Source organism: Ranitomeya imitator, chromosome 1, assembly GCF_032444005.1.
Source record: "Ranitomeya imitator isolate aRanImi1 chromosome 1, aRanImi1.pri, whole genome shotgun sequence".
Classification (NCBI taxonomy): Eukaryota; Metazoa; Chordata; class Amphibia; order Anura; family Dendrobatidae; genus Ranitomeya; species Ranitomeya imitator.
In genome coordinates this window covers 76,323,796-76,900,511 of record NC_091282.1, presented here as the reverse complement: position 1 = coordinate 76,900,511, position 576,716 = coordinate 76,323,796, and the positions used below count along the sequence as shown (strand labels likewise).

The window sequence follows — 576,716 nt, the reverse complement described above, 5'->3', positions numbered from 1 at the left end:
ACAATTCGTCCGTTGTTCATTCGTATCAGGGAACATTTCTCTTCAATACGCACAGGAAAGGGGGTGCCCCGCTTAATTAAACATATGAGAGAACATCATGCCGGTAATACCCAGGTTTTACGCTTTGCAGGTTTAGAAAAGGTGTCCTTACCAATACAAGGTGGGAATCTCGATCGTATTCTGCTGAGAAATGAAGCCAGATGGATCCTGCGTGCAGACGCAGCGGAACCAATAGGCTTTAATGATAAAATCAATATGTCCGTTTTTTTTAAAAAAAAGGTCCCTTTTGCTGTACATTTTCTGTAGTATTCTTGAGCTTGTTATTGTAACGTGTAATTGTTTTTAATCATTCACAAGTTATTTTAATTCACTTGTTAGTTCACATATGTTCCGGGATTGTGGCCATTTAGCCATGATGCTGTGAGAGAAGAGGGGAGGGATCTGAGACGTTCACAGGTTAAAGACCCACCCCACTTCCTCCCGTCACAGGACCAGTTGAAGTGCATTGCGCACGAAACGGCCGTCGTCCTTGTGTGTTCACTACCCTCCCTGCCTTTTAATGTTCATGTCCGAATAAATCTGATGAATCATCACCGGTGAGTGCGCTTCTCTTTTTTCTCATTTCCTTCCATTTCCCCGCATCTCTCCCCTCACGGGCCGCTATGCCGCTTTGGATGTCCATATGAATTAAAATAAAGGACAGTTTTTATATCACAGGAAAAGGTGATTGCTGGCTTTTTATTTTTTTCATGTTTTGCATACTATTTGTTGGCTACTGCAAATCAGCATGAAAAGTTTCCTGAACAGCTGTTTCTAGTTGTATAATAAATAAATAATCTTAATTTTTATATAGCGCTAACATATTCTGCAGCGCTTTACAGTTTGCACACATTATCATCGCTGTCCCCGACAGGGCTCGCAATCTAAATTCCCTATCAGTATGTCTTTGGAATGTGGATGAAACCGGAGAACTCGGAGGAAACCCACGCAAACACGGAGAGAACATACAAACTCTTTGCAGATGTTGTCCTTGGTGGGGTTTGAACCCAGGACTCCAGCGCTGCAGTGCTATCCACTGCGCCACCGTGCTGCCCTAGTAGTTCACTTACTGGTGCCTATACATTCCTTACCTTTTTTCAGATAGATAGATATATAGATTTCATAGATTTTTTTTTATTTATTATTACTTTTGTCAGAGTAAAGTTATTTCTGTGACCATTGTGAGTTTTTCTGTCATCAAAGGGTATCAACAATTTTAAACACGTGTGTAGTTAAAGAAAACTCGAACCCCTTTTTAATGGTTTTGTACTTTGAAAGAAGTTTTATTGTATTACTGATGTATATTTGTTTTTTATGATTGGGTTTTATAATGACATACAATCTTAGTTCTTATTTTCCTTCCCTCCCTTTCCATTTTTCCCCTATTATTCCTCCCCAATAAAAATGTTACCCTCATATTTTCATTGTATATATATATATATATATATATATATATATATATATATATATATATATATATATATTATATATATATATATACCGGTATGTATATATATATATATATATATATATATTTTTTTTTTTTAAATAATGAATAAGAATTATTAAAAAAAAAACAAAAAAACAACAACTTGAGGATATCCCTTTAATGTTATGATGGTAGTTTAGGAAGCATAGAGGAGCTGACAAGTTCAAATGAATGTTTTTTAATTACTTCTTTATCAAGATCTTTAAGAATGAACACACATGGCAACCTTATTATATAGGAGGTGTAAGGAGTAATCTTGTGACATTAACCAGTTCTGATTTCTGAAATATTTGGTTGAACAGATTAAAGCAAATATTGAATCTAAACAGTCATTAGCTATTGGAGTTTGAACAGGTGCCGAACACAAGAAGGTTTAGACGTTCTTCCCGAGATACCTATGAAATAGTTAGGCTAAAGCAATCTATAACCTTTTTGAAACTTACTTTTGCTTTTCTTAGGATTATAAATTGCAAAATGTAAATATCAGCTACTGACCAGGAGTAGAGTTAGGATGACATGAAAGTAGCTTTTTCAGACCTGTCATATAAAACTGTCCTTGATGTATATATTTTTAATCGAAAATCACAAATCTGTTACCAAATTAAGGCAAGAAAGTGATAATAATGATTTTAATAATAATAACAATAACTATTTTCAGGAAAAGAATTGTAGTTATCATTTGAAAAATATGTTCCTGCATGATGGAGACAAGATACTGCAGGAGTGGGCTGGGATACAATTTACTGTAAGAAGGGGTTGTGGAGCGATGTACTGCAGTATGGCACTGTAGATTTATATATTTCAGGATGGCGCTGTAGAGTGATATACAGCAGGACAGGTATGTGGAGTGATGTACTGTAGGTCGACACTGTAGAGTGATATGCTGCAGGATGGCGCTGTAGAGTGATATACCGCAGGACAGGTATGTGGAGTGATGTACTGTAGGACGACACTGTAGAGTGATATGCTGCAGGAAGGGGCTGTAGAGTGATATACCGCAGGACAGGTATGTGGAGTGATGTACTATAGGACGACACTGTAGAGTGATATGCTGCAGGAAGGGGCTGTAGAGTGATATACCACAGGAAGGCACTGTAGAGTGATGTACTGCAGGGCATTAATGTGGAATGATGTACTGCAGGACAGGGATGTGAAGTGATATACTGTAGGACAGCGCTGTAGAGTGATATACGGCATTAAAGGGATGTGGGGTGATGTACTGCAGGAAATATTGTGTTGGCTTGCTGCTGTATGCTTGTGCATGCAGAATGAAAAAAAGTGTAATTGAAATGAAGCTACGCTATATCATGGTGTCAGAACGAAGAAAACCACGGCAAAAAGATCCCAAATATAATTTAAATAATCAATGTAAATTTAATAAGTGATCAGGTAAAGATGGCAAGAGGGACGGACAGGGAAGGGGGTACACCCACTAACACGTGTCAAAAAGTAAGGATGCTCACTGGACAAAAAATGTACATAGGCAAACAGGAATACATATAGTACTGTCTAATAACATTATATATAAGTATTGCAAATTTCCCATGAAGCCTAATCCGCATAAATCTGGCAATAAGATATAGGTCATAAATGAGAGGGGCAAAATAAAAGCAGCTTAAAGTAGCTGATATAATTACCCGTATATGCCAGGAATAAGTCCAGAAGCGTCCACCCCGACGCGCGTTTCGGCGGTGCAGCCTTTCTCAAGGGGTGATCGATTACTAGCTCTGCTGCTGCCACCGCTCTAATATGGTCATTTCTGCTTCAGGTGGAAGGCAAAGTTTGATCTCAACCTTGTCGGGGCTGAGGATAAACTGGGATAAATCGGTCCTCTTTGATGTGGATGGGGTGGAGGAGAATGGGAGTGAGCCATTGGGAGAGGGGCGGCTTAAGGTGGCATCCCTTCTTAAATACCTGGGAATATGGATCTCGATGCCAGTTGCGGAGTTTTTGTGTAGGAATTTGACTCCACTCATGGGCGTGCTTAAGGCAAAAGTAGATGCGTGGAACAAGTTACACCTATCGGTGGTGGGTAGGGTTAATCTTATTAAAATGGTTCTGGTGCCCAAAATACTCTACGTCCTCCATAATGCGCCAGTTTGGATTCCACGTGGGAAATTCCGGCAGATTAATGCTCTTTTTAGAAGCCTGATATGGGGGAGGCAATACCCGCGTATTAGCCTGGAGACGCTTCAGCGACCCAAAGAAGATGGAGGGTTGGCTTTGCCCAACCCTGAGTTATATTTTCTTGCAGCCCAAAGTCAGCATTTGAAGGGCTGGGCGCGGGAGGCGTCCTCCAGTGCAGTACAACACTTGATGGAGGGGGTGACAAACTGACGACCGGTGGTGCAGTGTCTGGAGGATGGCTCCTTGGGCGTATTGGGGAAAAGGTATCCAACTATGTTTTTGATACGTAAACTATGGACCAGACTGCGACAAATTCGGGGGGTTACGGGACTGAATAAATTTACACCGATATGGCTTAATAATAATTTGGTAGAGTTTGCGGCTCTGGGAGTGCTGACAGAGTGGCAGGCTAAAAGAATCTATTTTGTTGCTCAGATAATTCAACAACGAGTGTTAAAATCCTTTTCGCAGCTGCAGGGGGAGTTTGGATTGAGACCGACTGGGGAGTATCAATATGCCCAGATGAAGCATGCTTTTAGGCTACGTTCACACTAGCGTTCGGCTAGTGTGCGTCGCGCTAGCGTCGGGCGACGCAGCGGCGACGCACGCGTCATGCGCCCCTATGTTTAACATGGGGGACGCATGCGTTTTTGCTTGTTGCGTTTTCCGACACGTGCGTCTTTTTTTACGCTAGCGTCGGACCAAGAAAACGCAACAAGTTGCATTTTTCTTGCGTCCGATTTTCGTCAAAAAACGACGCATGCATCGAAAAACGCAGCGTTTTTGCGTGCGTTTGCACGCGTTTTTCGGTGCGTTGTGCGTCGCGTCGCCGACGCAGCGGCGCACAACGCTAGTGTGAACGTAGCCTTAGAGCTCAAAACAAGGGCGATGGTATCAGAATCCAAGAGGACATAGTTTTGGAATACGTGTGTGGGAATGGGTCCACAAGGGGAGTCATTTCCACCCTCTATAAGGACCTACTGCATGCATATTTGCTGGATTTCCCTCTAAAAGCGAGAGCTAAGTGGGAAAGAGATTTAGGCCCAATGGAGAATGAAACCTGGGAGTCGGTGTTGGAGTGGGTTCCACGAGTGTCACTAAGTGAGCCGTATAGACTATCGCAGCTGTACATCTTGCACAGTCTATAAATCACCGGAAGTGTTACATAGAGCAGGGTTGCGTGCTGACTCTGAATGTCCGAGATGTAGGACTGAGAATGCAGGAATATACCACATGATGTGGACATGTCCAAGACTGGTTGCTTTTTGGCTGGTAGTACTCAGCCGTGTGGAAGGGGCGTATAAATGCAGAGTGCCGAGAGATCCGATGGTGTGCCTACTGGGATATGTGGAGGAAATTAGAGTGGATAACACCTGGAAGATAGCAATAGCTAGGCTATTATATATGGCTCGGAAGGCTATAGCAAGGAATTGGATTAAGGAGGAGCCGCCTACAAGGGGTGAATTCCTGAAATATGTTAAACATGGTCTCAATCTGGAAAAGGGGGTCTACAAAAGACGTGGGAAAACAGAAATGTTTGACAAAATGTGGTCTCCGTGGCTCGAGCTGGGATGAGTAGGTATGGGAAATGGGAGGATGAGGGCCTTTGAAGGGGGGAGATTGTTAGAAGAATAAGCGGTCATAAGTGAGTCAAGCGGCTCAAAGAGCCATCAATACTGGTAATAAAAGTATAATTGGGAAGGAGCTGTCATGGGAGGGGGAGGTTTGGGGTTTGTTGGGATTATTGGGGGATTGGAAAATGAAAAAACTTTGTAATATACTGGAAGATGCATAAAATGTAATGTTCATGTTTATTCTCAATAAAAATCTATTTAAATTAAAAAAAAAAGTTTGATCTCAACATAGGTTCATGTACAGTCTTTGAATGTCTTCAGAGTCATTAATATTCCTCACACTTCCTTATTGTCCATTACACTTGAAGATCTTTTCTATAGCTTTCATCCTCATTCTACCAAGTTCCATTATGTGTCATATTTCTTATCATTTTGTGTAGCTCCAGTTTCACCAACACTCCCACTAAATGCTTATCAGATTTCGGATGACAGCGGCACTAAGCCCGGTCTGATGTTTTTGTTTAAGTACTTTCATAAATCTCACCCTTGCGATGTTTGCTTGAACAATATTGTTGTCAGAAGTGCTTGCTTTTTCTTCCTACACCCACCTGTATACAATACTTGGTAAGGATTAATTATGAGTAAGGGGGTGGTAAGAAATCGCTTTACAAACGAAAAAAAAAAAGTTTCAAAATTGAGAGATAGCAGCAATAGAACTTTCATATTACTAAGCAATTTTTTTCTGAGGCTTAATTTACATTGAAGCTGAAATATTGCAATCTAAAATTAGACATTTTATGTCTTCGTAATGTAAGCACTGCATAAGGCCACATTCACACATTCAGTATTTGGTCAGTATTTTACATCAGAATTTTTGTAATCCAAAATCAGGAGTGGAACAATCAGAGGAAAAGTATAATAGAAACACGTCACCACTTCGCAATTTTTCAATATTTTGCAGTAACGTTATTGGTGCACCAGGTGCCTTCTTCCGAGCACCCCTGTCTGCAATGGCCATCGCTGGCTCGTCCCTGGGCTTTTACTGCCACCAGGTCCAAACTCATGGGGAACTTTCCAGACTCCGAACTGCCCTGAAGTCTTTGCATTGAACCCATACAAGTGGGAAACCTCAGTTGCTCCCTAGCTGTGAAATGTCTCTGCCCAGTCACTTTCTCCTGTTCTCCTAATATCTGCCACTGAATCTTCTGTGCCAATGCCAGCTCTCTCCACTGCTTTGTCTCCTATGATGTGCACTTTATCATGCAATGGCACTGATTCATGATCATTCATGATGGGGCGTGTTGGAGTAAGGAGCATCTGACAAGTGGCGTGTATGCACTTTACCATAAATCTTACTCCAGTCGGTGGGGACTAGAGTACGATTTCTGGCATAAAGAAAGGCACAGTGCAACATGAATTAGACTAGCTGAGGCATCACGCCCCCAACGTCCACCTGTCCCACACCCAGCTCTGTCCATTTTGGCAGAGCTGATTGAATCTGGCAAAAAATTCAGGCAGGAACGAAAAGTGGTGAGTTCTTCTTCAATGGAAGTCTTCAAAAAGAGGATGGACATAAATCTATCTGATGAGATGGTTTATGGAATCCTGAATTGAGCAGGGATTGGACACGACGACCCTGGAGGTCCCTTCCAACTCTAAGGGTATGTTTCCACGATCAGAAAACGCAGCTTACTACGCATGTCTACTTGTTACACCGCCGGAAGTCCGCGTCCACTGCAGTTCTCTTGATAACTTAGCTTACCGCGAGAACTGCCGTGCATATGACCGGGAGTTATCTCAGGTCACCCTAGACTAGTTCTCACGGTCAGCTGACAGTGAGAGGTAGAGTGTAGGTGATCTCCGGAGAGTTATCTCCGGTGGTCATCTACAAGCTCTGCTATGTCTGGATGTCAGGCATCCAGATGTAGCAGAGCTGGACTCGTCGTGGGACACTCGTTATTAAGGACTGCATCAGAACAGGGAGTATACTGTTAAGGTACCTTCACACTGAACGATATCGCTAGCGATCCGTGACGTTGCAGCGTCCTGGCTAGCGATATTGTTCAGTTTGACACACAGCAGCGATCTGGATCCTGCTGTGATGTCGTTGGTCGGTGCTAGAAGGCCAGAACTTTCTTTCGTCGCTGGATCTCCTGTAGACATCGCTGAATCGGCGTGTGTGACGCCGATTCAGCGATGTTTTCACTGGTAACCAGGGTAAACATCGGGTTACTAAGCGCAGGGCCGCGCTTAGTAACCCGATGTTTACCCTGGTTACCAGCGTAAAAGTAAAAAAAAACAAAAACACTTCATACTTACCTTCCGCTGTCTGTCCCTCGGCGCTCTGCTTCTCTGCCCTGTGTAAGCACAGCGGCCGGAAAGCAGAGCGGTGACGCTGTTGTGAATTCTGTTGTCGAGCTCCCTCCTGTGGTCATGAATGGTACTTCGGCTGGTTCTGTCCATGGACTTCCTCTGGTGGCTATGGGTGTTTCTGAGTTTCCTTCCACAGGTGACGAGGCTAATTCGTTGGTGGACTGCTCTATTTAACTCCACTTAGATCTTTGCCCCATGCCAGCTGTCAATGTTGTACTATTGGTCTAGTTCGCTCCTGGATCGTTCTGTTACCTGTTTACTCCAGCAGAAGCTAAGTTCCTCTTTGCTATTTTCCTGTTTGCTATTTTTTCTGTCCAGCTTGCTATTGTGAATATTGCCTTGCTTGCTGGAAGCTCTGGGACGCAGTGTGGCGCCCCCGCACCGTGAGTCGGTGCGGAAGGTTTTTTTTTCCTGCACACTCTTCGTGGCTTTTTGTAGGTTTTTGTGCTGACCGCAAAGTGACCTTTCCTATCCTCTGTCTGTTCAGTAAGTCGGGCCTCTCTTTGCTAAATCTATTTCATCTCTGTGTTTGTGATTTCTTCTTCACTCACAGTCAATATATGTGGGGGGCTGCCTTTTCCTTTGGGGAATTTCTCTGAGGCAAGGTAGGCTTTATTTTCCTTTCTTAGGGCTAGCTAGTTCTGAGGCTGTGACGAGTTGCATAGGGAGCGTTAGGAGCAATCCACGGCTATTTCTAGTGTGTGTGATAGGATTAGGGATTGCGGTCAGCAGAGTTTCCACTTCCCAGAGCTTGTCCTGTATTTTTGTAGCTATCAGGTCTTTCCGGGTGCTCTTGATCATCAGGTCCATTATTGTCCTAACCACCAGGTCATAACAGTATAGCTGGCCCAAAGTATTAATGCATCTCAATAGAGGGATAAGAGAAGTTCTGAGACCATTTTTTTTTCTTTGCAGCGTGTTTTGTCTCTCTTTTCCCCTTTACCTCTGGGTGGTTCAGGATACAGGTGTAGACATGGACATTCAAGGTCTGTCCTCTTGGATGGATAATCTCACTACAAGGGTACAAAACATTCAAGATTTTGTGGTTCAGAATCCGATGTCAGAGCCTAGGATTCCAATTCCTGATTTGTTTTTTTGGTGATAGATCTAAGTTCTTGAATTTCAAAAATAATTGTAAATTGTTTCTTGCCTTGAAACCTCGCTCCTCAGGTGATCCTGTTCAACAAGTAAGGATCATTATTTCTTTGTTACAAGGTGACCCTCAAGACTGGGCATTTTCCCTTGCGCCAGGAGATCCGGCATTGCGTGATGTTGATGCGTTTTTCCTGGCGCTTGGATTGCTTTATGACGAACCTAATTAAGTGGATCAGGCAGAAAAAATCTTGCTGGCTTTGTGTCAGGGTCAGGATGAGGTAGAGATATATTGTCAGAAGTTTAGGAAGTGGTCTGTACTCACTCAGTGGAATGAATGTGCCCTGGCAGCAATCTTCAGAAAGGGTCTCTCTGAAGCCCTTAAGGATGTCATGGTGGGATTTCCCATGCCTGCTGGTCTGAATGAGTCTATGTCTTTGGCCATTCAGATCGATCGACGCTTGCATGAGCGTAAAGCTGTGCACCATTTGGCGGTACTATCTGAGCATGGGCCTGAGCCTATGCAATGTGATAGGACTTTGACCAGAGCTGAACGGCAAGAACACAGACGTCTGAATGGACTGTGTTTTTACTGTGGTGATTCCACTCATGTTATCTCCGATTGTCCTAGGCGCAATAAGCGGTTCGCTAGGTCTGCCACCATTGGTACGGTACAGTCTAAATTTCTATTGTCCATTACTCTGATTTGCTCTTTGTCATCCTATTCTGTTATGGCATTTGTGGATTCAGGCGCTGCCCTGAATTTGATGGACTTGGAGTATGCTAGGCGCTGTGGTTTTTTCTTGGAGCCCTTGCAGTATCCTATTCCATTCAGAGGAAATGATGCTACGCCTTTGGCCAAGAATAAGCCTCAGTACTGGACCCAATTGACCATGTGCATGGCTCCTGTACATCGGGAGGATATCCGCTTTTTGGTGTTGCATAATCTGCATGATGTGGTCGTTTTGGGGTTACCATGGCTACAGGTTCATAATCCAGTATTGGACTGGAAATCTATGTCTGTGTCCAGCTGGGGTTGCCAGGGGGTACATGGTGATGTTCCATTTGTGTCAATCTCGTCCTCCACTCCTTCTGAAGTTCCGAAGTTTTTGTCGGATTATCGGGATGTATTTGATGAGCCCAAAGCCAGTGCCCTACCTCCTCATAGGGATTGCGATTGTGCAATTAATTTGATTCCTGGTAGTAAGTTTCCTAAGGGCCGATTGTTCAATTTATCTGTGCCAGAACACGCCGCTATGCGGAGTTATATAAAGGAATCCTTGGAGAAAGGCCATATTCGCCCGTCGTCATCACCGTTAGGAGCAGGGTTCTTTTTTGTGGCCAAGAAGGATGGTTCTTTGAGACCTTGTATTGATTACCGCCTTCTTAATAAAATTACAGTCAAATTTCAGTATCCTTTGCCGTTGCTGTCTGATTTGTTTGCTCGTATTAAAGGGGCTAGTTGGTTCACCAAGATGTACCTGGTTATGCCATTCGGGCTTTCCAATGCTCCATCAGTATTTCAGTCCTTTATGCATGACATCTTCCGAGAGTACCTGGATAAATTCCTGATTGTGTATTTGGATGATATTTTGGTCTTTTCGGATGATTGGGAGTCTCATGTGAAGCAGGTCAGAATGGTGTTCCAGGTCCTTTGTGCGAATTCCTTGTTTATGAAGGGGTCAAAGTGTCTCTTTGGAGTTCAGAAGGTTTCATTTTTGGGGTTCATTTTTTCCCCTTCTACTATAGAGATGGACCCTGTTAAAGTCCAGGCCATTTACGATTGGACTCAGCCGACATCTGTGAAGAGCCTGCAAAAGTTCCTGGGCTTTGCTAATTTTTATCGTCGCTTCATCGCTAATTTTTCTAGTGTTGCTAAACCGTTGACTGATTTGACCAAGAAGGGTGCTGATGTGGTCAATTGGTCTTCTGCGGCTGTAGAAGCTTTTCAGGAATTGAATTTTCTTCTGCCCCTGTGTTGTGCCAGCCAGATGTTTCGCTCCCGTTTCAGGTTGAGGTTGATGCTTCTGAGATTGGAGCAGGGGCTGTTTTGTCGCAAAGAAGTTCTGATGGCTCGGGAATGAAGCCATGTGCTTTCTTTTCTAGAAAGTTTTCGCCTGCTGAGCGCAATCAATTATGATGTTGGTAATCGAGAGTTGTTGGCCATGAAGTGGGCATTCGAGGAGTGGCGTCATTGGCTTGAAGGAGCCAAGCATCGCATGGTGGTCTTGACAGATCACAAGAATTTGACTTATCTTGAGTCTGCCAAACGGTTGAATCCGAGACAGGCTCGATGGTCGTTATTTTTCTCCCGTTTTGATTTTGTGGTGTCGTACCTTCCGGGCTCTAAGAATGTGAAGGCTGATGCCATGTCAAGGAGTTTTGTGCCTGACTCTCCGGGTGTTCCTGAGCCGGCGGGTATTCTCAAAGAGGGGGTAATTTTGTCTGCCATCTCCCCTGATTTGCGGCGGGTGCTGCAAAAATTTCAGGCTGATAGACCTGACCGTTGCCCAGTGGAGAAACTGTTTGTCCCTGATAAATGGACTAGTAGAGTTATCTCTGAGCTTCATTGTTCGGTGTTGGCTGGGCATCCTGGAATCTTTTGTGCAGTCCTGTGGGACTTGTGCTCGGGCTAAGCCCTGCTGTTCTCATGCCAGTGGGTTGCTTTTGCCCTTGCCGGTCCCGAAGAGGCCCTGGACGCATATTTCTATGGATTTTATTTCGGATCTCCCCGTCTCTCAAAAGATGTCGGTCATTTGGGTGGTTTGTGATCGCTTCTCTAAGATGGTCCATTTGGTACCCTTGTCTAAATTGCCTTCCTCCTCTGATTTGGTGCCATTGTTTTTCCAGCATGTGGTTCGTTTACATGGTATCCCGGAGAACATCGTTTCGGACAGAGGTTCCCAGTTTGTTTCGAGGTTTTGGCGATCCTTTTGTGCTAGGATGGGCATTGATTTGTCTTTTTCCTTGGCTTTCCATCCTCTGCAAATGGCCAAACCGAACGAACTAATCAGACTTTGGAAGCATATCTGAGATGCTTTGTTTCTGCTGATCAGGATGATTGGGTGTCCTTTTTGCCGTTGGCTGAGTTCGCCCTTAATAATCGGGCCAGCTCGGCTACTTTGGTTTCGCCGTTTTTCTGCAATTCTGGTTTCCATCCTCGTTTCTCTTCAGGGCAGGTTGAGTCTTCGGACTGTCCTGGTGTAGATACTGTGGTGGATAGGTTGCAGCAGATTTGGACTCATGTGGTGGACAATTTGACATTGTCACAGGAGAAGGCTCAACGTTTCGCTAACCGTCGGCGCTGTGTGGGTCCCCGACTCCGTGTTGGGGATTTGGTTTGGTTGTCATCTCGTTATGTTCCTATGAAGGTTTCCTGTTGTGAATTCTGTGGCAGAGCTCCCTCCTGTGGTCACAAGTGGTACTTCGGCTGATTCTCTCTGGGAGCTTCCGTTTGTGGAGGAAACTGGTACTGCGGCTTCTGAGTTTCCTTCCTCAGGTATCTGGTGAGGTCGTTAGGTGCTTCTCTACTTAACCCCACCTAATGCTTTGATTCATGCTTCCTGTCAATGTTCCAGTGTTGGACTTGTGTTTCTCTGGATCATTCCTGTGGCCTGCTGCTCTGCATAGCTAAGTGCTTCTTTGCTATTTGTTGCTATTTTTTCTGTCCAGCTTGTCTATTTGTTTTGCTGGAAGCTCTGGGACGCAAAGGGTGTACCTCCGTGCCGTTAGTTCGGTACGGAGGGTCTTTTTGCCCCTTTGCGTGGTTTTCTTTAGGGTTTTGTGTAGACCGCAAAGTTATCTTTCCTATCCTCGTTCTGTCTAGAATATCGGGCCTCACTTTGCTGAATCTATTTCATCCCTACGTTTGTCTTTTCATCTTACTCACAGTCATTATTTGTGGGGGGCTGCCTTTTCCTTTGGGGTATTTCTCTGAGGCAAGGTAGGTTTATTTTTCTATCTTCAGGCTAGTTAGTTTCACAGGCTGTGCTGAGTTGCATAGGGAGCGTTAGGCGCAATCCACGGCTGCCTCTAGTTGTGTTTGGAGAGGATCAGGGATTGCGGTCTGCAGAGTTCCCACGTCTCAGAGCTCGTTCTGTTATTTTGGGTTATTGTCAGATCACTGTGTGTGCTCTGACCTCCATGTCCATTGTTATACTGAATTGCCTTTCATAACAGTACAGGAAGCCAAAAGTACTAATGATTCTCAATAGAGGGAAAAAGGAAGTTCTGAGACCATTTTTTTTTTCTTGGCATTGTGTTTTGTCTTTTTTTTCCCCTAGACATTTGGGTGGTTCAGTACACAGGTGTAGCGATGGACATTAGAAGTCTGTCTTCATTTGTGGATCAGCTCTCGGCAAGAGTACAAAAGATTCAAGACACTATTGATCAGAAATCTATGTTAGAACCAAGAATTCCTATTCCTGATTTGTTTTTTGGAGATAGAACTAAGTTTCTGAGTTTCAAAAATAATTGTAAGTTATTTCTGGCCTCGAAACCTCGTTCCTCTGGTGATCCAGTTCAACAGGTTTTGATTATTATTTATTTTTTGCGCGGCGACCCTCAGGACTGGACATTTTCTCTTGCGCCAGGAGATCCTGCATTAAGTAATATCAATGCGTTTTTCCTGGCGCTCGGATTGCTGTACGATGAGCCTAATTCAGTGGATCAGGCAGAAAAGAATTTGCTGGCTCTTTGTCAGGGTCAGGATGAGATAGAGGTATATTGCCAGAAATTTAGAAAATGGTCAGTGCTCACTCAATGGAATGAATCTGCGCTGGCAGCTATGTTCAGAAAGGGTCTCTCTGAAGCCCTTAAGGATGTCATGGTGGGATTTCCTATGCCTGCTGGTTTGAATGAGTCTATGTCTTTGGCTATTCAGATCGGTCGACGCTTGCGTGAGCGTAAATCTGTGCACCATTTGGCGGTATTACCTGAGCTTAAACCTGAGCCTATGCAGTGCGATAGGACTTTGACCAGAGTTGAACGGCAAGAACACAGACGTCTGAATGGGCTGTGTTTCTACTGTGGTGATTCCACTCATGCTATCTCTGATTGTCCTAAGCACACTAAGCGGCTCGCTAGGTCTGCCACCATTGGTACGGTACAGTCAAAATTTCTTCTGTCCGTTACCTTGATCTGCTCTTTGTCATCATATTCTGTCATGGCGTTTGTGGATTCAGGCGCTGCTCTGAATTTGATGGACTTGGAATATGCTAAGCGTTGTGGGTTTTTCTTGGAGCCCTTGCAGTGTCGTATTCCATTGAGAGGAATTGATGCTACGCCTTTGGCCAAGAATAAGCCTCAGTACTGGACCCAGCTGACCATGTGCATGGCTCCTGCACATCAGGAGGTTATTCGCTATCTGGTGTTGCATAATCTGCATGATGTGGTCGTGTTGGGGTTGCCATGGCTACAAGCCCATAATCCAGTATTGGATTGGAAATCCATGTCGGTGTCCAGCTGGGGTTGTCAGGGGGTACATGGTGATGTTCCATTTCTGTCAATTTCGTCATCCACCCCTTCTGAGGTTCCAGAGTTCTTGTCTGATTACCGGGATGTATTTGATGAGCCCAAGTCCGATGCCCTACCTCCGCATAGGGATTGTGATTGTGCTATCAATTTGATTTCTGGTGGTAAATTCCCAAAAGGTCGACTGTTTAATTTATCCGTGCCTGAGCACACCGCTATGCGCAGTTATGTGAAGGAATCCCTGGAGAAGGGGCATATTCGCCCGTCATCGTCGCCATTAGGAGCAGGGTTCTTTTTTGTAGCCAAAAAGGATGGTTCGCTGAGACCTTGTATAGATTATCGCCTTCTTAATAAGATCACTGTTAAATTTCAGTACCCCTTGCCTTTGTTGTCTGATTTGTTTGCTCGGATTAAGGGGGCTAGTTGGTTCACCAAGACTGATCTTCGTGGTGCGTATAATCTGGTGCGAATCAGGCGAGGCAATGAATGGAAAACTGCATTTAATACGCCCGAGGGTCATTTTGAGTATCTAGTGATGCCATTCGGACTTGCCAATGCTCCATCAGTGTTTCAGTCCTTTATGCATGACATCTTCCGAGAGTACCTGGATAAATTCCTGATTGTGTACTTGGATGACATTTTGATCTTCTCGGATGATTGGGAGTCTCATGTGAAACAGGTCAGAACGGTTTTTCAGGTCCTGCGTGCTAATTCTTTGTTTGTGAAGGGATTAAAGTGTCTCTTTGGTGTGCAGAAGGTTTCATTTTTGGGGTTCATCTTTTCCCCTTCTACTATCGAGATGGATCCTGTTAAGGTCCAAGCCATCCATGATTGGACTCAGCCGACATCTCTGAAAAGTCTGCAAAAGTTCCTGGGCTTTGCTAATTTTTATCGTCGCTTCATCTGCAATTTTTCTAGTATTGCCAAACCATTGACCGATTTGACCAAGAAGGGTGCAGATTTGGTCAATTGGTCTTCTGCTGCTGTGGAAGCTTTTCAAGAGTTGAAGCGTCGTTTTTCTTCTGCCCCTGTGTTGTGTCAACCAGATGTTTCTCTTCCGTTCCAGGTTGAGGTTGATGCTTCTGAGATTGGAGCAGGGGCTGTTTTGTCGCAGAGAGGTTCTGATTGTTCAGTGATGAAACCATGCACTTTTTTTTCCAGGAAGTTTTCGCCTGCTGAGCGGAGTTATGATGTGGGCAACCGAGAGTTGCTGGCCATGAAGTGGGCATTCGAGGAGTGGCGTCATTGGCTTGAAGGAGCTAAGAATCGCGTGGTGGTATTGACTGATCATAAGAACCTGACTTATCTCGAGTCTGCTAAGCTTTTGAATCCTAGACAGGCTCGTTGGTCGCTGTTTTTCGCCCGTTTTGACTTTGTGATTTTGTACCTTTCGGGCTCTAAAAATGTGAAGGCGGATGCTCTGTCTAGGAGTTTTGTGCCCGACTCTCCGGGTTTATCTGAGCCGGCGGGTATCCTCAAGGAAGGAGTAATTGTGTCTGCCATCTCCCCTGATTTGCGGCGGGTGCTACAAAAATTTCAGGCTAATAAACCTGATCGTTGTCCAGCGGAGAAACTGTTTGTCCCGGATAGGTGGACAAATAAAGCGATCTCTGAGGTTCATTGTTCGGTGTTGGCTGGTCATCCTGGAATCTTTGGTACCAGAGAGTTAGTGGCTAGATCCTTTTGGTGGCCATCTCTGTCGCGGGATGTGCGTTCTTTTGTGCAGTCCTGTGGGATTTGTGCTCGGGCTAAGCCCTGCTGTTCTCGTGCCAGTGGGTTGCTTTTGCCCTTGCCGGTCCCGAAGAGACCTTGGACACATATCTCTTTGGATTTTATTTCAGATCTTCCCGTCTCTCAAAGGATGTCAGTCATTTGGGTGGTCTGTGATCGCTTTTCTAAGATGGTCCATCTGGTACCCTTGTCCAAGTTGCCTTCCTCCTCTGATTTGGTGCCAGTGTTCTTCCAGCATGTGGTTCGTTTGCATGGCATTCCAGAGAATATCGTTTCTGACAGAGGTTCCCAGTTTGTTTCGAGGTTTTGGCGAGCCTTTTGTGGTAGGATGGGCATTGACTTGTCTTTTTCCTCGGCTTTTCATCCTCTGACTAATGGCCAGACCGAACGAACCAATCAGACCTTGGAAACCTATCTGAGATGCTTTGTTTCTGCCGATCAGGATGACTGGGTGTCCTTTTTGCCTTTGGCTGAGTTCGCCCTTAATAATCGGGCCAGCTCGGCTACCTTGGTTTCGCCATTTTTCTGCAATTCTGGGTTCCATCCTCGTTTCTCTTCAGGACAGGTTGAGTCTTCGGACTGTCCTGGTGTGGATACTGTGGTGGACAGGTTGCAGCAGATTTGGACTCATGTCGTGGACAATTTGACCTTGTCCCAGGAGAAGGCTCAACGTTTCGCTAATCGCAGACGCCGTGTGGGTCCCCGACTTCGTGTTGGGGATCTGGTTTGGTTATCTTCTCGTCATATTCCTATGAAGGTTTCCTCTCCGAAGTTTAAACCTCATTTCATTGGTCCTTATAGGATTTCTGAGGTTATTAATCCTGTGTCTTTTCGTCTGACCCTCCCAGATTCTTTTTTCATACATAACGTCTTCCATAGGTCATTGTTGCGGAGATACGTGGCACCTATGGTTCCATCTGTTGACCCTCCTGCCCCGGTTTTGGTGGAGGGGGAATTGGAGTATATTGTGGAGAAGATTTTGGATTCTCGTGTTTCAAGACGGAAACTCCAGTATCTGGTTAAATGGAAGGGTTATGCTCAGGAGGATAATTCCTGGGTTTTTGCCTCTGATGTCCATGCTCCCGATCTTGTTCGTGCCTTTCATGTGGCTCATCCTGGTCGGCCTGGGGGCTCTGGTGAGGGTTCGGTGACCCCTCCTCAAGGGGGGGGTACTGTTGTGAATTCTGTGGCAGAGCTCCCTCCTGTGGTCACAAGTGGTACTTCGGCTGATTCTCTCTGGGAGCTTCCGTTTGTGGAGGAAACTGGTACTGCTGCTTCTGAGTTTCCTTCCTCAGGTATCTGGTGAGGTCGTTAGGTGCTTCTCTACTTAACCCCACCTAATGCTTTGATTCATGCTTCCTGTCAATGTTCCAGTGTTGGACTTGTGTTTCTCTGGATCATTCCTGTGGCCTGCTGCTCTGCATAGCTAAGTGCTTCTTTGCTATTTGTTGCTATTTTTTCTGTCCAGCTTGTCTATTTGTTTTGCTGGAAGCTCTGGGACGCAAAGGGTGTACCTCCGTGCCGTTAGTTCGGTACGGAGGGTCTTTTTGCCCCTTTGCGTGGTTTTCTTTAGGGTTTTGTGTAGACCGCAAAGTTATCTTTCCTATCCTCATTCTGTCTAGAATATCGGGCCTCACTTTGCTGAATCTATTTCATCCCTACGTTTGTCTTTTCATCTTACTCACAGTCATTATTTGTGGGGGGCTGCCTTTTCCTTTGGGGTATTTCTCTGAGGCAAGGTAGGCTTATTTTTCTATCTTCAGGCTAGTTAGTTTCTCAGGCTGTGCCGAGTTGCATAGGGAGCGTTAGGCGCAATCCACGGCTGCCTCTAGTTGTGTTTGGAGAGGATCAGGGATTGCGGTCTGCAGAGTTCCCACGTCTCAGAGCTCGTTCTGTTATTTTGGGTTATTGTCAGATCACTGTGTGTGCTCTGACCTCCATGTCCATTGTTATACTGAATTGCCTTTCATAACAGTTTCCTCTCCTAAGTTTAAGCCTCGTTTCATTGGTCCATATAAGATTTCTGAGGTTATCATTCCTGTCATTTCGTTTGGCCCTTCCATATTCTTTTGCCATCCATAATGTGTTCCATAGGTCGTTATTGCGGAGATACGTGGCGCCTGTGGTTCCATCCGTTGATCCTCCTGCCCTGGTGTTGGTTGAGGGGGAGTTGGAGTATGTGGTGGAGAAGATTTTGGATTCTCGTATTTCGAGACGGAAACTCCAGTACCTGGTCAAGTGGAAGGGTTATGGTCAGGAGGATAATTCCTGGGTTTTTGCCTCTGATGTTCATGCGGCCGATCTGGTCTGCCTTTCATTTGGCTCGTCCTGGTCGGCCTGGGGGCTCTGGTGAGGGTTGGGTGACCCCTCCTCAAGGGGGGGGTACTGTTGTGAATTCTATTGTCGAGCTCCCTCCTGTGGTCATGAATGGTACTTCGGCTGGTTCTGTCCATGGACTTCCTCTGGTGGCTGTGGGTGTTTCTGAGTTTCCTTCCACAGGTGACGGCTCTCCAGCGACCAAACAGCGACGCTGCAGCGATCTGGATCGTTGTCTGGATCGCTGCAGCGTCGCTCAGTGTGAAGGTACCTTTAGTTTATTTATTTTTTCAGAAGATCGATGGCTTCGATTGGATTACAAGTGTAAAGATGGGAAAACTGTGTGGTGTTTTATTTTAAAATACTTTTTTCTGCATGTGTGTTTTTTTTTAACCCTTTAGCAACTATAGGATTAGTAATCGTAGGTATCATATTGACGCTGTTGTGAATTCTGTTGTCGAGCTCCCTCCTGTCATGAATGGTACTTCGGCTGGTTCTGTCCATGGACTTCCTCTGGTGGCTGTGGGTGTTTCTGAGTTTCCTTCCACAGGTGACGAGGCTAATTCGTTGGTGGACTGCTCTATTTAACTCCACTTAGATCTTTGCCCCATGCCAGCTGTCAATGTTGTACTATTGGTCTAGTTCGCTCCTGGATCGTTCTGTTACCTGTTTACTCCAGCAGAAGCTAAGTTCCTCTTTGCTATTTTCCTGTTTGCTATTTTTTCTGTCCAGCTTGCTATTGTGAATATTGCCTTGCTTGCTGGAAGCTCTGGGACGCAGTGTGGCGCCTCCGCACCGTGAGTCGGTGCGGAAGGTTTTTTTTTCCTGCACACTCTTCGTGGCTTTTTGTAGGTTTTTGTGCTGACCGCAAAGTGACCTTTCCTATCCTCTGTCTGTTCAGTAAGTCGGGCCTCTCTTTGCTAAATCTATTTCATCTCTGTGTTTGTGATTTCTTCTTTACTCACAGTCAATATATGTGGGGGGCTGCCTTTTCCTTTGGGAGATTTCTCTGAGGCAAGGTAGGCTTTATTTTCCTTTCTTAGGGCTAGCTAGTTCTGAGGCTGTGACGAGTTGCATAGGGAGCGTTAGGAGCAATCCACGGCTATTTCTAGTGTGTGTGATAGGATTAGGGATTGCGGTCAGCAGAGTTTCCACTTCCCAGAGCTTGTCCTGTGTTTTTGTAGCTATCAGGTCTTTCCGGGTGCTCTTGATCATCAGGTCCATTATTGTCCTAACCACCAGGTCATAACATGACACCTCTCCATTACTAAGCCGGCTTAATGTCGCCTTACAAAGGTGACATTAACCCCTTATTACCCCATATGCCACCGCTACAGGGCAGTGGGAAGAGAGAGGCTAAGCGCCGGAATTGGAGCATCTTACAGATGCACCATTTCTGGGTCGGCTAGGAGCTGGTATTTGTAGCTGGAGGGGGGGCAATATCCATGGTCCTTTCCTAGGCTATGAGTATCAGCCCACAGTTGTCTGCATAGCCTTTCTGGGTATAAATTATAGGGGGACCCCACGTAATTTTTTGGGGTGGTCCTCCTATTTTAATAGCCAGTAAAGGCTAAATATACAGCTGGGGGCTGATATTCATAGCCTGGGAAGCCCCATGGGTATTACCCCCTTCCCAGGCTACATACATCGGTTCCCAAGTCGCTGGCTTTCTCTGGTGCAGAAAATTGCGCGGGAGCCCACACCATTTAAAAAAAAAAATTAAACAGATATTGCTTTTAAGGCTGGGATCACACATGCGAGAAACTCGCACGAGTCTCGCACCTCATTACCTGGCACTGCCGCCGGCACTCAGACCGGAGCGTTAAAGCTGCATAGAAACACATGCAGCTGCACACTCCGGTCCTGGGTGCCGGCGGCAGTGCAGGGTATTTTGGTGTGAGACTCGTCCGAGTTTCTCACATGTGTACTCCCGACCTAACTCTTTATGTACCATTTTATGTTTATTACTAAACATCAGGCTTGGTATTATCTATAGATATATCTACCTATCATCTATCTATCTATCGTATCTGTGGGGTGGGCGCATGGACCCTGGGAGTCATACATCTATACGGTAATTTTGCACTTCTTTTATCTTGTGATTTCGTATGAGGACCATGTAGTCTGCAGCTATTATATCTTCTACAAAGGCATATTTCTATGATTTATGTGGCCCTCGTTTATTTATTCATCTGTTTGTTGTAAGTGCACCCATGCTTGTCTATTTAGATATGTATGTACCCTATTATCTTTCCTCCTATAGGGGGAAGGCATGGTTTGCTATGGTGATTTACTATAGTATGTAGGTGTTTTGATTCCCCGGCTCCGTGCGCCCTTGGTACTTTACACCAGAGGTCCCCAACCCCAGTCCTCAAGGCCCACCAACATGTCATGTTTTCAGGATTTCCTTAGTCTTGCCCAGGTAATAATTGCATCACCTGTGCAATGCAAAGGAAATCCTGAAAACATGACATGTTGGTGGGCCTTGAGGACTGGAGTTGGGGACCTCTGCTTTACACGACTGTGCAGTGTCTCTGTATGCCATGACCCTACCTGGTTGTTACTGTTTTATTAATAAAGGTTTTTTGATAGTTTGGTACTTTTTGAACTCTGTTGGTCGTTATTTTGGGTCTTCTGGCCCACTCCTCCTCTATCGTATCTATTTATCGTATCTATCTATTTATCATATCTATCGATATATCGACTTTTCCAAAAAAGTTGAGGCAGCACACCAAATCCAAGGTTATAAAGTGCTTTTTAATAGCCCATGTGGCAACGCTTCAGTCCTGGGTACAGACCTTCCTCAAGCTTGAGAAAGGTCTGTACCCAGGACCGAAATGTGGCCACATGGGCTATTAAAAAGCACTTTATAACTTTGGATTTGGTGTGCTGCCTCAACTTTTTTGGAAAATTATTTACTAGGACTGGTATGTACCTGTGAGGTGTCTGCACCCTATCTCTTAACTGTGCTGTTTTTTCAATTTTTTTTATTGATTTATTTATCTATCTAGATATCTATAGATCTAACTATCTATAGATAGATCTATAGATAATAGATAGATGATAGACAGATACGATAGATCTATAGATGATAGATAATATATCTATCGCATCTGTCTATCACTATATCTATCTATCTATCATCTATTTATCTATCACCCTATCTATCACTATATCTATTATCTATCTATAGATGTATTTATCTATCTGTGTGTGTAAACATTATTCTTAAATGGAGTATGTAAAAGAAGAGGTTGGACGAGGAAATTACATCACAATTCTTTTTTTTTTTTTTGGGGGGGGGGGGGGGAGGGGAGTGGGGATATCTTTACTTAGCTTACAAAAACACACACAATTCCGTATGAAAAAACGCATGAAAAACACATAAAAAACACGCAGGTGACCTGCCAGTGACCTCAAATGCAGATACTGAAATACTACAAATACTGAACCATTCCTGGCCGTGGAAACGTACCCTAACATTCTGTGATTCTATGAAAATGCCAAAAGTCACAACATTTTAATTTTCTGACTTTTCAAAGCGATTTACACAAGAATTCTGGTGTAATCGCTTTGATGGATCAGGGCCTTTATATCTACACTTTATTATCTACATACTTTTTTTGTTCTGCAATTTTCAAACAAACTGGGGCATCCATAGAAGCCAGTCACTGGCAGAGCTGGTTTGGGTCTTCTAAGATTCAGTAGCTGTCAGGGAAGTATTGCCGATGCTTCTGTTCACCACATAGTCCTCAATCAGCGCTTTGTAGACTTCAGGCACAAATGGTTATAAAAATGATCTGCTCCTGCTTAAGATTAGGGATACTGAAAAATATCACTGCCAACTCGGGACCACTCAAGGGATAGTGCATGGCTGTTATAGAGGAACTCTTAATGAATATTTTTAAGTTAAATTGAGCACTTCTACAAGTTGGTGCTGCTACACTGATTCTGGCACAGTTTTTTCTTTTTTTTCTTATCTGCCCTCTATTCCAAAGTTATGCCCCCCCCCCATTATAATGCTAATTTTCCCTTCAACTAACTGGGCGTATACCACAGTGCTTCTCTGTGGTCATGGTTGTGTTCTGATTGGCCAGCATTATAGAGGAGAAAAAGCAAATGAAAAACTGTTCCAGAATCAGTGAAGAAGCCGAAAATTGGAGAAGTTACTCAGTTTAAATTACAAAAAAGATCCAAGGAGAGGTTGTATTTAACCTTTACCACTCTGGAAGATTGCATGTATAACAATTGGCACACTATAATACTGCATAATTCCTGCAATTAGTGACATAAGTGCATGATTAGCACAGGGGAATAAGGTTGACTCTTTTTTCCTCAGGTGCATGCACTTTCCATTGCTTAGCTACCTGGCTTACCAAACATCAGGTACCGTATATAAGAAAGCTCTGGATATTTAATGTATGTAGTCCTTTTGTTTCTGAGCAGGAGAGCTTTGTGCACCTGTACTATGGAGTGACAGGTTCTAGGCAAACAATGCACATTCCATTATAGCTTGTAACGCAACTGTGCTTCATTAGATTAGCTTGTGTGATCTGTCCGTACAGTTATCAACACTACAAATGTCATTTTATACAGGCAAGAATGCTTCTAGATTACATTCACTGCAAAATCACCTAGAATATAACCAACAAACGAACGAAAAGTGGGTTCACATTTTGCTGAGCTAACAAGATGTAGATTTTGGGCATTATACAATTACTATATTTAATATATAATTATACATCAGCATTAACATACCTTTTACAACACTTCTCAACAATAGACTAATCTCAGGATTATCAGTGGAATCACCTGTAATTTTACAGAGAATTTGGCAAGTACTCAACTAATCATCGTTCAAATAAAATTGATTTTTTTATTTTTTTTTTAAATTCATTGTTTTGCCCAATTTTTGAACCAATTTTGTAGGTTTACAATTTATATGCTCATAGGTATTTATTTGCTTTGTTATCATTTGTATTTCCTTCTATCTAGGCTTAAGTATTCAATTTGCCTACAGCGCCTCTACAGGGCAAACAAAGTATTACATCGTTACCAGCGAAATCAATCAGTCTCAGACACAGTATTTAGGGAACAAACAAACCAGGTCCTCCAGAAAGAGATGCTCTTTATAGATAATATTTTAAAAATGGAGATTATGAATTAGGAACTCTTGTTTTATTGGCAAAGGTTTTGGTAAACTCATTTAAAAAAATGAGACTTTTTATGATTTATATAAATATTTTTACTTAGAAAACACATAAAAAATAAAACCATCTCGGTGTAAAAATCAGCATCCTTTAAACAATAGATTAATTACATTGTCAGCTTTAAGTTACATTTACATTTGACACTCAAGTCGTACGAGAAAAATAACATATTTACATGATATAAGTTAACTTCACAGCTGATACAGTCACCCATGATGCAGCAGCAGATTTTTTTTTCCAATAAAGTTTTTTTTTTTACATAATCAGTGTATAAATATTTTCTAAGAATTGGCTTCAGTGCAGTGGGTGATTTCATTTGAATCCTTGTGAGAGGTATATACGATATCCGGCCTATATTTTACAGGTAGTATGGATTCTTCTTTTCAATGGAGAGTAAATGATGAGGGTTGTAGTCCAGGATGGGTAGCACTGGCAGTCGCGATAATGCTTTGAAAAGGGCTGAAAAGAAGTTATTGCCTGTCCCCCAGGATAAGGGATAGCCTAGATCAGTGGGGGGGTCTGACGTTTGGGTCTCCCACCGATTGCAAGAATGGAGCACTTTTATCCCTGCTAGAATGGAGTGGTAGTGCACATGGTTGACCGCTGCTCCATTCATTTTCTCTGGGGCTGCCGGAAAACGCCAACTGCTGTACTTGCCAGTCCCACTGAGAATGACCGGCCATGTGGACTACTGCTCCAGTATGGTGATCAGAGGGGGACCCGACAGTCAGACCCCACAGAGCTAAAAGTTATTACCTTTCCTTCACTGGACAAGTCCTTTAAGTGTTGATACTGCCCAGATTTTTACATCTATGAAAATAAGGGGTGTAGCTAAAGGGGGCTCGTGGATGGGTCACCAATAAGCTACTTAACACTAGACAGGAGTTATTCAAGCTTAGGGCAGTAAACTGATTTTTTTTCCTCCACAGTTATGTTTTACATAAAAATTCTAGCCACTCAAATCCCTGAGCAGCAGAAAATGCTTCCGAATTCCAAAATGTTTGGTTTGTCACCGTTGTCACGATTGTAATTGGTATTTGCTCAGTGCATGAAATTATGTCCATACTTTGATTTCTTTATATGTAACCCTTCCTGGTAGATCATTTTATCACTAGATACATGAGAAGATTTACGCTGTGCAGTTTCAATGGGAAATATTTGTAAGGCACAAACATTTAATATGATGCATAGCACTAAAAAAAAAAAAAAAAATAGCGAAGAATTTTTATGACAGTTTTTTTGGAGCAGAAACTGAGCGAAAAGTCTGGTTATGTGCACACGGAGTCTTTTTGGAGCGGAAACTGAGCAGAAACTTTCTGAATCCTCCTAAAAAAATCTAAAACTTTCCACTTAGTGGTTATGTGCACACAGTATCTTTTTCAGGTGCATTTTGCACCAGAAAAAGTGCTGAAAATCCCCCCCCCCCGTAAAAACTAGACATAATGCACAGCAAAGTAAAAATGACATTGCTGTGCAATCATTCAGCATTTTCTTACTTCGTTTTCAAAGCTTCAGGGTTTGTAAACCCTGGTGCGGATAAAAGACGTAACATGTTCATTCTTGAGGACACTTCTGCTCAGAAGCTGCTCGCTCTTTAAAGGGAACCTGTCACCCCGAAATTCGCGGGTGAGGTAAGCCCACCGGCATCAGGGGCTTATCTACAGCATTCTGTAATGCTGTAGATAAGCCCCCGATGTTACCTGAAAGAGGAGAAAAAGACGTTATATTATACTCACCCAGGGGCGGTCCCGCTGCTGGTCAGGTCAAACGGGCGTCTCCGGTCCGCTGCGGCGCCTCCCATCTTCATTACAAGACGTCCTCTTCTGATCTTCAGCCACGGCTCCGGCGCAGGCGTACTTTGCTCTGCCCTGTTGAGGGCAGAGAAAGTACTGCAGTGCGCAGGCGCCGGGCCTCTGACCTTTCCGGCGCCTGCGCACTGCAGTACTATCCTCTGCCCTCAACAGGGCAGAGCAAAGTACGCCTGCGCCGGAGCCGTGGCTGAAGATCAGAAGAGGACGTCTTGTAATGAAGATGGGAGGCCCCGCAGCGGACCGGAGTCGCCCATCCGACCTGACCAGCAGCGGGACCGCCCCTGGGTGAGTATAATCTAACGTCTTTTTCTCATTTTTCAGGTAACATCGGGGGCTTATCTACAGCATTACAGAATGCTGCAGATAAGCCCCTGATGCCGGTGGGATTACCTCACCCGCGATTTTCGGGGTGACAGGTTCCCTTTAAATAGAAGATAGTAAAAAGTTGCCAGTTGCAGTCGCAGAAAAAGCTATGGCAAAACCTCCTTCGGAGCAGCTTGAGAAAACAACAAGCTGCCAGCTTTTTCTCGAAGCGGCTGTTTGAAAAAAAAAAAAACTCTGGCAGCTCTGGCAGAGGATGATGGATGCCGTGTGCGTGTAGAAAGTCAAATTCTGCTCCAAAAACTCCTTAAAAAACTCTGTGTGCACATAACCAGATTGAGAAATTTTGAGGAGGATTTGGAAAGTTTCCCCTCAGTTTCTGCTCCAGAAACTCAAATCCTAACAAGCAATGCATCTATAGGAGAATGTCTCTGTAAGGCTACTTTCACACTTGCGTTGTTAGGCGTACGGCGCAATGCGTCGTTTTGGAGAAAAAACGCATCTGGCAAAGTTGCCCGCAGGATGCCTTTTTTCTCCATTGACTTGCATTAGTGACGCATTGCGACGTATGGCCACACGTCGCATCCGTCGTGCAAAGTTTTTGGCGGACGAGACGCACAAAAAAAGTTCAATGTAACTTTTTTTGAGCGTCGTGTCCGCCATTTTCGACCACGCATGCGCGGCCGAAACTCCACCCCCTCCTCCCCGCTCATCGCAATGGGCAGCGGATGCGTTGTAAAACTGCATCTGCTGCCCACTTTGTGCTACATTTAACACACTGTCCGTCGGCACGTCGGGCCGACGCATGGCGACTTCCCCGTACCGACACCAGTGTGAAAGAAGCCTAAAATATGGCCTCATAGACTTCTTGAGGTGCCGTATTAGGACACATTCACTATTTGGTCAGTATTTTACCTCAGTATGTGTAAGCCAAAACCAGGAGTGGATGATAAATGCAGAAGTGGTGACGTGTTTCTGTTATACTTCTCCTCTGATTGTTCCACTCCTGGTTTTGGCTTACAAATACTGAGGTAAAATACTGACCAAATACTGAATGTGTGATCGTGGCCTTATTAATTCCTGTAGAATTCATATTTCATGTAGAGCCGCAATTCAGCTTTGTGCATAAGTTGTATCAAGCACTGCAACTTTTTACTCTGTAGTCCATGTCTTAGGGCTGTATTGTCGGACTATCCTGGGTGTTGCCTGCCCCCTGATGGCGGTCTGGATAAGCAGCAATGTGAGCAGCAGTTTATGGAAGTGTAGTTAGCTGATTGTAGACAGATTCAATTTGGGACCCATCTAAATTTATAGCCTCCTTCATTGGTCCTAATAGTAAAGGCATTTCCCTGAGGGAAAGCAAGAGTCCGAATGGTGCAATGGTCTTTGATGGAGGTCCTGAAGGTGATGTCTTCTTCCAAATCAGTGTTACACAAGTTCACTGAGCTGTGACCTGTGGAGGTCTTCAGTCCTTGAAAGGCTCCGCACATCTTGATAGCGGTGGTGATCTCATCCTTGCTCTCCTCAGAACACAATTTTGGACGCTTGGCTTCACTGTGGACACTCCCCATCAGGGCGGCATTGCACTTCTCAGAAATTTCCTTCAATATCTCATCCACCTGATTACTCTCCAGCTTGGTGGTCTGTGGATAGAATTCCTCTAGGTTTCTTTTTACTGGAGGTCTGTTCGGTAATCCATCAGAAGAAAGTCTCGTATCATCAGGATGTCTCATCAGCTTCTGTAGGAAGAAGAGGAAAAATGAAAAAAAAAAAAAGATATTAGTTTTATGAACATAGGGCCTGATTCATCATTTGCGGGAGGTTTTTAAGTCACTTTTCTTTCTTTTTGTGTTATTATTTGTTGAAATTTTTGGGCGCCAAATTTTTCACAATTGCACACGTGGTTTATGAATGTTGTGCAAAAAGTCAAAAATGTTCTTTATTTTTGCTTTTTTGCCTGCATGTTCTGCTAAAATGTTGCCAATTTTGTGCCAAAGTTACAAGCATACCTAAAAATACCTCCCGCTGCAGGAGAAAATTTGAACAAAAAGTTTGCAACATTATGATGAGTCAGCAAAAAACATCTAGAAACCACCCAAAATGATGAATATATTAAAAAACGCACAAAAAATAGACGTAAAAAAAAAAAGGTGGAAAATACAAGAAGTGTAAGGCGGAAATGAAAAATTAGACAAAAAAAGTGCAAATACAGTAGTGATTTGGGTACGTAATGCCTATATTATCTCCCATTGTTATGCTATTGTAATCTGATATCAGCCTACATGAAGCTCTGCAATCCAAGTTTGTGGCGCTCAAGCGCCCCCTGTGGGCACGTCATCACATTACAGCTTCCACTTACATCAAGTACAGACGCCAAATGCTTCGCCTGATTTGCAAGTTCTTTAAGCTGAACATTTTTCTCTTTGAGGCAAGCGATCTCCTCCTGCTTTTCATTCAGGGTCACATGTAGCTGAAACAGTTAAAAATAAAAGTATTTGGTAATAATATCTTTTAAACATCGGATTCCTAATCAATAGATCAGCATACGCTGCCGCCATACATACCTGATTGTTTTCTACCAAGGCATCTCCCAGCGCCTTCTGGTTCTGATCAGCCATATTCCTCCAGAATTGCTCTGTGCTGGGAATAGGCTGCACGTTAACGGGCGCGAGTTGTGGTTGGGATGGATGGATATTGGGGACCATGCATGGCTCAAATGCTGGCACATCCGAGGATAGGAGAAGAAAGCCTGCCGTACCCAATCCCGTCTGCATGTGAGAGGTCTGGTCTGCAAAGAGGTTTGGACATTAATTCAGAGTATAAAAGAAGCATATACCGTATATAAAATAGTAGTAAGCATATTTAAAGCCACTAGATGTCTGCAGTTTTTGGTTCATTTTTTTCTCCAAAATTATTGTAAAAAAAATGCAGTTCAGAAAATCAGAGATTCTGCACTAAAAAAAATAGTTAAAAAACTGTGTCAAATCTTTACCCCAAAAACGTCAAACAAGGGGGACAGTTCAGCAAAAAAAGCAGCAAAACCACAAAAATCAGAGCAAATGTGTATTTTGGTGCAGAAATCTGCCGAAAAATGGAAATGGAAGAAAGCGATGTTTTTGTACATGAGAACATGGCCTTATACTTCTCCATACACTGCCTGATAGCCTGACTGGTCAGACAGCAGAGAGCAATCAAAATATTGCAATTTGTGCAATTTTTAACATAAAACAATTCTTTACGTATTTCTATAATAAAAAGGTACAAAATAAAATAAGTAAGAAAAATCTTATTACATTACTTAATAGTCAAAAGATGTCAATCTGTCTCACATTAATCCTAGGTGATACTACCTCACGCACGTACACAAGAAAGCAAAATGGGAATATCAAGTTCAATAAAAGGCTTTTTGTGCTGTAAGGTGCCAGCGGCAGGGGTGCCGGGGCACGGTGCCAACTGCTCTGCTATAATTGCTAATAAAAACTGACAAAAGTGCAATGTGATAATTATAAACCGGTAAGCAATGGTCCAACTGGTGTGGAGCAGCCAGTCCCAGAACCATGCAGAGAGAAATTACAAGAAAAATAAATAACTATAACAAAAAAAAAAAGATACAATGTGTAATATAATAAGTGTAATAATAAAACAACCATCCCTTACCATCAATAAAACTGTCCACGGCATCCCTGAATTCCTGCAGATCAAACTCAGGTTCACTTTGTAAGCAATGCCCCTGGAAAGCATAAAGGGGGTACAGCAGGTGTAAGCAGCAGCACAGATATCCTTGAAGTATCACCATAAACGTACAGGTGCAGAACAAATATCCCTGTAGCAACACCATAAACATTCATGTGCAGAACGGATATGCTTGCAATAGCACCATTAATGTACAGGTACAAAACAGATATCCCTGCAGCATCAATATAAATGTACAGGTACATAACAAATATCCCTGCAACAGCACCATAAATGTACAGGTGCAGAACGGATATCTCTGCAACAGCACCATAAATGTACAGGCGCAGAGCGGATATCCCTGCAACAGCACCATAAACATACAGGTACAAAACAGATATCCCTGCAACAGCACCATAAATGCACAGGTACATAACAGATATCCCTGCAACAGCACCATAAATGTACAGGTACATTACAAATATCCCTGCAGCATCAATATAAATGTACAGGTACATAACAGACATCCCTGCAGCAGCAGCATAAATGTATAGAAGCAGAACGGATATCCCTGCAACAGCACCATAAATGTACAGGAGCAGAACGGATATCCCTGCAACAGAACCATAAATGTACAGGTGCAAAACAGATATCCCTGCAACAGCACCATAAATGTACAGGTACATAACAGATATCCCAGCAACAGCACCATAAATGTACAGGTGCAGAGCGGATATCCCTGCAACAGCACCATAAATGTACAGGTGCAAAATAGAAATCCGTGCAACAGCACCATAAACGTACAGGTGCAAAAGAGATATCCCTGCAACAGCACCATAAATGTACAGGTGCAGAGCGGATATCCCTGCAACAGCACCATAAATGTACAGGTGCAAAACAGATATCCCTGCAACAGCACCATAAACATACAGGAGCAGAACGGATATCCCTGCAACAGCACCATAAACATACAGGTACAACAGATATCCCTGCAACAGCACCATAAATGTACAGGAGCAGAACAGATATCCCTGCAACAGCACTATAAATGTACAGGTACAAAACAGATATCCCTGCAACAGCACCATAAACATACAGGAGCAGAACGGATATCCCTGCAACAGCACTATAAATGTACAGGTGCAAAACAAATATCCCTGCAACAGCACCATAAACATACAGGAGCAGAACGGATATCCCTGCAACAGCACTATAAATGTACAGGTGCAAAACAAATATCCCTGCAACAGCGCCATAAATGTACCGGTGCAAAACGGATATCCCTGCAACAGCACCATAAATGTACAGGTGCATAACGGATATCCCTGCAGAAGCACCATAAATGCACAGGTGCATAGCGGATATCCCTGCAACAGCACCATAAATGTACAGGTACAACAGATATCCCTGTAAAAAAAAGGCCACAAACCTGATATTCATATCCATAGGTGGAAAAATTAAAGGGACCAGTCGGCACTGCCATATCCAACATTGTGACTGTGTCCACCAGTGGGAGAGTGAATGAGACGTGTAGCTGGTGCAGACTGTAGTGTAACGTTCACTAATGCCAGGAGCAGGTGTACAGGAGGCAGGACAAGTCAGTTATCCTGAACCTGTCAGTCTTCTCTGTCCCTATACAGCCTATGCCGCCTCCTGATTGGGTCAGTGATTGTCCAATCTCTCCCCCTGGCTGATCAGCATTCCTCAAAGCCCTTCAGTGACAGATTAACCCAGGCTGCTTGCTTCAGTGTGCAGAGCCTCACCTCAGGGCACCGGGCAAATAAACTGCCCAAGGAGGCTTATTAGTGTCCATACAATGCAAAAGCAGGGCGAGGGCGCCTCCCAAACAGTGCACTGATCACATCCACTACAATGCACTGCACAGCAGATTAAGTGACTATTCACACTGTGTACACTACACACCTATAGGCAGCCAGCAGCAATATACAGTGCAAATTACAGGTAGGACCGTCTGCAACAAAGGGGGCTTGCAATATGGGGGGCATGCACTTCTTTGGAGTCAAATTCATCATAGTATTTAAGCCTTGTTTCTGGAGTAAAAATGGTTCTACAGTTAAGAGTTTTTGGAAAGTTTTTGATGTTGTAGATTTTCTGCACCTATTTGGGCGCAGCGTCGTCGACGCAACCCAAAACGCATGTCAAACCGCATACACAACGCAGCGTTTTTTGACGCATGCGTTGTCCTAAAATGTTATTATTCTTGACACAATTGAAGATAAAAAACGCCCAAAAAAGTGTCTAGACACTATAAAGAGAAAGACCACCAATGGAATTTGTGTATATACACCCTTGCAGAGATGAATTCCTCCCATTTTGCTTGTGTTTCCAGCATCAAGATGGAGCGTCCCATGGAGAGTATCTATATGAATATAAAGTTGGATTTTGCCTTGGCTAATAATGCTTATGCTCTTGTCACTGTCTAGACACTTCATCACTTGTTTTTTACTCGAAAGGCGCATGCGTCGAACAACGCGGGTCAACGCTGGCACCTGCGCCCTATGCGTTTTACATAGACACTAATGTGTTTTTTTGGCGCATTTACGACGCAAGTGCGTTGCATGCGTTGTTTACCGGAAATTTGGCGCAGGAAAAATGCAACATGTAGCGTCGGCCGCGCCCTGTCTGGTGCGCCGAAATGCCGCATGCGTCGTACAACGCTTGACAACGCATAAAGGCGCATGTCCATGCGCCCCCCATGTTAAAGATAGGGTGCATGACGCATGCGTCGGTATCCGTCGACGACGCTGCGCCCAAAGATGCTAATGTGAACGTAGCCTAAGTGACTTGCTTTTTTTATCAGTGCGTTTTTATTGCATTTTTGACCCTGCAGTTTTCGTCTCTTTTTGGTATATCATTGTTGACATAAAGCTGCTTTGTTTTTAATATTTCCTGGTATTTGACCTTATTCATACAGCAATGTGCGGATTACTTGCGCTTTTGGTGCGTTTCCGCAGCGTAGCCCCGCTAAAACCCTTTCCCCTGCGTCCAATGCAAGTCTGTGAGGAAAGTTCGCACATAAAACTCCGCGGACCCACAAGAGAAAGTGACATCTTGCGGATTTGAAACACGCACCGCAGGTCAGTTTTCGCCAAGTAAAATAAAAAGCACAATGGGCGTGAGAGTTCTATAAATCCCATCCATTTTGCTGGGACTGTAAGAAGCTGCGCTTTTGACTCAGCAAAAATATGCAGCACCAAAAACTCTTCGTGGAAACACAGCCTAAGTTTTTATACGATTAGTTTTTGATGCTGCATATTTTTTCCGTGCCGAAAACACAGCGTCTTACAGTTCCAGCAAAGTGGATGAGATTTACAGAAAAATTCCCTCTGTGCTGCTTCATTCCTCAGCGTAAACTGATCTTCTTGGATTTTGGGACAAATTTCCAAAATGTTGGACTCCGGCACTGATTTATTAAGGTGGATATTTTCCGTTTCAGTGAAGGGGGCACTGGAGTTAGATACACCCCCGAATTAATTTTCAGGTCTCTGAATTGCCATGAAATTTACACCAGCCAAAGCCTGAACTCTGACGGCATAAATGATGATGAATTTGTCAAGTGCGCTTTCCATGTACTTCTCTTTTCAAAGAGAGGCAAAAACTGAGGTAAAAATGCAAGAACCTTGTACATATTTGAGTTGTTCAAAATTTTCAGTCAGTTTTACATCAAAATTCTGGTGAAGACTGCATGATGACTTGGCCCCAATGTTTTGTAAATTAGGCGCATCTTATCTCTTTTTCTACAACTAGTAACCCTGGGTCTGTGGAAAAATTAGCATGGATTTTGGGAAACAGGGCAGAAAAAGATAATTGTCCGTCTACACTACAGCCACGAGGACCTAAATAAGTGCAGCTTCTCAAAGAGAAACTATCTGTTTTGCCCATAGCAACCAATCAGAGCACAGCTTTCATTTCTAAAACTACTCTGATAAAATGAAAGCTGGGTTGTGATTGGTTGCTATTAGCAACAAAGACTAGTTCTTGAGGAAAGGCGCCATATTCATTACCATTAGGCCACGTTCACGCATTCAGTATTTGCTCAGAATTTTACATCAGTATTTATGAGTCAAAACCAGGAACAATCAGAGGTAAAGTATATTAGACACACAGGCATGTCTTTTATATTTTTGACCCACTCCTGGTTTTGGCTTACAAAAACTAATGTAAAATACTGACCGAATACTGAACGTGTGAACGTGGCCTGACAAGGAGAGTATTTTGTCATCCTGCCACACAAATCCCAGTCTGTGCATTTTGTGTGAACTTGGCAGAAACATTCACACAAATCTGAATTCTGGTAATAATCCTCCTCCAAATACACTACAAGTGTCAGCCATTATGCAACATGTTACGCTGCCAAGGTCTATATATAGAGCACAATGTGTGTCACCTCCAGGTGGGTGCAACTCATTGTAATAATCAATTGGGAGAGAACAGCAAATAATGAGGAATAATGAAAAACCACATCCAAACGGCCATGTCAGACCGTACGTGCCAGTGTATTAACCTTTAAATGGATGGATGGATAGATAGATAGATAGATAGATAGATAGATAGATAGATAGATAGATAGATAGATAGATAGATAGATAGATAGATAGATAGAGATAGATAATAGATAGATAATAGAGAGATAGATAATAGATAGAGATAGATAATAGATAGATAATAGATAGATAATAATAGATAGAGATAGATAATAGATAGATAATAATAGATAGAGATATATAGTTAGATAGATAGATAGATAGATAGATAATAGATAATAGGGAGATAGATAATAGATAGATAATAGAGAGATGATAGATAATCTTGAATCCTGAATGCTGCTGCCAGGATCATATTCCTCACCAACCGTTACACCGATGCCTCTACCTTGTGCCAGTCATTACACTGGTTACCCATCCACTCAAGAATCCAGTACAAAACTACTACCCTCATCCACAAAGCACTCCATGGCTCAGCACCACCCTACATCTCCTCTCTGGTCTCAGTCTACCACCCTACCCGTGCCCTCCGCTCCGCTGATGACCTCAGGTTAGCATCCTCAATAATCAGAACCTCCCACTCCCGTCTCCAAGACTTTACACGTGCTGCGCCGATTCTTTGGAATGCACTACCTAGGATAATACGATTAATCCCCAATCCCCACAGTTTTAAGCGTGCCCTAAAAACTCATTTGTTCAGACTGGCCTACCGCCTCAATGCATTAACCTAACGATCCCTGTGTGGCCTATATTAAAAAAAAAAAAAAAATTAATTAACTGGTTCATGCAGCTTTACATGAACACCCAAGCCTTACACTATGGCTGGTCCGAATAACTATAGCAATTGTTACCATCCACCTCTCGTGTCTCCCCTTTTCCTCATAGTTTGTAAGCTTACGAGCAGGGCCCTCACTCCTCTTGGTATCTGTTTTGAACTGTATTTCTGTTATGCTGTAATGTCTATTGTATGTACAAGTCCCCTCTATAATTTGTAAAGCGCTGCGGAATATGTTGGCGCTATATAAATAAAAATTATTATTATTATTATTATAAAAATTATTATTATTATAATAGATAGATAATAGATAGATAATAATAGATAGAGATAGATAGATAGATAGATAGATGATAGATAGATAATAGAGATAATAGATAGAGAATAGATAGATAGATAATAGAGATAGATAATAGATAAATAATAGAGAGCTAGATAGATAGATAGATGATAGATAATAGATAGATAGATAAATGATAGAATAGATAATAGATAGATAGATGATAGATAATAGATAGATAGATAGATAATAATAGAGAGATAGATAATAGATAGATGATAGATAAAACAGATAATAGATAGATAGATAGATGATAGATAATAGATAGATAGATAGATAGATAGAGATAGATAGATAGATAATAATAGAGAGATAGATAATAGATAGATGATAGATAAAACAGATAATAGATAGATAGATAGATGATAGAACAGATAGATAGATAGATAGATAGATAGATAGATAGATAGATAGATAGATCCATCATAGTTTGTATCCATACTAATATAAGCCTAACTCGAAGGCACTTCCAAATACAAATAACATCAAATAAGAACAAAGGAAGCTTTAATGCCAACAAAAACAATTATATTTTATTAATCACAGAAAGATAAAAACCTAACAAAAAATAAATATCAATCAGTGGAAATACATATGACAGAATTTACTGTCTGCAAAAGGAAATACACCACAAAAAAACCTATAAATAGTCAAGTGATCCAAAAATGCCTTAAACAGGTATCGATGTCTCTTTAAGCTACGTTACAAAGCCCAGCCTTATAAATATATATATATAGTCAGTTTAAAAGCCAATACATACCATGCAAACAGAGGAGCTAATACAATAGGCACATATATAGTGCATACTCCAAATATACATATAGTTATGCAATAAAACCATATGCCACAGTGGATAGAGAAATATATAAAGCTACAATGTTTTTGAGACAAGGAAAAGGCACCTTTTTTGTGCTGCACACTGTGTGGATTATTCTCCATAGGATTATAGTGTTCTCACCACGTACTATAGGCACTTTTTGCCATATATTATATTACTGTGTGGACCTTTTTTCCTCTGGGCTATGGCTCATATACATTGTTGCTAAAACTTTAGTAGCCATATTAAGGTGCTTTGGCACATTAACACTTAGCGGTTTAGCCTTTTCCTTGTCTCAAAAACATTGTAGCTTTATATATTTCTCTATCCCCTGTGGCATATGGTTTTATTGCATAACTATATGTATATTTGGAGTATGCACTATATATGTGCCTATTGTATTAGCTCCTCTGTTTGCATGGTATGTATTGGCTTTTAAACTGACTATATATATATTTATAAGGCTGGGCTTTGTAACGTAGCTTAAAGAGACATCGCTACCTGTTTAAGGCATTTTTGGATCACTTGACTATTTATAGGTTTTTTTGTGGTGTATTTCCTTTTGCAGACAGTAAATTCTGTCATATGTATTTCCACTGATTGATATTTATTTGTTAGGTTTTTATCTTTCTGTGATTAATAAAATATAATTGTTTTTATTGGCATTAAAGCTTCCTTTGCTCTTATTTGATGTTATAGTTTGTATCCAGCATGTCAGTGGTTACACGCTGTGTCGGTGGTTGTACTTTCAGCAGTTACATTGATGTGACCGTTAGTTTCTGTAGTAACCGCAGTTTCCACAACACAATCCCACAGAGAGCTCAGAAATCCGGCTCTGGACTGATTCTACTTAACAAGCTGAAAGTATCAGTCAGCGTCAGGCCAAGTTCACACACCTGGATCTTCAGTCTGAGTGCGGTTAGTGAGAAGACTGTCAGCACTCAAAACAATGTTCTGTTCAGATGCGCAATTTTTTTGTCACGGACTAAATCTACCTGTGACAACAACTATGTCAGCAAGCGGGGTGCAACGTTAGTCCACCTCCACGTGGTGCCCCCTGGGTAAAGCTAAAGGACCAACAGTCTTGACGACCAAACAATCAAACTACATCTAGAGCTCCCGGTCAATATATTTTACATTATATTTAATATTAATAATGTCAGCAAGCGCCAGTTTCTACTGTATGTCGGATGAGACTCACCTAATCCAAGTCTATGGGTGCGCAAAAAATATCACTTCCCATACGGAGCCCATTCTTTGACGTATTACTTTACTTCAAAAACTCCAAAGCAATATAACAAGAATAGCCATACTATATGTCATATAAGTATACCAACTTTACTAAACATAAAAATCAAAAACAACTGTCAAAAGTAAAAATGTTAAAAACATTGCAGAAATAAAACATGAAGGCAGTGTGTCCACATAGGTAAAGTCACAATGGCATAATCAAACCTCTATAAATCACACAATATATAAGTAGTGAAGGTACAAACTGTGAGCAAAACATAAAAAATCCATAACCTGACGCCGAAGCAGTCAGAGAACAAAAGATCAAGCCCAGCAAAGCTATCACCCACGGCATGCCACAGTATATGGACACTGGTGACCCACACTGCCCAGTACCCTGACGCGCGTTTCGCATGTTGCTTCGTCAGAGGGTTTTGATTCTCGTTTCGGGTATAGCTTCGTCCTTAACATAGGAAATTGTATTTGGTCTTGTATATTTTAATAACTGCTTACATGTAAAAACAGATGTCAGGCTGGTTTCACATTTGCGGTTTTTTTTTTTTTTTTGCACCAAATGCGTTTGCGTTTAAAACGCTGCATTTTAAAACGCAAGTGTGAAACCAGCCTCATACAGACAACAATTTAGATGAAAATTGCCTGTTTTTCCTGGACGAAATTTGGATGATTTTTTTTCTATACGCAGGTGTGAACTTAGTCTGACAAGGGTCAATGAATTAGGCAAGAAAACACATCTGCTTATTAAAGGGGTTGTCCATTGATGGCCTAATCCTTAGGATAGGCCATCAATGTCTGATCTGTGGGGGTGCGAACAGCTGATTGGAGGGGTGCCGAGTGCTGCACCCTCAGAGGACACAGCAAAATCTCGGACAACCCCTTTAATAATACATACACAGACACTGATGGGGCACTGAAGCTTAAGCTTCTCTACTGTAACCATGTTTTGAATCACAAGATAAAAGAAGATAATGATCAGATCCTCGGTGATGGAGGCGATCATTTTCCCCCATGGTGATTATCAGTGTGATCAGACCCCGGAGGTTGTTACATGTAACCATTGTGACCTGTTCTCAGTGGTATGAGAGGAGTTAATTACTCGCTTTGACACTGAGTGTTGTCACTTCTATTAGCATTTCATGTCTAGTGTTTTTCATTTAAAGGGACATCAAAGAGGACAAGCTTTGAAGTTTGGTTCCTTACCTGCTGCGTTAGACTGCCCCTAGCGGCGTCCTGCTGTATGACACTGTGACAGTCAGCCAAGTCCTGCCAATCAATTGCAGACAGAGCTGTGGGGCAAACATAAGGCCAGGTGAGTGCAGCCCTGCTATACAGGCGAGTGCAGCCTTGTTATACAGGCAAGTGCGGCCCTGTTCTACAGGCGAGTGCGGCCCTGCTATACAGGCGAGTGTGGCCCTGCTCTACAGGCGAGTGCGGCCCTGCTATACAGGTGAGTGCGGCCCTGCTATACAGGCGAGTGCAGCCTTGTTATACAGGCAAGTGCGGCCCTGTTCTACAGGCGAGTGCGGCCCTGCTATACAGGCGAGTGTGGCCCTGCTATACAGGGGAGTGAGGCCCTGCTATACAGGCAAGTGAGGCCCTGCTATACAGGCGAGTGCGGCCCTGCTATACAGGGGAGTGAGGCCCTGTTCTACAGGCAAGTGAGGCCCTGCTATACAGGCGAGTGCGGCCCTGCTATACAGGGGAGTGCGGCCCTGCTATACAGGGGAGTGCGGCCCTGCTATACAGGCGAGTGCGGCCCTGCTATACAGGCAAGTGAGGCCCTGCTATACAGGCGAGTGCGGCCCTGCTATACAGGGGAGTGCGGCCCTGCTATACAGGCGAGTGCGGCCCTGCTATACAGGGGAGTGCGGCCCTGCTATACAGGCGAGTGCGGCCCTGCTATACAGGGGAGTGCATCCCTGCTATACAGGGGAGTGCGTCCCTGCTATACAGGGGAGTGCGGCCCTGCTATACAGGCGAGTGCGGCCCTGCTATACAGGCGAGTGCGGCCCTGCTCTACAGGGGAGTGAGGCCCTGCTATACATGCGAGTGCGGCCCTGCTATACAGGCGAGTGAGGCCCTGCTCTACAGGGGAGTGCGGCCCTGCTATACAGGGGAGTGCGGCCCTGCTATACAGGCGAGTGAGGCCCTGCTATACAGGCGAGTGCGGCCCTGCTATACAGGCGAGTGAGGCCCTGCTATACAGGCGAGTGCGGCCCTGCTATACAGGCGAGTGCGGCCCTGCTATACAGGCGAGTGCGGCCCTGCTATACAGGCGAGTGCGGCCCTGCTATACAGGCGAGTGCGGCCCTGCTATACAGGCGAGTGAGGCCCTGCTATACAGGCGAGTGCGGCCCTGCTATACAGGCGAGTGAGGCCCTGCTATACAGGCGAGTGAGGCCCTGCTCTACAGGGGAGTGCGGCCCTGCTATACAGGGGAGTGCGGCCCTGCTATACAGGCGAGTGCAGCCCTGCTATACAGGCGAGTGCGGCCCTGCTATACAGGGGAGTGCGGCCCTGCTATACAGGCGAGTGCGGCCCTGCTATACAGGGGAGTGCGGCCCTGCTATACAGGCGAGTGCGGCCCTGCTATACAGGGGAGTGCATCCCTGCTATACAGGGGAGTGCGTCCCTGCTATACAGGGGAGTGCGGCCCTGCTATACAGGCGAGTGCGGCCCTGCTATACAGGCGAGTGCGGCCCTGCTCTACAGGGGAGTGAGGCCCTGCTATACATGCGAGTGCGGCCCTGCTATACAGGCGAGTGAGGCCCTGCTCTACAGGGGAGTGCGGCCCTGCTATACAGGGGAGTGCGGCCCTGCTATACAGGCGAGTGAGGCCCTGCTATACAGGCGAGTGCAGCCCTGCTATACAGGCGAGTGAGGCCCTGCTATACAGGCGAGTGCGGCCCTGCTATACAGGCGAGTGCGGCCCTGCTATACAGGCGAGTGCGGCCCTGCTATACAGGCGAGTGCGGCCCTGCTATACAGGCGAGTGCGGCCCTGCTATACAGGCGAGTGAGGCCCTGCTATACAGGCGAGTGCGGCCCTACTATACAGGCGAGTGAGGCCCTGCTATACAGGCGAGTGCGGCCCTGCTATACAGGCGAGTGAGGCCCTGCTATACAGGCGAGTGCGGCCCTGCTATACAGGCGAGTGCGACCCTGCTCTACAGGCGAGTGAGGCCCTGCTATACAGGCGAGTGAGGCCCTGCTATACAGGGGAGTGCGGCCCTGCTATACAGGTAAGTGCAGCCCTGCTATACAGGCGAGTGAGGCCCTGCTATACAGGCGAGTGCGGCCCTGCTATAAAGGCGAGTGCGGCCCTGCTATACAGGTAAGTGCAGCCCTGCTATACAGGCGAGTGAGGCCCTGCTATACAGGCGAGTGAGGCCCTGCTATACAGGCGAGTGAGGCCCTGCTATACAGGGGAGTGCGGCCCTGCTATACAGGCGAGTGCAGCCCTGCTATACAGGCGAGTGCGGCCCTGCTCTACAGGCGAGTGAGGCCCTGCTATACAGGCGAGTGCAGCCTTGTTATACAGGCAAGTGCGGCCCTGTTCTACAGGCGAGTGCGGCCCTGCTATACAGGCGAGTGTGGCCCTGCTCTACAGGCGAGTGCGGCCCTGCTATACAGGCGAGTGCAGCCTTGTTATACAGGCAAGTGCGGCCCTGTTCTACAGGCGAGTGCGGCCCTGCTATACAGGCGAGTGTGGCCCTGCTATACAGGCGAGTGCGGCCCTGCTATACAGGCGAGTGCAGCCCTGCTATACAGGCGAGTGCAGCTCTGCTATACAGACGAGTGCAGCTCTGCTATACAGGCGAGTGCAGCTCTGCTATACAGGCGAGTGCGGCTCTGCTATACAGGCGAGTGCGGCCCTGCTATACACACACTCCTCACTATACACAGGTAATGGGGCACATACCTGCATCTACAGTGCTGGGGGGCTGCTCCACATAGATGGTGACAGGCCCGGGGGGCTCCCCGAATATCCTCCTGGACACCTGGTTATAAACAGTCATTAGCTGAGATAGTACAGCACATAACATGGCTCCGTCCCGCAGTCCTACCTTCTTCTCGGGCTTTTCTGGCTTCCTACTGACTCTATTAGCAATGTCGGCTATTCTGTTCGGACACAGTTTATCAAACGCTTTCCTCCTGTTCTGCATGATTCCAGCTCTGGAGGTCTGCAGCTCACAGTGCAGGAACTCCGCGACTACAGTAAACTTTATAACCGCAGACCTGCGACAATATGTCGTCTGCGCCAATCACAGGAGCAGGGACGCCGGCGGTTACCAGGGTGAAGCGTCCCTGGCAGCAGGCAGCGCCCGGGCCCGCCAGAGGTGAGCCCGCCAGTGCCCGGGCTGCGGGAGCCGTTACAGCAGCTGAGGGCAGCGGGGAGTGGAGATAATCACCCGAGACAATAGGTGACAACAAGTCATTACAGCGATGACTCCGGTGTCACCCGCTCCGTGCGCCGCCGCGGGCACTGGGGACCTCACAGCTGACAACTAGCGGGGACGTCACTACGGCTGTTATCGGGAGAGGGACAGGGAGCGCCAAAGAGGCTGAGACATGCGCCCCCTGCTGGCGGCAGCGCAAACCACGGACTGTGTGACAGCCTGGGCTCAGATCACAGGCACCACATGTATAGCTATCATCTGTTATCTATCATTTACTTATATATTATCTATTTATTATCTGTCATCTGTTATCTATTATCTATCATCTATCGATCATCTATATATCTATTGTCTATCATTTAATCATCTATCTATCTATCTATCTATCTATCTATTTAATATTTATCTATCTATTATCTATCTATCTATCTATCTATCTATCTATCTATCTATCTATCTATCATCTATCTATCTATCTATCTATCTATCTCTTATCTATCTCTCTATTATCTATCTAATATCTATCTATCTATCAATCATCTATCTATTTATTATCTATCTATTATCTGTCATCTGTTTTATATCTATCTCTTATCTATCAATCATATATCTATCTCTTATCTATCAATCATCTATCTATTTATTATCAATTTATCTATCTAACCTGATTTTACCAATTGTCCTTTGTGTTTTTCTCAGGAGATAGTAACCCAAGTGCCTAGATTCCTAGCGGTGACCAGAATTGTCTGTAATGGAGAAGAACCATGGCCTTGGTTTATGGCTTTGTAGCGTCGTGTTTCTCGCGGCGTTGAGATCTCAGTGTCGCTTTGTGATGTCGCATCTAATGATTTCCTGTGATGTCGTATTGCAGCCTATGACCGGCGGCCACGTGTGCAACAGTCACAAATGTTCCTAAATCCTCTCCCTTTTTCATGCTGCTTGCAGTAGACGTCACTGCAGATTGCACCCATCAGTATGACTTGTCTGCGATTTGCCTTTTTTTTTTTTTTTTTTAGTAATTTCACTAAAATAGTTGCGCAAAAGCAGATCATGGAAAAGTTGGACAAGTACAATTGTGGGCAGTATGATCTTGCTTGTAGCAGGGGCGTAGCGGGGGGAGGTGACAGTGGGCAGGTGCCCCAGGTACTAGACACAACATTTCCCCTCCACTCCCACGTTCTCACACATCCCACACCGTGAAGTGATCGTGACAGCAGTTGTGCAGTGAGGGCCTGTCTGCCAGGGCTTAACAGTGAGGATGAGGCTGTCAGCCGCTCCTGCGTTCTGTATAGACAGCGACCAAAGTGACAAAGCTCAGTATAGAGTGAGCTGAGCTTTGTCATCTCAGTTGCTGCCTATGCAGAGCGCAGCAGCCAGTGACAAACTTGTCTCCACTGCTGCACTTTGCATAAGCCAATGCAGAAAACATTGAAGATGAGAATGTAATGAATGATGACAGTATTGAATCATACTGTTTTTATTCATCATTTCTAAGAGCTGCTTTTATAACTAGGGTTAGGGATTGGTTTAGGAATAGACTTAGGGCAAGGGTCAGGTTAGGGCTAATGTTCATAGGGGGTAGAGAGTAAATGAGAGCTAGGCTTAGGGCTAGGATGGGCTTAGGGCAAGGATTGGGCTTAGGGCTAGGATTGGGTTTAGGGCTAGGATTGGGCTTAGGGCAAGGATTGGGCTTAGGGCTAGGATTGGGCTTAGGGCTAGGATTGGGCTTAGGGCTAGGATTGGGTTTAGGGCTAGGATGGGCTTAGGGCTAGGATTGGGCTTAGGGCTAGGATTGGGCTTAGGGCTAGGATTGGGCTTAGGGCTAGGATTGGGCTTAGGGCTAGGATTGGGCTTAGGGCTAGGATTGGCTTAGGGCTAGGATTGGGCTTAGGGCTAGGATTGGGCTTAGGGCTAGGATTAGTCTTAGGACTAGAATGGGCTTAGGGCTAGGATTGGGTTTAGGGCTAGGATTGGTCTTAGGGCTAGGATTGGGCTTAAGGCTAGGATTGGGTTTAGGGCTAGGATTGGGCTTAGGGCTAGGATTGGGCTTAGGGCTAGGATTGAGCTTAGGGCTAGGATTGGGCTTAGGGCTAGGATTGGGTTTAGGGCTAGGATTGGGCTTAGGGCTAGGATTGGGCTTAAGGCTAGGATTAGGTTTAGGGCTAGGATGGGCTTAGGGGTAGGATTGGGCTTAGGGCTAGAATGGGCTTAGGGCTAGAATTGGGTTTAGGGCTAGGATTGGGCTTAGGGCTAGGATGGGCTTAGGGCTAGGATTGGGCTTAGGGCTAGGATTGGGCTTAGGGCTAGGATTGGGCTTAAGGTTAGATTTAGGGTTTAGGAAAGGGCTACGGTAAGGTTACATGAATTGTGATAAAAAAAAAATGAAAAAAAACTCTAACAATGTATAACTTTATTTTATGTCTTATTTCAGGCAAATGCAGAAAACAAACTAGCAATCTGCCCCATAGTCTCCTGTATTATTATTATTATTTATTGTTATAGCGCCATTTATTCCATGGCGCTTTACATGTGAGGAGGGGTATACATAATGAAAACAAGTACAATAATTTTAAACAATACAAGTCACAACTGGTACAGGAGGAGAGAGAACCCTGCCCGCGAAGGCTCACAATCTACAAGTGTTGCCCCAGTGTGTCCAGCAATCTGCCCCATGGTCTCCTGTATTACCCCAGTGTGTCCAGCATTCTGCCCCATGGTCTCCTGTATTGCCCCAGTGTGTCCAGCATTCTGCCCCATGGTCTCCAGTATTGCCCCAGTGTGTCCAGCAATCTGCCCCATGGTCTCCAGTATTGCCCCAGTGTGTCCAGCAATCTGCCCCATGGTCTCCAGTATTGCCCCAGTGTGTCCAGCATTGCCCCCAGACAGACAGACATAAAGAAAAAAAAAAAAAAGTAAAATCCTCACCTCTCCCGTTCCTAGCGCAGGTCCGGTGCAGTCAGCGTCTCTCCGGCTCTGCGACGCTCAGGACAGAGAGGCAGAGCGGCGCGCACAGTAGTGACGTCATCGCGCCCTCTGCTCTGAGACGTCGCAGAGTCAGAGGACGCTGAAGCCGCAGGAACCAGGAGAGGTGAGTATTAGAGCGGGGGGCGGGGCCCGGGGGTGGAGGGAGCTGGCCCTGGTCGTGGCGGCGGACGGCGCCACCCGAAGATTTAAAGGGGCGTCTTTTTTTTTTCTTCTTCTCCTGCAGCGCCGGCCGCCCCCCGCATTGTGCCGCCCGGGGCGGACCGCCCCCCCCCGGCCCCCCCCTTCCTACGCCACTGCTCAGGGTGTTTTCACATCGCGTTCATTGGCCCCGTCAGGGCTTACGTCTGAACCCCATGCAAAATAGGATTCGGATATACAGTGGGTACGGAAAGTATTCAGACCCCTTTACATTTTTCACTCTTTGTTTCATTGCAGCCATTTGTTGAATTCAAAAAAGTTATTTTTTTTCTCATTAATGTACACTCTGCACCACATCTTGACTGAAACCCCCCCCCCCCCCCACCACCACCCAGAAAAAAAATGGAGTGATTTTTGCAAATTTATTAAAAAAGAAAAACTGAAATATCACATGGTCATAAGTATTCAGACCCCTTGCTCAGTATTGAGTAGAAGCAGCTTTTGAGCTAGTACAGCCATGAGTCTTCTTGGGAATGATGCAACAAGTTTTTCACACCTGGATTTGGGGATCCTCTCCAGTTCTGTCAGGTTGGATGGTGAACGTTGGTGGACAGCCATTTTCAGGTCTCTCCAGAGATGCTCAGTTGGGTTTAGGTCAGGGCTCTGGCTGGGCCAGTCAAGAATGGTCACAGAGTTGTTCTGAAGCCGCTCCTTTGTTATTTTTGCTGTGTGCTTAGGGTCATTGTCTTGTTGGAAGGTGAACCTTTGGCCAAGTCTGAGGTCTAGAGCACTCTGGAAGATGTTTTCATCCAGCATATCTCCGTACTTGGCCGCATTCATGTTTCCTTCAATGCCACCACCATGTTTCACTGTTGGGATTGTATTGGGTAGGTGATGAGCAGCGCCTGGTTTTCTCCACACATACCGCTTAGAATTATCACTAAAAGGTCTATCTTCCTGTGAAACCTCTTCTTAGACTAAATTTCTCTCTCTCTGTGGAGGGGTAATGGACCTGCTGCGATTAAACATCGAGAGAAAATTGAGAGAGAGAAATTTAGTCTAAGAAGAGGTTTCACAGGTACCCATTCAGATGAAGACGTTTATTCTCAGCGAGGAAAGGAAAGGTTAGGACCTGGTATACGAGAGATGCCCTAATGTGGCTACCAGGTACACATGAATTGGCCAATTCATGCACTAAAAGCTCTCATTTTTTCATATTTCTAGTGCAGTAATGCAATTCAATTTTCATGTTTGCAGGTTTTAGCGCCGCAGTGTGCTGCCTTATTTGACTGTATATGAGTTGGTGACTCTAGGTTCAGCACCTGTTCACACTTAGTCTGTTTGGATGTGACGGTCAGTTTTTTGAAATTTGATCACTCCATGAATGACCTCTGTACTCTGACTTCCCCACTCAATCTGACATCACTATGTGAATATCCTCAATGCTGTGATGTCACAGTATCCTTACGTTGTGACATCGCTGTATGAATGATGTCTATTCTTCACAATGTCCAGTATCATTGTACTATGACATCACTGCCTAAGTGACCTCCATCCTATGACATCACTGTGTACACTATTCGTGCTGTGATTTCTATGCTGTGACTACCCATGTTTTGTGACATCATTGTGTGAATTCTCTATGCTGTGACATTATTAATTATATGATCTACTGCTGTAACTTTGATACAATGTCTCCATTGGCACACACGTTTGGATCTGACAGTTCAGCACAGATTCTGTTCCGGAATCTGCATGAGATCTGGCGATAACACGCGCGTCATGAATGTGAATGGTGATTCTGCAACTGTGTTCACATAAAATAGAAACTGTACAGCTGATTTTTAGCGTAGTTTGCTACTTGTTTTGCTTAGAAAGGACAAAGATGAACACTACTGAATCACAAAATGGATCTGCAGCATGACCAGCACCTACAGAAGAAATATAGAGGCAGCCTTCCATATCTGCCAGGGAAATACTTGAATATTTAGCTGTCAGACGAATGATTGAGCAAATCAGACTGCAGATTGTATGCGAGTAACAGAGGGGTGATCTGCGCTGCAGACTAGTAATGGGGGGGGGGGATGATCTGTGCTGCAGACCAGTAAGGGGGGGGGAGGGGGTTCTGTGCTGCAGATTAGTAATGGGGGGGGATGATCTGTGCTGCAGATGAGTAATGGGGGGGGGGGGGTGATCTGTGCTGCAGACCAGTAGTGGGGGGGGGAGGGGGTTATCTGTGCTGCAGACTAGTAATGGGGGGGGGGGATGATCTGTGCTGCAGATGAGTAATGGGGGGGGTGATCTGTGCTGCAGACCAGTAGTGGGGGGGAGGGGGTTATCTGTGCTGCAGACTAGTAATGGGGGGGGGATGATCTGTGCTGCAGATGAGTAATGGGGGGGGGGGGTGATCTGTGCTGCAGACCAGTAATTGGGGGGGGGGGGGTGATCTGTGCTGCAGACCAGTAATTGGGGGGCGATCTGTGCTGCAGACCAGTAATTGGGGGGCGATCTGTGCTGCAGACCAGTAATTGGGGGGCGATCTGTGCTGCAGACCAGTAATTGGGGGGGGGGGGGGGTGATCTGTGCTGCAGACCAGTAATAGAGGGGGGTGATCTGTGCTGCAGACTGTAAATCGCCATGTCATGAGGGGGGATGTTCAGGTTTATTAACCTTCCTGATTGACACACTGGAATATTAATTATCAAAAATACAAATTGCCTAATAATTACGCACACGGGAAATAAACAGAATATATATTTTTTGCATCAGTTTTATTTAGTTTTGACAACTTCAATGAAATTTTCCTGGATCAGAAATATTGTTTAATATAAACAGTTCATCTCTATTCCTATGTACAGAGGTGTTATGAGTGTATAAATACTAGTGCAAAAGAAATGCTACATTAGTAGCAATGTGGAAAAAAAAGCAACATTACAATTTACACAAGTGTCTTCATGATTTCTACACAACAGAAATGCATCGCACCATAAATATTCAAGTGTTTGCCTACAACGCAATACTGTTAGACGAGAGGAGCGTCACATCCTTCAATAAAAATTACCTTCATTGACTCGTTAAGAAATAAGTTAGTTGACTTTTAGCAGCCATTTTGCATTGTATACGTTACAGGTTAATTATTAAGATGTTCACTTAACGTAAACATTTAAATTAAAAAAAATAATAATTCATGAATTAGTTAATTTTCCACATCCATAGCCATCTCTGGCAGGTCACCGGGCAGAAGCCGCAGCAAGGAATCTTTATTTAACGAGACGAGTAAGTCAATCTTGGTCATGCATTCTTGCAGCTCGCTCTCCGAGTATCCACTGTCCTGTATACTGGGGGAGCTCCCCGGGTACAACATTGATTTTGCAAGCGCCAAGCAGCAGATGGCCATCAAGGATGGTGGATAGGCATTGAAGGCGTAGTCGGCCAGGCTGAGTTCTGCAATGCCCTTAGCCAATGCAAGCGATTTGGAGGCCACAGAAAGGTCCGGCTCTGCGAGTTCTCCATCAGTCAGCTGCCGGAGAGAGAAATGCTCCAGGAAGAAGTTGATGGTAGGAGCTCCAAGCTGGAACTGAAGCTTCAGCAAGATGATGCACTCCAGATTGCAGAGCTGCTCACGGGAGAAGTTGTTACAGCACAAGGCGAGAAGCTGCTTCACTCTGGGAGGTCGCGTCTCCACCTGAAAAGAGAAATGGAAAGTCTGGTACTTCCGCCACGTTCAGTATTTTACATCCACTTTTTTCATACATGGAAAATGCTGATGTGTGACTGAGCTCTAAGGCCACGTTCACTCTCAGTGTGTCACATCATTTGTAAGGCAAATTGGATTTGTAAGCCAAAACCAGGAGTGGGTGATAAATGCAGAAGTGGTGACGTGTTCCTATTATACTTTTCCTCTGATTGTTCCACTCCTGCTTTTGGCTTACAAATACCAAGGTAAAAATCTCACCCAAAAAAAACCCCAAACCAACAAAAAAAAAAAAAAAACCCTCAAAAGAACAGATGTCTGAACGTATACGAAGGCAAAATGGGATCTAGTAACTATAGCCATTTATATCTACTTAGTATTATTTCCATCTTCATGAGTGTGTATTGTCTGACAGTGCTTGTAAATACAAAATTTAGCAATTTACCGCTTATTAATATTTTCAGCCGTTTGAGAGAGTAACACATTTTTCTTTTGTTTACAGCTCATAGCCTTGGAGACCGACCACTGCCACTAGACAACAGAACATGCGCAGTGCTTACAAGCTCTATTCCATGGAGATGTAGCACTGTTTTGAAGCTGACCAGTACTGCTGGAGCACGCTGTTACCACCTAATCCTGGCCAGCTTCAGTGCAGTACTTACAAGCTAGACAGCATTGGTGGTCGGGGTCCTAGACAAACTAAACAAAGATAAAAAAAAGTGTTAATATCTCAAGAATGGCTGAAAATTTTAATTAGCAGTAAAATTGCAAAATCAGACAATATCCATTTACGAAGATGAGAATAAAGCTTTAACAGGGCTACTGACAAACATCGTATTAAGTCGAACAATGTCATACAGGCACAGATGATCTATGTTGCATATTCTTTCTACTGCACATGTCGTGTCCCTCCCTTTGATGTGGGCTTTGGCGCCAAGCCCACAATTATCCTGGCGCATGTCAGCTGTTTTGAACAGCTGACATGTGCCCCTAACAGCCACGGGTGGAATCGCGATCCACCCGTGGCTGTTAACCCATTAAATGCTGCTGTCAATCTCTGACAGTGCGTCACTGTAAAATCTCAGAAGCGCGTCACTAATCTCACCCATCGGTGACCCTGTCACAAGATTGTGGGGTCATCGATGGGTCAGCGTGACAACCAGAGGTCTCCAGCAGGCCCCTATGGTTGACATAGCCAGATTGTTATGAGTGCCGCCCGGTGGTCGGCGATCATAACAAGTGTGCATTTCTGCTACACACAGGCGATCTGATCATCAACTGTGTGAAGCAGAGGTAATTAGACAACTGCAATAAAAAAAAATAATAAGTAAAACACATTTGGTTATGCTGCGTTCAGAATTGCCTGATCTATCCATCTATAAAAAGAATTAATCTGATCAGTAAACAGCATAGCGGGAAGGAAGAAAAAAAAAAAAAAGCCAGAATTACGTTTTTTTGGTCGCTGCAACTTTGCATTAAAATGCAATAACGGGCGATCAAAAGAACGAATCCACAAAAAAAACAAAAAAAAAAAAACGATATCGTTAAAAATGTCAGCTCGGCACGCAAAAATATAAGCCCTCACCCAACAGATCACAAAAAATGAAAAAAATGGAGACGCTAAAGGTCTCAAAAAATGACAATTTTTTTAACAAACTTTGGATTTTTTTTCATCACTTTAAAGAAAAAAAACAAAAACAAAAAAAAAAACTAGATATGTTTGGCATCTACAAACTCGTAATGACCTGGAGAATCAAATGTATGAAAAGAACATGCTATAACAGATCATCAAGAAAGATATATAATTGAACACTTTATTCGAGTGTAAAAAAAACAAATCTAAAAACATTTAAAACCACGAATGCCCACAGAAAGTGAGTTCTGCCCAATGGACCCACAGGTAAAGTCTGGCAATCATGAATAAATCACTTAAACTCTGGTCAGAAGATAAATTGTTCAGTTTGTTTTGGCACCTAGTAGGGAGTGTCCAAAAAGGACAAGTGCCACCCCCTTAGATGAAATATTGTTTCACAAGTAGGATTCGCCTATTCATTACTATAAAGGTACATACAAAAGTGGGCGTCAGTGAGAAGCCAAAATTAGACAATAGGTACTAAGGCTATTTGTGAAAACAACATGTTGTATGAGTGAACTTTATGATTAATATAGCCACGGTTGATATGTTTCTGTATTACATTTGTTGTCTTATTTAAGTGATTTATACATGATTACCATACTTTACCTGTGGGTTCAATTGGGCAGAACTCACTTTCTGTGGGCATTCTTGGTTTTAAAGGTTTTTAAGTTTGGGTTTTGTACACTCGAATAAAGTATTTAATTATATATCTTTCTTGGTGATCTCCGTTATAGCATGTTCTTTTCATACAAACAAACGAAAAAACAAAAAAGGGCCCAGGGTGAAGGGGTTAATTTTTACTAAAAAAAGAAAAAATTTCCAGGAATGAACATGCAGCAATCAACAGTGCCAGATTGACTCGGACTGGCTTAATAGGTAGTGTATCGGGGTCAATGCTGTACGTTGCTCTATTCTCACATTTGATTATGACAGTAATTGCAACGGAGTCTCCTGATAAACTTGTGACCAAAGCCCAAATTATCACCCACAGCGGCCCCTCTACTTGTTACTACAAAACCAGCTTAGGGCAGTCTCACACGTCCAGATAATTCCGGTACCGGAATTATCCATGTGCCGGTGCGTTTCTGTGGCACATCAGTGTGGCACACGTGTGCCCACTGGGTACCACACGCACCGTGCAGCGCTGTCCCCCCCCCCCCCACTGGTGCTGAAGCCGCGATTCATATCTTCCCTGCAGCAGCGTTTGCTGTAGAGAAGATATAAATAATCGTGTTTAAAATAAAGCTCCATGTGCCCACCCCGTGTGCGCCCCCCCCGCTGTTATTAAAATACTCACCCGGCTCCCTCGCTGGCTGTCGCTGCTTCCTGTCCTGGCCATACCTTCTACTGTATGAGCGGTCACGTGGGGCCGCTCATTTACAGTAATGAATATGCAGCTCCACCCCTATGGGAGGTGGAGCCGCACATTCATGATTGTAATGGGCGGCCCCACGTGACCGCTCATACAGTAGAAGGTGTGGCCAGGACAGGAAGCAGCGCCAGCCAGCGAGGGAGCCGGGTGAGTATTTTAATAATAGCAGGGGGGCGCACAGGGGGTAGGAGGGGGGTGGGCACATGGAGCTTTATTTTAGACACGATTATTCATATCTTCTCTACAGCAAACGCTGCTGCAGGGAAGATGTGAATTGCGGCTTCAGCACCAGTGGGGGGGGGACAGCGCTTACAGTAGCGCTGTCTCCAGCACGGCACACGGACTATGTCCGTGTGCGGTACATGTTTTACACGGACCCATTGACTTTAATGGGTCCGTGTAATCCGTGCGCTCCCACGAACACTGACATGTCTCAGTGTTTGGCACACGGAGACACGGTCTGCAAAAAATCAATTACATCTGCACAGATGCATTGATTTCAATGTGTCTACGTGTGTCAGTGGCTCCGGTACGTGAGGAAACGGTCACCTTACGTACCGGAGCCACTGACGTGTGAAACCGGCCTTAGGAGGTATGTGATGGAGGCACAAAGTGAGAAGAATAAGCCCATGGAAAGCAGAAACACATTGTATGGTCGGCACATACCTGCTTACATGCGAGGAGTAGAGACGTGACACCCACTAGCTGGAAGCAATCGATGGCCACAGGCGTGCAGGAAAGGAATCTATCCAGGAGGCTGACCGTAAGACACAAGGATTCAAAGCCCAGGCTGAAGTGTCTGTGCACCGGGATCAGCCAGCTGATCAGTTTACAACGAGATTCTGGCTTCAGCTACAATAAAAAAAAAAAAGAAGAGGAAAATAAATGGTCACAACTCAAATTATTTACACGCGTGGTTCTTGCTTGGCTCCATATTTAAAGGGGTTTCCAGAATTTACAGAAATAATTCTTAAGAGGGGCAATCCGGTAAACACACGTTATCACCTAACTGGATCGGTGATCAGTGGGGTCTGAACGCTGGGATCTGCACCCATCGGCACAACGGAGAACTTTAATCCCAATTACAAAATGGAGAGGCAGTTGGATGACTGACCGCTGCTCCATTCATCCTCTATGGACCACTTGAGAAAGCCGAGCACATTTCGAGGGGGGGGGGTCTGGCTTCATAGTGATCACTGCACCACACTCCTAGCAGCAGCTGTGTGCTGTACTATTCATGCATGAGGGGTTGGTGCAGCGATTCCTGGCACTATGAAGCTGCACCAGGTCATCAATGAATGGAACTAGCACCGTGGCTCCTTAAGCAACTGATAAGCAGGGGGTTCTACCTAATAAACCGTCTCAAAGATATGTCAGCAGTTGTTATAATGACAACTCTGCAGCTTCCCAAGTTACTTTAAGCTTCAATTTCTTACCACTTTCATGATCTTCGCCTGCAGTCAGTGAACCAAAACCTCCCTGTGTACACCAAAGACCAAAAGCCTATACTGACCTCACATTTCTCACAACTGAGGGTCTGTTACAGTTGTTTCCGGTCTAGAATTGTGCATTCTCTAGACTGAGAACTGTAACAACCCTCAGTTGTGAGAAGTGTGAGGTCAGGATAGGCCTTTGGTGTACACACAGGGAGGTTTTCGTTCACTCTGGGGTACACAATATATCCCAGGAGTTTAGATACAGGACACTGTAGACTGGATAGAATTATATTCACTTGCTGGATTGGAGTTCCTCTTGACAAAATGGGAACTAGGCGGACCCCATTGACTAATGTTTGATTTCTGTTATTTTAAAAAGGACAATCAAAGAAGATAAATAAAAAAAAAAAATAAAATAAAAAGCATGCTGGACTTATTCTACCAGTAAGGCTATTGTCAGACAGCAATAGATTCTCTCATTCGAGAGAATTGTAACAATCATGCGATCGACAATCTGATCAGATTCCCTCAGGTGAGAAGAAGATAAAAAACAAAATTTCTCCATTCTGTCAGTCTGTGGGAATGAGACTGCACTCAGATGTTATCTGAGTGCAGTCCGATGGTTTCCATGCACTCATTGATTTGCATGTGCAATCCGAATAGCAGATCAAACTTAGGCTTGCGGCACGGCCCCATAGCAGAACATTGGTTCTAGAGCGATACGACATTTTATCAGAACGCTCTTGGACAGAAACGATAGTGGTGCAAGCGAGCCCTAAAAACGATAAGAAAACTGTGATGCAGCCTCCTAATGTCAGATCAGCAGGTCTCGGGTTGTCATTTACAGGCAGGAAACAGATCTTGAAAAACTGATCAAGAAAAATGTTCATCCAATTCCAAAAATACCACAGCTGATGCAAAACTACAACTCCCAGCATGTCCTGTCATCCATCCCAGGAGCTGCTCAGCACATGCGCACAGTGATGGTTGCCTCTTACCTGGGGCTGGTTGGCCATGCAGTGAGCAGCCAGGTACCTCTCCTCCAGGCCCCTCTTGAAGGTGCAGCATTCCTCCCCATAGTCTCGGAAGTTCTGCAGTCCCAGGCGGTCTGAGATCTTGGGGCACAGGTCCTGGGCAGAGGGCACTGGTCTGCGGGGCACAGGTGTAGGGCTGGGGGTCTCATACAAGTCACACACCCCCGAGTCACAGCTCTTCAGCTTCCAGTGTCCCAGGTATCTGACTTTCTTGACATCTCCTCTGTCTTGTGGGGTGACTTCTTCCCTCTGCCTCTTGTAAGGAAACACAGACCCCTGATCTATGACCTGCAGCCCCTCTGCGTGCCTGCCAGCACGGGCCACCATGTCTGCGACCTTCGCGCACATGTGTCCTGCACGGTTCCCTCCCCTCCTCTGTGTTCGGCAGCGACATGCTGCAGCTTTTATAGCCAGCTGTGCAGCGCGCTGATTGGTCAGAAGCAGGAACCTCTGGATGTGACGTCACCGTGAGAACTTTTTCCCGGCGAAAGAACCGCTGAAGAGAGAAAGCAGTTGTCAGCGTCTCCCCCCGCGGCTGTGAGAGGCGACGTTGCCTGGGAGACGGGCCGGCGCTTATAAATAGGCGCGCTCGCTTCTGGCGGGCAGTGTCTGTCAGGACCTCCCGGGGCTGTGGCGGGTTCCGCCGCTCAGTATGAGGGCAATTAGCTAATGAATGGGTGTGTGGGGTATTGACAAACACCCGCAGACGGCAGAGAAAGCCACACGTTCAATTTATCTCAGAAATGTTCAGTACAGGACTTGTGTGGCGGCCCCAAGGCAAAATATCATCTGTGTAAAAAGGAGACATTGTTCCTAGCTACATGAGCCGATGGTCGGCTGACAATCCTTCACGACTAGGGTTGAGCGAAACGGATCGTACATTTTCAAAAGTCGCCGACTTTTGGCAAAGTCGGTTTTCACGAAACCCGACCCCTATGTGGGGTCGGCCATGCGGTACGCGACTTTCGCGCCAAAGTCGCGTTTCAATGACGCGAAAAGCGCCATTTCTCAGCCAATGAAGGTGGACGCAGAGTGTGGGCAGCGTGATGACATAGGTCCTGGTCCCCACCATCTTAGAGAAGGGCATTGCAGTGATTGGCTTGCTGTCCGCGGCGTCACAGGGGCTATAAAGGGGCGTTCCCGCCGACCGCCATCTTACTGCTGCTGATCTGAGCCTAGGGAGAGGTTGCTGCCGCTTCGTCAGAAGCAGGGATAGCGTTAGGCAGGGTCCATTAACCACCAAACCGCTTGTGCTGTAGCGATTTCCACTGTCCATCACCACCTTTTGTTTGCAGGAACAGTGGAAGCTACATTTTTTTTCCTCAGCGCTGTAGCTCATTGGGCTGCCCTAGAAGGCTCCCTGATAGCTGCATTGCTGTGTGTACGCCGCTGTGCAAACCAACTGCTTTTTTCAAAGCGCAAATCCTGTTGTTCTTTCCTTTCTGCACAGCTATCTTTTTTGTTTGTCCACACTTTTGATGTAATTTGTGCAGCAGTCCACTCCTTCTTATTGCTGCCTGCCATACCTGGCTGAGATTACTGCAGGGAGATAGTAATTGTAGGACAGTCCCTTTTTTTTTTTTTTTTTTATTCTCCCTAAAAAATAAGTTGTGGGAGATTAAGATTGGCATTTCTGCTAGAGTGCCAGTCCTGTGCGTGCCATCTCTCTTAAATAGTGGGCCATAGAAAGCCTTTTATTTATTTTTTTTTAATTTGGTATCTAAATTCTCCCTGAAAAAATTAAAAAACAGTGGGAGATTAATATTTGCCTTTCTGCTTGTCTGCCAGTCCTGAGTGTGCCATCTCTCTTAAATAGTGAGCCATAGAAAGCCTAGTTTTTTTTTTTTTTAATTTGGTATCTAAATTCTCCCTGAAAAAAAAAAAAAACCTGTGGGAGATTAATATTGGCCTTTCTGCTTGTCTGCCAGTTCTGATTGTGCCATCTCTCTTAAATAGTGGGCCATAGAAAGCCTAGTTTTTTTTTTTAATTTGGTATCTAAATTCTCCCTGAAAAAATAAAAAAAAACCTGTGGGAGATTAATATTGGCCTTTCTGCTTGTCTGCCAGTCCTGATTGTGCCATCTCTCTTAAATAGTGGGCCATAGAAAGCCTAGTTTTTTTTTTTAATTTGGTATCTAAATTCTCCCTGAAAAAATTAAAAAAAAACCTGTGGGAGATTAATATTGGCCAATAGTGGGCCATAGAAAGCCTAGTTTTTTTTTTTAAATTTGGTATCTAAATTCTCCCTGAAAAAAAAAAAAACCTGTGGGGGATTAATATTGGCCTTTCTGCTTGTCTGCCAGTCCTGAGTGTGCCATCTGTCTTAAATAGTGGGCCATAGAAAGCCTAGTGTTTTTTTTTTTTTTTAAATTTGGTATCTAAATTCTCCCTGAAAAAAAAAAAAAACCTGTGGGGGATTAATATTGGCCTTTCTGCTTGTCTGCCAGTCCTGAGTGTGCCATCTCTCTTAAATAGTGGGCAATAGAAAGCCTAGTTGTTTTGTTAAAAAAATTTGGTATCTAAATTCTCCCAGAAAAAAAAAAAAAAAAAAAAAAAAAACGTGGGAGATTAATATTTAACTTTCTGCTTGTCTGCCAGTCCTGAGTGTGCCATCTCTCTTAAATAGTGGGCCATAGAAAGCCTAGTTTTTTTGTTAAAAAAAATTGGTATCTAAATTCTCCCTGAAAAAAAAAAAAACAGTGGGAGATTAATATTGGCCTTTGTGCTTGAGTGACAGTCCTGCGTGTGTGGCATCTCTCTCATTTGGTGCCACAGAAAACAGTGTGTAACATCGTACCTGATTTTCCTTGCGGTCTCACCCACCTATAAAGGGATATCTAAATCATACAGAAGTTAGAGTTCACCTTGTAAGTTGTTTGACAGTAACAAATACCGTTAGTTTGGTGACGTTTTTAAAACAATGAGGAAGTCTGGTGGAAGAGGTCGTGGCCGTGGGCGTTCATTGCCAGCTGGTAATGATGGTAGTGGTAGTGGAGCATCGGGTGGTCGTGGGAAAAACAATATAGCACCTAAGTCTCGAGCTGTGGAGCCAGGTTCGTCGTCTGGCTACACAAGGCCTCGAACGCTCCCTTTTCTGGGAGTAGGAAAACCGCTTTTAAAGCCGGAGCAGCAAGAGCAAGTTTTGGCTTACCTTGCTGACTCAGCCTCTAGCTCTTTTGCCTCCTCTTCTGAAACTGGTAAATGTAAAAGCAGCGAGTCGTTAGTGGATGTTCACGGTCAGGGACAAGTCGCTTCCTTGTCCTCTTCAGCAAAAACAGCAACAGAGAAGGATGCAGCAGGCGACACAATGGGTTACTCCATGGAGCTCTTTACACATACCGTCCCTGGCTTAGAAAGTGAAACAGTTAAAAGGCCATGGCCATTACAAGTTGAATCTGACATGGAGTGCACTGATGCACAGCCACAGCCAGACTACTATGCTGGTCCTTTGACTCAGACCACAACATTGCCCTCGCAGGGTACTGATCCAGAATCAGACCCTGATGAGACTATGTTGCCCCATCACGAACGCTATACCACCGACTTACACGGTGACACAGACGAAGTTGCACACGAGCTAGAAGAGGAGGTTATAGATGACCCAGTTGTTGACCCCGATTGGCAGCCATTGGGGGAACAGGGTGCAGGCGGCAGTAGTTATGAAGCGGAGGAGGAGGGGCCGCAGCATCAACATCGCAACAGGTTCCATCTGCCGGGCCCGTAGATGGCACAAAACGCGTGGCAAAGCCAAAACCTGTTGGAGGACAGCGTGGCCATCCGGTTAAAGCTCAGTCTGCAATGCCTGAAAAGGGATCTGATGCTAGAAAGAGTGCAGTCTGGCATTTTTTTTTAAACAACATCCAATTGATCAGCGCAAAGTCATCTGTCAAAAATGTTCAACTATCTTAAGCAGAGGTCAGAATCTGAAAAGTCTAAATACAAGTTGCATGCATAGACATTTAACCACCATGCATTTGCAAGCCTGGACTAACTACCAAACGTCCCTTAAGGTTGTAGCACCCTCGGCCAATGAAGCTAGTCAGCAACGCTACATCCCTTCCGTCAGTGTAAGGCCACTATTTTCCGCACCACCTGCAGTATCTGTGCAGGTTTCTTTGCCAGGCCAAAGCAGTCAGGGTCAGGGAATCACCAGTTTCGTAGTAGGAAACACTGCATCTAGGGCACCGGCGGCAACAATACCATCTCCAACCGTCTCTCAGTCTGCCATGTCCACCGGCACACCCGCTAGTTCCACGATCTCCAGCTCTCCAGTCCAGCTCACCCTACATGAGACTCTGGTTAGAAAAAGGAAGTACTTAGCCTCGCATCCGCGCACACAGGGTTTGAACGCCCACATAGCTAGACTAATCTCGTTAGAGATGATGCCCTACCGGTTAGTTGAAAGCGAAGCTTTCAAAGCCCTGATGGACTACGCTGTACCACGCTACGAGCTACCCAGTAGACACTTCTTTTCGCGAAAAGCCATCCCAGCCCTCCACCAGCATGTTAAAGAGCGCATCGTCCATGCACTCAGGCAATCTGTGAGTACAAAGGTGCACCTGACAACAGATGCATGGACCAGTAGGCATGGCCAGGGACGTTACGTGTCCATCACGGCACACTGGGTGAATGTGGTTGATGCAGGGTCCACAGGGGACAGCAATTTTGGGACAGTTCTGCCTAGCCCACGGTCTAGGAAACAGTTGGCTGTAGCCGTTCGTACCCCCTCCTCCTCCTCCTCGTCCTCCTGCAGAAGCGAGAGCTCGTCCACAGACCGCAGTCGCCCAACCACTCCATCCGCAGCTGCCACAGTTGCACACCAGTTGTCCCATTATGGGGCAGCTACTGGCAAGCGTCAGCAGGCTGTATTGGCTATGAAGTGTTTGGGCGACAACAGACACACCGCGGAAGTTCTGTCCGAGTTCTTGCAGAAAGAAACGCAGTCGTGGCTGGGCACTGTAGATCTTGAGGCAGGCAAGGTAGTGAGTGATAACGGAAGGAATTTCATGGCTGCCATCTCCCTTTCCCAACTGAAACACATTCCTTGCCTGGCTCACACCTTAAACCTGGTGGTGCAGTGCTTCCTGAAAAGTTATCCGGGGTTATCCGACCTGCTCCTCAAAGTGCGCGGACTTTGCTCGCATATCCGCCATTCGCCCGTACACTCCAGCCGTATGCAGACCTATCAGCGGTCTTTGAACCTTCCCCAGCATCGCCTAATCATAGATGTTGCAACAAGGTGGAACTCAACACTGCACATGCTTCAGAGACTGCGAACAGAGGCGTGCTGTTATGTATTTGTGGGAGGATACACATACACGGGCAGGCAGTAGGATGGCAGACATGGAGTTGTCAGGTGTGCAGTGGTCGAAGATACAAGACATGTGTCAAGTCCTTCAGTGTTTTGAGGAATGCACACGGCTGGTTAGTGCAGACAACGCCATAATAAGCATGAGCATCCCCCTAATGCGTCTGCTGATGCAAAGTTTGACGCACATAAAGGAGCAGGCGTCTGCAGCAGAGGAAGAGGAAAGCCTTGATGACAGTCAGCCATTGTCTGGTCAGGGCAGTGTACAGGATGAGGTAGCGGGCGAACAGGAGGAGGAGGATGATGGGGATGAGTATTTTTTCAATGAGGAAGCTTTTCCGGGGCCACGGGAAATTGTTGGCGTGGCAAGGCCGGGTTCTGGTTTTTTGAGGGACACAAGTGACGTAGATTTGCCTGAAACAGCCCCTCAACCCAGCACAACCGCAGATTTGACAACTGGAACTTTGGCCCACATGGCGGATTATGCCTTACGTATCCTCAAAAGGGACACACGCATTACTAAAATGATGAGCGATGACGATTACTGGTTGGCCTGCCTCCTTGATCCTCGCTATAAAGGCAAATTGCAAAATATTATGCCACATGAGAACTTGGAACTAATATTAGCAACCAAACAATCAACTCTTGTTGACCGTTTGCTTCAGGCATTCCCAGCACACAGCGCCCGTGATCGTTCTCACACGAGCTGCAGGGGCCAGCAGACCAGAGGTGTTAGAGGTGCAGAAATCAGAAGTGGCGTTGGACAGAGGGGTTTTCTGACCAGGTTGTGGAGTGATTTTGCTATGACCGCAGACAGGACAGGTACTGCAGCATCAATTCAAAGTGACAGGAGACATTTGTCCAGTATGGTTACTAACTATTTTTCATCCCTTATCGATGTTCTCCCTCAACCGTTATTCCCATTTGATTACTGGGCATCCAAATTAGACACCTGGCCAGAATTGGCAGAATATGCATTGCAGGAGCTTGCTTGCCCGGCAGCTAGTGTCCTATCAGAAAGAGTATTCAGTGCTGCAGGTTCAATATTAACCGAAAAAAGGACTCGTCTGGCTACCCAAAATGTTGATGATCTAACATTCATTAAAATGAACCACAACTGGATTTCGAATTCTTTTGCCCCACCTTGCCCGGCTGACACCTAGCTTTCCTATGAAAAGGTCTTGCTTGTGGACTACTCTGACTGACTTTTGCAATCGCGTAATTTGCAGCAGCTGATTGTCCAGCATACGACATGTTTACACCTCCCTAAATGGCCAAAATCCCCCCCACGGGGCCGTGGTCTCGCCACTTGGCGCAAGCACCCGTGAGAGTGCCGTTTGTCTGAAGAGGTGGGTGTGCCCGCTTTTGGTCGACGGCACTGCCACTGGGTCCCTCATAGTACAATAAAGTGTCTCTGGCGGTGGTGGTGCGCACCCAACTTCAGACACACTGTTGTAACATGAGGGGCCCTGGGCCTGTACCGCCGGCCACAAGAGAGTTCTCCCCCCCAGCTCAAACATTGCTCTACCACTTGCACAATTATCTCTCACAGTTCCACCGATGTTTAGTCTATGCGCTGACATCATTCAATGCCTGGCACTGACAATACCAATGTGTTGACATGTATGATGGTACTTAACATAGTCAGGGGCAGTGTCCTATATTTACACCAGTAAATAATTAGCGCCAAATTACTAGGTCTAAAACTCAGTAGAGGAGCCCACCCCTGTACCTAAGTATTCCACCCTTTTGTGTTTTGGTTTTGTTGTAATGCGAGACATTAACATCTATTTATTTTTTTGGAGTACTAACTGGCAGACACTCATTACAATTGGCCTCCGCTGACAACACCAATGCTGCCTGTGTACCCCTGCAAGAGAATTGCAAGTGCCTACAGCCAAATTTTGTTATGTTAGGCCTACTACGCCTGTCTGCGGTCCCTCCTGCCACTAGTCCTCAAGTGACCTGTCTACTGCTGCCCGTGTACCCCTGGAACCAATTTAAAAGTGCCTACAGCCAAATTTTGTTATGTTAGGCCTACTACGCCTGTCTGCGGTCCCTCCTGCCACTAGTCCTCAAGTGACCTGTCTACTGCTGCCCGTGTACCCCTGGAACCAATTTAAAAGTGCCTACAGCCAAATTTTGTTATGTTAGGCCTACTACGCCTGTCTGCGGTCCCTCCTGCCACTAGTCCTCAAGTGACCTGTCTACTGCTGCCCGTGTACCCCTGGAACCAATTTGAAAGTGCCTACAGCCAAATTTTGTTATGTTAGGCCTACTACGCCTGTCTGCGGTCCCTCCTTCCACTAGTCCTCCAGTGACCTGTCTACTGCTGCCCGTGTACCCCTGGAACCAATTTAAAAGTGCCTACAGCCAAATTTTGTTATGTTAGGCCTACTACGCCTGTCTGCGGTCCCTCCTTCCACTAGTCCTCCAGTGACCTGTCTACTGCTGCCCGTGTACCCCCGGAACCAATTTAAAAGTGCCTACAGCCAAATTTTGTTATGTTAGGCCTACTACGCCTGTCTGCGGTCCCTCCTGCCACTAGTCCTCAAGTGACCTGTCTACTGCTGCCCGTGTACCCCTGGAACCAATTTAAAAGTGCCTACAGCCAAATTTTGTTATGTTAGGCCTACTACGCCTGTCTGCAGTCCCTCCTTCCACTAGTCCTCCAGTGACCTGTCTACTGCTGCCCGTGTACCCCTGGAACCAATTTAAAAGTGCCTACAGCCAAATTTTGTTATGTTAGGCCTACTACGCCTGTCTGCGGTCCCTCCTGCCACTAGTCCTCGAGTGACCTGTCTACTGCTGCCCGTGTACCCCTGGAACCAATTTAAAAGTGCCTACAGCCAAATTTTGTTATGTTAGGCCTACTACGCCTGTCTGCGGTCCCTCCATCCACTAGTCCTCCACTGACCAGATCACTGCTGCCCGTGTACCCCTGGAACCTATTTTAAATTGTATAGAGCATCCTTTTTTTAATAGTAGGCAAACAAACTCTGTCTGTGGCCCATAATTGAAATTGTCCTCCACTGAACAGACCAACGCTGCCTGTGTACCCCTGTAACCTTTTTTAAACTGCATTGAGCCAAATGTTGTATTTAAGGCCTACTACCTGTGTCTGTCTGCGCCACTCAATACAGCTGTCCTCCTTTTAAAAAAGCTGAGCGTCAATAGTCTGGTTTTCAGCCTATAGGAATTTGAAAACTGCATTGGGGCTACTACTACTACTTCGGTAGGGCCTACTAACGGTGTCTGCCGCTCCAAGGTGTTCCCCAGGTTTCCTCTCCATAGCTTAGAGCTTCTAGCTCTCGTTTAGTAGTTGTTGAAAACAACACTGCATTCGGCCTACAAGTTGGGTCTGGGTTGTAGAGACGGTGTCTTCCGCTCCAAGGTGTTCTCCAGGTTTCCTCTCCCTTGCTTCAATCTTAAAGCTCTTCTTAAGTAGTTGTTGAAAACAACACTGCATTCGGCCTACAAGTTGGGTCTGGGGTGTAGAGACGGTGTCTTCCGCTCCAAGGTGTTCCCCAGGTTGCCTCTCCATTGCTTCAATCTTAAAGCTCTTGTTTAGTAGTTGTTGAAAACAACACTGCATTCGGCCTACAAGTTGGGTCTGGGGTGTAGAGACGGTGTCTTCCGCTCCAAGGTGTTCTCCAGGTTGCCTCTCCATTGCTTCAATCTTCTGGCTCTCGTTTAGTAGTTGTTGAAAACAACACTGCATTCGGCCTACAAGTTGGGTCTGGGGTGTAGAGACGGTGTCTTCCGCTCCAAGGTGTTCCCCAGGTTGCCTCTCCATTGCTTCAATCTTAAAGCTCTTGTTTAGTAGTTGTTGAAAACAACACTGCATTCGGCCTACAAGTTGGGTCTGGGTTGTAGAGACGGTGTCTTCCGCTGCAAGGTGTTCTCCAGGTTTCCTCTCCATTGCTTCAATCTTAAAGCTCTTCTTAAGTAGTTGTTGAAAACAACACTGCATTCGGCCTACAAGTTGGGTCTGGGTTGTAGAGACGGTGTCTTCCGCTCCAAGGTGTTCTCCAGGTTTCCTCTCCATTGCTTCAATCTTAAAGCTCTTGTTTAGTAGTTATTGAAAACAATACTGCATTTGGCCTACAAGTTGGGTCTGGGGTGTAGAGACGGTGTCTTCCGCTCCAAGGTGTTCTCCAGGTTTCCTCTCCATTGCTTCAATCTTAAAGCTCTTCTTAAGTAGTTGTTGAAAACAACACTGCATTCGGCCTACAAGTTGGGTCTGGGTTGTAGAGACGGTGTCTTCCGCTCCAAGGTGTTCTCCAGGTTTCCTCTCCATTGCTTCAATCTTAAAGCTCCTGTTTAGTAGTTGTTGAAAACAACACTGCATTCGGCCTACAAGTTGGGTCTGGGGTGTAGAGACGGTGTCTTCCGCTCCGAGGTGTTCCCCAGGTTGCCTCTCCATTGCTTCAATCTTCTGGCTCTCGTTTAGTAGTTGTTGAAAACAACACTGCATTCGGCCTACAAGTTGGGTCTGGGGTGTAGAGACGGTGTCTTCCACTCCAAGGTGTTCCCCAGGTTTCCTCTCCATTGCTTCGATCTTCTGGCTCTCGTTTAGTAGTTGTTGAAAACAACACTGCATTAGGCCTACTAGTTGGGTTGGGGCCTTCTATCTGTGTCTGCCGCTCCTTGCTGTTCTCCTACAGTGAACAAAGCTGTGCCGCCGGTTTACTACTGTTGCCAATTTTGAACTGCATTTAGAATACTTACTGATTTGGGCCTACTCTCTGTGTCAGCCTCTCATTCCAGTTGTCCTCCACTGAACAAAACAATGCCCCCTGGTTAGTCCTGTTACCAATTTTGAACTGCATTTAGCCCACTTTATTCTTTGGGCCCATATCTGTTTCCCCCTCATCCTGCCCATTGCCCAGCCAGTGATAGATGAGTCTGCTGGTACATTGACCCATAATGCAACATTCCCCGTGCACGCTACACTGCAAGATTGTGACCCTGCTGAAAGTCAGGTCCCCCTTCCTGCATACCATACCACCTTACACGGGGACAAAGAGGAAGGTGCAGATGAAGGTGCAGGTTCCTTCATCAGGTGGGGGGAGGAATACTCGTTGGCGACGTCACTGGCACAGGGCCCCTCATAGTATGCAAAAGTGTTGCTGCCGGTGGGAGGCGCCCCCGCCGTGCAAACACACCGCTGTACTTTGAGGGGCCCTGTGCCAGTGCCACTGCCAACGAGTGGGCCCCCGCTGCTTGCTCAGGATCACAGCACTTGCAAAGTTGAAATACTTACCTCTCCCTGCTCCACTGCCGTGACGTGGTCCAGATTTACTGGGCACACTAATTACTTGAACCAGCCCTACCCCCCACAACTTTAGCCAAATGACCCCCAATTTCAAATGCCTTACAATTATTATAAGCTAAATTAAGATTGACAAGCTTCAGTAACAAGAATGGATGTTTTTGCCATTAACATGGGCTCTGTACATGTTTTCCTGGCCTCTACTCACTGCCGACTATGCTCCCCCATTGACTTGCATTGGGTTTCGTGTTTCGGTCGATCCCCGACTTTTCGCGATAATCCGATTCCACTCGACTCGACTTTTGAGATAGTCGGGTTTCGCTCAACCCGACTCGACTCTAAAAAGGTCAAGGTCGCTCAACCCTATTCACAACCAATAAGATATAACCCCTTAATTTTTAAGTTTGCACTTTAGTTTTTTCCTCACCTTCTTCCAAGAGCCAGGATTTTTTTTTTGTTGGACGAGTTGTAACTTTCAATAACATAATTAACCATGTAACATACTGGAAAATGGGGGGAAAAAAAACCAAACAATCCACCATTGTTATTTGGGTTTCACTTTTACGGCGTTCATTGTGTGGTGAATATAACCCAATTCTTCAGGTCGGTGCGATTACGGTGATACCAAACTTCTATAGTTTATTTTTGTGTGTGTCACCATTTTTGAGGACCCTTAAATGGGTTGTCAAGGCTTGTCACTTTATGTGACATTGGACTTCTTAATTGTGCCATTGCGTTGCACACGCAGAAAGGATTCCCCCATTTTGCTGATGCAAATACAGTCACGTGCTCGGCCCCTCTCCATAGAAGTGTGCTGAGAAAAGTTGGATACGTTCTCGGCCCCTCTCCATAGAAGTGCGCTGAGAAAAGCCGGATACCTGCTCGGTCCCTCTCCATAGAAGTGCACTTAGTAAAGCCGGATACCTGCTTGGTCCCTCTCCATAGAAGTGGTCCGAGAATAGCCAGATATGTACTCTGCCCCTCTCCATAGACGTGCACTGAGTAAAGCCGGATACCTGCTTGGCCCCTCTCCATAGAAGTGCACTGAGTAAAGCTGGATACGCACTCGACCACTCTCCATAGAAGTGCACTGAGTAAAGCTGGATACGCGCTCAACCACTCTCCATAGAAGTGCACTGAGAATAGCCGGATACGTGCTCGGCCCCTCTCCATAGAAATGCACTGAGTAAAGCTGGATACGTGCTCGTCCCCTCTCCATAGAAGTGCACTGAGTAAAGCTGGATATGCGCTCGACCACTCTACATAGAAGTGCACTGAGTAAAGCCGGATACCTGCTTGGCCCCTCTCCATAGAAGTGCACTGAGTAAAGCTGGATACGTGCTCGGCCCCTCTCCATAGAAGTGCACCGAGAAAAGCCGAATACGTGCTCAGCCCCTCTCCATAGAAGTGCACTGAGTAAAGCTGGATACGTACTCGTCCCCTCTCCATAGAAGTGCACTGAGTAAAGCTGGATATGCGCTCGACCACTCTACATAGAAGTGCACTGAGTAAAGCCGGATACCTGCTTGGCCCCTCTCCATAGAAGTGCACTGAGTAAAGCTGGATACGTGCTCGGCCCCTCTCCATAGAAGTGCACCGAGAAAAGCCGAATACGTGCTCAGCCCCTCTCCATAGAAGTGCACCGAGAAAAGCCGAATACATGCTTGGCCCCTCTCCATAGAAGTGCGCTGAGAAAAGTTGGATACATTCTCGGCCCCTCTCCATAGAAGTGCGCTGAGAAAAGCCGGATACCTGCCCGACCCCTCTCCATAGAAGTGCACTTAGTAAAGCCGGATACCTGCTTGGTCCCTCTCCATAGAAGTGCTCCGAGAATAGCCAGATATGTACTCTGCCCCTCTCCATAGAAGTGCACTGAGAAAAGCTGGATACGCGCTCGACCACTCTCCATAAAAGTGCACTGAGTAAAGCCGGATACACGCTTGACCACTCTCCACAGAAGTGCACTGAGTAAAGCTGGATACGCGCTCGACCACTCTCCATAGAAGTGCACTGAGTAAAGCCGGATACCTGCTTGGCCCCTCTCCATAGAAGTGCACTGAGTAAAGCTGGATACGTGCTCCACCCCTCTCCATAGAAGTGCACTGAGAATAGCTGGATACGTGCTCCACCCCTCTCCATAGAAGTGCACTGAGAAAAGCTGGATACGCGCTTGACCACTCTCCATAGAAGTGCACTGAGAAAAGCTGGATACGCGCTTGACCACTCTCCATAGAAGTGCACTGAGTAAAGCCGGATACCTGCTTGGCCCCTATCCAAAGAAGTGCACTGAGAAAAGCCAGATACGCGCTCGACCACTCTCCATAGAAGCGCACTGAGAAAAGCTGGATACGTGCTCGGCCCCTCTCCATAGAAGTGCACTGAGAAAAGCTGGATATGTGCTCGGCCCCTCTCCATAGAAGTGCACCGAGAAATGCCGCAAACGTGCTCAGCCCCTCTCAATATAAGTGCACTGAGAAAAGCCGTATACGTGCTGGATCCCACTGGATAGGACTAGTCTTCGTGAGATCAAAAGCTTGCAGACATGTGATTGCTCGGCTGCATTGGCAATAGAGGGGAAACCTGACAGCGTACACACCGAACAATGTAACGATTCTCATAAAATTTAGCATTTTTCAAACCTTTACTTTTTATGCCCTTAAATCAGTTATGTCACAAAAAAATAGTTAACAAATAACATTTCCCACATGTCTACTTTACATCAGTACAATTTTTGAAACATAACTTTTTTTTTGTTAGGAAGTCATAATGGTTAAAACTTGACCAACGATTTCTCATTTTTTTCAACAAAATTTACAAAATCATTTTTTAGGGACCACCTGACATTTCAAGTGACTTTGAGGGGCCTATATGGCAGAAAATATCCAAAAGTGGCAATATTCTAAAAACTGCTTCCCTCAAGGTGCTCAAAACCACATAAGAAGTTTATTAACCCTTAAGGTGCTACGCATGAATTTTTGGAATATGGAAGAAAAAAATGAACATTTAATTTTTTTCACAGAAATTTTACTTTAGACCCAATTTTTGCACTTTTACAAGGGTAAAAGGAAAAAATGGACCCCAAAATTTGTTGTGCAATTCCTCCTGAGCATGGCGATACCCTCTATGTGGGGGAAAACTTCTGTTTGGGTGCTTGGCATGGCTTGGAAGGGAAGGAGCGCCATTTGACTTTTTGAATGCAAAATTTGCTAGAATAATTAGCGGATGACATGTCGCTTTTGAAGAGCCCCTGATGTACCTTAACAGTGGATTTGTAATCCTCTTTTGTGTCTTTGCTACAAAGTTAAACAGTGGAAACCCCCACAAGTGACACCGTTTTGGAAACTGGACCCCCCAGGGAACTTATCTAGATGTGTGGTGAGCACCTTGAATCCCCACGTGCTTGGCAGAAGTTTATAACATTGTACCATGAAAATAGAATAAATCACATTTTCCCTCAAATTTAGCATTTTCACAAGGGTAACAGGAGAAATCGCACCGTACAATTTGTTGTGCAATTACTCCTGAGTATGCCGATTCCCCATATGTGGGGGAAAACTACTGCTTGGATGCAAAATTTTCTGGAAAAATTAGCGGATGCCATATCATAGTAACATAGTAACATAGTTAGTAAGGCCGAAAAAAGACATTTGTCCATCCAGTTCAGCCTATATTCCATCATAATAAATCCCCAGATCTACGTCCTTCTACAGAACCTAATAATTGTATGATACAATATTGTTCTGCTCCAGGAAGACATCCAGGCCTCTCTTGAACCCCTCGACTGAGTTCGCCATCACCACCTCCTCAGGCAAGCAATTCCAGATTCTCACTGCCCTAACAGTAAAGAATCCTCTTCTATGTTGGTGGAAAAACCTTCTCTCCTCCAGACGCAAAGAATGCCCCCTTTTGCCCGTCACCTTCCTTGGTATAAACAGATCCTCAGCGAGATATTTGTATTGTCCCCTTATATACTTATACATGGTTATTAGATCGCCCCTCAGTCGTCTTTTTTCTAGACTAAATAATCCTAATTTCGCTAATCTATCTGGGTATTGTAGTTCTCCCATCCCCTTTATTAATTTTGTTGCCCTCCTTTGTACTCTCTCTAGTTCCATTATATCCTTCCTGAGCACCGGTGCCCAAAACTGGACACAGTACTCCATGTGCGGTCTAACTAGGGATTTGTACAGAGGCAGTATAATGCTCTCATCATGTGTATCCAGACCTCTTTTAATGCACCCCATGATCCTGTTTGCCCTGGCAGCTGCTGCCTGGCACTGGCTGCTCCAGGTAAGTTTATCATTAACTAGGATCCCCAAGTCCTTCTCCCTGTCAGATTTACCCAGTGGTTTCCCATTCAGTGTGTAATGGTGATATTGATTCCTTCTTCCCATGTGTATAACCTTACATTTATCATTGTTAAACCTCATCTGTCACCTTTCAGCCCAAGTTTCCAACTTATCCAGATCCAACTGTAGCAGAATACTATCTTCTCTTGTATTAACTGCTTTACATAGTTTTGTATCATCTGCAAATATCGATATTTTACTGTGTAAACCTTCTACCAGATCATTAATGAATATGTTGAAGAGAACAGGTCCCAATACTGACCCCTGCGGTACCCCACTGGTCACAGCGACCCAGTTAGAGACTATACCATTTATAACCACCCTCTGCTTTCTATCACTAAGCCAGTTACTAACCCATTTACACACATTTTCCCCCAGACCAAGCATTCTCATTTTGTGTACCAACCTCTTGTGCGGCACGGTATCAAACGCTTTGGAAAAATCGAGATATACCACGTCCAATGACTCACCGTGGTCCAGCCTATAGCTTACCTCTTCATAAAAACTGATTAGATTGGTTTGACAGGAGCGATTTCTCATAAACCCATGCCGATATGGAGTTAAACAGTTATTCTCATTGAAATAATCCAGAATAACATCCCTCAGAAACCCTTCAAATATTTTACTAACAATAGAGGTTAGACTTACTGGCCTATAATTTCCAGGTTCACTTTTAGAGCCCTTTTTGAATATTGGCACCACATTTGCTATGCGCCAGTCCTGCGGAACAGACCCTGTCGCTATAGAGTCCCTAAAAATAAGAAATAATGGTTTATCTATTACATTACTTAGTTCTCTTAGTACTCGTGGGTGTATGCCATCCGGACCCGGATATTTATCTATTTTAATCTTATTTAGCCGGTTTCGCACCTCTTCTTGGGTTAGATTGGTGACCCTTAATATAGGGTTTTCATTGTTTCTTGGGATTTCACCTAGCATTTCATTTTCCACCGTGAATACCGTGGAGAAGAAGGTGTTTAATATGTTAGCTTTTTCCTCGTCATCTACAACCATTCTTTCCTCACTATTTTTTAAGGGGCCTACATTTTCAGTTTTTATTCTTTTACTATTGATATAGTTGAAGAACAGTTTGGGATTAGTTTTACTCTCCTTAGCAATGTGCTTTTCTGTTTCCTTTTTGGCAGCTTTAATTAGTTTTTTAGATAAAGTATTTTTCTCCCTATAGTTTTTTAGAGCTTCAATGGTGCCATCCTGCTTTAGTAGTGCAAATGCTTTCTTTTTACTGTTAATTGCCTGTCTTACTTCTTTGTTTAGCCACATTGGGTTTTTCCTATTTCTAGTCCTTTTATTCCCACAAGGTATAAACCGCTTACACTGCCTATTTAGGATGTTCTTAAACATTTCCCATTTATTATCTGTATTCTTATTTCTGAGGATATTGTCCCAGTCTACCAGATTAAGGGCATCTCTAAGCTGGTCAAACTTTGCCTTCCTAAAGTTCAGTGTTTTTGTGACTCCCTGACAAGTCCCCCTAGTGAAAGACAGGTGAAACTGTACAATATTGTGGTCGCTATTTCCTAGGTGCCCAACCACCTGCAGATTTGTTATTCTGTCAGGTCTATTAGATAGTATTAGGTCTAAAAGTGCTGCTCCTCTGGTTGGATTCTGCACCAATTGTGAAAGATAATTTTTCTTGGTTATTAGCAGAAACCGGTTGCCTTTATGGGTTTCACAGGTTTCTGTTTCCCAGTTAATATCCGGGTAGTTAAAGTCCCCCATAACCAGGACCTCATTATGGGTTGCAGCTTCATCTATCTGCTTTAGAAGTAGACTTTCCATGGTTTCTGTTATATTTGGGGGTTTGTAACAGACCCCAATGAGAATTTTGTTACCATTTTTCCCTCCATGAATTTCGACCCATATGGACTCGACATCCTCATTTCCTTCGCTAATATCCTCCCTTAAAGTGGACTTTAGACAAGACTTTACATAGAGACAAACCCATCCTCCTCTCCGATTTTTACGATCCTTTCTAAACAGACTGTAACCCTGTAAGTTAACTGCCCAGTCATAGCTTTCATCTAACCATGTCTCAGTTATTCCCACTATGTTAGTTACCTGTAGATATTTCTGCTTCTAGTTCTTCCATCTTGTTTGTCAGGCTCCTGGCGTTTGCGAGCATGCAGTTTAGAGGATTTTGTTTTGTTCCAATCTCCTCGCTGTGGATTGTTTTAGAAATGTTCTTACCTCCCTTCTGAGTATGTTTTCCTGGGTCTTCTTTGTTCAAGTCTAATGTTTTTCTTCCCGTCCCCTCTTCTTCTAGTTTAAAGGTACCTTCACACATAACGATATTGTTAACGATATCGTTGCTATTTGTGACGTAGCAACGATATCGTTAATGAAATCGTTCTGTGTGACAGCGACCAACGATCAGGCCCCTGCTGGGAGATCGTTGGTCGCTGAATAAAGTCCAGAACTTTATTTCGTCGCTGGACTCCTGCTGACATCGCTGGATCGGCGTGTGTGACACCGATCCAGCGATTTCTTCACTGGTAACCAGGGTAAACATCGGGTAACTAAGCGCAGGGCCGCGCTTAGTAACCCGATGTTTACCCTGGTTACCATGCTAAAAGTAAAAAAAAACAAACACTAGATACTTACCTACCGCTGTCTGTCCCCCGGCGCTGTGCTCTGCTCTCCTCCTGTACTGTCTGTGAGCCGGAAAGCAGAGCGGTGACGTCACCGCTCTGCTTTCCGGCTCACAGACAGTACAGGAGGAGAGCAGAGAAGCAGAGCGCAGCGCTGGAGGACAGACGGCTGTAGGTAAGTATCTAGTGTTTGTTTTTTTTTACTTTTAGCATGGTAACCAGGGTAAACATCGGGTTACTAAGCGCGGCCCTGCGCTTAGTTACCCGATGTTTACCCTGGTTACCGGCATCGTTGGTCGCTGGAGAGCGGTCTGTGTGACAGCTCTCCAGCGACGCTGCAGCGATCCGGATCGTTGTCGGTATCGCTGCAGCGTCGCTAAGTGTGAAGGGGCCTTAACGCCTTCCTGATGAGTGTAGCGAGTCTTCTGGCGAATGTGTGTTTCCCAGGTTTGTTGAGGTGTAGTCCGTCTCTGGCGAGGAGTCCATCGTACAAGTAATTCACACCGTGGTCCAGGAATCCGAATCCTTGTTGTCTGCACCATCGTCTTAGCCAGTTGTTTGCATCAAGGATCCTGTTCCATCTCCTGGTGCCATGCCCGTCTACTGGAAGGATAGAAGAAAAAACTACCTGTTCATCCAGTTCCTTTACTTTCTTCCCCTCGCGTTCAGAGAGCTCCTGATGTGCCTAAACAGTGGTAACCACCCCAGAAATGACACCATTTTTGAAACTAGACCCCTCATGGAACTTATCTAGATGGTTGGTGAGCACCTTGAACCCACAGATGCGTCCCAGAAGTTTATAATGTAGGGCTGTGAAATTAAGAAAAATCTAATTTTTTTCCACAAAAATTTTATTTTAGCCCCAAATTTTTTATTTTCACGAAAATACCAGGACAAAATAGATGCCAGACATTATTGAGCAATTTCTCCTGAGTACACAGATACCCCATGTCTGGTTGAAAACTATTTTTGAGGCACAGTGCAAAGCAAGAAGAAACGCTAAATTGGAGTTCAGATTTTGCTGGAATGGTTTGAGGGTACCATGTCACATTGACAGAGCCTCTGAGGTTCCACAACAGCAGAACCCACAATATGAGACCCCCTTTACAAAGTACACCTCTCAATGAATTCATCTAGGTGTGCAGTGATTATATTGACACCACATGTGGGTCACAGAATTTTATACCATTGAACTGTGAGGAAAAAATAATTACCTTTTTACCATAAACATTTTGTAGCCCCAGATTTTACATTTTCACACTGGTAAATGGGTAAATATGGCACCAAAATGTGTCACACAATTTCTGCTGAATGTAGAAATACCCCATATGTGGTTGAATAGTACTGCTTAGTCATACAGCGAGACTCGGGAGGGACGGAGCTCTATTTGCCTTCTGAAGTGCAGATTTGCCTAGAATAGTTTGTGGACTCCATATTCAAAGCCCATAAGTGCTAGAAGGGCAGAAACATCCCTCAAGTGACCCCATTTTGGAAATTATATCCCTTTTGGAATTTATCTAGAGCTGTGCTGACTATTTTGACTATATGGATGTTTTCCAGAAATAAGCAGCAGTGGATGTTGCAGAGTGAAAATTGCAAACTACCATTGTAGTGACCATTACGTTGTAGTGACCAGTACTTTATGCCCAGCTCATGCTTCTGGAGACACACACCCATCAATGCTACAGAAATGCCAAACATGTGGATGCTATATGTGGTTTAGGCACACTGTGGGGCTCAGAAGGGAAAAGGGCAATTCGATTTAAGAGAGCAGAATTCGCTGTATTTCTTTTCTTTATGAAAAAAAATTAACAAAAAAGTTCACATATTTGGTATTGCCGTGTCTGGAAAGACCTGACCTATAAAATTGTCCCACCAGTTAACCCCTTTAATGAATACTGTATAAAAAAAGGGCAAAAAATTATGCTTTTTCATCATACTGCCGAACAAAAAAAGTGGAATAAAACGCAATAAAAAAGACGAATGTAAATAAAAATCATATACGGTAGCTAAAAAAGTCATCTTTTCCCGCAATAAATAAGCCACCATACAGCTCAATCAGCTGAAAAATAAAAAAGTTATAGCTCTCAGAATAAAGCGATGCAAAAATAATTTTTTCTATAAAATAGTTTTTATTGCGTAAAAGCACCAAAACACAAAAAAAAACTATAAATAAATGTGGTTTTGCTGTAATCATACTGACCCAAACAATGTTTCCTTACCAATTTTACCACTCGCAGAACGGCATAAAAAAAACCTCAACAAACAATTCCTGAATTGCTTGTTTTTGTTCATTCTGTCTCCAAACATTGGAATAGGAAGCGATCAAAAAATATCATGTGCCCGATAATAGTGCCAATAAAAACATCAACTCATCCTGCAAAAAACAAGCTGTCACATGACTCAGAAGAAACATGGAAAACTCATAGTTCTCAAAATATGGCAATGAGTTTTTGCAAAAAAAAAGTCTGTTAAAAAACTATATAAATCGTCTAATCACTTATACCACACGAGGAACGGCGTAAAAAATAAATAAAAACAACCCTGATGAAGAAGGGCGTTTACCCTTTGAAACGCGTCGGTTTGTCTTTTGGTCCTAGTGAGGCTCCGTAGGTCTGTGACGTCACACGCTGCTTGTCAGCGTCGGCCATCTTTGTTTCCAAGTGCAACCAGGGACGCCTCCGGCCGGGACGTTCCCTGGCTCTGCACTTAGCAGCGGCACCCTATACGACCCTCGTCCGCTCACGTTCCTGTGTGCCCACCCTCCGGTTACTGCCTGCAGATTCGTTCTGCTCCCTGACTCACCTCAGCACTTGCGGAACATCACACATCCCTATTGATCCCCATCAGGAGTAGCGGGGCGTGCATACAGTTACAGCACACGGTAAGAGATCCACATTTCTCTTGTGTTTTCGGCCGGTGTATTTGCTGTCATCTGTCCTACTTGGGCACATAACGTTGGCACATGCAGGGTGTATATTCGTAGGACTTAGAGGTGGTTTGCCTGGCCACCAGTGTGACTCTTAAGGCCCCTTCACACTAAGCGACGCTGCAGCGATACCGACAACAATCCGGATCGCTGCAGCGTCGCTGTTTGGTCGCTGGAGAGCTGTCACACAGACCGCTCTCCAGCGACCAACGATGCCGGTAACCAGGGTAAACATCGGGTAACTAAGCGCAGGGCCGCGCTTAGTAACCCGATGTTTACCCTGGTTACCTTCCTAAAAGTAAAAAAAACAAACACTACATACTTACCTAACGCTGTCTGTCCTCCAGCGCTGTGCTCTGCACTCCTCCTGTACTGTCTGTGTGAGCACAGCGGCCGGAAAGCAGAGCGGTGACGTCACCGCTCTGCTTTCCGGCTGACCGACGCTCACAGCCAGTACAGGAGGAGTACAGAGCACAGCGCTGGAGGACAGACAGCGTTAGGTAAGTATGTACTGTTTGTTTTTTTTACTTTTAGGATGGTAACCAGGGTAAACATCGGGTTACTAAGCGCGACCCTGCGCTTAGTTACCCGATGTTTACCCTGGTTACCAGTGAAGACATCGCTGGATCGCTGTCACACACGCCGATCCAGCGATGTCCACGGGAGATCCAGCGACGAAATAAAGTTCTGGACTTTCTTCAGCGACCAACGATCTCCCAGCAGGGGCCTGATCGTTGGTCGCTGTCACACATAACGATTTTATTAACGATATCGTTGCTACGTCACAAAAAGCAACGATATCGTTAACAATATAGTTATGTGTGAAGGTACCTTTAGCACATTGTTTGTATAGTGTGACATGTGCTTTACTTACCAGCATACCCAGGGTGATTGCGCCCCTGTGACCAGGCTCAGGTCACCTTAATAACCTAAGCGCGGTACCAGTTAGTAGCATATTTGGTTTTTACAGAATCGGCACATGTTTTGAGGCTACCAGCGGCTGGGTTATTGTATTAGGTACCCCCATATACTTAGTAGGCAGAAGTGTTGAGCGCCGGTGATATTGTGTTTTAAATAAAAACAATTCACGTACTTTTGATTTGTTCATTCTGGCTCCCAAAGATCGCGGTAAGGCTAGGGTCACATTGCGTTAGGGCAGTCCGTTTAGCGCATAGCGCTATGGACTGCGCTAACGCAATGTCCCAAAAGGGATCGCGTTAGCCGATCCCGCTAGCGCAGATCCCCGATCTGCGCTAGCGAGGAACGGACCGCGAACGCTGCAAGCAGCGTTCGCGGTCCGTCACTCAAATGACGGCACATCGCTAGCGCACGCCGCTAGCGATGCGTTCGCCATTACAGGCTATGACGGCGTTAACGGACTACGTTCCACCGCGTTATGCCGCGGTGTAACGTAGTCTGTTAAACGCGGTCACATAACGCAATGTGACCCTAGCCTAAGGCTTGCAAAAACATGCATTTTAATCACTGACTCAATGATTAAGATGCACGTTTTTGCATTGAAACACATTTGTTTTTAATGTCTGGACTATGACTTAATTGTTTTTATGTATTTTGAAGTTATGGATTAAAAGAAAATGGATTTTATGGACTTACAGCGCTGGACTTATTTTTTTTATAAGTTATAGACCGTATTTTTTGGACTATAAGGCGCACCGGACTATAAGACGCACCCAGGTTTTAGAGGTGGAAAATAAGGAAAAAAATATTTGAAGCAAAAAAGGTGGTAAAATATTTAATAACATAAACATACTATTATATGTGTTGCTATTATATATAATAGTATGTTATTATGTTGGAAGCTGCAGGTAGAAGATGGTGCTGCGGGACCAGTGTGGTGTCTGTAAAGTACTGTATGAAGATGCTGGAGGGTGAGTATAAGAATGAGGCACAGGGCTTATATTTAAAGCACCACTCCAGCACTGAAAAATAACACTGGAGTGCTGATTTGAGATCGCATTGGGAGAACTATAACTCCCAGCATGTCCTGCAGAACCTATGGCATGCTGGGAGTTATAGTTCACCACAGAAGTGGCAGAGTGCTTTATTGTGTGTTGTGACTAACCTTTTAATTGTGACAGCCAGCCACACTGTGGTGAGGTAAAATGCTGGAGCATCCCATCCCATGACACCACAGAGCCCTCCCTCTTGTTGCCTCTCCACAGCACAGGAGTAAGCTTGCAGATTGTAGTGTGGTGTCTGCAGGACCTGTGATGACATCAGAAGAGTGAGGGCTCTGTGCTGCCATGTGATGCTCTAGCCCGCCCTCTTCATGACATCACACAAGTCCTTGTGCTGGAGCACTCAGCATCCAGCACAGCCCTGACAGGCAGGTATGCAGTGATCTTGTCCCCTCTGGCCCCTGCTGCTGCCTCTGTTATGACCTGGTGGTCAGGACAATAATGGACCTGGTGGTTAAGAGCACACGGAATGACCTGATAGTTACTGATAATAAGGACGAGCTCTGGGACGTGGGAACTCTGCTGACCGCAATCCCTAATCCTATCAAACACACTAGAAATAGCCGTGGATTGCGCCTAACGCTCCCTATGCAACTCGGCACAGCCTAAGAAACTAGCTAGCCCTGAAGATAGAAAAATAAAGCCTACCTTGCCTCAGAGAAATTCCCCAAAGGAAAAGGCAGCCCCCCACATATAATGACTGTGAGTAAGATGAAAATACAAACACAGAGATGAAATAGATTTAGCAAAGTGAGGCCCGACTTACTGAACAGACCGAGGATAGGAAAGGTTACTTTGCGGTCAGCACAAAAACCTACAAAAAGACCACGCAGAGGGCGCAAAAAGACCCTCCGCACCGACTCACGGTGCGGAGGCGCTCCCTCTGCGTCCCAGAGCTTCCAGCAAGCAAGACAACAATAAAAATTGCAAGCTGGACAGAAAAATAGCAAACCAAAGAAATACAAGCTGGAACTTAGCTTCTGCTGGGAAGACAGGACACAAGAACGATCCAGGCGTGAACTAAACCAATACTGGAACATTGACAAGTGGCATGGAGCAAAGATCTAAGTGGAGTTAAATAGAGCAGCCAGCTAACGAATTAACCTCGTCACCTGAGGAAGGAAACTCAGAAACACCCACCAGAGGAAGTCCATGGACAGAACCAGCCGAAGTACCATTCAAGACCACAGGAGGGAGCCCGACAACAGAATTCACAACATGCCTCCTCCAGACACACAGATCTCCCCAGCTGCTGCAGGAATCCAGTGCTGGGGAAACCATGTGTGTCCCTGTGAAGGAGTATTCATTTGCTGCTCCTGACTCACAGCTCAGCTGACAGGTGGGCAGGGAAGCAGCTAATGAATATTCACTGCACTTTAATGATTGGGACCATGTGGTTTCCCCAGCACTGACACTGATTCCTGAAGCCCAGCAGAGACATTTTTCTGCCTCCTGCCTCCCAGTGCAATCCCATTTGCTGCTGCCCCCTCCCCACGTTACATCACTACCATAAGACGCACCCACACTTTCCTCTCAAATTTGGAGGAAAAAAAGTGTGTCTTATGGTCAGAAAAATATGGTATGTTAACCTCCAGGCTGTCACTGTCAGAGTTCCTCATTAATACAGTACGGTATGGTTCCACTAGTTCCTCAATCGATATAAGCCCCATCCAACAACAGGCTTATATCGGGTCAGAAACCAACCCGGGTAGCGTATAATAACCAACTGAGCATGTGGACATGGGGATTCGTGAAATGAGATAAAAGAGCAGCCCAAGATTAATTTTATATTTAATCGCCGAAAGGTGCACTAGAAAGATACAGGTATATATATATATATATATATATATATATATATATATATATATATATATATATACACACACACAAAAGTAAATATACAGGTAGTCAGGAGTGAAGTACAAGAGTAGGGTACAGATAAATTGCATTTACCGTGTTATGTAGCATGTGACCACAGGGAAGCGCTGATGGATCGCAGGTCCAAATCTTTGTTACATGATTCTCTGGCCACGTCAGCTAGCGGGCCTCCTGCCAGTAGACACAAAATAAGGAGCTGCCTATTATCCCAGGCTGCCCCATCCCACACGCTGCGTCCACCCCTGTGCTTGTGTAGCCTCCCTCTTCGCATATCTGAGAGTACAGTTTTCTGTCCAGAACCGTGGATGTGTGTTATGTTTGCTAATGACAGGTGTTATGAAGGCAATCCAGAAACACAGTGTGCTTAGCGATCAGAGCGCACACAGTGATCTGACAAATACCCAAAAATACAAGAACGAGCTCTGAGACGTGGAAACTCTGTAGACTGCACACCTGATCCTATCCTAAACACAACTAAAAGCGGCTGTGGATTGCGCCTAACAACTACCTAGGCAACTCGGCACAGCCTAAGAAACTAGCTAGCCTGAAGATAGAAAAATAGGCCTGACTTGCCCCAGAGAAATTCCCCAAAGGAAAAGGCAGCCCCCCACATATAATGACTGTGAGTAAGATGAAAAGACAAAACGTAGGGATGAAATAGATTCAGCAAAGTGGGGCCCGATATTCTAGGACAGAGCGAGGACAGTAAAGCGAACTTTGCAGTCTACAAAAAACCCTAAAGCAAAACCACGCAAAGGGGGCAAAAAAAACCCACCGTGCCGAACTAACGGCACGGCGGTACAGCCTTTGCGTCTCAGAGCTTCCAGCAAAACAAAAGACAAGCTGGAGAGAAAAAAAGCAACAAAAAAGCAAAAAGCACTTAGCTATACAGAGCAGCAGGTCACAGGAACAATCAGGAGAAGCTCAGATCCAACACTGAAACATTGACAAGGAGCAAGGATAGCAGCATCAGGCGGAGTTAAGTAATGAAGCAGTTAACGAGCTCACCAGAACACCTGAGGGAGAAAGCTCAGAAGCTGCAGTACCACTTGTGACCACAGGAGTGAATTCAGCCACAGAATTCACAACAGTACCCCCCCCCTTGAGGAGGGGTCACCGAACCCTCACCAGAGCCCCCAGGCCGACCAGGATGAGCCGCATGAAAGGCACGAACAAGATCGGAAGCATGAACATCAGAGGCAAAAACCCAGGAATTATCTTCCTGAGCATAACCCTTCCATTTAACCAGATACTGGAGTTTCCGTCTAGAAACACGAGAATCCAAAATCTTCTCCACAATATACTCCAATTCCCCCTCCACCAAAACCGGGGCAGGAGGCTCAACAGATGGAACCATAGGTGCCACGTATCTCCGCAACAACGACCTATGAAATACATTATGTATGGAAAAGGAGTCTGGGAGGGTCAAACGAAAAGACACAGGATTGAGAACCTCAGAAATCCTATACGGACCAATAAAACGAGGTTTAAATTTAGGAGAGGAAACCTTCATAGGAATATGACGAGAAGATACCCAAACCAGATCCCCAACACGAAGTCGGGGACCCACACGGCGTCTGCGATTAGCGAAAAGTTGAGCTTTCTCCTGGGACAAGATCAAATTGTCCACTACCTGAGTCCAGATCTGCTGCAACCTATCCACCACAGAATCCACACCAGGACAGTCCGAAGACTCAACCTGTCCTGAAGAGAAACGAGGATGGAACCCAGAATTGCAAAAAAATGGAGAAACCAAGGTAGCCGAGCTGGCCCGATTATTAAGGGCGAACTCAGCCAACGGCAAAAAGGACACCCAATCATCCTGGTCTGCAGAAACAAAACATCTCAGATATGTTTCCAAGGTCTGATTGGTTCGTTCGGTCTGGCCATTAGTCTGAGGATGGAAAGCCGAGGAAAAGGATAGGTCAATGCCCATCCTACCACAAAAGGCTCGCCAAAACCTTGAAACAAACTGGGAACCTCTGTCAGAAACAATATTCTCAGGAATGCCATGCAACCGAACCACATGCTGAAAGAACAAAGGTACCAAATCAGAGGAGGAAGGCAATTTAGCCAAGGGCACCAGATGGACCATTTTAGAAAAGCGATCACAGACCACCCAAATGACTGACATCTTTTGAGAAACGGGAAGGTCAGAAATGAAATCCATCGAAATATGTGTCCAAGGCCTCTTAGGGACCGGCAAGGGCAAAAGCAACCCACTGGCACGAGAACAGCAGGGCTTAGCCCTAGCACAAATCCCACAGGACTGCACAAAAGTACGTACATCCCGTGACAGAGATGGCCACCAGAAGGATCTAGCCACTAACTCTCTGGTACCAAAGATTCCAGGATGACCAGCCAACACCGAACAATGAAGTTCAGAGATAAGTTTATTAGTCCACCTATCAGGGACGAACAGTTTCTCTGCTGGACAACGATCAGGTTTATTCGCCTGAAATTTTTGCAGCACCCGCCGCAAATCAGGGGAGATGGCAGACACAATGACTCCTTCCTTGAGGATACCCGCTGGCTCAGATAAACCCGGAGAGTCGGGCACAAAACTCCTAGACAGAGCATCCGCCTTCACATTTTTAGAGCCCGGAAGGTACGAAATCACAAAGTTGAAGCGGGCAAAAAATAACGACCAACGGGCCTGTCTAGGATTCAAGCGCTTGGCAGACTCGAGATAAGTCAAGTTCTTATGATCAGTCAATACCACCACGCGATGCTTAGCTCCTTCAAGCCAATGACGCCACTCCTCGAATGCCCACTTCATGGCCAGCAACTCTCGATTGCCCACATCATAATTACGCTCAGCGGGCGAAAACTTCCTGGAAAAGAAAGCACATGGTTTCATCACTGAGCAATCAGAACCTCTCTGTGACAAAACCGCCCCTGCTCCAATCTCAGAAGCATCAACCTCGACCTGGAACGGAAGAGAAACATCTGGCTGACACAACACAGGGGCAGAACAAAAACGACGCTTCAACTCCTGAAAAGCTTCCACAGCAGCAGAAGACCAATTAACCAAATCAGCACCCTTCTTGGTCAAATCGGTCAATGGTTTGGCAATGCTAGAAAAATTACAGATGAAGCGACGATAAAAATTAGCAAAGCCCAGGAACTTTTGCAGACTTTTCAGAGATGTCGGCTGAATCCAATCCTGGATGGCTTGGACCTTAACTGGATCCATCTCGATAGTAGAAGGGGTAAAGATGAACCCCAAAAATGAAACTTTCTGCACACCGAAGAGACACTTTGATCCCTTCACAAACAAAGAGTTAGCACGCAGGACCTGAAAAACCATTCTGACCTGCTTCACATGAGACTCCCAATCATCTGAGAAGATCAAAATGTCATCCAAGTAAACAATCAGGAATTTATCCAGATACTCACGGAAGATGTCATGCATAAAAGACTGAAACACAGATGGAGCATTGGCAAGTCCGAACGGCATCACTAGATACTCAAAATGACCCTCGGGCGTATTGAATGCAGTTTTCCATTCATCTCCTTGCCTGATTCTCACCAGATTATACGCACCACGAAGATCTATCTTAGTGAACCAACTAGCCCCCTTAATCCGAGCAAACAAGTCAGATAACAATGGCAAGGGATACTGAAATTTAACAGTGATCTTATTAAGAAGGCGGTAATCAATACACGGTCTCAGCGAACCATCCTTCTTGGCTACAAAGAAGAACCCTGCTCCCAATGGTGATGATGATGGGCGAATATGTCCCTTCTCCAGGGATTCCTTCACATAACTGCGCATAGCGGCGTGTTCGGGCACGGATAAATTAAATAATCGACCTTTAGGGAATTTACTACCAGGAATCAAATTGATAGCACAATCACAATCCCTATGCGGAGGTAGAGCATCGGACTTGGGCTCTTCAAATACATCCTGATAATCAGACAAGAACTCTGGGACCTCAGAAGGGGTGGATGACGAAATCGACAAAAATGGAACATCACCATGTACCCCCTGACAACCCCAGCTGGATACCGACATGGAATTCCAATCCAATACTGGATTATGGGTTTGTAGCCATGGCAACCCCAACACGACCACATCATGCAGATTATGCAACACCAGAAAGCGAATAACTTCCTGATGTGCAGGAGCCATGCACATGGTCAGCTGGGCCCAGTATTGAGGTTTATTCTTGGCCAAAGGTGTAGCATCAATTCCTCTCAATGGAATAGGACACCGCAAAGGCTCCAAGAAAAACCCACAACGTTTAGCATAATCCAAATCCATCAGATTCAGGGCAGCGCCCGAATCCACAAACGCCATGACAGAAAACGACGACAAAGAGCATATCAAGGTAATGGACAGAAGGAATTTGGACTGTACAGTACCAATGATGGCAGACCTAGCGGACCGCTTAGTGCGCTTAGGACAATCAGAAATAGCATGAGTGGAATCACCACAGTAGAAACACAGACCATTCAGACGTCTGTATTCCTGCTGTTCAACTCTAGTCATAGTCCTATCGCACTGCATAGGCTCAGGTTTAACCTCAGGCAGTACCGCCAAATGGTGCACAGATTTACGCTCGCGCAAGCGTCGACCGATCTGAATGGCCAAAGACAAAGACTCATTCAAACCAGCAGGCATAGGAAATCCCACCATGACATCCTTAAGAGCCTCAGAGAGACCCTTTCTGAACAAAGCTGCCAGCGCAGATTCATTCCACTGAGTGAGTACTGACCATTTCCTAAATTTCTGACAATATACTTCTATATCATCCTGACCCTGGCACAAAAGCAGCAAATTTTTCTCAGCCTGATCCACTGAATTAGGCTCATCGTACAGCAATCCGAGCGCCAGGAAAAACGCATCGACACTACTCAATGCAGGGTCTCCTGGCGCAAGAGAAAATGCCCAGTCTTGAGGGTCGCCGCGCAAAAAAGAAATAATAATCAAAACCTGTTGAATAGGATTACCAGAAGAATGAGGTTTCAAGGCCAGAAATAGCTTACAATTATTTTTGAAACTTAGAAACTTAGTTCTATCTCCAAAAAACAAATCAGGAATAGGAATTCTTGGTTCTAACATAGATTTCTGATCAATAGTATCTTGAATTTTTTGTACATTTATAACGAGATTATCCATTGAAGAGCACAGACCCTGAATATCCATGTCCACACCTGTGTCCAGAATCACCCAAATGTCTAGGGGAAAAAAAAAAAAGTGAACACAGAGCAGAAAAAAAAAAAAATGATGTCAGAACTTTTCAGAACTTTTTCTTTCCCTCTATTGAGAATCATTACTTTGGCTCCTTGTACTGTTATGTTTGCTAATGACAGGTGTTATGAAGGCAATCCAGAAACACAGTGTGCTTAGCGATCAGAGCGCACACAGTGATCTGACAAATACCCAAAAATACAAGAACGAGCTCTGAGACGTGGAAACGCTGTAGACTGCACACCTGATCCTATCCTAAACACAACTAAAAGTGGCTGTGGATTGCGCCTAACAACTACCTAGGCAACTCGGCACAGCCTAAGAAACTAGCTAGCCTGAAGATAGAAAAATAGGCCTGACTTGCCCCAGAGAAATTCCCCAAAGGAAAAGGCAGCCCCCCACATATAATGACTGTGAGTAAGATGAAAAGACAAAACGTAGGGATGAAATAGATTCAGCAAAGTGGGGCCCGATATTCTAGGACAGAGCGAGGACAGTAAAGCGAACTTTGCAGTCTACAAAAAACCCTAAAGCAAAACCACGCAAAGGGGGCAAAAAAAACCCACCGTGCCGAACTAACGGCACGGCGGTACACCCTTTGCGTCTCAGAGCTTCCAGCAAAACAAAAGACAAGCTGGAGAGAAAAAAAGCAACAAAAAAGCAAAAAGCACTTAACTATACAGAGCAGCAGGTCACAGGAACAATCAGGAGAAGCTCAGATCCAACACTGAAACATTGACAAGGAGCAAGGATAGCAGCATCAGGCGGAGTTAAGTAATGAAGCAGTTAACGAGCTCACCAGAACACCTGAGGGAGAAAGCTCAGAAGCTGCAGTACCACTTGTGACCACAGGAGTGAATTCAGCCACAGAATTCACAACAGATGTGTTATGAACCGGTGACCTTGGAGCTGCATGAGAACTTTCACTGGAGAAAGTGGCCATTATACTGACCGCAAACCTGAACTTAACACCGCAACTAGAAGTAGCCGTGGAGTGTACCTAACAATCCTAGACACCTCGTCACAGCCGGAGGACTAAATTCCCCTAAAGAAGGAAATCGGAATACTGTCTTGCCTCAGAGAAAATCCCCAAAGGATAGGCAGCCCCCCACAAATATTGGCGGTGAGTTGGAGAGGAAAAAACATACACAGGCAGAAAAAACAGGATTTAGCACAGGAGGCCACTCTAGCTAGATAGGACAGGATAGGACAGAGTTCTGTGCGGTCAGTATTAAAACCCTTCAAAAAATCCACAGCAGAATATACAAAAACTTCCTTCATCTAACTAAAGATGTAGGAGCGTATATCTGGTCCCTTGCCGTCTGCTTCCCGCACTCACTGACTGCCGGCCGTAAAGTGAAAGCAGAGCACAGCGGTGACGTCACCGCTGTGCTGTGCTTTCACTTTACGGCCGGCAGTCAGTGAGTGCGGGAAGCAGACGGCAAGGGACAGACACCGGAATGTAAGTATGTAGTGTTTGTCTTTTTTTACGCTGGTAACCAGGGTAAACATCGGGTTACTAAGCGCAGTCCTGCGCTTAGTAACCCGAAGTTTACCCTGGTTACCCGGGGACTTCGGCATCGTTGGTCGCTGGAGAGCTGTCTGTGTGACAGCTCTCCAGCGACCACACTACGACTTACCAACGATCACGGCCAGGTCGTATCGCTGGTCGTGATCGTTGGTAAATCGTATAGTGTGACGGTACCCTACCTCTGCTACCTTATTATAATGAATGGATCCCTCGGGGGTTTCATCTGAATCACTTCACTATGAGATTTAGATGTAAACCACGATATAATTGCCCAGCGTAGAGCGTCGTATAAATGTGATCCCAAATATTATGTAAAATATTCCTAACAAAAGCTTCAAATCAATCCACCAAAAAAAAAAATTCTCACTCGGGCCCGCCATCTTTTAATGGAAATATAGAGGGCTTCCATTTTACTGGTAGTAAGTAGGCTATGGAAAAACAAATGGCTCCTCACCCCCCAAAAGAAATCCAGCGAATTCTACGATCCCAAATCCAAATGCCTCTCTCCCTTCTGAGCCCCACAGTGTGCCTAAATGGCATTTAGGTCCACATGTTTGGCATTTCTGTAGCGATGAGAGCCCACCTTATTTACCGTTGTGTGTCTCCATAAGCATGAGCTGAACACAAAGTACTGATCACTACAATGGCAATTTGCAATGTTCACTCAACAACATTCACAACTATTTGTTTCCTGAACACACCCATGTAGTCAAAATCTTCACGACACCTGTAGATAAATTCCCAAAGGAGTATAATTTCCAAAATGGGGTCATTTGAAGGGGATTCTGCTCATCTAGCACTTAGAGACTCTGTATATGTAGTCTTCAAACTATTCTAGAAAAATCTGCGCTCCAGGAGGCAAATAGCACTCCATCCCTCCCGAGTCTCGCCGTATGACTAAGCAATACTGTACAGCCAAATATGGGGTATCTCTACTTTCAGCAGAAATTGTGGGACAAATTTTAGTTCCATTTTTGCCCATTTCTTCTTGTGAAAATGTAAAATGTGGGGCTTAAACTACATTTTGCTGGAAAAATTAAATTATTTTTTCTTTACTGCCAAATGGTATAAAATTCTGTGACACACCTGTGGTGTAAATATGATCACTGTACACCTAGATTAATTAATTTAGAAGTGTAGTTTGTATAATGCGGTTGCAGCGCCCCAGAGTCCTGGTCATTGCAGTAATGTCGCTCTGCCGCTAAGGGGGGGTGATGTTATGTCTGATTGCACTAAAGGAACTCACCTGACCAGGTATCACAGTCACACATTCTACTTCACACTCCGGCCACCAGGGGGAGCAAAAGGCTCCATGTATTAGGCCACTCCTCACACTTTGGTAAAACTGGGGAAGGACAGGAAGTTAGGCAGAACGCAGCCTGGGAGAGATCCAGGGAGGACCTGTCAGAAGTGGGAATCTGGCAGGTACCTAGCAGAAAAGACAGATTGTAACAGAACCGCGCCTGCACTACCTTGCGGCGGTATCTTAAGGAAGGACACGAAAGCGAAGGATATTGTGGAGAAGTGAGAAGTGGTATCATAGTACGAAGGAGATAGAACCAGAAGGAGTCGTGCCCCGAGATTGACAACATCCTTCTGAGGCGCGTAGCCGGTGGCCGGAGTACCGAGGAAGTAACAGACTCCACGCATTACTTCAAACAGCGGCAGGACAGTTAACTACAGGTCGGCTGTCTGACTTAAATCACCTAAACGGATAAAGGAGGCATTCGTGGGAGAGGGGCGTCTCTAGGGTCCCAGAATAACTCCAGGCCTACCTGTCATACAGGTGCGTCCTATCCATATGATCTGGGGGACGGAAAGAGAGAGAGAGAAAGAACAGATACGACAGTTGTGGGGACTATCCCGTGGTGCTCAGCAGGGAAGGACTACAACACACAGGCGCTAGAAGGTAGACACTGATTCCCACCTGAAAAGGGAGCTCTGGATGTGCCTTCGGACCAGCCGGACTCAGCCAGCCCTGTTAGCAGTGCTCTGGATTGCGGACCCCGAAGCCTTCAGTAAAAAGGTAAAAAGAGACTGCAACCATGTGTCCTCGTTATTCCTCGCACCCTGCACCCCGCACCATCACCTTTCATTGGACGCCCCTTAGCAGGATCACGGACCGGGTCTAGCCACCGTGACAACCCCGGATCGAGTATCCCGCGGCCCTGTGTCTGGGGGCGCTCCAACTTGGCATCACGAACAGGATGTACTTAAGCCTGAAGAATCAGGTCATGTGCGCCTTGGAACTGTGACTTATTGCAAAGACTGTGTATCGCTATTTGCCGCAAAAAAAAAAATCCGCCATTGCCGCGCCGTGTGGAGCGCGAGGGGAGGAGACATAGCTACGTGGGTGGAGCCGGCTGGAAAAGAGCGCGGAGCCGAAGACGCGGTGAGGTGCCGATCCCAGAAGAAGAACCCCGACCCCGGTGCCGATCCCGGAAGGAGAACCCCGACCGGTTAGCAGGGGGGGAAGAACGGCAATGTCAGATCCCGGAGGAGCGGAGGTGGCGGCCACAGCTGCAGACTCGGGAGCACTTCCAGATTCCGTGGCAGACGCAGCCACGGGTCTGGTATCACCGCCGGATGCTGCGGGGCTTCCCGCTCCCATCAACCAGCTGGATACTGCCGCTGCTACAACAGGCATAATGCCCTTCTCTATGCCGTAACAACCAGGAGCTGCCTGGCTCCCGCGATACTCCGAAGAAGCCCATACGTTAACTGACTTCAAAGAGGGAATTTGTAGCCTGCTCGAGTTTTATCCCTTGACGGAGCCGCAGAAAGTTCATATGATAACCGGCCAACTCTTTGGAGCGGCATTGAGGGAAGTGAAGTCCTGGCCCGCTGCGGACAAGAAAACTGCGCAACAGGTATTTGCAAAGCTTAAAACCACCTTTGACACCCGCACCGCTACGGAAATTAAATTGACGTTCTATGGGTGCAAGCAGAGGCCGCAGGATAGCTTATGGGACTATGCCCTCAACCTTCAGGAGGCGCTGCAGGCCATCAAGAAAAGTGACCCAAACAGCATGCAAGATGAAGATAAACTCCTGAAGGAGCGGTTCATCGAGGGGCTCCTGTGCAGTAACCAACGGGCCCAGCTACACTTCCTGGCCATGCAGAATCCAGACCTGACTTTTGTGCAGTTCAAAGATAAAGCCATCCAGGCACTACCAGAGCGACAGCCCAGCTGTGCCACACTTCCCAGGCGTCAAGCCCTCACGTACCACCAGGAGGTGGCGCCGAATGCACCCATTTCCGCCGAGGCCGATGCCCAGACAATGGAAGACGACTCCCCTGCAGGACTGCGCCTCCAGATACAGGAGCTGACCAGGAGCGTTGCTGCCCTAGCCCGGACCGTCCAATCCCTACAGGAGGCCCCCAAGGAGAAGATCCAGTTGGCTTCCAGACCGGAGGATGTCCCCTGGCAGCGACCAAGGAGAGTTCCGCCGACCAGGGGCAGAGACGACGATTGTTTTCATGGGGATGGACGACCTATCTGCCGCCGCTGCCGCCAGGTGGGCCATCTTGCAAGGTACTGTCAGTTAAACGAGCAACCCCTGGGGCAGAGGGCCAACCCCCAGGAGTAGAATGGGCAAGCCCACAAAATTGGAGAGCCAAATACATCGGAGGGCGACCAGTTCTCCCCATCGTGATCGACGGTATCCCTATGAACGCTTTGCTGGACACCGGTTCCCAGGTGACAACTATGCCCTACATCCTTTATAGACGCTATTGGGAGGACACCGACATTAACCGTGCCCCCGATGATGATTTTACCATAATAGCTAGTAATGGTCAGCCGCTACCGCAAGTGGGGTATAAAGAGGTCACTATTAAGGAGGGGCGGGTAGAACTGGAGGCCCCGGGAATTGTCATTGTTGATATTGACCGACCTGAACGTAACCCCATGATGACCATCGGTACTAATGTCATAGAAAATTGTCTTGCAGAAGTTATTGTCTTGTTGCAGCAGGTAGCAGAGACAGCTGGTTACAGTGAACAACGTGTCCTGCAGAAAGAGATCAGAGCTCTAATGCGGAGACAGCAGGTGGAGCTGACTGGTGGTGAAATTGGCCAGGTCACAGTGAGTGATTCGAACCCCATTGCAATACCCCCCAGGAGTGAAATGTTAATATGGTGTCGGGCAGCCATAGGCCTCGGGGGTAAGGACTATCAGGCCTTGGTAGAACCCATGTACTCGAATAATAGGCCTACCCTCCTGACAGCTAGAGGGGTGGTTGACGTTCGCAAGGGGAGGGTGCCAGTACATGTCCTTAACTGCGGGGAAGAAGAAGTCCACCTAACTAAATATGTCACACTCGCCAAGCTGTTTACTGTTAATAATAGCGTGATACAGGCACCCGGGCCCTTGGCTCCGTCCAAACCGGTGGAGGACAACGGCTCTGCAGAGCAATCGAAAGATTGGTGTCAAGAATTACATGTGGGCACTGATTCTACTCCATCTCACCAGATACAGGGGGCCTACAGGGTGGTTCACGAGTACGAGCGGGTATTCAGCAAACACCACCTTGATTTCGGGCGGGTAAAAGGGATTCAACATCACATCCCCACAGGAGATCACCCACCTGTAAAAGAAAGATACCGTCCTGTACCCCCAGCTCATTATCAGTGTGCCAAGGACATGTTGCGAGAGATGAAGGAGGCTGGGGTAGTGAGAGACAGCTGTAGCCCCTGGGCAGCTCCTTTAGTCCTCGTTAGGAAGATGGCACCATGAGGATGTGTGTGGATTATAGGCAATTAAACCGCATTACACATAAGGATGCCTACCCCTTGCCTAGGATAGAGGAGTCCTTGGCTGCCTTAAAGTCTGCTAATTATTTCTCTACCTTAGATCTCACCAGTGGGTACTGGCAGGTTCCCGTGGCAGAGGCAGACAAGGAAAAGACAGCCTTCACGACGCCGATGGGTCTCTGCGAGTTCAACTACATGCCCTTCGGATTGTGTAACGCCCCGGGGACGTTCCAGAGGATGATGGAGTGCTGTTTGGGACACAAGAACTTTGAGACCGTGCTGCTATATCTGGACGATGTCATTGTCTTCTCTAAGACCTATGAAGACCATTTATAGCACCTGGCCAGGTGTTTGAAGCGCTGTCCAATTTCGGCCTAAAGGTGAAACCGTCCAAATGCCATCTGCTAAAACCCAAGGTGCAGTACCTGGGCCATGTGGTGAGTGCCGAAGGTGTGGCCCCAGACCCCGACAAGGTCACGGTGATCAAAGACTGGCCACAGCCCAGTAACCTCCATGAAGTCCGGCAGTTCCTCGGGTTGGTAGGCTACTACTGGAGGTTTATCAAAGACTTTACCAAGAAGGCCGCGCCATTGCAAGACCTGTTGGTGGGCCAACCCAAGAAACCCAAGGGTAAGAATATCCCGTTTGATTGGAATGACGGACTGGAAGGATCGTTCACCTGCTTAAAATCGGCACTGACGGGAGACGAAGTACTAGCCTACCCTGAATATGACCAACCGTTTGTATTGTATACGGATGCCAGCAACGTGGGACTGGGAGCTGTACTGTCCCAGGTCCAGAAGGGCAAGGAAAGAGTAATTGCCTACGCCAGCAGGAAGCTTCGCCCCACTGAAAGGAACCCAGACAACTACAGTTCCTTTAAGCTTGAGTTCCTCGCCGTCGTTTGGGTTGTGACGGAGAGGTTCAAGCACTACCTGGCCTCTGCAAAATTCACCGTCTTTACAGATAATAATCCACTAACGCACTTGGACACGGCAAAACTTGGTGCCTTGGAGCAGCGGTGGATGGCCCGGTTGTCCAATTACTACTTCACCATCAAGTACCGGGCGGGGCACAAGAATGCGAATACCGATGCGTTGTCCCGAATGCCACACTTGCCCGAAATGGGGGAAGATCCAGAAGCATTTGAAGAAGTAGAGCTGCCCGCTTTCCATCGCCCCAAGGCAACCCAGTGCTCCCATCAGGTGGAGAACAGGCGCAGAAATAAACAGGGCGCTCCGTTGAATCCCCTGCCCCATCACGGGTGGACAGAGAATCAGGATGGTGACCCTGCGGTCCGTCGGGTGAAGGAGCTCTTGACGCAGGCAGGTTTGCATCCTGGCCCGGATGATCCACCAGAGGCATTACAGTTGTGGAAAGAGAGGGGCAAACTGTTTATTCACGATGGCAAGCTGTGCCGAAGGAGCATCAACCCCCGCATTCATGAATTGGTATGGCAGATCGTGGTCCCAAGACAAGATGTGCCAATGGTCCTGGGAGCATACCACGATGGGGCAGGACACTTCGGATGGAGGAAGCTGGAGAGGCTACTCCGAGGGAGGTTCTACTGGATCGGCATGAAGAAAGCCATCGAGAAGTGGTGTCGGGAGCGTGGCCCCTGTAGCCTATGCCGGAAGGATCATGACAGCCAACGGGCTCCCTTGCAGCCCATCATCACCAAAAGGCCGCTCGAGTTGGTCGCGCTGGATCACGTAAAGCTAACACCTAGCCGGTCAGGTTATATCTACGCTCTCACCATTGTGGACCACTACTCCAGATTCCTGGTAGTCGTACCGGTCAAAGATCTAACGGCTAGGACGGCTGCCAAAACCTTCCAGCAGTACTTCTGTAGACCCCATGGGTACCCGGAGAAGGTGTTAACCGATCAGGGACCAGCATTTGAAGCGGAGGTGTTCCAGGAGTTCTGCAATTTGTACGGGTGTAAGAAGATCAGAACCACGCCGTACCATCCACAAACCAACGGGATGTGTGAGAAGATGAACCAAGTGGTGATCGACTTACTGAAGACCTTACCTGTAGAGGAGCGGAACTTGTGGCCCACAAAGTTACCAGACTTGGTAGATATGTATAACCACATCCCGGTGAACTCCAACTGCACCCCAGCGTACCTGATGCGAGGAAGGTCTAGCAAGTTACCCGTCGATCTGGACATAGGGGTCCTGACCCCCGAAGATATATTGCCAGATGCGGACTGGGATACCGAGAGGCAGCAAAGGTACCGCAAAGTACAGGAATGTGTAGAAAGAAGTCTCGCTCAAGCTAGACAACAAGAGAGGGACTACAACCAGTATGCTCCCGCGGCTCCATTGTCACCTGGTGAGCAGGTACTCAAGCGAAAGAGGAGACTACACAAGCTTGATGATCAATGGGAAGCGGAACCATATACCATCCTGCCCTCCGATTTCGACAATACAAAAGTCTGTCTCATCAGCAAAGACGGAGGGGAAACCTCAACAGCCATATCCAGAGACCACCTGAAAATATGCCCTGATAAGCTGAGAGATGGGGAACCAGATCCCGGGACTTCTCCGCCCGTGGAAGAGGAGAAGATGATACACTCTGTTCTTGGCGATTTTCCCCAGTCCTGGACTCAAATAAATCAGGCCATCGTGGTACCTGTCTTAACGTTTCGTCAACTGAGACCGCCAGAACTAAATGTGGTGCCAGGGCATCTGGACCCGCAAGCGCAGCCGACCCCACCAGAAGATGCGATGCCAACAGTCGAACCAGCGGGCCCTCCCTCTGCCATCGGTGAGTCTGCCATGCCCACCATTAGTAGTGGCAGTTCTGAGAACTCCAGCATGCCAGTGCTGCCCAGACTCACTAGAAGTGTAGCTAGAAGACAGTGCACTACACCAGCGGTAGCAAGCGTAGAGGGTCCTGTCAGGCCAATAGCAACCCCTGCGCTGCGGAGGTCTACGCGTAGCACCCAGAATCAGACTCCACTTCGCTATAAAACTTGGAGATATTAAGTTGCTATTTGATTGAATATGTTTGTGTAAATATCTGTGTTACAGGTTTAAAAAAAAAAAAAAAAATGGACAATGGTATGATGAATCACTCCCAAAACTTTCACAGGGACCCCTTTGTTTACCCGGGGTCCCTGCTGTTCTATGGTTGCACCTACTGAACTGGGAGTCATGAACTGTGCATGACCAATCTTTTGCAACGTTGAAGCGTCCTTACCTTCCATAACGGAAAGCACTGTTTATTCACTTGTTCATAGTGTGTAAAAATTTTGTATGTTTTCTATTAACATGTATTGTGATTCTTCTTTTCCCAGTCCGAGAGTACTGGATTTAACCGGGGGGGACTGCAGCGCCCCAGAGTCCTGGTCATTGCAGTAATATCGCTCTGCCGCTAAGGGGGTGATGTTATGTCTGATTGCACTAAAGGAGCTCACCTGACCAGGTATCACAGTCACACATTCTACTTCACACTCCGGCCACCAGGGGGAGCAAAAGGCTCTATGTATTAGGCCACTCCTCACACTTTGGTAAAACTGGGGAAGGACAGGAAGTTAGGCAGAACGCAGCCTGGGAGAGATCCAGGGAGGACCTGTCAGAAGTGGGAATCTGGCAGGTACCTAGCAGAAAAGACAGATTGTAACAGAACCGCGCCTGCACTACTTTGCGGCGGTATCTTAAGGAAGGACACAAAAGCGAAGGATATTGTGGAGAAGTGAGAAGTGGGATCATAGTAAGAAGGAGATAGAACCAGAAGGAGTCGTGCCCCGAGATTGGCAACATCCTTCTGAGGCGTGTAGCCGGTGGCCGGAGCACCGAGGAAGTAACAGACTCCACGCATTACTTCAAACAGCGGCAGGACAGTTAACTACAGGTCGGCTGTCTGACTTAAATCACGTAAACGGATAAAGGAGGCATTCGTGGGAGAGGGGCGTCTCTAGGGTCCCAGAATAACTCCAGGCCTACCTGTCATACAGGTGCGTCCTATCCATATGATCTGGGGGACGGAAAGAGAGAGAGAAAGAACAGATACGACAGTTGTGGGGACTATCCCGTGGTGCTCAGCAGGGAAGGACTACAACACACAGGCGCTAGAAGGTAGACACTGATTCCCACCTGCAAAGGGAGCTCTGGATGTGCCTTCGGACCGGCCGGACTCAGCCAGCCCCGTTAGCAGTGCTCTGGATTGCGGACCCCGAAGCCTTCAGTAAAAAGGTAAAAAGAGACTGCAACCCTGTATCCTCGTTATTCCTCGCACCCTGCACCATCACCTTTCATTGGACGCCCCTTAGCAGGATCACGGACCGGGTCTAGCCACCGTGACAACCCCGGATCGAGTATCCCGCGGCCCTGTGTCTGGGGGCGCTCCACGGTCACTTATAGGGGGTTGCTGTTCTGGCATCTCAGGGGCTCTGCCAATGTGACATATACCAGAAAAACAGCCGCACTCAAGTCTTTGCGTTTATGTAGAAAATTTGAGTTGCTTTTATTCATGTGCACAGGCACCACCAAATAGTTTATAAAGAAAAAAGAGGATGATTGCGGACAATAAGGCTAACGTTTCGACCAGGCACGGTCTTTCTCAAAACCTCACTTAAAGGGAGGGTGCCGTGATTTTAGTTTTTGTATTAATAATTATTGATTATATAATCAATTATTTTTAATACAAAAGTAAATGTAGTACTTTAATACTTTTTTATTTATTCATTTTTACTTTTGCCACTGGAGGCCGCCATTTTCATTAGTGTGGGTGTAAGTGTCTGGACACGACACTTGCACACCTCACTTACGGCAGCCATGGGCATAGGAGCCAACAGTCGGGCTCCGACCGCTCCTCCTGCCTCTCAGCTGTGACTTGGGCACGCCCCCTGGGCTGCTACGTCACAGCTGTGAGAGGAGATCGTGGCCATTTTGGTTTTTTCCTCTGTCATCGCACACACAGCTCAGTGTGTGCGATCGTAGCAGGAGCTGCCAGGGAGAAGCTGCTGCTGGGAGCAAGGGTTGGGGTGAGTATCTGCAGCCAGGAGCTGTGATTGCAGCCTGTACTTAGTATTACAGCACAGGCTGCAATCACTGCTCACTGCCGACCTGTTCAGAGCAGAGCAGGGAGATCGTCACACTGCTCTGCCCTGAGCATGACTCAGCACTTCCTGGAAGAGGACTGAAGGTAAGTACAGAGTTTTTATTTTCTTATGCATCTACCACTGCTACCTGCTCCTATATACCACTGCTACCTGTCCCTATATACCACTGCTACCAGCCCCTATATACCACTGCTACCTGCTCCTATATACCACTGCTACCTGCCCCTATATACCACTGCTACCTGCTCCTATATGCCACTGCTACCAGCCCCTATATACCACTGCTACCTGCCTCTATATACCACTGCTACCTGCTCCTATATACCACTGCTACCAGCCACTATATACCACTGCTACCTGCTCCTATATACCACTGCTACCTGCTCCTATATACCACTGCTACCTGCTCCTATATGCCACTGCTACCAGCCACTATATACCACTGCTACCTGCTTCTATATACCACTGCTACCTGCTTCTATATACCACTGCTACCTGCTCCTATATACCACTGCTACCTGCTCCTATATACCACTGCTACCTGTCCCTATATACCACTGCTACCTGTCCCTATATACCACTGCTACCTGCCCGTATATACCACTGCTACCTGCCCCTATATACCACTGCTACCTGCTCCTATATACCACTGCTACCTGTCCCTATATACCACTGCTACCTGCTCCTATATGCCATTGCTACCAGCCACTATATACCACTGCTACCTGCTTCTATATACCACTGCTACCTGCTCCTATATGCCACTGCTACCAGCCACTATATACCACTGCTACCTGCTCCTATATACCACTGCTACCTGCCCCTATATACCACTGCTACCTGCCCCTATATACCACTGCTACCTGCCTCTGTATACCACCGCTACCTGCCTCTGTATGCCACCTAACATTGCTGCCTGCTTCTATATACCATCTACCACTGCTACCTCTGTCCTGTGTAGCTAATCTAGTCCTGTGTAGCTAATCCTGTCCTGTGTACAGTATCACACAAGATAGGATTAGATACACGGCGCAGCACAGTATCACACAGGACAGGATTAGATACATGGCTCAGCAGTCAGTATCTAATCCTCTCCTATGCACTTCTCTCCCCCCTGCGTGTCTTTCCCCATTGTGGTTTATTATTTTTGTTGTGGGAGATGAGGGAGTCGAGGATTATGCGTTCGGTATGGTATAAAAAAGATTAATAAAGGACTTTATTCTGGCCGAGTCTTTATTTACAATACATGTGAGATCTATGTGGCGGCATTATGGGTGATCTATATGGCGGTATTATGTGAGAAGCATATGGTGGTATGTGAGAACACTGGCGGTATTATGTGTGATCTATATGGCGGTATGTGAGAACACTGGCGGTATTATGTGTGATCTATATGGCGGTATTATGTGAGAACACTATGGCAGTATTATCTTCAGAAAGTAGACCCATTCTATGGTGGTTCTGGCTGAGCACCTGCACGCGGGTCTGGGGTAATAGAGGGGACAGCATGACCTCCAGTTAGGTGTAGTCAGGGGAGGGCTGGTGAGGTAGCTGAAGAGAGGGGTCTCATTTTTATCGTTACTATATGGCTACATTCCCTTCCCAGCGTCACCCCGTACTTTGCCTGTCGCCTCGCTTTCACACATCGCCAGGACAGGATGGAGAAGACAGGATCTGAGGAGGGGAATGGGGTCTGCATGCAAAGTCTGGATCAGACCAGGCCATCAATCCGCAGAAATGTTTCCTGGATTTCTGTGGAGCAGACGGTCCATTCATGTGTTAAAAAGACAGCGCTCTATGTACAATCCCTGGCTGCTCCACACACCAAACAGGGGGCCCCTATAGACCAGCACACTGCTCTCCTGAAATACTCTGTGCTGCTGTCACCCTGCTCCCTCCACCACATATCTCCCAGAATCCTTGCTGCCTGCCATCCTTGGTGACTGTCTACTTGTCAGTATAAGGCTGCCGTCACACACTCATTATTTGGTTTGTATTTTACCTCAGTATTTGTAGCCAAAACCAGGAGTGGGTGATAAATGCAGAAGTGGTGCATATGTTTCTATTATACTTTTTCTCTATTTGTTCCACTCCTGGTTTTTGCTTACAAATACTGAGGTAAAATACTGACCAAATACTGATAGTGTGACGGCAGCCATACTCTGCAGTCACCAACAAAATGGCTGCTCATTTGGTTCCTGAATATCATCCTCTCTAATCCCTTAGCAAACACCCAGAAGGGAAGGAGAGGAGACATCACACACATCAGCAGACTCCGCCCATAATTACTGCAGTGCAGTAATGTGAGCTAGTTGTACACTAGGTTTTTCTGAAATTTCAGCAGCTGCTCCCCCTAGTGTTTAAAAGTGGAAATTCCAAAACTTTTCAAATTATTTTTCATATTTTACTAAATTATAAACAAATGATAATATTTTTTAAGAAAATGTAATCATTAATTGTTTACAATTTCTGAAAAAAATTTTTTTTGATGGCACCTTCCCTTTAAGTAAGAGGAGTGAATGAGAAAATAGGAGTATAGGAGGAGAGTCCCAGAGAACTGCTCCTGGTAGAGTTCAGGGGAAGGGTGTCCGTCTCATCATCCTCTTTTTTCTTTATAAACTATTTGGTGGTGCCTGTGCACATGAATAAAAGCAACTAAAATTTTCTACATAAACGCAAAGACTTGAGTGCGGCTGTTTTTCTTGTATATTTGACCTTTGATGTCCAGCCAGCACCCTCCTTCCTGAACTTTACAGTGTGCACATCATATCTCCCTCTGGATATGCCAATGTGACATGGCACCCTCAAACCAGTCCAGAAAATCTGAAATCCAATTCTTCTTCCCTTTTGACTTTTGCACTGTACTTCAAAAGTAGTTTTTGACCACATATGGGGTATCTGTGTACTTTTGTGAAAATAAAAAAATTGGGGCTAAAAACATTTTTGGGAAAAAAATTTGATTTTTTACTTTCATGGCTCTACGTTATAAACTTCTGTGAAGCATTTGGGGGTTCAAGGTGCTCACAACACATGTAAATACATTCCTTGAGGGGTCTAGTTTCCAAAATGGCGTCACTTGTGGAGGGTTTCTACTGTTTAGGTACATCAGGGGTTCTCCAAACGTGACATGACGCCCGCAGACCACTCCAAAGTCTGCATTACGCAACATCATTCCTTAATTTCGGAGGCCTGCTGTGCGCCCAAACAGTGGTTTACCCAACATATAGGGTATCAGCGTACTCAGGAGAAATTGCACAACAAATATTGGGGTCCATTTTCTTATATTATCCTTGTGAAAAAGCAAAATGTGGTGGTAAAATACATTTTTGTGGGAAAATGAGATTTTTATTTATTTTAATGGCTCAATGTTAGAAACTTCTGTGAAGCACCTGGGGGTTCAAGGTGCTCACCACAAATTTTGATTGGTTCACTGAGGGGTCTAGTTTCCAAAATAGTGTCACTTGTGGGGTGTTTCCACTGTTTAGGCACATCAGGGGCACTCCAAATGTGACATGGCGTCTGCTAATTATTTCAGCAAATTTTGCTTTCAAAAAGTCAGATGGCACTCCTTCCCTACCTAGTTCTGCTGTGCGCTCAAACAGTAGTTTTCCCCCACATATGGGGTATCGGCGTACTCAGGAGAAATTGCACAACAAATTGTATGGTGAAAATTTTCCTGTTACCCTTGTGAAAATGCTATATTTGGGATTAAAAAACATTTTTGTGGGAAAAATGTGATTTCCTTTATTTTGCAAATTTTACATTAAAAAGTCAAATGATACTCCTTCCCTTCCGAGCTCTGCTGTGTGCCCAGTGATTTTCCCCCACATATGGGATATTAGTATGCTCAGGAGAAATTGCACAAAAAATTTTTGGGTCCATTTTGTTCCTGATACCCTTGCAAAAATAAAAAAAGTAACATTTTTGTGAAAAAAGGTAAATTTTAATTTTTTCCTTCCACATTCCATTAATTCCTGTGAAGCAACTGAAGGGTTAATACATTTCTTGAATGTGGTTTTGAGCACCTCGAGGGGTACAATTTTTAGAATGTCATTTTTGGTATTTTCTGTCCTATAAGGCCCCTCGAAGTCACTTCAAATGTGATGTGGTCCCTAATAAAATGGTTATGTAAATTTTCTTGGAATAATGAGAATGAACTGGTCAACTTTTAACCCTACTAACTTCCTAACAAAAAAATTATGTTTCAAAAATTGTGCTGATGTAAAGTTGACATGTAGGAAATTTTTTTAGGAACTATTTTGTGTAATATACCTCTCTGATTTCAGGGCTGCCGCTAGGAATTTTAGGGCCCCATACTGGCAAAAGTTTCGAGGCCCCCTTGAGACTCCACCCAGGCTCCACCCCAGCCCCGCCTCCACCCCTCAAACTGTCCACAGTCCCACTGCTCTCTCTTGGAAAAACTCCACTTCTCACCAGTCACACATTAACAGTTCTCATTATCAGATCACACATATAGCCAGCAGCTCTTGTTTTGTTTTGGCCAAAAGATTTTTTTTTATCTGCCACCACAAGTTAGACTCTTTTGGCCGGGCCCTACTCTACTCTAACCTAGTAAACATTTGTTACAATATGCAACAGAATTTAGGTATATTTTTATTTTTCAATTTTTATAATGACCAATAATATCACATACAAGGGACAAATACCACCACACTGTGACCAGACACCATATTACCACCACATAGTGACCTATAATACCACATAAAAGGAACAAATACCGCCACACCATGTCCACACCACATATTACCACCATAGTGACGGAATCATATCACATACCAGGGTCAAATACCACTGCACCATGTCCTGACCACATATTACCACCACATGGTGACCAATAATACCACATACAAGGAACAAATACCAATACAACATGACAAGACCCCTTATTACCACCACACAATGACCGAATAATAGCACATACAAGGGACAAATACCACCACACCATGATCAGACCTCAGACCACATATTACCACCACATAGTGACCAAATAATAACACATACAAGGAACAAATACTGCCACACCATGGCCGGACAACATATTACCACCACATGTTGACTGAATACTACAATACTGATCATTAATAAAAAAACACAATACTATCACCATAAGTGCCATTATACACAGGAGATCTGTACTTAATATGCAGTGTCTGTGTACAGGTAATACAGTGATCACCGGTGACATTATACACAGTAGATCTGTATATAGTGTCAGTGTACAGGTAATACAGGGATCACCAGTGACATTATACACAGGAGCTCTGTATATAGTGTATAGTGTACAGGTAATACAGAGATCACCAGTCACATTATACACAGGAGCTCTGTATTTAGTGTCTGTGTAAAGGTAATACAGTGAACACTGGTGACATTGTACACAGGACCTCTTTATATAGAATACAGTGTATAGTGTCAGTCTACAGGTAACACACTGACTCACCAGTGATGTCTCTAGGTGAATTCCTTCATCTTCGCTTTTCATCGTCATCCAGCACAGACTGCCATCACTTCTTCCGGCCAGGGCTCGTATCTGTAGAAAGTAATAGTTATCTAGAGCTCCGCTTGCAGAACAAATTACTTATTTTTTCCCAACTTCTACACTACTCCAGATGAAGAAAAAAAGGCGACATAGTGTCACTCTGCACAGTCACAGGACTGCACCCCCATTTAAAACAGTATCCTCAAAAATAAAATAAATACATCACTGCAGTAATAATATCCGTTAGTTAGCCCCTATTATTATTATCATTTATTATTATAGCGCCATTTATTCCAAGGCGCTTTACATGTGGAGGGGTATACATAATAAAAACAGGTACAATAATCTTGAACAATATACCATATATACTCGAGTATAAGCCAAGATTTTCAGCCCAAATTTTTGGGCTGAAAGTGCCCCTCTCGGCTTATACTCGAGTCAAGGTGGGTGGCAGGGTCGGCGGGTGAGGGGGTGAGGGCGCTGGCATACTTACCTAGTCCCAGCGATCCTGGCGCTCCCCCTGCCGTCCCACGGTCTTCCGTGCTGCAGCTTCTTCCCCTCTTCAGCGGTCACGTGGGACCGCTCATTAGAGAAATGAATAGGCGGCTCCACCTCCCATAGGGGTGGAGCCGCCTATTCATTTCTCTAATCAGCGGTGCCGGTGACCGCTGATTAGAGAAAGAAGCTGCGGCACCGAAGACCAGCTGTGACAGGCAGAGGGAGCCGGACGTCGGGACCAGGTAAGTATGTAATATTCACCTGTCCGCGTTCCAGCCGCCGGGCGCCGCTCCATCTTCCCGGCGTCTGCGCTCTGACTGTTCAGGTCAGAGGGCGTGATGACGCATATAGTGTGCGCGGCGCCCTCTGCCTGATCAGTCAGAGCAGAGAGACGCCGGGACCGGACGCCGGGAGCTGCAAGCAAGAGAGGTGAGTATGGCTTTTTTTTTTTTTTACTGCAGCAGCAGCGGCAATGGCAGAGCTTTCTATGGGGAACTATGAACGGTGCAGAGCACTATATGAGGCACAGCTATAGGGAACTATGTACGGTGCAGAGCACTGTATGGGGCACAGCTATAGGGAAATAATGAATGGTGCAGAGCACTATATGGGGCACAGCTATGGGGCAATAATGAACGGTGCAGAGCACTATATGGCACAGCTATGGGGAAATAATGATCTATTTTTATTTTTGAAATTCACCGGTAAATGCTGCATTTCCACCCTAGGCTTATACTCGAGTCAATAAGTTTTCCCAGTTTTTTGTGGCAAAATTAGGGGGGTCGGCTTATACTCGAGTATATACGGTAAGTCACAACTGGTACAGGAGAATAGAGGACCCTGCCCACGAGGGCACACAATCTACAAGGAATGGGTGAGGATACAGTAGGAGAGGGTAGAGCTGGTTGTGCAGTGGTTTGGTCGATTGGTGGTTACTGCAGGTTGTAGGCTTGCCAGAAGAGGTAGGTGTTCAGGTTCTTTTTGAAGGTTTCAATGGTAGGTGAGAGTCTGATATGTTGTGGTAGAGAGTTCCAGAGTAGGGGTGATGTGCAAGAGAAATCTTGTATGCGATTGTGGGAAGAGGAGATAAGAAGCGAGTAGAGAAGGAGTTCTTGTGAGGATCGGAGGTTGCGTGCAGGAAACTGGGAGACGAGGTCACAGATGTATGAAGGAGACAGGTTGTGGATGGCTTTGTATGTCATGGTTAGGCTTTTGTACTGGAGTCTCTGGGTAATGTGGAGCCAGTGAAGGGATTGACAGAGGGGAGAGGCCGGGGAATAGCGTGGGGCCAGGTTCATTAGTCGGGCAGCAAAGTTTAGAATAGATTGGAGGGGTGCGAGAGTGTTAGAGGGGAGGTCACAGAGCAGGAGGTTACAGTATTCGAGGCGGGAGATGATGAGGGCATGGACTAGGGTTTTTGCAGATTCTTGGTTTAGGAATGTACAGATCCATGAAATATTTTTGAGTTGAAGTCGGCAGGAAGTGGAAAGGGCTTGGATATGTGGTTTGAAGGAGAGATCAGTGTCAAGGATTACCCCGAGACAGCGAGCTTGTGGGACTGGGGAGAGTGGGCAGCCGTTTACTGTAATGGATAGGTTCGTTGGGGGGGTCGCGTGAGATGGGGGAAAGGCAATGAATTCTGTTTTATCCATGTTAAGTTTTAGAAATCTAGCAGAGAAGGATGAAATAGCGGATAGACATTGAGGGATTCTGGTTAGTCGGGTGGTGATATCTGGTCCAGAGATGTAGATCTGTGTGTCATCAGCATAGAGATGATACTGAAAACCGTGAGATTCTATGAGCTGTCCCAGGCCAAAAGTGTAAATGGAGAAGAGCAGGGGCCCTAGCACTAAACCTTGCGGGACTCCGACAGATAGGGGGTGAGGTGAGGAGGTGGTGTGAATGGGAGACGCTGAATGTTCGGTCAGTTAGGTATGACGAGATCCTGGATAGGGCCAAGTCTGTGATGCCCTATAGTAATAATATCCCCCATCCTGGCCCCGTGTATCTCATTTCTGGCTCCAGCCATATGTTCTCCCATCCTGCCCTCATGAGTATCCATTCTGCTCCCATATCATCTCCCCATCTGTCCCATGATCCTACCCCATCTGTCCCATGATCCTGCCCCATCTGTCTCCATCATATCCATCCTGCCCCATGATCCTGCGCCATGACTCCATCCTGTACCATGATCCTGCCCCATCTGTCTCCATCCTGCCCCATCTGTCTCCATCCTGCCCCATATTCCTGCCCAATCTGACTCCATCCTGCCCACATTTGTCTCCATCCTGTCCCATGTCTCCCATCCTGCCCCATGTCTCCCAACCTGCCACCATGTCTCCATTCTGCCCCATGTGTTTACATCCTGCCCAAGTGTCTCCCATCCTGCCCAGTGTCTCCATTCTGCCCTATGTCTCCATTCTGCTCCATGTATTTACATCCTGCCCCCGAGTCTCCCATCCTGCCCCCGTGTTTCCATCCTGCCCCGTGTCTCCATTCTGCCCCGGGCTTCCCGTTTTCAATAAAAATAAAAGCAAAAACTTTCTCCTTACCTGGCTGTGTTCCTGTGGCAATGTTACCTCCAGGCATTTCAAGCGTGGAATTCCGTTCCATGCAGGTTCTGTTTCTGCACCAGGCAGAATCCTGCCGCTGGGGCCAGATAAGCAGAAGAGACGTGGCCCGATGCGGGCCACCTCTGCTCATCGGGCCCCATACGCCAGTCAGGGTGGCAATGCCCTGATGGCGGCCCTGTCTGATTTAAGGGCATAAAAATTAAGTTTGAAAATTGCTAATTTTTCAACATTTTTGCCACATTTACGTTTTTTTCACAAATAAATGCAAGTCATTTTGAATTAATTTTACAGCTATCATGAAGTACAATATGTCATGAAAAACTATCTCAGACTCACTGGAATCCGTTGAAGTGTTCCAGAGTAGTACCTCATAAAGTGGTCAGAATTGTAAAATTTGACCTGGTCATGAAGATGCAAACATGCTTGTGGGTTAAAGGGGTTAAAACATGACACACAAAAGAGAGACAAAAACCGCAGGTTCAAAAGCACGATAATAAACACAAGTCATCTAATTTACCTAATAGGTGCAGAAAATCTGCTTAAAAACTTACCAAATACTCATGTTGGAACATGTTTTTTTGTATCTCTTTGGGTATTGTCTGAGAGATTTTTGCAACATTTTTGGCTGTTGGCATTTTTTTTAACTTGTATAAACTAGTGAGCGGCTTCTGATCGGAAGAATGGTTTGTACTTTAACTGCTTTACATCTTTGGAAACATGAAGCTCTTAAAAGAATCTGAAAAGACTGCACATGTGGACAGGAAGACATTTATGTTATGTTCCCACGTTGCGTTTTAGCTGTGTTTTTTTCTGCAAGCAAACCTGCCATCTTGGCAGTAAAGAAGCTCCTTAACCCCTTCATGACCTTGGGATTTTCCATTTTTCTGTGTTCGTTTTTCGCTCCCCTCATTCCCAGAGCCATAACTTTTTTATTTTTCCATCAATATGGCCATGTGAGGGCTTATTTTTTGCGGGACGAGTTGTACTTTTGAACGACATCATTGGTTTTACCATGTTGTGTACTAGAAAATGGGAAAAAAATTCCAAGTGCGGTGAAATTGCAAAAAAAGTGCAATCCCACACTTGTTTTTTGTTTGGCTTTTTTGCTAGGTTCACTAAATGCTAAAACTGACCTGATATTATGATTCTCCAGGTCATTACGAGTTCATAGACAACACACTGACTCACCAGTGACGTCTCTAGGTGAATTCCTTCATCTTCGCTTTTCATCTTCATCCAGCACAGACTGCCATCACTTCTTCCGGCCAGGGCTCTTATCTGTAGAAAGTAATTTAACTAGTTCAAAACAGCTGACATATCCCGGCTTTGAAGCGGGCTCACCGCCGGAGCCCTGCATCAAAGCGGGGGATCTGACCTCGGACGTACTATCCCGTTCGAGGTCAGAAAGGGGTTAAAGCAAAGTTTGATGCGTCTTTTTTCTGCATTTTTTTCATGCTGATACAGTTTAGTGCCTATTATTCCTGAGTTTTCTACACCAAAAAACGCAGCAAAACCTGATACCTGCTTTTTTTACTGCTTTTTTGCACTTACTCATTGCTTTCATTTGGTGAAAAAACGCTGCAAAAATGCTGAAAGAAGTGATATGATGCCGTTTCCAAAAATGCAGCAGTATTCCAATTCAGTCAGGAAAGAAAAACAAGGTGCGTGTATGAGAAAACGTCAGCGCTTTTGCTGGTATTGTAAAATGCAGCTTTTACTTGCATTACAAAACAACTTAGCAAAACAAAATGTGTGAACAGCGCCTAAAGCGCAACCATCGTCTTAATTTTTATGTCATAAATCAATAGTACAATAAGCAACTTTGTAATATATGTTATCTGAGAAATCTTTCTCAGCCAGAATTGATCAGTCATTATCGAAATTCTCAATTCCCAGATACAATCTGTATTCACTAAAGACAGATTGTAACATTACTGTGGTAGGAGATGACAGTTGCTTCTGATGAGATTATATCTATATAGGAGCTAGAGCTTCTCTGCCCCCTCTCACTCTTATCTAGATAGAATCTTATCTGTAGCCACTGCCACTTGCATGTGCAATGTGAGAAACTTGCAAGGGTCTCTCGCATCTATACCCGCCACTGCCGCTGGCACTCAGGACTGGAGCGTGTGGCTGCATGTATTTCTATGCAGCTGAACGCTCCGGTCCCGAGTGCCAGCGGCAGTGCCGGGTATTGATGCAAGTTTCTCACACTGCACACACAAGTGTGATCCTGGCCAAATGGAAAGCCTGTTTTCACTGAAAAATATGTTGTGTGCACAAACTCTCCCAAAAACATGGGTTTTGATTGAAGAGATGAATTATGTGCACGCTAATCTTTTTACTGAGTTATTTTAGCAGAAAGAGCATGAGTGCACAAAAAAAGCGTCATTTTTTTGGGGGGGTTCCAACAGGCATTGAAAAAAAATTATGAAAAAGTTTACAATGAGTATCAACATTTAATTGAATATGGAGTCTTTTTTTTTTCATTTCCATTTTTCACTTTGTTAGTGATGTTTTTTTGGAGCGGATCTGCTCTACAAAACTCCCTAAAAAGCTCAGTTTGCTCATACAATATATTATCACCTGTATAGTACTTATGGACAGGGTCGGTGTCAGCACCTGGCACACCCGGGAAAGTGCCTGGGCCCTGAGCAGGCTGGGGGCCCATTCGCCGTCAGGGACACTGGTGTGCTATGGTGCCGGACCCCCCGCCTGCTCCGGGCCCCGGCACTTGGGATACTTACCTCTCCCGGTTCCAGCGCTGCAGTGTCTTCCATCCTCTGACTGTGAAGTTCAGGTCAGAGGGCGCGATGATGTCACCAGTGCACAGAGAGCAGGAAGACGCCGACGGTGAGGAGTCCAGAGCAAAGCAGCGTCAAGCAACGGGAGGTATTTCATTTTTTTTTATATTTGGAGCAATATATGGGGACCATCAGAAGGGGCCCATATATGGAGCATTATATGGGGCTAATTCTATATGGAGTATCTTATGGGACCAATAATATAGGGAGTATCTTATGAAGCCAATTCTATAGGAAGCATTATATGGGGCCAATTTAATATGGAGCATCTTATGTGGCCAATTCAATATGGAGCAGTATATGGGGCCAATTACAAATGAAGCAGTATATGGGGCCAATAATATATGAAGCATATTATGGGACTAATTATGTATGGAGCATTTTATATGGCCAATTATGTATGGAGCCCATTATACATGGAGCATCTTATGGGGCCAATTATTATTGGAGCATTATATGGGACCCATTCTGTAAGGAGTATTATATGGGGCCCATCCTGTATGGAGCAATATATGGGACTCAGTATACTGTATGGGGCCGATCATATACTGTATGGAGCATTATATGAGGCCCATTATATATGGAGCAATAGATGGGGCCCATCATATACTCTATGAAGAATTATATGTGGCTCACTATACTGTATGGAGCATTATATGGGGTCAATTCCGTATGGAGCAATATATGCGGCTCATTCTGTATGGAGCACTCTGTGGTACCCATTATACTGTATGGAGCATTATATGAGGCTCATTATTCTGTATGGAGCATAATATTGGGCTCATTATTCTGTTTGGAGCAATATATGGGGCTCATTATTCTGTTTGGAGCAATATATGGGGCTCATTATTCTGTATAGAGGACTATACTGTCCGGCTTCTGAGCTAATGTAGAATGAACAATAGATATCACTCATGTAATGTAAGACGTAAGTGAAATCTTTGGCATTGTACTACACCTATATTTCTCTGCCGTATCTGTACATTATGAATTGTGGTATGGGTTAAAGGGGCCCACCGGGACTCTTTCGCCCAGGGCCCATGAAAACCTGGAGCCGGTCCTGCTTATGGATCATGTTTTGTCTTGTTTTCATGAGTATGATCCTGCAGGCTGAGCACATTTACACAAGCCATGGAATTCCAAGGTGATTTCTCTTCCTTTTTATTTTACATTATTATTTATATTACACCATCCATTCCATGGTGCTGTGCATGAGAAGGGGTTACATTCAAATTACAGTTAAACTAACAATAGCAGACTGATACAGAGGGGAGAGGACCCTGCCCTTGCGGATTTACATTCTACAGGATGGTGGAGAAGGAGACAGTAGGGGGGGGGGGGGTAGCGGCAGCTCCGGTGTTGGTAAGGCGGTAGCTCCCGTAGTGGTGTGGAGGCAGCGGGGTCATTGCAGGCTGTAGGCTTTCTTGAAGAGGTGGGTTTTCAGGTTCCGTCTGAAGGATCTGAATGTGGTTGATAGTTGGACGTGTTGGGGCTCAGAATTCCAGAGGATGGGGGATATTCGGGAGAAGTCTTGGAGGCGGTTGGGTGAGTAGTGAATAAGTGTGGAGGAGAGAAGGAGGTCTTGGAAGGACAAGATATTACTTGAGGGAAGATATCAGGAGAGGAGTTCAAAGATATATGGAGGAGACAGGTTATGGATGGCTTTGTAGGTCAGGATAGTAATTTGAACTAGATACGCTGAGGGAATGGGAGCCAGTGAAGAGATTTGAAGAGGGGAGACGCGGAGGACTAGCGAGGAGAGAGATGAATTAGTCAGGCAGCAGAGTTAAGGATGGACTAGAGATGTGCGAGTGTTAGGAGGGAGGCCACAGAAAAGGATGTTGCAGTAGTTGAGGCGGGAGATGATGAGGGCATGCACAAGCATTTTAATAGATTGAGGGTTGAGGAAAGGACGGATTCTGGAGATCTTTTTGAGCTGGAAGAGACAGGTGGTGGAAAGAGCTTGGATGTGCGGTTTGAAGGACAGGGCAGAGTCAAGGGTTACTCCGAGGCAGTGGATTTCTGGTATGGGGAAAGCGTGATGTCATTAATTGTGATAGATAGATTAAGGAAGATCTGTGAGATGGAGGAAAGATGAGTTCAGATTTGTCCACATTGAGTTTGAGGAAGTGAGAGGAGAAGGAGGAGAATATGGCTAACAGACACTCCGGGATTCTGGGCAGCAGATAGGTGACATCTGGGTCAGAGAGGTAGATCTGAGTGTCATCAGCATACAGGTGGTACTGGAATCCATGGGACTTTATTAGTTGTTTCGGGCCAAGTGTATAGATTGAGAAGAGTAAGGGTCCTAGAACAGAGCCTTGGGGGACTCCAACAGAGAAAGGGTGGGATGAGGAGGTAGTGTGGGAGTGGGAGACGCTGAATGTGCGGTTGGAAAGGTATGAGGAGATCCAGGATAGGGCGAGGTCTTTGATGCCAAAGGAGGAGACGATCTTTAGTAGGATGCAGTGGTCAACTGTGTCGAAAGCAGAAGACAGATCTAGAAGGAGGAGTATAGAGTATTGTCCGTTAGCTTTGTCTGTAAGAAGGTCATTAGTAATTTTGGTCAGGGCAGTCTCAGTGGAATGATGGGAATGGAAACCAGATTGTAGATTGTCAAAGAACAAGTTAGATGAGAGGTGGGAGGAAAGTTCAGCGTGGACGTGCCGCTCCAGGAGTTTGGACGCGAAAGGGATCAGCGATATGATATTGGGCAATAGCTGGACATAGCGGTTGGGTCGAGGGTTGGCTTTTTAAGGATAGGCGTAATTGTTATTTTTGATGTGTGTGGCAAAGTCCTCAGCAGAGATGTGGCAGGTTGGAGGGGGTAGTAGTAGGTGGAGGAGGGAGTTAAAAGTGTTGAATAACTGCTTGGGGTTGTAGGATAGGGAAGATACAAGGGTTGTGAAGTAGGCCTGTTTAGTAGAGGTGAGGGCAGATTTGAAAGCAAGCGTTGCCTGTTTGAATGCAGTGAAATCATCTTGCGAATTTGTTTTCTTCCAACGTCGCTCTGCAACCCTGGACACTTGCCGCAGCTTTTTAGTGATGTTATTGTGCCAGGGTTGTCTATTGATATGTCGCACTCTGCCGTGAACAAGAGGGGCAACCGTGTCAATAGCTAATGCAAGAGTGGCACTGTAGAAAGCAGTGGCACTGTCTGTCGTGGAGTGAGGATATGGATGCCAGTGGTAGAATAGAGTCAGAGAGCATGTGGGTGTCTAGGTGTGTGAGGTTTCTGCGGTGGTGCGCATGTTGCTGGACATGGGTGACAGGTGAAGAGGATAGGGATGAGAACGTGAGTAGGTGGTGGTCGGATAGAGGGAGGTGGTGAAGTTAGAGAGCAGAGACAGGTGAAGATCAGGTATAACGTATGTCCGTCTGTGTGGGTGGCTGAGGAGGACCACTGAGTAAGTCAAAAAGATGAGGTAAGGGACAGGAGTTTGGAGGCTGTTGACTGAAGGGTATGGGGATGTTGAAGTCACCCATGATGATAGTGGGAATGTCAGAGGAAAGAAAGTGAAGAAGCCAGGTAGAGAATTAGTCAATAAAGGCAGTGGTCGGGCCCTGAGGTCGGTATATGACAGCCATTTGGAGGGTGGAGGGAGAGTAAATGCGGATGGAGTGGACTTCAAAAGAGGGGAGGATAAGGGAGGGTAGAGGTGCGATTGGATTGAAGGTGCAGTTAGTGGAAAGAAGACCCACTCCTCCACCATGTCTGTTGCCGGGGCAAGGCGTGTGGGTGAAGTGGAGGCCGCCGTAACACAGCGCAGCAGGGAAGGTGGTGTCGGAGGGTGTCAGCTATGTTTCTGTGAGGCCGATTGCGAGAAAGAGGTCATGAATGACATGAAGCTTATTGCAGATGGAGCGGGCATTCCAGAGTGCTCCAGGGAGAGGGAGCAGGGACCTGAAGTTCGGTGCTTTAATATAGCTGTAAAATGGTTCTGGTCATGGCTAGGGGGCTGCAAAAGAAAACTAAATGGGGATAAGAGCAGGACAATTGTCCTGCAAACAAATGTGGATAGAAAAATTACTTCAAATAACAGAATTAGAAAAAAAAATTATAATCTTGAACCAGGAGGCGGAGGTCCAAGTGGAGCCGAAGGTTAAGGAGGAGGTGGACATGGCAATGTAGGTGGAGGAGGCAGAGGAGGAATAAGTAGCCAACACTGTTCTTGTGTTTTTTTTGGGGGGGTACTCTGAAAACAAGCAGTGTAACAATCTGCTCTGCTGTCTACATTCTTTTTGCATACAGGCCATGTAAAACTCTGCACTTTTTTGGGTGAAAAAAATGAGGAGAGCATCAAATAGGGGACATCACCATGTTGCTGCTGGTGCTGATGTAGCTGCTGCAGGAACAGAGAGGGCATGGTCGATCTGTGTCTGCTACGCGCCCAAATGAAACACAATTTCCTTTACTGCATGCAGGCAACAGGACGTTCTGTGTAATTTCAGTGGCGCAAGTATCACTGGATGAATGGTGAGGCTAGAACAAGTAGAGGTGGTTTTAGACTGGACTGCTGAGAGTTCCTTCATTTCCTCCGCTTTGTCTTCCACCTGGTCCCCTGCTGAAAGTGCAAATTTTGCATCTGTTATTGATGACTGCTGGTTGTGGTTCCTTGGCTCATCCATGTGGACCTGAAGTGGAAGAGATTAAGTGCATTGATGACGAACCACTTATTCTGTTTGAGGATAAGTATAGGGGAGGAGTAGTGCAAGAGGTCAGCAGACCACCACAGCAAATCTCTGATGATAATGATCACGAAAAACAGGTGTCAACTGAGGCAGCTTTCTGCTATGTGTACAGCGGCAAGGAGGGCAGGAGTGAAGACTGGGTGGAACATCAGGTGGGGGATTATCTTTATAATTTATTTTTAAAGCACCATTTATTCCATGGTGCTCTACATGAGGAGGGATACATACAAAACAAGAACAGAAATTTCAATGAACCAACTTAGGGTATGTGCGCACGTTGCGGATTTCCTGCGGATCTCCAGCGTTTTTTTGTGGTGCAGAAATGCTGCAGATCCGCAAGTGATTTACAGTACAATGTAAATCAATGTGAAAAAAACGCTGTGCTGATGGTGCGGACAATTCTGTGCGAAAACGCTTCGGATTAAAAGAAGGAGCATGCCACTTCTTTTTTGCGGATCTGCAGCATTTTTGTACCCATTCCATTATAGAAATCCGCAGGGGTAAAAGAAGCAGTTAATCCACAAAAAATCCGCAGCAAATCCGCACCAAAAACGCGATAAATCCGCACCTGCGTTTTCTGCCAAGAGATGCAGAATCTGCACCAGAAATTCCTAAGCCTAATCCGCAACGTGTGCACATAGCCTAATAGTGACAGACCGGTACGGAGGAAAGAGGACCCTGCCCTTATATTCTACAGGATAATGGGGAAGGAGCAGTAGGTTCGGGAATTGCAGCAGCTTTGGTGTTTGTGAGGTGGCAGCGGTGTCATTGCAGGCTGCATGCTGTTCAGAAGAGATGGGTTTTAAAGTTCCACTTGAAAGTTCTGACTGAAAGGGGATAATTGGATGTGTTGGGCCACAGAATTCTACAGGATGGGGGATAGTCTTGCAGGCAATTGGATAAAGAACGTACTATGGAGAAGAAAAGGAGGTCTTGGGAGGACTAGAGATTAGGCTTCTTTCACACTTCTGTTTTTACAATCTGCACAGGATCCATCAAAATGTCGAAATGACGGATCCTGTGCAGATTGTAAAAAATGAGTGCACTGGGCCCGTTTTTTTGACAGACCCGTTGAGGCTATGTGTACCTGTTGTGTATGCGTCTTTGCAGTGATTTTTCGCTGCAAAAACGCATACACAACATAACCAATGTTAATTTTTTTTTTTTTTAAATCGCAATATTCTCACCTTCCGGCGTCCTGCGCAGCATTACCGATGCTCGTGATGCTCCCAGCAGCTAGCGTTCCCAGTAATGCCTTGCGTTACAATGACCTCTGATGACGTAGCGGTCTGCACGGTACTCCCACAAGCAGTACAGGGTACACACAGAGGCTTTTTGGCACGGTACTCCCACAACCAAGGCCGTATTTAGAGTTTCTGCTGCCCTAGGCACTTTTAGTGCTGCCTCCCCCTTTGGTGAGTATGACACTATCGGCAGTGACTTTGGCAAAAATCGCTGATGTGAAAGTAGCCTTTTGCAGCAGATCGGGCAGTTTTTCCGCATCTGCCGAGTAACGGATCACTTACGGCAACACTGCGTTCGGCCTCATTAATTTCCTATGGGATTTGTGGACATTTGCGGCTACGCATGCCACGGAAAGTTTTAGGCCATGCCTCTGACCACACCCATTTCACTAGTCACACCCATATCCACGCCCCAACCACACCCATTTAGTACTGCTGATCACACTGTTTCATAAACAATAATTATAAACAAAAAAATAAGGCCACACAGTGCTCCATACTGTATAATGACCCCACATGATGCTCCATACTGTATAATGGCCACACAGTGCTCTATACTGTATAATGGCCACACATGATTCTCCATACTGTATAATGGCCACACAGTGCTCCATGCTGTATAATGGCCCCACATGATGCTCAGTACTTTATAATGGCCACACATGATGCTCCATACTGTATAATGACCCCACATGATGCTCAATACTGTATAATGGCCCCACATGATGCTCCATACTGTATAATGGCCACACAGTGCTCCATACTGTATAATGACCCCACATGATGCTCCATACTGTATAATGGCCACACATAATGCTCAGTACTGTATAATGGCCACACATGATGCTCCATACTGTATAATAGCCACACATGATGCTCCATACTGTATAATGGCCCCCTCCCTCCCATCTTGTATACATGGCTCATCTCTCCCCCTTCCCATCTTGTATGCATGGCTCATCTTCCCCCTCCCATCTTGTATGCATGGCTCATCTCCCCCCTCCCATCTTGTATGCATGGCTCATCTCCCCCCCCTCCCATCCTGTATGCATGGCTCATCCCCCCCATCCTGTATGCATGGCTCATCCCCCCTCCCATCTTGTATGCATGGCTCATCTCCCCCCCTCCCATCCTGTATGCATGGCTCATCTCACCCCCCTCCCATCCTGTATGCATGGCTCATCTCACCCTCCCATCCTGTATGCATCTTTCATCTCCCCCCTCCCATCTTGCATGGCTCGGCTCCCCGTCCTCCTTCATCCTCCCTGGCTGTCATACTCACCTTTCCCACACCGTGCCGAACATCCCTCCATCTGTCACGGAGCAGCACCTTCCTCCTGCGTGAGCGGTCAGGTGGTACCGCTCATTATGGTCATGAATATGCGTCCATATTCATCACCTTAATGAGCGGTACCACGTGACCGCTCACACAGAACGAGCTGCCGGCACTGAGAACAGGCATCGCTGGAGTAGGGTGAGTATGATGTCTTCAAGGAGGCAGGCAGGCGGGAGGCCAGGGGGGACTTTAATTAAAAAAAAAAAAACTTGCTCAGGTGCCGCCCCCCGCATTGTCCCGCCCTAGGCACGTGCCCTCAAGTGCCTAGTGGCAAATACGGCCCTGCCCACAACCATGGGTGCAGAGTACACACAGAGGCTTAAAGGCACAGTACTCCCACAAGCAGGGGTGCAGAGTACACATTGTGGCTTTAAGTCTCCTCACCTCGACATGCTTATCATGTCACTCTCCGCAAGGAGAAACGATACTTCTTGGATCCCGGTAATAGACACTAGATGTCTGATGCGAACCACAGACTTTACAGTTTGGGTTATCTCATCCCTAATAATAAAGACTGGTGGAAAGCATGCCAAGACGCATGAAAGCTGTGATTAAAAATCATGGTTATTCCACAAAATATTGATTTCTGAACTCTTCCCGAGTTAAAACATTAGTATTGTTGCTTCTAAATGATAATGAACTTGTTTTCTTAGCATTATTTGAGGTCGGCAAGCAATGCATTTCTTTGTTATTTTGACCATTTCTCATTTTCTGAAAACAAATACAAAATGTATTGCTTGGAAATTCGGATACATGTGGACAGTAGTTTATAGAATAAAAGAGCAATTTACATTTTACTCAAAAATATACCTATAAAGAGAAAAATCAGACAAACTGAACATTTTGCAGTGGTCTGTTAATTTTTGCCAGAGCTGTATGCATAATTGTTACGTCAGTCCGATTGATTAAAATATAAAATTAATTAATACGATTGGTAAATGGCTTGATGAAAAAAAAATGTAAACTCCAGAATTATGCCATTTCAGCCACAGCAACATGGCAAAACATAAAATGCAATAAGAGGCAAAAAATTGTTTACAATCCAGAATGGTATCAATAAAAATGTCAGGCCGCAAAAAAACAAACCCTCCCACAGCCCTATTGACTCAAAATTGAAAACGTTACACGTCTCAGAAACTGGAGACACAAGGAAAAATTATTTTTTTTGTTTTACAAATTACTGAATTCTTTTTCACCACTTAAAAAGAACAAAAAACTTATACATGTTTGGTATCTGCTTACTCGTACTGACCTGAGTAATAATATTAACATGTCAGTTTTACCACATAATGAACATGGTAAATAAAAAAATTAAAAAAATTGTGGAATTGCACTTTTTTTTGCAGTTTTGTAGCACTCTGAATATTATTTTCCGCTTTCCAGTACATCAAACGATAAAATGAATGGTGTCATTCAAAAGAACAACTCACTTCACAAAAAAACAAGCCCTCATATTGCTTTGTCGAAGGAGAAATACAAAAGTTATGGCTGTTGGAAGAAGGGGAGGAAATAACGAAAAAGCAAAAATGGAAAAAATAGCCATGTGGAGAAGGGGTTAATGTATATTTGATAGTTACTAGAGTTAACAGCTGCATGTAACAATCAAGACAGACGGGCCACAGCTTACCTGACTGCATAGACATAGGGTTGGCCTCCTCCAATAGTGCTCAGCTCTTCGACAATTTTTCATCATTTCGTGAATTCTACAATGCAGCCAGAAATAGAACACGCTGTCTCCCCCTAGAGGATTATCCGAGCTCTGCAATAGTAAGGGACAACATACACACTAGACTAGAGCATGATGTAATATCAATTGAGTTGATGCCTACACTGGAGTGTCACAGACACAACCAAAAAGACCAAGGGAAAGCCTAAAAAGCAGTTAAGGTTTCATTTTAGGTTGAAATCACAAATACTAATTTTGGAGTCGACACAAAAGAAAGGGGACGTATGGATCTTCTCTTCTTGCCATTGAAGACTATAGTCATCGCTATGTTGTGCACCTCGCGTACAGCACCACAAATGTACAGCACGGGGTTCAAAGGGTTAAACAGGGCCAGTAATATAAGTATATCAACAATCCAAAGCATTTATCATACAATTATCACTAAAGGACAGAAAAAAGGCTACCACTGATGTAGGCTAGGAGCAGAACCTGGCTGACAAATGGTTAAATGCAGACGGCGACTCTCCGCACATATATAGAATGTATTGAAATCATCATTGCATTGTCACATGTAAAAATGAATCTTCACGCTCCGTCATTTTAGCAAATAATTCTTCATCCAGCGCCTCAGGCAGCTGACAAAGGCTCATTCACCGTATAATTACCACGATAATCATTATTGTATTCTGTTACAGCAGCGTGACGCTTCATGTTACTGGATCCGATAGACAACCTGATATTCATGCCACATGTGCTTCTTCCAGGGGCTCTGCCAGCGCCTCTGGCCTTTCTGTTCGCGCTATTAAATCAGTGGAACCCCCATATAGCGCACTATAAGCTAATGGGGGCCATTGAAGACCATTTGGATCTATTGTACGATAGATCCAGCATGCTGTTATATCTACCCTGAAAAATCATAGCCGCTGCCCACATGTGAACAGAATTAAAAATAAAGAGTCTGTCAGCCCCCAAAACTCTTACTAAACCACTTGGGCTGGTTTCACATTTGCGTTTTAAACGCAAACGCATTTGGTGAAAAAACGCGTTTAAATGCTGCGTTTTTTAGGCGCATGCGTTTTTGCATGTTTTAACACAAACGTGGCGTTTTGACGCGTTTACATGCGTTTTTTCTGCGTTTGCGTTTTTGAAACGCATGATGAGAAGTGTGTGACAGCTGCCAATCATCAAAATCAACTAGAAAACCCACTATAAACAGAAATACCTAGGGTTAGGGTCCCTAGTAACCCTAGGGATCCTAACCCTAAAACACAAACTCTAACCCTAACCCTAAAACACAAACTCTAACCCTAAAACACAAACTCTAACCCTAACCCTAAAACACAAACTCTAACCCTAACCCTAAAACACAAACTCTAACCCTAAAACACAAACTCTAACCCTAAAACACAAACTCTAACCCTAACCCTAAAACACAAACTCTAACCCTAACCCTAAAACACAAACTCTAACCCTAAAACACAAACTCTAACCCCTAACCCTAAAACACAAACTCTAACCCTAACCCTAAAACACAAACTCTAACCCTAACCCAAACTCTAACCCTAACCCAAACTCTAACCCTAACCCAAACTCTAACACAAACTCTAACACAAACTCTAACACAAACTCTAACACAAACTCCAACCCTAACACAAACCCTAACCCTAGGGATCCTAACCCTAACCCTAGGGATCCTAACCCTAACCCTAGGGACCCTAACCCTAGGGATCCTAACCCTAACCCTAGGGATCCTAACCCTAACCCTTAGGGTTAGGATCCCTAGGGTTAGGGTTAGGGTTGGGGGGTGGCTTTTCAGTGTGTATTCTTGTGTTTTTCTATAAAAACACATGCAAACGCATGTGCTTAAAAACGCATGCGTTTACATAGACATCAATAGGTTTTTTTTGCCGCAAAAAAACGCCGCTAAAATTACTACATGTTGCATTTCTGCAACACAACGCATGCAGAGAAAAACGCATGCGTTGCAAAAACGCGTCAAAACGCATGCAAAAAACGCATGCGTTTTTAATGTTAAGTATAGGGAAAAAAACGCATGTGTTTTTTTGCGCAAAAACGCAAAAAAAAACGCAAATGTGAAACCAGACTTAGACAGTTAAAAGGGCTGTCCGGTTCTAATCGATAAGTCTGAAGTCACTCTGTGTGACGCAGACATACGAATCCCCCCAGCGTACATACTGTGCACTGCGGGGATTTGCTGGTTTCTGAGCCGGGACTGGAGGGTATGTATGAGTAAGGCTGCCGTCACACTAGCAGTATTTGGTCAGTATTTTACATCAGTATTTGTAAGCCAAAACCAGGAGTGGAACAAATAGAGGAAAAGTATAATAGAAACATATGCACCACTTCTGCATTTATCACCCACTCCTGGTTTTGGCTGAGAAATACTGATGTAAAATACTGACCAAATACTGAATGTGTGAACATGGCCTTATACATACTCCCGGCCAGTGGGCTCGACATCGCTTCCATAGCCTTGTATGGAGAGAGGCCACGCCCACTTGATGGCCACACCCACTGGACACCAGCTTCACTAGACAGGGCATGCACTCTGGCCAGGAGTATGTGTAACTCATACCCACCCTCCAGTCCAGGCTCAGAAACCGGCGAATCCCAGCAGCGCACAGTGCGTGTGCTGGGGGATTCATAAGTCTCCAGCCACACACAGTGACTGCAGATTTATTGATTTGGACTGGACAATCCATTTAAGCTGGACATGAAGATAAGTAATATATGCCACATGCTAAGATTTCAGATATGAAGACATCAGTGATATTTATTTGGGGTGTGATGATGCACTTGGATGCCCCCAAAGTACTTCAAGGCTACTCCGAATGTGGCTTTAAAGCTTGATTTCTAAGCGACAGCGCATCAGATCAGAAAAGAGGACTGGTATGATTTCTATTGTTGCACTAGGAGCAGTCACAGGTTTTAGAGAATACACAGAACACAGCTAAATATGCACTTTTTACCCAAATACCGCCATACAATATCAATTAATACTCCCTTTACTGTCCAAATAAATACAATACCGTCACATACTCGCCTGACCCCGTTCTGCCGTCAGATGCTGGCGAGCTGTTCCTGCCATATGTCTCCTGTGCAATGCTGCCATTCATTGTCCAATAACATAGTCATACAATGCTTACATAGTTGGAAGGAAGGAAATAGCGGTCTAGGACATTTTATGGGATTAATAATAAAATCCCTGGTGGTCCTGGGTAGTAAAGGTTTACATGCGCCACTTTCAGGTTCCTCCTGGGTGGGAATTCAATCCTTGGGATGATTCCCCAGTTTGTTCATCACTAAAACCATCTTTTGTGGTTCCATCTTTACTGCGTCACTTTTGTCTGGTTGTTTCGATAGATATATTTCCAACATTTGTCTTTTGTAATTATCAGTTTGCTTGAATTGTACAATGTGACTTTTGGATTAAGTGACTGATATTTAACTTTCTGTCTAAACTTTTATTTGCAAACTATCAATAAAATAGAATACAAAAATGAGAGCACCCATTGCCAGGAATACACCTTGCTCTCCAGATCTTTTGTCTAGGGATGTCCTAACACAAGAGGAGTGTGACAAGAGGGGTTATGTGAGAGGCTCAGCATGGTGAGTAGTCGCTCAGGTATGCTACAGTTAATTTCTTTTATTCTTGTGAGGTGTTGGGTACTTTTCAGCAAACACAATATTTCCTTCAGTTACTTAATACTCAAGATCCAAAATGGAGCAGGATTTATACAGCGGTTTGTGAGAGCAAATAATGGGAAGATATTCCTTTGTTTGATTATAAACTATGAGCTTATTACATAAGTTGCTGACAGACCTCAAATAATTACAAATCCGTGCTGGGTGTATAATGGTATGAGTGCCAAATGCTGGATGAGATCTCTCCAATTAGGATAGGGAAGGAGACACTAAGCTCAGAAATGTGCAAGTTTTCTATGATTGTATTCAGTATTTTAAAGTGAAAAGCCATTTAGATGTAAAGAAAGCCTTGCCTCTCACCACCAACTCACAGAGAAAGCCTGCGAGTCGTGTCTATCCCCACCAACTTACAGTAAAAGCCAGTGAGTCCTGCCTCCCCCCCATCCACTCACAGAAAAAGCCAGTGAGTCCTGCCTCCCCCCACCCACTCACAGAGAGAGCCGGTGAGTCCTGCCTCCCCCCACCCACTCACAGAGAAAGCTGGTGAGTCCTGCCTCCCCCCACCCACCCACAGAGAAAGCCGGTGAGTCCTGCCTCCCCCCACCCACTCACAGAGAAAGCTGGTGAATCCTGCCTCCCCCCACCCACCCACAGAGAAAGCCGGTGAGTCCTGCCTCCCCCCACCCACTCACAGAGAAAGCTGGTGAGTCCTGCCTCCCCCCACCCACCCACAGAGAAAGCCGGTGAGTCCTGCCTCCCCCCACCCACTCACAGAGAAAGCTGGTGAGTCCTGCCTCCCCCCACCCACTCACAGAGAAAGCTGGTGAGTCCTGCCTCCCCCCACCCACCCACAGAGAAAGCCGGTGAGTCCTGCCTCCCCCCACCCACTCACAGAGAAAGCTGGTGAATCCTGCCTACCCCCACCCACCCACAGAGAAAGCTGGTGAGTCCTGCCTCCCCCCACCCACTCACAGAGAAAGCCTGAGTCCTGCCTCTACCCGAGCACTCACTGAAAAAACCTGAATCCTGCCTCTACCGCCCACTCACGGAAAAAGCCTGAATCCTGCCTCTACCGCGCACTTGCAGAAAAAGCCTGAATCCTGCCTCTACCCAAGCACTCACGGAAAATGCCTGAATCCTGCCTCTACCCGAGCACTCACGGAAAATGCCTTATTTCTGCCTGTACCCGCCCACTCACGGAAAAAGCCTGAATCCTGCCTGTACCCGCCCACTCACAGAAAAAGCCTGAATCCTGCCTGTACCCGCCCACTCACGGAAAAAGCCTGAATCCTGCCTCCCCCCAAACAGTCACAGAGAGAGCCTGTGAGTTCTGCCTTCCCCCAACCGCTCACAGAAAAAGTATGAGTTCTGCTTTTCCCCACACACAGAGAAAGTCTGTGAGGGAAGAACTAACAGATTCTCTGAGTAAAGTTGAAGCAGGACTCACAGGCTTCCTTTATGAGTGAGGGTGGAAAAAACAAGACTCATAGGCTCTCTGTCACAGGTTTCTTGACAGAGAAAAGACAGAAGACCGCAGAGTCTGATTTCTCGTACTCCTGCATTGTTTAGAAACACTTCACCTTCATATTAAACAGTGCATTTTTCTTTTAGCAGTGCAGGGGTTATTCTGCTCTTGGAAGCTTTCCTGCATTAAGGATCTCAGCTGTTCACTGTTAGCCACTCCCATCTCCTATATAGTCTGGGCCTTGGCTAGCACTCATTGCCAGAGCGAGCTTATGCTGCATGATTAGGAGATATACAATGGCGGACTAACATTAAATTAACTGCATGAGGAGATCCATCATGATAAAAACACAATACCTTTATTAAACATATAAAAAACCAACAACATATAACATGGCTTTTTAGATACAAATAACAAAGTGTCCAGTGGGAGGAGAGATATAGTTTTAAACTATATCATGGATGCCAGAGTAGGGATCTGGTGGTTAGAGCCATAGACCAGGTACACATGGGAACCAGAGGTGGAGACCTTGGTAGGGCTCTGGCTCAATTAGAGAGCAGATGGATTTTCCGTCTGGGAGCCATGAGTCCACAGGGTCTCAATGAGAGTCTTGGTTTTGCGGCATTTCTATAAGCATACCATCTGAACATCTATGTTAGTTCTCCATGTTGTAGATGTTGGGGACATCCTTTTTAGTGTGGTTTTTAATACGTGCTGTATTTTTAACTTGTTACTAATTTACTGTTTTTATTTTTGAATAGATAACTCGGAAAGGATTTGTTGTGCGATGACCATTTTTTGTCCCCCACAGTCTGAGGAGGCATATTTTAACCTTGGAAGACTATGAAAATAGCCATCGGTATACCAGTGTATTCTTGGAGAAAAATGATGAATTGTAATAAGGAATGGAGAGAGCATACATGTTCTTCCTTATATATTGTTAATAGAAATAAGTTTGCATAATGCTTTTATGGTTGTTCTGCTTACCTGTACAGTGTATATAACATCTATATATATAATTGTCTAAGGGTTTTTCCGTCTGTCTGTCTTTCTGTCTGTCTGTCCTGGAAATCCCACGTCTCTGATTGGTCGAGGCCACCAGGCCTCGACCAATCAGCAACGGGCACAGCGACGATGATGTCATAAAGGACGTAGACATCTCACGTTTCTGATTCAGCGACGAGCACAGTATCGACGTAGATGTCATAATGGTTGCCATGGCGACGGGCACAGCGACGATGTCATAAAGGACGTAGACATCTCACGTTTCTGATTCAGCGACGAGCACAGTATCGACGTAGATGACATAATGGTTGCCATGGCGACGGGCACAGCGACGATGTCATAAAGGACGTAGACATCTCACGTTTCTGATTCAGCGACGGGCACAGTATCGACGTAGATGTCATAATGGTTGCCATGGCGACGGGCACAGCGACGATGAGGTCATAAAGGACGTAGACATCTCACGTTTCTGATTGTATATATAGGCTGTTTAAAGAAATTCACCCCCCTTGTTTATATACAGCTATCTATGACATGAACATAGATTTATTAGTTGCGACTTTATGTCACGTTTACTTGGATCAATTATACTCCCTTATATATGTATCTGGATTTCTTTGAGTTTATTTATTTTTTGGCTTAGTGCCCGCTAACACGTATCGTGTAAACCGTGCTTTCCGGGAGCGCTCTGCTCTGGAGACGCTAGCGATTCAGCTTGCGTTCCAGTGAGCGCTGTCCCGGAAATGCTTGCTTCTATTTCCGGAGCAGCCAGGTGCCGCATGCGCCGTTATGCTGGGGGGACGTTCGCTTTACATCTTTGGTCGCGCCTCCACTTTACTTTCCGCACTGCTATTGGTAGTGGGGGATATATAAGGACTATTTTACTTTCACACTAATCACGCCCCCGGAAGAAGCTAGGGCGAAACGCGCGTCGGGGCGCACGTTGGAGTCGGATATATTGGCACGATTAGGTAATATTACATCTCCTGTACTCTTCTCTTGGTCGCTGTAGCAGCAGCATTAGTGAAGTGGGTATAGCTGTCTCTATATATAGCACGGATGCAAGGTTAATGCAGTGGCGCTGGGTGGTATGAGAGGCCCCCCCTTGTATATATATATATATACAGTTTCCCGTGCTTATCGTGATATACAGGTGTCAGCTACTTACCGTTTTTCACCACAGTCTCCTTGCTATAGGGCCAGTAAGATTTATTCTACTAAATTATTGGGTTCATATACCTACCTTTACATTCTTGTATTTATAGTGCCAGATATCTCTCCTCCCACTGGACACTTTGTTATTTGTATCTAAAAAGCCATGTTATATGTTGTTGTTTTTTTATATGTTTAATAAAGGTATTGTGTTTTTATCATGATGGATCTCTTCATGCGGTTAATTTAATGTTAGTCCGCCATTGATTGTAAATCGTTAGTGGAAGTGCCATTGGTAGCGTATATATAGACTCGCTGGATATTATGATTAGGAGAAAGTGGTTTGTCGTTGTTGTTTGAGGAGGCGTTTGGTGGATTCATCTGAGACTGTTGCTGGGTTTGGGTGTGTTCTATTTCCCCTACTTTGGTTTTACCCCATCCCCAACTCCCTGGTGTTTACCTCTGTTTGTGTGAGTGTCTTTGTAGGATTGGTATTTTCCTTTATCCCAGTTTGTATTGCCTTGTTAATCTGATTGGTGTATTATGGTACACTACTACTCCCCTCTTCTGTGGGTCGTGGAAGGATAAAAACTGAGGGCGGATTCAGGCGCTAAGGCAAGGTACATGGCCCTGGCGTCTTCACCATCAGAAGTAATCTGGGGAACAGGGCGAGCTAGGGCGCCCCTAGCATTAGGGACAGTGAAGGAGCCTCTGGTCCTGTGACATCAGACAGAGTCATGACACTTTCTTTATGAGTTCTAGTAACGAATTAACATGAAATTACGAATACAAAAAATAAAAAACTAGATCTAAACTATCCCCAAGCTTCATATCTCACAAATTCACTTTAAATAAAAATTTACTATTTTGGCTAGAAATGTTAAGTTATTAAATCTAAGTTAGAGCAGCAGCTGCGCTATTTGTTCCTGAGAAATAATGGCTGCCAAAATAGAAATCAGACGCACCCCATTATGGTCAAAAGGTTCTTTATGGTCCCCTCGGACTCCATTTTCTAATGGATTCATCCTCCGCATGTATACTGCCTTGCTGTTCCCAGAACGGAAAGAGATAAATTAAATGTAAATTTGCAGCTATGAATGGAGCCTCAGATTGTTTTGTATATTTACAGAATTGCTGAGATTTTTCTGTTTTTCTGTGGAGCCAGAACCATTTTTTTGCAGTGTTGTGGCTTCCCAAAAATGGTGATTTTCTCAACATTTGTGGTAACAAAGTATTTGCACTTGGTGGCTCAGTGGATTCCACCGTTTCTTTGCATCAGTGCAGTCCCGAGTTTGAATCTGACCAAGAATCGTTTTCTGCATGGAGTTTGTATGTTCTCCCCAGGTGCTCTGGTTTTTTCATACACTCCAAAAATATACTGAATGAGGTTCAAAATCGAAATTCCCTATGGGAAAAGTGATAACAATGTCTGTAAAGTTCTACAGATGCAGCATAAACTAAAAAAAAAAAATAAACGTTATGCTGGTTATGAGATGATAATTGGGGAACGAGTTCTATTATCAGGCCTCCTAAACAGACCGGCAATCACCAATGGTGCGATTGTTTTTAGCTGGCTTAACCAGTCAATGACCAAGCCAAATTTTTTAAATCTGACCATTGTCACTTTATGTGGTAATAGCTCTGGAATGCTTCAACATATCCCAGTGATTCTGAGAATGTTTTTTCGTGACACATTATTCTTTATGATAATGGTAAACTTAGGTTGATATGTTTTGTGTTTATTTATAAAATTACCCAAATTTAACAATTTTTTATTTAAACAATTAGCAATTTTTAAAACTTTGATATGATTATCTCTTTATTCTAAACAGTCACACAATGCAAAAACATTAATAAATAACATTTCCCTCACGTCTCCTTTAAATCAGCACCATTTGTAAAATATACATTTATTCATTCCTGTCATGTCACTTTGCATTCATTCCTGAAAACCACCTGAAGGGTTAATCAACTTCCTGAAAGCAATTTTGAATATGTTGAGGGGCGCTGTTTTTAAAATGGTATCACTTTTGGGGGATTCCAATATATAGAACCCCCAAAGTCATTTTAAAACTGAATTGGTCCCTAAAAAAAATTTTTTTGTACATTTCCTTGAAAAAAAAATGAAAAATTACTGCTCCATTTTTGAAACCTTTTAAAATGTTAACTTTTACCACCTAAATGTTGCTAACTTCTGAACAGGCCGCTGTAGTTGGAAGACTCTATTGCTGCTATTTGGCCATGAATTTCTATTGCAAACATCAGGACCACACAATCAAGATCTCAGCGTGACGATGGGGTTAAAGAGGAAGCCCCCACACTCTGTTAACCATCTAGATGCTGTAGTCACTATTTACATCAGTATTTAAGGGGTTAGATGGCCATGGCCAATGCCAACACTGATCGTGGCCGATGCAGCAAGTTGTCAGTTTTAGTGTACAGCTGGCAGCTGCTGGATTGCCACCTGTATGGATGATATTCTCTTATATCCCAGGTCAGTTTTAAGTTGTATTGGTGGTCATTAAGGGGTTAAAAATCTTCGTTTGCTCCAGCACACTGTCTTGTGTAAAGTATAATCTGAAATTCTATTTACACAGTAAGATCGCATTAGCAATCGTTCGATACGCATAGATTTCTGGTGGACCGCCGATTACTTTGCAGTTTTGTTGCTACAGCTACAGTTCTCCAATCACACAAGTTTTTTGGTATAATACATGGCTGGTCTCTGGAAATCATTTTCTTAAGGAGCGTTGCCACCTAGTGGTCAACTTAAGTAACAATTTTTTACTAATCAAAAAGATCTCTATTACTAACTAGATGGTGGCCCGATTCTAACGTATCGGGTATTCTAGAATATGTAGCTAGTATATAGCACAGGCTACATACTATACTGCACAGTGACATAGTATATAACACAACCGAAGTAGTATATAACAGAGCTACGTAGTATGTAACACAGTGTACGTAGTATATAGCAGAGCTACGTAGTATATAACACAGCCACGTAGTATATAACATAGCCCCGTAGTGTATTGCACAGCTACGTAGTGTATTGCACAGGTACATAGTGTATTGCACAGGTACGTAGTGTATTGCACAGGCACGTAGTATATTGGTCAGCCACGTAGTATATAGCAGAGCCATGTAGTATGACATAGCCACATCATATATCATAGTATATTGCACTGCCACGTAGTATATAACAGAGCCACGTAGTATATAACAGAACCGACACAGCCACATAGTATATTGCACAGCTACGTAGTATATTGGACAGTCACGTTGTATATTGCACAGTCACGTTGTATATTGCCCAGCTACATCGTATATAGCACAGAGATGTAGTATATAACAGAGCCCACGCAGTATGTAACACAGCCCACGTAGTATATAGCAATGTGGGCACTATATGCGTGGTTAAAAAAGACTTAAAATAAAAACTAAACATATACTCACCTCCCGAAGGCCCCTTGTAGTCCTGGCGCCTGTGTGCGGTGCACGCAACAGGTCCCAGGGTTGGTATGAGCGCAGGACCTGTGATGACGTCGCGGTCACATGACCGTGACAACATGGCAGGTCCTTCTCGCATAGCATCCTTGGCACCGGAACCTGCCGCTTGCACTGCCGAGGACAGCAGGTGATGTCGGAGGGTGAGAATAACCTTTTTTTTAATTATTATTATTTTTAACATTAGATCGTTTTACTATTGATGCTGCATACGCAGCATCAATAGTAAAAAGTTGGTCACACAGGGTTAATAGCTGCGTGAATCAAGTGCATTACACCGCCCTCTGTTAACTCTGGCATTAACCGTGTGAGCGCTCAGCGCTGACTGCAGGGCAGTAAAGCAGCGGCTATTTCGCTGCCAGACTATGGTCGTCGCTGATTGGTCGTGGCAATGGTCGTGGGCGTTTTGCCACGACCAATCAGCGACTTGGATTCCATGACAGACAGAGGCCGCGACCAATGAATATCCGTGACAGACAGACAGAAAGACAGACGGAAGTGACCCTTAGACAATTATATAGTAGATAACTGATAAATGGTATATTGAATTTCCGCTGGCTTTCACCTACGGGTTCTGTGATTTTCACAGATAGAACTCGTCCCCATTATAATTTATGGAAAATTTCACATTTCTTTGCAGATCGCGTGTCCACACAAAAAAAAAAAAAAAATCACACTGACATGTCTATTTTCGATCTGAGTCACAGATCAAAATTACTTATATAAGTCTATGGGTCGGTGATTAACATTGCAATGAATAGAAACTTTGTAGTTTATTTACTTTTTGATACGAGAAAATCACTGAAGAAAACACTGATGGTAAACCTGGCACTGAACAAAAACACTGGTGAAAATCAGATGAAAAAAATACGCTGATGAACAACGGGTCCGTGTTTTTATATAAAACCACTGATGTCTGAATGAGGCCTTGAATAGAATATTGCACTTCAAGAAGTTGCTAATGTTTCTATCAAATGTGGTGGAACTGACAAATTTTTCATGGTGGTCGTTTTCTTCACCAGGTTTCTGTCCTGATGAAGAGGTCCTGGCGATCTCGAAACGCGTTGACCCTGTAAACCAGTTTTATGAATAATTTTCTTCCGTTGGTAACCATTGTGGATTCATCAGCAGTATCAGGAGTGACATCTCTCTCCCGATCCTTTCCCACTGTTTGGTTCTTCTAGTGACCGATGTCCTTTGCGCAGCTGACATCTATTTCATGCCAGTTACATGTTGTTCTGTAGCAACTATATAAGGTGAGTGGATCCTTTTCCTTGCCACCTTTTTGTTACCATTTAAGACCCTTTTTGCGCTTTCTTTCTTTCTTTTTTTCCCGGTTTCATGGTTTGTTGTTTCAAAAATTAAAAACCTTAGCCCTTTCCCGCTACAGACAGTTCTTGTTTTTTTTTCCACTTACCGTACATTTTGACTCCCCTTCTTCAAAGAGTGATACATTTTATATTTAATTAGCGGTCATATGCCTTTAACATCGGCGGATGGAGCGGTGCTCCGCCAAGGCTGTTAACCTGTTAAATCCCGCTGACAATCTCGGACAGTGGGATTTAACATGCACCGGCTGGGCACACGTCAATCCACACTCCCATGACGTGATTGCGGTGAGCAGATGGGTTGACATGACAGCCAAGGGTCTGTTGATGGGTGGGTCATCAGCAGATTACCTGTCATTACGATCCTCCTAAGCTTTAAAAATGTTAAACAATAAAAAAAAAATTTAAATACACGTTTGGTATTGCTGGGTTCAGAAATGTCCAATCTATCAAAATCTAAAATAAATTAAACCAATTGGTAAACGACATAACGAGAAAAAAATCGAAACGCCACAATTATGTTTTTTTGGCTGCCGCAATAAAATGCAATAACAGGCGATCGAAACATTGTATCTACCCCAAGAATTGTATCGGTAAAAATAGCTTACAGGTCTCAGAAAATGGCGACAAAAAACAAAAACTTTTTTTTTTGTATAAATTTCAGATTTTTTTTTTCACAACTTAAATTAAAAATAAACTATACATGTTTGGTATCTGCGTACTCGTACTGACCCAGGGAATCATATTGTTCGGTCAGTTTTACTGTATAGTGAACATGGTGAAAAAAGAAAAAAACAATTGAGGAATTGCCCTTTTTTTGCAATTTCACCACACTTGGAATTATTTTCCCGTTCTCCAGTACACTATATGGTAAAATCAATGTTGCCATTCAAAAGTAAAGCTCGTCCCACAAATAATAAGTCTTCATATGGCTATATTGACGGAAATATAAAAAAGGTTATGGCTCTTGGAAGAAGGGGAGGAAAAAAGAAAATGGCCCGGGGGTGAAGAGGTTAAGGGTCTCCTATGAAGCCCAGCCACAAGTTCTGCTTCATAGGAGTACAAAGATGGCAGAAGGGCTGATCGGCTACGGATATCGGTGCGTCATCCTGATCGTGCCTCCAATATGCCTGTTAGTGATTGACGGTGGCATTTTTTGGGTTAAACAGCAGAGTTCGCTGGTGGAAGTGATACTGACATAATCCACCACGGCAGATATAAATATGGCACTCTGTTTATTTGAAAAGCATTAAATCATGAACAGAACAAAGTGATTCTTAATATTCTCCTCAATGCTGCATGCAACATTGATAAGAGGAAGAAACCTCGTCGCACATGGCAGAGCTGAAATACCACAGGATTTAAATGTCCGCGTCTCTGCCGGGCTGGTGACGTCTTCGCACAGCAATCCTTGGGATTGGAATCATATCGGCTTCACTTTTCTATTTTGATAAGTTCCTTGATGACTTGTAAAATCTCATCGTCTGTAAAATACCAAGACAGGGACTGTAAGACATTGCTACAGAGTAAGAAATCCAGTTAAGAGAAACAACAGGATAAAGTCAATTCCCCCGAAAAATGGGCAGCAAGTGACCGCGCCGTGCTCATCCAAGGGCTGGGTCTTGTATTGGAGCTCAACCCCATTCATATCAATGATGCAAAACCACTATCATCCCATGGACACCCACAAAACTTAACTAAAACCATTTATATGTTCATATAGGGGACTTGGCCCCTATAAAAATCTGACTTGTAGTGAAGATTTGTTTTATAACAAAACAATGGGGTTTGTTTTTGGAAATGTAAATGGTCCTCGGTGCCCCCTTGGTGTGAGCAGAAGTTTGGTGCATCGTTCCATCCCCTCAATTAACATCCTCCGCACCGCTCTGTATGCTGATTGACAGCGTTTGTTTTGGAGAAATCTCAGCCCTGCACACACTGACACTGCCGGGACCAAGCACACACAGTGTCAGTGTGTGTGGATACGTTCTCATCCCTCTCCTGTCTGCACCGGCTGCCCACTGTACACAGGATCAAACTTTCAATGCCTACCCTACATTCACTCTGAGTTAGGTTGGTGTGAATCTGTTTGCACACCCTGGTCTATCAGCCATGTTAGTAATTTGCAGCTGCAGGAAGAGAGTAATCTTAAGCCGCAGGAAGGGAGCCTGGAGAACCTCTTCTTACCCGACGGCATTCACAGCTCTCCTTTTGATTAGCCGGACTGGTGCGACGTCATCGTTGAAGCGTGACCCACAAGTGACGTCGCACTAGGCCAGTTCATCATCAGAAGAGTGGCAGATGCCATCAGGTAAGAGTTGGTCCTTCCACTTCCATCTAGCGGCCACAGACAACCGTCATAGCTGAAGGACTGGACGGGCAAATCAATTCACACTAACATTAATTTGCTACGGAATTTACCAAAAAGTTTGGCACCGCCAAAATCTGCTGGTTTTTAAAAATCCAATTTGCTCGGAACCAGTAAAATGTCAAAGGCTGTTATCTTGCTGGAACTTTTTTGGCTAGCAAATGTTTTAAAAAATAATAATAATAATTATAATGAAAAAAACAAAACAAAAACAAAAGTATTATACTCACCTTGCCCGTTCCCGACTGTCCCACCACTGACTCCAATATATATACCGGTATATTTTTTTTTTTAGATTTTACTCTTTTGTGCCTGCGAAAATGACCAGGTCAGTCAAGAGAAGGAGACAACAGCCAGAGGGACCGAGTCAGCGATGGACTGTGTCGGCATAGGGACAGGTGAGGGGTGGGAAGGGAATATTTTTTTCTTTTTTGTAAATGTTTTTTACTGGCAATCAGGGCACACACATGAAATAAATTTAATGCAAATTGAATTTCTCTTGGACAAGTCTGCCTGAATGTGAATCTCATCAGATTGATCTTCCAGTCCTGAGGTTGTGTCCCCCATAATTCATTCCTGGTTCAGCGCCTGTTCACACACTGCTCCAGTGATCGGCCTTCTGATGGCTACATTCTTTTCAGGCTGGAGATGATTAGTACCTTTTTTTCTCTTCTTTGAGTACATGCTTTCATGTAGAATAATGCAATAGTTACCTTCAAGAGACATTTTGGGGTTTTGTAGCTTTTTCTTTAGAACAGAGTCAATTAAAACGCGCAATTCCTTAAAGATGACAGCGATCTTTACAGGAGCCTGTGTGGGGAAACAGAACGAATGCTGTGACAAGACTTCCTAGACCTGAATACACACATAGATACAAGCTACATACATATTTCACCAGGGGCAGGGAGGCTAAATCAGTTTGTCCTACTACAAAGGGGAGAGGCTTCTGCTGCAGCTGTACACCCTACAGTGAGGAAGAGTATGGGGACATGGCTGTGCTCCTGAGTGTCACAGAGAAAGTTTATTTATATATTTCTCATTTTTGATTGTAATAAGATACAAAATTTGATCAAACAAACGCAAAAGATTAAGGGAAGAAGTGTCAGGGTAGATATTTTTTTCTGTATCTATTAGGATAAGATGTGTACTGAGTTGTTAGAGGTCATGGAAAAAACCCATATACATACCCATATTCCCATATTACTTTATTTTCGGGGAAAAAAAAACACACAAAATACATTATGGTACAAATCAAGTTTAATACCTGAAACTGGATCCAGTCGTCTACGGTCAGCAGTCGCTCCCGATGTTGTACAGCGATATCACCTCCAAACAGAAGTATCGGAAAGGGGGACACCAGAGTTGTTTCTCTGAGGAAGATCTTGGAATATTTCACCTGGGAAGATCCCGAAGACACAATGAAAGTAGCTATGGTGTAAAATAGGCCTTTATGATTCCCGATACTGTGAGATGCTATGGATGGCACCGACATGTCCACTATATAAGCAGACTGACGCTCGTCTCACCTTCTCCTGGTACAGCAGCCAGCCATAGGTCTGGAGGTCTCTGTTCACAGACGATGGGTGCACTTGTGCTTTTCCTTGCGCCGTTTCCACCATGCACGCCAATTTCTCGGCGATATCCACTGATTTGGTGAACAGGATCTTCCCGACGTTGTCATACAGACCAGCGGCCAGAATGGCTTTAAGAAGTGACATCTCCTCTGTAGACATTTTTCCTTTCTTGTCCAGAGTTGATTGAACGCCATTTGTGGATCTGGAGCATTCGAAGCCCGCTGCCCTCACTAAGCGAATCAACTCCTGCTTCACATCCTTCAGGAAATAGTAAGACATGTACTTTACAGAAAGCATCCTGCCCCTTGGCTGCATGGAGATTGGCACGGGTGTACACAGGATATATTCAGAGGCAAGATGTCTGATCCCCACGCAAACCACAGATTTACTTCAACGTAATGAATGACTCTAGAGTTTAGGGTTTGTTCCCAAATCTCATCCACATGCTCCACAGAAAAACCTCAGCATAAATTGACTGGTGCTGCGGATGTGTCAGCCTCCTAGTGACAGCAGCATAACCCATGGTCCTGTGTCCCCCAATGAGGCGAAGGAGAAATGTGCAGCATGTCAATTTACATGGCGGATATCACTGCTGATTTTACATGTGCACCTCGTGCTTCCCACAGCATCACTGGCGCCTCTTCTAATTAGCAGGCATCATTACATCGTTACAAGATCCATGCATCATGTCATGGAGGCCTACAAGTCAGAAGAGACGCAGGAGGTTTGCTGGGCTCTGGTCCGGACTAGCAGTATGGCCACTGGGCAAGGGTCTTGCATATTTTGCTTAACTGTAGGGACTTGTCCTCATTTATTTTTATTTATTATACCTTTATGTCTTTTAAATGTTATTTTACCTGGGTTTCCGGTCTGTTCTTATTCCCACGCTCATGATCTTTAGTAAAGATGTAATCTTTTTTTTTTTTAATCTCTACATGCTTGGATTTCTATCATGTATCTGCTTTTACTGATTCCTTGATCCCCTTTTAGCATTTCAGAGAGAGGACACGTAGGGGACGCACATGCACGCGGCTACCTCCATTGTATTTTATGGGAGTTGTGCAAAGAGTCGATTGTTTCATAACTACAATTAAAATCACTGGATGCATGAATGGCCAACACAGCTTTCCCAATGCTGTTATCTTGGGTACATCCTTGCACCCATATTGCTTTATGGGACTATTAGTCCATTCCATCTTAATACTCAACATACTATTAGAATGGAAAACCACTGTAATACCTCTATAGTTAAAAGCGCCTTTCTGTTTAAAAAGTTCTTCCTACAGTAAGTCATCTCTGAGCTGTAACCGTCGGCTCGGATCATCTTCCACCTGTGAAGACAGAGGGAATTTCTAGCAAGAAACACATCTATGTGATGAAGGATGGGATAACACAATCCTATAGACTACAAGAATCCTACACATGTATATATACAAAGTCCAGTTCATCTGATATGCACAATATAGGTCTACAAAGCAGTGGACAGGGTATATAGTACAAGTGCTCTCAGACCAGGATGCAATTTCTGGACACATGCGTTTATAAGAGTGAAGGGTTTTTATATACTGACCCATTTGTCAAAAAGACAGACAGGAATAATGTTTTACATTTTTCCAGTGAACATCCACGGAGAATGGTGGAGTCCCTCCCATGAAGCCAACTCCTAAGAGTCAGGAGGATTGTCTCGAGTGACTCTCTTATAGATTTGAGGCTTAAAGGGAACCTGTCACCCCGTTTTTTCAGATTGAGCTATAAATACTGTTAAATAGGGCCTGCGCTGTGCGTTACTATAGTGTATGTAGTGTACCCTGATTCCCCATGTATGCTGAGAAATACATTACCAAAGTCGCCGTTTTCGCCTGTCAATCAGGCTGGTCTGGTCAGGTGGGCGTGTTCACAGCGCTCTTTTCTTCCCCAGCTCTCCGTTGGTGGCGTAGTGGTGTGCGCATGTCCAAGGTCCGAATTCCCTGCGCCCACGTGAAGAAACAGCGCGCGATCTGCGCTGTCATCCCTTTCATCGGTGGGGGCGGCCATCTTCCTGGGGCCGCGCGTGCGCAGATGGAGTGCTCTGCTGCACGGGGCTTCAGGAAAATGGCCGCGGGATGCCGCGCGTGCGCATTAGAGATCGCGGCGGCCATTTTCCCAAAGCCGAGTTTGCATCTCGGCTTTGGGAAAATGGCCGCCGCGATCTCTTGTGCGCACGCGCGGCATCCCGCGGCCAATTTCCTGAAGCCCCGTGCAGCAGAGCACTCCATCTGCGCACGCGCGGCCCCAGGAAGATGGCCGCCCCCACCGATGAAAGGGATGACAGCGCAGATCGCGCGCTGTTTCTTCACGTGGGCGCAGGGAATTCGGACCTTGGACATGCGCACACCACTACGCCACCAACGGAAAGCTGGGGAAGAAAAGAGCGCTGTGAACACGCCCACCTGACCAGACCAGCCTGATTGACAGGCGAAAACGGCGACTTTGGTAATGTATTTCTCAGCATACATGGGGAATCAGGGTACACTACATACACTATAGTAACGCACAGCGCAGGCCCTATTTAACAGTATTTATAGCTCAATCTGAAAAAACGGGGTGACAGGTTCCCTTTAATGAGATGTGCCAAAAATTTCTGGCGAGAGGATATCCTAAGGAGGACCTGGATACATTCAAAATTAAAGCATTGTCTAAAGGAAGAGATGAGCTCCTTACTCCCAAGGTTGCTATAGAATCTAATAAGAGGATACCATTTGTGACAGCATTTAATGGTTTGAGTGGCCAGATCTCGGATGTGATTCGAAGGCACTGGTCACTTCTGGGTAGGGGACATGACAATGTGAGTGAGTTTCAGTCGCCCCCACTATTCTCATATAGCAGAAATAGAAATCTGAAGGACGAGCTGGTGGTGTCTGATGTGGGCAGCTCAAGGAGGGATCCGCAGACTACTTTAAGCCGTCCGAGCCTGGGTAATTTTCCCTGTCTCGGATGTGCAAGCTGCAATAACTTAATTAAAGGGGCATGTTTTTATCATCCCCACACTGGAAAAAAGTATATGATACGGAAACGGTATACATGCAGAAGTAGTTTTGTGGTCTACATCCTTAGCTGCCCGTGTGGTCTCTACTATGTAGGGGAGACCACAATGGACGTCAAAGCGAGAATTTCAAAGCATAAAAGTACTATTAGAACAAATTTGATTGACCTTCCAGTACCTAGGCACTTCCATGAGTTAAGGCATTCGGTTGATCAGCTAAGATACCGAGTCATAGATGATGTACCTATGCCAAGACGGGGTGGCGATCGGGTTTCCCTTCTGAAGAGAAAAGAATTGAAATGGATCTATGAGCTTGATACTCTTTCTCCAAAAGGCTTAAATATTGATTATCAACAAAGTTGTCTCCTTTTGGGCCTTTGTGGTACCTTATCATAGTAACATAGTAACATAGTTAGTAAGGCCGAAAAAAGACATTTGTCCATCCAGTTCAGCCTATATTCCATCATAATAAATACCCAGATCTACGTCCTTCTACAGAACCTAATAATTGTATGATACAATATTGTTCTGCTCCAGGAAGACATCCAGGCCTCTCTTGAACCCCTCGACTGAGTTCGCCATCACCACCTCCTCAGGCAAGCAATTCCAGATTCTCACTGCCCTAACAGTAAAGAATCCTCTTCTATGTTGGTGGAAAAACCTTCTCTCCTCCAGACGCAAAGAATGCCCCCTTGTGCCCGTCACCTTCCTTGGTATAAACAGATCCTCAGCGAGATATTTGTATTGTCCCCTTATATACTTATACATGGTTATTAGATCGCCCCTCAGTCGTCTTTTTTCTAGACTAAATAATCCTAATTTCGCTAATCTATCTGGGTATTGTAGTTCTCCCATCCCCTTTATTAATTTTGTTGCCCTCCTTTGTACTCTCTCTAGTTCCATTATATCCTTCCTGAGCACCGGTGAACGAAAACTTGACTTTTCGGTCAGGGCAGGAAGAGGTTGGCTCTGAGGATGTCGGGTGTGAGAACACACAGGATGATGATGACAAGGTTGTAGACCCCACTTACTGTCAACCCCCAGTTCGCCAGTCCCTGAGGTCAGCAGAGGAGGTGGGGGAGGATGCTAGTAACATAGTAACCGGTTACCGATAACATAGTTATCGGTGTATTATTGTTTTTAATTCTATTATATACTGTTTATTTTTGTTAGGGGTGGTCTCATTAACAGTTGCCGTTTAGATCTGTCCTATATATACAAAATGTAGCCTCTTGATCAATTTGATCTGAATAGAATGTGGCTGTTCGCCTGATATCTACCTTAATCCGTTTTTTATAAATTGTGATTTTTTTCCCCTTTTTTTCCCCTTTTTCTGCTTGGATGTATTTTTTCCAGGATAAAAAAATATATGTCTATGGAGTTAATGTGCCTGCTCTCGTCAGATCGCAAATGCTAAGCAGCTTGAGGCTGGGCAAGTACCAGCATGGGAGACTGGCTGGGAATCCCTGGTACCAAAGGTGTTTGTGATCTATGTATGTCCTTGCAAGGAGTTTGATACGGACTGAGTTTAGGCTATCATGATGGTTGTTTTTTTCTGTGTATATGTCGTCTCTCATTACAGGCCCATATGAAAAGATGTAAATATTTAAAATGACGGATCACATAATATAGGAATAGTCGATATTGGGGATAAATATATAAGGTGTCCAGTGGAGAAATGTTATATTGTATACCGTTGTATACTATGGACCTGGAGAGGAAAAAATACTATACCTAGCTATGAGCCTGGATGTACTTTTGCGCGCTGATTGTAGCGCTATGTGACCGCTCACTGGAGCCATCTATCATGAAGAAGTCTATGGAGCATTACTGTGTCAGGTGCAGTTGCCGATTAAATAGATTCAGTGTGCTGGATTCCGTCATTATAGCGCTATAGGACCGCTCACTGGAGCCATCTGTCATGAAGAGATCTATGGAGAATTCCTCTGTCATGCGCAGTTGCCGACTATATGGACTCAGTGTGCTGATTGTGCTGGAGTCCGGGACTGCGACATGCGCATATGAGCTACGGACAGGGATAATGTCACGGACATGCGCAATACAATGTGCACCATTGGACAAGAGTGGGCGGTGTTTGTTTACTACTGACATGTGGACCAGCAGCCTATGAACTAGCGCGGTGAGGAGCGCTGCATGCTGGGCATATGTCGATCACATGATCTAAGATTTAGAAGCTGATTGGACTGCTCCTGTTCTGAACACGCCCACAATGCCATGACGATCGTGGATGCAGTACCCGGATTGGTGCGAGTGATATTTGTTTACATTGTGGACTTTGGGGACTTATTGGGGATTTATGAGTGTGATATAATAGCGGCGAGCGATCAGAGGTAGTTGGACTATGTTAGCGGCTAGTATATATAGGGGGCTGGCAATGTGGGACTGTTTTTATATGTGTATATGTATGTTGCACTATGATGTATTGTTTCCAGGTGTATGGAGCCACGCCATTGGTTGCTTGTTAATTAATGGGTTTGGCCTAAGGGTATATAATGGTGGTTGTATTGTCTTTTCACTATGCTTGAAAAAGGTCCACGGACCGAAACGTTGCAGATGGCAGAATAAATATGGGAGCTGTTTTTTTCACAATTGCTGTGGTGCTGTCCTTCTCTTCATGCGCTTCAGGGTATATAGTACGGCAGTGTCTGTAGCGGCCATCAGTGCAGAACACAAGTCTTTTGGAGTAAAATCCATCGATGTGACTCCAATAGAAAGAAACTGCATCATCGGAGATCGCTTATTCCAAAGTGTAAGATGACTGATTAATGCATTAACAATTAAGCTGCTGCAACATTCACAATGGAGCGTAATGAACCCTACGTGGGGACCCTAACACTATCACATCTTTCCGTCAAAGAAGCGGTGACTTCAGTAATAGAATTTTATATATATAGCGAATATCTCAATGTACAAATTCTTATAGTCAATGAGGCATTACTTGCTCATAGCCCAATACTTTGTGATGTCTCCAATGAGGACTTACCCTATGTAGGCACTGAAGATGGTGAGATGATCAGAGTTAGCCAGAGCCATGGAGGACTTTGCCACGTCCGCTTCATCCTTTCTACCAATAGGTGTCATGAATGGAGTTTTCTCAGTCATGGTGGCAGCCAACGTTGCCTGTTATAAGGGAAGAGTCATTAAAATGCAGCTGCCCCTAGAGTTAGGAAGCCATCAGTGATGAAGTGTTGCTCACGGGCTTAGTATTCAGACAAGGTCCGTACACTTTACAAGAATGTCGGATTGTCTTGATGTGTCTTGATGTGCGCTCGAGGTCTGTGAGATGTTCTTCATCAGAGGTCAAGTACACATGAAAGTTCACATTCTCTTGGTCCAGCGTTCAACTTTGATACTCCATGACATCTGCACCAGGACAGTGCAAACACGAATGCCAGAGTCCTGAGTGCCTGGCACCATTGCTAGACCTCGGCACATGGTGTGAACTTCCTAGGCTGGCACTCAAATACCTGCATCCTGGGCGCCGCTTGTGACCACCTGCAATAATGAGGCACGCAAGAGACGACCAGGATGCCATGACGTGGAGGCTTAGTAATAGTAAGAAGCCCTCAGGAAGGCGACATCTGTGTGCTGGCCGAGGAAGTTTGCAGGACGCTGGACCAGTAATATTTTTTCTCATTTCTAATGTCTTGCCCAAAGTTTAGTTAATAAGGGAAACGGGCGCTCGACAGAAGTGTCTGACAGCGACCTCCTCCCCTCTCTCCAATGAGAACACATGCTCAGACGGACCGAGTGTGCATGTCTGTGGGGAGGCTGTGTTGCTGGCTGAACGCTCAGCTATTAATTCCAACTTTAGAACTTTTTTATAACATCTGAACAGTGGAAAAAAATTTATTAAGATTGGAATTGCCAGTTACCATTGTAAGATCTGCTGTTATATGAACCCGTCTTCTCATGTCGCAAAAAAAAACGCCAATCAGAAATTCTTACCACCGCGTCCAGGCAGCCGAAAATAGCCCCAAATATCAGCATCTTTCCGATCTTCACATTGACCGGCAGAGCGGCGAGGTGCTGACCTAGCGGGGTGAGCTGGGGCTGAGCGAGCTCGCAGGCTCCGATCTTCCGCAGTAAGCTCATGGCGTTACTGATGACGAGGAGCTGTGGAGGGTCCAATGCCTTCGATAAGAAATCCTCCGGAGAGCCGAGCTCACACTTCTGGAATTACCAACAGAGGAACAAGAACCATAGTGTGCAATAAACACAGGGTCGCTATTACACAGAACACTGATTTCATTAGCCTTGGGTCTTAAAGTGTTTTTTTATTGTATGAGATTAGTAAAAAGGCTGCGTTCATTATCAGAAACAGCGCCACTTCTGTCCATGGGCAGTGCCGGGTACTGCAGCTCAGATTGACAAAAGGAACATCTGCATATAATGAGGGGATCCTGCATGCATTAGGGGTCAGATTAACCGGGGAACAGTTTTACAGGTGACTGAGTGATTAGAGCTTTTATATTAAGATTTGAGCCATGGAGCGTTGGTCCTCAGCTTAAATCCGAGCCACCAAAGTATTAATATAATGTTATTGCTAATAGTCAGGCCGGGTTCAAGCCTTCATCGCTGATTCTGTCATTTTCACCGAAAAGAACAAAAAGCAGCATGTGGCGCTAGTTCCTCCAGTAAGATGATGGACGACGCCATAACAGAAAATCTGTTTCTTGGAGCCTCCATTCGGGGACACAGGAACCATGGGGTGTATGCTGCTGCCACTAGGAGGCTGACACTATGCAAATAAAAAAGTTAGCTCCTCCTCTGCAGTGTACACCCCACCGAATGGCATTATACTCTTCAGTTAGTGAGAAAGCAGTAGGAGATAAATAACAAGGTTGAAAAACCATAACCACAAACTTTAGAACTGAAAACGTGAGAACAGTCATAGAACATAGAAACTGAGAAACATTGGGAGGGAGCTGTGTCCCCCAATGGAGGCTTCAAGAAACAGATTTTACGGTAAGCAACCAAAAATCCTGTTTTCTTTATCGCCTCTCATTGGGGGACACAGGAACCATGGGACGTCCCAAAGCAGTCCCTAGGGCGGGAAAAACAGACTTCCATCAGGTCAGAGGACTCACCATTGCCGCCTGCAAGATCCTTCTGCCTAGGCTGGCGTCCGCTGAAGCATAGGTATTGACCTTGTAAAATTTGGCGAACGTGTGGATGGAAGACCAAGTTGCTGCTTTGCAAAGCTGTAGGGCGGAAGCCCTGTGGTGCACCGTCCAGGAAGCGCCGACTGCCCGGGTAGAGTGAGCCTTGATCCCAGGAGAGGGCACTCTATTCTTGACCCGGTAAGCCTCCAGAATTGCCGTTCTGATCCAGCGAGCAATAGTCGCCTTAGAAGCCTCTGCGCGTGCCATCAGGAATGACGAAAAGAGAATCCGTCTTCCGGAAAGCGGACGTTCTATCCAGGTAGATCCTCACTGCCCTGACGAGGTCCAGCTTGTTCAACGATCGCTCCAGAGGATGAGTCGGAGATGGACAAAAGGAAGGTAGAACGATGTCCTCGTTGAGGTGGAAACCACCTTAGGAAGAAAAGAAGGCGGAGGCCTGAAGACCACCTTGTCCTGGTGAATGACCAAGAACGGAGGACGGCAAGAAAGGGCCGCCAACTCGGAAACGCAGCGGATAGAAGTGATGGCCACAAGAAAGGCCACCTTCCAAGATAGAACTGAGAGGGGAATCTCCCTGAGAGGCTCAAAGGGGAACCCCTCAGAACGTCCAGCACAAGATTCAAATCCCATGAATCCACAGGGGCCCTATACGGAGGGACAGCATGGGCTGCTCCTTGAAGAAAGGTCTTAACCTGTGGCCGAGAAGCTAAAGTCTTCTGAAAAAGGATGGAAAGCACAGAAACCTGGCCCTTGAGGGAACTCAGAGCAAGGCCCGAATCCAGTCTAGCCTGAAGGAAGGCCAAGATGGAAGGCGGGGAAAAGGACATAGATGAAACGTGGTTGGACTCGCACCAACGGAAGTAAGCCTTCCAGGTACGATAGTATATCCTGGAAGACGAAGGCTTCCGAGCCTGGATCATGGTGAGAATCACCCGGTCTGAAAGGCCGGACGCTCTTAGAACTGCGGTCTCAACAGCAACGCCATTAAACTGAGCGACCGAGAATTCGGGTGGCAGATCAGACCCTGAGACAGCAGATCGGGCCTGTCTGGAAGGCGCCAGGGAGCGTCCGCGAGAAGGTTGACGAGCTACGTGAACCAAGCTCTCCTGGGCCAATCCGGGGCAATCAGAATGACCGGCATCCCTTCCGCTTTGATCTTTTTCAACAGTTTGGGAAGTAATGGAAGGGGTGGGAACAGGTAGGGCAGCACGAACAGTGACCAAGGAATGGCCAGAGCGTCGACGCCCACTGCAAGAGGATCGCGAGACCTGGAGACGAACTGCGGAACCTTCCTGTTCATTCGAGACGCCATGAGATCCATGTTCTGAGTCCCCCATCGAAGAAAAATCTGAAGGAAGACCTCCGGATGCAAGGATCATTCCCCTGTCGTGAGGCCCTCGCGGCTGAGGAAGTCGGCGGCCCAATTGTCCACGCCGGGGATATGCACCGCGGATATCACCGGAACCGTTGCCTCTGCCCAAAGGAGGATCTTGGATACCTCAGCAAGGGCCAAGGAGCTTCGAGTCCCCCCCTGATGGTTGACATATGCCACAGCCGTGGCGTTGTCTGTCTGGATCCGGATTGGCAGGCCCCTGAGAATCCTTTCTCAGTGGCGGAGGGACAGAAAGATGGCCCGAATCTCGAGGACATTGATCGGCAGAGTTGACTCGTGCGTAGACCAACGGCCCTGAACCGTTAGGTGGCGAAAAACCGCACCCCAGCCGAGCAGGCTGGCGTCCATCGTCACCACTTGCCAGTGAACTGGAAGGAAGGACCTGCCCTGGGAGATGAGAGGTGACGTCAGCCACTAGTTGAGAGACCGTTTGACCCGAGAAGAGAGTCGGATCGGACGATCCAGGGAGAAGACAGACCTGTCCCACTGAGACAGAATGGCTTGCTGAAGGGGTCGCGAATGAAATTGGGCGAACGGAATCGCTTCCAAAGTTGCTACCATCCTCCCCAGAACCTTCATGGCCGATCGGAGGGAGGGAGGCCGAGGACCCTGGAGCAAGCGTATGTCCCGACAAAGAGAGAATCTCTTGTTTTTGGGAAAGAAGACTTTGGTCTGACGAGTGTCGAAGAGCATGCCCAGAAAGATGATGTACTGAGAAGGAATAATATGGGCAGCACGGTGGCGCAGTGGTTAGCACTGCAGCCTTGCAGCGCTGGAGTCCTGGGTTCTAATCCCACCCAGGACAACATCTGCAAAGAGTTTGTATGTTCTCTCCGTGTTTGCGTAGGTTTCCTCCGGGCACTCCGGTTTCCTCCCACATTCCAAAGACATACTGATAGGGAATTTAGATTGTGAGCCCCATCGGGGACAGTGAAGATAATGTGTGCAAACTGTAAAGCGCTGCGGAATATGTTAGCGCTATATAAAAAAAAATAAAGAAAGAAAGGCAGGACTTCTTCCGGTTGACCAGCCACCCGAAACGGGCTAGGGTGTCGAGAACGATTGATGATGATGTCGTCGAGGTATGGAAATAGGACCAGGCCTCTGACCCTCAAGATGGTCATCAGCGCCGCCATGATCTTCGTGAAAACTCTTGGGGCGGTTGCGAGACCGATCGGCAGGGCGACGAACTGAAAATGTTCCTGGAGCACCGCAAAGCGCAGGAATCGGTGATGTCCGGGAAACATTGGGACATGGAGGTAGGCGCCCTGAATATCTATGGAACACAGAAATTCTTGAGCCTCCATGGAAGCAATTACTGAACGAAGTGTCTCAGACGAACTCTCCTGTTCAGCAATTTGAGGTCCAGAATGGGGCGAACCTTGCCGTCTTTTTTCGGTACCACAAAAAGGTTTGAGTAGAAACCTGTGAACCGGTCTTTTTCTGGGACAGGAACGATTACCCCGGCTTTGAGAAGAGAAGCGATGGCTGCGAAGAAACCCAGAACTAGAGCGGGATCTCTTGGAGGTCGGGATTCGAAGAAACGATCCCGGGGTCGTGAAACGAACTCTATCTTGAATCCCCAGGATACAACTTCCCTGACCCATGCGTCCTCTACTGAGGAGATCCAGACGTCCCTGAAGAAGAGAAGACGGCCGCCCAACCTGGGAGGTGGGCTGGGGTCTTGCCGAGAATCATGCCGAGGTGGATCTTCCAGTGCTGGGCCTGGAGGATCTACCCTGGGAGTAGCGAGGACGCCAGGACGGAGTGGGCCTAAAGGATACTGACTTCTTCTCCTGACGTGCCTGTGGCCTCTGTTGCTGCTGGGAAAAGGAGTTTGACGCCGCAAAGCGACGAAAAGGCCGAAATTGCCCTCTAGGAGGAGGGCGACGAGGTTTAGCCTGGGGAAGAAGAGAACTTGTACCCCCGGTGGTGTCCTTAATAATTTGGTCCAGCTTGGAACCAAAGAGACGTGAGCCTTGAAAGGGCAAACTGGCAAGGGACTTTTGGAAGATAAGTCCGCCTGCCAGGCCTTGAGCCAAACGGTCCGGCGGATGGCAACAGCATTGCTGGACACCTGAGCCGCACAAGACGCGGCATCCAGAGAGGCGGAGACCAGGTATTCACCAGCGTGGGAAATCTGGTTGGCAAGCTCCGCCAGCTGCCTGGGTAGAACCCCATCCAGGATGCCCCGACGGAGTTGTGTTGTTTGGCCCATTTGGATACGGATTTTGAAACCCAAGTGGAAGCAAAAGCCGGGCAAAGACTAGCTGCAGCCGCTTCAAAGGCTGACTTAATGAAAGATTCTATAACTCTATCTTTAGAATCCTTCAGGGATGCTCCGCCGGACAGTGGAAGCACCGTGTTGGTGGACAGCCTGGAAACCGGGGGATCCACCGAGGGAGAGACCGTCCAATTGGCGGTAAGTTCTGGAGAAAAAGGATGTAACACGCCAAGGCGTTTTCCCCTCTGAAAACGTCTGGTCGGGTTCTCTCTTTCTCTGGTCATGATTTCCTCGAATTCGGGATGAGGAGCGAAAAACTTGGAAGGAGGTTTAGCCCGTCTAAACGAAACCGCCTGATCTGTGGGTTCCGTAGAGGGATCCTTGATACCACAGGTTTGATTTATCGCCCCAATGAGATTCTGGACCATATCCCTCATGGTGGCGATTTGGTTAGAATCCAGCTCCGAAATATCCTCCGAGGGCGCATCGGAGAACGCCTCGCCAGACTCAGGGGAGGAGGATCGGGAGGACGCCGACCGCAGAGGAGGGCCGTGTGGCAAGATGGAGCGGGAAGAGGACTCAGACCGTCGTTCCTGTCTGGACCTTTTGCGGCTTATCATGGGGGGCTCGGACGGAGGCTCCTGGGACCCGCTGGCTACTGCGGGGGTCTGCGGAGGTAATCGATCCAGCACGGACACCAGAGTTTGAGACACCTGTGTTAGATCGGCCACCGATTGTGACAGAGAGAAAGCCCAGCCTGGGATGGGGGGTATCACTCTCGGGCGGAACGGCCGGGGGAACCTGGGCGGTGGGAACAATCGGGTTGCTGCAGGCCTGACAGAGCGGACAGGACTGACGTGAGGGAAGTTTGCAGTTACAGGACGAACATGCAAAGTGCTTGACTAAGGTAGAAGAGGAAGAAGTAGGAGGACGAGAGCGGCCCCCTTTAGAGGTAGACATATTGAAAAGGGTCCCTGAAGAAAATGCCAGAGGGTTAGGGGACAGGGGAGTGTCAGTCTGCAGTGCAGAGCTACTCACGGCCGACGAGAAAGCGGACCGGCTTGCGGTGTGGATCTCTGGAGAGGAAGCCCAGCCTGTAAAGCTCCTGCTGCAATCTGCACAGATGGTGACCGCTGAACAGATACCAGGTGGAGGAGGGCCAAGGTCGGGTTCTCTGTAGGAATGTGCGCTCTGGAAGTGTGGAGCGCGACTGTGGCGCCAAGCAGCGGCGCAGGTGGAAGGGGCAGAGTCAGCCGAGATGGCGCCGGTTACAAGGCAGAGATGGTCGGGCGGGAGAAAGCCCGCCCGATGAAGGCGGAAGTGGGCGGAGAGCGGCACCGGAACTAGGCCCGGGCCGAAGCCGGGGCCTAAATTAGAGGCCGGCGACCGTCGGACAGAAAGGGCCGCGGCGCCGGAGCAGTGCGCTGCAGTAGAAAAAAACGGCGTGGCAACCTGCCAAGGCTGCCCCGCTGGAGAAGATAGGGCGGCCGCAGTGAAAACCCGCGGCGCCAAGCAGTGCGCCGCAGGGAGAAGCGGCGCGGCAGCCTGTCAGGGCTGTTGCGCTGGAGATTGTAGTGCGGCCCCATTAAGACCGCGGCGCCGGGGCAGTGCGCCGCAGGCAGAAGCGGTACAACAGCCTGCTTCACAGGAGAAGGTGGTGTCCTGAAAACCGGATAGAAGACACAGGGCCGCAGTTGCCACGTGGAGAAAGGAAACGCGCCTGCCTGTGAAAGCCACTGCGCGACGCAGCAATCCCGTGCCGTGCCGCTGCATTTAGATGCAAACGACGACCAGGTATTCTGGGAGCCCCTAGCAAGACCCCCCCTATGAAAGATCCGGGATAGGATGAGATGGGGAAATACTCACCTTAAACATCCCACGCCGGTACTAACCTGAAAGAGGTATGAGACGTCCAGGGAGCTGGTAATGGACGTCCTCGTCTCCGCAACCGACAGGCTGTGGTGGGCGAGTGGGTGGGGGACGGAGCCAGGACCGGACTTCTGAGCACGCTTGTGTGCCAGGATCATGGTTCTGCTGAGGGATCTATGAGGATACGGGGTGGCAGTACACACCGTACTCATAGTCCGCCTTGTGGGACTACAGGTGTGACTGCTCACCCTGTATCCCTCCAAAAAAACCTGAAAAGAAATGACGCACATTGAGGTAGATAAGGGTCTAATGAAAGACCCGTGTCCACCTCCTACTGACACTAAGCTAAACTGAAGAGTATAATACCAGTCGGTGGGGTGTACCCTGCAGAGGAGGAGCTAACTTTTTAATTGCATAGTATCAGCCTCCTAGTGGCAGCAGCATACACCCCATGGTTCCTGTGTCCCCCAATGAGAGGCGATAAAGAAAACTCGTTTTCCTAATGCAGGCCTTTAGCTACAGCTAAAACCGGCCTTTAGCTACAGCCTCCAGGTCGAGCCTGGTTTGTAGTGTGAACACTGGCTGATAAGGAGGACATTCTGTATTTATCATAGGGGGAGACTGCAGACGCTAACCTCCCGGCCGTCACACCACGTCTACACGCTGGAGGCAGCGATACATTACGACCAGGCTTCTGCATTGTGGTTAGTAATGTGGCAGACCTCACCATGATGTGGAGACACAGTTCCTCTAAGGGGACCCGTAATATCTCTGGCACGGAGTAATCCATAAAGCTGTGAAACCTGTGAGGAGAAACATGCAGGTGACATTGAACGTGCGGTACATTACAGGAGACGTGGCCGGAAGGAGGATCGATAGTCCTGAGGAAATCTAAGTGTTCCCCAAACAGCCGCAGCCATGTACAATGACAAAATCACACTAACAGCACACATCACCGTTGCAGCCATTCACTGAGCTCACTAGCCATACCAATATATAAACGACACAAGCTGCTGAGCGACTGTCTGCAGTGATGACGTGCGCTGTCAACATGATGGTATTGCTGCAGCCAAAACACAGAGACAAAAGCAGCAGATACGGGCAGAGAGAGTACTACCTGTTATTGAGATTTGACATGACTGCTGTTTGGTGACTTTCTTAAAGCGGTATTCCCATCTCCAAGATCCTATCCCAATATATAGTAGGTGTAATAATAATAATATTAGCAAATAACTCCAATTAGAAATGTAGTATAGTTCTTTAGATTCACTATGTCTCTTACCCGATGTGCAGGGCATTGAAGTAGGTTAGTTACTCCATGGTTACAAGCACTCATATGGTGACAATTAGTTTGTTGTTAGTGGTTGTAACGTAACCATGGATACCTAAGCTACTGCATTGCCCTGCACATGGGGTAAAATGTTCTTGGATTTTACCGCTCTATAAATCTTCCTTATAGGGGTATTCCCATCTTCAAGATCCTATCCCAATATGTAGTAGGTGTAATAATAATATTAGCAAATACCTCGTCCAATTATAAATGTAGTATAGTTCTGATTCGCTAAGTTGCTTACCCCATGTGCAGGGCATTGCAGTAATTTAGGTTTCCGTGGTTGCGACCACTAACAACTAACTGCCACTATAAGAGTGGTCGTAACCATGGATACCTAAGCTACTGAAATGCCCTGTACAAGGGGTTAATGACAGAGAATCAGAAGAACTATACTACATCTCTAATTGGAGGTATTTGCTAATATTGTTATTACACCTACTACATATTGGAATAGGATCTTGGAGATGGGAATACTTTTTTAACCCCTTATATACCACCCCTATGCCCTGGGCTTGTAGGTATGTGACCTAAGTCACGTGATTTACTAATATGTATTGTGTCCAAACAGATACACATAAACATGGTAAAACACCAATACATTTAAAGGGGTTGTCAACTACTTAACTAACCCTTGCAGTGTGTCGAATAAAATAAGAAAAAGGAAACCTTTACCTCCTCTGCTCCAAGTGCCGCTGATAGGCCCGAGCACTCTCGTTACAAAATCACAAGTGGGCTCAATCCGGGAGGTAAATCTTTTTTTCATTCAGCAAATGTGGTGCAATCAAAAGTGATTGATCAGCAGTGGACTTCCCCTTTAAAACCCATTATTACTCCTTACATTTCTCTGGCATTAGTAGAATATAGCAACTTCATAATTTACATGCAATGCTGTCCATAGAGCGCCAAAAGACGCGCCCTTCAATACCATGGTTACCTATGATTGTTTTTTTTACCGGGTCTTTTGAAAAAAGAGAGCAGGAATCTTGTTGGTTGCGATGGGCGGCTCCTCCGCCCTCTCTAATCCCAGCTTAGGGGCCACAGTGACAATTTTTGGAAAGTCTATTTAAAGGAACATAACCCCTCCGTCTTACTGGTGAAACGCACAGGACGGCTCCTGGGAACCTGCGCTACCGAAGAGCCGTTGTACAGTACTTGGGACGTGGCCAGTATTTTGGACGACCCGCCTCTTGAGGAAAGCGTACAGGCAGGAGAAAGCTTGGTAAAAGCTTAGCAGCTTCCACAGCACAAGGAAAGCCGAGAAATAGAAGGAGGCAGAGAGTGAGATCCTGCTAAGAAAAACAACTGGAGGGTTTGTTTGTTTTTTAATACACCCATCTATAGTGGGCAACCTAAGAGAGTGCAAAGCTGGTGTTAACCCTTTAGGACTAGTCAATGTCATAACAAAGTTTAAACTATAACTTCATATAACATTAGTTGCACAAGAACCAGGATTTCGTGAACGAGCTTCCTTACCTTTCTTTGGTGTACAGTCGGAAACAGAAGCCGTCGCGGACCCGTCCGGCCCGTCCTTGCCGCTGCAGCGCACTGGCTTTACTTATAAACGTCTCCACCAGAGAACTCATCTGACTGCTCTCATGATACCTAAAAGGAAGGATCCAGAATCACAGCTTATTAAAATACAGCACATACCATTCTTCCATCTAAATCTTAAAAAAGGAGCAACGACAACAACAACTTTTCACCATTATCGGAATGGATACACAGCTTTCCCTGCCCCCGACAGGTAAATTAGCACAAATATGCAGCAATCATGTTTGATGGCCTTTTTTTCCCTACTATTTAAGGTTGAAATGGCCAAAAAAATAAAAAATAAAGGAAAGTTTAACCCCTTAACGACCAGAGATTTTTGGTTTTGCATTTTCATTTTTTGTTCCCCTTCTTCTCAGAGCCATAACTTTTTTGGTCAAAATGGCCATGTGAGGGCTTATTCTTTGCGGGACGAGTTGTACTTTTGAACAACACCATTGGTTTTACCATGTCGTGTACTAGAAAACAGGAAAAAAATTCCAAGTGCGGTGAAATTGCAAAAAAAAAGCGCAATCCCACACTTTTTTGCTAGGTTCACTAAATGCTAAAACTGACCGGTCAGTATGATTCTCCAGGTTATTACGAGTTCATAGACACCAAACATGTCTAGGTTATTTTTTATCTAAGTGGTGAAAAAAAATTCCAAACTTTGCTAAAAAAAAAAATAAAAAATAAAAAAAGGCGCCATTTTCCGATTCCCATACCGTCTCCATTATTAATGATCTCGGGTCGGGTGAGGGCTTATTTTTTGCGTGCCGAGCTGATGTTTTTAATGATACCATTTTGGTGCAGATACGTTCTTTTGATAGCTCGTTATTGCATTTTAATGCAATGTCGCGGTGGCCAAAAAAAAATGTAATTCTGGCGTTTTGACTTTTTTTTCTCCCTACACCATTTAGCGATCAGGTTAATCCTTTTTTTTTATTGATCGATCGGGCAATTCTGAATGCGGCGATACCAAATATGTGTATGTTTGATTTTTTTTATTGTTTTATTTTGAAGGGCGGTGATTTGAATTTTTTTTTTTTTTTTTTTTTTTACTTTTGGCATGCTTCAATAGTCTCCATGGGAAACTAGAAGCTGCCATAACCTGATCGTCTCTCCTACATACAAGTGATGATCAGATCGCCTATATGTAGCTGAATTACTCACTTGCTATGAGCGCCAACCACCGGGCACGATTCCAACTGACATGTGCCGAGAAAGATGTGGGCTCACCGCCGGAGCCCACATCAAAGGGAGGGAGTCCAACATCGGCGTACTATTACGTCTGATGTCAGAAAGGGGTTAAACAAAATGGATGTATGTGTGTCACCTATTTTCCTTAGTTCTTCCAGCATCTACGACAAATACCACATCTGGGATGGTGATGCCAGTTTCAGCAATGTTTGTTGCCAGCACAATCTGTAATTAAGAGGAATTGAAAGAATAAATGCCATTAAAGATTAAACTTAATTATATAAGAAAAACTGCTACGAACAGCACTTGTATCGCATAACTATTAGTGATGAGTGATTGTGTCACGTGTTGTGACTGTCAAACAGCGGCGAGACGTGCAGGCGTGGGGACACGAGCATATTCTTCGAGCACGCCAAAGACACTCGGTTAAGCACACGAGCATGGATAACACCTTATCTGAGCACATTCGCTCATCACTAGTGACTGTGTATAGAAACAAAATAAAACATCTGGGAAATCTATTTTGATTTTCCTGGAAATTTTTTACCTTTCTTGTTCCTGCTGGAGGAAGTACAAACGCTTCTGCCTGGTCCTGACTGGAAAGGATGGAGTGCAGCGCTATCAACTTGTACCTTAAAAGTAAAAAAATAGACAAGCATTGACCCAAACAATATACAGTAGTCTCAGATACATGACAGGATGAGTAAAACAGCTTATCAGCAGTGCTATATGTGACATGCTTTTAAGAGGACCTGTCACCAAATCAAAAAAGTGGCCAGTTTTTGCTCTTACTTTATTCCTGCTGCTCCTCTGAGTATTCCAGTTTTTTTTAAACTTTTTTACATCAACCATACAGTTCTAGAGATATGGGCCTTTTTATTTAGTGCCAATTTGTATGGTCTTTACAAGGGGGCGTGGCTCACAGCAGCCATAAGACATGCCCCAGAGGAACTTGTGAGCACTGCCCCCTTGGTAAAAACCTCTAAATATAAAAGGTTCATATCTCTGGACTTGTATGGTGGATTTACAAAAAGGAGAAAAAAATGGTGTACTGAGGGGAGCAGCAAGAATAAAATAAGAGCAAAAACCGACTACTTTTGACCTGGTGACAGGTTCTCTTTCAAGACGAGTATATTATGAAAAATCTCTAGCGCCAATCCCAATACACAGCCGTTCTGGAATGGCGCCTTAGTCATCATTCAGGACAGTTTGTGGACCTGGCTCAACAACTACCCAAAGTCTGCAAGTAGCTTAGCCTGGTTTCCTCTACAAACAGACTGCCCTGTGTGACACAATAGGCTACGTGCTCATGAGAGTAACTGTAGAGTGCCATGCATATGCTCGCTCTGCTTGGTACAGTATGCATGTGGTTACAATAGGAGGCTCCTGCCAAGCACCTTCTGCAATGTCAAGCTGATGCAGAGGGAGGACTTCAAACACTACTACTGAAGCCTAGAAATATAATCATTTCATGTAGTTATACGATGTAGTAGAGATGAGCACAATGATTGGCACTACCCTGGTCCAGCGCCCACTTCAAACACCCCTTGGCAGCTGGAGCAGGACAGTGCAGACATGAATGCCAGCGCCCTGAGAGCCTGGTACCATTACTAGACAAAAGAGGGGAGAAGTCAGCGCTGCCTATGGCCAGAACGCAATACATAAAGTGCAAATGCACATATTGAATTCTAACTGTATTTCAAAATGAGACATTTAGCAAACAATTGATCAATTCTTTGAGCCGCCCCGCCACGTCACGGCATTCTCATAATGGGGCAGTCCTACTCTACGTTTTTTTATATTCGCTGTACTATAAAGGCCTCCTAAATGTATTAAAAGCAAGACCACATTAAATGCAAGTTGTACATGAAGCGCTTCTGAATCACTCCTTTGGCGCCAGAGGGGCAAGCGCAGATAAAGGTTGACCAGGTCCGGACATAGATATTTCAGGTCCAACCACCACACTGCCCAGCCAGCACCACAGATAAAAGAAAGAATTAATCAATTGTTTGCTAAATGTCTCATTTTGAAACACAGTTAGAAATGAATATGTGCATGTGCACTTTATGTATAGCATTCTGACCATAAGCAGCGCTGGCTTCTCCCCTTTTTTGATATTGGTTTGTGGTTGACCACCACTGTTGCCGTGCGTGCTGGGTTATGTACGCCATTCTTTCTGTGTTTGTGGGTGATTGAATTAGGCTGCAGTACACACATTCAGCAGCCCTGCCCTAAGCTTTGTTTTATTGTGCACCTGTGTCTCAGCCTATCTCACCCTTCATCTGTGGTGCTGGCTGGGCAGTGTGGAGGTTGGACCAGAAATGTCTATGTCCAGACCTGGTCAACCTTTATCTGTGCTTGCCCTTCTGGCACCATGGGAGTGATTCAGAAAAGCTTCAGGTACGTTTGCATTTAATGTGGTCTTGCTTTTAATACATTTAGGAGGCCGTAATGGCAGAGCGAATACAAAAAAAAGTAGAGTAGGACTGCCCCATTATGAGAGTGACGTGGCGGGGCGGCTCAAAGAATTGATCAATTGTTTGCTAAATATCTCATTTTGAAATACAGTTAGAAATCAATATGTGCATGTGCACTTTATGTATTGCATTCTGACCATAAGCAGCGCTGGCTTCTCCCCTTTTTTATTTTTACCATTACTAGACCCCTGTGACACGGTGTGAAGTTTAGTGACTAGGCCTCACACCATATCATTATGCTGCAGGAGCCGCCCAGAATGCCGGCGTTCACGTGTTGTGCACTGTCCTGGCCTAGCTGCCTCGCAGGGTGGTGCATATCTCTACAACGCAGTTTTCTAAAGTCCATTACCTCCTCCTGTCATTAAACCTCTTGTCAGAAGATAGAAGGTCATAAATTTGCTGAATATCAGCGAGGCCGGGTAAGAAGATCAGCACGGCTCCCTCTACATTTCTGTATTGTGGACTTCTGTCTGGTGGAAGAATAAAGCAGAAAATTGAGTAACAGAGCAATGACATTGGAATAAAAGTCCTAAAAAGACTGAGCAGCAAAAGGGGGAACATCAATGTCCTGTCATGCTTTAACGGTACACAAAAAAATCTAAATCAAGTGTAAACAGGCTCTCAGCTGATGAAAAAGTAAAACGCTGGTTGGTTGGGAGAAAAACAGGATTTTTGGTTGCTTACCGTAAAAACAGGATTTTTGGTTGCTTACCGTAAAATCTGTTTCTCGGAGCCTTCATTGGGGGACACAGGAACCATGGGTGTATGCTGCTGCCACTAGGAGGCTGACACTATGCAAATAAAAAAAGTTAGCTCCTCCTCTGCAGTGTACACCCTACCGACAGGAAGTAGGATATTCAGTTAGTGAGAAAGCAGTAGGAGAAGCAACGTGTAAAAGAGAACTATAATAATAATATGATAATAATAAACTTTATTTATATAGCGCCGACAAATTCTACGGCGCTCCATAGATTAACAGTTTCAAACACTCAAAGAGTGTTCAAAGAACTCAAACGTAAAACAGTAAACAGAGCTGTTCAACTTGGGAGGGAGCTGTGTCCCCCAATGAAGGCTCCGAGAAACAGATTTTACGGTAAGCAACCAAAAATCCTGTTTTCTCTATCGCCTTTCATTGGGGGACACAGGAACCATGGGACGTCCCAAAGCAGTCCCTGGGGTGGGGAAAACCGACTTCCATCAGGTCCGAGGACTCACCACTGCTGCCTGCAGGATCCTTCTGCCCAGGCTGGAGTCCGCCGTAGTTTGGCGAAACGTGTGGATGGAAGATCAGGTTGCCGCTTGCAAAGCCATCAGCGATAACCCCGTGGCATACCGCACTGGAAGCGCCGATTGCCCGGGTAGAGTGAGCCTTATCTCAGGAGGCACTCTTGTTCTTGACCCGGAAGCTTCCAAACTTGCCATTCTGATAGAGCGAGCAATAGTCGCCTTGGAAGCCGGCAGGCCTCTACGCACGCCATCAGGGATGGCGAAAAGAGAATCCATCTTTCGGAAAGCGGCTGTGCTAGCCAGGGAGATCCTCACTGCCCTGACGAGACCCAGCCTGTTCAACGATCACTCCAGAGTCGGAGCTGGACAAAAGGAAAGGTATAACGATGTCCTCGTTGAGGTGGAAAGATGAAAACCACCTCGAGAAAGGAAGGAAGGCAGAGGTCTGCGACCACCTTGTCCTGGATTAAAATCAAGAAAGGAGGTCGGCAAGAAATGGCCGCCAACTCAAAAACGCGGCGGATCGAAGAGATGGACCTGGGAAAAGCCACCTTCCGAGATAGAACTGACAGGGAAAACTCCCTGAGAGGCTATAAGGGGGGAACCCCTAAGCACCACCAACCCAACCTTTAAATCCCATGAATCCAGAGGCCCTGTACGGGAGGGACAGCGTGGGCCACTCATTGAAGGGAGGTCTTAACCTGTGGCTGAGAAGATAACGTCTTCTTAAAGGGAAGAAGAGCGTAGGAGCCTGGCCCTATAGGGAACTGAGAGCGAAGCCCGAATCCCGTCCTGCCTGAAGGAAAACCAAATGGAAGGCAGGGAAAAAGGACATAGGTGAAAAGCGGTTGGACTCGCAACAACGAAAGTAAGCCTACCAGGTACGATAGTAGATCCTGAAAGAAGACGAAGGCTTCCCAGCCTGGACTATACAGTGACCCATCTGGGCCGAAAGGCCGGACGCTCTTAGAACTGTGGAGTCCACAGCCACGCCGTTAAACTGGGCGACCGATAATTCGGGTGAAAAATCGAACCCTGAGACAGCAGATCGGGTCCGCCTGGAAGACACCAGGGGTGTCCGCGAGAGGATTGACGATGTCTGCAAACTAGGACCTCCTGGGCCAATCCGGGACGATCAGAATGACCGGCACCCATCCAGCCTTGATCTTTTTCGACAGCTTGGAAAGCAAGGGAAGGCATGGAAACCAATAGGGGAGCCCGAAATGCGACCGAGGAATGGCCAGAGCGTCAACCCCTCTGTGAGAGAAACACGGGACCCTGAGCCGACCCGAGGGACCTCCTGTTCAATCGGGACGCCATGAGGACCACCTCTGGAGTCCCCCATAGAAAAGTAATCCGATAGGAAACCTCCTGAAGTACCATTCCCCTGCCGCGAGGCCCTCGCGGCCGAGGAAGTCGGCGGCCTAAATGTCCACGCCGGGGACATGCACTGCGGAGCTCACCAGGACTGTTGCCTCTGTCCAAAGGAGGATCCTGGAATCTCGGCCGAGGCCAGCGAACGCCGAGTCCACCGCTGGTGGTAGACATATGCCACAGCTGTGTCATTGTCTGTCTGGATTCGAATTGGCAGGCTGCTGAGAATCCTTACCCAGTGAAGGAAAGACAGAAAGATGATCCGGAACTCGAGGACATTGATCGGCAGAGGGTTCCTGCGCCGACCAACCACCCTGAAAGAACAGGAGACAAAGCCCCGCGCCTCCGCGAGCGGACAGGCGTCCGTCGTCACCACCTGCCAGGGAACTGGAAGGAAGGATATGCTGTGAAGGATCTACTCTGGGATAAGAGAAGTGACCTCGGCCACAAGTCGAGGAACCATTTGACCTGGGAGAAAGCCGGATCGGACGATGCAGGGAGAAGACAGACCTGTCCCCTGCGATAAAATAGCCTGCTGAAGAAGTCTTGAAAGAAACGGGCGAAGGGAAAATTGCTTCCGATGTTGCAACCAAACCTCCTTAGGGTCTTTAAGGCCCATCGGAAAGGAGGGGAGCCGAGAACCCTGGAGCAAGCGAACTTCCTGACAAAGGAGGGATATCCTGTCCTCGGGAAGGAAGACTCTGGTCCGACAAGTGTCGAAGAACATGCCCGGAGATACGAGGCGCTGAACAAGACGGAACTTCTTCCTGTTGACGAGCCACCCGCAACGGTTAGAATGTCGGGAAAGATGGATAGACTTTCGGGAGCCTGAAACCGAAATTCCTGAGCCTCCATGAAAGTGATTACTGAACGAGGGAATATCATCCTGAAGTGTCTCCGACGAAACTTCCTGTTCAGCAAATGGAGATCCGGACTGGGACAAACCTTGTTGTCCTGTGTCAGTACAGAAAGATTCGAAGAGAAGCCTGTGAACCGTTGAACCGTTCCTGTTCTGGGACGGGAACGTTTACCCCAGATTTAAGGAGGGAAACAATGGCCGTAAAGAAACCCGGGACTAGAGCGGGGTCTCTTGGAGGTTGGGATTTGAAGAAAACGATCCCAGGACCGTGAAATGAAGAATTTGTATCTAGAGGATACAAGTGCCCTGGCCCAGCGCCCTCTACTGAGGAGACCCAGACGTCCCTGAGGAACAGGAGACGGTTGCCCAGCCTGAGAAACGGGCTGGGGTCTGGTCGTGGGTGATGCCTAGGTGGAACCTCCAGTCCTGGACCTGGAGAATCCACCTTAGGAGTAGCGGGCACGCCAGAAAAGAGTGAGTCGAAGAATACCTTCATCTCTTAACGTGCCTGTGGCCTCTGCGAAGAGGAATCTGATGCCGCAAAACTACGAAAAAAGTCAAAAAGACCGAAGTAGCCGCCTAAAGGGAAAGTAGGCGAGGTCTGGAGAAGGGGACTGGTGCCGCCAGTGGCGTCCTTAATAAATTTGGTCCAGCTTGGAACCGAAAGGATGTGAACCTTGAAAAGGCAGGCTCGTAAGGGACTTCTTTGATGACTCTTGAGCCAAACAGTGCGACAGCTGGCAACAACATTACTGGGCGCCTGTGCGGCAGAAGACGCGACGTCCAGGGAACAAAATATTCCCCGGCGTGAGTAATCTGGGTGGCAAGTTCCGCCAGCCGGCCTGATGGAGCTCCAGCTTGAATGCCCCAACGGAGTTGTTTAGCCCCTCGGATACAGACTTCGAAACCCAAATGGAAGCCAAGGCTGGGCATTGGGATGATTCGGCAGTTTTGAAAGCCGACTTCACGAAGGATTCCATGATCCTATCGATGGAATCTTTCAGAGCCGCCCACCGGACAGCGTAAGGACTGTGTTGGTGGCAAGTTTAGCAGCCGACGGATCCACAGGGGGAGAGGTCGTTCTCTAACGCCTCTCATTCCCGTTGGCAATGAGATCCGGAGGAAAGAGATATGAGACTCCAAGACGCTTGTCTCTTTGCGAACTTCTGGTAGAATTCGCTCTTTCTCTGGACAGAAGCTCCTTGAATTCAGGATGAGGAGCAAATACCTTGGGAGGTAGCTTGGACCGTCTAAACGAAACCGCCTGATCTGCGGGTTTCGTAGAGGAATCTTTGATGCCACAGGTCTGATTGGTCGCTCCAATGAGGCTTTGAACCATATCCCTCATGTTAGCGATTTGGTTCGAAACCGGCCCCAAATTATCCTTCGAAGGCGTATCATAGAAAGCCTCGCCTGACTCAGGGAAGGAGGATCGGGAGGACGCCGACTGCAGAGGAGGACCGAGTGTCGAGAAGAAGACTCAGACTGGCATTCCTGTCTGGACCTTTTGCAGCTAGCCTTGGAGGGCTCGGACGGAGCTTCCAGCGACCCGGTGGCTACTGCGGGGGTCTGCAGGGGTAACCGATCCAGCACGGACACCAGGGTTGAGACACCCGTGTTAGATTGGCCACCGATTGAGACAGAGAGGAGGCCCAGCCTGGGATGGGGGTATCACTCTCGGGCGGATCGGCCGAGGGATCCTGGGCGGTAGGCACAATCGGGTTGCTGCAGGAGTAGGAAGACGAGAATGGCCCCCTTTTTGCCCGAGTGGTTAGGGGGCAGGGGGGTTTGGGGGCAAAGGGGAGTGTCAGTCTGCAGAGCAGAGCTACTCACGGTAGACGAAAAACGGGATCCGGAGGACGCTGTTCGGCTTGATAGGATGGGCCTCCGGTAAGAAGTCGTCTTTTAGGCAGGAGGGTGATGTGGGCTCCTGCCGCAAATTGGACTCGATCTGCGGATGTGACCGCGGTATGGGCTCCTGAGATTGAGGTGCATGTAAAGGAGTCCCAAGATGGCGCCGGTGGGCGGAGAGAAGGCGGGCCGCAGTGAAAATGTCGGGCGGGAGAAAAGCCCGCCCGATGAGAGAAGAAAGGGGGCGGAGTCCGGCACCGGAAGTAGGCCCAGGCAGAAGCCGGGGCCTAAATTAGCGATCGGTGACCGGCATGGAAGGGCCGAAGCGGCAAACAGCGCGCCGCAGAAGGCGACAGGCGAGCGGCCGCCCACAGCGGCGGGAGCAGCGCAGCCGCAGGTTCAAAGCGGCGCGGCGGTCCGGCAAGCCGCCACGCCGAGGGAGGACGCGCGGCGCTGCAAGCGGCCAGAGGGACACAGCTGCAGGGGGCCCGACCAGCGACGCGGCGGCCGGCAAAGCCGCCGCGCCGAAAAGAAGCGAACGGCCGCATACAGCGGCCGGAGCAGGGAAGCCACAGAGGGCCGAAGCGACGCGGCGGCCGGCAAAGCCGCCGCGCTGAAAGGAAATAAACGGCCGCACACAGCGGCCGGAGCAGGGAAGCCACCGAGGGCCGCGCTGAAGCCGGGGCTGGGAAGCCCACAGGACCCGAGGCGGAAATGTCTCCCCTGAGCAAGGCCACGCAGACAGCGCGCCCGGACAAGAAGCGGCGCGGCGATCCGCAAAGGCAGCCGCGCCGGAACAGGGAGGCCGCATCCACGGAAGTGGCGCGGCCGAAAAGAGATGCGACCCGCACCAGAAAACTCCCCAAATAGGAACCCCCTTTTTAGGATCCAGGGAAGCCACAGGGTGGGGAGGGAAAATACTCACCTAAACATCCCACGCCGGTACTAACCTGGAAGGAATGAGACGTCCACGGAGGCGATGGACGTCCTCGTCTCCTCCGACCGACAGGCTCTGGTGGGCGAGTGGGTGGGGGACGGAGCCAGGACCGAACTTCTGAGCACGCTTGTGTGCTAGGATCTTGGTCCTGGAGAGGGATCTATGAGGATACGGGGTGGCAGTACACGCCGTACTCATAGTCCGCATAGTGGGACTACAGGTGTGAGTGTTCACCCTGTATCCCTCCGGAAAAACATGAAAGGTAACGACGCACATTGAGGTAGATAAGGGTCTAATGAAAGACCCGTGTCCACCTCCTACTGACACTAAGCTAAACTGAATATCCTACTTCCTGTCGGTAGGGTGTACACTGCAGAGGAGGAGCTAACTTTTTATTTGCATAGTGTCAGCCTCCTAGTGGCAGCAGCATACACCCATGGTTCCTGTGTCCCCCAATGAAAGGCGATAGAGAAATCTGTTTCTCGGAGCCTTCATTGGGGGACACAGGAACCATGGGTGTATGCTGCTGCCACTAGGAGGCTGACACTATGCAAATAAAAAGTTAGCTCCTCCTCTGCAGTGTACACCCCACCGACAGGAAGAAAGATATTCAGTTAGTGAGAAAGCAGTAGGAGAAGCAACATGTAAAAGAGAAAGAATAATATAATAATAATAAACTTTATATAGCGCCAACAAAATCCATGGCGCTTCACAGATTAACAGCTTCAAACACTCAGAGTGTTCAAAGAACTCAAACGTAGACAGTAAACAGAGCTGTTCAACTTGGGAGGGTGCTGTGTCCCCCAATGAAGGCTCCGAGAAACAGATTTTACGGTAAGCAACCAAAAATCCTGTTTTCTCTATCGCCTTTCATTGGGGGACACAGGAACCATGGGACGTCCCAAAGCAGTCCCTGGGGTGGGAAAAACAGACTTCCATCAGGTCAGAGGACTCACCACTGCCGCCTGCAGGATCCTTCTGCCCAGGCTGGAGTCCGCCGTAGTTCGGCGAAACGTGTGGATGGAAGACCAGGTTGCCGCTTTGCAAAGCTGTCTGCGAAAGCCCTGTGACGTACCGCACTGGAAGCGCCGACTGCCCGGGTAGAGTGAGCCTTCATCTCAGGAGGGGGCCCTCTGTGCTTGACCCGGTAAGCTTCCAAAATTGCCATTCTGATCAAGCGAGCAATCGTCGCCTTGGAAGCCGGCAGGCCTCTACGCACGCCATCAGGGATGGCGAAAAGAGAATCCATCTTTCGGAAAGCGGCCGTGCTAGCCAGGGAGATCCTCACTGCCCTGACGAGGTCCAGCCTGTTCAACGATCGCTCCAGAGGATGAGTCGGAGCTGGACAAAAGGAAGGTAGAACGAAGTCCTCGTTGAGGTGGAAAGATGAAAACCACCTCGAGAAAGGAAGGAAGGCGGAGGCCTGGGACCACCTTATCCTGGTGGAAAAATCAAGAAAGGAGGTCGGCAGGAAATGGCCGTCAACTCAAAAACGCGGCGGATCGAAGAGATGGACCTGAGAAAAGCCACCTTCCGAGATAGAACTGACAGGGAAAACTGCCTGAGAGGCTCAAAGGGGGGGAACCCCTAAGAACAACCAATACAACCTTTAAATCCCATGAATCCACAGAGGCCCTGAGCGGAGGGACAGCGTGGACTACTCCTTGAAGGAAGGTCTTAACCTGTGGCTGTGAAGATAAAGTCTTCTTAAAGGGAAGAAGAGCGCAGGGAACTGGCCCTTTAGGGAAGAGAGCGAAGCCCGAATCCAGTCCTGCCTGAAGGAAAACCAAATGGAAGGCAGGGAAAAGGGACATAGGTGAAAAGCGGTTGGACTCGCATCAACGAAAGTAAGCCTTCCAGGTACGATAGTAGATCCTGGAAGAAGACGAAGGCTTCCTAGCCTGGATTTTAGTGTGACTCATACGGGCCGAAAGGCCGAACGCTCTTAAAACTGTGGAGTCCACAGCCACGCCGATAAACTGAGCGACCGATAATTCGGGTGGCAGATCGGACCCTGAGACAGCAGATCGGGTCTGTTTGGAAGGCACCAGGGGTGTCCGCGAGAAGATTGACGATGTCTGCAAACCAAGACCTCCTTGGCCAATCCGGGACGATCAGAATGACCGACACCCATCCCGCCTTGATCTTTCTCGACAGCTTGGAAAGCAAGGGGAGGGGTGGGAACCGATAGGGGAGCAGGAACTGCGACCAAGGAATGGCCAAAATGTCAACACCACTGCGAGAGAATCGCAGGACCTTGGGACGACCCGAGGGACCTTCCTGCTCAATCGGGACGCCGTGAGGACCACCTCTGGAGTCCCCCAAGGAAGAGCAATCCGATAAGAGACCACCTGAAGGAACATTCTCCTGCCGCGAGGCCCTCGCGGCCGAGGAAGACGACGGCCAAAATGTCCACGCCGGGGACCTGCCCTGAGGATCTCACCAGGACCGTTGCCTCTGTCTAGAAGAGGATCCTGGAATCTCGGCCGGAGCCAGAGAACTCCGCGTCCACCCCTGGTGGTTGACATATGCGACTGCTGTGTCATTGTCTGTCTGGATTCGAATTGGCAGGCTGCTGAGAATCCTTACCCAGTGAAGGAAAGACAGAAGGAAAGACAGAAGGAAGATCCGGAACTCGAGGACATTGATCGGCAGAGAGGACTCCTGTGCCGACCAACAAGCATGAAAAGAACAGGTGACAAAGCCCCACGCCTCCGCCGAGAAGGCTGGCGACCGTCGTCACCACCTGCCAGGAAACTGGAAGGAAGGGTATGCTGTGAAGGATCTGCTTTGGGATAAGAGCAGAGACCTCGGCCACCAGTGGAGGAACCGTTTGATCCCGGTAGAAAGACGGATCGGACGATGCAGGGAGAAGACGGACCTGTCCTCCTGTGATAGAATAGCCTGCTGAAGAAGTCTTGAATGAAACGGGCAAAGGGGAAAAAAGCTTCCGATGTTGCAACCAACCTCCTTAGGACCTTTATGGTCCATCAGAAAGGAGGGGAGCCGAGAACCCTGGAGCAACAAGACGGAACTTCTTCCTGTTGACGAGCCACCGCAACGGCTAGAGTGTCGGGAGACTTTCGGGGGCCTGAAACCGAAATTCCTGAGCCTCCATGGAAGTGATTACTGAACGAGGGAATATCCTCCTGAAGAGTCTCAGACGAAACTTCCTGTTCAGCAATTTGAGATCCGGACTGGGACGAACCTTGTCGTCCTCTTTCAGTACAAATAGGTTCGAAGAGAAGCCTGTGAACCGTTCCTGTTCAGGGACGGGAATGTTACCCCGGATTTAAGGAGGGAAACAATGGCTGTAAAGAAACCCAGGACTAGAACGGGGTCTCTTGGAGGTTGGGATTAGAGAAAACGATCCCAGGACCGTGAAATTAATCTATTTTGTCTCCAGAGGATACAAGTTCCCTGGCCCATGCGTTCTCTGTTGAGGAGACAAAGACATCCCTGGGGAACAGGAGAACGGCTGCCCAGCCTAGGAAACAGGCTGGGGCCTAGTCGTGGGTCCTGCCTAGGTGGAATTTCCAGTCCTGGACCTGGAGAATCCACCTTAGGAGTAGCGGGAACGCCAGGAAGGAGTGAGTCGAAGAATACCTTCTTCTCTTAACGCGACTGTGGCCTCTGCTGTTGCGAAACAGGAGTCAGATGCCGCGAAAACGACAAAAAAGAGGGCCGAAAGGACCGAAGTTGCCGCCTAAGAAGAGAACTGGTGCCACCAGTGGCGTCCTTGATAATTTAGTCCAGCTTGGAACCGAAAAGACGTGGTCCTTGAAAAAGGCAGGCTCGTAAGGGACTTCTTGATGACCCTTGAGCCAAACAGAGCGAGTAATCTGTGTGGTAACTTTCGCCAGCCAGTCTGGTGGAGCTCCGGCTTGAATGCCCCAACGGAGTTGTTTAGCCCCTTCGCATAGACTTCGAAACCCAAATGGAAGCGAAAGCCGGGCATAGAGATGATGCGGCAGCTTCGAAAACCGAATTCGCGAAGGATTCCATGATCTTATTGATGGAATCTGTCAGATTCGCCCCACCGGACAGCGTGAGGACTGTGTTGGTGGCAAGTCTAGCAGTCGGCGGATCCACAGAGGGAGAGGTCGTTCTCTATCGCCTCTCGTTCCGGTTGGCGATGAAATCCGGAGGAAGGAAATAGGAGACTCCAAGACGCTTGCCTCTTTGAGAACGTCTGGTCGAATTCTCTCTTTCTCTGGCCAGAAGCTCCTCGAGTCAGGATGAGGAGCGAATCCCTTGGGAGGTAGTTTAGACCGTCTAAACGAAACCGCCTGATCTGCAGGTTCCGTAGAGGGATCTTTGATGCCACAGGTCAGATTGGACGCTCCAATGAAGCTTTGAACCATATCCCTCATGCTATGGTTTGGTTCAACTTCGGCCCCAAATTATCCTCCGAGGCCTCACCTGACTCCGGGGAGGAGATCAGGGGGAAGTCGACCACAGAGAATGACCGTGGGGTGAGATGGACCGAGAAGAGAACTCAGACCGGCGTTCCCGTCTGGATCTTTCGCGGCCTGCATGGAATACCCGGACGGAGCTACTAGCGGGTCGCTGGCTACTACGGAAGGCTGCAGGGGCAACTGATCGAGCACGGACACAAGGGTCTGGGACACCCGTGCGAGATCCGCTACTGATAGAGATAGAGGGAAGGCCCAGCCTGGGGAGGAGACTTCGCTCTGAGGCGGAGCAGCAGGGGAGTCTTAGGCGGTGAACATAATGTGGGTTGCTGCGGGCCTGCCTGAGGGAAGTTTGGGGTCACAAGACGAACCCTGAAAGTGTTTCAGTAAGGCACAGGAAAAAGTAGGAGGCCGGGAGAGACCACCTTTAAAATTAACCCGAAGGGGCCCCTGAGGGAAATGTCTGGAGAGTAGGGGACGGGGGGGGCCTGGCAGGGGATTGAGTCAAACTGCGGTGCAGAGGTACTCACGGCAGACGCTGCGGTTTCCGGATGGAAGGCTGCTCGACTTGGAAGGTGCTCCTCAGGAACGATAGCCCCTAGGAGAACAGGCAGACACATCTGATGCACTCTCTTGTCTGCAGGCCAGTGGGGAGATGTGAAAACGCCAGAAATTTGCACTCTTAAGATGGGCGAAGAAAAACATTTCTGGCGCAGAAATAAGTATCTGTGGCTGCCTGGGAGTGGTGGGCGGGATTAACCGCCAGGCCAGGAGCACCAAGATGGCGGCGGTGGGCGGAGCTTGCCGTGATAATCGGGCGGGAGAAAAGCCCGCCCGAGAGAGAGGAAGTGGGAGGGGACGCGGCGCCGGAAGTAGGCCCCGGAAGAAGCCGGGGCCTAAATTAGAGGCCGGTGGCCGCCAGGAAGGGCCGCGGCGGCGGGAACAGTGCGGACGCTGGGAAAAGCGGCGCGGTTGCCTGCAAGGCTGCCGCGCCGCGGCAATAAGGGCACGGTGTGGCCGGATAGGAAGCGGCGCGGTGCCAGCAAAGCCGCCGCACCAGAAGAAACGGTGCCGCCGTATGCCAGCGCGCAGAATAGTGCGGCCGTAAGAGGGAATCGGTGCGGCTACCTAAGGCCGCCGCGCCGGGGCAGAAACAGTGCGGCCGCAGGGGAAAAGAGGCAGCGGCTCCCACACGGTCGCCGCACCAGGCCAGAGCACAATGCGGCCGGGGGAAAAAAGGGCAGCGCGGCCGCCTGTAAGGCGAAGAACAGCGCGGCCGCCATAGCGCGGCTGCCACGCGAATGGGGCGAAGACCCCCGCCCCATGTGAAAGTGAAAAACCAAGTCAAGGCAGCCTGGAAAAACATCCCAAGGGACGCCCAAATGATTGCCCTGGAACCGACGCCGTCCTTACTAACCTCATTCTGGGGAAAATATCAAGACGTCCAGGGAGCTGATGGACGTCCTCGTCTCCTCCAACCGACAGGCTCTGGTGGGCGAGTGGGTGAGGGACAGAGCCAGGACCGGACTTCTAAGCACGCTTGTGTGCTAGGATCTTGGTCCTGGTGAGGGATCTATGAGGATACGGGGTAGCAGTACACGCCGTACTCATAGTCCGCATAGTGGGACTACAGGTGTGACTGTTCACCCTGTATCCCTCCGGAAAAAACCTGAAAGGAAACGACGCACATTGAGGTAGATAAGGGTCTAATGAAAGACCCGTGTCCACCTCCTACTGACACTAAGCTAAACTGAATATCTTTCTTCCTGTCGGTGGGGTGTACACTTTAGAGGAGGAGCTAACTTTTTATTTGCATAGTGTCAGCCTCCTAGTGGCAGCAGCATACACCCATGGTTCCTGTGTCCCCCAATGAAAGGCGATAAGCAAGCTTAAAAATATTTCTCTAACAATCATGGTTCTCGACAGCACATTGTCATGTATAAAAAGAACATGTGCTGCCGAGAATGACAATCCATGAGCACAGAATGATCTATTACGGATGGTTCTGTGAGCATAGGAAGTGCAATCGGATCATCTATCTGTAAAGGCTATTAAACAACCACCAATAGGCAAACATGAAGCCGATTTGTGATTATTTAGCGGCTGCAGGTCATGCAGTGTAAACACCTCCTTAGACGGTGTAGAAAAGGTCATCAATGTCAGATCGGTGGGGGTCCTACTACTGGCACCCCCATTAGTCAGCTGAGTGCAGCCTTTTCATTGTTTATCAGCACACCGCCGTATATTTTGCACTGACTGCCCAGTCCGTATACTTAAAGGGATGTTCAGGCCATAGACGTCCTTATGATAGGTCAATAATATCAGATCAGTAAAGGTCTGTGACCCCGCACCTTCATCTATCATCTGTCTGCAGCTCCTTATACTATGTAAATTTGGCTGCTGCAGGAGCTGATCGCTGATCAAGGGGGGGGGGGGGGCCACATATTGGACCCCCACCAATCTCATATTGTTGACCTGTCCTAAAAATAAGCCATCTCTATCTAAGGCCTGGACAGTCCCTTTAAATGGAACTGGGATGTTAGGAGCTGCAGATCTGTGCCGGGAAAAGAAGACAGCGGTCATGAGAGTAATAAGGGGGATACTGGGGACCAGACCTTCACCAATGTGAAATTGACGATGTATCAATATTACAGGCAGGAAAACCCCTATAACTCCAACCAAAATCTAAAAATTCAATTGTGACTGCTAATCTTCCCACCTATGTTCTACTTTACAGTGATTCATTGCTACATACTGTAGATAGCAGATCTGCCATGCTGGTGTCTAGAAATAAAAGACATGGTGGCCCCCGTAGTGACAGTCCCCAAGCTTTCTCAGAAGCATGGAAAGCTAATAATGGAACTTTATCAACTTACCCAAGAACACCAGCAACTCCAGGACCAGATCTAGATTAATTCTGTTAGGGTTCATGTACAGGATGGCATGCTGCGTCCGGGCTGAATACTTTTGATAAGAGGGGTTTACATCCATCGCAGAACCTGATTGAACAGGGATAAACTCCTACAAGGAAAAAATCATTTGTACTGTTAACCAGTGTGGCTTTTTTTGCAATGTGTCCCACTTTTAACAAGTCCCTGAGAATGATTTTAGACAGAAATGGTAAGCGGAATTCTATAATATTGTATGCAATACAGTTGGCCACCAGAGGGAGCGGTTTTAAAGTCAATGGCCACTAGGGGGTTGTTTAATTCAAATAAATGGCCACCAGAGGGAGCCATTCACTAATCCTGGTGACCACTTATAACGCTCCGGCCATGCAGCAGTAGGACCACGTCCGGGCTCCTCCTCAGCACCTGGTATTTCTTGCTGACGCCTCCTTTGCTGGTGACATTAAGGGTTACTTCTTCTTCATCCTCCAAGAATTTCTGACAATACTCGGAGTCCTGTTCCAGGATAAAGCCCGTTTCTTCAACAACATCTTCCAGGTGAAAAACCTGCAAAAGCCAAACGTCATTTGTGATTATGAGGAAACTAGAAAGACTCAAAAAGCAATAACTCTGCTTTATAAGGAGGCTTATGACTGATACATCCCCCCATATGGTGCGGTATGATTGGGGGCTTATATACCGGTTGCTGGACTGCGGTAAAAAGCAGCAAAGGTGGCAGCCACAGTTTATATTGGGAAAATCTGGCGACAGGTTCCCTTTAAAGCAAGTTTTTGTGTTACATGTGGTTTTTTTTCCAGGACGTCCCCCTGACAGCACATTGGAGGACGTCCTCCTCCTCCTTGCAGGGACAGGAAACACAACACGAGAGGTTAAAAGGTCCCACTCCACCCCCTTTCCCTCAGTGTTTTTCCTGTCCCTGCATGGAGGGACACACGAGAGGATACAGCGCTATACAAGCGGGAAGACTCACCAGTTCGGAGGGCTCGGGGGATTGTGCGGCTAACGCCAATATCCTTTCCCCGCATCATTAAGCCCCAGGCAGAAACTTCCCGGTGGGGAGTCCCTCTGCCAAAAGACCAGTCGAGCGGACGAGCTCCTGGGTCGAACCGCTTCCTCCCGGTGGGGGGCTCTCGGTTCGGGCGCCAGGAGAAGAGGCGCCGCAAGAGGTCCGGCGCCAGCGGCAGCAGCGTGCGTTCCACTGAGTGGAACGCGGAAGTAGGATTGTTAGACCGAGTGCAGTACGTCCGGTGTCAGGCGCAGGTAAAGTGACGTCACATCCGGGGACGGGGCCATCTCGGCGTGCGTTCCACCTGGTGGAACGCGGAAGTAGGCAGCTTTAAGGGCGCAAGGCTCAGGGCACTCGCAGATGGTTATCCAGCGCTTCCTCTGGTGGTAGGAGAGCGCCGGAGTGTATCCCTGGAGAATATTTGCTGCAGGACAGACGTGCGAGCAGTCTGCTGCGGACATGCCGGAGACCAAGGGTGAGTGCAGCAGACGCTGCTATATCCCTTTTATACATATGGGATCATATGAGATCATGTACTTATAGTAGTATTTCTCCACAGAAGATATGGAGAACAGGAATGAGGAGATAGGGGTAAGTGCGCAATGCGCAGAGTACTCAAATATACGCCTGCACACACTGAGCCGTTCTTGTCCTTATTCTTACATTTAGGATAAAGAGGCCAGTCAAGCTCCCCTCCCTCAGACTAAAAGGTCTGGCAAGTCATTGACTAAATCTAAGAGGTGCTCTCTATGTAACGCAAAACTTTCAGAAACATACAAAAAGGATCTGTGCAGCTCTTGTATTAAGAAAATTGTCAGAGAAGAACAACCATCAATGTTGTCCGAAATGAGGAATATAATCCGGGAAGAGGTCCAGAATTCCTTAGCTTCAATGTCACAACGGGAAGTGTACAGTCCGGGCCCGGCTCGTAAAAGACCAAGGAAAGATCCAGAACAGGAGGTTCAGGATGGTTCGTCGGAGGCGGAATCAGAATATAGAGGTTCTGATCAAGAAGAAGGAGAACTGCCGGTAGAAGAACAAGAAGGGAAGAGGTACTACTTTCCAGTTGAAGAAACAGAAGAACTGGTCCAGGCGGTCAGACGTACTATGCAGGTGAAAGAAGATCCACAGCCGAGATCTAGACAAGATCAGATGTTCGGAGGGCTCACATATCAGGAACGGACGGTGTTCCCGGTGAGTGAACACATACGTAAGATGATCTCGCAAGAATGGAAAGATGCGGAACGAAGATTGGTGATGTCCAGAGAGTTTAAAAACCGTCTTCCGTTTGATTCAGAAGAGATCAAGACATGGGAAGAGATTCCGAAGGTAGATGTCCCTTTAGCCAAGGTGGCAAAGAAAACATCAATACCTTTCGAAGATTCATCTAGTCTTAAGGATGCAATGGATCGCAAGGCGGATATCCTTTTACGTCGAGCCTGGGAGACTTCAGCAGCTTTAATAAAAACCAACATCGCAGCTACTTCTGTAGCGAGATCCATGTTCCTGTGGATGGAACAGCTGGAAGAACATTTAATTAATAAAACTTCACGGGCGGATATAATTGCTTCTCTGCCTATCATTAAGTCAGCCACGGCCTTTATGGCAGATACATCAGCTGAATCTGTGAGATTTGCGGCTAGAAATAGCTCCTTGTCCAATGCAACACGAAGGGCTATTTGGCTTAGATCTTGGTCGGGGGATAATGCATCCAAAAATAAATTATGCGCCATTCCATTTTCAGGTTCCAGAATATTTGGTCAGGCTTTAGATGACATCCTAGAGTCAGCAGCTGATAGTAAAAGAGGGTTTCCCGAGGATAAACCCAAGAAGTTTCAGCCCTTTCGGAGGAGGCCTCTCCCCCCTCCCCCTCCCCCCCGCAGATTTCCAGAGTATAGAGAACAATGGAGATCAGGAAGAGGATCTTTTAGGAGTTCCTACGCTCAGAATAGAAGGGGTAGGAATTCCTTGTTCGGTTCTGGCTATAGACCAAGGAAACAATGACGCCATAGGGATAGGCGGGAGATTAAGTTTCTTCCTCAAACAATGGAGTCAGATCTCAGACAACGATTATGTCCTCAAGATAATCTCAGAGGGTTACAGAATAGAGTTAACATCCCGCGTACCTCAAAGGTGTATCTTACCAACAATGTTAGTCAAAGATTCCCCTATGTTTCTAGACCTACAAAAACTGTTCGACTCCGGGGTTATAGTGCGGGTTCCTACTCCAGAAATAGGTGCAGGTCACTATTCCTCTCTTTTTTCTATTCCAAAACCGTCAGGGGAATCCCGTACAATAATAAATTTAAAACCTCTAAACGTTTTCGTCAAATACAAACGGTTCAGAATGGAGTCGATCAGGTCCATCATTCATCTTATAAACAAAGATTCGGTAATGTGCACTCTCGATCTGAAGAGTGCGTATTATCAGGTCCCGATACATCTCTCTTCTCAGGAGCTTCTGAGATTCTCAGTAAGTCTTTCGGACATGACCTGCCACTTCCAATTTCAATGCCTCCCTTTCGGTCTAGCATCCGCCCCAAGAATTTTCACCAAATTGGTAGCAGAGGTGGTGGCTTTCTTAAGAAACCAAGGAATAACAATAATTCCATACTTGGACGATTTTCTGGTTGTGGCACGATCAAGGGCCATTCTGCTACAACACAGAGATCGGGTCATAGCAGTATTAGAGGAAATAGAATGGGTGGTCAACAGGAAAAAGTCACATTTAAAGCCAGAATCCCAGAAGATATTTCTAGGAGTACTCTTGGATTCTACAACCAGGCAGTCCTTCTTACCAAGGGACAAACGAACCTCATTAAAAAAGATGATCTTAGAATTCCAAAGAAGTCCAGTGACGATAAGAGCAGCTATGAAAATCTTGGGGAAGATGACAGCATGCATTCCGTGTGTCAGATGGGCTCAGGCTCACTCAAGGCCTTTACAAGAACAGATACTCATGGTATGGGATCGACGTCGTTCCACATTAGACAAGAGGCTAGAGCTATCAATGAAGACAAGAAGATCACTACGATGGTGGATCCAGGACTACAATCTAAAAAAGGGCATCCCTTGGATATCAACCCCTTGTGTGATAATCACCACAGATGCAAGTCAGTGGGGATGGGGAGCGCACCTGGAAGGAAAATTCTTTCAGGACAAGTGGCCCGAGGAGATCAGTCAGATGTCGTCAAATTACAGAGAATTATACGCAGTCTGGGAAGCTCTCAGAAGAAACCGTTCACGCCTAAAGGACAAACATGTAAAAATCCTATCCGACAATGTAACAGCGGTATCCTTTTTGAGGCATCAGGGAGGTTCCAAACACAAAGCGCTTCAAGGTCTAGCGCAGAGAATATTTGCCTGGGCAGAAGACGTTGTCTTATCTATAACAGCAGTGCATCTAGAAGGGTCACAGAACATACTAGCCGACTATCTAAGCAGAAAGAAAGTTTCTCCAACCGAATGGGAACTAAGTCAAGAAATGTTCCAAATTCTTTGCCACCGTTGGGGAACGCCCAGGATAGATTTATTCGCCACAAGGAAAAATTCAAAGGTTCCCAGATTTTATTCCCTCAACCCTCTAGACATGCCGGAAGCAGTCGACGCCTTAAGTCAAGCATGGAGCGAACCTCTGTCTTACGCATTTCCACCAATAGCACTAATTCCAGTAGTGCTCAGGAAGATTCAGGAAGACCAGGCAACAGTGCTGACGATTGTACCATTCTGGCCAAAAAGAAGTTGGTTCCCATTGTTGGGGGCCATGGCAACGGAAGACCCTATCATACTCCCGTTATGGAAGGATATAATTCATCAAGGGCCTGTTTTACACCAAAACCCGGAGAGACTGCATCTGTCAGCATGGATCCTGAGAGGGACATCTTGAAATTCAGAGGTCTTTCAGATGAAGTAATTACAACCATCCAGGCTAGTAGGAAGCCTGTCACCTCTGCCATCTACCTCAAAATCTGGAAAAAATTTTGTATGGGAAGTGGCGGGTCAGCTGTGATTCCGGGGGTCTTAGATGTTCCTAGAGTCTTAAAATTCTTACAGGCAGGCTTTGACTTGGGGCTCAGGCCAGCTACAATTAAAGTCCAGATCTCGGCCCTTAGTACTTTTCTGGATTATCCATTAGCTTCCCACCCCTGGATAATCAGATTTGTGAGGGCTATCCAAAGATTACGGCCTACCTTGAGACAGCTAGCTCCCACATGGGACTTAAATTTAGTCCTTAGGTCTCTTTGTAAAGATCCCTATTCTCTAGAGGAGGGCATGCCTATTTCAGTTCGTACCTGGAAGACGGCCTTCCTAGTAGCGATTACAACAGCTAAACGCGTAGGGGAGATTCAGGCTCTATCAATTAAGGATCCATATCTTCAAGTCAGAGAGGATCATATAATCCTAAAATTAGACCCAGCTTTTATTCCAAAAATAGCTTCAGCAAAAAATCGAGATCAGGAAATAATTTTACCTTCCTTTTGTGAGAACCCTTCTAATGAAAAAGAACAGGCTTTACACTCCCTGGATGTTAGGCAGGCAGTATTAAACTATCTAGAGGCCACTAGCTCCTGGAGGAAGGATTCTAATCTTTTTATCCTATTTGGAGGTAAGAATAAAGGTAAAAAAGCTTCCAAGGCGTCTATAGCTAGATGGATTACTACTATAATTTCAAAAGCCTACGCATCAGAAGGGATAGCGTGCCCAACAGGGATTAAAGCTCACTCTACTAGGGCTGTTTCAGCATCATGGGCTGAGCGAGCAGGAGCGTCACTAGATCAGATTTGCAAGGCAGCAACTTGGGCCAGAGTAAACACGTTCTGTAAGCACTATAAGCTAGACGTAGTAGCAGCTCAGCAGACGTCTTATGGGAGGAAAGTTCTCCAAGCAGTTGTCCCACCCTAAACGTAGTTTTCTTTGGTATTCTCCAATGTGCTGTCAGGGGGACGTCCTGGAAAATGGGTATTATTACCTACCGATAATTCGGTTTCCAGGAGTCCATCCTGACAGCACCGTTATTTCCCCCCCTATGCATGCCAGTTCATATGCTGTAATATGTTTGGTCAAATAAAGTTTTCAAAAGTATATCTATCCATGGTGTGGTACTTGTCAAAACACTGAGGGAAAGGGGGTGGAGTGGGACCTTTTAACCTCTCGTGTTGTGTTTCCTGTCCCTGCAAGGAGGAGGAGGACGTCCTCCAATGTGCTGTCAGGATGGACTCCTGGAAACCGAATTATCGGTAGGTAATAATACCCATTTTTCACATCATAATCTCATCATTTATTAAAAAACAAAATGAGCAATCTTGCGGTTTTCACACTGGCCCCTGGGGATTTTTAGACTCATTCTTTCTGTCCTCTTAGTGAGTTTTCAGCAGGCTCATTATCATCAGAGGCGGGATGACAATGACAGGTAACACCTCTATACACAGCTGATAACGCAGGATCCACCAATCACAATAGGTCACCGCTCCCACCCCCCTTCACATTGACGTTTGCACACGCTCATTAGATGCTCCAATACAAAAGACGGAGTCAGAGTCTGTTCATTGCCGCTCATTTGCATGTGAATATCCTAAAACAACAGGAAGTTAGTCTAAAATGCATCAGATTTCAATTTTTGCGATATGGAAAATAAAAAAAATGCCAAAAATATTTTTAAAAAATACATTTAACACAAAAAAGAAGCAAATTAGATTGTGCAGGCATGCTGGAAAAAAAAAATCTATAGCAGAAACACTGACCTTCGGATTTGCAGTGTGACACGCCGGCCGAGGATCAGTATGGGTTGTTTTTTTCCACTACTATGATACTTATGACCTGTCCTTGAGGTTATTAATGTCTGATCATGGAGGTCCAGCACCCCACCAATCAGTTGTTATTAGCTCTGCACACACTGTACAATGCAGAGCAGCATAGCGCCACTCTCCGTGTAGTGGTCGATGCCAGGAACTGCAGATCAGCTCCTTCTTTTTTTATTTTTCAGCAGGAGCTGATCAGTGGGGTGCCGAGAGTCGGATCCCACCAATCTGATATTGAAGACTTATTCTAATGATAGATTGTTAATAATATCATAAAGGCAGGAAAGCCCTTTTAATAACACTTTTGCTGCCACCTATACATATTATATGTCATTCCTTTAATACTTCCTGCTTTATAGTCAAGCTTGTATCCAGCACCACATGAAAGCCAAGAAAAAGGAATAGAATCTGAACCTCAGCCAACAAGTGACTGAAGGCTCAGAGTTGTAGGTGCAGTAATGAATATACGTGTCACCCCCATATACAAGCATTAGCCGCTCTGTACATGCCTCCACTGGGTACGTCCTTCCGGAAATCCTTATGATGGGGCAGTGGGAAAAGTAGCTGGAGAACTTATCGCTGTCCACGGTGGCGCTCATGAGTATGAGGCGCAGGTCCGACCGCTTGTGCAGGATCTCTCGAAGGATGATGAGCAGGAAGTCCGACTGCACCGTCCTTTCATGAACCTACGACAGACAAATCATGGTCGGTTATCCACACGTAACCATGAGACCGATCAATCACCGGGAAGCTGCTACTAGAAAAAAACCCCAAGGTGCCAGGAAAGGTCGGGGAGGCCCAGCGCCTGCGCACTGAAGTACTTTACTCTGCCCTCAACAGCGCAGATGCATGATGCCAGGGAGCCATGAAGCAACACGAGGGCGGCGTTGCAAGAAGATGGGAGGCGCAGGACCCGGACCTGCGACGCCCATCAGACCGGACCGAACAGGACCACCCCCCAGGTGAGTATAATAAAACCAATTTTTCTTATCTTTCAGGTCGGACCGGGGGCTTATCTACAGCAATGTAGATTGCTGTATTTCAGCCCTGAAAGGCAGTGGCCGCATCTTATATTGGCCAAACCTGGTGACAGGTTCCCTTTAATATCTTGAGACCAGACAACCACTTTAAGTTCTCTTAGGAATAAATGGTGTCAGAGGTGCCAGGCAGACGACAGATACCTGGCCGGGCCGAGTCTGCATGTCTATGGAAGATCAGTGGACGGACAAACTCTCGTAGACAGCAGAATTTTCGCTGCTGTTTCGCCCATGATGGCACTAAGAATAATACAGTAAGGCTATGTGCACACGTTGCAGAATAGCCACGGAAATTTCCTGTCGCGGGTATATCGCATGCGTATTCACGCTAAACACTAGCGTTTTGCAAGCGTTTTTAGCTTGCAGAATGCTAGCGTTTTCCAAGCGATCTGTAGCATCGCTTGGAAAACTGATTGACAGATTGACAAGTGTGACCAACTTTTTACTATTGATGCTGCCTATGCAGCATCAATACTAAAAAGATCTAACGTTAAACATAATTAAAAAAACTAAGTCATGATATTTTCACCTTCCGGGGTCCCAGGCAGTCTTCCCGCTCCTCACGATGCTCCGGTACCAATAATGCATTGCGGCAATGACCTCAGATGATGTAGCGGTCTCGCGAGACCCACGTCATCACAGGTCATTGCCGCAAAGCATTACTGGTAACGGAAGCATCGCAAGGAGTGGGAAGACTGCTTGGGACGCCGGAAGTTGAGAATATCATGATTTTTTATTTTAATTCTTTTTTTTTAACAATTATATGGTTCCCAGGGCCTGGAGGAGAGTCTCCTCTCCTCCACCCTGGGTACCAACCACACATTTTCCGCTTACTTCCCGCATGGTGGGCATAGCCCCATGCGGGAAGTAAGCGGATCAATGTATTCCTATGTGTGCGGAATCCCCGCGATTCCGCACAAAGAATGAACATTCTGCGCTTTTTTCTGGAATGCGATTCCGCCACGGAAAAAAACGCAACATGTGCACAAAAATTGTGGATTGCATTCTAATAATAGGATGCTTAATGTATGCGTTTTTTTCGCATGCAGCCTAAAGGTGTGCGGATATACTTGCCTCGTCCACAATGACGTGTGTGATGCTCCTCAGCAGGCTGTCCTCCTGTAGCCTCCGCAGTAAGATCCCTGTAGTACAGTACAATAGTCTGGTGTGTTCCCCCGTTCTGGATTCCAGGCGAATCTGGTAGCCACAAAGGGAATTCTAGAAAAAAAATAGATTTTGGTACAAATTTTAAGATGTACAAATGGACACGAACTATCCATATTAGCAAAAAGCAGCTAGACAAATGTTCCAGGAATGAAATTTCCCGCTGTCAGATTGGAACACCCTACACATTTGTGTTAAGGTACCTTCACACATAACGATATTGTTAACGATATCGTTGCTATTTGTGACGTAGCAACGATATCGTTAATGAAATCGTTATGTGTGACAGCGACCAACGATCAGGCCCCTGCTGGGAGATCGTTGGTCGCTGAATAAAGTCCAGAACTTTATTTCGTCGCTGGACTCCCTGGAGACATCGCTGGATCGGCGTGTGTGACACCGATCCAGCGATGTCTTCACTGGTAACCAGGGTAAACATCGGGTAACTAAGCGCAGGGCCGCGCTTAGTAACCCGATGTTTACCCTGGTTACCATGCTAAAAGTAAAAAAAAACAAACACTACATACTTACTACAGCCGTCTGTCCTCCAGCGCTGCGCTCTGCTTCTCTGCTCTCCTCCTTTACTGTCTGTGAGCCGGAAAGCAGAGCGGTGACGTCACCGCTCTGCTTTCCGGCTCACAGACAGTACAGGAGGAGAGCAGAAAAGCAGAGCGCAGCGCTGGAGGACAGACGGCTGTAGGTAAGTATGTACTGTTTGTTTTTTTTTTTACTTTCAGCATGGTAACCAGGGTAAACATCGGGTTACTAAGCGCGGCCCTGCGCTTAGTTACCCGATGTTTACCCTGGTTACCGGCATCGTTGGTCGCTGGAGAGCGGTCTGTGTGACAGCTCTCCAGCGACCAAACAGCGACGCTGCAGCGATTCGGATCGTTGTCGGTATCTCTGCAGCGTCGCTAAATGTGAAGGGGCCTTTAGAGTTGAAGTTAGAATTGGGAGGTTCCACTGTTTAGGTACATCAGGGGGTCCCCAATTAAGACATGGCGCCCTCCACTGATTCCAGCCAATTTTGCGGTCAAGAAGTCAAACGGTGCTCCCTCCCGAGCCCTGCCATGCTCCCCACATACGGTGTATCGATGTACTCAGGAGAAATTGCACAACAAATTTTGTGGTCCATTTTCTCTTGTTTCCCTTGTGAAAATGAAAAAGTTTGGGCCTAAAGTACATTTTTTGTGAAAAAAGTTAAATGTTCATTTTTTCCTTCTGCACTCTTTTAGTTCTTGTTAAGCACCTGGAGGGTTAATAAAAGTCTTGAATGTAGTTTTGAGCCCCTTGATGGGTGCAGTTTATAGAATGGTGTCACTTTTGGGTATTTTATGTCATACTGACCCCCCAAAGTCACTTCAAATGTTATGTGGTCCCTAAAAAAAATGTTTTGTTAGAAAAATGAGAAATCGCTGGTCAACTTTTAACCCTTATAACTTCCTAACAAAAAAAAAAAAAGTATGTTTCCAAAATATTGCTGATGTAAAGTAGACATGTGGAAATGTTATTTATCAACTATTCTGTGCGATATGACTCTCTGATTTAAGGGCATACAAATTAAAAGTCTGAAAATTGCAACATTTTTATTATTTTTCCAAATATCTATTTTTTTCGTAAATAAATCCAAGTCATAGCGAATAAATTTTACCACTATCATGAAGTACAATATGCCACAAGAAAAGGTCTCAGAATCAGTGGAATCCATTGAAGCGTTCCAGAGATATAACCTCATAAAGGGACAGTGGTCAAAATTGTAAAAATTGACTTGGTCACTAAGGGGTTAAGGGGGCTTGGAAAACCTCTATCTCCTGATTGCAGTTTGTTTTGGAAAAAAAAAAAAAGAACAACACCTTTACCTTACTCACCCTCCCCAGGTCCAGAGCTGGGTTTCTGCTGCTGCTCACAGTGTAAGTAATTGTGCAGTGCTAATGTCACATGGACAATGCTGCGGCCAATCACTGAGCTCCAAAGTTGACCGCATGAGCTGCTAAGAGCAACAGAGCTCAATGATTGGCTGCAGCTCTGTCGTCAATAACAGACACCAGTCCGGGAGAGACTCTGAGATGGACCCGGGGAGGATGAGTACTGAACAGTTTGTTGCTTTTTTACAAAAAATAAACTGCAGCCGGGGGAAGGGTTCTTCGAAAACTAGAAAACCCCTTTAAGGGGATACGCTTCTGATGCTGATGAAATATGAATAATCGATAACTCTTCGATAGAAAGAGAAAAGGGTCTAGATCATCTGCTCTCCACCTACCTTCCCACCAGGTCCAGACTCGCACCCCAGCTCTTCACACACCCGGGTGGCCAAACTCATGGCTGATATCCTGCGAGGCTGAGTGCAGACAATATTACACTTCCCTGAGGCCCACTTGTTGAGGAGCATGTCTTCCAGTAAGAAGTGGGGCACCTGGGTACTTTTACCACTGCCGGTCTCACCAGCTACAACGATAACCCGGTGCCTGCTAAGCATTTCTAAAATATAGTCCCTGTGGGCAAAGACGGGCAGCTGCCGCCGGTCGCTCAGCAGCCTTTTATACCTCGCTGAATCACGGCACTTGGAGAAAAGGTTCCTCACAGGCTCTAAATTGTCTTTTTCGACCAGATTTAACGTGTTCTGCGCCAGATCGTCTGCTCCAGCCAAGTTTTCCCAGGAGTCTTCCGGGTCATCAGATACTTTGCTCATCTTCGCTGGTTTTAGCTGTTGTTGTCTCAGCTTCAGCTTATTTAATAATTTGGCAATGAACATGTCCCGAGGCTTGTTGACTTCAAGTTTGTCCTTCTCTTCCTTACATTTCTCGGCATCGCTCCATTCCAGCCAAACGTCTCTGTATGTCGGGGGCAGCAACTGATGGACAGACTAAAGGGGAGAAAATGTAATGTTTCCAAAATTAAAAAAAGAGGTCATGGCCAAGTGATCATTCACCGAAAGATGTTCTAACTTAGAATGATAGAATGTCTGTAAAAGAAATACGCAAGTCATTTTATCATTGTGACATTTGAAAAAAAAAAAAAAGATCATGTCTTAAGGAAAATCTTTCACATTTTACATGTTGAACTGAGCACATGATTTAACAGAGACGGCATGATTTTTCAGGAGAAATCAGCAGAGTATGACACCTAATGAGTTAATTTTCATTGAGTCTGGGTGGGTTTTAACAGAGAGCTTTCACTGTGGGCGTGTACTTCTTCCCTCTGTATTACTCTGACCAATCATAAACACGCAGCAACACTTAGAGGAGAGAAGAACGCACCCCCACAATAGGTTAGAGCAGGGATCCAAAACCTGTGGCTTGGGAGCCACATGCGGCCCGGTTTGCAGCTGTTTGCCAAGTTGGTATATTACCACCACGTCTAGCAAACCGCTATGAAGAGTAGATCTGGATGCGCATACACTGGCTTTTTGGATAAAGAGATAAATTAAGTGCTAAGCTGGACATAGGATGATACTGCCAGATAAAGGGAGGGCTTGAAGATGAATGCGATAGGCTAGTTTCACACTAGCGTTTACCTGATCTGCGGCGGGCTGCAGACTTCTTCTGTGAAGCCCCGCCCTCGTCCGGACCTCCGCCGCTAGCTCCGCCTACTTCTGCATGCGGCCCGCATGCGGCCTGCGTACCTATCTTTAACATTAGGTACGCAGGTTGTGCGGCTGTATGCGGATGGTGCCGCATGCGTCGTTTTGACGATGCGGAAAAAAAAAATGCTACAGGCTGCGTCCTACGCTGGTCGCCGCATCGTCAAAACGACGCATGCGGCAGCATCCGCATACAGCCACACGACCTGCGTACCTAATGTTAAAGATAGGTACGCAGGCCGCATGCAGGAATAGGCGGAGCTAGCGGTGGAGGTGCTGCTGAGGGCGGGGCTTCACGGAGGAAGTCCGCAGCCCGCCGCAGATCAGGTAAACGCTAATGTGAAACCGGCCATAGTGTTGTAGGAGTGCCTGATGCAAGAATACCGAATAAAAGTAAGGTGTGAACCCCTAGACGTAAGTGTTCTGCCTTGGTGTGATTTCTGTGGGGAACTTTTGGCTGTTATCATACCGATAATGGGGAATCTGGGTGTCGTTACTCTGGTGGAGGAAGGAGCTGGATGTCACTATTCTGGGGGATTCAAGTTGTGGCTTACAACCCTTTCTCAGAGCTGAATGTGGCTCTCAAGGTAAGAAAGGTTGGGTATGACCCATGAGTGTGAGTTGATGCTGCTTTTGTGTGAGAAATAATGACACCCTGTTCTGTTCAGACTGTAGAGGGATTACAAGTTGCAGACATTAGTGCGATTAGTGACACCTTTGAGCTCTCATCTCCAAACAGGAAGAGGGGACAGTGCTATGAGAGGTGGATAGCTGATGGAAGGGTTTGTAATGTGACAATGTTAAACTCAGCTGTGCTGTCCCTCCCCACTAACTGCTGGGTTAAAATCTGAAAGGTGTTATTCATCTGTGCTGTACTCCCAGCACTTTCTAATCATACAGGCGTTTAGACCAGGAGACCAGGGCTGACTGAAATCTCACCTACTGAGAAATCTGTTGTAAGCTACATTGAGGGCGTGTTCTTCTGTCCTTTGAGTGTTGCGGCTTGCTTGGTCAAGATCATACAAAAGGGAAGAAGTACACACACCCCAGAGAAATCTGTCTAGACAACAACCATTTATACTGAAAATAATCGTTTTATTTCACTCTGCAGCCACTACTACATCATGTGTCCAGTTCAACATGAAAAATGTAGTGAAAGGTCCTGCTCAAAGATGTAATTCTTAGTGTCAGACTCCTGGTGGCATGAATTTACATTCATGGTTTCCTGTGTCCCCAATTGAAGAGCCCAAGAAATGTTTGAAGCCTCATACCCACCTTTAAAAGTCATCACCGATTCATAAAATGTTGGTGTTTGACCACTTGGTCTCCCCAGTAATCGATCCTGAGAACAGAGCTCTACAGAGCCAAGTATTTGCACCACCGCTCCATTCATGCCTGGAAAAAGCTGAGTGCTGCACTCTGCAATCTAAAGGCAGTCCCACAGAGAATGAACGGTGTGGTGGCACCTACGTTTGGCCACCGCACTATTCAGATTTGGCTCTGCAGACCTCTTCTCAGGTGGAGGGTCCCACAGGTCAGACCTCAGCATGTTGTGGATAGGTGACAACTTCTAAAGATGGCAGTAACACTTCATGACTTGTGATGCTTTAAAAAGTCACAGTTCATACTTAAGTACAAAAGTGGCATAAAAGTGGAGAATCATCTCTAGAAAGAAGTGTTATACGTAAAGATGCACCAAAATTGTCAAATATTGTGCAACATTTTGCAGCGAAGCCTCCAGCAAAACAGACATTAAAGGTACCTCTCGATTCCCTATCTCCATGACACGGAGGGAAAGGATCGGGCAGCAATTGGAGCGCATTATCGTTAGCATTTAGAGAAGGTGGTCACATATAAATGCCACAACGGAATGCTTTTGTCATGGAGAAACATCTCATACCTGGCCTTTAGTCAGCTGATAAAGAGCTAATGTTGCAGCAAGGTGTTGAGCTTGCATGTTGTCCTCAGTGACGATTGTGGGGCACACAGATAGGCGGTCTTCATTCGATTTTATAATTTTCACTCTAAAAGGACAGAGACAAAATTACAATGTTAATATTAATTCTTTCCCAGCATCATGAATGGCAAATCGGCCAGCTACGCATCCCGTACTCAGCCCTAACGAGACATGAGTGAAATTTATGGGACAACGAAGCTGACTTACAACCATCATTGACTCTTTCTTGGTGCTGTATGGGTTGTCACCAAGCAAGACAACTTGGACAAGATGACTATGATGAACACAGCACAATGCGATGACACTTACCTACTTCTCCAGTATCGGCCCACAGGAACCTTCTCAAATGAGGGGTTTGGACTTTTAGGATAATGTTTCCTACACCAATCAATCAAGAACTGCTTCGGAGATTTACCCGTCCAGCTGCGAGACGTGTAGTCAAAGTTCCGGATCTCGAGAGGCGGTTTGGTTTTAGCTGAATTTAAAATAATCACCAGGTGAAAACAAAAATTAATGGATTAGAGAGAAAGAAATCCTAAGTACATGAAATATTTAAGAATGGGCCAAATAAATAATTTAAAGGGAACCTGTTAGAAACTTTGAACTCCTCCCCTAAACATCTATATGACTGTGTAGCACTTGTAAAGATAAGCCTTTCGATCCCTTTATGACCCCAAAGTGTTTTTCCAGCAGAGAGAAATCGCTTTCTGAAGTTGTGTCTGGAGGTGCAGTGTTGTATAAAGATGCACTTACAGCTTCTCAGCTTCAAGCTGTATTTTATACCTAACAGCACCGTCCCCCCTAACAGCACCGTCCCCCCTAACAGCACCGTCCCCCCTAACAGCACCGTCCCCCCTAACAGCACAGTCCCCCCTAACAGCACAGTCCCCCCTAACAGCACCGTCCCCCCTAACAGCACCATCCCCCCTGGTAAAACTTACAGGCCAGTGGACGTATATTAGGGCAAAGTCTCTGTTAACCAGACAGGGGAGGCTTCTGCTAGGCAGAGATTACAGCACGGGGCTGAGGAGCTGTAAGTGCATCTTTACCTTCCAATGCACTTCTATATTACATTTTTCGCTACTGGAGTAGTGCTTTGGGGTCAGAAAGGGATCGACTGGCTAATGATTTGAAGGGCTACACTAATTGTATTAATGGCTTGCAAAGTTACCACTTTCTGGCAGGTTCCATTTATGGCTAAGTTCTCACTGCTGTTGAATTTCATGGCTAAAATTGAGCACCATCAGTCTAGCTATCAAAGTGGCACAAACTATGACAAACCCTATTTTAAGCCAGTGAGGTACATCACGTGTCACACAGATGTGCCCTTTTTTACTTCTGGTCTTGAGATGAGTGACACGAGCTTAGAATGAAGCTTCTGTAATAAATGGAGGCCATGATGGACTTTCTCATCATGAGATTACGAAACAGTAACAGCCCGTAAAAACTGACCAATCAAATAACTTCATTCATATTGAAATATGTTTTGATGTTTTGGGCGGCACTTACATTTTTAATTCTATAAATATCATTTTTTATTTTGTAATTTTTGTTACATTATGTGCACCCAAACAGGACAAGTGCACGTTTTCAGCTGACTGATACCTTTCACCTCTTGGACCTCACTGGCGCTGTCAAACAAACTGAAGTCTAATGCCGCGTCATCCCGAGCAGCTGCTGGCGCCTTTTTACATTCATTCTTCTCCTCGGGAAGTTTCAATGCCGAATTAAACATTGGGTGCTGCTCCAACATCTTCATTTCTGTACAAAAGAAGAGAATTACAAAACAAAGAAGCAAAAGTGACAGGCATACTGCTCCTCCTCATACTGCTCCTATGCGGGTTTTAAGAGACAGGAGCCAACGGTGAGTTCTTTTGGCTTCTGTCAGGCAGGTCTGTATATCGATTTCTAACTGTACAGGAAAGCACAGCAGACTGAATTTCCTATTGAGAGGGTCCCGCAAAAAAACATCCACCGTGGAAGCAGAAAACCCCTCCGGGCACTGGAGGCATGCTCATTGTTTGTTATTGGTACTGGAAAAAATGTATTACCCGGGATGTGATAAAAAGAAACTGGATTTATCGGAACAAAGCTACACGTCTCAGCACCGAACCAGAGCTTTTTTCCAAGGCATGAAGAGAAACACGTAGCCTTTTGTTATTACAATAATTCCAAATTTTCTCCAGTACCGATGACAAACATGGAGTATACCTATACATGCAGTCTCCAAAGGGGTTTCCTGCCTCCATGGTCCACTCTTTACCTTTCCTAGGGTCTACTGTGAAGGACACCATAGGAGAACAGCACCGGCTTGCAGCAGACCCTTATACCTCATATAATCATACCATGGCATTGTGGCCATCATTAGCACCACTGATAAAGGTGAGCAGACCTGCTTTTCCACCCTCCAACTACGACGGTCAGATTACGGCCCTTTTTGATTCTCCCATCTCTCTTCTGAGGGGGTTGTCTCCAGCTACTCCTACTACCTTTTTTTGCATTGGGTTCCTCTGGTGGACAGAAGCCAAGACATCCATCCATACCTGTGGTCACTGTCACTGGGTGTTTTGGGCACATACATAGTAAAAGTGGCCACAAACTCAGTAGGCACTTGGCTCACACAATACTGTTGTTTCACCAGTAAGAAACAGACCAAAAAATCCTGTGCTTATCACAAAGCTTTTCTTACAAGATGATGCTAGAGGTCACACCTTGCTGACATTCCCGGATTTTGTTCTGTGCTTCCCTCTGGCCGGCCTTGTCTTTTGCTTGCTTCGTGCCAGCAGCTTGAGCTTTGGCATCCAACAACTTCGCTGTCAGCTCAAGATAACGTTCATTCTACATAAAACATGAAATACAGAATTGTCAGCGGCGCTACAGAACGGAGTCAGCTCCATGCAGTGTTGGTGCTGGCTGTGTTATACAGACGACATCTGCCTGTGCCAGCAGTACCTGGAGCCATCTCCGATTGCGCCTGTTGCACTATGTAAATTCCGCTGTCAAAGAGTTCTAATGCTTAACCCTGGCAGCCGTAAGCCTTCTGATGGGCCCATTTGACTCCATATTTGTGCTCCTATGAAACCCAGCCAGTGGCTAAGCTTCATAAGAGGTTGTTAAAGGTTGTTATAACACTTTATGTTATAGCAAAACAAAGTGAGAATTAATTACCCTCCCCGGTCCAGCACAGACTTTCCGCCGTTACAAAAGTCTCTGTTGCTACTGAGCTCAGCAATTGTCTGCAGCGCTGTCAGTTCTGCAGAAAAACAACAGAAATCAGGGCAGTGGTGGAAGCCGGTCCTGGGCTGGGCGAGAGTGATGAGTTTGTTTTGCTATAATTACCGCTGGTTTGAGCACAAAGTGTTATGAAAGGTGACATTCTTTTTACTTTCAATATATACTGCAATACTAATGTCTTGCAAGCAATCAACAATAGCAGGTTTGAGGTCCCTTGAGGTACTAAAAAAACCATCAAAAGTAGTTATATAAAAAATATATATATATTTAAATCAGACATCTTTCTCAATCTGCCAAAAACAATTTATTTAATCAGCTCTCTTTCTAAATCTGCTGTGGTTTTCTGGCTATAGTTTACACTTTTCATACAGAAGGAAAAAGAAAGCAACGTGTGAGCATATCCTATAATGATGATGAACACATCATGGTATCTCTCGGCTTGAAGTGTATCCATTATGGATCCCATGTGTGATGGACGACACTGTTATACGTATACGATAAATAAAGAGGGATTTTTGGTTCTTACCGTAAAATCTCTTTCTTGGAGCCTTCATTGGGGGAAACAGGTAACCATGGGTGTATGCTGCTGTCGCTAAGAGGCTGACACTATGCAAATAAAGAAGAATAACTCCTCCCCGGCAGTATACACCTTCCAACAGGCACCAGGCAACTCCGTTGGTGCAAAAGCAGTAGTAGGAACAAGTATAAACAACTCAACCTATGTACCAACCCACAACAACGGCACGTTGGCCAGTACGATAAAACATAAAAGGAGGGTGCTGTGTCCCCCAATGAAGGCTCCAAGAAAGATTTTACGGTAAGAACCAAAAATCCCTCTTTCTTTCTTGCTTCATTGTGGGACACAGGTAACCATGGGACATCCAAAAGCAGTCCCCAGGGCGGCATAATAAGAATAGAGAACTAGGTCGGCCGGTGCGAAACCACCGCCTGCAGTATCTTCCTACCCAGTCCTGCATCCGCAGAAGCCTGACTGTGCACCTTGTAGAATTTCACAAAGGCGTGGATGGACGACCAAGTTGCGGCCTTGCGAACCTGCGAGGCTGTAGCTTGGTGACGAACTGCCCAAGAAGCTCCCACGGCCCGGGTTGAGTGAGCCCTCATCCCCAGGGGAGGCTGTTTGTCTTGAACACTGTATGCCTCCAGGACCGCCAAACGGATCCACCGAGCAATTGTGGACTTAGAGGCGGGGAGCCCCTTCTGACGACCTTCCGAGATGACAAACAGAGGGTCGGACTGACGAAAAGGAGCAGTTCTGGCAAGGTAGCCTCGGATAGCACGGATCACATCCAAATTGTGGAGAGATTTCTCCAAAGGATGAACTGGGGCAGGGCACAAAGAAGGAAGGACGATGTCTTCATTGATGTGAAAAGCCGAAACCACCTTCGGCAGAAAAGAAGGGAAAGGCCGAAGGACAAATTTGTCCTGATGAAGGACCAGAAAGGGAGAATGACAGGACAACGCCGCCAACTCAGAAACTCTCCTGATTAAGGTGATGGCGACCAAAAAAGCTACTTTCCAGGAAAGAAGCGAAAAAGAGATGTCCCGAATCGGTTCAAAAGCAGTACACTGGAGGGCGCCGAGCACAAGGTTGAGATCCCAAGGAGCGACCGGAGGATGGTAAGGAGGTGCAACATGAGCAACCCCCTAAAGGAAGGTTCTCACCTGGGGGAGAGAAGCAAGGTCTCTTTCAAAGAGAATTGACAAGCCAGAAACCTGACCCTTTAACGTGCTCAGGGAGAGGGAAGGCAGAGAAGCGAAGGAAGGGAAAAACCATAGTGGATAGACCGTTGACGACACATCATCGGAAAAAGGCCTTCCAACATCTATGGTATATACGGGAAGATGCCGGTTTCCTAGCTCTTATCATGGTTTGTATGACACATTGAGAAAAACCTGCGTCCTTCAGGATCGCTGCCTTAACGGCTGTACCATTAAATTCAGAGACCGAGAATTCGGGTGGAAGAGGGGACCCTGCGATAGAAGATCCGGACGGTCTGGGAGCCTCCAAGGTACGTCCGATAACATGTTCACTAGCTCCGCATACCAGGCCCTGCGGGGCCAATCTGGAGCTACTAAGAAAACGGGAACCCCCTTTGACTTTATCTTCTTTACGACCCTTGGAGGCAAGGGAAGAGGCGGGAACAGGTAAGGCATCTGAAACTGGGCCCACGAGATCACGAGGGAGTCGCAGCCGACGGCCCTTGGATCCCAAGATCTGGATACGTACTGGGGAACCTTGTGGTTTGCTCGGGAGGCCATTTGGTCGACGTCCGGCACGCCCCACCTTTGGCAAATCTAGTCGAAGACAGCGGGGAGAAGAGCCCATTCGCCTGACATAAGCCCCTGACGGCTGAGAAACTCAGCTTCCCAATTGTCCACCCCGGGGATGTGGACAGCTGATATGAAGGGAACGTGGTTCTCCGCCCACCGCAGAATCTTTGCCACCTCCGTCATGACTTGCTTGCTGTGAGTCCCTCCCTAATGGTTTATGTAAGCCACAGCTGTGGCGTTGTCCGACTGAATGCGGACCGGTTTTCCCGAGAGGAGGGGCTGCCAGCAGAGGAGGGCTAGAAAAATAGCCCTGATTTTCAAGAGATTGATCGGGAGGTGTGCCTCTTGAGCAGTCCAGCACCTGTGGGCTGTGAAGTGGAGTAAGACCGCACCCCACCCCTGGAGACTGGCATCGGTGGTGATGACCTGCCAACGGAGGGGGAGAAACGATCTCCCGCGCACAATGGAAGTGGATAGTGTCCCTCACATCGAGAAAGAGGCAAACTGGGCGGTCTAAGGAGTGGATTCCTGTCCCAAACTGACAGAAGGGCCAGATGGAGAGGGCGAGAGTGGAACTGAGCATAAGGGACCACTTCCATGGAAGCGAACATCTTGCCCAGAACCCTCATGCCGAGCCGTAGAGGTAGAGGGGTAGGACGCTTTAGGACTTTGATGCCCCTCCGAAGAGAGAGGAATTTTTCCCTTGGGAGGCAGACCTGAGCCTGAATGGTGTTGAATTCCATGCCCAGGAATTCTAGACGCTGGTTCAGAATCAAGGTGGACTTTTGTTCGTTGATTATCCAACCGAGGCGGGGTAACGTGTCCAGAGTGATCTAGCCGTAAATTGCTAATGTTGGTCCTGGATCGCGAAACGAAGGAACGTCTGATGCTGAACACAAATCTGAATGTGCAGATACGCATCTCGAATGTCCATAGAGCACAGAAATTCTCCCGGTTCCATGGAGGCGATCACTGAGCGCAAGGACGCCATCTTGAAGTGCCGAATACGGAGGCGACGGCTCAACCGTTTGAGGTCCAAAATTGGGAAAAAAGAGCCATCTTTTTTCGGAACTACAAATAGATATTAGTAAAAACCGGAAAACTGCTGGTTGGAAGGTACAGGGATGATTACCCCTGAGGCGAGAAGGGAATCGACCGCCTGAAAAAACCCTGGGACATGGGAGGGCTGTTTGGGCGGGCGGGAGAGGAAAAAACGTGTTCCTGGGTGCGACGAAAAGTCTATTTTGTAACCTGATGTGACAATCTCCCTGACCCAGGCGTCGTCGATCACCGATAACCAAGGCTCTGTGAACAGAAGAAGCCTGCCTCCCACCCTGGAAAGATTTCGAGGATTCGAAGGAGCGAAAAGGGCGAAAGTAATGGGGTCCCTTTCTTTTGAAGGGACACCTAGGCTTAGATTGCAGAAGAGAAGTGCTCTTACCACCCATGGCGTCCGAGATCATCTGGTCTAGCTGCGCTCCAAAGAGCCTGGATCCCTGGAATGGCAGACCTGTGAGGGATTTTTTGGAAGCAGGATCTGCGTTCCACGCCTTCAGCCGTGGACACGGCGAATGGCGACAATATTGCTGTTTGCCCTTGCAGAGCAAGCAGCCGCATCCAGAGAAACATTCAGAAGGTACTTTCCAGCCAGTGAAATCTGATCAGCTAAATCCGCTAGCTCCTGTGTGGGAGCCGAAGCTACAATGTCTCTGCGTAGGGTTTTGGCCCTGGCTGACACCGCTTTCGCCACCCAGGTAGAGGCGAAATTGAGGCAGAGAGGTACCAGAAACTTCAAAGGCTGATTTGGTTAGAGCCTCAATTTGTCTGTCCGAGGAGTCCTTTAAAGACGACATGTCAGGAATGGACAGCACTGTCTGGGAGGATAATCTAAACACAGGTGGATCTACCTTAGGAGATTCGGACCATTTGCTAACAAGGTCTGCAGCAAACGGGTATAAAATGTCTTAAAGGGAACCTGTCACCCCGTTTTTTGAGATTGAGCTATAAATACTGTTAAATAGGGTCTGCGCTGTGTGTTCCTATAGTGTATGTAGTGTACCCCGATTCCCCATGTATGCTGAGAAATAACTTACCAAAGTCGCCGTTTTCGCCTGTCAATCAGGCTGGTCAGGTCGGGAGGGCGTGGTGACATCGCTGGTTCTTCCTCAGCTTTACGTTGGTGGCGTAGTGGCGTAGTGGTGAAGACACAGCGCGCGATCTGCGCTGTCATCCCTTTCGTCGGTGGGGGCGGCCATCTTCCTGGGGCCGCGCGTGCGCAGATCGAGTGCTCTGCTGCACGGGGCTTCAGGAAAATGGCCGCGGGATGCCGCGCGTGCGCATTAGAGATCGCGGCGGCCATTTTCCCAAAGCCGAGTTCGCATCTCGGCTTTGGGAAAATGGCCGCCGCGATCTCTAATGCGCACGCGCGGCATCCCGCGGCCATTTTCCTGAAGCCCCGTGCAGCAGAGCACTCGATCTGCGCACGCGCGGCCCCAGGAAGATGGCCGCCCCCACCGACGAAAGGGATGACAGCGCAGATCGCGCGCTGTGTCTTCGCCACTACGCCACCAACGTAAAGCTGAGGAAGAACCAGCGATGTCACCACGCCCTCCCGACCTGACCAGCCTGATTGACAGGCGAAAACGGCGACTTTGGTAAGTTATTTCTCAGCATACATGGGGAATCGGGGTACACTACATACACTATAGGAACACACAGCGCAGGCCCTATTTAACAGTATTTATAGCTCAATCTCAAAAAACGGGGTGACAGGTTCCCTTTAACGTTTCCTCCCTGGAAAACGTTTACCAGGGTGTTCCCAGTGTCTAAACGTAGTGTTATCAAATTCCTTATGATTGGGAAAAACTCTAGAAAGGACGCTTCATCTGTTTGAAAGAAACGGAGATGTCCTGAGAAGTTGCCTCTTCCTCCTTAAGCTCAAGCGTTTGAATAATGGCTGAGATAAGGCTGTCAACCATATCCTGCGTTGCGGAAGTCTGATCTGGATCTGAGTCAGAATCCAACTGAGAGGATACATCTGACCCGAAATCCGCCTGTGAAGAGGGGGAACGGGTAGAGAGCGGTATTCCGGCTGACGCAGTTGGATCCAGAGAAGGGGATGAAGAACTAGACACAAAACGCTTTCTGGTTCTTTTCTCAAGTCTGCCCCTGTGAGGGTCTTGGACAGGTGCGAGCGAATCGCTGCGAGAAGCGTTCGTGGCACTGGTGGCAGTAGTCAGCAGTGGAATACGTTCTAGTACCTGAACCAGGGACTGAGACACTTTAGTCAGGTCGGAGACTGACTGAGACATTGCAACCGCCCACTCCGGGGGAGGGGGAGTGCACTCATCACGAGCATTAGGGGCCTCCTGAGAGACAGACATGATGGAAGGACTGCAGGACGTACAGAAAGGTGACGGCTGGCCTGAAGCCCACTTTTTCTCACAGCGGGCACAAGCGTAGTGAATTACCATAGGAATATAGCCGGGGTGCCCCTGCAGGGTTGGGCATAGGTAGAGTGAAAAAGGTACCTGAAGCAATATGCCAGCAAGCGATGTTGCCTGGAGGAAAATCAGCTGGGGATGGAGAATAGCAAAAAAATCTACAGACCTGGCAAAAGCGCAGTTACACTGTGTTCCCCACCTATGGTGAGGTATTCCAGAGTACGTGATGCACAGAAGGCAGCTGGCCGGAAAAGAGCGGGCTGCGAGCGTCTGCTCGTCCAGAGAATGTGCCAAACAGTGGGGCGTGGCCGGCTGAAGAGAAACCAAGCGTCCAATATGTCGGCAGGGAAAAGCGGGGTGTGGCCCGCTGGAGTGCGGCCAAAACCAGCACTGGGCTGCAAGTGAGGTCTGTCCAGCGCTAGGAACGAGGAAGAAGAAGGGGCGCGGCCTCCCAGGGTAGAGACTTGCCGGAAAGGAATATGGTGGAAAACGCGCGCTGCGAGGAAAGAGGCGCGAGATTTTAATAAAAGAGCGCATGATGGCCCCCAAATCCCCTAGCACGGTAACAGAGCGCCCGTGCAGCGGCGAGTGCTGCTGGATAATAAGGTTAAGTGCCCCTGCATGGAGATTGCGACGATACAGAGACTGGGGAAGGGGGGTGGGGTGGGGGGGTGCTGCTGTTGCTTGAAGATCTTCCTACTTGAAGATGAGGAACGCATCAGGATCCCTTGATGGCAGAAATGTGGTCCTCCTTCCCGCGCTATATCAACCGGCGCAAAAGACGGTGTCAACCCCTTAAAAGGGGGGAGGTAGCCACAGGTGACCACCGTCTTCCTCTCAGCCCACTCCGAGGAGGGGGATGAGGGGGGAAAAAAAAAGGCAAGGACTGGCCACCGAAAGTAAACATGAACACCCCAGGGTGACATGGTGACATGAAACAAAGTCCTGCCCAGCGGATCCGAGAGGGTGCGATGTGGGTGATATCACACTGCTCTCTCGGTCGCTTAATGCGGGGAATCAGGGTGAGAAGAACTACACCCTGTAACCCCCAGAAGTGTATCTAAAGCGAAAGGGAAAAAGATTAATAAACACACACAATCCATGAAAGAAAAAGAAATGCGGATCTGGTGTTAGATCCAGGTCTGCCTCCTACAGACACTCAGCAAAAACGGAGTTGCCTGGTGCCTGATGGAGGGTGTATACTGCCGGGGAGGAGTTATTTTTCTTTACTTGCCTCCTAGTGACAGCAGCATACACCCATGGTTACCTGTGTCCCCCAATGAAGCGAGAAAGAAAGTCTATTACTGCAAATTTAACACACTGGGTGCACATGTGCCTGCACCATGCTGGGTATGTGGTCACCTACAGGGTCAAACGTCTCGATCTCAGGGTCTTTCCTAAGATCCAGCTCTTCCTCCTCATCACTGCTCTGCTCCGCATACCGGAGAATCCACTCTTTCATGCTCATTTCCTTCTTATCGTTACTGGCCTGCAAAAAATTTAAAAAAAAAATCATTTATATCAATAGGTATCGTATATGATTCCTGGGAATATTTATTACTGATATCAGACATAAAAGTTATTTTTATAACTTTACTTTCCTCATTTGCGTCTCTCATTCCTTTCCACACATGATAGAGCCATATGAGCGCTCGTCATTTTTCACATCTCATAACATTTTTTTATTTTTCTCAAGATGGAGCTGTGTTAGGGCTCCTTTTTTCCTTCAGTGGTGAGCTAACTTAATCATTTGCACCATTGTGTGGTACATACAACATTTTGATTGCTTTTTAATACATTTTTTATGGAAAGTGCAACAACTGAAAAACAGCAATTGTAAAGTTTCGGTTTATTTTTTTCTCTTTACGTCAGTTACCATATGGGTTAATTAATTTGATATGTTGCTATATTAAACTTTTATAGATACAGCAATATCTCTTTTTTAGAGGCAGTTCCAGGCTTGTTTTTAATTTTTTTTACCTTTACATTTTCAGTCTGTATACGGCAGTACTTCCATTTTGCAAGATAAAGTAAAAATAATGGAGTACATAGATGGCAGCAAAAGAGAATTTGGTGCCTTCCCATAAGCACTAAGGGGTGATGGGTGCTCGAAAAGCCTTCCACCTGGATTGCTCCAAGAAATGACACGGTCAGAAGTTAAACAGCAGTGTTAACAGAAGTTAACTCTGGTCGCTGCGCTCAGTGGAAGGAGCTCGCTTCTGTGACACAGCCAGTGTGGAGCAGCATCCCAAAAATTTTAAATTAAGATTTTTACCTTTTGCCATTAATTTTCATGCTTTGCAACATCAACCACTTACCTTCAAAGGTGGATCAGCCGATTTACCACAGCTGCCCACATTGTCACGAACTGACTGATGTGATGTGGGATGAAACTTTTCTCTAACTTTTTTCTCTTCCTCCACAAACTGCTGACAGAAGCCATCAGGCAACGCATCTGTGAAAGGAAAGAGGTGGTACTATATCCTGTAGGTATATAGCTTGGTGCATTTCTTCACAAATTGGGAAAGGATCCAAATAAAGGACGGCAGAAAAACACGTTCTTGGAAGTTTATGGTAAGCAATATATGGACCTAAAATGAACTGAGACCAAAACGCTCTATGTCTTCTGCTGAAACGACCTTGTGGTCAAAACTTTAGAACCAAGTTTTGCACAATAAAGTGCTATTCATACCGTCCTGTAGGTTCAGGCAAAGCCAGTCCAGTGCAGAATGCAGATCTCCGCCATACAGCACAGCATTGGACATGGCATCTTCAATGTGTTCTGCCTTGAAATTAAACTCCTGTAAGGCCGAATACAAATCCTAGCAAAAAAAAAAAAACACAGTATGCTACAATTTCTTTTATCTGTTTTTTTTTTTTAAAGATTACTACACATGCCTAAAGCAGAGATGTGAACCCATAGTAAAAAAAACCAAAAAACAACATATAGAGCAAGGCTTACATTTTCAGTGTGTTCTTAGGAAATTCCATTAAGTGAAAAAATAACAGTCCAAATGATAGCCGACACTCACATCTTAAAATAATTGCTTTATTGATCCATTAGTATAAAAGGCAAAAGAAATGGTTGAACACAACAGCACAAAGATTAAAAGTACAGAAAAGAAATATCCCCTGTGCTCTCAGGCAACGTTTCAGACCTTGACAACAGACCATGAAGGTCTGAAACATGTTGCCTGAGAGCGCAGCAGATATTTCTTTTCTGCCCTTTAAATTCTTGTGCTGTTGTGTTCAACCATTTTTCATGCCTTTTATACAACTGGATCAATAAAGCAATTCTTTTAAGAAGAGGTGAGTGCCAGCCGTTGTTTGGACTGCTGCTATTACTGGAGTATCCTCTGAAAAAAATATATGATACACATAGGCTCAGCATATGCATGCACTGGATGCTTGGACATCTATGAACACATTCAACATGTATGCTATGATCTTTATCTCCTGGAGAGCGTAGACTATTCTTAATTCGGTCAGCTTCCAGTATAGCCGATTGGATCCAGGGGGCGATAGCAGACTTGGAGGCAGGGTGTCGCCGATAATGACAAACAAGGCATCCTTGTCATTTCCAGGGGATGGACTGGAAACAGGCAAAAGGGAGGAAAAACAATGTCATTGTTGATATGGAACGGGGAGACTACCTTAGGTAGGAATTAAGGAACTGGTAGTAGGACCACCTTACCCTGGTGGAGAATGAGGAAAGGAGAGCTTCAAGAGAGAGCTGCTAATTCTGAGACCCAGCTGATGAAAGTGATTGCAACCAAAAAGCCACATTCCAGTCCTGAATGGGTAAGGCTACGTTCACATTTGCGATGCGTCGGGCGCAACCGCGGCGACGCATGCGCCATGCACCCCTATATTTAACATGGGGGGCGCATGGACATGCGTTTTGTTGCGTTTTGTGACGCATGCGTTTTTTGGGCGCAAGCGTCAGGGCGCTGCTTGTTGCATTTTTTTGTGCTATAAAAATGAACGCATGCGTCACAAAATGCAGCGTTTTGCTGCGTTTTTGCGTGCGTTGCGTCGCCGACGCAGCACACAACAACGCAAATGTGAACGTAGCCTTAGAAGGGGGATCCTTGAAGGACACTCAAAAACTAGATTAAGGTTCTACGAATCCACAGGGAGACAATACGGTGGCGCTAGGCAAGCAACTCCTTGAAGGAAAATCTTGATCTGGGGACATGAGGCCAAATTCTGATGAAACAGAATTGAGAGCGCAGAAACCTGACCATATAGGGTACTAAGAAGCAAACTGGATTCTAGCCCTGATTGTAAGAATGCCACAATGCTAGAAAGGGAAAAAGACATGCGGCTTGTGTGGCTGCCTTCACACCAGCGAGAGAAGGCCTTCCAGGTCCAATACTAAATTTGTGAGGATGAAGGTTTCCTTGCCCTCATCATCACCTGTATGACCTGGGACAAGAAGTCTGACTCCGCCTCAGGACTGTGGCTTCAAAGGTCATGCCATTAAACTGAGAGACCGAGAATTCTGGTGGAAGAAGGGACCCTGAGAGTGTAGGTCTGGCGGTCTGGGAGTTTCCAGTGTACATCTGTGAGTAGGTTAACTAACTGCAAACCAGGCTCTTCTGGGCCAGTCTGGATCCACTAAGATGACAAACTCCTTCTGCCTTGATCTTCTGGATGAGTCCGGGGATCAAGAGAAGAGGTGGAAGAAAGTGCGGAAGTTGAAACTGAGACCATGGAATTAATCTGAGACACCATTAGATCGCTGTTAGGAGTACCCCACCTCTCACGGATCTGTTCAAACACAGAGGGGTTGAGGGACCACTTTCCTGAGGAGAGTCCCTGACGACTTAGGAAGTTGAATGCCCAGTTGTTCAAGCCTAGGAAAACTAGGTGCTGGCCTGAGATCAGAGATGATTTCACTGTGTTAACAACCCAGTCTAAACAGGTAAGATTGTCCAGGGTGATATGAAGACTTTGGCAATAGTCTTGAAATGACGAGCCCATGACCAGGAGGTCGTCCAGGTAGGGGATGATTACTATCTCCTTGGAGCGAAGAATGGCCATGACGGCCACCATAACCTTCATAAACACTTTGGGGGCAGAGGCCAGTCGTAATGGGAGAGCTGTGAACTGATAGTGTTCGCCCTGGACCGCGAAGTGGAGAAACATCTGATGCCTCACAGAAATCGGAATGTGGAGATAGGCATCCTAGATGTCCACCAAGTAGAGGAACTCCTCGGGTTCCATAGAGGCAATCATGAAGCAGAGGAATTCCATCCTGCAATGACAGAAGCACACCCGCCGGTTTAGTAGCTTGAGATCCAGGACTGGACGGATTGAGCCACCCTTCTTTGGAACCAGAAAGAGGTTAGAATACAAACCTGAGAAGCATTCTTATGAGGAAATAGGTACGATGACCCCTGCCTGGAGGAGAAAGGCGATGGCTTGAAAGAAACCGGGGACTTGGGCAGAAACCCTTGGAGGATGGGACATGAAAAAGCATCTGCGTGGGAGGGAAGAAAATTCTATCTTGTAGCCTGTGGTAACGTTTTCCCTGACCTAGGCATGGTCGACTAAGGAAAGCCGCGCGTCCTAATAAAGACAGCCACCCACCCTGAGAGGATTATCAGGTGGAGGTGACCTATTAGGTAGAAGAGAATCTATTGGATCGAGATCCTGAGGGCTTGGCAGCGTAATCCTTTGGATACCATGCAGAGGAGGTTTGAAGGATGGCTTCCATCTGTCTGGCTGAGCAGGAGACTGGTCTGGCAGAGAGAAGGTCCCAGGAGATGAGAAATAACGAAAGGGGCAAAACTGAAGAGAACATCTCCTGTTGAATGGATGTTTAGGCATAGGCTGGGGAAGAGGTATGCTTACCATCAGTGGCGTGCGAGATGAGCTGATCCAGCTTAGACCCAAAGAGTTGTGATCCTTGGAAGGGGAGATTAGTAAGACTTTTTGGAAGACAGGTCCGCATTCCAGGCCTTGAGCCAGAGAACTCTCTATATGGCTACAATATTGTTAGTAACACGGCAGAACAGCCTGCGGCGTCAGACGTCGAGAGCAAATATTTACCCGCGTGGACAATCTGGTCCACAAGATTAGCCAGTTTCACAGACTTGGCCGCTGATAAGAAGCCCTAGGCCCGAGTTTGGAAGTTTGGTCCATGTTAAGGTACCGTCACATTAAGCGACGCTGCAACGATATAGGCAATGATGCCGATCGCTGCAGCGTCGCTGTTTCGTCGCTGTGTGGTCACTGGGGAGCTGTCACACAGACAGCTCTCCAGTTACCAACGATGCCGAAGTCCCCTGGTAACCAGGGTAAACATTGGGTTACTAAGCACAGGGCCGCACTTAGTAACCCGATGTTTACCCTGGTTACCATTGTAAATGTAAAAAAAAAAAAAACAGTACATACTTACATTCCGGTGTCTGTCCCCCGGCCTCAGCTTCCCGCACTGACTGTGAGCGCCGGCCGGCCGTAAAGCAGAGCGGTGACGTCACCGCTGTGCTTTACGGCCGGCCGGCGCTCACAGTCAGTGCGGGAAGCTGAGGGCGGGGGACAGACACCGGAATGTAAGTATGTACTGTTTGGTTTTTTTACATTTACAATGGTAACCAGGGTAAACATCGAGTTACTAAGCGCGGCCCTGCGCTGCTTAGCCCGATGTTTACCCTGGTTACCACTGAAGACATCGCTGAATCGGCGTCACACAGGCCGATTCAGCGATGTCTGCGGGAGATCCAGCGACAAAATAAAGTTCTGGCCTTTCTGCTCCGACCAACGATGTCACAGCAGGATCCAGATAGCTGCTGCGTGTCAAACACAACGATATCGCTATCAAGGACGCTGCAATGTCACGGATCGCTAGCAATATCGTTGTTAAGTTGTTCAGTGTGAAGGTACCTTTAGGATCAGATTCTGATTCGAAATCAAGGTCAGACCCTGGGGTCACCTCAGTGGAGTGAAATAACGAGGGCATCCTGCAGGATGTGGAAGGAGAAAAGGAAGACCCGATGGTGGAAGGGCTGCAATTTAGGCAGAAAGCCGAGGCCTGACCACTTCTTTTTGCAGAGGTCCCAGGCGTAGTGGATGATAGGGTAGAGGCACGGGAATGAGATTCCCTAGGTCTGTGCATATGTATAGGCTTAGGGTTGGTGAGGAGGGCTAAGCCTAGGAGGGAAGAAAACAAACAGCCTGGACAGAGCCTACCCGGTCCTGGATGCAGAGAACCTAGTCTGAGTTGGTCTGTTCGCCTATTGGGAAGAAACAGGTCATGCAGAAAACCACGCTGTGGAGCTGTGGCTGGAGATGTAACACCACCGAAGGCAGGGTAAAGGAGAAGGGAGGGGTGGGCCCAGACCAGGCGCACAGAAAAGCCTGCGCTGTGGGAAATGAAACAAGCGCACCCACAGGAGGGTTAGCGTGCGAATGGGGAGATGAACAAAGTGGAGGCCCAGAGTGCCAAGGAAAGAGGAGAGGAGCTGGGTTCTCCTCTATTTTTACTGATGCCTCCCACCGCCTTGAAGATGGACTGTGGACAAAGAAATAGCATCACGAGCCCCCAGGTGAGGAGGAGGTCACTGGGAAAAGGCTTTCCCCTTTCCACACCATCAGTGTTGATCCTGAGGGGGGAGGGTCACTGAGAAGTGACCAGCATCGTCCTCCCGACAAGCTCCGAGGACTGGGGCGGGGAACAGGCAAGGACCGACCGCTATACACGCTTGAAGAGTCAGGGGGTAAGGTCCTGCCCGGCAAACCAGAGAGGGTACAATGTTGACAGCACCACAATGTTCTCTCGGTCGCTAATTTTTGGGAAAACGGGGTGAGAAGTCACACCCTGTTACCCTGAAGAGAAGAACCTGAAAAACAAACACGATACGATACACTTTATTGATCCCGTGGGAAATTATAGTATCACAGCAGCACAACTTAAATCATAAAAATCATAAAAAGAACACAAAGGATTAATAAAACACAACATGGTGACCTAAGGAGAAAAAGATCCAGGTCTGCCTCCTACCAACACTAAACCAAAACTGACGAGTTTCCTGCCAGATGGTGGGATTACCCTGCTGAGGAGGAGCTAACTCTTTTTTTTTGCTCATTATCAGCCTCCTAGCGACAGCACCATACACCCATGGTTACCTGTGCCCCCCAATGAAGTGATAAAGAGATAAAAATATAAGTTTTAGAAAAAGGTGACAATTCAAAAAACATTTTTATTTTAATCCCGAAAAACTGAAAAAAAAAAACGATTGATGTCAGCATAATTGTACTGACCTGAAGAATCATAGTTCTAGGTCATTTATACAGAACAATAGATGCCATAAAGACTTAACCCAAAAAATAATAGTGGAATGGGGGGGGGGGGAGGGGGGTGTTATCTTTTCACAGCACTTGGAATTTTTTTTTTGCATTTTTCAGAACTCATTCATCAAAAAACAAGCTCTCGTGCAGCTATGTCCCCATACAAGCAGGAAGCAATCCTAATTTTAAGTTTTGACCTCTATTAAAAACGGTTGTACCAAGAGAAATAACTACTGTGTATGTGAGGGATAGCTGATAAATATATGATTGGTGGGGTTGTGGGGTCCGATCAACGGGAGTCAAAGTTTGTGAATGTCAGTGTGACCACCGCTCTCTCACAGACAGTGGACAATACCGCTAGATTCATAGCAAACACAGGACCCCCATTTTCATGATCCTTTGGGGTCCCAGTGGTTGGACCCACACCAGTTATATATTTATCATCTATCCTATGGCCAGGTGATAAATACTGCAGGTGGGATAACCCCATTACTTTAATGTGTAACATAACAGAATTTATGTGGCGTCACATAGAAAGTGTAATGCGTGTAGCAACCAGAGCTGCAGACCTGTAATTTCTTAGACGTCAGCCTCCCCGACACCGTGCCTAAGTCACAGTTCAGTTTCTTATGCTCATTTATGAGAGAGATGATCTTTTTCTCCAGTTTACTTTCAATCACCACCTGATAGGAGAAAAGAAAAATAAGGCCAATGCAGCAAACTGGCGACAATCTGTTACATTCTCATAATCCTTTAGCTCCAGCTACGCCTGTGCTGATTGTGATGCAAAAATTATAGAAACTTTTCAGTTCTAATTTTACGAAGCATGCAGCAAAATGGCAGATGTCAATTCAGCCTTATACAGATGTGACGTGTAAAGAAAGTCATACAACTTAGATGGCGGGAGAGACAATCTTCGCATGCGAGATGAGGATCCAGAATATGGGACCCCCTCTATAAACCCAGAATTCTAATGCATCCATAAAAACTTAGAGAAGACCTTGACAAAGTGCAGTCCGAGGGCCACATGCTGTAAGGGCTGAAAACAGACGTGACCCGCACTATGTGGCCGCCCCCTACACTGTGTTTCAATTTCATCAGTATTTGCATCCTCGGAAAGCAGATAAGGGGGAATACAATTATGGAACAGGGAACGGTTAGCACCTTCCTCCACCATTGAGCCTGCGCGTCTAAAAGCACAGCAGGTGCAATGTAGTGATGTATCTACATTGCTCCTGATGTGCGGAGCCTCAGTACACCTCACAAACTAGAGCAGCAGGGAAAAGGAATTAGGGCTTTCCTTTTTAATTATCAGCACATCGACAACATGCGGTGTGTGGGCAGTGAGGCGACAACATGCTGTGTGTGGGCACTGAGAGGACAACAAACTGTGTGTGGGAACAACAAGCTGTGTGTGGGCACTGAAGGGACAACAAGCTGTGTGTGGGCACTGAAGGGACAACAAGCTGTGTGTGGGCACTGAGGGGACAAAATGCTGTGTGTGGGCACTGAGGGGACAAAATGCTGTGTGTGGGCACTGAGGGGAAAACATGCTGTGTGTGGGCACTGAGGGGAAAACATGCTGTGGGTGGGCACTGAGGGGACAAATTGATGTGTGTGGGCACTGAAGGGACAACATGCTGTGTGTGGGCACTGAGGGGACAACATACTGTGTGTGGGAACAACAAGCTCTGTGTGGGCACTGAAGGGACAAAGTGCTGTGTGTGGGATTGAAGGAACAACACGCTGTGTGTGAGCACTGAGGGGACATCATACTGTGTGGGGACATCATACTGTGTGTGGGGACATCATACTGTGTGTGGGGACTGAGGGGACATCATACTGTGTGTGGGTACTGAGGGGACATCATACTGGTTGTATGGGTGCATTATAATTTGTTGGGAGCCATTTATCAAGCTAGAAGGCCTGCAAAACAGCAGCAGTATGACTTATAAACAGCAGTAAATTACATTGTTTTGATTCACTGCTAGATGTAAAAATACAAGCCCTATCAACGGGTGAAATAAGTATTGAAAACGTCGTCAATTTTCTAAGTAAATATATTTACACTATTGACCTGAAATTCAGACGTCAGTAACAACCCATCCAATCCACACAGGCAAAGAAATCAAACCATAGATGTTGATAAATTAAGTTATGTGTAATAATGAGAAAGGACACAGGGAAAAAGTATTGAACACGGTTACAGAAATTTATTTAAAGTGAACTTTAAATAAACTACAGCCAAGCTGGCGCCGGTGGCGACAGATGCTACTGCGCAGGCGGTGCCATTTTGATAGAACAAAATTTGTATTTTCTCCAGCAAAATGGCGCCGACGCTTGCGCAGCAGCATCTATCAGAACGCCGCTGGGGCAATTTTGATGAAGATGATATTTTTCTACCCCACAATAGTATAGGCATAAAGCATATAGGAATAAAGCATAAATGCATATAGGCATATTAATACAGGAAAGATATATATCTTGGTACCGTGTTAGCCAGTAGATAGAAAAATATTTAGAATTGAGAGTCCTCAGTGATACCATCTTTTCAGTTAGCCATTAAAAGGTATCAACCACTGAGGACTCCCAATTCTATATATTATAGGCATATATCATGCTACAGCGCAGGCGCCGCCATTTTGATGAAGTTGAATGTTTTTGTAACCTCACAATAGTATGTGCAGTATGTAAAATATGGGGCAGGTCATTAAAGGATCAGTGACCTGTCATAAGCCCATAAGGATGAATATGTAAGCAGAGCACCACATACAGACCACCCACAGGCCGTCCTGCAGAACGAGAATCAAGAATGTCTCTGTACATTTGTCCATTCATCTTTCCTTCAATTAAGTGACGTTTGTCAGTGCAGAATGCTGAGTAACAGCCCCACACCATGATGTTGCCACCTCCAAACCTCACTGTTGGTATGGTGTTTTGCGGTTATATGTAGAGCCTTTTGCCTCCAAAAATGGTGTGTATTATGGCATCCAAAGAGTTCAATTTTGGTCTCATCTGACCAGAGTATATTTTCCAGTATTTCGCAGACTTATCTAACTGTTGTTGAGCAAACTTTAAATGGTCTTGAACATGCTTTTTGTTCAGCAATGGAGTCTTGTGAGGTGAGCGTGCATACAGAGGAGTTTTCTCTAAAAAAAACTGTACCTGTTTCCAGGTCTTTTTCTCGCTCTCCAGATGTGGTTCTTGGACAACTCTTCTGATAATTTTTTTCACACCTTAGAAATCTTGTGGTGTGCACCCAGTTGTGGCCGGTTTATGGTAAAATCATGTTCCTTCCACTTGCGGATTATGGCCCCAACAGCGCTCACTGGAACCTTCAGTAGTTTAGAAATTCTTCTGTAACCAATGACATCAGTAGGTTTTGCAACAATAAGGTTGCATAGGTCTTGAGTTAGTTCACTGGTTTTACCCATCATGAGAAGTTTCTTGTGTGGCACCTTCGTAATCAGACACCTTTTTGTAGGCCATCACTTCAACCAGCTGATATTATTTCTCTATCGCCTTTCATTGGGGGACACAGGAACCATGGGTGTATGCTGCTGCCACTAGGAGGCTGACACTATGCAAATAAAAAAGTTAGCTCCTCCTCTGCAGTATACACCCTACCGACAGGAAGTAGGATATTCAGTTTAGCTTAGTGTCAGTAGGAGGTGGACACGGGTCTTTCATTAGACCCTTATCTACCTCAATGTGCGTCGTTACCTTTCAGGTTTTTCCGGAGGGATACAGGGTGAACAGTCACACCTGTAGTCCCACTATGCGGACTATGAGTACGGCGTGTACTGCCACCCCGTATCCTCATAGATCCCTCTCCAGGACCAAGATCCTAGCACACAAGCGTGCTCAGAAGTCCGGTCCTGGCTCCGTCCCCCACCCACTCGCCCACCAGAGCCTGTCGGTCGGAGGAGACGAGGACGTCCAGCTCCACGGACGTCTAAAACCTTCCAGGTTAGTACCGGCGTGGGATGTTTAGGTGAGTATTTTCCCTCCCCACCCTGTGGCTTCCCTGGATCCTAAAAAGGGGGTTCCTATTTGGGGAGTTTTCTGGTGCGGGTCGCATCTCTTTTCGGCCGCGCCACTTCCGTGGATGCGGCCTCCCTGTCCCCTGTTCCGGCGCGGCTGCCTTTGCGGACCGCCGCGCCGCTTCTTGTCCGGGCGCGCTGTCTGCGTGGCCTTGCTCAGGGGGGACATTTCCGCCTCGGGTCCTGAACCAGCCCCGGCTTCAGCGCGGCCCTCGGTGGCTCCCCTGCTCCGGCCGCTGTGTGCGGCCGTTCATTTCCTTTCAGCGCGGCGGCTTTGCCGGACGCCGCATCGCTTCGGCCCTCTGTGGCTTCCCTGCTCCGGCCGCTGTATGCGGCCGTTCGTTTCTTTTCGGCGCGGCGGCTTTGGCGGCCGCCGCGTCGCTGGTCGAGCCCCTGCAGCTGCGTCCCTCTGGCCGCTTGCAGCGCCGCGCGTCCTCCCTCGGCGTGGCGGCTTGCCGGACCGCCGCGCCGCTTTGAACCTGCGGCTGCGCTGCACCCGCCGCTGTGGGCGGCCGCTCGCCTGTCGCCTTCTGCGGCGCGCTGTTTGCCGCTTCGGCCCTTCCATGCCGGTCACCGATCGCTAATTTAGGCCCCGGCTTCTGCCTGGGCCTACTTCCGGTGCCGGACTCCGCCCCCTTTCTTCTCTCATCGGGCGGGCTTTTCTCCCGCCCGACATTTTCACTGCGGCACGCCTTCTCTCCGCCCACCGGCGCCATCTTGGGACTCCTTTACATGCACCTCAATCTCAGGAGCCCATACCGCGGTCACATCCGCAGATCGAGTCCAATTTGCGGCAGGAGCCCACATCACCCTCCTGCCTAAAAGACGACTTCTTACCGGAGGCCCATCCTATCAAGCCGAACAGCGTCCTCCGGATCCCGTTTTTCGTCTACCGTGAGTAGCTCTGCTCTGCAGATTGACACTCCCCTCTGCCCCCACCCCCCATGCCCCCTAACCACTCGGGCAAAAAGGGGGCCATTCTCGTCTTCCTACTCCTGCAGCAACCCGATTGTGCCTACCGCCCAGGATCCCCCGGCCAATCTGCCCGAGAGTGATACCCCCATCCCAGGCTGGGCCTCCTCTCTGTTTCAATCGGTGGCCAATCTAACACGGGTGTCTCAACCCTGGTGTCCGTGCTGGATCGGTTACCCCTGCAGACCCCCGCAGTAGCCACCGGGTCGCTGGAAGCTCCGTCCGAGCCCTCCAAGGCTAGCTGCAAAAGGTCCAGACAGGAATGCCAGTCTGAGTCTTCTTCTCGCTCCATCTCGACACTCGGTCCTCCTCTGCAGTCGGCGTCCTCCCGATCCTCCTTCCCTGAGTCAGGCGAGGCTTTCTATGATACGCCTTCGAAGGATAATTTGGGGCCGGTTTCGAACCAAATCGCTAACATGAGGGATATGGTTCAAAGCCTCATTGGAGCGACCAATCAGACCTGTGGCATCAAAGATTCTTCTACGAAACCCGCAGATCAGGCGGTTTCGTTTAGACGGTCTAATCTACCTCCCAAGGTATTTGCTCCTCATCCTGAATTCGAGGAGCTTCTGGCCAGAGAAAGAGCAAATTCGACCAGACGTTCTCAAAGAGACAAGCGTCTTGGAGTCCCAGATCTCTTTCCTCCGGATCTCATTGCCAACCGGAATGAGAGGCGTTAGAGAACGACCTCTCCCCCTGTGGATCCGTCGGCTGCTAGACCTGCCACCAACACAGTCCTTACGCTGTCCGGTGGGCGGCTCTGAAAGATTCCATCGATAGGATCATGGAATCCTTCGTGAAGTCAGCTTTCAAAACTGCCGAATCATCCCAATGCCCAGCCTTGGCTTCTATTTGGGTTTCGAAGTCTGTATCCGAGGGGCTAAACAACTCCGTTAAGGCATTCAAGCTGGAGCTCCATCAGGCCGGCTGGCGGAACTTGCCACCCAGATTACTCACGCCGGGGAATATTTTGTTCCCTGGACGTCGCGTCTTCTGCCGCACAGGCGCCCAGTAATGTTGTTGCCAGCTGTCGCACTGTTTGGCTCAAGAGTCATCAAAGAAGTCCCTTACGAGCCTGCCTTTTCAAGGTTCACGTCCTTTCGGTTCCAAGCTGGACCAAATTTATTAAGGACGCCACTGGTGGCACCAGTCCCCTTCTCCAGACCTCGCCTACTTTCCCTTTAGGCGGCTACTTCGGTCTTTTTGACTTTTTTCGTAGTTTTGCGGCATCAGATTCCTCTTCGCAGAGGCCACAGGCACGTTAAGAGAAGAAGGTATTCTTCGACTCACTCTTTTCTGGCGTGCCCGCTACTCCTAAGGTGGATTCTCCAGGTCCAGGACTGGAGGTTCCACCTAGGCATGACCCACGACCAGACCCCAGCCCGTTTCTCAGGCTGGGCAACCGTCTCCTGTTCCTCAGGGACGTCTGGGTCTCCTCAGTAGAGGGCGCATGGGCCAGGGCACTTGTATCCTCTAGATACAAATTCTTCATTTCACGGTCCTGGGATCGTTTTCTTCAAATCCCAACCTCCAAGAGACCCCGCTCTAGTCCCGGGTTTTCTTTACGGCCATTGTTTCCCTCCTTAAATCTGGGGTAAACGTTCCCGTCCCAGAACAGGAACGGTTCACAGGCTTCTCTTCGAATCTTTCTGTACTGACACAGGACAACAAGGTTCGTCCCAGTCCGGATATCCATTTGCTGAACAGGAAGTTTCGTCGGAGACACTTCAGGATGATATTCCCTCGTTCAGTAATCACTTTCATGGAGGCTCAGGAATTTCGGTTTCAGGCTCCCGAAAGTCTATCCATCTTTCCCGACATTCTAACCGTTGCGGGTGGCTCGTCAACAGGAAGAAGTTCCGTCTTGTTCAGCGCCTCGTATCTCCGGGCATGTTCTTCGACACTTGTCGGACCAGAGTCTTCCTTCCCGAGGACAGGATATCCCTCCTTTGTCAGGAAGTTCGCTTGCTCCAGGGTTCTCGGCTCCCCTCCTTTCCGATGGGCCTTAAAGACCCTAAGGAGGTTTGGTTGCAACATCGGAAGCAATTTTCCCTTCGCCCGTTTCTTTCAAGACTTCTTCAGCAGGCTATTTCATCGCAGGGGACAGGTCTGTCTTCTCCCTGCATAGTCCGATCCGGCTTTCTCCCAGGTCAAATGGTTCCTCGACTTGTGGCCGAGGTCACTTCTCTTATCCCAGAGTAGATCCTTCACAGCATATCCTTCCTTCCAGTTCCCTGGCAGGTGGTGACGACGGACGCCTGTCCGCTCGCGGAGGCGCGGGGCTTTGTCTCCTGTTCTTTCAGGGTGGTTGGTCGGCGCAGGAACCCTCTGCCGATCAATGTCCTCGAGTTCAGGATCATCTTTCTGTCTTTCCTTCACTGGGTAAGGATTCTCAGCAGCCTGCCAATTCGAATCCAGACAGACAATGACACAGCTGTGGCATATGTCTACCACCAGAGGTGGACTCGGCGTTCGCTGGCCTCGGCCGAGATTCCAGGATCCTCCTTTGGACAGAGGCAACAGTCCTGGTGAGCTCCGCAGTGCATGTCCCCGGCGTGGACATTTAGGCCGCCGACTTCCTCGGCCGCGAGGGCCTCGCGGCAGGGGAATGGTACTTCAGGAGGTTTCCTATCGGATTACTTTTCCCCTATTGGTTTCCATGCCTTCCCTTGCTTTCCAAGCTGTCGAAAAAGATCAAGGCTGGATGGGTGCTGGTCATTCTGATCGTCCCGGATTGGCCCAGGAGGTCCTAGTTTGCAGACATCGTCAATCCTCTCGCGGACGCCCCTGGTGTCTTCCAGGCGGACCCGATCTGCTGTCTCAGGGTTCGATTTTTCACCCGAATTATCGGTCGCCCAGTTTAACGGCGTGGCTGTGAACTCCACAGTTCTAAGAGCGTCCGGCCTTTCGGCCCAGATGGGTCACTCTATAGTCCAGGCTGGGAAGCCTTCGTCTTCTTTCAGGATCTACTATCGTACCTGGTAGGCTTACTTTCGTTGTTGCGAGTCCAACCGCTTTTCAGCTATGTCCTTTTTCCCTGCCTTCCATTTGGTTTTCCTTCAGGCAGGACGGGATTCGGGCTTCGCTCTCAGTTCCCTATAGGGCCAGGTTCCTACGCTCTTCTTCCCTTTAAGAAGATGTTATCTTCTCAGTGACAGGTTAAGACCTCCCTTCAATGAGTGGCCCACGCTGTCCCTCCCGTACAGGGCCTCTGGATTCATGGGATTTAAAGGTTGGGTTGGTGGTGCTTAGGGGTTCCCCCCTTTGAGCCTCTCAGGGAGCTTTTCCCTGTCAGTTCTATCTCGGAAGGTGGTTTTTCTCAGGTCCATCTCTTCGATCTGCCGCGTTTTTGAGTTGGCGGTCATTTCTTGCCGACCTCCTTTCTTGATTTTAATCCAGGACAAGGTGGTCGCAGACCTCTGCCTTCCTTCCTTTCTCGAGGTGGTTTTCATCTTTCCACCTCAACGAGGACATCGTTATACCTTTCCTTTTGTCCAGCTCCGACTCTGGAGTGATCGTTGAACAGGCTGGGTCTCGTCAGGGCAGTGAGGATCTCCCTGGCTAGCACAGCCGCTTTCCGAAAGATGGATTCTCTTTTCGCCATCCCTGATGGCGTGCGTAGAGGCCTGCCGGCTTCCAAGGCGACTATTGCTCGCTCTATCAGAATGGCAATTTTGGAAGCTTCCGGGTCAAGAACAAGAGTGCCTCCTGAGATAAGGCTCACTCTACCCGGGCAATCGGCGCTTCCAGTGCGGTATGCCACGGGGTTATCGCTGATGGCTTTGCAAGCGGCAACCTGATCTTCCATCCACATGTTTCGCCGAACTACGGCGGACTCCAGCCTGGGCAGAAGGATCCTGCAGGCAGCAGTGGTGAGTCCTCGGACCTGATGGAAGTCTGTTTTCCCCACCCCAGGGACTGCTTTGGGACGTCCCATGGTTCCTGTGTCCCCCAATGAAAGGCGATAGAGAAAACAGGATTTTTGGTTGCTTACCGTAAAATCTGTTTCTCGGAGCCTTCATTGGGGGACACAGCTCCCTCCCAAGTTGAACAGCTCTGTTTACTGTTTACGTTTGTGTTCTTTGAACATTCTTTGAGTGTTTGAAACTGTTAATCTGTGGAGCGCCGTAGAATTTGTCGGCGCTATATAAATAAAGTTTATTATTATCATATTATTATTATAGTTCTCTTTTACACGTTGCTTCTCCTACTGCTTTCTCACTAACTGAATATCCTACTTCCTGTCGGTAGGGTGTATACTGCAGAGGAGGAGCTAACTTTTTTATTTGCATAGTGTCAGCCTCCTAGTGGCAGCAGCATACACCCATGGTTCCTGTGTCCCCCAATGAAGGCTCCGAGAAACAGATTTTACGGTAAGCAACCAAAAATCCTGTTTTTTCACTAAGTAGCAGGATTGTTTTCTAATTACTGATAGATTTGAGCTGGTGTCATGACTTTCCATGTCTTTTTGAACCTCGATTTCCTCAAGTGTTTAATACTTTTTCCTGCATCATTTTTCTTTATTAAGGTGCTTTCACACTACGATCAGGCACCTGTCAAGGCTTACGTCTGGCCTCCATAGGCTATAATGGTTCCGATAGAGTGAACGTGCGCTCTGCCGTGTATCATTTTAGGGCATATACGACTACTGGAGGCGGACATCCAGACGCAGTCTACTACGTCAGAGTGTCCATCTCCAGTAGGCGTACTCACCTGAAAATGATGCATGGCAGAGCGCATGTTCACTCTGTAGGCACCATTACAGTCAATGGCCCGGTAAGACCATACGTCTGAATCCCATTTTGATAGGGGTTCAGACATTAGCCTAGATGGGACAACTGAACGGTTGCCTAAACGCAATGTGCAAGTAACCTTACACATAACTTAATTTATGGACACCTATGGTTTGATGTCTTTGACTCTTTGGATTGGATAGGACATCTGGTGAAAATATGGCAATATCACCTTTGGAAATATATGTACTTAGAAAATTAGTGACGTGTTCAATACTTTATGTCACCCTGTGTAGGTCTGTATGGGGGCTGTATACAAAAAATGGGAAACAATTTTTGCAAAGCTTCCTAGCATTGACTAAATAGACACAAGCAGCTACTGTGCAAAAAACTGCAAAGTGTGAACAGAAAACCTAAAACTAGTGATGAGCGAGTGTACTCGTTGCTTGGGTGGTCTCAGAGTATTTGTTAGTGTTCGGAGATTTAGTTTTCCTAAATGATTTGCGACTGTAGACAGTTTGATTACATGTGTGGATTCCCTAGCAACCAGACAACCTTCACATGTACTCAGGCTGGCTAGTAGCTGTAAATCATTCAACTGAGGTGATGAAAACGAAATCTCAACACTAACAAATACTCAGAGGACACCCGAGCATGCTCAGGAAAACCTGAGCAACGAGTACACTCGCTCATCACTAACTAAATCCTTGCTTTTATCTTGGGTTCAAAGTGTGAACAAAGTCTTATATAAAGGAATAATGTTATCATCAGCAATTCCCCAACAGAAATTAGATTCCAGAAATTCAATGGCGTGTTCTCACCTTCAGTACAGACTTGTCGTTATTAGCAGAAGACCCGGCATCGGCTGAAGAAGCAAAGCTGTACGTTTTTGGACCTAAGAAAAAGAAGATATAAAATATTAGCAAGAAAAATGTTCATCCTGTAGAGAATAGATCAAATAAGTGACGGAAATCACTGCTGGCAGAACGGTGTAATCTGAGATTTAGAACTGATTCTTTCTAGAAACAGCTCCACCTCCATCCTCAGGCTGTGTCTGATATTGCAGCATTGTCACAGTTACATGAATAAGGATAAGATGCAATATCAGACAAAATACCAGTTACAGAAACCATTTAGAAATTTGGGAAGGCTCAGTACAAAACTGCATGGGAGCTGTTCTGGCAGACATATTGGTTGCTACCCAGCCTCTTTTTCTGGGTGTGACAAACCTTATCCTTAAAACATGAGCATTAGTTCTGGACTGTCTCCATGTTACCTTGTTTGCTCCGCGCTTCCTTACTCACAGAAGACGCACTTGCCGACCTGCCAGCCTCCCTCTTTGCTGCATCGTCCCCACCAGTCCTGGTCTCCACAGCTGCCCTTGTTCGATTAGCAGCAGAAATCGCACCCTGGATGGCAGGAGCATTGCTGTGCCGATTTTTCTTATTTTTACCACCCATTCTTCTAGATCTTCAGGATATCTACACCAAGAAACAACAAAAACATTACAGATTAAACTCTTGAAAGGGAACCTGTCACCAGGATTGTCCCGATATAATGTAGATCCAGCAGCTGTATGCCCTATGTGACAGCATTCTAGAATGTCATGTGTCCCCATGCGCTCTGCATAAAACAAAAAAGACCTTTTGTTATACTCACCCATGGGGTGGTCAGGTCTGAGGCGTCTCTTGTCTTGATCCTGTGTCTCTTCTTACGATCGCCGTCCTCATTCCTTGCTTCGTGTGGATAACGCGTCCTACACATCATCCATACAGTGTCCTTCATTGCGCTTCTGCGCAGGCACACTTCTCTCTGATCTGCCGAGCGCAGAGGAAAGTACTGTTGTATGCGTGCGTGGGGAAAGGCCAAAGAGCGCCGGCGCATGCGTACTACAGAGCTTTGCTCTGTCCCACAGTTCTGTGCAAGGCTGTGGAGTCGGTAAGCCAAACCTCCGACTCCTCAATTTCCATGACACCGACTCCAAAAATGGGCTCCGACTCCGGATCCATGACTCCGACTCCATAGCCCTGGTTCTGTGGTCTGTCCTGAAGAAGTGTTGTCTCTTTGAAATATGTAGTTAAAAAACGCATATTTACGAGTGCATTCATTAAAGATTTCCCCTGACCCACTTATATTTATCACAGATTGCTTAAACTGCCCATGTGTAATGATATAAGCCTCTACCGGTTACGTGCCAATTTGCAACTCAGAACTGGTAACGGTCTTGATGTTACAGGTGCTGAAGTGGTGTGAGGTTATAATGGACCCAGTGGAAAACAGAGCAGTCATCAAGTTTCTTCAATTGAAAGGCCGCACACCAAAGGAGACGTTCGATGAGATGAAAAAGGTTTATGATGAGGATTCCCCATAATATGATGTAGTCAAGAGCTGGCATCATCAATTCAAATGTGGTCGGAATTCGGGGCAAACAGCTCCAATTGCAGGGCAACCCCTCACTGTCTTTGATGAACACACCATCCAGCAACTGGAGGTCGCCATTTTGGAAAATCACAGAGTAACCATTCGCCACCTAGGTCAAAATGTCAAGATTAGCGTGGGATCCGTGGAAAAAAATCATCCAACACCATGTTCACATGCATAAGGTATCCGCACGCTAGATTCCCCGGCTGCTCACTCCTTTCCAGAAGCAGGAACGAGTCGAATGCTCTCAGGCTCTATTGGCGATATCATATGCCATGGAAATCAGGAGGACATTTTCAACAGACTGATCACACAGGATGAAAGCTGGGTCCATCACTATGATCCTGAGGCTAAAGTCCAGTCAATGCAATGGAAGCATCATGACTCACCGCCTCCAAAGAAGGCACATGCCAAATCCATGCAGGCAAGGTCATGCTCACAGTATTTTGGGACCAGCATGGAGTAGTACTGATGGATTTCCTAGCAAAGGGTACCATGACCACTGGGGCATACTATGCTTCACTGATGCGGAAATTGCGGGAGACCATTAAAACCAAGAGACGTGGCATGCTCACCAAAGATGTCCGCCTTCTGCAAAACAATGCACCAGTTCACAACTCACATGTTGCCCAAATGGAAGCATGCTCCTGTGGCTTTGAAATTCTATTGCATCCCCTTTTATTCACCCGACCTCGCACCATTGGACATCCACCTCTTTCCAACAATGAAGCTGTTTTTGAAGGGCAAGCATTTTCCAGATGATGAGACTCTGATATCCGAAGTCACAACGTGGCTTTTGGAGCAACCTGTCGACTTCTACAAGTGAAGGGTTTACAGTTGATAAAAAAGATGGAAGAGAAGTGTGTGTCCCTAGGTGGCATCTATGTAGAGAAGGACTAATAACTGTGCCAAGGTTCATTGCTCTAAAGTCCACAGGAAGTGGGTCAGGGGAAATCTTTAAGGAACGCCCCTCGTATCTCCTGGATCCTCGGCTCCATTCATCTTCAATCCTTTGTCCGGCAATTGTTGTCTTTTCTTAGTGGGTTTGCAGCAGCCGCGCTCAAGCCTTATTTATGGTTGTGGTACGCAACCTTAAAAAGGTGAGCATTTTCTTTCAAAATCCTATCCCAAATACTTAATACTGACCAGTGTGACTTTATGAGGTAATAACTCTGGAAGGCTTCAATGGATCCCACTGATTCTGAGACTGTTTTCTCATGACATATTGTACTTCATGATAGTGGTAAAATTTGTTTGATTTAACTAGCGTTTATTTGTAAAAATATCAGAAATATGGGGAGGATTTTACAATTTTCAAACTTTTCATTTTTATGCCCTTAAACCAGAGTTATGTCAAAGTAGTTAATAAATAACATTTCCCAAATGTCTACTTTACATAATCACCATTTCTTAAACATTTTTTTTGTTATTAGAATGCTAGAAAGGTTAAAAGTTGATCAGAATTTACTCATTTTTCCAACAAAATTTACAAAACCATTTTTTTTAGTTACATCACATTTGAAGTGACTTCAGGGGGGGGGGGGGGGTCTATATGACAGAAAATACCCCAAAATGACATCATTCTAAAAACCAGGGCTGTGAAGTCTGTAAGCCAAACCTCCGACTCCTTGTGAACCCCCTTAACTCCTTTGTTAACCCGTAAAGTGCTTCACAGGAATTAATGCAACGAGGTAAGAAAAAAATGAATATTGTTTTTTTTTTTTTTTTCACAAAAATTGTACTTTACCCCAACATTATTATTTGCCCAAGGGTAACAGAAGAAACTGAACCTCAAAATGTGTTGTGATATTCCTTATGAATATGCACATATCCCATTTGTTAATGAAAACTACTGTTTAAGCGCACGGCAGGGCTCGGAATTGAAGGTGCACAATTTGACTTTTTGAACGCAAAAATGGCTGGAATCTTAAGGAGACACCATGTCACTTAGTACGCGGATATCCCATGTGGTGGAAACTACTTTTGAGGACCAAAGCAAAGCTCAGAAGGGAAGGGGCGCCATATTGGAGCTCAGATTTCACTGGAATGGTTTGAGGGTGCCATGTCACATTGGCAGAGCCCCTGAGGTGCCAGAACAGCAGAACCCCCCCACCACCATAAGTGATGTAATTTTACAAACTAAATCTCTCAATTAATTAATCTAGGGGAGCAGTGAGCATGTTGACACTTCATGTGCTTCACAGAAATTTATACCAATGGGTGGCGAAGAAAAAATAAATTACATTTTTACCACTAAAATGTTGTTTTAGCCCCAAATTTTTTAAGGGCTAATAGGAAAAAATGGACATCTCAGTTTGTTGTGCCATAGTATTATAGTACATATAGTTCAGAAATACTTTTGAGGCACAGTGCAAAGCTTAGAAGTGAAGAAGAATTATATTATAGTGCAGATTTTACAGTTATGGCTTGCGATGCCATGACCCACTGAAAGAGCCCCTGAGGGGTCAGAAAAGCAGAACCCCCATAAGTGACCCCATTTTACAAACTACACCTCTCAATGAATTCATTTAAGGGTGCAGTGATCATTTTATCACCATCGTTGGGTCACAGAATTTTATACCATTGAGCAGTGAAGAATAAATTATTACATTTTTACCACAAAAAAATGGCATCAAAACGTGTCACAGAATTTCTGCTGAACGTAGCAATACCCCATATGTTGCTGTACAGTACTGCTTAGCCACACGGCGAGACTCGGAAGGGAGTATTTGCCTTCTGGAAACAGATTTTCCTATAGTTTGCAGACTCCATATACAAAGCCCCCAAGTGTTAGAAGAGCAGAATTCCCCTCAAGTGACCTCATTTTGGAAATTATATTGCTGCCAAACATGTGGACGCTAAATATGGTTTAGGTACACTGTGGGGCTCAGTAGGGAAGGGGGCATTAGGATATGGGAGTGCAGAATTCACTGGATTTCTTTTGGGGGTGAGGAGCCATTTTGCTTTTCCAGAGACTTTATACTACCAGTAACGAGGAATCCGCCTATATTTCTATTGACAAATGATGAACCTGAGTGGGGCTTTTTTATGGACTGATTTGAAGCTTTTATTGGAAACATTTGGTATCACATTTATCCTGTGCTCTACGCTGGGCACTTACATCGAGGGTTTACATCTAAATCTCCAAGTAACATGATTCAGATGAAACCCCTGAGGGATCCATTCAATATAATGAGGCAGCAGAGTTAGGGTACCATCACACATAACGATATCGTTAACGATATCGTTGCTTTTTGTGACGTAGCAACGATATCGTTAACTAAATCGTTATGTGTGACAGCGACCAACGATCAGGCCCCTGCTGGGAGATCGTTGGTCGCTGGGGAAAGTCCAGAACTTTATTTTGTCGCTGGATCTCCCGCTGAATCGGCGTGTGTGACGCCGATTCAGCGATGTCATCACTGGTAACCAGGGTAAACATCGGGTTACTAAGCGCAGGGCCGCGCTTAGTAACCCGATGTTTACCCTGGTTACCGTTGTAAATGTAAAAAAAAACAAACACTACATACTTACATTCCCGGTGTCTGGTCAGGTCCCTCGCCTTCAGCTTCCCGCACTGACTGGTGAGCGCCGGCCAGCCGTAAAGTACAGCACAGCGGTGACGTCACCGCTGTACTTTACGGCCGGCGCTCAGTCAGTGCTGGAAGCTGAAGGCGAGAGACCTGACCAGACACCGGGACTGTAAGTATGTAGTGTTTGTTTTTTTACATTTACAACGGTAACCAGGGTAAACATCGGGTTACTAAGCGCGGCCCTGCGCTTAGTAACCCGATGTTTACCCTGGTTACCCGGGGACTTCTGTGTGACAGCTCTCCAGCGACCAAACAGCGACGCTGCAGCGATCGGCATCGTTGTCGCTGCAGCGTCGCTTAGTGTGATGGTACCTTTACTCTGGACTTCGTCTGGCTTCTGTTCAGCGGTGTCGTCCTTTTCAGAAGTGTACAAAACTGTGACGGACACCACTTATATGCATGCCTAAAAAGATGGACACCGCCTAATCATAGGCCAGACAGCATTCACAGTGACTCCATCTGCCTCATCATAGGGAATCTTCTGCCAGAGATTCTGTCTCAATCATGTGTTTCAGAGATTTACATGAAACCCCGATGTAAGTGCTAAGTGCAGAGCGCAGGAATAATCTGCCTTACTGTGATCTATGGGAGACAGAATGAACATATCAACAGCATGTGAATACGGTATATAATTCCACATGTGTTCATTCATAGTTTTGATGCCGTCAGTGTGAATTTACAATTTTCATAGTCATGAAAACACAGAAAAAATTTTAAATAAGAGGGTGTGTCCAAACTTTTGATCTGTACTGTATATCTTTCCTGTATCAACCCATATGGTAAATGATGTATAGAAAAATACATTCCAAACACCAAGTCTGCCATCTTCCCCCCAATAATTTGAATAAAGTGTAGTAAGTACTGAGAAAAACAATATCTCAGTATACAAACAACAAAGCCGAGGGCAGGGCCATGAATAGAGGTGTTTTGTTTTTCTGTACAAAGCAGGGCTGTGGAGTTGGAGTCCATCTTTTGAAGTCGGTGTCATGGAAATTGAGGAGTCAGAGTTAGAGGTTTGGCTTACCGACTCCACAGCCCTGCTACAAAGTTCGGAAGTTTTTCAACACACAAAAAAAACAAACAAAAAATGGTAAAACGTTGTTACCGTCATCACACCAATGAAGAATCATATTACTAAGGGGAAAAAAAAAAGACATTTACACAGCAAAATTGTTTTTTTTCCCCCACTATTTTATGATTTTTTTTCGCCGCTTTTTTTCCAGTACATAAAATGACGAAATGACGTTAATCAAAAGTACGACTCGTTCCACAAAAACAAAAACCAGACGGAAACATGTAACGTTCTGGCTCCAGGTGGGAGAACAAGGGAAAACCAGGAAAAAAAACTGTCTGGGAGGTAAATCTGGAGGGCAACAGATGCCGGACCCCAATACTGAGGGAACAGACCCTCTGCTCCACTACTGCGGCCTAATGAAAGGTCCCATACACCTCCAATATCTGTCTTCAGACCGGCCGGCCACCAGAGGACAATGCCGCCTCCTCACACGGAATACGAGCGATTAATAACAGTGCGGATCCTCCCGGCCATTCCCTGTGCAGGAGGTGACGGGTCACACTGGCCGCTGCGCCCGCAGACACTGACTGCTGCTATGTGACCATATGTAGTAAGCACTCACCACACACACGTCGTCCCCATCACACCCGTGACGTCACGACAAATCCACGAGCGCCCGGCGCCGCTGACGTCACGAAACCTGATCTCCAACACAGTTTTGCCACCACATGTGATACTAAAACCATTTCCTTGCTGTCCGCACCAAAGTGGCCATTTTGTTGTAGCTCATCTTATTCATTTGTGCTAATTTCTTGTCGTTGGAAACGTGGCCGAAAGCGCGAATCAATGCGCATCCGCAGGAGACACATCCAATGAGGAATCGTCTTTTGCTCGTGAGCCAATCAGAGCGCGGTGGTGACGTCATTGTATGCGCGACCCGGGCTCACTCGTGTGGTCATCTGTCCGCGACTGTAGCGCACGCTATTATACGTTACGTGTTGTATTTGCAGTAGCATTCGGTACCAGACTCGGCTTTAGTGTCAGCCTGTGGGAGAACGGCAGGAAATGGCGGACGCTTTCGGGGATGAGCTGTTCAGTGTGTTTGAAGACGAGGCACCAGCGGCGACCGCAAGCAAGAACGTACTGCAGCCCGGGCCCGCGGCCAAAACCGGGTGAGTGTCCCCGCTAATCAGATGGACGGTACCAGGGAAAGCTGTTCCGTACTGATCGGGCCCATTATGTCTTGTAGTTGGTGTAATTTTTTGTTTTATTTGTCGGTCATCGGCTCTATAATATGTAGCTGCCTTTTTTGAGAGGGATTAAAAGTAGTTGGACAGTTATCCCAAAAGCTCTTTGATGGGCTAGCCCCTCTATAATCCTTCATCAGTGAAGCAGACAAAGGGTCTGGAGCTGATTCCAGGTGTGGCATTTGGAAGCAGTTGCTGTGAACCCACAACAGTGGCCAGAGGAGCTCTCAACGGAAAGGACACTGGAGACGGGAGTGGGAGGTTCTGATTATTGAGGATGCTAACCTGAGGTCATTAGCGGAGCAGAGGACACGGGTAGGGTGGTAGACTGATACCAGGGAGGAGATATAGGGTGGTGCTGAGCCATGGAGTGCTTTGTGGATGAGGGTAGTAGGTTTGTACTGGATTCTGGAGTGGATGGGTAGCCAGTGTAATGACTGGCACAGGGTAGAGGCATCGGTGTAACGGTTGGTGAGGAATATGATCCTGGCAGCAGCATTCAGGACAGATTGGAGCGGGGAGAGTTTGGTAAGAGGGAGGCCGATTAGTAGAGAGTTACAATAGTCCAGACGAGAATGAATAAGTGAAACAGTAAGAGTTTTTGCAGAGTCGAAAGTAAAAAAAAAAAAAAAAAAAAAAGTGAAATGTTTTTGAGGTGCAGATAAGAAGAGCGAGCCAGTGAGTGGATGTGGGGGGTGAATGAAAGCTTGGAATCAAGTATGACCCCAAGGCAGCGGGCATGTTGCTTTGGAGTAATGGTTGAACCACACACGGAGATGGCAATGTCAGGCAAAGGTAGGTTAGTAGAGGGAGAGAACACGAGGAGTTCAGTTTTTGACAAGTTCAGTTTCAGATAGAGGGAGGACATGATGTTAGAGACAGCGGTAAGACAATCACTGGTGTTTTCTAAAAAGGCAGGCGTGATAACAGGAGAAGAAGTGTATAATTGGGTGTCATCTGCATAGAGATGGTACTGGAAACCAAATCTACTGATTGTTTGTCCAATAGGGGCAGTATACAACGAGAAGAGGAGGGGGTCTAGGACTGATCCTTGAGGAACCCCAACAGTAAGGGGAAGGTGAGAGGAGGAGGAACCAGCAAAACATACAGTGAAGGATCGGCCAGAGAGATAGGAGGAGAACCAGGAGAGAACGGTGTCCTTGAGGCCGATGGAGCGGAGCATAGTGAGGAGGAGCTGATGATCCACAGTATCGAATGCTGCGCAGAGATCCAAGAGAATTAGCATGGAGTAGTGACCATTAGATTTAGCTGTTAGTAGATCATTAGAGACTTTAGTGAGGGCAGTTTTAGTAGAGTGTAAAGAGCAGAAACCAGATTGAAGAGGGTCGAGAAGAGAGTTATCTGAGAGATAGCGGGTAAGACGGGAGTGGACCAGGCATTCGAGGAGTTTAGAGATGAAGGGAAGATTAGAGACAGGTCTATAATTAGCGGCACAGTTTTGGTCGAGGGATGGTTTTTTAAGTAATGGATGTAGGAGGGCATGCTTAAAAAAGGAGGGAAAGATACCGGAAGAGAGAGGTTGAATATTTTCGTTAGGTGAGAGGTGACAGCAGGGGAAAGGGACTGGAGGAGATGTGACGGAATGGGGTCACTGGTGCAAGTGGTCGGGCGAGAAGATGCAAGGAGCCTGATTACTTCTTCTTCTGTAACTGGTTCAAAATCAGAGAGTGAACTAGATACAGTGGGGGAGGGAGGACAGTGCATGTTATGAAGAGATTGGGAGATAATTTCCTGTCGAATGTGGTCAATTTTTTCTTTGAAGTAATTGGCCAGATCGTTAGCGCGGACATCCGTGGTTGGGGCCTGCACTCTTGGTTTGAGTAGGGAATGAAAAGTGTCAAAGAGAAGTTTAGGGTTGTTGGACAATGAGGTGATGAGGGTGTTAAAATAGGTTTGTTTGGAGAGGTGAAGGGCAGAGTTGTATGTTTTAAGCATAAACTTATAATGGATGAAATCTTCAGGTAGATTTTCTCCACAGACGTTCGGCGCACCTGGAGCACCATTACAGGAAACGTGTTTGTAGCGTGTGCCACGGTTGTCGCCGTCTGTGCCAAGTTGTTCTATGTATAGGAGGTGCAGCTTCATCCAGGGCACTTTGCAGGGTTTCATTGTAATGCTTCAGTGAAGAATCAGGACATGAGATGGAGGAGATGGGGCCAATGAGGACTGCAAGTTCTTCATAGGTTTCTCGGTGTTAATGGCCAGTATGTTTCTATAAGTGTGGAAAGTGGGGGTGACCTGAGCAGAATGGCAGTTCTTGATAGAGAATGAAAGAAGGTTGTGGTCAGAGAGTGGGAGAGGGGAGTTTGTGAAATCATCCACTGAGCAAAGTCGGGAGAAGACCAAGTCGAGGGAGTTTCTGTCTTCATAAGTTGGAGAGTTAGTATGCTGCGAGAGGCCAAAAGAGGAAGTTAGAGAGAAGACTTCATGAGAGCAAATACAGAAAGTGCAAACCGTTAATCAGCCTGAAAAATAGACCAGACTGGAAGCAGCCGGATGAATTCTGAAGTGTACAGGCCGATACTTTCTGCTCAGATTCAACCAAATGCAGTGGTTGATTCGATGGTGCTTCACAGCACAGATGGACAATGACCTAAAACATAACACAGGAGCTATATAAAAGAAAGGAGGAATTTTCTTCAGTGGTCGACAGTTACCTTACCAGATCTCAACCCACCGAGCTGCATTTCATATGCTTAAAGGGACTCTGTCACCTGAATTTGGCGGGACTGGTTTTGGGTCATATGGGCGGAGTTTTCGGGTGTTTGATTCACCCTTTCCTTACCCGCTGGCTGCAATATTGGATTGAAGTTCATTCTCTGTCCTCCATAGTACACGCCTGCGCATGGAAAGATTGCCTTGTGCAGGCATGTACTACGGAGGACAGAGAATGAACTTCAATCCAATATTGCAGCCAGCAGGTAAGGAAAGGGTGAATCAAACACCCGAAAACTCCGCCCATATGACCCAAAACCAGTCCCGCCAAATTCAGGTGACAGGTTCCCTTTAAGACAACATGTATCGCAGAAAGACTCACAAGCAAGCAACAACTGAAGTCAGCTGCAGTAAAGGCCGGCAAAGCATCCCAAAAGAGGAACCCTTCAAGGGATTCTATACACAATGGAACATGTCACCTGAAAAAAAAAACTATTAACCCACAGATAAGGGGTTAATAGGGTTGTGAACCTGCCCTGCACTTAAACCCCTTCTGCCTGGAGGATATAAACTTTGTCCCCCCCCCCCACCCCTGGCAGAGTTCTGTTATCTGTCATGGAGGTGGCGCCGGCGTGGGTCCAGTCACTGCTCTGTGTATAGAGAGAGATGTTCAGCATTTCAGCCGGCCATCAGTGCCGTTGGCACGGTCACAGCTGCCGCTCTCTATACACGGAGAGTTGACTGACTGGTTTTCGTTTAACCCCATTAAATACAACTGTAGTGGAGGCTTGAGTTTCTCAGTTGTTGCATTTTAAATAAAAAGTACTGGCATGCAGAGGCCAAATCACGTAGATTCGGTCACTGTCCAAATATTTCTGGACCCATCTGTATGTATCACTGGCCACATCACCGCTTTGAAGTGCACCGCTCTTGTATGCAGCCCTCGCACACAGTGATGTGCAGATCTAAAGGCTTCCTTTTGAGCCTGTACACCATTCTATGTACAGGGCAAACTTCAAAGTGTTGTTTTGCGCAATCGTTGGGTATACCCGGACCCCAACAATCGGTAGCTACTTGCAGCGTGTATTATATTTGCTGTGCATGTATATATGTTTGAAAACAAGAAAATCAGAACAGAGTCTACTATATAATTGTCTAAGGGTCACTTCCGTCTTTCTGTCTGTCTGTCCTTCTGTCACGGATATTCATTGGTCACGGCCTCTGTCTGTCATGGACATCCAAGTCGCTGATTGGTCATGGCAAAACAGCCACGACCAATCAGCGACGGGCACAGTCCGGAAGAAAATGGCCGCCCCTTCCTCCCCGCAGTCAGTGCCCGGCGCCCGCATACTCCCCTCCGGTCAGCGCTCACACAGGGTTAATGGCAGCGTTGACCGCAGTGTAACGCACTCGGTTAACGCTGCTATTAACCCTGTGTGACCAACTTTTTACTATTCATGCTGCCTATGCAGCATGAATCGTAAAAAGATCTGTTAAAAATAATTTAAAAAAATAGTTATATACTCACCCTCCGGTGGCCCCCCGGATCGAAGCGATTACCAACGCCCCTCGCGACGCCCCGGTGACCGCTCCATGCATTGCGGTCTCGCGAGATGATGACGTGCGGTCTCGCGAGACCACTACGTCATCATCTCGCGAGACAGCAATGCACTCTTCAGACCGGAGCGCACGAGGAGCGTCGGTAACCACTTCGATCCGGGGGCCACCGGACGGGTGAGTATATCACTATTTTTTATTTTATTTCTTTTTTTAACAGGGGTATGGTGCCCACATTGCTATAGACTGCGTGGGCTGTGCAATATACGTGGGCTGTACAATGTACTGCGTGGACTGCGCAATGTACTGCGTGGGCTGCGCTATACACTACGCATACATATTCTAGAATACCCAATGCGTTAGAATCGGGCCACCATCTAATACATTATAATCACCAATCAACAAAGTCCTCTGCCTTTATTCATAGGACTAGGCGAATACCCATATGGACACTACTGAGTATCATTTCAGATAAACTGGCATGGAGTAGCAGTCCAGTTATTTTTTTGTTCAAAATTGTATAAAGTCTTAATTAGAAAGGAACATAAACATAATAAAATTCGTATCCAGACAAGGCAATTTACATGGGGGAGATGGAAAAACGGACATGTGGGTCACCCAGTAAATATTCCAATTTATATATGACCTATTTCACAAAGTGCAGGTGCTTCAGATAGCAGAAGTGCATTAGTGCAGAGCCAAGAGGGGAATTCCGTACTACCCACCAGTGTGGGATCCCCAAAGAGCTCTAGAGCAAATAGAGGCACCATATATCAACTACCTCACAATTAAGAAGAAGCCAATGCGAAACGAGGAACTATGGGTAAGAGCTTTCCCTCGATATGTAACATTTACTGAGTGACCCACATGTCTCTTTTTCCATCTCCCCCATGTAAATTTCCTTGTCTAGATACTAATTTTATTATGTTTATGTGCCTTTCTAATAAAGACTTTATACAATTTTGTAAACTGTGAGATTCTATGAGCTGTCCGAGGCCAAAGATGTAAGTAGAGAAGAGCAGGGGCCCTAGGACTGAACCTTGCGGGGCTCTGACAGCTAGGGGGCGAGGTGAGGAGGTGGTGTGTGAGTGGGAGATGCTGAATGTCCGGTCAGTTAGGTTTGACGTGATCCAAGATAGGGCCAAGTCTGTGATGCCAAGGGATGAGCGGGTCTGTAATAATAGGGAATGGTCCACTGTGTCAAAGGCAGAGGACAGGTCCAGGAGGAGGAGGATAGGGTAGTGTTGCTTGGCTTTGGGGGTTAGTAGGTTGTTGGTGACTTTAATTAGGGCAGTTTAAGTGGAGTGATGCGGTCGGAAGCCAAATTGTAAGCGGGCGGAGAGGGAGCAGGAAGAGAGGTCGGAGGACAGTTCAAGATGGACGTGTTGTTAAAGCAGACAGATATATATATCTAATTGTCTAAGGGGTACAGTCCGGCCACGAATTGGCCCCTCCCTACTTCCGTCCAGTCAGTGCCCCCTCCATACTCCCCTCCAGTCAGCGCCCACATAGTGTTTTAGGACTGTGTTACACCGCGGCATAACGCGGTGTAACACAGTCCGTTAACGTTGCCATTAACCGTGTAAGTGTGCCCAACTTTTTACTAATAGTAAAAACATATAATGTTAAAAATAATTAAAAAAAAAAACCATTATATTCTCACCTTCCGCTGTCTGCGCCAGCCTCTCCCTGTCCCAAGAATGTATTGTGGCAATGACCGGACATGACATAGCGGTCTCTCGAGACTGCTACATCACCACGTGTTATTGCCGCAAGGCATTACTGGGAACGGAGCGTCGCGACGAGCATCGGTAAAGGCGTGGGCTGGATCCGTGGGCCGTCGGAAGGTGAGTATATAACTATTTTTTATTTTAATTCTTTTCCTTTTTTAACAGGGATATGGGATATATGCTGCGTGGGCGGTGCTGTATGCTGCGTGGGCGGTGCTGTATGCCTCTGCTGTATCTGTGCATCATGAATCGTGGTATGTGTTAAAGGGGGGGGGGCTGCTGAGACTCTTTCACCCGGGGCCCTCGAAAACCTGGAGTCGGCCCTGGCTTCACTAATTGGTCGCGCCCAGCCGGGCTCTACCAATCAGCGACAGGTGCAGTCCGGCCCCGAATCGGCGCGGGATTTGAACCACGCTTCGCTGATTGGTCACTCCCGGCTGGCCGGATCCTGTGTATTCATTGCATTCTTAAAGGGAACCTGTCACCTGAATTTGGCGGGACTGGTTTTGGGTCATATGGGCGGAGTTTTCGGGTGTTTGATTCACCCTTTCCTTAACCGCTGGCTGCATGCTGGCTGCAATATTGGATTGAAGTTCATTCTCTGTCCTCCATAGTACACGCCTGCACAAGGCAAGATTGCTTTGCGCAGGCGTGTACTATGGAGGACAGAGAATTAACTTCAATCCAATATTGCAGCCAGCGGGTAAGGAAAGGGTGAATCAAACGCCCGAAAACTCCGCCCATATGACCCAAAACCAGTCCTGCCAAATTCAGGTGACAGAGTCCCTTTAAATCTTCATAAATAAACTACATACATATTCTAGAATACCAGAAGCGTTAGAATCAGGCCACCATCTACTATATAATTGTCTAAGGGTCACTTCCGTCTGTCTGTCCTTCTGTCTGTCACGGTTATTCATTCGCTGATTGGTCTCGCCTGCTGCCTGCCATGGCTGCCGCGACCAATCAGCGACGGGCACAGTCCGGAAGAAAATGGCCGCTCCTTACTCCCCGCAGTCAGTGCCTGTCGCCCGCATACTCCCCTCCGGTCACCGCTAACACAGGGTTAATGCCGGTGGTAATGGACCGCGTTATGCCGCGGGTAGCGCACTCCGTTACCGCTGCTATTAACCCTCTGTGTCCCCAAATTTTTACTATTGACGCTGCCTATGCCTAATAATACAAAATGTAATGTTAAAAATAATAAAAAAAAAAACACCTGCTATACTCGCCCTCCGTAGTCGCTCGCGCCGGCCGCCATCTTCCGTTGCATGTTCCGGTGGCAAAGATGGTATGGGAGAAGGACCTGCCATGAAGTCACGGTCATGTGACCGCGACGTCATCACAGGCCCTGCGCTAGAAAGACCTGCCATGACGTCATGGTCATGTGACAGTGACGTAATCACAGGTCCTGCTCTCATACCAACCCTGGGACCGGAAGCTGCCGTGGACTACAAGGGGCCCTCGGAAAGGTGAGTATATGTTTATTTTTTATTTTTTAACCTGTGACAAACCTGGCTGGGCAATATACTACGTGACTGGCCAATATACTACGTGGCTCTGTACTGTATACTGCTTCGCTGTGCTGTATACTACGTCACTGGGCAATATACTACGTAACTGGCCAATATAATACATGGCTCTGTGCTGTATACTACGTCGCTGTGCAATATACTACGTGGCTCTGTGCTGTACATCACTGGGCAATATACTACGTGGCTGGGCAATATGCTCTGTGCTGTATACTACGTGGTTGGGCAATATACTACGTCGCTGGGCGATACACTACGTCGCTGGGCGATACACTACGTCGCTGGGCGATACACTACGTCGCTGGGCGGTACACTACGTCGCTGGGCGGTACACTACGTCGCTGGGCGGTACACTACGTCGCTGGGCGGTACACTACGTCGCTGGGCGGTACACTACGTCGCTGGGCGGTACACTACGTCGCTGGGCGGTACACTACGTCGCTGGGCGGTACACTACGTCGCTGGGCGATATACTACGTGGGCTGTGCAATATACTACGTGGACATGCATATTCTAGAATACCCGATGCATTAGAATCGGGCCACCATCTAGTCTAGTGTGTGTGTGTGTATATGTGTATATATATATATATATATATATATATATATATATATATATATATATATAATTTATTGGGGTTTATTGAAAACTTAGCACAGTCTATTTCTGGTGCAGAATGAGTTAGAGTTGTTTCAAGATCACAAATTGGTAAAATTGCATAAGTGTTTGTAGGAAACCAGCAACTGTGCAATTTACCCCTTGTTAATAATCTGCTCCTTTTTCAAGAGTGAAGGGATTTTAACGTTTCTGGTTTAGTTCCTTTGCACGGTTACCGTCCACCCTGCAGTCCATGCCTGGCTGGTGACCTAGGTAAGGATCGCGGAGCTTGCAGGCTCTGAGTATTTAACCTGCTTACACAATCGACTTTGGCCAGCTTCACTTTCCCTGTGCTTCTTTTGTGCTACAGAGAGATATCTCCACTGTCAGTCTGGTAGAGAGCACAGTTTGGCCAGCGGTGAGACCGTGCTGCTGTTCCGAACTGTTAAGGCTCGAGCAGCCGTCCTTGGATCTCAGTGCTATCATGGACCGCAATAAATAGACTGGCCGCTGGTTTCCCGACTGTAGCATGACAGCTTCATAGAAACCCACGGCCAGTCCATGCATTGCAGTCCATGAGCGGACCGAGATCCACAGATGTCTGCATGAGCCCTTAGGCTAGGTTCACATTGCGTTAACAGCAGCCCGTTCAACACATGAGTTAACCCCTTCCCGACCCATGACGCCACGTAGGCGTCATGAAAGTCGGTGCCAATCCGACCCATGACGCCTATGTGGCGTCATGGAAAGATCGCGTCCCTGCAGATCGGGTGAAAGGGTTAACTCCCATTTCACCCGATCTGCAGGGACAGGGGGAGTGGTAGTTTAGCCCAGGGGGGGTGGCTTCACCCCCCCGTGGCTACGATCGCTCTGATTGGCAGTTTCACTTTCAACAGCCAATCAGAGCGATTTGTAATATTTCACCTATTATAACGGGTGAAATATTACAATCCAGCCATGGCCGATGCTGAAATATCATCGGCCATGGCTGGAAATACTAATGTGCCCCCACCCCTCCGATCGCCCCCCCAGCCCCCCGATCTGGCCGGTACACTGCTCCGGCTCCCCTCCGTCCAGTGCTCCGCTCCCCCCGTGCTCTTGTCCGCTCCCCCCGTGCTCCAATCATCCCCCCGTGCTCCAATCACCCCCCCTGCACTCCGTTCCAGCCCCCCCTGCACTCCGTTCCAGCCCCCCCCGTGCTCCGTTCCAGCCCCCCCGTGCTCCGTTCCACGCCCCCGTGCTCCGTTCCACAACTGCCGCGCTCCGATTTCCCCCCCCCCCCCCCGTGCTCCGATTTCCCCCCCCCCCCCCCGTGCTCCGATTTCCCCCCCCCACCCCATCATACTTACCGATCCTGCCGGGGTCCCGTCCGTCTTCTCCCTGGGCGCCGCCATCTTCCAAAATGGCGGGCGCATGCGCAGTGCGCCCGCCGAATCTGCCGGCCGGCAGATTCGTTCCAAAGTGCATTTTGATCACTGAGATAGATTATATCTCAGTGATCAAAATAAAAAAAATAATAAATGACCCCCCCCTTTGTCACCCCCATAGGTAGGGACAATAAAAAAATAAAGAATTTTTTTTTTTCCACTAATGTTAGGTTAGGGCTAGGGGTAGGGCTAGGGGTAGGGCTAGGGCTAGGGTTAGGGTTTCGGTATGTGCACACGTATTCTGGTCCTCTGCGGATTTTTCCGCTGCGGATTTGATAAATCCGCAGTGTTAAAGTGCTAAACCGCTGCGGATTTATGGCGGATTTACCGCGTTTTTTTTCTGCGCATTTCACTGCGGTTTTACAATTGCGATTTTCTATTGGAGCAGTTGTAAAACCGCTGCGGAATCCGCACAAAGAAGTGACATGCTGCGGAATGTAAACCGGTGCGTTTCCGTGCAGTTTTTCCGCAGCATGTGTACAGCGATTTTTGTTTCCCGTAGGTTTACATTGAACTGTAAACTCATGGGAAACTGCTGCGGATCCGCAGCATTTTCTGCAGCATGTGCACATACCTTTAGAATTAGGCTATGTGCACACGCTGCGGATTGGCCGCTGCGGATTCGCAGCAGTGTTCCATCAGGTTTACAGTACCATGTAAACATATGAAAAACCAAATCCGCTGTGCCCATGGTGCGGAAAATACCGCGCGGAAACGCTGCGTTGTATTTTCCGCAGCATGTCAATTCTTTGTGTGGATTCCGCAGCATTTTACACCTGTTCCTTAGTAGGAATCCGCAGGTGAAATCCGCACAAAAAATGCTGGAAATCCGCGGTAAATCCGCAGGTAAAACGCAGTGTCTTTTACCCGCGGATTTTTCAAAAATGATGCGGAAATATCTCACACGAATCCGCAACGTGGGCACATAGCCTTAGGGTTAGGGTTGGAATTAGGGTTGTGGTTAGGGTTGTGATTAGGGTTATGGCTACAGTTGGGATTAGAGTTAGGGGTGTGTTGGGGTTAGTGTTGGAGGTAGAATTGAGGGGTTTCCACTGTTTAGGCACATCAGGGGTCTCCAAACGCAACATGGCACCACCATTGATTCCAGCCAATCTCGTATTCAAAAAGTCAAATGGTGCTCCCTCACTTCCGAGCCCTGACGTGTGCCCAAACAGTGGTTTACCCCCACATATGGGGTACCAGCATACTCAGGATAAACTGCGCAACAATTACTGGGGTCCAATTTCTCCTGTTACCCTTGTGAATCTAAAAAAATGCTTGCTAAAACATCATTTTTGAGGAAAGAATAATGATTTTTTATTTTCACGGCTCTGCGTTGTAAACGTCTGTGAAGCACTTGGGGGTTCAAAGTGCTCACCTTACATCTAGATAAGTTCCTTGGGGGGTCTAGTTTCCAAAATGGGGTCACTTGTGGGGGGTTTCTACTGTTTAGGCACATCAGGGGCTCTGCAAACGCAACGTGACGCCCGCAGAGCATTCCATCAAAGTCTGCATTTCAAAACGTCACTACTTCAATTCCGAGCCCCAGCATGTGCCCAAACAGTAGTTTACCCCCACATATGGGGTATCACCGTACTCAGGAGAAACTGGACAACAAATATTGGGGTCCAATTTCTCCTGTAACCCTTGGGAAAATAAAAAATTCTGGGCTAAATAATTATTTTTGAGGAAAGAAAACGTATTTATTATTTTCACGGCTCTGCATTATAAACTTCTATGAAGCACTTGGGGGTTCAAAGTGCTCACCACACATCTAGATAAGTTCCTTTGGGGGTCTAGTTTCCAAAATGGGGTCACTTGTGGGGGGTTTCTACTGTTAAGCCACATCAGGGGCTCTGCAAACGCAACGTGACGCCCACAGAGCATTCCATCAAAGTCTGCATTTCAAAACGTCACTACTTCACTTCCGAGCCCCGGCATGTGCCCAAACAGTGATTTACCCCCACATATGGGGTATCAGCGTACTCAGGAGAAACTGGACAACAACTTTTGGGGTCAAATTTCTCCTGTTACCCTTGGGAAAATAAAAAATTGCAGGCTAAAAGATCATTTTTGAGAAAATAATTTTTTTTTTTTATTTTCATGGCTTTGCGTTATAAACTTCTGTGAAGCACTTGGGGGTTCAAAGTCCTCACCACACATCTAGATTAGTTCCTTTGGGGGTCTAGTTTCCAAAATGGTGTCATTTCTGGGGGATCTCCAATGTTTAGGCACACAGGGGCTCTCCAAACGTGACATGGTGTCCGCTAATGATTGGAGCTAATTTTCCATTTAAAAAGCCAAATGGCGTGCCATCCCTTCCGAGCCCTGCCGTGCACCCAAACAGTGGTTTACCCCCACATATGGGGTATCAGCGTACTCAGGACAAACTGGACAACAATATTTGGGGTCCAATTTCTCCTATTATCCTTGGCAAAATAGGAAATTCCAGGCTAAAAAATCATTTTTGAGGAAAGAAAAATTATTTTTTATTTTCATGGCTCTGCGTTATAAACTTCTGTGAAGCACCTGGGGGTTTAAAGTGCTCAATATGCATCTAGATAAGTTCCTTGGGGGGTCTAGTTTCCAAAATGGGGTCACTTGTGGGGGAGCTCCAATGTTTAGGCACACAGGGGCTCTCCAAACGCGACATGGTGTCCGCTAACGATGGAAATAATTTTTCATTCAAAAAGTCAAATGGTGCTCCTTCCCTTCCGAGCCTTACCATGTGCCCAAACAGTGGTTTACCCCCACATGTGAGGTATTGGTGTACTCAGGAGAAATTGCCCAACACATTTTAGGATCCATTTTATCCTGTTGTCCATATGAAAATGAAAAAATTGAGGCTAAAAGAATTTTTTTGTGAAAAAAAAGTACTTTTTCATTTTTACGGATCAATTTGTGAAGCACCTGGGGGTTCAAAGTGCTCACTATGCATCTAGATAAGTTCCTTGGGGCGTCTAGTTTCCAAAATGGGGTCGCTTGTGGGGGAGCTCCAATTTTTAGGCACACGGGGGCTCTCCAAACGTGACATGGTGTCCGCTAAAGAGTGGAGCCAATTTTTGATTCAAAAAGTCAAATGGCGCTCCTTCCCTTCCAAGCCCTGCCGTGCGCCCAAACAGTGGTTTACCCCCACATATGAGGTATCAGCGTACTCAGGACAAATTGGACAACAACTTTCGTGGTTCAGTTTCTCCTTTTACCATTGGGAAAATAAAAAAATTGTTGCTAAAAGATAATTTTTGTGACTAAAAAGTTAAATGTTCATTTTTTCCTTCCATGTTGCTTCTGCTGCTGTGAAGCACCTGAAGGGTTAATAAACTTCTTGAATGTGGTTTTGAGTACCTTGAGGGGTGCAGTTTTTAGAATGGTGTCACTTTTGGGTATTTTCAGCCATATAGACCCCTCAAACTGACTTCAAATGTGAGGTGGTCCCTAAAAAAAATGGTTTTGTAAATTTCGTTGTAAAAATGAGAAATCGCTGGTCAAATTTTAACCCTTATAACTTCCTAACAAAAAAAAATGTTGTTTCCAAAATTGTGCTGATGTAAAGTTAACATGTGGGAAATGTTATTTATTAACTATTTTGTGTCACATATCTCTCTGGTTTAACAGAATAAAAATTCAAAATGTGAAAATTGCGAAATTTTCAAAATTTTCGCCAAATTTCCGTTTTTATCACAAATAAACGCAGAATTTATTGACCTAAATTTACCACTAACATGAAGCCCAATATGTCACGAAAAAACAATCTCAGAACCGCTAGGATCCGTTGAAGCGTTCCTGAGTTATTACCTCATAAAGGGACACTGGTCAGAATTGCAAAAAATGGCAAGGTCTTTAAGGTCAAAATAGGCTGGGTCATGAAGGGGTTAAAGTGCTCAATATGCATCTAGATAAGTTCCTTGGGGGGGTCTAGTTTCCAAAATGGGGTCACTTGTGGGGGAGCTCCAATGTTTAGGCACACAGGGGCTCTCCAAACGCGACATGGTGTCCGCTAACAATTGGAGCTAATTTTCCATTCAGAAAGTCAAATGGCGCGCCTTCCCTTCCGAGCCCTGCCGAGTGCCCAAACAGTGGTTTACCCCCACATATCAGGTATCGGCGTACTCGGGAGAAATTGCCCAACAAATTTTATGATCCATTTTATCCTACTGCTCATGTGAAAATGAAAAAATTGAGGCGAAAAGAATTTTTTTGTGAAAAAAAAGTACTTTTTCATTTTTACAGATCAATTTGTGATGCACCTGAGGGTTTAAAGTGCTCACTAGGCATCTAAATAAGTTCCTTGGGGGGGTCTAGTTTCCAAAATGGGGTCACTTGTGGGGGAGCGCCAATGTTTAGGCACACAGGAGCTCTCCAAACGCGACATGGTGTCCGCTAACGATGGAAATAATTTTTCATTCAAAAAGTCAAATGGCGCTCCTTCCCTTCCGAGCCTTACCATGTGCCCAAACAGTGGTTTACCCCCACATGTGAGGTATTGGTGTACTCAGGAGAAATTGCCCAACACATTTTAGGATCCATTTTATCCTGTTGTCCATGTGAAAATGAAAAAATTGAGGCTAAAATAATTTTTTTGTGAAAAAAAAGTACTTTTTCATTTTTACGGATCAATTTGTGAAGCACCTGGGGGTTCAAAGTGCTCACTATGCATCTAAATAAGTTCCTTGGGGCGTCTAGTTTCCAAAATGGGGTCGCTTGTGGGGGAGCTCCAATTTTTAGGCACACGGGGGCTCTCCAAACGTGACATGGTGTCCGCTAAAGAGTGGAGCCAATTTTTGATTCAAAAAGTCAAATGGCGCTCCTTCCCTTCCAAGCCCTGCCGTGCGCCCAAACAGTGGTTTACCCCCACATATGAGGTATCGGCGTACTCAGGACAAATTGGACAACAACTTTCGTGGTTCAGTTTCTCCTTTTACCATTGGGAAAATAAAAAAATTGTTGCTAAAAGATAATTTTTGTGACTAAAAAGTTAAATGTTCATTTTTTCCTTCCATGTTGCTTCTGCTGCTGTGAAGCACCTGAAGGGTTAATAAACTTCTTGAATGTGGTTTTGAGTACCTTGAGGGGTGCAGTTTTTAGAATGGTGTCACTTTTGGGTATTTTCAGCCATATAGACCCCTCAAACTGACTTCAAATGTGAGGTGGTCCCTAAAAAAATGGTTTTGTAAATTTCGTTGTAAAAATGAGAAATCGCTGGTCAAATTTTAACCCTTATAACTTCCTAACAAAAAAAAATGTTGTTTCCAAAATTGTGCTGATGTAAAGTAAACATGTGGGAAATGTTATTTATTAACTATTTTGTGTCACATATCTCTCTGGTTTAACAGAATAAAAATTCAAAATGTGAAAATTGCGAAATTTTCTAAATTTTCGCCAAATTTCCGTTTTTATCACAAATAAACGCAGAATTTATTGACCTAAATTTACCACTAACATGAAGCCCAATATGTCACGAAAAAACAATCTCAGAACTGCTAGGATCCTTTGAAGCGTTCCTGAGTTATTACCTCATAAAGGGACACTGGTCAGAATTGCAAAAAACGGCAAGGTCTTTAAGGTCAAAATAGGCTGGGTCATGAAGGGGTTAATGGGCTGATGTTAACGCAAGTGCCGATTTGTCATCGCGCTAGCGCAGATAGAGCTTGCAGATGCTCTATCTGTGCTAGCAGTGAAGGACCTGGAAAAGCTGCAGCCCGCGTCCCAGGGTCCGTCACTCAATGACGGCACATCGCTAGCGCACGCCCATTGTGGGCGTGTGCTAGCGATGCGTCCGACATAGGAATTAATGGCGGTGTTAACGGACTACGTTACACCGCGGTGTTAGGGTACGTTCACATTTGCGGCTTTGGACGCAGCGGCGTCGCCGCAAAACAACGCACGCGTCATGCTTCCCTATCTTTAACATTGGGGACGCATGTGCGTTCGTTTTCATGCGTTTCGGTGCGTTTTGCGACGCATGCGTCCTTTCGACGCACCTGGCAATGCGTTGCAAACGCAACATGTTGCATTTTTTTCTGCGTCCAAAATTTTTAAAAAAACGCTTGCGTCGCACTTGCGTTGTATTTGCGTCGCCGAAACTTCAAAACCTCCATTGAAGTGTATTGGCAACGCAGAAGACGCAAGTACTTGCGTTGCTGTGCGTTGTAGGACGCATGCGTTCTTTACTTTAAAAATAGAGAAAATGAAAAGACCCTATATATTAAAAAAGGGTTGGACGCATGCGTCAAAAATGCATGCGTTCTACTTGCGTCTTTCGTGTGTCGTGCGTTGCGTCCACGACGCTGCGTCCAAAGCCGCAAATGTGAACGTAGCCTAACGTAGTTCGTCTAACGGACGCCCATAACAAAGTGTGAACCCAGCCTTAAGCTATGTGCACATGCTGCGGATTTTGGTGCGGATCCGCAGGGTTTCCGCAGCTGCGGATCCGCAGCGGTTTCCCATGCGTTTACAGTACAATGTAAACCTATGGGAAACGCAATCCGCAGTGCACAAAAAACGGGCGGAAACGCAGTGGTTTACATTCCGCAACATGTCAATTTTTTGTGCGAAATCTGTAGCTGTTTTACACCTGCTCCATAATAGTAATCCGCACTGGAATCCGCACAAAAAACGCGGTAAATCCGCAGGAAAAACGTGCAGTTTTTGCCCTGTGGATTTATAAAATCCGCTGCAGAAAAATCCGCAGAGGATCATTCTATGTGTGCACATACCCTAAGTCTTCAAGAGCGCATCTCCCCCCTGCAAAGCAGGAAATTGAAACATTTTGCTCCTGAAGATACAACTTGAGAAATCCTTCAGGTCCTCCTCCTTCTCCAGTTCTCTCTTTCTGGTACCTTGCTTTCCAATTAGATGTTATAGAGTAATTTTGCCTTGAATCTTTCTCTTTAACCCATTCCAATCTATTGTTTCAGGAAGAAAAATGTGAAACCGCTTGCCGGACCCTCTCCCTCAGTCAAAAGAGAGGCGAGCAATCTGGACGGTCCGGAGGATTGCATCTTCGGAAAAAAGCTAAAGCTCGAGCCTTCAACATCAGACGATGTCAAGTAAGAGTTAATGTCTGGCTATGATTATTTTACGGCTCCTGAGAAACTTTTGTTAGATAATTTCTCAAACTGTTAACTGCCTAAATAGACAGAATAGGAGAACCATGTAAGGAGACTTGGATTAAAGTTTTTTTTTTCTGTACATGAGGTTTTGAAAACCCCAATACACGTGTTCTGTGATGTAAAATGTCACCGCTTCTCATCGCAGGAGCCAGTGCAAAATGCTGTTACATACTCACAAAGTCTGAATAAGGTCAAATACTTGGTCATTTGGAGCAGAATGAGTTAAGTGAAGGTTTATTAAAGGGTTTTTCAGTACTAGAAAAGAAGCTGTGCAAAAAATAAAACACCACGACGGTCCACAGGCTGTGTCATCCCAACCCAAGCAGATAGAACGTAACTGTAATACACATAATGGACGGAGGTGGCATGGTTTTAGAAAAAGTACCAGAACGTTTTTTGTTTTTTTTTTTCTAATCCTGGGCAAATCCCCTATTTTAAGTTCATTTTAATCAACAGATCTTGGAATAAAATAAACTTCACAATTGGACATGTGTTTAAAAAAAAAATGTTCCTAACCAGACTATGTTCCTGTGCAGTCAGACACAGCCATTACACAGTACACAGCAGGGGCACATTTATAAGATTATCTTGGCACAGGAACATTTTTTTTTTCTAACACATCCAATAGTGGAAATTATTATTATTCCAAGATCTATCGATTAAAATGTATTTTTGTTTGTGCACAACCCCTTTAAATAAAGAATGGTGGATGTCTCTAGGTGGCGCTGTTGTTGGGGAATACGCTGAAAAGACAGAAGCGCTGATGTGCCTGAATCAAACACTTTTTCTTACAGCCTGGCAGACCTGATGCCGAGGGTAAAAGTGCAAGAAGTGGACACAATTGAGGGCTGCACCCACGAGGTATTAATGATCCTATATGTATCACATTCTAGTGATGCTTCTGCTTTGTGTGATTTGTCGGCAGAATGCTTTATTCATCAGTACGGACCATCTACAGATTCTCCTAGTAGCCCAAAAAATGTGCGATTGTTGGTCTACTACATGGGGCACATAGTGAGGGTCCGATGTATGACTGAGCTGAGCGCCCCCCGCCTCTCCGAGCGCTGATTGTTAGTGCTTACAGTGACGGGGCAGAAGAAAACGGCTGATACACGTTACACTTTTCAGAGAAGTTCTCTGAAACTACAGTTGACTTGTAGGTGGATTTTCACCACTAGGTAACCACCTTTTCAAATGCCGCCAGTGTGCAGCACAAAGTTAAAAAAAACAAAAAAAGCAAACCACACACACGTCTGGACCATTGCTGCTCCTTCATCATGAGCACTAGGTCTTCTGACCATGCGGATGTTCACTCTGACGGAATAGTGAAAGCTGCCGCTGATCTGCAGCACTCGCGAGGCATAAGCAGTGTCAGTAGATTACTGGGCAGCACCACACTCAGAGTGGCGCTTCTTTTCCGGGTGATGAGTTTGATTTTTATTTTCCACATTTATGTTGCATATTGGGGGCAATCAAACAGGGGTGTCCAATAGTGGAGAGCCCCTTTAACGTCAATGGTGTTTCTCTTCACACAGTGTTGGCATACTGTTAGGATATGCCATTACTTACTGATTGTTAGGGGGTCTGATCACCCTTCTACACTGATCCTGGAAATGAAGGGTACATAGACCTGATGACGTTGAATCAGTGCTGTTTTCTCTTTGCTTTCAGTAAGTCAGACATACACCAATTGTTAAGTGAGAATTAACCCTTTTATATTAAGAGCCATTTTGCTTCACATCATGATGGTCTCAGCCATGTGCCCCCACTGGTGTAAGTTCTGTATCCTTGAGCTTGGTGGTGCACATTCCCAATGATCACTTTTGGGACCTGGGATGGGCAGACGATATCTTGTAAGTGATCCGGACTTTGATTGTACTTGCACAGAGCTGGGACTGGTGCACGATGCCACAGGATAATACAGATCGGTCATGATCATTGTATTTCCTGTTGTTACTAACCCCCTGGATATCCCTGCACAGCAGTTTATATTTGTCTGTTTTCTTACTTTAGGTTGCACTCCCTGCCGATGACGAGTATTTGCCTTTAAGGCCGCGAGTCGGCAAAGCTTCAAAGGTGGGTTCTTAAGATTTCTATTGAGAATTGGTTTACACTGAAGGAGTTTAGCGTCACTTCAAATCATTTATACCTAAGCGTGGCTGCCGGTCAGTGCAACAAGATATCTGGTAGCATTCCTGTACTAAGGAAAACTCTGCCTCTGTTCCAGATCTCAACTTTAAGCCCTCCCTGACTTGTGTTGGAAGTTTACCTCATGGTCAGAAAAAGGTTTCTGCATAATGACATACGTTTACGTCATGGCTATCATGCTGGCACGATCACCACCGAGAGCTCTGCTTAAGGCCGGTTTCGCACGTCATTGCGTCTGGTACATGTAGTGACAGTTTTCACACGTACCTGAGACACACACACAGACTTATTCAAGTGAATGCGTCTGAGCACATGTCAGTGTGATTCCACGGATCTTGTGAGCCACACATGGACATGTCCATTTTTTACCGGCGAGTCGGGACGCAAAACGTCCCGCACACGGATGACGCACTGGGATGTCGTCTGTGTGACGTGTCTCGGTACCTGAGAAGCAGCGGTACAGTAAGCACTGTTCCCCGGCGCTGGGTGCTGAAGACTACTTGCATCATTCACCCTTGCTCTGCCTGCTCGCTCTGATCGCTGGCAGAGCATGGGAGAATTATGAGAGCCGCTTTCAGCACCTAGTGCTGGGGGACAGTGCTTACTATACCGCTGCTTCCCTGGCGTCGGTGCTTGTAGTACTTATGCGACACATGTGTGCCACAATTGTTAGACACACTGACCCTGACCTCTTCGGGTCAGCCAGCTACAGAAAGCCTGTTAGAGCCTATGCTGAGAGCATGGTCTAAGAGGCTTCTGTCAGTGTAGCACTGACATGTATAATGCATTAATTATCATAATGTTCAAACAGTAAGATAAATGGCACTTCACACAATCAGTCAACAAACATGCTCGGCCAGAGTAAAGAAAAGAATCACAATTCTAAAATTAATAATTATTTCAACAAACAACATGTAAAACACTTAAAAATACAGAGTGCCTAGTATGGGGGGCGCCACTGAGTTCTGACTAGTAGATGAAGGAACCTATAAAGTGCTATACTGAAGGGGTGTGATAATCCGAGTATGGGATACTTTAAGGGAAGTGGCTGCTGAAATTTGCCATGAAAGCCTAGTTACAACTAGCTCACATTACGACTGCAGTAAATGTGGGGGGGGGGTCACTAATCTCTCGTTATGGGTGTCTGCAAAAGGATAAGACAGGATAAAGTTTAGGATCACAGTGCAGAGCCATTTTGTTGGTGACTGCCAGTGATACTGACAAGTAGACAGCGTCACAAGGGACGACCGGCACCACTGATTCTGATAGTTGATGCTGCTCGCTGTATCATAAGCTGGGGTTAGATACGTCGAGCGTATCACATGCGCAATTAGATACGCTTAGAGTAAAGGTACCGTCACATTAAGCGACGCTGCAGCGATATAGGCAACGATGCCGATCGCTGCAGCGTCGCTGTTTCGTTGCTGTGTGGTCACACAGACAGCTCTCCAGCGACCAACGATGCCGAAGTCCCCTAGCAACCAGGGTAAACATCGGGTTACTAAGCGCAGGGCTGCGCTTAGTAACCCTATGTTTACCCTGGTTACCATTGTAAATGTAAAAAAAAACAAAAAACAGTACATACTTACATTCCGGTGTCTGTCCTCCGGCCTCAGCTTCCCGCACTGACTGTGAGCGCCGGCCGTAAAGCAGAGCGGTGACGTCACCGCTGTGCTCTGCTTTACGGCCGGCCTGCGCTCACAGTCAGTGCGGGAAGCTGAGGCCGGGGGACAGACACCGGAATGTAAGTATGTAGTGTTTGTTTTTTTACATTTACAATGGTAACCAGAGTAAACATCGGGTTACTAAGCGCGGCCCTGCACTTAGTAACCTGATGTTTACCCTGGTTACCAGTGAAGACATCGCTGAATCGGCGTCACACACGCCGATTCAGCGATGTCTGCGGAAGATCCAGCGATGAAGTAAAGTTCTGGACTTTCCCCAGCGACCAACGATCTCCCAGCAGGGGCCTGATCGTTGGTCACTGTCACGCATAACAATTTCGATATCGTTGCTACGTCACAAAAAGCAACGATATCGTTAACGATATCGTTATGTGTGATGGTACCTTAACACACACTGAGATTAGACACAGGGCTAAGTGTAGTTTATCACATGATGGGAATAGATATTGAGCACAGCAGAGTTTATCACACAGGATGTGATTAGGTACGCAGTATCTAATGTATGTAATATGTGACCCCCCCACTCCCTCTACTGTACTTCTATGGGAGCAGTGGTGTAATGTGTGACCCCCATCTATGGGAGCAGTGGTGTAATGCGTGACCCCGCTCCATCTACATCTATGGGATCTGTGGTGTAATGCGTGACCCTGCTCCGTCTACGTCTATGGGAGCAGTGGTGTAATATGTGACCCCGCTCCATACATGTCTATGGGAGCAGTGGAGAACTACATGTGCTACACAGCTGAAGGAGTAGCGTGAAGCATTGGTGAGTACAAGCGCCAGTGATGCTTCTTTTCTTCAAAGGCAAGCATGAGTTGGGGTGGGCAGACATGGGATATGAGAATTAGTCTCTTCCCGCTCAGCATTTTCCACGTCTCTATCCCCCGACAGCACCATAGAGTGTAAGTGGCGCTCGGCAGATAGGGCTGGGCTACAATAAAATGGCTCCCGGCCACACCTACAGCTGTGCATTGGGGAGCCCACAGTGGCGTGCTCAGTTCACTGCTGATGTGGCTATAATGTGAAAGATAGGGTCAGCATCTCGCTGCTGTCTCCTTTGCCCAGGGGCTGCCCTATCTACAGACCGTTAGTGTCGTGTGGCGACCCTTACAGACCTGCAAAGTAAAATGGCAGCCCCCAGTGACTGCATTAAACATTTATTTTAAAAAAAAAAACATAAATACAATTTGTTAAAGCACAGGATACGCACCACTTTCCCTTTATGACCCTGTAGACTAAGAATACCCAAATAATAAATCCATCTGCTCTTCATTTGGGAAAGGATCTTGCCAATAACCCCACCACGAGAACCCAGGACCACCTGATCAATGCCCTTGATGACCCAGACCCCTTGAATTGCAGTTGTGGAACCGTTTAAAGCGTCTTGGCAAGCTTTCGAGGAGAGCATCATCCTCAACAGATCAAATGTTCTCTATGTGTCGGATGTGCTCTCTAACCCTAACTTTAAGTTCACGGGTGGTTAAACCAATAGACACTTTACCACAAGGGCATTCAGAATGATATATCACGCTCTTGGAAGAACGGTTAAGATATTTTCTCATTTCAAGAGCCGGAGCCATCAAAATTTTTCAAATTTGTGGATTTGGTTAGGTTAAGACAAGTTTTGCACAGACTGCATGAAAAAAATCACATGGATCTAGGGTTTCTGTCTGCCAGTACCCTTTTGGGGTCATAGTGACTATGCTCTAACATGTCTTTGAGATTAGCCGAGCGTTTGGCTACAAAGGGGGTGGGGTGGACAAAACTTGTTTCAAGGCAGGATCCACTAGCAAAACTTTCCAGAGTTTGTCGTCAGGTCCTGCCATTGACTGTTGTAGGTAGATATAAAACGTTGCTGTTCCTTGTCATTCTTGTTTTTCTTACTGGTACTGCCATATAACAGCTCATTCCTTGTAGTCTTGATGGCCCTATTGTACCCCTGTCTGATCAACCTGTTGCTCTGGCCTCTTCCATTAAATCTCCGAGCCAGGTCTGCAGATTGGGCCTCAAAAGCACTTTCCTCATAGCAGATTGTGAGAAATTGTCTGATAGGAATACCCTGAATCGTAGACCTGGGGTGTGACGAATCGGCTATGAGGAAGGAACTGGTTGCTGTATGCTTTCTATAGATGTTTGTGTGTAGGTCCCCTTTTTTGGATGCAGAAATTTGGATGTTGAGAAATTCCTATGCCTGATTTAAGCGTAAGTTTGATGTGGCTATAATGCATTGCAAGGCTGGTGTATTGCAATGCATTATACCAGCAATCAGACGAATAAAAGTTAAAGTCCCGTAGAGGGACTAATTTAAAAAAAAAAGTTTTAAAAAAATGTAAAAATAAAAAAAAGCATAAAATAAACAAAATATTAAACCAATAAATATATATTTATGTTTAAAAAATGCACAGATTTGGTATTGCCGCGTCCAGAATGACCCGACTCATACAACTGTGACACTATTTACCCCCTTCAGTGAACTCCATAAAAAAGTGGCAAAAAAAAAAACAAACTATGCTTTTTAATCATACTGCTAAAAAAAAGTGGAATTAAACGCAATTAAAAGAAAAATGGTATAGCCAAAAACGACATCCTGTCCTAGCTATAGCTCTCTGAATAAAGCGTTGCAAAACAATTTTTTTCTGTCAAATTTTGTGTAAATGCGCCAAAGCGTAAAAAAAAATCGAACTGACTCGAAGAATACAGCTGCCTGATCACTTTTATTCCTGAATTGCTGATTTTTGTTCATTTTGCCTCCCAAAATCGGAATAGAAAGCAATCAAAAAAGGTTTTGTTCTCGAAAATAGTACCTATAAAAACGCCATCTCGTCCCGCTAAAAGCAAGCCTTCACATGACTATGTTGGCAGAAATTTAGGATAATTATAGCTCTCAAACTATGGCGATGCAAAAACTTTATTTTGCAAAATAAGCGTTTTTAATGTGTGACAGCAGCCAAACATAAAAACAAAGATCTAATTATGGTATTGTGTAATCACACCGACCCAAAGAATAAAGTCACCTAATCACTTATACCGCACGAGGAATGGCGTAAAAAAATAAATACAACCAATTCTTCACCTGCTGTTGATTTTGTTCATTCTGACTCCCGAAGATTGCATTAAGGCTCGACTCACATTTATCCTGCGCTCTACACTGAGCCCTTACATTGGGGTTTCAGTGTAAATCTCTGAAATACGGGATTCAGACGGAACCCCATTAGCAGAGTCCATATAATGAGGCAGATAGAGGCACTGTGGACGCCGTCTGGCCTATGATCTGGCGGTGCCCGCCTTTTGAAGCATGCATAAATGTGCCGTCGGGCACAGTTTTGTGAACTTTTGAAAAGGACACCGCTAAACAGAGGCCATTGACAAGTCCAGAGTAACTCTGCTGCCGCATTATAGAGAACTGATCCTGTTGAATCTGAGCCCCACAGTGTGCCTAACCACATTTAGCTTCCACATGTTTGGCATTTCTGTAGCTATGAGAGCCCGCTTAGTTTACGGGGTCCTTGTCTCCAGAAGAACGTACTGGTGACTACGCTGTCAGATTTGCAATTTTTACTCACAACATCAACTGCTTCTTGTTTCTGGAAAATACTTATTGGGTCAAAATTGTTACCACACCTGTATATACATTGCTAGAGGAGTGTAATTTCCAAAATGGGGTCACTTGAGGGGGGGGGGGATTCTGCTCTTCTGGCACTTCGGGGCTCTTGTTGTCCAAGAGTCAAATAGCGCTCCATCCATCCAGAGTCTCACCATATGGCTAAGCAGTACTGTACAGTCACATATGGGGTAGTTCTACGTTCAGCGGAAAGTGTGGTACAAATTTTGGTGCCATTTTTACCCATTTCCCATCATTAAAACGTAAAATCTGGGGCTAAAAACATTTTTGTGGTAAAAATGTAATTATTTTTTCTTCACTGCCCAATGGTATAAAATTCTGGGACACACCTGTGGTGTCAATACGATCACTGAACCCCTAGATTAATTCATTGAGAGGTGTAGTTTGTAAAATGGTGTCACATATGGGGGTTCTGCTTTGCTTCCAACTCAGGGTTCCTCCCAGTGGATTATGTCACCCGCAAACCATAACTGTAAAATCTGCACTATAATATGCTTCTCCTTCACTTCTCAGCTTTGCACTGTGCCTCAAAAGTAGTTCCCGATTACATGTAGGGTATTGGTTCACTCAGGAGAAATTGCGCTACAAACTGTGAGGTCCATTTTTTGCTATTAGCCCTTAAGAAAAATTAAAAACTTGAAACTAAAACATAACATTATACGGTATTCATTCTTCACCTCCCATTATTATACCTTTCTGTGAGACACAGGTGGTGTCAACATGCTCACTGCCTACCTAGATGAATTCATCGGGGGTGTAGTTTGATAAAAGCGATCACTTATGGGGATTTCTGCTGTTCTTGGGGGCTCTGCCAATGTGACATGGCACCCTCAAACCATAACAGCAATATCTGAACTCCAGTATATCAGTTCTTCTCTTTTGAGCTTTTCACTGTGCCTCAAAAGTAGTTTTCAGCCACATATGGGACCTCTGTGTAGTCAGGAGAAATTGCACAACAAACTAAACTGTCCATTTTTTCCTGTTAATATTTTTCATAATGAAAAATTTGGGGCAAAAAGAAAGTTTGTGGGAATAATGTTGAGGGGTGCAGTTTCCAAAATGGGGTCACTTGTGGGGTGTTTCCACTGTTTAGGCACATCGGCGTGCTCAGGAAAAAAAAGCACAACAAATTATACTTTCCATTTTCTCCTTTTAATCTTGTAAAAATGAAAAATTTGGGGCTAAATCAACATTATTTTGCGAAAAAGTAAAATTTTCATTTTTTCCTTCCAGATTACTTTAATTCATGTGAAGCACTTAAAGGGTTAATAAACTTCTTGATTGGGGTTTTGAGGGGTGCTGTTTTTAAAATGGTGTCTCTTTGGGGTATTTTCTGTCATATAGGCCCCTCGTATTCACTTCAAACGTGACGTGGTCCCTAAAAAAAGAAAAATTGCCTAATTTTCAAACTTTTTGCCAAAATTCTAATATTTTCACAAAAAAAACGCAAAAAATATTGGCCTAAATTTATCACTATCATGAAGTACATTGTGTCACGAAAAAGCATCTCTGAATCAGTGGGATCCGTTGAAGCGTTCCAGAGTTATCACATTAAGTGACATTGGTCAGAATTGTAAAATTTGGCCTTGTCATGAATGTGAAAATGGACTCGGGGTTGAAAGGCCTAAAGCAGATGTTTCTATCAAAACTGTAATGGTGACTAGTGATCCTGGATGTCTGGGTTACTTGCACAAATTTCTTTGTTTGGATTGCACAATGCTGCATTTTATTTCTCGGTCTGTCAGTCATTCTCCTCTTTTTTTTTTTCCCCCTGTTTTCAGGAATATCCGTTCATACTTGATGCCTTTCAGAAAGAAGCCATTCTTTGCATCGATAACAATCAGTCTGTCTTGGTGTCTGCTCACACATCAGCTGGAAAAACCGTGTGCGCAGAGTATGTATTTTTTTTTAACACTGTAATTTTGTATTGTATTATCTAAAATATTTTGTTTTCATATTTTATATATTTTTAGTGCATTAATCGGTAAATCACCCCCACTGATAATGAAGGGGCAGCAGTGCTTAGTGGACGGTCACACTTCCATGGTTTAGATTTTGCCAGATTGCTCTCCTGTATTGGGTGTTGTGGAGACATGGGGGTCGGCGGGCACCCCGGGTCTGCTAGCCGAAACCGCGTGGACCAGGGGTCGTCCCACTGTACGCCTGCTCTCCAGAGGGTGAGGGTAAAGCAGTGTGGCAATGCTTTATTGAACCACAAAACAGGCAGATAACACATAGAAAAGTCCTAGCACAGTACCCAAGATGGTGCACATTATATTCTCACCCTTCCGGTGACTCGCCGGGATAATAGCAGTTGTGACTTCAGATCTTCCAGGGTCTCTACCCGACCTGTGGCACGCACACAGAGAGGAGGTAACGACAAGTGTAGGGAGATGACAGTCTATTTAGTCCATACAAGGCTAGTTGATCCAATGATCACAACCTGGCTCCATCTTCCAGGGTCAGTTCTTCCACCTGTGGCACGCACACAGAGAGGAGGTAACGACAAGCGTGGGAAGATGACAGTCCATTGAGGTACAAGGCCAGTTGACTCTAAAGTCACAACCTGGCTTTTCTGAACATCTCCATGGAGCCAGGAGTCAGTGGAGCAGATCTGTATTCTTCCAACCGTCGCCGAAATCCTCTAGGTCAGGGGTGTCAAACTGCATTCCTTGAGGGCCTGAAACCATGCGTGTTTTCAGGATTTCCTTAGCATTGCACAAGGTGCTGGAATCATTCTGTGCAGGTGATTAAATTATCACCTGTGCAACACAAGGAAATCCAGAAAACATGACCTGTTTGCATCCCTCGAGGACTGCAGTTTGACTCCTCTGCCCTAGGTTGTTTCCTGTAGAGTGATAGATCTGTGTCCCTCGTCATGGTGCCATGATGAATTGGCTGCTGTCCTGTCAGAGACCAGGTCTTTTGTATGTATGGATGTCTTGGCAGAATCTCTGGTTGTTTCTCTCTCTGTCTTTTAATACAGAGGCATGTAACTTATTTTTTAGATTAGTCACTCATTCAGTATTTACATAAAAAAAAGTAAGAATTGATATGAAATTTAAATTTTTTGCATAGTTTTTTCCTCTCTGCTTTCAAAGTCAAAATCTGGTTCCATAACACAATGCATAATTAGCATATCAGCAAGCATCACTAGTGATCAATATTACCGTCTTACACATTAAAAGTCTGTTTTCTTGACCAACCAGAAATCAAGACATTTTAATTTAAAGCCAACATACACATAACATTCTATCATTCTAGGTTTGCTAAAAACAGTCCCTTAGTTAAGATACAATGCTGTGTGTCTTCACTGAATGGCCGCAATGTTTTACTGAGTACAACCTCCTGTCTTTCATGATTAGTGGGGAGCTCACACCAATCATACATTGATAGTATATACCAAGGATATGGCATTAAAGTACAACCCATTCTCACCGATATTATGGCATGAGTGTATGTCTTATTATTTTGAAGGCAATGTTCATCTCCTGTACTCATGCTTTCCTACAGATACGCCATAGCCCTGGCTCTCCGGGAAAAACAAAGGGTTATTTTCACCAGCCCAATCAAAGCTCTGAGTAATCAGAAATACAGAGAGATGTACGAAGAGTTCCAGGATGTTGGGTTAATGACTGGAGACGTCACGATCAATCCAACAGCGTCTTGCCTGGTGATGACCACTGAGGTTAGTATTTGGGGCGATGTGATACATGATGACAATCCTTTTCTTATTGTGACTGAAATCTAATATATAAAGCTGAATGTATGTGTGTATGTCCGGGATTGGCATCTGCACCGTCGCAGCTACAGCCACAAAATTTTGCACAGTCACACGTCTGGACCCCGAGAGCGTCTTAGGCAATGTTGTGAGGCGAAATTTTAACCCCGCGCGTTCCAATTCACCAAACAATTTTTCCTCTATCTACATAATGGGGAAAAAGTGAAAGGAAAAGTGTTGGAGGCAAATTGACAGCTGCCAGATGTGAACAAGGGGGACTTAAAGAGTGAGAGCGATGGCGCCAAAGAGTATATACCATACAGTTGCTAAGGTGGGGCCCCGACATGGGATACAACGGGCGCTCCAGCTTGTGAAGTGCGGTTAGCCATCTTGTTTGATCTCGACATGGGATACTCACCACACACGGGGATATGAACACACACAAAACGCGCCACACACTACCACGTGCTTGAACACATATACCACCCTCAGCACACATTTCACCACACATACACCAACCTCGCCACATAAAAGTCGAAACACAATAGTCGCCACTCAAAACTCGCCATATGCAAAACTAGGCTCACGCAAAACTCGCCGCACTTGCAAAACTCACCTCATGGAAAACTAGCCACACACAAAACTTGCACACGCGGAAAAATTGCCACATGCACAAAGTTGCAACACATGCAAAAGTTGCCTCACACAAAACTTGCACATACTCAAAACGCACCACACATAAAACTCGCCACGCGCAAATCTTGCTGCACACAACTTGCTACACTAACCTGTCACATGCAACTCGACACACAAAAAGTTACTACACGCATGTCGCCACACAAAACTCATCTCACAAAAGTCGCTACATGCATGTCTCCACACGCAACTCAACACATACAACTTGACACATGAAACTCACCCTAAAACACACACAAGTCTGGTATTATCCTTCAAAAATAAAAATCTCTATATATAATTGTCTAAGGGTTTTTCCGTCTCTGTCTGTCCTGGAAATCCCGCGTCTCTGGTCGAGGCCTGGCGGCCTCGACCAATCAATCAGCAACGGGCACAGTATCGACGTAGATGTCATAATGGTTGCCATGGCGACGATGTCATAAAGGTTGCCTCGATCAATCAGCGACGGGCACAGTCTGCCGTGAATTCTGGAATCATCATTGTCCATATACTACGGGGACATGCATATTCTAGAATACCCGATGCGTTAGAATCGGGCCACAATCTAGTCTGATTAATAAGCAGACAAACTACAAGAGCAACAAATGTGTCATATAGGAAATACGGCAGCTGTCAGTCACACGACATCTCTATTATGTGTGAGCTGATATATACTGCCAGGGGGAGGTCTTCCTGTTGGCTGGGGATTTATCATGCTGCCAATTTAGCTTACAAATACTGAGGTAAAAATACTGACCAAATAACGTGTGAACGAGGTGTAATACAGGAGGAGATGACACACAAATATATACTATATACAGGAGGAGATGACACACAGATATATACTATATACAGGAGCAGATGACACACAGATATATACTGTATACCGGAGGAGATGACATACAGGTACATACTATATACAGGAGGAGATGACATACAGGTACATACTATATACAGGAGGAGATGACATACAGGTATATACTATATACAGGAGGAGATGACATACAGGTATGTACTATATACAGGAGGAGATGACCTACAGGTATATACTATATACAGGGGAGATGACATACAGGTATATACTATATAAAAGAGAAGACACATAGGTATATACAATATACAGGAGGCGGTGACATACAGCAGGTATATACTATTTACAGGGGAGATGACATACAGGTATATACTATATACATGAGATGACATACAGGTGTATACTATATATAAGGGAGATGACAAACGTATATACTGAGGGGAAAATGAGAGGTGTGAGTGCAAAATGAGAGGATTGAAGGAAAATAGTGGAGTTATCTGAAAATGACAGATGTGAGGTCGAAATGACAAGTGTGAGGGGGGAATGAGAGGAGTGAGGGGGAAAATGAGAGAAGTGAGGTGCAGAATGAGAGGGGTGATGGGAAAATAAAAGAAGTGAGGTGCTATAACTAACCACAGATATTTACTATGCCCAGGCAATGCCGGGCTCTTCAGCCGTAATGCAGCTTTTCTTTTCGCATCAGCTGACATTCATGCCATGGAATTCCTTTTCTTATGAGGCATCATTGTGGTAAAAATAGTCTGTAACTGGCAGTTTCTATATCCTCTCACATAGAGGTAATGTGACTGACATCAGCCTTCCCACCAACACACCCTAACTGACATGCTATTACCTCACACAAGCTTTCTTATACTGAGAATGCCTTTTGTTGCCTATATTAACCAATCAGAGCTCAGATTAATTAACTGTAGCAAAAAGAAGCTGGGCTGTGATTGGTGCGATTGGCAGCCTGATAAATCCCAGCCAACAGGAAGCCCTTCCCCCTGGCAGAGAGGGATCAGTAGCAAAAAAATGTGGATCTTAAAAGAAAAGATATATTTCTCTATCGCCTCTTATTGGGGGACACAGTAACCATGGGTGTATGCTGCTGCCACTAGGAGGCTGACACTATGCATAAAAAAGGTTAGCTCCTCCTCTGCCGTGTACACCCCACCGACTGGCATTATGAACCTCAGTTTAGCTTCGTGTCAGTAGGAGGTGGACATAGGTTTTTCATTAGACCCTTATCTACCTCAATGTGCGTCATTTTCTTTCAGATTTTCCGGAGGGATGCAGGGTGAACAGTCACACCTGTAGTCCCACAATACGGACTATGAGTACGGCGTGTACTGCCACCCCGTATCCTCATAGATCCTTCAGCAGGACCATGATCCTAGCACACAAGCGTGCTTAGAAGTCCGGTCCTAGCTCGGTCCCCCACCCACTCGCCCACCAGAGCTCCCTGGACGTCTGATACCTTCCCCATTAGGTTTGAGGTTAGTAATGGACGACGTGGGATGTTTTAGGTGAGTATTCCTAAGAATCCTTCCTCAAATCCGGGGTACTCATGGGGGGTCCCTTAGGATTTCCTTTTTGTCTGTTAGAGTGCGCCGAGTTCCAGGCTGCCTTTAGCCTGGTCGGCATTACTTCTTCCTGGCTGTCTGCACTGTCCCCTGTGCGGTGGTCCTATAGGCAGCCGCGCTGTTTTCCCTGCGGCCGCACCTTTATCTCAGCCCAGCGCTGCGGTCTTACAGGCAGCCGCGCTGCTTTTCCTGCGGCCGCACTCCTTTTCTGCCGTTTTTCCGGTGGCCACACGATCTCCGGTCCCGCGGCCCTCTCCGGCGGTCGCTGGTCTCTAATTTAGGCCCCGACTTCTCCCGGGGCCTACTTCCTGCGATGCGACTCTTCCCACTTCCTTTTTCCTCGGGCGGGCTTTTCTCCCTCCTGACCATCATTCCCTGCCCACCGGCGCCATCTTGGTGCTCCCGACCCATGCGGCTAGCTCCGCCCCCTTTTCCCTGTGCGCTGCTGAGTTCTATTTCAGCGCCACGCACGCCTCTCTGCGCCCTTTCCAGCGTACAATCTGGCGTCTTCATCTGCAGTTGCCAGCCCCATCTACCTCCGGATGACACCGTATCCCAGGTCCCCTTGACTGGATCCCTGCAGGAGTCACATTACCTTCCCTGAAAGGCTGTCTTCCTGGGGGACCATCTACAAGCTGGGCAGCTTCTTCCTTCTGGAATCGCTTCATCTGCTGTGAGTAGCTCTGCACTGCAGACTGACACTCTCCTCTGCTTTCCTGCTCCTAACCTTCTGGCATTTCCTCAGGGGCCGTTCGTCATGTCTAATTCTAAGGGAGGTCGCTCTCGCCCTCCTGCTTTTTCCTCTACTTCCTCTGCCTTAGTCAAACACTTTGTGTGTTCGTCTTGTAACTGCAAGCTTCCCTCAAGTCAGTCCTCCCCTCTGTCAGGCCTGCATCAACCCGATTGTTCCCACCACCCAGAATCCCCCTGCTGCTCCGCTTGAGAGTGATACCCCCACCCCGAGCTGGGCTTCTGCTCTGTCACAATCGTTAGCGGATCTAACACGGGTGTCCCAGACCCTTGTGTCCGTGCTTGATAGGTTGCCCCTGCAGACTCCCGCAGTAGCCAGCGGGTCGCAGGAACCTCCGTCCGAGCCTCCCATTATAGGACGCAAAAGATCCAGACAGGAACGGTCTGAGTCCTCTTCCCGTTCCATCTCGCCACACGGTCCTTCTCTGCGATCAGCTTCTCCCCGATCCTCCTCACCTGAGTCAGGCGAAGCTTTCTCTAATGCGCCTTCAGAGGATAATTTGGAGCTGGATTCTAACCAAATCGCTACCATGAGGGATATGGTTCAGAGTCTAATCAGAGCAATCAATCAGACCTGTGGCATCAATGATTCCTCTACAGAACCCGCAGACCAGGCGGTTTTGTTTAGACGGTCTAAAACACCTTCCAAGGTTTTCGCTCCTCATCCTGAGTTCGATCAGCTTCTGACCAGAGAAAGGGAGAATCCGACCAGGCGTTTTCAAAGAGGAAAGCGCATTGGCGTCTTATATCCTTTTTTCCCGGATCTCATCGCCAACTGGACTTCTTCTCCCTCTGTGGATTCGCCAGTTTCTAGACTTTCCACCAACACAGTCCTCCCACTGTCTGGCGGAGCATCCCTGAAAGATTCCAACGATAAAATCATAGAGTCCTTTGCTAAGTCAGCCTTCGAAGCGGCCGCATCTGCTCTATGCCCGGCCTTTGCTTCCACCTGGGTTTCGAAGTCTATATCCAAATGGGCCAAACAACTCCGTTGGTGCATTCTGGCCGGAGCTCCACCAGAACAGCTGGTGGAACTTGCCATCCAGATTTCTCACACTGGGGAATACTTGGTCTCTGCTTCCCTGGATGCCGCGTCTTGTGCCGCTCAGGCGTCTAGTAATGTTGTCGTGCCGTTTGGCTCAAGGCCTGGCAGGCGGATTTGTCATCAAAAAAGTCCCTTACCAGTGCCTTTTCAGGGATCTCGTCTCTTCGGTTCCAAGCTGGACCAAATTATTAAGGATGCTACCGGGGGCACAAGCTCCCTTCTTCTCCAGTCCAAGCCTCGCCGGCCTCCTCCTAGGCGGCAATTTCGGCCCTTTCGTCGCTTCGCGGCATCAAACTCCTTTTCCCAACAGCAGCAGAGGCCAGTCTCGTCAAGAGAGGAAGACTGTATCCTTTAGACCCACTCCTTCCTGGCTTTCCCACTACTCCCAAGGTAGATCCTCCAGGTCTAGGACTGGAAGATCCACCTCGGCAAGACCCCAGCGCACCTCCCAAGCTGGGCGGCTGTCTCCTCTTCTTCAGGGACGTCTGGATCACCTCAGTGGAGGACGCATGGGTCAGGGAAGTGGTATCCTCAGGATACAAAATAGAGTTCATTTCTCAGCCCCAGGATCGTTTCTTCGAATCCCGCCCTCCAAGAGACCCCGCTCTAGTTCTGGGTTTTTTTGCGGCCATCGCTTCCCTCCTCAAATCCGGGGTAATTGTTCCCGTTCCAGAAAAAGAGCGGTTCACAGGGTTCTATTCAAATCTTTTTGTGGTACTGAAAAAAGACGGCAAGGTTCGTCCCATTCTGGATCTCAAGTTGCTGAACAAGAGGGTTTGTCTGAGACACTTCAGGATGGAATCCCTTCGTTCAGTAATTGCTTCCATGGAGGCTCAGGAATTCTGTGCTCCATAGACATCCAGGGCGCCTACCTTCATGTCCCGATCTTCCCGGGACATCACAGATTCCTGTGTTTTGCAGTACATCAGGAGCATTTTCAGTTTGTCGCCCTGCCGTTCAGTCTCACAACCGCCCCCAGGGTTTTCACGAAGATCATGGCAGCGCTGATAGCCATCTTGAGGGTCAGAGGCCTGGTTCTGTTTCCGTACCTCGACGACATCCTCATTAAGGCTCCGTCCTTTTCTCAGGCTCACGAACGTCTGTCCGTCGTCCTCAACACCCTAGCCCGTTTCGGGTGGCTTGTCAACCGGAAGGAGTCCTGTCTTATTCCTTCTCAGCGCCTCGTTTTTCTGGGCATGCTCTTCGACACTCGTCAGTCCAGAGTCTTCCTTCCCGAAGACAAGATATCTATCCTTCGTCGGGAAGTTTGCTTGCTCCAGGGCCCTCGACTTCCCTCCTTCCGATCGGCCATGAAGGTTCTGGGAAGGATGGTTGCCACATTGGAAGGTCCCTCAACTGGTGGCTGACGTCACCTCTCATCTCCCAGGGCAGGTCCTTCCTTCAAGGTCACTGGCAGGTGGTGACGACGGATGCCAGCCTGCTCGGCTGGGGTGCTGTGCTTCGCCACCTGACTGTTCAGTGTCGTTGATCGGCGCAGGAGTCAACTCTGCCGATCAAGGTCCTCGAGATTCGGGCCATCTTTCTGTCCCTTCGTCACTGGGAAAGGATTCTCAGGGGTCTGCCAATTCGAATCCAGACAGACAATGCCACTGCATTGGCATATGTCAACTACCGGGGGATGGACTCTGAGTACTCTGGCCTTGGCCGAAGTATCCAAGATCCTCCTTTGGGTAGAGGCAACGGTTCCGGTGATATCCGCGGTGCATTTCCCCGGCGTGGACAATTGGGCCACCGACTTCCTCAGCCGCAAGGGTCTCGCAGCAGGGGAATGGTCCTTGCATCAGGAGGTCTTCCATCAGATTTGTCTTCGATGGGGGACTCCGGACGTGGACCTCACGGCACCCCGAATGAACAGGAAGGTCCCTCGGTTCGTCTCCAGGTCCCGCAATCCACTCACAGTGGGCGTCGACGCTCTTGCCATTCCTTGGTCGCAGTTCGCGCTCCCCTATCTGTTCCCACCCTATCCCTTGCTTCCCAAGCTGTTGAAAAAGATCAAGGCAGAAGGGGTGACGGTCATTCTGATCGCCCCGGATTGGCCCAGGAGATCTTGGTTTGTGGAGATCATCAATCTTCTAGCAGACGCCCCATGGCGCCTTCCAGACAGACCCGATCTGTTGTCTCAAGGTCCGATCTGCCACCCGAATTCTCGGTCGCTCAGTTTAACGGCGTGGCTGTTGAGACCGCAGTTCTAAGAGCATTAGGCCTTTCGGACCGGGTGATTCACACTATGATCCAGGCTACAAAGCCTTCGTCTTCCAGGATCTACTTTCGTGCATGGAAGGCTTACTTCCGTTGGTGCGAGTCCAACCGCGTTTCACCTATGTCCTTTTCCCTGCCTCCATTTTGGCTTTCCTTCAGGCAGGACTGGATTCGAGCCTTGCTCTTAGTTCCCTAAAGGGCCAGGTTTCTGCGCTCTCCATCCTTTTTCAGAAGACGTTATCTTCTCAGCCACAGGTTAAGACCTTCCTTCAAGGAGTAGCCCACGCTGTCCCTCCGTACAGGGCCCCTGTGGATTCATGGGATTTAAATCTTGTGCTGGATGTTCTGAGGGGTTCCCCCTTTGAGCCTCTCAGGGAGGTTTCCCTGTCAGTTCTATCTTGGAAGGTGGCTTTTCTTGTGGCCATCACTTCGATCCGCCGCATTTCCGAGTTGGCGGCCCTTTCTTGCTGACCTCCTTGCTTGGTTATCCACCAGGACAAGGTGGTCCTCAGGCGGCCTCCGCCTTTCTTCCTTCCTTCCTTCCTAAGGTGGTTTCCACCTTCCACCTCAACGAGGACATCGTACTACCTTCCTTTTGTCCAGCTCTGACTCATCCTCTGGAGCGATCGTTGAACAAGCTGGACCTTGTCAGGGCAGTGAGGATCTAACTGGCTAGAACGGCCTCTTTCCGGAAGACGGACTCTCTTTTTGTCATTTCTGATGGCACACGCAGAGATGGCACACGCTGGATCAGAACGGCAATTTTGGAGGCTTATCGGGTCAGGAACAGAGTGCCCCCTCCTGGGATTAAGGCTCACTCTACCTGGGCAGTCGGCGCCTCCCAAGGCGGTGAGCCACAGGGCTTCTGCCCTACAGCTTTGCAAGGCGGCAACCTGGTCTTCCATCCACACGTTCGCCACATTTTACAAGGTCCATACCTACGCTGCGGTGGACGCCAGCCTAGGCAGAAGGATCTTGCAGGCGGCATGGTGAGTCCTCTGACCTGATGGAAGTCTGTTTTTCCCGCCCCATGGACTGCTTTGGGACGTCCCATATTTCCTGTGTCCCCCAATGAGAGGCGATAGAGAAAACAGGATTTTTTGGTTGCTTACCGTAAAATCTGTTTCTCTGAGCCTTCATTGGGGGACACAGCACCCTCCCATATTATTCAGTTCCTGTTGTTCTGTGTTCTTTGACTGTTCTCATGTTTACAATTCCCATGTTTGTGGTTATGTTATCTCAACCTTATTGTTTTTCTTCTCCTACTGCTTTCTCACTAACTGAGGTTCATAATGCCAGTCAGTGGGGTGTACACTGCAGAGGAGGAGCTAACTTTTTTTATGCATAGTGTCAGCCTCCTAGTGGCAGCAGCATACACCCATGGTTCCTGTGTCCCCCCAATGAAGGCTCCGAGAAACAGATTTTACGGTAAGCAACCAAAAATCCTGTTATAATGAGTTGGGTACAGCATTCATTACAGTATTACAAATATAAAGTGCTAGTGCTACAGTGAATAGATATGCTATCTGACTAGCATGGCATAATCTAAATATGCAAATCCTGAATGATCAAGATGCAAAAAGTGCCATGTACTAATATAATACCACGCTGCTATCTATCTCAAAAATGTGATAATGCTCTTACCCATTGTCCCTCCTTAAGACACCACACGTGTAGCCCCAACGCGCGTTTTTGCGATGCCTCCCCCCATCACGTGATCGGGGGTCATCGATGCATCGGCATGACAACAAGAGGTCTCCTGAAGACCTCTATGGTTGTTGATGCCAGATTGCTGTGAGCGCCACCCTGTGGTTGGCACTCATAGCAATGCTGCAATTCTACTACATAGGAGCGATCTGAGCATTGCTGCTATGTAGCAGAGCCGATCAGGCTATGCCAGCTTCTATCCTCCCATGAAGGCTATTGAATCATGGCAAAACGAAAAAAAAAAAAAAAAGTTTAAAAGATATGAAAAAAAGAACATATATATATATATATATATATATATATATATATATATATATATATATATATATATATATATATATATATATATATATATATATATATATAGGTTCAAATCACCCCCCTTTCACCCCATTCAAAATTAAACAATTTAAAAAAAAAAAATCAAACCTACAGATATTTGGTATCGCCGCGTTCAGAATCACCTGATCTATAAATAAAAAAAAGACTAACCTGATCGCTAAATGGCGTAGCAAGAAAAAAATTCAAAACGCCAGAATTAGTTTTTTTTGTCTCCCCGACATTGCATTAAAATGCAATAACTGGTGATCAAAAGAAGGTATCTGCACAAATGTGGTATCATTAAAAACGTCAGCTCGGCACACAAAAAATAAGCCCTTACCCGACCCCAGATCACGAAAAATGGAAACACTACGGGTAACAGAAAATTGCGCGTTTTTTTTTTTTTTTTTAGCAAAGTTTGGAAATTTTTTTTACCACTTCTACAAAATAACCTAGACATGTTTGGTGTCTATAAACTTGTAATGACCTGGAGAACCATAATAACAGGTCAGTTTTAGCATTTAGTGAACCTAGCAAAAAACAAGTGTGGGATTGCACTTTTTTTTGCAATTTTGCCGCACTTGGAATTTTTTTTCCCTGTTTTCTTGTACACGACATGCTAAAACCAATGATGTCGTTCAAAAGTACAACTCGTCCTGCAAAAAATAAGCCCTCACATGGCCATATTGACGGAAACATAAAAAAGTTATGGCTCTAAGAAGGGAAGCTAAAAACGAAAACTCAAAACCGAAAAAACCTGGGGTCATTAAGGGGTTAATAACCTTTGTGAAAAAAATTGTAGCTAAATCAACATTTTAAAGGAAAAATTTTAATTTTCAAAACTTCTTAGAATCACCTGTGGGTTTTAACCCTCCGTCACATACAATATTCGGACTAACGAGTTCACATACAATGTGCCTGTCAGGCGCCTGCTGGAAAAATACCTATAATATCTAATGTTTGCAATTTCAGTGCTCTAAAAGTGATCAGTGACCTTCATAGGGATGTAATAAAAGAGACTACACATAATCAGTTGCAAAAAAAAAATTTACTTAACATAAAACTAATAACTATGAAATACAAACTTTTCAAAACTCCCGCCAAATAGTCCCCAGTTCGACTCTCTCAAAAAAATGTACAAAGAAATTTTTTGAACACAAACTTAATTTTAAGGTACCTTAAGTACTATTAAAAACATATTCAATCAGAATTAGATGCTGAGGTTTCCCCAGAAAAGTCACACTTGCAGAGCAAATAGCAAGAATTACACACCATTTTTGCATGTGTCAGGCAAATTGCTTTATGGCTTCTTGTTCCATTTAGTATTTTTATCTTTTCCAATATAATATGATCCAACTTCTTCATCCTCACCACTGTCACCATCTTGCTCTGTTTCAGAATCCAGGACACATTCTTCCACCTCATCATGAGAATCAATCTCTTTCCTCTCCTAAATCCTCATTCAGTGTGAGGTCTCTATCATCTAACAGCATGTTTGTTACTTCCTCAACATCAAGTTGTTTGGATAAATTGTACATTTTCCTCTATTCATTTCAGCAGATAATCTGAAGCAAGAGAAGGAATATGTTAGGGAACTACTGTATATGCCTGAGCAGCACACTTTCTTTTATAAAATCTCCCTTATTTCTATGAAATATCCTCACATTTTGTGCTATACATTCATAAAACAAGCTAAATAAACTATTGTGATGAATAAAAACATAAAATACCAACCTTACTGAATGTGACGTATTCATATACAATGAGCCTGAGAGATCTGTGCAGCTATATCCTCTCCCCTGAAGCTCTGAAATCCAACTGTGATATCAGGTTTCACAGACCTTCAAGAGACAGGAGACTACCTGGAGGGAGGGGGTTTCCTCTCAATCTGGTGAGGAAGGAGAAATGAAAGTAAAAGAGAAGCGCCTGTCAGATCAGTTGTATGTGACGGAGGGTTAAATGCCCCCTATACCTCTAGATGAATTCTCTAAGAGGGTTTAGTTTCCAAAATGGGCTCACATTTGGGGGGAGTTTTGCTGTCAGGCATATCGTGGACTCTGCAAATGAGACATGGGGTCCACAATCTATTCCAGCCAAATTTTCTCTTCAAAAATCAAATAGCGCTCCTCTTCTGAGCCCTCCAGTGCCCCCAAACAATGGTTTCTGACCACTGACCGCCGCTTATGGAAGAAATTGTGGAACAACTGTGAGGTCTATTTTCCCCTATTACTCTTGTGAGAAAAAGTAATTCTTCTTTTTTTTTCATTCCCCTTTGCGTTAATTCCTGTCAGGCACCCGAAGAGTTAATAAACTTCTTGAATACAGTTTTAAAAACTTGAAGGGGTGCAGTTTTTTTTTGTTTTGTTTTTTTAAATAGGGTCTTGTTTGCAGCTTTTCTGACCTATAGCTCCTCAATGTCAGTTCAAAAGTGAAGCTGTCTCTAAAAACAAACAGATAGGATTTGTAAATTTCCTTGGAAAGAAATAAGTTGCTGCTGAGCTTTCTACTTTGAACCCCAACAAAAAAGGACTTCTTAAAAAGGGCTGCTGAATGAAAGACATATGGTAAACGTGTATGGTAAACGTTACTTTTGAGTTTTTACGCCCTTAGATCTAAAGGAAAAATAATAGGTTTGAAATGGCTATTTTTTTCAACATTTTTAGCAAAATTCAGATGTTTCACATTTATTAAAAAATATATATATCGACCTAAATTCACCACTAACATAAAGTACAATGTGTCTCCGATAAAACTATCTTGGAATTTTTGGGGTATGAAGAAACATTTTAGAGTTACAGGGGTATTCCCATGTGTAATATTAATATTGGGAAATGCCTCCAATTAGAAATGTAGTATAGTTCTGATTCGCTAGGTCGCTTACCCCGTGTGCAGGGCATTGCAGTAGTTTAGGTATCCATTGTTACGACCATTCATAGTGACAGTTAGTGGTAGTAACCATGGATACCTAAGCTACTGCAATGCCCTGCACATGGGGTAAGCGACATACTGAATCAGAACTATACTACATTTCTAATTGAAGGCATTTGCTAATATTATTTTTACACTTATTACATATTGGGATAGGATCATGGAGATGGGAATATCTCTTGAATTCCACATACAGCGACACAGGTCGGAACAGAAAAGTGGGTCTGTATCAGGAAAGGATTGTAAAAATGTGGTTGGCGTCTTTTAATTGTAGAGACACAAAGGAATATATTTATAAGACAATGGATTATGATTCAAGAGTCTGATGTTTCTCTAGACGTGATAATGTCACTTTGTCACATTCTGTGTTTGGAGTATAATGAAGTTTTTTCATTTTCATGTACAGATTTTGCGCAGCATGTTGTACCGAGGCTCGGAGGTCATGAGAGAAGTGGCCTGGGTCATTTTTGATGAGATTCACTACATGAGAGACTCAGGTATGGAGGAGTATTATATTTATTGCTTAGCAGTGTGCTGTGGTTTAATTGGCATGTATTCTGTACTACCCAGCCACGACCTGGGCACATTTTCGGGTTGTTTTTGTATCTGCGATTTTAATAATTTAAAAAATTTTTTTTTACATATTCAAATAATTTTTGCCTTTTTTTAATTTTTTTCCATGTTACACTGGGCTCTATATTTAATATTTCTATATGCCTTTTTGTCTGAAATTGGGGGAAAATAGGATATGTGTGTTCGCTTTCAGTTTTTTATTTGGTAGAAATTGTTGTTATATATTACTTGCATTTTTTCGCTGGAAACGAGTGGTTCAGACTGACACTGTCTAGACTTGTTTTGCTTTGTTTGTGGTTTTTTTTATGTATTTTATTCTTCACACTGTAGTCACAAAATACATTTTTGGGTGGTATTTTAATCGTATTAATATATTCTCCTTATTGCTGATTTCACCTGCAACTGGGGCTAATATATTATCCCCAGTTGCAGGGAAATTTCAGCCTCCCGACTGAGTCTCTTAGTACACAGCTGGTCTGCTCCTTCCCTACACACAATGATCACTAAATCATGAGCAGGAGAAGGATGTAGCGCTGTCTGTGCCTTTTTTAATCTCTTCCTAATCTGTATACACAAGTGCTGTTCAGCATATTTACACAGAGATGGAGAAGGTAAATATGGCAAGTAACCTCGTTTATCTTCATCTTGTCCTTGGGGAGTCAGGCTGTGTCTGATGGCTAACTTAACAGCTGCACGATGTCATGCAAACTGCTTACACTGCACTGAGCAATGTTTGGACCACCCGAACGTTTATAGTCTATGGGTGGTCCAGAAGTGTTTAAACTGGTACAAAACTTGTAAACAAAAAAAAAAATTATTAAATTTTTTTTTTTTTAAAGAGGTTGTCTGGTTGGAGTAAGTTATGACCCATCTATGGGATAGGCAAAAGCTTATAGATTGGTAGTGGTTCAACTACTGTTACTACCCCCGATCGGCAGAAGAGGGGGCACTTTTATCCGTTAAATTGGAGCAGCAGTGCAAATACTCAAACACCAGCTGTATTTTAATTTTTTTTTTTTTTTTTTTTTTTAATCTGGACATAAGAACTAACAGGCAGCTAGTTGCTAACTACCTGCCTGTTGTGCCCTGTGCCGATTTCTGCCCACACAGACCTCTCCTACCATTGATTCAGCGGCTGACATTATGTCAACAAAGAAGCAGCTTCTCTTCTGCTCTGTTGAGGGACCTGACTGGCGGCGTTATGCTGATTGACAGCAGGCTCCCCGCTGCCTAACTGCGGAGAACTGGCTTTCAATCAGCATGATCTCGTCAGTCACGCCTGTCGATACAGCAGCCTGGAAGGAGAAGAGCTACTGTGGAAAAGCTGAATTGCTGACTGGAGCCGTCTGTGACTGCTCTGCCCAAGTGCTGGGTAGAACTGGCAGGTAGTTACCTCTGCTAGCAACTATCTGCCTTTTAGTTTTAAGGCCCATAGTTTAAAAAAAAATAGTCCTGAGCAACCCCTTTAATTCCCACATGAGTATTTCTCTTGCGTTTTTGATCTTGCAGACTTTCTTTTGGAAGTTCTGCTGAAACGACCGTTTCACAATCAAGGGGTTGCCTGGTATTCTGCTAAAAGTCTGCAGTCACCCTAGGTCGGTGTCTCCCACCAGCTCCTTCTCCTCCAACCACCTTTTTCCTTAGAATCTTAGGGGGTAGGATATTTTTGGGGGAATATTTGCTCTAAACCTGGGCAACCACTTTGAATCCTTTTGCTGAAAAATGTTATTTTTAGAGTATGTCAAATGATAAACTAAATGACTAATATGGTTTTTTTTTTTTTCCCTGCTTCTCCTCACCAGAGAGAGGCGTTGTCTGGGAAGAGACCATCATCCTTCTGCCAGACAACGTTCACTATGTTTTTCTTTCTGCCACCATTCCCAATGCTCGTCAGTTCGCTGAATGGATCTGCCATCTACACAAACAGGTAAGATGGCGTCGGCGCCCGGGAGGACGGAGTGATCACATGTAAGGTCGCGCTGCTTGTCTTTATACTGAGATCCCAGAAGAAGAGCCTCTGTGTCACCATTAATTATCTCTGTGCTTCCCGGCTGTGAGATTGGGACCATATTCTCCTAAAACTTATTTACGAATCAAATTCCTGTTCATACAGTGTTCCAGGATTCTCCTTTAAAACCATTAGGTGGCGCAAGTCTTTGGTTACAATTCTGTTTTTCAGTCCATGTTACTATGAGTTTCTTGTTTTATTATTTGTGTTTTTGCGGCTTTTTTTTTTTTTGTTTTTTTAGGTTTCCCCTTTGTATTTTAGGTGCAGATTCACATTGGTGGTTTTTAGATGTTAAGTGCAGACAGAAATGCTGGGATTCTGCACTTGAAAATGCAAGTTTGTTTTTGTACTTTGTGTTTTTTCAGGCTTCCCATAGAAGCCTGTAGTGTAAAAAGACGCTCCAAAATATACGGTAATCCCAAGTTTGTGTATTATTTTTTTAAATTATTTTTTAGAAGCCTTTAAAAAAATATATTGTCCCTGTTTCTCGAGACCTCGAACGTTTTCTATATTTACGTTGATGGAGCTCTTATGAGAGATTATGTTTTGCGCTCTGCATTGTAGCTCTCATGGTTCCCATTTTGAGGTGCATTCAATGTTTTTATTACTTTTTATTGCTGTTTTTTGGGGGTGACTGAAAAACTACCATTCATGGGGGGTGGGGGGGTTTGGAGAAAAGTGTGTTTGTGTGTGGGGGGGGGAGGGGGTGATTCAAACTTTTTATTTTTTTAATCATTTTTATTTTATGCTTTTTTTAGCCCCCAAACGTTAGTTGAGCCTGAAATCCTATTGATCGCTTGTACTGTTTACTGCAGTAAAAAATCACCATTGCTGGTCTTCACAGGAGTATCTGTATGGCTGTGACAGGGCCTTTAGCAGGCCCCCAACTGTTATGACCACCTGCATCGTGCGGGTGGAGGGGGTTTGATAGACAACTGGGCCAGATCATTTTCTTAAATACCACCAACAGTCTCTAAAAACCATGTATAAGTATATAAGGGGACAATACAAATATCTCTCCAATGATCTGTTTATACCAAGGAAGGTGACGGTCACGAGGGGGCATTCTCTGTGTCTGGAGGAGAGGAGTTATTCCACCAACATAGAAGAGGATTCTTTACTGTTAGGGCAGTGAGAATCTGGAATTGCTTGCCTGAGGAGGTGGTGATGGCGAACTCAGACGAGGGGTTCAAGAGAGGCCTGGATGTCTTCCTGGAGCAGAACAATATTGTATCTTACAGTTATTAGGTTCTTTAGAAGGACGTAAATCTGGGGATTTATTCTGACGGAATATAGGCTGAACTGGATGGACAAATGTCTTGTTTCGGCCTTGCTAACTATGTTACTAAAAGCAGTGCTTAATATCCTAACTGTGGCATTTAAAGTGAGCTACCTGGCCCGGGCATCCATTTAAGCACCCTTTAAAGTTCCCCATTTAAGGAGTTAAACATCAGCGATAAAAGCTCTAATTTCTCCTATTAGACCAGGAATGTCAAACTCAAATACACAGAGGACCAAAATTAAAAACTTGGACAACGTTGTGGGCCAACTTGGATATTTATTTTAAAAAAATCTCTACAATTGAGGAAGTTTTTACTTATCAAATATAACGATGAACCGTTTCATATGGAAACAAACCTAAAGGGGTTCTACCAACAAAATCCATTTTAATTAATAGATCTTAGAATAAAGTTAGTACAAAATCACAAATGGGGTATACTGAAATAGTATATCCTATGTTGTATATGAGCAGTATTACCCATATGGCCCAATTGCCTTATTTAAATATGTAATAACAAAGGATTAAAAAAAACTTGAATTAATAAAAACAGATAATAAGGCATAATGCTAACAAGTGCCCCCCAAACACCATATGATGCCCCCACAGTGAATTCTTCCCCAGTACCCTCCACATGCATGGTATGATGCACCAACTGTGATCCCCTCACAGACCTCCGTACATAATAATGGGCCCCACATAGTCTTTCGTACATAATAATGGGCCCCATATAGTCCTCCGTACATTATGATGGACCCCACATAGTCCTCCGTACAATATAATAGACCCCATAATCCTCTGTACAGTATGATGGACCCCACAAAGTCCCCGTCATCGCGGGACAGATTTAATCACCCTGAGGACCAGATTTAGCCCACAGGCCAGAGTTTGAGATCTGAGTATTAGAGGCAGGTGCCAGCAGTGTAACACAGCCAACATACAGTGGGTATGGAACGTATTCAGACCCCTTTAAATTTTTCACTCTTAGTTTCATTGCAGCCATTTGGTAATTTCAAAAAAGTTAATTTTTTTTACATTAATGTACACTGCACCCCATCTTGACTAAAAAAGAACATAGAAATGTAGAAATTTTTGTTAATTTAATAATAAAGACTGACTGAAATATCACATGATCATAAGTATTCACACCCTTTGGTGAGTATAGAGTAGAAGCCCCTTTTGAGCTAGTACAGCAATGAGTCTTCTTGGGAATGATGCAACAAGTTTTTCACACCTGGATTTGGGGATCCTCTGCCATTCTTCCTTGCAAATCCTCTCCAGTTCCGTCAGGTTGGATGGTGAACACTGGTGGACAGCCATTTTCAGGTCTCTCTAGAGATGCTCAATTGGGTTTAGGTCAGGGCTCTGGCTGGGCCAGTCAAGAATGGTCACAGAGTTGTTCTGAAGCCACTCCTTTGTTGTTTTAGCTTTGTGCTTAGGGTCATTGTGTTGTTGGAAGGTGAACCTTCCGCCAAATCTGAGGTCCAGAACACTCTGGAAGAGGTTTTCATCCAGGATATCTCTGTACTTGGCCGCATTCATGTTTCCTTCAATGACAACCAGTCATCCAGTCCCTGCAGCTGAAAACCAGCCCCATAGCATGATGCTGCCACCACCATGTCTCACTGTTGGGATTGTATTGGGCAGGTGATAAGCAGTGCCTTATTTTCTCCACACATACCGCTTAGAATTATCATGAGAAAAGTTCTATCTTCGTCTCATCAGACCAGAGAATCTTATTTCTCATAGTCTGGGAGTCCTTCATGTGTTTTTTTTTTTTTTAAGCAAAATCCATGCGGGCTTTCATATGTCTTGCACTGCGGAGAGGCTTCCGTCGGGCCACTCTGCCATAAAGACCTCACTGGTGGAGGTTTGCAGTGATAGTTGACTTTGTTGAACTTTCTCCCATCTCCCTACTGCATCTCTGGAGCTCAGCCACAGTGATCTTGGGGTTCTTCTTTACATCTCTCACCAAGGCTCTTCTCCCACGATTGCTCAGTTTGGCTAGACAGCCAAGTCTAAGACGACTTCTGGTGGTCACAAACTTGTTCCATTTGAGGATTATGGAGGCCACTGAGCTCTTAGGAACCTTGATTAGTGCAGAAATTCTTTTGTAACCTTGGCCAGATCTGTGCCTTGCCACAATTCTGTCTCTGAGCTCCTTGGCCAGTTCCTTTGACCTCATGATTCCCATTTGGTCTGACATGCGCTGTGAGGTCTTATATAGACGGGTGTGTGCCTTTCCAAATCAAGTCCTATCAGTTTAATTAAACACAGCTGGCCAATGAAGGAGTAGAAACATCTCAAGGAAGATCATAATGAAATGGACAGCATGTGACTTAAATATGAGTGTCTGAGCAAAGGGTCTGAATACTTATGACCATGGGATATTTCAGTTTTTCTTTTTTATTAAATTTGCAAAAATTTCTACATTTCTGTTTTTCAGTCAAGATGGGGTGCAGAGTGTACATTAATGAGAAAAAAAATGAACTTTTTTGAATTTACCAAATGGATGCAATGAAACAGAGTGAAAAATTTAAAGGGGTCTGAATACTTTCCGTACCCACTGTATGCCCTATATGGACTTGACTCAGCTCTTGAGCCACTTGCATGCATAATGACATACTTGTACAGAATGGGTTAATCTAGTAGACGGCACATAATATATCTGTATTATGCTTCTTGACACTTTTTGCCTCCACTTACATATATGTGCAGGATATTGTGTAGTTTTTTTTTTTGTTTCCTTGTAATACAAAATTTGAGAATTTTTTAAAGCAATGCATAGAATAAGTAATATATTATTCAGATTAAAATAAAGAAAGATGACAATTGGTTCAGAGATGGCGGGATTTAAACATTTTTTTTAAACAAAAATGAATCATTGCTGCATACAATATAATACGACATGCAATATATGTATGGATTAATATGCGGAGTGTTAGTGGAGTGTATGGTTTGGTCAGACCCTTAGACATTGCACAGAGCTGCAATGTGCAAAGTTGAATACAAATACATAGTCCACATAGTTTTGAAGACTTGCCATAAGTGTAAAAAACAGTATAAAATTGAGATGCAGTTGTGCTCAAAAGTTTACATACCCCGGCAGAATTTTTGCTTTCTTGGCCTTTTTTTCAGAGAATATGAATAACACCAAAACTTTTTCTCCACTCATGGTTAGTGGTTGGGTGAAGCCATTTATTGTCAAACTGCTGTGTTTTCTCTTTTTAAATTATAATGACAACCCAAAGCATCCAAATGACCCCGATCAAAAGTACACATACCCCATTTCTTAATGCTGTATATTGCCCCCTCTAACATCAATGACAGCTTGAAGTCTTTTGTGGTAGTTGTGGATGAGGTTCTTTATTTTCTCAGATGGTAAAGCTGCCCACTCCTCTTGGCAAAAAGCCTCCAGTTCCTGTTAGTTCCTGGGCTGTCTAACATGAACTGTGCGCTTGAGATCTCCCCAGAGTGGCTCAATGATATTGAGGTCAGGAGACTGAGATGGCCACTCCACAACCTTCACTTTGTTATGCTGTAGTCAATGACAGGTCGTCTTGGCCTTGTGTTTTGGATCATTGTCATGTTGGAACGTCCAAGTATGTTGCATGTGCAGCTTCCTGGCTGATGAGTGCAAGTTTGCCTCCAGTATTTGCTGATAACGTGCTGCATTCATCTTTCCTCATGCTGGAAATGAGGAGGCTATGGGGAGGCTCATCCTGGACATGGAGATTCTATGGGGGCTCATGCTGGACATGGGGATTCTATGGGGGCTCATGCTGGATATGGGGATTATATGGGGGGTCTCCTTGACATAGGGAGGCTATGTGGGGTCTCCGGCTGGACATGCGCAGGCTATGTGGGGTCTCCTGCTGGATATGAGCAGGCTATGTGGGGTCTCCTGCTGGATATGGGCAGGCTATGTGGAGTCTCCTGCTGGATATGGGCAGGCTATGTGGAGTCTCCTGCTGGATATGGGCAGGCTATGTGGGGTCTCCTGCTGGATATGAGCAGGCTATGTGAGGTGTCCTGCTGGATATGGGCAGGCTATGTGGAGTCTCCTGCTGGATATGGGCAGGCTATGTGGGGTCTCCTGCTGGATATGAGCAGGCTATGTGAGGTGTCCTGCTGGATATGGGCAGGCTATGTGGAGTCTCCTGCTGGATATGAGCAGGCTATGTGGGGTCTCCTGCTGGATATGGGCAGGCTATGTGGAGTCTCCTGCTGGATATGGGCAGGCTATGTGGGGTCTCCTGCTGGATATGAGCAGGCTATGTGGAGTCTCCTGCTGGATATGGGCAGGCTATGTGGAGTCTCCTGCTGGATATGGGCAGGCTATGTGGAGTCTCCTGCTGGATATGGGCAGGCTATGTGGGGTCTCCTGCTGGATATGGGCAGGCTATGTGGGGTCTCCTGCTGGATATGAGCAGGCTATGTGGAGTCTCCTGCTGGATATGAGCAGGCTATGTGAGGTGTCCTGCTGGATATGGGCAGGCTATGTGGAGTCTCCTGCTGGATATGGGCAGGCTATGTGGGGTCTCCTGCTGGATATGAGCAGGCTATGTGAGGTGTCCTGCTGGATATGGGCAGGCTATGTGGAGTCTCCTGCTGGATATGAGCAGGCTATGTGGGGTCTCCTGCTGGATATGGGCAGGCTATGTGGAGTCTCCTGCTGGATATGGGCAGGCTATGTGGGGTCTCCTGCTGGATATGGGCAGGCTATGTGGAGTCTCCTGCTGGATATGGGCAGGCTATGTGAGGTGTCCTGCTGGATATGGGCAGGCTATGTGGGGTCTCCTGCTGGATATGGGCAGGCTATGTGAGGTGTCCTGCTGGATATGGGCAGGCTATGTGGGGTCTCCTGCTGGATATGGGCAGGCTATGTGGAGTCTGCTGCTGGATATGTGTGGGCTTTGTGGGAGTCTCTTATGGTATATAGAGGGCTGTGTGGCGTCTCACGATTTATAGAAGGGGCTGTGTGCATGCAGAAATGGTATATAGGGGGGTGTCAGTGTACTTAATTCTGCTCCATATTAAGTGATACAATTAATATTAATATAAAATAAATATAATTAATGTTAATATTAATAATGAGCAGAATTAATTTTATCCTCTTCACAGCCTCCACAACAGTCACGGTCTGTCATGTGGCGCCTCTGGAAAATTGGTGGCTCTAAGGAGAAGTCCTTGACGATGCAGATTGCTGTGAGATATTGCGCCTGCGCAGTCAATTGGATTCTCGCACTTGTGCACTTCTGCCTTTCCACTTTGCCCGCAGTTGTGGAAAAGCATACTGTGCACGCACAAGAAACCATTTGACTGCGCAGGCGCAATAATCTCACAGGTTCCCTTTAAGCCCAGCAGACTGTAATTGTAATGTGAGCCCAATAGGTGGCGCATTACTGTATAGTGAGCGTTTAGGATGCTGCACTCATGTGACCCCAATAGGGGGCGCTCATTACTAGAGGTTGCTGTCGTTACGTGAGCCCGATAGAGGGCGCCCTTTCAGCTGTAACTGTAATAGTCGGCGCTCCACTGTAAAGTGCATTGTGACATATCGCCAGACTGTGGTTCTGAGTCTAGAGGATATTGCATCACGTCACTCCAGTATTCACTCCTCCACGTCACTCCTCATTGTGCAGCACGGCCTCGCGGTATCTTGGGCTCCAGTAGATGGATTACTGGAATCCAATAGGTGGCGCTCATTAGCCTTTTAAGCTTCAGACGTTACGTGAACCCAGTAGGTGGCGCTATATTGAATAGTTGGGCTCTAGGCTGCTCTATTCATATGCACCCAATAGGTGGCACTCATTGTGGAAGTTTTTCTTTATTTTCTCCGTTTATTAGAAAGTAGCGAATCAGTTCTGTAATGTGCTGCTGTACGGGCCAAGGACCAGGACACGGCAGACAGCGTGCGAAGGACATCAGCTCGCACACTCAAACTGCACGGTGCCACCTCCACACATCAGTTTTTGCCATCATTCACCATCTGTTGGCTCAACGGATCTGTCACAGATTGTGAAAAACTGATGCGATGGATTCGTTTTTTCAACAGATCCGACTAGCCGATCCAGCTAATTGGATCCTAAATAAATCCCAGCATGCTCAGTTAAAAACAACAGAATCCATCGCCGGATTCCATCATTTGACGGAGACTGCGCCATAGGCTTCTATTCTAGCAAACGATGGAGCCGTCGCTGTCCGATTTTTCAATGTACACAAAAAAACGTTACTTTGTCCATTTTCTCCGGCCGCCGGACAATTTTCGATGGATTTGGCGAATGACTGATGAAATGTGAGGCCACCCATCACAATCCGTCACTAATACAAGTCTATGAGAAAAAAACGGATCTGGCGGCATCAGTCACCGGATCCGTTTTTTTTTCTAATTTCGACGGATTGTGACTGATAGCAAAAAACTTATGTGTGAAAGGGGCCTTCTCCTCGCTCTGGGCCGTTTGTCTCAGGACCGGCGCACCCAGCGCTGCTCATGTACAAAGACAAATGAATGGCTGACATTCTCTGCAAATTGTCTCTTCAGAGAGGAAGAGGACTAGAACTCTAGTGCCACCTATTGGAAGTAGCCATCCTAACAGTCAGTCGACCCTTTAACGAGCCTTGTCACATGACTTAGGATAATAGCCAAACCAGAATCTCAATTTGCAGATACTGCCCCTCATCAGTGCAAAGTGTGAGATCTGGTTTCCCAGAGGAGCATTGCGGCTTTATGTCTCCTCACCTCGACATGCTTAACATGTCACTCTCCGCAAGGAGAAACGATACTTCTTGACATTATCTGGAGTCTAAGGCTCTGTGCACACGTTGCAGAATGGGGTGCAGAATTTTCTGCACAAAATCCGCATGTCCTGGCAGAAACCGCAGGTGCGGATTTGCCGTGGATTTTATGCGTTTTTTTTATGTGGAATTGATGTAGATTTTGTGCCGATTTTCTGCGGAAAACCACTGAGGATTTCTATAATGGAGGGGTGCAGAAACGCTGCAGATCCGCACAAAAGAAGTGATATGCACTTCTTTAAAATCCGCAACGTTTCCGCGTGGATTTTTCCACACCATTAGCACAGCTTTTTTTTTTTTCACTATTGATTTACATTGTACTGTAAATCACAGTGCAGATCTGCAGCGTTTCTGCGTGGAAAAATCCGCTGCGGATCCGCACTCAAATCCGCATCGTGTGCACACAGCCATAATAGTTTTCTTGACGAATTCTAAATTGTGAGTCACTCAAAACCGATAGGTGGCACTTGTTGTAATGAGTGATTAGGCTGAATTGTCATGTGGTGCCAATAGAGGGCGCTCCTTCGTGAGCTGTAGGCTGTTGTAGTTAGGCTACGTTCACATTTGCATTGTTTTTCGCTGCGTCGGCGACGCAACGCACAACGCAAATAAAAACTCACCAAAACGCACGCAAAAACGCTGCGTTTTGCGACGCATGCGTCGTTTTTTGCCAAAAATTGGACGCAAGAAAAATGCAACTTGTTGCGTTTTCTGCGCCCGACGCTTGCGGCAAAAAAAACGCATACGTCGCACAACGCAGCACAACGCATGTCCATGCGTCCCCATGTTAAATATAGGGGCGCATGACGCATGCGTCGCCGCTGCGTCGCCCGACGCAAACACGCAAAACGCTAATGTGAACGTAGCCTTATGTGATTCCGACCGGGCGCTCATATCACCGTGAATTATTAGGCTGTTGTAGTTCTATGAATCCAATAGAGGGCGCTCATATCACCGTAAATTATTAGGCTGCTGTAATAATATGAATCCAATAGAGGGCGCTCATATCACCGTGAATTATTAGGCTGTTGTAGTTCTATGAATCCAATAGAGGGCGCTCATATCACCGTGAATTATTAGGCTGTTGTAGTTCTATGTTTCCAATAGAGGGCGCTCATATCACCGTAAATTATTAGGCTGCTGTAATAATATGAATCCAATAGAGGGCGCTCATATCACCGTGAATTATTAGGCTGTTGTAGTTCTATGTTTCCAATAGAGGGCGCTCATATCACCGTAAATTATTAGGCTGCTGTAATAATATGAATCCAATAGAGGGCGCTCATATCACCGTGAATTATTAGGCTGTTGTAGTTCTATGAATCCAATAGAGGGCGCTCATATCACCGTAAATTATTAGGCTGTTGTAGTTCTATGAATCCAATAGAGGGCGCTCATATCACCGTAAATTATTAGGCTGCTGTAATAATATGAATCCAATAGAGGGCGCTCATATCACCGTGAATTATTAGGCTGTTGTAGTTCTATGAATCCAATAGAGGGCGCTCATATCACCGTAAATTATTAGGCTGCTGTAATAATATGAATCCAACAGAGGGCGCTCATATCACCGTGAATTATTAGGCTGTTGTAGTTCTATGAATCCAATAGAGGGCGCTCATATCACCGTGAATTATTAGGCTGTTGTAGTTCTATGTTTCCAATAGAGGGCGCTCATATCACCGTAAATTATTAGGCTGCTGTAATAATATGAATCCAATAGAGGGCGCTCATATCACCGTGAATTATTAGGCTGTTGTAGTTCTATGTTTCCAATAGAGGGCGCTCATATCACCGTAAATTATTAGGCTGCTGTAATAATATGAATCCAATAGAGGGCGCTCATATCACCGTGAATTATTAGGCTGTTGTAGTTCTATGAATCCAATAGAGGGCGCTCAGATCACCGTAAATTATTAGGCTGCTGTAATAATATGAATCCAATAGAGGGTGCTCATATCACCGTGAATTATTAGGCTGTTGTAGTTCTATGAATCCAATAGAGGGCGCTCATATCACCGTGAATTATTAGGCTGTTGTAGTTCTATGAATCCAATAGAGGGCGCTCAGATCACCGTAAATTATTAGGCTGCTGTAATAATATGAATCCAATAGAGGGTGCTCATATCACCGTGAATTATTAGGCTGTTGTAGTTCTATGAATCCAATAGAGGGCGCTCATATCACCGTGAATTATTAGGCTGTTGTAGTTCTATGAATCCAATAGAGGGCGCTCAGATCACCGTAAATTATTAGGCTGCTGTAATAATATGAATCCAATAGAGGGTGCTCATATCACCGTGAATTATTAGGCTGTTGTAGTTCTATGAATCCAATAGAGGGCGCTCATATCACCGTGAATTATTAGGCTGCTGTAATAATATGAATCCAATAGAGGGTGCTCATATCACCGTGAATTATTAAGCTGTTGTAGTTCTATGAATCCAATAGAGGGCGCTCATATCATCGTAAATTATTAGGCTGCTGTAATAATATGAATCCAATAGAGGGCGCTCATATCACCGTGAATTATTAGGCTGTTGTAGTTCTATGAATCCAATAGAGGGCGCTCATATCACCGTAAATTATTAGGCTGTTGTAGTTCTATGAATCCAATAGAGGGCGCTCATATCACCGTAAATTATTAGGCTGCTGTAATAATATGAATCCAATAGAGGGCGCTCATATCACCGTGAATTATTAGGCTGTTGTAGTTCTATGAATCCAATAGAGGGCGCTCATATCACCGTGAATTATTAGGCTGTTGTAGTTCTATGAATCCAATAGAGGGCGCTCATATCATCGTAAATTATTAGGCTGCTGTAATAATATGAATCCAATAGAGGGCGCTCATATCATCGTAATTATTAGGCTGTTATCGTTCTATGAATCCAATAGAGGGCGCTCATATCGTAAATTATTAGGCTGTTGTAGATCTGTGAATCCAATAGAGGGCGCTCATATTGTAAATTATTAGGCTGTTGTTGTTCTATGAATCCAATAGAGGGCGCTCTTATCCGTGAATTATTAGGCTGTTGTAGTTCTATGAATCCAATAGAGGGCGCTCATATCACCGTAAATTATTAGGCTGCTGTAATTCTATGAATCCAATAGAGGGCGCTCATATCACCGTAAATTATTAAGCTGCTGTAATAATATGAATCCAATAGAGGGCGCTCATATCATCGTAAATTATTAGGCTGCTGTAATAATATGAATCCAATAGAGGGCGCTCATATCATCGTAAATTATTAGGCTGTTATCGTTCTATGAATCCAATAGAGGGCGCTCGTATCACCGTAAATTATTAGGCTGCTGTAATTTCATGAATCCAATAGAGGGCGCTCATATCGTAAATTATTAGGCTGTTGTCGTTCTATGAATCCAATAGAGGGCGCTCATATCGTAAATTATTAGGCTGTTGTAGTTCTGTGAATCCAATAGAGGGCGCTCATATCGTAAATTATTAGGCTGTTGTAGTTCTATGAATCCAATAGAGGGCGTTCATATCACCGTGAATTATTAGGCTGTTGTAGTTCTATGAATCCAATAGAGGGCGCTCATATCACCGTGAATTATTAGGTTGCTGTAATTCTATGAATCCAATAGAGGGCGCTCATATCATCGTAAATTATTAGGCTGTTGTAGTTTTATGAATCCAATAGAGGGCGCTCATACCACCGTGACTTCTTACGCTGCTGTAGTTTTGTGATTCCACTAGAGGGCGCCCCTTCATAAGTTATTAGGCTGCTGTAGCCTCGGGCTCTCATTTGTAAAGTCTTTAGGCTGTAATGTGTAGTCTGTAGGGAGCACTGACAATTCCTCCTACACGTTTCCTTGCGGTCACCGCACACGTCAAATCGCTGCTCGCGGACGCATCCAATTCGGCTACTTTCACACATCAGGTTTTCGCCGTCAGGCTCAATCCGGCTAATTTTGGGTAAACCGGATCCGTCGGAAATTGTGAAAAATTGATGTGATGGATCCCAGTTTGCGGATCTGCCGGCTGTTTTAAGTGAGAGAGAGAATGGAAAATGCATGATTTGTATCATTTCACCTCACGTTTCACCTGTTTTTCGCCGGTTCCGTCGCTTTCCATTTTTCCGACGGACAGAAAAAAAGTTCCTATGTCTGTTTTCTCCGGCCGCCGGAAAACGGATTTTTGACGGATCCGGCAAAAAACAGATGAAACATGAGGCCATCCGGCGCTAATACAACTGTATGAGAAAAAAACGGATCCGGCGGCAACTCTTGCCGAATCCGTTGTTTTCAAAATTCGCCGGATTGTGACTGACGGTGAAATCCTGATTTGTGAAAGCAGCCTTATAACGCATGTCCCTGCGTACCCAATGTTAAAGGCTAACTTCACATTTGCATATATATGCGCAGCGTATCATCTGCATGCGTAAACACTGTTTACGCAGCATTTTTTATCCGCATCAGCTTACACATGATGGCAAAAAAAAGCTGCGTTTGCATGTGTTTTTGCCTGCGTTTGCATTGTTTATGTGCATGCGTTCATATTTGCAGGAGGGCATGTCTCAATCAGTCCTTGCGTACGCATGTGTTCCCATTGACAGGAATGCCTTTTCTTATGCACTCATGCGCATGCCTGCGCATATTTGACAGATTTTTGACGCCTCCAAAAATGCAACATGTTGCGTTCGCCACTCCCCGCCGCACACCGTGAAACGACGCATGTGTACGCAAAAGCATGCGAACACATACAAACGCATGTCCATGCATACGCCATGTTAAATATAGTTGCGCGTGACGCATGCGGATCTATGTGGAACAAACGCTGCACGAACAGACGCAAATGTGAAACCAGCCAAAGATAGGTACACAGGGAAACGCAGGACGCATGGAGAAGTAGGCTGAGCGTAGACGGAGCTTCAGGGAGGAAGTACGCAGCCATCCGCAGCACTCCTGAACGCAAATGTGAACCTAGCCTGAGTCTTCAGGCTGCTACAGTCATGTACATCCAATAGATGGCGCTCATTATATAGTGAGGTTGATAGCCATTTGCATCCAATAGATGGCGCTACATATAGGTGGTCTCCACAAACCAGGACCCTTGGAACAGCTCACCCAAACCCACCCTGACAGAACAACCTGACAAAAGCCCGTATCAGGATGATGGTAGAGGAGTGACAGGAGAGGTACGTCAGTGTCTGGAGGAACAAGATCAGCAGCTCACAGAAACTGACCGTGTACCAGAGTCTACAGAGAGACTACAGACTGGCTCCATATCTGGAGAAACTCTCGGACCCCAGAGACCGCCAGATCCTGAGCCGGTATAGACTCAGTGCCCACAATCTGGCCATCGAGATCGGCCGGCACAGACAGTGCTACAAGCCCAGGGAGGACAGACCGTGCCTACACTGTGACCTGGAAGAGGAGACCCAACTCCTGCTACACTGCACCAAATACTCAGCAGTGAGGGATTCAGCTCCATGGAGGAAGAGAAAACATATATCCTGTGGGGGCTAAGAAGAGAGCCCGGTGGAGGTGGCAGTTCTCTGTGAGCGCGTGCAATAGGCTGCAAGAAAGATAACCATGATGTGCCATGACTTCATTAGCCCCCACCCCGTACCCCATCCATCGTTCCTACAGTCACCATCCATTATTCCCACAGTCCCTACTCCCTATTCCCCAGTCTACACATGGTTTGTCAAAACTGTCTATTTGGTCCTGCCAATAAAGCTTCTTTGAATTTGAATAGTGAGCCTATAAAGCTACTTAAACTGCTACAGTCGTCTACATCCAATAGATGGCGCTCTTTATATCGATTCTTCAGGCTGCTACAGTCATGTACATCGAATACAATAGATGACACTCATTATATATAGTGATTCTATAGGCTGCTGCAGTCACGTGCATCCAATAGATGGCGCTCATATAGTGATCCTTTAAGGCTACTGAAAGGGAATCTGTCACCCCAAAATTCACCTGTAAGCTGCGGCCACCGGCATCAGGGGCTTATCTACAGCATTCTGTAATGCTGTAGATAAGACCCCGATGTATCCTGAAAGATGAGAAAAAGAGGTTAGATTATACTCACCTGGGTGGGCGGTCCGATCCGATGGGCGTCGCGGTCCTGTCCGGGACCTCCCATCTATGTACGATCACGCCCTCTTCTTGTCTTCACGCTGCGGCTCCAGCGCAGGCGTACTTTATGTCCCTGTTGAGGGCAGAGCAAAGTACTGCAGTGCGCAGGCGCTGGGCCTCTCTGACCTTTCCCGGCGCCTGCGCACTGCAGTACTTTGCTCTGCCCTGAACAGGGCAAATCGGTACGCCTGCGCCGGAGCTACGGCGTGAAGACAAGAAGAAAACGTCATCGCATAAAGATAGGAGGCACCGGACCGCGGCGCCCATCGGACCCGAACTGCAGCGGGACCGCCCCTTGGTGAGTATAATCTAACCTCTTTTTCCCATCTTTCAGGATACATCGTGGGCTTATCTACAGCATTACAGAATGAGAGAGAGAGATCGATATTGATCCCAGAACGGAAAATGTGCACGATTTCAATGCAAAATGCTTGGAAAACCAGATCCGGAGGCCGGATTAATCTTTTCACACGTTTTTGGCTGTCTCCGTCAATGTTTGCGTTTTTCGTCAGACGAAAAAACGTTCCTCTGTACGTTTTCTCTGTCCGCCGGAAACGACTATTTAGAAGGATCCGGCAAAAAACTGATGAAACGTGTGGCCATCAGGCGCAGTCCGGCGCTATTACAATACTATGAGAAAAAAACGAATCTGGCGTAAAAAAAAAAAAAAAAATGAATCCGTATTTTTCTAAACTTGCCGGATTGTGCCTGAAACAAAAAACCTGATGTATGAAAGTAGCCTAAGGCTACTTGTACATTCAATTGATGGCGCTCATTAATTCAAATTCAAAGAAGATTTATTGGCAGGACCAAATAGACAATAGTTTTGCCACAGGATGTGAACAATAGGGAATAGTGACTAGGGACTGTGGGGATAATGGGTGGGAACTGTAGGAACGATGGATGGGGTACGGGGTGGGGGCTAAGGCTACTTTCACACATCAGTTTTTTGTTTTCAGGCTAAATCCGGCTAATTTTGAAAAAAAGGATCTGTTGTAAATTGTGAAAAACTGATGCGACGGATCCGTTTTTTAGCTGGATCCTGTCTTCTTTAATGCGCATGGATTTTTTGACTTCTTGGTTCAGGAAGGGGGGGAGGGGTTAGGGAGAGACGGGAAATCCGCCGGACAAAAAAACGTTGCAGTGGACGTTTTCTACGTCCGCCGGAAACTACTATTTGGACGGATCCGGAAAGAAACGTGTGGCCATCAGGCACAATCCGGCGCTAATGCAACTCTGTGGGAAAAAAAATGGATCCGGCGTAAAAAAAAAAAAAAAAAAAAACGGATCCGTTTTTTCAAAAAATTGCCGGATTGTGCCTGAATCAAAAAGTGAAAGTAGCCTAAGGAAGTCCATGGCATGTTGTTGTTATTATTATTATTATTATTTATTGTTATAGTGCCATTTATTCCATGGCGCTTTACATGTGAGGAGGGGTATACATAATAAAAACAAGTACAATAATCTTAAACAATACAAGTCACGACTGGTACAGGAGGAGTGAGGACCCTGCCCGCGAGGGCTCACAATCTACAAGGGATGGGTGAGAATACAGTAGGTGAGGATAGAGCTGGTCATGCAGCGGTTTGGTCGATCGGTGGTTACTGCAGGTTGTAGGCTTGTCGGAAGAGGTGGGTCTTCAGGTTCTTTTTGAAGGTTTCGATAGAAGGCGAGAGTCTGATTTGCTGTGGTAGAGGGTTCCAGAGTAGGGGTGATACGTGAGAGAAATCTTGTATACGATTGTGGGAAGAGGAGATAAGAAGGGAGTAGAGAAGGAGATCTTGTGAGGATCGGAGGTTGTGTGAAGGTAAGTACCGGGAGACGAGGTCACAGATGTATGAAGGAGACAGGTTGTGGATGGCTTTGTACGTCATGGTTAGGCTTTTGTACTGGAGTCTCTGGGTGATGGGGAGCCAGTGAAGGGATTGACAGAGAGGAGAGGCCGGGGAATAGTGGGGGGACAGGTGGATTAGTCGGGCAGCAGAGTTTAGAATAGATTGGAGGGGTGCGAGAGTGTTCGAGGGGAGGCCACAGAGCAGGAGGTTGCAGTAGTCAAGGCGAGAGATGATGAGGGCATGGACTAGGGTTTTTGCAGATTCTTGGTTGAGGAATGTACGGATTCGTTAAATATTTTTGAGTTGAAGGTGGCAGGAACTGTAAAGGGCTTGGATATGTGGTTTGAAGGAGAGATCAGCGTCAAGGATTACCCCGAGGCAGCGAGCTTGTGGGACTGGGGAGAGTGAGCAGTCGTTTACTGTAATGGAAGGTTCGTTGGGGGGGGGTCGTGTGAGATGGGGGAAAGATGATGAATTCTGTTTTGTCCATGTTAAGTTTGGAAATCTAGCGGAGAAGAAGGATGAAATAGCGGATAGATATTGAGGAATTCTGGTTAGTAGGTTGGTGATACCTGGTCCAGAGATTTAGATCTGTGTGTCATCAGCATAGAGGTGATACTGAAAGCCGTAAGATTCTTTGAGCTGTCCCAGGCCAAAGGTGTAAATAGAGAAGAGCAGGAGCCCAAGGACTGAACCTTGCGGGACTCCGACAGATAGGGGGCGAGGTGAGGAGGTGGTGTGTGAGTGGGAGACGCTGAATGTCCGGTCTGTTAGGTATGATGAGATCCAGGATAGGGCCAAGTCTGTGATGCCAAGGGATGAGAGTGATGCCCCTGTAGTAATAGGGAATGGTCCACTGTGTCAAAGGCAGAGGACAGGTCCCGGAGGAGGAGGACAGAGTAGTGTCGCTTGCTCTTGGCGGTTAATAGGTCATTGGTGACCTTAGGGCAGTTTCAGTGGAGTGGTGTGACCGGAAGCCAGATTGTAAGCGGTCGAAGAGGGAGCAGGAAGATAGATGGGAGGACAGTTCAAGGTAGACGTGTTGTTCCAGTAGTTTGGAGGCATAAGGGAGAAGTGATATAGGGCGATAGCTAGATAGAGAGGATGGGTCAAGGGAGGGCTTTTTGAGGATAGGTGTGATGGAGGCATGTTTAAAGCTTGAGGGGAAAACACCAGTTGTTAGTGATAGGTTGAAGAGATGGGTTAGGGTTGGGATGAAGACTGTGGTGAGGTTTGGGATGAAGTGGGATGGGAGCGGGTCAAGTGCACAGGTGGTCAGATGCGATCTTGAGAGTAGAGTGGAGAGTTGATCTTCTGTAATGTTGGAGAAGTTGGTTTTGGAGGTGGAGGGCTGGGAAGTCTGTAGGAAGGGCTCTGGGGGTTGTTGACCAAAACTGTCTCTGATGCTATCAATCTTCTGCTTGAAAAATGATGCAAAGTCTTCAGCGGAGATGAGTGGGGAGGGAGAAGATGCTGGGGGACGGAGGAGAGAATTGAAGGTGTTGAATAACTGTTTATGGCTGTGAGACAGAGAGGATATGAGAGATGAGAAGTAGGTTTGTTTTGCTGTGGTGAATGTGGTCTTGAAAGTAGTGAGGGACTGTTTGAATGCGATGAAGTGCTCGTTAGAGTGGGGATCTTTTCCATCTGCGCTCAGCAGCCCTGGATGCTCGCCTCAGTTCTTTGGTCAGACTGGTGTGCCAGGGCTGTCTGTTGATTTTGTGATGGTTGCCTTTCTCTCAGCCTGTGGCTTGCGCACACAAACTGCACTGCTATCGTTATATAGTGAGCATATTGGCTGCTACAGTCATGTACATCCAGTAGATGGCGCTCATTATACTGCGAGTCTTCAGGTTGCTACAATCATGTACATCCAATAGATGGCGCTCATTATAGCGAGTCTTTAGGCTGCTACAGTCATGTACATCCAATAGATGGCGCTCATTATACTGTGTCTTCAGGTTGCTACAGTCATGTACATCCAATAGATGGCGCTCATTATACTGTGAGTCTTCAGGTTGCTACAGTCATGTACATCCAATAGATGGCGCTCATTATAGCGAGTCTTTAGGCTGCTACAGGCATGTACATCCAATAGATGGCGCTCATTATACTGTGAGTCTTCAGGCTGCTACAGTCATGAACATCCAATAGATGGCGATCATAATTTATTATTTATTTATATAGCACCATTGATTCCATGGTGCTGGACATGAGAAGGGGTTACATAAAAATTACAGATATCATTGACAGTAAGCAAATTTGACAAACTGATACAGAGCTGTGAGGACTTTGCCCTTGCGGGGTTACATTCTACAGGATGGTGGGGAAGGAGACAATGGTTGGGGGCGCAGCAGCTCTGGTGTTAGGTTAGGTTCACATTTGCGGGTTGAGTCCGCAAACACAATGCAAAACACATGATAATGCAGCGTTTTTTCCGCATCAACTTACGCATGATGGGTAAAAACTCAACATTTGCACGCGTTTTCCATCTGCGCTCAGCAGCCCTGGATGCTCGCCTCAGTTCTTTGGTCAGACTGGTGTGCCAGGGCTGTCTGTTGATTTTGTGATGGTTGCCTTTCTCTCAGCCTGTGGCTTGCGCTCACAAACTGCACTGCTATCGTTATATAGTGAGCATATTGGCTGCTACAGTCATGTACATCCAGTAGATGGCGCTCATTATACTGCGAGTCTTCAGGTTGCTACAATCATGTACATCCAATAGATGGCGCTCATTATACTGAGTCTTTAGGCTGCTACAGTCATGTACATCCAATAGATGGCGCTCTTTATACTGTGAGTCTTCAGGTTGCTACAATCATGTACATCCAATAGATGGCGCTCATTATACTGCGAGTCTTCAGGTTGCTAGAGTCATGTGTATCCAGTAGATGGCGCTCGTTATACTGTGAGTCTTCAGGCTGCTAGTCATGTACATCCAATAGATGGCGCTCATTATACTGAGTCTTCAGGCTGCTATAGTCATGTACATCCAATAGATGGCGCTCATTTTCCTGTGTCTTCAGGCTGCTACAGTCATGTACATCCAATAGATGGCGATCATTATACTGTGTCTTCAGGCTACTACAGTCATGTACATCCAATAGATGGCGATCATTATACTGCGAGTCTTCAGGCTGCTACAGTCATATACATCCAATAGATGGCGATCATTATACTGTGTCTTCAGGCTGCTACAGTCATGTACATCCAATAGATGGTGCTCATACTGTCTTCAGGCTGCTACAGTCATGTACATCCATTATAATAGATGGTACTCATTATCGGCTACTTTCACACATCAGGTTTTCGCCCTCAGGCTGAATCCGGCAACTTTTGAAAAAACGGATCCATTGCAAATTGTGAAAAACTGTTGCGACAGATCCGGTTTTTTGCTGGATCCGTCTAGTTGATATCCGGGCACTAGCTGGTCCGAGGAGAGAGAACTCCATAATGGAAAATGCAGCTATGGGGTATGCTCAATGTAAAAAACCGGAATCGGTCGCTGGATTCACTAAGGCTACGTTCACACTAGCGTTGCGCGCCGCTGCGTCGGCGACGCGACGCACGCAAAAACGCGGCAAAACGCACGCAAAAACGCTGCGTTTTGCAACGCGTGCGTCGTTTTTTGACGAAAATCGGACGCAAGAAAAATGCAACTTGTTGCGATTTTTTGGTCCGACGCTAGCGTCAAAAAGACGCACGTGTCGGAAAACGCAACACACAAAAACGCATGCGTCCCCCATGTTAAACATAGGGGCGCATGACGCGTGCGTCGCCGCTGCGTCGCCCGACGCTAGCGCGACGCACACTAGCCGAACGCTAGTGTGAACGTAGCCTTATTTGACGAATCCGGCACCATAGACTTTCATTATAGAAAAAGCCACATGGCGCCGGATCCGTCACTGGCCGTTTTTTAGACGGACACAAATAACTTTCCTCTGTGCGTTCTCTCCGGCTGCCGGACCGACAATTTTTGACGAATCCGGTGGAAAAAAGGATTAAACATGAGGCGCTAATACAATTCTATGACAAAAAAGATTGGATCCGGTGGCAAATTTTGCCAGATCCGTTTTTTTCAAAATTTCCCGGATTGTGCCTGACAGCAAAAACCTGTTGTATGAAAGTAGCCATACTGTGTCTTCAGGCTGCTACAGTCATGTACATCCAATAGATGGCGCTCATTATAGCGAGTCTTTAGGCTGCTACAGGCATGTACATCCAATAGATGGCGCTCATTATACTGTGAGTCTTCAGGCTACTACAGTCATGTACATCCAATAGATGGCGCTCATTATAGCGAGTCTTTAGGCTGCTACAGTCATGTACATCCAATAGATGGCGCTCATTATACTGTGTCTTCAGGCTGGTACAGTCATGTACATCCAATAGATGGCGCTCATTATACTGTGAGTCTTCAGGCTGCTACATAGTGGATGCTTTCCTGAAACGGAAAGTACTTGCAAGCAGCATAATACAAAGAATAGCAGGTTTACCCAGAATCCTTTGCAGTAGGCGGAGCTATGCAAATCATCTCTTTCCACCCCTGTCTAATCCACAGCGCTTGGAACCGCCAAGCGTGCAATGCTGCGGATTAGTTTCTAAATTTACACAGCCAACCAATTCCTACCTGTGGACACGTGTTTCGGGCTTTAGGCCCTCATCAGCACAGGGCTGGAATTGGTTGGCTGTATGGAGTGGGGCTCGGTGAGCAAGCGATACATACATGCTAGCCACCTTAGGGAGAGACCCAAGTTGGGCTAAATGTAGCGGGACGAAAGAGACCGAAAAGCCCATTTAGCCCAACTTGGGTCTCTCCCTAAGGTGGCTAGCATGTATGTACAGGCTGCTACAGTCATGTACATCCAATAGATGGCGCTCATTATACTGTGTCTTCAGGTTGCTACAGTCATGTACATCCAATAGATGGCGCTCATTATACTGTGAGTCTTCAGGTTGCTACAGTCATGTACATCCAATAGATGGCGCTCATTATAGCGAGTCTTTAGGCTGCTACAGTCATGTACATCCAATAGATGGCGCTCATTATACTGTGTCTTCAGGTTGCTACAGTCATGTACATCCAATAGATGGCGCTCATTATACTGTGAGTCTTCAGGTTGCTACAGTCATGTACATCCAATAGATGGCGCTCATTATAGCGAGTCTTTAGGCTGCTACAGGCATGTACATCCAATAGATGGCGCTCATTATACTGTGAGTCTTCAGGCTGCTACAGTCATGAACATCCAATAGATGGCGATCATAATTTATTATTTATTTATATAGCACCATTGATTCCATGGTGCTGGACATGAGAAGGGGTTACATAAAAATTACAGATATCATTGACAGTAAGCAAATTTGACAAACTGATACAGAGCTGTGAGGACTTTGCCCTTGCGGGGTTACATTCTACAGGATGGTGGGGAAGGAGACAATGGTTGGGGGCGCAGCAGCTCTGGTGTTAGGTTAGGTTCACATTTGCGGGTTGAGTCCGCAAACACAATGCAAAACACATGATAATGCAGCGTTTTTTCCGCATCAACTTACGCATGATGGGTAAAAACTCAACATTTGCACGCGTTTTTGCATGTGTTCGTGTTTTTTATGCGCATGCGTTTGATAGGAAAAATTGTTTCAAGAAGAATTTCCTTGAAACACGCCACGCCAAATGGACGTGTCTCATGGGATTTCTGTATATAGATCCTTGTGCAAATGCAAGCGAACGCAAGTCTATGCGTTCCCATAGACTGTAATTTTGTATTTTTGACGCACTCCTTCCGCAAGCGTCCACATGCGTATGGTGGCAGAAATTTGCCGCCACAAAAATTCTAACATGGTGCTTCAGCCGCACCCAGCCACACACCGCGAAAATACACATGCGTAAGCAAACGCGGGCAAACACATGTACCTGCGTCTACAATGTAAAAGATAGGAAATCAAGACGCATGCGTCCAAAACGCTGCGGACACAACCGCAAATGTGAACACATCCTTAGGCTGGTTTCACACTTGCGTTTCAAAATGCATGCGTTTTTTAAAAAAAACGCATGGTGAAAAAACGCATGTGAACGTGTGCAAACGCTGCGTTTTTTTACGCATGCGTTTTTGCATGTGGTGAAAAAACGCAGCGTTTTGACGCGTTTACATGCGTTTTTTCATGCGTTTGCGTTTTTTAACGCAGATAAATGCAGATAAATTTGTGACAGCTGCCAATCATCAAAATAAAGTAAAAATCCCACTATAAACAGAAAGAGCTAGGGTTAGGGGTAGGGATCCTAACCCTAAAGGGATCCTAACCCTACCCCTAACCCTACCCTTAAAGGGGTTAGGGGTAGGGTTAGGGTTAGGATCCCTTTATCAATTTTATGGTGTGGGGTGGTTTATCAGTGTGTTTTTGTTTTTAATAAAAACGCATGCGTTTTTAACGCATGCACAAAAAGACGCATGCGTTCCCATTGACTCCAATGTGTTTTTTGACCCCAAAAAACCGCATGAGAACGCATGCGTTTTTTGTGTCCAAAAAACGCCTCTCAAAAATACTACAAGTTGCATTTTTGAAAATTAACGCATGCAGTAAAAAAACACATGCGATTGAAAACGCGACCAAATGCGTACACAGAAAAACGCATGCGTTTTCAATGTTAAATATAGGGAAAAAAAATGCATGCGTTTTTTTGTGCAAAAAACGCTGCAGACAAAAACGCAAGTGTGAAACCCCCCTTAGTGAGGCAGTGGCTCTGGTAGTGATGAGGAGGCAGCGGTGTTAGTGCAGGCTGTAGGCTTTCCTGAAGAGGTTGGTTTTCAGGTTCCGTCTGAAGGATCCGAATGTGGTTGATAGTCAGGCATGTTGGGGCAAAGAATTCCAGAGGATGGGGGATATTCGGGAGAAGTCTTGGAGGCGTTTGTATGAGGAACGAATAAGTGTGGAGGAGAGAAGAAGGTCTTGGGAGGACCAGACGGAAGATATCGGGAGATTAGTTCAGAGATATAATGAGGGGGGGACAGGTTATGGATGGCTTTCTAGGTCAGTATTAGGCTAAGTTCACATTTGCATATGTGTGCGCAGCGTATCATCTGCATACACAAACGCATGCAAACTCATTTTTAAACAGCGTTTTTTTTATCCGCATCAGCTTACGCATGATGGAAAAAAACACTGCGTGTGCATGCGTTTGTATGCGTTTTTGCCTGCATTTGTGGTTTTATGCGCATGCGTTCAATATTTCCAGGAGGGCGTGTCTCAAATCGGTTCCTGGACATTCACAGTCAAAAGTACACAAGCGCATCAAACACATGTGTACCCATGCGTTCCCATAGACAGTAATGTGTTTTTTAACGCACTCATCTGCATTATTGTCTATGGGAACTCATTGGTATGCAAGGACATGCGTTCGATGTGCTTGTGTACTTCGGACTGTACATGTCCAGGAACTGTTTTGAGACACGCCCTCCTGGAAATATTGAACATATGCGCATAAAAACCGCAAAAGCAGGCAAAAATGCATACAAACGCATGCACACGCTGCGTTTTTCGTCATGTGCAAGCTGATGTGGATAAAAATTGCTGTGTAAACATGCGCTTGTATGCGTTTACGCATGCAGATGATATGCTGCGCACATATGCGCAAATGTGAACTTAGCCTAAATCTGTGATTCTTCAGATTTTGTTATTCTATGCCTGATGAAGCCATTAAAAGCTATCAACCACTGAGGACTCCCAAATCTAAATACAAACACGGTACCAAAATATTCATCTAGGCTGCTGTAGTCATATAAATCCAGTAGGTTGTGCTCAGGCTAGTTTCACATTTGCGGTTGAGTCCACAGCGTATCGTCCGCAAGCGCTGCAGTTTTTAGCCACAACAGCTTACGCATGATGGAAAAAACGCTTCGTTTTCATGCATTTGCGCTTTTTATGTGCATGTGTTCGATAGGAAAGATTTTCCAGGAGAATTTCCTTGACAAAAGCCACACCAAATGGGCGTCTCATGGGATTTCTGTATTTAGACCCTTGTGCAAACGCAAGCGAACGCATGTCCTTGCGTACACCTGTGTTCCCATAGACAGTAATGCATTGTTTTGACGCACTCATCCACATGCGTATGCCTGCACATATTTTGCGTGTCAAAAAATGCAACATGTTGTGGTCGACGGGCGCGGCAAAACAACGCTTCCGCATACAAACTGATGCAAACGCATATCCTTGCATACACAATGTTAAATATAGGTACGCAAGACGCATGCGGATCTGTATGCTGCGCACAGATGCGCTAATGTGAACCTGGCCGAACTCATCTGCCTCTAAAATAAGCTGCTCTCAGGGCGCCAAGTGGTCAATAAAACATTCTGAAGTCCGTGACTGTGGCCGCGGTATTCAGGAGCTCAGCGCCCGCTCTTGTGGGATGCGTGAACCAGGGTGTATAGAGAGGCCATGAAAGCGGATGAGCGAGGGCATCGCTATTGATGTGAAGGCGGCTACTTGGGCTACTTTCACACATCAGGTTTTTTGCATCAGTCACAGTCCAGCAAATGTTCGAAAAACCGGATCCGGCGCAGCTTGTGAAGAACTGATGCGACAGATCCGTTTTTTCAACGGATCCGGCTAGCATATGTAGATTATTGGTTAAAAAAAATTGGCGCATGCTCAGTTTAAAAAACGGAATGCGGCGCCGGTATCCGTCATTTTCCGGATTCGGCACCTTCCGGCTTCCATAGGCTTCCATTCTAGCAAACAGCTGGAAGTGCCGGATCCGGCGCTTCCAGCTTTTCCGACGGAGACCACAAACGTTGCTATGGACGCTTTTTCCAGAAACCGGAAACGGCAGATTTGCCGTATCTGGCGAAAACCAGACAAAACACAATGTCATCCTGCACTAATGCAAGTCTATGGGGGAAAAAATGGATCCAGCGGCAACATTCACCGGATCCGTTTTTTTTTTTTTTTTTTTTTTAAATTAGCCGGATTTAGCCTGACAAAGAAAACCTGATGTGTGAAAGTAGCCTCAGGCTATATGCACACGATGCGGAATTGCTGCAGATCCACTCTGTGATGTACAGTACAATGTAAATCAATGGGGTAAAAAAAAATAGCTGTGCAGATGGTGCCGAAAAATCAGTGCAGAATTGCTGCAGATTTCAAAGAAGTGCATGTCACTTTTGTGCGGATCTGCAGCGTTTCCCTTTATGTTAGAAATTCGCAGTGGAAAAAAAAACGCACAAAATCCGCATCAATTCCACATAAAAACCGCACAAAATCCGCATAAAAACTGCGGCAAATCCACGGCTGCGGATTCTGCCAGGAGATGGGGATTTTGTATAGAAAATTCTGCACCTCTTTTCCTACGTGTGCACATAGCCTCAGTGTTTCGTGTCACTTGCCGCGAAAATCCAGTGCACATGTGCACCCAGTCTATGTCCTCTCACAGGACCGCCGAGCTGCTGATTATCTTCACAAAACTAGTGTTTTCCCTGTGGAATTTTACTGCTGCTATCATGTAAACCAATAGATGGCGCTCGTTATACAGTGAGTCTTCAGACTGCCGCAGACATGTAAACCAATAGATGGCGCTCGTTATACTGTGAGTCTTCAGGCTGCCGCAGACAGTAAGGCTACGTTCACATTGGCGTTCCGCCAATGTGCGTCGCTGTTGCGCCGGCGACGCAGCGGCGACGCAGCGGCGACGCGCCCCTATGTTTAACATAGGGGACGCGTGCGTTGTTTTGGTGGCGTTTTTGCCACGTGCGTCGTTTCCGACGCTAGCGTCGGACGCAAGAAAACGCTACATTGTAGCATTTTCTGTGCGTCCGATTTTCGTCAAAAACGACGCACGCGTCGCAAAACGCGCGCGTTTTTGCGCGCGTTTTTACGTGCGTCGCGCGTTGCGTCGCCGACGCAGGGCGGCGCAACGCTAGTGTGAACCTAGCCTTAATCAATAGATGGCGCCCGTTATACAGTGAGTGAAGTCTTTAGGCTGCCGCAGACATGTAAACCAATAGATGGCGCTCGTTATACAGTGAGTCTTCAGACTGCCGCAGACATGTAAACCAATAGATGGCGCTCGTTATACAATGGGTTTCAGGCTTCCGCAGACATGTAAACCAATAGATGGCGCTCGTTATACAGTGAGTCTTCAGGCTGCCGCAGACATGTTAATCAATAGATGGCGCCCGTTATACAGTGAGTGAAATCTTTAGGCTGCCGCAGACATGTAAACCAATAGATGGCGCTCGTTATACAATGGGTTTCAGGCTGCCGCAGACATGTAAAACAATAGAGGGCGCTCGTTATACAGTGAACTCTTCATGCTGCCGCAGACATGTAAACCAATAGATGGCGCTCGTTATACAATGGGTTTCAGGCTGCCGCAGACATGTAAACCAATAGATGGCGCTCGTTATACAGTGAGTCTTCAGGCTGCCGCAGACATGTAAAACAATAGAGGGCGCTCGTTATACAGTGAACTCTTCATGCAGCCGCAGACATGTAAACCAATAGATGGCGCTCGTTATACTGTGAGTCTTGCTGCCGCAGACATGTAAACCAATAGAGGGCGCTTGTTATAAGTGAGTTTTGAGGCCTCTGCAGTCATGTAAACCAATAGAGGGCGCTCGTTATACAGTGAGTTTTCAGGCTGCCCCAGACATGTAAACCAATAGGTGGCGCTCTGTTTCCTGCCTGTACAGTTATTTTTCAGACTGTCCTTTCCTGTTTTGTTTTTTCCAGATATATTTAGATTCCTAGTAAATATGTTGGCAAGTGATAAACAGTAGAAATAAATATAAGTAATTGTTTTCCATTGTTAATAACTTGTTAATGTATAAACATGTCACTTTTTTCCCCCAGCCTTGTCATGTCATCTACACAGACTATCGCCCCACTCCCTTACAGCATTACATCTTCCCGGCAGGAGGGGACGGGCTGCATCTCGTGGTTGATGAAAATGTAAGCTGTCACTTCTCACCTATAACGCAGCGGCGCGGTCAGGGGGTCACCTGCAGAAATACAATATTCTGTTCACTTTTTACAAGGGCGATTTCAGGGAAGACAACTTTAACACCGCCATGCAAGTCTTGCGAGACTCCGGGGAGCTGTCCAAGGGCGATCAGAAAGGACGAAGAGGAGGAACTAAAGGTACGAAGATTCCTCTTCTCATAATTTGTTTAGTTATTTTCCAGCCTGTGTTATAATTCTTCGCTTTTCCTGACTTAATTGTATTATTATTTGCGCTCTGGCATCCTCAAATAGAAGCCGCCGTCCATTCATTCTTCCGATATTGGCTTTTTGCCTGCGTTTCTGGCACAGTCCAGGGCCCCAGTACGTTAGATGGGGTCCGCATACCGCTCACATATCCCCCCGCACCGGAGGAAGGGTCGCACAGCCCACTGACCGGACACCGGCTGCAGAAAAGCTACTAGCAGCATAATCCGCCCTGCTGCCACTCCCAAGGCTCCGAGCTCACGGCCAGATGTCAGCCGCTTGTAACCAATCTAGTACTTTCAAGAAATTGTTTGGTTTGGGTCTTTTATCTGTTTTTGTTCTGTTAATAGTTTCCCAAAGAAAAAAATCACAGAAAAAAACCAACAATTCCATCTTTCATCTATTTAATGCACATTTTTCCAATTTTGCAGGATGCAGCCAGGCCCCTTAGCGTTAGTTGGGTGAACTGAGGTGTCTGTCTTGTAGGTTGCACTGATATAGTGCTGGGCAGCCCGCCTGATCTAATAGTACGGGCGTCATAAATAGGGTGTAAGCCGGACACTGTGCAGCACATGTATCTGTGTGTCTGGCGTCCTAGGCAAGCTTCATCTGAGCGCATTATTATTGCAGCACAGCCACCCCCTTCCATGAATTGGTAGGTTTGTGAGTGGTTGCTTCATTAGTATTTTGCACCTGTGATGCCCCCGCCTTAATTATGGGGTCTGCTGCATCCTGCTAGTGCATTGTAATCTGATCTGGGGTTGGTAAGGCTGTTTTTTTTTTTTTTTTTTTTTTTTTTCTTTTTCTTTTTCTGTGATTTTTCTTGAATTTATGTCCTATGTGATGAGTTTCCCATAGACTTCAATCTTAAAAAGGACCGAGCAGGCGATCGGAAGACGTTTTATGACACTTGTTTTCCTGTTCAAATGAATGAGTCCTGTACTGGAATGATTTTCATGTTTGTGATCCCCCCACATGGATGGAAAAAAACAAAATAACTACTGCACATGTGAACAGAGACTGACCTGTGGCTTCAAAACAGAGATAACCTTGGAGAAAGTGTCCTGTAAACCCTGGTAACGTCTGCGCCACTACGTGCCCGGTATTAGTGACGGACCCGAACAGAAGCGGACTCTGTACAAGAACAGTATATGGGCCCTTTGTAGTCCATTAGTTCTGTCTGTGACCAAAGCTCCTTGCTGCTTTGGAGGTGGTGGTGGCCCCTGTGTGCTTCAGAAAGCCCTCCAGGGTTATTGCCAATATTCTCTTAAATGGGTTGTCCAGCTTCAGTCTACAAGTCTGCAGTCATTTTATGTGGCTGCAGACTTGTGAATCCTCAAATTGTGCACATTGGCTGGGAGCATGGCTGCAAGTATGTAATTTGCATACATGTCGTCATGTGCAGACTAGACGGGCGCAGCCTCGCACCATGCAAGTCTATTGAGTGAAGCCGGACAAGTCTAGTCGGAATGTGGCTGCAAACTTGTAGCATAAGGCCGGATTGCCCCTTTTCAGTTTTGGACCTGAAATCCACTTAATGCTTAGAGGGTGCCAGGGCAGGGTGTATCCCGTACTGGGCAGATGTGACTGGCCCTATAGGAGCTGTAGGGGTGATCATGTTGGCACGCAGGTTTTCCATAGGCAGAGGTAAAAAGGAAACCAGTGAGCAGGAGGCCATACTCCATCACCCAGCTTCTGTGCATTATGAAAGAAGAAACAAGTTATTTATTTTTTAATCCCCTTTTTTGCCGCCTTCCTACAAGCCGCACAATCCTGATCTGATGTCATTCTCCGTCCTCCTTCCAGGTCCGTCTAATGTGTTCAAGATTGTGAAGATGATCATGGAGCGGAACTTCCAGCCGGTCATTATATTCAGCTTCAGCAAGAAAGATTGCGAGGCTTACGCCCTCCAGATGTCCAAGCTGGACTTCAACTCCGGTACTCGCCCACATTCACCCTTGTCTGCCGGACTTGGCGCTGTCCTAGTCCAGTAGCTCATGGCTTGTTGTGTATTATATTGTGATTGCCCCAAAGGCACAAATCCTCTTATTGCTCTTCTCTGCAATTCTCTCCTCCAGACGATGAGAAAAAGATGGTGGAAGAGGTCTTTAATAACGCCATAGATTGTTTGTCTGACGAGGACAAGAAGCTCCCACAGGTCAGTGCTCTGAACTTTCAACTAAAAAAAGTATTCTTTAAATGTATTTTGCGCTACTCCAGGATTTCCATTATTTAAACTTGTCCAAATGTTGGATTAATGGCCCAAATGTATTTTAAAGGAACCTGTTCACAGGATTTCACCCCCAAACTATTCTGTTCTTTGTTCTGCTTACTGACATAGGTCCTCTCAATGTGTCTAAGATTAATGAGGTTCTCCATCGCTTCTGTCTCATCAGGAGATACGAGGCATTAATGAGGTGCTATGGCACATTGTACCGCAGCGTCATCAGGAGAGGAACCAGAGAATTCAAGATTAAAGCTGTTGTCTGGTCTTTTGATAACTCTGCTCACTCTGTGACTGCAGACGTCTGAATCCTGACAGCGTGTGATGCTCACGCTGTCATGATTCCCCCTTATTGCAGGTGAAATTGAGCAGTCATGTGACCGTGAGTATAGCATTTGCATACTTCTGACCACATTCTGACTAGACGTATAAGTGAATTGAGAGAGGCCAAGCACGGCTAGTCGACACGTGACCGCATGTATGCAAATGGCATATTTGTGGTCACCAGACATTGTAACAGCGTGAGCACAGCACACTGTCAGGATTCAGATGTCTGCAGTCACATAGGGTGACTGCAGATTTCTATCGGAAGTGTGGACACTCTCTTTAATATCAGACAAAAGCCAAGAGTTCTCAAGGATGTATACTTTACAATAAGACAGTGGCTACTCTATGTATGTATGTGCTCTTTGTGTGTATGTATGTGCTCTTTGTGTGTATGTATGTGCTCTTTGTGTGTATGTATGTGCTCTTTGTGTATGTATGTGCTCTTTGTGTGTATGTATGTGCTCTTTGTGTGTATGTATGTGCTCTTTGTGTGTATGTATGTGCTCTTTGTGTATTTATGTGCTCTTTGTGTGTATGTATTTGCTCTTTGTGTGTATGTATGTATGTGCTCTTTGTGTGTATGTATTTGCTCTTTGTGTGTATGTATGTGCTCTTTGTGTGTATGTATGTATGTGCTCTTTGTGTGTATGTATGTATTTGCTCTTTGTGTGTATGTATGTGCTCTTTGTGTGTATGTATTTGCTCTTTGTGTGTATGTATGTGCTCTTTGTGTGTATGTATTTGCTCTTTGTGTGTATGTCTGTGTGCTCTTTGTGTGTATGTCTGTGCTCTTTGTGCTTGTGTGTGTACATGTAATATCTTTGTCATTTGTAGGTGGAACATGTTCTGCCTCTTCTCAAGCGAGGCATCGGAATACATCATGGAGGTCTACTTCCCATTCTGAAGGAAACAATAGAGATTCTGTTCTCTGAAGGTTTACTCAAGGTAATCCTTTGAATATTGATCTTCTGCAGCAGCCTTGTCTATCAGTAGGGCAGAGATCAGCAGCTAAGGGTAAGTTCACACTTGCGTACCGAGGCTTTGCGGACGGCTGCGGACGTCCTCCCTGAAGCCCCACCCACTTCCGCACTTCTTCCATTTAGGTCCGCCTACCTCTGCATGCATCCTGCGTACCTATCTTTAACATTGGGTACGCAGGACATGCGGAGGTATGCGGATGCGTCGTTGTGACGTGCCCGCCAACCTTCACGGGGACGCAAAGGGAGAAAGTACGCAGCCGTCTGCAAAGCCCCAGTACGCAAGTGTGAACGTAGCCTAAGAGCGCATTTTGCTTTGGAGGACTAGTTTCTTCTGTGTACAGACAGTCAAATGATGTTGCGTTAGGTGTAATTCTCTCTTTGGCCTGTGGGGGAGCTGCAGGGAAACTAAATACTTACGTTCACCTATCTGTTTTAGTTGCAAATTCGACCGAAAAGGATTGTCCGATGCAGGAAAACACTTTTTAATATATGCAGTATTTTGTACATATGTGTACAACTAAAAGCGATGAAATAGTCCCACGTTTGCACTGGTTTTGAGCTTGTGTTTAGAATAGGGCATGTTAGAAGTGTGTGTGTGTGTGTGTGTGTACACTGCATCCGCCTTGATATGTGTGTACTATACATACGGCTATATAAACTCACTATTGTGGATGTAGCTGGATTGTTGCTTCTATGGTGTTTTGTGTGTAGGTAACGTCATTCATTAAGCGCTGCGGAATATGTTGGCGCTATATATATATAAATAAAATAATTATTATTATGATCATTTTGTTTCTCTCCTCGCTCATTCCATCTCTAAATTCCATCTATTTCCAACAGGCTTTGTTTGCCACGGAGACGTTTGCTATGGGTATAAACATGCCGGCCAGGACCGTCTTATTCACAAGTGCAAGAAAGTTTGATGGCAAAGATTTTCGCTGGGTGAGTCACCTCCATGTAATGCAGGAAACTTTCTTCCCCCCCCACCATTTTCCTACTTTGGATTTTTTATTAAATGACCCTTATATAATCTATTATTTCCCAGATCATCCATCAATATGATTTGCATTTTCTTTCCTGCCTAGATTTCTTCAGGAGAATATATTCAGATGTCCGGACGTGCCGGGAGGCGCGGGATGGACGACCGAGGAATAGTCATTCTCATGGTCGATGAGAAAATGAGCCCCACGGTTGGGAAACAGCTGCTAAAGGTAACGTGCTGCGTTCAGGTGACTCCTACTAATTACAATAGATAGAAGTGATTTTCACCTCTTAGAGCGTATATCGCTAGCATATGCCATAACGTTGGCGGGAGTTTGACCACCAACCCTGAAACAAAGGGACGGCGTACCACAGTCATTAGGGTTGTGTCATATCCGAGCACGTCCGCTCATCACAGGTTACGACCCCACACACCAGAGACACACGACTGGCCGGTATTTGCATGTGTCCGGTTATGTGGAGCAGGACCCCCGTTTCGGTAGATATGTGGGGTCCTAATGTCGTCAGCACCTCCCGTGTCTGAGGCACAAGTGATTGGCATCAGATAACCCCTAAGAAAAATCAAAAACCCTCAAAAGATGTAGCGCCGTCAGCAATGTTTTAGGATCTCATCCAATTTTTGGCCTTGGCTTGCTTATGGGATTCAAGGTCTACGCTATGAGCCAGCCCCCTCCATTCTACTACTACTCCTGTCGTCTCGCAGCGTGTAACCTGCCGCGTACACTACTGGACGGATTGCTAGATTTTTCTGGTTTTGCCATGATCCTCGCGTTGTCTTTTCCCCTGGGTGGCAGCTTGTAGGTGGCTGTAACACGAGGTTTGCAGATCAGATTGTGGCTGCAGAATATCGTGGTGGGCTTGGCTAAAGCAGGTAGAAAAAAATTTGATTGTGTGCGCTGTAGCCCTTCAGTGAATTTAGCCCTTTTTTTTTCACCCCTTTTTTACAATCTGTGACAACATTTGTGTTGGCTTCACCTTTGGGCGGGAGTTCAGATCCTGCCAACAGGTTCCCTGCGTGTGAGTCAGTGATGTGGCGACCACATGTGCGCTCCTCGCTCGCTTAATACTTTTTGGCCTCTTAATCCTGTAATCGTCTTTCTGTTCAGTGTGTGAACTTTATGACTTGTTCTTTAACACTTGGAGGTCTGAGCTTGTATAACACATGGATCCTTATAACGAAATTCCTCAAAAAGGATCTGTGTGAGATCTTCCTGCATGGTCAGCAGGGTGGGCAGAGCACGAACGTGTGAGATCTTCCTGCCTGGTCAGCAGGGTGGGCAGAGCACGAACGTGTGAGATCTTCCTGCCTGGTCAGCAGGGTGGGCAGAGCACGAATGTGTGAGATCTTCCTGCCTGGTCAGCAGGGTGGGCAGAGCACGAACGTGTGAGATCTTCCTGCCTGGTCAGCAGGGTGGGCAGAGCACGAATGTGTGAGATCTTCCTGCCTGGTCAGCAGGGTGGGCAGAGCACGAACGTGTGAGATCTTCCTGCCTGGTCAGCAGGGTGGGCAGAGCACGAATGTGTGAGATCTTCCTGCCTGGTCAGCAGGGTGGGCAGAGCACGAATGTGTGAGATCTTCCTGCCTGGTCAGCAGGGTGGGCAGAGCACGAACGTGTGAGATCTTCCTGCCTGGTCAGCAGGGTGGGCAGAGCACGAACGTGTGAGATCTTCCTGCCTGGCCAGCAGGGTGGGCAGAGCACGAATGTGTGAGATCTTCCTGCCTGGTCAGCAGGGTGGGCAGAGCACGAACGTGTGAGATCTTCCTGCCTGGCCAGCAGGGTGGGCAGAGCACGAATGTGTGAGATCTTCCTGCCTGGTCAGCAGGGTGGGTAGAGCACGAACGTGTGAGATCTTCCTGCCTGGACAGCAGGGTGGGTAGAGCACGAACGTGTGAGATCTTCCTGCCTGGACAGCAGGGTGGGCAGAACACGAACGTGTGAGATCTTCCTGCCTGGTCAGCAGGGTGGGCAGAGCATGAATGTGTGAGATCTTCCTGCCTGGTCAGCAAGGTGGGCAGAGCACGAATGTGTGAGATCTTCCTACCTGGACAGCAGGGTGGGCAGAGAACGAATATGTGAGATCTTCCTGCCTGGTCAGCAGGGTGGGCAGAGCACGAATGTGTGAGATCTTCCTGCCTGGTCAGCAGGGTGGGCAGAGCATTAACGTGTGCACTTCATCTCCAGAAAGCCGTATGTGATCCTACCATTGTATGGTCGGTAATGGTATATACAGAAAGCCCTAATGCGCTGCTCTTCGTCATGTTTTAGAGGACTCGTCACCACATCAAAAAACGTCACTTTTTACTCCTATTTTATTCCCACTGCTCCCCGAGAATTCAGTTTTGTTTTTGTTTTTTTTGTTTTTTTTTTAATCCAATATACGTATTTTATGTAGTGATGATTTTTATTATCTTTCCTAAGGAGGTTAATAAGTTAGACACTCCATAACTTCCCCAGAGAATTATGTGAACCGCAACCATTTTGGTGACAACCATAATCATCAGCACTGAATGAAAAGGCCCCAATATCTCTGGAACTGTATAAAATAAAAGTGGAATATTCATGGTAAAAACCTAAAAAATGAGATAAAAAAACTGTTCACTTTCACCTCGGTGTCTTTACCTCTTTATAGGAATCTGTCACCTTTTTTGCTTTTTGTTATCTAATAGCAGCATGATGAAGGGGAAGAGACACTGATTCCAGCAATGTGTCACTTACTGGGCTTCTTGGTGGAGTTTTAATAAAATTCCTTTTTTTCCTCTGTCTTCTGAATGCTGAGTCCTGCACACACCATTGATTAGCAGCTCTCTGTGTACACTGTGCGTAGGCAGAAAGCTGCCAATTGGCGATGGGGGCGTAGTGACACAGAGCAGGAGGACTACATGGCAGGAGACAACTAGTCCTTTAGTGATAATCTCGTCCTGATAATACATTTATTTTATTGAAACTACAAATGGCAGCCCATTAGATAACACACCACAGGAATCAGGGTCTCTTCCCCTACATTATGCTGATCTCAAATGATAGAGCAAAAATCTGCTGGCAGATCCCTTTTAAACGGTGTACCTGGAGTTCAATGGGGGTTATTTCAAGCAAACAATGTTTAGGAGCGAGCACCCCACTCCTCAGCTTCCTTCTTGCTGTGGCTTGAAGGCTCGGGTATTGGTTATTGTTTTATTGTATCTCTGTCGTTTGTAAGAGGATGCTGGCAGACTGATAATTGCAGCATCTAAGCCAACCCCCTTCTATATCTTTATATCCTAGAAGGAGACAAGCTTAGCGTTTGAAATGAGCAGTCAGCTTGTACTCTTCACAAACAGCACAAGTCACGCGCCAACACAAGATATGTAGTCGAGCACAAGCCAAAGAGCGGCAGCTGAGACCCGGGATGAAGCTTGTAGCGGCGAAACAAGGCACTTTGCATAATGCAAATATTAGTAAACTATACCTCTTATTATTTATTTGGGCGGTTCCTGTGTTCTGCAGGACAAGGTCTTCTCCTTGACTGCCAGGATGTTTGGTTGGGGGGCATTATTCTCCTGCTTGATGGACAGTTTGAACACACGTCAAGGCATAATTGCTGCCAGCAGAGACAACGTTACCTCTGCCATATCGAGCTTTAGAGCAGAGCTCACAAGCTCAACAGTAACGAGCTTGTAAGCAAAGGTATAAAGTCAATGGGTGTGAGAGGAAACGGCCGACACATAGTCCATCTGTATGCTATCCGATTTTTAGATACATTACCATTCTGTAGCATAGAACACTGTGAATTATTGAAGAATAATAGTTGCAGAGAGAAAAAACGCATTGCACACGGATACTATGTGAGAAAAATAACATTGTACTCGCATCACACTCGTCCAACTTTTCTGGATCATCATCGAATCTGATGAGTGCGAGGCCTTAAAAGGATTTTAAAGGATTAGAAAAACATTGGAACTTTTGTTCCCAAACAGCGCCACCCCTGTCCCACAGGTTGTGTGTGGTACTGCCACTCGGCTTCAGCGTGCTGTAGTTTTTGGAAGAAGGCGGCTATCTAACGCTTTCTAATATTGTAAAACCCCTTTGATGCAGGTGGGTTAAGCGGACCCTCTGTCCTACATAGTATTTCTTGCTGATGGTCTAGTAGCAGATTAATCCATAGCACAGTTCTGATTGACGTAAAATGCGTCTCATCGCGGTCTGAGTGTCATTTTCCTCTGTGATGATTGAGCCATTGACACGGATGTGACTAAACAGCCGAATGTCACAATGAAAACGTTTAATCTACTAAACTCTCTCTATAAAGTAGAATTTCCCCTTTAATTCCCGGCGCACGCACTTTAGCAGCGTTGACGTTGATCTGCTATTGAAGTCCATGTGTGGTGAGCGGTTATCGCTTTCAGATGTCTGGATGGATGCCTGTTACATTCAGTTTTAGGACATGTTTTTTAATTTTACGGGCTTGCGTCTACTTTTGTGTTATATCTGCGCATACCTCTTCTTGGTTTTTTTTTTTTTTCCTTTTTCATTTTGAAGGAAAAACTCCATTTGACCTTTTTACGTTTCTTAGAAGCTGTCAGGTATAGATTATGCTTCCTCGGTGTCATGAGAAACCTGCGCAAGATCTGGAAAAACTGAGAAGGTTTCTGATGGATTCTGCCAGAGCGTCTCCAGTTCTCGGACTTCCTCTCAATAATGGAAAGATCACTTGATGCCAAGCTGTAGGAGGCGAAAGTGCAGCGGCAGCGGGGCCGACAGCAGGCGCACTGCCGTTTTTTTTTTGTTTTTTTTTTCCCCAGTGAACAAGGGAGACCTGGATAAAATACATCAAAAGCAATGTCCTATGTTGGGGCTCTAAAGGGACCTCCATTTTTGACAATTCCTAAGAAGGGTCCTTTGACCTAAAGTTGAAAACAATGTCCCCAGGGGAAACAAAGCCATACACCAGTCTGATCAAGGGATGTCTGACAGGGCAGGTCCTCCACAGTGGGAGACCCTCATATCAATGGGCTATCTGCTGGGTGCTTTATTAACTCAGCATTCCTTAAAGGGCTTCTCCACTACTGGACAGCCCCTTCTTAATGGCTTTACTGCATGTCATAAAGCAGAACCCTTTTATACTCTCCTCCTGGTACGGCGCCCTTACCTCAATGTCAGCGCTGTTTCTCCCGTTACATCCAGTCACACGCCATTACATGACAGTGCACTTGCCTGCCATCGGGACTCGCAGGAGCAACACTGTTCTGTGAGGTAAGTATAAAAGGTGTTTGTTTTTTTTTGTTTTTTGTTGTAGTATTTTGTGTAGTAAAGCTATTAATCCCTTAAAGGGAACCTGTCACCCCGTTTTTTCAGATTGAGATAAAAATACTGTTAAATAGGGCCTGCGCTGTGCGTTACAATAGTGTATGTAGTGTACCCTGATTCCCCACCTATGCTGCGAAATACATTACCAAAGTCGCCGTTTTCGCCTGTCAATCAGGCTGGTCAGGTCAGGTGGGCGTGGTGACATCGCTCTTTTCTTCCCCAGCTTTCCGTTGGTGGCGTAGTGGTGTGCGCATGTCCAAGTGCCGAATCCACTGCGCGCAGGTGAAGAAAAAGCGCACGATCTGCGCTATTACCCTTGTCATCGGTGGGGGCGGCCATCTTCCTGAGGCCGCGCGTGCGCAGATGGAGTGCTCTGCTGCACGTGGCTTCAGAAAAATGGCCGCGGGATGCCGAGCGTGCACAGATTGAGATCGCGGCGGCCATTTTCCTGAAGCCGAGATGCAAACTCTGCTTTGGGAAAATGGCCACAGCGATCTCCATCTGCGCACGCGCGGCATCCCGCGGACATTTTCCTGATGCCCCGTGCAGCAGAGCACTCCATCTGCGCACGCGCGGCCTCAGGAAGATGGCCACCCCCACCGATGACAAGGGTAATAGCGCAGATCGCGTGCTTTTTCTTCACCTGCGCGCAGTGGATTCGGCACTTGGACATGCGCACACCACTACGCCACCAACGGAAAGCTGGGGAAGAAAAGAGCGATGTCACCACGCCCACCTGACCTGACCAGCCTGATTGACAGGCGAAAACGGCGACTTTGGTAATGTATTTCGCAGCATAGGTGGGGAATCAGGGTACACTACATACACTATAGTAACGCACAGCGCAGGCCCTATTTAACAGTATTTTTATCTCAATCTGAAAAAACGGCGTGACAGGTTCCCTTTAATGACCGCCAATACGTCTTTTAACTGACCTGAGATATAAGCGAATAGCCTCCCCATACAGTTAACAATCCAGCAGCTGTCAGTTGTACACTATAGCTGACAACTTGCTGCATCAGCCACGATCAGTGTTTGCACCGTCCAACTCTGTTTAACCCCTTAGATGCTGCTGTAAATAGTGACTACATCATTATATATGGTTAAGAGTGTGTGGGCTTCCTCTTTATCCCAATTGGTGCCCTCAGATCATGATTGTGTGGTCCTGATGTTTGCCGTGGCAATTCATGACCAAATAGCGACCTTAGAGTCTGACGGCTGTAGTAATCTGTTCAGAAGTTAGAGACATTTAGGTGGTAAAAATGCACGTTTTCATTTCTGTCATGCCACTTTGCATTAATTCCTGTAAAGCACCTGAAGGGTTAATAAACTACGTGACAGCAGTTTTCAATATGTCAGGGGGTGCTGTTTTTAAAATGGTACCTCTTGTGGGGTTTCACTATATATAGGACCCCCAAATTCACTTCAAACATGGATAAGTCCCTAACAAAAATAAATTTAGTAAATTTCCTTGAAAAAATGAAAAATTGCTGTTACATTTTTAAACCTCCTAAAATGCTAACAAAATAAAATAACATTTTACAAATGGTGCTGATGTAAAGACGACATGTGGGAAATGTTATTTATTAATGGTTTACTGTGGTATGACTATCTGGATTAAAGGGATAATCATTCAAATTTTGAAAATTGCAAATTTTTTAACATTTGTCTCAAATTTTTTGATATTTTTTATAAATAACCACAAAACATATTGACCTAAATGTACCATTATCATAAAGTGTAATGTGTCTGAAAAAACAGTCTAAAAATGACTGGTATTTGTTGAAGCGTTGCAGAGTTATTACCACATAAAGTGACACTGGTCAGATTTCAAAAATTTGGCTCTGTCACTAAGGGGTTAAATAAGCACTTCCATTAAAGAGTTAAGAGGATAACCCTTAATAAATTGCAATCATCATATCGTATAGCACCGTGTACTTAAAGGGAACCTGTCACCCTGAAAATCGCGGGTGAGGTAATCCCACCGGAATCAGGGGCTTATCTACAGCATTCTGTAATGCTGTAGATTTGCCCCCGATGTTACCTGAAAAAGGAGAAAAAGACGTTAGATTATACTCACCCAGGGGCGGTCCCGCTGCTGGTCAGGTCGGATGGGCGTCTCCGGTCCGCTGCGGCGCCTCCTATCTTCTTTCCATGACGTCCTCTTCTGATCTTCAGCCACGGCTCCGGCGCAGGCGTACTTTGCTCTGCCCTGTTGAGGGCAGACAAAGTACTGCAGTGCGCAGGCGCCGGGCCTCTGACCTTTCCGGCGCCTGCGCACTGCAGTACTATCCTCTGCCCTCAAGAGGGCAGAGCAAAGTACGCCTGCGCCGGAGCCGTGGCTGAAGATCAGAAGATGACGTCATGGAAAGAAGATAGGAGGCGCCGCAGCGGACCGGAGACGCCCATCCGACCTGACCAGCAGCGGGACCGCCCCTGGGTGAGTATAAACTAACGTCTTTTTCTCCTTTTTCAGGTAACATCGGGGGCTTATCTACAGCATTACAGAATGCTGCAGATAAGCCCCTGATGCCGGTGGGATTACCTCACCCGCGATTTTCGGGGTGACAGGTTCCCTTTAAAATAGCTCATTTTGCCTTTCTGCCTGGCTCATTCTTCTCTTTTCTCTGCTCTATGTAGAAACAGGAAGTCTCTTGTCCCTGCATTTATCAGCTCCTGACCCAGCTGCTCCACTCCTTCCTCCATGCCAGGGACTTCTGCAGTGACTCGTGACTTGTGCAAAGAAAATTGACCTCCTGTTTCTACTTAGGTCTTGGAACAGACCTCAGCAAAGTACGGCCCGCAGGCCACATCATGCCCGAAGCCTGTTCCAGTCCGGTCAGCAAACTGAGATAGCCAAAGGGCTGAAACGGTGGTCCGCGGGTCGCACTGTGCCCCCCATCCACCACTCGCTGTCTCCACTCTCCCTGTCTGGATGCAGATAGCGGTGAATACATTGGTGGAGGATGAGGCCGCCAGCTCCTTCCACCAATCACTGTGTGAGACTGCAGTTACGATGTCATCATGTCATCGCATCAGCTGTGCATTGGAGAGAGGAGGCAGAGCGCCGGGGAACAGGAGAAAGGAGAGGAGTGTGTGGTGTTTTTTCATGTGTATAGAATTTGCATGTATACTAGGGACTGTGTGGGGCTCATCTTGTATAGCAGATGCTATATGGGGCTCGTGTTGTGTATAAGAGGCTACTTGAGGCACATGCTGTATATTGGAGGCTGCGTGGGGCACATGCTGTATATAAGAGGCTACTTGAGGCACATGCTGTATATTGGAGGCTACATGGGGCACATGCTGTATATAAGAGGCTACATGGGGCACATGCTGTATATAAGAGGCTACTTGAGGCACATGCTGTATATTGGAGGCTGCGTGGGGCACATGCTGTATATAAGAGGCTACATGGGGCACATGCTGTATATAAGAGGCTACTTGAGGCACATGCTGTATATTGGAGGCTACATGGGGCACATGCTGTATATAAGAGGCTACATGGGGCACATGCTGTATATAAGAGGCTACATGGGGCACATGCTGTATATAAGGGGCTACTTGAGGCACATGCTGTATATTGGAGGCTGCGTGGGGCACATGCTGTATATAAGAGGCTACTTGAGGCACATGCTGTATATTGGAGGCTACATGGGGCACATGCTGTATATAAGAGGCTGCGTGGGGCACATGCTGTATATTGGAGGCTGCGTGGGGCACATGCTGTATATAAGAGGCTACATGGGGCACATGCTGTATATCGGAGGCTACTTGAGGCACATGCTGTATATTGGAGGCTGCGTGGGGCACATGCTGTATATAAGAGGCTACTTGAGGCACATGCTGTATATTGGAGGCTACATGGGGCACATGCTGTATATAAGAGGCTGCGTGGGGCACATGCTGTATATTGGAGGCTGCGTGGGTCTCATGCTGTATATAAGAGGCTACATGGGGCACATGCTGTATATCGGAGGCTACATGGGGCACATGCTGTATATAAGAGGCTACATGGGGCACATGCTGTATATTGGAGGCTGCGTGGGGCACATGCTGTATATTGGAGGCTGCGTGGGGCACATGCTGTATATAAGAGGCTACATGGGGCACATGCTGTATATCGGAGGCTACGTGAGACAAGTTCTGTATATCGGACGCAACTTGTCGCACATGCTGTTAATCTGAGGATGTCAATCATCGGGTATATAGGAGGCTACGTGGGGGCTGTGTGTGTTCCCTTATGGGGTATGGGAGGGCTGTGTGTGCCCTTAAGGCAATTAGGGGGTCTGTGTGTGGGCCCTTATGGCATATAGGGGGGCTGTGTGTGGGCCCTTATGGCATATAGGGGGGCTGTGTGTGGGCTCTTATGGCGTATAGGGGGGCTGCATGTGGGCTCTTATGGCGTATAGGGGGGCTGCATGTGGGCCCTTATAGCGTATAGGGGGCTGTGTGTGGGCCCTTATGGCATATAAGGGGGCTGTGTGTGGGCCCTTATGGCATATAGGGGGGCTGCATGTGGGCCCTTATGGCATATAGGGGGGCTGCATGTGGGCCCTTATAGCGTATAGGGGGCTGTGTGTGGGCCCTTATGGTGTGTATAGGGGCTGCGTGTGGACTCATGTGGTATATAGGGGTCTGTGTGTGGGCTCATACAGTATGTAGGGGGATGTCGGCATACTTCTGCTCAATATTACAACAGCTGTATAGTGCTTAAAGGGGGGTTAAAAAGACCCCAATATGGCAGGTTTGACTTTCTGCAATTGTAATTAATTGCTGGTACCGATCATTGCCATGGTACCCTGAGGTCATGTGATGACCCCCAGGGTAAGGTGGCCTGTAAGATCCAGCTCATAAGCAGGGTCTCACAGGCTGTCGATCACTGACTGCTCTCCTGCAGTGTAAGAGACCAATGATCATCGTAAAAAATGATACATGTACCACAGTGAGACTTGGTGAAAAAAGTCAAAATAAAATGTGTAAACATAAAAAATATATAAAAAAATAAAAAACACAACTCACAAACAGCCATTTCATCACTAAAAACTTTGTGATAAAATTAAGAGAAACAAAAAAGTACACATAATTGGTATCCAAAATGATAGTGTCCAAAATGACCTGATCTCTAAAACTATAAAACTGTCACACTATTTATTCCATACGACGAATTAAAAAACAATTATAGAAAATGCACAAAAAATCATTTTTTCATCATACTGACACATACTGACACTGGTCTTTTAGAGTAAAAATTACCTTTTTATTTTTTTCATTCAACTTTGCGCTAATTCCTATGTAGCACCGGAAGGGTTAAAAAAATTTCATGACAGCAGATTTGAAGGGTGCGGTTTTTAAAAATGGTATCACTTTTGGCGAATTTCCAGTATATAGGCTCAGAAAAATCCATTTAAATATGAATAGCTCCCTAAAGACACAAAATTTGTAAATTTCTTTAACCCTAAACTCTTAACCCTTCTAATATCCTAACAAAATAAAATGACGTTTGAAAAATGATGTAAAATAGGCATACGGGAAATGTTACTGTTGTGCAGCACAACTAACTGGTTTAAGGATATAAAGATTAATATATATATATATATATATATATATATATATATATATATATTATGTCTGTGTGTGTGTGTGTGTGTGTATATATATATATATATATATATATATATATACATACATACATACATACATACATACATACATACATACATACATACATATACACACACATATACGGTGAGGGTGTATTGTTTTTATTTTTAATCTCGCCTCACTTGGAATTTAGTTTTTGGTAATTTTCAGCACAGTATATAGTAAAATGGTGTCGCTCAAAACTTAAAGTTGTCCTGCAAAAGACAATGAAGACATGAAGGTTGCAGCTCTAGAAGAAGGGGAGAAAGAATAAAACCACAAAGCTGAAAATATAAGGAGTTAAAGGGAAACTTCACCTACATTTGTCTTCTGGGAGGCCCTATATGTGCAAGAAATCTTGAATTCTCTAACTTTTTAGGAACTTGGCCATTTAATTTAAAGGCTCATAACAATAATATACCATGTTCGGGGCTCATTCTTTTGAGGTGAATGATAGTTACATAAAGCTCTTAAATTATTCGATTCTCCATAAAATACCTATGTTGTAGCATGCTTTCTGAGAACTGGCATTGTTGCTATGCTGCCCCTCCCGGAGATGTCAGTGGAATGATCATCAGAGATTATGATGGGTTTTTTTTTTTTTTTTTTAAATGCTAATTAACCCCACCTTTTTTATTGAAGCACCTAATGAGCGTGTGTAAAGGTCATTGTGAAGGGAGGAGGAGTAGGAGCTGTGACATCCCATATTGTGATTGGTGGGTCCTGTGTATAGAAGTGCTATCTGTTATTATTCTGTCTGTGGTGATAATGAGCCTGCTGAAAAGAATGGGAAGTGAAAGCAAAAAATGGCCATAGTGGTCACAATTAAAATTGCATCACTTGTTAAAAAAAAAAATAGTAAATATAGATCGCGAACTGAAAAAAAAAAAAAAACTGAATTAAACAATAGATTATTTGGATTCGTAAGATTAAAATCCGAGAACAAATATACCGGCCACCTCTTGTGGAGCCCCAATGCAGAATTATTGCATTTTTTCCTCTGGCGCTTTGCATAGGAAACCATTGTCTGCTGCGGTTCCTATACAGGACATACACCTGCCAGTCAGAGGTCAAAAGAACACACTTTTGGCCTGGTACCTGGAGACTTATAAGTCGGTAAAAGCTTTGGAAAACTCGTTTATCCTCCATATATGTCCAGCTAAGTGCAGATATGCAGCACCCTCCCAGACAGGCAGTGATCGGCCATCTTGTAGGATATATTTGTCTTATCACTTTCTCCATACTGCTACTGATCAGTGAGACCCAGTAAACGTGGACGCAGGCACTTTGTGCTCGGCTCCAAATGCTAAATAGTAAAGCAAAAATAAAAATTGACTTGTGTATCCTAAAACCAGAGCAGCTGGGGGCGTTTGATGTCCTGACCTCGTCATCTGCTCTGTACATGTCAGGGAAACATATGTTTCCTGTTGATGAAAAATGGAGCAGTTACGGTGTTGAATCCACGAGACTGTCTGTCACAGCATAGCTAGATGTCATAGAAGCATAGAATGGTAGAGTTGGAAGGGACCTCCTGGGTCATCGTGTCCAACCCCCGGCTCAAACCAGGATTTTTAATCATCCCAGACAGATGTCTGTCCAGCCTCTGTGTGAAGACTTCCATTGAAGGAGAACTCACCATCTCCCGTGGCAGCCTGTTCCACTCATTGATCACCCTCACGGTCAAAAAGTTTTTTCTAGTATCTAATCTGTGTCTCCTCCCATTCAGTTTCATCCCATTGCTTCTAGTCTTTCCTTGTGTAAATGAGCATAAAGACGATCCTTCTACACTGTGACAACCCTTGAGATATTTGTAGACAGCTATTAAGTCTCCCCTCAGTCTTCTTTTCTGCAAGCTAAACATTCCCAAATCCTGTAATTGTTCCTCATAGGACATGGTTGGCAGACCGGTCACCATTCTGGTCGCTCTTCTCTGAACTTGCTCCAGTTTGTTAATGTCTTTTTTTAAAATGTGGAGCCCAAAACTGGACACAGTATTCCTGATGAGGTCTGACCAAAGAGGCGTAGAGGGCAATAATGACTTCACGTGATCTAGACTGTATGCTTCTGTTAATACATCCCAGAATTGCATTTGCCTTTTTTGCTGCTGCATCACACTGTTGACTCATGTTCAGTTTATGATCTATTAGTGTACCCAAGTCTTTTTCACATGTGCTGTTGCTTAGCCTTATTCCTCCCATTCTGTATATGCTTTTTTTATTTTCATTGCCCAGGTGTAGTACTTTGAGGAACAGTGCATGTAAGGGGAGTGCGGCGCTCTGAGGGGAGTGCGGCGCTCTGAGGGGAGTGCGGCGCTCTGAGGGGAGTGCGGCGCTCTGAGGGGAGTGCGGCGCTCTGAGGGGAGTGCGGCGCTCTGAGGGGAGTGCGGCGCTCTGAGGGGAGTGCGGCGCTCTGAGGGGAGTGCGGCGCTCTGAGGGGAGTGCGGCGCTCTGAGGGGAGTGCGGCGCTCTGAGGGGAGTGCGGCGCTCTGAGGGGAGTGCGGCGCTCTGAGGGGAGTGCGGCGCTCTGAGGGGAGTGCGGCGCTCTGAGGGGAGTGCGGCGCTCTGAGGGGAGTGCGGCGCTCTGAGGGGAGTGCGGCGCTCTGAGGGGAGTGCGGCGCTCTGAGGGGAGTCCGCTGGGCAGTCTCTTCCAGGCCATCTCTGTTTAAGTGATCATTTTTTCATATACACACATAATTAGGGTAGGCTGAATCTCCAGACTGGTTCCCTGCAATCTGGCGTTTAGTAATTCTGAATTGTCTTATTCAATCTTCTATTTACTTTAATAGAAATGTAACGGTAACTGAGGCCCAACCTTCCTGTAGTATCAGTGCAGCACTGCGGGGTGTCAGCCCTTTACAGTAACCACAGGGAATGGTCAGAGAACTATGTAATAGGTAATACAGTCTGAGAAATGTGATGGAGCAACAGGGGAGCTGCGTAGAAATCCTTATCTGTGTATCTGTGCCTCTACCAGTGCAGTGAAGCTGTTAGCATATCGTCCCTACTCTGTTATCCTTGTCCCAGTCTACACTGCAAAGCCGGACTAGAAACCTGTAGAATCTGGGAGACAATAAAATCAACCTCCTGAGCGGTTACACTGAAATACAGACAAATCTAAACATGAGGTCCCGGGGGCGTCAGACCGATCATAGTGAAGGCTAATATCCGTGATAAAACTTATTCTTCAATAGCTTTTTGGCTCCTGATTATCATTTGTTTTTCCCTTTTCTCAGGGATCAGCTGATCCACTTAACAGTGCGTTCCACCTCACATACAACATGGTGCTGAACCTGCTACGTGTGGAGGAAATTAACCCCGAATACATGCTGGAAAAGTCCTTCTATCAGTTCCAGCACTACAGAGCCATTCCTGGAGTAGCAGAAAGTAAGTGTACCTTCTCTGTCTGAGCTTCGCTTTATAATGGGACGTTGACTTGGGCTACTTTCACACTAGCGTTAACTGCAATCTGTCACAATGCATCGTTTTGCAGAAAAAACGCATCCTGCAAAAGTGCTTGCAGGATGCGTTTTTTCCCCATAGACTTGAATTGACGACGCATTGCGACGTATTGCCACACGGGCAAAAAACGCTACATGTAACGTTTTTGCTCCTGACGGACCGCTTTTTCCAACCGCGCGTGCGCGCCCGGAACTCCGCCCCCACCTCCCCGTACCTCACAATGGGGCAGCGGATGCACCGGAGAAATGCATCCGCTGCCTCCGTTGTGCAGTGCGTTAAACGCTAGCGTCGGAATCTCTGCCCGACGCATTGCGACGGGGAGATTCCGACGCTAGTGTGAAAGTAGCCTTACTGAGAAGTAGAAATGCAGCATCCTGCAAATATCCTATTTAAAGGAGTTGTTCACTACTTGACATCCGCTTTTGAATGCACCCAGTGTGCAATATAAAATAAGGAAATTAATGTCCTGTAGTAGACAACACCCTTTTAAAGGGAATCTGTCATCAAATGCGCATAACATAGGGGCAGAGACCCTGATTCCAGCGATATGTCACTTATTGGGCTTCTTTCTGTAATTGTGATAAAATCACTGTTTTCTTGCCTGCAGATCTACAAGTCCTCTGAATGCTGAGCTATGCATAGCCCCTCCCACACCTTTGATTAACAGCTTTCTGTGCACACTGTGCATAGGCATAAAGCTGCCAAACAGTGGTGGGGCGGAGCTATACAGAGTTGATGAATATGGAGGACTATATGGCAACAGGTTTATTAGTCCTCTAGTGATAATCTCCTGTTGATAGAATAGTGATTTTTTTTTTTTTTTTTTTTTTAATTATAAATTACAGCAAGCAGCTCAGTAAGTGACACACTGCTGGAATCACATGTATTTATTTATTCATCTTACTTTTAATTTATTTTACACATTGTGCCGCTCCACCCACCCCCAACATAAGTCATAAATGACTTCTGGAGTGAGATTTCAGTTTTAAATTATTATTTTTCTCCTATTTCCCTTGTAACTGGGGCTGCAATATTAACTGGGGTATACACTGGGTATGGAAAGTATTCAGACCCCTTTAAATTTTTCACTCTTTGTTTCATCGCAGCCATTTGGTAAATTCAAAAAAGTTTAATTTTTCCTCATTAATGTACACTCTGCACCCCATCTTGACTGAAAAAAAACAGAAATGTAAAATTTTTTGCAAATGTATTAAAAAAGAAAAGCTGAAATATTACATGGCCATAAGTATTCAGACCCTTTGCTCAGTATTGAGTAGAAGCACCTTTTGAGCTAGTACAGCCACGGGTCTTTCCTTCAATGACAACCAGTCGTCCTGTCCCTGCAGCTGAAAAACACCCCCATAGCATGATGCTGCCACCACCATGTTTCACTGTTGGGATTGTATTGGGCAGGTGATGAGCAGTGCCTGGTTTTCTCCACACATACCGCTTAGAATTACTGTATCTAAAAGATCTATCTTCGTCTCATCAGACCAGAGAATCTGCCATAAAGTAAAGTCCTGACTGGTGGAAGGCTGCAGCGATAGTTGACTTTGTGGAGTTTTCTCCCATCTCCCTTCTACATCTCTGGAGCTCGGCCACAGTGATCTCGGGGTTTTTCTTTACCTCTCTCATCTAGGCTCTTCTCCCACGATTGCTCAGTCTGGCTGGACGGCCAGGTCTAGGAAGACTTCTGGTGACCCCAAACTTCTTCCATTTAAAGATTATGGACCCGGAGTACTGCAGAAAGTCTTTCGTAACCTTGGCCAGATCTGTGCCTTGCCACAATTCTGTCTCTGAGCTTCTTGGCCAGTTCCTTTGACCTCATGATTCCCATTTGGCCTGACATGAGCTGTGAGCTGTGAGGTCTTATATAGACAGGTGTGCGCCTTTCCAAATCAAGTCCTATCAGTTTAGTTAAACACAGCTGGACTCCAATGAAGGAGTAGAACCATCTGAAGGAGGATCACAAGGAAATGGACAGCATGGGACTTAAATATGACTGTCTTAGCAAAGGGTCTGAATACTTATGACCATGGGATATTTTTTATTAAATTTGCAAAAATTTCTACATTTCTGGTTTTTTTCAGTCAAGATGAGGTGCAGAATGTACATTAATGGGAAAAAAATCAACTTTTTTTTATTTACCAAATGACTGCAATTAGTGATGAGCAAGTATACTCGTTGCTCGGGTTTTCTGAGCATGCTCAAGTGTTCTCCGAGTATTTTGGCATACTCAGAGATTTCGTTTCTGTTGACGCAGCTGCATGATTTACGGTTGCTGGACAGCCTGAATACATATGGGGATTCCCTAACAAACAGGCATTCCTCACATGTATTCGGGCTGTCCAGCAACCGCAAATCATGCAGCTGCGTCAATCTCCGAGCACGCCAAAATACGCTCATCACTAGCTGCAATGAAACAAAGACTGAAAAACTTAAAGGGTCTGAATACTTTCCGTACCCACTGTATGTAACTGGGGCTGGTATATTATCTGTGGTATATGTAACTGGGGCTGGTATATTATCTGGGGTATGTGTAACTGGGGCTGGTATATTATCTGGGGTATATGTAACTGGGGCTGGTGTATTATCTGGGGTATATGTAACTGGGGCTGGTATATTATCTGGGGTATATGTAACGGGCTGGTATATTATCTGTGGTGTATGTAACTGGGGCTGGTATATTATCTGGGGTATATGTAACTGGGGCTGGTGTATTATCTGGGGTATATGTAACTGGGGCTGGTGTATTATCTGGGGTATATGTAACTGGGGCTGGTATATTATCTGGGGTATATGTAACTGGGGCTGGTATATTATCTGGGGTATATGTAACTGGGGCTGGTATATTATCTGGGGTATATGTAACTGGGGCTGGTATATTATCTGGGGTATATGTAACTGGGGCTGGTATATTATCTGGGGTATTTGTAACTGGGGCTGGTATATTATCTGGGGTATTTGTAACTGGGGCTGGTATATTATCTGTGGTATATGTAACTGGGGCAGGTATATTATCTGGGGTGTATGTAACTGGGGCTGGTATATTATCTGTGGTATATGTTACTGGGGCAGGTATATTATCTGGGGTGTATGTAACTGGGGCTGGTATATTATCTGTGGTATATGTTACTGGGGCAGGTATATTATCTGGGGTGTATGTAACTGGGGCTGGTATATTATCTGGGGTATATGTTACTGGGGCAGGTATATTATCTGGGGTGTATGTAACTGGGGCTGGTATATTATCTGTGGTATATGTTACTGGGGCATGTATATTATCTGGGGTATATGTAACTGGGGCTGGTATATTATCTGGGGTATATGTAACTGGGGCTGGTATATTATCTGGGGTATGTGTAACTGGGGCTGGTATATTATCTGGGGCTGGTATATTATCTGGGGTATTTGTAACTGGGGCTGGTATATTATCTGGGGTAAATGTTACTGGGGCAGGTATATTATCTGGGGTATTTGTAACTGGGGCAGGTATATTATCTGTGGTATATGTAACTGGGGCTGGTATATTATCTGTGGTATATGTAACTGGGGCTGGTATATTATCTGGGGTATATGTGACTGGGGTCGGTATATTATCTGGGGTATATGTAACTGGGGCTGGTATATTATCTGGGGTATATGTAACTGGGGCAGGTATATTATCTGGGGTATATGTAACTGGGGCTGGTGTATTATCTGGGTTATATGTAACTGGGGCAGGTATATTATCTGGGGTATATGTAACTGGGGTTGGTATATTATCTGGGGTATATGTAACTGGTGCTGGTATATTATCTGGGGTATATGTAACTGGTGCTGGTATATTATCTGGGTTATATGTAACTGGGGCAGGTATATTATCTGGGGTATATGTAACTGGGGTTGGTGTATTATCTGGGGTACATGTAACTGGGGCTGGTATATTATCTGGGGTATATGTAACTGGGGTCGGTATATTATCTGGGGTATATGTAACTGGGGCTGGTATATTATCTGTGGTATATGTAACTGGGGCTGGTATATTATCTGTGGTATATGTAACTGGGGCTGGTGTATTATCTGGGTTATATGTAACTGGGGCAGGTATATTATCTGGGGTATATGTAACTGGGGCTGGTATATTATCTGGGGTATATGTAACTGGTGCTGGTATATTATCTGGGGTATATGTAACTGGTGCTGGTATATTATCTGGGTTATATGTAACTGGGGCAGGTATATTATCTGGGGTATGTGTAACTGGGGTTAGTGTATTATCTGGGGTACATGTAACTGGGGCTGGTATATTATCTGGGGTATATGTAACTGGGGTTGGTGTATTATCTGGGGTACATGTAACTGGTGCTAGTATATTATCTGGGTTATATGTAACTGGGGCAGGTATATTATCTGGGGTATGTGTAACTGGGGTTAGTGTATTATCTGGGGTACATGTAACTGGGGCTGGTATATTATCTGGGTTATATGTAACTGGGGATGGTATATTATCTGGGGTATATGTAACTGGGGCTGGTATATTATCTGGGGTATTTGTAACTGGTGCTGGTATATTATCTGGGCCTGGTATATGATCTGGGGCTGGTATATGTTACTGAGGCTGTTATATGTTACTGAGGCTGTTATATTAGCACCAGTTACAAGGGAAATGCGGCCTCCTGTCTCCATTGCGGAGCTGACAAGGTTTCCTGTGACCCTGCAGCTCCTGCTCTCTCCTTGTACCTTGCGATCACATGGCCGCTGTTTATGGAGGAGGAAGAGCCATCAGGTCTTAGGGTATGTGCACACGTCCGGATTTTTCGCGTTTTTTTTTGCGGATTTTCCCGATAAAAACGCTATAAATCCGCATAAAAAACGCTCAAATTATGCATCCTATCATTTAGAATGCATTCCGCATTTTTTGTGCAGATGTATGCGTTTTTTTCCGCAAAAAAAAACGCAATCCGCAAAAAGAATGGCCATGCTCATTCTTTTTGCGGATTTTCTTTGGATTTCATGCATTCAGGAAAAAAAAAAAAAAAAACGCAAAAAATCCGCGCAAAAAACGCGAGAAAAACGCGCGGAAAAAAACGCGATTTTCTGGCAGATTTCTCCGGATTTTGTCAGGAAAAAAACCTGACGTGTGCACATAGCCTTACTATTCCTGTGGACACAGCTTGTTTAGATGGAGAAGGCATAGATAGTATAAAAACGTTTCTGCCTTCTCTATGGGTGTTCCAGCTCTCTGACACCCGGGTCCCTGCTCCCGCTGCTACTCGATTGCACGTAGCTACATCACTGCAGAGTGTGAGTGGGACCACCTGGACGTTTAAAGTCTATGGGTGGTCCGGAAGTGACTAGTAACAAAAAGACGTTGTGTTTTTTTTGTTTTTTTTTAACCTTGTAATTTTCACTGGTGACTAGCATCAGGGGCTACTTCTGGAAGGCAGCTATACCATATGTAACGCTGCGCTAGCTGCTCACGTCGGCCCGGTTTTCCAGTGTTATTCCTGACCTTGTCCCCATCGTCCGCCCCTTGCAGAGGTGAAGAAGCTGGAGGAGCAGTATAACTGCATTCAGATTACTAATGAGGAAAGCGTCGTGACCTATTACAAAATTCGCCAGCAGCTCACTAAGCTCGCCAAGGAGATCGAAGAGTACGTCCACAAGCCCAAGTATTGCCTCCCATTCCTGCAGCCGGGCCGGCTGGTTAAGGTAAAAATGTAGATTTATATTTTATTTTTTCCCCCTGTGTATTTTGCCTATGTGTAGAGGTCACAATCCGTATACATTATCACTGTGTCCAGCTGCTGAACACCCTGCAATTTTAGGGCTAATGGTGGGTTTACATCACTTATCCGCCCATCAGCTAAGTGTTAAGGTACCGTCACATTAAGCGACGCTGCAGCGATATAGACAACGATGCCGATCGCTGCAGCGTCGCTGTTTGGTCGCTGGAGAGCTGTCACACAGACAGCTCTCCAGCGACCAACGATGCCGAAGTCCCCGGGTAACCAGGGTAAACATCGGGTTACTAAGCGCAGGGCCGCGCTTAGTAACCCGATGTTTACCATGGTTACCATTGTAAATGTAAAAAAAAACCCACTACATACTTACATTCCGGTGTCTGGTCACGTCCCTCGCCTTCAGCTTCCCGCACTGACTGTGAGCGGCACGCCGGCCGGCCGTAAAGCAGAGCGGTGACGTCACCGCTGTGCTCTGCTTTACGGCCGGCCGGCGCTCACAGATGATGATCAGTAATGCATTGTTCTCTGCTCTACAGCACATCCTGTTTACACACAACGATGTGCTGCAATAGACTCCCGTGCACATGCACTTTATATATTCCTATCGGGACAAACTATGCAATGAGCCTTAATATATTCACATATACAAATTTTGGATCAGTTTTATTACTATATTTATGGTTCTAATGAGCGAGTCCACATTCTAATACAGGTCCTTCTCAAAAAATTAGCATATAGTGTTAAATTTCATTATTTACTATAATGTAATGATTACAATTAAACTTTCATATATTATAGATTCATTATCCACCAACTGAAATTTGTCAGGTCTTTTATTGTTTTAATACTGATGATTTTGGCATACAACTCCTGATAACCCAAAAAACCTGTCTCAATAAATTAGCATATTTCACCCATCCAATCAAATAAAAGTGTTTTTTAATAACAAACAAAAAAACCATCAAATAATAATGTTCAGTTATGCACTCAATACTTGGTCGGGAATCCTTTGGCAGAAATGACTGCTTCAATGCGGCGTGGCATGGAGGCAATCAGCCTGTGACACTGCTGAGATGTTATGGAGGCCCAGGATGCTTCAATAGCGGCCTTAAGCTCATCCAGAGTGTTGGGTCTTGCGTCTCTCAACTTTCTCTTCACAATATCCCACAGATTCTCTATGGGGTTCAGGTCAGGAGAGTTGGCAGGCCAATTGAGCACAGTAATACCATGGTCAGTAAACCATTTACCAGTGGTTTTGGCACTGTGAGCAGGTGCCAGGTCGTGCTGAAAAATGAAATCTTCATCTCCATAAAGCATTTCAGCCGATGGAAGCATGAAGTGCTCCAAAATCTCCTGATAGCTAGCTGCATTGACCCTGCCCTTGATGAAACACAGTGGACCAACACCAGCAGCTGACATGGCACCCCACACCATCACTGACTGTGGGTACTTGACACTGGACTTCAGGCATTTTGGCATTTCCTTCTCCCCAGTCTTCCTCCAGACTCTGGCACCTTGATTTCCGAATGACATGCAAAATTTGCTTTCATCAGAAAAAAGTACTTGGGACCACTTAGCAACAGTCCAGTGCTGCTTCTCTGTAGCCCAGGTCAGGCGCCTCTGCCGCTGTTTATGGTTCAAAAGTGGCTTTACCTGGGGAATGCGGCACCTGTAGCCCATTTCCTGCACACGCCTGTGCACGGTGGCTCTGGATGTTTCCACACCAGACTCAGTCCACTGCTTCCTCAGGTTCCCCAAGGTCTGGAATCGGTCCTTCTCCACAATCTTCCTCAGGGTCCGGTCTCCTCTTCTCGTTGTACAGCGTTTTCGGCCACATTGTTTCCTTCCAACAGACTTACCATTGAGGTGCCTTGATACAGCACTCTGGGAACAGCCTATTTGTTGAGAAATTTCTTTCTGGGTCTTACCCTCTTGCTTGAGGGTGTCAATGATGGCCTTCTTGACATCTGTCAGGTCGCTAGTCTTACCCATGATGGGGGTTTTGAGTAATGAACCAGGCAGGGAGTTTATAAAAGCCTCAGGTATCTTTTGCATGTGTTTAGAGTTAATTAGTTGATTCAGAAGATTAGGGTAATAGGTCGTTTAGAGAACCTTTTCTTGATATGCTAATTTATTGAGACAGGTTTTTTGGGTTATCAGGAGTTGTATGCCAAAATCATCAGTATTAAAACAATAAAAGACCTGACAAATTTCAGTTGGTGGATAATGAATCTATAATATATGAAAGTTTAATTGTAATCATTACATTATGGTAAATAATGAAATTTAACACTATATGCTAATTTTTTGAGAAGGACCTGTAATTGGATTTTGATATTATAATTAGCAGACAATGAATACTCTATATAGTGTATAATTTATTTTGCTTCACATGGTGACTGAGTACCCCTCTCATCCTGCTTGGTTAGCTATACTCTGATTAATGACATTAATATTGTATTTTGTATAATAAAGGTACCATTTTTCCATAAGATACTCTGGATTTTGTATTTAGAGGTTCTTTTCTTTTGTGATATGTTTGATGTAGAGTTGGATTTATTTATTTTTTATGATCTAGAAAGGTTTTTTGTGTCTCGGATAACTAACACTGCGCTAAACATACAAGTCGGACTGTCACTAAGCGATGAAGACAACATACACTGGCAGGAGTGCCCGCTTTCGTTGTTCTGCGGGGCATTTCACACTGTTATGCGCAGATCTGTCCTCGGGCCAAGCAGCTGCTGCCCAGGCATTTTCACAATAAATGCTGTCACCCTCTTTCTCTGCCAGTTGGAGACAATTTTATGACTTTTCCATTAGTCATTTTGACGTCTTCACAGGTTTTGACAGAAGATTTCATTATGAGCGGCTTAATTTCTTCTCAGCCCCGTATTAAACACATGATCTTGCGTTTCACCCCATTGCCCCCTGCAGATATGTGATTTAGAGGATCTGTTCTCTGATCGGCCATGTGGAAGCTGTAACAAATGAGCTCTTGATCTCCGTTCTTTTATAGGTTAAGAATGAGGAAGACGACTTTGGATGGGGTGTCGTGGTCAACTTTTCCAAAAAGTCAAATGTTAAGGTGCGCTGTGTGTTGTCAGACTTATTACTGAATGGTCTTGTTTATATTTATACACATAACGAAGTTTTCTCCCCTATTTTCATGAGTTGCCAAAGGGGAGAGATCATCTGTGCTCTAGTCGGGCAAACAATTCTTAAAAGCTGTCATACAAGTTAAAAAAAAAAAAAAAACCTTATACTCTGTTCCTGGGTTGAGTCTCCCTGGGCTCGCATGACAATGGCTGCAGGGCTCGCATGACAATGGCTGCAGGGCTCGCATGACAATGGCTGCAGGGCTGGCGTGACATTGGCTGCAGGGCTCGCATGACAATGGCTGCAGGGCTCGCATGACAATGGCTGCAGGGCTCGCGTGACAATGGCTGCAGGGCTCGCGTGACAATGGCTGCAGGGCTGGCGTGACATTGGCTGCAGGGCTGGCGTGACATTAGCTACAGGACTAGTGTGACATTAGCTACAGGGCTCGCATGACAATGGCTGCAGGGCTGGCATGACAATGGCTGCAGGGCTCGCATAACAATGGCTGCAGGGTTGGCCTGACCATGGCTGCAGGGCTCGCATGACATTGGCTGCAGGGCTCGCATGACATTGGCTGCAGTATTTGTATCTGTGCAGTGCATGTCAGAAGGGATTACATGTAACGTGTATTATTTACCAGTGCGGTAGCCCCTCTGCTCTTAGGACCCCATGGTTAAACCCCCAGAAACCGTAAGGATATGATTCTTTACCAAATATCTTCTATGAGATACTGAATTCTCGGTCACCTCCCCGACCCCATGATAAAACTTCCAAAATGCTGCAGGGGCTTTGCAGACACGCAGGCTGCTATAGCACGGGCTTTGTTTTCTAATGTTTGTAATTTGTGGAAAATAATTGGAAATGAGTAGAAATAGGATAGACACACTGGCGTAACTTTATGTGGGCGAATCTGAGCTTGTGCACCTGCAGGATGTGGGTGGCCGATAATAGCATTGATGGATGGAGCGAGCACCGTGTGACCCGGTGCAAGAATGTAGAAAAGCTCCATGTAATGGCCGAGGTGTTAATCATCTGCATTGTGTGCAGGCTGTGCGCCAGTAAGACTCCACAATGGTGGCGTTAAGTCTTCTGCTGTTAGGGTGACTGGTCAGAACATTCCCCAGCCAAGATACAGGGCGCCAAACTGTACAATGGCTAAAGGAATTTTTCCAGGATTTTAAAACTGGCCCTTCCTCAGGGTGAGCCATTAATATCTGTTCAGTGGGGTACTCCAATAATTAGCAAGGCAATAATCCTTGAGGCTTCTTCAGTGATTGCTTAGCTGTAGTGCTGTATGTATGTGTGGCCATGCCTGGTACTGCAGCTTAGTCACTAATGTAATGCATGTACACAAGGGCTCCACGAGCAGAATAGTGAGTGCAGCTCTGGAGTATAATACAGAATATAACTCAGGATCAGTAATGTAATGAATGTACACAGTGACTGCACCAGCAGAATAGTGAGTGCAGCTCTGGAGTATAATACAGGATGTAACTCAGGATCAGTAATGTAATGAATGTACACAGGGACTGCACCAGCAGAATAGTGAGTGCAGCTCTGGGGTATAATACAGGATGTAACTCAGGATCAGTGATGAAATGAATGTACACAGTGACTGCACCAGCAGAATAGTGAGTGCAGCTCTGGAGTATAATACAGGATGTAACTCGGGATCATTACAGGATCAGTAATGTAATGTGTGTACACAGTGACTGCACCTGCAGAATAGCGAGTGCAGCTCTGGAGAATAATACAGGATGTGACTCAGGATCAGTACAGGATCAGTAATGTAATGTATGTACACAGTGACTGCACCTGCGGAATAGTGAGTGCAGCTCTGGGGTATAATACAGGATGTAACTCAGGATCAGTGATGAAATGAATGTACACAGTGACTGCACCAGCAGAATAGTGAGTGCAGCTCTGGAGTATAATACAGGATGTAACTCGGGATCATTACAGGATCAGTAATGTAATGTGTGTACACAGTGACTGCACCTGCAGAATAGCGAGTGCAGCTCTGGAGAATAATACAGGATGTGACTCAGGATCAGTACAGGATCAGTAATGTAATGTATGTACACAGTGACTGCACCTGCGGAATAGTGAGTGCAGCTCTGGGGTATAATACAGGATGTAACTCAGGATCAGTGATGAAATGAATGTACACAGTGACTGCACCAGCAGAATAGTGAGTGCAGCTCTGGAGTATAATACAGGATGTAACTCGGGATCATTACAGGATCAGTAATGTAATGTGTGTACACAGTGACTGCACCTGCAGAATAGCGAGTGCAGCTCTGGAGAATAATACAGAATGTGACTCAGGATCAGTACAGGATCAGTAATGTAATGTATGTACACAGTGACTGCACCTGCGGGATAGTGAGTGCAGCTCTGGGGTATAATACAGGATATAACTCCGGATCAGTACAGGATAAGTAATGTAATGTATGTACACAGTGACTGCTCCAGCAGAATAGTGAGTGCAGCTCTGGGGTATAATACAGGATGTAACTCAGGATCAGTAATGTAATGTATGTGCACCGTGACTACACCAGCAGAATAATGAGTGCAGCTCTGGAGAATAATACAGAATGTAATAGTACAGGAAGGATTGCAATGTATTTAAAATCTGACTGGTAATATAGATTTTATATATAGATGTAAAATGGTAAATTGTGCTCAGATGTGAGTGTTGTTCAGTCCATGAAGCCGCAGAGCCGACATCTGGATGTCCTCAGAGTGCAGCATATAAACAGAAGAGCAGCTGAAACGTGGCTAAATTGTACTTTTAAGTAGGATGAATGTCGTGCTTCAAAGATTTGTTTCAATAAATGTCATAGTCCAGATTTTTTATTTTAAGTATCATGTAAGTGAATTTTGTTTTAATTCCTTCTCTTTAGCCAAACACTGGAGATCTGGATCCTATTTATGTGGTAGAAGTGCTGATTAACTGCTGTAAAGAGAGTGTTAAAAATGCTGCAACAGAGGCAGCGAAGCCGGCGAAACAGGATGAAAAAGGAGAAATGCAGGTACAGCGCGTAACTACAGGAATGGCGGCAAGATCTGCGGCATGGCTCACAAAGCTCGTCTTGTAGAAAGTTCACACACGTATGAGATGGGACAGATTCTATGAAATTTGCTGCAAGTGAAAGCGGCAAAATGCCCATCTCACCCCAAAACTGATTAGGGGCGTAAATAGGTGACAGACAGAAGGGCAGATCAGACACCTTGGTGGCCGTACATATTACAGAGAACGGTCAGGCTGAGGGATATCCGACTGCTTCATCCTCTTGTTTCTGGACAGATAAGACGCCTCCGGCATGATTGCGTATTGGTGGGCGGTTGGCAGGTTAAGCTGTCGGCCGGCCACCATTTGGCGGAGTGCGATCTCAGGTGTGAGGCCTGCGGTGCGGAGATGTAGCCCACCACTGTCTGTAATAGACCTCCTGTAACACAGACCGGACAGATGGCCGCTGGCACCTACATCGTGGCGTGTCTTCATCGCCTGGAGCTTGGCAGCAGACTGAGCTGCACATTTGGTTGCCACATGCTGAAAGTAATTAATAAAGGCCGGAAGGATTCCCACATGTTCCCCAGCTCCTTCATCTTCTCCTGCTAATGCCGCCCTGTCCTGGTCCCTTCTTGGGCTCTGCTTACATAGTCTGCACCATGTTATCATATTTACTTCTTTCTCTTTTTTTTTTTTTTTTGCTCCATTGCATTTAAATTTTAAATTGAAATATTTTCTTTAAAATTATTGTGCTGTTTTGTGTCTACAGCTCCCTGCAGGACTATGTGTCTACATGGTTCCAGGTTTCCAACAAACCCTGTGTCGTCTTATCTTAATATCCTTCTCTCTTCCATCCACTGTGTGTTAATAAAGGGCAGTCTGATTTTAAGCTGCAAGTCTGCAGTCACTTGATGCGACTGCAGACTTGTGAACTCTCACCATGCGTGCTTCACCGTGGGGGCGATTCACTGGCATTATCGGGAGCGGGCGGTGTGCAATTTTACTTCTGACCACATTCCTACTAGACTGTATCCAGTTTCGCTCGTGCAAGTCTAGTCGTCACGCGACTGCGTGTATGCAAATCATACATTTCACACTCTCGTCACCGGAGTATCCTCTCAGTACGCGCAATGTGAGGATTCACAAGTCTGCAGTCACATAAATATCTGATTCTGCAATAAATGGCAGGGAATTGGATGCAGACGTCCTTCCGAAAGTCTCAGGATTCCTCATGGTATAATGATGTTTTTGTAGTGAGATCAATCTGGTTAAAGTGTTCGAAAAGAGCCCACAGGACTCAAGTAGGCAAAGTCCCTCTCCTATTTATTTAGTTTTTTTGTTTGTTTGTTTTACCTTTTGGGGAATTGGATACCGAATAAAATCCAAATCGGACAGTTTGTGCTGGTTTCTCAGTCACTAGATCAGTTAGAATAAACCCTGGTGTCGTCCGTGTGTCTCCACATTTTTAGGTTCTGTTCACACATGAGTGGTTTTGCGATCCATGCACCAATATGGTAGCTGATGTGCTACTGCACATGGGTAGCTGTCAACACACATCTCCGGTCCACACGGAATAAAATCGCAAAATCGCAGCGTCCATCTGAACTGTGGTTTCTAGGGCCCATCGGCCTCCTCCTGTGACACATTCTTCGGGGGGTGCCGATGGTCTGCACAGTAGCCAGGGGGGCATGCTGAAGACTGTAAGCCTGGTGCTTTCATCTTGTAATTGTGATTTAAAAAGGGAAAACACAGTAGTTTGACAATAAATGTCTTCACCCAACCGCTCAGCATGAGTGGGGAGAAAGTTTTGGTGTTATCATTCATATTCTCTGGAAGAAAAAAAAAAGGCCAAGAAAACAAAAATTCTGCTGGGGCATGTAAACTTTTGAGCACAACTGTATACCATATATAATATAGAGATGTAATTACTGACGCCATGTGTAGCTGCATACACACATACCACAGTTGTGGAGATTTCCGAATAACATGAGTTTTGCGCACACCATATAACGATGAGTGTATATCGCTACCCAGAGGCTGTTGTACCCCATCAGTTGCCATTCCGTGTGGCCATTTGGGTGTGACTTACCCCCTATCGCCCTCGTTCTTCTTCTCCGCACACACATTTGACCCATGTAGGTCGCTGCGTCTGCTTTGTAAGCGCCGTACCACTATATACACAATCCCCAGCAGTCACACGTCAGGGCTCAGATTTGATCCACTCCAGACCCGATTGTGCTTACAAGGATCTGGTTGAACCTTTCTAGAGCAGTTATCCCCTGAATATAGGAGGAAAACACTTTTGTGAAATGCCTACACGCTAAATATCTGTTTTTGAGAAGGTGCCTGACCCTACTTATCTGAGTGCAGGATCATGTATGGGACATGGAGTGATGACCAGACTGGTTGTCAGTATATGTGAAGGCCGCTATATGTAGGATTTATTTTTATGAACATTGTACTTCTTTGCAGGTTGTTCCAGTTTTGCTGCATTTGCTGTCTGCAATCAGTAGTGTCCGTCTGTATATCCCCAAGGATCTCCGACCTCTTGACAACAGACAGAGCGTGTTAAAGTCCATACAGGTAATATATATGGTGACTTCTGAAGTCTCTTCTCACGAGATCACTTAGTTTTTATATGATCTAACAGGTGTAAACGGTCAATGTATTTTTAACAAATTTTGCATAAATCCATAGGACGGGCGAATATGAGAAACTTTATAATATTTCTTAGCAGAGAAATCTGTTTCTTTCTCCACTTTGGAGCCACTTCTTCCTCCCTCCCCACCTTCTGAACTCCTCATCCACTTTGAGGAAAAGACAGCCCAAATCCATCTAATTCAAAAGAAGATTGATGAGGAACTCAGTGAGGTGTCAGGTTACACCTCCTAATATACTCTTTGGAGGGGGAAGGGGTATGAAGAGCAGAGTGAGGAAACAAGCAAAGGAAGAAACAGGCAGATGTTGCTGAAGTTAGTGAGCAACTTATTTAATTCCATCTCCACAGCTCATTACTACGGAGTAATGACTTCTCAACTGCTTCTTAAAATATCCTAAACAGATGAAGAAAAGCGGGAATCCCTCTGTTTTTTGCTCTACATGCAACAGAGATGTATGAGTGAAATCAACACCGCTAGTTTCTACCCACTAGCTCAGATATGTCGGGATCACACTCAGTCGGAGCAGCCTTTGGAAGTGGGGAATCACCAGAAATAATACACAAGACACGTCTTGTATAGTGTATCACTGGGAAGTCTCTGAAGCACGCCTGCCTTCAAGGTGCTATCCCTTCTTTATATAGTTGTTTCAGTAGGTTTAGTGGTTATACAAGTTTTGCATGTTTAAACAAAGAGACAAAACAGGAAAGAAAGAAAAGAAAAGAAAAGAAAACAGTTTCGTGGGCGGCAGTTTCACAACAAACAGTACAAAGGCAATTCCACAGACAAGAAAAACAGGATTTCATACTATAGCTAAAATGTCCTTGAATGGACAGGTCAATATTTATCACAAATTCTTTTTTTTTTATTTTTGTTCATTGAGGTAATCATTTTTGTTCTGCTCTTCACAATCCCCCCTTTGACATATTCCATTCAAAACCTTGTCGATCATTTTAGTCATTCTTTTTGTGATATTACAAAAAAAAACTTTATATTCTCGCATCCATTACACAAAATTTATTTGTGCATACCGAGATACCCTTGAGTACAACCTTGAATAATACATATATAATTACAATAACCATAACTGTATGTATTAGGCTTTGCATAATCCCGGTAACCCACCCACCGATCCCTCTGAACCAATTGGCCGGGTTAAGAAAAGAAAAGGTATCTGACCACCAGCTATCCTTATTTTGGTCATTGTCTTTGTCATACTGATCCCTGAGTCGTTGTACGTCTTTTAATTTAAATCTCATACTCATAGTACTATTCGGGTCTATATAATGACAGCAGGTGGGTCCGATGATTTGACACATACCCCCTTGTGAGGCAGTTAGGTAATCCAATACCAGGGTATGTTGGTTAGTGACTATTATAAGCTGATTCTGTACAGCTATACTAGTATTTAATATGTCCAATATATCCCAAATCTGATCATCTAGATAATCCGTGGCTCTAACTAATTTATCCCACATTTGTGTTAACATAGGATAAATAAAAATGGTACTAGCAATTTTGTTGGGAATTCCCATTTGTACTATATGCGGCTTCCCCGAGGGACGTGGTGAGTTATCTGCAGCTCTTTTATACAGTGTGTGCTTGGGCACGGCTTGCATGTATCCATGATGCCTTTCCTTCAAGCTTGACTGCTGTTGGAGTTGTTAACAGGACTTGGAAAGGTCCGTCAAATCTCGGTTCCAGAGTCTTTCTGGTGTGTCTTTTCACGTAGACTTGATCACCAGGTTCCAACTTGTGGCCTCCTTCGAGATTTTCTGGATCTGGAAGGGAAGCAAAAACTTGCGAATGCACTTTAGTTAAACGTTTTTGTAATTCTTGTACATAAGCAGTTAAAGTCTCAGTATTCAACATCAGTTGTTGTGGAAAATAACAACCCAAATTTGCTGCTCTACCAAAAAGAATCTCATGTGGTGACAGCTTAGCCTTCCCCCTTGGGGTGTTTCGGATGGAATACAGGGCAAGTGGTAGACACTCGGTCCAAGGCTTTCCTGTTTCTGCCATGGCCTTCTGGATTTTTAATTTTATTGTCCCTTTTAATCTTTCCACTTTACCTGAACTCTGTGGATGATATGGAGTGTGAAACTGGTTTTCTACTCCCAACATTTTCATAACATTCTGGAATATTTCCCCAGTAAAATGGGTACCCCTATCTGACTCGATCACCTCAGGCATGCCGTAACGGGGTATCAGTTCATGTGCTATTTTAATGGCAGTAGTTTTTGCTGAGGCTTTACGAACTGGATAAGCCTCTGGCCACCCTGAGAACATGTCCACACACACAAGCACATATTCGTATCCATTGTACCTAGGAAGTTGGATGTAGTCGATCTGGAGTCTTTGAAAGGGATACAGTGGTCTTACATGATGCTTGGTTGGGGTTTTAATGGCCTGACCTGGATTGTGTGCCAGGCATATAGCGCATGCAGCACACATGTTCCGAGCAAAATTACCAAAGCCTGGCGCCAACCACCTTTCTTTTACCTTGAGCGTCATACCATTTGCCGACACATGCGTGGGTAGGTGGAGGTCACTTGCCACTGCGGGGTACCAGGCTCTGGGTAAACACAACAAAGTTCCTTTTTTTCCATAATCCTTGCTGATCTTCTGCCCCTTTTTTCTGCCACTGCCCTCGTTCTTCGTCGTCTACCTGTTTCTGAGCTTCCTTCAATCTTTCCTCATCATCTTCAGAGCTATCTAGTGTGTGGGCATGATGTAAGGGTTTACGTGCTGCCTGTTTTGCTGCCTTATCGGCTTTATCGTTACCCCTGGCTTCCTCGGTGTCGAGTCTCACATGTGCAGCTACCTTTATCACCGCTATTTCTTTAGTTTCTTGTGCTGCCTCCAGAATCTGTCTAATGAGGGAGGCATGTTTAACAGGTTGGCCTGAAGCAGTCATATAACCTCTGGCTCTCCATATTACGCCAAAATCGAAAATAATGCCATGTGCATATCTAGAATCAGTGTATATGTTTGCTGTCTGATCTTTGGCTATTTTTAGAGCTTCAACTAATGCCGTAAGTTCTGCTTCTTGTGCAGACTGATTAGCAGGGAGAGGTTCTGCTTTTAGCACTTCATGCTGAGTTACTACCGCATAACCTGTATGAAATTGTCCATTCATATCTGCATATCTACTGCCATCTATGAAAAGTTCAAATGTAGCATTACAGAGTGACTTGTCACGTACATTACATAAGCCCTGAGTCTCTTGTTCCATTAATTGTACACAATCATGCATTGACTTTGATGGGTCAAAGGAGTTGGAGAGTGCAGTTTCCTCAGGTATGGTACCCCCCTCAGACTCTAAAGGGAGCAAAGACGCGAGATTAAGAGTCTGAATCCTGGCAAAGGAAATGTTGGGCGGCAGTAGTAGGGAACATTGGAGACGGAGGTGTCTGGCCATTGAAATATGTTTAGGTTGGACCTGGTTAAGAATGCCATGTACATCATGAGTGGTCTGAACTAGAAGTGGGTGATCAAGAACAATCTCAGAAGCTTTATCTAATAACAGTGAAATTGCGGCTACTACTCTTAAGGTACCGTCACACATAGCGACGCTGCAGCGATACCGACAACGATCCGGATCGCTGCAGCGTCGCTGTTTGGTCGCTGGAGAGCTGTCACACAGACAGCTCTCCAGCGACCAACGATCCCGAGGTCCCCGGTAACCAGGGTAAACATCGGGTAACTAAGCGCAGGGCCGCGCTTAGTAACCCGATGTTTACCCTGGTTACCATCCTAAAAAGTAAAAAAACAAACGCTACATACTTACCTACCGCTGTCTGTCCTCGGCGCTCTGCTTCTCTGGTCTGGCTGTGAGCGCCGGGCAGCCAGAAAGCAGAGCGGTGACGTCACCGCTCTGCTTTCCGGCTGACCGACGCTCACAGCCAGTACAGGAGGAGTGCAGAGCACAGCGCTGGAGGACAGACGGCTGTAGGTAAGTATGTACTGTTTGTTTTTTTACTTTTAGGATGGTAACCAGGGTAAACATCGGGTTACTAAGCGCGGCCCTGCGCTTAGTTACCCGATGTTTACCCTGGTTACCAGCAAAGACATCGCTGAATCGGTGTCACACACGCCGATTCAGCGATGTCTACGGGGAGTCCAGCGACGAAATAAAGTTCTGGACTTTCTTCCCCGACCAGCGATCTCCCAGCAGGGGCCTGATCGCTGCTACCTGTCACACTGGACGATATCGCTAGCGAGGACGCTGCAACGTCACGGATCGCTAGCGATATCGTCTAGTGTGACAGTACCTTTACACAAGAAGGTGCGGCTCTAGCTACAGGGTCCAGATGAGCTGATATGTATGCCACAGGTCTCTGTTTGTTTCCATGTTTTTGTGTGAGCACCCCTGTAGCATGTGAGGATATCTCAGCTGCCATCAATTGAAAAGGTTTAGTGTAGTCTGGGAGTCCCAAAGCCGGAGCTGATACCAGTGCTGTTTTCAAAGAGGAAAATGACTGTTTAGCCTCTTCACTGAGTGAATATGGTGTGTTGGCAATACAGTCATATAAAGGCTGCATGAGTTGACTTGCATGTATGATCCACTGTCTACAGTGTGAAACAATACCTAGGAAAGCACGCAGCTGTTTGTGATTCCTGGGTTCAAGCATGTTACGTATGGCTTCCGTACGTTGAGGTGTGAGGTGTCTGATGCCCTGTGATATGCAGTGACCTAAAAACACGACTGTTTGTTGACAAGCCTGGAGTTTCTGTCTATTTACTTTACAGCCTTCTTGCGCTAGGAAAATTAAGAAATTAACAGTTGAGGTAACTGCCGTCTGCTCATCAGGGCAACAAATAAGTAAGTCATCTACATACTGTAGAATGACTACTCCTGGTTCTGGGATGAAATTTTTTAGCACGGTCTGCATTGCTTCAGAGTACAAAGTTGGTGAGTGTACCATACCTTGTGGCAATCTTGTCCATGCTAATTGTTTACCCTTGAATGTAAAGGCAAACAAATGCCAACAGTTCTTATGTAGTGGCACAGAAAAAAATGCGTTTGATAAGTCAATTACCGTAAAATATGCAGCAGTGCTGGGAATTTGAGACAGTAAGGTATGAGGATTCGGTACCACAGGGGTGACCGGTGCCAAAACCTTATTGATTTCCCGTAAGTCGTGCACCATGCGATATTTCACCATAGTTTCTTTGGAGGACACTTTCTTTTTAACAGGATATAAGGGTGTATTGGCGGGTGACCTGATTTCTACCAAAACACCTTGTAACACATAATCCTGAATTTGTTGAGAAATCGCCTGTTCTTGCTGGGCGCTGATGGGGTATTGCCTAAGCTGAGGTAATATGGTTCCCGGGGCAGTTTCTAACAGTATAGGAGCTACTGATAAAAATCCTACATCAGTGTCTCCTTTTGCCCATAGGCTGTCAGGAACCCGAGACAAGTCAATTTTTGCTTGTTGAGTGTAAATTTCGGGAAAATCCTCCATAGCCTGTATTCTAACATATGGTTCCAGAGTTTCTGCATCTTCAGGGATGGTCAGCATAACTGTGCCATCTTCTCTAAAATGGATGTTTGCATGCATTTTACTTAAGACATCAGTACCCAACAAGCAGGTAGGTGCACCTTTAGCAAATAAAAATTTGGATACAAAAGTTTTAGGGCCAAAGCTCACATTTAAAGGTTTTGTAAAGGGCAACGCCTGAATTTTACCATCATACCCTTCTGCATATGTAACCTTTGAGGATATATTGTCAGGATATGGTAAAAAGTCCTGATTTAAAATGGAGGATGTTGCTCCCGTATCTATCAGAAAAGGTACATTTTTACCCTCAACTTCAACTTGTATTATTGGTCTTCTAGAAGGAAGAGAGACCTGCATAACTTTCAGTCATTCTGAGCTGTCTGTTTGATCAGGCACTGGGTTATTTATCCTATTTTTGGGTACAAAGGTTCCTGAATCTATATCTGTTTTTCTCTTCCTACATTCCCTTTGGAAATGTCCTGGCTTCTTACAGTAATGACAAGTAAACTTTTGATTAGCAGAGCCAGTATTAGCCTGTGCAATTCTTACTGGCTTAGAATTTTCTCTTAAGTCCATTTCTATCCCTACAGCTTTCTGTCTAGCCAGGTGTGGGTCTTCCAAGGTTCTCCAATCAGGGGTTGCGGCCTTAAGCTTTTCCTTCACTTTTGGAGACAATCCATCTATAAAGGTTTTTGTAACTAACCTCATCATTCCTGGAGCGGTTAGATCCATGCCTTCATCTCTGAAATTATTTTCTACACTTAGATAATATTCGTCTACTGATTGTCCAGATTTCTGAGCCACCACTCCCGTTGTTCCTCCCTGCCTCTGTCTCTCCCTCATGAAAACCATTAAGTGATCTACAAATTGTGTACCTGATTCTATCGTTTGTAAGGCACCATCTCCTGCTTGGGGCCTATGTACCTGTAGATTTGCTAATAGCTCCTGGAAGAGTCCAGGAGTCATTTTCATTCTACATAATTCTTCTCCATCTGCCCAAACTCCAGCGTGAGTCTGCATAATTTGCTGTATATATTGTGCAAATCTAACTGGACACTGGGTGGGATCTGGTGCGTTGTGCAAGAGAGACATGCCTTCAGCGGGGGACCAAGGGAAATATTGTCGAGTTTGGTGATATCTAGTTCCCATTACTCCGTCAACACCAGGTTCCCTAAAGGGTCTTGGTACTACCCTATCAGGGGCAAGTACAGCGCCATGTCTAGGTGTACCACAGGCTAGGCAATCATTTCTCCAGTCTGGATTTTGTTGTCCACAGTGCGGACATACCCATCCTCCTGGTCCGGCTAAACTTTGAGGTGGTGTTTGGAGAAAAGATGGGGCATGTGGGTTAAGGTGTGGGGGTGGGGTATTTTTAGATTCCACATTTTGTTTTTCTCCACAGCCTGTGGGTCTAATACACCACTTTTTACTCTGTTGATTATATGTCCATCCCTCATTTTCTGCTACCCTAGAGACCTCAATCAATGCTTGGATCTGATCTATCCATTTCTTGTCTCTGATTATGCCTTTTTTCCTTTCCTGAATTCCTTCCCATAGTTTTCTACTAAAAGCTTCTGCCCTAGTAACTCCAAACTTACTAAAAATCTTTTTCAGCCCCTTAGTGGCATCTTCACCACTTCTCTCCTTTATGATAGTATAGATATCTAATTCTTCTGGTTCCGACTTTGTTTGCTTATTCCCCATTTTTCTTATCCTGAGCTTTCTTGCCCTAGGTGGCGTTTGGGTATGAGAATACCTCGTTACCTTCTTCCTAAGGAGCTAGGATGTCTTTTTCTTGCCCTAGGTGGCGTTTGGGTATGAGAATACCTCGTTACCTTCTTCCTAAGGAGCTAGGATGTTTAAACTGTGTTGATGTAAGAAAATCCTGATTCCTACACCTATAGCAAACAACACAAATGCAACCAGACAGAAAAAGAAAAAGAACATACAACGTATCTTGTCCCAGGCTAATTTATCTGTCCTGGGCTTATACTATCACATACAACGTATTCTTGTCCCAGGCTAATTTATCTGTCCTGGGCTCATACTATCATACACTTATCCGTCACCAGGTTTTTGTCAAAGACAGGATCAGAGATTGAACATAGGCGCGGAGGTCTCCCCGAAAGGACGCAACCACGTTGCCCAGTGGGACAGTCACTTCTTCTGTTTCAACCCCCTGGGCGGCTTATAGGGCTATTCCCAACTTCCACACACCTTCTATTCACATTCACTCTCATTCAATGCCGTACTCCGTGAGGTGATCAATTCCTAAATAGTTCAAGAACCCGAGCTATAGGTATCCTCCTCTACTAGAACTACCCGCTAAAGAACATGACACAGAAAATCTTACGGACAGTGCAGGGCAGATATAAGAGATCTAACAGTGTCTCTTACCTGGCCAGGTTTTTGTTCATCTGCCGTCCATTATCCCAGATTCTCTTTTCGTTCGTATTCTGCCGGTGTTCTTGAAGGAATACACAGACCTCGGGTCCCTGTTCGGGCGCCAGGAAATGTCGGGATCACACTCAGTCGGAGCAGCCTTTGGAAGTGGGGAATCACCAGAAATAATACACAAGACACGTCTTGTATAGTGTATCACTGGGAAGTCTCTGAAGCACGCCTGCCTTCAAGGTGCTATCCCTTCTTTATATAGTTGTTTCAGTAGGTTTAGTGGTTATACAAGTTTTGCATGTTTAAACAAAGAGACAAAACAGGAAAGAAAGAAAAGAAAAGAAAACAGTTTCGTGGGCGGCAGTTTCACAACAAACAGTACAAAGGCAATTCCACAGACAAGAAAAACAGGATTTCATACTATAGCTAAAATGTCCTTGAATGGACAGGTCAATATTTATCACAAATTCTTTTTTTTTATTTTTGTTCATTGAGGTAATCATTTTTGTTCTGCTCTTCACAGATATAACTCAAAATCTAGAGAGTGCCCACAGTTGGGAAAACTTATGAGAACGCAAGATATAATGGCAAGAAGTAGTGTTATTCGTCATGTACACATTGTAATGAACACGCACCTCGCCACCCCGCCTGAGGTCACTATTATGTCGGAGGGATCACACAGTATGGTCTCCTCACTGGCACCAACACGTCGTTCTGTACACCCTAGGGACACACAAGGTCAGCTTGGAACGGTTTTACACAGACACCCCATGTCCACACGGACCCAGGGAGGAACGGGCGGGGGGGGGGGGGGGGTGAGAGAAGAGGGCCCCTGCAGCCGTTTACGTGGTACCACACATAGGCTGAGAGACCCCTTTCACTTTTACCAGTGGCAGAGAGCTGCCAGCCCAGTAGGACTGCCACAGTTTCTCATTAGATATAAGCCATGTCCGTTAATGGGATTATATCAGGTCAAAAACCAGTCCCGGTAGAATATAAAGTTAAAACCGAGAATACAGACATGTAGATTCGTGCATTGAGATAAAAGTGCAGCACAAGGTTAAATTATTTATTTAATCGCCTTAAGGGTACTCTAGACAATACACTATATACACAATGGTTATACATATACTGTATAACGATCAGATATGCAAATACAGGTGAAGTACAAAATGGATAAGCAGATGAATCATGTCAATTACCAGTTTGATGTTCGACCATGTGTGCTGGGAGGCATTTGGTCCCAGTTCGTTTCCATTCCTTCCAGCATGTTGTTCGACATGGCCTCCTCCTTTAGAAGTGAGCAGCAAGTATGACGAGAGAGCACATGGACTTACGGAAGCATTTATTTCCTTGGTTGGTCACTCCTTTCCGCCCCCGAGATAGGTTTTGGGAGTTTCAGCTACATACACCCAGGATAGAGGCATAAAACCCATCAAGGAGCATAACTTCCCAACTGAAATTCATGGGGCAGCAGTTCTGGCACCATGTTATCCTGCCATTCCACCGTTACCCTTGGACCCCAAACACTGCTTTGCTACTTGGCTTTTACTAGCCGTTCTGCGTATCTCCCCACCCAGGAGTGTTGGAACAGATAGAGACCCTGGAAGGCTTTCTGCCCATTCCAAAGATCTCGAAAATTATAACCGATGTGTGGCTGGGATGTACAATAACGCCACATTTTCCTTAAATCTCCTTTATGAAATCCTATCTGACTGGAGAAAGTTTGAATGAAGCAGTCACACAGCATGGTCTCCACAGGTGGTCATCCTGTATGAGCCTGAATACTAGCTGGTTGGGATAGACCACCAGCTGAGCCAGGTGTCCTGTTACATTCCTTCTTCAGCATGTGTAGCTGTAAGTTGCTATTAAATCCCCCCCGTAATCTTCACATACACACAGGACAGTTTATTTTGAAAAGATTAATTGAAAGGTACACTTTAAATGGAACCTGTCATGTAAAAAAACAATATTAACCTGCCAATATGGGGTTCACCTGCAGGTTATTAGCATTCTAAATTTGTGCAACAGCCTCTGACAGCCCGGCTACTGGGAGGAAATGAGCTTTGGTTTTCCTCCCACAGCCTCCAACTTTCAGTCAGAGGTGTACAGTCATGGCCAAAATTTTTGAGAATGACACCAAAATTATATTTTCACATGATCTGCTGCCCTCTGGTTTTTATTAGTGTTTGTCTGATGTTTATATCACATACAGAAATATAATTGCAATCATATTATGAGTACCAATAGGTTATATTGACAGTTAGAATGAGTTAATGCAGCAAGTCAATATTTGCAGTGTTGACCCTTCTTCTTCAAGACCTCTGCAATTCTCCCTGGCATGCTCTCAATCAACTTCTGGACCAAATCCTGACTGATAGCAGTCCATTCTTGCATAATCAATGCTTGCATTTTGCCAGAATTTGTTGATTTTTGTTTGTCCACCCGTCTCTTGATGATTGACCACAAGTTCTCAATGGGATTAAGATCTGGGGAGTTTCCAGGCCATGGACCCAAAATCTCTGTTTTGTTCCATGAGCCATTTAATTATCACCTTTGCTTTATGGCAAGGTTCTCCATCATGCTGGAAAAGGCATTGTTGGGCGCCAAACTGCTCTTGGACGGTTGGGAGAAGTTGCTCTTGGAGGACATTCTGGTACCATTCTTTATTCATGGCTGTGTTTTTAGGCAAGACTGTGAGTGAGCCGATTCCCTTGGCTGAGAAGCAACCCCTCACACGAATGGTTTCAGGATGCTTTACAGTTGGCATGAGACAAGACTGGTGGTAGCGCTCACCTCTTCTTCTCCGAATAAGCTGTTTTCCAGATGTCCCAAACAATCGAAAAGGGGATTCATCAGAGAAAATGACTTTGCCCCAGTCCTCAGCAGGCCACTCCCTGTACCTTTTGCAGAATATCAGTCGGTCCCTGATGTTTTTTCTGGAGAGAAGTGGCTTCTTTGCTGCCCTCCTTGAAACCAGGCCTTGCTCAGAGAGTCTCCACCTCACAGTGCGTGCAGAAGCACTCGCACCAGCCTGCTGCCATTCCTGAGCAAGCTCGGCACTGCTGGTAGTCCGATCCCGCAGCTGAAACAGTTTTAAGTTTCGGTCCTGGCCCTTGCTGGTCTTTCTTGGGCGCCCTGGAGCCTTTTTGACAACAATGGAAGCTCTCTCCTTGAAGTTCTTGATGATGCTATAGATTGTTGACTGAGGTGCAATCTTTGTAGCTGCGATACTCTTCCCTGTTAGGCCATTTTTGTGCAGTGCAATGATGGCTGCACGTGTTTCTTTAGAGATAACCATGGTTAACTGAAGAGAAACAATGATACCAAGCACCAGCCTCCTTTAATAGTGTCCAGTGATGTCATTCTTACTTAATCATGACTGATTGATCACCAGCCCTGTCCTCATCAACACCCACAGCTGTGTTAATGGATCAATCACTAAAACGATGTTAGCTGCTCCTTTTAAGGCAGGACTGCAATGATGTTGAAATGTGTTTTGGGGGTTAAAGTTCATTTTCTGGGCAAATATTGACTTTGCAAGTACAGTAATTGCTGTTAAGCTGATCACTCTTGAAAACCAGGGATTCAAGCTTCAGGAGGCTAATTTGCATATTCCAGGTGCCTTCTGGGAGAAGCGAAGTCTCCCTAAGCTAGAAGATCGTTGGGTACAGCCGGGACCAGCTGCTTCGAAAGCATCACCAAACCAGGGATTCAAGCTTCAGGAGGCTAATTTGCATATTCCAGGTGCCTTCTGGGAGAAGCGAAGTCTCCCTAAGCTAGAAGATCGTTGGGTACAGCCGGGACCAGCTGCTTCGAAAGCATCACCAAACCAGGGATTCAAGCTTCAGGAGGCTAATTTGCATATTCCAGGTGCCTTCTGGGAGAAGCGAAGTCTCCCTAAGCTAGAAGATCGTTGGGTACAGCCGGGACCAGCTGCTTCGAAAGCATCACCAAACCAGGGATTCAAGCTTCAGGAGGCTAATTTGCATATTCCAGGTGCCTTCTGGGAGAAGCGAAGTCTCCCTAAGCTAGAAGATCGTTGGGTACAGCCGGGACCAGCTGCTTCGAAAGCATCACCAAACCAGGGATTCAAGCTTCAGGAGGCTAATTTGCATATTCCAGGTGCCTTCTGGGAGAAGCGAAGTCTCCCTAAGCTAGAAGATCGTTGGGTACAGCCGGGACCAGCTGCTTCGAAAGCATCACCAAACCGCGCGCCGTAAGAATTTTTGCCTGTAGGACATTATTGCAAGAGAGCTTGGCTGAGTAGATTACACAAGAAGGAAAACACACAGCAAGTCAGCAGGATCTAGGAGCAACATGGCAGATGTGACAACCTACATGGTGAGCTGCAGCATGTGCTACATGTTCACAGATCGACCAGAAGAAGAATCCAATTTCACCTGTCAGAAGTGTAGACTAGTGGCCCTTTTAGAAGAAAAGGTGCGGGGTCTGGAAGAAAGAATAGCAACTTTGAAACTCATCAAAGAGAATGAAGACTTTCTAGACAGAACAGAAGCATCTCTACTGGTCACAGAAGGTGCAAAAAGTGTCAGAGAACCTCCAAAAGCAGATGAGTGGAAGCATGTGACCAAAAGAAGCAAGAAGACCATGGAGAAATCACCAACCACACAACTGAAGAACCGATATCAAATCTTTGTAGAGGATGAAGATGGCACACCTAAGAATGAAGCAATACCAGCAAGCAAAAAAGAAAAGGGCACACAGCAACAAGTGACAGCAAAAAGTACAGCCAAGAAGCAACGAAGAGTGGTGGTGGTGGGAGACTCACTACTGAGAGGCACCGAAGCAGCCATCTGCAGACCGGACATAACTGCAAGAGAAGTATGCTGCCTTCCAGGTGCGATGATCAAGGATGTGACCGATAGGATACCAAAGCTCTTCAGCTCCAAGGACGTCCACCCATTTCTTCTGATACATGTTGGCACCAATGACACGGCAAGGAAGGACCTACCGACAATCTGCAAGGACTTTGAAGAGTTGGGGAAGAAAGTAAAGGAACTGGATGCACAGGTAGTTTTTTCTTCTATCCTTCCAGTAGACGGGCATGGCACCAGGAGATGGAACAGGATCCTTGATGCAAACAACTGGCTAAGACGATGGTGCAGACAACAAGGATTTGGATTCCTGGACCACGGTGTGAATTACTGGTATGATGGACTCCTCGCCAGAGACGGACTACACCTCAACAAACCTGGGAAACACACATTCGCCAGAAGACTCGCTACACTCATCAGGAGGGCGTTAAACTAGAAGAAGAGGGGACGGGAAGAAAAACATTAGACTCGAACAAAGACGACCCAGGAAAACATACTCGGAAGGGAGGTAAGAACATTTCTAAAACAATCCACAGTGAGGAGATTGGAACAAAACAAAATCCTCTAAACTGCATGCTCGCAAACGCCAGAAGCCTGACAAACAAGATGGAAGAACTAGAAGCAGAAATAGCTACAGGTAACTTTGACATAGTGGGAATAACCGAGACATGGTTAGATGAAAGCTATGACTGGGCAGTTAACTTACAGGGTTACAGTCTGTTTAGAAAGGATCGTAAAAATCGGAGAGGAGGAGGGGTTTGTCTCTATGTAAAGTCTTGTCTAAAGTCCACTTTAAGGGAGGATATTAGCGAAGGGAATGAGGATGTCGAGTCCATATGGGTTGAAATTCATGGAGGGAAAAATGGTAACAAAATTCTCATTGGGGTCTGTTACAAACCCCCAAATATAACAGAAACCATGGAAAGTCTACTTCTAAAGCAGATAGATGAAGCTGCAACCCATAATGAGGTCCTGGTTATGGGGGACTTTAACTACCCGGATATTAACTGGGAAACAGAAACCTGTGAAACCCATAAAGGCAACAGGTTTCTGCTAATAACCAAGAAAAATTATCTTTCACAATTGGTGCAGAATCCAACCAGAGGAGCAGCACTTTTAGACCTAATACTATCTAATAGACCTGACAGAATAACAAATCTGCAGGTGGTTGGGCATTTAGGAAATAGCGACCACAATATTGTGCAGTTTCACCTGTCTTTCACTAGGGGGACTTGTCAGGGAGTCACAAAAACATTGAACTTTAGGAAGGCAAAGTTTGAACAGCTTAGAGATGCCCTTAATCTGGTAGACTGGGACAATATCCTCAGAAATGAGAATACAGATAATAAATGGGAAATGTTTAAGAACATCCTAAATAGGCAGTGTAAGCGGTTTATACCTTGTGGGAATAAAAGGACTAGAAATAGGAAAAACCCAATGTGGCTAAACAAAGAAGTAAGACAGGCAATTAACAGTAAAAAGAAAGCATTTGCACTACTAAAGCAGGATGGCACCATTGAAGCTCTAAAAAACTATAGGGAGAAAAATACTTTATCTAAAAAACTAATTAAAGCTGCCAAAAAGGAAACAGAGAAGCACATTGCTAAGGAGAGTAAAAACTAATCCCAAACTGTTCTTCAACTATATCAATAGTAAAAGAATAAAAACTGAAAATGTAGGCCCCTTAAAATATAGTGAGGAAAGAATGGTTGTAGATGACGAGGAAAAAGCTAACATATTAAACACCTTCTTCTCCACGGTATTCACGGTGGAAAATGAAATGCTAGGTGAAATCCCAAGAAACAATGAAAACCCTATATTAAGGGTCACCAATCTAACCCAAGAAGAGGTGCGAAACCGGCTAAATAAGATTAAAATAGATAAATCTCCGGGTCCGGATGGCATACACCCACGAGTACTAAGAGAACTAAGTAATGTAATAGATAAACCATTATTTCTTATTTTTAGTGACTCTATAGTGACAGGGTCTGTTCCGCAGGACTGGCGCATAGCAAATGTGGTGCCAATATTCAAAAAGGGCTCTAAAAGTGAACCTGGAAATTATAGGCCAGTAAGTCTAACCTCTATTGTTGGTAAAATATTTGAAGGGTTTCTGAGGGATGTTATTCTGGATTATCTCAATGAGAATAACTGTTTAACTCCATATCAGCATGGGTTTATGAGAAATCGCTCCTGTCAAACCAATCTAATCAGTTTTTATGAAGAGGTAAGCTATAGACTGGACCACGGTGAGTCATTGGACGTGGTATATCTCGATTTTTCCAAAGCGTTTGATACCGTGCCGCACAAGAGGTTGGTACACAAAATGAGAATGCTTGGTCTGGGGGAAAATGTGTGTAAATGGGTTAGTAACTGGCTTAGTGATAGAAAGCAGAGGGTGGTTATAAATGGTATAGTCTCTAACTGGGTCGCTGTGACCAGTGGGGTACCGCAGGGGTCAGTATTGGGACCTGTTCTCTTCAACATATTCATTAATGATCTGGTAGAAGGTTTACACAGTAAAATATCGATATTTGCAGATGATACAAAACTATGTAAAGCAGTTAATACAAGAGAAGATAGTATTCTGCTACAGATGGATCTGGATAAGTTGGAAACTTGGGCTGAAAGGTGGCAGATGAGGTTTAACAATGATAAATGTAAGGTTATACACATGGGAAGAGGGAATCAATATCACCATTTTTTTTTAATTTAAATAGATTTTTATTAACAATATAAAAAAAGGAGAACAACAGAATGCCATTTACATTGCATTATATCAGATACACATTTTCTTACTTTAATAAACCCCAACATTACCCCAACTACCCCCCTCCCCCATAAGACAGCTCAGTCTCAATCTCCACCCCACCGAGGCATTATCTGCCTCTTGTAATTTATCCTCTTCCAGGTCTTAGGAAACACGACGCCTATACTCCTCAATCCAAATCAAGCCAAGGAGACCATATTTTATTAAAGAGTTCTATTTTCCCCCTTTTACTGTACACCCCCTTTTCCAATTTTAGACCATGTTGAACATATTGGAGAAATTCCCTTCTCACAGGTGGTTCCGCGTTTATCCAGTTTCGTGCTATTACTTTCCTGGCCATGTAGAGTAGCCTAGCAATTGCAATCTTCCAAGTATTGTCAACTCCAATTTCTTCCACATATCCCAGCACACATACTATCGGGTCTCTAACAACTCTGCACTTATACGCTGCTTCAACTCGGCTCAAAACCACCACCCAAAAGGCAGCCAGTCTCGGACACGTCCACATCATGTGATATATTCCTGCCTTCTCATTCGCACACCTCGGACACCCAGAATTGGCACGCAATCCCGCTTTGTATAACACTTCCGGAGATTTATATACCCTATGCAAAATGTATAGCTGCGAGAGCCTATATGGTTCACTCAAGGATAGTCGCGGAACCCACTCCATCACCGATTCCCAGGTTTCATTTTCCATCGGCCCCACTTCTCTCTCCCACTTAGCTCTCGCCTTTATAGGGAAATCTAGCAGAAATGTGTGCATAAGGTCCTTATACAGAGTGGAAATAACTCCCCTTGTAGTACCCTCACCACACACATACTCCAACACTATATCATCTTGAACCCTGATATCAGCCTTCTTATTCTGAGCTCTAAAGGCATGTCTCATCTGCGCATACTGATATTCCCCTGTGGATCGCAAACCAAATTCTTCCTGCAATTGGGAAAAGGACTTCAGCTCCTGCTGCTGGATTATCTGGTGAACAAAGCAAATTCCCTTATTCTGCCATTCCATCAATCCTCCCAGGGCCTCAAAATCCTTTAAGTTGTGGTTAGACCATATCGGTGTGAATTTAGTCAACCCTGTAACCCCACGAATCTGCCTTAATCTATTCCATAATTTACGAATCAGGAACAGGGTTGGGTATATTTTCCCCAGCGCGCCCAATGAGCCATCCTCCAAACACCTGGCCATCGGTCGTCGGTCCGTCACCTCTTCCAATAGCTGTTGTACTGCACTGGATGACGCCCCTCGCGCCCAGCCCTTCAAATGCTGGCTCTGGGCCGCAAGGAAGTATATTTCCGGGTTGGGCAAAGCCAAACCACCATCTTCCTTGGGTCGTTGAAGCGTCTCCAAGCTAATACGTGGATATTGTCTACCCCATATCAAACTTCTAAAGAGGGCATTAATCTGCCTGAACTTCCCCCGAGGGATCCAAATTGGTGCGTTATGCAGAACATAAAGAATTTTGGGCATAAGGACCATTTTAATAAGGTTTACCCTACCGACGACCGATAGATGTAGCTTATTCCAGACGTCTACCTTTGCCTTGAGTACCCCCATAACAGGAGTCAAATTTCTTTGCAGAAACTCCGCCACCGGCACCGAAATCCATATTCCAAGATATTTAAATTGGGAAACCACCTTCAGCCTCTCATCCCCAACATCCTCACTCACATTCTCTCCTACGTCATCCACTCTAAAAAGAACCGTCTTATCCCAATTAATTGTTAGTCCCGACACAGTACCAAATCTCTCAACAATTTCAACGGCCCCTCTTAGTGACTTGTCTGGATCCTCCAGGAACAGCAAAACATCATCCGCATATAACGCTATTTTTTCCTCTACTTTGCCATACCTAAACCCAGGGACCCCATCCGACTGCCGAATCTTAGCAGCAAGAGGTTCTACAGCCAACGCGAACAGGAGGGGTGAAAGCGGGCATCCCTGCCTAGTACCCCTAGCCAGCCCTATAGGACGAGATAGCTCCCCATTTACTCTAATTCTGGCGGATGGTAATGAGTACAACAGCTGTATCCAGGCCACAAACTGCGGGCCAAACCCCATACATTCCAGCACCTGCCAGAGGTACCCCCATTCGACGCTGTCAAACGCCTTGTGTGCATCTAGCGATACAATCACTCTTCGACCACAGTTATCAGACTCTACCTGCAAATTTACATATAACCTCCGCAAATTGATCGCCGTTGATCTATCCGGCATAAAGCCAGATTGGTCCTAATGCACCAGACTCGCAATAACACTAGAGAGGCGGAGAGCCAACACCTTGGCCAGAAGCTTGACATCAATTGTTAGTAAAGAAATTGGGCGGTACGACTCCGGTTTCCCCAAGTCCTTATCCTCCTTTGGAATGACCACTATTATGGCCTCTCTCATAGAGGCTGGCAAGCGCCCACAAGACCTAGCTTCCTCCAATACCATTTTTAATCTAGGAATCAACACTTCTGCCAACCCTTTATAGATCTCAGCGGGTAACCCATCGACCCCAGGCGCCTTCCCATTGGCCATAGACATCAATGCCCGACTCAATTCCTCCTCAGTGATAGGGGCCTCAAGGCTCTCCCTATCTGCCTCACTCAGTCTCGGCAAATCCAGACCTTCCAAGAAAGTCAGTGCATCCTCGACCGATTCACCAATCCGAGAGGAATACAAATCTGCATAGAAGTCCGCAAAGGCTCTCATAATTTCAGGTGTTTCCGTTATTTTACCTCCACTAGCAGAATCCAAAGAGTGTATATATGAAGAACCTCTCTGAGCAGCAGCCACTACCGACAGCATATGTCCCACTGTTTCTCCCTCCTGATAGAACAATACCCTTTGGAAATCTCGTTTCCTCTCAGCTTTGCCTAGCAGAATTTTTTCCAAATGATTTTGTGCGTTTTTCATTCTTCTCTCTGCCTCAGGGGTTCCCAGTGTGGCCATCCCATCCTCTGCTTCCTTCAACTCCTCAACTGCCGCTTTTTCTACCTCTCTCGTCCTCCGCTTACACCTACTAATGTCCCTAAACAGTAGTCCCCTCAGGTACGCCTTCATTGCATCCCAAATTGTAAGAGCGTCGGCGCTTCCATCATTTAAGAGAGAGAATTCCGCCACCTCCCGTCCTATACTTTCCAACTCAATACTCTGTAACCAATTAGGATGAATCTTCCATTCTCTCCCACTTAGCGAGCGAGCCCCCTCCAATCTAACCTCTACTTCAATTGGACTATGGTCCGACAAGGCCCTTGGCAGATATCTCACCTCCCCAACCAATGTGTCCAAAATCCTGTTACCCAGAGCCATATCAATCCTAGAGAGTGTGGCATGTGCCGGTGAATAACATGAGTACCCTCTCTCCCCCACATGTCTAACCCTCCACAGATCAATCAAACCTATCTCCTGTATATAGGTGCCAAATGTTGTTATGTGTCCCTCCGACCTATTCTGAGTATTTTTATTTTTATCTCAATATTCATCACAGATGTTATTTAGATCTCCGATAATTATTAACGGTGTCGGTCCCCATTTTTCCACTCGCTCCATTACTTCTCTAATCTTCCTGCTAGAGTAGGGAGGCGGAATATACATCGCGGCAACACACAGCATCACTCCATACAGTATACACCGTAATAGTACATACTGTCCCTCCACGTCCACATATACCTTCACCTCCTCATACTGAACTCCCGCTGGAACCAAGATTGAGACTCCTCTTGCATACGTGGAGAAGGTAGAATGATATCCCCTCTGGATCCATCGTCTATTCAAAACATCCACTTTTTCCCTTACCAAATGCGTCTCCAGCAAGCATATCATTGAGGCCCTTTGGTCTCTTGCATATTGCAAACACGCAGCACGTCTAGATTTCTCCCCTAGGCCTCTCACATTCCAGCACAAAATCTTAAAACGGGTCCCCATCACTTGGCTCATCTTCACTATAAGTATCATCAATTTTGAGCTCAGGCTGTCTAACTACCCTCCCACCCTTCCCCCCTCACATCTAACCATTCCACCTCTTTCCAAGAGTGGGGCATCATCGCCCATAGCGAACACTCCGTTTGGCATTACCTTCCCAACCCTCCTCCCACCACTGTACATAACAGGATTTCAGACATTTTGAAAAATAACGTTCTCAAAACATTTTAACTTAGAATTATTTGCACACACAAGAAGTCTGCATAAACTTAAAATATGTCGCAAACCCTTCCTCCCCCTTTCCCAGCAGCCATTACACCATCCCTTTAACTTTAACTGGATATAATCCAGCTCCCTTCTTCCCCCCCCATACCCCTTGGCTTGTCAATCACATGACTCTTTTCCAACTGACAGATAAGTAAACAACTTCAGACTCTTCCCACAGTTTCAGTCTCCTTTTCCTTTAAGCTTTTTAGCATTAATATCGATCCACTGGGTAGCGTCCTCCGGCTTCTGGAAAAAATGAATTTTATCAAACGCCACCACCCTCAGTCTTGCTGGGAACATCATGGAATACTGCACACCCAATTCCCTCAGCCGTCTCTTGATACCCGTGAACATCATCCGTTGTTTCTGCACCAGAGTAGAATAGTCTGGGTATATAGCAATCTTTTGACCTTCAACTGTCAGATCCGTCATGTCTCTGGCCTTCCTCAGGATAATGTCTCTGTCTCTATAGTTTAGAATTTTGGCGAGCATGGTACGGGGATTCGCTCCAGGGACAGGTGGTTTCGGCGGGACCCTATGCGCTCTTTCTACCGCGAACACTTTTGTTAGCGCCATATCTCCAAATGTCTCTAACAGCCATTTTTCAATATATTCCGTTGGATTCCTCCCTTCAGCTTTTTCAGGGATGCCCACTATGCGAATATTATTTCTTCTGGACCTGTTCTCAAGGTCCTCATTTTTCGCAGCCAATTCAGCTATTGCTTGAGTGAACTTTTTCTCTGCTTTTTGCAGCTGCACTATATGGTCTTCTGCAGTGCTCACTCTCTCCTCTACCTCCCCCACACGTTTGTCAATCTTCTGCATGGCTGCGTTTATCTGGGCTGTGTCCCCCTTAACCTCCTGTATCTGTATGGTCAGAGATTGTTTACATGAAGAGACTAGCGCAAAAACGTCTCTTAGGGTAGGCTCAGCTTCTGGCGCCATTTCCTCGGGTCCCCCTTCTGCCACCGCCATTTTACTCTCCTTTCTCCCCTGTTGTACCTCATGTTCTCCTGCTGGGCTCTCCTCCTCCTCCTCCTCTTCGGTATCAGCTCCGGCTCCCTCCTCTGCGGCCTCCGCTCTCGCAAACTGCTGGAGCTTTGCCGCTACCTCCATGCGCTTTCTGCATGCGGCGTTCTCCTTGTCTGCCTTTTCCCTCAAGTCGGCGCCATCTTGGATTGCGCCTGCATCCCCGGCTCCCGCGTCCTTCTGCCGTCTCCTGGTCATGTTCGTCGGTTCCAGCGCTACCGAACAGCACCGCCGGCCTCTCCAAGTCTCCCCGCAGCCAGTAAGCCCCCGCAGGGACCAAACAGCAGCGGCTCTGCAGGATTTTACAATATACAGCGGCGGGAGCTCACAGCCGCACGTCCGCTCACATGGACTCTCAGGCCACGCCCCAATCAATATCACCATTACACACTGAACGGGAAACCACTGGGTAAATCTGACAGGGAGAAGGACTTGGGGATCCTAGTTAATGATAAACTTACCTGGAGCAGCCAGTGCCAGGCAGCAGCTGCCAAGGCAAACAGGATCATGGGGTGCATTAAAAGAGGTCTGGATACACATGATGAGAGCATTATACTGCCTCTGTACAAATCCCTAGTTAGACCGCACATGGAGTACTGTGTCCAGTTTTGGGCACCGGTGCTCAGGAAGGATATAATGGAACTAGAGAGAGTACAAAGGAGGGCAACAAAATTAATAAAGGGGATGGGAGAACTACAATACCCAGATAGATTAGCGAAATTAGGATTATTTAGTCTAGAAAAAAGACGACTGAGGGACGATCTAATAACCATGTATAAGTATATAAGGGGACAATACAAATATCTCGCTGAGGATCTGTTTATACCAAGGAAGGTGACGGGCACAAGGGGGCATTCTTTGCGTCTGGAGGAGAGAAGGTTTTTCCACCAACATAGAAGAGGATTCTTTACTGTTAGGGCAGTGAGAATCTGGAATTGCTTGCCTGAGGAGGTGGTGATGGCGAACTCAGTCGAGGGGTTCAAGAGAGGCCTGGATGTCTTCCTGGAGCAGAACAATATTGTATCATACAATTATTAGGTTCTGTAGAAGGACGTAGATCTGGGTATTTATTATGATGGAATATAGGCTGAACTGGATGGACAAATGTCTTTTTTCGGCCTTACTAACTATGTTACTATGTTACTCTGACATTCAGGAGTATATGCAAATTGCCGTTAGTAAAAATGAAGCAGTAGACTTTGGAAAAATTAATATTTGTCTCATTCTCAAAATTTTTGTCTGACTGTAGCTGCCACAACTAGATGTGCAAGGTCACGTACTGTCTAAATGTACGCTGCCTCGCTCATTGCAAGGGATTTGAGCGAGGCCTGGTATGTATAGTCGGAATGTGACGGAAGTGTGCAAACTGCCTACTTGCGTTCATGTAACCATCCACTGTTGGCACCGACACCAGATAATCCTGACAGCGCACATTGCGCGCCGTGTGCATTCACAAGCCTGCAGTCACTTGAGTCGTTGTTTCTGTACAGCCTAGTTCTCACCGCTATGGCTGTCAATATTATGGCTATGACACAGGCTTTCCCTTTTTCTGCTAAATGCAAATGTATCTGCCCATGGTGCAAGGCCTGCGGTGCAGGTTCCTTGCAATGATCATTAGTTAGCCAAGGGGTCTGTTCTGTAAGGCTGTGTGCACACGTTCCAGATTTTTCGCGTTTATTTTCAACAGTTTTCCGCTGCAAAGCACTGGTCACTACTGAGCATGCGCATAAAGTGCAGCACAGATTTATCTCCACTACAACCCCACAGCACTGGTCACCACTGAGCATGTGCATAAAGTGCAGCACAGATTCATCTCAACTAAAGGCTGAGATCCTTAGATCAGGAGCAGAACAGATATTTATAAGACATTTCATAACTTTCACAAATTCTTATGAAAACTTTTACACCACATCCTGCATTGTACTACTAAATCAAATTTATTATATATTTTCGTACATGTTATACCCAACTGCAACTCCAACTTCACCTAAATGGACTCCAACTCCACAACCCTTGTATCCGTACGGGATCCAATTTATTTTTTATTTCTATGTTTTTTGCACATCCATAGCCTTGGATATGCGAGAAACATCAAAAATACGGATAATGGTGAATGCTGTAATATGTTTTTTTTACATGCAGACATTTTGTTGAAAAAAAAAAAAAATCTGAACAGCCCCAATGAGTAAGAATTGGCTTGAGTGCCATTGTTTTGGTTTTTTTTCCACGTAGAGCTCATGGTCCAAAAATACTGTTATATAAACGTAGCCTTAGGTTACTGAGCGGGGGCATAACTGATGACACCCAGCTTTCCCAGGAACAGATGTAGCGAGGACTTTGTGCTATAGTGCTCTAATGGAGGTAGTTAGTCACTGACTAGTCTGTGGAGAACGCCAGCTGGATGGAAGGCACTTGTTTGTGGAGTGGAGAAACATTGGCAGATGCTCAGTAAATAAACGTGAGAGTTAGTATAGCCCGTGCCACCCATGTCTCCAGGGAGCGGTCCTCCCCTCGCAGCATAGACATGTGTGGTATGTCGTCCTGTTTGCCAAAGGCAAATAAAGATCCCTATTAAAGATCCTCAAGTAAAACGTAACTTTAATCAAATTCAAAGGGGACCCACGTTTAAAAATACAGGACTTGTGTATGAGTAGTAATTATGCCGCTCGAGTAACCTCTTGGAGACAAAAAAGTTCTAGTGCGTATGCAGCCTGTTGATTATTGCACTGCCCTTATATTCACTGGCTTTAATAGGATGTATTAGCATTTGCGAACTAGTGACACCAGCCTGCCCACCTTAGTTGTCTATCATAGTCGGTTCAACCTCATCCTTGTGAATTAGTTCCCTGCCCAGAGCTATAAGGATCATACAGTTAGATCCACGTGATGGCTCTTTGGGTCCCAGAGGGTATTAGTGCATAGTAAGCTCTATTAATACCGATCGCTCCAACTTTCCATTACTTCATTGATTTTGCAATTAGTAAGAGTGATGTGAGCACTTAATCGATGGTATTCCATAGATATATCGTCCAATTGCTTATCATAGCAGGTTCTAACCTATAGGATCATACAGTCAGATCCATTAGGGTTATTCATAGGATACCGCTATATTTCTTATCTATGTAGAGCTTTAACCTATCGGTTATGTCTTCATAGCTTGCTAGGCTTCACTCATCACACAATGTCATGCTATTTAAAATTAAGCAGCCATTAGCCTCCCTAACATGTTTCACCTTGCTGCGTCATCAGGGGTTGAGACTATACAATATCATTATTTATATCATTATCTATATCATATCATTATCAGCCATAAGGTCCCGAATATACTCTTAAAGGTGCATTTACACCTGTCAACTATAAGATTTACCACCTCTGATTGCCAATATACAAGATGATCAATGGTTGTTGGGTGCTGTCCAGAATTCTGCATGTACAGACTGATCATTATGTTCGTTCTCTGCACATAGCATATCATCTCTTGTTGAAACAGTTTAATGTACTGCCGATAACAATGATTTTAATGCATATATGAATGATCGCATCACTCGATGATCGAGCGTCGTGCTCGTTTATATGGTGATTGCCGACATGTTTACACAAGGAGATAATTGGTGATTATGGGTTCCACTGACTGAGCCGTTACATTTTTTTCACACTTTTTCCTAAGCCTAAGATTATAAACGTGCTATACCTGTCTCCAGAATGCTCATTCTGCCTTTCCCCAAGCGTGCATGTATTTTGAATGAGAAGATGGGACCCCGCCGCCCCCAGACATCCCATGCGATGACGTTTCCTGTGAAACAAAGGATCAGCTGCCCATAGTCTAATGTGGATAACCACTTTTAGTGACTTTTGCCGCTTTTGTAATTTGAGGGTACTATTGAACACTTCTTTTCTCGCTGACGAGACTGCAATTTGAGTTACTTTTAATTGACTGCGGCAAGCTCTATTTGCTATGCAGCATACTGCCTCTCTGTGCCTCCCAGACTTGTTTTAGACTCCTCCCTCTCAGGAAGGCATGGAGAACATGGGAGGTAATGTGTCGGAGACCTACATTATTTTAAGTTTTGAAAGATAAGGCAGTTTGTGTCATCGATGGAGCCGATACGGGTAAAGACTGCGTTCCCATAACTCTCTCCTTCTCATCTATTTCCAGGAGGTGCAGAAACGCTTTCCGGATGGCGTGCCGCTTCTGGATCCCATTGATGATATGGGCATTAAGGATCCAGGCCTTAAAAAAGTCATTCAGAAAACCGAAGCCTTTGAACACCGGATGTATTCTCACCCTCTGAACAACGACCCCAATCTGGAGTCCGCGTACAAGCTGTGTGAGAAGAAAGCCCAGGTACGACGATGAATCTTTCCATTTGCCACATTTGGGTTGGACGCCTACACTGATTTTTGTAGATGTGTGTAATTGTTGGTCTTCACTTGCAGATTGCAGTGGACATCCGAACAGCGCGGCGCGAGCTGAAGAAAGCGCGCACGGTGTTACAGATGGATGAGCTGAAGTGCAGGAAGCGCGTGCTGAGACGCATGGGCTTCGCCTCCTCCTCTGATGTTATTGAGATGAAGGGACGAGTGGCCTGCGAAATTAGCAGGTGACACTTTTTATTTTCATAACCCAGTTCTCCCAGTTTTTGGCTATGGCAAAAGAGACGTCCTAAGAATGGCCACTAGGACAAAAAGTGATGCTCTGGTACCAGGAAGCCGCTATTCTTGCCACAGCCACTCGGGCACTTTCCCTGTAGTAGTATGACCTCTGGATGTTAGCGGAGGGCTCCAAGGGAGGGACATCCATCTATCTCTATATGACTTGAAGGGATATAATCTGTTCTGCTGTTATCTTCGCAGACAACGCCTTTAAAACTGGATTATACACAATTGCCTAGCCTTATAATGCGCCCCCATAGTATGTCAGATGATTGAGGGGATGTCAGACACTTGCCGATCATCGGAACTAGAGGTGAGACAGTGTCTGGTACTGGAGCTCAGGCCATCATGGGAAGGTGAAAGCTCTGCCGGACATGGACTCTACTCCAGACTTCAGCATTACCGGCCTTCATTCTGCTGAGTCGTGAGGGTCCTTGTGGCGGGACTCCCCATAAGTGTAACCTCCCAGAAAACACCTTAATGAACGAAACAAGTGCAGTAATTATAAAGCTAGCATGAGGGTCACCAGAAGATAGAATGTGTTGCAGGCGCCATACAGAGACATGTGTCCATTTCTCCCCATATCTCGCCCCCGCCGGCCCATGATTAATGAACATTTATGCCACTCTCCTGATCTGTGTGAGCTCCACATGCCGCTACAAGCAGCAGCCTTACCTCTGCATGATCAGAAGGGCAGTTGGACAGAAGCCGCACACATATCATGGGATAATGCGTTGGTCCTGCAATCACTGCCAACCTCCGGGCAGTGCTTACAAGCTTACTATGAGAAGTGCTTGTAAACACTGCTCTTGCGAGACTGCAGCAGTGGCCGGTCTCCCAGACAACAAGCAGTAAACTATTACCTAGAGATTTGGAGAGAACAGGGCAAAATATTTAAAGATGGCAAAGTTGCTTGTGTTCTGCAGACACATGGTAAATGTACCCTAAAAAGATGGCATTAACCCTTTATTGTATACTATAACTTGGTGTAGAAGATGAGTGATTTCAGAACGTGCCGTTGAGGTTTCGCAGATGAGGGCAGTGTATAATTCGGTGATCTTTTGTGTCCTCCCAGTGCTGACGAGCTGCTCCTTACCGAGATGATGTTTAATGGCCTTTTTAATGACCTGACGGCAGAACAAGCGACCGCCCTGCTCAGCTGCTTCGTGTTCCAGGAGAATGTAAGTTAGGTTCCCAGGCTGTACGGCTCAGGGCTGAGGAGTCCCATTTGTTTGCTCTTGTCATTGTTTATTTCAGTTATGTAAATGATACATTTGCAGTGGATTCTGTGTTCCGTCTCACTAAGCTACGAGGAATAAGGAGAGGTTGCTGTGTAAAACCTCCTTTTTTGGTGTCTTTGAGTGGAGTGGAGAGGAGACCATGTACACAGCCATCTCCCAACTGATGTGCAATAGTCTAGACATCAGCGTGCGTTTCAGTTTCTTGACCGTCCTTCAGAGAACTTACCATAAAACCCCTTTAAATTGAATATTTCAGTGTATTAAGGGGATATGGGGGGACTCGGTCTTGGAGGAGGCCCAGGATGGCTCACCTGTGTTCTACTGGGCTGCCAGCTGATATGAAACCTCTCTGGTGCACCCAAGGATTGTGTAATGTTTCTTGTTCCCCTGTGAGGGCACTGCCGGGGATTTGAGCGCCTTCTTCTGGATTACCACACGGTGTATACCTAGTTTACAGCTCATTTTATAGGCACAGGACGGTTTTAAAAGAGTTGCTCCAAAGTGGTCTACAACTTTACACTCAAGTGACTGAAGTTAAGCTGCAGACAACGACCATGGACACGGGTGGTGCCTAGGGGCTAACGTAGAAATCTGGGGGCTTTGTAACCAAGGTCTAAATTGGGTCCCCTGCTTTCATTAACCCATTGGGTTGCCTCGATGACATTGCAGAGGTCTAGTGGTGTCACCCACACCCTCATTTAACCATTTACTGCTCACCAGGGATTACATTTCTGCAATCAGAGCTAGGTCCAACAGCCGGCACTTGCGGGGTTAGCGGTGAGTTCTGCTCATGCGATTGATCCTTTTGCTGTACATATTCAGCAAATATCAGGAGAACTTGGTGGTGCTGGGCAGAGGGCAAGGCTTTTTGGCACCGCAGCTCGTGACCCATAGCAGTCACTTAGCCTGTCGATGATAGTGGTGCCGTTTTTTTTTGTTTTTTTTTATAGCAAAATGGAAAAAAGTTTGTTTTCTTTTTATTGCGAAACTGCAGTTTAATCGAAGGAAGCTGTGGCATCTCACTTATCTCTTGGCCTTTTAAAAACAGATGTAACAGCTGACGATTTACCTTTTTGTGGTTTACACGACCCCCGGTCTCATTAGTTTTGGGATCTGTGCAGTCACTGTGACTAATAATGAAAACCGGGCCCCTGGTGGAAATGTGAGCTCCCGAGAGGTGGGTGGGCACTCAGAGAACAAACATTTCATCTTCCCTGCTGAGGACACATCACACACAGTCCAGCTGGAGTCCGGGGGCATTTTCTCATTAAGTGCCGTGTTTGGACAGCTGGTTTTCCAGAGGAAGTTGCTGCTCCATGGAAGTATACGGGAGCAGAGGGGCGCCCGGACTGACGTACTGCACTGTACGAGGGGACGCAATTAGGGCTATGGTATGTGTCAGAGATTACAGACTATGGATATCAGATAGTTATGTCCAGTAAGTGGGATCGGAGCACAGATGGCCACTGAAGGTGTCAGGCAGCTGCTTCATTCCTCCATAGACGTATCCCGAAAGGAGTATGAGACCATGGATTACTAAGCTTGGTCCTCTCATGCCCATGTGAGCCGCGCTGTCACCTGGCACCATAGTGATGTGCCCACGACAGCCGATCTGCTCATCACTGCTGGAGTGTATGGTTACAGCCATAGAGTGTAGAGCAGACTACATACATACAGTCATTCAACCTCCATTGCAGATTAGATTTCTTTGCCAAATTTACTTTCTGCTGTTGACCATAAACCAATGAGACCGGAACAATGTAAATCACTCAACACAAGTAATAGAACAAGAGGTTTCTCTAAATTCACCACAAAATGCCATTCCTAATGACTACCGCAGTCTCGGGATTATTCATCCCCTTCATAATACTTATTAGAGCACCTTTGGCTGTTATGACCTGCTGCAAATGTTATACATAGCCGGACCTCAACTCCTGGTGGTGTTCCCGAGGAATCATTCGTCAAGACTCGTATACAATGGCCTCCTGTTCATTAACAGTCTTGGGTTAACATGATGCGACTGCCATCTTCAAATCTCACCAAAAATGTTATATTTGGTTCAAGTTCTTCTTTCAGGATGTTTTCCTAAACAAAGCCTTAGGGGACTCTGAGGTTTGCTTGGCATCATAGACCTTTTATAAAGTCCAATGACGCCCAAGCTTTGGAAATCCTTGAAGAAAACATCATGTTTTCATTGAAGAATCCGAATACTTGACTGACTCCATCTCGCTCTCCACAAACTGTAGGTTTCCAGTGCCAAAAGAAACAAATCATCCCCAGAGCATTATGGAGGCACGGCCATGCTTTGCTTCAGGCGTCACGGAGCCACAGCCATGCTTTGCTTCAGGCGTCACGGAGGCACGGCCATGCTTTGCTTCAGGCGTCACGGAGGCATGGCCATGCTTTGCTTCAGGTGTCACCGGAGCCACCGCCATGCTTTGCTTCAGGCGTCACGGAGCCACCGCCATGCTTTGCTTCAGGCGTCACGGAGCCACAGCCATGCTTTGCTTCAGGCGTCACGGAGGCACGGCCATGCTTTGCTTCAGGCGTCACGGAGGCATGGCCATGCTTTGCTTCAGGTGTCACCGGAGCCACCGCCATGCTTTGCTTCAGGCGTCACGGAGCCACCGCCATGCTTTGCTTCAGGCGTCACGGAGCCACCGCCATGCTTTGCTTCAGGCGTCACGGAGCCACCGCCATGCTTTGCTTCAGGCATCACGGAGCCACCGCCATGCTTTGCTTCAGGCGTCACAGAGCCACCGCCATGCTTTGCTTCAAGCGTCACGGAGCCACCGCCATGCTTTGCTTCAGGCGTCACGGAGCCACCGCCATGCTTTGCTTCAGGCGTCACGGAGCCACCGCCATGCTTTGCTTCAGGCGTCACGGAGCCACCGCCATGCTTAGCTTCAGGCGTCACGGAGCCACCGCCATGCTTCGCTTCAGGCGTCACGGAGCCACCGCCATGCTTCGCTTCAGGCGTCACGGAGCCACCGCCAAAGCTTCACTGTAGACATAGTACTGGATAGATCCATAGGCACAAAAAGTTCCACTTTTGTTTAATCGCTCCAGAGAACAGAATCCTAAAACTTCTGTATACTGTTGAGTATGTTGGATCCTTTTTTTCTTGTGCCTTTGGATCAGTAAAGGGGTCATCTTCAGGCATGGAGACTTTCAGCATTTAGTAAGCGCCTTACACTACAAGCTGGAACCTTTGCTGCCACCAAATCTCACTGCAGGACTTGATTCAGTCCAGGGTTTTTGATCTCTTGACCTGGTAATCACTTCCTGTCTCTGCCATGTCTTAGTATAATCAGTGTTCCTTTATCTGTGAACTCTTCTTTTACATGTATCTGTGGGCTTCCTTTTCCTGATTTATGCAAGGTAACAGTGATCTCTTCACTTTTTGGACCACTCTCTTGACAACCCAAGAATATCAGTGAACTGGAGGCCATTACCCATTAGGAATCTGCTATGATTCCTCATACTGCCAGAATCTGGTGTCCATCTATATATCACATTTGCAGCAAGTCATAACAGCTAGAGGTGCTCTACTTAGTACTAAAGATGCTTGTCATGAAAGAGGTGTATATTCCTGATACTCTGTGAGCAGGAAAAGTGGCATTTTGTGGTGAAGTTGGAAAACCCACTTGTTATATTGGTTGTGTTGAAGTACATACATTGTCCATGTTTCATTGGTTTATCGCCAGAAGTTCGTAAATTTTACTAATGAACCAAATTTGGAATGGGAGGGGAGGTGAATAATTTGATTGCAATTTTATATCCAATACTGTAACTGTATCCATAAAGAAGTCTATATTCCGTTTCTCAATGTAATGAGTCTGATATCTTACCCAGCTGTATGGTCTGTTACGTTCATGGCCATAAAGCTTCAAGCTCGAAAGTTAGAAATGGACAAACACATTTCTTGCACCTGGTATATGAACAGGTTGTACAAGATGTCTGTTATTCTTGGCCTGGGCACATGGCCATTGTGCTTCGTGGGCACACCATGTTGTCATTCTGCAGAGATACTAGATATAGGGACTTTCTCACCCTCGCAAAGGTTTTTTTTCATTCGTGCTCCTATTGTTTTGTGCCAACAGCTCCCATCCGTCTCCTACTTATTGCATACGTTTCCATACATGGACAGATGGAAGGGGTTATGACTGCAGGATCAGACTACATGTGGTTTGTTTGTAGTCTGTTACCATGGAGACACAGAAGCCTGCATAGTAGCTGTGATACCTGCCTCATTTTTCTATGCTTTGGAATAATAAAAAGTTAATGTATTTGCAAGTGTCTAGCTTTTCATCCAAAACTAGAAATATTGTTTGATTGTGTTTTTATTTTGTTTTTTCTTTGTTTTAGTCAAGTGAAATGCCCAAACTGACGGAACAACTGGCTGGACCTCTCCGACAAATGCAGGTAAACGATAAGTTCTAGAAGCTCTATAACCAAAGAAATTGCATAATTTCAGAAAATAGAAGAATTGTTTAGGTAAGATGTAGCGTCTTGTCTGCAGCTTGTGCATGAGCTCAGATCCTCTGCGTCCTCACTGCGGTGTCTACTCCGCGTCTGACTGGTGACATTATTTTATCCTGCGCTGAGTACATGGTATAGTTAGTAAGGCATGGAACGGTGATTAATGGATTTAACCGTCTGGACAGGAAACAGCCCGGAGGATTGCAAAAGTCTCAGCAGAAGCGAAGTTAGAAATCGATGAAGAGACGTATCTTGGTACTTTCCGCCCTAATCTCATGGATGTTGTCTACACATGGGCCAATGGGGCAACCTTTGCTCAGATTTGTAAAATGACAGATGTTTTTGAAGGTAAGATGACATTCATAGAATGGACGACTACAGGATATAAATTCCGGAAACTGTCTTTAACATATGTAACATATTGTAATACGGCTGCAAAACTGAAATCCTCTGCTTTACCAGTGACAGGGGTATCAGTGTTTCACGTATGAGGGTCTTTAGACATTAAGCATCTTTAAACTTCACACAAGATCTACTAAATGTATGAAAGTAGCAAAGGAGTACCCCGGTCTGAATGATCACATCCACTGGATCATGGAATATTGTTAGGTTAGTGAGGGTCCTGGGTCTCACCTCCTTCGTTTTGATTTTGCTGCAAGACCCCAATAAAGTAAAATAAAATGAGGCAATAGAATGGCGTGCACATCGGCAATTCCATTGAAAGTTAGTTGTACAGTGTTACTGCCACCCTAGTCCCCTGGGGGCCACGCCAACTCAACAACTATCCAATGGATATGTGATCATTTGTATTTACCGGAATGTACTTTTAGATGTTAGAGAATCTTTCAGAAGATATAGAGACCCTGATTCCAGAGATGTATCACTTACTGAGCTGCTTGCTGCCATTTTGATGAAATCGCTTTTGTCTTGCAGATCTACCAGTTCCTATGAATGCTGAGTGCTGTCTAACCCCACCCACACCACTGATTGGCAGCTTTCTGTGTACACTGTGCATAGGCAGAAAACTGCCGATCAGCAATGGGAGCTGGGTTATACAGTGCTCATGAATATGGACAACTCCATGGCATCAGGTTTTAGTCCTTTAGTGATTATCTCCTCCTCCTATAACAGTGATTTTATTAAAACAGTGGCAAGCAGCCCAGTAAGTGACACATCGCTGGAGTCCGATATCTTTCTTTACATTATGCGGCTCTCAGATTAGGTGGCAAAAATCAGTTGATCTATTCACTCTTAAGATTTCTGTATTGTGGTTGATATTGGACAATATTTCATATTTGTTAGTAAAACCAGCCACGTTGCGGATTCCGCAGTCAAGTACAGTCCAATATGAATAAATTAGTTTATCAATTCCCCATTCACGTCACGAATTTTCAATCCACCGCACGTCCATTATCTTACTGTCAAAATATCGATTTTTAGCAAACGGTGGTATCGCAATACCTGGCATACAGAGACCAGTGATTTCATTTGCAGGGGTCCGCACTGGTCTCTGCACACTGGGTGTTCAGAGAATGCGCTCTGTTGCTGGCTCGTTACTACTGATCTAAGCCGGCAACAGAGCGCTCTGTTGTAATTGTGCACATGGCACAGTGACAGCGCAGGAACTGACTCAGCCCATGAATCTACCTTCACTGATGACTCTTAGATTAAGGGCAGGGGCTACAGCAGTGACCACAGCCTGTGCCCCCTCATGATGACTTGGGTATCCCAGCATGCACTGGGATTCTCAAACGAAGAGTCATCAAAAAGGAAGTAAGGGGAAAAAAAATAGAAAAGCAGTTAATGGGTAAGAGGAGATGGTAGAGAATTATTAATGCAGGTATATTAGAAAATAGTTTAAATTATGGCACTGAATAACTATTTAGATTGAAAATTACTTAGTCTTCACATTGCCCCTTTAAAAAAAAAAAAAAAAAAAAAAAGGCGCAAATAGAATAATGAAGGCAATGATTAATCCGGGCCATAATATTTTAATACAAGCACATTTGCTAAAACTTTTAAATACGCTTAATTTTTCTCCTGGTCATTAGTGACTCCCACGGCTCTGGGGAGTTTCTTGCCCTCTGTGGATACACATTACCGTCTGCTTCTGTCCTGACCTTGATCTATAAGAATAAAGGCTCCTTCCCGCTTATTCTCAGCGTGACCTCTGTGCTCTAATGACTTGGGCTGTAGGAATCCGAGCGACCGACGCGTCCCCCACATGGTGCAGACAGTTGTGTTTTGCTGCCATAGAAACTGACATCGTTCTTCACAACATCGATGTATCTGATGAGAAGCCGAACCTTGTGCCCTATAGACAGAATGGGGGGAGGGGGTTTCCCTATAGACAGAATGGGGGGAGGGGGTTTCCCTATAGACAGAATGGGGGAGGGGGTTTCCCTATAGACAGAATGGAGGGAGGGGGGTTTTTCCTTAGAAACATTTTCTAGGACTGAATAATTAATTTATTTAAAGCGATACTGGAGTAGGTTGGTGGATCTTCCTAATTTTCGGGGCCACGTGCTGATATTTGGGGCTTGTCTTCTAGGTAGCATTATTCGTTGTATGAGGCGTCTGGAAGAATTACTGCGTCAGATGTGTCAGGCTGCCAAAGCCATCGGAAATACAGAACTGGAGAACAAGTTTGCAGAAGGTACGCGCCCATGCTGAAATACGGCCATGAAAGCCTGGTTCTGGTGCTGCAGCTTTGGGACTTTAAAAGGGTTATTGTTGGGTAGTGCTCGTAAATATCAGCACCACGCAATTTGCTATTTATTCAAATTTACAGGCATTCTTAAGATATTAACGCTTTTCTTTACAGCTTGTTGCTTAGGAGACCGACCACCGCTGCAGTCAAGCTTGTAAACACAGCACTGAAGCTGGTCGGGATTAGGCTGGGTTCACATAGCGTTCCTGACGTCCGTTAGACGGACTACATTACACCGCGGAATAATGCGGTGTAACGCAGTCCGTTAACGCTGCCATTGAATGCAATGTCGGAAGCATCGCTAGCGCACGCCCACAATGGGCGTGCGCTAGCGATGTGCCGTCATTGAGTCACGGATCCCGAGACGCGGGCTGCAGCGTTTCCGGGTCTGTCACCGCTAGCGCAGATAGAGCTAGCAGATGCTCTTTCTGCACTAGTGCGCTGCCATACCAGCACTTGCGTTAACAGCAGCCCGTTAACGTATGTGTTTAACGGGCTGCTGTTAAAGCAATGTAAACCGAGTAGGTTACACCGCGCTGCAACAGTGCAAACATGTTCAACAGAAAAGACCTTGTGAACACTATTAAGCCTGTCCTGCTGTCTTAACAGCGGTGGTCGGTCTCCAAGGAAACCCGTCTGTTAACAAACGAAAAGTGTTAGTATCTCAAGAACAGCTTCAAATTTTAATGAGCAGTAAATTGCAAAAGTTTGTTTTTACAAGCACCATCCAAAAATCCCCATTTGTGAAGATGGGAATAAGCCTTTAGTTAGGCGTCGTTACTATTGAACTTGTGTGCCGAAAGGCTTTTTCACTGGGAAAGATTGTCTGACCTCGCGGTTTCTGTGTGCTCCTTTATGTGAGACGCAGATGCACAATGTGAGCATCTCTTTAGAAATGGAAGAACAAAGCAGGACCTGTGACCCCTCTGAATGGGAGACACATCACAGTCCAGGACTTCACTGATGTACTAGAATAACAGAGCTGGCGTCCTGCGGGGAGCACTGCCGGCTCAGGACATTACTCCATCCAGTATTTGGGGCTTTATGTTCCCATCAGAAACATTTCCTTGTAGTGTAATTATCATCCACCTTATGTTATCCTAGCCGGATGTGAATGGTAAAGACATCAGTGTACTACCCCATTACATGGCTAGATAAAGGGTGAGGGGCTCCACGTCCTTGTTCACTGTAATATTTCAGCTTTGTGTTTTGTGGTATTCATTGCTATTTTGGGGGGCCAATTCTTTAAAATGGCACTTGTGGGCTGATTAATTTTGCGTAAAATCAAAGATGCTCTTTTGTCTCTTCCCCTTTTAGATGGATTTTTGACAGCCATTGATTTTGAAGCAGGATAAGATTAGTCACTATTTGTGCTTTTTGTTAGAGTGAAAATAGTTCACTCATGTTTGTGCCTTATTACTGAATGTGCTTTTTTTTTTGTTAAGGGAAACTCCCAAAGTTCCCTCTCAAGTAGCTCTGAGCTCTACAGTCTCCTTCCATCCTGGTACCTTGGGATGCTCCTCGTTCTGCATATCACCATTACACATTAATGGTCTGTCAGTGTTTCTTCAGAGTTTCCAGTGTCATCACTATATTTATAGAAATAGCAGGGACTTTGAACAAGCACGCAGCTCCTGACAGTGAGAGCCCTTATTAGGAGAACTACCCTTGAAGCTGTCGATGGCGGGTGCATGTGTTGTGAATGTCACTCAGCCGCAACATGTGGAGCTGCAGCGCAGAACAGCTGATTGTCGGGAGCGCTCCAGGTATCCAGGTTCCCAATGCAGCTATTCGGTAAGCGATATAGCTATTCGGATAAGGAGTTATCGGAAGCTAATCGCTCATCCCTACTCATAAACTAACAGCGATGGAGATGAGAAGGTAACTTCTGTATAGAAATAAATGTAATAATGGGCTGAAGAGAGCTGACTCCTCTCCTGGAATCTAACTATGGTGCACACTTGGCTCTGGTAGGCAAGCTCCTTGAAAACCAGCTGTACACTATGCAAGACAAAAACTCACAACAGGGAAATGAAAGGAAAATAAGCCAGATCGCAATTGACTTGCTTTCTCTAACCTCTACTAAAGCAATTTAATAACCTGAAAACACCCCTTTAAGTTAACTTTACTTGTTTGTTTTTTTCACTAAACCACCTGGATAACCAAAACCACGGCCACATTGTCATTTCTCATATGCAAATTCTTTAAATGAAGCTATATTTTTTGTGCAGTTGTACTCCACTATCCTACTAGTGTACAAAATGTGTGTTTTTTATTATTGTGCCGATAGACTAATGTGCAGCATTTTAAATGTGACTTTTTGCTCTAAAAAGGTGCAAAAAAAGGTAAGAGACAAAGAGCATCTTTGATTTTGCACAAAATTAATCACCCCATAATAGCTTTCATACCCTGAACTGAGAGCCTCCCTCATTTATGTCTGTGTGCAATTTGACAGTCAGGAGCAGTGGGATGGATTGGATGTTGTAGTTTTGGGTTTTCATCTCATCCTTTCCTCCACACAAACAGATGCTGACTTGTGTTTTTGGTATACAGACAATTGGATATAATTTTGCACATAATATGCACTGAAATGGCATCAAACGGCGAGGCTTGGCCGTCTGGGCGAAAGTCAGAGCAGATAATTGTTGGCTGAAAGACCCATGTCTGCCTCGCAGACCAGACCGTTCTGGAGAATGAGCGATCTACCGTCCGTGCCGACAGAATACAATGCAGATTGTATCATTGCTAAAGTTACAAGAGCTGAAACAGTGGAGACAATTTCCATTATGGCTGAAAACCCCCGACCAACTTAAAAATGTGTTGTAATTGCTGGGTGTAGCCATCAGACCTCACATCTCGTGTACTCTGAAAAGTTATTTCCAAAATATAATTACCAGACTCTTCTCACGACTCCACCTTCTCAGTGCGGGGTGAGAACATGGATTCCTTTGACAGTTGTAAGAATATTGTGTCAATTTAGAGCTTTCCGGTGAAGACTTTGCCTGTTCCTTTTTAGACTGCAGTTTACGAGGCGACGGCCATTAATGCTATTATTCTTCTTCTCTTTTAGGAATTACAAAGATCAAAAGGGACATAGTGTTTGCTGCCAGTCTGTACCTATAGTGGACCGGATCCGAAGACGACTGTGTAAGGACACTGTTCCCATCTGGAGCGCAAGCTCCTTGGACAAGAGTTCAGAGGCCAGATGTTTGCTATAAACTTTTATTTTTTAATGTTTCGGTGTTATACGTTTGCAGAACAAGCAACGTTCGAGCAAAGCGATATAATACAAGTTTGTACATACTGTTTCCACACTATTTTAATTAAAAAAAAAATGTACAATTTCAATTTTACATTCTCATTTGTTTAGGTGATAAGATTCGGTGCAGACTAGGGTCTTCATATCTGAGCCACTGCGGACTCTAATAACTTATATAGGGGTCTGCTATTTTAGAAATATTGGAACCCCCTAAGGGAAAACCACCAGTCTGAACCGAGCCTTTATAAAGATTTGGGTTCTAGAGTTAAAAAAACAGAGCTGCTTTCTCGCAGAAACGACACCATACCCGGTCTTACACCAAGTGAAGAGCTGCAGTACCACACACAACCTCTAGGGCACTTTTCTTTTTTTTTTTTGGGGGGGGGGGCAGCTATGTTTTTCTAATCTTGTAAAACCCCCATTAAAACAATGTTTTATTTAAAGCTATAACATATACATAAAAGGTGTTCTTTATATCTATATACAAAGTGGGCATCCAACAGGAATAGCAGCAGCTGTCCATTGCACATGTTGCTTATAGAAGGGTTCGGCAGCCTCTTTGTGATCCTTGTTCAGACACGAGGATGCAGCATTTTCCCGGCGATCCCAGATGCTGCTGCGTTCTCTCATATCGGTTTAGGCCTCCAAGTTGGCTGCTTGAGTGGTACATACGAGACGGGTGCAATTTAAAGGCTTAAGTGCTAGAGTGCCATGCAGGATTAGCCTCTCCAGCATTAACAGGGTTAAAGGCTAATTAACAGGGATTAAGAGATTAAACTCTTAATACTGTGAGGAGGAAAAAAAAAAAGCAATATATAATTTTCATTGTGGACAAGAGTGGCTTTCATGGCTGGTGACTGTTGCCGTAGTGGTTCCCGTTGGTCGAAGTCTCATGCAGGGTTGTGTGCGAATCTTCTTCTTTCTGATTGAAGCCACTTTTTTTTATTTTGAAAAAATCTGAGACGTAAACGACCTGAAAAGTTAAAAAGAAAAAAGTATATAAGTGCGGAGGAAGCCACCCTATTATAGGCTGTAAGGAAACCAGCAGATGCCGTAACTACCAGTAAGGAATTCTCTGCAATTATCCCTCCATTGTCTGCCTCACTTTGATCAATGAACCATTAAGCCCCCACATAGGACCCTCGTCATCTCCAGCCGGCGTTGACCATATGTAGCTGCATCGGGCCTTAATAAAACCTCACTACCAGATATGTTTCATGAAAAAGGAGAAAACTCCAGATCTTATTTAATTTAGTAACCATAAACTAAGGAAAGGGCAGGGCCATCACATATACAGGAAGGTCCTGATTCTTCATTTATGGGGTATTTAAAGGGATCCCATCATGTAATTATTCACTATTAAACTGGCCCCAATGTGGTGTTGGTGATGTGCATTGCGCCATTAACACGTTGTTTTCAAGCAAAATAGAGCAGTATTCATTAAAAAAAAAAACACTTTGTATAGTTATGTTCTACCCTTGTCTTTTAGTCATAGGGGTGAGCTTACATTGGGTTCAGGCACAGTCTCGTCATCTTATCCACACACTGATTGATCTGCAGTACGGGCCTGACGTCACAGGAATCTTCTTTGTAATCCCTCGCTTGTGCAGTGACACGCAGCGTCCCGGGCATGTGCACTGAATCTGGGTGTACGGCCCCGGCTTCACTTACTGTGTGAACATACTCTATGTTCCAGTCACTGTGGCTGCATGTGTTGCATCTGTCGAACAGCCTTAAGACATGCAGCTATAGCGACTCGTACATATTATTCGAGCACGCTTGAAGATAGTCTAGCACACGAGCACGCTCTGATAGCACCTTATCCGAGCATGCTCGCTCATCACTAGCTTTACACGTCACCGCTGTGCTTTCCGGCCACTGCGCTTACACAGTGCAGAGAAGCACAGCGCCGGAGAGGACAGACGCCGGAATGTAAGTATGTAGTGTTTGTTTTTTTTACATTTACACTGGTAACCAGGGTAAACATCGGGTTACTAAGCGCGGCCCTGCGCTTAGTAACTCGATGTTTACCCTGGTTACCAGTGAAGACATCGCTGAATCGGCATCACACATGCCGATTCAGCGATGTCTGCGGGAGATCCAGCGACAAAATAAAGTTCTGGACTTTCTGCTCCGACCAACGATGTCACAGCAGGATCCAGATCGCTGATGCGTGTCAAACTGTACGATATCGCTAGCCAGGACGCTGCAACGTCACGGATCGCTAGCGATATCGTTCAGTGTGACTGTACCTTAAGGAATAGACATCCATGCAGGCTAAAGGTACCGTCACACTCAGCGACGCTGCAGCGATACCGACAACGATCCGGATCGCTGCAGCGTCGCTGTTTGGTCGCTGGAGAGCTGTCACACAGACCGCTCTCCAGCGACCAACGACGCCGGTAACCAGGGTAAACATCGGGTTACTAAGCGCACGGCTGCGCTTAGTAACCCGATGTTTACCCTGGATACCATCGTTAAAGTAAAAAAAACAAACACTACATACTTACCTACCGCTGTCTGTCCCCGGCGCTGTGCTCCTCTGCTCTGGCTGTGAGCACCGGGCAGCCGGAAAGCAGAGCGGTGACGTCACCGCTCTGCTTTCCGGCCACTGTGCTCACAGTGAGTGCAGGAGGAGTGCAGAGAAGCAGAGTGCCGGGGACAGACAGCGGTTGGTAAGTATGTAGTGGTTGTTTTTTTTACTTTAACGATGGTAACCAGGGTAAACATCGGGTTGCTAAGCGCGGCCCTGCGCTTAGTAACCCGATGTTTACCCTGGTTACCAGCGAAGACATCGCTGAATCGGCGTCACACACGCCGATTCAGCGATGTCAGCGGGAGATCCAGCGACGAAACAAAGTTCTGGACTTTCTTCCCCGACCAGCGATATCACAGCAGGGGCCTGATCGCTGCTGCCTGTCACACTGGACGATATCGCTAGCCAGGACGCTGCAACGTCACAGATCGCTAGCGATATCGTCTAGTGTGACGGTACCTTTAGCTTCTCCAGCACTAATAACAGGACAAAAGACTCTGGCTTGGCTCACTAATTAGATTATCGTAATTATATTTGGTGAATAAACAAAAGTTTCTGGTGGTTTTACTTACAATAAGAACAGCAACAATGGCTCCTTGGATGAGTCCGGTCAGCACGTCGCTCCAGTGATGCTTATAGTCAGAAACCCTGGACAGGCCGACGTAGATGGACACAGCAACCAGAGCAAACTGAATGGTGGGACGTAATAGCCGGGCCCAGTGTCCTTTCATCCTGGCCTGAAGATACAGCTGCAAGAGGAAGGGAAGAAAAATCTCCTTGAACTAATTGGCATGTGAGTGATTATGGTAAAAGGTGCTGGGGACAGATTTGTTCAAATGCCATCATCTATTCCGTCCTGTGTGTACATGCACGCCTGGTGTGATCGAGCGTGAACGGAAGAAATGAGAGTGTGACTGCCAGACATGTCTGGATAAAATGGATTAGGCAAGTACATGCCTGATCCTGCTTTCCCCTGACATCAACTGTTGGGAGAATCATGATGTGTCTGGGCAGCTTTACCTATTTGTGCACACTTAGAGAAAACGGCTCTCCCCAACCCTTAGAAATGGTTTTACTCTCACCTTGTGTTCTCAGTACTATTACGCTTAGGCCACATGAACACATTGAGTATTTTGTGAGTTTTTTACCTCAGTATTTGTAAGCCAAAACCAGGAGTGGAACAATCGGAGGAAAAGTATAATAGAAACATGTCACCACTACTACATTTTTCACCCACTCCTGGTTTTGGCTTACAAATACTGAGGTTAAAAACTCACCAAATACTCAATGTGTACATGTGGCCTTACTGTGAAAGGAGAGCGGGCGTTCGGTGGGATAATTCCTGGTCAATGCGGTTTTGGCTAGCTGACCCCCTGTTTCTCCACAGTCCTTTATTCCAATTTACTGGGACATATGTGCGGTAAGCAGGGGGTGCAGGAAGAGCCATTAGACAACTCCTCGTGCACCCCCCATTACTGCACGCATGTCCCAGTAAATTGGAATAACAGATTTTCTACTTTTCTAAGGAATGGTGAGCGCTGCTTTTTCCTTGTTTTTCTAAGTATCTGTACCGCACACAGTTTAGCTGAGCTCCACAGAAAAAGTGTATAGTTACCGCTAATGCTCATAGAAGGTAAGGGAATGACCATGTGCATGGGATGAATGGTGCCGCAGTCGCTTGCATTGGACTACACTCATCTACGACAGGCTGTTCTTCTCCGGTCAGAATATAGAAGAGCTTATAGAGGCATTATAATTTTACCAGTTTGGTTATGATTAGTGAAGAGAGAACGTGCTGTGATAAGGTGTTATCTGAGCATGCTCAATTGCTAACAGAGTCTTCGCCGTGCTCGAAAAATATGTTCACATCCCTGCGGCTGCACGTCTCACAGTTGTTTAACAGGCGCAACCCATGCTGCGATTTCCTGTTTGTTAAGCATATTGTGGCTCATATTTTTCAAGCACACCAAAGACACTATTAGCACACGAGCATGCTCACTCATCACTAGTTAGGATTTAGGAACCGCACCGTCACACAGGATGTTGTGTTCATGGGGCATTATGGTGGGCTCATCTATCTCATACTGCCTGTAGGTCTCAAACCCAAACTTCAGTCATATATCCTTATGAGACTGTCACGTTTGGTTCCGGAAATCCCGCAACTGTCCGCCAATCACTGTCTACTTGAATAGTGACATGCGGATGCATACAAGAGTCGTTCTAGAATAATAGTTGGCAAATACTATAGTTTCATGGTTCAGTGTCAAGCAAAAATATTGGTGCAGCAGATGCTGACTACAGGGATAGACTGAGACCTAAGGAGATGGACGAGAACTGGATTTTTTGTGGGGTGTGTATGGAGGGGTTATGGGTTCCTTGTGTGATCATCCACTGCCTATATGGATCTTAATACAAGTAGTAATTTAAATAATGCCACAAAAAAAACTCACAGCACATGAAAATTACATTTGTAGTATAAGTCAGCAGAATACCCTGTGCCAGCGCACAATCTCTGGGTAATATGCAAAGATGGGGATTGACTTGAATTTCAATCTCACCACAAGGAAAGTGATATTGTGGTGTGTGGTTGCATCCTACAGACGCTGCAAAGTCAAAGCCTAACATTTAATAAGTGCTGACAGTAATATTGGAAACAAATGCAATAATAAAAAAAAAAAAAATCTAATGATTTGCCAGATCCCATTATGTAATTGAACAACCCCAAAATGTAGATGTGGCTGGTGAATGTCCCGCTCTACACATTATCTGACAATTGTCGGGAGACCACCAGTCACTCCTACCGGAGAAGGCAACTAGGAGTAGGGGTCCTCGCTAGTGATAAGCGAGTGTACTCGTTGCTCGGGTTTTCTCGAGCACGCTCGGGTGACCTCCGAGTATTTATGACTAAATTTCCGAGCAGTTTTCATCATGGCAGCTGAATGATTTACAGCTATTAGCCAGGCTGAGTACATGTGGGGGTTGCCTGGTTGCTAGGGAATCCCCATATGTAGACAGACTGGCTAATAACTGTAAATCATTCAGCTGCCGCGATGAAAACTAAATCTCCGAGCGGTCAAATACTCGGAGGTAACCCTAGCATGCTCGGGAAAAACCTGAGTACACTCGCTCATCACTAGTCCTCGCCCTGTAGAGCTGCTTTATCTGTCCTAGTATGTAACATGAAGGCAAAAATGGGGTTCATTTCTCTAAATATCAGGACTGCAGAAACAACATTTTGTAAGTCTTCAAATGTTGTAGAATTTTTGTGTAACATGAAGTGGCACAAAAATTTCATTTTGGTCAGCTCTGCCAAAATGAGCGGAGATGCAGATGGGCTGTAGGATGGTAACCCACCCAACATGTTTAGTAGTATTCCCTGACTGGAGTAACCTTTCGGGGCGGCACACACCACTGATAATTAGGTGCATGTTAAGTGGAGTGTCTTTTAATGAACAGCCTGCATGAATAATACGCACCAAATTAATGAAGACTGGTGTATGACACTCAGGTCTTAACTGAATATATAGATCCCAATTCATTATTTGGGTGGTGTAACTGCATCAATGTGGGCATGGTCTGGTGCTGTTATTTGGATACTGAATGTCACTTTGTCCGGGGGGGGGGGCCTTAACAGTTCCTTGATCTGAGACTAGCCTACATTTGCAGCAGGGATCTTGGCAGGACGGGCATCCTGCCAGCACTACTAGTAGTGATACCGATGAGCTCAGACTCCACCTGCAGGTACGAGTGTAGGGACCAGGGCTGTGGAGTCGGTGTCATGGGAGTCTGAGGTTTGGTTTAGGCTATGTTCACACTCTGCAGATTCCACTGCGGATTTTTCCGCAGCAGAATTGCAAAATCCGCAGTGAAAACCCATCGCAGTTTTTACTGCGGATTTATCGCGGTTTTCACTGCGTTTTCTTCTGCGGATTTTCATCTGCAGTTTTCTATTGGAGCAGGTGAAAATCCGCAGAAAAGAAGTGACATGCTGCGGAATGTAATCCGCAGCGTTTCCGCGCGGATTTTTCTGCAGCATGTGCACAGCGTTTTTTGTTTCCCATAGGTTTACATTGAAATGTAAACTCATGGGAAACTGCTGCGGATCCGCAGCGGTCAAATCCGCTGCGGATCCGCAGCAAAATCCGCAAAGTGTGAATATAGCCTAACAGACTCCACAACCTTGGTAGAGACAGATGGAGCGGTCGTGGTGTTACTCGACAAACTGCTTCTCATGCAAAATATGGCTTTCACCACCCACTCCCTCTGGCCCATAACCTTATAGTGGGTCATTGGCTTTAATGTGCCCCATATTGTAACAGATGTGTATAAAACTGCAAGGTGATAAGTACGGTAACCCCCAAATATACTTACTGCGAGGAAGAGCATGCAGTACATGGAGAAAGAGGAATGGCCGGAATAAAAGGACAATCTGAAAGACACAATCAATACAGATCCATTAATAAACAATGAGGGGGTGTGCGGGGGAGGGGAGCATTTTATATATATTTTTTTCTGATTGCATATGGTCTAGTCCTTATTTGTTTTTGAGGTAACACAAAAATATGGAAACTGCGGTTTAGAAATTCTGGGAAAGCGAGGAGGGGAGGGTGACTCTTAAGAAGACATTGTAGGTGGGCATAAAGCTTCTCTAACTAGGTTTCACTGAGAAGTGTCTGAATGGAATTTTATCCAGTTGACTGGATAGAAATTTACAGGTGAGTAAAAAAAATTTCCCTACCCCACTTAGCATGGCATGATCATTTTCCATGTTTTACATAGTAACTGAGAACCTTAAAAAAAAATATTCCATACTGGCAGGATTCATGGTGATGCACCAAGCACAATTGCATCTGAAAAACCTCCAGATGAATCGGGGTTCACGTCTATGGGCAGAGATGAGATGAATGAGCCTGATCGATCGTGTCACTAATCGCTGATTAAATGCATGTAACAAGTCATATTTCTTTTCCGTTGAACAGGAATGCCCTATATATCGGTGGCAATCCGAATCCTGAGACCCCCCCACAGATCATGCAACAAACCCTGGAGAAGTGCACAGTTCAGCAGACAGGAGCACACAGCAGGGAGTTGCTATTGAATCCGTGCTCCTATCTGAGCAGAGAGGGACTGAAGTATGGATTCAATAGAAAGCATAGGAATAGCCCTGAATCTGTACACCTCTGTATGCGCTCAGACTGTGGAAAACACTGGAAATCCAGAACTGTGACAGCAGATGCTGTGCCAAAGGGAGGACGCAGCTCTGATACATCCGTATATACAACATGAACATGGCCTTCAATGGCACAGAGTAACATCTCCGCTCCAGGGCTTCTGATCGGTCAGTATGGTTTCCCCCAGTCAGAACATAACTCATAACATTGCTTTAAGGCTACGTTCACACTAGCGTTGTGCGCCGCTGCGTCGGCAACGCACGCAAAAACGCTGCGTTTTGACGCGTGCGTCGTTTTTTGACGAAAATCGGACGCAAGAAAAATGCAACTTGTTGCGTTTTCTTGGTCCGACGCTAGCGTCAAAAAAGACGCACATGTCGGAAAACGCAACAAGCAAAAACGCATGCGTCCCCCATGTTAAACATAGGGGCGCATGACGCGTGCGTCGCCCGACGCTAGAGCGACGCACACTAGCCGAACGCTAGTGTGAACGTAGCCTTAGTCTGACATGTTCCAGCAGCTGCGGACTGATCTCCCGCTGCCATTATGTCACTGCAAAGAGTTTACGCTTTCACATAGAGATATGCTGTATTTTTTTCCCCTTAGGCCAATACGGCATGAAAAAAATGTACAGATCTGCACTGCCCCATAGTATAACATTGGCCCGAGTGCTATTCGATTGATAATCGGCTTACACTCATCTGCTCCTATGAGTCCTTACAACGAGAAAGAAAAACGCCAACATCGTAAGAAAAAAAACACGCTAAAAAATTCTCACTTTGGCAAATACAAGTATTAATGAAAGAATTGTTCATGTAATTAATGTGCTCTGATAAATGTAGCCTTGAAAACAATTTTTTACCAATGCCTCGCCAGCTAATATATGGGTCATGGCCAGTGGTAGAAGTCCATTATTACATGTTGGTCAGTTTATGTAATCTGTGTCCTGCCCTCTGTACACTTAGAATAAGCACAGTCACCCTACAGGGTCCACCCTATCTACTATATAATTGTCTAAGGGTCACTTCCGTCTGTCTGTCTTTCTGTCACGGTTATTCATTCGCTGATTGGTTTCGCCAGCTGTCTGTCATGGCTGCCGCGAACAATCAGCGACGGGCACAGTCCGGAAGAAAATGGCCGCTCCTTACTCCCCGCAGTCAGTGCCTGTTGCCCGCATACTCCCCTCCGGTCACCGCTAACACAGGGTTAATGCCGGCGGTAATGGACCGTGTTATGCCACGGGTAATGCACTCCATTACCGCCGCTATTAACCCTGTGTGTCCCCCACTTTTTACTATTGACGCTGCCTATGCGGTATCAATAGTAAAACATGTAATGTGAAAAATAATAATAATAATTTAAAAAAAACTGCTATACTCACCCTCCGTAGTCGCTCGTGCCGGCCGCCATCTTCCGTTGCAGGTTCCGGTGGCAAAGATGGTATGGGAGAAGGACCTGCCATGACGTCACGGTCATGTGACCGCGATGTCATCACAGGCCCTGTGCTAGAAAGACCTGCCATGACATCACAGTCATGTGACCGTGATGTCATCCCAGGTCCTGCACTCATACCAACCCTGGGACCAGAAGCTGCCGCTGACTACAAGGGGCCCTTGGAAAGGTGAGTATATGTTTTATGTTTTAAACTGTGACAAACCTGGCTGGGCAATATACTACGTGGCTCTGTGCTGTATACTACGTCACTGGGCAATATACTACGTGGCTGCGCAATATACTACGTAACTGGGCAATATACTGCGTGGACATGCATATTCAAGAATACCCGATGCGTTAGAATCGGGCCACCATCTACTTGAAAATATAACTCTTGAGTTTTACACCTTCTTCCTCCTCTGCAGTTTTGGTTTCTGCTCTTCCTGTGGCAGCTTCATCAATGTGTCCAAGACACAACGTCTTGCACTGCGCAAAACAAAAGCCTTGTTCAGACTGTCACAAATCTTGGTCTAATTACCACCAGAAACGACCACGATGTATGGTAATCATTTCAGCTCATTAAACCCCCCAGTAAGGCCAGGATTTTCAGCTGCAATATGGCAGTGTGAATGTACAGTATTACATAAGGGAAGCAGAGATGGCGCTGCTTATTTTAACCTTTGCTTTGTAGTATGTGGCATGTTCGTTCAGGATGCTCATCCAGAGTAGGTGATCACTGTGCATGCAGGAATGTGGGCAAAGAGTTATTTTGCTACACAACATCTCCATTACAATTGTCCGTAAAGTAATATCTAAACTGTGAGGTAGAGAGAGATACAAAATGGCTACAAGTTGCGATCTGACCCATCTTTATCGCATTTGACACGTTGATCTTCATCGTCCTGTTACTGCTACCCCAATATACACACATGTGAACAAAATTGTGGATAACCTTCTGGTAAAGTAACATAGTAACATAGTTAGTAAGGCCAAAAAAACGACATTTGTCCATCCAGTTCAGCCTATATTCCATCATAATAAATCCCCAAATCTACGTCCTTCTACAGAACCTAATTGTATGATACAATATTGTTCTGCTCCAGGAAGACATCCAGGCCTCTCTTGAACCCCTCGACTGAGTTCGCCATCACCACCTCCTCAGGCAAGCAATTCCAGATTCTCACTGCCCTAACAGTAAAGAATCCTCTTCTATGTTGGTGGAAAAACCTTCTCTCCTCCAGACGCAAAGAATGCCCCCTTGTGCCCGTCACCTTCCTTGGTATAAACAGATCCTCAGCGAGATATTTGTATTGTCCCCTTATATACTTATACATGGTTATTAGATCGCCCCTCAGTCGTCTTTTTTCTAGACTAAATAATCCTAATTTCGCTAATCTATCTGGGTATTGTAGTTCTCCCATCCCCTTTATTAATTTTGTTGCCCTCTTTTGTACTCTCTCTAGTTCCATTATATCCTTCCTGAGCACCGGTGCCCAAAACTGGACACAGTACTCCATGTGCGGTCTAACTAGGGATTTGTACAGAGGCAGTATAATGCTCTCATCATGTGTATCCAGACCTCTTTTAATGCACCCCATGATCCTGTTTGCCTTGGCAGCTGCTGCCTGGCACTGGCTGCTCCAGGTAAGTTTATCATTAACTAGGATCCCCAAGTCCTTCTCCCTGTCAGATTTACCCAGTGGTTTCCCATTCAGTGTGTAATGGTGATATTGATTCCTTCTTCCCATGTGTATAACCTTACATTTATCATTGTTAAACCTTATTTGCCACCTTTCAGCCCAAGTTTCCAAAGAAAAACCCAGAAAATTACTTTTGTCAATTTAAATTTACAGATTATAATCCGATTGGAATCAGATCTTGCTTTTGAATTGTGGATCAACAAGAAAAAAAACTAATGAAGATGACTCCGTTAGAGTGAAGGAGATCGCAGTTTAGATCACCCTGACTTTATTCAGATAATGCAAGATAACAGAGGATTTATTAAAACTTAGAGGAACGATATGCAGAACTAAAGCTAAGAATCAAGACAAAGATCATTTGGGAAGGGTGCAGATTTTTTATTTTTTTTTGTATCTGGGAATGCTTCTTGTCCAGAGTAAGTAGAAAAGTCTGTAGACTCTACCTTTTATTACACTGTCAAATCATGAAAGGGCAACCTGCACACTGTCACAATTCACCTGTATTTCCTGTGTGGTCAGGTGACGGTGTGTGTGATTTACATGTATGGGGTAACGCGCTGACTCCATTCTCATCTGGCTCCTCTCAATGTTCTATTTGTTCTAGTCTATTTGTGACGGGAAGCATGCAAATCACACACATGCAGTCATGTGACCACACACCCGCTATGTGGAATAGAGTATTTGGGAGTGTGCGCATCACACTGTCATGATTCACCTGTCTTTTATATTTGGACTGCACAACACCTATTGCACAGCACAAACCCTTGAAAGTGAACATTAATGTGCTACACCCAGGATGCAAAAAACCTTAAAGGATAAAGTTGCTGATTGCTTCATCTGTGTTTACATTAGGAATACATTTAGATGCCCTAAAATCTGCCATCGACAACCGCTTTACAGTAAAACGCAAAAACAAACAAGGATTTACAAGAGTTTTCTGTTAAGAAAAAAAAAAAAAATGAGCCTGCTTCATCTCGTTCAATAATGATCATGGTTAATGTTTCCCAGTACATATATACACACAATATAGATGATGACTTTGTGGCGATGCTGGAAAAAAAAAAAAAAAACATTTTTGGGGCTTTGATCTTTCAACAAACCTTTATGTATTATTTTCTCAGGGATGCAGCAGCGAATATGTTATAAAGAAGAAAGGGACAGAAAAGCCTCTGGATTGGCTTTTATCAGTCTGTTTGTTTCATGATAATCCGCTCATTAATTATAGGGGTATTTTTTTTTTTATGTAAAGCAATGCTTAAAAGGACCACACTATAGCTTCTTTTTACTGAGTCCTCTGTTGGCAATCAGTAATGTGTCTGGACTGTGTTTATTAAAATATTCATACATTGTATTGTGGTTTTCTGCCGTTTCCAGCGCTCCTCCAGTCCCCGTCCTCCATGATGTGTCCACAACTCTATCGTGGCGGCTCATACAGCAGATTATTAGTTCCATTCTTAATGTAAGCCTCATTCAGAGTCTCAGGCTATGTGCACACGTCAGGTTTTTTTCCTGACAAAATCCTGAGAATTCTGCCAGAAACCCGTGTTTTTTTTCGCGCAGATTTCTCGTGGAAATTGCGCGGTTTTTGCGCGGATTTTTTGCGTTTTTTTTTTTTTTTTGGGGGGGGGGGGGGGGAATGTCAGTTTTGCTATGAAAGCCGCAAAAAATCCGCAAAAAGAATGAGCATGTCCGTTCTTTTTGCAGAATGCGTTTTTTTTGCGGAAAAAAGCTAACATATGCACAAAAAATGCGGAATGCATTCTAAAAGATAGGATGCATAATGTTAGCGTTTTTTTAGCGGATTTATAGCGTTTTTATAGCGAAATTCCGCAAAAAAAACGCTAAAAATCCGGATGTGTGCACATATCATCAGACTTCGGCTCCGTTCACACCTTCAGTATTTGGTCAATATTGTACATCAGCATTTATAAGCCGGAACTAGGAGTGGGTGAAAAAGGCAGATGTAAAAACTGAACGTGTGAACGTGGTCTTCCATTTGGAATGACTTCTGATTCACACAGAAGACTTTCTTTGAGTCAGCAGGATACAATTGCAATCACATGATGTGGAGAATGGCATCAAAACAGCAATTGTTAAGTGTTGTAATGTGGGACACACACACACACACTAACCCAATTATTGGATTGTTTACACAGAGGGGAAAATATAAAGAAAAAGCTTGCCTGGAGAGGTCTTTTAAAGAAAGAATAATGCCGTTCTATAACCAATTTTTGCAGAAGTCTAAGTTGTTAAACACATGATAATGATGGATTCAAAAAAACAAATATATCTGGTTACTGTGTTAGCCAGTAGATAGAAAAATATTTAGAATTGGGAGTCCTCAGAGGTTGATACCTTTTAATGGCCTACTGAAAAGATAGTAAATTACATCTATAGACAATAATCTATGCCTGATGAAGAGACCGAAGTTGTCTTGGAAGTTTGCAATTTGTTGTTACCTTTTTAATGGCTAACTGAAAAGATGGTATCAACCACTGAACTCTCAAATCGAAATAATGATTAACATCATTATGTTTAATCATCAGAATTAGCTACGGGCCGACACATTTTATTATGCTTAATCCACTTGACTTGATCCAATTGTTTAATCATTCATCACCAGTGGCAGATTCGACCTGTCCTTTAAAAATGGCGGCAGGTTCACCCATATGGTGCGCTGCCCTTGCAGAGAGACTGGTGCACATTCATACTGTGCTATTGCAAAAAGAAACCTTCTCATATACTATAGCCCCAGTAATTAACTTGTATGTCTTTACACTTGTACAATCACATACAAAAATGTCCTGTTTTACTTCTACTACCGGCACAAAGAATTAGATTTTTACCAAAATAGAATAAAGGCCCCTTCACATTTAGCGACGCTGCAGCGATACCGACAACGATCCGAATCGCTGCAGCGTCGCTGTTTGGTCGCTGGAGAGCTGTCACACAGACCGCTCTCCAGCGACCAACGATGCCGGTAACCAGGGTAAACATCGGGTAACTAAGCGCAGGGCCGCGCTTAGTAACCCGATGTTTACCCTGGTTACCATGCTAAAAGTAAAAAAAAACAAACACTAGATACTTACCTACAGCCGTCTGTCCTCCAGCGCTGCGTTCTGCTTCTCTGCTCTCCTCCTGTACTGTCTGGGAGCCGGAAAGCAGAGCGGTGACGTCACCGCTCTGCTTTCCGGCTCACAGACAGTACAGGAGGAGAGCAGAGCGCAGCGCTGGAGGACAGACAGCGGTAGGTAAGTATGTACTGTTTGTTTTTTTTTACTTTTAGCATGGTAACCAGGGTAAACATCGGGTTACTAAGCGCGGCCCTGCGCTTAGTTACCCGATGTTTACCCTGGTTACCAGTGAAGACATCGCTGGATCGGTGTCACACACGCCGATCCAGCGATGTCTCCAGGGAGTCCAGCGACGAAATAAAGTTCTGGACTTTCTTCAGCGACCAACGATCTCCCAGCAGGGGCCTGATCGTTGGTCGCTGTCACACAGAACGATTTCATTAACGATATCGTTGCTACGTCACAAATAGCAACGATATCGTTAACAATATCGTTATGTGTGAAGGTACCTTTAGTCTCTGGAGAATGTAGCTTCCGCTCCTCTCCAGTTCTGATCTGTTGCACATCAGTGAAGTCTTTAGGCCCCCTACTTATTATTTGCATTTTCTTTTAACCCCTGAGGAGACCCTGCCCTTTTTCGTTTTTAATTTGTTTTTCGCCCCCCTTCATCACAGAGCCATAACTTTTCTTATTTTCCATCAGTATGGCCATGTGAGGGCTTGATGTTCAAAAGTACAACTTGTCCTGCAAAAAAACACCATTGGTTTTACCATATTGTGTACTCAAAAACAGGAAGAAAAAAATTCCAAGTGCGGTCAAATTGCAAAAAAAAAAAAAGTGCAATTCCACAACTTTTGTATTTTTTTTTTTACCATATTCACAAAATGCTTAAACTGATCTGCAATTATGATTCTCCAGGTCATTACGAGTTCATAGATACCAAACATGACTAGGTTCTTTTTTATTTAAGTAGTGAAAGAAAATCCAACGTTTGTTAAAAATATATATATATATTTATTATAGCGTAATTTTCAGAGTTTGCATTTCTATTGATACCATTTTGATCCAGATACGTTCTTTTGATCGCCCATTATTGCATTTTAATGCAATGTTGCGATGACAAAAAAACGTAATTCTGGCGTTTTTAATTTTTCTCACTACGCCATTAAGCGATCAGGTTAATTTTTTTTGATAGGTGGGGCGATTCTGATCGCAGCAATACGAAATATGTGTATGTTTTATTTTTTTATTTTGAATCAGACAAAAGGGGACGATTTAAACTTATGTTTTTTTTAATATTACATTTTTATTTATTTTATTTTTTTTAACTTTCTGCATGCTTCAATAGTCTCCATGGGAGACTAGAAGCTGCCATAACCCGATCACCTCTGCTACATACAGGCGATGATCAGATCACCTGTATGTAACAGCAAGTTAGCAATTCTATGAGCGCCGACCACTGGGTGGTGCTCATAGCAATCCGGCACTGACAACCATAGAGGTCTCCAGAAGACCTCTGGTTGTCAGGCCAGCCCACTGGTGACCCACGATCACGTGACGGGTCACCGATGGTCGGATTTCCAGCCCGTTGACCGGAAGCAAGCGTCAGTTTGATAGCGAGTTATTAGTCGCGGGTGGATCGCAATTCCACCCGCGGCTGATCCAGGCACATGTCAGCTGTTCAAAACAGCCGACATGTACCCGGAAAGATGTGGGCTTACCGCCGGAGTCCATATAAAAAGGATGGAAGCGCCCTCCCCAGCACTAGTACGGGGAGGTCGCAAAGGGGTTAAAGGCTTATGAGTGGTCTCCATGACCGCCTTACAAAACTTGGGCATGCTCCTGATGAGGCGTCAGATGTTCTCTTGAGGGATTTCCTCCCAGACCTGGATTAAAGCATCGGTTAATTCCTGGACAGTCTATGGTGCTCAATTGTCTGGGGAACCGGCTGGCCAGGCCACAGCATCAATGACTTCATCATGCAGGAACTGCTGACACTTCAGCCACACGAGGCACAGCATTGTCATGCATCAGATGGAACCCAGGACCAACCGCACCAGCAAATGGTCTCACAATGGGTCTAAGGATCTCATCCTGGCAGCTAATGGCAGTCAGAGTACCTCTGGTTAGCAAATGAAGGGCTGTGCGGCTCTCCAAAGAAATGCTTCCCCCCACCATTCCTGACCCATGGACAAACCGGTCATGCTGGAGGATGTAGCAGGCAACAGAACATTCTCCACAGCATCTCCAGACTCTGTCATGTCTGTCACATGTGCTTAAGTGTGAACCTGCTTTCATCCGTCAAGAGCACAGGGTTCCAGTTTCGAATCTGCCAATCTTGATGTTCGCTAGCAAATGCCAATCGCCCTGCATGGTGATTGGCTGTAAGCATAACACCCACTTGTGGAAGTCCAGTCCTCACACCACCCACATGGAGTGCTTTTGCCAGTTTGAGCAGACACATGGATGTTGGTGGCCTGCTGGAGGTCATTTTATAGGGCTTTGGTACTGCTCCTTCTTGCACAAAGGAGAACATAGTTGTCCTGTTGCTGGGTTGTAGCCCTCCTATGGCCACCTCTACGTCTACTGCTGTACTGGCCTGTCTCCTGATATCTGCTCTATGCGCTGGACACCGCTTGCATTGATGTGCCATCCTGGATGAGCTGCATTACCTGAGCAACTTCTTGGGCTTCTAGGCACCGCCTCATGCTACTGTACCTCTAGGGGTGAGAGCAATGATAGCCAAAAGTGACCAAAAAAGGATGAGAATAGAGAAATGGTCAGTGGTCACCCCCTGCAGAACACTCCTTTATAGGGGTTTTCTTGCTAATTGCCTATCATTTCTACCTGTTGTCTATTCCATTTGCACAACAGCAAAGAAATTGAGTCATTATCGGTGTTGCTTCCTAACTGGACAGTTTGATTTCATAGAAGTGTGATTGACTTAAAGTTACATTATTTAAGTGTTCTTTTTTTGTGCAGTATATATTATCTAGTAAGAGACCACTTTTTAGCAGCCTCTACATCGTCACACAAGATAACAATAAGAGTAATTGGAATAACCATTTTCTATTGCAAAAACCTGGAGGAGACTGTCATTAGGGAATATTCACACTCACCATATTCTCATACCTGTACAATGACCCCTGCACAGGTTACAGAGCATGCCAGTCTGTCTACTATGGTCTATGTAGCTGTCTGCCCCCTATAATCATATACAGGAATTGGAATAAAAAAATAAAAAACAAAACTAAGAATCAAAATAAAACTAGATTAGAACAAAAAAAAAAAAACACAATATGTTTTGATATCTGGTTTGAATCAGTGTATAGATGAATCGATGTACATTTTTTTTTTACTAAATTCAACAAATGACAGCACACCAAGGATTCATGCCTGCTGTACTCTGGCTATAAAACAGTCAGCATTTCTTCTGCCAAAATAGTCCATATTGTCTCCAGTCTTGGGAATCCATTTTAGAGGAAATTCCTTTGTATGTTTCAAAAGACAGCACGGGAAAAAAAAAAAAAAACACATTTCAACGCAAAACTTAACTAAAAGAAAGAAACGTAAGGAAGCCAAATATCGAAATTTATTAGATTAAAACTCAGGAACTCCAGTTATTTAGAAATCGACAATGTTCTTATTACATTGAATTACTGCCAAAAGATGAAGAAACCACAAGTTAGAAGTAGAACTAAATCAAAACAACAATTTTGAGAGTAGACATGCAAAAATATGCAACATATAGAATAGAATTTGATAGAAATTCTGACTTAAAACTAACAGACTCCAGTAGTCTGCAAGATTATTGATAGTGATACGATTGATATTTTGGTCACTCTTCTACATTGAAATGGAACATTTGCAAAAACGAAGGTGCTCTCTGGGTGTTAGAAGTAAATACTTGGCATTTCCTTCAATTAACTTTATAATATCCTTGAGTGCCCCAGATATTCCCTCAAAAAATGTGAAATGCATCTCTGAAGAACCTTAAACCTAACCTATTCCCCGTGTTGTGACATCGCCACTTGGTCTCACAAAGTAGATTTCTCAATTCAAGTCAATGGGTTAACGAAACTGCAGAGCAAGCCTAAGGACACATAACTATTGGTGGAACAGACATTCATGGTTGATCCTGTGGACATAAAGTACATGTTTATAGTTGGGGCAGAAGGGGGACATTTAGGTTCAATGGTTCCTTGTAAATTCTTTTGCCATGTTATAAAGATCCCCGACCCACAAAACTAATTACCTTCAAAGTTCCCAGATGATCTCTTAAGTTTTATTTTCTAGTTAACCAGGCAAAAGATATAAGTTAAAAAGGTGCCTCTGTATAAAATTAAGAATGAAAGCCAATTCAAAGCCAAAAGCTGATGTAATCTTTAATAATTGTGCTTGTGTGTACAAAGTATTGCAATAAAAGTTTTTCAAGAATTCTCCAGGCAGTGCTATAATCTACATTAGATTGATATTGCAACACTAGAAGAAATTATAATTCAAGGCTATGTACAGGCTAACAGCCTACATTTTTGGTGTGAAGGAGGGAGTTGGGTTGAGAAGCTTTCTATAAGATTTGGGAGGTGTCTGAGGGAATTTATGCCCCTTCATCCAGAATAACATTTGTAAGGTCAGAGACTTGATGTTGGAGAGCACTGGGCTCACAATATCCGCTTTAGTCCATTCCAAATGTGTTGGAAGGGGTGGAGGTCTGGGCTCTGTGCGGCCAGTCATGTTCTTCCACACCAAACTCCACCAACCATGGCTTTATGGACCTCATGCACTTGGCACAGTCCTGAAGAACAGAAAATGGATGTTTTCTAACCGTTGCCTCAAAGGTGGAAGCTACAATTGTCCAATGTTTCTTGGTATTAAGATTTCCCATCACTGGAAACAAGGTGCTGAGCTGGACCATTGAATAGCAATTCCACAACATTATCCTTCCTCCAACAAACTTTACAGTGGGCACAATACAGTCAAGCGGCTCATGTTCTTCGGGCATTCACCAAATTCCGACTCGTCCTTCAGACACCAAATAGCTTAGTGTGGGGTGGATTTTATGCATCCGTGACAATGGGACAATTGGGATAGAAGACTTTTTTTATTTGAATTCTTTCCAATACTTTTGTTCATATAATGTACTTCACATGCCAGTGGATCGGATCTTTGAAAATGGTTGAAAATCATAGTACAGTACAACCCCCACTGGTTAGAATTATTCCTTTAAAAACTAAAATGTGGTTCGCAATGCCTTTCTGCGTGGCCCTCGGCTGTCTTTGGTACCACGATATTTAGGACTCCTCTGCGTGGTATTATAAAAAGGATATTTATATTTATGATGAGAAATAATTGGCAGTTTAGGCAACTTTCCTGTAGTTTAATTGGGAAAGCTGTGCACTCTCCTTTACTCTGCGGTGCCAACTGACCGTATGTATTGGGAAGGTTAGGACTGCATGGAGCACTATTCTGGGTTGTCTTATCAGACAGTGCTTGACGCCAAAGGATGGAGTCATAACGCTGCCTTACAGCTCTGAAAGATGGGCTGAAGCCTTAAAGAGCTGCTGATAATTTCCATATGTTTGGATTATGATTCTGTATCAAATTGGAAAATAACCTTTTTGGAGTCAAAGACTGATGTGATGACTGATGTGCTAGAAAAAGAGCTGAGGAGATACCCAGGATTTCAGGGATTAATTCAAAATTAAAACAAAAAAGAAAATGCTAAAACTTGCATAAACTATTCATATTTTAGTGTTACATTCACTAAACACGTCAAAATGATCAACATCGGCCAGAAACAAACACATTCCATGTTATAAACGTCACCATTACTCATACTGCTGTCAGTCTTGGAATTACCAGCAGTTCTTTCCAGAATTTCCGATGCCAAGGCTGAAAATTAAAGATCTTAAAAGGTGTAAGATCACCAAGAGGAAAACACATTTTTCTCATCATTTAGGTATAGACTTGGATGAACACACGTGCATTTGTATAGGAAGATCAAGTGAGCCAGGTCCATGACTAGATAATAGAATATTTTATTTTGGTGCCTCTATTGTGACTTTTTTCAGCTGAGGTTTATGGTTGAAATTTAAAGGGCTTGTCCAAACTTGGGGCTCAAGTCATCAGTCAGTGCGTACTATGAGTAATCACAAGTCACATAGTGCATGCTGTCAGGATTGTACAGTTATGTGACCATAAGTATGCAATCTGCACACTTCTAGCCACATTCCAACTAGATGCGTCCAGCCTCGCTCAATTCGCTTGTAAAGAGCCAGGTCGGGCACGTCTAGTGCAGGGGTGTCAAACTGCATTCCTCGAGGGCTGCAAACAGGTCATGTTTTCAGGATTAACTTGTACTGCACAGGTGATAATTTAATCACCTACACAAATAATGAGTTGGTGATTAAATTATCACCTGTGCAGTACAAGGAAATCCTGAAAACATGACCTGTTTGCAGCCCTTGAGGAATGCAGTTTGACACCCCTGGTCTAGTCGGCATGTATGCAAATTGCATTTCTGCAGTCAACTGCACGTCAACTCCTGACTTCGGTACCAGAGATTGCAATGAGGATTCACTAGTCTGCAGTCACGGGTAAATATTGAATAAATGGGTGCACAGAGTCCTCTAAGGCAGGAGGCGTTCCTTGCTGCAACTTTATGTACTGGGTAATAGGAAACTTTTAATAGGAAGACCCATCATTAGGTAATGAATGTGCCACATTCTGCTGGGATCTGTGGTACATCTGATTAAAAGATTGCGGTGATTAGTTAAGCACAGGTCCTCTTTAAATCTACAATGCCATACATGAGTTAACGGGTTTCTTGCGGCATGGGAAGGGTGTAGAGTGGTGGTCTATTGGCTGTGCTGCTTATTTCAACCACACCCTTCCATTATATAAACCTGTGTCTTGCTTTCCTCCATGTTAGCAAAAGAATCTTCATTCTGGTCCTTTCTTCATTGGAGAAAGTGATTTGGAGAGACGCTCTTGACTTGAGAATGTTACATGCAGTTTGTTGTGAATACCCCTACCTTCCCCTGCTGGTGTTCTTTCATGTACCTTTCTGCCTCTTTACGGTGTAACCATTTGTTGTATTTAATCCTATATGCCTTGGTTACCTGTTGTGAATTCTGTTGTCAAGCTCCCTCCTGTGGTCATGAATGGTACTTCGGCTGGTTCTGTCCATGGGCTTCCTCTGGTGGTTGCGAGTGGGGCTGCGGCTTCTGAGTTTCCTTCCACAGGTGACGAGGTTAATTCGTTAGCTGGCTGCTCTATTTAACTCCACTTAGATCATTGCTCTATGCCACCTGTCAATGTTCCTGTATTGGTCTAGTTCTCTCCTGGATCGTTCTTGTGACCTGTCTTCCCAGCAGAAGCTAAGTTCCTGCTTGTTTTTCTCTGGTTTGCTATTTTTCTGTCCAGCTTGCTATTTTTATTTTTGTCTTGCTCGCTGGAAGCTCTAGGACGCAGAGGGAGCGACTCCGCACCGTGAGTCGGTGCGGAGGGTCTTTTTGCGCCCTCTGCGTGGTCTTTTTGTAGTTTTTTGTGCTGACCGCAAAGCTACCTTTCCTATCCTCTGTCTGTTCAGTAAGTCGGGCCTCACTTTGCTAAATCTATTTAATCTCTGTGTTTGTAATTTTCATCTTTACTTACAGTCATTATATGTGGGGGGCTGCCTTTTCCTTTGGGGAATTTCTCTGAGGAAAGGTAGGCTTTATTTTTCTATCTTTAGGGCTAGCGAGTTGCATAGGGAGCGTTAGGAGCAATCCACGGCTATTTCTAGTGTGTGTGATAGGATTAGGGATTGCGGTCAGCAGAGTTCCCACGTCTCAGAGCTCGACCTATATTATTAGTAACTATCAGGTCATTCCGTGTGCTCTTAACCACCAGGTCCATTATTGTCCTGACCACCAGGTCATAACAGTTACCCCTCTGTCCAGCTGGGGTTAGCCTTTTGCTTCTGCCCCTTTCCTCCCTGGTGGGGGGGTGGGTACAGAGGGTGCATAGGATTTGACAGGAACACAGAGGTACGAGACCCAGGCATCTCCGCTTTCAGGGGTATCCTTTGGGGTTAGAGATAGACTAGGGCCTCCCTAGGTTAAACAGCAGTACAGGGACCCCCCCTTAACCTACTTTCCTACAGTCACAGCGTGACACATTATCCTAGTCTTGCTAGGATAATGGGCCAGTCATTCAAATGGAGAATTAATATCAGTTTGTGGCTGGATTTGAATTTATGACAAAACTAAAACTGGCAGTCTCAATAGAGCCACCTTGACTGATCACCAACAGACTACATGTATATTTAATATATTAAAGGGACTCTGTCGCCTGAATTTGGAGGGAACAATCTTCAGCCATAGGGGCGGGGTTTTCGGGTGTTTGATTCACCCTTTCCTTACCCACTGGCTGCAATATTGGATTGAAGTTCATTCTCTGTCCTCCATAGTACACGCCTGCGCAAGGCAAGATTGCCTTGTGCAGGCATGTACTACGTGTGCACGTTAACCTCATCGCAAAGTTGAGTGCCGGGTTCTGTTTTATACATATACTTAAGACTTATGGACAAGCTGAGATTGATAGGAAGAACTCCTTTAGCAACAGACTAATCTACTATAATGCATACACAACCATTTTCAAAAGCATCACAAATGTACAATCCATGCTTTTATATTGGGAGATGCATTTATAGATGCTCCATACAAGTTCACTGCTCATGTTCAAAATATCTTCTGAATTTCTTTAAGTTGGGAGAAAGTGAATAAAATCGGTACCATAAGACGGGTCAATAGACCAGGAAATCTAGTGGGCTAGAACATACCAAGATTGACAATTAGGGTGAGAAATAATACAACGCAGCTCTGAGTATCAGCCTCAGCAAAACATGTCACAGGTTGACTATGATCAAACAAGCCAGATCAAGGTAGCTGAACCGTATATATAGGCCAAGGGTCACTGCCCAGTGCCGAAAATGAGTAGGCAGATATAAAATATATTACAACATAAAAAAAAAAATTAAAAAAAATCATGCCCCATCATCTCTCCGTTAAGATCCAAACATGACCCTTCAGAATAGCAGCAGAAGGCCAAACGCCCAACCCTTTGCTGAATGACCCGACATGTGAGCCTATGCAAACAAGGTAAAGCAACTCCAACCGCTAATGATCTGATGGATTCATTAGAGTGATTAGGATTTACCCTGATTGCAATTGCTGTTGGGAGGGAAAAGGGTTGAAAGGGTAATATTTCTGTCATCATCAAGACTATACGTGGCCAGAAAAAAGTGAAGTGTAGGCAAAAATATCTTCCTAAAAAATTAGTTTGAAAAAATTTTTTGACAACTTTCATGTCATATAAAGCAAATATTTCTTACACAACTTACAGATATAAAAATTAGAATACATATAAGAAAGATGTTCTCAAAATAAAGGAAGGAAAAAAAAAAAAGTTATGTGACCCTCAATTCATGAGTCCCCCACACAGCTAAGAATTATGTCTGGAAAAGTTTACATGACTGTGGTCAGTTACCATAGTGAGTTGGCACCGTGGACTAGGTATGCCAAAATAGCAGACAAGGTGTCTTTATAAATCCATTTTTAAGACGACATAATTCACCTTTAGCCATTTTTTTAATTTTTTTTTTTTTTATAAACCCTTTCGTCAGCTTAAAAATCAAGGATACATTTTGTCACTTGTCATGAGAAACATTCAATGAAAAATATAAACCTGGTTGAGCTGACTGCACTATGGACATTTTCCGGTTTTTGCATTTTGCGGTTTGTAGGCCTTATTTAGTATTAACATTCGAAGACAGACGTCTGAAAAACGTAACCTGCCGTGTTGTATTATTATTTTCCAGTTGTTTGAACCTTACGTCTGACAAATCATTTTCCATGAATACTTTGCTCAATATTGCCAAGTGCATATCACAGATTGAGGCAGAAGATGATCATCAATTCAATGTTCTCCAGAGCAATGACAGTAATGAATATGCGGCTCCACCCCTATGGGAGGTGGAGCCGCATATTCATGACTCTAATCGGCGGCCCCACGTGACCGCATACAGGAGAAACTGCGGCCAGGACAGGACACTGCGAGGGAGCCGGGTGAGTATTTTAGTAACAGCGGGCGGGCGCACAGGGGGTCGGAGGGGGTTTGGGGACAGGGATCTTGATTTTAAACACGAGAAACAAAAAAAAAAAAAAAGGGGGATTTATCATATCTTCTCTACAGCAAACGCTGCTGCAGAGAAGATATGAATGGCCGCTTCAGCACCAGATGCAGGGGACAGCGCTTATCTCGTGTGGTACCAGTCGGCACAAGGGCGCCACACTGATGTGCCACAGAAACGCACGGGCACACGGACACGGATAATTCCGGTACCGGAATAATCTGGACGTGTGGGACTGCCCTAATACAGCCTGATGTTAACAGGCCTAATAACAGCAGCTGGTATGGCTCAGCAGAGTGGAGTTTGGGCTGGATCTGAACAGAGATGTGTTTGGTCAATGTGCTTCTCTCCCTGGAATACAGAGATTGGGGAGGCTGCTACATTTACTTTGTTTCATTGTACCTGAAGAAAACACTTATTCATTTATACTGCAGAAAGGCAGTTTTATTTCAGAGGGGTGAAGTTTATGATGGACAATAAAACTTTATACCATTTTGATATAAAAACCATGTGCGTGTGTGTATCCACGCAGCTACCAGAGAGCTGAAACCCTATAAGGGTCAAACCTGAAGGTCAGTAAAAGATTACACCACCAGTTGAAAGGTCAAGTAGGAGATCACCAGGATTTTATCTTTCCAGACTATACTTTTTTTGCTGCCATGAAGCTGAATATACTGTAGTTCATGATCCAGACTATTTTATTGGTGGTGAAAAGCAGATTGCAGCCAATTTTCAATCAAATGAGCTGGACATTTGCTTAGACCATATTCTGAGTTATGGCTTCCTGAAAGGAAAAGGTATGGACTAGTCAGCAGTTTTACAGGGTTGAAATAAGGATGCAAAGTATTATTTTGGCTGACTCTTATATCTGAATAAAAATCTAAAAACCTTCATTAAAAAGAAAAGAAAAATGCTATATACTTCTGGTTTTAATCCGTTAACTAACGCCAATATACATTAATTGTAAAGAAGCCTTATTCCTGCTCACAGTTTTAAAAGGCAATTAGGAATAAGTGTGTAGCGCCACCCGGTGGCTGCAATTCCTGCAGGTGTCAGCTGTACATGACAGCTGACATCCTGCGGTATCGGCCACGGCCGGTTTCGTAACAGATTGGGGCAGATTAACCCCTTAAATACCGCTGTCAATTGTGAGAGCGGTATTTAATTGGTTGCAAGGAAGTTACAAGACCCTTTTTCTAACTATCGGACCCCCACAATGAGAATCAGATGCCGATGCTTACCATGGTACCCTGAGGTCATGTGATGAACCCAGGGTACGGTGGGCTGTGAAATCCAGCTATATGCTGGGTCTCAAAGGCTTAGTTAGTGATTCAGTGACAGTCTCATGCACTGCAGTACACAAGTACTGCAGTGTATGAGACCTGTAGTCAAACTAAAAATTATACATGTCCCACAGTGAGTCTAAGTAAGAGAAAAAGTGGGAAAAAAGGAAAATACTGTATTTTTTGGATTATAAGACGCACTTTTTTCCCCAAAAAAAATTTTGGGGGAATGTGGGAGTGCGTCTTATAATGCGGATATACCTTACCAGCCACAGTGGAGCAGCGTCCCAGGGTCGTTACTGGAGGAGGCAAGAGTGAAGCGCCGCTGCAAGCTGCAGGCTGGGATGAGGGGGTGTTTGGATGTGCGGCACTTCGGGTGTTCGGTGCTGCGGAGGCTCTGCCGACATTTTGTGAAAACTCAGAGCCCCTGCAGTTACATGGTTTCATATGCAGTTGACTCCTGGAAAATAAGTGCGCAGGTGCCGGGAAAGGTCAGAGAGGCCCGGCACCTGCGCACTGCAGTACTTTGCAAAGTACGCCTGCACCGGAGCCACAGCATGAAGACAAGAAGAGGACGTCATCATAATAAGATGGGAGGTCCCGGACCGGACAGCGACGCCCATCGGATCAGACCGCCCCCCCCAGATGAGTATAATCTAACCTCTTTTTCTCATCTTTCAGGATACATCGGAGGCTTATCTACAGCATTACAGAAGGCTGTAGATAAGCCCCTGATGGTGGTGGGCTTAGCGGATCTTCGATTTTGGGGGTGACAGGTTCCCTTTAAGGATCAATATTGGAAATCATTTCAGTATTTAACCTATGGGGATAAAACCATGTATTAAACCCAGAGTAGTGGGATTAAGAGGTTTTCCTTGTTTTGCAACAGATATTTTTAACATGGGATATTTTTCTTTATGCTTTGGAAAACAGATGTTATATTTTAATCTGGATTTCCAACAGCACCATACTTGGCTACATAAATCTAAACTGATCACATTGCCAGATGATGCAGATAACAGGAATCTGTCAAACTGCCCAGCTTCAAGTAACAACAGAAAACCTCTGATGCGAGGAGCAGGCTTCCAATGCACATGGGAGCGATCTGTTATCTACAGAAAACAAAATAAAAAAAGTTTAAGATCTTAAAGGGGGGGGGAGGGGTAACTATTGCAAAACTAACTCTAAACTAGTAACCATGTTTTGTGTAATAGCTATAGTGTGCATGCTTACTGAACCCTGTCACCATGTATCATCCCTTGCCATGCCTAGATGGGGCCTCTTATCTAAATGTTGAGCAGGTTGAAAGCCTACAGGCCAATGATTCAAGTGAAAAGGTGCCATACAAATCCATACACGTGTAAATATCATTGTAGAAATTTACACATCTGCCACATGCCTGTCATAAATTTGTCAAAATCACCCAATAAAAAACAAAAAATGTATACTGTAATGCTCTATTCATGATACTTGTAGTTTTTGGGGGGATTCAAAAATATTCCACTTTTAAATCTGGTCACTGGTAAACTCATTGTAGGCAAACACCTACTTTTTCAGCTTTGTAGAGTAACATAGTAACATAGTTAGTAAGGCCGAAAAAAGACATTTGTCCATCCAGTTCAGCCTATATTCCATCATAATAAATCCCCAGATCTACGTCCTTCTACAGAACCTAATAATTGTATGATACAATATTGTTCTGCTCCAGGAAGACATCCAGGCCTCTCTTGAACCCCTCGACTGAGTTCGCCATCACCACCTCCTCAGGCAAGCAATTCCAGATTCTCACTGCCCTAACAGTAAAGAATCCTCTTCTATGTTGGTGGAAAAACCTTCTCTCCTCCAGACGCAAAGAATGCCCCCTTGTGCCCGTCACCTTCCTTGGTATAAACAGATCCTCAGCGAGATATTTGTATTGTCCCCTTATATACTTATACATGGTTATTAGATCGCCCCTCAGTCGTCTTTTTTCTAGACTAAATAATCCTAATTTCGCTAATCTATCTGGGTATTGTAGTTCTCCCATCCCCTTTATTAATTTTGTTACCCTCCTTTGTACTCTCTCTAGTTCCATTATATCCTTCCTGAGCACCGGTGCCCAAAACTGGACACAGTACTCCATGTGCGGTCTAACTAGGGATTTGTACAGAGGCAGTATAATGCTCTCATCATGTGTATCCAGACCTCTTTTAATGCACCCCATGATCCTGTTTGCCTTGGCAGCTGCTGCCTGGCACTGGCTGCTCCAGGTAAGTTTATCATTAACTAGGATCCCCAAGTCCTTCTCCCTGTCAGATTTACCCAGTGGTTTCCCATTCAGTGTGTAATGGTGATATTGATTCCTTCTTCCCATGTGTATAACCTTACATTTATCATTGTTAAACCTCATCTGCCACTTTTTCAGCCCAAGTTTCCAACTTATCCAGATCCATCTGTAGCAGAATACTATCTTCTCTTGTATTAACTGCTTTACATAGTTTTGTATCATCTGCAAATATTGGTATTTTACTGTGTAAACCTTCTACCAGATCATTAATGAATATGTTGAAGAGAACAGGTCCCAATACCGACCCCTGCGGTACCCCACTGGTCACAGCGACCCAGTTAGAGACTATACCATTTATAACCACCCTCTGCTTTCTATCACTAAGCCAGTTACTAACCCATTTACACACATTTTCCCCCAGACCAAGCATTCTCATTTTGTGTACCAACCTCTTGTGCGGCACGGTATCAAACGCTTTGGAAAAATCGAGATATACCACGTCCAATGACTCACTGTGGTCCAGCCTATAGCTTACCTCTTCATAAAAACTGATTAGATTGGTTTGACAGGAGCGATTTCTCATAAACCCATGCTGATATGGAGTTAAACAGTTATTCTCATTGAGATAATCCAGAATAACATCCCTCAGAAACCCTTCAAATATTTTACCAACAATAGAGGTTAGACTTACTGGCCTATAATTTCCAGGTTCACTTTTAGAGCCCTTTTTGAATATTGGCACCACATTTGCTATGCGCCAGTCCTGCGGAACAGACCCTGTCGCTATAGAGTCCCTAAAAATAAGAAATAATGGTTTATCTATTACATTACTTAGTTCTCTTAGTACTCGTGGGTGTATGCCATCCGGACCCGGAGATTTATCTATTTTAATCTTATTTAGCCGGTTTCGCACCTCTTCTTGGGTTAGATTGGTGACCCTTAATATAGGGTTTTCATTGTTTCTTGGGATTTCACCTAGCATTTCATTTTCCACCGTGAATACCGTGGAGAAGAAGGTGTTTAATATATTAGCTTTTTCCTCGTCATCTACAACCATTCTTTCCTCACTATTTTTAGTAGACTAAGGCAGAATCACCAGAGTCACCTCATTATTATTACAGTGCAGGTAATGTAAACACAGACTGCAGCTCTGCTGTTCTGCAAGAGGCTAAAATAAAGCAGAATAGTAAAGCCAAGCACAAAGATATGGCTATGTGCACACGTTGCGGATTCTCTGCGGATCCGCAGCGTTTTTTGAGGTGCAGAAACGCTGCAGATCCGCAATTGATTTACAGTACAATGTAAATCAATGAGAGAAAAAAAAAATGCTGTGCACACTTTGCGGAAAATCCGCTGCGGAAACGCTGCGGTTTAAAAGAAGTAGCATGTCACTTTTTTGTGTATCTGCAGCGTTTTTGTACCCATTTCATTATAGAAAACCGCAGGGGTAAAAAAAACGCAGCAAATCCGCAAGAAAACCGCAGCAAAAACGCCCAAAAAACTGCGGAACCGCACAAAAAACACGACAAATCCGCAGGTGCGTTTTCTGCCAGGAGAGGCAGAATCCGCACCAGAAATTCCTAAGCCCAATCCGCAGCGTGTGAACATAGCCTAAGACTTGGTCTGCAGCTCCTCTCAAACTTCTTGGACAGAGAGGGTTAGAGCCACATTTCTTAATCCACACATATTGCCAACACTGCCTATACAGACTAAACACAGATGCTATGTTTGTGCCTCAAATATGGCGGCCCCCAAAAATATAAAAAAAATAAAAAAAAAAAGTGGGCTATTTACACCCAGCTTAACACAGCTGTCACCTGTGTTGCATCTGATCAAAGATATTAATCCACAATGACACAACTATCAAACTCTGTAGTGGTTAGATGGGTTGCACAGTGGCCTCCATCACTGCCACGTTGGTACGTATAAAATAAATTAAAAAAAAAAAAAAGGATATTCAGTATCGTCACAATTGTAAAAGTTTATTCTATGGTTTCTAATCCATACGGTAAATGCTGTAAAAAAAAAAAAAAAAAAAACTGAAATGCCAAAAATAACTTTTTTTTCAGCCATCGCACCAACACCTCCCCCACCCGACTCGCAAACAAAAAACACTATGTATCTCAGAATGATACCAATAAAAAAAAGTACAACACATGAAAAAAAAAAAAGTGTGTGTCATTACTTTATAAGCTATGAATATTTTAAAGCTAAAAGTCTTCTGAAGCAGCTGCTGATGTCATCACATGCCTGTGTCAAAGATATGGATAACGGGTAAGGCCTCTTCCACACTTCCGTCGTTTGGCATTTGTCGTAATCCGTCGTTTTGGGCAAAAAACGGATCCTGCAAATGTGCTTGCAGGATGCGTTTTTTGCACATAGACTTGTATTAGCGACGGATGGCCACACGTCGCGTCCATCATGCAACGGATCCGTCGTGTTTCGGCGGACGCAACGGACAATAAAAAGTTCACTGTAATGTTTTTTTGTCTGTCGCGTCCGCCATTTTCTACCACGCATGCACGGCCGAAACTCCGCCCCCTCCTCCCCGGACTTCAGAATGGGCAGCGGATGCGTTGAAAAACTGCATCCGCTGCCCACGTCGTGTAGAAATTTCACAACGTCCGTCGGTACGTCGGCCCGACGCATAGCGACGGACCCGTACCGACAGAAGTGTGTAAGAGGCCTTAATGGCCCCAAGGACTGGACAAGTTGTTTGTTTATTCCCATTCCGAAGAAGGGAGATGCTATCTCCTGTGGAAACTATCAGACTATAAGGCTATGTGCACACATTGAAGATTTTGCTGTGGATCTGCAGCTGCGGGTTCGCAGCAGCTTTCCATGCGTTTATAGTACAATGTAAACCTATGGAAAACGCAATCCGCAGTGCCCATGCTGCGGAAAAAGACGTGCAGAAACGCTGCAGGTTACATTCCTCAGCATGTCAAATTCTTTGTGCGGATTCCGCAGCGTTTTTACACCTGCTCAATAATAGGAATCCGCAGGTGTAAAACAGCAGGTTGAATCCGCATAAAATCCGTGGTAAATCCGCAGGTAAACGCAGTGCCTTTTACCTGCGGATTTCTCAAATCCACTATGGAAAAATCCGCATAGCTCAAAACTACGTGTGCACATACCCTAACGCTCATGCCAGCAAAATACTACTGAAGATCCTACAAAGTCAATTAGAGCCTTATTTTGACAAAGAGCTGGCAGAGGAACAAGAGATGTGATTGCTAACATTAGATGGATAATGGAAAAGGCCAAATAATTCAATATGGAGAGAGATTTTTGCTTCATCGAATACAGCAAAAAATTGTCGAATGTTATAAATACCATGGATGGAAAGAAGAACAAACAAATGAAGCCAGACAGGTCACTTGAAGCAAGGATCACCAAGCCAAGACTTGACTACTTTGGTACACATTATTCGAACCACTGGAATAGGACACCATGGTCGGACAAATAGAAGGAGCAAGGCCAAGAGGAACACCAGCACCTCGAAGGCTTGATACTAGCAAGGTAACGTGGAGAAGACTCTGTTGGACCTATTTAGGCTTGCACAAGATTGATCTTCCTATGGAGTGTTCATCCATGAAGTCAATATGGCTTGATATCAAACAGAAGGCCGCTAATATTATAATTATATATAAGCTTTGGCATTACTGTAAGTGCTGATACTTTGAAGAATCTTGTTGCCAGGTAATTTTAACCACACAGCAAACATCATTATTAAAAAAAAAAAATAAACGGTAGAGGAATTGTGATTTTTTTTTTGTTTCTTTTTGTTTAACCAATATATGATATAGTGTTTGGAATGATTCAACACTACAACTGGCTCTTTGTACCAACGGATAAGGGGTGAAAGACTATCATTTATTGTGTGAAAAATACTTGATCACTTCCGTTTTATGTCCTGTATAAGAATATCTGTTTTTCCAATGCAGCTTGGTTACATCTGAAAGCAGGAATTAATTTTTATAGACAGGCGCCAATAGAAGGCATTCCCGATACAACAATTAAAGTTTATTCATTTTACGATTAGGAATCGAATAAAGGCCTCTACTGAAAGACAACTTTTCTGACTATACGTAAGCTTTTCTGGCAGAAACTATAATAATCTTTTATTACTGAAGCATTGCTAGGTGTGGATTGACCTCGGAGGTACCGTGTGCCCCCAAGTCTCTGCCCGCTCCCCTCACCCTCTCATACCTTACTGCATTTCTAGATTTGGCAGAGCCTGAAACGTTCTGTAATCAAGATTATAAATGTTTGTGTTGCTGGTGCGATCTAGCTAAGCTGACAATCTAGGTATTAAGACTACGAGTGAGGCTTTACAGCAGGCCTTGGGCACTAAATAGCTGTAATGTGGTATGCTCACACCAGTGGTCATGTTACATTTAATTATAGTAACAGGCACAGCTCCCCAATATCCCAGAAAGTCAGCACTGCGACCTGCCAGGAAGCTGCACAGTGGTGTCTCATTTCATATTGTGCACGCAGCGGAGCTGAAATAGACTGCCCGTATGCGAGCGGTGCACAGTATATTGCAATGCCGGCTAAAGCACATTTTCTTCTACTATGCCATAATTAAAGGGGACCTGTCATCAAGTCAAAAGTGGACAGTTTTTTTATTATTCTTGCTGCCACCTTGACTATTCAGCTTTTTTCTTTTCTAAAATCTGCCATACTATCCTAGAGATATGGGCCTTTATATTTAGTGCTAATTGTTCCGTTCCTTACAAGGGAGTGTGGCTCACAGGATTCTCCCGACACGTGTCTTTAGGCTGCACTGCATTATTGCCCTGTGAGCACAGCCCCTTAATAAAGACCAGAGGAAAACTGGCAGTAGATGACAAGGCCCTCTGAAATCGTATGGCAGATTAAAAAAAAAAAATTATGTAGGAAAGATATACATCTTTGTACCGTGTTAGCCAGTAGATAGAAAAATATTTAGAATTGAGAGTCCTCAGTGGTTGATACCTTATAATGGCCAATTGAAAAGATGGTAACAAATTGCAAGCTTTCGAGACTAGCTCGCAATTTGTTACCATCTTTTCAGTTAGCCATTAAAAGGTATCAACCACTGAGGACTCAAAAAAAATAATAGAGGATCAGCAAATAAAAAGAAGAGCAAAAACTGGCCACTTTTGACCTGGTGACAGGTTGTCATTCAATCTTTCCACAGGCAGGTGCAAAAAAAAGTCAAGTCTGGGATCTGCTTAGCCCCCGACTATTGTAGGGTACCCCTTCCCACGGTGGAATGGCTTTTAAAACTTATTTGATCAAACTAGTATCAACTAAGTACCATATGTAATTTATATGTGTTATTTACTATTGATTTACTGCAGGGCATTCGCTCATTTTGTTTTTATTCTAGGTTATGTTTGTTAAAAGGGTGGCCCGAAGTCAAAGTAATTTTCATTCTGAATCCCGATCCATTTAGTGCCATAATCTAAACAATTTTCTAATATACTTGCATTAAACATTTCCTACCAATCCCCCAGTACACCAACTGTTTTTCTATTTTTCCCCTACTTCCTTTCTGATGACGCTTCATTTGATAATCCCCAAGTGCATACGGAGATACTCATACACCGCGTCATCAGGGGGCACAGGCGGCGGTCATTGCTACAGCCCCTTGCCATCACCCCCTTGAAGTGAAGTGTCATCAGTGACTCATTTCAGGGACTGGGCTGGTTGCTGCTCTGCGTGCCCTGCACAGTGTGATATGCACAGTCACAGAGTGCGCTCTGTTGTTGGTTTACATCAGTAGTAACAAGCCGACAACAGAGCGGTGTCATAATACCCAATGTGCAGAGTCCAGTGATATCACCTGTGGGGTGCAGCGCTGGTTACTGCACGCAGGGTGTTGTCACACCGCTCGGCTACCAGCTACTGATCTGAGCCGACAACAGAGCACTCCGCTGTCATTGTGTACAGCGTGCAGGGACACAACAGGGGCTAGCCCAGCCCTCACAAACGAGCATGCACTGGGGAGTCTCAAACGAAGAGTCATCAGAGAGCAAGTAGGGAAAAAATAATAGAAGAGCAGTTAGATCATGTAGTTAGGGAAGGATTGGGAATATTTAATGCAAGTATATTAGAAATTAGTTTAGATTATGGCTCTAAATAGATAGGGATATAGAATTAAATGTACTTTGACTTTGGACCACCCTTTAATGGCCACAGTGTTGATGTGTACCTACACATTTCACTTACACTAACATGTGTTCCAGCTCATTTCTTTGGTTTTGTCCTAAAAAAGAACCTGTCAATTAACAGTAGTTTTCTCGACGTGTCCTTGTGTAAACTTTGGGGTTGTGTTTAAAACTCAAGTTATAATTGTGCACACGTGCTAAAATGTCACTTAAGAGTCATGTAGGCGGTGCCTGTAAGGTCTAAGAGTCATCCTAAACTACCTCAGGCTACATAAAGCACACGCCCAGTACAGTCAGGCGTAGTAGATACATATGCGCAATGTGCATGTGGCAAGTAACATGACTCCAATAAAGTGCATGCAGTCTTTACTGTACCTATATATGACATGTTATATGTTTTAGTACTTCACAACTTGCCCGGATTTCCTGTGTGTTATGTGTCTGCTGTCGTGCAAACAGTCACAAGGATGTGGCGGCACCCTCCTAATATGCAAACACTGAATATTTAAACAGATTCTGTCACGGAGATGCAAAGTCTGCAATCCAAGACGATCTGCTAACGAAACAAGCTTCTTGTATAGACAGCAACTGTCTAATTAGTCTTTGCCTTGTGGGCAAGATAAGCACAAAAATGCAAAAGGACTTCTGTAACGGTGACATCATTTGCATAAATACATTTTTAAAAAAAATATACGTTTGGGTGCTTAAAAGGGAATGTGTCATCAGAAAAAAAAAAACTGTTTAAATCAGGTGTTTGAAATGTATATTTTAATGTTAGCAATGTGGTTTTTGTTTTCTTCCAAATAATCTATATTAAAAATAATAATTATAAGTCTCGCAATTTTCATACTGGCCACTGTTAATTTTTTCATATTTTCTGATCTTTATTGCTGCTAATGGACAAATAGCCCCAGAGGTCAGTGCAAACAAAAAACAAAACAAAAACTATCTATATACAGTACAGACCAAACGTTTGGACACACCTTCTCATTTAAAGATTTTCTGTATTTTCATGACTATGAAAATTGTACATTCACACTGAAGGCATCAAAACTATGAACTAACACATGGGGAATTACAGTGGGGAAAAAAAGTATTTAGTCAGTCAGCAATAGTGCAAGTTCCACCACTTAAAAAGATGAGAGGCGTCTGTAATTTACATCATAGGTAGACCTCAACTATGGGAGACAAACTGAGAAAAAAAAATCCAGAAAATCACATTGTCTGTTTATTTATCATTTTATTTGCATATTATGGTGGAAAATAAGTATTTGGTCAGAAACAAACAATCAAGATTTCTGGCTCTCACAGACCTGTAACTTCTTTAAGAGTCTCCTCTTTCCTCCACTCATTACCTGTAGTAATGGCACCTGTTTAAACTTGTTATCAGTATAAAAAGACACCTGTGCACACCCTCAAACAGTCTGACTCCAAACTCCACTATGGTGAAGACCAAAGAGCTGTCAAAGGACACCAGAAACAAAATTGTAGCCCTGCACCAGGCTGGGAAGACTGAATCTGCAATAGCCAACCAGCTTGGAGTGAAGAAATCAACAGTGGGAGCAATAATTAGAAAATGGAAGACATACAAGACCACTGATAATCTCCCTCGATCTGGGGCTCCACGCAAAATCCCACCCCGTGGGGTCAGAATGATCACAAGAACGGTGAGCAAAAATCCCAGAACCACGCGGGGGGACCTAGTGAATGAACTGCAGAGACCTGGGACCAATGTAACAAGGCCTACCATAAGTAACACACTACGCCACCATTGACTCAGATCCTGCAGTGCCAGACGTGTCCCACTGCTTAAGCCGGTACATGTCCGGGCCCGTCTGAAGTTTGCTAGAGAGCATTTGGATGATCCAGAGGAGTTTTGGGAGAATGTCCTATGGTCTGATGAAACCAAACTGGAACTGTTTGGTAGAAACACAACTTGTCGTGTTTGGAGGAAAAAGAATACGGAGTTGCATCCATCAAACACCATACCTACTGTAAAGCATGGTGGTGGAAACATCATGCTTTGGGGCTGTTTCTCTGCAAAGGGGCCAGGACGACTGATCCGGGTACATGAAAGAATGAATGGGGCCATGTATCGTGAGATTTTGAGTGCAAACCTCCTTCCATCAGCAAGGGCATTGAAGATGAAATGTGGCTGGGTCTTTCAACATGACAATGATCCAAAGCACACCGCCTGGGCAACGAAGGAGTGGCTTCGTAAGAAGCATTTCAAGGTCCTGGAGTGGCCTAGCCAGTCTCCAGATCTCAACCCAATAGAAAACCTTTGGAGGGAGTTGAAAGTCCGTGTTGCCAAGCGAAAAGCCAAAAACATCACTGCTCTAGAGGAGATCTGCATGGAGGAATGGGCCAACATACCAACAACAGTGTGTGGCAACCTTGTGAAGACTTACAGAAAACGTTTGACCTCTGTCATTGCCAACAAAGGATATATTACAACGTATTGAGATGAAATTTTGTTTCTGACCAAATACTTATTTTCCACCATAATATGCAAATAAAATGTTAAAAAAAACAGACAATGTGATTTTCTGGATTTTTTTTTCTCAGTTTGTCTCCCATAGTTGAGGTCTACCTATGATGTAAATTACAGACGCCTCTCATCTTTTTAAGTGGTGGAACTTGCACTATTGCTGACTGACTAAATACTTTTTTGCCCCACTGTATATACTTAACAAAAAAGTGTGAAACAACTGAAATTATGTCTTATATTCTAGGTTCTTCAAAGTAGCCACCTTTTGCTTTGATTACTGCTTTGCACACTCTTGGCATTCTCTTGATGAGCTTCAAGAGGTAGTCACCGGAAATGGTCTTCCAACAATCTTGAAGGAGTTCCCAGAGATGCTTAGCACTTGTTGGCCCTTTTGCCTTCACTCTGCGGTCAAGCTCATCCTAAACCATTTTGATTGGGTTCAGGTCTGGTGACTGTGGAAACCAGGTCATCTGGCATAGCACCCTATCACTCTCCTTCTTGGTCAAATAGCCCTTACACAGCCTGGAGGTGTGTTTGGGGTCATTGTCCTGTTGAAAAATCGATGATGGTCCAACTAAATGCAAACAGGATGGAATAGCATGCCGCTGCAACATGCTGTGGTAACCATGCTAGTTCAGTATGCCTTCAATTTTGAATAAATCCCCAACAGTGTCACCAGCAAAGCACCCCTACACCATCACACCTCCTCCTCCATGGTTCACCTTTTATGCGTCACACAAAGACACGGTGGTTGGAACCAAAGATCTCAAATTTGAACTCATCAGACCAAAGCACAGATTTCCACTGGTCTAGTGTCCATTCCTTGTGTTCTTTAGCCCAAACAAGTCTCTTCTGCTTGTTGCCTGTCCTTAGCAGTGGTTTCCTAGCCGCTATTTTACAATGAAGGCCTCCTGCACAGTCTCCTCTTAACAGTTGTTGTAGAGATGTGTCTGCTGCTAGAACTCTGTGTGGCATTGACCTGGTCTCTAATCTGAGCTGCTGTTAACCTGTGATTTCTGAGGCTGGTGACTTGGATAAACTTATCCTCAGAAGCAGAGGTGACTCTTGGTCTTCCTTTCCTGGGGCAGTCCTCAGGTGAGCCAGTTTCTTTGTAGCACTTGATTGTTTTTGCCACTGCACTTGGGGACACTTTCACAGTTTTCCCAATTTTTCGGACTGACCGACCTCCATTTCTTAAAGTAATGATGGCCACTCGTTTTTCTTAGAATTTGTATTATGGTAAGAAAAAAGCAGCTAACAGTCTATTCAGTAGGACTATCAGCTGTGTAGCTACCAGACTTCTGCACAAGACAACTGATGGTCCCAACACCATTTATAAGGCAAGAAATCCCACTTATTAAACCTGACAGGGCACACCTGTGAAGTGAAAACCATTCCCGGTGACTACCTCTTGAAGCTCATCAAGAGAATGCCAAGAGTGTGCAAAGCAGTCATCAAAGCAAAAGGTGGCTACTTTGAAGAACCTAGAATATAAGACATAATTTCAGTTGTTTCACACTTTTTTGTTAAGTATATAATTCCACGTGTTAATTCATAGTTTTGATGCCTTCAGTGCGAATGTACAATTTTCATAGTCATGAAAATACAGAAAATTCTTTAAATGAGAAGGTTTGTTCAAACTTTTGGTCTGTACTGTATATCTATATCTGTCTACACACACACACTTCCAAAAAAACCTTTTTTGGTAAAAAAAAAAAAAAAATAATCCATATCACATTCTATATTAAAAACCCCATAAATTACATAGAACATAAAAACATGCTTTAAACAAGAGGTAATTTCTGATGACACGAGCTCCAATTCTATACTGTACCTTCATGTGTCTATGATTTTATATGGTACCAAACAAATTGATAATTTTTTTTTATTTCTAAAGAATATGCAAGAAAAAGAAAGTTGTGCTTTTAAATATAATGGAACTATTTTTTTTCTAGGGAGCTTTGCTTTATATTTATAGCAAATATTAGTCCCGATCCTGTAATACCTACCCAAACTCTGTGCAGTAGAAGTTTGGCTTAATTGCAGGCACAGCAGTGTTGCTAATTAGGCAGCAGAGATACCTTGGGAAGCAGGTGAGCGAACAAAAATGGACATGAATCGATGGTAACCAGAGCGTAAACAAAATCGCTTGCACAAGGTCCTGATTCACCTGATGAAAACTTCAATACTAACAAACCCGAGTGATTGTACTCACCGCGCTTCACTGGACTTCACAGAATCTCCTAGACATACAAAGTTCTCGATGTATCCAGCGCTGCAGTTGATCTTGGTCCAGTCTGGTTTACAAACATCCAGAAAGTGAGGCCTCAGGCGCCCGATGGTGTACTTGGCGATATCGGTCAGCGACTGGCTTACTGCAGCTCCAAAGATGAACGTGCCAATGGCTTTGTAAATAGTTGCTACATAGTGATTTCTGACAAAGCCGTTAGACTGCAGGCACTTATAAAATACAGACAGGGCTTCCCCTAAAATGATCTGTAGGGAAGAAAAGGACACCGGTTAATATAATGGTCAGCAACTTCCCGGACTACAAGAAATAACCTACAGATTTTCACAGTGCTATAGATATCAATTTGGCCCTTGTATTGTACATATATGACTGTGTATTGTATATGTGATTATATATTTAAGTCCTCTTCTTCTCAGAAGAGGCAATTTGCATATATATTTACATTCATTAAAGGGATTATCCAGTAATACAAAAAGGGGGGGGGGGGGGGGGGAGAAGTGGATTAAAATATTGGGAAAATAATTTCCAAAATACCTTTAATTAGCAAATCGCTCTCGTTTTGCCTATAGAGGTAACACAAAAGAATACAGCAGCATCTGTAAGCGCTAATATGTGCAAATATTGACTTACTGCTATATGCAATATACTTATAAAAATGAAGATTTAGTGCATAAAATTGGAGTGTTGCTGTATTGTCTTGTCGGTATATTATACAGTCCCGGCAGCTCGCACTTGTTCACACTTGCTTTATCCTGTTCAGAGGTGCTGACCATTTTTTTGTAGTATACATATGGAGCTGTTGCCTGCCTTCTTTTCTGACTGCAGTCCTCCCTTCACCATAAGCTGTTTTTAATTAATGATGGATCCTACCTTCCCTTTAGATTTGTAGGCTTTTCACCTGGGAGAGGCATGTTTGATAAATATTAGTTTTAGGGTCCTGTCAAAGAAAGGTCACCTTGCCGTGGTGGATGGGCACACATAAATTGGCCAATATATGCATTAAAGTATCTTCATTTTTATAAGAATATTCTATATAGCAGTAATGCAGTTCAAGTTTCATATATTCCTCAAGCTCAATGTGGAAAAATCTGAACTAATTATCTTTCCTCCATCTCGCATATCTTCCCTAACTGATCTATCTATCAAAATAAATGAAATCACACTTTCCCCTGTCCCCTAAAATCCGCTGCCTCGGAGTAACCCTGGACTCTGCCCTGTCGTTCAAACCGCACATCCAAGCTCTCGCCACCTCCTGTCGCCTCCAGCTCAAAAATATATCCTGAATCCGTCCTTTTCTCAACCCACACTCTACCAGAATGCTTGTGCATGACCTAATTGTGGCACCCCTAGGGGTATTTGCCACAAAAATAGTTACTGACAGTAAATGCAAATACTAAAATAGCAAGACTGCACTACCACCTCCGGCCAGAAGGGGGAGCTCCAGAGACTCCCCTTGATCCATTCTGGTCTGAGAGAAGAACTGGCAGTTGGGCTAAGGAGCTGATAGTGAGAGGTCATACAGTTGAATCTCTAACAGCCCTGTGACTGTTACCAGGCCTAAATCACCGGCCTGAGGAGAAGAGGGATAGAGAAAAAGGACATTGTGAGAACCGGGTAGCATTAATCACTACCCAGAACAGGCGCAAAGACGGATACCGGATCCGTGGCTGTATTCATTACATATAATACAGCAACCGGAAAAACGTGAGGTGATATCAGCTTCACTAGGGTCGGACGCAGCAACAGACACAGAGTTCAGCGGTACTCCTGGAGGGGGTAAGCCGATAAAAGGACTCGGGTTGCCCGGGTTGCCCGTCGAACCAGGACCCGGAGGGGACAGATTGGGCCGGCAGCCAGTTCACATACAGCAGCAGGGCCACACAGATATTGCGTACAATAAGAGGCGAAGACCTCGGCAGGGTCAAAGTAACTCAGAGTTCCCATACAGACTCCGGTGACAGGACTGGTTGTAAATCCTTTTTTGTTAAAGTAAACTGGTTAAACGTTTCAGTGCCTCAGCCTTTCATTTGGACAATAGCCATCTATCCAGGAATGGGATCATCACCGCTGGGAGAACCTGCTGCTGATCAAGTAAGTGCTTGTTCCCTCACGATACCCTTTACACTGTGCATTGCCTGAGGCCACAGCACCGGGTCAAGCCACCCGTGACACCCCCCTCAAGAGACAGACCCCATTGGTCCGGTGCTGGGTACCCCGGTCTCTTGGGCGTCACATAATCATCTCCCGACCCTCCTCCTCTGTGGCCTACCTTCTAACACTCTCGCACCCCTCCAGTCCGTCCTTAATTCTGCTGCCCGACTAATTCATCTCTCTCCTCACTACACTCCTGCTTCCCCAATTTGCAAATCCCTTCACTGGCTCCCATTCCCTCAGCATATCAAGTTTAAAACTACTAACACTGACCTACAAAGCCATCCATAACTTTTCTCCTCCGTATATTTCCAAACTAATCTCTCAATATCTTCCCTCACGTAATCTCCGGTCCTCCCAAGATCTCCTCCTCTCCTCCACGCTTATTCGCTCCTCACTCAATCGCCTCCAAGACGTCTCCCGAATATCCCCCATCCTCTGGAATTCTGTGCCCAAACACATCCGGTTATCCATATTTGGATCCTTCAAAAGAAACCTGAAAACCCATCTCTTCAAGGAAGCTTACAGCCTGTAAAGACCACACGGCCACCTCAACACCATTGGAGCTACTGCAACCCTCGACCTACTGTCTCCTTCCCCATAATCCTGTAGAATGTAAACCCGCAAGGGCAGGGTCCTCGCCCCTCTGTATCAGTCTGTCATTGTTAGTTTTGTTTACTGTAAGTGATATTTGTATTTTGATGTAACCCCTTCTCATGTACAGAACCATGGAATTAATGGTGCTATATAAATAAATAATAATATATTCAATGTTTGCATATATCTTTGCGTTTTCAAAGTAATGTTACATTCTCTAGTTTGTATATTATGCAGTCATGGCAGCTTGCACCTGTTCATACATCCTTATCCTGTTCAGAGGTGCTGGTCTTTTTTTTTTCTTTAAAGAAATAATCCCTGTAGGAGATTGAAAGGTTTACCATCTGGCCAAGAACGTTAACAGGATGGGTGCCTAAGAGCCTGTGCAGTAGTTGGAAACTCCTTTCATGTGTTCGAAGATGTGTTTCCAGTGAAAATTTAGGAAGTTTACTAAAGATGCAAGAAGTGCTGAGGTAAGAAGAGGCTGGTCACACTGTTGTCCATGTTTAGCTGATCTAATACTGGAGATACCAGGGGTACTTTAAGAAGAGGCTGCTCACACCCATGTCCACTGTCTACCCGGTCTATCAGATCTAATACTGGAGATATAAGGGGTACTGAAGTAAGAAGAGGCTGCTCACACTGCTGTCCACCCTATTCATTTTAGATAATACTGGAGATACAAGGAGTGCTGAGGTAAGAGGCAGATCACACAGTTGTCCATGTCTATTTGATGAAATACTGGAGATATCAGGAGTGCTGAGGTAAGCTCCAGCTCCAGATGAATGGTAAAAAACTTTTTCTTTATTGATCCAACTTAATAAAAACAGGATAATCCTTACAGATGTCAGACAGAATAAGTGATTGCGCAGAGAACGGCTACGCGTTTCGACCACAACGGGTCTTACTCATGCCTAGATAATCTCAGAAATGGTAGCTATATATATAGCACCCTAGAACCTATCACAAGCATTTCATCCGTCACATGACTAAATACACAGGTCCTGGAAGTCTATTTTGTAGATCACATTTTTATTGTCACAATAATAATGTGATCTACAAAATAGACTGTTTAATTTGCCAAATTTCATACATAGGGTGCACATCAAGAAAGTTGAAAACACGCGTCTCCGAACATCTCAGGGACGCAAAAAATTACAACATGATTAATAGGAATCTCTCAATGGTATCCAAACACTTCGGTATGACACATAATGGAGACACCGCAGCTCTTAGAGTACACGGCATAGAGAGAGTTTTTCCTCAAAGCCGCGGGGGTGATATAAAAAGACGCCTACTTACTAGGGAGGCGTTTTGGATGTACTGTCTGAACACTCGCTTCCCCGCGGGTATGAATAAAAGAAACGAAATACTTTACTATTATTGCTAATTAGGGCAATAGGTAGGTTTGACAATTTTATATTTTGCATTTATGTATGCGTTATTTTACTTTTATATGCACTATCTGCATTTGTCTTTATTGCACTTCCAGGACCTGTGTATTTAGTCATGTGACGGATGAAATGCTTGTGATAGGTTCTAGGGTGCTGTATATACAGCTACCATTTCTGAGATTATCTAGGCATGAGTAAGACCCGTTGTGGTCGAAATGCGTAGCCGTTCTCTGCGCAATCACTTATTCTGTCTGCCATCTGTAAGGATTATCCTGTTTTTATTACGTTGGATCAATAAAGAAAAAGTTTTTTACCATTCATCTGGAGCTGGAGTATATACATGGTTGGATCTGCTGCTGCTTGGAGTCCCGGGTCAGGACTTACTTTCGTGCTCCACATCTGATGGTCTGGTTGGTGAGCTGGCTGCGGCTTTTGTTAGCCGTTTTTCTTTTTTTAGTGCTGAGGTAAGAAAAGGCTGCTCACATTGCTGTCCACCCTGTCTGTCTAGCTGATCAAATACTGGAGATACCATGGTGGTGAGGTAAGAAGAAGAGGTTGCTCACACTGCTGTCCACCATGTCGATCTGATCTAATACTGGAGATACCATGGTGCTGAGGTAAGAAGAGACTGTTCACACTGCTGTCCACCATGTCTATCTGATCTAATACTGGAGATATCAGAAGTGGTGAGGTAAGAAGAGGCTGCTCACATTGCTGTCCACCCTGTCTGTCTAGCTGATCTAATACTGGAGATACCATGGTGGTGAGGTAAGAAGACGTTGCTCACACTGCGGTCCACCATGTCGATCTGATCTAATACTGGAGATACCATAATGCAGTGGTAAGAAATGGCTATTCACACTTCGGTCCACCATGTCTGTCTAGCTGATCTAATACACACTGCTGCCCTGTGTTTTGTGAATACCAAGGGGCTATTGTGACCTGTCGATAATCTATGCCATGTCATGCTAAGCTATCAACAGCAGCAGCAGAGGTACCTACTGCACATGCTCAGTTTTCTTTTGCCAGTCAACTCCTGTAACACTGAGATTGTATTAATCACAAGGTATCAAAAACAAAAGCCAAAATATAGAAAATGTGTAATATCCTTTAATGGCCGAAATTACTCAATCTCACTGCTTGTGAACTGCATGTATTGGAAACCCCTCCCCTCACAAAAAAAAAACAATTCATTTATCAGCTTTTATAACATTGAAGATAAACGATAAGGATTGCACAAGCAATAAAGTCACAGTAAAATTAATCTGATATGACAGCAGATAGAAGATTACTGGATGATAAAATATATGTATATGACACATTTGTAAGATTAGAGATGCTTGTGCATTTGAATGTGGTTTTTTAAATCGGAGGAGCCATCTCTGCTCGGTCTTCAGATATAAAAAGTATTGTACAGTTCTATGCAAAAAAGAAGAAGTGCTGGAAAAGGAGATTATTGACTGACTCATAAAAGGAACATCACTGTATAGCTGTCAATAATATTAAATGTGATTGTGACCAACAGAATGTATCACAAGAGAAGAATGTTATCTGGGACATTTTACAGAGAACTTTCATTAAACGTTTTAATTTATTAGGTTCTTTCCAAGATAATAATGCCGTGGGCCACATACCTAGTTAATAGCCTCTTTATATCAAATAACGTTCCAAGCACTGACACTAATTTACCATGACACATTAAAGGGATCAGTGATCATTTTATTAAAACCACGTATCAGAGGTTTACGGTTCTCAGCACCCACCAAATGCTGCCCCAACATGGATTCAGGTGGTTTTCAGGATAATCAAGTGATCTCTGCACCCCTGCCATACAGCAGATTTTGCCTGCAGTTGGATAGGCTTTTTCTCTTAGGGAGCCATTGCAAGCATATGTAGAAGAACATGGCGTCCATTCACATGAGTATATGTCCGAGTCATACAAGGACCAGGCATGTCCATCTACTCGGATATCTCATAGATGGGGGATCTGAGCAGGGTAGGTCATATAGACAGAAATTATCTTCACTGGACAAACCAATGTTTTTATCTGGTTTTCCAAAGCTTAAGCGCACTGTGTTCCCTGGCGATCTTAACATTGTGTACATCACAGGTGCAGTCAGAACTATCCATGTAACAAGTAGAAAAAGAGTGGCACTCACCGTCCTAAAAAAAAAAAATCTTTAACTTTATTTCGGCAATTTTAAAACATCCAGGTCAGGGGAGTTGTAAGTGGAACAGAGAGCTGGGACGACAATCGGTTTGCGCTCGTGCGCTTCAACAGATGATTGTCATCCCAGCTCTCTATTCCACTTACAGCTCTCCTGACCTGGAGGTTTTAAAATTGCCGAAATAAAGTTAAAGATTTTTTTTTAGGACGGTGAGTGCCACTTTTTTTCTACTTGTTACATGGACTGCATCATTGTCTTTTTCATGAGTGGGCACCCAGGAGTCTGATTTGGGCAGCCTATATAGCGGATTGGATCTGTACAATTAATCCAGCATATGTGCTGCAGTGGTGCGGATCATTTTGTTTTGCTTGGCAGTCAGAACTGTGATGGCTGCAGAGAACGAGGATTGCAGCCCTTCAGTGGTCGCTTATGGGCTGCAGTGCTCAAGTGACAAACTATCACAATATCATATCACTCAGAGCAGAGCTGGACCGGGATGTAATTATATACTTTTTTCCTTATTATATTCAGTACACAGGAGGGAGGGTTTCAAAACTGCTTGTCCAATATTGGCCAACCCCTTTAAATGGCGAGTCACGGAGTTAACGCCATGTTATATAGCAATCTAGAGAAGGCGACAATTTTGATTGTTTGGTCTAAACTTTAAAAGGGCATCTTGCAGTAGGATCTACACTCCTAAGATGTCTATATGGGCATGCAAGTCATAGAAAGATGATGAAAAGGATACCGTTATATCTGCAATCTGAGGTCTTACTCTTTAGAAATCCACATCTTAATATGTAAAAAGAGTTATTACGATCTCCCTGAGAATCTGCCTCCAGAGCTTATTATAAATGATAGGGGGCGTTACCAGTGTGAGACACGTAATGACTGACAGTCTGCTCTCTTGATCTACATGTCTCACACCGGTAATGCGCCCTTTCATTTATAATAAGATCTGGAGGCAGACTCTCACAGAGATCTATGTCCGCACCATAGATCTTAACAGGTCATTTACATAATGAGAAAAACATGGATTTCTTTGCAATAAAACATCGAATCGCAGATATCACGGTGTCTTTTTATTTAACTTCCTATGACCTGCATGCCCATATAGATAGATTAAGAGAGTTGATTGTACTGACAGACTCCCTTTAAGGGGTTGCTAGATAGTCAATAACTTAAGGCATTACAGAAGAAAATCCATTAAGACGCTCCTCAACAAAGTCTTTATCTGAAGGGCCCAGCACTTGCACGCATTACCTTAATGGCCTTTTATTTTCAATGAGCATTATGTAATGTTTTATTCCCCCTGTGGCAGTTCAGCTGGTGTTTCCAGTACATTACAACTAAAAACGGAATAGAAATAGAGATGTAAAGTATGTCCTTGTAGACTGGATACATGATCACTTGCTTGGGATATAGGGTTACTAGTGCCTTTGGGATGCACAGTAATGGGCTCCAAGACTGTAGTACGGTAATATGCTGACAGCAGGTTGAAAAAGAATTACGGTAGTTTTATCTTTTTAGCATGCAAACATGGAAGGGGTTATCAGGACGGAGCTCTACTTAGGTTTGGATAATTTCCACTCTTGCTAAGAGAATGTTGGGTCTCTGGAGACCACTTTTTGGGCAGAACAAGTGGTGATTAATTTTTCCATCAGCTGCTTGACAAGATTCCTGAGCAGCAAATTTCCATTTCAAGATTTGTGGAAAAACAAAATAAAACGAAAATCTTTCCTATGTCAAAAATAACGACAATGCAACAGCTTTTAGGTCTATGATGAAAGATACAATGTATATAAAAAGTTTACATGTCCTTGTTAAAATGCCAAGTATTAATCATTTAAAAAATAATTCCAAAAATAATAATTTCAGAACTTTTTTCCACCTTTAATGTCACCCATAATCTGTAAAATTCATTTGTGAAACAAACTGAAATCATTTTGAGAAGGGAAATTAAAGTATTAAAACTAAAATAATGTAATTGCATAGTGAAAAGCAGTGAATATTCATTTCTCTTTAACACCCCTTAACCCCAGGAGCTTTGTCCGGTTTTGCGTTTTCATTTTTCGCTCCCTTCCTTCCCAGAGCCATAACTTTTATTTTTCCTTCAATGTGGCCATGTGAGGGCTCATTTTTTTGCGGGGCAAGTTGATCTTTGGAACAATACCATTGGTTTTCCCATGTCATGTAACAGAAAACAGGAAAAAAATTCCAAGTGCGTTGAAATTGCAAAAAAAGTGCAATCCCACACTTGTTTTTTGTTTGGCTTTTTTGCTAGGTTCACTAAATGCTAAAACTGACCTGACATTATGATTCTCCAGGTCATTACAAGTTCATAGACACCAAACATGTCTAGGTTATTTTTTATCTAAGTGGTGAAAAAAAATTTCAAACTTTGCTAAAGAAAAAAAAAATTGTGCCATTTTCCGATACCCATAGCGTCTCTATTTTTTGTGATTTGGGGTCGGGTGAGGGCTTATTTTTTGCGTGCTGAGCTGACGTTTTTATGGATACCATTTTGGTGTAGATATGTTCTTATGATCATCCGTTTTTTTCTCGCTACGTCATTTGGCGATCAGGTTGATTTTTTTTATTGATAGATCGGGCGATTCTGAACGCGCCAATACTAAATATGTTTATGTTTGATTTTATTTTTATTGCTTTATTTTGAATGGGGTGAAAGGGAGGTGATATAAACTTTTTTTTTTTTTTTTTTAATTTCATTTTTTTTTTTTTTACTTTATTTTTTTTTTTTACTTTTGCCATGCTTCAATAGCCTCCATGGGAGGCTAGAAGCTGGCATAGCCTGATCGGCCCTGCTACATAGCAGCGATCATCAGATCGCTACTATGTAGCTTAATTACAGGCTTGCTATGAGCACCGACCACATGGTGGCGCTCACAGCAAGCCAGCATCATCAACCATAGAGGTCTCAAGGAGACCTCTGGTTGCTATGCCGACACATCGCTGACCCCCGATCATGTGACGGGGGTCGGCGATGAGCGCATTTCCAGTCGCGCGGCCGAAAGCGGTAGTTAAATGCAGCTGTCAGCGTTTGACAGCGGCATTTAGCTAGTTAATAGCGGCGGGTGGATCGCGATTCCACTCGCTGCTATTGAGCGCACATGTCAGCTGTTCAAAACAGCTGACAAGTCGCGGTTTGGATGTGGACTCACCGCCGGAACAAAGCACATCAAAGCAAGGGATCTGACCTCGGACGTACTATCCCGTCCGAGGTCAGAAAGGGGTTAAAAAACACGAAGGCCAGTCAGTCCGAAAAATTGGGAAAACTTTGAAAGCATCCTCAAGTGACGTGGCAAAAACCATCAAGCGCTACAAAAACTGGCTCACATGAGGACCGCCCCAGGAAAGGAAGACCAAGAGTCACCTCTGCTTCCGAGGATAAGTTTATCCAAATCACCAGCCTCAGAAATCACAGGTTAACAGCAGCTCAGATTAGAGACCAGGTCAATGCCACACAGAGTTCTAGCAGTAGACACATCTCTACAGCAACTGTTAAGGGGAGACTTTGTGCAGCAGGCCTTCATGGTAAAATAGCTGCTAGGAAACCACTGCTAAGGACAGGAAACAAGCAGAAGAGACTTGTTTGGGCTAAAGAACACAAGGAATGGACATTAGACCAGTGGAAATCTGCTTTGGTCTGATGAGTCCAAATTTGAGATCTTTGGTTCCAACCACCGTGTCTTTGTGCGACGCAGAAAAACTGAACGGATGGACTCTACGTGCCTGGTTCCCACCATGAAGCATGGAGGAGGTGTGGTGGTGCTTTGCTGGTGACATTGTTGGGGATTTATTCAAAATTGAAGGCATACTGAACCAGCATGGCAACCACAGCATCTTGCAGCGGCATGTTATTCCATCCGGTTTGCGTTTAGTTGGACCATCATTTATTTTATAACAGGACAATGACCCAAAACACACCTCCAGGCTGTGTAAGGGCTTTTTGATCAAGAAGGAGAGTGATGGGGTGCTATGCCAGATGACCTGGCCTCCACAGTCACCAGACCTGAACCCAATAAAGATGGTTTGGGGTGAGCTGGACCGCAGAGTAGGCAAAAGGGCCAAAAAGTGCTAAGCATCTCTGGGAACTCCTTCAAGATTGTTGGAAGACCATTCAAGGTGACTACTTCTTGAAGCTCATCAAGAGAATGCCAAGAGTGTGCAAAGCAGTCATCAAAAGCAAAAGGTGGCCACTTTGAAGAACCTAAAATATAAGACATTTTCAGTTGTTTCACACTTTTTTGTTAAGTACGGTATATAATTCCACATGTGTTCATCAAAACTATAAATTCCTTCAATGTGAGTGTACAATTTTCATAGTTATGAAAATACAGAAAAATCTTTAAATGAGAAGGTACGTCCAAACTTTTGGTCTGTACTGTAGGTCGTCATAGGTTAGTCCTGGAAAATTCCTTTAAAAAGGTACCAATGTAAGGGCCAAGCTTAAGATTTCATTGTAACGACTTTCTAAATAATGTGTGACTCATGACAGTATACTTCAAGAAGTTGACCAGCCGAGAAAATGGACGGTCATTCACCTTATTATGGATCCTGAATTAACCTATGGTGGTCCGCTGTTTAGGATCCTCAGAGAGAAAAGCGATAAAGAATCTCTCATACTAGAGGACCTGTTCTGTCATTAATATAAATGGGCACTGTGTAATTCTTAATTTGTCCTGAGGGGCGCTGTAGGAGAATGGTAATCCCACCATTTTTGGGTGAACATTGATAATGGGGGACATTTTCGCATCAGTCTATTGTCAATGCACCCTTCAAATAAAATGGGACTGGAAACTCCACAACTAAAAAGTTTAAAAAAAAAAAATGTTAATAAAATATCAATTAAATCAGAGACAGAGTAGAGAATGGTTAGAACTTACAATAACGATAGTGAACGGTATCATTATCGCTGCTAACAACTGATAAGAAATGGTGTCTTCTTTGTACGGATACCGGATGGAATCATCGTTACAGAAAAATCCACGTTTGAAGGAGCTATGCTTCAAATTGAGAATTGCAAAAGGCAATCCGGCTAGCAAAAGGAAGAAAGATATGCATTAATACAGGGAGGGAGTCACGACAACACATGGAAATGCAGCGTTAACGGGAAAGGGTTGAGACCGTGAGGAAGCAGCACAAGCAGGACAAACAGACTGAAAGCAAAACAACATACAAATCGATCTGATAGTGCATGCTCGATTTATACAATTAAGACGGAGAAAGAATATTCCAAATTAACATGCAGAAGACTTAAAAACTGGGTGTTGGTTTTTTTCTGTTAGTCCTCCCCCATGGATTGGAATTTGGTACAATAATAAAAATAATAATAATATAATAAGATTTCCATGGCAATACTGATCATTGTTCTTTTTTTGAGTGGTGGAGGAGGGGAGCAACAACGCACTAAATTAAGTCCATTTAGTTAGCTAGAAACGCACACAAAAATAGTAATGCATAAACAAAAACAAAAAATCACGCACACACTATTCAGCATAATAAATCACTAAACATCAAAATGAGTCGTTTAAAGAGGACATGTCAGATGTTCAAAAGTGGTCCGTTTTTGCTCCCCTGAGTAATAGTCTTCAAAGGGGATCGCTCACAGGTTCCTCTGGGGTGTGGATTTAGGCTGCTCTGCCGTAAAGCCCCGTAAGCCACACTCACCTGTTAATACTGTAAAAATTAGCAACAATGCCTGATATTTCAGAATCCTTATGTCAGATTAAAAAAAAAAAAAAGCTCAAAACTCAGGGGACCAGTGGGGATAAAATAAAACCGGTCCACTAGTTTCACAGCTCCTCCACTGCCCGTTGGCATTTACAACTGCTCAGGTTGGCATTCTAAGGAACGAACATATTAAGTCCAAGTGACTGACCTGTGATATACAGCAGTAATTAATGCGCCACTCTCTTAAAAGGAGAACTCCATGCTTAATGAACATGAATCTGGCCAGTGTGGGGCCTCAGAGGCGATTCATGACAGTGATACTATTTAAATACCTTTGCCTTGTGCTGCCTAAAGAGTAAATTCTCATCTTAGTGACGGCATATAGTAGTAATAAGATCGCCGGGAGTCTGACCCCCATCGATACTATGAATGAAGATGCTGCTCTAACTTTAATACAGCTGATCTGCACTGGATGGGCAGGAACAGTCTTATGCAGAAGGAAAAACTGAAGGCCGCTTTATTATTAGTTTACCTGGGGGTCGCCCCCCTGCGATCTGCCATCAATTAGATGAGAATCCCCCTTTAAGTTTATCAGGTTTATTTGAAAGATTTTTCTTTTAATATCTGTTTGTGGGAAGAATAATTGACAATATTTTCACACATTAAAAGCCGACCTGAGAGTCATAACACGGCTCCTTGGAGGGATATCGTGCTACAACATGAGCTTTTGATAGGGATCAGGTGGTTTCAACAATGATAAATTTAGATCTTTAATAACAGCGATGTGATGTCACCCACACCCAGAGACCGGCGGGCCACACACCCATCCTAATATTAGCCCTGTCAGTAATGTATCCTGCCTCTCGTACTCATGAGTGGTGTAGGTGAGGCCAGAGGCGCCTTTCACAGACGAAAAGAGCTCAAGACATTCCTACGTATAAACGGCGACGCAAGCCCTGAAAAGAAATAACCAGTCACCAGGGAGACGAGGACGGAAACACACACAATAGTGTGGGAAATGCATCACCTCATTAAGATCCATCATTTTCGATATAGCTAAAAAATGTGCTATATTCACCATCAAAACCAAGCTAATTAGAATAAAACACCTTGCCTCATGGTATGCGCACATGGGGCAAATACTTAGCAGACAAAAGATCTGTTGTGTGTTACAGTAGCAGCATAGTGGGTGGGATTTTACAAAAATCTGGGGCGTATATTCAGAGCCGCTGCAAAATCAAAGGGTGAAATCTGCTATCCCAATGTAAAGAGGGTAAACGTGCAGCCAAGGATGGCCATACACATTCGATGGCTGTCAGTGGAACAATCTCAGCCGACTCTCACATACACCGTAGCACTTGTTTGTCCGAGCGCTCCTCCTGGGTTCTCTGTGAGACCACCACCGACTGACATGCCGGCCTGCGACTTCTCAGGGAGGGAAATGCTATCGGCAGTCCGAAATTGGACATGACTGATCGACATCTCTCCGGACCATCATTTGGCCGATGCACCCATACACATTAGACCATTGGCCCAAACACGTCAATATTGCAGGGTTCCGCCAACGTAATGCTTACGATCGGTTTAAGACTCTGCTTTCCACCAAGAAAACGCAAGAACTGACCTGTGCAACATACCGTTACTCTATGCTGGCCATGTAAAACCTCAAGCACATGGCAATGAGAAATATGGCACCATAAAGCAAGCTATATGAATGTAAAACTTGCACGGTTGTGGATCGATGCTGCATTTGTTAACTATGGGTAATGTAGGACCTTTTCAATGGTGTACCTGCAGCTTAGGAAACACTACTATTTTTCCCTGAACAGATGATTTCTGTTTCACTGTCTTCCATGATAATAAAAAAAATATTAGAATCCAAACAACGTCTGATGCACCAGTACTTCTATTTCATATGGTAGCAAAGTGCACTAAGTATAAGGTTAATAAACACCGTAGGATACAATTAGAACTAACCGTATTAATAAAGGGGTATAGGGCTGTGTTAGTTTGCATTAGATGGGGTCTTTCTGTAGAATTTCCAGCACCACATCACTTTTCTTAGTCAGGTATGTAAAGGCCCCCATTACACATTAGCTAATCGGCTGACAACTTCAGGTGACCATCTAACATAACTCGTCAACCGACAGACCATGTTGGGGTAGAGAAGAATCGGGCCATTGAAATGTTAACTGTTGATCCTTTTGTTCAAGGGTAGTCAATAAGTCATTGCCAAAAGTATCTGAAACATAAGTGCGCTTGGCTAAGCCAAACTTTCCTGTTTATGGGGGAGTGAGGAGAGATCGAAAATGTGTTAGGCCAGCTTAAAATCCCCTAAACAAAACATAAAGCAGTTTACAAACTTATGGTTTGGCAAATCAATTGGCCGACCTTCATCTTTCCCGACTCCTTCATACACAGGAGTTCTCGGTCTGCTGAACGCTCCTGTGTTCTCTACAAGAGAGCCATCGCCACACTTCTCTGGCAGAGTCTCATCTCACCGAGAACAAAAGGGTCGGCAAACCTAAACTAGACATGCCAAATCCTCATCTCTCCCAGCAGACGTCCGTCTACTGTGTATGGAGGCCTCACCAAATGCCAGCTGTACAACTTTTGTCTCACAGTTCTCTAACGTCCATCGACGGATATAAGGACAATAGACAATGAACAGCCTGTAGTGCACTTGGCACAGAAACAGGAGTCTGTTTTTAGTTTTCCCTTCGGGCTATAAGCCATGCTACATTAGGAACAGTTTATATAAGTCACATTCAGGTTGTCTTGTGACTTTACAAATATGTAGGCACCAAGGAGCCCTGTGCTTCCTACTCTCCCAACCTTTCAGGCTAAAATCTGCATCAGTGAATTTCCTAAAAATACCAATAAGGCCATGTTGTGTCCACACCTGTCCGGGTTTATTACAGCTTTCTAAATAATCGTGGCTATTTTGGCACCAGGCTGGAGGAGTTACAAAAACATCAACAACGGCACCAGCGTAGAAAATAAACTTCCCTTCCTGTCACGGTCCACAGTCAGATCGCTGATTGTATATGTCCTTCCTTCACACTTCCTCAATGAAAGCGGATGGGAGAAACCGTTATTTATGCCATCAGGGCAAAGGTAACCAAGATAATACTGGCCATGTTACTGGGCTAAAAGAGGAGATCAGAACAGAAAGACAAAAAAATATCAACTCATTCATTTATATTTCTATTCATGTATGTACGGTAAATTGTAGGATGCGAATGAGAATACCTACAATAAACGTTGGTATTAATCAATTTTTACTTGGTTCGTAATGACATGTTTGTTTTTTTTTTATTTGCGTTTGTTTTATTTAGTTTTGATTCTTTCGAAAAACAAAATTATTAAAGTGTCAATGTATTTTGATATATTTCACAATAAAAAAAGGATCTGATTGAAACAAATATCTATATTAACTCTAAGAGATTATTATATTTGAAATATTTACTGAAAAAGGGAACCTGTCACTAGTTTTGGCTGATAAGAGATCCGGCCATCACATTTCAGGGCTGATATACAGTATTCTATAAAGCTGTATATCTGTCCCCAACCCGACCTGCAAGATAATAGCTTTTATTATACTCCCCTGCGGGGCGGTCCGGTCCGGTCCGATAGGCGTCGCTGGTCTTGGTCTGGCGCCTCCCTTCTTCTTGAGATGCCGCCCTCCTGCTTGCTTTGTGTGGATGATTAGTCTCCTCAGAACCGTGGCTCCTGCAAAAGCGTTGAGGGCAGAGCAAAGTACTGCAGTTCTCAGGTGCCGGGAAAGGTCAGAGCCCCGATGCATGCGCACTGCAGTACTTTGCTCTACCCTTGACAGGGCAGATAAGTACGCCTGTGCTGGAGCGCTGTGCCGAGGAGACGGCATAACGAAGGGACGCGTCATCCACACAAAGCAAGGAGAAGGGAAGGGATCGTAAGAAGAAGGGAGGCGCCGGACCAAGACCAGCTACGCCCATCGGACCGGACTGCCCTCTGGGGGACTATAATAAAACTTATTTCTCTTCTCTTACAGGTCGGGGATGGGGCAGATATACAGCATTATAGAATACTGTATATCAGCCCTGAAACGTGATGGCCATATCTCTTCTCGTCCAAACCAGGTGACAGGCTCACTTAAATGGTTATTCCTGCAAATTCAGAGAATGGGGTTCTGAAATGCCTTGTTAGAATAGAGCAGTAGCTGGCATGGTTGCCATCGCTTATTTCATTGTCGACAGACCAGCCAGACATAGCCGAGCGGAACATTCCAGGGCGCTGTTCTCCTAAATGGAGGAGGTCCCTGTGGAAAAGCAATAAAGAGCTATTTCCAAGATTGAAGTTTCACCCTATCCACAGGGATCTTCATCAATTCAGAAGATGGGGCAATTACATGCCCAGCTTGGCCATGTCTGGCCGGTCTATTGACAAATGATTCCTCATTGCATAATCACTGCTCCATTCCAACAAGGGATTTTTCATTGCCCGCTCTCGGAATCAGTGAATGTCACTATGGATAGATTATAACTTTCAATCTTGGGAACAACTCTTTTAAAAGGACTGGACTTAAAGAGCTGCCCTCCAGAGGCTCTGACAAAATAAGACCCCTATAAGACGACCATCCCTTTTGAACCTGACTGAGCCTGTAATGCCAAAACAATACTTATGTCTACAAATTTAGCAGAGGGACAGCAAAAATGGCAGCCATATGTTTGTATGTAGCCTTCAAAAATCATTGATGGGTCAGACTAGTTGTGCAGAAATACAGGCACAGTGATGTATTAACTAGGTAGACTTGCTATACAGCAGTCAGAGAGGGAGGTTACACAGTATCCTATTTGGAAGATATACTGGAAGCCATATTGTCATCACTAGATTTCTGAGGAACCTAACAGAAGGCCACCTGAAGACAAATTGAAAGACATCCATTTAAAAAGAGTTATTCTCATCTACGATAAGAATTTTTAGGGCAGCACGGTGGCTCGGTGGTTAGCACTGCAGCCTTGCAGCGCTGGGGTCCTGGGTTCAAATCCGGTTACCTCCCACACCCCAAAGACATACTGATAGGGAATTTAGATTGTGAGGGAATAAGATGGAATTTAGATTGTGAGAGAATAAGATAGCGTAATATATAAATATTATATATACACACACACACACACACACACACACACGAACTTGTCCTAGGCTGACTGATCCACAGTCTGGTCAGAGACTACTCCGTCATTGACAGCCCGGATGTCAATGAAGAGGATTAGCTCCCGCTTCACTACTCTACCCTCCTATTACGTGCTAGCCTCTGAATTCAGGCTTGGGCATGCAATTTCCTATAATATATATGCATATATTATTATTATATTAGAATATATTATATATATTATTATTTATAGCACACTTCCAAGGAGGACTGAAAATGTGCAGCGGTTCCAAGCTCTTTGCAAGCAAGTACCACTTGCAGGCTGGCCGGGAATGATGGCATGCGCTTAGCTCCTAATCCCAGTCACTTCTCCCCAGCCCCACTGAGTTTCTGAGCCTACAGAGGCCTAGCTGTTCCCTATATCAGCGTCAGAGTGCAGCTGGCCTAAACTCCTGCGTGCATCCCACCCCAGCAATGTGTAAGACCGAAGAGGACACAAACCTTTTAATGGTGGTTTTAGGTAGAAATCAACCTTTTCATGGAATCTATTTCATTTCTTACATTTGTGTGGCACTAGCTGAATAGCAAATGGAGGAACTACTTAAAATATACAGGTTACTAGCTGAAGAGAGAATAATTCACTGTGATAACTACAATAGTGAGACGTTGTACTCTCTTATTAAGATGGGACAAATAATTGCATTACAACTTATGTCTTGTCTTTGGTACTCCAAAAATGAAGCAGGATCCAGAGGGTCAATGCTCTCCAGGGAGCAGCAGTCCCTCCATTCATTCTTACGGGAATGCTCTAAACTAGCCAAGAACAGTGTTGGCCTATCTCCGGTGGTCCCATTCAGAAAGTGCACAATCTACCAACGCTCCATTCACACATGTTTTTAGGATTTCCTTTGCATCCCTTATGCATTACAATTATCACCTGGGCAATACTAAGGAAATCCAGAAGACCTGGTGGTGGGCCTTGAGGACTGGAGTTGGGGAACACTGGGCTAGATGATAAGCAGCCAGTATTGTGCAAGTGCAGCAAGTGGGCCTTTATGGAGAGGAGGTGGTACATTTTCTGGTGTCCCTTGAAATCTGTACTAGGAATAAAAGTGCAAACCCAAGATGATCGACCCTGAAAGCGTCCAATCTAGGTCTCTCAGCAGAGACGGACATTAATATGGCTTCTGGAAAACAAGTTAACCAACTCATGTGGGCAAGCTCTATGAAAAAAACAGTACTGGCCTAGGTGTCCCTTCACAAATTGAAGATCATTTCACAGTTTTGTTTTGGCAGAGCCCCTCTGTACAGGATCCGTTGGACTGTGGAACATATACTCAAAAAATCTGTACCCTGGAACAGCCTTTTGTGATTTACCATTTCCTGGGTATCATATGGTCAGGGTAAAACCAGAAGACCCAGCACCTTATTATTCCTTTTAGGGATGTTATACGGATAGCCTGGAGAGGGGCGAACATGAACGTGTCCTAGGCTTCTGCTGACTGATCCGCTGATCTGCTGACAGTCTGGTCAGAGACTACTCCGTCATGGACAGTCCGGATGTCATTGAAGAAGAGGATTAGCTCCCCTTCACTACTCTACCCTCCTATTACGTACTGGCCTCTGAATACAGCCTTAGGCATGCAATTTCCTATTCTGTACCCTTTTCTCACTGCCCATCCTTCATCACAGTCTGTACTTTACTGTAGTCACGCATCCACAGTATCTAAATATTGTTGATCTAATATTATTGAGTGTCGCAAGTCACCTTCCCACACGGAAACATTGAGTTCATATGCTAGATAGTAATTCAGTCATGATTAACGCGAGTCCAAAAGTCAAACATTATAAAAAAAAATAATAAAAAGTAAAATAATAATTAGCAACCACAGAACAAGCAGGATATTTAGGACCTTTGGTTCCCATGAGGTCATACTATTGCACAATAAAAATAAAGCATTACAAGATGACTACTGAATACGGCAAATCATAAGATGCTAATAAAACACTTATCTTGAGAAAACAAATCTAGCCTTAGATTTTATGAACTAGTAAATTAAGCAATTAGTCCATCAACAGTTTAAGGTCTTAAGTTCGCCATATGAGAGAAAACTGCCGTCCCAGTGTTCTTTCAGCAGACAGCCATCTCTACAGACACCCCCACACTTGAACATTGGGCTCAAATTGGGAGTTCATGTGTTTTCAATGTCCAGGATAGATAGCCAGTGACAGATACCTCTGTAGTGGATTATCAGAACACGAAAGAATAAGGTGTTGAAATGTCTACTGCCCGAACACTCTCGCCCTACGACAATCTATCAGGGGAAAGTCAATAGGCCCCTACACACATCACGTGGTTGACCATAACTTTGAAACAAAGGTCTAAAAGATAAAAAGGTGGTCCAAAATTAGTGGAGCAGGTCTGGTTTAAAAGGTTATAAAAAAATATCAGTTGTTACACAAGCCGAAATCAACCACATACACACAAAAAAATAAAATAAATAATGAGCAATGAACTCCAGTCATGAGAACGAGTTTATGAACGACAAGGAAAGTAGAAGCATATCTAGATTTTCATTTGCCCACGACAAGATTCGCGCCATTAATCAAGTCTTCTGTCCAAACGCCCTGGTGAACATAAAACAGCTTATCGGCACCCCTGGCAATCAGCACATGGGGCATTTGGGGGAGAAAAATACAAAAAATGTTTAACTTGCATTCTTTAGTGTACGGTCTTTATAATAAAAAAAAAAAAAAGTAGAAGTCCAGGGTCCAACGACCATTTTCTCTCATCCGAGAAAATCGATCCAATTACTCTAATCAAAGTATGATTATAGCATGATCTGGTTTTCTTTGAAGTCGAAAATGGAAAAAAAAAATAATAAAAACGACACCTCCATTCTTTCACCTCACTAGGTCGTTGAACATGGATGTATTCAATGGACCCATAGACTTTAATGGCTGAGTGCGATCCGATAAGAAGCAACTTGTGCATACTGCGATTTTTCTCTCTAACAGACCCGGTCTGGTCCGGGACGGAGGGGGAAGAGGGATGGGGGTGAGGAATACATTTTAAAAAAGTGGCCTCATAGAATAACACGGGGTCAAGCGGTATCCGTGAAAACGGTGGATAGTACTTTTCAGAGTTATACAGGCAGCACGGTAACTCAGTTGTTAGCACTGGGGTCCTGGGATCAAATCCCACCAAGGACAACATCTTTGTATTTGAGTTTGTTTGTTCTCCCCGTGTTTGCTTGGGTTTCCTCCTGGTTCTCCGCTTTCCTCCCACATTCCAAAGACATACTGATAGGGATTCTAGATTTTGAGCCCCAATGGGGACAGGGATGATAATGTTTGTAAAGCGCTATGGAAGTAATGGCGCTATATAAATGACTAAAATAAATACAGCTGTCTGTACAAGCCCTAAGCAGGGGCGGTTGTTGTGTTGGGTGTGGCCAGAGTATTTAGGGGCAGGGATTAAGTAGAATGTGAATTTGAAAAGTGTGTGAAAATGCAATAATGGATGTCACCATCTTTCTTCTTTTCAATATCAGAGAGACCCGATAACTGAACTAACGTGGCATCGTCAGCATATAAAAGTTACTACTCAACTGTACACAAGATAACACTTTGACAGGTCAAGGAGAGAAGCAAACAGGTGGCCAATAAATGTATGGTTCAGTGATCACAAATCTAAAAAGCTAACAATTATTTCTTGTCCAGTTCCATAAATGATGGGAAGTTGGATGATATTTCAATGTAGTTAAAGTGACAAGTAATAATAGTGATAATATATAACATGATGATTTATAAATGTCTAGCTGTATTTTTATGTTATTTATTTGTTGTTGTTTATTTTAAGAAGCAATGAGGACATGGTAATAAGTGAACACTGGCAGCAGAAAGGTCCTAGAATTTATTCTGGCCAGGCACTGTACGGGGGACAAACCGGCTCCCATCTCACACACAACCAATTGTTCAGCACAACAGTGGATTATCGTATAATTGTCAGTGATGTCATGGCGTTTAGTAACCTATTGACAAGCTACAAGATTGGGCTCTCGGCCCACGCCAAGAATACAGACGAATTGGAGCCTTTTTCAAGTTATTTATTTCATCACTACAAAAGGAAAGTCTGAATCACTCTTCTCTTCTTGTGGATGAGTATTAGAGCACAATAGACGACATCTGCTGAATTTATTGTAAGTGTGTTAGGTAGGTGACATGATGTTTATTAAATCCACATCTAACAATCCAATCTAAACTTACTGTAATATCTCCACAATCTATCTAATCTGTAAAATGTGAACCATAATATAATCAGAATAAAGAAATCACACAAAAAAAATGAATTGTCGTCATACTGTCCATTTGCTCAAAACCTGAAGAATCAGTTGTGATTATGCCCAAAGCAATCCACCATCCTTTCTTTTTACTGGGAACTAAAGCAGCTCATACTTGTTTGACAGCTCTCTCTCTCCTTACTTTGCTGTACACATGAATCCTCAGCGCAGCAAGAAGAGAAAACCAAGACATTCTAGAAGCGGCTCATCTCCGCCAAAAACATAAGGATTGAACATTTCAATTTTATCTCCCTGAACCTTCTCTCCCCAATGTCCGGAGGTCTTTAGGACCATCGGATCTATGGCTGGTCAGTCTTGCCAAATAGTAATGGTTTTATCAGTACAAATGCTAGTGACAGTGAAGGTTGTAAAGAAAAAAAAAAAACCTTAAAAATTAAGGTTTATGAAGTATGGTATATTAAATACGAATACAGAAGAAGAAAAAAATCAGAGACAAAGATCAGTAGAAGAAAGGAGGTTTCATATTTACTGTAGTTGCTACATTTCAACTTATTATTTTTTTCAACTTAAGAATGGGTTAGCCATGTTTAGAACAAACATGGCTGCTTTGTTCCAGAAACATCACCATCCTCATATCTGGTATTGGAACCCAGCTGGACTGTTGGGTGTACGGAGCTTTGCATCTCTGCTCCATTCTCCAAGGTCACCGTTTCTTTTAGAAACTAAGCAGGTTTCTATTTCAAATCCTGGATAATCCCTTTAAGCAGGCTTGAAAAAGATCCCACGTTGGTTGAAATGTAGCAACTTTTTTTTTTGTCAGCAGCCGACTTCTGCTCACAATAAAAACTGCTGTAAATCCATAGCAGAAAGTGTGTACATTTTAGGCTGCCGAAGTACATTTTGTAATGACAAGTGTAGTTGTCTGCTCCTTCCAGCCGAGACACAATGTGTCAGGAATCTAGTCTAGTGGGTGTAGGGTCAGCTCATGGGTCAGCCAACTATTGTCTGGGGAAATTAATGGCTGGGCATGTATGTATGTATTCATTGTATCCTGTGTATTTGAGTCGTCCATCTCCTTATCTCCACTTCTGCACAATCTGTTTGGTTAATAGGGGCACCTGGCCTGAAGGTCCCATACACATTAGATTAGAGTCCTCCAATCCTGAAGAACTGGACGGTTCAGAGAAATCACCTGATGTGTATTGGGGTCTTCCAACGCTCCCCAGACAGATGACAGAATTAGAAAGTTGAAAACGCAACATTTATAATAATCCTTTTCCTCTACAGCCACATTTGTAAGCAGCGTACAGTCAGAAAAGGCTCGTTTCACACATCCGTTTTTGTTTTCAGGCTAAATCCGGCCAATTTGTAAAAAAACGGATCTGGCACAAATTGTGAAAAACTGATGCGCTGGATCCATTTTTTTTTTTTTAGCTGGATCCGGTCTTTAATGAGAGGGAGAGGGAGAAATCTGCATGATTTGTATGGTAAATGCTTTGAAAATCAGATCCGGGCGCCGTATTCATTGTTTCACATCTCTGTTTCATGTGGTTTTGGCCGATTCCGTCAGTGTGCGTCCTTTTTATGCCAGACAAAAAAAACGTTGAAGTGGACGTTTTCTCCGTCCGCCGGAAACGACTATTTGGACGGATCCGGGAAAACCCGGATGAAACGTTTAGCCATCAGGCACAATCCGGCGCTAATACAACTCTATGGGGAAAAAAAAAAAGGATCCGTTTTTTTCAAAAAAATTGCCGGATTGTGTCTGAAACAAAAAGCCTGATGTGTGAAAGTAGCCAAAGAGATCAGACTCCAGCAGTGTCATGTACTGGGATTCTTGCTGTAGTTTAGATAAACACCATGTTTTATCTGCTGCAGCTCTTCTCAGTGATGAGATCTGACTAGCCCATACGCTACTGTTTGGCAGCCTTGTGTCTATACACAGTGTAGTCACAGAAGGAGCTCGCCGGCCAACCAGAGACACATGGCCATGAGTGACGACATGCGCTGCCCATGCCGGCACGCCGATGTCAGCTGACGGCTTCTGCACGTCATGGGAGCGGGGGAAGGTGAGCAGAATGGTTTCTTTCTTTTTGCAATGTGCTAAAGAACAAGGGACATTATTACTTGAAGGGGCCCAAGATGGGAAACATTGTTATAGGATGGGGGAGGGCATTATTACAGAAAGGGACCCAAGACAGAGGACATTAATTCAGGAAGATGGACATTATTACCAGACCAGGCCAAAATGGGTGACATTATTACAGGAAGGGCCCAGGACAGGGGACATCATTACTAGAAGGGGCCCAAGATGGGACTCATTGTTATAGGATGGGGGAGGGCATTATTACAGAAAGGGACACAGGACAGAGGACATTAATTCAGGAAGATGGACATTATTACCAGACAAGGCCAAAATGGGTGACATTATTACAGGAAGGGCCAAGGATGGGGGACATTACTACATGGGGAGGTAAGCACGCATGTTTTTATAGGTTCTAGAACGCTACAAGAGCCCATATGTCTGACCAATATGAAGGGGGTCCAGATCAAAATTTTGTACTAGGGCCAACCGGACTGTCATGACACTGAGGCAGGCTATTGTAAGAATTCCATATATTAGGTTTCCAAACACTAACAATTTAGAACGAGGCAAGGGTCGGAAATTGGGTTAATATCAACTGAAATTAAATTATCAGGTTTTGAGTAGAGTTAGGTTTCAGGGCGCAACATCAAATAAAGTCATAGCCATCTCTAGGCCTCTTTAATAACGGTAACCTGATGGATTCTAGGACCCTGTCTGGGTAAAGATGCCCCTATTGCCCACGGATTCTGCTACTTACAGAGCATATAGGCACAGTAAACCCTACGGTGTAGAGTACAGTGGAGGTGACGGTGCTGTCATGGAACGGATACTTGATGCTCTCGTCATTACAGTAAAAACCTCTTTGATACGGCTTTTTTGTGATCAACTTTAAAACGCCCAGAGGTAAGCCAGCTGTTGGGGGAAGGGAGAAAAAAGAAATATTAAAAGAATTCTGGTTCACCAGGGTGTGTCTGTTAGTAGATGAAATTGGGGGTTGTAGCGGTGCCACGGAAGGAAAAATCATGCAAAAAAGTGACATGACAGCCCAATTTATAAAGAAAAAAAATTCAAGGTATTGAAAAATAAAGCTTTTTAGGGGGTCGTTTTCGAATATTAAACTTGTGTAATGCTGGTAGGGGCCTGCCAACTGAGACCTTCATGGAAAGATACCTGTGCATGCACTGCTAGGACTTAGGGAAACCTACATATACAAAATGATATATTGAGAATATATATATATATATATATATATATATATATATATATATATATATATATATATATATATATATATATATATATATATATATATATATATATATATATATATATATATTCCCAAAAAATAATGTTATTCTCAGAATCAACTTGAAGATTCTAATAAGGGTTGACGTTTTTATTTTTGGAGGGGAGGAAGGGTTGGTTAATTATATTACTTGACTCAATGCCACCATAACTTGGCTTCATATGAATTAAAAAAAAAAAAAAAAAACTCATCAGTTGTGCCCCTTAGAGTACGCTCATATGAACGTTACAAGTTCTGGACCAGTCGCATAAACACATTGCAGATGCGACGGTGTCCGTGTGGTGCCCTGTATTGGCCACGGAAAGTAGCACCGATCTGCAAAACGGACAGACTAGGGCATGCTGTGGTCTGTGTGGACGAGCAATTCCAACGGGATGAAAATACGTTCGCCTGATTGTTCTCGTACACAGATGCACGCTGCTCTGAAATAAAGGGAATTTGCTATCCTAAAGCAGAATGCAGACTGCTACAAGGACAGCCTATATGCCGCTGACAGATTCACAAGGCAGCTGCAGGTGACTGAAGAGACCATGAGCAAATCATGTTTTCCAATCAGACCGCACGATCTGAAAAAAATTGCATAAAAAGAAATTAGGAAGTTTAAAAGGTGCACCAGTAAAGAAACACTGACATTACTGAAATAAGATAGATAATATTTCCTCATTTATGTAGAACTCTGCTCGAGTGCCCTTCCGTTGTATCTTGCCTAAATATGGGTACATTGTACTAACACTTTAATTAGAATATTATTTTGAGCGATGGAAAAAAAATGTAACAGGATAAACCTTGAATTTTTTTTCCCCTTCTGTGGACCATTTTATCTGGACAGACTGTCAGAAATAGGGAGAAAGGGGTGTTGTTATCGGCTAACAGGCGTCAGGGAGAGGAATTGTAGTGAAACCACTAAGGACATGCAAAGCCAGAAAGTTATGCTCAGATAAACAGGAAATAAAATGAAGGAAACACGAAAACCCAAAGGGTGAAAATATCAGGAAGATGTGTTTTAGAAAAAGGATATAAAAATATATAAAACCCAAGGTTCAAATAAGAATCCAGTAAATAATGACAGAAGCACGACCACATATTTTATAACAACTCGTGGTAAACCTTCATAGGCTACCAATTACAGTATTGCATTAGAAAACAATGCTCACTTCCATGTCAATGGTAAACTTCCATATGGTATTTCCTATATTGTTACATAGCTGTTTTCGAAACTACCCTGTTGAGGGCAGAGCAAAGTACTGTAGTGCGCAGGCCTCTCTGACCTTTCCTGGTCAGAGAGGCCCAGTACTCAACAGGGCAGACAAAGTACGTCTGCGCCGGAGCCGCAGTGTGAATACAAGAAGAGGACGTCATCGTAAGAAGATAGGAGGCCCCAGACCGCGACACCCATCGGACCAGATTGCAGCAGGAACGCCCCTGGGTGAGTATAATCTAACCTCTTTTTCTTATCTTTCAGGATACATCGGGGGCTTATCTACAGCATTCCAGAATGCTGTAGATAAGCCCTGGATGGTGGTGGGCTTAGCTCATCTTCGATTTTGGGGGGGGTGACAGGTTCCCTTTAAGGTCTTTTATTTTTGGAACGAATTACAGGATGGTAGAGGGGCGGTTCGCTCCTTCCAGCCAGGTATTACAAGGGGCCCATGGCCACTGATTCCATTTAAAAACCCTGCAGCCAAGGGTTGGGTGTTTCAGTCTTGGTTTGCAAACTGCAGAGAAGGTGGCTCTGCAACATCCGGCTTGTGACACAGACCAAAAGGGAAGCAAAAACGCCTGGCACCCCTGAGCTTGACGGCGGTGCAGTCACCCACGGCAAAAGGTCTCGAATACAGACTGTCTTGACGCCCCAGCTGCGAACCGGAGGATACCATTTTGCTTTCCATTTGTGAGTTTCTTTGGACATTAAAGACATTTGACTTAAACTCTTGTGGTCCCTGCCTATCTGTTGCACTGCACCAAACCAGCTGCACTACAGAACAGATAAACAGAATTAATGTCCAAAAAATAATCCATTGCATAACTAATCTAAAAGAAAGAAGACGGACTCCAGTGAGGTCCGTCTCAAATTTTTAGAATGGAGGGGGGGAAATGCATATGCAGTCTTCTGTATCCATTCTAAAAATGAACACATAACTGAACCCACATGAACCACAATAATAATAAAAGGGGTACCTCAACAGATAATTTATATTAATGTCCAAAAATTGTCTATTCCACAAAACCAACCAAACAAACAAAAATGTACATGTTACCGTGATCCTCGATATTAGTTGGCTGATCTACTGATATAATAAGGCGATGTTCACTTATTGCATTCTTGCAGCATTTTTTACTGCAAATTAAAAAGCTGCCTTTTACAGTACCAGCAAAAGTAATACGATTCCAGAAATGTCATACAGACATTTTTTTTCTGCAGTGTCTCATAAATATACAGCATAAACTTTTTCAGTATTCCCCCCTCCTATAGAAAAATGCTGAAAAAAAACAAAAAAAAATAAAACAACCAATCATGCATTTTTGTTGAACAAAACTACAGTAAATATGTACTGTAGACAAATGGCACGTAATGTGCACCAAAAAAAGAAGCAAATCCTGCTTTTTCTAAGCAGCTTCTTTACTGCCAAAGGAGGAGGTTTTGCATGCAGAAAAAAAAAAGCTAAAAAATGCAATATATGATCATACTCTAAGGGTATGTGTCCACCTTTAGGATGGCCGGCGGTATCGCCGGAGCGGCTTAGCAGCTCTGCGGTAAGCCCCACCCCCTTTCTGGGACGCGATGATGCCGGATGTGTTCATAGCACACATCCGGGATCATCGCTCCCCACCATAGGACCCTGTGCTATATCTTGCGGCGACGCAGCGTCGCTGCAAGATATACGGACATGCTGCGATCTGAAAAGACGCGCAGCATGTCCGGAGTCGCAGGGCCGCCGCGTGCGTGTTACCACGCATAGTGGAGACGGGATTTCATTAAATCCCCTCCACTATGCTGTAACATCTGGACGCTGCGTGTCTGACGCTGCGGCTCTATGCAGCGTCAGACACGCAGCGTTTCCTGCACGTGGACACATACCCTAAGGGAATGTTCACATGTGTGATATGCTGATCATTTTCCCCGATTTGCTCGGCAGGATATTCACATTCTGTTTTAATGAAGCCTTCTCACACTGTGGGAAAAATCTTCAGTGAAACTGATCTGTGCTGCCAAGTATAATCTGCAGCATGATAGTTTATTTCCTACAGATTTAACTCTTTGAAATGCTCACAATAAAAAGTGCTGTAAATCTACAGTGGAAAATGTGTACATTTGGGCTGGCAAAGTACATTCTGCAATGACAAGTGTAGTCGTCTGCTCCTTCTAGCCAAGACACAATGTCAGGAATCTAATGGGTGTAGGGTCAGCCCATGGGTCACACAATGATCGCCTGGGGAATTTAATGGCTGGGCATGTATGTATTCATTGTATCCTGTGGATTTGAGTCGTCCATCTCCTTATCTCCACTTCTGCACAGTCTGTTTGGTTAATAGGGGCAAATGGCCTGAAGGTCCCATACATATTAGATTAAAGTCATCCAATCCTGAAGAAGTGGATGGTTCAGAGAAATCATCTGATGTGTATTGGGGTCTTCCAACGCTCCCCAGACAGATGACAGAATTAGAAGGTTGACACTCAATACAGTCAGAATAGAGATCAGACTCCAGCAGTGTCATGTACTGGGCTCCTTGCTGTAGTTTTGATAAAACATGGCGTTTATCTGCTGCAGCTCTCATCAGTGATGAGATCTGACTAGCCCATACGCTACTGATTGGCAGCCTTGTGTCTATGCACAGTGTAGTCACAGAAGGTGCCCGATCAAAGGTGCGGCCGGGTACACACTGATCGGGCTAGCTGATCTTCAGTATTTAAAACAGCAATTTTATTAAAACAACAGAAAGCAGCCTAGTAAGTGATACAGTGCTGGAATTAGCCACACGGATTTGTTAACAAAACCTGAAGCAAACCCTGATGCCAGAAAACTGAATGAGAAACCTGAAGTGTCATGCACAATTGCGCACGTCAAGTATTTTTGACTTGCAGATTTGGTGCAGAAAATAACCTGCAGCATGTCACTTCTCTGTGATTTTTTTTTGCCAGCGTTTACCATTGACCTCACTCGAGTCAACCAAAAACACAGGGCAAAAACGCGGGTTTTTGTTTTTCTTACAAAGAGATGCAGAAATGGTGCAGAAATTTCTGCGTCCATTAACTCAACGTGTGCACACAGCCTCGGGGGTCTACACTGCCCTAAGATTATAAAGCTTGAACCTTATTGCAGATTCGTTTACACTGGCGCTGTAGTTCCCATTTATACTGTAAACTTTGTTAGGATCTGTCACATGATTGATGTCACCGGCACCCAGAAAACCCTATTAATTTACTATAGGGATTGTCATGCATCGTTGTTTGAAGTCTACCTGGACGGCTGACTAAGGCCCCAAACTGAGCCTCCGACGACAGTAGAAACTTTACCTAATATCTTCGTAAACCTTTAGTATTGGGCTACACAGCGACTCCGGCTGTGACGGGTGTCACACGACAAAAGATCGCTGGACGCCCTACACTGAAGCACAATAAAGATGAACCTGAAGTCACAAAAAAATAAATAAATACATCTGTCAATGTCTGACTTATTGTGACTTCCTTGTCCTAGTACCCTCGGAACTGCATTGTGACCCCTTCCACATGTATTGCGCTGCCTTGTAGCCGCAGGAACGAACGAACCTGTGTCGCAAGTCATGTTATAGCCCAGACTTAACATGGGTGTCAAGAAGAGCATTGTAGACGCCATAGCCTGGGATACAGAGTAATGTTTTTATCCAAACTGTGAACTGGCTTTTAGCTGAGGGCAGATATGGCGCCAACTACGTTCAGGTCAGATTTTTGTAATAAATACTTTTCTCAAGATAACAAATTATCTAAAAAGTAAACAGAAAAGAAAGCCAAAACTGTCCTGCAATAAACGCCATTTTTCATTTCCTTTACGTGTAGTTTAGACATCCACAATCTCCAATCCTTAGAAAACGTTATAGGCGTGAAGCTTCAGTTCACCACCGGTATGTCTACTGTATATTTGTCTCCCAGACGCCAATGGCAACACGATCGCTTGGTCTGTGCAGCCATGGTGTTATTATCAATCCTGATATTCACCAGACTGCATGCAATCATAATCTAAACACTACAAGGCATGGCGCCGGCTTCGTGCCACGGAGGCATCACTGATACATGACATTCTGAAACATTTCCCCTGATGCTCATTAACACCACACCGCCGTATTTAGACAGCGCGGAAAAAAAAAATCTGAGGCAGAACATGTCCAGGATACATGAGAAACACTGAAGACATTTCTGTCAGCTACTGTATAACAGGCCTTTCTCAGCAGAGCTAATATTTAGAAGAAGCAATGTGCCGGGAACCACTTGGGAAAATGGCCATAATTATCGTACATGCGCTGTACCACTAACTCTACCATGCAAGACACACAAGCACAGGAGTCAATGCAACTTATTACTAACTTGTTTGTTTCTAAAGCCTACTCAAATGAAAAAAAACAAAAAAAAACACCTACCTTACTTTTCTTCACAATAAACAATACATTTGTAGGCGCTACAGACACAGAACTCCAAAGCCTCTGCTTTGTACTGCACAGCTAGATTAAAAATTAATAGCACCCTGCAGTCACCACTAGGGGGAGCTCACCGAAGACAACTCTATAACATGGAGCTGTATAAATGCGCCTTCAGCATGGCCCCATTAGAACTAGGCCAGGAAATAACGATGCAACATGAGTGCATTTTAAGGGAACCTGTCACCAAGTTTGGCCAATAAGATACGCTCATCACCTTTCTGAGCGGATATACAGTATTCTATAAATGCTTTATCTCTACCCCCAGCCCGACCTGCAAGAGAAGAAAAATAACTTCTACCCACCTGCGGGGTGGTCCGGTCCGATTGGCGTCGCTCTTCTTGGTCCGGCGCCTCCCTTCATCTTGCGATGCCACCCTCCTGCTTGCTCTGTGTGGATGACAAGTCTCCTCAGCACCGCGCTCCTGCGCAGGCGTACGTCTCAGCCGTGTCGAGGGCAGAGCAAAGTACTGCAGTGCGCAAGTGCCGGGAAAGGTCAAAGAGCCCTGACGCATGCACACTGCAGGACTTTGCTCTGCCCTCCACACGGCAGAGACGTACGCCTGCGCAGGAGCACTGTGCCGAGGAGACTGTGGATGATGAAGGGACGCGTCATCCACACGAAGCAAGCAGGAGGGCAAGGATCGTAAGAAGATGAGAGGCGCCGGACCAAGACAAGCGACGCCCATCGGACCGGACCGCCCCGCAGGTGAGTGTATCAAGTTATTTTTATTCTCTTACAGGTCGGGTTGGGTGCAGATATTCAGCATTATAGAATACTGTATATAAGCCCTGAAACGTTATGCAAGACTAGTGGGAAAAGTTCTCCTCACACAGATTAGTCTGGCTTCAGTTACTGCAATGACCCCCCTCTGGGGGTGACTGACATTCTCTGCGCTGCTCTCGGCTTCTGTGAATCTCCCCCATGTGTGCGCTTATCTTTGCTGCCTGGGCATGCACAAAATGTTCCAGGGCATGCACAGGGCATCGCAGCAGTTCATGAATTTTCAGACAAAGTCAAACCCAGTCTTTATTTTCGTCTAACATTTTTTGCTACTTTTTAGACCAAAAAGTTGACTAGTTTCAAAAGGGCACAAGGGTTGAGCAATAAGTCACAAATGATGAATCAAGTGAAAACATATGGAGACCCTAAAATCTGCCCACAATGGCGAACGACGGAGGGAGGGAGGGAGGGAGGGAGGGAGGGAGGAAGGAAGGAAGGAAGGAAGGAAGGAAGGAAGGAAGGAAGGAAGGAAGGAAGGAAGGATGGAAGGAAGGAAGGAAGGAAGGAAAGAAAGAAAGAAAGAATTTCTGCACAAATGAAAAAGTGAAACATACCAAACTCAAAATAACAGCAAAATGGAGATAGGGAACTGGAATAATTAATTGGGTACAACCCCATCATTGACCTTCTTCAGGCGGCACACTGTACAAGTGTTACAATCACCAGTTTCCTACAGATACATTTCCCTGTAGTTTTCCTGTTGGTGGGGATAAATGCAAGTCATCAGCTGTTCCCTCCCCATCTGCAAACATCTATAAAATGACAATGTATACTTTGCAAATGGGACCAACACAAATAAAAGGAGTCTGAAATTCCACCTCACTGCACGCTCTATTGGCAGATCACTTTTTTTTTTTTTTTTTAATTGGAGTCAAAGTGGTTCTACAAATTAGACAGAAGGAGATTGTTGAATGAGGGACCAATAAAGGTACCGTCACATTAAGCGACGCTGCAGCGATATAAACAACGATGCCGATCACTGCAGCGTCGCTGTTTCGTCGTTGTATGGTCGCTGGAGAGCTGTCACACAGACAGCTCTCCATCGATAAAATGATGCCGAAGTCCCCTGGTAACCAGGGTAAACATCGGGTTACTAAGCGCAGGGCCGCGCTTAGTAACCCGATGTTTACCCTGGTTACCATTGTAAACGTGTAAAAAAAAAAAAAAAACACTGCATGCTTACATTCCGGTGTCTGTCGCATCCCCCGCCTTCAGCTTCCCTGCACTGTGTAAGCGCCGGCCGTAAAGCAGAGCGGTGACGTCACCGCTGTGCTCTGCTTTACGGCCGGCCGGCGCTGACACAGTGCAGGGAAGCTGACGGCGAGGGACGCGACAGACACCGGAATGTAAGTATGTAGTGTTTTTTTTTTTTTTTCACATTTACAATGGTAACCAGGGTAAATATCGGGTTACTAAGCTCGGCCCTGCGCTTAGTAACCCGATGTTTACCCTGGTTACAAGTGAAGACATCGCTGAATCGGCGTCACACACGCCGATTCAGCGATGTCAGCGGGTGATCCAACGATGAAATAAAGTTCTTGCCTTTCTGCTCCGACCAGCGATCTCACAGCAGGATCCTGATCGCTGCTGCGTGTCAAACACAACGAGATCGCTATCCAGGACGCTGCAACGTCACGGATCGCTATCGTTATCGTTCTAAAGTCGCTCAGTGTGAAGGTACCTTAAGTGAAGGATCGTTACCCTGAGGCAACCAAACACCTTTTAGTCTATACTGGTGGCAACAAGAGATAAGCAAATATTCACTCCATCTGACAGGAAGAACCAATGTGAAAGTCAGCCCTGGGTCCTGTAAAAGGTTCTTAGCCAGCACTTGAATTCCGGCATTACTATTATTTATTTATATAGCACCATTGATTCCATGGTGCTGTACATGAGAAGGGGTTACATACAAATTACAGATATTACTTACAGTAAGCAAACTAACAATTACAGACTGATACAGAAAGGCGAGGACCCTGCCCTTACGGGCTTACATTCTACAGGATGGTGGGAAAGTAGACAGTAGGTCGAGGGTTGCAGGAGCTCCGGTGTTGGTGAGGCAGTAGCATCGGTAGTGGCGAGTAGGCAGCGGGGTCAGTGTAGGCTGTAGGCTTTCCTGAAGAGGTGGGTTTTCAAGTTACGTCTGAAGGATCTGAATGTGGTTGATAGTCGGACGTGTTGGGGCAAAGAATTCCAGAGGATGGGGGATATTCGGGAGAAGTCTTGGAGGCGGTTGGGTAAGGAGAAAATAAGTGAGAAGGAGAGAAGGAGGTCTTAGAAGGAGGTCATGGAAGGACCGGAGATTACGTGACGGAAGATATCGGGATGGCATGACCGGCACCTCTGGCGATTACGAGGCCCTGGAACGTCACACTGTGGATATCACAGGAAATTTGGTAACGACAGAAGAGTCCAGGGTGCTGGCATTCAAGAGTTAGACTAGGTCAGCTCACCTTCACTGAGCCGGCTGTCAGTAAGCTCAGATGGCCAACTACCTGTCTGGGGGGGGGGGGGGGGGACGGCAAAATGCAGCAGCCGGGGAAACACTTTGGACCGCCGCATCAGACATCCCAACTAAACTGCGCTCTGGGCAAATGCCCCACCTGCCCACACCCTCTAGAAGCCACTCTCGACTAGGAAGTTCACCCCACCCCAGTCCAGCCACTACAGAGTACAGATGTCGACACCAGATAAGGGTTCTACCAATGTTCTCGCATTAGGGTACCGTCACACAGTGCAATTTTCATCGCTACGACGGTACGATCCGTGACGCTCCAGCGTCGTAACAATATCGCTCCAGCGTCGTAGACTGCTGTCACACTTTGCAATCTACGAAGCTGGAGCGATAATTTCATGACGTATGTGCGATGTAGAAGCCGTTGGTTACTATGCGCACATCGTATACGATATATGTTACACCATGCAATCATGCCGCCACAGCGGGACACTAGACGACGAAAGAAAGTTTCAAACGATCTGCTACGACGTACGATTCTCAGCGGGGTCCCTGATCGCAGGAGCGTGTCAGACACTGCGATATCGTAACTATATCGCTCGAACGTCACGAATCGTGCCGTCGTAGCGATCAAAATTGCACTGTGTGACGGTACCCTTACTCCTGTGGCTACAGCTGATCAAGTTGGCCATACATGTTCATTGACACCAGGTGTAGGACAAATTATATCTTTGGAAACTTAACTTTCTGGGAATGTTCCTTTAGAAAAAGCACTTTCATAGAGTGACAAAATAATAATAAAAAAAAAAAAAAATTTAAAAGCACAGCCGATTTCATTCCAGATCATGATCGTTAAAATAAGAATTTGATAATACATTTCAGCCAACAATTATCTTGGCCAAACTTGATCATTTTAATTCATGTTTGACTATTATGTAAGGCCACCCATAGTCATGTAGACTTGGCTCAGACCAGAGTCAGGAATTCCCTTTGCTTTATAAGGAGAACACAAAAAGGAAATCATGCAGTAATGAGACAGATACAAGAAGGCACATTTTTTGTGCAGTTTAGGTCTAAAACTTGTGGTTTACTAAACAGATTTTCATTTTCCAGTCCCAGATGTGTGGGTTTGGTGCACGAGTATGAGCAGTTCCACGTACTGCAAGGGAGGAAGCTGCCAAATTCAATTTTGATGAATGATCATCTGCTTCTAGAGCCAACGTGCAAAGTCCAGAGGACTTGGATGCAGTATGAGATGCTTAACGATAAAAGATAAAATTAGTCACGGAGTGTTAACCAATATGGCCACCATTGCAGCTACCACATAAATAACATAGGGTCATAAGTTGTGTGTCAAAGCCGAAAACCATACTTTTGGGAATGTTTTTCCTACTAGAATTAAATCTGCTTTTGGCAAACATGCATTGCTGATATGGATTGATGAATAGCACTACTTCTGAGATCTATTGATTGGGGCAGGTTATTCAAATAGGGTTTCCAGCAGATCATCACTTATCTTTCAAGGGATGTTTGCCTTTCTCCAAGCTCCTTGACTTCTCCAAGGTGCACACATTGGATTGCCAGAACTATGGGATGGACGGGGAATTTCATAGTAGTTTTTTTTTTTTCACAGTGAATCAGGATAGAGTATAGAGTACTACGATCTAGCACAGGCCAAGAAGTCATAGATGATCACTGAATATATGCCAGTAGGAGAAGGGTGTTCTCCTGTCAGTGCAGCTGGCAGAACAGCTGACCGAAGAGGGTAAAGAGGTAATAAAACACTGGAATGAGCGCAAACAACCTGCAACATCAAAATATGGAATCATCAAGGGAGAAGAAATGGGATCAAATAAACAGTTCTCTGATACGTTATGTAATAATTTTTTAATACATGTTTTAATGGTCATGTCTGTCTGTCTTAGTCTAAGAGAGGGGTTTCTCAAATCCTCAAAGGGCATGGTTTCTGGAGCCAATTTTTAAAGGGTTAGGCTAGGTTCCCATTGCGTTAATGGGTTAGCGCTAACGGACAGTGTTGCACGGCGAAAATGTCGCAATTAACTCCGTGCAACGGGTCCGTTAGCATTGCTGTCAATGGGTGCGCTATTTCTGCCTGTAGCGCATCGCTAGCGCGTGCCATTTTTGGCACGCGCTAGCGATGTGCCGTTCTTTTGTGACGGACCTCGGACGCTGCTTGCAGCATCCGAGGAGCGTCCGAGGTCCGGTCCTCACTAGCGCAGATCGGGGATCTGCGCTAGCGGGGACAACAAACGAAGCCCCAAAATAAACATTGTGTTAGCGCAATCCGCTAGCACTATGCGCTTAACGGATTGCCCTAACGCAATGGGAACCTAGCCTATTCTCACCCTCCTAAATATTTAAAATTGTGACGTGGTGCTAAAAACAAGCAACGTTAACAAATATTTGTTATTAAAATTACTTTCAATTTACAAATCAAAAGGAATTTTATTATTACTTACTGCTTGTCTCCTAAGCAAGGAGCGCAGTGCTTAGAATCATGTGAGTGAAACTGGCTGCAACGTTTGAGGCTGCTTGCAGCATCGGCGAGCGCAATGTGACAATGCTGCTGGTCTGAACAGTCAATCAAGCAGGAACACACCGCATTCCTGGCCACTTGTCCCTTAACGGGATTGTCTCAAGTTAACAGGGGAGCACCCACTGATGTTACGCTGGCCTCAATTATGCAGGTGCGCAGACTTCGCTTTGCCTCCGCAGCAATGTCGGGGTACTGAAGATTGATGAAATAATATAGGAAAGAGCTTGGAAGTAGTGATGAGCGAGTGTACTCGTTGCTCGGGTTTTCCCGAGCGCACTCGTGTGTCCTCCGAGTATTTTTTAGTGCTCGAAGATTTAGTTTTCATCGCGGCAGCTGAATGATTTACAGCTATTAGCCAGCCTGATTACATGTGGGGATTCCCTAGCAACCAGGCAACCCCCACATGTACTCAACCTGGCTAATAGCTGTAAATCAGTCAGCTGCCACGATGAAAACTAAATCTCCGAGCAGTCATAAATACTCGGAGTTCACCCGAGCGTGCTCTGGAATACCCAAGCAATGAGTACACTCGCTCATCACTACAAGCCTTGCCTCAGACTGCCACGGTGGCATTTGAATACATGCGGTCAATACAAATAGCATACTTGTGGTTGCATGTTCGCGTGCTCCTGGCACCGCTACAAAGAATCCTGACAGTGCGCAGTGTGCGAGTTGTCAGAATTCACACGTCTGCAGTCAGAGTGACTGCAAACTTGAGCCCTGAGCCTGGACAACCCCTTTAAGGTCTTGTAGTTTCTTGAAATTGACAAGCTTTATTAGAATACCTCTTAAAAAATTATTATACAGTATACTGTTAAAGTATTTGACAAAGCCAAACTAAAAGAACCCTCTTAAGGAACCACAAAGTAAAACTAGATACCGGATTCCCAAGTTATGCTTCATATAAGATGTCATAAGATCAGAGCATTGTGGAGAGATCACCGCCACCCCATTCAAAAATTCAGCAACAGCTGCTTTCTAGCAAAGCTTAAAATTAGCAGCCAACAATCTTGTGATCTGCAATGTGATATAAGCTAAGTGATTGCTTCTCCGCACTGATGGGTTTTACCAGAAATGAGAAACTGGAATACAATTATGCTACAGCTGTCACATGATAAATCACAATCGGCATCTCGGGGGATTTCAGAAGAGAAGTGGGAATATTTAAAGTAAACAGGTCACATACAAAAATGCAATGTTCTGGCAGATACTGTGTAAATCTGCAAGTAAATAGGGATTTAATTATGCCTGACTGCTTTGGAAGTGCAGCTACAGGTAGAAAATGATGTTATATATTCTCCCTGCAGCCACTTGCTTCCAGTCTTCGGGGCGGTGCACGGGCTGTAAGAAAAACCTCTAACTATACAGCAAGTGTGCTGTAATCACTACCTGGCACATAGTTAGACATCCTTGTCCGCAGCACATGTGCACAGCAGCCTAATAAAGTGCCAGAGAGTAGGACCATATTAACATGCTCACTGTTAAGTGATTCTTACAGCCCCCTGCACCGCCCCCAATAACTGGAAGAGAGCTGCTACAGGGAGAATATAAAACTTAATTTTCTACCTGTAGCCTCCAGTGATTCGGCTTATCGGGATTTAAACACCATTTACCTGCAGATTACCCCTACATCTGAGAGTAAGTAGTGTTTTCTTGAAGTTGACTTTTAGCAACAATTCTCTTAGGACTGCTGTAGAAAACTAAGCGCTGTGATTGGCCATCTCCCATAGATGAATTATGTAGTTAAGCATTGGCCACCGGATGACCCAATAAATGAAAAGGATTTAAAAAATAAAATAAATTAAAAAAAAAAAAAAAAAAAACTGTACAAAATACTGTGCTTTTGAAGCTTAATTCTATCTTCATAAACAGTTTTGCAGTTGGCACATGAGTAAAGAGGACCGGGCTCTCACCATATTTATCCCCCTCCACCTGTTGTAAATGCCGCTGTTCTAACGAATCCCCCATGGTTTCACTTTTGTTCCTGCATCTCTCCATTCCTGGTAGAAAAATCTAGACTTGAGAGGTAATCGAGTGTGGTTAGCCACATTATGCGGGAGTACTTATGACCGCACCCAGTTGGATAAAAAGACTAGATTTAAATACATGGAAGAGGCGGCCTTATTTCAGAAAAGAAGAGGTGTGGAAAAAAAAAAAACGAACATTAACAGCGCCAAAATCAGTAGACAATGGTAATATAAAATATATATATATATATATATATATATATATATATATATATATATATATATATATATATATATATATATATATATATATATATATATATATATATAGCGACGGGCACAGTCCAATTAGTCCCTCCCTACTCCCCTGCAGTACAGTCCAATTAGTCCCTCCCTACTCCCCTGCAGTCAGTGCCCGGCGCCCGCATACTCCCCTCCGCTCACACAGGGTTAATGCCAGCGGTAACGGACCGTGGGTACCGCACTCCATAACCGCTGCTATTAACCCTGTGACCAAGTTTTTACTATTGATGCTGCCTATACAGCATCAATAATAAAAAGATCTAATGTAAAAAAAAAAAAAAAAAACTGCTATGCTCACCTTCCGCAGTCAGACGATGCGCTCGCGGCTGCCGCCAGCATCCGTTCCCAGAGATGCTTTGCGAAATTACCCAGAAGACTTAGCGGTCTCGCGAGACCGCCAAGTCATCTGGGTAATTTCGCAATGCATCCTGGGAACGGAAAATGGCGGCAGCCGCGCGCAAAGGGACAGCTTCGCTGGATCCCGGCGGGTGAGTATATAACTTTTTTAATTTTATCCTTTTTTTTTTTTTAAACACGGATATGTGCCCACACTGCTATATACAACGTGGGCAGTGTTATATAGCGCGTGGGCTGCATTATATACAGCGTGGCTGCTATATACTACGTGTCCAGTGTTAGATACTATGTGGGCTGTTATGTACTGCGTAGCCTGTGCTATATATTACGTGGCCACTGTTATATACTGCATGGCCTGTGTTATATACTACATTGCCTGTGTTATATACTGCGTGGCTGCTATATACTGCGTCGGCTGTGTTATATACTGCGTGGCCTGTATTAACGCATCGGGTATTCTACAATATGTATGTATATTGCAGCCACATATAGTATTTGTGTACTATATACTACATGGCTCCTATATACTACGTGGCCTGTACTATATACCATGTGGCTGCTATATACATACATATATACATACATATTCTAGAATACCCGATGCGTTCAAATCGGGCCACCATCTAGTGATAAATAAATAAATAATTAACATTAAAGCAAGTCGTGGGTCCTCTTTAAAATAAAAACTATCCGAAACCCAGTTTGGCCTGGCTTTCAGCAGTGGTGTTGCATGGGGTGTGGAGAGGGATGTGCATTGTAGCCCGAAATGTACAACATATCCATCACAGTCTTACACAATCTGTTACCAAAGTGGAGCAGAGTAAAAAGTCTGCGTTGGCACAGTCTGCTCCCGTTTTGTGAAAGGGGAGGTCACAACTCTGAAATTTAGAAAACAAATTAAGATTAAACTACGGCTTCCAGTACCACCTGTATGCGGACGACACTCAGATCTACCTCTCTGGCCCAGATGTCACCTCTCTGCTGTCCAGAATCCTGAAGTGTCTATCAGCTATATCCTCCTTCTTCACCTCTCGCTTCCTAAAACTCAATGTAAACAAAACCGAACTCATCTTTCCCCCATCCTCACGTATCCCCCCTACCTCACCTATCTATTATGGTAAACGGCATTACGCTCTATCCCGCACCTGAAATCCGCTGCCTCGGGGTAACTCTCGACTCTGCCCTGTCCTTCAAACCGAACGTCCAAACTCTTGCCACCTCCTGTCGCCTCCAATTCAAAAATATTGCCAGAATCCGTTCCTTCCTCAGCCCACAATATACCAAAACTCTTGTGCATGCCCTCATCTCCCACCTCGACTACTGCAACACCCTCCTCTGTGGCCTCCCCGCTAACTCTCTTGCACCACTCCAGTCTGTCCTCAACTCTGCTTCCCGGCTAATCCACCTCTCTCCTCGCTACTCCCCTCTGCAAATCCCTCCACTGGCTCCCAATTCCCCAACGAATCCAGTTGAAACTACTAACACTGATCTACAAAGCCATCCACAACCTGTCCCCTCCCTATATCTCTGAACTAATCTCCCGATATCTTCCCTCGCGTAATCTCCGATGCTCCCAAGACCTCCTACTCTCCTCCACACTTATTCGTTCCTGAAACAACCGCCTCCAAGATTTCTCCCGAATATCCCCCATCCTCTGGAATTCCATGCCTCAACACGTCCGACTATCGACCACCCTCGGCTCCTTCAGACGGAACCTGAAAACCCATCTCCCAGAAAGCCTACACAGCCTGCAATAACCATTCTGCCGCCTCGCCATCGCCAGAGCCGCCGCCTCGCCACTGCCTCGCCCCTACCTTCTCTCTCTTCCCCACTATCCCATAGAATGTAAGTCCGCAAAGACAGGGTCCTCTCCCCTCTGTACCGGTCTGTCACTGTAAATTTGTTTACTGTTAACGATATCTATAACTCTGTATGTAACCCCCTTTCTCATGTACAGCACCATGGAATTAATGGTGCTATATAAAATAATAATAATAATAATAATAATTATTATTATTATCTATCCTAAGCCCTGCAAAAAAACTTAGAAACTTAGATTGTGAGCCCTCGCGGGCAGGGTCCTCATTCCTCCTGTACCAGTTATGACTTGTATTGTTTAAGATTATTGTACTTGTTTTCATTATGTATACCCCTCCTCACATGTAAAGCGCCATGGAATAAATGGCGCTATAACAATAAATAATAATAATAATAATAATAATAATAAATGTCATATTAGGCAAGTCTGTCAACTAGCAGTTTTGAACTTACAGAGCTCAATGTAACCAAAGTCCCCAAACTATAGGAATGTATGCAAGGTCCTGTTCACATTGCATTTCTGCAGGGGTTTCGGGTGATTTCACTAAAACTCCCCTAAAAACGGAATTCAGATAAACCCTGACCGAGACAGATTGCAACAATATAAACATGCTCAAAGTATACTCAAATTTGTACTTTTTTTTTCAGAATGTCTTCATCATTTTAGATGGACACAAATATACCAGATCACATTTCAGTGCCCGTCCGACATGATGGAAAAAAAAAAAAAAAAATAGAAAAAACAAGAGAGTTAACTTTAATTCTGTTCACGTTGTGGAAGTCTATGGCCCCTTCGGGGGCTATCCAAGTGGTGTCTTTAGGAGACTTCAGGTGGAATCCCCCAAATGGAGGGGAAAAAACCACAATGAATATAGCCGAGTCCTGAACCGGTGGGCCCAGAAATGTAGGCTACATATGGACCGATGCATAAAGCACATGGAAAGCACTAATCATGCCTATACATGTGCTCATTAAAGAGGAGTGAACCCAAAATGTTAAATTCGGGTTCGTTCTGGGCTTGGACTCCTCCTGGATATCCATTCTACAGTTTGGGAGGATAGAGATAGAGATGATAGAGATAGTAAACATTGTTATCGTGCTGCAGTGTATGGTGCCTGCCAAGCAATGAAGGTTTTGAAGGCCTAATGAAAGGCATTTCATTACATACTGCAGAGAAAATTCCTACAAATAAATTTTTTAAAAAACACAACAAAAAAAAACAACTGAAAATGAGTAGTCTGCCCCTATGCTATATGTAAGGGGTACAAAATCAGGATCTTTTATTCTACAGGAGGCACAAAACGCAGATGAAGGAGGCAAAGTCACAAGTACGGTACATTACCCTACTACTTTATGTCAGACACTAGGCACATTAGCACTATACCATAATTTTTCAGCACTGCAAATAGCATTTATTTATCAAGAGTCGCAATAATTGCATCACTTTATGGTAAATAAATCAATAATTAATCTGATGCATCCAAGACCTTATTGGGTTAACACGGATGACAAATATATATCTCAAGACAAGAAAATAATAGGGAACATTTCATGTAACCAACCTAGGCAGAACAATGGGATTCACAGTATCATGAAGACCAAATGCAAACATTTAGCTAATCTGTATATATGCTCGTGGCTTCCTACACTACCCACAGTCTGGGAAACACCCAGTAATAATAATTACTACGGCACACCCTAGTTATCCCAACAGCTGAACCTTGCTCCTAAGCACAGAGACCGCTGATGTCACATACCGATACAGAACTAGATAGATTTGCTGTTCCGACCACCAGAAACAGTGTGTGACCCCCAATACTGCACCTTCAGGGGTTGTCATCCAGTTTGCCCACAAAAAGGAGAAAAAAAAGTTTATTATTAGTTTTTAATAATTGTCCATCCCGAGGCCTGATAAAGTGTGCAAGCCACCACCACTGAGAGGGTATCCAGGAATAAATCAGAAAAATGGCACCAATGGGTAAGATGCTGAGAGAAAGCCTAAGGCCGCAACAACATTCCTGAAAGGAAGAACGGGATCATGAAGCGCCGAGATGTGGCATCGACAGACAGAGGTGGCCGAAATGGGAAAATCTTAACAATGGCTGGAGAAAGCTGGAGAGGCACTGATCATAGCGGCACAAAAACAGGCGCCAAGTACCAGATCCATAGAAGCAGGAATCTGCCGAACAAGACACTGAAACGACACTGCAGCGATACGACAACGATGTCGACCGCTGCAGCGTCGCTGTTTGGTCGCTGGAGAGCTGTCACACAGACAGCTCTCCAGCGACCAACGATCCCGAAGTCCCCTGGTAACCAGGGTAAACATCGGGTTACTAAGCGCAGGGCCGCGCTTAGTAACCAGATGTTTACCCTGGTTACCAGAGTAAACGTAAAAAAAAAAAAACATTACATACTTACCTTCCGCTGTTTGTCCCCGGCGCTGTGCTTTCCTGCACTGACTGTGAGCACAGCGGCCGGAAAGCAGAGCGGTGACGTCACCGCTGTGCTTTCCGGTTGGCCGGCGCTCACAGCCAGTGCAGAGAAGCACAGCGCCGGAGGACAGACACGGAAGGTAAGTATGCAGTGTTTGTTTTTTTACGCTTACGCTGGTAACCAGGGTAAACATCGGGTTACTAAGCGCAGCCCTGCGCTTAGTAACCCGATGTTTACCCTGGTTACCAGTGAAGACATTGCTGAATCGGCGTCACACACGCCGATTCAGCGATGTCAGCGGGAGATCCAGCGACGAAATAAAGTTTCAAACGATCTACTACGACGTACGATTCTCAGCGGGGTCCCTGATTGCAGTAGCGTGTCAGACACAGCGAGATCGTAACGATATCGCTGGAACGTCACGGATTGTGCCGTCCTAGCGATCAAAGTGCCACTGTGTGACGGTACCCTTAGGCTAAGTTCCTTAGGCTGCTTTCACACATCAGTTTTTTGGTTTCAGGCACAATCCGGCAGTTTCAGGCACAATCTGGATCTTTTTTTTTTTTTCTTACGCCTGATCCGTTTTTTCCCCATAGAGTTGTATTACTGCCGGATTGTGCCTGAAAGACATGCGTTTCATCCGTTTTGTGCCGGATACGTCCCTTCAGGCTTTTTTGCCGGACACAAAAAACGTCTCCTGCAACGTTTTTTTTGTGTCCGGCGAAAAAGCCTAAAGGGACGTTTCCGGCAATAAACGCAGGGAACTGATGTGTGAAAGAACATTTCCGGCGACCGAATCCGTTTTTAACACACTGAGCATGCCCAGAAGCTTTGTTTTTGATTCTGGCATGGAGAAATATCGCTCTCTCTCCCTCTTTGATTCTGGCATGGAGAAATATTTCTCTCTCTCTCATCTAGCTAAAAAACGGATGCGGTGCATCAGTTTGCATCCGTTTTTTCACTATGTACACCGGATCCGTTTTGCAAATTTGCCGGATTGTGCCTGAAACCAAAAACCTGATGTGTGAAAGTAGCCTTAGGCTAAGTTCACACAAGCAAATAAAAAAAAAAAATTTAAATCTCAATTTCATCCCAAAAAAAAAAACATTTCTCATCTTTCGGCTAGGGTCACACGACCATTTTTCTTTCATCCAAGAAAAAAGTTCCGATTATACTCTGATCAGAGGGTGATCCAACTTTCTCGGAGGTGGAAGAAAGAAAAAAAAAAAAAAATGACTCCACCTTCTCCAGTCTGATGGTGAAAATCGGTCGGTATCTTGATGTCACCAGAGTGCAGTTTGGTTTCCAATGGATCGATAGACTTGAATGGCCAAGTGCAATCTGAATATCGGAAGGAAACCAGGCAAGCTGTGATATTTATTATTGCTAGGACTACTCAGTCCAAGGAGGGGAAAAAAAAATTTTATTTTTTTTTAAATTAATAAAACACCACAGACAGGTGCACATCTTCATTGAATAAAATGTGGACGGGTGCCATAAATCATAACGATGGATAGCACTCGCCCAGTTTACAGCTGTGTGCATGAGCGATTAATGTCATCTGTATGGGAACCGTTTTTATACATCAGCAGTTAATAACATTTTAAACATCAAATACGGTAGTTTCCTGCATTGTAAAACTGCAATGTATCTGTAAAAACAGGACGTTATACGATTGATCCGTGTGGGATCTGATTTTTTTGTGGGCACCCATAGCCATGAATAGGCGAGTCTCCCTCGAAACTCAAAGAAGAATAGTACAAACAAGAAATTGTAATCCCAATAGCCATACTGAATAGCATTGGTCTGACTACTTTCAGGGGTTTTTTTCTGCCACAGAGCACTCGGACCAAAAATACGGTCATGTGAATTAAGATTTCCAGATTGAAACATTGCATTCTATATTACATGATCAGGCCCCATTCACACTAGGATTTTAGTAGAGATTTTTAGATATTTCCTTCCCTACTGCAATATTTTGCTGAAGCAGATGTGCAATATTGCACAAAGTGTTAACTCCAGTTCACACATTGAATTACTGACAGTCATGGTTTGATGGAATATTAGAATAAACAACTACCGTATTTTTGATTGATTCTTGCATTGACTTCTATGGGGCAATAGGAAATATGAAACCAAGTACAAGAGGCATCATGCACTCCACAACATTGAAATTGCAACACAAAGAAGAAAAACGTGTGGAACTCTGAAAATCATGATCTATAGACAAGATAATATGCAAATGAAAAACAATGGGAACAACATTTTCAAAATATTCTGATTTATTCAGTATCAAGTATTAAAGGGACTGTCACCCCCTCCAGCCATTAGAAACTAGAAGAGCCACCTTGTGCAGCAGTAATGCTGCATTCTGACAAGGTGGCTCTTTTAGTTATTGGTACAGTCGAAGCAGAAATAAAGCGTTTTATAATATTGCAAAAATGCCTATCTTTAGTCGTGGAGGCAGGTCTTAACCCCCCCTGCTGCACACGCCACACTGCCGTCACTCAAGGCTTCTTCGGCGCCGGGCGCCGCCCTCTCCGCGCTGTTTTCAAATCAAATCCAGCGCCTGCGCTGTTTTGTTCTGCCTGGGGCAGGGCAGTGAGCGCTGCCCATCTGACTTCAGGCGCCACGCAACTTGTGAAAACCAGCCCCGCACTGTGCATAATGCATAACACACTGCCGGGCTAGGATTCACAAGCTGGGTGGCCGCACAGGCGCAGTCTGCGAGACTGCATCTGAGGTCAGACGGGCAGCGCTCGCTGCGCCTGCCCCAGGCAGAACAAAACAGCGCGGAGGGGGCGGCGGATTTGATCTGATAACAGCGCGGAGGGGGCGGTGGCCGGCGCCGAAGAAGCCTTGAGTGACGGCAGTGTGGCGTGTGCAGCAGGGGGGGTTAAGACCTGCCTCCACGACTAAAGACAGGCATTTTTGCAAAATTATAAAACGCTTTATTTCTGCTTTGACTGCACCAATAACTAAAAGAGCCACCTTGTCAGAATGCAGCATTACTGCTGCACAAGGTGGCTCTTATAGTTACCAACGGCTGGAGGGGGTGACAGAGTCCTTTTAACGGCATGCACAGAAATTCCCACATTTACAGCCTTGGCTGCCATCAGTGCGGTTATTAATGGTTTCCTAAGGAATTTTCTGCCGCGATGAATGCACTTGATGCAAATCATCAAGATCCGCTGCTGACAGCTCCCTTTGCAATTACTAACCAATGACGTTCCAGGTCCAGCAATAACATGAGAAACACTTACTAGAAATCTGGGAGAGAAGAATAAGTAACGCGCAAGTGGGTGGGGGAGTAGCTAGCAAATTGAACAACAATTCTTTAAAAAAAATATCAGATCAAGTACACATTGAAATTTATCAAGCAGGGAGTTTCAGATGCGAGTCTTGATCAAAACCCAGAGGACTCAGATGTGCCAACTTTATTAAGAGGCACAGGCAGAGGGCATTACATTATTAACCACAGATGGGCAGTGTCGTATGAAACTTGCATAATGCTGAATATTAATTAAAATGTATTAAAACAGTTTTTTTTAAGTTCTGAAAAAAAATAACTACAAATAATGAAAATGAGCGCTGACTGCTGTCACAAGACAACCACTAACGGAATCATCAAATGTGGACAGAACAGATACTAATACGTCAGTCACTCAAACCCACACATATCGAGCTTGTGGAAATAGATAATTTGCTGGTAACACAGAGAATATTAATGTCATAAACATAAAACCAATGACTGGACCAGTTGATGACTGTATAATCCCCATCCATCACAAGTACAAGGTTCCCAAATTCCCCATTTGACAAAGTGATGGTCAGGCTAACACTGCCACTATATTCAGTGTCGAAGGGACTGACAAAGATAGCCAATTGTTAAAGTCTTCAGTCCCATAGACAATTCAAGGGCAGGATGCCCACGTACGTAACCACCAGTCCAAACTACATACACAGGACCCTGATTCTCCTCTCAGAAATGGGACCCCAAGCAATTAAATATTTTTCCCCCACGCCTGTGAATAGGCTTCCAATCAATGCAGTTGCAAGGCTCATCGCTCTGCCCCACCGCTACCCTGAGGCCTCCACCCTGTGCCAGTCCCTGCACTGATAGCAGCTTTAGCATTTGGAAAGCTTCCACAGTAGAGCCCTCCCAAACATCTTATCCTCCATGCCCATTTACCACCCTATATGTGCTCTACCTTCTTCTAACATCCTCCATTATTCAAATCTTCCATTACAATCTGCAAGACTTTTCTTGTGCTGTACAAGTTTTCTGGAATGAGCTACCCCAATCAGAATATTTCCAAACATCCTATCCCATTTCTTAATTAAAGTTACTTTGTCCCCTCTCCCCCACACCATACATTAATCATAAACTTATTTATTCAGCATTATGCCCACACACCTTGCACCCCATTTATCTTCATATATGTGCATACAAACATACTAGCAGGACTGGTTCATGCGGTTTTATGTGCATTACCTTGATTAAAAAAAAACAAACAAAAAACAGCTGGATGCTCCTGTTATCTCATGACGGTCGTATGACATTGTTATGCCATTTCACTGCTGCAGACAGTCAGAGGTCATTAATTGGCTGCAGCCTGTCAGTATTTCTACTCATGGAAGCAAAAAAGATTACGCCTATCAGCAGGTAAAAACTGTACTGCAACATGTGAACCCAGCCATACAAAGTAACCCCAGCACTTATTTAAGTCATTAGGATTTTTAAAGGAGGTAGTGCTCTTTACTATCCTTATTCACAAATGTGTACATTGACACCGTTCTGGCAATTCCATGACCCAGAGAGCCACTTCATTATAGGAGTGTATACATTCCATAGGTTGGAGACCTCTTAAAGTCACCTTCTCCCATCTATGAGGTCATGTCAATAATTAGCTTTGCACAGTAAGGCTGGTTTCACATTTGCATTTTTTTTTTTTTTGCGTTTTTGCGGTAAAAAACGCATGCGTTTTTCCCCCTATATTTAACATTAAAAACGCATGCGTTTTTGCAACGCATGCGTTTTTCTCTGCATGCGTTGTGTTGCAGAAATGCAACATGTAGTAATTTTTGCGGCTTTTTTTTGCCGCAAAAAAACGCATGCGTTTTTTCGCGGCAAAAAAAACTATTGATGTCTATGTAAACGCATGCGTTTTTAAGCACATGCGTTTGTTTGCGTTAAAAACGCATGTGTTTTTATTTAAAAAAAAAACAGAAAACACACTGATATGCCACCCCCCACCATAAAGGTGATAAAGGGATCCTAACCCTAACGGGATCCTAACCCTATCCCTAACCCTACCCTTACCCCTAACACTAAAGGGATCCTAACCCTAACCCTAACGGGATCCTAACCCTAATCCCTTTAGGGTTAGGATCCCTTTAGGGTTAGGGTTAGGATCCCTTTAGGGTTAGGGTTATGATCCCTACCCCTAACTATTTCTGTTTATAGTGGGTTTTTTACTTTATTTTGATAATTGGTAGCTGTCACACATTTCTCAGCATGCGTTTAAAAAACGCAAACGCATGAAAAAAAACGCATGTAAACGCATCAAAACGCCGCATTTTTTTTCACCACATGCAAAAACGCAGCGTTTGCATGCATTTTTTCACCATGCGTTTTTTTAAAAACGCATGCGTTTTGAAACGCAAGTGTGAAACCAGCCTAACACATAATCCTATTATGGAAATTATTCTTCCCTTTTGGCTTCTTAATGATCCAACTCTCAGCACTTAGGCCGGTTTCACATTCCCTCCAAATTCAGGTGACAGTGTCCCTTTAAAAGGCAAAAAACAAATGGGAGGAAGAGTTGGGAAAGGATAGAGGGAGGATAAATGGGAGGATATCATGGAATACATTCCCCAATTATCATTAAGTGAGCCGGGTAGACTTTGGCAAATATATGTGCTTCACAGAGTATGTAGAACTCCAGAGACTATATAAGGCAGGGTTGAGACAGACTTCCGAGTGTCCTAGGTGCCAGTCCGAGGGGGCAGGGATTCTACACACGTTATGGCAATGTACGACATTGAATTCATATTGGTTGGAGGTGGGAGAAGCAATTGGGAAATCGTATGGCTGTACAATAGCAAGCGATCCTGTGATATATATTTTGGGATATGTGGAAGAGATCCGAGTTCCAAATCATCATAAAGTGGCCATAGCTAGATTATTGTATGTTGCGCAAAAGCTAATTGCCAGGCACTGGTTGAGTGAGGTACGGCCGACTCTGCAGGAATTTTATAGACAGTCTGATATGGTTATTAATATAGAAAAGGGTATTTATGAAAAAAGGAAAAGTATGAAAACTTTTGAAACACTCTGGAAACCTTGGGTGGAGAGGAACTGATTCCAGGGGGATGTTATATAAGCATTGTATGCTATTGTCCTATTCTTGTGTGGAGATCAGACTGAACTAAAGGAATCCATCTTGTCTTCTTCCTGAGAAATCTCGCTTACAACAAGATACATTTCTGCTGACTTGACATTTCCTTTTATGGAAGTAATCATGTGTGCATTCCTTCTTTCAATAGCAGCCTTTCATTCACCTTCCAGATGATGTAACTTTCTACTGATAAAGACTGGTATAGATTGTTTATGTAAGAGATAGTGAAATATGAGCGCTTGTGCGCATGTCTGTAAAAGAATAATTCTTTTCTATATAAAGGGAGGGCAAAGCCCAGAGAGAGAGATGTGCTCCTGGGCTTCCCTTGTATATGATCACACAATACCTTGTTTGCGTGTCATTTACTCAGGATCCCTACCTCTAGTAAGCCAGGGACTGAGAAGGACTTAACATTTCTTTGGCGCACCGAACAGGGACCCGAGATGAGAGTATTTGCTCGAGATTCACCTGCAGATACGGACAATGGAGATCTGGGATAATGGACGGCAAATGAACTGAAAAACCTGGCCAGGTAAGAGACATTATTAGTTCTCTTTTATCTGCCTTGTATTATCCGAAAGATCTCTATGAGCCGTGTCACGCTGGGTTAGTCTAGTAGTGAGTAGATACCTATAAAACTCGGGTTACTATATTGTATAGATTTATGAGTCCTGTCCCTGGCAGTGTGTGAACAGTGTGAAGGTTGTGGTATGTTGTGAAAGAAGAGCAAAAGTGCGTAGAAAAATAAGCCGAAATAGTTGGGGTATAAGCCTTATACACGGAAGTCAGCCTAACTGGGTCATGTGGTTGCGTCCTTTCGGGGAGACCTCCGCCCATGCTTGACTCTCATTAAGTGCTTAACCTCCTTCATTTCTGGATAAGGTTTGATAGAATGAGCCCAGGACGCGGGTCCATGAGCCTGGGACAAGTATGCTAACTGACACAGAAAGTTTTGTGATCTGTATGGTGTTGCTGGGTCTGTTTGCGTGCATAATAGCACTTAAGTACATTCTGCACATTAGAAAGAATGGAGCAGATCAGCCCTTCAATATTTTAGCTCCCTAGGAGAGAAGGCAACGAGACATCACCTAGGATAAGTGATTGTCCAAACGTCACCTGGGGTAGAAATAGCTAATATTGAAAAAAAATAAAAAAGAAAAATGGGAAATAAACAGACAAAAACCGTCTTAGGACAAGTGGAAGCAGCAGATATCATACAGGAAAGATGTGGGAAGACAGTCAGAAGTCAGATTAGAAGGGTAAGAGAAAAATTGGGAATTTCAGAAGCACTTATGTTCAGTACAGAATGGGAAAAACTGAGTAAAGAACGAGGTGGAATTATCAAAGACAATGGGTGGGAAGAAATCATACACTGTATGATAGAGGTCTCAAAAACAGCTAAAGAGGAGAATTGGAAGTATGATCCAGACACTTCCAAATGGATTATGGGGAAGGGAAAAAGTTGTGACATAATCCCACCACCTTACCTAGATCCAAAAGCCCAATCATTTGTACCATCTGGAGGAGCAGAAGGAGGAAAACAATTTCCAGCCTTGTATCCCAATCTTGGTGGGGTAGGAGGATGGGTATGTTCACACTGTGGACAACAAAATCCAGATTGGAGAAATGATTGCCTAGTCTGTGGTACACCTAGACATGGCGCTGTACTTGCCCCTGTTAGGGTAGTACCAAGACCCTTTAGGGAACCTGGTGCTGACGGGGTAATGGGAACTAGATATCACCAGACCCGACAGTATTTTCCTTGGTCCCCTGCTGAAGGTATGTCCCTCCTGCATAATGCGCCTGATCCCACTCAATATCCCATCCGATTTGCACAATACATACAACAAATCATGCAGACTCATGCTGGGGTCTGGGCGGACGGGGAAGAATTATGTAGAATGAAAATGTCCCCCGGACTTTTTCAGGAATTATTGACACACCTACAGCCCAATAGACCAGTGGCAGAAGGGGGTGCCTTACAGACAGAAGCATCAGGTACCCAGTTCACAGAGGCATTAATAATTTTCATGAGAGAAAAACAGAGGGAAAGGGGATCTACGGGTGTGATTATGCAGAAATTTGGGCAAAGTATTGAAGAATATAGTCAAGAATTAGAAAATAGCTTTAGGGATGAAGGATTGGATTTGACTGATGCTTCAGTAAGGAGACTTTTTACAAAACAATTAATAGAGGGGCTAGATCCGAAAATCAGAGAAAAATTTTAATCCTCTACTCCAGATTGGAGAACAATTGAACAACCAAATATTGTGAAACAACGATGTTTAGGAATAGTCATGGATATGAGAGAGAATCGTAAGCCTGTTAGAATAGCACAAGCTAATACAGGAGGAAGAGTGAGACACAACTTTCCTTGCCACTACTGTAAAAAGCCAGGTCATTTCCAAAGAGAGTGCAGGAAGAAGTTGGCAGATATAAAGTCAGGCAAATTTGTTCCCAGAAATAACCCTCCCCAAACGGACAACCAGCAGAAATCTACCATCATAGATGGTCCCATACCAGATTCAGATTGACTCGATGTGTTACAAACTTCCCTACCAGCTAGAAGACCTATGATACAGGTGAATGTGGGGGGGAGAGAGATTCCATTTTTGATAGATACAGGTGCAACTTCCTCAATTTTGAATCAAGATTTTCTTCCGAATCCGGAAGATATTTCAGAACAAACAACTTTTGCTGAGGGTTATGATGGGGTAATTCGAACACTGCCATATACTGTGCCCCTAGAGGTCTCATTAGGACCTAAATGTTTTGCATCCAGATTTTTGTATGCCAGAGGTGCCCCAACATGTTTGTTAGGAACTGATGTCCTAAAGAAATTAGAAGCTAACATCAATTTTAGGGAAGATGGCACAGTTATACTGACTATCCCTGATGATGCAGAAACATTAGAACAATATGTTAGAATTCAGGCTTTTGAGGATTATGCTGAAGAAAAAGAGTACACCACAGATCTAGACCTCTCAATGGTCCCAGAAACACTGTGGGCACAGGGTGACACCGATGTGGGACTATTGCATATCTCTCCTGTAAAACTATCTGTGCAACCAGGAACTGTTCTCCCACAGCTCAGACAATACCCTGTGAGTGCCCAGCAGGAACTAGCGATTACAAAACAGATAGAGGGATATAAAGAGAAAGGAGTTTTGGTAGAGATACAATCACCTGCTAACACTCCTCTGTATCCAGTCAAAAAGAGAACTCTTGATAAGAGTTCTATGCCCAAATATCGTATGGTACATGATTTAAGAGAAATAAACAAAGTTCTAGATCCAATCACCCCAGTTGTACCCAATCCTCATACGTTACTATCACAGATACCAGCCAGTTCTCAAGTATTTACTGTAATAGATCTTTCAAATGCATTTTTCTCGGTTCCTTTACACCAAGATAGTTGGCATTTGTTTGCATTTACATTTAAGGGCAAACAGTTGGCGTGGACACGCCTTCCACAGGGAATGATACACTCCCCTACTCTTTATTCAAATGCCCTACAAACAGTCCTTCAGAGGTTTGAACCCGAACCACAGGTAGTAATTTTGCAGTATGTGGATGACCTACTACTTTGCTGCCCAGATCTAGAAACTGCAGAAAGGTCCACTGTGAGTTTACTATGTTTTTTAGAAAAAGAAGGGTGTAAAGTGAATAGACAAAAGCTACAAGTTTGTCAGACCAAAGTGGTCTTTCTAGGTCATTGCATTTCTCAAGGTAAAAAGCATCTTACACCACAAAGAACTGAAGCAATAAGACAGATGAATGAGCCTAGAAATCATAAACAGCTACGAGCATTTTTAGGAATAGTGTCTCATTGTAGACAATGGATTATACATGCCAGTCAACTAATGCAACCACTGTATGACTGTGTAAAAAGTGAACCTTATTTGTTGACAAAAGAAGGTCAGATTTCGTTCCAACAATTAAAAGATGCCCTTGTTTCAGCTCCAGCGTTAGGGCTACCAGACTACACCAAACCGTTTCAGCTTATGGCTGCAGAAGTTGATTCCCATGCTACAGGAGTTCTTACCCAGAAGCATGCAGGGAAACAAAGACCAATTGCATATCTTTCAGCAAGGTTAGATCCCGTAGCTAGAGCAGCGCCAACCTGTGTACGTGTAGTTGTTGCTGTCTCACTATTGTTGGACAAAGCATCAGAAATTGTTCTAGAGTATCCACTCACAGTTCAAACTACACATGATGTTTATGGGATATTAAACCAGGTCCAACCAAAACACATTTCCATGGCCAGACATTTGCGGCTTCAGTGTTCTTTGTTGCTCCCCTCTACTATCACATTTGCTAGGCTTCAGACTCTCAATATAGCTACACTGCTACCTCTCGAGTCTGAAGGGGGGAATAAGGACACTGATCCACACGCAAATTTTTTCCCTACAGACACACATGATTGTACAGAGCTCATTTTACAAGAAACGGTAGGCTTACCCAATGTATCCGAAACACCACTTCAAAATCCAGATTTAGAGCTGTTTATAGATGGTAGTAGGTTTGCAGATGACACAGGTAACTTCCATACAGGGTATGCAGTTGTGTCAGAATCTGAAACTCTCAAAGCAGAACCACTTCCACCGAAACAGTCTGGTAAGGTGGAACGCATGAATGGAACTTTAAAATTAAAAATACAGAAAGCCATGGCTGAAACAGGAAAGCCTTGGACAGAATGCCTTCCACTGGCCCTTTACTCAATACGCAATACCCCAAGGGGTAAGACTAAACTGTCTCCATATGAAATTTTGTTTGGCAGGACTGCCAATTTAGGATGTTATTTTCCACAGCAACTTGTGTTAAATATTGAGTCATTGACTTCTTATGTGCAAAATCTTCAGAAACAATTAACTAAGGTGCATGCACAAGTTTTTGCTTCCCTTCCAGATCCTGACAACACAGAAGGAAGTCACAAGTTGGAACCAGGTGATCAAGTCTATGTAAAAAGACACACCAGAAAGGCTCTAGAACCAAGGTTTGACGGACCCTTCCAAGTCCTGTTGACAACACCTACATCAGTCAAGCTTGAAGGAAAGGCATCATGGATACATGCAAGCCATTGCAAGAAAAGCAGTATAAACTCATGATATTGATGTTAATAATGATAACCTCAACGGAGGCGTGGGATAGACTGAATTCTCTAGCCCCTTTGAACAATAGATTCGTACAACATCATAGAAAATTAGTGCATGACTTGTTAAACAATACACAAACCCTGACAGATTGTTGGATCTGTACCCATTCGCCGGTATCAGCCACAAGTATACCTTTTCTAGCAGTTCCCGTATTAGCAGAAGAAATATTCGCTTGGCCTAATTGTTCAGACAACCTGGCCAACAACCAAATTGGTAATGCTAGGCTGTGGAATACTACAATCGCCATACCAATTGTGGGATGGGTAGAATTTCCTTGGTGGCAGGGTAATCTCTCAGGGAGTAACACACATCTACAATATTTAGCATTTAGGGGAGGAAAATGGGTACCTAGAAATAAGACTGGATTAACTAATTTAGGACAGGTCCCCACAGAAAATCTACAGCTTAGTTTCAGTACAACCGTCCCCCCCTCTGATGCTTTCAAACCTGTAGTATTGGAAAGATACATACATAATAGAAAATGGAAACATTCTAAATTGTTCCCCCAAGGTGATGCAAACAGTTGTACAAGTAAGCTGGGGAACCTGGTTTGTAATGAATCCAATGAGTATATCAAAGGAATGCCTGTATGTGGGAATCCCGCAGCCGGGTACTGTAGCCCCTTGGGACAAAAACCCTCTTGGTGTATGCTTCAGAATGTATCTAGATTTGTGGACTTGGCTCACAGATTGGTATTGCAGCACTCAGCTCTATGGGATCTGCCTGAAGGTACATTTTGGATATGCGGAGAAGGAGCATATAAATGGCTTCCCGTAGGTATAAAGGGTACTTGTACATTAGGACGCCTAACCCCGGCTACATTCATAATTTCAAATAAACAAGTGAATATGCAAGCCGTGCCCAAGCACACACTGTATAAAAGAGCTGCAGATAACTCACCACGTCCCTCGGGGAGGCCACATATAGTACAAATGGGAATTCCTAACAAAATTGCTAGTACCATTTTTATTTATCCTATGTTAACACAGATGTGGGATAAATTAGTTAGAGCCACGGATTATCTAGATGATCAGATCTGGGATATATTGGATATACTAAACACTAGTATAGCTGTACAGAATCAGCTTATAATAGTCACTAACCAACATACCCTGGTATTGGATTACCTAACTGCCTCACAAGGGGGTATGTGTCAAATCATCGGACCCACCTGCTGTCATTATATAGACCCGAATAGTACTATGAGTATGACATTTAAATTAAAGGACGTACAACGACTCAGAGATCAGTATGACAAAGACAATGACCAGAATAAGGATAGCTGGTGGTCAGATACCTTTTCTTTTCTTAACCCAGCCAACTGGTTCAGAGGAATCGGTGGGTGGGTTGCTGGGATTATGCAGAGCATAATACATATAGTTATGATTATTGTAGTCATATACGTACTATTCCAGATTGTGCTCAAGAGTATCTCAGTATGCACAGATAAACTTTGTGTAATAGATGCAAGAGTATAAAGTTTTTTTTCCTTCTTCTCTTATGTTATCCTTTGCTAATACTGATTATTGCGCTTATTTTGCTATCCCTTTGTAATATCTGTACTTATTGCAAAACAAAGAAAAGGTTGCGAGAGTTAAACGGAAGAATTAATACTAGATTTGATTCTCTTATTGAATACAAGCATGTACATGTGTAATACCAAATAAAGGCTTTGTCTTTGGCCCTGTGGTAATAAAATAAATAAAAGAAAATGTCAAAGGGGGGAATTGTGGAGATCAGACTGAACTAAAGGAATCCATCTTGTCTTCTTCCTGAGAAATCTCGCTTACAACAAGATACATTTCTGCTGACTTGACATTTCCTTTTATGGAAGTAATCATGTGTGCATTCCTTCTTTCAATAGCAGCCTTTCATTCACCTTCCAGATGATGTAACTTTCTACTGATAAAGACTGGTATAGATTGTTTATGTAAGAGATAGTGAAATATGAGCGCTTGTGCGCATGTCTGTAAAAGAATAATTCTTTTCTATATAAAGGGAGGGCAAAGCCCAGAGAGAGAGATGTGCTCCTGGGCTTCCCTTGTATATGATCACACAATACCTTGTTTGCGTGTCATTTACTCAGGATCCCTACCTCTAGTAAGCCAGGGACTGAGAAGGACTTAACACTTGTTTATAAAGGCCTTAAGGGAGGGGAACTGGGGGATTGTTTCAAAATGTTTGTAAACATGTTTATTCTCCTTTGCTGACACAATTGTGTGTAGTTGTCAATTTGAATATTGTTACTAAAAATTATCGGATTTAAAAAAAAAAAAAAAAAAAATGAATATGCCATAAGTTTAAGATTATGGGGCCTGACTTATCTGACTATCGATCGTGGCCATAATTCTAGTGTATCGGCTGTATCCCCTTGTAAGCAGTCACTGCGCAGTGCCACTTTGCCCACTCGACTGTACCGAGAACTGCAGTCAGTCAATCGATTTACTTAGATTACCCATACTGCAGTTCTCTGCACAGCCAAATGGCTCTGAATGCCACTGAATGCAGCAGCAAAAATCAACATGAGGGGCACAGCATTGATCCACCTGTGCGCGCCATTCATTCTTCGGATTAGTGGGGGTCGCACTGGTCAGACCTGAGGATGATCTAGTGATGGCATTTCCTAGTGGAGCGATATCACTTTATAAAATGGTTAAAAACCCTGTAATGAGAGGTCTAAAAGTTACTTCTCTAACAATGGATAATTTTATAAATTTGTTTATTAAATATAAATGGATAAAAAAAAAAAGGAATAGCGGCATAAATAAATAAAAATATAAAATCGCCACTTTACTAGAATTTACTCAATTCAGCCGGAGAGAAGCCAGTTCCCAGCAGTAGTCCACATGCAGGAAGGAGTTGGAAGTGAATCGGATCAATCTGGCCCGGAATGACCTGGCTCCTGGATACTATTTCCAGAGCCTGGGATTATGGATAAATACACTTTAGCTCTTCTTAGTATTTAGCACCTCGAGCAGTTTTTAGAAAGCATTTTCTCTTTCCTGAGTAGAATGAAGCCTCTCATTTTATTCCCCCCCCCCCTCTGCAGCTCAGAATACCTTTCTAAAGGGGGATGTCAGATGACTTGTGCCTGGAAAAGCACACAGTCCGATCCATCCTTGTGTAAACCAGCAGACTAATTAAAAAAAAAAAAAAAAAAAAAAAAAAAAGAGATGGGCATTAATCTTTATGTAAATGGTCAGGTCACATGGCTTTTCTTTCCTTATACATGAAATATCATTTTTGAAGGGGTATGCCTTGATACGTTTTCATATAAGGTTAGAGTTGGAAGGGACCTCCAGGGTCCTCGTGTGCTTAATGCAGGAGTCACTAAACCATCTCAGACAGATGTCTGTCCAGCCTCTGTTTGAAGGCTTCCATTGAAGGAGAACTCACCACTTCTTGTGACGGCCTGTTCCACTCATTGATCACCCTGTCAAATAAGTTTTACCCAATATCTAATCTGTGTCTTCCCTTTCAGTTTCATTCCATTGCTTCTCGTGTTTCCTTGTGCAAACGAGAATAAAGCTGATCCCTCTACAGTGTGACAGCCCTTTAGATACTTGGAGACAGCTATTAAGTCTCTTCTTAACCTTTTTTGCAAGCTAAACAATGCCAGATATTTTAACTGTTCCTCGTAGGACATAGTTTGCAGTCCGCTCACCATCCTGGCAGCTCTTCTCTGATCTTGCTCCAGTTTTCAATGTCTTTTTTTAATAACGTGCCCAGAATGGGGGACACAGTATTCCAGATGAGGTCTGACCAAGGAGGAGGGCGTTTTAGGACAATGGCTCCTCTCTGGTTTGGGCAACGTGAAAGTTTTCTATTGGCAACAGTATAGAAACCAGTTCATTAACATCTTCTGCAAAGAACAGTCATGTGCCACCATATGGTTACTGTATTTAAAGTATTCACCACTGGAAACAATTTTAGAAATAAACCTTCCGGTTAGTACAATATAATAAAAAAAAAAAAAAAAAAAAAGTCTAAAACACACACAAAACTAATTTTCTGGAGATATGCAGCCCTTCAGCAGGGCAAATACTAGGCCTAACTGTAGGAAGAAAGCAGACTCCCCAAAACAGCCTCTCACCGTACAAATGTAAATATGCAAAAAAAAAAAAAGAAGAATTAGTCAGCAAGTTCCTTCTATCAATGTATCTAACTTACATCCGTCTTTAACGGAGCTTTTCGCAGCTTATTTCTGGCCACATAAAAAGGTCCACTCTCCTTTGATATGGTCTGTGGTAACAATTCTGTTTGTTGAAGCTCAGTAAAAGACAGATCAGTGTGTTACAAACTTGAGAGAACTCACCCTTTTTGCCTCCTGCTGCCTCCTCAGCAGGAAGAATGCAGATCTGAGCAGAGAAGGCAGCGGGAGGCAAACTGGAAGCACCAAATAGGTCACTGTGGGGGCTCAACTGGTCAAGTTCAGTCTCAGAAAAATGTGATAATCCTTGTGGGGGGAGCCATAGTAAGTGTTCACGTACTCTTCTCAGAAGTATTATTATTTATTTATATAGCACCATTGATTCCATGGTGCTGTACATGAGAAGGGGTTACATACAAGTTACAGATATCACTTACAGTAAACAAACTAACAATGACAGACTGATACAGAGGGGCGAGGACCCTGCCCTTGCGGGCTTACATTCTACAGGATTATGGGGAAGGAGACAGCAGGTTGAGGGTTGCAGGAGCTCCAGTGTTGGTGAGGTGGTAGCGCTGAGGAGGCAGCGGGGTCAGTGCAGGCTGTAGGCTTTCAGGTTCCATCTGAAGGATCTGAATGTGGTTGATAGACATGTTGGGGTAAAGAATTTCAGAGGATGAGGGATATTCAGGAGAAGTCTTGGAGGCGGTTGGATGAGGAGCGAATAAGTGTGGAGGAGAGAAGGAGGCATTGGGAGGACCGGAGATCACGTGAGGGAAGATATCGGGAGATTAGTTCAGAGATATATGGAGGAGACTGGTTGTGGATGGCTTTGTAGGTCAGTATTAGTAATTTGAACTGGATACGCTGAGGGAATGGGAGCCAGTGAAGAGATTTGCAGAGGGGGGGGGGGGGGGAAGCAGAGGAGTAGCGAGGAGAGAGATGAATTAGTCGGGCAGCAGAGTTAAGAATGGACTGGAGACACGGATAGTACACTAACGGGGGTCCACTGGGATAATAAATGATAGGAAGCCCGATCGGGGGCAGTTCTGACAGTATTAATGGCCACGTAACATTTTCAGAAGTAGACACGGATATTGCAGCTTATTTTGTGACCTGGGTCAACTGGGAGTTTAAATGACTGGAAGTGGACGGCCCAATGTCCACACATATAGGAACTTTAGGAAGTTTCACCGGCTCGGCCCCCACTTGGCTCATTCAAGTAGCAAAGAATTAGCCATGACAGCTGACAAGGAAAAATAATTACGTCTCCAGCCGCCTTCCTTTCCTATTGTCAGAGGGGAAGAGGGAGGATTAACTTTCCATTGCACACACTATAGAAAAGTTAACCAGGAATTAGCCAAGGGAGGAGGGGAAAAAAAAGTTTTTTGTTATAGTCTTATGCTTAGAATACACCACCACCCAATGGGGCGGGCGGCATGGACATCCCACGAGCATGTACAAACACATCACAGCCGGTCTCCCGAGACTCCACATTCCATCATGGGAACTAATTTACTTTCTCCAGTGCAACAAGTGCAGTAGGAATAGTTCATGAAAAGCCCTGCCTGTCAGTCACAGATAGGACCCCAATACAAATGATGTCATTCCGCCATACAATAGGGGCATTGATGAGTCTCTGGGAAGCTAAAGGCCACAGGAAGTGGAAAAGGAACAGAGCTGTCCTATTCAATACAAAGATTACTGGGACACAGAAAGGAGTTTGCAACTTGGCTTCATCATTGTAATCGTATAGGGGGCAGCCAGAGGCTAATTCCGGGTCTAAGGGAACACATCACTTAACTAGATAGAAGCTATAATCTCAAGGACGTGAAGTTAAAGGACATTTCCCCTAACAAAAAATGAAATAAAATTACTTAACTTTCAATATGAATCACTAAATCAACCGGATAGATATCATTCCAGATCTGTCATTTACAGTGCCTTGAAAAAGTATTCATCACCTGTGATCTTTTCCACGTTACACTCACAACCTTAGATGTATTTTATTGGGATTTTAGGTCACACCAAGTTGCAAGTATTTGTGAAGTGCACAGGAAATGATACACCATTTTATAATTATTTTAAAAATAAAATATCTATATCTATATCACAATTTTTTCACATCTTCCAAGTGTCCGTGTCAAAAGCAATCGGTCATCAGAAAAATTGCTTTTAACCTGCAGATATGGGGTTAATCTGCAAGTTAATAATGTTATTAACCTGTACGGCGCCTGCACTTCAACAAACATTGCTGGGGGAAAATGTATTGTATTCCCCCCGGAAGCTTTCAGTCATAGAGGCGGCCTTGGCACTGACTGACAGCCGGATCTAATGCAGAGCTGGGGACGCAGTTACAGCCGCTGTTCCGTATACTCAGAGCAGTGACTGAGACCACACCGGCGCCGGACCAATTGACTGGAAGCCTAAGGGCTTGTTTCCACTTGCGAGAAACACGTCTGTGTCTCGCATGTGAAAACCAAGCTCTGGCGCCGCCACTTGGGAGCGGAGCGTGCGGCTCCATGTGCTGCTATGCGGCCGCACGCTCAGATCTGGAGTGCCGGCGCCACAGCTTGGTTTTCACATGCGAGACATGGACGTTTATCTCGCAAGTGGAAACAATCCCTTACACTGTGGGCAGGTTAATGTTACTGACCTGCAGATTAACCCCATATATGTAGGCTAATAGAATTTTTTCTAGTGACAGGTTCCCTTAAAGAAAAGAAAAAAAAATATGAAAAAGAATTGTGCAGCATGCACTAGTCTCTGGAGCATCAGATTTTAACAAATGCGTTTTTGAAATTAACTTCGGAAACTACCTGATCATTTACATTTTAAAATGTATGCCACACCTTAAAAATCAGTTTAAGGATTTTTCATACGCTCATCTGATCTCTGCCTAAGGGTCGGTCACACATCACCTAGAGCAGTGTTCCCCAAGTCCGGTCCTCAAGAGCCACCAACAGGTCATGTTTTCAAGATTACCTTAGTATTGGCCAGGTGATGGAATTATTGCCTGTGCAGGTGAAGCAATTATCACCTGGGAAATACTAAGGAAATCCTGAAAACATGACCTGTTGGTGGCTCTTGAGGACCGGACTTGGGGAACACTGACCTAGAGAATAAATCGAGTATAAAGAATAGTTAGTAGCTTGTCTATAATGTGGTTGAATGTACAGAGAACATTAAGGATGTGGTTTCCTCGCATGCTTAGCTACTAGCCATGTCATGAGACTTATAGGGTGAAACTTCAGATGTCGCACATACTCCACGCAACCTCACATAGGAGCAGGATTGTCACATCCTTGAATTCGACAAGTCACGGACACAGACAGGCTACATTTCCAATGCTTTGTAGCAATCTATCAGCTGCCATCTCTATAAAAACCTCATCAATTGATTCTTGTGAAACATTTATGAAAGCGATCCTTAGCAAGGCCTGTCCTACTGAGCCATTTGTTGTATTGACTATTGTAGAGCTGGGTGGGAAGTAATGGGGTCGTTATTACAGCTCCCATATGGGTAGTTGCCCCGGAATGGAAATCGCCCCAGTTATGCAGCAATTCAACAGCAGGGAATATACTGCTATATAACTTTGCAATTGAGAAGTCTGGGTGTACGGGCTGATGACCGCAGTGAAAATCATTAGTATAATAAGGCCTCTTTCTCACATCCGTTTTTTAGAATCAGTCACAATCCATCAAAGTGTTGTAAAGACGGATCCTGTGCAGATTGTAAAAAAAAAAAAAAAAAAATGCACAGGATCCGTTTTTTGACGGATCCATTGGAGTAGCTGCATAGGAGAGGAGAGAATTTTCTCCCTGAATGGAAAAAAAAAAAAAAATTGTTAAATTAGAGGTATAGAAATTCTTACAGGCATGCTGTTTCAAAAAACTGAATCCGTCACTGGTCTGATGGACAGTGACGGATCCTGCGGCCTTAGGCTTCCATTATAGCCAACGACGGACAGCACAGGATCCGTTGCTGTCCAACTTTTCAACGTACACAAAAAAACGTTCCTAGGTCCGTTGTCTCCTGCCGACGGACAATGACTTTACGACGAATCCGTCAAACGACGGATGAAACGGAAGGCCATCTGTCACAATCCATCGCTAATACAAGTCTATGGGGGAAAAAACGGATCCAGCAGCAACATTTGCTGGATCCGTTTTTTTCTAACAATGACGGATTATGATTGATTCTAAAAAAACGAATGTGTAAAAGATGCCTTAGCCAGATGTATTATTATACTGCTTTTTCCATGTAACAAAAAAAAATGGTTTGATCAACATGACAGAGGACAGCGAGAGACAATATTTACTTGTGTGGCCTTTATTTCCAAAGTATCTGCACTTTCTATCGAGTAGAGAGGTCAGGCGGAAAATAACATCAATGTGAATCATAAGCACAAAGTCCAAAGTGACAGGAGACTACATTACATGACACGCCCTACTGTAGTAGCACCAAGCAATGGCTCCCAAGGTGAAACTACAGAGCTCAAAAATTGCATACAATTGCTAGCTGCTACAGAAGGCAGACCCTTTGGGCATAGCGTTCCCTGCGCTGACCCTTTGGGCATAGCGTGCCCTGCTCATGTCCCTGGAAGGGGGGGGGGGGGGGAATTAGGTCGGCCTCTCACAACTGTGTTTTGCCATCTGAGTAGGGAATGGTCGTGGTCTCCTTCCCTGAATGCTACAGCCTCACAGGAATAAGCGAGATGGTTTAGTTTGAGTCACGAGACCCCCATGGCCAGTCCGTCTATCAAGGTCCGTACTCAATCCGGGAAACACACACGTGTGAAACCAGCCTGGCGGCCATAGACTTTATAAAGATGGCCGCTAGTTCAGCTGACAATTATAAGTGTGCTTTTATGCTCAACAAGGAGGCAAGTAATAGCCCATTACAAAAGCCAATATTCGGGTTGAGCAGTTGTATGAAGGTTTTGTTCCTATACGCCAGCAGTAACCTTACCAACAAAATACTCATTCGTGGGATATGATGATTTTTAAAAACCATCATTCCCAGCAGCACTCGCCAGTGATATTGTACGTGCACACTTACATCAAGTCGACAGTGATGCAAACAAAAACACACAGTGCGAGCAGCGGTGGACTCAATGCTGGACCTGGGTAGGATGCAAACAAGGGTTTTTTGTTTGTTTTTATAACCATACTAGGGTTAAGTAATTTTCTGAAAATCTCTCTTGGAACAAAGGATTAGGCTAGCTGAAATACTAAACGGTTGTGCTAACCTTCCCCTCTTACCACCGATCATCTAAAAGGAGGGTTGGGACCTCACATGAGATGTTCAACTGGCCCTGTTGAAATTAGCAAATTCGGCTCACATTAATCTAAGGGTATGTGCACAGTCTTTTTGCAGCAGAAACTCGAATTTTAGAGGAGGATTTTGGAGCGCTTCTGCTCTGAAAATGCTTAAAAAAACCTTCAGTGTGAACATACAATAACGCAGCACTTCCTCAGCTTTGTACAATATTCAAACCAGTTGTCAAACAGTTACATCCTATTGTAGGTGTTACCAGCCCTTCATTAATGGAACTGAATGATCTTACAGTAATTTCAAAGAATCACAAATGGTAATCTCCATGATTTCTTAATAGGAATTTCACAAGACTTTTCCAATGGCAGAAACTACTCAATGTATTAAATTAAAAAAAAAAAAAAAAAAAAACACCTACAGGAAAAGCAGTTTTGCAAAAGTGAACAAAAAAAAAAAAAAAAAGAAAACTTTATATGAAGCATAAAAAAAAAAAAAAAAAAACCTACAAAGTTGTGTGTGAACAGAGCCTAAATCAGAGTCTAGCAGTGCCAAAACTCTGTCCTTCAGATAAGCGAAGTAGCTTACACGTGAGTAATAAACAGTCTGATTCACAGTCAGATGTTATAAGGAATAAGCACACTCTGCTTTACGACATCACAATGGAGCCAAATAGATATATGCTGTGCTTGTAAATTGCACATACATATATATTTTATTTTTTTTTTTAAAAATATTTTAAGAAAATTTGGTGCATCCTGAATAAGCATGGCCCCAGCGCACGGATGTGTGGCCCTTTTCCAAATCATTTATAGATTTAATTACAGTTCAGCAATCTTTACAGACCTCCGGATCATACACTTGAAAAAGCCAGCAAGGTTTACAAAACAGAAAACAAAGAATGGAGTTCCATACAATATAGTAAAATCAATACCAAAATATTTTATTACAAAAATAAATTCCAAATATCACAAAGAAATTAAATACAATATACATACAAGGAAAAAAAGAGACCCTAGTAAAAAGCACATAAGTTCCAGGCAAAAAGAAATATTCATAGTGTCACCATGGTATTAATAAACAGCACCGATCTTATATGCAGTGAAGTATAGTGTAAGCCCCATATATTAATCACAGGCTTGATTCATATAATCATATAGTATAAACCACCATACAATCAAACTGCACAGTTAATAGTAAATTTTCCATACTGACAAAGTGTCACCCACACGGGAAGGAAACAAGAGAGAAAAGACATATGGTGCCTTAGTTAGCAAGATTTCTTACCCATGATGAGAGTAACCAACTGCCTGGGACCCCGGATAACCCCCTGATGCGCGTTTCGCGTAGGCTTTCTCAAAGAGGGAAAGGTTAACAAAGCAGCCTACTCTATATTTTCAACCATTAAACCCTTACGTTGCACTTAAAGAATAAGTGTCATTTTTCCTGTTCCGTCTTTGACCGCTTACAAATCAGGCTTCCGGTCACACCACGCCATTGAAACTGCCTTAACTAAGGTCACCAATGACCTATTAACCGCCAAGAGCAAGCAACACTACTCTATCCTCCTCCTCCTGGACCTGTCCTCTGCCTTTGACACAGTGGACCATTCCCTGTTGTTGCGGACCCGCTCATCCCTCGGCATCACAGACTTGGCCCTATCCTGGATCTCGTCATACCTAACTGACCGGACATTCAGCGTCTCCCATTCACACACCACCTCCTCACCTCGCCCCCTATCTGTCGGAGTCCCACAAGGTTCAGTCCTAGGGCCCCTGCTCTTCTCCATCTACACCTTTGGCCTGGGACAGCTCAGTATCATCTCTATGCTGAATACACACAGATTTACATCTCTTGACCAGATATCACCACCCTACTAACCAGAATTCCTCAATGTCTATCCACTATTTCATCCTTCTTCTCCGCTAGATTTCTAAAACTTAACATGGACAAAACAGAAATCATCATCTTCCCCCCTCCCCCCCCCCATATCCCATCTCAACGAACCTATCCATTACAGTAAAAAGCTGCCCACTCTCCCCAGTCCCACAAGCTCGCTGTCATGGGGTAATCCTTGACACTGATCTCTCCTTCAAACCACATATCCAAGCCCTTTCCACTTCCTGCATCCTTCAACTCAAAAATATTTCACGGATCCGTACTTTACTAAACCAAGAATCTGCAAAAACCTTAGTTTATGTATGCCCTCATCTCCCGCCTCGACTATGTAACTCCTGCTCTGTGGCCTCCCCTCTAACACTCTCGCACCCCTCCAATCTATTCTAAACTCAGCTGCCCGATTAATCCACCTGTCCCCCCGCTATTCCCCAGCCTCTCCGCTCTGTCAATCACTTCACTGGCTCCCCATTAGGCTGGGAACACACATACGCGAGATATGGCCGAGTCTCGCAGGTGAAAACCCAGCTCTGGCGCCGGCACTCCAGAGCGGAGCGTGCAGCTCCATGTATTGCTGTGCGGCTGCACGCTCCGCACCGGAGTGCCAGAGCTGGGTTTTCACCTGCGAGACTCTGCCGTATGTCATGTATGCGTGATCCCGGCCTTACCCAGAGACTCCAGTACAAAAGCCTAACCATTGCATACAAAGCCATCCACAACCTGTCTCCTCCATACATCTGTGACCTCGTCTCCCGGTACTTTCCTGCACGCAACCTCTGATCCTCACAAGATTTCCTTCTCTAATCCCCTCTTATCACAATCGCATCCAAGATTACTCTCAAGCATCACCCCTACTCTGGAACTCTCTACCACAACACATCAGACTCTCGCCTACCCTCGAAACATTCAAAAAGAACCTGAAAACCCACCTCTTCAGACAAGCCTACAACCTGCAGTAACCACCGATTGACCAAACCGCTGCACGATCAGCTCTATCCTCACTCATCCCTTGTAGATTGTGAGCCATCGCGGGCAGGTTCCTCTCTCCTCCTGTACCAATTGTGACATATTGTTCAAAATTATTGTACTTGATTTTATTATGTATACCCCTCCTCACATGTAAAGGGCCATGGAATAAATGGCGCTATAATAAATAATTTTTAATGCACATGAAAATAAGCCACTTTGTAATACGATACATCTTATCAGAAGAATGTGCTCCTTTCTCTGCCAAAGTTGGTCATTATCAGAATTCTTATTTCTGAGGTAAAACCTGTGTTCCCTGAAAACCTACCATACTTTCCCATTACTGAGATAGGAGATAGTAGTTGCTACAGATACCATTGTATGTAGAGGAGAGAAGGGATAAGATCCTCCCACCAGCTACACAGAATGTTATCAGTGGCAGCTGCCATCTCCTAGCTCATAAATGAGAAAGTCGGCCTTCACTGAATACAGGTTTTACCTCAGAATTTAATTTTTCTGTGCCAAAATTGATCATTCATTATCAAAATGTTAGTATTTTTCTGATCAGATATATTAAAGTTTCATATTTTCGTGTGTACTATTGATATATGAAAATTAAAATGACGGCTATGCTTTAAATTTGGTGCATTATAAGACGATGGTCTATCAAAGTGGTTCATGAGGTTTAATAAATCTGATTCGTTTTAAAGGGAACCTGTCACCCCGAAAATCCGGGGTGAGGTAAGCCCACCGGCATCAGGGGCTTATCTACAGCATTCTGTAATGCTGTAGATAAGCCCCCGTTGTAACCTGAAAAAGGAGAAAAAGACGTTAGATTATACTCACCCAGGGGCGGTCCCACTGCTGGTCAGGTCGGATGGGCGTCTCTGGTCCGCTGCGGCGCCTCCTATCTTCTTTCCATGACGTCCTCTTCTGATCTTCAGCCACGGCTCCGGCGCAGGCGTACTTTGCTCTGCCCTGTTGAGGGCAGAGGATAGTACTGCAATGCGCAGGCGCCGGAAAGGTCAGAGGCCCGGCGCCTGCGCACTGCAGTACTTTGTCTGCCCTCAACAGGGCAGAGCAAAGTACGCCTGAGCCGGAGCCGTGGCTGAAGATCAGAAGAGGACGTCATGGAATGAAGATAGGAGGCGCCGGAGCGGACCGGAGACGCCCATCCGACCTGACCAGCAGCGGGACCGCCCCGGGGTGAGTATAATATAACGTCTTTTTCTCCCTTTTCAGGTTACATCGGGGGCTTATCTACAGCATTACAGAATGCTGTAGATAAGCCCCTGATGCCGGTGGGCTTTCCTCACCCCGGATTTTCGGGGTGACAGGTTCCCTTTAAGACCATCTTGAAGACTACACCATCTATTAGTTGGATACCTTGTGCGAGGAATATGCGTGACATGAGATAGCTGTTGGCTGAAACTTGGTTTGGCAGACATCTCTCCCCTGAGTCCATACCTCCATAGATAGGAGCAATTGGTAGGAAGCTCCTAGGTGCTCTATAATGGAGCTGTTGCCAGACTCCTCAGGTGGAAGCTTCTCTCCCAAAAACAACAGGATTAGCCGGATTCTGACATGTTGGATCCTTCTGTCCCCTGACATTAGGAGGTCCCACACACATCAGACTGTTGGCCAATACCGGCGTGCTTGGGTTACTTTAGTCCAATGTGTATGGGGGGGGGGGTTCTTGGGAATTGCTACAGTGCAGATTTTGCTGCAAAAAAATTCTGGAACTGAAAATTGATAAAGCACAGAGTAATTTTTTTATTTTAGGTCATGAGACAGTTGCATGACTTTCTACAACAAAATCCACAACTTACGCATCCACTGTTTGGGTTATCACAGGTCATTTCCGCAGAAAAATCCAGAGGAGAAAAAAAAAACAGCAGATTTTGTTACAGAAATGTTGCAGATTTACTGCACATTTCAACTTCTGCACATCGCAGTATAAGGCTACTTTCACACTGGCGTTTTTTGCAATACGTCGCAATGCGTCGTTTAGGGGAAAAAACGCATCCTGCAAAGTTGTTTGCAGGATGCGTTTTTGCCCCATAGATTAACATTAGCGACGCATTGACACACGTTGCAACCGTCGTGCGGCGGTTGCGCCGTGTTGTGGCGGACCGCCGGGAGCAAAAGCGTTACATGTAACGTTTTTTGCTGCCGACGGACCGCTTTTTACGACCGCGCATGCGCGGCCGGAACTCCGCCCCCACCTCCCAATGGGGCAGCGGATGCGCAGGAAAAATGCATCCGCTGCCTCTGTTTCACTGCTAGCGTCAGAACCTCGGCCCGACGCACTGCGACGGGCCGAGTCCGACGCTAGTGTGAAAGTAGCCTAAACTGAATATAAACTTCTTGCACCTGTTGTACAAGTTAAGCTGTTCAGTGTAAAGTTGCACATGTACATGTGAAACCTGTCAGTGGTTTGGCCAAGCATTCTTGTTTTCAATGTGGGGAAAGGAGAAACCTGCTTCTAGACACCTCTTGGTGGTGGCACAACTCCTGGAGAACAAAAGCGAGGGCCAATTGAATTGCAACTGGAATACCCTTAGGCTATGTGCACACGTCGCAGATTTTGCTGCGGATCCGCAGAAGTTTTCCATGAGTTTACAGTACCATGTAAACATATGGAAAACAGAAACCGTAGTGCCCATGCTGCGGGAAAAAAAAAAAAAAAAAAACACGCGGAAACGCTGCGGTTTACATTCCGCAGCATGTTAATTCCTTGTAAGGATTCTGCAGCGGTTTACACCTGCTCCTCTATAGGAATCCGCAGGTGTAAAACCGCAGGTGGAATCTGCACAAAATCCGCGGTAAATCACAGTGCCTTTTACCTGCGGATTTCTTAAATCCGCTGGGGAAAAATCCGCAGACCTCAAGAATACGTGTGCACATAGCCTTCCTGCCCCCAACATCTGTCAAGGGGGGGGGGGGGGGGGAGAGGGGGATGGAGTTAGGAAGCCTGGTATATAAGATGGTCCACTGATCTAAAAAATATTTGACAGTTTGGTGGACTTTAATTTATATGGATGCCTTTAGACTGCAAATATTTACTGACTTCAATACATCTTGCATAATATAGTACATTGTTTCCGCTATCCCTACCCGAGTTCAGCTTTTCATTGGGGAACCAGCAAAAAGAAGGTCATGTGCACAGTTTTTAAGAGGAGATTTTGGATCAAAAACTTTACAATTCATCCTCAAAAAAAAAAAAAAAAAAAAAACACAAGACATTGCGATTTTGCGAAGCTTCTGCTTTGGAAACTTAATTTTTTTTATTTTTTTTTTTGTGCACATAACCCAATTTCTCAAAATCTCTTTATTTCTTTACTATTTCTTGGTCTTATCTGTTTGCGGTCTTGCAGAAATGGGGTTTCCCTCCTTACAATGATTCAGGCCGTTTATAGCTCCCCTTCTGCATATGTACGATACAACGGCTTCTCCTCCCCGCGCTTCCCTATTCATAGAGGCACTCGCCAAGGCTGTCCCTTATCACCTATATTATTTCTTTTAGCATTTGAACCCTTGGCGATACACCTTCGACTCAATTCATCCATCCAGGGAGTCAGGATAGCATCAGTCCCCCATAAACTTTTCTTGTTTGCTGAAGACATGCTGCTCCTCCTAACATCTCCTCGGTCATCCCTCCCAGCCCTACTTCAAACCCTTAATTATTATTATTATTATTATTATTAATTGTTATAGCGCCATTTATTCCATGGCGCTTTACATGTGAAGAGGGGTATACATAATAAAAACAATTACAATAATCTTAAACAATACAAGTCATAACTGGTACAGTTAATAACTTTGAACACATTTCAGGTCTACAAATTAATCCCTCTAAATCCTATGCCATGAACATCACTCTCCCTTCCTCCACTATCACATTGCTAAAACAATATTTCCCGTTTCAGTGGACCTCTAACCATTTGGACTACTTAGGAGTGAAACTTACTTCAGAGTATGGATCATTATATGCCGCTAATTATCCTCATATGCTCCGTAAAATTCGATCAATACTCCAGTCATGGGGCAAACTTAACCTCTCCTGGCTCGGCAGAGTACGCGCACTAAAGATGACTATACTCCCTAAATTACTTCATCTATTTCGGGTCCTCCCAGTCTCGGTCCCCACACAATACCTTAAAATAGCTCAGCGAGCGATTAATACCTTTGTTTGGAGGGGGGTCTCCCTAGGGTTAATAGAGCCACCCTTTACCGCTATCGTCTAAAAGGGGGATTGGGGGGTCCCAAACCTCTCGAAATATTATCAAGCAGCCCAACTTGGTCAACTGACATTGTACCACGCCTATTCTGAACCCCCCTTCCCTATGGCTAGCTCTATAGGCCTCAGAACTCCACTTGAGTACCCTAGATACGTTGCTCTGGACTCTCCCAACACACCGGAGAGAAATCACTAATCCCATCATGGTCCACTCTCTCAGAATCTGGGACTCATTAAAATACTCCTCACATTTAATATATTCATTCCTACCCTTGGCCCCCTTGTGGGGTAATGCCCAGTTTCCCCCGGGAGTGGATTCCCTTAGGGACTTCCGACTATGGGTCGCGGTGGGAATAACAAGAGTTCACCATCTCATCAACGTGGATGGGCTTATCCCATTTTCTGCTTTAAGTGAAAAATACTATCTCCCACCGAGAGAAATATTTCGATACTTGCAGCTTAAAAATTTTGTTCAATCTCTACTAAGAAACTCTGCCCCCCCTATTCCTTCACCCCCTTTGAACAGAGATGCCGCCAAAACCCACATGCTCCAGGTATCATATCCCTTCTTTACGCACACATCAACTCTCCAACTCACAGGCGGTGCCTGGGCTACACCTCTCGCTGGGAGTCGGATATTGGGTCAACCCTGACGGACTCGGAATGGACCCAGATTTGGTCTTCCTCCACTGGAGGCTTGCTTAACACCCTCATGCTAGAGACCAATTACAAAGTACTTACAAGATGGTACTTGACCCCAGCTAGAGTCGAAGGCAGTCGCTAACTACTCTCCAAACTGTTTTCGGGGATGTAACTCTATAGGAGATATGCTTCATATCTGGTGGCTATGCCCAACGGCTCGAAGGTTTTGGACCAGGGTATACTACTTGATTCTCTCAATAACAAATATCAATCTTAGGAAAAACCCCTAGGAAGCCCTACTAAACAAGCATGTCCCCAATATTTCTAAATATTCCCGAGCCCTTATCAAGTTTATATTCTTAGCAGCCAAACAAACTATAGCCTCGGCTTGGAAAAAACCTGGCTTGGATCTGTCGGGAGTTAAATCTCATCTATCATGGTACATGGTAAACGAAAAATTATCAGCTATACTCACTGACAAAGTAGAGAGATTTGAACTTACTTGGCTCCCCTGGGCGGAATACGCCAGCCACACCCCTTTCGCTATTCCGGTATCTCGACTATCTAAAGGTACCTTCACACTAAACGATATCGCTAGCGATCCGTGACGTTGCAGCGTCCTGGCTAGCGATATCGTTCAGTTTGACACGCAGCAGCGATCAGAATCCTGCTGTGATGTCGCTGGTCGGAGCTAGAAGGCCAGAACTTTATTTGGTCACTGGCTCTCCCGCTGACATCGCTGAATCGGCGTGTGTGACACCGATCCAGCGATGTCTTCACTGGTAACCAGGGTAAACATCGAGTTACTAAGCGCAGGGCCGCGCTTAGTAACCCGATGTTTACCCTGGTTACCATCCTAAAAGTAAAAAAAACAAACGCTTCATACTTGCCTTCCGCTGTCTGTCCTCGGCGCTGTGCTTTCCTGCACTCACTGTGAGCACAGCGGCCGGAAAGCAGAGCGGTGACGTCACCGCTGTGCTTTCCGGCCGCTGTGCTCACAGCCAGTACAGAGAAGCACAGCGCCGAGGACAGACAGAAGAAGGTAAGTATGAAGCGTTTGTTTTTTTTACTTTTAGGATGGTAACCAGGGTAAACATCGGGTTACTAAGCGCGGCCCCGCGCTTAGTAACCCGATGTTTACCCTGGTTACCGGCATCGTTGGTCGCTGGAGAGCAGTCTGTGTGACAGCTCTCCAGCGACCAAACAGCAATGCTGCAGCGATCGACATCGTTGTCGGTATCGCTGCAGCGTCGCTAAGTGTGACTGTACCTTAACACACATTCTCCAACAAGACTACAATCTACTTAGATATTTCGTCGCTGGACTCCCTGCAGACATCGCTGAATCGGCGTGTGTGACGCCGATTCAGCGATGTCTTCACTGGTAACCAGGGTAAACATCGGGTTACTAAGTGCAGGGCCGCGCTTAGTAACCCGATGTTTACCCTGGTTACCAGCGTAAAAGTTAAAAAAACAAACACTACATACTTACCTTCCGCTGTCTGTCCCCGGCGCTGTGCTTTCCTGCACTGGCTGTGAGCGCCGGCCAGCCGGAAAGCACAGCGGTAACGTCACCGCTCTGCTTTCCGGCCGCTGTGCTTACACAGCGCAGAGAAGCACAGCGCCGGGGGACAGACAGCGGAAGGTAAGTATGTAGTGTTTGTTTTTTTTAACTTTTACGTTGGTAACCAGGGTAAACATCGGGTTACTAAGCGCAGCCCTGCGCTTAGTAACCCGATGTTTACCCTGGTTACCGGCATCGTTGGTCGCTGGAGAGCTGTCTGTGTGAGAGCTCTCCAGCGACCAAGCAGCGACGCTGCAGCGATCCGGATCGTTGTCTGGATCACTGCAGCGTCGTTTAGTGTGAAGGTACCTTAACCGTAGTCCTCAGGCTTCTGATTAAAATTACCCAAATGGGTATGGATTCATTATAACCTCTTCTCGGGTCCCATTTCCCTTCCCACTCCCCTAACCCTTGTCCCCCATTTTGTGTGTGTTTTTGTCGCTGTTACACTCGTCTTTTGCTATGACTCATCTTAAGTTTATTGCCAGTTACCAGAAAATAAATGAATGACTGTTACCCCCTTGTTATGATGCAATGTACTATATGATAATACTAAAGTTTCTTCTTTTCCTGTATCATATATGCAAACTTCAATAAAAATTTATTGTTAAAAAAAACAAAAAAAAAAAAAACTTTATTTCAAAACAGGTTTTCTTACATTTAATAGCACACTAAGAGGGTTAAGTTGTAGAAATGTATCTGCATACCCGTTACTGCGCTTTCTTCTTAATATGCCATCTTTATAATGGGCATAATCATTAGGAAAATATCACAATAATACAGAAGCTCTGGGATTTGCATGTATCTTGTTATCCTAGATTACTCGGTACTGCAGCAGCACAAGCATCTTGGCACAAACCCCATTTACATTAAAGTGCTGCATTAGGCTGCAGATGCCAAATATTCACCGCCCAATGTGCAGATCTCTGACTACAGAAAATGGTAATGCCATGACTGGCACCTCAATATCACACAATGTCTTAGCAATTCTCAGACAAGCAAAAACATTTGATGTGACTGGTCTGCAAAGGAGAAGGAAAGCGAGTGGAAGAGAGTGGGGGAGATGGGGGACGGTGAGGAAAGAGTAATTCCAGCAGCAAAGTTCAGGTCCCCATTATTTCCATGGTTTCTAAGATTGCCAAAATGTCCTTGGTGATTTTCAGTTACCTGCTTACTGAAGACGTTAAAGGAATCCTTCCCGACTAGAAAAAAAAAAAAAAGTTTGAAAAAAAAAAAAATATATATATATATATATATATATATATATATATATATATCTTTTAATTAGCAGATCACAAGAGTTTTGTGTCGGGAGATAATCACTGTAGCACATATAAATGACTGCCATCTTGTTAGAGACAGAAGCCTGTCCTAGGGTGTTAATAGGACAGGAATCTGAGCATGTGCAGAATTAAGCTCCATTGATGTGACCTGGAGATAGCCTGACAGTACCGAGTGTTTCTGGTCCCAGTAGCAGAGCTTCCTACTGCACATGCTCAGTTACCAGACCTCTTAAAGAGGGTGATTACTACCAGGACAACCCTTTCTAGTTCTAAATATATGGCCCCCGATTTAAAAAAAAAAAAAAAAAAAAAAACCACAAACGAACAACTTATGCTCCCCTTCTGTGCTGGTGCTGTTCCAGTGGTGTCGGCACTCGCGGTACCGGGGCTCGTATGCGGTTGTTATGACACGTGAGCCCGGCCCCCAATCAGCGCTATGGCCACTGTCCCCACCTTCGTACGAATTGAACATGAATAGGAAGTCAGAGTGGTGGGGACAGCGACGCCAGCGCTGATAGTCCACCAGGCTCACGTGTCATAACCACATGGGAGACCAGGAGTGATGACACTGCTGGAATGGCGCTGGCACGGGAGGGGAGTGAAGGTTTTTTTTATTTGATAGGGGCCAAATAATTCAAACACAAAGGGGTCATTCTAGTAGTGGACAACCAATTTAACCCCTTAGTGATGGAGCCAAATTTTTTAAATCTGACCAGTGTCATAACTGGTCAGATTTAACTCTGGAACGCTTCAACAAATCCCAGTGATTTTGAAATTGTTTTTTCATGACATGTTGTACTTTATGATATTGATAAATTTAGGTCGATATGTTGTGTTTATTTATTAAAAAAAAAAAAAAAAATTTTTGGAAAAAATGTAAAAAAAAAAAAAAAAAGAGAATTTCAAACTTTGATTATCCTTTTAATCCAGATAGTCACACCACAGCAAAACATTAATAAATAACATTTCCCACATGTCTGCTTTACATCAGCATTATTTGTAAAATGTTGTTATTTCAATTTGTTAGCATTTTAGGATGTTTAAAAATGTAGCCATAATTTTTAATTTTTTCAAGGAAATTTACAAAATGTATTTTTTTTTTTTAGGGACCTAACCATGTTTGCCTTTAGGGGGTCCCATATATTGGGAAACCCCTAAAAGTGATACCATTTTAAAAACAGCACCCCTGTCATATTGAAAACTGCTGTTAGGTAGTTTATTAACCCTTCAGGCGATTTTCAGGAATTAATGCAAAGTGGCATGACAGAAATGAAAAGGTGTATTTTTACTACCTAAATGCTAACTTCTGAACAGAGTACTACAGCCATCAGACTCTAAGGCCATTATTTGATCATGAACTGCCAAACATCAGGACCACACAATTATGAACTGAGGGCACCAAATGGGATAAAGAGGAAGCCCCAACACTCTGTTAACCATTTATATGATGTACTCACTATTGACATCAGCATCTAAAAGGTACCGTCACACTCAGCAACTTTGCAAAGAGAACGACAACAATCCGTGACGTTGCAGCGTCCTGGATAGCGATCTCGTTGTGTTTGACACGCAGCAGCGATCTGGATCCCGCTGTGACATCGCTGGTCGGAGCTAGAAGTCCAGAACTTTATTTTGTCGCCAGGTCAGTGTGTATCGTCATGTTTGACATCAAAAGCAACGACGCCAGCAACGAGCATAGGGCCCCTAGATGTGTGTCGGATCGGTACACTCCGGCTATTTGACATGGAGCTAACAACCAGCGAGAACGAGAAGTGAGTCGCCGTTACGTCACTGGATCGCTCCTGCATCGTTCTGGAGCTGCTGTGTTTGACGTCTCCACAGTGGCCTAAACAGCGACGCTCCAGCGATCTAGTTTAGGTCGGCTCGTTGTCTATATCGCTGCAGCGTCGCTGAGTGTGACGGTACCTTAAGGGGTTAAACAGATTTGGACGGTGCAAACACTGATCGTGGCTGATGCAGCAAGCTGTCAGCTATAGTGTACAGCCGACAGCTGCTGGATTGTCATCTGTATGGGGAGGCTATTCTCTTATATCTCAGGTCAGTTAAAAGACGTATTGGCGGTCATTAAGGGGTTAATATCCTAGGAGAGGTTTCTTCCGTGTAACAAGATGGCAGCCATTTTAATGCCCTACAGTATTTAGCGGCCTAGACTAAACAAATTTCATAACTAAATATAGTTAATTACATTTTTTTTCCTATTCCCAGAAAACCCCTCAAATATCTTGATGAACACTGGTTTGACTTAACTATCTATACTGACTTCACCATAACCGTGCAAGGTCAATTCAGCAAATATAAAACCAATTAGAATATATTTCAACACAGTTATTAGTTCACAATGGCCAAGACAAATTTACTGGAGCTAAATACATAAAACATTTGTAATTTGAGAATTTACTTATGCAGAACAGGAAAATCATCTAGAACAGAATGGCCACAAAGCAACACTCAGCTTATTGATCAAAACTGGATTAACGAAAGCCAGGCCTTGTCGTCTACGGCAGTTGAACAAATGGAAGCAGAGTGCTGATTGGTTGTTAGGGGCAACAAGTCTTGTTTTTCACACCACAATAGACCCAAAATGGCTCCTGTCACACATCCTCACTGAAGCAGTTTGATGAAAAATCAATAAAAACTTCATCCCCAAAGAGGGCTAGAGTAGAAAAACATTGCATTTTAACATTTTAAATAAGTTTGATTGACATGAAATGAGGTGCAAAGGGCCAGTGGGCCCCTCTTTGCCTTCACTCATTTTCCAAGAGCTACACTTTTTTTTTTATTTTTGCACATCTTTTATTAGCCTCCATACGGGACTGGAACCTGTGATTGCTTGTACAATACACTGCAATGAGGTGATATTGCAGTGTGTTATAAAATATCTGATGTGTCCAAACATGGCCAACACTGGGGTTCAGTCTTCTAATGTCCATGACATTGTCACCCCATATCCAAACACCTTAAAGAGGCTGCTCACTACTTGGACAACCCCTTTTAAATACTGTACCCCACTCCCCACCATTCCCTTGATCCCTCCTTCCCTGAATTTAAAAAAAAAAAAAAAAAAAAACACCACACATAATCCACTCATGCACTGGAACATATAGTGCAATATTGGCGCTGGTCTCCCAGCAATCGTGTAACATAAGAATCAGTGGTCACTAGCGGGCTGCAGAGAACTAGCGGGCTGCAGGTGATTTCCCAGGGCTCTGCATGCGGCTAGCTGTGTCACATACCCCCGGTCTTCATAGCGTACTCCCATAGGAGTCATTTACCTGATAGGTGGGTCTACATCAGCCACAGCATTAGTCACAGTTCTCATATTTATCTGTCTGATGAAGGTCATAAAGACCGAAACGTTACAGTGAAATATACTGGGATAATTTAATAAAATATTGAATAAGAAATTCCTTTTTGAGTGCCGGATTTTTGTAATTATTCATACGTTGGGACTGGCGACCCTTGTCTGTGCACCATACCTACTTAAGGAGTGCCGTGTCAATTTTTTGGAGCAGAGAACACACCTCACCCAGACATAAGAGGAAAGAGCGAGTGGAGCAAAGAAGGCCAACAGTAGATGGCATAACAATGTCATGTGAGCATCGGCACCAACATTGCTGGACCGTCATCAGGGCTGGCATTAACCCCTCTGTGACCTTAGACGTACTATCCCGTCGAGGTGCCCTGGGCTTATCTGACCCTGGACGGGATAGTACGTCATAGCCGATCGGCCGCGCTCACGGGGGGAGCGCGGCCGATCGCGGCCGGGTGTCAGCTGCTTATCGCAGCTGACATCCGGCACTATGTGCCAGGAGCGGTCACGGACCGCCCCGGCACATTAACCCCTGGCACACCGCGATCAAAGATGATCGCGATGTGCCGGCGGTACAGGGAAGCACCGCGCAGGGAGGGGGCTCCCTGCGGGCTTCCCTGAGCCCCCCGCAGCAACGCGATGTGATCGCGTTGCTGCGAGGGTCTCCTCACCTCCCTCCCTGCTCGAGCCCCGGATCCAAGATGGCCGCGGATCCGGGTCCTGCAGGGAGGGAGGTGGCTTCACAGAGCCTGCTCAGAGCATGCACTGTGAAGCCTGCAGCACTCCTATCAGATCAGTGATCTGACAGAGTGCTGTGCAAACTGTCAGATCACTGATCTGTGATGTCCCCCCCTGGGACAAAGTAAAAAAGTAAAAAAAAAAATTTCCAAATGTGTAAAAAAAATAAAAAAAAATATTCCAAAATAATGAAAAAAAAAAAAAATATTATTCCCATAAATACATTTCTTCATCTAAATAAAAACAATAAAAGTACACATATTTAGTATCGCCGCGTCCGTAACGGCCCGACCTATAAAACTGGCCCACTAGTTAACCCCTTCAGTAAACACCGTAAGAAAAAAAAAAAAAAAACGAGGCAAAAAACAACGCTTTATTATCATACCGCCGAACAAAAAGTGGAATAACACGCGATCAAAAGGACAGATATAAATAACCATGGTACCGCTGAAAGCGTCATATTGTCCCGCAAAAAAAGAGCCGCCATACAGCATCATCAGCAAAAAAATAAAAAAGTTATAGTCCTGAGAATAAAGCGATGCAAAAATAATTATTTTTTCTGTAAAATAGTTTTTATCGTATAAAAGCACCAAACCATAAAAAAATGATATAAATGAGGTATCGCTGTAATCGTACTGACCCGAAGAATAAAACTGATTTATCAATTTTACCAAACGCGGAACGGTATAAACGCCTCCCCCAATAGAAATTCATGAATAGCTGGCTTTTGGTCATTCTTCCTCACAAAAATCGGAATAAAAAGCGATAAAAAAATGTCACGTGCCCAAAAATGTTTTCAATAAAAACGTCAACTCGTCCCGCAAAAAACAAGACCTCACATGACTCTGTGGACCAAAATATGGAAAAATTATAGCTCTCAAAATGTGGTATTGCAAAAAATATTTTTTGCAATAAAAAGGGTCTTTCAGTGTGTGACGGCTGCCAATCATAAAAATCCGCTAAAAAACTCGCTATAAAAGTAAATCAAACCCCCCTTCATCACCCCCTTAGTTAGGGAAAAATAAAAAAAAAATGTATTTATTTCCATTTTCCCATTAGGGCTAGGGTTAGGGCTAGGGTTAGGGCTAGGGTTAGGGTTAGGGTTAGGGTTGGGGCTACAGTTAGGGTTGGGGCTAAAGTTAGGGTTAGGGTTTAGATTACATTTACAGTTGGGAATAGGTTTGGGATTAGGGTAAGGGGTGTGTCTGGGTTAGAGGTGTGGTTAGGGTTACTGTTGGGATTAGGGTTAGGGGTGTGTTTGGATTAGGGTTTCAGTTATAATTGGGGGGTTTCCACTGTTTCGGCACATCAGGGGCTCTCCAAACACGACATGGCGTCCGATCTCAATTCCAGCCAATTCTGCGTTGAAAAAGTAAAACAGTGCTCCTTCCCTTCCGAGCTCTCCTGTGTGCCCAAACAGGGGTTTACCCCAACATATGGGGTATCAGCGTACTCAGGACAAATTGGACAACAACTTTTGTGGTCCAATTTCTCCTCTTACCCTAGGGAAAATACAAAACTGGGGGCTAAAAAATAATTTTTGTGGGAAAAAAATTTTGTTTTATTTTTATGGCTCTGCATTATAAACTTCTGTGAAGCCCTTGGTGGGTCAAAGTGCTCACCACACATCCAGATAAGTTCCTTAGGGGGTCTACTTTCCAAAATGGTGTCACTTGTGGGGGGTTTCAATGTTTAGGCACATCAGTGGCTCTCCAAACGCAACATGGCGTCCCATCTCAATTCCTGTCAATTTTGCATTGAAAAGTCAAACGGCGCTCCTTCCCTTCCGAGCTCTCCCATGCGCCCAAACAGTGGTTTACTGCCACATATGGGGTATCAGCGTACTCGGGACAAATTGGACAACAACTTTTGAGGTCCAATTTCTTCTCTTACCCTTGGAAAAATAAAAAATTGGGGGCAAAAATATAATTTTTGTGAAAAAATATGATTTTTTATTTTTACGGTTCTGCATTATAAACTTCTGTGAAGCACTTGGTGGGTCAAAGTGCTCACCACACCTCTAGATAAGTTCCTTAGGGGGTCTACTTTCCAAAATGGTGTCACTTGTGGGGGGTTTCAATGTTTAGGCACATCAGTGGCTCTCCAAACGCAACATGGCGTCCCATCTCAATTTCTGTCAATTTTGCATTGAAAAGTCAAACTGCGCTCCTTCCCTTCCGAGCTCTCCCATGCGCCCAAACAGTGGTTTACTGCCACATATGGGGTATCAGCGTACTCAGGACAAATTGGACAACAACTTTTGAGGTCCAATTTCTTCTCTTACCCTTGGAAAAATAAAAAATTGGGGGCAAAAATATAATTTTTGTGAAAAAATATGATTTTTTATTTTTACGGTTCTGCATTATAAACTTCTGTGAAGCACTTGGTGGGTCAAAGTGCTCACCACACATCCAGATAAGTTCCTTAGGGGGTCTACTTTCCAAAATGGTGTCACTTGTGGGGGGTTTCAATGTTTAGGCACATCAGTGGCTCTCCAAACGCAACATGGCGTCCCATCTCAATTCCTGTCAAGTTTGCATTGAAAAGTCAAATAGCGCTCCTTCCCTTCCGAGCTCTCCCATGCGCCCAAACAGTGGTTTACTGCCACATATGGGGTATCAGCGTACTCAGGACAAATTGGACAACAACTTTTTGGGTCCAATTTCTCCTGTTACCCTTGGTAAAATAAAACAAATTGGAGCTGAAGTAAATTTTTTGTGTAAAAAAGTTAAATGTTCATTTTTATTTAAACATTCCAAAAATTCCTATTAAACCCCTGAAGGGTTAATAAACTTCTTGAATGTGGTTTTGAGCACCTTGAGGGGTGCAGTTTTTAGAATGGTGTCACACTTGGGCATTTTCTATCATATAGACCCCTCAAAATGACTTCAAATGAGACGTGGTCCCTAAAAAAAAATGGTGTTGTAAAAATGAGAAATTGCTGGTCAACTTTTAACCCTTATAACTCCCTAACAAAAAAAAAAATTGGTTCCAAAATTATGCTGATGTAAAGGAGACATGTGGGAAATGTTACTTATTAAGTATTTTGTGTGACATATCTCTGTGATTTAATTGCATAAAAATTCAAAGTTTGAAAATTGCGAAATTTTCAAAATTTTCGCCAAATTTCCGTTTTTTTCACAAATAAACGCAGGTACTATCAAAGAAATTTTACCACTATCATGAAGTACAATATGTCACGAGAAAACAATGTCAGAATCACCAGGATCCGTTGAAGCGTTTCGGAGTTATAACCTCATAAAGGGACAGTGGTCAGAATTGTAAAAATTGGCCTGGTCATTAACGTGCAAACCACCCTTGGGGGTAAAGGGGTTAAAGTCAGGCAGACCAGGCAGCTGCCTAGGGCCCCCACTCCTCCTAGGGTCCCCAGTCAGTGGCATGCCGCTAATAGCGGCACATCACGCGGCAGCTATGGTGCCCATGAATAAGAGGGACCCGGCGTCACCGACCCCCGCATTTAACTTATTGGCATCATAGATGCCGATACAGTTGAAAGCAGTGATGGAGGAGAGCATCAGATAACACTCCCTCTCCCATCACTCCCCCTCAGCAGCGTTTGCCAGCAGTGGGGGAAGCAGAAAGGGAGAGAGAGATGCGCTATACTGGGTTTGTGGGGGCTGCATTAACCAGTGTGTGTGGGGGAGAGGCTGCATTATACTGTATGTTTGGATGCTGCCTTATACTCTGAGGGGGTCTGCATTATACTGTGTGTGGATGCTGCATTATACTGTGTGTGGATGCTGCATTATACTCTGAGGGGTCTGCATTATACTGTGTGTGGATGCTGCATTATACTCTGAGGGGTCTGCATTATACTGTGTGGATGCTGCATTATACTCTGAGGGGTCTGCATTATACTGTGTGTGGATGCTGCATTATACTCTGAGGGGTCTGCATTATACTGTGTGTGGATGCTGCATTATACTCTGAGGGGTCTGTATTATACTATATGGGACCTGCATCAAACTGTATCGAGGACTATCTGTACCCATCATTCCTCCTCAGCTGGAGTAAAGATGCCAGGAAACAAGCGTCAAAGGACTTCATTATTGTTGATCACGCTTGTTGACCGGCCTGAACTTAGTGCTTGTAAATATAACAGAAATGTGTCTGTGTGATAGTGCAATACGTGAGCATTTGGGGACCCACTTTAATATTTTGCCCAGGCCCCACTTTGTCTAAAACCGGCCTGGCCGTTGTTAATTCAAGAGGTGAGAATAAAGCATTTTATTTTACTTGTAAGGTTTTAGCAGTGGGAAATCCGCTTTAAATGCTGCTGTCACAGTTGACAGTGGCATCTAAGGTGTTAAACAGATGCAATCAGAGGTTGCTCCCAAAGCAGCAGTTGGAGCGACCCGTCAGGCGAAGAATACAGCCAGAACGTATGTTGTCTGATGGAACAAGGTCCGCTCCTGCAACATGCAGTAACATAGTAACATAGTTAGTAAGGCCGAAAAAAGACATTTGTCCATCCAGTTCAGCCTATATTCCATCATAATAAATCCCCAGATCTACGTCCTTCTACAGAACCTAATAATTGTATGATACAATATTGTTCTGCTCCAGGAAGACATCCAGGCCTCTCTTGAACCCCTCGACTGAGTTCGCCATCACCACCTCCTCAGGCAAGCAATTCCAGATTCTCACTGCTCTAACAGTAAAGAATCCTCTTCTATGTTGGTGGAAAAACCTTCTCTCAGTGCTCACAGGGACAAGTCCGTCCTCGTATAGAGGACTTGTCCAGGTTTGCTGAGGGACAACACTGGTCCTAAAAAATGGAAAAATTCGTAATATTGAGCAAAATTTACTATAGTGGTGTACATGTACAACAGGCAAGAATTAGTTTACGGAGGCAAACAAAATTAAAAATATCTAGTCAGCTACAATATGTAGGGTGAATCTTATTAATACAAGTGACAATTAAGTATCAACTTCAGATAAAATAACACATAATTGAGTTATTAATTGATATGACAGTATATAGTCACACCACCTCAGAACAAGAATGAGTCGGCAGATTCTCTAAACATGGCACAATTCATTATTAAGTGCAACAGACACTATACCAGTAATGTACCTGCTTTTCTTAAGCAGGCTTTAACAAAGTTAGCTGGCATAATATTAACCTAATTTATTAGGAGCTCACCTTTTAACAGACCTGGCAGATCTCTGGTGTCAGGGCCAGAAGGTCTAGGCTCATAGTTGGCATAAATCTGACATATAATGTAGGCCAGTATAATGTTTGTCTGGCAGAGGGAGATCCTGCCCATATTACAAAATATTTTCAAAAAACACAAAACAGGAAACTTTGCAAACCTCTTTGATCAATGTATTACTAAATTCTGTCCCGATCAGCTTTGCTGTTTTATTATTATGAGGCCAATTTCTGGACTGCAGAACATTTAATGGGGCATCTGTTAAAAAAAGAAGCCATCACCTATCCAGGTGCCAACGTATTGATCCGTGAGGCTGTGACTTGCACAAATTGGCTTAAAGGGGAACTTTTGTCCAGGTTAGAATGGAGCAGCAGTGCACAAGCTTGTCCGTCACTCCATTAAAGGAGCTGTGCACGACTCAGACAACGCCGCATCAATTGCTATATTAAGCCGATGCCATTCCAGCAACGACTGCACTCAGGGCTGGCTCCAGGTTTTCGTGGGCCCCAGGCGGAAGGATCTCAGTGGCCCCTTTAACACATACCACAACTCATGATGCACAGATACGGTAGAGAAATACAGGTATAGTACAATGCCAAAGATTTCACTTCTTACACTACATGAGTGATATCTATTGTAAATTATAAAATAGCTCAGAAGTCGGTGAATCCTCGCAGCGCACGGTGCGTGACCTGGGGGGGAGGGGGATTCAAATGTTTTCATCTTAGACAGAACAGTATAGTCCTCCAGACAGAACAACGGGCCCCACATAATGCTCCAGACAGAACAACGGGGCCCCCACATAATGCTCTGAACAACGGGGCCCCCACATAATGCTCCAGACAAAACAACGGGGCCCCCACATAATGCTCTGAACAACGGGGCCCCACATAATGCTCCAGACAAAACAACGGGGCCCCCACATAATGCTCTGAACAACGGGGCCCCACATAATGCTCTGAACAACGGGGCCCCCACATAATGCTCAGAACAACGGGCCCAACATAATGCTCAGAACAACGGGCCCAACATAATGCTCAGAACAACGGGCCCAACATAATGCTCTGAACAACGGGCCCAACATAATGCTCTGAACAACGGGCCCAACATAATGCTGAGAACAACGGGCCCCACATAATGCTCTGAACAACGGGCCCAACATAATGCTCTGAACAACGGGCCCCACATAATGCTGAGAACAACGGGCCCAACATAATGCTCCAGACAAAACAACGGACCCCATATAATGCTTCAGACAGAATAACGGGCACCATATAATGCTTCAGACAGAATAATGGGCACCATATAATGCTTCAGACAGAATAATGGGCACCATATAATGCTTCAGACAGAATAATGGGCACCATATAATGCTTCAGACAGAATAATGGGCACCATATAATGCTTCAGACAGAATAATGGGCACCATATAATGCTCCATAGAGAATGGGCTCCATACATAAAAATAAATAATCTAATACTTACCTCTCCTCGTTCCTTGCTAGCTGCAATTCTGGTCTCCTCAGCCTCTCTGCACAGTGGGTATGCTATTGTGACGTCACCACGTCCTCTGCCCTGAGATGTTACAGAATCAGGAGAAGCTGAAAAGACCGGACCTACGGCCAGCGGGGAACGAGGAGAGGTGAGCATTTCAAACAGTATAAAGCACAGGGAGAACAGTGCGTGTCGGTGTTCAACTTCCCAACGTAGAGTGGGTCCCCCTGCTTGCTTAGGACCCTGGCACTTGCCCAGTTGGCGACGCCGACCCTGACTCTCCCAGGTCAGTCAGTTGCAATTTCACTCTCCATTCCGTCGGATGTAGCTGCCATTGAAGGAAAGCCAGAGACCAACAGCTCTCACTTCTTCAGGATAACAGCTTCCTCCAAAGGAAGGGAGAGTGAAGCAGTGATTGGCTGCAGAGCTCGCGGGACAAAAGGTCATGTGAGTGCCAGTACAGTCATTGCTGGAACATCACCAGCACCCAAGGTGAGTGTAGTAGACATGTTTGTTTTTTTGTTTTTTGTTTTTTAAATGGGGAATATGGCAATTGAGAAGAGGTTGTCCAAGCAACGGACAGCCCCTCTAATCTTTTATGGGACTACTAAGCAATGCTCTGAGATTTTTCTCATAGCCCTAAACATAATGAATGGAATGGCGTTCAGGCATTCGACCGGCTGCTCAAATTTCTAATGTAGCTAAAAATCTCTGTTCTGCTGATCGATGAGGGGCCAGATGCTCAGACCACCACATTTAGGAAATTTAAAAAAAAAAAGGGGAGGTTGATCGGAAAGAAAAAAAAAAAAAAAAAACTAGTTAGCCAGCATAATAATTTTGCAGAGGAACAGCAGTTTCACCTACAAAACCAAGTAGCCATTAAGATAACCGCCCATTAAACAGCTACCGTATTTTGTTGCAAAATTGAGTGATTGCACTACACTGTCACTGCTCCCCTGCACAGAATGGTGCAGTTGCTGGGTATGGAAGCACCCTTATAATTTTGGGGCAGGACTTCAAAGTGTAATATTGTCAAGAACAGGGTCATTTTCTCAGTCAAAGTGCAAACCGCGATGTCCAAACTGGCAAAGGGTCGATCTACCTGAATGCAAAAGCCTCATGAACAGATACATGTGGGTCAGGAGACCCCTCGTACGGCCAGTCTGGACTATAATACAAGGTACACACAAGGAATAAACCTGACTCACATACAAGGGTAACAAAAAATATACACGCATCTCAAAGAAATAAAAATGTTGTGATTGTTATATCTGCTCTTGGGAAAGCTGGGCTGCAGCATATAGGAAGTGAACACAGCACTTTACTTCACCCCTGAAAAAGCATTAAGCTACTTACTGGTAGCGGCATTTTTCGGAGGCCCATGACAGCACACGAGAGAGGGGATCCGCCCTTAAGGAACAGGAAACCTACAGATACAAAAGGGCGGCACCTCTCCCCATGCATCAGTTGTATTTCAGAGCCTGAGAGGACTGCCGCGGTTAGTGGTACACAAATATACAATATATACATTATATACATTTGAAACAAAATAACCCATTATTGTAATAAGACACCATACGTGAGATTTACATATTACGCTATATACATATCAGGAAGTGCTACCCCCACGTGAATAGGGAGGGAACTAAGGGTGCTGTCATGGGCCTCCGAAAAATGCCGCTACCAGTAAGTAGCTTAATGCTTTATTCGGACTCCCATGACAGCACACGAGAGATTTACAGAGATGTAAGCTACCTTAGGGAGGGACTATAGATTGTAGCACCCTTAACCCAAAGGAAAGATCAGAGGAGGACCCCAAATCCAACCGATAGTGTTTAAAGAAAGTGGAAGGGGATGACCATGTGGCCGCCTTACATATCTGCTCCACTGACACTCCAGATCTTTCTGCCCAGGATGACGCCATGGCCCGGGTGGAATGTGCCTTTAGGTTCTGCGGAGCTGGCCCCCCACCTGCTGTATAAGCTAGAGAGATAGTTTCCCTAATCCATTTAGCCAGTAAATATTTCGATACTCTAAATCCTTTCTTTGGACCTTGGAAGGAAAGAAGCAGTGCCCCATCCTTCTTCCAATTATCAGTAGCTGAAATATACTGAAGAAGAGATCTCCTGACGTCTAACGTATGAAGCTCCTGCTCTTTAGGATTAGAGGGATTAGGAATAAAGGACGGCAAAACTATCTCCTGTGATCTATGGAACCGTGTCGCCACCTTTGGCAGATATGCTGGGTCTGGTCTAAGGACTACTCTGTCTGACAAGATTTCAGTGTATGGAGGAGCTCTGGAAAGTGCCTGTATATCCCCTATCCTGCGAGCTGAGGTTATGGCGATCAGGAAGGCTGTCTTAAGTGTCAACATTTTGATCGAGGCCTCCTGCAGAGGTTCAAAGGGGGGTTTAGTTAGAGAGGACAGAACTAAATTTAAATCCCATGGAACTGTTCTGTCTTTATGCAGTGGTGTAGATCTACTAACTGCCTTCATAAACCTCGCTATCCAGTAGTTATTCGCTATATTACAGGAAAACAGGGCACCTAAAGCTGAGACCTGTACCCTAAGGGTACTAGGAGAGAGTTTCAACTCGAACCCCTTCTGTAGGAACTCTAGGATTTGTTGTACTGGCACCCCGTCTTGGATATTAAACTTTGAACAAGACAAGAACTTTCTCCAAGTCCTAGAGTAGATTTTCGTAGTTACTTGCTTTCTACTCTTTAGGAGCGTCTCCACCAAGTTTGGAGAGAAGCCTTTTCCCACTAATAGTGACCGTTCAAACACCATGCCGTCAAATGGAGCCCCGTCACTTGTGGATGGGAGATCGGTCCCTGCGAAAGCAAGTTCGGGATCTCTGGCAGTACCCAGGGGACCGCTACAGACATTGTCTTGAGCCAGGCAAACCAGGTTCTTCTGGGCCAAAAGGGGGCGATAAGGATGACTTTCGCTCGATCCTCCCTGATTTTCCTCACCACTAGAGGTATCAGGTTCAGTGGTGGGAAAGCATAGGCTAGTGGAAAATCCCATTTCATGAGAAACGCGTCTACCGCCAGGGGATTCTCCCTGGGATTTAGGGAGCAAAAAAGTTTTACTTTTCTGTTGTTTCTGGTGGCGAATAGATCCACCACTGGTTGACCCCATCTGCGGACGACAAGATTGAAAATGTCCTCGTTGAGAGACCACTCTCCCTGTTTTAACACATTTCGGCTGAGGAAATCTGCTGCCACATTTTCTTTTCCTTTGATGTGAAGAGCTGTCAAAGATAGAAAATTGAGCTCTGCCACCTGGAACAACCGATCCGTGATCTGCATTAAAGTTTCGGAACGAGTTCCCCCTTGCCGGTTTATGTAAGCGACCGCCACTCTGTTGTCCGACAGAATTCTGACGTGCTGGCCCTGCAGATATACGAGGAATTTTTTAACAGCCAGTTCAACCGCCAACAACTCTCTTTGATTTGATGAAAATGTTGTGAAGGGTTCCCACTGTCCCTGGACCACCATGTCCCCCATGTAGGCTCCCCACCCTGAAGAGCTGGCATCCGTGGTTATCACGTGGGTGACATCTATCATCCAGGGAACCCCTGCTGATAAATTTTGTTTATCTAGCCACCATCTAAGGGAATTCAATGTTATCGGTCTCAATGTCAATTTTCCATTCAATGCGCCTCCTAAGGCTCTGTCATGGAACAGGACTTCATTTTGTAGGGACCTGGTGTGGAACTGAGCCCACTTAACTGCTGGGATGCAAGATGTGAGTGACCCAAGTAGAGACATTGCTTGCCTAAGTGTCATGGAAGGTGTATTGATTGCTCTTAATACAAAACTCTGAATTTGGTCCATCTTCTCTATAGGGAGGAGACACTGCTGTGTCACTGAATTCAACATTAACCCCAGGAATTTTTGAACATTTAGGGGCTGTAATTTAGATTTTTCAAAGTTTATGATCCAACCCAACCGTTCTAGTTTGGTTTTAGCAATCTCCCATTGTGACAGACAATGATCTACCGAGTTACCTACAATGAGGAAATCGTCTAAGTAGGGGACTATAAGGATATTTGACTCTCTTAAATGCGCCATAACTTCCGCAATTATTTTAGTAAACACCCTAGGTGCCGAGGTGATCCCAAAGGGGAGCGCTCTGAATTGAAAATGTCGAATCCTACCCCCCATTAGTATCGCTACCCTCAGGTATCGTTGGAAATCAGCATGAATGGGTACATGATAGTAGGCATCTTTCAAATCCACTACTACCATGAAACAGTTGTTGAAAAGCATTTTTATTGCCGAATTGATGGACTCCATTTTGAAAGTATGTTTCACCAAAAACTTATTGAGACCCTTAAGATTTATAATGGTCCTGTAAGATTTATCAGGCTTCTGGATTAGGAACAGGGGAGAGTAAAACCCTTCCCCTGCCTGAGAATACGGTACTTCTACCAAAACATTTTTGGAACAGAGAGTCCTCACTTCCTCTTCTAGGGCGAATTGTTCAGTGGGAGATGAGCGCCAGGGTGTTAACCTAAATTTGTCCTGTGGAATATGAACAAATTCCAGCTTGAGACCATGGGAAACAGTGTTTTTTATCCAAACACTGTTTGTGATTTTCGACCACTCTGCCGAGAAATGCAATAGTCTCCCTCCCACTGGAATTGCCAGTCATTGGTCTTGTTTTTTATTTTCCGTCTGGTTACGGCGAAACATGAGACCTGTACCTCGCTTTCGCCTATCCTCCCATCTGGGACGATCTCTCCCTGGTGAAAAGGCTCGCTTTCCTCCCCGGTTGAACCTTCTTTTGTTGAAGGGACGACGGTATGGATTGAACAGGTTGGGAAACTTTTTCTTATCATCTCCTGCTTTCTCCAGGAGTTCATCCAGGGTAGGCCCAAATAAATATTCGCCTTTACAAGGGATAGCGCAGAGCTTCGCTTTTGCCTGCATATCCCCCGGCCAGCATTTCAGCCATAGGGCTCTCCTTGCAGCATTAGAAAGTCCTGCTGCTCTAGCTGCCAACTTTACGGAGTCAATTGAGGCGTCTGATAAAAAAGCCGCCCCCTCCTGTATTACAGGTAATGCTGAGAGAATGGACTCTCTAGAGGCCCCTTGTTTTAATTGGGTCTCCAACTGGTCCAGCCAGACCATCATTGACCTTGCCGTGCAGGTTGAAGCTACCGCAGGTCTTAAGGAGCCAGCTGCCATCTCCCAGGTTCCCTTCAGGAAGGTATCCACTTTCCTATCCAGGGGGTCTTTAAGTGTTCCCATATCTTCAAATGGAAGAGAAGATCGTTTAGCTACCTTGGCAATTGCTGCATCCAGCTTGGGTGCTTTCTCCCAGTTACCTACTGCTGGGTCATCAAAAGGGTATCGGCGTTTTTGCGCAGGTGGTAAGGAGCCTTTTCTCTCAGGTTTCCTCCATTCCCTATTAATAAGATCTTGTATTTTCTCATTTAAAGGAAACACTCTGCGCTTCTTTTGCTCCAATCCACTGAACATCATTTGTTCTTTGGATAGTTGAGGCTTGGGTTCCGATATACCCATTGTGCCTCTGACCGCCTTTACCAATTTGTCTATCCTTTCTAGGGGTAGGCAAAACCGAGCAGCGTCTTCTTCCGAAGAGGAGGATGATGCTGCTGAATTGTCTGATTCTTCGGACTTGTCCTTTTCCACAGACGAATCAGATGCCCACTCAGTTCTCTGCCTAGAACCTCCTGACTGTGAAAGGTTTTTAAAAGACTCTTTAACCTCCATTCTAATCATCTCCTTGAGACTGGCTGTAATAGAGGAGGATTCTTCGGCTACCTACGGGGATAAGTAAGGTAGACTAGAGTGTAAAATCTACATGCTATACCCCCTCCCCTCCTTCCAGAACCTCACCGTCTGCTGGATACAGGGGTCACATAGTTTTTTAGGGTGTGAGTCAGGCAAGGGAACCCTGCAGATGGCACATTCCCTATGCTTCGCCTTACTGACGTTTTTCCTTCCCTGCATAAAACACATGAGGGGAGACTAGTCACTAAGTGAACTTTCTCGAAGATCACTTACCAGTGGCTGCTCACACCCAGAAATACCGAAGCACGAGGGGGATCCTTTTTGACTGACCCTCCAGACCCCTGTCTGGAGGAGCTTCTGCGGCCCGAACCATCGCTCCTTTTTTCATGTTCCTTCTCCTTGGGTTTCTGGGATGCTTGTTCCAGCAGCACAACCTGCTGATCCTGATCTGAATCCATTTTCAGTAAATTGGAGCCAGAACCCGGGAACATGCTGCTGGAGCCGCCTTATAAGGCCCCTCCTTCGGTCAGCGCACCTTGCCCAGCTTGTTTGTTTAATTTTCCCGCCCCCCCGCAGCTGTGGGGAATCAATCGTCGCTCCGGAGGGATTGCGGCATGATCTCCGGTGGGCGCCGCCATCTTGGAGCCCCCGCGCATGCGCAGGAGCTCGCCGATCCGGAAGACGTCGCCGGCTCCGCCCCCCGACGTCACCACAGCTTACAGCGCTTCCTGTCAGCGCTGCAGCTCTCGTGGAACGCCGAGGCCGGCCAGCTACGATCCGATCGGCGCCCCCAGATGCCGCCGCGCTCCCCCCTGCTCCAGAGAGACCCACAGCCCACGGGAAGGGCGACTTACCAGACGCTGGCCCCGGAGACCGGACACCCCCTGGCGACCGCTCCTCGCTGCCTAGTCACCGCCGTGCCGCCCTGCCAGGGCCACCGTGACTACTTCAGGTACCCGCACCGGCCGAAGTGGGAGACCCTCTCGCCACCAGAATCGGTCCGGCCGGCCTGGACTCCTGTAGTATCTATAGGCATCCAGTCCCTTCAGGAACAGGAAACCAACTGATGCATGGGGAGAGGTGCCGCCCTTTTGTATCTGTAGGTTTCCTGTTCCTTAAGGGCGGATCCCCTCTCTCGTGTGCTGTCATGGGAGTCCGAATAAATCACGTTTCTTCTATGCAGAAATGTATCATCATTACTAAGCCCGAGGCTATGTTTCCACAGTGAAATCCAATGACAACAAACCTTCCAGGCACAAAAATGGGGGTTCTGCAATGACCATCACAAGACATTTTGGAGGGTGGATTTTTGGTGCCATAGAAGAAGAAAAACAACCTAAGGCGTTAAACTATTTGGGACTTGAAGGGATTTTCCCACAAAAATAGTTCATTTTAATCAATAGATCCTGGAATAATAATAATTTCCACTTTTTTGGAATGTTCCTGTGCTGAGATAATCTTATAAATGTGCCCCTGCTGTGTCCTGGCTGTGTCTGACCATACAGGAACATGGTCTGATCATACCACAGCTCCTGGGCCCAGGATGCTTGACTGTGGAGATAATTGTCATGTGGATCTGCTGCTCACAGTAGGTCTAAGCAAATCCGCAGCCGAAATGTAAAGGTACCTTCACACAGAGCAACTTTCCAATGATCACGACCAGCGATACGACCTGGCCGTGATCGTTGGTAAGTCGTTGTGTGGTCACTGGGGAGCTGTCACACAGACAGCTCTCCAGCAACCAACGATGCCGAAGTCCCCGGGTAACCAGGGTAAACATCGGGTTACTAAGCGCAGGGCCGCGCTTAGTAACCCGATGTTTACCCTGGTTACCATTGTAAAAGTAAAAAAAAAAAAAAACACTACATACTCACATTCCGGTGTCTGTCACGTCCCAGCCGTCAGCTTCCCGCACTGACTGCGTCAGTGCCGGCCGTAAAGCACAGCACAGCGGTGACGTCACCGCTGTGCTTTACAGCCGGCGCTCACAGTCAGAGCGGGAAGCTGACGCCAGGGAACATGACAGACACCGGAATGTGAGTGTTTTTTTTTTTGAACACATCGCCGATCCAGCGATGACAGCAGGTGATCCAGCGCCGAAATAAAGTTCTGGCCTTCTAGCTCCGACCAAAGATATCACAGCAGGACACTGATCGCTGCTGCATGTCAAACACAACGATATCGCTATCCAGGACCCTGCAAAGTCACGGATCGCTATGGTTCAAAAGTTGCTCAGTGTGAAGGTACCTCAAGGCTATGTGCACACGTATAGAGCTCCCCTGCGGATTTTTCCGCAGCGGATTTGATAAATCCGCAGGGGAAAACCGCTGCGGTTTTTACTGCAGATTTCTCGCGTTTTCCATTGCGGATTCCACTGCGGATTTACATCTGCAGTTTTCTATTGGAGCAGATGTAAAAACGCTGCGGATTCCGCAAAAATAATTGACATGCTGCGGAAAATAAAACGCTGTGTTTCCACACGTTTTTTTTCGGCAGCATGGGCACAGCGTTTTTTGTTTCCCATAGGTTTTCATTGTACTGTAAACTTATGGGAAACTGCTGCAGATTCGCAGAAACATCCGCATCGTGTGCACATACCCTTAAGCTTTGTTCACATACAGCTTTGAGACGTTCCAAAACATAGAATCCTTTTAAGGCCATGTTCACACATTGCGGTTTTTACTGCGGAACCGCGGCGATTTTGCCGCTGCGGGTCCGCAGCTGTTTTCCATGCAGGGTACAGTACAATGTTACCCTATGGAAAACAGAAACCGCAGTGCACATGATGCGGAAAAACCCGGAAAAAAACGCGCAGAATTGCTGCGGAAAAAAAGAAGGACCATGTCACTTCTTTGTGCAGAATCGCAGCGATTCTGCACACATAGAAATGCATTGATCCGCTTACTTCCCGCATGGGGCTGTGCCCACCATGCGGGAAGTAATGTGGATAATGTGCGGGTTATACCCAGGGTGGAGGAGAGGAGACACTCCTCCAGGCCCCGGGAACCATATTTGTATTAAAAAAAAAAAAAGAATTAAAATAAAAAATCATGTATACTCACCCTCGGAAGTCTCAGCGCTGCACGCGGCCGTCCGGTCTCAGGTTTGCTATGCGACCAGGACCTTCGTGACGTCACCGAAGGTCCTGGTTGCACAGCATCTTTGGAACCTGACCGCCGCCTGCAGCGCCCAGGAGATCGGGACGTCAGAGGGTGAGTATATCATGATTTTATTATTTTTAACATTACTATTGATGCTGCATATTGCTGCATATGCAGCATCAATAGTAGGGGTAAATCCCGCAGCGGAACCCGCAGGACAAACCGCGATAAATCTGCAGGGATAACCGCAGCGGGTTTGCCCTGCAGATTTATCAAATCCGCTGCGGGAAAACCCGCGGGACAAAAAGGAAATAGTGAATGTGGCCTAAGACTCGAGTCACACGAGTTAATTGAGAAAAAAAAAAAAAGTCCACTTTTCATCCAGAGAAGTGGGACAATTTATTCTCTCTTGTCTTCTATACGCACTTTTTATTTTTTTTAACTCAGCAGTTAATAATCATTTACAAGACCATATTCAGTTCCCTACCTGTAAAAATAGGTTTGGAAGAGATTTTCTCAGAAAACATTTCTTTCAGCCTCATTTTTCTCAGTCAGGTGTTTTGCAAAACCTCATAATCTCCACCCAATCTTCCAAAAAGTTCCAAAGTTTTTGAAGAGGATTATGCAGGGGATCAGCTCCAAAAAAAAAGGGAACATAGCCCGAGTCTCGGCTTACTACTGCAGAAATAGACATCAGATACTGTTCAGGAGCGTGAGAAAGCTGGGTGCCAACCCCAGGTAGGAGGGAGGTGAAGTCCACAGTAGGGGGGGGGGGGGGGGGGGCACACTCAGCTTTCCCAGGAGCAGAGAACTTGTGCAACAAGTGAGTTGTAGAGTCTCCCAGGAAAGTGATGGATTGCAGGCAGGTTAGTGCATAATGCAAAGCATGCAGGCAGCAGCCCCGCGTATTACACATGACAGGTGACATGCACAGCGACCCCACACATTTAAAGGGATTTAAAGGGACAGAGAGCATGCTAAGCACACGGACACGTTACATACCGAGCACCACGCACACTACGTCCAGAACTACAAACGGGATCCTCGCTTTGTCAAACATGTCGCCGGTTTTTGCTAAAGAGCCGCCAGCAGGGAGAAAAGTGCCGGTCACCGGAGCAGCTCCAGCAGTCGCACGTGTGACTGTCCAGCTCCCGGGGAGTTATAGTCCAGGTAGGCGGGTTGTCACAAACCACAGACGGGTGACATTCCTCCTGGGAACCAAGAACGGGTCAAGACGTCAGTGGCTCAGAGCACAGCCTGCGCCGGGACTGCAGTCTTGTCTGTCTGCACGGGGTCGTCTGGAGCTGTGTAGTGTTGATGGGACGGACCGTAAATATGACGTGACGTAGGGGACAGTTATCAGCCAATCATAAACCAGATGGGCAGTCACGGGGGCGTAGCCCAATCCGCAGCTTATGTAGGAAATAGAATCGACCAATCCTGTTTTGCGCTGTCACAATGGGCGTGGTCGCATAAAAACTTCTTTGGCGTTTGCGTAGTAAAATGGCAAAGGGTGGGAAGTAGGAATGCGGGGCAAGTAGGTGCGGGAGGCGCTGGCTGGTACTGAGCGGAGTAGGTGCGGCCGCTGGAGGTGACCAACAGCGACGTCATTACGCTGCTGCGCTTTGTGTGTCGCACAGTGACGTCACCAGGGAGCAGCAGGTGCCCACGTGGGTAGATTAGGGAATTTCCCCTAATATTTCCTGCAGGAGCCGGCCTGTGTTCTTGCCTGTGTGTACAGGTCCTACAGGAAGGAGCGATTCTCCTGTTACAAATCTCATGTTGGCTGCATGTAGTTCCCCTCAGTCACTGCCGGTGCACTGTGATCAGTACTGGGCACAGAGAATGGACGCCCCCCCTTAAAAATAAAAGGGGGGTCGCATGATAACACAGCACCCAGAACAGTATTATGACTTCTTTCTGTCTTGTGTTATTTTCAGCTAATAAACTTAAATGAGAGGCTTATAAGGGGTTAATATTCTTGGTAAGTTGTGCGATGGCACGAGCAGGTTCCAGCTGTATGGTTTCCCGCACTTTATCTGCTTTTTGATTGGCGGTAATGATAAATGTGGGAAGAATTTATGCTATAAAAGCAGCTGTTTTCAACGGATCCTTGTCAGTCACCTGAAGAAGATTGAAGAGAAGAAGAACAGCTGATGGAACCGTTACTTCAGCCGCTGAGGAGGAGGGCGGCGTTGAGTAGTTGCGGAGATGCCTAGCTATAGACCCGGCTATAAAACCTACCTCTGTTCCAGAGGTTTTGGCTTCTGCACCACGATCGCAGCCTCCTTCCCCAGTGAGCCTGATGTCCGCTGCCTCGGCGAGTTCAAGCCGCAGTTCAAAGAGGAGCCGCAAGTCAAGAGTCGTCTACTCTCTCTCGCCGCCATCTTCCCATGTTCCGGTAGGCGTACAGGATGTACGCAGCAGTAGGCGGGTATCATCACGGAGGAAGTCCCGGAGCCCAGCGCGAGATCATCAGCGGTCTCACCATCCGGCGTCATCAGAGAGCGCCGGCGGTCCGTGAGGACCACATGAAAGGGAATCACCTCAGGCTGCCGTAAGGGGGAGAAGCGCCTACAGAGCATCTGGCCATTACAGCTTTGGAAGCGCTGTGTTGGCCCAACGGTCAGGATCGGCGGATCATCACCCTCACAGCGGGGAGAGGTTTGCAGAAGCCCCAGCTGCCGCTGCTGCCGGATCCTGGATTACCCAGCATACAACGTCGGATCAAGATCAGCTCGCTCCTCATCAGCCGCATTCTCCTACTATGGTGGGCTTGAGTGCTGGTGGTCAAAGCGATAATGGATCTCGTCATCAATCCAGGGTTGAGATTTTATATGTACCCCTGTCTGTCCCAATGTCGGATATGAAAACACTAGTGAAGGAGGTGTTAGATGAATATTTGGGCAGCTCCCGTGTATCACCCAGATCTTCCTCTATGGATGCTAACCGTAGCAGCTCTGGTGCTGTCTTAAAACCTAGACTGCCCAAAGTTCTTTTAAAGGAATCACTCTCTTGTGAAGTATCGCCATTAGGTTTGCACTTGAGTTTCTTTAAAAGAGCAGATGTGGAATAAAGAATTTGTTGATTTGTTTTCTCTTTTACCTTCTGGGAGGGATCAACAGAGTAGATACGAAAGGAAGGATGAGCATGATGATAAAAAGAAGAATTCTCCAGTTAATTCCTTCAAATTGGCTCCAAGCCTTTTCTATCTACGCTGCTGTGTTAGGGGAAAATACCCCAATCTTTGCTCTGGTTTATTTCAACATGTGGATACCATTTTGGAGGCGTACCATAATTTTGGCGGTATGGCGTGGTTGTTATATGATGAGGCATTTCGTCAAAAATTATCTATGTACCCCAACTTATCCTGGGGCACGAAGGATGTTGGTTTATGGCTTAATATGATGTTACCTCAGCGATCTTCAAATGTCAGACAGGTTTCCAGTGTTCCTATAAAAAAAGGAATTTGTTTTGCTTTCAATGAGAGTAGTTGCAAGTGGTCTCCGAACTGTCGTTTTCGCCATGAGTGCTCTTTCTGTGGGGGTTCTCACCCAATGTTTAAATGTTTCAAAAAGCAATTGCAGAATGGTCAGCCAGGCAATCCCAAAGAGCCCTTTTCTAAAGGAACCGACCCCGGTGATCCTGGAAAAAATGGCCCCTTGGTTAGAATCAGGGCTGTGAAGTCGGAGTTAGTTTTGGTTGGAGTCGGAGTCGGTAGAAATGTACCGACTCCAGCTTTAAAAAAACATGTATTAATATTTCATAATTGAACTTTCATATGAATTTTATAAATGTTACTCAAATATATATGTTCTATCAAACTATGAACAACAGTGATAAGCAGTTCTGCTGGAGACAGAGACATTTCTTACTTCTTGTGTGTCACTGTTCTCCACTGCCCTTATCTAATCTTAGACTTGCTTAACCTCATGCTGCCCCAACCCCCCTACTTACAATGTATGAAACTGAAAGTGAAAATGTGTTGCAAATTCTTAGTAGTAAAGCTCCTCCTCTAGACTAGATGTTTGGTGTGCACTAGATGTATGGTCTGATTACTTATATGATGGTGAGAAACTGAATAAGCACGTTGTTAATATTTGACAACAGTAAATTTATTGTTACGAATTGGCCATTTATGAAGGAGTCGGAGTCGGAACCTGATAAAATCCAGGAGTCGGAGTCGCAACTGTGGCTTACCGATTCCACAGCCCTGGTTAGAATTATACCCAGATCGGGCGAGTAGCTCTCTTTTATACGAGGGCTTTCTTAATGGTTTTTTCGTTCTCCCCTTTTCGGGCAGTGGGTGTAAGTTAGTTTCTAACTTGCCTTCTGCTATTGAGTTGCCTCACATTGTTGAAGAAAAAATTGTAAAGGAATTGGAAAAGGATAGGGTGTCTGGTCCTTTTGATTCACCCCCCTTTAAAAATTTTAGGTTATCTCCTTTAGGAATAGTCCCTAAAAAAGAGCATGGGGCCTATAGGCTCATTCATCATTTATCATATCCAAGAGGTTATTCTTTGAGTGATGAAGTCGACAGCGATAGGTGTTCAGTTAAATATACTTCATTTGACGAAGCAGTAAATTTATTACAAAAATTTGGGCGTAACGCGCTAATGTCAAAATCAGACATAAAATTGGCATTCCTTCTTTTACCGGTAAACCCTGATGGTTTTAGTTCCCTGGGTTTTTCATTTAAGTCTAAGTTCGTTTTTGATAGGTGCCTCCCCATAGGTTTTTCTCTTTCCTGTTTTTATTTTGAGACGTTCTCTACTTTTGTGCAATGGGTAGTTGAAGTTAATTCTGGGGACAGGGGGTTTATTGCATTACTTAGATCAGCGTTCCCCAACCTTTTTGACCTAGAGAGCCACATTCAGCACTGAGAGAGGGTCGCGAGCCATATTCAGCTCTGAGAGGGGGTCACGAGCAACATCCTGCTCCTGTCTCCCTCAACGTAGTGTCAACCAAAGCCCCCATTACGAGTATAATGATAACCGAAGCTTTTACACATAAATCACTCCAAAGCAGTGCACTGAGATCCAAGGGTTACCAAAATGCTCCAATTCAATCTTTCTCCCATCAAGGACTCCCAACACACGACTGAGGGGCGATCTAATAACCATGTATAAGTATATAAGGGGACAATACAAATATCTCGCTGAGGATCTGTTTATACCAAGGAAGGTGACGGGCACAAGGGGGCATTCTTTGCGTCTGGAGGAGAGAAGGTTTTTCCACCAACATAGAAGAGGATTCTTTACTGTTAGGGCAGTGAGAATCTGGAATTGCTTGCCTGAGGAGGTGGTGATGGCGAACTCAGTCAAGGGGTTCAAGAGAGGCCTGGATGTCTTCCTGGAGCAGAACAATATTGTATCATACAATTAGGTTCTGTAGAAGGACGTAGATTTGGGGATTTATTATGATGGAATATAGGCTGAACTGGATGGACAAATGTCTTTTTTCGGCCTTACTAACTATGTTACTATGTTACTATGTTACACTATCACATTCAGGTTCAAGAACCGGCTCTAACAGTTAATATCATCCCCCATACTTAAAACATCTCTAAACCCCTAAAACCAGTATATGTGCATCCAGATCTGCTCTTCTGTGCAGGGCTACTCAAAAATTCACCATTTTGAGATGTGCTCTTCATGCCTGTTTGCTAGACCTGGAGCTAATGCACCAATCTGGCAGACAGTCGCGAGCCACAATCCATGGGATCGCGAGCCACATGTGGCTCCCGAGCTACAGGTTGGGGACCCCTGACTTAGATGATTTTTTATTTATTGGTCCTAAAGATTCAGAAGCTTGTTATTCGTTGTTAAAAAAATTCTTAGATGTATGCAGTCAATTTGGTGTCCCGATTGCATCTGAAAAAACTCTGCTCCCTTGTACTTCATTGGAGTTTTTAGGTATTGTTATTGATGCAGACAGTATGACTTGTTTTTTACCTGTTGATAAACTTTCTAAGCTTCGTGCTTCTATAAATCGCTGTTTAATAGCCGAGAAAGTGACGTTAAAGGAGTTACAGTCTTTGCTAGGTCTTTTGAACTTTGCTCTTAAAATTGTGCCTATAGGTAGAGTTTTTTCCGCACGCTTGTACGCTGCTACAGCAGGTTATAGCAATCCTATTTCTCATATTAGACTGGGTAAGGACTTAAAGAAAGACCTGAAAATTTGGCTTAGTTTTTTTGTCTCGATTCAACGGTAAAACAGTATGGCAAACGTCATTTGTAGGAGCGGATGATTTATCATTGTCTTATTTTGCAGACGAGCATTTCGGCCTCGGAACAGTATTTGCTACTAAATGGATTTTTGAGGCTTGGCCACTATCTTGGGCTCATTGTAGAATATTAACCCCTTCATGACCCAGCCTATTTTGACCTTAATGACCTGGCCATTTTTTGCAATTTTGACCAGTGTCCCTTTATGAGGTAATAACCCAGGAACGCTTCAACGGATCCTAGCAGTTCTGAGATTGTTTTTTCGTGACATATTGGGATTCATGTTAGTGGTAAATTTAGATTGATAATTTTTGCGTTTATTTGTGGAAAAAATGGAAATTTTGTGAAAATTTTGAAAATTTTCCCATTTTCAAATTTTGAATTTTTATTCTGTTAAACGAGAGAGTTATGTGACACAAAATAGTCAATAAATAACATGTCCCACATGTCTACTTTACATCAGCACAATTTTGGAAACAAATTGTTTTTTTGCTGGGAAGTTATAAGGGTTAAAATTTGACCAGCGATTTCTCATTTTTACAATGACATTTACAAAACCATTTTTTTTAGGCACCACCTCACATTTGAAGTCAGTTTGAGGGGTCTATATGGATGAAAATACCCAAAAGTGACCCATTCTAAAAACTGCACTCCTCAAGGTGCTCAAAACCACATTCAAAAAGTTTATTAACCCTACAGGTGCTTCACAGCAGCAGAAGCAACATGGAAGGAAAAAATGAACATTTAACTTTTTAGTCACAAAAATGATCTTTTAGCAACAATTTTTTTTTATTTTCCCAAGGGTAAAAACAGAAACTGGACCCCAAAAGTTATTGTACAATTTGTCCTGAGTACGCCGATACCCCATATGTGGGGGGAACCACTGTTTGGGCGCACGACAGGGCTCGGAAGGGAAGGAGCGCCATTTGACTTTTTCAATGAAAAATTGGCTCCAATGTTTAGCGGACACCATGTCGCGTTTGGAGAGCCCCTGTGTGCCTAAACATTGGAGCTCCCCCACAAGTGACCCCATTTTGGAAACTAGACCCCACAAGGAGCTTATCTAGATGCATGGTGAGCACTTTGAACCCCCAGGTGCTTCACAAATTGATCCGTAAAAATGAAAAAGTACTTTTTTTTCACAAAATGTTACTTTTAGCCTCAATTTTTTCATTTTCACATGGGCATCAGGATAAAATGGATCCTAAAATGTGTTGGACAATTTCTCCTGAGTACACCGATACCTCATATGTGGTCACAAATCACTGTTTGTGCACACAGCAAGGCTCGGAATGGAAGGAGCGCCATTTGACTTTTGAATGCAAAATTAGCTCCAATCGTTAGCAGACACCATGTCGCGTTTGGAGAGGCCCTGTATACCAAAAGACTGGAGCTGCCCAACAGGTGACCACAGTTTAGAAACTAGACCCCTGAAGGAACTTATCTAGATGCATAGTGAGCACTTTGAACCCCCAGGTGCTTCACAAACTGATCCGTAAAAATGAAAAAGTACTTTTTTTTCGCAAAAAAATTCTTTTAGCCACAATTTGTTCATTTCCACATGGGCAGCAGGATAAAGTAGATCCTAAAATTTATTGGGCAATTTCTTTTGAGTACACTGATACCTCACATGTGGGGGTAAACCACTGTTTGGGCACACGGCAGGGCTCAGAAGGGAAGGAGCGCCATTTGACTTTTTGAATGAAAAATTAGCTCCAATTGTTAGCGGACACCATGTCGCGTTTGGAGAGCTCCTGTGTGCCTAAACATTGTAGCTCCCCCACATGTAACCCCATTTTGGAAACTAGACCTCCCATGGAACTAATCTAGATGTGCGGAGACCACTTTAAACCCCCAAGTGCTTCACAGAAGTTTATAACGCTGAGCCGGGAAAATAAAAAATCATTTTTCTCTCCTCAAAAATTATTTTTTTGCCTGCAAGTTTTTATTTTCACAAGAGTAACAGGAGAAATTGGACCCCAAAAGTTGTTGTCCAGTTTGTCCTGAGTACGCTGATACCCCATATGTGGGGCGGAACCACTGTTTGGGCACACGTCGGGGCACGGAAGGGAAGTAATGACGTTTTGGAATGCAGACTTTGATGGAATGGTCTGTGGGCATCATGTTACGTTTGCAGATCCCCTGATGTGCCTAAACAGTAGAAACCCCCCAAAAGTGACCCCATTTTGGAAACTAGACCCCCCAAGGAACTTATCTAGATGTGTGGTGAGCACTTTGAACCCCCAAGTGCTTCACAGAAGTTTATAACGCAGAGCCGTGAAAATAAAAAATCATTTTTCTTTCCTCAAAAATTATGTTTTAGCAAGCAATTTTTTATTTTCGCAAGGGTAACAGGAGAAATTGGACCACAAAAGTTGCTGCACAGTTTGTCCTGAGTATGCTGGTACCCCATATGTGGGGGTAAACCACTGTTTGGGCACATGTCAGAGCTCAGAAGGTAAGTCGTGACGTTTTGAAATGCAGACTTTGATGGAATGGTTTGCGGGCTTCACATTGCATTTGCAGAGCACCTGATGTGCCTAAACAGTAGAAACCCACCACAAGTGACCCCATTTTGGAAACTAGACCCCCCAAGGAACTTATCTAGATGTGTGGTGAGCACTTTGAGCCCCCAAGTTCTTCACAGAGGTTGATAACGCAGAGCCGTGAAAATAAAAAATCATTTTTCTTTCCTCAAAAATTATGTTTTAGCAAGCAATTTTTTTATTTTCGCAAGGGTAACAGGAGAAATTGGACCCCAATATTTGTTGCCCAGTTTGTCCTGAGTACGCTGATACCCCATATATGGAGGTAAACCACTGTTTGGGCGCAAGTCAGGGCTCGGAAGGGAGGGAGCACCATTTTACTTTTTGAACGCAAGATTGGCTGGAATCAATGGTGGCGCCATGTTGCCTTTGGAGACCCCTGATGTGCCTAAACAGTGGAAACCCCTCAATTCTAACTCCAACACTAACCCCAACACACCCCTAACCCTAATCCCAACTGTAGCCATAATCCTAATCACAACCCTAACCCCAACACACCCCTAACCCCAACGCACCCGTAACCCCAACCCTAACCCTAATCCCAACCCTAACCACAACTTTAACCCCAAAACACCCCTAACCCTAACCATAACCCTAACCACAAGCCTAATCTTAACGCTATTTCCAACCCTAGCCCTAATTCCAACCCTAACTCTAATTCCAACCCTAACCCTAAGGCTATGTGCCCACGTTGCGGATTCGTGTGAGATTTTTCCACACGATTTTTGAAAAATCCGCAGGTAAAAGGCACTGTGTTTTACCTGCGGATTTACAGCGGATTTCCAGTGGGTTTTTTTTGTGCGGATTTCACCTGTGGATTCCTGTTATGATCCGGTGACCTTGGAGCAGCATGAAAACTTTCACTGGAGTAGGTGGTAACTATACTGACCGCAAATCCTGATCTTAACACCGCTACTAGAAGTAGCCGTGGGATGTACCTAACAAACCCTAGACACCTCGTCACAGCCGGAGGACTAGATACCCCTATAGATGGAAATAGGAATACTATCTTGCCTCAGAGCAGAACCCCAAAGGATAGGCAGCCCCCACAAATATTGGCTGTGAGTAGGAGAGGAAAGACAAACACAGGCAAAAAACAGGATTTAGCACAAGAGGCCACTCTAGCTAAAATAGGAAAGGATAGAACAGAGTCCTGTGCGGTCAGTATTAAAACCCTTCCAAAAATATCCACAGCAGATTATACAAAAAATTCCTCCATCTAACTAAAGACGTGGAACGTATATCTGCAACTCCTTAGACTACTACACTCAGAGCAGGAATACAATCAAAAAAACAAGCACACAGCTTGTGTGCCATAGAAAAAGAAACAGACACTTATCTTTGCTGAATTGGCAGCTAAGCAGGAGAAGCCAGACTGAGATCCAACACTTCACAAGAAACATTGACAACTGGCAAGGACTAATGAGTCCTGCAAACCTAAATACCCCAGTCAGAATTGCAATTAGCAGATACACCTGTCCAGGACTGCAGGCCAGGGACAACTGCATTACCACCTACAACCACCGGAGTGTTATGACCTGGTGGTCAGGACAATAATGGACCTGGTGGTTAAGAGCACACGGAATGACCTGATAGTTACTGATAATTAAGGACGAGCTCTAGGACGTGGGAACTCTGCTAACCGCAATCCCTAATCCTATCAAACACACTAGAAATAGCCGTGGATTGCGCCTAACGTTCCCTATGCAACTCGGCACAGCCTAAGGAACTAGCTAGCCCTGAAGATAGGAAAATAAAGCCTACCTTGCCTCAGAGAAATTCCCCAAAGGAAAAGGCAGCCCCCCACATATAATGACTGTAAGTAAGATGAAAATACAAACACAGAGATGAAATAGATTTAGCAAAGTGAGGCCCGACTAACTGAACAGACCGAGGATAGGAAAGCTTACTTTGCGGTCAGCACAAAAACCTACAAAAAGACCACGCAGAGGGCGCAAAAAGACCCTCCGCACTGACTCACGGTGCGGAGGCGCTCCCTCTGCGTCCCAGAGCTTCCAGCAAGCAAGACAACAAAAAATAGCAAGCTGGACAGAAAAATAGCAAACCAAAGAAATACAAGCTGGAACTTAGCTTCTGCAGGGAAGACAGGTCACAAGAACGATCCAGGAGTGAACTAGACCAATACTGGAACATTGACAGGTGGCCAGGAGCAAAGATCTAAGTGGAGTTAAATAGAGCAGCCCACTAACGAATTAACCTCGTCACCTGAGGAAGGAAACTCAGAAACACCCACCAGAGGAAGTCCATGAACAGAACCAGCCGAAGTACCATTCATGACCACAGGAGGGAGCCCGACAACAGAATTCACAACACCGGAGGGAGCCCAAAAGCAGAATTCACAACAGATTCCTATTGAGGAACAAGTGTAAAATGATGCGGAATCCGCACAAAGAATTCACATGCTGCGGAAAATACAACGCAGCGTTTCCGCGTGGTATTTTCCGCACCATGGGCACAGCGGATTTGGTTTTCCATAGGTTTACATGGTACTGTAAACCTGATGGAAAACTGCTACGAATCCGCAGCGGCCAATCCGCTGCGGATCCGCAGCCAAATCCGCACCGTGTGCACGTAGCCTAATTCTAACCCTAGCCCTAACCCTAGTTCTAACCCTAACCCTAGTTCTAACCCTAACCCTAGTGGGGAAAAAATATATATATTTTCTTTATTTTATTATTGTCCCTACCTATGGGAGTGATAAAGGGGGTGTTCATTTACAATTTTTTTATTTTGATCACTGTGATAGGTTTTATCACAGTGATCAAAATGTACCTGGAACGAATCAGCCGGCCGGCAGATTCGGCGGGCGCACTGCGCATGCACCTGCCATTTTGGAAGATGGCGGTGCCCATGGAGAAGACGAACGGACATCGGGAGGCTCGGTAAGTATGAGGGGGGAGATCGGAGCACGAGGGGATCGGAGCATGGGGGGGATCGGAGCACAGGGGGAGCAGGCAGGAGGACGAGGGAGCAGACAGGACGACGAAGGGGAGCGGAGCACAGGACGGAGGGGAGGAGATCGGTGGCGGTGGGGGCGGGGCAGATCAGGGTTTCCAGCCATGGCCGATGATATTGCAGCATCGGCCATGGCTGGATTGTAATATTTCACCAGTTTTCATAGGTGAAATATTACAAATCGCTCTGATTGGCAGTTTCACTTTCAACAGCCAATCAGAGCGATCGTAGCCACGGGGGGGGGGGGGTGAAGCCACCCCCCCTGGGCTGAAGTAGCACTCCCCCTGTCCCTGCAGATCGGGTGAAATTGGAGTTAACCCTTTCACCCGATCTGCAGGGACGCAATCCCTCCATGACGCCACTTAGGCGTCACAGGTCGGATTAGCACCGATTTTCATGACGCCTACGCGGCGTCACAGGTCGGGAAGGGGTTAAAAAATCAAACAGTATTAGACTTGTTTGCAGTATTGCTTTGTCTTTATCTTTGGAGTTCGTCCCTGAGGGATAGACGGATTTTGTTTTCTTCTAGTAACCAAGGCTTGGTATTCGCTTTAAATACTTTATGCTTTAAATATTTTATCGTCTAAGAACAAATGGGCTTCTCAAATCCTTAGGCAAATTATTTTTCTTTGGAGTTTAATATATGGTTGAAATCTTCTTTTTCTGTCGGGGTGAACAATAGTAATGCTAAATTTGTTTGTCACCGCCAGCAGTCTCAGTTCTTGAAGGAGGTTCCAGATGCAGATATCAAAGGAGCGGAGTGCCCTCAGTGGATTTGGAACATTGTTCAGGATTAATTCCGCATTTTATTAGGAAGTCTTTGGCTGATAGAACCTGGGCCGATTACTCGGTCGCATGGCGCTTGTGGGTGAATTTTTGTATGAGTAAGGCCTGCATCACACTCAGCGTATAAAATTGCGGTCCGTAATTTACGGCCGTAATACGCAGAAAAGTCCCCAAAATAGTGGTCCGTATCTCCTCCGTAGGCAGGGTGTGTCAGCGTATTTTGCGCATGGCATCCTCTGTATGTAATCCGTATGGCATCCGTACTGCGAGATTTTCTCGCAGGCTTGCAAAACCGACATACGGACATACAATGGATCCATGTGCTCCCAAAAACATAAAAACATATGTACTGTCTATATATATATATATATATATATATATATATATATTTTTTTTTCCTGTCAGTGGAAAGCTCCCAGGCTCGAGTTCATATGAGGACAACCAGCAGAGGGCGCATCACCGCGAATGAAGGTAACTATAGGTCATTGACCTACATTACCTTCATTCCCCGGGGTTTACAGACACGAGCACAGCTGCATTATAGCAGAGCTCCTGCCTGTAAAATATTTTAACCCCTTCAGATGGATTTACATCGTGGGACGTTACAGATCAACGGAAGGTATGTATATTGTTGGTTTATTATTTTTCCTTTGTTACACAGCGAGGGTCTTCAGGTGGATTGAGAAAGCAATAAAATATTAAAACAACCTGTGTGTTTATTTCATTAAAATACTTTTTAATAATGTGTGTGTGTTTTTTTAACCATTTCATACTATTGGATTAATAATGGATAGGTGTCATAATTGACGCCTCTCCATTATTAATCTGGCTTAATGTCACCTTACAATAGCAAGGTGACATTAACCCTTCATTACCCCATATCCCACCGCTACACGGGAATGGGAAGAGAGTGGCCAAGTGCCAGAATAGGCGCATCTTCCAGATGTGCCTTTTCTGGGGTGGCTGGGGGCAGATGTTTTTAGCCAGGGGGGGCCAATAACCATGGACCCTCTCCAGGCTAATAATATCTGCCCTCATTCACTGGCTTTACTACTCTGGAGGAGAAAATTGCGCGGGAGCCCACGCCAATTTTTTCCGCCATTTAACCATTTAATTTAATAGCTAGAGCGCCCAAAATTTGCACTTACACACTACTAACATTAGTAGTGTGGAATATGCAAAAAAAAAATGGGGATATGAGATGGTTTACTGTATGTAAACCATGTCTCATATCATGTCCGGTTTAGGAAGGAGATAGCAAAAGCCGGCAATTGAATTACCGGATTTAAAGCTATCTAGCGCTGGATGAAATATTAATATATATACATATATGTGTCTCAATGAAATATATATATACCTATTCTATGTGTACACATTTATTCTACCTATTCTATTGTAAGCTGTCAGTGTGATTTTACTGTACACCGCACTGAATTGCCGGCTTTTCTCTCTAACACCGCTGCGTATTTCTCGCAAGTCACACTGCTGGTCCGTGTGTAATCTGTATTTTTCTCACCCCCATAGACTTTCATTGGCAGATTTTTTGCGCAATACGGTGACAAACGCAGCATGCTGCGATTTTCTACGGCCGTAGAAGATCGTATAATACGGATCAGTAAAATACGGCAGATAGGAGCAGGGGCATAGAGAATCATTGTACAGTATGCAATCCGTATATTCAGCACCTCTCTTACGTCCGTAAAACACGCTAGTGTGAGGCTGGCCTAAGGGTTACTGTTATGAGGAAGGTACTGCTGAAATTGCATTACAATTTTTAGAAAACTTAGTGTTACAGGGCCTATGGCAGCATGGTGGCGCAGTGGTTAGCACTCTAGCCTTGCAGCGCTGGAGTCCTGGGTTCTAATCCCACTCAGGACAACATCTGCAAAGAGTTTGCATGTTCTCTTTGTGTTTGCGTGGGTTTCCTCTGGGTTCTCCGGTTTCCTCCCACATTCCAAAGACATACTGATAGGGAATTTAGATTGTGAGTCCCATCGGGGACAGTGATGATAATGTGTGCAAACTGTAAAGCGCTGCGGAATATGTTAGCGCTATATAAAAATAAAGATTATTATTATTATCTTATTCAGCTTTAGCAAAAAATGTAGCTGGAGTTTCATTTTTTCTTACATTTTTAGGCAAAAAAACAATGTCCGATTTATTTCATGTTAAGCAATTCTTAAAAGGTTTTAGGAGACATAATATTAAGCCTGATGTTCGTCGGCCTATATCTTTTAAATTGCTTAAGGATCTTTTACTAACTCTTTCTTCAGTTTGCAGGGATGGTTTTGAGTCCTGCCTTTTCTCTACAGCTTTCTCTTTAGCGATTTTTGCAGTTCTACGAGTGGGAGAATTGGTTTCTCATAGCAAGTCTTTTCCTTCTGGTCTGTTTCTTGAGGATGTTAAACTTTTTTGAATCTCATGTGATGTTATTTGTTAAGAGATCAAAAACAGACCAGATGGGAAGAGGTTCCTCGCTGCGGTTGAATTCCATCTCTAATAACGGTTTTTGCCAAGTTTTCAATATAAAAAGATGGCTTTTGCTACGCCCAAAGGTTGTGGGCCCGTTTTTTATTCATTCTGATAGTGTACCTGTAACAGTTTTTCAATTTAATGCTATACAATGCTATACGAAAAAAATGCTTGATTAAGTTGAATTTGAATGGTCTTAATATTTCATCCCATTCGTTTCGCATTGGAGCTGCTACTGAGGCCTCCAGGTTGGGTTTCCAAGAGAACAATATAAAGAGAATTGGAAGATGGAATTCTAACAGATTTAAATTGTATGTTCACCCTGATTTGTATGATTTCTAATGTATTCTTCATTTTTTAGGTGTACTATCGGTCTGGATCATCGGGCATTCTTATATATTTTGGGCTGAAAAAAGGGCGAGAGTAAGATGCTATTCAGAGAACCTTTCATTTAACTCTTCTTTTCTGCAGATATTTTGGCATAGCAGGCGAGGAATGCAGTGGAAGAATTTAATCGGTGATATGAGAAAATTAGCTCAGTTATGGCCCAATCCAGACCTGGTAATTTTTCATTAAGGTGGAAATGATTTGGGAAAAATTAGCACTCTAAATCTTTTAGCGTTCATGAGGAGAGATATTGCCATCGTGAAAACAGAATTTTTTGGGTCAACTTTTGTTTTTTTCTGAAATTATCCCTAGGTACTTATGGTCAAGGAAAGACACGTTGTTTCTTGAAAAAATTCGTAAACGGGTTAATCGGAGTATGGAAAAATGTATGCTCTTAACTAACGGTTTCTCTTTTAGGCATGCAGATTTGGAGGATGTTATTCCAGGCATATACAGGAATGATTTGGTTCATCTTTCAGATGTTGGCTTGGACATATTGAATTTGGATCTCCAAGCCATCATCGAGAAATGGCTTTGGCGTTTTGGGGGGGCCTCGCCTTGATAAGCATTGGCGTTTGGGAAAATCGCCTGGTCTTCCGGGTGGATTAGGTTTTGTTGGAATTATTTCAGTTATTAAGTTTAAATGGATTATTCTTTTGTAATGGAGTAAAATAAAATTTGAAGAGTAACTCGAAATAAACTCCACGGCCATTTTATTCCAAATCAATTTGGTTGTCATGTGTGAGTTGTTGGGGTTGTTTTGTGGAGGTTTGTGTTACCATGTGCTGCACGCTTTCAGGGTATGTGCACACGTGCAGGTTTTTTCGCATTTTTTTTCGCGTTAAAAATGCATTACAAACCGCAGACATATGCATGCTATCATTAGAATGCATTCTACAATTTTTGTGTACAAAAAAAAACGCATTGCGGTAAAAAAAGCAGCATGTTCATTAATTTTGTGGATTTTTCGCATTTTTCCCGCTATTCTATGCATTTGGAAAAAACGCGCAAAAAAAGGGCCAAAAACGCGAAAAAAACACATGCGGATTTCTGGCAGAAATGTCCGGTTTTTGTCAGGAAATTTCTGCAAGAAATTCCTGACGTCTGCACATACCCTTTTTGTCAGGAAATTTCTGCAAGAAATTCCTGATGTGTGCACATACCCTTATTGTCAACATTTGGCACTTCTAAGCTATTTAACCAGTTCAGGATCTGGCTAAGGCTGGGTTCAAATTGCATTAGTGGGTGTCCGCTGACAGAATCCGTTACATGGTGCAGTTAACGCTATGTAACGGATCCGTTAGCGCACCCATTGAGCGCAATATATCTAACGCATCGCTAACGTATGCCATTTTTGGCATGCGCTAGCGATGTCCCGTTATTTTCTGACGGACCGCGAACGCTGCTTGCAGCGTTCGAGGTCCGTTTCTCGCTAGTGCAGATCGGGCATCTGCGCTAGCGGGATCGCTAAACGCAATCCCTTTTGGAACATTGCGATAGCGCATTCCGTTAGCGTATGCGCTAAACGGATTGCACTAACGCAATGTGAACCTAGCCTAACCAGGCATTTTTTTTTTTTTTTGCATATGTAATTTTTCATGTTTTTTTCTTCAAGTAAATATATATTTGGCTGAATTTTTATGTCATTTTGATATTACTATTTTCTGCTGATATTACCGAAAAATCTATTTTTCACATTATTTACTTTTTTCTTTTTTGTGTAACCACAATCAGCCGCTAAGTTAAAAAAAATGTAACTTGCCTTCCTCTTTCCCTTAGGCTGTGTGTACACGTTGCTGATTTTTCGTGTTTTTTTGCGTTTTTCACTATAAAAACACCATAAATCCGAAAAAAAAACCAGCATGCATTATGCATCCCATCATTTAGATTGAATTCCGCAATTTTTGTGCACATGATGCGTTATTTTCCGCGCCAAAAAACGCAGCATGTTCATTAATTTTGCGGATTTTAAAAAACGCACAAAAACGCGTCAAAAACACGCAAAAAAAAACAAAAAAAACGCATGCGGATTTCTTGCAGAAAATGTCCTGTTTTTCTGCAAGAAATCCTGAACGTGTAAACATAGCTAAAGGGTATGTGCACACGTTCAGGTTTTTTCGCGATAAAAACGCAGACATATGCATCCTATCATTTAGAATACATTCTGTAATTTTTGTCCACATGATGCGTTTTTTTCCGCGAAAAAAAAAAACGCATCGCTGTAAAAAAAAAAAGCAGCATGTTAATTAATTTTGCGGATTTTTCCCGCTATTCTATGCATTGGGAAAAAACGCAAAAAAAAAACGCACAAAAAAACGCGCAAAAAAAACGCATGCGGATTTCTGGCAGAAATGTCCGGTTTTTGTCAGGAAATTTCTGCAAGAAATCCTGACGTGTGCACATACCCTGAGAATTGGTTTTCAGTATTGGACATAGCTTTTTTACAACAAGGAAGGGGCAGTGTCATTTTTATTTTGTCCCGGCTTCATTTGTTCCTAACATTTATTTCATAAGCTGCGACCACCTAAAAGACCACCAGGGAGGGAAGTTGATACTGAGTAATGTGTGGTCCACCAGACAGTTAAAGAACCTGTCAGCAGGATTGTGCTCAGTAAACTACAAGCATTGTCAGGCGGGTCGCATGTGCCGAGGACCAGTGCCAGATCGCGCACAAGATGAGGATATCATTGCCTCTAACCTAGCCACACACAGCCATTTTTTTAGAAGACCACAATATTAAATGTGCAGGAGCCTTATTTAAAGTAGGATCAGTGACCTGTCGTTTCAGCCCAGAATGATGATGATGAGGGCGGAATATCAAAACAAAACCCGCCCCAGAGCACGAGCATGTTATTAACTCAAAACTTCAAACAGATTAAACAAGAACCACAAAATAGTTTTCTTCACTCCAGATATCATTTTAATTAAATAGCAAAATCCTGATGACAGGTTCACTTTAACCCCTTAATCCCATATGACGTACTATCCCGTCAAGGTGACCTGGGACTTAATTCCCAGTGACGGGATAGTACGTCATATGCGATCGGCCGCGCTCACGGGGGAGCGCGGCCGGGTGTCAAGTGACTATCGCAGCTGACATCCGGCACTATGTGCCAGGAGCGGTCACGGACCACCCCCAGCACATTAACCCCCGGCACACTGCAATCAAACATGATCGCAGTGTTCCGGTGGTACAGGGAAGCATCGCGCAGGGAGGGGGCTCTCTGCGTGCTTCCCTGAGACCCTCGGTACAAGGCGATGTGCTCACCTTGTACCGAGCGTCTCCTCCCTGCAGTCCCCGGATCCAACATGGCCACGGGGCTACTTCCGGGTCCTGCAGGGAGGTGGCTTACCAAGTGCCTGCTCAGAGCAGGCGCTGGTAAGCCAGGAGCAGTGCACGTCAGATCGCTGATCTGACACAGTGCTCTGCAAAGTGTCAGATCAGCAATCTGTCACTATACAGAGATGTCCCCCCTGGGACAAAGTTAAAAAGTAAAAAAAAAAAATTAAAATGTGTAAAAAAAAAAAAACCTAAATAAAGAGAAAAAAAAAATTGTTCCCATAAATACATTTCTTTATCTAAATAAAAAAACAAAACAATAAAAGTACACATATTTAGTATCACCACATCCGTAATGACCCGACCTATAAAACTGGCCCACTAGTTAACCCCTTCAGTGAACACCGTAAAAAAAAAGAGGCAAAAAACAATGCTTTATTATGATACCACCGAACAAAAAGTGGAATAACACGTGATCAAAAAGACGGATATAAATAACCATGGTACTGCTGAAAACGTCATCTTGTCCCGCAAAAAAAACAAGCCGCCATACAGCATCATCAGCAAAAAAATAAAAAAGTTATACTCCTCAGAATAAAGCGATGCAAAGATAATTATTCTTTCTATAAAATAGTTTTTATTGTATAAAAGCGCCAAAACATAAAAAAATAATCTAAATGAGGTATCGCTGTAATCGTACTGACCCAAAGAATAAAACTGCTTTATCCATTTTACCAAACGTGGAACGGTATAAACGCCTTTCCCCCCCCCAAAAAAAAAAAGACATTCATGAATAGCTGTTTTTTGGTCATTCTGCCTCACAAAAATCGGAATAAAAAGAGATCAAAAATGTCACGTGCCCGAAAATGTTACCAATAAAAACGTCAACTTGTCCCGCAAAAATCAAGACCTCACATGACTATGTGGACCAAAATATGGAAAAATTCTAGGTCTCAAAACGTGGTAACGCAAAAAATATTTTTTGCAATAAAAAGCATCTTTTAGTGTGTGACGGCTGCCAATCATGAAATTCTTCTAAAAAACCCGCTATAAAAGTAAATCAAACCCCTCTTCATCACCCCCTTAGTTAGGGAAACATTAAAAAGTATTTATTTCCATTTTCCGGTTAGGGTTGGGGCTAGGGTTAGGGTTGGGGCTAGGGTTGGGGCTAGGGTTAGGGCTACAGTTAGGGTTAGGGCTACAGTTAGGGTTGGGGCTAAAGTTAGGGCTGGGGCTAAAGTTAGAGTTAGGGCTGGGGCTAAAGTTAGGGTTAGGGTTGGGGCTAAAGTTAAGGTTAGGGCTACAGTTAGGGTTGGGGCTAAAGTTAGGGTTAGGGTTGGGGCTAAAGTTAGAGTTAGGGTTGGGGCTAAAGTTAAGGTTAGGGTTGGGGCTAAAGTTAGAGTTAGGGTTGGGGCTAAAGTTAGGGTTAGGGTTGGGGCTAAAGTTAGGGTTGGGGCTAAAGTTAGGGTTAGGGTTTGGATTACATTTACGGTTGGGATTAGGGTTAGGGGTGTGTCAGGGTTAGGGGTGTGGTTAGGGTTATGGTTGGGATTAGGGTTAGGGTGTGTTTGGAATAGGGTTTCAGTTAGAATTGGAGGTTTCCACTGTTTAGGCACATCAGGGCTCTCCAAACGCGACATGGCGTCCGATCTCAATTCCAGCCAATTCTGCGTTGAAAAAGTAAAACAGTGCTCCTTCCCTTCCGAGCTCTCCTGTGCAGCAAAACAGTGTTTACTCCAACATATGGGGTATAAGCATACTCAGGACAAATTGGACAACAACTATTGGGGTCCAATTTCTCTTGTTACCCTTGGGAAAATAAAAATTTGTGGGGCTAAAAAACCATTTTTGTGGGAATTATTTTCTATTTTCACGACGCGTTATAAACTGCAGTGAAACACTTGGGGGTTCAAAGCTCTCACAACACATCTAGATACGTTCCTTGGGGGGTCCAAAATGGTGTTATTTGTGGGGGGGTTTCTACTGTTTAGTTGCACAAGGGTGTTATGGACCTGGTGGTTAGGAGCACCCGGAACGACCTGATGGTTAAACTCACACAGGACAAGCTCTGGGAAGAGGGAGCTCTGCTGACCGCAACCCCTAATCCTATCACACAACTAGAAATAGCCGTGGAGCGTACCTAACCAGGCCTAGACGCCTCTTCACAGCCTAAGAGCTAACTAGCCCTAGAGACAGAAAATAAAGCCTACCTTGCCTCAGAGAAATTCCCCAAAGGAAAAGGCAGCCCCCCACATATATTGACTGTGAGTTAAGATGAAAGTCACAAACACAGAAATGAAACAGGTTTCAGCAAAGGGAGGCCAGACTTACTAAACAGACTGAGGATAGGAAAGGTATCTTTGCGATCAGCACAAAAAAACTACAAAAAGACCACGCAGAGTGTGCAAAAAGACCTCCGCACCGACTCACGGTGCGGAGGTGCCACTCTGCATCCCAAAGCTTCCAGCTAGCTAGACAAAATCATGATAGCAAGCTGGACAAGGAAACAATGAACAAATAATTAACTAGCAGGGACTTAGCTTCTGCTGGAGTAGACAGGTCACCAGAAAGATCCAAGAGCGAACTGAACCAGTATAAGAATATTGACAGCTGGCATGGAGTAACGATCTGAGTGGAGTTAAATAGAGCAGCCAGCCAAAGACTAAACTACGTCACCTGTGGAAGGAACCTCAGAAGCAGCAGCTCCACTCACAGCCACCAGAGGGAGTCCATGGACAGAAGTCGCCGAAGTACCATTCATGACCACAGGAGGGAGTTCGATAACAGAATTCACAACAGTACCCCCCTTGAGGAGGGGTCACCGAACCTTCACCAGAGCCCCCAGGCCGATCAGGATGAGCCAAATGAAAGGCACGAACTAGATCGGCAGCATGAACATCAGAGGCAAAAACCCAGGAATTATCTTCCTGACCATAACCCTTCCACTTGACCAGCTACTGGAGTTTCCGTCTCGAAATACGAGAATCCAAAATCTTATCCACCACATACTCCAACTCCCCCTCGACCAACACCGGGGCAGGAGGATCAACGGGGGGAACCATAGGCGCCACGTATCTCCGCAATAACGACCTATGGAACACATTATGGATGGCAAAAGAAGCCGGAAGGGCCAAACGAAATGACACAGGATTGAGAACTTCAGAAATCTTATACGGACCAATGAAACGAGGCTTAAACTTAGGAGAGGAAACCTTCATAGGAACATAACGAGACGACAACCAAACCAAATCCCCAACACGAAGTCGGGGACCAACACAGCGCCGGCGGTTAGCGAAACGTTGAGCCTTCTCCTGGGACAATGTCAAATTGTCCACCACATGAGTCCAAATCTGCTGCAACCTGTCCGCCACAGTATCCACACCAGGACAGTCCGAAGGCTCAACCTGCCCTGAAGAGAAACGATAATGGAAACCAGAATTACAGAAAAAAGGCGAAACCAAAGTAGCCGAGCTGGCCCGATTATTAATGGCGAACTCAGCCAAAGGCAAGAAGGACACCCAATCATCCTGATCAGCAGAAACAAAGCATCTCAGATATGTTTCCAAAGTCTGATTAGTTCGTTCGGTTTGGCCATTTGTCTGAGGATGGAAAGCCGAAGAAAAAGACAAATCAATGCCCATCTTAGCACAAAAGGACCGCCAAAACCTCGAAACAAACTGAGAACCTCTGTCCGAGACGATGTTCTCCGGAATGCTATGCAAACGAACCACATGCTGGAAAAACAATGGCACCAAATCAGAGGAGGAAGGCAATTTAGACAAGGGTACCAAATGGACCATTTTAGAGAAGCGATCACAAACCACCCAAATGACCGACATCCTTTGAGAGACAGGGAGATCTGAAATAAAATCCATGGAAATATGCGTCCAGGGCCTCTTCGGGACCGGCAAAGGCAAAAGAAACCCACTGGCACAAGAACAGCAGGGCTTAGCCCGAGCACAAGTCCCACAGGACTGCACAAAAGAATGCACATCCCGTGACAAAGAAGGCCACCAAAAGGATCTAGCCACCAAATCTCTGGTACCAAAGATTCCAGGATGTCCAGCCAACACCGAACAATGAACCTCAGAGATAACTCTACTAGTCCATCTATCAGGGACAAACAGTTTCTCCGCTGGACAACGGTCAGGTCTATCAGCCTGAAACTTCTGCAGCACCCGCCGCAAATCAGGGGAGATGGCAGACAAAATTACCCCCTCTTTGAGAATACCCACCGGCTCAGGAACACCCAGAGAGTCAGGCACAAAACTCCTTGACAGGGCATCAGCCTTCACATTCTTAGAGCCCGGAAGGTACGAAACCACAAAATCAAAACGGGAGAAAAATAGCGACCATCGAGCCTGTCTAGGATTCAACCGTTTGGCAGACTCGAGATAAGTCAAATTCTTGTGATCCGTCAAGACCACCACGCGATGCTTGGCTCCTTCAAGCCAATGTCGCCACTCCTCGAATGCCCACTTCATGGCCAACAACTCTCGATTGCCAACATCATAACTGCGCTCAGCAGGCGAGAATTTTCTAGAAAAGAAGGCACATGGTTTCATCACCGAGCCATCAGAACTTCTTTGCGACAAAACCGCCCCTGCTCCAATCTCAGAAGCATCAACCTCGACCTGAAATGGGAGCGAAACATCTGGCTGGCACAACACAGGGGCAGAAGAAAAATGACGCTTCAACTCCTGAAAAGCCTCTACAGCCGCAGAGGACCAATTGACCACATCAGCACGTTTCTTGGTCAAATCAGTCAACGGTTTAGCAACACTAGAAAAATTAGCGATGAAGCGACGGTAAAAATTAGCAAAGCCCAGGAACTTCTGCAGGCTCTTCACAGATGTCGGCTGAGTCCAATCATAAATGGCCTGAACTTTAACAGGGTCCATCTCGATAGTAGAAGGGGAAAAAATGAAACCCAAAAATGAAACCTTCTGAACTCCAAAGAGACACTTTGACCCCTTCACAAACAAGGAATTCGCACGAAGAACCTGGAACACCATTCTGACCTGCTTCACATGAGACTCCCAATCATCCGAAAAGACCAAAATATCATCCAAATATACAATCATGAATCTATCCAGGTACTCTCGGAAGATGTCATGCATAAAGGACTGAAACACAGATGGAGCATTAGAAAGCCCGAATGGCATAACCATGTACTCAAAATGGCCATCGGGCTTATTAAATGCTGTTTTCCATTCATCGCCCTGTTTAATTCGCACAAGATTATACGCCCCTCGAAGATCTATCTTGGTGAACCAACTAGCCCCCTTAATCCGAGCAAACAAATCAGACAGCAGCGGCAAAGGGTACTGAAATTTGACTGTGATCTTATTAAGAAGGCGGTAATCAATACAAGGTCTCAAAGAACCATCCTTCTTGGCCACAAAAAAGAACCCTGCTCCCAACGGTGATGACGACGGGCGAATATGACCTTTCTCCAAGGATTCCTTTATATAACTCCGCATAGCGGCGTGCTCTGGCACAGATAAATTAAACAGTCGGTCCTTAGGAAACTTACTACCAGGAATCAAATTAATAGCACAATCGCAATCCCTATGAGGAGGTAGGGCACTGGATTTGGGCTTATCAAATACATCCCGGTAGTCTGACAAAAACTCAGGGACTTCAGAAGGAGTGGAAGGCGAAATTGACAGCAATGGAACATCACCATGTACCCCCTGACAACCCCAGCCGGACACAGACATAGATTTCCAATCCAATACTGGATTATGGACCTGTAGCTATGGCAACCCCAAAACGACCACATCATGCAGATTATGCAAGACCAAAAAGCGAATATCCTCCTGATGTGCAGGAGCCATGCACATGGTCAGTTGAGTCCAGTACTGAGGCTTATTCTTGGCCAAAGGCGTATCAATTCCTCTCAATGGAATAGGATACTGCAAGGGCTCCAAGAAAAAACCACAGCGCCTGGCAAACTCCAAGTCCATCAAATTCAGGGCAGCGCCTGAATCCACAAATGCCATAACAGAATAGGACGACAAAGAGCAAATCAGAGTAACGGACAAAAGAAATTTTGACTGTACCGTACCAATGGTGGCAGACCTAGCGAACGGCTTAGTGCGCTTAGGACAATCGGAGATCGCATGAGTGAAATCACCACAGTAAAAACACAGTCCATTCCGACGTCTGTGTTCTTGCCGTTCAGCTCTGGTCAAAGTCCTATCACATTGCATAGGCTCAGGCCTATGCTCAGAGAATACCGCCAAATGGTGCACAGCTTTGCGCTCACGCAAATGCCGATCGATCTGAATGGCCAAGGACATAGACACATTCAGACCAGCAGGCGTGGGAAATCCCACCATGACATCCTTAAGGGTTACAGAAAGACCCATTCTGAAAATTGCCGCCAGGGCACACTCATTCCACTGAGTAAGCACAGACCACTTTCTAAACTTCTGACAATACACCTCCGCTTCATCCTGACCCTGACACAAAGCCAGCAAGATTTTCTCTGCCTGATCCACTGAAATAGGTTCATCATAAAGCAATCCAAGCGCCAGAAAAAACACATCTACATCACGCAATGCAGGATCTCCTGGCGCAAGGGAAAATGCCCAGTCTTGAGGGTCACCACGCAACAAAGAAATAATGATTTTTACTTGTTGAACGGGGTCACCAGAGGAGCGGGGTTTCAAAGCTAGAAACAGTTTACAATTATTTTTGAAATTCAGGAACTTAGATCTATCCCCAGAAAACAAATCAAGAATTGGAATTCTAGGCTCTAACATCGGATTCTGAACCACAAAATCTTGAATGTTTTGTACCCTTGCAGTGAGATGATCCACACAAGAGGACAGACCTTGAATGTCCATATCTACACCTGTGTCCTGAACCACCCAGAGGTTAAGGGGAAAAGAAAGACAAAACACACTGCAGAGGAAAAAAAATGGTCTCAGAACTTCTCTTATCCCTCTATTGAGATGCATTAATACTTTTGGCCAGCTGTACTGTTATGGACCTGGTGGTTAGGAGCACCCGGAACGACCTGATGATTAAACTCACACAGGACAAGCTCTGGGAAGTGGGAGCTCTGCTGACCGCAACCCCTAATCCTATCACACAACTAGAAATAGCCGTGGAGCGTACCTAACCAGGCCTAGACGCCTCTTCACAGCCTAAGAGCTAACTAGCCCTAGAGACAGAAAATAAAGCCTACCTTGCCTCAGAGAAATTCCCCAAAGGAAAAGGCAGCCCCCCACATATATTGACTGTGAGTTAAGATGAAAGTCACAAACACAGAAATGAAACAGGTTTCAGCAAAGGGAGGCCAGACTTACTAAACAGACTGAGGATAGGAAAGGTATCTTTGCGATCAGCACAAAAAACTACAAAAAGACCATGCAGAGTGTGCAAAAAGACCTCTGCACCGACTCACGGTGCGGAGGTGCCACTCTGCATCCCAAAGCTTCCAGCTAGGGAGACAAAATCATGATAGCAAGCTGGACAAGGAAACAATGAACAAATAATTAACTAGCAGGGACTTAGCTTCTGCTGGAGTAGACAGGTCACCAGAAAGATCCAAGAGCGAACTGAACCAGTACAAGAACATTGACAGCTGGCATGGAGTAACGATCTGAGTGGAGTTAAATAGAGCAGCCAGCCAAAGACTAAACTACGTCACCTGTGGAAGGAACCTCAGAATCAGCAGCTCCACTCACAGCCACCAGAGGGAGTCCATGGACAGAACTCGCCGAAGTACCATTCATGACCACAGGAGGGAGTTCGATAACAGAATTCACAACACAAGGGGCTCTGCAAATGCAACGTGACGCCTGCAGACCAATCCATCTAAGCTCCTTCCCTTCCGAGCTCTGCCATGCGCCCAAACGGTGGTCTCCCCCCCCACATATGGAGTATCAGCGTACTCAGGACAAATTGGACAACAACTTTTGGGGTCCAATTTCTCCTGTTACCTTTGGAAAAATACAAAAATACAAAACAGGGGGCTAAAAAATCATTTTTGTGGAAAAAAAAGTTTTTTTTTAATTTTCACGGCTCTGCGTTATAAACTGTAGTGAAAAACTTGGGGGTTCACAGCTGTCAAAACACATCTAGATAAGTTCCTTAAGGGGGCTACTTTCAAAAATGGTGTCACTTGTGCGGGGTTTCAATGTTTAGGCACATCAGGGACTCTCCAAACGCAACATGGCGTCCCATCTCAATTCCAGTCAATTTTGCATTGAAAAGTCAAACGGCGCTCCTTCTCTTCCGAGCTCTGCCATGCACCCAAACAGTGGTTTACCCCCACATATGGGGTATCCACGTACTCAGAACAAATTGTACAACAAGTTTTGTGGTCCATTTTTTCCTGTTACACTTGGTAAAATAAAACAAATTGAAGCTGAAGTAAATTTTTTGTGAAAAAAAGTTAAATGTTCATTTTTTTAAACATTCCAAAAATTCCTGTAAAACACTTGAAGGGTTAATAAACTTCTTGAATGTGGTTTTGAGCACCTTGAGGGTGAAGTTTTTAGAATGGTGTCACACTTGGTTAATTTCTATCATATAGACCCCTCAAAATGACTTCAAATGTGATGTGGTCCCTTAAAAATATTGGTGTTGTAAAAATGAGAAATTGCTGGTCAACTTTTAACCCTTATAACTCCCTAACGAAAAAAAAAATTGTTCCAAAATTGTGCTGATGTAAAGCAGACATGTGGGAAATGTTACTTATTAATTATTTTCTTGACATAATAGTTGGAATATTGCAAAATTTTCACAATTTTCGCCAAATTTCCGTTTTTTTTTACAAATAAACGCACATTATATCTAAGAAATGTTACCACTATCATGAAGTACAATATGTCACGAGAAAACAGTGTCAGAAACGCCAAGATCCATTGAAGCGTTCCAGAGTTATAACCTCATAAAGGGACAGTGGTCAGAATTGTAAAAATTGGCCTGGTCATTAATGTGCAAACCATCCTTGGGGCTTAAGGGGTTAAAGTCTAGGGGTGATCTGGAAGTATTTAAAGAGCTCGTCCACTTGTTTTACAGTGATGGCCTATTACATGGAGTCCTACTGCAGTATCACACCATAAACCAATCGAGAGATGAGTGAAAAATCCCAAGAACCTTTATTACATGCAAAGCGAAAGGTGCATAAACCGATCCACCACACAGACGATAAAATAGTCCAGGAACACAGATACAGTCCGGTAACGGGATAAATGCCTCGGGAGACAAGAGTCACAATCCACTAAGGCTTCTTTTACACATACCGTTGTTTTGCAGCCCGTTTTTGTGGCAGCCCCAATAGATTTCTATGGGGCCAAAAAAAAAAAAGCAGCATGTTAATTAATTTTGCGGATTTTTCCCGCTATTCTATGCATTGGGAAAAAACGCAAAAAAAAAACGCACAAAAAAACGCGCAAAAAAACGCATGCGGATTTCTGGCAGAAATGTCCGGTTTTTGTCAGGAAATTTCTGCAAGAAATCCTGACGTGTGCACATACCCTGAGAATTGGTTTTCAGTATTGGACATAGCTTTTTTACAACAAGGAAGGGGCAGTGTCATTTTTATTTTGTCCCGGCTTCATTTGTTCCTAACATTTATTTCATACGCTGCGACCACCTAAAAGACCACCAGGGAGGGAAGTTGATACTGAGTAATGTGTGGTCCACCAGACAGTTAAAGAACCTGTCAGCAGGATTGTGCTCAGTAAACTACAAGCATTGTCAGGCGGGTCGCATGTGCCGAGGACCAGTGCCAGATCGCGCACAAGAAGAGGATATCATTGCCTCTAACCTAGCCACACACAGCCATTTTTTTAGAAGGCCACAATATTAAATGTGCAGGAGCCTTATTTAAAGTAGGATCAGTGACCTGTCGTTTCAGCCCAGAATGATGATGATGAGGGCGGAATATCAAAACAAAACCCGCCCCAGAGCACGAGCATGTTATTAACTCAAAACTTCAAACAGATTAAACAAGAACCACAAAATAGTTTTCTTCACCCCAGATATCATTTTAATTAAATAGCAAAATCCTGATGACAGGTTCACTTTAACCCCTTAATCCCATATGACGTACTATCCCGTGAAGGTGACCTGGGACTTAATTCCCAGTGACGGGATAGTACGTCATATGCGATCAGCCGCGCTCACGGGGGAGCGCGGCCGGGTGTCAAGTGACTATCGCAGCTGACATCCGGCACTATGTGCCAGGAGCGGTCACGGACCACCCCCAGCACATTAACCCCCGGCACACTGCAATCAAACATGATCGCAGTGTTCCGGTGGTACAGGGAAGCATCGCGCAGGGAGGGGGCTCTCTGCGTGCTTCCCTGAGACCCTCGGTACAAGGCGATGTGCTCACCTTGTACCGAGCGTCTCCTCCCTGCAGTCCCCGGATCCAACATGGCCACGGGGCTACTTCCGGGTCCTGCAGGGAGGTGGCTTACCAAGTGCCTGCTCAGAGCAGGCGCTGGTAAGCCAGGAGCAGTGCACGTCAGATCGCTGATCTGACACAGTGCTCTGCAAAGTGTCAGATCAGCAATCTGTCACTATACAGTGATGTCCCCCCTGGGACAAAGTTAAAAAGTAAAAAAAAAAAATTAAAATGTGTAAAAAAAAAAAAAACTAAATAAAGAGAAAAAAAAAATTGTTCCCATAAATACATTTCTTTATCTAAATAAAAAAACAAAACAATAAAAGTACACATATTTAGTATCACCACATCTGTAACGACCCGACCTATAAAACTGGCCCACTAGTTAACCCCTTCAGTGAACACCGTAAAAAAAAAGAGGCAAAAAACAATGCTTTATTATGATACCACCGAGCAAAAAGTGGAATAACACGCGATCAAAAAGACGGATATAAATAACCATGGTACTGCAGAAAACGTCATCTTGTCCCGCAAAAAAACAAGCCGCCATACAGCATCATCAGCAAAAAAATAAAAAAGTTATACTCCTCAGAATAAAGCGATGCAAAAATAATTATTCTTTCTATAAAATAGTTTTTATTGTATAAAAGCGCCAAAACATAAAAAAATAATCTAAATGAGGTATCGCTGTAATCGTACTGACCCGAAGAATAAAACTGCTTTATCCATTTTACCAAACGTGGAACGGTATAAACGCCTTCCCCCCCCAAAAAAAAAAAAGACATTCATGAATAGCTGTTTTTTGGTCATTCTGCCTCACAAAAATCGGAATAAAAAGAGATCAAAAATGTCACATGCCCGAAAATGTTACCAATAAAAACGTCAACTTGTCCCGCAAAAAACAAGACCTCACATGACTATGTGGACCAAAATATGGAAAAATTCTAGGTCTCAAAACGTGGTAACGCAAAAAATATTTTTTGCAATAAAAAGCATCTTTTAGTGTGTGACGGCTGCCAATCATGAAATTCTTCTAAAAAACCCGCTATAAAAGTAAATCAAACCCCTCTTCATCACCCCTTTAGTTAGGGAAACATTAAAAAGTATTTATTTCCATTTTCCGGTTAGGGTTGGGGCTAGGGTTAGGGTTGGGGCTAGGGTTGGGGCTAGGGTTAGGGCTACAGTTAGGGTTAGGGCTACAGTTAGGGTTGGGGCTAAAGTTAGGGCTGGGGCTAAAGTTAGAGTTAGGGCTGGGGCTAAAGTTAGGGTTAGGGTTGGGGCTAAAGTTAAGGTTAGGGCTACAGTTAGGGTTGGGGCTAAAGTTAGGGTTAGGGTTGGGGCTAAAGTTAGAGTTAGGGTTGGGGCTAAAGTTAGGGTTAGGGTTGGGGCTAAAGTTAGGGTTAGGGTTTGGATTACATTTACGGTTGGGATTAGGGTTAGGGGTGTGTCAGGGTTAGGGGTGTGGTTAGGGTTATGGTTGGGATTAGGGTTAGGGTGTGTTTGGAATAGGGTTTCAGTTAGAATTGGAGGTTTCCACTGTTTAGGCACATCAGGGCTCTCCAAACGCGACATGGCGTCCGATCTCAATTCCAGCCAATTCTGCGTTGAAAAAGTAAAACAGTGCTCCTTCCCTTCCGAGCTCTCCCGTGCAGCAAAACAGTGTTTACTCCAACATATGGGGTATAAGCATACTCAGGACAAATTGGACAACAACTATTGGGGTCCAATTTCTCTTGTTACCCTTGGGAAAATAAAAATTTGTGGGGATAAAAAACCATTTTTGTGGGAATTATTTTCTATTATCACGACGCGTTATAAACTGCAGTGAAACACTTGGGGGTTCAAAGCTCTCACAACACATCTAGATACGTTCCTTGGGGGGTCCAAAATGGTGTTATTTGTGGGGGGGTTTCTACTGTTTAGTTGCACAAGGGTGTTATGGACCTGGTGGTTAGGAGCACCCGGAACGACCTGATGGTTAAACTCACACAGGACAAGCTCTGGGAAGAGGGAGCTCTGCTGACCGCAACCCCTAATCCTATCACACAACTAGAAATAGCCGTGGAGCGTACCTAACCAGGCCTAGACGCCTCTTCACAGCCTAAGAGCTAACTAGCCCTAGAGACAGAAAATAAAGCCTACCTTGCCTCAGAGAAATTCCCCAAAGGAAAAGGCAGCCCCCCACATGTATTGACTGTGAGTTAAGATGAAAGTCACAAACACAGAAATGAAACAGGTTTCAGCAAAGGGAGGCCAGACTTACTAAACAGACTGAGGATAGGAAAGGTATCTTTGCGATCAGCACAAAAAACTACAAAAAGACCACGCAGAGTGTGCAAAAAGACCTCCGCACCGACTCACGGTGCGGAGGTGCCACTCTGCATCCCAAAGCTTCCAGCTAGCTAGACAAAATCATGATAGCAAGCTGGACAAGGAAACAATGAACAAATAATTAACTAGCAGGGACTTAGCTTCTGCTGGAATAGACAGGTCACCAGAAAGATCCAATAGCGAACTGAACCAGTATAAGAATATTGACAGCTGGCATGGAGTAACGATCTGAGTGGAGTTAAATAGAGCAGCCAGCCAAAGACTAAACTACGTCACCTGTGGAAGGAACCTCAGAAGCAGCAGCTCCACTCACAGCCACCAGAGGGAGTCCATGGACAGAAGTCGCCGAAGTACCATTCATGACCACAGGAAGGAGTTCGATAACAGAATTCACAACAGTACCCCCCTTGAGGAGGGGTCACCGAACCCTCACCAGAGCCCCCAGGTCGATCAGGATGAGCCAAATGAAAGGCACGAACTAGATCGGCAGCATGAACATCAGAGGCAAAAACCCAGGAATTATCTTCCTGACCATAACCCTTCCACTTGACCAGCTACTGGAGTTTCCGTCTCGAAATACGAGAATCCAAAATCTTATCCACCACATACTCCAACTCCCCCTCGACCAACACCGGGGCAGGAGGATCAACGGGGGGAACCATAGGCGCCACGTATCTCCGCAATAACGACCTATGGAACACATTATGGATGGCAAAAGAAGCCGGAAGGGCCAAACGAAATGACACAGGATTGAGAACTTCAGAAATCTTATACGGACCAATGAAACGAGGCTTAAACTTAGGAGAGGAAACCTTCATAGGAACATAACGAGACGACAACCAAACCAAATCCCCAACACGAAGTCGGGGACCAACACAGCGCCGGCGGTTAGCGAAACGTTGAGCCTTCTCCTGGGACAATGTCAAATTGTCCACCACATGAGTCCAAATCTGCTGCAACCTGTCCGCCACAGTATCCACACCAGGACAGTCCAAAGGCTCAACCTGCCCTGAAGAGAAACGAGGATGGAAACCAGAATTACAGAAAAAAGGCGAAACCAAAGTAGCCGAGCTGGCCCGATTATTAATCGCGAACTCAGCCAAAGGCAAGAAGGACACCCAATCATCCTGATCAGCAGAAACAAAGCATCTCAGATATGTTTCCAAAGTCTGATTAGTTCGTTCGGTTTGGCCATTTGTCTGAGGATGGAAAGCCGAAGAAAAAGACAAATCAATGCCCATCTTAGCACAAAAGGACCGCCAAAACCTCGAAACAAACTGAGAACCTCTGTCCGAGACGATGTTCTCCGGAATGCCATGCAAACGAACCACATGCTGGAAAAACAATGGCACCAAATCAGAGGAGGAAGGCAATTTAGACAAGGGTACCAAATGGACCATCTTAGAGAAGCGATCACAAACCACCCAAATGACCGACATCCTTTGAGAGACAGGGAGATCCAGAGGCGTAGCTAGAGCTTTTGCCGCCCGGGGCTGTTCCCGAGTTTGGCGCCCCCCCCCATCCCCCCCCACCCCCCCCCCCCCCCAGCTCAATACACACAAAGGTTACCAAAAATGGTTTTCCTGTTTTGTAGAACTTAAACTGGGCCTAATGGTGTCACCCCCACATGCCACACCTGTGACTTAATACCACCACACCATGACCAGGCCACATAGTGACCGAATAATACTACATACAAGGGACAAATACCACCGCACCATTTCCAGACCACATATTACCACCACATAGTGACTGAATACTACAATACTGATCAGTAATAAAAAAAAACCACAATACTATCACCATAAGTGCCAGTATTCACAGGAGATCTGTACTTAGTATGCAGTGTCTGTGTAGAGGTAATACAGAGATCACTGGTGACATTATACACAGGACCTCTATATAGTATACAGTGTATAGTGTCAGTGTATAGGTAACACTGACTCACCAGTGACGTCTCTAGGTGAAGTCCTTCATCTTTCATCCAGCACAGACCGCCATCATTCCTTCCAGCCAGGACTCGTTTCTGCAGGAAATAACACAGTTATCTCGAGCTCCGCTTGCAGAACACATTACTTAATTTTTAACAACTTCTACATTACACCACATGAAGAAAAAAAGGTGATATAGTGTCACTCTGCACAGTAACAGGACCGCCCCCCCATTTAAAACAGTATACTCAAAAAATAAAATAAATACATCACTGCAGTAACAATATCCCTTAATTATCCCCTATGGTAATAATATTCCCCACCCTGGCCCCGTTTATCTCATTCCTGGCTCCAGCCATATGTTGTCGTATCCTGCCCTCATGAGTATCCATTCTACCCCATATGATCTCCCCATCCTGCCCCACCAGCCTCCATCGTATCCGTCCTGCCCCATGATCCAATCCTGCCCCGTGTCTCCAATCATGCCCCGTATCTACATTCTGCCCATGCCTCAAGTCCTGCCCCCAGTGTGTCCAGCATATTACCCCCATGTTGTCCAGCAATCTGCCCCAGTGTGTCCAGCATATTACCCCCATGTTGTCCAGCAATCTGCCCCAGTGTGTCCAGCATATTACCCCCAGTGTGTCCAGCAATCTGCCCCAGTATGTCCAGCATATTACCCCCAGTGTGTCCAGCAATCTGCCCTCAGTGTGTCCAGCAATCTGCCCCAGTGTCCAGCCTTTCCCCAGTGTGTCCAGCAGTCTGCCCCAGTGTGTCCAGCATATTACCCCCAGTGTCCAGCATTGCCCCAGTGTGTCCAGTATATTACCCCCAGTGTGTCCAGCAATCTGCCCCAGTGTCCAGCATTGCCCCAGTGTGTCCAGAAGTCTGCCCCAGGGTCTCCAGCATTGCCTCAATGTGTCCAGAAATCTGCCCCAGGGTCTCCAGTATTGCCCCAGTGTGTCCAGCAATCTGCCCCAGGGTCTCCAGTATTGCCCCAGTGTGTCCAGCAATCTGCCCCATGGTCTCCTGTATTGCCCCAGTGTGTCCAGCATTCTGCCCCATGGTCTCCAGTATTGCCCCGGTGTGTCCAGCAATCTGCCCCATGGTCTCCAGTATTGCCCCAGTATGTCCAGAAGTCTGCCCCAGGGTCTCCAGCATTGCCTCAATGTGTCCTGAAATCTGCCCCATGGTCTCCAGTATTCAGTGTGTCCAGCATTCTGCCCCATAGTCTCCTGTACTGCCCCATGGTCTCCAGTATTGCCCCAGTGTGTCCAGCAATCTGCCCCATGGTCTCCTGTATTGCCCCAGTGTGTCCAGCATTCTGCCCCATGGTCTCCAGTATTGCCCCGGTGTGTCCAGCAATCTGCCCCATGGTCTCCAGTATTGCCCCAGTATGTCCAGAAGTCTGCCCCAGGGTCTCCAGCATTGCCTCAATGTGTCCTGAGATCTGCCCCATGGTCTCCAGTATTCAGTGTGTCCAGCATTCTGCCCCATAGTCTCCTGTACTGCCCCAGTGTGTCCAGCATTCTGCCCCATGGTCTCCAGTATTGCCCCAGTGTGTCCAGCATTCTGCCCCATGGTCTCCAGTATTGCCCCAGTGTGTCCAGCATTCTGCCCCATGGTCTCCAGTATTGCCCCAGTGTGTCCAGCATTCTGCCCCATGGTCTCCAGTATTGCCCCAGTGTGTCCAGCAATCTGCCCCATAGTCTCCTGTATTGCCCCAGTGTGTCCAGCAATCTGCCCCATGGTCTCCTGTATTGCCCCAGTGTGTCCAGCAATCTGCCCCATGGTCTCCTGTATTGCCCCAGTGTGTCCAGCAATCTGCCCCATAGTCTCCTGTATTGCCCCAGTGTGTCCAGCAATCTGCCCCATGGTCTCCTGTATTGCCCCAGTGTGTCCAGCATTCTGCCCCATGGTCTCCAGTACTGCCCCAGTGTGTCCAGCAATCTGCCCCATGGTCTCCAGCATTGCCCCAGCCCCAGACAGTCAGACATAAAGAAAAAAAAAAAAAGTAAAATCCTCACCTCTCCCGTTCCCAGCGCAGGTCCGGTGCAGTCAGCGTCTCTCCGGCTCTGCGACGCTCAGGACAGAGAGGCAGAGCGGCGCGCACAGTAGTGACGTCATCGTGCCCTCTGCTCTGAGACGTCGCAGAGTCAGAGGACGCTGAAGCCGCAGGAACCAGGAGAGGTGAGTATTAGAGCGGGGGGCGGGGGCGGGGGCGGGACCCGGGGGTGGGGGGAGCTGGCCCTGGTCGTGGCGGCGGACGGAGCCGCCCGAAGATTTAAAGGGGCGTCTTTTTTTTTTTTTATCTTCTTCTCCTGCAGCGCCGGCCGCCCCCAGCATTGTGCCGCCCGGGGCGGACCGCCCCCCCCCCCGCACCCCTCTTCCTACGCCACTGGGGAGATCTGAAATAAAATCCATGGAAATATGCGTCCAGGGCCTCTTCGGGACCGGCAAGGGCAAAAGAAACCCACTGGCACGAGAACAGCAGGGCTTAGCCCGAGCACAAGTCCCACAGAACTGCACAAAAGAACGCACATCCCGTGACAAAGAAGGCCACCAAAAGGATCTAGCCACCAAATCTCTGGTACCAAAGATTCCAGGATGACCAGCCAACACCGAACAATGAACCTCAGAGATTACTCTACTAGTCCATCTATCAGGGACAAACAGTTTCTCCGCTGGACAACGGTCAGGTCTATCAGCCTGAAACTTCTGCAGCACCCGCCGCAAATCAGGGGAGATGGCAGACAAAATTACCCCCTCTTTGAGAATACCCACCGGCTCAGGAACACCCAGAGAGTCAGGCACAAAACTCCTTGACAGGGCATCAGCCTTCACATTCTTAGAGCCCGGAAGGTACGAAACCACAAAATCAAAACGGGAGAAAAATAGCAACCATCGAGCCTGTCTAGGATTCAACCGTTTGGCAGACTCGAGATAAGTCAAATTCTTGTGATCCGTCAAGACCACCACGCGATGCTTGGCTCCTTCAAGCCAATGTCGCCACTCCTCGAATGCCCACTTCATGGCCAACAACTCTCGATTGCCAACATCATAACTGCGCTCAGCTGGCGAGAATTTTCTAGAAAAGAAGGCACATGGCTTCATCACCGAGCCATCAGAACTTCTTTGCGACAAAACCGCCCCTGCTCCAATCTCAGAAGCATCAACCTCGACCTGAAATGGGAGCGAAACATCTGGCTGGCACAACACAGGGGCAGAAGAAAAACGACGCTTCAACTCCTGAAAAGCCTCTACAGCCGCAGAGGACCAATTGACCACATCAGCACGTTTCTTGGTCAAATCAGTCAACGGTTTAGCAACACTAGAAAACTTAGCGATGAAGCGACGGTAAAAATTAGCAAAGCCTAGGAACTTCTGCAGGCTCTTCACAGATGTCGGCTGAGTCCAATCATAAATGGCCTGAACTTTAACAGGGTCCATCTCGATAGTAGAAGGGGAAAAAATGAAACCCAAAAATGAAACCTTCTGAACTCCAAAGAGACACTTTGACCCCTTCACAAACAAGGAATTCGCACGAAGAACCTGGAACACCATTCTGACCTGCTTCACATGAGACTCCCAATCATCCGAAAAGACCAAAATATCATCCAAATATACAATCATGAATCTATCCAGGTACTCTCGGAAGATGTCATGCATAAAGGACTGAAACACAGATGGAGCATTAGAAAGCCCGAATGGCATAACCATGTACTCAAAATGGCCATCGGGCTTATTAAATGCTGTTTTCCATTCATCGCCCTGTTTAATTCGCACAAGATTATACGCCCCTCGAAGATCTATCTTGGTGAACCAACTAGCCCCCTTAATCCGAGCAAACAAATCAGACAGCAGCGGCAAAGGGTACTGAAATTTGACTGTGATCTTATTAAGAAGGCGGTAATCAATACAAGGTCTCAAAGAACCATCCTTCTTGGCCACAAAAAAGAACCCTGCTCCCAACGGTGATGACGACGGGCGAATATGACCTTTCTCCAAGGATTCCTTTATATAACTCCGCATAGCGGCGTGCTCTGGCACAGATAAATTAAACAGTCGGTCCTTAGGAAACTTACTACCAGGAATCAAATTAATAGCACAATCGCAATCCCTATGAGGAGGTAGGGCACTGGATTTGGGCTTATCAAATACATCCCGGTAGTCTGACAAAAACTCAGGGACTTCAGAAGGAGTGGAAGGCGAAATTGACAGCAATGGAACATCACCATGTACCCCCTGACAACCCCAGCCGGACACAGACATAGATTTCCAATCCAATACTGGATTATGGACCTGTAGCTATGGCAACCCCAAAACGACCACATCATGCAGATTATGCAAGACCAAAAAGCGAATATCCTCCTGATGTGCAGGAGCCATGCACATGGTCAGTTGAGTCCAGTACTGAGGCTTATTCTTGGCCAAAGGCGTATCAATTCCTCTCAATGGAATAGGATACTGCAAGGGCTCCAAGAAAAAACCACAGCGCCTGGCAAACTCCAAGTCCATCAAATTCAGGGCAGCGCCTGAATCCACAAATGCCATAACAGAATAGGACGACAAAGAGCAAATCAGAGTAACGGACAAAAGAAATTTTGACTGTACCGTACCAATGGTGGCAGACCTAGCGAACGGCTTAGTGCGCTTAGGACAATCGGAGATCGCATGAGTGAAATCACCACAGTAAAAACACAGTCCATTCCGACGTCTGTGTTCTTGCCGTTCAGCTCTGGTCAAAGTCCTATCACATTGCATAGGCTCAGGCCTATGCTCAGAGAATACCGCCAAATGGTGCACAGCTTTGCGCTCACGCAAACGCCGATCGATCTGAATGGCCAAGGACATAGACTCATTCAGACCAGCAGGCATGGGAAATCCCACCATGACATCCTTAAGGGTTACAGAAAGACCCATTCTGAAAATTGCCGCCAGGGCACACTCATTCCACTGAGTAAGCACAGACCACTTTCTAAACTTCTGACAATACACCTCCGCTTCATCCTGACCCTGACACAAAGCCAGCAAGATTTTCTCTGCCTGATCCACTGAAATAGGTTCATCATAAAGCAATCCAAGCGCCAGAAAAACGCATCTACATCACGCAATGCAGGATCTCCTGGCGCAAGGGAAAATGCCCAGTCTTGAGGGTCACCACGCAACAAAGAAATAATGATTTTTACTTGTTGAACGGGGTCACCAGAGGAGCGGGGTTTCAAAGCTAGAAACAGTTTACAATTATTTTTGAAATTCAGGAACTTAGATCTATCCCCAGAAAACAAATCAAGAATTGGAATTCTAGGCTCTAACATCGGATTCTGAACCACAAAATCTTGAATGTTTTGTACCCTTGCAGTGAGATGATCCACACAAGAGGACAGACCTTGAATGTCCATATCTACACCTGTGTCCTGAACCACCCAGAGGTTAAGGGGAAAAGAAAGACAAAACACACTGCAGAGGAAAAAAAATGGTCTCAGAACTTCTCTTATCCCTCTATTGAGATGCATTAATACTTTTGGCCAGCTGTACTGTTATGGACCTGGTGGTTAGGAGCACCCGGAACGACCTGATGATTAAACTCACACAGGACAAGCTCTGGGAAGTGGGAGCTCTGCTGACCGCAACCCCTAATCCTATCACACAACTAGAAATAGCCGTGGAGCGTACCTAACCAGGCCTAGATGCCTCTTCACAGCCTAAGAGCTAACTAGCCCTAGAGACAGAAAATAAAGCCTACCTTGCCTCAGAGAAATTCCCCAAAGGAAAAGGCAGCCCCCCACATATATTGACTGTGAGTTAAGATGAAAGTCACAAACACAGAAATGAAACAGGTTTCAGCAAAGGGAGGCCAGACTTACTAAACAGACTGAGGATAGGAAAGGTATCTTTGCGATCAGCACAAAAAAACTACAAAAAGACCACGCAGAGTGTGCAAAAAGACCTCTGCACCGACTCACGGTGCGGAGGTGCCACTCTGCATCCCAAAGCTTCCAGCTAGGGAGACAAAATCATGATAGCAAGCTGGACAAGGAAACAATGAACAAATAATTAACTAGCAGGGACTTAGCTTCTGCTGGAGTAGACAGGTCACCAGAAAGATCCAAGAGCGAACTGAACCAGTACAAGAACATTGACAGCTGGCATGGAGTAACGATCTGAGTGGAGTTAAATAGAGCAGCCAGCCAAAGACTAAACTACGTCACCTGTGGAAGGAACCTCAGAAGCAGCAGCTCCACTCACAGCCACCAGAGGGAGTCCATGGACAGAACTCGCCGAAGTACCATTCATGACCACAGGAGAGGAGTTCGATAACAGAATTCACAACACAAGGGGCTCTGCAAATGCAACGTGACGCCTGCAGACCAATCCATCTAAGCTCCTTCCCTTCCGAGCTCTGCCATGCGCCCAAACGGTGGTCTCCCCCCCCACATATGGAGTATCAGCGTACTCAGGACAAATTGGACAACAACTTTTGGGGTCCAATTTCTCCTGTTACCTTTGGAAAAATACAAAAATACAAAACAGGGGGCTAAAAAATCATTTTTGTGGAAAAAAAAGTTTTTTTTTTAATTTTCACGGCTCTGCGTTATAAACTGTAGTGAAAAACTTGGGGGTTCACAGCTGTCAAAACACATCTAGATAAGTTCCTTAAGGGGGCTACTTTCAAAAATGGTGTCACTTGTGCGGGGTTTCAATGTTTAGGCACATCAGGGACTCTCCAAACGCAACATGGCGTCCCATCTCAATTCCAGTCAATTTTGCATTGAAAAGTCAAACGGCGCTCCTTCTCTTCCGAGCTCTGCCATGCACCCAAACAGTGGTTTACCCCCACATATTGGGTATCCACGTACTCAGAACAAATTGTACAACAAGTTTTGTGGTCCATTTTTTCCTGTTACACTTGGTAAAATAAAACAAATTGAAGCTGAAGTAAATTTTTTGTGAAAAAAAGTTAAATGTTCATTTTTTTAAACATTCCAAAAATTCCTGTAAAACACTTGAAGGGTTAATAAACTTCTTGAATGTGGTTTTGAGCACCTTGAGGGTGAAGTTTTTAGAATGGTGTCACACTTGGTTAATTTCTATCATATAGACCCCTCAAAATGACTTCAAATGTGATGTGGTCCCTTAAAAATATTGGTGTTGTAAAAATGAGAAATTGCTGGTCAACTTTTAACCCTTATAACTCCCTAACGAAAAAAAAAATTGTTCCAAAATTGTGCTGATGTAAAGCAGACATGTGGGAAATGTTACTTATTAATTATTTTCTTGACATAATAGTTGGAATATTGCAAAATTTTCACAATTTTCGCCAAATTTCCGTTTTTTTTTACAAATAAACGCACATTATATCTAAGAAATGTTACCACTATCATGAAGTACAATATGTCACGAGAAAACAGTGTCAGAAACGCCAAGATCCGTTGAAGCGTTCCAGAGTTATAACCTCATAAAGGGACAGTGGTCAGAATTGTAAAAATTGGCCTGGTCATTAATGTGCAAACCATCCTTGGGGCTTAAGGGGTTAAAGTCTAGGGGTGATCTGGAAGTATTTAAAGAGCTCGTCCACTTGTTTTACAGTGATGGCCTATTACATGGAGTCCTACTGCAGTATCACACCATAAACCAATCGAGAGATGAGTGAAAAATCCCAAGAACCTTTATTACATGCAAAGCGAAAGGTGCATAAACCGATCCACCACACAGACGATAAAATAGTCCAGGAACACAGATACAGTCCGGTAACGGGATAAATGCCTCGGGAGACAAGAGTCACAATCCACTAAGGCTTCTTTTACACATACCGTTGTTTTGCAGCCCGTTTTTGTGGCAGCCCCAATAGATTTCTATGGGGCCAAAAAAAAAAAAAGCAGCATGTTAATTAATTTTGCGGATTTTTCCCGCTATTCTATGCATTGGGAAAAAACGCAAAAAAAAAAACGCACAAAAAAACGCGCAAAAAAAACGCATGCGGATTTCTGGCAGAAATGTCCGGTTTTTGTCAGGAAATTTCTGCAAGAAATCCTGACGTGTGCACATACCCTGAGAATTGGTTTTCAGTATTGGACATAGCTTTTTTACAACAAGGAAGGGGCAGTGTCATTTTTATTTTGTCCCGGCTTCATTTGTTCCTAACATTTATTTCATACGCTGCGACCACCTAAAAGACCACCAGGGAGGGAAGTTGATACTGAGTAATGTGTGGTCCACCAGACAGTTAAAGAACCTGTCAGCAGGATTGTGCTCAGTAAACTACAAGCATTGTCAGGCGGGTCGCATGTGCCGAGGACCAGTGCCAGATCGCGCACAAGATGAGGATATCATTGCCTCTAACCTAGCCACACACAGCCATTTTTTTAGAAGACCACAATATTAAATGTGCAGGAGCCTTATTTAAAGTAGGATCAGTGACCTGTCGTTTCAGCCCAGAATGATGATGATGAGGGCGGAATATCAAAACAAAACCCGCCCCAGAGCACGAGCATGTTATTAACTCAAAACTTCAAACAGATTAAACAAGAACCACAAAATAGTTTTCTTCACCCCAGATATCATTTTAATTAAATAGCAAAATCCTGATGACAGGTTCACTTTAACCCCTTAATCCCATATGACGTACTATCCCGTCAAGGTGACCTGGGACTTAATTCCCAGTGACGGGATAGTACGTCATATGCGATCGGCCGCGCTCACGGGGGAGCGCGGCCGGGTGTCAAGTGACTATCGCAGCTGACATCCGGCACTATGTGCCAGGAGCGGTCACGGACCACCCCCAGCACATTAACCCCCGGCACACTGCAATCAAACATGATCGCAGTGTTCCGGTGGTACAGGGAAGCATCGCGCAGGGAGGGGGCTCTCTGCGTGCTTCCCTGAGACCCTCGGTACAAGGCGATGTGCTCACCTTGTACCGAGCGTCTCCTCCCTGCAGTCCCCGGATCCAACATGGCCACGGGGCTACTTCCGGGTCCTGCAGGGAGGTGGCTTACCAAGTGCCTGCTCAGAGCAGGCGCTGGTAAGCCAGGAGCAGTGCACGTCAGATCGCTGATCTGACACAGTGCTCTGCAAAGTGTCAGATCAGCAATCTGTCACTATACAGTGATGTCCCCCCTGGGACAAAGTTAAAAAGTAAAAAAAAAAAATTAAAATGTGTAAAAAAAAAAAAACCTAAATAAAGAGAAAAAAAAAATTGTTCCCATAAATACATTTCTTTATCTAAATAAAAAAACAAAACAATAAAAGTACACATATTTAGTATCACCACATCCGTAACGACCCGACCTATAAAACTGGCCCACTAGTTAACCCCTTCAGTGAACACCGTAAAAAAAAAAGAGGCAAAAAACAATGCTTTATTATGATACCACCGAACAAAAAGTGGAATAACACACGATCAAAAAGACGGATATAAATAACCATGGTACTGCTGAAAACGTCATCTTGTCCCGCAAAAAAACAAGCCGCCATACAGCATCATCAGCAAAAAAATAAAAAAGTTATACTCCTCAGAATAAAGCGATGCAAAAATAATTATTCTTTCTATAAAATAGTTTTTATTGTATAAAAGCGCCAAAACATAAAAAAATAATCTAAATGAGGTATCGCTGTAATCGTACTGACCCGAAGAATAAAACTGCTTTATCCATTTTACCAAACGTGGAACGGTATAAACGCCTTCCCCCCCCCCCCCCCCCAAAAAAAAGACATTCATGAATAGCTGTTTTTTGGTCATTCTGCCTCACAAAAATCGGAATAAAAAGAGATCAAAAATGTCACGTGCCCGAAAATGTTACCAATAAAAACGTCAACTTGTCCCGCAAAAAACAAGACCTCACATGACTATGTGGACCAAAATATGGAAAAATTCTAGGTCTCAAAACGTGGTAACGCAAAAAATATTTTTTGCAATAAAAAGCATCTTTTAGTGTGTGACGGCTGCCAATCATGAAAATCTTCTAAAAAACCCGCTATAAAAGTAAATCAAACCCCTCTTCATCACCCCCTTAGTTAGGGAAACATTAAAAAGTATTTATTTCCATTTTCCGGTTAGGGTTGGGGCTAGGGTTAGGGTTGGGGCTAGGGTTGGGGCTAGGGTTAGGGCTACAGTTAGGGTTAGGGCTACAGTTAGGGTTGGGGCTAAAGTTAGGGCTGGGGCTAAAGTTAGAGTTAGGGCTGGGGCTAAAGTTAGGGTTAGGGTTGGGGCTAAAGTTAAGGTTAGGGCTACAGTTAGGGTTGGGGCTAAAGTTAGGGTTAGGGTTGGGGCTAAAGTTAGAGTTAGGGTTGGGGCTAAAGTTAGGGTTAGGGTTGGGGCTAAAGTTAGGGTTAGGGTTTGGATTACATTTACGGTTGGGATTAGGGTTAGGGGTGTGTCAGGGTTAGGGGTGTGGTTAGGGTTATGGTTGGGATTAGGGTTAGGGTGTGTTTGGAATAGGGTTTCAGTTAGAATTGGAGGTTTCCACTGTTTAGGCACATCAGGGCTCTCCAAACGCGACATGGCGTCCGATCTCAATTCCAGCCAATTCTGCGTTGAAAAAGTAAAACAGTGCTCCTTCCCTTCCGAGCTCTCCCGTGCAGCAAAACAGTGTTTACTCCAACATATGGGGTATAAGCATACTCAGGACAAATTGGACAACAACTATTGGGGTCCAATTTCTCTTGTTACCCTTGGGAAAATAAAAATTTGTGGGGCTAAAAAACCATTTTTGTGGGAATTATTTTCTATTTTCACGACGCGTTATAAACTGCAGTGAAACACTTGGGGGTTCAAAGCTCTCACAACACATCTAGATACGTTCCTTGGGGGGTCCAAAATGGTGTTATTTGTGGGGGGGTTTCTACTGTTTAGTTGCACAAGGGTGTTATGGACCTGGTGGTTAGGAGCACCCGGAACGACCTGATGGTTAAACTCACACAGGACAAGCTCTGGGAAGAGGGAGCTCTGCTGACCGCAACCCCTAATCCTATCACACAACTAGAAATAGCCGTGGAGTGTACCTAACCAGGCCTAGACGCCTCTTCACAGCCTAAGAGCTAACTAGCCCTAGAGACAGAAAATAAAGCCTACCTTGCCTCAGAGAAATTCCCCAAAGGAAAAGGCAGCCCCCCACATATATTGACTGTGAGTTAAGATGAAAGTCACAAACACAGAAATGAAACAGGTTTCAGCAAAGGGAGGCCAGATTTACTAAACAGACTGAGGATAGGAAAGGTATCTTTGCGATCAGCACAAAAAACTACAAAAAGACCACGCAGAGTGTGCAAAAAGACCTCCGCACCGACTCACGGTGCGGAGGTGCCACTCTGCATCCTAAAGCTTCCAGCTAGCTAGACAAAATCATGATAGCAAGCTGGACAAGGAAACAATGAACAAATAATTAACTAGCAGGGACTTAGCTTCTGCTGGAGTAGACAGGTCACCAGAAAGATCCAAGAGCGAACTGAACCAGTATAAGAATATTGACAGCTGGCATGGAGTAACGATCTGAGTGGAGTTAAATAGAGCAGCCAGCCAAAGACTAAACTACGTCACCTGTGGAAGGAACCTCAGAAGCAGCAGCTCCACTCACAGCCACCAGAGGGAGTCCATGGACAGAAGTCGCCGAAGTACAATTCATGACCACAGGAGGGAGTTCGATAACAGAATTCACAACAGTACCCCCCTTGAGGAGGGGTCACCGAACCCTCACCAGAGCCCCCAGGCCGATCAGGATGAGCCAAATGAAAGGCACGAACTAGATCGGCAGCATGAACATCAGAGGCAAAAACCCAGGAATTATCTTCCTGACCATAACCCTTCCACTTGACCAGCTACTGGAGTTTCCGTCTCGAAATACGAGAATCCAAAATCTTATCCACCACATACTCCAACTCCCCCTCGACCAACACCGGGGCAGGAGGATCAACGGGGGGAACCATAGGCGCCACGTATCTCCGCAATAACGACCTATGGAACACATTATGGATGGCAAAAGAAGCCGGAAGGGCCAAACGAAATGACACAGGATTGAGAACTTCAGAAATCTTATACGGACCAATGAAACGAGGCTTAAACTTAGGAGAGGAAACCTTCATAGGAACATAACGAGACGACAACCAAACCAAATCCCCAACACGAAGTCGGGGACCAACACAGCGCCAGCGGTTAGCGAAACGTTGAGCCTTCTCCTGGGACAATGTCAAATTGTCCACCACATGAGTCCAAATCTGCTGCAACCTGTCCGCCACAGTATCCACACCAGGACAGTCCGAAGGCTCAACCTGCCCTGAAGAGAAACGAGGATGGAAACCAGAATTACAGAAAAAAGGCGAAACCAAAGTAGCCGAGCTGGCCCGATTATTAATCGCGAACTCAGCCAAAGGCAAGAAGGACACCCAATCATCCTGATCAGCAGAAACAAAGCATCTCAGATATGTTTCCAAAGTCTGATTAGTTCGTTCGGTTTGGCCATTTGTCTGAGGATGGAAAGCCGAAGAAAAAGACAAATCAATGCCCATCTTAGCACAAAAGGACCGCCAAAACCTCGAAACAAACTGAGAACCTCTGTCCGAGACGATGTTCTCCGGAATGCCATGCAAACGAACCACATGCTGGAAAAACAATGGCACCAAATCAGAGGAGGAAGGCAATTTAGACAAGGGTACCAAATGGACCATCTTAGAGAAGCGATCACAAACCACCCAAATGACCGACATCCTTTGAGAGACAGGGAGATCTGAAATAAAATCCATGGAAATATGCGTCCAGGGCCTCTTCGGGACCGGCAAGGGCAAAAGAAACCCACTGGCACAAGAACAGCAGGGCTTAGCCCGAGCACAAGTCCCACAGGACTGCACAAAAGAATGCACATCCCGTGACAAAGAAGGCCACCAAAAGGATCTAGCCACCAAATCTCTGGTACCAAAGATTCCAGGATGACCAGCCAACACCGAACAATGAACCTCAGAGATAACTCTACTAGTCCATCTATCAGGGACAAACAGTTTCTCCGCTGGACAACGGTCAGGTCTATCAGCCTGAAACTTCTGCAGCACCCGCCGCAAATCAGGGGAGATGGCAGACAAAATTACCCCCTCTTTGAGAATACCCACCGGCTCAGGAACACCCAGAGAGTCAGGCACAAAACTCCTTGACAGGGCATCAGCCTTCACATTCTTAGAGCCCGGAAGGTACGAAACCACAAAATCAAAACGGGAGAAAAATAGCGACCATCGAGCCTGTCTAGGATTCAACCGTTTGGCAGACTCGAGATAAGTCAAATTCTTGTGATCCGTCAAGACCACCACGCGATGCTTGGCTCCTTCAAGCCAATGTCGCCACTCCTCGAATGCCCACTTCATGGCCAACAACTCTCGATTGCCAACATCATAACTGCGCTCAGCAGGCGAGAATTTTCTAGAAAAGAAGGCACATGGTTTCATCACCGAGCCATCAGAACTTCTTTGCGACAAAACCGCCCCTGCTCCAATCTCAGAAGCATCAACCTCGACCTGAAATGGGAGCGAAACATCTGGCTGGCACAACACAGGGGCAGAAGAAAAACGACGCTTCAACTCCTGAAAAGCCTCTACAGCCGCAGAGGACCAATTGACCACATCAGCACGTTTCTTGGTCAAATCAGTCAACGGTTTAGCAACACTAGAAAAATTAGCGATGAAGTGACGGTAAAAATTAGCAAAGCCTAGGAACTTCTGCAGGCTCTTCACAGATGTCGGCTGAGTCCAATCATAAATGGCCTGAACTTTAACAGGGTCCATCTCGATAGTAGAAGGGGAAAAAATGAAACCCAAAAATGAAACCTTCTGAACTCCAAAGAGACACTTTGACCCCTTCACAAACAAGGAATTCGCACGAAGAACCTGGAACACCATTCTGACCTGCTTCACATGAGACTCCCAATCATCCGAAAAGACCAAAATATCATCCAAATATACAATCATGAATCTATCCAGGTACTCTCGGAAGATGTCATGCATAAAGGACTGAAACACAGATGGAGCATTAGAAAGCCCGAATGGCATAACCATGTACTCAAAATGGCCATCGGGCTTATTAAATGCTGTTTTCCATTCATCGCCCTGTTTAATTCGCACAAGATTATACGCCCCTCGAAGATCTATCTTGGTGAACCAACTAGCCCCCTTAATCCGAGCAAACAAATCAGACAGCAGCGGCAAAGGGTACTGAAATTTGACTGTGATCTTATTAAGAAGGTGGTAATCAATACAAGGTCTCAAAGAACCATCCTTCTTGGCCATAAATAAGAACCCTGCTCCCAACGGTGATGACGACGGGCGAATATGACCTTTCTCCAAGGATTCCTTTATATAACTCCGCATAGCGGCGTGCTCTGGCACAGATAAATTAAACAGTCGGTCCTTAGGAAACTTACTACCAGGAATCAAATTAATAGCATAATCGCAATCCCTATGAGGAGATAGGGCACTGGATTTGGGCTTATCAAATACATCCCGGTAGTCTGACAAAAACTCAGGGACTTCAGAAGGAGTGGAAGGCGAAATTGACAGCAATGGAACATCACCATGTACCCCCTAACAACCCCAGCCGGACACAGACATAAATTTCCAATCCAATACTGGATTATGGACCTGTAGCCATGGCAACCCCAAAACGACCACATCATGCAGATTATGCAAGACCAAAAAGCGAATATCCTCCTGATGTGCAGGAGCCATGCACATGGTCAGTTGAGTCCAGTACTGAGGCTTATTCTTGGCCAAAGGCGTATCAATTCCTCTCAATGGAATAGGATACTGCAAGGGCTCCAAGAAAAAACCACAGCGCCTGGCAAACTCCAAGTCCATCAAATTCAGGGCAGCGCCTGAATCCACAAATGCCATAACAGAATAGGACGACAAAGAGCAAATCAGAGTAACGGACAAAAGAAATTTTGACTGTACCGTACCAATGGTGGCAGACCTAGCGAACGGCTTAGTGCGCTTAGGACAATCGGAGATCGCATGAGTGGAATCACCACAGTAAAAACACAGTCCATTCCGACGTCTGTGTTCTTGCCGTTCAGCTCTGGTCAAAGTCCTATCACATTGCATAGGCTCAGGCCTATGCTCAGAGAATACCGCCAAATGGTGCACAGCTTTGCGCTCACGCAAACGCCGATCGATCTGAATGGCCAAGGACATAGACTCATTCAGACCAGCAGGCGTGGGAAATCCCACCATGACATCCTTAAGGGTTACAGAAAGACCCATTCTGAAAATTGCCGCCAGGGCACACTCATTCCACTGAGTAAGCACAGACCACTTTCTAAACTTCTGACAATACACCTCCGCTTCATCCTGACCCTGACACAAAGCCAGCAAGATTTTCTCTGCCTGATCCACTGAAATAGGTTCATCATAAAGCAATCCAAGCACCAGAAAAAACGCATCTACATCACGCAATGCAGGATCTCCTGGCGCAAGGGAAAATGCCCAGTCTTGAGGGTCACCACGCAACAAAGAAATAATGATTTTTACTTGTTGAACGGGGTCACCAGAGGAGCGGGGTTTCAAAGCTAGAAACAGTTTACAATTATTTTTGAAATTCAGGAACTTAGATCTATCCCCAGAAAACAAATCAAGAATTGGAATTCTAGGCTCTAACATCGGATTCTGAACCACAAAATCTTGAATGTTTTGTACCCTTGCAGTGAGATGATTCACACAAGAGGACAGACCTTGAATGTCCATATCTACACCTGTGTCCTGAACCACCCAGAGGTTAAGGGGAAAAGAAAGACAAAACACACTGCAGAGGAAAAATAATGGTCTCAGAACTTCTCTTATCCCTCTATTGAGATGCATTAATACTTTTGGCCAGCTGTACTGTTATGGACCTGGTGGTTAGGAGCACCCGGAACGACCTGATGATTAAACTCACACAGGACAAGCTCTGGGAAGTGGGAGCTCTGCTGACCGCAACCCCTAATCCTATCACACAACTAGAAATAGCCGTGGAGCGTACCTAACCAGGCCTAGATGCCTCTTCACAGCCTAAGAGCTAACTAGCCCTAGAGACAGAAAATAAAGCCTACCTTGCCTCAGAGAAATTCCCCAAAGGAAAAGGCAGCCCCCCACATATATTGACTGTGAGTTAAGATGAAAGTCACAAACACAGAAATGAAACAGGTTTCAGCAAAGGGAGGCCAGACTTACTAAACAGACCGAGGATAGGAAAGGTATCTTTGCGATCAGCACAAAAAACTACAAAAAGACCACGCAGAGTGTGCAAAAAGACCTCTGCACCGACTCACGGTGCGGAGGTGCCACTCTGCATCCCAAAGCTTCCAGCTAGGGAGACAAAATCATGATAGCAAGCTGGACAAGGAAACAATGAACAAATAATTAACTAGCAGGGACTTAGCTTCTGCTGGAGTAGACAGGTCACCAGAAAGATCCAAGAGCGAACTGAACCAGTACAAGAACATTGACAGCTGGCATGGAGTAACGATCTGAGTGGAGTTAAATAGAGCAGCCAGCCAAAGACTAAACTACGTCACCTGTGGAAGGAACCTCAGAAGCAGCAGCTCCACTCACAGCCACCAGAGGGAGTCCATGGACAGAACTCGCCGAAGTACCATTCATGACCACAGGAGGGAGTTCGATAACAGAATTCACAACACAAGGGGCTCTGCAAATGCAACGTGACGCCTGCAGACCAATCCATCTAAGCTCCTTCCCTTCCGAGCTCTGCCATGCGCCCAAACGGTGGTCTCCCCCCCACATATGGAGTATCAGCGTACTCAGGACAAATTGGACAACAACTTTTGGGGTCCAATTTCTCCTGTTACCTTTGGAAAAAATACAAAAATACAAAACAGGGGGCTAAAAAATCATTTTTGTGGAAAAAAAAGTTTTTTTTTTAATTTTCACGGCTCTGCGTTATAAACTGTAGTGAAAAACTTGGGGGTTCACAGCTGTCAAAACACATCTAGATAAGTTCCTTAAGGGGGCTACTTTCAAAAATGGTGTCACTTGTGCGGGGTTTCAATGTTTAGGCACATCAGGGGCTCTCCAAACGCAACATGGCGTCCCATCTCAATTCCAGTCAATTTTGCATTGAAAAGTCAAATGGCGCTCCTTCCCTTCCAAGCTCTGCCATGCGCCCAAACAGTGGTTTACCCCCATATATGGGGTGTCGGCGTACTCAGAACAAATGGCACAACAACTTTTGGGGTCCAATTTCTTCTCTTACCCTTGGGAAAATAAAAATTGGGGGCAAAAATATCATATTTGTGAAAAAATATGATTTTTTATTTTGACGGCTCTGCATTATAAACTTCTGTGAAGCACTTGGTGGGTTAAAGTGCTCACCTCACATCTAGATAAAGTCCTTAGGGGTTCTACTTTCCAAAATGGTGTCACTTGTGGGGGGTTTCAATGTTTAGGCACATGAGGGGCTCTCCAAACGCAACATGGCGTCCCATTTCAATTCCAGTCAATTTTGAATTGAACAGTCAAACGGCGCTCCTTCTCTTCCGAGCTCTGCCATGCACCCAAACAGTGGTTTACCCCCACATATGGGGTATCCACGTACTCAGAACAAATTGTACAACAAGTTTTGTGGTCCATTTTTTCCTGTTACACTTGGTAAAATAAAACAAATTGAAGCTGAATAAATTTTTTGTGAAAAAAAGTTAAATGTTCATTTTTTTAAACATTCCAAAAATTCCTGTAAAACACTTGAAGGGTTAATAAACTTCTTGAATGTGGTTTTGAGCACCTTGAGGGTGCAGTTTTTAGAATGGTGTCACACTTGGTTAATTTCTATCATATAGACCCCTCAAAATGACTTCAAATGTGATGTGGTCCCTTAAAAATATTGGTGTTGTAAAAATGAGAAATTGCTGGTCAACTTTTAACCCTTATAACTCCCTAACGAAAAAAAAAATTGTTCCAAAATTGTGCTGATGTAAAGCAGACATGTGGGAAATGTTACTTATTAATTATTTTGTTGACATAATAGTTGGAATATTGCAAAATTTTCACAATTTTCGCCAAATTTCCGTTTTTTTTTTACAAATAAACGCACATTATATCTAAGAAATGTTACCACTATCATGAAGTACAATATGTCACGAGAAAACAGTGTCAGAAATGCCAAGATCCGTTGAAGCATTCCAGAGTTATAACCTCATAAAGGGACAGTGGTCAGAATTGTAAAAATTGGCCTGGTCATTAATGTGCAAACCATCCTTGGGGCTTAAGGGGTTAAAGTCTAGGGGTGATCTGGAAGTATTTAAAGAGCTCGTCCACTTGTTTTACAGTGATGGCCTATTACATGGAGTCCTACTGCAGTATCACACCATAAACCAATCGAGAGATGAGTGAAAAATCCCAAGAACCTTCATTACATGCAAAGCGAAAGGTGCATAAACCGATCCACCACACAGACGATAAAATAGTCCAGGAACACAGATACAGTCCGGTAACGGGATAAATGCCTCGGGAGACAAGAGTCACAATCCACTAAGGCTTCTTTTACACATACCGTTGTTTTGCAGCCCGTTTTTGTGGCAGCCCCAATAGATTTCTATTGGGCCACAAAAACGGGCCGCAATAATTTCACGGTGCGCCATATGGCCGTGAGAGCCGTATTTACGGCTGGAGCCTGCTCAATCTTTTTCACGGCTTATGGACACGGCCCCCATTGAAAATCAATGGGGCCATGAAAACAACAGAAGCTTGTTCTTTTTTTCCATTACTATTTCCAAAGTATTGGAAACCCGAAAAACAACGATCCGCAAGTTTTTTGCGGTCCGTTATTGCAGCAGACCATGAAAATTGAGGCGATACAGCCCACAAAAAAGACATGCAATAACGGGCCGCAAAAAACAAGGTAAGTGTAAAAGAAGCCTTAGAGATCGCTATGGCTGAAGACACTACTCCGTATAGGGCTCGTCCAGCATTCCAGGGTAATAAGATGTTCACCTTATCTTTCTGGGGTGTTGGCCTTAGCAGCAGTGTCCCACAAAGATCTATGTAAGACTACTTTCACACTAGCGTCCTTTGGGATACGTCGCAGTGCGTCGTTTTGGGGAAAAAACGAATTCTGCAAAGTTGTCTGCAGGATGCGTTTTTTCCCCATAGACTAACATTAGCGACGCATTGCCACACGTCGCAACCGTCGTGCGACGGTTGCGTCGTTTTGTGGCGGACCGTCCGAACAAAAAACCATTGCTTAAAAAGTTTTTTGAGCGTCGTGTCCGCCATTTCCGACTGCGCATGCGCGGCCGGAACTCCGCCTCCACCTCCCCGCAACTCACAATGGGGCAGCGGATGCGCTGGAAAAATGCATCCGCTGCCCCCGTTGTGCGGCGCTTCCACAGTATGCGTCGGTACGTCAGCCCGACGCACTGCGACGGGCCGAGTACGACGCTAGTGTGAAAGTAGCCTTAAGGTATCGTCACATTATGGCTACGTTCAGATTAGCGTTTCCCGACGCTGCGTCGGGAAACGCAGCGGCGACGCACGCGTCATGCGCCCCTATGTTTAACATGGGGGACGCATGCGTTTTTCTTGTTGCGTTTTCCGACACGTGCGTCGTTTTTGACGCTAGCGTCGGACGCAAGAAAACGCAACAAGTTGCATTTTTCTTGCGTCCGATTTTCGTCAAAAAACCGACGCACGCGTCGCAAAACGCAGCGTTTTTGCGTGCAACGTGCGTTGCGTCGCCGACGCAGCGGCGCGCAACGCTAATCTGAACGTAGCCTAAGCGACGCTGCAGCGATCTAGACAACGATGCTGATCGCTGCAGCGTCGCTGTTTGGTCGCTGGAGAGCTGTCACACAGACAGCGCTCCAGCGACCAACGATCCTAAAGTCCCCGGGTAACCAGGGTAAACATCGGGTTACTAAGCGCAGGGCCACGCTTAGTAACCCGATGTTTACCCTGGTTACCATTGTAAAAGTAAAAAAAAAAACCACTACATACTTACATTCCTGTCGCGTCCCCCAGCGTCAGCTTCCCTACACTGTGTAAGCGCGCTTGCCGGAAAGCAAAGCAGTGACGTCACCGCTGTGCTCTGCTTTACGGCTGGCGCTGACAGCTGAGGAACGTGACAGGAATGTAAGTATGTAGTGTTTTTTTTTTACGTTTACGCTGGTAACCAGGGTAAACATCGGGTTACTAAGCGCGGCCCTGCGCTTAGTAACCCGATATTTACCCTGGTTACCAGTGAAGACATCGCTGAATCGGCGTCAAACACGCCGATTCAGCGATGTCAGCGGGTGATCCAGCGACGAAATAAAGCCCTGGACTTTCCCCAGCGACCAACGATCTCCCAGCAGGGGCCTGATCGTTGGTCGCTGTCATGCATAACGATTTTGTTAACGATATCGTTGCTACGTCACAAAAAGCAACGATATCGTTAACGATATTGTTATGTGTTATGGTATCTTTACTGTTCTACATGTCCTCCTCAGGCCCCCTCCTTATGTCCACGAGTAGGCAGTTAGGTTGGAGGGTTTCAGGCCCCCCATACCTGGGAAAGGGGCCTCAGAGATCAAGGCACTGATTGTAGCATTTGGAGAGCAGAGGGATCAAGAATGGACAGTCAAGAAAAGTCAGCAGGGGATCATCAAGATGCATGGACACAGTCAGACTGCAGATGGTAACTGAGTCAATCCAATTATCATAGCCTTTGTTAAGGTACCGTCACATAAGCGACGCTGCAGCGATATAGGCAACGATGCCGATCGCTGCAGCGTCGCTGTTTCGTCTCTGTGTGGTCACTGGGGAGCTGTCACACAGACAGCTCTCCAGCGACCAACGATGCCGAAGTCCCCTGGTAACCAGGGTAAACATCGGGTTACTAAGCGCAGGGTCGCGCTTAGTAACCCGATGTTTACCCTGGTTACCATTGTAAATGTAAAAAAAAAAACAAGCACTACATACTTACATTCCGGTGTCTGTCCCCCGGCCTCAGCTTCCCTGCACTGTCTCAGCGCTGGCCGGCCGTAAAGCAGAGCAGTGACGTCACCACTGTGCTTTACGGCTGGCCGGCGCTCACAGTCAGTGCGGGAAGCTGACGGCGAGGGGACAGACACCGGAATGTAAGTATGTACTGTTTGCTTTTTTTTTTACATTTACACTGGTAACCAGGGTAAACATCGGGTTACTAAGCGCGGCCCTGCGCTTAGTAACCCGATGTTTACCCTGGTTACCAGTGAAGACATCGCTAAATCGGCGTCACACACGCCGATTCAGCGATGTCTGCGGGAGATCCAGCGACGAAATAAAGTTCTGGCCTTTCTGCTCTGACCAACGATGTCACAGCAGGATCCAGATCGCTGCTGCGTGTCAAACACAACGATATCGCTATCCAGAACGCTGCAACGTCACGGATCGCTAGCTATATCGTTGTTAAGTCGCTCAGTGTGAAGGTACCTTAAGACTCTGGAAAGGTGGGGAATACACCGAATGATACAGAGCTACCAGACAACACTCCTACAATCATTACAAATATGAACATAGACAGAATGATACCCCACACACCATCACAGCCTATTCTTAGAATAGACCATCAATGTATGATTGGCTGTGGTCAGGCACCCAAAACCCCCCGCCGATGAGCTACTATTGGTGGCAGCGGGGCCACCGGCTGGAAGCACTTGCAGAGCTGGTCGTCTACTTTTAGTGACCGCCTCAGTGTATTACACAGCTGCCTCCTATACACATCAATACGAAGCGGATATGTAGTAACAAGCCCCAACCACTACAAGTAGATAGCCGCAAGTAAGTACTTTGGCCACCGCCACCAATAACAGCTGATTGGCCAGGTGCCGGACCCCGGCCGATTACACATTGATGACCTATCCTGAGGACAGACCATTAATGTAAAAGTAGAGGACAACCTCTTTAATGAACAAAGCCATGCATGCCTGGCTACCTTTATTATGGATAACATGCAACAGGGCTCAGTATTCACAAGAGGGGCCAGAGAGAGTTTTCACAATTATGGCCTGTCCTTAGAATACTGATCGATAAGACCCAATCCTTTTAAAAAGAAGTGTAATTAAAGGGGTTATACAGGAAAAATTGATAAATCTGCAGTCACTCTGCTTTTTTTATTCTCCGGACCGGTTCTGGCCTAGGAATAAAATCGGACATGTGCACGGCCTCATAGCATTATAATGTGTCTGCATGAGCCTTATGGCTGTCCAGTTATGGTCAGGAAAGATGTGGGTGATAGAGCATCTCACTGCTGGTTCATATAGGATGACATATCACACAGCATGTATATAAAAGATACACTCAACACCATCAGCTAACTGCATCAGATTTTATCTTGGGTCCAAACCTAGCCAATCCAGCAGTGGACAAATAGGTCTCGTTTCTCTCTTGGACTCTGGTCAGCATTGGGATGTTGATTGAGAAAGCTTGTTGTGCAAAAATTATTCAGAAAGCATCAATAATATATTGCTTTAAAATGCCGAATAATGGTTAATTACTTTAATGGTTGAATATCTTGTTGCATAGCCAGAATTTGCAATCTATGACTAAAAGAATAAAAGCGTTGAATGGAAGAAACAAACACATTTGCAAATGACGATGATCTAAAGAACTTGTTTTGTTCAGGGATTGTGTGAGATTTCTGAATAGGTTTATATATTGAGACTACTGACTGTCTTAGCATTTGCTATCTGCATTCGCGTTTGAGTCTGCAGCGTGGTGCTGCGGACTTCTTTCCTTAGCTCCGCCTACTTCCACATGCGTCCTGCGTATCTATCTTTAACATTGGGTGCACAGGGATATGTGTTGCATGCGGATGCGTCCACTTGCGTTGTTTCGCCGTGCCCGTCAAATGCAACATGTTGCATTTTTTGTTGCATCAAATATGCGCAGGCATGCGGATGAGTGGGTCAAAACAACGCATAACTGTCTATGAGAACGCATTGGTACTCAAGGACATGCGTACGCATGTGTTCGATGCGCATGCGTACTTCAGACTGAGCATGTCCAGGAACTGATTGAGACACGCTTATTGTGTGTGGCTTGTGTCAAGAAAATTCTACTGGAAATATTGAATGCATGCGCATAAAAAATGCAAACGTAGGCAAAAGCGCATGCACATGCAGCGTTTCCCCCACTACGCGTCATGCGTAAGATGATGTGGATAAAAAAACGCGGTGTAAACATGTGTTTAAATGCATTTTGTCATGCAGTTTGCACATGCAGATGATACGCTGCGCACAAATATGCTAATGTGGACTTAGGCCGGTTTCACACTTGCATTCCCCTGATGAAGCCCCAACCTCGGCCGCACCTCCGCTGTTATCTCCGCCTACATCTGTATGCGGCCCGCATGCGATCTGCGTACCTATATTTAACATTAGGTACGCAGGTCGTGCGGCTGTATGCGGATGGTGCCCCATGCGTCGTATTGACGATGCGGAAAAAAAAATGCTACATGGCTGCGTCGACGCATGCGGCACCATCCGCATATAGCCGCACGACCTGCGTACCTAATGTTAAATATAGGTACGCAGGTCACATGCGGGGAGGTGTGGCCGAGGGCGGGGCTTCATGGAGGAAGTCCGCAGCCCGCCGCACATCAGGGGAACGCTAGTGTGAAACTAGCCTTAGCCGGGAGCAGCGCAGGCACGAGGAGAGTTGTTTTTTTAAAATATATCAGTGAGTGATAACTGGATTGTGGGGCTATTGGAGGGGGGCTGTATTACATTCTATGGGGGCTGTGCTGTATTACATTCTATGGGGCTGTACTGTATTACATTCTATGGGGCTGGCTGTATTACATTCTATGGGGGCTGTGCTGTATTACATTCTATGGGGGCTGGCTGCATTACATTCTATGGGGGCTGTGCTGTATTACATTCTTTTGGGGCTGTGCTGTATTACATTCTATGGGGGCTGTACTGTATTACATTCTATGAGGGCTCTGCTGTATTACATTCTATGGGGGCTGTGCTGTATTACATTCTATGGGGGCTGGCTGCATTACATTCTATTGGGGGGATTTATTACATTCTATGGGGCTGTGCTGAATTACATTCTGTGGGGGCTGTGCTGAATTACATTCTATGGGGGCTGTGCTGTATTACATTCTATGAGGGCTGTACTGTGTTACATTCTATGGGGTCTGGCTGTATTACATTCTATGGGGGCTGTACTGTATTACATTCTATGGGGGGCTGGCTGCATTACCTTCTATGGGGGCTGTGCTGCATTACATTCTATGGGGGCTGGCTGCATTACATTCTATGGGGGGCTGGCCGCATTACCTTCTATGGGGGCTCTGCTGCATTACATTCTATGGGGGCTGGCTGCATTACATTCTATGGGGGCTGTGCTGCATTACATTCTATGGGCGCTGTGCTGCATTACATTCTATGGAGGCTGTGCTGCGTTACATTCTATGGGCTGTGCTGCATTACATTCTATGGGGGCTGTGCTGCATTACATTCTATGGGGGCTGTGCTGCATTACATCATATGGGGGCTGACTGCATTGCATTCTATGGGGGGCTGGCTGCATTACATTCTATGGGGGCTGTGCTGTATTACATTCTATGGGGGGCTGGCTGCGTTACATTCTATGGGGGGCTGGCTGCATTACATTCTATGGAGGGCTGGCTGCATTACATTCTATGGGGGCTGTGCTGTATTAGATTATATGGGGGTCTGGCTGCATTACATTCTATGGGGGGCTGGCTGCATTACATTCTAATGGGGCTGGCTGCATTACATTCTATGGAGCTGGCTGCATTACATTATATGAGGGCTGGCTGCAATACATTCTATGGGGGCTGACTGCATTATATTTTATGGAGGCTGTGCTGCATTACATTTTATAGACGCTGTGCTGCATTACATTCTATGGGGGCTGTGCTGTCTTTACATTCTATGAGGATTGTGCTGCATTACATTCTATGGGGGCTGTGCTGTATTACATTCTATGGGGGCTGTGCTGCATTACATTCTATGGGGGCTGGCTGCATTACATTCTATGGGGGGCTGGCTGCATTACATTCTATGGGGGCTGGCTGCATTACATTCTATGGGGCTGGCTGCATTACAATCTATGGGGGCTGGCTGCAATACATTCTATGGGGCTGGCTGCATTATATTATATTGGGGCTGTGCTGCATTACATTCTATGAGGGCTGTGCTGCATTACATTCTATGGGGGCTGTTCTGCATTACATCATATGGGGGGCTGGCTGCATTACATTCTATGTGGGCTTTGCTGTATTACATTCTATGGGGGGCTGGCTGCATTACATTCTATGGGGGGCTGGCTGCATTACATTCTATGGGGGCTGTGCTGTATTAGATTCTATGGGGGCTGGCTGCATTACATTCTATTGGGGATGTGCTGCATTACATTCTCTGGGGCTGTGCTGTATTACATTCTATGGGGGCTGTGCTGCATTACATTCTATGGTGGGCTGGCTGCATTACATTCTATGGGGGCTGGCTGCATTACATTCTATGGGGGCTGTGCTGCGTTACATTCTATGGGGGGCTGGCTGCATTACATTCTATGGGGGCTGGATGCATTACATTCTATGGGGATGGCTGCATTACATTATATGGGGCTGACTGCATTACATTCTATGGGGGCTGGCTGCAATACATTCTATTCATTACCAGGTTTCTCTGGTACCCTGTTTGGGATTTTGGACCGGGCCCTGACATGGGGGATTATATCTAAAAAGGTGTTTAAAGGTCTTATGGTGGAATATCCGGTAATCCCTACCTTCTACCTGCTGCCGAAGGTCCATAAAGATCTGTTGGAACCCCCGGGGTGTCCGATTGTCTCTGGCATAGGAGGGCTATGCGACCCAATTTGTAATTTCATTGAATACTACCTGCATCCATTGGTGGAGTCGCTCCCCTCCTATGTCAGAGACACTACGGACGTCCTGAGGAAACTTGATGGTCTGACATTAGAACCAGATATGATATTTGCAACGGTTTACATTGAATCCTTGTACACTTGTATAAATCATATTGATGGGTTGGAGGCCGTAGAGTTTTTCCTGAGTATGAGCCATTTGGGCTCCCCAATGTGCACCCTGATCCTGGAGCTATTACATTTTGTATTAACACACAATTTTTTCACGTTTAAAGATCGATATTTTCTACAGAACCGCGACACTGCCATGGGCGCGGCGTGCGCGCCCTCATACGCTAACCTCATTCTCGGGTTGTGGGAGAGGGAGGTTTTTGGTGAGGGCGCGTGCGCAGCCTCCCATGTGCAGTGCTGGTATCGGTATATCGACGACGTGTTTCTAATCTGGCAGGGCCCCGAGCGTGGCCTCTTGGACTTCATCCGTGGACTAAATCAGAACAAGCGCAACATTCGTCTTACATACAGGGTAGCTGTGGATAATATAGACTTTCTAGATATAAAGATCTGCAGATGCGAGGATGGGGTGATACAGACTGACGTATTCAGAAAAGAAACGTTGGTCAATGCTTTGTTACACTCCACCTCAGCACATACAAGATCCACAATACGTGCCATACCGATAGGCCAGTTTCTTAGAATAAAAAGGATTTGCTCCACGGATGGAGTCTTTGAGTGCCGGGCTCGGGACCTTTCCAGTCGCTTCCGGGATCGGGGGTACTGTGGGAGAGCCATTAAAAGGTGATATCTCCGTGCTAGGAACACTCCCAGAGACCGGTTACTCTGCAGACCTCCCGTGCCCGTTCCCATCAAGAAAGATCAACCTTTGAGATTTATTTCTACATTTAACAATAAATGGGAGGTGTTGTGGATTCTGTTTTTGGGCTCCCTCTGGTGGTTACAGATGGTACTGGGTGACTTGTGTTCTCTGCGGTCTCTGGTGTCCACCTGTTCTATCAGGATATGGGAGTTTCCTATTTAACCTGGCTTTCTTGTCATTTCCTCGCCGGCTATCAATGTAATCAGTGTGTCTTGTTACCTCTGCTTCCCGCTTTTGTAATCTTCAGGACAAGCTAAGTTTTTGATTTTCCTGTTCCACGTTTTGCTTAATTTTTGTCTTAGTCCAGCTTGCAGATATGTGATTCCTTTTTGCTGGTTGCTCTAGTGGGCTGATATTACTCCTCATGTTCCATGAGTTGGCACATGAGTTCAAGTAATTTCAGGATGGTTTTTTTGTAGGGTTTTTCGCTGACCGCTCAGTTCACTTTTGTATCCTCTGCTATCTAGCTTTAGCGGGCCTCATTTTGCTGAATCTGTTTTCATAACTACGTATGTGCTTTCCTCTCATTTCACCGTCATTACATGTGGGGGGCTGCTATTTCTGTGGGGTGTTTCTCTGGAGGCAAGAGAGGTCTGTGTTTCTTCTAATAGGGGAAGTTAGTCCTTCGGCTGGCGCGAGACGTCTAGGAATCATCGTAGGCACGTTCCCCGGCTACAGCTAGTTGTGTGTTTAGGTTCAGGATCGCGGTCAGCTCAGTTTCCATCACCCTAGAGCTTGTTTTGTTTTTTGTGCTTGTCCTTTTGTGATCCCCTGCCATTGGGATCATGACAGTATAGCCGGCCAATAAGTGGTAATCGTATTGGCTGAAGTAGGAGGAAAAGTAGTCTGAGGAAGTTTTTTTTTTTTTTTTTTTTTCTTTCCCCTCAGAGTTTGCTGCCTAGCCTTAATTGCAGCCTGGCTGCATTTTACCTCCTCTTAATCCTTGAATGGCTCTGACCTCAGCTGTTTATCATGGACGTCCAGAGTTTGGCTTCCAGCCTGAATAATCTTGCTGCTAAGGTTCAAAATATACAAGATTTTGTTGTACATGCTCCTATGTCTGAACCTAGAATTCCTATCCCAGAGTTTTTTTCTGGAGATAGATCTAGTTTTCTGAATTTTAGGAACAATTGCAAGTTGTTTCTTTCTTTGAAATCTCGCTCCTCTGGAGACCCTGCTCAGCAAGTCAAAATTGTTATATCTTTCCTGCGGGGTGACCCTCAGAATTGGGCATTTGCATTGGCACCAGGGGATCCTGCGTTGCTCAATGTGGATGCGTTTTTTCTGGCATTGGGTTTGCTCTATGAGGAACCTAACCTAGAGATTCAGGCTGAAAAAGCTTTATTGGCTCTCTCTCAGGGGCAAGATGAAGCAGAAATATATTGTCAGAAATTTCGGAAATGGTCGGTGCTTACTCAGTGGAATGAGTGCGCCCTGGCTGCAAGATTCAGAGATGGCCTTTCTGAGGCCATTAAAGATGTTATGGTGGGGTTCCCTGCGCCCACAGGTCTGAATGAGTCTATGACTATGGCTATTCAGATTGATCGGCGTTTACGGGAGCGCAAACCTGTGCACCATTTGGCGGTGTCTTCTGTACAGGCACCTGAGACAATGCAATGTGATAGAATTCAGTCCAGAAGTGAACGGCAAAACTATAGGCGGAAAAATGGGTTGTGTTTTTATTGTGGTGATTCAGCTCATGTTATATCAGCATGCTCTAAACGCACAAAAAAGGTTGATAAGTCTGTTGCCATTAGTACTTTACAGTCTAAGTTCATTCTGTCTGTGACTCTGATTTGTTCATTATCAGCCATTTCCGTCGATGCCTATGTGGATTCAGGCGCTGCCCTGAGTCTTATGGATTGGTCATTTGCCAACCGCTGTGGGTTTAGTCTGGAGCCTCTGGAAGTCCCTATTCCTTTGAAAGGAATTGACTCTACACCTTTGGCTATGAACAAACCTCAGTACTGGACACAAGTGACCATGCGTATGACTCCCGTTCATCAGGAGGTGATTCGCTTCCTGGTACTGTATAATTTACATGATGTCTTAGTGCTTGGTCTGCCATGGTTACAAACTCATAACCCAGTCTTGGACTGGAAAACGATGTCTGTGTTAAGCTGGGGATGTCAGGGGGTTCATGATGATGCACCTCCGATTTCTATCGCTTCATCTACTCCTTCTGAGGTTCCTGTATTTTTGTCTGATTATCGGGATGTTTTTGAGGAGCCTAAGCTCAATTCGCTTCCTCCTCACAGGGATTGCGATTGTGCTATAGATTTGATTCCTGGCAGTAAATTTCCTAAAGGACGTTTGTTCAATCTGTCAGTGCCAGAGCATACTGCTATGCGGGATTATGTTAAAGAGTCCTTGGAAAAGGGACATATCCGTCCATCTTCGTCCCCTTTGGGAGCAGGTTTTTTTTTTGTGGCCAAAAAAGATGGTTCCTTGAGGCCTTGTATAGATTACCGTCTTTTGAATAAGATTACAGTCAAATATCAGTATCCTTTGCCATTGTTGACTGATTTGTTCGCTCGCATTAAGGGGGCTAAATGGTTCACGAAGATTGATCTTCGGGGTGCGTATAATCTTGTGCGGATAAAGCAGGGTGATGAGTGGAAAACCGCATTTAATACGCCTGAAGGCCATTTTGAGTATTTGGTGATGCCTTTTGGACTTTCTAATGCTCCTTCTGTCTTCCAGTCCTTTATGCACGATATTTTCCATGAATATCTGGATAAATTTATGATTGTGTATTTGGATGATGTTTTGTTTTTTTCTGATGACTGGGAGTCCCATGTTCAGCAGGTCAGGAAGGTGTTTCAGGTCCTGCGGGCCAATTCTTTGTTTGTAAAAGGTTCAAAGTGTCTCTTTGGAGTCCAGAAGATTTCTTTTTTGGGGTATATTTTTTCCCCTTCTACTATTGAGATGGATCCCGTCAAGGTTCAGGCTATTTGTGACTGGACGCAGCCTACATCTCTTAAAGGGAACCTGTCACCCCCGTTTTTTGAGATTGAGCTATAAATACTGTTAAATAGGGCCTGCGCTGTGTGTTCCTATAGTGTATGTAGTGTACCCCGATTCCCCATGTATGCTGAGAAATAACTTACCAAAGTCGCCGTTTTCGCCTGTCAATCAGGCTGGTCAGGTCGGGAGGGCGTGGTGACATCGGTGGTTCTTCCTCAGCTTTACGTTGGTGGCGTAGTGGCGTAGTGGTGAAGACACAGCGCGCGATCTGCGCTGTCATCCCTTTCGTCGGTGGGGGCGGCCATCTTCCTGGGGCCGCGCGTGCGCAGATCGAGTGCTCTGCTGCACGGGGCTTCAGGAAAATGGCCGCGGGATGCCGCGCGTGCGCATTAGAGATCGCGGCGGCCATTTTCCCAAAGCCGAGATGCAAACTCGGCTTTGGGAAAATGGCCGCCGCGATCTCTAATGCGCACGCGCGGCATCCCGCGGCCATTTTCCTGAAGCCCCGTGCAGCAGAGCACTCGATCTGCGCACGCGCGGCCCCAGGAAGATGGCCGCCCCCACCGACGAAAGGGATGACAGCGCAGATCGCGCGCTGTGTCTTCACCACTACGCCACTACGCCACCAACGTAAAGCTGAGGAAGAACCACCGATGTCACCACGCCCTCCCGACCTGACCAGCCTGATTGACAGGCGAAAACGGCGACTTTGGTAAGTTATTTCTCAGCATACATAGGGAATCGGGGTACACTACATACACTATAGGAACACACAGCGCAGGCCCTATTTAACAGTATTTATAGCTCAATCTCAAAAAACGGGGTGACAGGTTCCCTTTAAGAGTCTACAGAAGTTCTTGGGCTTTGCTAATTTTTATCGTCGTTTCATAACTAATTTTTCTAGTGTTGTTAAGCCTTTGACGGATTTGACTAAGAAGGGTGCTGATGTTGCTGATTGGTCTCCTGCGGCTGTGGAGGCCTTTCAGGAACTTAAGCGCCGGTTTTCTTCTGCTCCTGTGTTGCGTCAGCCAGATGTTTCGCTTCCTTTTCAGGTTGAGGTTGATGCTTCCGAGATTGGAGCGGGGGCGGTTTTGTCGCAGAGAAGCTCCGATTGCTCAGTGATGAAGCCATGTGCGTTCTTTTCTAGAAAGTTTTCGCCCACTGAGCGGAATTATGATGTTGGTAATCGGGAGCTTTTGGCCATGAAGTGGGCATTTGAGGAGTGGCGTCATTGGCTTGAGGGTGCTAGACATCGTGTGGTGGTCTTGACTGATCACAAAAATCTGATTTACCTTGAGTCTGCCAAGCGTCTGAATCCTAGACAGGCTCGTTGGTCACTGTTTTTCTCCCGTTTCGATTTTGTGGTTTCATACCTGCCAGGTTCAAAGAATGTGAAGGCGGATGCTCTTTCTAGGAGTTTTGTGCCTGACTCCCCTGGAAATTCTGAGCCCACTGGTAACATAGTAACATAGTAACATAGTAAGGCCGAAAAAAGACATTTGTCCATCCAGTTCAGCCTATATTCCATCATAATAAATATCCAGATCTACGTCCTTCTACAGAACCTAATAATTGTATGATACAATATTGTTCTGCTCCAGGAAGACATCCAGGCCTCTCTTGAACCCCTCGACTGAGTTCGCCATCACCACCTCCTCAGGCAAGCAATTCCAGATTCTCACTGCCCTAACAGTAAAGAATCCTCTTCTATGTTGGTGGAAAAACCTTCTCTCCTCCAGACGCAAAGAATGCCCCCTTGTGCCCGTCACCTTCCTTGGTATAAACAGATCCTCAGCGAGATATTTGTATTGTCCCCTTATATACTTATACATGGTTATTAGATCGCCCCTCAGTCGTCTTTTTTCTAGACTAAATAATCCTAATTTCGCTAATCTATCTGGGTATTGTAGTTCTCCCATCCCCTTTATTAATTTTGTTGCCCTCCTTTGTACTCTCTCTAGTTCCATTATATCCTTCCTGAGCACTGGTGCCCAAAACTGGACACAGTACTCCATGTGCGGTCTAACTAGGGATTTGTACAGAGGCAGTATAATGCTCTCATCATGTGTATCCAGACCTCTTTTAATGCACCCCATGATCCTGTTTGCCTTGGCAGCTGCTGCCTGGCACTGGCTGCTCCAGGTAAGTTTATCATTAACTAGGATCCCCAAGTCCTTCTCCCTGTCAGATTTACCCAGTGGTTTCCCGTTCAGTGTGTAATGGTGATATTGATTCCCTCTTCCCATGTGTATAACCTTACATTTATCATTGTTAAACCTCATCTGCCACCTTTCAGCCCAAGTTTCCAACTTATCCAGATCCATCTGTAGCAGAATACTATCTTCTCTTGTATTAACTGCTTTACATAGTTTTGTATCATCTGCAAATATCGATATTTTACTGTGTAAACCTTCTACCAGATCATTAATGAATATGTTGAAGAGAACAGGTCCCAATACTGACCCCTGCGGTACCCCACTGGTCACAGCGACCCAGTTAGAGACTATACCATTTATAACCACCCTCTGCTTTCTATCACTAAGCCAGTTACTAACCCATTTACACACATTTTCCCCCAGACCAAGCATTCTCATTTTGTGTACCAACCTCTTGTGCGGCACGGTATCAAACGCTTTGGAAAAATCGAGATATACCACGTCCAATGACTCACCGTGGTCCAGTCTATAGCTTACCTCTTCATAAAAACTGATTAGATTGGTTTGACAGGAGCGATTTCTCATAAACCCATGCTGATATGGAGTTAAACAGTTATTCTCATTGAGATAATCCAGAATAACATCCCTCAGAAACCCTTCAAATATTTTACCAACAATAGAGGTTAGACTTACTGGCCTATAATTTCCAGGTTCACTTTTAGAGCCCTTTTTGAATATTGGCACCACATTTGCTATGCGCCAGTCCTGCGGAACAGACCCTGTCGCTATAGAGTCACTAAAAATAAGAAATAATGGTTTATCTATTACATTACTTAGTTCTCTTAGTACTCGTGGGTGTATGCCATCCGGACCCGGAGATTTATCTATTTTAATCTTATTTAGCCGGTTTCGCACCTCTTCTTGGGTTAGATTGGTGACCCTTAATATAGGGTTTTCATTGTTTCTTGGGATTTCACCTAGCATTTCATTTTCCACCGTGAATACCGTGGAGAAGAAGGTGTTTAATATGTTAGCTTTTTCCTCGTCATCTACAACCATTCTTTCCTCACTATTTTTTAAGGGGCCTACATTTTCAGTTTTTATTCTTTTACTATTGATATAGTTGAAGAACAGTTTGGGATTAGTTTTACTCTCCTTAGCAATGTGCTTCTCTGTTTCCTTTTTGGCAGCTTTAATTAGTTTTTTAGATAAAGTATTTTTCTCCCTATAGTTTTTTAGAGCTTCAATGGTGCCATCCTGCTTTAGTAGTGCAAATGCTTTCTTTTTACTGTTAATTGCCTGTCTTACTTCTTTGTTTAGCCACATTGGGTTTTTCCTATTTCTAGTCCTTTTATTCCCACAAGGTATAAACCGCTTACACTGCCTATTTAGGATGTCCTTAAACATTTCCCATTTATTATCTGTATTCTCATTTCTGAGGATATTGTCCCAGTCTACCAGATTAAGGGCATCTCTAAGCTGTTCAAACTTTGCCTTCCTAAAGTTCAATGTTTTTGTGACTCCCTGACAAGTCCCCCTAGTGAAAGACAGGTGAAACTGCACAATATTGTGGTCGCTATTTCCTAAATGCCCAACCACCTGCAGATTTGTTATTCTGTCAGGTCTATTAGATAGTATTAGGTCTAAAAGTGCTGCTCCTCTGGTTGGATTCTGCACCAATTGTGAAAGATAATTTTTCTTGGTTATTAGCAGAAACCTGTTGCCTTTATGGGTTTCACAGGTTTCTGTTTCCCAGTTAATATCCGGGTAGTTAAAGTCCCCCATAACCAGGACCTCATTATGGGTTGCAGCTTCATCTATCTGCTTTAGATATCCTATTTGGTATCCTTAGGGATGGGGTGATTTTGTCGGCTGTCTCCCCAGACTTGCGACGTGCTTTGCAGGAGTTTCAGGCGGATAAACCTGATCGTTGTCCGCCTGAAAGACTGTTCCGGATAATTGGACCAGTAGAGTCATCTCCGAGGTCCATTCCTCTGCGTTGGCAGGTCATCCTGGAATATTTGGTACTAGAGACTTGGTTGCCAGGTCTTTTTGGTGGCCTTCCTTGTCGAGGGATGTGCGTTCTTTTGTGCAGTCTTGTGAAGTTTGCGCTCGGGCTAAGCCTTGCTGTTCTCGGGCCAGTGGATTGTTGTCACCTTTGCCTATCCCAAAGAGGCCTTGGACGCACATTTCCATGGACTTTATTTCGGATCTCCCTGTCTCTTAAAAAATGTCCGTCATCTGGGTTGTGTGTGACCGCTTTTCTAAGATGGTTCATCTGGTACCCTTGCCTAAGTTACCATCCTCCTCTGAGTTGGTCTCTCTGTTTTTTTCAGAACGTGGTTCGTTTGCATGGGATTCCGGAGAACATCGTTTCTGACAGGGGATCCCAGTTTGTGTCTAGATTTTGGCGGACGTTCTGTGCTAAGATGGGCATTGATTTGTCCTTTTCGTCTGCATTCCATCCTCAGACGAATGGCCAGACGGAACGAACTAATCAGACCTTGGAAACTTATTTAAGGTGTTTTGTTTCTGCTGATCAAGATGACTGGGTTACCTTTTTGCCGCTTGCCGAATTTGCCCTTAATAATCGGGCTAGTTCTGCTACCTTGGTTTCTCCTTTCTTTTGTAATTCGGGGTTTCATCCTCGTTTTTCCTCTGGTCAGGTGGAGCCTTCTGATTGTCCTGGAGTGGACATGGTGGTGGATAGGTTGCATCGGATTTGGAGTCATGTGGTGGACAATTTGAAGTTGTCCCAGGAGAGGGCTCAGCAGTTTGCTAATCGCCATCGCCGCGTGGGTCCTCGACTTCGTGTTGGGGACTTGGTGTGGTTGTCTTCTCGTTTTGTTCCTATGAAGGTCTCTTCTCCTAAGTTCAAGCCTCGGTTCATCGGTCCCTATAGGATCTTGGAAATTCTTAACCCTGTGTCGTTTCGTTTGGATCTCCCGGCATCGTTTGCTATTCATAATGTGTTCCATCGGTCGTTGTTGCGGAAGTATGGGGTACCTGTTGTTCCTTCGCTTGAACCTCCTGCTCCGGTGCTGGTGGAGGGAGAATTGGAGTATGTTGTGGAGAAGATCTTGGATTCTCGTGTTTCCAGACGGAAACTCCAATATTTGGTCAAGTGGAAGGGTTATGGTCAGGAGGATAATTCTTGGGTGGTTGCCTCTGATGTTCATGCTGCTGATTTGGTCCGTGCATTTCATAGGGCTCATCCTGGTCGCCCTGGTGGTTCTCGTGAGGGTTCGGTGACCCCTCCTCAAGGGGGGGTACTGTTGTGGATTCTGTTTTTGGGCTCCCTCTGGTGGTTACAGATGGTACTGGGTGACTTGTGTTCTCTGCGGTCTCTGGTGTCCACCTGTTCTATCAGGATATGGGAGTTTCCTATTTAACCTGGCTTTCTTGTCATTTCCTCGCCGGCTATCAATGTAATCAGTGTGTCTTGTTACCTCTGCTTCCCGCTTCTGTAATCTTCAGGACAAGCTAAGTTTTTTATTTTCCTGTTCCACGTTTTGCTTAATTTTTGTCTTAGTCCAGCTTGCAGATATGTGATTCCTTTTTGCTGGTTGCTCTAGTGGGCTGATATTACTCCTCATGTTCCATGAGTTGGCACATGAGTTCAAGTAATTTCAGGATGGTTTTTTTTGTAGGGTTTTTCGCTGACCGCTCAGTTCACTTTTGTATCCTCTGCTATCTAGCTTTAGCGGGCCTCATTTTGCTGAATCTGTTTTCATAACTACGTATGTGCTTTCCTCTCATTTCACCGTCATTACATGTGGGGGGCTGCTATTTCTGTGGGGTGTTTCTCTGGAGGCAAGAGAGGTCTGTGTTTCTTCTAATAGGGGAAGTTAGTCCTTCGGCTGGCGCGAGACGTCTAGGAATCATCGTAGGCACGTTCCCCGGCTACAGCTAGTTGTGTGTTTAGGTTCAGGATCGCGGTCAGCTCAGTTTCCATCACCCTAGAGCTTGTTTTGTTTTTTGTGCTTGTCCTTTTGTGATCCCCTGCCATTGGGATCATGACAGGGAGGACATTAGGGAGGTTCTGCAGAGGCACTGGTCAGTGTTAAAAACTGAACCCTCCCTAAATAAAATCCTGCCTGACCGTCCCCTCCTGACGGCAAGAAGGGGAAGGAGTATTAAAGACCAACTGGTGAGGAGGCACTACAGCCCAATCCCCCCGAGAATTTTTGGATCAGGACCACCGAGGTGGGGCTGTTTTCCATGCGGCTCCTGCAAGGCATGTAGGAACATCGTACAGGCCACTACTTTTTCGGCGGCGGGTGGAGGTAGGGAATATCGGATCACAAGCTACATCTCATGTAGCACCACACATGTAGTATATTATGCTACCTGTACATGTAATTTAATCTATGTGGGCCTTACTTCCCGTGAACTCCGTGTCAGGGTCCGGGAGCATGTCAGAGACATTGTGGCAGCTAAGGGTGCTGTTGATGCCTCGGAACTTAAAACGATACTGAGGCATTTCAGGGCACATCATGACTGCAACCCAAGTGCACTTAAGGTACGAGGTATTGACAGGGTCCATTCTGGCATCAGGGGTGGTGACCTCAAAAGGACACTAGCGCAAATCGAGTGTCGGTGGATAGTATCACTGGGGACAATGGCCCCAAACGGCCTCAATGAGAAATTGTCCTTTGTTCCATTTTTGTAGGACGTGTTTCACAATAATTCTCTCTTCCTCTTTATGTGTTATTTTAGTATGTGTATGTTGTATTTACATTGTTTGTTTTTCTTTTTAGTGATTTTAATCGTATATTAATCCTCCCCTGATGTATCTACATCAACACCTCTATGTTCGGATGCACTAGCTCAAGTGATGCCTAAGGATGGTGTAACTAAGCATAAGAGGAAGCAACAGTGGTCCCTGGAGCAGTGATTGTATGGAGATCCTTACAACATGTCTGCCATATAGGAAGAACCAGACTCCATCTCCCCTGTTGTTATGTATTTATGTTTTTTCTTATCTACCCTCTTGATTCAATAGCACGGTATCACTTGAGCAGGATGCATAGCTAACGTCCCCATTAAGCATCGTGCACAGTTTACTGTTCGGTTTTAGGTCCATAGTGTAGGTTACTTGCTTTCTCTGGCTTGCCAGGACGTTTTCCCTTATCCAAAATGGCTGCCGCGATGGTGCGCATGCGCGGTGGACTCTCGGGCAGACCGCGCCCCCTAAGGCATCACCAAACAGTGACACCCAGACTCCTGACGTCATGGGAGGATTTCCCCCTTCTGTGCATCGCTGTGATGGCCGGAAGGAGCGCGGGACTGACGTGAGGATCCTCCCACATGCGCCGCATGATTCGCCGGGCAATTAGCCATGAAAGCAACACGGACCTATATAACCTTGGCACTTTTTAGTATCCACACAGCCCCCCGAGGAAGCACATCACGCGAAACGCGCGTCGGGGCTTTTTGCTGGATACCGACTGCACGGGAGCACACACATGGGTAAGCCCAGTATGCGGCATGTCATTTAGGCGCCTTTTATGTCAATCGGCACTTTATGGGCATTACTGCAGCATGGAGGGGTGCAAATAAGGGATAGGAGTAAGTCACTATGAGTCATTGGTCACTATACCTTAGACGTTTACACCTCCTTCTCCCCCTCACTAGTGTTTAGTGTAATGCCTTATTCTTTTTGGAGTCATGTACTATTTGGGCTGCTGATTAGAAGTACCCCCACTATTTTATGTGTGCATTCTCATGCGGCTGGTTTTCCTCCGTAGTCTTTCACCTCATTCCCATCATCCTTTGTAACGTATTCGTTATATTTGTATGTTGTACTTATTTGAATAAAAATTTATACTTTTGTATTTAACACGTGTCATGAACATTTATGGGGCATTAGGCTCTTGGTTGTTGATAGGATTATATTCTATGGGGAATGGCTGCATTACATTCTATGGGGGCTGGCTGCATTACATTCTATGGGGGCTGGCTGCATTACATTCTATGGGGGCTGTGCTGCATTACATTCTATGGGGGGCTGGCTGCATTACCTTCTATGGGAACTGTGCTGCAATACATTCTATGGGGGCTGTGCTGCACTACCTTCTATGGAGGCTGTGCTGCATTACATTCTATGGGGGCTGTGCTGCATTACATTCTATGGGGGCTGGCTGCATTGCATTCTATGGGGGCTGTGCTGCATTACATTCTATGGGGGGCTGGCTGCATTACCTTCTATGGGAGCTGTGCTGCATTACATTCTATGGGGGCTGTGCTGCACTACCTTCTATGGGGGCTGTGCTGCATTACATTCTATGGGGGCTGTGCTGCATTACATTCTATGGAGGCTGGCTGCATTGCATTCTATGGGGGCTGTGCTGCATTACATTCTATGGGGCTGTGCTGCATTACATTCTGTGCTGCACTACCTTCTATGGGGGCTGTGCTGCATTACATTCTATGGGGGCTGTGCTGCATTACATTCTATGGGGGCTGTGCTGCATTACATTCTATGGGGGCTGGCTGCATTGCATTCTATGGGGGCTGTGCTGCATTACATTCTATGTGGCTGTGCTGCATTACATTCTGTGGGGGCTGTGCTGCATTACATTCTATGGGGGCTGTGCTGCATTACATCGTATGGGGGGCTGACTGCATTACATTCTATGGGGGCTGTGCTGTACTACATTCTATGGGGGGCTGGCTGCATTACATTCTATGGGGGCTGGCTGCATTACATTCTATGGGGCTGGCTGCATTACATTCTATGGGGGCTGGTTGCAATACATTCTATGGGGGCTGGCTGCATTATATTCTATGGGGGGCTGCATTATGCTCTATGAGGGGGCTACCATATATTATATATGCAAGGGCTGCATTATACTATATGAGGGGGCTGCATTATATTCTCTGGGGGGTTACATTATACTCAGGGGGCTACAATATATTCTGTGGGGTGGCTGCATTATACTCTGTGGTGGCATCATTATACTATATGTGGGTTGCATTATACTGTATCGAGGACTATGGGGAAAACATTATACTGTATGAAGAACTATGGGGTGCATTATACTATGGGAAGTGAATTGTACTACATGGATGACAATGGTGGGAATTATACTATGTGGAGCACTACGAGGAATGTATTATACTGTTTGGAGGACTGAGGAGTGTATTATACTGTTTGGAGGACTGTTGCAGTACATTATACTATATGGAGGACTGAGGAGTGTATTATACTATATGGAGGACTACGGGGAGTGTAATATACTATCTGGAGGACTGAGGAGTGTATTATACTATATGGAGGACTGAGGTGCACATTATAATATATGGAGGACTATGGGGTGTATTATACTAAACAAGCAAAATTCTGCCTACTCATCGAGTGATTGGATTGTTTATGTGGGAACAGAAATCCTTGTTCTCAGCAGCACATCGCCGGTGTAAACTGCAGATATGCTGCTGATAACATGATACTGTATGGGGACAGATTGATCTAATTGTGATTGTTCTGTTCCCTTCATTCTTTCTCAGTTGGTGTAAAGAGGCCGGGAAACAAGTGATCGACTTCAGTATTGTCGATCACACTCGTTTAGCGGCCTGAGATTAGTGCATGTAAATACAGCAGAAATGCTTCGCAGGGAGATGAGGCAAGGATGATAACAGTTGTAGTTAGCACCCGGCACCTGGGAATAGCGCTAACTCTACTGCTTTTCCCAGCTGCCAGAGCATTTAATTCTGGTATGTGTAATGATTTTTAGGGTTGATGTCCGCTGCGTAATGTCAGCTGCTATCAATCCCTGGTGTAAGTAATGGAGAGGTGTCTATCAGACACCCCCACTACTAGCCCAGACCTGGTGAGATCCAGCGACTCTGAAGCGTGACGGTGACGGTAGTAACAGTACCGCTCTTCACAGTCGCCGAGCTCAGCGCAAGACCCGGAATATCTGAAGAGTGGTGACGTTAATGATGTCACCGCTTTTCAGAGTCACCGGGTCTTGTGCTGCGCAGCGGAACCAAAAGTGGCTGTAGGCAAAGTTTATGGAGCATCAGAATGAGGTTCCATAGCCTTTGGTTGTCTCATCCCTTCATTATCTACGAGATGAGATCTAATTATGTAGGTAAAGTGGCAGCTTTTCTTGGTACTGCAACTAAAAGCAATAAATAGGACTGAGCTGTAATGCTGGATACAGCTGTGATTATATGTTATATAGTCGTGTTACACTCCCCTCACTTCTTGTAACCTACAAGTGTACAAAGATATTATACAGTCACCATGTGACAAGTGGGCCTGTGTAACTTCAAATGCCAGGGCTGAATTTTAGTCCCAGTCCGGCCCTGCTCTGAATTATAAAAGCTGTTTACTAATCTCTCACAAAGAAGGTAGACTAGAGGTTCATGGATCTGGGCATAGCTTCTTTGGATATTGACCTTAGACTCCCGTGTCCCAGTGGACACTATTGCAAAACTATGAAAATCTATTTGTCTATTTCTCTCTCTGTCTTTCTCATGCAATGTTAATGTTTTTTTTTGTCCTGCCATATAACGCAGTTCTTTTAATTCTTCGTGCTGTTTGTTGATACAGTTTGTATTTTTATTGGAGTGTAACTAGTACAAAATCTGTTCCTGATCAATTCTTCTGGAGCAGTCTTATTGGGTTTTTTTGGTGGGTTTTTTTGTGCACCTTGCTATACCTATATATATATATATATACAGAGTGGAGCGCGGTAATTTGCTTTTTTGCACTGCATGCTGTGGCGGCACTGTCAGTCGAAGAGAGGGGAGAGTGGGTGTGGCTTACAGTGGCTGATGGGAGATTTGTATTCCTCTGCCTTTCAGTTGCCATCATGCAGTGGACACGTGAGGAGAGGTCATTTTGTGTTGAAGCGTATTTTTCAAATGCCCACTCGATCATTGCAGTGCAGCGTGCTTTTCGTTTACAATTCGCTGTTCCTCCACGCGGACGTGTTCCTGGACGGCAATCAATTGTAAATTGGGTGAATGCATTCGGAACAGCAGTGGGTGTGTAAACAAACAAAATATGCGTCACTGGAGTGAAACAAACCCCAGAGAAGTTCACGAGAGACCTCTGCATTCGGACCGCGTCACTGTGTGGTGCGCCATATCACGAGTAGGCATCATTGGTCCTTACTTTTTTCAGGATAATGGTCGTGCCATAACTGTGAACTCCGAACGGTACTTGTCTATGATACAGGATTATTTTCAGCCGGCTCTTGAGGCAATGGAACTAGAGGATACATGGTTCCAACAGGATGGTGCCACTGCACACACAGCGAGGGTTACCATGAATTGTTTGAGGCAAATGTTTCCTGGACGGCTTATCTCTTTGAGGGGAGATGTGAACTGGCCAGCACGCTCACCAGATTTAGCCCCATGCGATTTTTTCCTTTGGGGTTACCTGAAGTCTAAGGTGTATATCAACCGTCCCAACACCTTGGAAGACCTAAGGAACAATATTGAAGCTGAAATTGGCAGAATACCAGTGGACATGCTTGTTAGAGTTCATGAAAACTTCAGAAAACGTATGCAGCAGTGTGTGGATAGCGAAGGTCGACATTTGCCAGATACACTATTTAAAACCATGTAATTTAAAAATTCCATTACTGTTCAGTATAATTAAAATATAAAATACATTTTTCTAATGATCATAATTTTTTTATTTCATTTCCAAATCAGCAAATTACCGCGCTCCACCCTGTATATTCTCTACCACAACATATCAGACTCTCACCTACCATCAAAACCTTCAAAAAGAACCTGAAGACCTACCTCTTCCGGCAAGCCTGCAACCTGCAGTAATCACCGATCGACCACACCACTGCACGACCAGCTCTACCCTCACCTACTGTAACCTCACCCATCCTTTGTAGATTGTGAGCCCTCGCGGGCAGGGTCCTCTCTCCTCCTGTACCAGTTGTGATTTGTATTGTTCAAGATTATTGTACCTGTTTTTATTATGTATACCCCTCCTCACATGTAAAGCGCCATGGAATAAATGGCGCTATAACAATAAATAATAATAATAATAATAATTAATACCTAATAATACTTCTGTGAAAGGGTTACATTTTGGGGGTTTGCGTTCACAAAGAACTAGTTATTTGGTGCACATTTTATGTTTCTTTCTTGCTGGACAGAGACTTGTTATGTTGTGGCAGTCTCACTTGGCCCGTTTGTCTTTCATATTCTGATTTTTTTCGTCTTGCCAGTACGGATGAGCAGATCGCTTTGTACCACTCCCCTCTTCTGTCCAGGTCAGTGCTGTTTGGCTTTCGAGAGGAGCTGTGGAATTGTCCTTACTCTTTTAGATTCCCGGCTACTCTTAGAAGTAGCTGGGCTAGCAAGAGTCCACTTGTGTGTTGCATAGATGACATCATGCCAGCTTGGCAAAACAGAGTTCCGGAACTTCATGAAGCTCCTGTCCACATCCAGACAGCATTGGCATGGACCTGGGTTACACAAAGTGATCCGCTCATCTCTACCGGCTAGATGTTGTCCAAGTCATTGATGAAAAGCAAATAAAAATGAGAGAAGAGTCTGACAGCCTTATGTAACGGGGTCTACTGGGCTGTAGTACCTCTTTCAGCACCCCCCGTGTTTCAGGGGGTCCACTCTGCTTTTGCTAGATTCTGAATGAAGGACGCTGGCAGGAATTTCTTGATTACATGAGAGCATATAAAAGCTGACTGCTTCTCCACGTATTTCCAGTGTAAAGAACACACTTTATTCATAGGACACAGAATATATAACACAGATACACAGGGCAGGCCAATAGAAAAAGCAGGCCAGACATACATTACAATAGCCGCAGGGGGCCGGAGCCTGCTTATATTTACTGTGGGAATTACAAAGGTGGGGGAGGTCAGAAGGAGAATATCTTGTCTCCTCTGACCAGGGGCGCAGCCTGTGGACTGATGCATTTCACATGGAACCTATTATACATAATATATACTGCATAACATATTCTTGGTGCTGGGGGTTCTGTAACACAGCTCCCCTTTTCAGCGACGCGATCGGCATACACAGTCTGATCCTTAACGGATCGGTTTGGGGATGACCGAAGTTTATGGGGTTGGTACAAGTTCCCTTTGTCGACTTAGTCCATCGGCATTACTGTTTTGTTTGCCGGGTCTGTAGTGGATGGTGAAGTCCAGAGGTCGTAGGGCTAAACTCCACCGCAGTAATCTGGCGTTGTCTCCGGAGACCCGATTAAGCCAGACTAGGGGATTATGGTCCGTTAGGAGGGAAAACTGTCGTCCATACAAATATGGTTGTAACTTTTTGAGTGCCCATACTATTGCCAGGCACTCCTTCTCGATGGCCGCATAGCTCACTTCACGGGGCAGTAGTTTCCGACTCAGGTAAGCTACAGGGTGTTCTTGGCCGTCCGGCCCGACTTGGCTTAGTTCTGCCCCAAATCCAAACATAGAAGCGTCTGTGTGAACAAGGAAACGTTTAGTTGGATCGGGTGAGGCCAATACAGGGGTATTGGTGAGGGCGTCCTTTAGCTGGCGGAAGGCTTCCTCACACTCTGGGGTCCAGGTTACCTGGCGGGGTTGGTTCTTACGGGTCAGATCAGTGAGGGGCGCGGCCACACTGCTGTAATTGGGAACAAATTTCCTGTAATACCCTGCTGTCCCTAGAAACGCCATGACCTGGGTTTTAGAGTGTGGGGTGGGCCATTTGGCTATGGCCTCAATCTTGGCTGGTTCTGGTCTCTGTTTCCCACTTCCCACCCAATGCCCTAAATACTGAACCTCTGCTTTGCCCACGTGACACTTGTTTGGGTTCAGGGTGATTCCGGCCTTGTGGATCCTGTCTAATACTGTCTCTAGGTGATTTAGATGCTCTTCCCATGTCGCGCTGTAGATGGCGATGTCATCCAGGTAGGCACACGCATAGTCCTGGAGACCATCCAGAAGCTGGTCAGCCAGCCTCTGGAAGGTCGCCGGGGCAGTCTTCATCTCGAATGGCATAACTCGAAACTGGAATAAGCCAAATGGGGTGACAAATGCCGACTTGGGAATAGCATCATGACTAAGGGGAATCTGCCAGTAGCCTTTGCATAGATTGATGGTGGTCAAATACTTTGCCCCTGCCAGCCGGTCTAACAAGTCATCCACATGTGGCATGGGATACGCATCCGTCACTGTTTTCTCATTGAGCTTACGGTAGTCTACACAAAACCGTGTAGTCCCATCCTTCTTGGGCACTAACACTACGGCGGATGCCCAGGGACTATCTGACTCTTCAATGACCCCTAAACGCAACATCTCTTGTATCTCTTGTCGCATCCCTTCTCGTACAGACTCAGGGACGTGGAAAGGGGGGTTGTCGCAGGGGGGTCTGATCCTGGGTCTCAACCTTGTGTTGTGCCAGGTGAGTGTACCCGGGTTTCCCCGAAAACATCCTCTGTCGCTGCCTCAACAACTCCTCCGCCTGCTGTCTCTCCCGGGGACCTAAGTCTTCACCCCAGTGTACCTGGTCCCATGTTTTAGACTGAGTCCTCTCCCCTAAGACATCAGGCAAGGGAAGTCCGGCTAAATCCTCTGCTTCAGGTACACAGATGGCCACTACCTCTTCAGGGCGCTCCCGATAGGGCTTCAGCATATTCACGTGGAATATGCGGATAACCCTGGGGTCGTCACAATCGGCGACATTATAGGTGGTGTCGGCTATTTTCCCCACTACCTGGCAGGGCCCCTGCCATTCAGCTTGGAACTTGTTCTGCCTAGTGGGCTCTAACACCAGGACCTTCTGCCCTATTTCCAAGGTGCGCTCTCTGGCCCTCCGATCGTAACATACGCGCTGGCGCCGCTGGGCCACCTGCATGTTCCCACGTACAGCCTGGGTCAGCTCCTGTAGGTGGTCCCGGAATTCCAGCACATAGGGTACAATAGGTACCCCTTCTATGATGCCCTCCCCTTCCCAGTGTTCTAGCACTAAGTCTAGGGGTCCCCTTACCCGTTTCCCGTATACCAGTTCGAATGGGGAGAACCCCATGGATTCTTGGGGCACCTCTCGATAGGCAAACAGGAGGTGAGGCAAGAATTTCTCCCAGTCCCTGTAGGTCCTGGTAAAAGTCCCAATGAGTTATTTTAACGTCCCGTTAAAGCATTCACACAACCCATTGGTTTGCGTGTGGTACGGGGCGTTTCTAATGGACTTCACGCCGCACAGCTTCCACAGTTGGTTGGTCACCTCTGCTGTAAACTGGGTACCCTGGTCTGAGATAATCTCCTGGGGAAATCCAACCCGTGAGAAAACCTGGAGCAGGGCAGCCGCCACCGTCTCTGCCAGTATGTTAGGTAACGCAACCGCCTCTGGATACCGTGTGGCATAATCTACCACTGTCAATATATACCTTTTCCCTGACGGACTGGGTTTGGCTAACGGCCCTATCAGATTGACCGCTACTCGGCTAAATGGTTCCTCCACAATGGGGGGGGGGGCGTAATTTGGCCTTGCATCGATCTCCCCTCTTGCTAATGCGCTGGCAACTGTCACAGGTCTGGCAGTATTGACGAACATCATAGGTTACCCCCGGCCAAAAGAAGTTCTATACTTCTTGGGAACTACCAGCTGTTGTTTTATAGTGGAGCTCATCCCTGTGTGGTGCTGCTCTGTGATCCGGTAGAGGAGTCCCTGCTTCCATATAAACTGTTCCCCTTCCAGTACCCCTCTCCCCTCCTGTGCCTTCCCACAATATCCCTCCAATGAAGGATCCTCAAGTAACTCCCTCTTAAATTCATCTGGGGTGGCCCAAGAAATGTGTCTTGCTATGGGAATACGTGTAGGGCTGGGATGTCTTACCAGGACCTCCTCTGAGTGTGATTCCGCCTCCGCAGCTCGAGCTTGTCTCCGGGTGGTCACAGGATATGTCTCAGCCAGAGGGGCAACCGAGAAGGCAGACAACATGGGCCCCAAGTCATTTCCCAGCAAAACGTCTGCAGGCAAATCCTCCATCAAGTCGACCTCAACAAGGCCATCCCCAACTCCCCAGTTCAGGTGAATCCTGGCAGTGGGCAGTCGATGTATGGCTCCCCCTGCTACACGGACTGCCACTGTCCGGTCCGTCTTCTCTTGGTCCCGGACGAGATGAGGCTTCACAAGGGTCAAAGTTGCTTCAGAATGTCTTAGTCCCTGCATGCGCTTACCATTAACCCACATGACCTGTCGATGCTGTTGTCGATTATCTGCCCGGGCTGCCTGCACGGGGTCTACTTCATGCAGCACTTCCTCCATGTCTTCCACCCCTTGGTTAGTTGTAGCCCCCAATGCCGGGTCAGCTTCGGCCACTGGGTATGCTGAGTCCGGTTGGGACATTGTCTTTGCAGGTGGCCCAGCTGACGGCAGGTGTGGCATCGCGCCCCAGGGGAACTGTGGTAGGCTGGGTTTCTAGCTGGTCCCCCTACAATCTTCGGTGGTTTGGGGCCCTCCAGGTCCATGGGCGGACCCATAGTGACCATCTTTGATCCGGACAACTGAGGCCTCCTGGCCTGGTTCATCGGCTAGACGAGCGGCTTCCTCAAGAGTCATTGGCCGCCTGTCCCGAAGCCATTCCTGTGTCTCGGGGTTTAGTCCATTAAAGAATCGTTCTAACAAGAAGAGCTGGAGGACGTCCTCCTTAGTGGTTGCTTGGCTCCCTTGTACCCACTGTAGCAGTGACCGCCGTAATTTACAGGCCCATTCAGCATGGGTATCGGTTACTCATTTTATAAGTCCGCGGAACTTTTGGCGGTATGCCTCTGGTGTCAGCGCATACCGGGCCAAGATCACTTCTTTGATCGGCACATAGTCCATACAGTCCTCATCAGGTACCGTGCGATTGGCATCCGTTGTCAGCTTGCTGGCCAGAATCTGAACCCGTTCCTCCGGCTTCACTTGATGAAGGGCACACTGCCGCTCAAAGTCCTGCAGAAAGCCATCAATGTCTTCCTCTGTCTCCCCCAACTGTCGGAAGGCATTATACTGGATCTTTTTGTGTCTTACTGTTGAAGGTACCTGGCCGGAGGCCAGAGCTCCCCTTGCTCACTGACTCTCCTCTCTCCGCTCTGCCATCTCCATCTTGGCCAGCTCCACTTTGGTCCGCTCTGCCATCTCCATATTGGCTAGCTCTATCCTGGTCCGCTCGGCCATCTCTTCCTTCAGATCAGTACGCACATCAGCCATCACCTCTCGTATGATCTCTACTGCAGGGTTTGGGTCATAGAACACCAGTCTGTTCTTTACCTCCCTCTGGAATTCAGTCTCCTCCACGTTCACATTGGGGGGCGCTGCACTGTCGTGTTCCATGATGGCTGCTATCAAATCTGTTTTTGTTTTGTTGCTGGTGATTAACCCTCGGGCTTCCACCAGATCTTTTAATGTAGTCCTCTTTAAGCTCTGGTAGTTGGCTTCCATTCATTCCTTTCCTCCTGTAGAAGGGGTGTCACATCCCGCTGTCTGCCACCAGTGTAACGGGGTCTACTGGACTGTAGTACCTCTTTCAGCACCCCCCGTGTTTCAGGAGGTCCACTCTGCTTTTGCTAGATTCTGAATGAAGGACGCTGGCAGGAATTTCTTGATTACATGAGAGCATATAAAAGCTGACTGCTTCTCCACGTATTTCCAGTCTAAAGAACACACTTTATTCACAGGACACAGAATATATAACACAGATACACAGGGCAGGCCAATAGAAAAAGCAGGCCAGACAAACATTACAATAGCCGCAGGGGGCCGAAGCCTGCTGATATTTACTGTGGGAATTACAAAGGTGGGGGAGGTCAGAAGGAGAATATCTTGTCTCCTCTGACCAGGGGCGCAGCCTGTGGACTGATGCATTTCACATGGAACCTATTATACATAATATATACTGCATAACATATTCTTGGTGCTGGGGGTTCTGTAACACCTTATAACTCGGATGGGGATTGCAACTCAAAGGCTCGGACTGGCTGGTGGCTCTCCAGACCTGAATGTGACAGCTGCATAGAAATACATGGTGCCACGCTCCTGTTGGGAGAGCTGCTAGCCAGTGTAAGCATTGCTTTGTAATCTCCATTGGCGTTACTGTATATAGCTGTCTGTCTGTTCCTTAAAACCTTTCACTTCAATGCATTTTTTCTTCTCTAATTTCCTCTAAACAATTTCAACTTGCTGTTCTTAATAGCCACGAAATGGAACATCAAATTACGGTAGATTCAAGCCCAAACTGGGTAGTTGTGACCAGATGCAAGTTATCTTTAAGTGATAAGCATGGTGTGCAATACATAACATTTGTATAACATGGCCTAACTATATAGCATAATTTAGAGCAAACCAAACATATAAACATGTATGCAAAAGGGAGCAGGAGTGTGACCAGTTTGAGATCAATTTTAAGAGACAGTTTGAGTAGACAAGATGTGAGAGCAAAAACTAAAGTGTAGTGAGGATGTGAGATTTGGGTGCAGGGAGTTATTAGGTCAGAAATGTATGCAGAGGGTGGGGTATGTACATTATTAGTATTTATAATGGATTTCTCTGTGAATTGGGGAGCCAGGAAAATTGGATACCAGTAGGAAGAGGCAGAATAATAAGAAGAGCACTGGATACAACTGGAGGCATAGTAGAAGGTGGTTTAGAGTTGTGCTAAAGTGCTAAATGGGAGGCTACAGAGAGGAACTTTGCAGTAATCTAGGTAGGAGATGATGTCATCCACTAATGTGTTTTGGCCTTTGAGAAATTTGGGTTGAAGTTGGCACAGATGTCACAAGTAGGGTTGAGCGACTTTCAGTTTTTTAGGGTCGAGTTGGGTTTCGCAAAACCCGACTATCTCAAAAGTCGAGTCGAGTGGAATCGGCCGATTATCGCGAAAAGTCGGGGATCGACCGAAACATGAAACCCAATGCAAGTCAATGGGGAAGCATAGTCGGCAGTGAGTGGAGGCCAGGAAAACACCTACAGTGCCCATTTTAATGGCAAAAACATCCATTCTTGTTACTGAAGCTTGTCAATCTTAATTTACCTTATAATAATAGTTAGGCATTGGAAATTGGGGGTAATTTGGCTAAAGTTGTGGGGGGTAGGGCTGGTTCAAGTATTTAGTGGGCCCAGGTAATCTGGACCACCTCACGGCAGTGGAGCAGGGAGAGGTAAGTATTTTAACTTTGCAAGTGCTGTGTGTGACGGGGTGTACGGCAGAGCAAGAAGGGACAACAGGCCGAGGGATGATTCAACAGATTTATTATCAAGAACGATGGAACAACACATGCAGGTAGATCTACAGAGTCCACAATTAGTCCAACGGAACAGATTCGGGGGCACCTCCCGATAATCCTTGTGCCAGCTAACAAAGCAATAGTCCACACGAGTCCAAGGGATCCCAAAACAATCCCACGAATGACGAGATATGTCCTCAGCTTAAGTCTCGCCCCGTTCGCTTCCGCAGTCACAGATGGACATGGGGTCTTGCCTCAGCTAAGAATCCCCACTCCTTCTCCTTTAAGGATCAACTCACATCTGATCTCATAAATAAGAATGGATTTTCTGAGTTCCTGGGATCAGCCCATGAAGGGGGTAGGGGTCACACCTTCTATTCAATGGTTGGGTCCACCAGAAGATTCTAGACTGGTCGGCTCCGCTTAGTCTAGAAGTTTGTGTATTTGGAGTTGTCTTCTGTTTACGAAAACAATGGGGAATTTCCCTAGCTGTTGGCACAAGCCTGAATTAAATTAAGGTCCAGGTACACAATTCTTGTGGAAAGGAGACAGGTTACTTACATAATTACATTAGAGTCCAGGAATGCAATTGTTGGGGAAAGAGACATATTGTTACAGGTGAACTCCCAGCACAAGAATATACATAAATTACAGCTAATAGAAAACAGAGAACAGTTACATACATCAAATGGCATATTATTCAAATACAGGACAGGGCAAAAGTACATATCATGACAATCTTTTCCCCTCCCAATTTGTGTACGTACTAGGGACCTCTACAGGTCGCTGGTCAAGTACACACAGGCAGAGCGTAACTTACAAGTGGCTTAGAGGAACGGGGAACAATGGGGACAGAAGAACTGGGGGCCACCGGTGTTGTGGAGCTGGTAGGCCTCTCTCCATCCTCCAACAGAACCCTCCACTGAGGCTTGATGGTGAGAGCCTCATCAGCGAGAGATGCAGCTTCTTCCACTGTCGCTGGTCTCCTCTCACGCACCCATTCCCTGATCTCAACGGGGCACTGGGCAAAGAATTGTTCTTTTGGAATAACCTGGAGAAAGGTGTTCCAGGTTAAGGCCTCCTCTGCCTCCAGCCAGCGATGACATATTTGTTTGAGTCTATGAGCATATATCTTAAGACACTTCCCCATCACAGGCTAAAGTACGGAACTGAGTCCTGTAAGTGTCTGGCGTCACAGCATAATGTTCTAGAATAGTCTGTTTAATCTCCGCATACTCATGGTTCCCCCGAGGGTCCATAGCTCTATAGGCTTCGGCAGCTCCACCCTCTAAGAGCCCCACCAGATGTCGGACTCGCTCCCTTTCCGGTACTTCCATTAATCGACACTGATGCTCAAAGTCCTGGAAGAAGCCCTCAATGTTGCCTGCAGCCACATTAAATGGCTTGAAGTCTTTGCGGGACACTCTGGGAAGTTCCCTCATGGTGGGCGCTGGGGTTACAGTCTGTCTGGAGCTTCTAGCTGCTTCCAAAGCGATCTGCCTCTCCAGCAATGCCATCTCCTCGGCTCTGTGAATGGCCTCCCTCTCCTGAGCTTTGTGAATGACCTCCCTCTTATCTTCTACGGTGGCCTCTTCTCCCAGCAATGCCATCTCCTCATCGTACCACACAACCCACTGACTTTTTTGGGTATTTACCTCCGGCTGCCGTCTTTCCTCCATTTGCTATGAGGATCCTTCCTCCGTGTCATCTTGCAGGCGAACTCTTTCCAAAGCCTCAATTAGCTGCTCCTTGGAGAGTCCTTTAAAACGGACTCCTACCTCACGGGCCTTTGATTGTAGGCTCCCCAAAGTCCAGTTCTTGTACTCTGTGGTGCTGGTTCCCGATGTTGATGGGCCGTTGTCCTCCATTCCTTCTGCACTGATCCCACTGCTTGCCACCAGTTTGTGACGGGGTGTATGGCAGAGCAAGAAGGGACAACAGGCCGAGGGATGATTCAACAGATTTATTATCAAGAACGATGGAACAACACATGCAGGTAGATCTACAGAGTCCACAATTAGTCCAACGGAACAGATTCAGGGGCACCTCCCGATAATCCTTGTGCCAGCTAACAAAGCAATAGTCCACACGAGTCTAAGGGATCCCAAAACAATCCCACGAACGACGAGATATGTCCTTAGCTCAAGTCTCGCCCCGTTCGCTTCCGCAGTCACAGATGGACATGGGGTCTTGCCTCAGCAGAATCCCCACTCCTTCTCCTTTAAGGAACAACTCACATCTGATCTCATAAATAAGAATGGATTGTCTGAGTTCCTGGGATCAGCCCATGAAGGGAGTAGGGGTCACACCTTCTATTCAATGGTTGGGTCCACCAGAAGATTCTAGACTGGTCGGCTCCGCTTAGTCTAGAAGTTTGTGTATTTGGAGTTGTCTTCTGTTTACGAAAACAATGGGGAATTTCCCTAGCTGTTGGCACAAGCCTGAATTAAATTAAGGTCCAGGCACACAATTCTTGTGGAAAGGAGACAGGTTACTTACATAATTACATTAGAGTCCAGGAATGCAATTGTTGGGGAAAGAGACATATTGTTACAGGTGAACTCCCAGCACAAGAAAATACATAAATTACAGCTAATAGAAAACAGAGAACAGTTACATACATCAAATGGCATATTATTCAAATACAGGACAGGGCAAAAGTACATATCATGACACTGTGATCCTGAGCAAGCAGGGGGGCCCACTCGTTGGCATTGGCACTGGCACAGAGCCCCTCAAAGTACGGCGGTGTGTTTGCACAGCGGGGGCGCCTCCCACCGGCAGCGACACTTTTTGCGTACTATGAGGGGCCCTGTGCCAGTGACGTCGCCAACGAGTATTCCCCCCCCACCTGATGAAGGAACCTGCACTTTCATCTGCACCTTCCTCTTTGTCCCCGTGTAAGGTGGTATGGTATGCGGGAAGGGGAACCTGACTTTCAGCAGGGTCACATTCTTGCTGTGTAGCGTGCACGGGGAATGTAGCGTTCTGGGTCAATGTACCAGCAGACTCATCTATCACTGGCTGGGCAATGGGCAGGATGAGGAGAAAACAAAGATATAGGCCCAAAGAATAAAGTGGGCTAAATGCAGTTCAAAATTGGTAACAGGAATAACCAGGGGTCATTGCTTTGTTCAGTGGAGTACAACTGTAATGAGAGGCTGACACAGTGAGTAGGCCCAAATCAGTAAGTAGGCTAAATGCAGTTCAAAATTGGTAACAGAAATAAACAGGCGGCACTGATTTGTTCATTGTAGGAGAACATCAAGGAGCGTCAGACACCGTTAGTAGGGCCAACAAAACAAGTAGGCCAAATGCAGTGTTATATTAAAAACAATTTAACGAGAGCCTGAAGATAGAAGCTAGGGAAAGGCAACCTGGAGAACACCTTGGAGTGGAAGACACCGTTTGTAGAACCCAGACCCAACTTGTAGGCCTAATGCAGTGTTGTTTCAACAACTACTTAACAAGAGCTTCAAGATAGAAGCTAGGGAGAGGCAACCTGGAGAACACCTTGGAGCGGCAGACACCGTCTCTACAACCCAGACCCAACTTGTAGGCCTAATGCAGTGTTGTTTCAACAACTACTTAACGAGAGCCTGGAAATGGAATTTCAGGACAGTAAACCAGGAGAACAGCACGGAGCGGCATACACCGTTAGTAGGCCCCAACCCAACTAGTAGGCCAAATGCAGTTGTTCCATTTAACAACTATTTAACAAGAGCCTGAAGATTGAAGCTCAGGAAAGGCAACCAGGAGAACACCTTGGAGCAGCAGACACTGGTAGTAGGCCCCAACCAAACTAGTAGCCCCACTGCAGTTGTTCCATTAAAAATCTATTTAACAAGAGCCTGAAGATTGAAGCTCAGGAAAGGCAACCTGGAGAACACCTTGGAGTGGCAGACACTGGTAGTAAGCCCCAACCAAACTAGTAGCCCCACTGCAGTTGTTCCATTAAAAAAACTATTTAACAAGAGCCTGAAGATTGAAGCTCAGGAAAGGCAACCAGGAGAACAACTTGGAGCGGCAGACACTGGTAGTAGGACTCAACCAAACTAGTAGCCCCACTGCAGTTGTTCCAATAAAAAACTATTTAACAAGAGCCTGAAGATTGAAGCTCAGGAAAGGCAACCAGGAGAACACCTTGGAGCGGCAGACACTGGTAGTAGGCCCCAACCCAACTATTAGCCCCACTGCAGTTGTTCCATTAAAAAACTATTTAACAAGAGCCTGAAGATTGAAGCTCAGGAAAGGCAACCTGGAGAACACCTTGTAGCGGCAGACACTGGTAGTAGGCCCCAACCCAACTAGTAGCCTCACTGCAGTTGTTCCATTAAAAAACTATTTAACAAGAGCCTGAAGATTGAAGCTCAGGAAAGGCAACCTGGAGAACACCTTGGAGCGGCAGACACTGGTAGTAGGCCCCAACCCAACTAGTAGCCCCACTGCAGTTGTTCCATTAAAAAACTATTTAACAAAAGCCTGAAGATTGAAGCTCAGGAAAGGCAACCTGGAGAACACCTTGGAGCGGCAGACACGGGTAGTAGGCCCCAACCCAACTAGTAGCCCCACTGCAGTTGTTCCATTAAAAAACTATTTAACAAGAGCCTGAAGATTGAAGCTCAGGAAAGGCAACCAGGAGAACACCTTGGAGTGGCAGACACTGGTAGTAGGCCCCAACCCAACTGGTAGCCGCACTGCAGTTGTTCCATTAAAAAACTATTTAACAAGAGCCTGAAGATTGAAGCTCAGGAAAGGCAACCAGGAGAACACCTTGGAGCGGCAGACACTGGTAGTAGGCCCCAACCCAACTAGTAGCCCCACTGCAGTTGTTCGATTAAAAAACTATTTAACAAGAGCCTGAAGATTGAAGCTCAGGAAAGGCAACCAGGAGAACACCTTGGAGCGGAAGAATCAGTTTGTAGACCACAGCAAAACTTGTGGCCCCAATGCAGTTTTATAATTCTGTCAGGCTGAAAACCAGCCTTTTTTTTTTTTTTTTTTAGAGGAGAACAGCTGTATTAAGTGGCACAGACAGACACTGCTAGTAGACTTTACACCACTAAGTTGGCTCTCTGCAGGTTGAAAAAGAGGTACATGGGTACACGGTCGGCATTGTTGTGCTCAGCGGAGGACAAATGGAAGGATGGACCGCAGGCAGACTTAGTAGGTCTACAATAAAAAAAGTAGGCTCTATGCACTTTTAAATAGGTTCCAGGGGTACACAGGCAGCATTGGTGTGGTCAGCGGAGGACTATTGGAAGGAGGGACCGCAGACAGACTTAGTAGGCCTAAAATAAAAAAAATTAGGCTCAATGCAGTTCGAATTATCTTGCAGGGGTACAAAGGCAGCATTGGTGTGGTCAGCGGAGGACGATTGGAAGGAGTGTCTGACACAGTTAGTACTCCCAAAAAATAAATAGATGTTAATGTCTCTCAAAACAACTAAACCAAAAAAACAAAAGGGTGGCATACTTAGGTACAGGGGTGGGTTCCTCTGCTGAGTTTCAGACATAGTAATTTGGCGCTCCTAAGTATTTACTGGTGTCAATATAGGACACTGACCCTGACTATTTTAACTAGCATCATACATGTCAACAAATTGGTATTGTCAGTGCAGGCATTGAAGGATGTCAGCGCATAGACTAAACATTGGTGGAGCTGTGAGAGATAATTTTGCAAGTGGTAGAGCACTGTTTGAGCTGGATGGGAACTCTCTTGTGGCCGGCGGTACAGGCCCAGGGCCCTTCATGTTACAACGGTGTGTCTGACGTTGGGTGCACGCCACCACCGCCAGAGACACTTTATTGTACTATGAGGGACCCAGTGGCAGTGCCGTCGGCCAAAAGCGGGCACACCCACCTCTTCAGACAAACGGCACTCTCACGGGTGCTTGCGCCAAGTGGCGAGACCACGGCCCCGTGGGGGGAGTTAGCGCATTTAGGGAGGTGTCAACATGTCGTAAGCTGGACAAACAGCTGCTGCAGATTAAGAGATTGGAACAGTCAGTAAAGGTACCGTCACACTAGACGATATCGCTAGCGATCCGTGACATTGCAGCGTCCTCGCTAGCGATATCGTCCAGTGTGACAGGCAGCAGCGATCAGGCCCCTGCTGTGCTGTCGCTGGTCGGGGAAGAAAGTCCAGAACTTTATTTGGTCGCTGGACTCCCCGTAGACATCGCTGAATCGGCGTGTGTGACACCGATTCAGCGATGTCTTCACTGGTAACCAGGGTAAACATCGGGTAACTAAGCGCAGGGCCGCGCTTAATAACCCGATGTTTACCCTGGTTACCATCCTAAAAGTAAAAAAAACAAACACTACATACTTACCTACAGCCGTCTGTCCTCCAGCACTGTGCTCTGCTCTCCTCTTGTACTGGCTGTGAGCGTCGGTCAGCCGGAAAGCAGTGCGGTGACGTCACCGCTCTGCTTTCCGGCCGCTGTGCTCACACAGCCAGTACAGGAGGAGTGCAGAGCACAGCGCTGGAGGACAGACGGCTGTAGGTAAGTATGTACTGTTTGTTTTTTTTTACTTTTAGGATGGTAACCAGGGTAAACATCGGGTTACTAAGCGCGGCCCTGTGCTTAGTTACCCGATGTTTACCCTGGTTACCGGCATCGTTGGTCGCTGGAGAGCGGTCTGTGTGACAGCTCTCCAGCGACCAAACAGCGACGCTGCAGCGATCCGGATCGTTGTCGGTATCGCTGCAGCGTCGCTAAGTGTGACGGTACCTTAAGACCAGTCCACCTTTTTATAGGAAAGCTAGGTGTCAGCCGGGAGAGGTGGGGCAAAATAATTCGAAATCCATGAGTGGTTCATTTTAATGAAGGTTAGATCATCAACATTTTGGGTAGCCAGACGAGTCCTTTTTTCGGTCAATA

The 576,716-nt window shown here is 45.3% G+C and overlaps 5 protein-coding genes across 7 annotated transcripts; 1 reads left to right on the top strand and 4 right to left on the bottom strand.

Annotated features, from left to right (window-relative positions):
- Positions 1–25,771: 25,771 nt before the first annotated feature.
- Positions 25,772–41,092, bottom strand: MCIDAS (multiciliate differentiation and DNA synthesis associated cell cycle protein). The gene is made up of 7 exons (XM_069745357.1): positions 40,979–41,092; positions 40,834–40,912; positions 38,113–38,198; positions 29,213–29,285; positions 28,120–28,343; positions 27,915–28,025; positions 25,772–27,294 (listed from the first exon to the last, which is right to left on the bottom strand). The coding sequence occupies exons 1-7, from the start codon at positions 41,075–41,077 to the stop codon at positions 26,842–26,844; spliced, it is 1,125 nt and encodes a 374-aa protein (XP_069601458.1). The 5' UTR covers positions 41,078–41,092; the 3' UTR covers positions 25,772–26,841.
- Positions 41,093–47,196: 6,104 nt separating this feature from the next.
- On the bottom strand, positions 47,197–53,979 carry CCNO (cyclin O). Its single transcript, XM_069748348.1, has 3 exons — positions 53,571–53,979; positions 51,803–51,988; positions 47,197–48,119 (listed from the first exon to the last, which is right to left on the bottom strand). The coding sequence occupies exons 1-3, from the start codon at positions 53,952–53,954 to the stop codon at positions 47,631–47,633; spliced, it is 1,059 nt and encodes a 352-aa protein (XP_069604449.1). The 5' UTR covers positions 53,955–53,979; the 3' UTR covers positions 47,197–47,630.
- A 74,162-nt stretch (positions 53,980–128,141) lies between these two features.
- On the bottom strand, positions 128,142–214,040 carry DHX29 (DExH-box helicase 29). 2 transcript variants are annotated; one of them, XM_069748326.1, is made up of 28 exons: positions 213,835–214,040; positions 207,460–207,664; positions 207,005–207,078; positions 197,005–197,118; positions 190,833–190,962; positions 190,459–190,595; positions 189,507–189,629; positions 181,883–182,009; positions 180,777–180,932; positions 179,481–179,646; positions 179,115–179,238; positions 175,895–176,497; positions 173,545–173,688; positions 171,943–172,119; positions 165,035–165,175; positions 164,597–164,741; positions 151,407–151,527; positions 149,128–149,212; positions 148,717–148,805; positions 147,327–147,455; positions 145,248–145,323; positions 137,857–138,081; positions 136,892–137,028; positions 132,106–132,196; positions 130,818–131,123; positions 130,556–130,687; positions 130,005–130,101; positions 128,142–128,407 (listed from the first exon to the last, which is right to left on the bottom strand). In XM_069748326.1, exons 2-28 carry the CDS (start codon positions 207,641–207,643, stop codon positions 128,358–128,360), a joined length of 4,083 nt encoding a protein of 1,360 aa, XP_069604427.1. In that variant the 5' UTR covers positions 207,644–207,664; positions 213,835–214,040; the 3' UTR covers positions 128,142–128,357. The 2 variants fall into 2 exon arrangements, with proteins under 2 accessions (XP_069604427.1, XP_069604435.1); XM_069748334.1 differs by having other exon boundaries at positions 207,488–207,664; positions 213,835–213,857.
- A 134-nt stretch (positions 214,041–214,174) lies between these two features.
- Positions 214,175–354,687, top strand: MTREX (Mtr4 exosome RNA helicase). The gene is made up of 27 exons (XM_069748292.1): positions 214,175–214,384; positions 230,896–231,027; positions 231,885–231,951; positions 233,104–233,166; positions 240,327–240,439; positions 242,059–242,233; positions 254,713–254,803; positions 256,682–256,806; positions 283,759–283,857; positions 283,944–284,046; positions 285,919–286,050; positions 286,191–286,270; positions 287,498–287,608; positions 288,484–288,585; positions 288,729–288,854; positions 302,806–302,956; positions 308,553–308,725; positions 311,774–311,842; positions 314,763–314,891; positions 317,345–317,455; positions 342,410–342,598; positions 342,691–342,854; positions 343,982–344,087; positions 348,516–348,572; positions 348,815–348,977; positions 351,181–351,285; positions 354,410–354,687. Exons 1-27 carry the CDS (start codon positions 214,278–214,280, stop codon positions 354,460–354,462), a joined length of 3,096 nt encoding a protein of 1,031 aa, XP_069604393.1. The 5' UTR covers positions 214,175–214,277; the 3' UTR covers positions 354,463–354,687.
- On the bottom strand, positions 354,548–488,810 carry PLPP1 (phospholipid phosphatase 1). 2 transcript variants are annotated; one of them, XM_069748305.1, is made up of 6 exons: positions 488,503–488,810; positions 417,425–417,579; positions 393,104–393,384; positions 361,506–361,563; positions 357,707–357,883; positions 354,548–355,571 (listed from the first exon to the last, which is right to left on the bottom strand). In XM_069748305.1, the coding sequence occupies exons 1-6, from the start codon at positions 488,558–488,560 to the stop codon at positions 355,443–355,445; spliced, it is 858 nt and encodes a 285-aa protein (XP_069604406.1). In that variant the 5' UTR covers positions 488,561–488,810; the 3' UTR covers positions 354,548–355,442. The 2 variants fall into 2 exon arrangements, with proteins under 2 accessions (XP_069604406.1, XP_069604414.1); XM_069748313.1 differs by lacking the exon at positions 417,425–417,579 and adding an exon at positions 404,357–404,508 and having other exon boundaries at positions 488,503–488,800.
- Positions 488,811–576,716: the final 87,906 nt, after the last annotated feature.

Coding starts and splice junctions, on each gene's coding strand:
- MCIDAS (XM_069745357.1), bottom strand. CDS start 41,077: ATGCAGAACAGGAGGAAAGCGTTTGATAAACTGTGTCCGAACAGAATA. Junction 29,286..38,112: donor GGGGCAGTCTAACGCAGCAG/GTAAGGAACCAA, acceptor TATGCTTTCCAG/GGGCATTGCTTACAAAGTGA. Junction 27,295..27,914: donor ATTTGGCGTCTGTACTTGAT/GTAAGTGGAAGC, acceptor TTCTTCCTACAG/AAGCTGATGAGACATCCTGA.
- CCNO (XM_069748348.1), bottom strand. CDS start 53,954: ATGTGCGCGAAGGTCGCAGACATGGTGGCCCGTGCTGGCAGGCACGCA. Junction 51,989..53,570: donor GCATGGCCAACCAGCCCCAG/GTAAGAGGCAAC, acceptor TTTTTATTGTAG/CTGAAGCCAGAATCTCGTTG. Junction 48,120..51,802: donor TACTCCTCGCATGTAAGCAG/GTATGTGCCGAC, acceptor TTCTCTTTTCAG/GTGGAGACGCGACCTCCCAG.
- DHX29 (XM_069748326.1), bottom strand. CDS start 207,643: ATGGGTGGTAAAAATAAGAAAAATCGGCACAGCAATGCTCCTGCCATC. Junction 148,806..149,127: donor CTCCAGCAGGAACAAGAAAG/GTAAAAAATTTC, acceptor TCTTAATTACAG/ATTGTGCTGGCAACAAACAT. Junction 132,197..136,891: donor ATCTTCAGTGCCTACATAGG/GTAAGTCCTCAT, acceptor CTGTCTTCACAG/GTGGAAGATGATCCGAGCCG.
- MTREX (XM_069748292.1), top strand. CDS start 214,278: ATGGCGGACGCTTTCGGGGATGAGCTGTTCAGTGTGTTTGAAGACGAG. Junction 231,952..233,103: donor TTGAGGGCTGCACCCACGAG/GTATTAATGATC, acceptor TTCTTACTTTAG/GTTGCACTCCCTGCCGATGA. Junction 283,858..283,943: donor ATCTCGTGGTTGATGAAAAT/GTAAGCTGTCAC, acceptor ACTTTTTACAAG/GGCGATTTCAGGGAAGACAA.
- PLPP1 (XM_069748305.1), bottom strand. CDS start 488,560: ATGTTTGACAAAGCGAGGATCCCGTTTGTAGTTCTGGACGTAGTGTGC. Junction 417,580..488,502: donor CGTAGTGTGCGTGGTGCTCG/GTATGTAACGTG, acceptor TTCCCCCAACAG/CTGGCTTACCTCTGGGCGTT. Junction 361,564..393,103: donor GTGAAGTCCAGTGAAGCGCG/GTGAGTACAATC, acceptor TGTGTCTTTCAG/ATTGTCCTTTTATTCCGGCC.